The sequence below is a fragment of the Talpa occidentalis genome, unplaced genomic scaffold (genome assembly GCF_014898055.3).
Source record: "Talpa occidentalis isolate TD23 unplaced genomic scaffold, MPIMG_talOcc4v2.1 talOcc4.16, whole genome shotgun sequence".
NCBI lineage: Eukaryota > Metazoa > Chordata > Mammalia > Eulipotyphla > Talpidae > Talpa > Talpa occidentalis.
The window spans coordinates 6,882,211-7,452,151 of NW_023601653.1; the positions used below are offsets into that span (position 1 = coordinate 6,882,211).

The window sequence follows — 569,941 nt, forward strand, 5'->3', positions numbered from 1 at the left end:
AGGTCCTTCTGGGCTGAGCATCCACGCACAGCCTCCTCTGCTAGCAGTTCCCTAGCGTCCCCAGCAGGCCCAGGCAGAGGAGGGCCTGGGAGGGCTCCAGAGCTAGGCAGGGGTGTCTGGCACCAGCCTCCGCTGACCCCTCCCCCCTTCCCACTGGAGACTGTGCCATCCTTGTCCACCGCCTCTGGGTCTGCTTCAGGAATGTTGGTAACTGGAGATTCACAACACTGAGCCTGGCTCCAAAAATACACCCTCAAGCAGAAAAATTCCAGGCCAAAGCAATTTCCCAACCTGGCAGGAGGTGGCCTGCCTGCGCAGAGGTGGGAGGAGAGTTTGGACCCAGAGAAGGGTCCACAGGCTCCCCTACACAGTGGGGCCCTGACCCCAAACCACCCCCCACCCCGCGCACAGCACCCCCCCTTCCACCTTTTCTCTGGCTCCCAGCCACTGGGGCAGGGGCACGTCTGGCTTAGCCCCTCCCGTCCTGCCTCCCTTCCTGTGCATGTCTGGAGATGTCCAGGTGGCCCTGGCCTTGGTCCCCATGACCCCACCTTCCTCCTCCCCTCCTGCCCACCTGAATGGCCAGGTAAGTGGGAAAGATGTAGAACATCTAAACAATATGCAATAAAATGGAGTGGAAGTCATCCAGACTCACGGAAAATAAAAGGTCTCCAAAGGCTGTTTCCTGTTCCTCCCCACGCCCCTGCTCTCCTGCCTGGTCTCTGTTCCAAACTCGCATTGTCTGGAGGGAGGGAGGCAGCTCCAGGGCAGAAGTGATTGGACTTGAGGTGGGTGGAGGAGGAAATCCTTCCCCTTGGAGCGCTCACCAAAAATACTACTGATCTTTTCCCAGAAGATAAACAGTAGGTGTATTAATAGAGGCGATACATTTTGTGACAGCAGGGAATCAGCTAACGACCATTGCGTGAGGACCAACTGGCATTTTGGGCCCCTGCTCTGTTCTTTGTGCTCCAGTTATCTGTGCCTGGAGTCAGGTAGTTTTCATGTTCAAGGGCCTGCTCTGCCATTTCTTGGCTGTGTGTCCTTGAGGAGACCACTTAACCTCTCTGAGGGTCAGACTCCTCATGGGCACGGCATCAGGAGCAATGGTTTCCTTCCATCCTCTCTCTGGGTATTGCTATCTGGGGCAAGTGAAATTGAAAGGAGCTTGCAGGCAGTGCCTTGTGCATTGCACACCATGGACGTGCCACCTATTCCTACCCGTGGGCCTTACCTTCCAAACAGTTTTCACCCGTCGCCTCTGGTGAACTCAGAACTGATTCTCCAGCTCTGCTCTGCGGCCCTCCCACCCCCTGTTATATTCTTCTTTTTTTTTTTTTTATCTCTGGGCCATTCCTGGTTGACAAGGGTGAGAAGCAGCCACACCCAGAATATCTTTTTTTAAAAATTTTTTAAAGATTTATTTATTTATGCATATAAAAGCTGGGGTATAGGCCTGAAGTGTGGATGGTGAGAGGATTCACCAGAGACAGAGTGGGGAGCAGAACAGGCAGACTGACTGAAATACACTGCTGAGGGGAGCAGTGGGCGAGTCAGGAGAGGTCTGCCTCGCCATGTGGGTAGCTCCCTGGCCGGCTGGGGATGGAACTCGTGCTGCAGAGGCTGCGGATTGCTTCATAGTGCTGTGCTTAACCCCTTGCGCCACCAGGGAGCCCCCAACCAGAAAATCTTGATAGTGATGAGCAAGCCGCCCCAGCAAGACTTCAGCTCCCCCATCAACAGCAGTGATTCCTCCTCCAGTGACTCCCTCCCTGGGGCTTGGCTTCCCCGGCTGAAAAATGGTCAAATGATGGTTCTTACAGAGCAGTAGCAAGAAGGAATTCATGGTGCCACACAAGGGCTTAGAACCTCATTTGCACACGATGGGCTCTGGCAAACCCGCCTCCTGGCCTCTTAGCTTTGATTATATGCAGCAGGAGACTATAGGGAAGAAGATTCTCGAAGGCCCGAAGACATGGAGATCCAGCAACAGTCAGGAAGAGGGCTGGGGGCAAAGGCAGGAAACTGGGCTGAGTCTTATTACTGCGCCTCCTTTATTTCAGCTGCGCGCTTCAGCGCTTCCCGTGGGCAGGCTCGCTGGCAAGGAGTCCACTCAGTTTTTATTTGAAAATGTGATAATTTTGCCTTAAAACACATTTATTTATTTATTCTGTCTGTATTTCCCCACCATTATCCCTTATGCCCCTTTGACCCTTATCCCCCCCCACTTCATCTCATAACCCTCCATTTATTAGCGCCCTCTGGTTTCTGTAAATATTTTGTTGGTCCAGTCATTCACCATGTAAATGCCCAATAGTTGTCTCTGTTGTTCTCACTTGCTTCAGATAAAAGGGCCCAGGCCTTATGTTTCTCCCCATTTTACAGATTAGGAAGTTTCACCGTGCAGCCCCTAGCGTGAGTCTGATCTCCCTTCACAGGTTGCAGGTGACCTGAGCACGCGTGTTGCTGGACTGGCAGGGGCCGAGCCCAGGCCCCTGCCCATGTGCTGGCTGCAGGCACAGCCCGTGGCCACCCAGGAGTGTCCACAGCCCACTGACAGCCCAACCCGGCGGGTGGTGTGTGTGGGTCTGAAGAGACTTTGATTTGATCCTGAGACTGTGGCTGTCTGGGCGCCGGCCTTTGAGGCCAGAGGGGAGCTTCATGTACCAGATGCCATCCCTGAGGACCTTCCAGATGGGCTGGAATTTGAATCTGTCTACAAGTCACAAAAGAGAGAACCTTCTCCCTCCTGTACCCACCCTCCCTCGCTCCCCACCATGACAGCTGTAAGACCAAAGCTTTTCCCCTAAATTGCAACAAATGAGCTGGAATCTAAAGCAGAATCACCAAAAAGGTAAAAAAAAAAAATCAGCTGAAAAGGGGGTTTCTGGTTAAAAAAATAATAAATCATTCAACTCCAAAATACTTCTGGTTCTCAGTAGCAGCCTCGGGTGCCCCGCGGCCCCGGGAAATGCAATCACCCTGCAAGCTGACCATCCACTGTGTCAACAAAACCTTTTGCGAGGTTTATCAAGAAACAAACCAAACCAAATAAAACAGCAACAGCTAACTCGGCCCAGTAACTGAGTTTCAGATAAACAACAAATATCTTCTTGGTATGACTATGTCCTACACCATAGCTAGGATGTATTAATTTTTTCTTTACTATTTACCTTATTATTTAGCATGTGTTAAATGTTGCACTGGATATGTTAATACTAAAATATCAACTGTCAGGTCTCTGAAATCTGGGCTGCTTCTATTTTGTCCAGCAACTCCATCAAGAAGTGAAAAAGAGGCCCAAAGTCCCTCCGATTGTTCAACAGTCTTTGACCCCACCCTCACCCCTGGTGGAGTCTCTTTTTCTCAGAGTTTTGGTTTTGTTTATTCAAAGAAGGGAAACTAGCAGGTCCCTCATGCCTGGCACAGGGAGGGAAACAAGAAATATTTACTGAATGATAGGCGTCCTGCTGGGTGGCGGGCCCTGTGGTTCCTGACATCAGAAGCTACAGGGGGTGGGACCAAGGGCTGGGATAGGGTACCCAGGATGGTGAGGCCTATATGTTCACTGTCTGAATCTGTGGGTGCAAAACCCCAGAATACAGAGGGCAGAATTAAGTGATGCATGTATTTTCAATGGTGCAGTTTGGTTACTCCTAACTCCCAGGTTGTTCAAGGGTCAACTGTGTAGGGATTGTGGGATTATTGCTTCATATGCTCTCCCTTCCCAAGATAACCCTCAGAGATTACTATTCACACAACGTTATCTTGTACCAACAAGGACAGGTAAATACCCAGTGTGATAACAGCTGCCACCTTGTGGTGATGTGTAGAAGGACAACCTCCGGACAACCTAAGCTGATCTTTGATCGCTGGTTTTATAATTGGCAAAGTGATGATGGGGTTGGGGATGGGGGTGGGGGTGGTGATGATGATGGAGATGGCTAGAGGTCATTGTTGAACTTCTACAATGTGTAGGATATATTATATACATTAATTACTTCATTTAATTCTCGCAATAATCTTTCAAGGCAGGTGTTTTCGTTTCCATTTAACAGGTAAGAAAACCAAGCCTCAGAGAGGTCAAGTAACTTGCTCAAAGTCACACAGCTGGGAAGACAAAGATGCAGGATTTGAACTCAGATATTTCTGGACATAAAATCCATATATTTGCCTTATGCAATGGTGCCAAATCTAATAATATGCTGCCTTCTATTTAAAATAGCAAAAAGTAATAATTTCTATAAGCAGGACAATATTGGCATTTGTGACAGGCAGCCTTCTAAAATGACTCTCAATCTTATTTTCCTTGAGGATCTGTAAAGTCTTCTCCCCTTGAGTGTGGGCTAGACTTAATGACTTATTTCTTAAAAACAGAATACAACAAAACTGATTCATTTCTAAGACCACGTGATAAAAGTGACACCCCTAGTGAAACACCACTTCACATGCATTGGGGGGCTGTTGTAAAAAGGGAAAGAAAAGCAGAAAATAAGTGTTGATGGATGTAGAGAAATTGGAACCGTGTGCATTGGCAGTGAGAAAGTTAGACGGTACAGCCACTGGGGAACACAGTACGCAGCTCCCCAAAGAGTTAAATAAAGAATTACCACTTGGCACAGTAGCTCCACGGCTAGGAGTATCCCAGAGAAATTGAAAGCAGGGACTCAGACAGGTGGGTGGACATGCATGTTGATAGCATTATTTACTAGCGTCGACAGGTGGAAGTGACCCAAGTGTGCATGAAGGGAGGGGTGGGTGGATAAAGTGTGGTCCAGGCATGCAATGGGGCAGTGCTCGGCCTTAAACCAAGGAAATTCTGACACAGGCTATAACACGTGTGAGCCATAAAGACATGTGGTGAGTGAAATAAGCCAGACACGAAAAGTCAAAAATGTCTGATTCCACTCACTTACACGAGGTGCCTGGAGCCATCCATTTCATAGCAACAGACAGTGGCAAGGGGGCTGCCAGAAAGGGGGGGTTGGGGAATGGGGAGCCATTTAGTGAGTATTGGGTTTTAGTTTTGCAAGATGAAAAGAGTTCTAGGGACTGATAGCTCAGCTAAGATGAATGTATTTGTCCCAACCGAGCATTACACACAATGGTTAAGATGGCAAATTTTATGTTGTGTGTATTTTACCATAATTGTTCTTTTTTTTAAGATTTATTTATTTATTTATACAAGCACTGGGTACAGTCAGAAGCGCAGGAGGGTGAGAGAATTCACCAGAGCCAGAGTGGGGAACAGAACAGGCAGACTTGACGAAATACACTGCTCAAGGGAGCAACGGGCGGCAGGAGAGGTCTGCGTGCCATGTGGGACCCTTGCCCGGTGGCCAGGGATCAAACCGGTGCTGCAGAGGCTGCGGGCAGTTTTGCAACCCAGCGCTCAACCTCTGCGCCACCGGGGAGGCCCTACCATAATTGTTTTTAAATAAAAGCAGGAGTGAAATGCTGACACCTGCTGCAATATGGATGAACCTTGCAGACATCATGCTCAGTGATAAACCCAGCCACAAAACGACAAGTAGGTCACAAGTCCACATGTGAGGCTCCAAGATCAAGTTCACCAAGACAGAGCAAAACAGTGGTCGCCAGGGTTGGGGATGGGGAGGGAGGAGGCGTGGGAGCTGGTGTTCAGTGTGGTCAAAGTTTCTGTTTGGGATGACGAAAAATCTCTAGGAAATGGACAGTGGTGATGATTGTGCAATAGGGTGAATGTACTTAATGCCACAGAACTTTGTACACTTAAAAGTGGTTAAACAGTAAATTTTGTGTTACACGTATATTAGCACAATAAAAAATTAATATTTTTTTAAAGATTTATTTATTTATGCATCAAGAACTGGGGTACAGGCCAGAGGTTTGGATGGTGAGAAGAGTCACCAGAAACAGAGTGGGGAGCAGAACAGGCAGACTGACTGAAATACACTGCTGAGGGAGCAGCGGGAGAGATAGGAGAGGTCTGCTGTGCCATGTGGGTCACATCCCTGGCTGGGGATCAAACTCGTGCTACAGTGGCTGTGGATAGCTTCACAGTGCTGACACTTAACCCCTTGAGCCCCCAGGGAGGCCCCCAAATTAATTTTTAAGAGGCCATGGCTTGCTGGCTCTCGCGCCCTCCTGCTTTGTCCCGTGATAGAGTCAGCAGCCTTCTGTGAGTGCCCCTGTGGAGAGACACGCATGGCAGGGAGCCGAGAACTCGGCCCAACAGAACTGGCCCTGGGCGGCCCTGAGAGTGGATCCTGCCCCTACTGAATCTCGAGGGGATCGGTCTTGAGGGTGGAACTGGGGTCACAACAGCAGGGTGTGGACATTTGGCCAGGAAGATGGCTCCCCTGACAGAGAGGAGGTGAGGGTGGTGGTGGGGTACATAGGGCTGTGAACTGGGGGAGGAAGAGGGGGGTCCTGACTGAATCCCTCCCTGTGTGCCCCCAGGAATGTGTGTTTGGGGACTGCCTGCTCCAGTGGTCACCAGGGAAACAAGCTGATGCAATGCAGTCTAGCAGGTGGGTGTATGGGCGTTCACTGTAACACTGATTCAGCCTTACTGTTGGCTTGAAATTATCATTAGATGTTGGAAAAATTATAAGGGGAGGGAGTGGTAAGCATGGAGGCAAAGTGATAGGGAACATGAATGAACAAGGTCTGAGAGAGATCCTCCACACACACAGGCATTTCACAGAACTGAGGCCAACAAAGCCACATGACTGTCACTCTTGCTTTCCACTAGCGGAAGCCACTGCGGGCTCAATGTCACCAGCCAGAGGCCATGGCAATGCCCCTGCCACAGCTCCAAGCTCCTCAGTGTCCTGGGTACAAAACAACCGTGGCCTCTCCCAAGGTATCCTCCTCATGCAGAAAGTTCCGAATGCTTCTGACCCATCCAGATGGGAAAAGGCAGGGGCGGACAGGGCTGAGGGAGATGTGGGCTGAGCCCAGGGGGGAGGGAGGTGTTCAAAAATATTAAGAGGGGACACTGGCCACAAGGGACAGGAAACCACGCCATGTTCCTCCCAGAAGGGATTTTTAACACAGCCTCTCCAGTAACGCTAAGCCAGGTTGGTCAGTACTGTCATGATTTAGCCAGAATGCCCCTTCCCCACCAAGGTATAACTCAGGTGAAAGTGCACAGATGTGAAGGGAGTTAGAACCCCGCCACTGGCAACCTGGATACACCCAGCTGCATCCTCGCTCCAGGTCCCATAGCAGGAGACATCAGACACGACATTTGGATTCTCAGCTTTTCAGTCTCCCCAACTATGAAACGAATTTCCTCACCTATAAATGTTCCTCTCTGGGCCTTTGGGAAATAAACTAAAATAGACACAACGGACTTAATAGTGTCTTGCATGTAGAAAGCACACAGTGAATAAAGTTGCTCGTTTGTAGTGGTGCGTTGTTTATTAGTTTTTAAACTGAAGACTCATCTACATCACAGCTTTCATAAGGGGCAAGAAACATTCTCTCCAAAGGTCAGGCTCTTCCTCTGGAAAATAAGACGGGAGCGGTTCCTGCCTCAGATGTCGTTGCTCAGAGGGCTCAGGGTTAATGATGGAAAGGGCTTGGCTCATAGCCCAGAGCAGAGGCGGGCAGTGCTGCACCCAGGGCAGACATTACTAATTGAGCCTAGATGCTGCCTCAGCATTCCTGTCACTGCACCAGTGAAGTCAGGGGCAGAGATAGGTATGATTTGCCATCCTTGGCATGTGCCCTTTCCTTTCTAAATAACTAGCCTCCAGGTGCTGACTTGGCTTAGTGAGAATTACAGCTTGGAAGAGGCTGAGCTCAAATGGGAGAGTCTGGTGAATTAGATAAGGTTCCGAAACATGTCATACTCTAACCAGAAATTCTTACATTTTCCAGAAAAAGCATTCTAGCCAGGGAAAGTCTCACTAGAGGATCAGGGCTTCCTGATAAGTGTAGATGTGGAGATTGTGATTGTGATTCCTATCAGTGTAGATGTGGAGATTGAGGTTCCAGGAATTCTGAGTACCTCACATCCACAATCAAAGCTTCATGTCTTGGCCATTACACACTTTGGGGTGCAGTGAGGGGGCCACACTCCAGGAAGAATAACTCCACAAAGTATTTCAGTTGTATGTTATGTTAGCAAAAGCTGCGAGTTGGCCTGAGTATACGGAGGATTGGGGAAACCTATGAAGAATAGAATTAGTTTCAAAAATAAAATTTGACTACAGAATTCTAGGGCAAGTTGTGAACTTGAAATGGTGGAGCGACCTGTATCCCCCAGGTTCTTGGGGTGGCCAGTGTAGCTTCCCGGGCCTCGTACAAGCCATCTCCCAGGATGTGGAGTCAATTATGCCCCCGACATCTGACACCTCCCAGGTTAAAGGGGAAGAGGCCTGTGAAGGGCTTGGACTGATCACCACCCCTGACATCCTGAGAAAGGAGGCTGCTGGGAAGGGGGTGGAGCTGATGGCCATTTTGGGAGCCTTCAGTAGGAAGCATGCTGGTGGCCTCCTCCTTATGGCAGGAGGGCATCATTCCCACCAACCAGACAGGCAGTGGGCCTTTGGCTCCTCCCCGATGAGGGGCAGATAGGCCAAACTTAGCAGCAGCAGCCCTCTGCTGCCCCATCGCCCCTGTGTTGGCAGGACTTGGTAAAACTTTGCCGTGGCGTGCAGCAGGGCCTAGCTCCAGATGCAGCAGACTTTACAGCACCCTGCCAGCTCCTATAACAAAAGCTCCACTTCACAATATCACGGTAAATGGACTTTCTCTCTACCCCTCTACCCTGCTAGTTCTCCCTCTGTCTCTACCCTGTTGGTTACAATAAATCGTTGGGTTCATTTTTTTGGTTTTTTTATACAAAAGACCTGTTTGTTTGCATTTGTGCCAATGAACAGCTAGACTGAGAATGGGTGAGAGAGGTTCTGGGCCAATGACAATTTTTAGACCCTTTGCCTGAAATCAGAAGATAGGCAGAGCAGAGTTCAAATTTAAGCCAGACCACAGTTAGCTGTGTGCCCTTGACCGATTGTGTTAACCTCTCTGAGCCAAAATTTTGTTCTCTGTGTAAAATTGGGATAATAACATTCATTATTTTTTATGACTAAAGTTCCCTCCTCCTTACTTTACTATCCATTACCAAATGAGATAATGAATAGAAAATTACTTCATAGTATATTCCCACCAGGGAGTGGGTGGTTTATTACCAAGACTCAGCTGTGAGAGAAATCCAACTCAAACTAGCTAAAGCTGTATGAAGGAACTTACTGATTCATGTCATTTAAAGCCAGAGATGAAAGGACTTCAGGTTCAGCTGGATCCAGGAGATGAAACCATATTTTCCCGTCTGCTTTGTCATCTCTCATCTCTACTTCACAACAGGCTGACCTAATTTTTTCTTACTGTATATAGAGTCTTCCGTGTGGTCAGGAGAGATAGTTACCAGCTGCAAAAGCTTTTACCAAGTTTAACTACTCCAGGGCAAAAGAGAGCTTCTGCCCTCTTTTGCCTCATACACACACATTATCATACCATCCCAGGGAAAATTCTAATTTTTTATCATGGGCCATCCTGGACCAATCATTGCTTTTAGGAAATGGGATGCAGTGATTGAGCCAGTCTGGGTTCCTTACCTGCCCCATAGGTAGGGCCGTGTGGGGTGGATGGACTTTTTGACTGATAGTCTCATGAGTCTTATATATCTGGTGCAGGTGGAAATGTTCCGCACAGTCCAAAACCAGAGCTGGCCAGGCAGGGTCTCTGCAGCATCCTAAGTTGTTTCTTGAAAGAGACAGTGTTGAGGGAGCTTGAACATCCACATGGTTCTTCAAACAACTGAGGAAATATAAATGCTGTGTCTGCTATTAGTCACATTTTCTGTGTGCCCACCACATTTTCAACAGATAAATTTCCACCAGAGGGCCTCCCCTGGTGGCACAGGCAGTTGAGCGCCGCGCTGTGAAGCTGTCCGCAGCCTCTGCAGCGCCGGTTCCATCCAGGTCGGCCAGCGAGGGTCCCACCTCTCCTGTCTAACCCGTCGCTCCCCTCAGCAGTGTATTTCGTCAGTCTGCCTGTTCTGTTCCTGCTCTGTCTCTGGTGAATCCTCTCACCCTCCCGCGCCTCTGGCCTGTACCCCGGTTCTTGTATAAATTCATAAATAAATCTCAAAAAAAAAAGTTCATACTTTTGGGGAAAAAAATTTTTTTTCTTTCACCAGAGCTCCATCTTCCCCTGATGGACTCAGAAATGTTGGTTTCCTGGCTCCCTTGCAGCAAAGGCACTGGCATGTGACCTGCATCCACCAATCGGATCTGTGCAGTGAAGCTCTGACTAAGGAGAGACTATGGCAGGGGCAGCTTTGAGCACTCAACTGTAGAGTGAAATCTTGGTGCAGATGTGGCGGCACTGTTGAGGGTTTTGCTGATCCAGCTGTTCCTCTGGCCATTTAGCACATTGATCTTAGAAGCTGAGCCTCAAGTCAGACCCCCCAGTTCCTCAACCAGTTCTGTGAATTAATATTCTTTTTGATAAGCTCATTTTCTGCTTAATCAGCCAGAGTATGTTTCTGTTACTTGCAACTAATGGTGCTGCTTAATGGATACTTTAATTTTCCCTTCCCCCAGCAGGTACCAGAAGGTAGTGCTGCCTTAGACAGGTAGTTTTCCCCAATTGCCAGGAAAGCCCCAGTGGGATAAGAGGGAAGGGAATCTTCAAATCACTTGGTGAGCCAGCTCCAGCTCCAGGATCTTGTACCAAGTTCCTAGGGAGACAATGGTCGGCATGAAGACAAAACTAAGTCCCAGAAGCAATGTGGCTGGATGCCCCTGGATGACCTATCATTAGTTATCACCTACGTGTGTATGTTTATTTTTGAGGCAAAGTTCACATTACAAAATTAGCTTTTTTAAAACGTATAACTCAATGGCACTTATTACTTTACAGTGTTGTTGAGCCACCATCTCTCTCTAGTTCCAAACCATTTCCATCACCCCCAAAGAAGATCCTGGACCTATTAAGCAATCATTCCCCATTTTTCCTTCTTCCTGGTTCCTAGCAACCACCAATCTGTGTTCTTTTCTCTATGAATTTACCTGTTCTGGGTATTTCATGTGAATGGAATCTTTAATATAAGACATTTTCTGTCTGGCTTCTTTCACTTACCATACTGTTTTGTAGTCCATCTATGTTGTAGTGTATATCAATACTTCATTCCTTTTTTTAAAAAAAAAATTTATTTATTTATGCATACAAGAACTGGGGTACAGGCCAGAGGTATGGAGGGTGAGAGCATTCACCAGAGACAGAGTGGGGAACAGAACAGGCAGACTGACAAAATACACTGCTGAGGGGAGCAGTGGGCGAGTCAGGAGAGGTCTGCTTCGCTATGTGGGTAGCTCCCTGGCCAGGGATCGAACTCATGCTGCAGTGACTATGGATAGCTTCATAGGTTGTGCCTTAACCCCTTGTGCCACCAGGGAGATCTTTTTACAGGTGAATAATACCCCATTGTATGGATATCCCACATTTGTTCATCCATTCATCTGCTGATGGACATTTGTGGATGTCGTAGCTTCTTGGCAGTTGTGAAAAGAGCAGCTATCCAGGAGGAATAAGGAAGGAGTGACTATTGCAGGGAACTTTTGGAGTCCAGGAGGTCAGCAGCAGTGACCCAGTGACCAGGCAATGACACAAGCAGCCTCATCAGCTAGGAGTAGTGGCACCAACAGAATCTAGGAGTCTCCTAGTGAATCCTGGAGATGATCAAAGGTCATGGGACAAATGCCAGGAGAGGTCAATTGTGGTAGCTGAGGAGCACATGTGAGCCCCGGGGAGATTTGCAGGAGAAACGATGAGTCTGAAGGGGGCACACCAGGCACCTCAGGGGCCAAACACAGGTAAAGTAGAGCAGTTGTTAAAGTGCAGCTTTGGGGCCTCCCCAGTGTCGCAGCGGTTGAGCACTGGGTTGCGATGCTGCCCAAAGCCTCTGCAGCGCCGGTTCAATCCCCGGCTACTCCCCAGCCACTGGAGGAGGGTCCTATATGGCGAGCAGACCTCTCCTGCCGCCTGCCGCTCCCCTCAGCAGTGTACTTCGGTCCTTCTGCCTGCTCTGCTCCCTGCTCTGGCTCTGGTGAATTCTGTCACCCTCCCGCGCTTCTGACTGTACCCAGTGCTTGTATAAATAAATAAATAAATATTTAAAAATAAATAAATAAATAAAGTGCAGCTTTGGAGGCAAAAAGGCCAGATCTTGAACCCTGCCTCTCACTCATCACCCATGGAACACTGGGGCAACCATTTCACCTTTCCAAGGCAAGTTCCTCTCTTGTAAAGCCACCCTCCTCGGCCAGGCTGTCGTGAGGATGAAGTCACATAATGTAAAGCACAATGCCAGACACTCGATAACCTTTTACCTCAAGGTGGTTATTAGTCTTATTATTACAGTTTGTTTAGTGTTGTTGTGTCTGTCCTCTGTCTACCCAGAAGGATGTTAAAATGATGTAGTTGGTGTGAATCTACTTAACCCATAAACTTGGGAGAGCAAAAATGTCACTTTCTTCATTTTTCAGTATTCAAACTAAATTTCTTTATTGATTCTCCATTCCCTCCGATGATGGAAATTTATCTCAGTCAATTTGTGATTTTCCTGCTCCCCCCAGGATGGCAGTGAGCCATTGAAGGAGGCTCACGTTGAACCAAGCCTTAAATGATGAGTGTTATCACACATCCCCCTGGCCCCAGTCTGCCTGCTCTTTAGTCATTGTGTCAGGCAGGGTTCAACTGGAGAAAGAGAAACAGTAGGATATAGATTTTTTAATATTGGGGGGAAAAGCTTATGCAAATGTGGGAGCTGGCTAGGCTAGTCAGCAATCTGTGGGGCTGGACTTCCCAGTGGCAGCTGAAACTGCTTCCAGGGGGGAGCTTCAATTCTGCTCTTTTTAAAAAAAAAAAAATATTTATTTATTTATACAAGAGCTGGGGTACAGGCCAGAGGCGTGGGAGGGTGAGAGAATTTCCCGGAGACAGAGTGGGGAGCAGAACAGGCAGAAGGACCAAAATACACTGTTGAGGGGAGCAGCGGGTGCGCCATGTGGGTAGCTCCCCAGCCTGCCGGCAATCAAACCCGTGCTGCAGAGACTGTGGATAGCTTCCCTCAACCCGCTGTGCCACCAGGAAGGTCCCAATTCTGCTCTTAAAGTCTTTCTCCTACCCACCCAGATTATCTAGGATAATCTCCTGGTTCTTAAAATAAACAGTTACAGAACAGTCACAGCTGCAAAACACCTTCACAGCAACACCCAGTGTTTGATTCAGTGGCAGGGGTCTTAGATTCGACCCAAATGGACACACAAAACTGACCATCATGTTTACTGACCCCAAAGCCTACGGTCCTCCCCACCCAGCCTCCTGGGGAGTCTCAGGTCACACCCCAGCAAGGCATGGTGGACGGAGCACGGCCTGGAATGCTGCCCTGCGGTGGGCGGCTGAGGGCCTCTGGCAAGCTACGTACCCTCCCTATGCTTGCCTGTGAGATGGAGGGCATCACAGTGCCCATCTCATTTACTGGTTATGAGAAGCAGGTGCGTAAGAGCGCTTTAAAAGGGCTTCCATCGGCTGATTACTCTCCAGGACGCACGGGGTCTCCGGGCCTCTTGAGGCTGCCGAGCTCAGCTCCTCTCCCCTGGAGGGGTCTGTATTCTTTCCTGAGCGCACCACAGGCAAGCGGAGTGGTCTGCAGGAGACATTTTAGCCCGGCATGCAGCACACCCCAAATCCGGTCCTGGCAGAGTGTGCGCCCCAGGAGGAAATACGAGGGTCATAGGAAAGAAGCCTTTGGGACTCCGGCAGTTTTGATGTGGGGCAGAGTGGCACTAAGGGGAGGTTTTCCTTCCCTCTCACTTGGCAAGATGCCTTTGAGGGTGCCCCCCCCCCCGGCACCCCGCCAGCGCGCGGAGCCCCGGAGGAGCCCATCCGCCTGCCCCGCCGCGCACAGGCGCCCCCCCACTGCGCACCCGCCTCCAGGGGGCGCGACTGAGCTTCGCGGGCGGCGAGCCGGGGATGGGGCGCGCGTCCGCACCCCCGGCCTCTCGGGAAACCCTAGCAAGCCCTGGACTTCCTGTAGCGCGCTGGGTGGGGACCTGGCGCGTTGGTGATTCAGGGTATGGCTGCGGCTATGACTTCATTTGCGCTGCCAGCGGCCCGGGGATGGGGGAGGGCGGGGGAAGGGAGGGGATGTTGGGCAAACACACCCTTCACGTGACCCTGCCTCGTTTCCCAGCCAGGCTGTGGTTCCTGGGGGCCTGCCTTGTACTTCTGCTCCCATATTTTAGACCCTGAATAAGAGCTCCTTTCTAGTGCATTGCTGCTGTCTGCCCTTCCCTAGCTGGGGGTGGCATGGGTCGGGGTGGGGACTTTATTTAGCATCTGCTGACCACTCTGAGGTGCCCGGCTGGATGGCAGGTATAGTGCTCTGCTCCGCTGTTCCATCCCCTGGGGTCTACCAGCCTGGCCTCTCTGTTAAGGAGGCTCAAGGGGTGCTGGTGACTGACGCTGGCCTGGGCGGAGCAGCCTGGAGGGAAACCAGAGGATCAGGATAAAGTGACACCTGGGGGTGGGAAGGGGGCCATTAAAAGTTCTTCCCCCTTTAGTTCAAAATTGGTTAAAAATAATCCCCCAACCAGGGTTTCCAGACCAAGCTGGTGCCCTGAAGCCATCACTGGGAATTCAGGAGTTACCCCGACTCCAAACCTGCAGGCCTCTCCATTCACCCCAATCAAATCAAGCCACAAAGTTCCCTCCAGGCTTGAAGAGAGGGCAGGCTGGGTCAGGGAGCACTGTGAGTTTTGGAAACAAGTAAATCTGAGAGCAAGACTCAAGTCTTATTTTTGCTGACAGTGTTTTGCTGACAGTGGTTAGTCTTTTAGTGTGGGAGCCTCAGCGTCCTGGTATGTAGTCCTTAGGATGAAAGAAATGTAGCTGGATTACCTGGTGTGGAACCTGGCATATAGCAGTTACTGAATGTTGGCCAAATGAATACTTTATATGTTACATGTATTTGATTTATGATGTGTATTTTTATATAGTTAGTTCATTAATATTATAGAGAGGGGGCCTCCCCAGTGATGCAGCAGGTTTAGCGCAGTGCTGTGAAGCTCTCTGCAGCCTCTGCAGCGCTGGTTCGATATGCCATGGTGAGGGAGCAATCCACATGGCGCGGCAGACCTCTCCTGTCTTGCCCACTGCTCCCCTCAGCAGTGCTTTTGGTCTATCTGCCTGTTCTGCTCCCCACTCTGTCTCTGGTGAGTCCTCTCATCCTCCCGCACCTCTGGTCTGTACCCCAGCTCTTGTATAAATAAATAAATCTTTAAAAGAATATATTGTAGAGAGGTAGAATCTCCACCTATGGTCCATGATTATCACACAAAATAGGGTCATAGGTCAGAGAACTAGACACAACTTGGACTTCGAGGCCCAATCCCTTCATGCTGGGCTTTTAAGGTCTTCCCAGGTCCATTTATCATGACATGGTTAAGAAGGTGGACTACAGGGCCAAGTTTGTCAGTTTCAACTTTTATGCTGACATCACCTGGATGAGTGATCCTGGACAAGCTGTTGAATCTCTTTGCCTTACTTTCTTCATCTGTAAAATGGGGGTAATGGTGTCTACTTTATAGGTGGTTGGAAAGAATAATGAGTGAGTCCTGGAAAACTTTGAGGGTAGTTTGTAGTAAGGGTTTAATGAATATTAGCCATTATATCAGGTACCATGGAGGGTTGTGTTAGACACAGATCAACTTTTCCGGAGACTAATGGTTTCCAAAGTTTTCCCCCCAAACAAAACCTTATGGGGCCTCCCCGGTGGCGCAGTGGGTTGAGCGCTGGGTTGCGAAGTTGCCTGCGGCCTCTGCAGCGCCAGTTCAATCCCTGGCTGCTCCCCGGCCACCGGAGGAGGGTCCCGCATGGCGCACAGACCTCTCATGCCGCCCGCTGCTCCCCTCAGCAGTGTACTTCGATCCTTCTGCCTGCTCTGCACCCCGCTCTGGCTCTGGTGAATTCTCTCGCCCTCCTGCGCTTCTGACTGTACCCAGGGCTTGTATAAATAAATTAAATAAATAAATAAAAATAAAGCTTAAAAAAAAAAAACAACCTTATGGAGGTAGCAAATCATTCCTCCATTTTTTTAATCAAATATAAATACTGAGTGTCTGCTCTGTGGCAGACCTGAATCTGGGTGTTGGGGGTGTACGCATCTCTGCTATCAGAGCTTGCATGCTACTGGAGAGGCATGAAATACATGAACAAATGAAAAGGCATCCATAGCACACCAGCTGGTGATAAGGGTAGTGAAGAGTAACAGGAGAAGGGGGTTCCAGAAAGATTTGGGGAGGAAATTTGCATATGACTTTAAGGAAACCTCTGATAAGGAGACATTGGAGCAGAGATCTGAAGCAGGAGATCTGGAGAAGGAGCTGTGCTTCTGCTTCTTGATTTTTCTGCTGTGTGGTATTCTGGGAGAAGAGCAATCTGGAGGGAGCTGCCAGTGCAATGGCCCTGAGGTAGCAGAGTGCTTAGCAGGGTCAAGGACTAGCGAGGAGGCCAGCATGACTGGAGGAGAGGAAGCAGACTGGTGAGTGAGAGAGACTGGGGGAAGAAGATGAGGTCAGAGAGGTAGCCTAGAATGGCAAGGTGTGGTTGGATTATGGAAATCTTGCAAATGTGTAGCTGACAGCAGCTGCTGCTGGATTTAAGGGCTCTGGGGATTTTGACCTAAGCAATTGGAAGAATTGCTTAGGAGTTGTTATTTATTAAGATGGGAATTATGGCAAGGAGCAGGTTTGGATTAGGAGAAATCAAGAGTCTGTTTTGGACACATCAAACTTGATGTCCATTAAACAGTCAAGAGTAAAAGGAACATTGATGGAGTTGTGGCTCGCTGTGGCAGTCACAAGAGGGGTGAAAGTGGGTGGCTAACCCACAATCCTTGTTATTTCTGCTTCTGGGATGTTTGTTGCAAAAGTCCTTTCTTCTCCCATCCCCACTACCACTTCCCTTCTCTCATCACTTCTTATTCCCTGACTGGGGCACTGGCCTGCAACCTGGTTCTACTCTCATTGACTTCTGTGCTGCTTTTTGCAGAATATTTCTAGACTAAAGTCATTCCTCTTGTTGAGATTTGCTGGTGACTTCTCTTTGTCTGCAGCAGTGGCTCTCAAACTTTCACATCTCAGGAACTCTTTGCAGTTTTAGAAGTTATTGAGGACCTGTAAGAGCATTCTGTTACGTGGGTTATAGCTATCAACACTTACCATTTAGAAATTAAAAGTGAGACTATTTAAAATGTGTGTTTATTCATTAAAAATAAAAATAATAAGCCTATCACGTGTGAGTATTTTTGTGAAAAATAGCTAAATTTTCAAAAAGAAAATCAATGAGCAATGTGGCATGTTTTATGGTTTTGCAAATTTTCCTGTTGTCTGGCACAAATATGAAACAGCTTGATTCTCATCTTTGCTTCCACAGTCAATCTGTTGCAATATTTGTCTAGGTTGAAGTTTGTTAAGAAAATCAGGCTTCATACAAATAGGTATTTGGAAAAATGAGGAATATTTTTTATAGCATTTCAAATCATTGCATACATTCCTTACTACTACACCAAAACTTGGCAAGTTTTTTTTTTCCAAACAAAAACTGATGTAGGCATCAACTCATTCACTCATTGATTTGTTCCGCTAATAAATACTGAGTGTATGAGGTCCCGCTTTACAGGTTAACTGCAATGTGAAACCTAAAACCTTATCATTGAACTTTTCTTACTCCATTACATTAAAATCCACTGGTTTCATCTGCATGTTTAATAAAGCTTTCATCTGTGTGTGATTTTGTAAAATTGCACATCAATACTAGTGAAAATATTGGGTCACTGACTTCTGCATCTTTGAAACATTGATATATTTCATTACTATAATGAAAAGTCCCATCGTTAATATTACCACTGGTATTATGATTGATCTCATCACAAATACTTTTAGTGTTGGGAAACTATCAATACCATAGTGTAAATTTTCCAACCATTTAATTCTGGCTCAAGAGCTTGAATTTTATCCTGGGCAACACTATTTTCCTTGAAGTACAAGCTCAGGCATTCATTTTCAAGAAAACATGTACCAAATACTCACATCTGAATAACCACATGTTGGAGGGGAGGGCAGCTGTTCTTTCAAGTGAAAACAGTGTTCCATGAAAAATAATGGCTTGTGTGGCACAACTCAGATAATTGCCCAGATGAGCAATGGACAGTGCCCCCTCTTGAGGTAGTCCTGGTCCTTCAGTAGCAAGCAGCATGGCTGCCTGTCTCACAGTTCAACACAGACAGTGTTAGAAAGGCCACAGGCTAAAGTTTAATAAAAGTACTAATTTTACTGTTTCCTCAAGGATAGTCTTAAGTAAGACAAGCTGCCTTTATTTGTTTTGTTGTTGTTTTACTGAGTGGCCCCTGGCAATGTGGAGTAACTCCCCATAGAGTCTGGCACTTTGACTTCTACTAAGGCACAGGCAGTTTTATTCAACATTTCTTTCGCCTCCTTGCTCAGCCAAGTTTTAAAAAGCAAATCAGGGCTCCCTGGTGGAGCAAGGAGTTAAGACGCAACTATGAAGCTATCCGCAGCCTCTGCAGCACGAGTTCGATCCCCTGCAGGCCAGGGAGCAACCCACATGGTGTGGCAGACCTCTCCTGTCTCACCCGCTGCTCCCCTCAGCAGTGTATTTCGTCAGTCTGCCTGTTCTGTTCCCCACTCTGTCTCTGGTGGATCCTCTCAACCTCCCACGCCTCTGGCCTGTACACATCAGGCTGGGGCTCTTGTATGCATAAATAAATAAATCTTAAAAAATAAAAATAAAAAGCAAATCAAGTGTCAGCATTACTATGGTAATGGTTTGACTCTTGGACAATTGGATAGGGCTCAGGGACCATACTTTGAGAACTGCTGTCTGATAGGTGAGATCCAAACTTCTTGGTGGGCACAGACACCTCATCCCTTACCCCAACAAGCCTCCCCAAGCATGTGGCTCACACCATCCTGTCCCTACTGATGTTCACGCTACAGCCAGAGAAGTGGGCTCAGCCCATGGGGAAGGAGTGGGCTAGTTGTTCCTTTTATCCAGCAGCAGGCAACGAGATATTCTTCCAGTCTCTGGACTTTTGCTTGAGTCCTTCGCTCTGCCTAGAACTCTCTTCCCTGTCTGGTGAGCTCCTGTTCATTTCTCTAGCTCAAATATCACCTCCTCTGTGAAGCCTTCCCCTCTCCTTTTTGTCTCCTCATGCTGTTTTATATAAACTGCATTTTTAAAGGATTTATTTATGTATGTATTAAAGAACTGGGGTATAGGCCAGAGGTGCGGGGAGGTAAGAGTATTCACCAGAGACAGAGTGGGGAGCAGAACAGGCAGATACTGAAATACACTGCCGAGGAGAGCAGCAGGCGAGTGGGAGAGGTCTGCTGCACCATGTGGGTAAGCTCCCTGGTGGGGGATTGATCTCATGCTGTAGTGGCTGCTGGCAGCCTCATAGTGCTGAGACTTAACCCCTTACACCATCAGGGAGGCCCAGATCTCAGAATTTTAAGGTAGCGTTCAGGTTACAATAATAGCTTGAATGTCTGCCTCTAATATTGCCCCATCCTGAAACCTCACTAGAACTTCTAGAAGAGACATTAAAAAAAAAACCCAACCCACAATGTTGAGAAAACAGGATGGAAAACCACAACCACAAGAAGGCTAGTGGTAACTAATTTCACAGCCTGGGAAAGTGGAATGCAAGCCATCGTGGGAAGGACGGAGCACAAACAGGATTTACACAGCCGAGTTTCCCAAGACAAAGGAACTGGCAACACCAGGTCACTCTGCTGGTGAGGGGTGAAGGCGGGAGGGGGCGGCATGCTAAAATAAGGACTGGGAGAGCTATCTAGGAAGCAATTAGAGGTTAGATCCCGCTCCCCTGGCCCACCCACTGCGACTGATGGATCCCCAAACTGGAAGAAATGTGGAAGATCATCCTCAGGGAAGAGAAAAATAGTTTCTCTGGATTGGGGGCTGCCAGGCACCGTTGAGACATGGTTATTAAGGAGCCATGAGCAATGTGATGCTGAATGTGGCTGCACCTCAGCCCCTACTTCTCCAGCCCTCCCCCCTCAGCTGCCAACCCCTAGCCTCGAGGGAGGGGTTAGCAGATGTGTGGCTTAAAGTAAAGCCCTAAAAACACAGACATATTGGGTTTCTGAACAAAGAATCACCCAGATCACTGCTGTGAAGCTCTTGGTTAACTTTGTTTATTTCATGGACAGTGGCTAAGGGTTGCCTCACCTCTGAGCAAAACCTTGAACATGGAAGAAAGAAGAAAAAAAAGAGGCTAAAAGCAAACGGGAAGAAACAGAGACTAAGGAGGGAGTTTTTAAAATAGCATCATGTCTTCAGAGAGATAAGAAAAGATTATTGTATCCTTCAACTGAAATCCAAAACAGGATACCATTAGAAAGCATTCCAAGATTTAGAAAGCTGAAATAAAAATAATCAATGAAAGAGCTGGGAGACCAAGTGGAGGAGACATTTTAGAAATGAAAACAAGAAGACAGACTGAGACTAGGAAAGAAGAAAAAAAGATGGCATTCCAGACCAGGATATCCAGCCTCAGAAGACCAGGGGTCCAGAGGAAGAAAACAGGAAAAAGGAAAATCATTCACCAAAATCTCAAGAAATTTTGTGCTCTTAAATATTATCAAAGCCTTCAAAAACCCCATTATGTCTGTTGGATCTGCTGATACTGATCATACCTGAAATTAAAATGGAGAAATTTTCAAAGCAGAAGAATCGTGAGCATACACTCTATAATTTGCCTCTGGCAAACTCCACTATGCATTCTTGAGAGAATGAGAAGGAGACAGATAAATAACATTGAGTATAAAAATATTTTTGAACTGGAAAACCCACAGAGAGAGCCTCAGGGACCCCAGGAGTGCCAGGGACTGTACTTTGAGAACCACTGTTCTCCATGCCAGCATCGAGTGAGTGCTACCAACATAGTACTTGGTGTCTGCGGGGAAGACAGCTCTCTGCTCTGCTGGTGGTGGCACAAAAGTAGGAAAGACCCAGTCCCTGGCTTTGAATCACACCTTCCAGAAGCCCTTCTGCACTTCGGATTTGTGTTCAACCTCCTTCTCTTTTTCTTTTTTCTTTTTTTTTTTTTAAAGATTTACTTTTATTTATTTATACAAGCACTGGGCACAGTCAGAAGCGCGGGAGGGTGAGAGAATTCACCAGAGCCAGAGCGGGGAGCAGAGCAGGCAGAAGGACCGAAGTACACTGCTGAGGGGAGCAGCAGGCGGCAGGAGAGGTCTGCTCTCCATGTGGGACCTTCCTCTTGTGGCCGGGGAGCAGCCGGGGATCGAACCGGTGCTGCAGAGGCTGCGGGCAGCTTCGCAACCCAGCGCTCAACCGCTGCGCCACCGAGGAGGCCCTCCTTCTCTTTTTCTTGAGAAATCCGTCCAGGGCAGGAGAGCTGGTGTTCATCCAAGAAGAATCTACAGCCAGCCCACCCCGTTTACTGATCTGGAGGGCTTTAGGACATCTTTGGGTGTTTCTCACAAAAGCTGGCCACTGCCTTAGAAATGGTGAAAAGGTCAGAATACACAAGCTGCCTTCTGAGCAGAGTTAAAGAAAGCACTGAGAGATGACCCAGGCCCGTGAGTCATGTGACCTTGGGTGGGTCCCTTTCCAAATCATTTCCTTCTTGTGCTCATGGGGTGAGCAACTACAGGCTAGTCCCAGTGATGGTGAGGAGCGCGCTCAGCGTTAACATTCTAGTCCACAATGTCACCGCAGCATCCTTGGAGTTTAAGACTCAGTCCCGAGTTTCTGTCTGATTAGTGTGTGAACACAGCTGCGCCACCTGTGGAAATTAGCCTGCTGTGGAGACATTTGATCTCCTGCCCAGAAAACCCCAGGGCCACTGGAGTCATTTGGGATCGCGGAACAATCAAAACAAGCTGGAATCCCAGCACGTGATGTAACAAAGGAAAACTAAGCCCACCCCATATCGCATCTGGAATCCCTTTTTGAATCAGCCATATCATGTCAATTTAAATCTTTGATGGACTCCATTGGAAAGAACTGATTTGATTAATTGTCATAAAGTTTGTGTCTTGACTCATTCATTCAGCAAGTGTGATTGAGCGGGGGTGTCTGTCATTCATTGTGTGAGATACCGGGAATACCCTCCTGCAAAAAGCGAGACCCCTGCCCTTGGGGGGCTCATGTAACTGTTCCAAATAATTAATTGCCAACATATAAATATCCAAAGGTTTCACATAAAAAGCCAAACTGCCAGCATTGCATGATAAGTAATTTGCCACTGCCCCTCTCTAGACACTCACACACACACACACACAATCCAAGTTGTCCACACTTGGTGCAGTCACTTCCCTGCCCTGCCCTGCCCCTGTGTGCCTCTGACTTTTCAGCCCTTGACACACAGTTGGAGGGGAAGATAGATATGTCAGTAAGTCACTATGTTAATACTTCCCTGGAACAGCTGCAAAGTGCTAAGGGAGCAGAAGGGAGCATGATGGGAGTAGGAAGAAGCAGACACCAGGAAAGATTTCACAGAGCAAGGTCATGATCAAACGGCCCTCCAAGCAATCCCTCACTCTGGTTTCTTGACACATCTGCACCTGTAGGTCCTGCATGTGCTTCAAGGCTCGGGGAAGGGCATCAGGCTGGGGTAGGGGCGGGCGTTGGGGATGAGAGGTCGTGTAGAATTCCGGGGGGGTTGTCTGCAATGAAGTCTTGAAAGAGTGATTCATTTCACCACGGTTGGGACTTGTGGGGGAGCAGATCCCAAACAGGGGTGAGAGAATAAGCTCAAATTGGGTGGAGCTGAGGATGGGCTGTGGGAAGTCCATCCTCCTAGTATCCATTCTTCAACGTCCAGAGCCAACGTGGGGTGCTGCCTGGCTCTAAAGAGCGTGCCCCTGCAGGCAACTGTTGTCCTGAACACCTTCGAAGCTTCATCACCTCAGCCAGCGGGTTGCGCTATCACCCCCTAACGTATCTGTGGCTTAGTTTTCCTTCCCTTCACCAGAAAATAGGCTCAATGAGTGCAAGGATCTGGTCTGTCTTCTTTCCTTTCATCTTCGCTTCACCTACAACAATCCTGCAGCTGCTCGATTTTTGTTTGATGTGAGTGAGCATGTCTGAGGCATGGCCACGGATATAAAGGGACAGCTAAGCATCCTGAAGGACAGACTGGAAAGAAAGAGGTACGGAGACCCTGAGGGTGGGGTCTGGCTGCAAAGCCAGCCAAGATGGCACAAAGTCAAGATGGTTTGACAGGAGCCAGAAGCCTCGCCCTACCCCCTCCCACCTCCCTGCTCCAAGTCTCAGTTTCTCCATCCACAAAATGGAGATGATAATACCAACTTCACATGGTTATGCTGAGAATTAAGCAATGAGGTTCAGTATGGGAAAGTGCTTAGTATGGAAATGTTAATTATTTTACTAAGTTTTACAGTCCGATGTCATTTTTTTGGTAAAGATTTATTTATTTTTGCATACAAGAGCTGGGGTGCAAGCCAGAGGTGTGGGGGGAATGAGAGGATCCACCAGAGACAGAGTGGGGAGCAGAATAGGCAGATCTACTGAAATACACTGCCAAGGGGAGCAGTGGCAGAGACAGGAGAGGTCTGCTGTGCCATGTGGGTCAGCTCCCTGGCTGGCCAGGGATCGAACTCATGCTGCAGAGACTGTGGATAGCTTCACAGTGCTGTGCTTAACCACCTAGTGTCACCAGGGAAGCCCCAGATTCTTTTCACTGGTTCTCACAAGGTGTGCTTCTTTGGGGGGTGAGAGGAAAGCAGGCTTCATGTCAGTGGAGCCCCAGTACCTTCCTCTCTGACTTCCTTTTTCTGATCATTTTCCTTCACATGTTTCAGAAGATCTCAGCTCTTGTGTTGTTTAACATGCTCAATATGTACACTAATTCTCTTGGCAAGAACCTTGCCCTTGTTTACACAATGCCAGGTGCATGCTGGGTAGCAGTGTAGAAGCCTCCCACTTTGCCATGGTAACATGTGGGGACTATTCTTTTTTGAGTAGGCCTACTCCTCCAAGAATCCCATGTTGGTGGCCAAAGGAACATATCTGCTTTTTCTCAGAGCTCCGGAGAACACACAGCAGGGGCCGCTCCTCTTTTCCCTTTGTGTTGGTCATTTCAGCCAACTCCTGGAAGGTGGTTCCAGCAGAAAGGAAGGTGCTAATTATTGTTTAGGATCAATTTTGCACACACACACTGTCTCTTTTGTGTTGTGAGATTCAGGCAGAAGAATTGCTGGCGAATGAGTCAAGGTCAGGAAATGAGTCTTTCGTGGGAGAAATCTCCCTCTCTGTTCCAGCTGGATTTCTTCAAAGCAGATTCTGACCCAGGGACTTGGGTACAGTGGTTTATTTGGATTGTAATCTCCAGAAAGCACATTAAGGCAGTGGGTTAGGAAGACAGGGAAGGAAGAAAAGAGGAGGGAAAAGGTGTTTTTGAACAAATCACCTTGGTGGCAACTAGGGCTCACTGCCATTTTATCTCTTTTGAAGACTGTGTAGAAATACCTCCAATTGTCTTATCAAGTGGTGAGGACAATGGGAAATTTATAAACCAACAATTCCCTCCATTGTGGTTAAGGGTTGTCCCTGGGGGTTGCCCTCGGGGTTGCTCCTAGGACGCTTGTCACCAGGTGCCAAGCATGCTCCTGCAGCCAGTCAGCCCTTCTGGCAGGTATTAGTGAACAGGTGACGCATATGGGATGCGTGGGCACTGGCTGCAGGTCCACAGATGTCTTCCTCAGTGGGCCAAGGGGCATGTGGCAATAACCACATCTGCTACTTCCCCTTTTGCCTTTGGGTGCAAACTGGGAAAAGTGAATCCCACCTCATCATTTTCCCCTGGCATAATCAATGTATTATTTCCAAATTCACCTTGAAAAGAATATGAAATAAAAATTTAATTGTATGAAGCCCCTGAAGTTTAGGGTTTAGGGATGTGTGTGTGTGTGTGTGTGTGTGTGTGTGTGTGTGTGTGTGTGAGACAACAGTTTCCATTACTTACCCTGACTAATAAAATATCTAAGTAGTGTTCTACCTCATAATCAATGTGTAAAGTCCCTCCCTTGAGTAGGATTGAACATGCCCATTCCATGGAGGGTAGGTTCGGCCCGGTAACTTGCTTTGTCCAGTTGAATGACAGAACACACGTGTGCCCGGCACCTTCTCTCTCCCCCAGCCCTAAAGTCCTAGTAGGCAGAAAATGCACCAGTCCATCAGCCTGGGTCCCTGAGCAGAGACGATGTCCAGCCAGCCCACAAGAGAGATGTGAACAGGAAATCTTTGTGGTCGTAAGCCGCTGAGAATTTGGAGGTGTTTGTTCCTGCCACATACCTTAACCAAAGTTGACTGATAGAACCAATGATTTATCTGATTGGTGATATGGGAAGAAGGAACTGGACAGAGCTTCCTTGGCTCAGATCCTTCCTTACTCTTTCCTCAGATCTGCTTGACTGTTGATCTGAGGGGATTTCTGGTTTACTGTGTGCCACGCGGTAAGAATTCTGTCCCATGGGCCTCCCCGGTGGCGCAGTGGTTGAGCGCTGGGTTGCGAAGCTGCCCGCGGCCTCTGCAGCGCCGGTTTGATCCCCGGCTGCTCCCCGGCCACGGGAGGAGGGTCCCACATGGCGCGCAGACCTCTCCTGCCGCCCGCTGCTCGCCTCAGCAGTGTACTTCGGTCCTTCTGCCTGCTCTGCTCCCCGCTCTGGCTCTGGTGAATTCTCTCACCCTCCCGCGCTTCTGACTGTACCCAGTGCATATATAAACAAAACAAACGAACAAACAAATAAATAAATAAATAAACATGCCTCTATAAAAAATTAAAAAAAAAAAAAAAAGAATTCTGTCCCTGTCGCCACAATTGGTGGTTGTCAAGCTAAGCCAGTGGCTGGTTGAGTCTAATCTCAGCATGGGGGCTCACAGCACATCCCTTAGGCTGTGCACCTAGGTCTGGCCGCACATTCCAACCTAGTGTTTGTCAGCAATAAATCAAATACCTGGCTTTCTTCTCTATGTCTTTTGTGTCTCCAAATGGGTTCCCGACTCAAGAAGGGAAGCGAAGTACTATTTGTTGAGCCCCTACAAAGTCTTTCTGCATGCGTCTGAGGTTGGGCGACAAAATGGCTTTTCCAAATTGACTTCTTGTTTTTTTTTTTTTAAAGATTTATTTATTTTTTATACATATAAGAACTAGGGTATATAGGCCAGAAGTGTGGGGGTGTGTGTGAGAGGATTCACCAGAGAGAGAGTGGGGAGCAGAACAGAGAGATGTACTAAAATACACAGCTGAGGGGAGCAGCGGGCCAGATAGGAGAAGTCTGCTGCGCCTTGTGGGTAGCTCCTTGGTCGGGGATCGAACTCTTTTTTTTTTTTTTAAAGATATATTTATTTATTTATTTATTTATTTATTTATACAAGCACTGGGTACAGTCAGAAGCGCGGGAGGGTGAGAGAATTCACCAGAGCCAGAGTGGGGAGCAGAGCAGGCAGAAGGACCGAAGTACACTGCTGAGGGGAGCAGCGGGCGGCAGGAGAGGTCTGCGCCCCATGTGGGACCATCCTCTGGTGGCCGGGGAGCAGCTGGGGATCGAACCGGTGCTGCAGAGGCTGCGGGCAGCTTCGCAACCCAGCGTTCAACCGCTGAGCCACCGGGGAGGCCCTGGGGATCGAACTCTTGCTGCAGAGGCTGCGGATTGCTTCACAGTGCTGTGCTTAACCCCTTGTGCCACCAGGGAGGCCCTTCCCCACTTGCTTTTATCCTTCTCCTTTCCTTTTCCTTATCTCTACCTCCTTCGCTCTTTCCCATAAAACCTAAAATAGCAAATGTCCTGGGTTTAGCCAGGCATGGATTTTTCATTCATTCAATCATTACTTATTAAACTTCTCAACATATCAGGTATTAGGCAGCTGGTTGAAAAAAGGGCTCAGAGATATCATGCTCATTTTCCTTCCCATCAACATCAAGCTTTGAACATTGTCCAAAGACATAGTTTTCTTAGAAATGGCATCATTTATATACTTTCATTTTTATAGATTTTAATCAGAATAATCTAGCTTCTGATTCCCCACTTCTGATGCTTTACACATTGGTTATGAGGTAGAAGACTACTGAGACATTTTATTAGTCAGGGTAAGTAATGGAAACTGCTGTAACACACACATACACACACACACACACACATCCCTAAACCCTAAGCTTCAGGGGCTTCATACAATTAAATTTCACTTCCTGCTTACATCACAGTTTGTTGTCTATGGGGTAGCTTTTCTGCAGCTCACGTCCAGTGGATGACTCAGGCATCCAGGCTCCTTTCTCTGCTGATGTTACTGTCTTTAGCTCATGGTCTCCATGCACTGGGAAATGGAGGGCTAGCAGGTTGGCAGGGATGTTCGCAGAGGTCAGGTCTGTAAGAGACCTCTATCACTTTTTTTTAAGACATATTTATTTATGCATACAAGAACTGGCCAGAGGTACAGGGCGGGGGTGAGAGGATTCACCAAAGACAGAGTGGGGAGCAGGACAGACGGATCTACTGAAATACACTGCTGAGGGGTGCAGCAGGTGAGTCAGGAGAGGTCTGCTGTGCCATGTGGGTCAGCTCCCTGGCCAAGGATTGAACTTGTGCTGCAGTGGCTGCTGATAGCGTCATAGTGCTGTGACTTAACCCCTTGTGCCACCAGGGAGGCCCAACCTCTGTCATTTTACCCATATTCCATTGGCCAGAGCATTAATCACACATACCCATCCTGACTGCAAAGAACTGTCTCTGGATTCTCAAGAAGAAGACATGGTGCAGAGCTGGGCTTTGCCATAGGAATATTAATTTCCATTCTCCCCTCCTCTCTCTCTCAGAGATCTTCTACTGTTCCCACCCTCACTTCCTTTCAGAAATAAAACTATTACAGTAGAAATAAAAAAGAAGAGAAAGAATTGAGACTTTGAATTTCAAAAGAGACTTTTGAAACCTATGGCTTGAGAGAAAAGTCTCTGTGCTTTGAAAGCCTGGTGTTTTTCATCCCCAAAGCCTAAACTCTGCACGACTCTGTTTATGAACTCTATGCCCTACAAAACTGAGAGTTTTTTTTTCCCCAGAATGAGAATCAGCCAGGACCAATTTCGTGGCCCCACCCAGGACAGGCAAGTGCATCAGGGACTGCGGGGGAAGCAGGGGTGAGATGAAGAGAACAACAGAACAGGGTCTTCCCTGGAGGACCCCTGCCACCTGCCTCCTCCTGGACGGACCCTCAGAAGAGAGGGAGAGAGAACTGTAGGGTGGTGTGGCCTCTGGAAGAAGAGGTCTTGCCTGAAGACCTAGAGGGGTCACATTTGCAAGTCTCCCCTTCAGCAAGGGTATGAGCAGGGATGACTCCTTAGCTCCTCTACACAGCAGGGACCTGAGACAACCTCTTTGGGGATTCCCAAGGCCCCAGGGCAACATGGGAACAGTTTTCCCAGGCCCTTGACAAAGACTTGAAACTGATAAGACAGTCTTTCCTGGAGAAGCCCTGGGTAGGCTGTCCTCTGGGCAGATCAACACTGAGGAGCATACAGGCCAGCTCAGGGGTGGCCAGCCAGGATGGATATGGACAACCAGGCAGGTACCCAGAAGAAGACAACTTGAGCAGGTGCCAGCAGGGACAAGGAAGGAAGACAAGGCCCCAGATACAATGGAGAATCAAGATAGTTAAATTTTGTTCTCTTCACCCCAGGAGATGTGTACCGCTCAATCTGAAACACCCTTAAGAGCCCACAGAGACAGGGGGAGACACGGAAGCGGAATTGAATAAGGAGATGGGAGTTCTTTTGTCAAAACCATTCTATGTGACCTTGAGCCGCTCATTTCACCTCTCTGGATTTTAGTTTTCTCCTTTGTAAAATGAGATGTAACACTGCCTGCTTCGTGACGTGCTGTGGCCATTCAAAGTAAAAAAAGCTCCCGGTTCAGGGCCTGACACATACTGCAGGTTCAGCAAATGCCTGAACCTTCTTGCCTTCCCCTTCTGAGATCATTTCCAATTTCAAACACCAACATTATTTGCAGAGAAGATGGATACATGAGGTTATGTATACCAGGGCCTGGAAAAACAAAGAAAATGCCTTCCCTCACTCTGCAAGGAAGCAATAAAAACCTAGGAAGAGCACACCGCAGACAATGAAAACCCGACTTTGGTGGGGGGGTGCGGGAGCGGGCAGGCGGAGGGCGGTGACTGCACTAAATGAAAAACAACAACTCAATACCCTGCTATCATCCTTCATCAAACTACAGAAATAGAAACCAGACAAACACATTATGTGAAGGGCAAAGGGGTTGGCAAGGTTCTGGCCTATAGGAAAAACCCAGGTTCAATAATGCCAGGAGCAGAGGGAGGTAGGGAAGTGAGGTCAAAGTCAATAGCGAGGTTTGCGTCCCAACGGCTGGGTTTACAGTCCTAATGAGGCTGGAACATCACACGTTCCTCTTTGCTGAACTCACTTTCTCATTAGGCTCTGTATCTGCTCCGGGATCAGCCAGCCACATGGCAGGAGACTCTTCGCCTTCCTCTGGCCTGATGAATTATCAAGGGTATTCTCGCCTTTCTTCTTTGGGAAGAGAAAGCTTTGGAGTAGAACATGCAGTCTTCTATTTATATCTACTCTCTTCTCCCTGATTAGAGAGATGATAAATTTGGGGAAGGACTCAGGCCCCAAGCATCCTGTCTTTATTTTGAAGATTGCATGGTTAAGGCAGCGTTCTAGGATCATCTGCTCTGCTCCAGGCCTTTGTTCTTCCAAGGGGATGTGAGATCTAGGGCTGTGTTCTGGAATATTTTCAGGGTTGTTGGAAAAGCCACATATTTTTAAAAAATATTTATTTATTTATGCATACAAGAACTGGGGTATAGGTCAGAGGTGTTGGGGGGTGTGAGAGTATTCACCAGAGACAGAGTGGGGAGCACAACAGGCAGACTGACTGAAATATACTGCTGAGGGGAGCAGTGGGCGAGACAGGAGAGGTCTGCCTTGCCATGTGGGTATCTCCCTGGCTGGGGATCAAACTCATGCTGTGGTGGCTGCGGATTGCTTCATAGATTGCGTCTTAACCCTTGCGCCACCAGGGAGGCCCCAAAGCCACATACTTTTGTGTTAAGATCTATGCTCAGTGCTGGGGACATAGAAATAAAGTAAAGGATTAAGAAAACGCTCATGTTCTCAAAGAGCTTATAAATACAGAAATTTATACCACCAGCCTGTCTGGTGGCTTTTTGTAACCAGAATACTGGGTTAACAATAACTGGTGTTTGAATAGATCTTTCATAAGATCTATTATCTCCTACAGGCCCACGTAGCCCTGTGACTGGGTGCCTGGCACCCTTAGGTCTGTCTCAGTCTAGGACCACAGCTGGTGCTGACTCCAGTCCTGGGCCTCTGAGCCTGAGCTGAGAGCTACTACCTTCTTATCTGAGTTTCTCCCTATAAACAGTGCTGAACACCTCCTAAAGTCTTGCGGACACACAAGAATTTGCTCACTTTTCATCAGAAGCCATATCCTAGGGAACTCTTCCATCCAGATCAAACAGAACATTCTCGGTAAAATTTCTCGTGTCCCCCCAGGCAGGGGAGTTACAGTTTCTTATAGGCTCCTGTAGCTCCGGACACATAAAATAATCATAGTCATAAGGATAATAAGAGTAATAGTAGTAAAAAGGTCTGCCATTTATTGTGTCTGTGGACCAGGTGGCATGCTCAGCGCTTTATATGCATTATTTAATGCTCAAAGAACCCCAGGGGGAGATACTATTATTATCCTCGGCTTACAGATCGTATCAGGTAGGAGTGGAGTTTGGCAGCATGTAGAAACGTGTCCACAGTGGCTTAACCAAATGGGAACTTTTTTTTTTTAATAACAATAAATTACAGGTAGATGGGTTGGAGCCGGCAGGTAGCTTGGCAATGCCATCTTAGTATGGAGCTTTGTTGGTATGAGATGAGCTGTCTGTTGTTTTTCCACTTTGTGTTCCAGACAGGAGAAGAGCAAAGGGCAAAGGATGAAGGGCAAAGAGACTTTTTTTCTTGTGGTTTCGAGTTGTTAGTTCCCTCCTACCTCTCTCTGGAGGATGTGTTATGAGAACACCCTTACCTGGCAGGGAGCCGGAGAATTCTATTATTTTTTTTCTTTTTTTAAAGCTGAGGAGATTTCTGCTCTGAACATAAGTGGGTTTCTGCTAGTAAGGAAGAAGAGGTGAATGGATATTGGGTTGGGAACTAACAGTACTTGTCACACACATGAAGAAATTGCCTCTTGGAGAGGCTAAGTTTCTTGTTCACGGTTGGACATATGTTCAAGTCACACTTTCAAATCCAGGATGTCTCCTCGGCCCCAGAGTCTGTGTTCTTTTGTCTTCTTTTTTTTTTTTTTCAAAGATTTGTTTTTACTTATTTATGCATACAAGAACTGGGGTGTAGGCCAGAGGTGGGGGTGGGTGTTGAGAGGATTCACCAGAGACAGAGTGGGGAGCAGAACAGGTGAATCTACTGAAATACACTGCTGAGGGAATAGCGGGAGAGACAGGAGAGACAGGAGAGGTCTGCTGTACCATGTGGGTCAGTTCCCTGGCTGGAGATCAAACTTTCATGCTGCAGTGGCTGGTGATAGCTTGATAGTGCTGTGACTTAACCCCTTGTACCACCAGGGAGGCCCCCCAGAGTCTGTGTTCTTGACCCCTATGAGAGATGACCTCATTATCTTGACTCATTACAATTGTATTTTTACTTGTTCACCTTGTCCTCTTCAGCCCGTGAGCTCTTTGGTACCAGGAACACATTTTAATCATCTTGGTATCCCAGAGTGTTGCCCACAGTATTGAATGGATGAGTGAATAAATGTTAGGACTTTAGGAATTTCCACAGCTAAAAAATTCTTTCTAGGTAAATATTCTTTAACTGTCCTCTTCCTTTGTCATGTTTTATCACCACTTGTTCCCAAACTGGTAGCTGCAGATGAACATGAAAGAGAAGATCTTGGTCTTTGTGTCGCCATGGGTGCCTTTGGCCTCTTCTACTATTTATAGCTTCCTATTCTCTCTCTCCCCAAATGCTTAATGCTTGTTTACAGGGCAGGGTCCAATTTCTCTTTGTACTGCCTGGTCATTCAAACATTCCTATACCACATCCGCTCTATTTCTTAGGGACAAGTGCTACTTGAATAACAATAATTTAAGTCACAAGTAGCTCTAGCCCCAAAGCTTATTTCTTGCTGGGTCATGGCGCAGCACAGGAAGGATCTAGCATCATTTAGATTCCAGAATTTTGGCCAGACCAGTGGAGAGGCGAGGAGAATTCTGAAGACATTAATTTAAAAAGTAAATGCTCAGAAAACTAACCACTGATGTTCCCTATTTAAAAAAAAATAGTTGTCATTGTTCCATAGGCCAAGAAACAATCGAATTTTTCTTCAAAGCCATTTATCTTGATTGGGCCCCGTGTGCTATGAGATACTGCCAACTGGGAGCCCTGACTTACAGGGGGCTGCCTAATTCAGCAGAAGAACAAGCTGGTGGGCATTTGGACTTCCAACTAAATGGCCCAAAGAACTGTCATTATTAAACAAGTGGGGGCCTCTTTCCAGCCTCACGGACCCTTGGTCAGTAGCTTTTTATCACCAAGCAAATTAGATGACAGATGTTTATCACTTACTGAGCAGTTACTTTGTATTTGGTGCTGTGCTAGATACTTCCTCTCATTTAATCCTTAGAACAACACTGTGACTGTTATTGTCATCTTACAAACAAGGAATGCGAGGCTTAGGGGAAATAAATTATTTACCCAACCAGGTGATTATGTTACCGGGCAGGGAGAGGGGCACCCCACACGGAGATCTGGTCTGCTCTTCTTCATTGCTAGTGGCCCATCCAAGTCACTTCATATAATTTAAAAGACCCTGTTGCAGTGATAATGATGTTCTTTGATCTTGAGAATGAAAATTTTTTTTTTAACTCTCATTTAAGCTGTGAATGAAATGAAAAAAGTAAGAGTAATAATAGCTAACATGTATTAGGTAATCGCTGTAGGCCAACCTATTTGAAGTTTTGAATGTATGTTAACTCATTTAATCTACACAACAATTCCTTCAGGCAGATACTATTATTATTTTAATTTTCAGAGGTATCATGAGGCTAAGTAGCTTTCAGAAGGCACCATGACTGGTAAGTGGCAGAGCTGCAACTAGGCTTTTTACAGCATGATCTATAATAGCCAGATGTGAATCAGTACCCCTCAACACATAACCGGATAAAGAAATTGAGAACTATGAACTCAATGGAATATTACTCAGTTATTAAAAAAAGATGAAATAGTGCCTTTTGGGGTCTCATGGTGATTATGTCAAGTGAAATAATTCAGAAAGTGAAAGACAGTTGCCAATTGGTGGTTTCACTCATTTGTAGAATATAAACAACCAAAGGAAACAAACTGGCAAACACACAGCAAAAATAACTCTTAGACTCTGAAAAATATAGTGGTTACCAGTGGGGAGCAAGGAATGAGGGGGTAACTTGAGAGTGTATTGGCACTGGAGCTTTGGAGGAGGGTGAGTGAAGCATGTGCACATGCTGAGGTGTTAAGTTCTACTCCCCAAATTGTAGTTGTATAAACAGCAAATGAATAAACTTTCATTAAAAAACAAAACCTGGGGCCTCCCCGGTGGCGCAGCAGTTGAGCGCTGGGTTGCGAAGCTGCCCGCAGCCTCTGCAGCGCCGGTTCGATCCCCGGCTGCTCCCCAGCCACCGGAGGAGGGTCCCACATGGCGCGCAGACCTCTCCTGCCGCCCGCTGCTCCCCTCAGCAGTGTACTTCGGTCCTTCTGCCTGCTCTGCTCCCCGCTCTGGCTCTGGTGAATTCTCTCACCCTCCCGCGCTTCTGACTGTACCCAGTGCATGTATAAACAAAAACAAACAAACAAACAAATAAATAAATAAAACATGCCTCTATTAAAAAAAAAAAAACCAAAACCTGGTTATTTCTATTGATTTATAACACAGCCTAGGTAAATACTCAGCCTCAGTATGAGTCCTCCAGTCTTCCAACCTGCAAGCTCTGAATCCCTTTTACATAAAAATTATTATTTTCTTCTTTTTTTCCTATTTATTTATTTATCTATTTATTTTTAAACAATATTTGCTTCCCCCCACCCCCTCAGGTATAGTCCCCACAGAGTTTCCTTCACCAATGCATCCTGCACCATCACCACAGTCCCCTGTGCTCCTCCCTCCCTCCCACATAAAAATTCTTAACTCATCATGGGTCCAACATCACATGGGCAGTAGGTGGTGAAGCCTGGATTCAGACCTGGGTTGGTCTGACTCCAAAGCTGGCATCTTTACCATTACACTGTTCCAGCACTAGCCAGGCCAAACCCAAGTTCAAAGGACAAATCATAGATCCAAAAATGACACTAGAAATCACCTAACCCAGGGTTTCTCAATCTTAGCGTTATTGACATTTGGGGCTGGATAATTATTGGGACTGTCCCGCTCATGATAGGATGCTGAGCAACATTCCTGGCCTCTACCTACTAGATACCAGCAGCAACTGCCAGTTATAACAGCCAAAAATGTCTCCAGACATTGCCAAATGTACTGGGGAAGAGGGGAAGAGGTGAAATCACTGCTACTTATGAACTGATCTACACCATTTCCTCGTTTTACAAATGGGGAGCAGGGGGTCTAAAGAGATGATACAACGTGCCTAAGCTCCCCAGCAGAATCCAGTTTATTCCTGCATCATTGTATTCCAGAGAAAGCAGGTGCCCTCTTGGTCCTTAGAAACTAGAGACGCTGATGCACAAACATCTCTAATTGCACCAGGCTGATAAAAGTAGAGTTACAGCAAGGCGTAGAGACCGCAGGATCCCATCTTCTGAGATCTGGATCTGCGACTTTTGAGTGGCAGGACTTGACCAAGTTTCGGGTTTATCATCAACGAATCAAAGATAATGTTACAGGGGACCACCCTGTTACAATAATGGCATCTACTCTGCCAATGCATGAGCTTCCAAATGGGTCTATGAACGCGCTGTGCAAACTGTAAAGCTCTCCCACCCAGGTATTGTAATGGCCAGGAATGTGATAATAATAACAACTCTGATGGCAGTAAAAGCCTCCAAAACCGGGGACAGCAGTCTCGAAGTGCGGTATCCTGCCTGCGCCTTCCAAATCGGGATCCCCATTCTTTATCGGGAGAGGAAGCAGGCCAAGAGCCCCGTCCCCCAGAGTGCCCTGCCCTCGTCCAGAACCCACGCCGCCAGCCTGGCGAACTCGGGTCCCCACTGCACAGAGCCCGCCCAGCCCAGCGGAGCAGCCGCAGCCCTCGGGCCTCCGCAGCGCCGCCCGCCCGGCCTGGCCCCGCCCCCCAGCAGCAGGCCCCGCCCCCTCCGCGCGGGCCGGCTCTCCCGCGGCGCGGGGCCGCCCGGCCCGTCCCCCGCCCGCGCCGGAGATTCCCGAACTCCCCCGAGCTCTTCCCGGGCTCCCTCGGGCGTCGGGAGCGGCGCGCCGGAGACGGCCGAGGGGCCTTGGCCCCGCCCCCTCGCGGGCCCGGCCGCCGCCGCCCCCCTCCGCGGCGCCTCCCGCGCGGGCCGGAGTCCCGGATCCCGGCCCTCCCCGCGCCGCGCTCTCCCCGCCTTCCCGGCGCTGCCACAGTGGCGGCCGCGGATCCCGGCCAGTCAGCGCGTGGCGGCCCCGAGCCCCACCCCCCATAAACACCCCTCCCGCGCCGCCGCGGGCCGCCCCCTTCCTCCTCGGCCGGCGTGCGGTGCGGCCAGGGCGCGGCGCGGGCCGGCGGCGGCTCCGGGGGCGAGCGCGGCGGCCGGGCCGGGCGCGTGTGCGGAGGCGCGAGCCGGGGCGTGCGACGGCCGCGGCCCCGCGCCGAGCTCGGCCGCGACCCGCCCGACCCGCCGCGGCGCGGCCGGCGCACGCGCGACGCACGGGGGCCGCGCCTGTCGCGACAGTCGCGCGAGCGGGAGGCGGCCTGTGGGGTCGCCCGGCGCCCGCAGCGAGCGGCGCGGGCGGATGGCGGAGGGCGCCCAGCCGCAGCCGCCGCCTCAGCTCGGGCCCGGCGCCGCCGCCCGGGGGATGAAGCGGGAGTCGGAGCTGGAGCTGCCGGCGCCCGGAGCGGGAGGAGACGGGGCCGAGCCCGGCCTGAGCAAGCGGCCGCGCACCGAGGAGGCGGCGGCCGACGGCGGCGGCGGGATGCAGGTGACCGCGGGGGGCGGCGGGCGCGGGCCGGGAGCGCGGCCCGGGGGGGGCGGGGGCCGGCGGGGCCGGGCTGGAAGGTGGGGCGAGCCCGGCGAGGGGGCGCGAGGCCCGGGTGTGCCCGGAGGGTCCCCATTCCTGAGGGCGCACGGCGCGTGGATGGGGGGCGGGGGGGATCGAACACGGTCGAGAGGGATCCCGTTCCTTCAGACCCTTCCTGAGTTCCCGGGGTGCAGGGGGAGGCCCCGGGAGCCCCGGCCTGAGCGAGGACGGGGTCCGGGGTGCCAGGGCGCCCCGGGAGCTGTTCCTCCTCGGCAGCCCCCGCGCCCGCCGAGGTGGGGACGGGGAGCGGCGCATAAAGGAGAGAAGTGAAAAGCGACCAAACTCCAGAGCCCAGAGGGGATGTGGCTTAGGCGGTGGGGTAAATCAGGCCCATCAGGACGGCGAGGAGCACCCCGAGTTTGGGAGCCTGGAGGGGACCCGAGGCCCTGCTGTCTCGTGAACTTTTGCACGCTAGTGAGTCTGAGGAGCGCACGGGACAGGCCCGGCTGGTGCTTTGTCAGTTGCATCCTGCACGGTCAGAGCACCGAATAGCTCCTTAATGTCCTGAGGTATAAGAGAAAATTTATAGGGCTATTAGAAGACTGGATTCTGAGCTGTGGACGCAGGGGTGAGCTGGTTGATTGGGAGGCGCGCTGGAATGGTGGTGAGGATGGCAGTTGATTCGTAGTGCGAGGAGCATGAAAGCTTTGTAGGTTTTAGGGTTTGCTCTCATACTTGCAATGGAATGGTGGGGCCCACCTTCCGTCAGTTGTTCAGACATCTGCCTTATTCTTTCAGAATCATGCACTGTTAAAGATAGAAGGAGCCAGAGGCATCATTTGCAGGGGTTCTTACCTAGGGAGCCTTGAAGGATTCGTAGGTGAGATAGTTTCTGTTCACTTTCTGGTGTAGGGGCAAGTCAGTAGTTGTCAGCAGTTAAAAAAAAATTTTTTTTTTTTTTGGAGGGGGATTCAGGTCTCCAAAGTTTTAACCCCCTTGTATTATGGATGGGAAAACCCAAAGTCCCAAGAAGACCAGTGTCTTGCCTAAAGCTATCCAGTTGGCAGGTAGTAAAAGTAGAGCTAGAAGCCCAGTCTTCTAATTCCTATTCCTGTGCTCTCTCCATTACACCACTCTTGGAAATCTCTGCAGTGCTAAAAGACTTCCTGTGCTCTGCTCCTGCTTTTCAAGGCTCTGCCTGACTTCCTGTGTTAGAGAGGGAGCTGAATTTAAGCCTGGCATGTTTGCTGCGAGCTTCTTAGTCTTCTTTGCAGAGGCCACTCTGTTACTTCTGTTCAAGTAACCCTTTTGATGTTTATTTTTGAATTCTTTTGTTTGCCTGTTTTTGTTCTTTAATCCAAATCTGTCAGGCCAGGAGGCCATGGAAAAAAGAGAGAGGAATATGGGAAGACTTCAGGTGAGGCGGCTTGACATTGGCTGGTTAGGAGTGGGTGCCCTTTAAGCAAATTCCACCTGATGTGTGCGTGTCTCTACATGTGTCCGTATCATTTATTGTTCCTGTCGATCATGGTTAATCGTGAGACTGAGACTCCCCCTTCCTTCCCCTTCCTCCTGGGGCCCGTTATTTGCTTGTTGCCTTTAAATTGGCTAAGGACAGTAGTATTTGGAAACGGAGCAGTGCATGGGGACTTCAGGGTGTGCAGAGGAAGGAATAGATTAGGTCCTTTGGGTACAAATGGGCAATTTAGAGCTATCCCACAGAGAATCTATTTTTTTCATTCTGTATATTTGTGGATCTTTATTTTTCACTTTATGCATTCTCCTTGTTGTAGTTCCAACACACCATGTCACATAGGTATTCACGTCATCTTTGATTTAGCCCCCTGCCTTCACTTAGCTGTGTGGTTCTGGGAAAATCCCTTCTTTTCCAGCCTCTGTGTCTTTAGTTGTAAAATAAAGTATGTGTACAGAATGATTTCTAAATTACCTTCCAAAAAATACATCAGATTCCCAGGCCTTAAGGTGCTTGATGCTTATAATCTAGGTGGGGAGAGAAATGGATGAAAAGTTTTTAAAAAGTGTGTGTGTGTGTGTGTGTGTGTATTTTGGGGTAAGTTCCAGTAAAACAGGAGTAGAGACTTCACAGGCTAGTGCCTGTCAACAAGGCATTGTGTAATTTAGAGCCAAAGTATGCAGAGTACCCCCTAGTCCAGAAGGAGGTGTTCATTCCTGCTGGAGTGGTCGAGAAGGCTTTATGAGGAAGTTGACATTTGAAGAGTAATTAGGAGTAAAGGAGAAATAATGTTCACGAAAAGATAAAATTAAGCCTAGATGTTAACTCTAGAAGTTCTCTATGTCATTCTGATTATCAAGATCCAATACTTACTAGTTATTCATTGCTATGTGCTTAGCACTGTTTACAGCTAGGAGGCAGATTAGTGAACAGAACATAGACCCTGCTCTCATGGAACAAATATTCTAATGGAAAGAGGCAGACAGGAAAGAAACCAACAACTGTAATTACACGGTGGTAAGAACTAAGAAGACAAATAAAGCAGGGAAGGGCATAGAGGGAGTGATGGCCAGGGATGGCCTCTGATAGGTGACCTTTCACGTGAGGGAATGGAGCACTCAGGTGTTTGAAGGATTCAGGTAGAGGAGCTGTGGGTGCAGAGGCATTGAGAAGTGTGTATGCTGTGTTTGAGAATAAGAGACCAGTGTGGCTGGAGCAGAAGGACCAGGGGCTTAGAAGTCTCAGGAGAAGGTTATCAGAGGTGTAAAAAGGCCTATAGGCCCTTCGTAAACCTATGCTGTAAAAATCAGTGTTGCCCGTCATTTTGGTATATGGGTTTGTTCTAAAGCATGTTTTATTGTTTTTTTGTTTTTTTTCCCTCACATAGCTTAACCCAAATGGGTTTTTTTCACAGCTCCTGCCATGTAGCTTTCCCTGACAGTTTAGTTCATGCCAGTCAGCTCCTCTCCTGCCTTCTGTTAAATTGATGCTTAATTATACATCATCTGTATTATCCCAATTATAATTGTTTTATTCTTGTTTCCCTAGTGAGGCTGTAAGCTGTAGACATGGGAACTATACTTTCTTTGTATTTATCCTTCATTATACTTACCAGTTTTGGTTACATTGTAAGTACTCAGTGCCACTAAGTTGAAATTTACCTTTTGTAAATAACAAAGGGATAGAAAAAAATCATTAAAGTTAGGGAGGAGAGTACCTTCATGAAATTCTCTAATCTTTTGCTTCTCAAAGGAGTAACTCTTTTTAAAAAGCAGATGGTAATTTACAGGGGTTAATTTCCCAAGGTTACTTCCTAAATGGGGCTGCACCTGTAAGAGGTAGATTTCAAAGCTGGACCCTGTTGAATTACAGCCACACAGCTTTTGGAGTTGATTATTTTTTTTTTTCTTCTGAAGATTTATTTATTTATGCATACAAGAGCTAGGGTACAGGCCAGAGGTGCTGGGGGAGGGCATGAGAGATTCACCAGAGGCAGAGTGGGGAGCAAAACAGGCAGACTTACTGAAATACACTGCGGAGGGGAGCAGCAGGAGAGACAGGAGAGGTCTGCTGCGCCATGTGGGTCAGCTCCCTGGCTGGTGGATAGAACTCGCAGTGGCTGTGGATAGCTTCATAGTGCTGAGACTTAACCCCTTAAGCCACCAGGGAGGCCCTGGAGTCGATTATTACTCCCCAAAGTGCCACACGGGAATGGGAGAGTCTGTGGTGCTTATGCCTAATCCTTAGATTCAGAAGGAAGCCTGAGGAGAGAGGAAGGGTCCGCTCTCTCAGGATCCAAGCTTTGTGTGGGTGGAAGAGGAACCAGCACAGCTCACGATGTGGGAAATAGAGAACCCTGAACTGTGGAACAGGTGGAAAAGACAGATTCCACTTGAAGATTAAAATATGGTTTGAGAAGTGCATTTCGTTGGAAATATGGTACTCTCACCTGGTGGAAAGTTAAATGAGTTAAAAGTATAAATATTAGCAGTTTATTCCACTTTAAGCAAGTCTGATATGTGTGAAACCTGGGCTTTATAAAACATACCAGATGATGAATTGTTTTGATCAGCTCCTTTAGTGAAAATAAACAATCTGATGAACAAAAATTCAATTTGGGTGCAACTTTCTAGGAACTTAGCTGCTGTGTATGGCAAGGTGTTCCTTAATTATTACTTAGAGGTTTCCATACTGTTCTTCACGGCAGTGAAATGTTGGTACATGATTATCGTGTGGCCGAGTAACTGCGTCTGATGGGAGAGTCCTAAGTCCTGTTTAGCTCAGCGCGTGAGCAGTTGTTCATATTGGCGGTTGATGCCAGCAGTAGCGGGACTTCTTACCTGTCCTCAGGGAAGGGCTTCCAGGTCGCCTGTCATTGCTGTGCAGATGCTGTGTTCTTGAGTTCATCTTTCCATTTGTTTGTTTCTGGCTTTCTTTCCTCCTGGGTGGGATGTCTAGGACTTTCATTTGGATATTTGATACTGACATTGAACATGGGGCTAACATTTGAGGGGACTTTCCTTCCAACTAGTTTCTCACTAAAATATCTAAATTTTTCATTCTTACTTGACTCAGTTTGGATACTATAACAAAAGACCACAGACTGGGGCCTCAGGCAACAGAATTTGATTTCTTACAATTCTGCAGAAGTCCAAGATCAGGGTGCCAGCAGAGTTAGTGTCCAGGGAAGAGAACTGGTTATGGATGGCTTCAAAGTAAGGAGGCTGTGTGTTCAGATAGCCTTTCTCCTTGTACAAGCCTAGAGAGAAAGAAAGCTTGCCTTCTTCTTCCTCCTCCACATAGGAGTACTAATCCCATCAGGAGAACCCTGATCAGCCTGATAGAGCCTGATCGAAACCTGATGACCTCCCAGAGGCCGCCACCTCCAAATACCATCACATTGTGGGTGAGGGCTTCAACATACTAACTTGGGGGGACCCATTTCTACCAGAGGGGTGTATATTGTAGGTGGAGAGAATGAGGCACAGTCATGTAAAATTAATTTTTTTCCAAGTCTCAAAAAAATCTGAATTTAAAACTGAAAGGGGAAAGTCAGATTTGAATTCAAGATAGAGTTATTCTTCAGCTTAAGAGATAAGCCTGAATTTTTCCCCAGCTCCCGCTTCCATTTTCTAGCCTTCTTGTCATTTTTCTGTATCACACTGACATGTGAACATGACAGAAACTAACTAGAGATTTAACTTTCATTTTGATAGAAAGCAGGCTGGTGCAGACAGGCCTGTGGAGAAAGAAACCTGAGGGCCACTTCGGTGTAAACAAGAGAGCTGCTAGTGCTTGTCTAGCTGGTCCTCTCTCGGCCCACCGGCTTGCTGTCAGCCTTCAATGGTTGGTAGAAACAATAAAGGTGATCATTTTAGTGAATGGATTTATTTGAATTTTTGTTGATAAGCATTTGTAAAGCACAGTAAACATTTATTCTGGACAAACATGCACTCCCTTCAGAGACAGAAGGGAAGAGGAGCAGAGACGGAGAGGAAGTGGCAGAAATCGAAGCGCCAACAAACAGATGGTGCGAGGGATGGCGAGTGCGTTCGGTGCTTTAGGTGGCCCCTAGGAGTATTGAGTTTCTCATTCTTTTCCCCCACAGCCCCAATACAAGCAGGCGGCTTACATGGCTAAGGTTTCATTATCTAATCCATCACAGATCAGCTTGAATAAACCCATTGGCTAGTGCTGATCTAGTTAGGAGAGTATTGCAAAGCTGCTTGAGCCAGGATTGGGACAAATCGGATCAGAACTGCCATGTGAATCCTAGCCATATTTCTGTAATTTGGGTGGAGATATCCAGAGCGAGCAAGAGCGAGGGTGAGTGAGCAAGAGAGGGACACACGTGCGCACGTGTGTGTGTGTGTATGCATGCACAGTCAGCTCTGAGTTTTTTCAAATGTCTAAGGGACTCTGAAGGGAAAATATACTCAATATATCTGATGTGTTTGATGTATTTCTCTAATATATAACTAAGTTGCTTTGCTTGATTGAGTCTGGAAATTCTTGGTCACAAAAGCTCAGGAGTGACCTTTAAAAGTAGCATTTGGAGATTTCCTTTGTGATCACTCAGTTGTGACTTCTCTGAGGGATCCTTTAGTCCAAGACGATGATGCAGATCCCATCTCAGTTTGTAAAGGGGAGTTGTTGCTATTATTACCCTCAGCCGTCGTCTCTGATCGCACTTGCTGTCCGTTTATACCTGCAGGCTGGTGCAGTGACAGCCACACTGTTTCAGGGCTTCACACTTGGGCTTGGATCCTGACTTCTTCACTTACCAACTGAATGAACTTTGGCAAGATACATCTCTAGCGTCTCTGAGCCTGTGCTTACACCGCTGTGGCCTGGGAGAGTTAGGGCATTCGCTAATGAGCTGCTCTAATGATGATTAAAGGTGCCTAGCCGGGCAATGAGTGTTTATTTCTTGCCTTCCTTCTAACGTGCTATTCAGCACTCGATGAGTTCCTGGTTACTGCTTGGTCAGCGTGGGGCCGTTCACGGGGGCACTCTTCTGACGGATGAGGAGTCAGAGCTGGGAACTACTAGAGATGAGCAGTGTGTTCATCAGAGACCTACTTTGCCCTTCATGGGGGTGGAGGAGGGACTGGACCTGGTCATTGTGGTCTCCTCTTTGGTAGAGGAAGAGGAGTCATCTTCATCTGATTCTTTGTCGAGGACTGAGGTTATGCCCCAGCATCTGCGCTGGGTGTGTGGACATTTCATGGAACCTGTGGGATCTCCCCTGGGAGTGCGGGTGACAGGGGCATTGGTTGTTTGGGCGGTACATGGGGCGCGGGAGCAGTGAAGATGTCCTCCCGGTTTCAGGTTTTATAAGATTTGTTGGTTAAATATGTTGCATCAAATGGGTGGTCCTTTTTGTTCTCATTTTGGTTTATGGAAATTGAGCGGGAAGCCTTTGTCTCTTGTGGTCTCTTTCCAGTCTCTTCGATTCTTCCCTCCAGAGTACTAAGCGTCATCCTTGCAAGAGTGTAAAGACATTGGATGGCTTGTCTTTGACTTGAGGATAAGCCATTTTCTCACTTGACCTGACCTTTGCCTGTCCTTCTAGCTTCATCTCTTCTGTATTCCCCCTCCAAGGTCATGTTCAAGGGCTTGGGGGTTCCCGAGTGGGATGTGCTACCCCAGCTAATTCGTGCCTCTGTGATTTTGATCTGTGCCTGAAAGCCCTGCCTCCTCTTGTGTTCTCTCCTTGGCTGCGCTCAGTCTTCCAGAATCAGTCGGAACATTGGTTGTTCCTGGACACTGTAGTGTCTGTTCCTGTTCCTCTCGCGTTCTCACTGGTTTCCAAAACATCATGGCCTCGGCTTTCTGTTTTAGGGCTTTTTAGGTGAACATTTGTTCAGATGTCTGCCCTTGTGTGGCTTGTGTGGCTTGTCTGCCTTGTGTGGCTTGTCCAGAACATGAGCTCAAGGGGTCCTTTGGAGCCAGAGGAGTTAGTGCAGTGCTGGAGTAGCAAAGGAGCCACCCTTCTTGTTGAATTGAACTTTGTCTTCCTGCTCCTCAGTGGGGCCTGCAGATGGCTTTAATTGTTTCTCCAGATTTTCCCTGGGGGGGTCTGGCCCTTGGTCTGCTTTCCACTTCTTGTGAAGAAGATTGGGTGTTTGGGGATTTGTGAATGTTACCTGATCTCTTCATTGATATCAGGGTTAAAGGTGAGAGAGGGGTCTTTGAAAACAGAAGCTGGGGTGGAATTTAACTGCCAAATGTGTTGGGTGGGCATGGCAACCTGATGTTTAGCTTCCTGTGCTCAGATATTAATTGCGTGCACGTGTGTATGTGTAAAAAGCGCCTTTGTGATGGTGTGGCTAAAGAAAATAGAGGCCCCACACAAGTAAGAAGGGCAATTAGAGCTAACCTGTTCCAGTTCACTGGGGCAGTCTCTTCTGTTGATCTGCCTTTCAGTGCTGCTGAGAGAATCTCGAGTGTCGCATTTTACCTCCAGTTGGGACCAGACCCATTTGATCAATGATGGACCTTAACCTTCTCAACCAGTGAATTTCATCAGCTATTAGAGCTTGTTTTTATGGATACAGGACAAATACCAGACTCACACATCTCACGAAGTACATGCTTATTTTTCACATTGCTTGCTGGATTTGCTTGAAAATGAGAAAACTAAATGCAGTTTTTTTAAATCTCAGCTTTAGAGACGGGTTCATGGAGTTATTTTACAGGAATCATCTCTCACTTGCCCTTCCTTGTTCTTCCTGTCTTCTGTTAGTTCCTGATGTGCTCCTGCGCAATGCTCGCCTGTTCACCCACCTCGAGACCACCCTTGCTAGTTTGGGGGCTCCTTAAAGGAGAATGGGTATACTTTGTAGTGCCGCTGGCGTTTTTGGATTTTAAATGCATAAAAGTAGATTCAAAAAAAGAATGAGAGAGCGGCCAGTGACATCCCTCTCTTTGGATCTGTGCTGCCCATACGTGGCATCTGGAAATTTAAGATGTAAATTCAAAGCACACAAGACATAAGATAAATATCACTTGTGAAGTTGATGGTATTTTTGAATTGGCAAATGATAATGGTTGAAAACCCATTTTCCCAAGGGTAGAAACTGAGCTTTTGAAGTTTAGACTTCCACATGGGTGTGTTCAACCATAATACTTGGCTTCCTTAGAGACCTAAGTTTCTAGATAACACCCATATGTGGGATTTTTCCTGTGTAGAGTGGTTCCTTGGCTTCTCCTTCGCTGAAGAAAAGAGATTTTACACTGAGTATTGGATATTTTATACCAGGCATGTGGTTTTTGAGGAGGCATACTGTTTATTTTTCTTTTGGGCTGCATCGGTTTTGTCGGGTCCTAATTATAAACCCCACAAGCAAAACTTGATTTATGGTGAGGGATGGGCAGGGAAGGCTGTGGAACTCTCTCAGTCCTAGGATTTGGGGTAGGGGCAGAAGCTACATTGGTAGAACTAGAGGAACTGTGACGATGGCCTGCAGGCACTGTGGTGCTCAAATGTGGGCTCCAGCTACGCTTCTGGAAGAGATGCTCATGGGAAATTCTTCCAGTTGCTTTATTTTGAGCTGCAAATTGGCACTCGTTTGAAGGAGGGGACATTCATTGCTGTCAGCCAGGATGATTGCCAAAGCAGACCTATATGGATTTAATTTAGAGATTTATTTCAAGGTTGTGTGGCTTGTCCTGACTCAAGAGGTCTTTGGTTCCTTTTTCCTGGAAGTCGGTGGGTTTCTCTATGAGCCTGCTCTGTTTTTCTTGGACTGTTGTTTGGAAAGTGAAAAGCAGCTGCATTCTTAGTCCTCTTGCATGGAGTTTAATTTCCTAGGTCATCCTCTCATGGCATTTTTATATAGTCACATTTACAGCCTTACATTTTCTTCTCCCCTCCCCCCTTTCTGCATTTCAGTGCTCCACAAATTTCTTTTTTTCTTATTTATTTATTTACGCATACAAGAACTGGGGTACAGGTCAGAGGTGCGGGGGGTGAGAGGATTCACCAGAGACCGAGCGGAGAACAGAATAGGCAGATCGACTGAAATACACTGCTGAGGGGAGCAGCGGGCGAGTCAGGAGAGGTCTGCCACCGCCATGTGGGTTGCTCCCTGGCCGGGGATCGAACTCGTGCTGCAGTGGCTGCTGTTAGCTTCACAGGTTGTGTCTTAACCCCTTGCGCCACCAGGGAGGCCCCTGCTCCACAAATTTCTGAGGAGGAGGTGGGCAATAGTTTCCTGTAGAAGACAGGAATTGTAGATCTTTGTTTAGCTCTTGTAGGAGGTTACTTAGGACCACCCCCTTCCCACTCCCCAGTTCTTTGCAAAAGAATCTGCAAATGAGATTGCTGATCCTTTCATCAGACTGGCTGCTCCCTGAATCGCTTTGAATATATGGCTTTGACAGCCTTCACCTTCTGTTTCCTGGTTTCTGGGGGACCAGGATAGGAGGATTGTGTGATTTCAAAGCAAGAACTGGCAAAATTGGAAGGTGTCTGTGGTGTCTCTCAGGGCCCACAGAGCTCAGCTCATTGGTTTGCACCTCATACCAGCGTCCAGGGACACGGTCATGTCGGTCGCTGGCGCAGTGGGTTTGAAGACTTCGTTGGAGCTTCAGGAAGTGTCCCCAGTGGCGGCCTCTCACAGTGGCTGCTTTGGCAAAGCCCACAGGGAGTTGGAAGTGCTTGTTCGGAAGGTCTGACCCTGGTCTTCGCTGTCCACCTCTGCGGGAGAGGCAGGGCAGCCTGTGGAAAGGACGGAGACGGGTGCTGCCGCTTCGGGCGCTCGGTCCGTCTCATGCATGTGCGTGTGCTCTGCTCGCACGCCGGCGACCTGTGCGGCTTGTTTTGCATGGTTTATGTGTACTTGAAGCCACAGCCTGACCTGACACTTTGAATACACTGGTTTGGCCAGTGTTGACATCATCCTGTAAACTGAAGGGATGCTGGTCCCGAGCGCCAGGTCTGTGTCGGGCTTAGAGGTGGCTCTGGTGGCTCCGTCGGGGCTGGTGTGCATCCTGGACGCGCCTTTGCCCCCTGCCTTTTCCTGCAGTTCTTCAGCTGCGTGTTGTGTTACTAAATAGATCTTTTCGCTGCAACGTTTTGACTTTGAGCTGACTGTGTGGTGCAGTGTTAGCCATCACTTGGTTAACTTCAGCATGTTGTGCCCGGCAGAGGCCTTTGGGGCGGGCGGTATCTGGAACATGAGTGATTTCTGCTGCTGATCTCAGTGTGAGGAACAGATCCCGGCGCCTTGGTGTCCTCGCAGCCCTCCGTCACACTTGCCGTTTGCTCTTTCTAGGAGGAGATGGGAGTGAGGGTCACCCTTTATTTCTTGGGAAGAGTGTCTCAAGCATCCTTCCTGTTTGATTTTCTTGATCTGGGTGTAGGAATCATTTAACCTTTCTGGATTTTTAGCTTCGCTATGAATTATTTTTTGTGGTGTTAGTTTTAGGCAAATTTAAATATTTAGTTGGTTTACCAGTAGTATCCCAGTGCATTTCGAAAAAACCTAAACATTTTACCTTGTCCTGCATCCTGCTTTAAGCAAGGAGAGCAGGATAGCCCACACTGTTTCACATTCGTGGCTCTTGAGAAAGGATGATAAGTATTCTGCTTAACAAAAAAAAGTCAAGTATCTTTGAAAATCAGAGTTAATTATTTTTCATTTTTTTAAAAGATTTATTTATTTACATTTTTTCAATGATCACATTTTACTTTTCATAAGTAGATGTTGTGGCTCTAAATTAATAAAAATGTGCTGAGTGGAATGTTTCCCTTTCACCCCTACTCCTCATTTGCCCTGTACCCACCTCCCCACGAGTCACCACCGTCGCTGCTTGGTTATCCCTCCACCTTTTTATACTCACAATAATGTACTCTACTTTCTTTTGCACCTTTTTTCATTTATTGTATCAGATGTTAATTTTTCTTTACCATAACAGGGCTCATGAGTGGTTTCAGTTGTGTTTCCTTTCCCACTTTCCCCAAGACCATGAAAAATAGAATGTGCTTGCGGACAGACCCCCTTTGGGGGCCTCACTTTTCACTTCACAGCCATGTGATCCTGGTTAAATTACTTAACTTTTGTTCTAGGATTGTGTCTGCATGAAAAGAGATAATGTATGTAATGTGCTTGCTGCAGGATTGACAGGTGTTCAATATATAATAGCTGTTTTTATTGTTACTGCCTAGCCCTGTTTTCTTGCACCCAGGGCTGCTTTAATTTCTTAAACACAGGAACAGTCTTGTACTCCTTGTATCCTTGTCTCCTCCAATGTTAAATCAGTTTTTGTATAATTTATTTTTTAAAATCTCATTAATAATAATTTTTGTTGTTTTTTCTGTCATTGCCACTCTGGATTCGAAACATGGTGACTCATATTGTACATAGTACTCAGTAATTAACTTTATTACATTTTACAATTTGTAAGATACTGTGACACGGGGCCTTATTTGTTCCCTACAACAACCTTGAAAATAGGTGTTTTTTCTTCCCATTTTTTAAATGGTGAAAATATCCTACTCTAAGCCTTGTGATCGAGAAGTAGCAACAGGATGCTTCTACCCAGATCTTGTAACTCTGTCCAGTGTCTTTTCCTCTGGGCCTCATGCCTCTCAGACTGAAGGCTGGTGGCTAAGGAATGAGTACTTCATTGTATTCACAAGCCATGTATTTAATTTTGAAAGATTTCACCCATTCCTGACAGTTGATTCATATAGAAATTGTGGTCAACACTGAAACTCAGTTTCTTTCTCCAATAATTTGGGGTTAGGCAGTATTTAGAGTTGGGATTTTACTAAAACGTGTTGTGGACTTGCATGTGCTGAACTTTATATTAGGGACTTTGTGTTTATCTCACGTTCCTGTTCATCCTCAGGGGAAGTTAAAAGGGGTAAGTGGTTGGTGTACGTGTGGTGGCTTGTTACTTCTTTTTGCCTCAAAGTTACCCCATCTCTAATTTTTTTTTAAAGATTTATTTATTTTTTTTAATACAAGAGCTGGGGTACAGGCCAGCGGCATGGGAGGATTCACCAGAGACAGAGTAGGGAATAGATCAGGCAGACTGATGAAATACACTGCTGAGGGGAGCAGCGGGCGCGACAGGAGAGGTCTGCCACGCCATGTGGGAATCTCCCTGGCCGGCTGGGAATTGAACCCGCGCTGCAGAGGCTGCAGACGACTTCACAGCACTGCACTCAATGCGCTGCACCACCGGGGAGGCCCCCCCATCTCTAATTTTATTATTAATCAAATAGTGGATCAACAGTGTTTAGAAAATGAGGCCTGTGGGATGTGTCTCACACTCTTGTAGAATGCTGACCTCTGCTGTATGATGGCTGGTCTCACCATACAGTCTTTTTTTTAAGATTTATTTATTTATTTATTTATGCAAGTACTGGGTACAGTCAGAAGCGCAGGAGGGTGAGAGAATTCACCAGAGCCAGAGCGGGGAGCAGAGCAGGCAGAAGGACCGAAGTACACTGCTGAGGGGAGCAGCGGGTGGCAGGAGAGGTTCGCATGCCATGTAGGACCCTCTTCCGGTGGCCGGGGAGCAGCCGGGGATCGAACCAGCGCTGCAGAGGCTGTGGGCACCTTCGCAACCCAGCGCTCAACCGCTGCGCCACCAGGGAGGCCCTCACCATACAGTCTTGATGGCCCCAGGCTTCCCAGTGAGTGATTTAGGCCTCCTTAGTTTCTGTTGCCCTCACAGTGAGTGGAAGCAGGCAGGGCACCAGATGCGATCTTGTTTCCCCCATCTTGTCTCCCTTCACATGCAGTGTAGGGTTTCCAGTAATTGTGCAACCTGAGAGCGGAAAGCGCCTGCCCGTGTAGCTGAGAGATGGGTCGGTGGGTGGCTCAAGTTACTGCATGTTGCTGATAAGAGCCACTGGCCCAGGCTGGCGGTGGTGGGGGGTATGGGCGGAACTCTGTGGTGTTTCAGACCTCCAGGAATGGACCCAGAGTGGCTTCGAGGTCTGGTCAGCATCTCTAGGGATGCAGCACAATTGGAAGCAGATCTTGCCTTAGGGGAGGTACATCTTAAGGAATGGTGACATCAGGAGCAGAAGCAGCATCAGCGGTGAAAATATGAAGTACAGACCTGAGGAATAGAAACGGTCTTTTCTAAGTCCACGTCCTGACCAAACCTGTTGGAAGAATTTATTGAATCCTGTAGTGCTAGGCCCAGTGATGACTAAGACTTGCATTTGCATGGACAAGTGAATGTGTTCAGATAATTTTTACTACGGTGTGATGACTGTCCTGGAAGAGGTGTACACAGAGTTTATGTCTGAGCATAGTGCTTTGGGCACGCACGCTGCGGGCTGCTCCTTCCCAGCTGTTATCATTTGGTATTAGACGGTGGGTTCCGAGTTCCCATTCTCATACCAGACTGCTGGATTCACATAATCTCTCTGCTTCTACTTAGCTGCATGGCCTTTGCACAAGTTACTTAAGTTCTTGTGCTTCTGTTTTTCACCTGTGAACTTGTGTATGGCTTCTGCCTCGGAAGTCTTACCCGAGGTACTACAGTAACTATTTTGTGCATGGTGCGTGCTGTGGCGATAATCTGGATAGAGCACCAGGCCACCGCACCAGGCAGCGTGCGAACCGCGCCAGCCAGTGTGGAGCAGAGGTCAGTGTTTATTGTATTCACTGGCAGGTTTTTATCATTAACTATGCCAGGTGCTGGACAGAAGCAAATGGATGAAATGTTAGCCGGCCTGGTGATTGTGTACAATACGTGATGAGAGTCAGTTTTTTGAAAGTTGAGTGAAAAGATTAATGTGAGGCTTCAGTGTCCCTTAGCACGGGATCTTGCGCCTATTGGAAGCTGTGTTGGAGACCCTTCAGATTGTTTGGCATCTTGAAGATAGGCCATATGCCTGACTTTAAGGTAGGACAATACTTAGCTGTTTCAAACAGGTAGGAGTCTTTCCTGGCTTTTTAAAACCTCTAGGAGAAACCATTTGTAGATCAGAATTAATCCATCCTTTCTTCCTTCTCTCTCCCGTCCTCTGACGAGATCGGGCGCGTTCAGGGTGGTATGGCCGTAGACTCTCCTGTCCTCTGTAAAGGAGAAAAACTGCTAATATTTTAATCATTTTTATTGTTCTCTAAGTTTAACCTCATGTGTTGGACAGAAGCCCTTACCTTTTTATTTGGTCGCTCATTCATTTAACAACATTTGTGTGCTTAGGACATGCTGGATTCTGGGGTCACAGAGTAAAGGAGTTTCTGTGGGATCTGTGAGGTTTACTAGGGGAGGCTTTTGGAACAACTCTACATTAGAATAAAAATTTGATAGCACAGTGTTTTGGTAAGGGTGTAGGTAGAGAAATATGTACTTGTTTTGCCCTAGAGAGTGGAAGTGGTGTACCTCCGCAAAGAGCCCTTTAGCGATACCTGTTGATCCAGCAGTTCTCTCTCTAGGAATTTATCCTATGATACTCCAGTATCTGTGTGTAAGAATATGCATTGCAGCATTATTTGAAATAAGAAAAGGTTGAAAACATCAAAATGCTCTTTCATGGGCAGGCTGTGAACTAAAAATGAGGTACATTCAAGAACTGAAGTATCATACAGCCTTTAAGAAGAATTAGCTGGTATGAACAGATACAGAAACCTCTAAAATACAGCAAGTGTGAAAAGCAAGGTGCAGAAAAGTATCTTGTTTGCTGCCATTTGTAGTAGTGGAAGAAGGCCCATGTCCATGTCAGCAGACTATGGCAGGAAATGCGAGACTGTTAGCGGTGGTTGTCTGGGGAGGGGTGCTGAGTGACAGGAACAGGGGCCTGGGTGAGGACTTAATTTCCATTTTATACTTTGTGCACCTTTTGAGTTTTGTATTATGCATGTATTATTTTAAAAATAAAATATTTATTAAAATTACATAGGAATAAGTACAGAAGCTGTTTCACTTATCCTTGAACTTAGTAATTTTAATAGAAAAATGAATAAAATATCATATCGAAGCAAAAAGTGTGCCAGCTTTGGGGGCAGAACAGTTAGAGTGTGATGCTAAAAATGTGCCCATTTTGCCTAAGAGAACAAAGGAAACATAGTGGCAATGGTAGCACTTGGTCATTTTAATTTGTCTGTTACATTGTTTTTTGGTATATAGGGTGTTTCCAGGACTTAGATTTATTACTAACTGTGTCTTACTATGTTTATTATTGATTATGTCTTATTGATAAGGAGAAATAAAACCTCCAACTTAATGAAAATGCTGATGTGAAGAGGTGGATAAATGCAGAGATGTTTCAAAATGGAAGTAATTTCAGAAAATGATAAATGTTGGCTGTGTATGCAGGATGGATCAGTTAATACAGATAATTACAAAGGGTCAAGGGCAAATCATAAAGTGAGTTGGGTCTCAAAGAAGCGAAGTCAGTCAGAACCACTGCCATAAGCCTCTGCTCGTGGTTTTCTGAAGAACTAGTCGCTCTGTGGATCACCTGTGGATTACTTGGAGTTTTTCACATTGAAATTTTATGAACTAATGGGCTTAGGAACAGCCTTTCACTTCAGGACTTAACCTTATAGTAGCTAGAGGAGCTCCTTCCAGGGTTTGGAGTGAGAACAGTGTTGCTGTGGGAGCCTGGTGAGGGATTCTTATCCAGCTGAGGAGGTATGGGCCCAGGGAGAGTGCTCTGAAGGCCATGGAGTGAGTGCCAGGGAGGGGCTGTGGAAGCAGCAGCGTGTTCAAGGGAAAGGTAAGGGGAGCTGTAGATGGGCAGTGGAGCTGGAATGGGTCGGGGAGCATTGTTTTCTCTCAAGTGTGAGTCCATCCACAGGCTGCCATTTCCTGACAACTTTATACCTGTCCTGGTCCAGGAAGCTGATGGGACTGTCCTGCCGTTTAAGAAACATGGTCTTGGGGGTAGTGAGGGTGATGGTGGTGGTGGGGGAACAAAGAGAAACTGTATTTGTTGTGTATGTTGTATATATGTTTTTGTGTTACTTTCTAGCATAATTGTCCCCCTCCCCCATTTCTCAGCTGTCTTCTTCCTTCTAGACTCTTTCCCTCTATTTGGAATCAGTTTGAGTGCTGCATGGAAACAATTTGAACCTTATGTTCCATTTCATTATATTTAAATTTATGTGAAGTACTTTCTAGCAGGCAGGCGTGCACATTTTGCTCTCATAGCACGGAATGCTGTAACAACAATGTTTTGTCCATCAGAGGCTTTTGAAAAATTTTATGAATGTTTAAGTGCTTAATCTCCACAGTATACCGCTGTAGGTGGCAGGTAGACAAGTGATAGTTTTTCACATATCCTGAATATTAGCACATTTTGATGGCTCATGCCTCTTAAGGAGAAAGTTTCTCCTTTGAAGCTGAAATGTTCTTTGCTTTGAATGTACTCAAAGACAAATTATTCTGGAAAGCTTGAACCAAACCTGGTCAGATGCTTTTGAGTTATGAGAGAGGGATTGAAATAAACTTTTTCAGCTAAAAATAATTTTGCTCATAAGTTACCAAAAATGGCTGACTAGAAATGCTTTTAAGATACTTTTGTAAGCTACCATAAGCTAAAGGTCAAGAAAAAAGTTGAGAACACGTTTTGAGAAATGATTGGCTCTATTTTGCAAAGCTTTTGCCAAGCTTCTTATTCCTTAATTACCTCACGAGACAAAGCTGGTGGAAAGTGTCACGCCTTAGATTCAGCGGGGCCTAGAAATTCTTTGGTGGTGCGTACATGCTGTGTTTCTTCTGACGGTGCACTTGTACCTGTGAAGGGTAGTAGGGTTAGGTGAAAATGGGACATTGAGTTCAAAGCTGTTTTGTAATTGCCTATGCTAATTAATGCTTTAAAGCCCTTGTCTCCTGTTGTAGAGTAATTTTTACTCACAGGCAGTATTTGTCAGTCTTCACAGAGCCAAGCGATGGGTCTTTAGCTTGTTAATTGCTGTTGCTGCTCCGTCATCCTGTTACTATACTTACAGGAACAGCGATATTTACAGGAACAGCGGGTGAGACAGGAGAGGTCTGCAGTGCCATGTGGGTTAGCTTCCTGGCTGGGGATTGAACTCGTGCTGCAGTGGCTACCCATAGCTTGATAGTGCTGAGATAACCCCTTGCGCCACCAGGGAGACCCAAAATAGGGAAATTTTAGAAGAAGGTGCTGTTCCAGGGTAATAAGAATGATCAAGAAGTAAGATAAAAGCTTGGGTTGAGGTGGTCCAGGTAGTTTTTTGATTTAACTGGCAGTACTCAGAAGCCCGAGAGTATAACCACTCTTCCCCCTGGCTGAGCATTGGTAAGCTCAGGGACACACAGATTCAGGTGGACTGAGGGGATGGGAGAAGACAAGGGACAGAAGCTTGTGAAGAAGTTGAGATGTAGGTGTTAGAAGACTCTGGGTGGTGATGATTCCTTAGTTGGAGGTAAAGCCCCCTGGAAATAGGTAGGTTGAAGAAATAGGTAGGTTAAAGAACTCAAAGGCTTTGAAAGGACTGTCATTCTGGAAATAATTGAATAGTAAGCATGGAAATCTTGGGGCAGGTTGACAGGAAGTCAGGGCAGCTGAAGAAGATGAGAGGAGGATGTGTCAGCCGTAACTCAGGGTTAGCAGCGTAGGTTTTGCCCTCCAGGGGACATTTGGTAATGACTGGACTCATTTTGGATTTTGCTAACTGTGGAGGTGCTGCTGGCATCTAGTGGGGAGAGGCCAGGAATGCTGCTTTAGCACCCAGAAATGCCAAGACAGTCCTCTGCAATGCCCAGAATGTCAGTCGTGCTGAAGTTGAGAAACCCTGCATTAACATTAAAAGTTGTTGAGTAGGAATTACGATGGTTTCTCTCCCCTTCCATTCTGCTCTAGAACCCTGCACGTCCAGTAAAACGCCTTCTTTCACATGGTGCCTGCGCCTCAATGAAGCTCCATAAGGGATCACTAAATGCCAGCACCTTGTTCGATGGGCATCTGGAAAGCAAAGATTTGTTAGACATCATCTCGTTTTTATTTTTAATTTTTAAAAAAGATTTATTTATACATATAAGAGCTGGAGTACAGGCCAGAGATATGGAGGGTGAGAGGATTCACCAGAGACAGAGTGGGGAACAGAACAGGCAGATTGACTGAAATACACTGCTGAGGAGAGCAGCGGGTGAGACAGGAGAGGTCTGCTGCACCATGTGGGTTGCTCCCTGGCGGGCCGGGGATCGAACTTGTGCTGCAGAGGCTGCAGATTGCTTCATAGTGCTGTGCTTAACCCCTTGTGCCACCAGGGAGGCCCATCACCTACTTTTAAAAGTTTATTTTAAAATATAAGTTAATATGCAAATATATTCTTATAAATAACCCTCTACAAGCATGTAAATAAAGCCAGTGGTCATTTTGACACCACCTCCAATCTATGTCCTTCCTTTGAGACACCCAGAGTTGTCAGTTTGGTATGTATGACCTCCCTGGGAGAGGTTTGCTTGGCACACGAGAACATTTGTCTAGGCTGTAAATTTCTTTTTTTTTTAGATTTATTTATTTATTTATACAAGCACTGGGTACAGTCAGAAGCGCAGGAGGGTGAGAGAATTCACCAGAGCCAGAGTGGGGAACAGAACAGGCAGGCTGATGAAGTACACTGCTGAGGGGAGCAGCAGGCGGCAGGAGAGGTCTGTGTGCCATGTGGGACCCTTGCCTGAGTGGGACTCTCGCCCGGCGGCCGGGATCGAACCGGCGCTGCAGAGGCTGCGGGCAGCTTCGCAGCCCAGCACTCAACCACTGCACCACCAGGGGAGGCCCTAGGCTGTAAATTTCTTAAAACAGGGACCAGGTATTTGGGTTCTCTTTTTGACTTATTATAGCATAGTTATATAAAGTTAATCACCCAGTAAATGTTTGCTGAATAGTGAATGAAATGTAATGAAAACAAAACAGCAAATGGAGCCAATGTCTGTCTGGTAATGGCCTTTAGGCTTCAGAAGACTGTGAGGAAGGTTTAAAGGGAAACTGAGTTAATGTTAAGGTCTAGAGAACATTTTCAAAGAGTGAAACAAAGTTCAAAACTGTGGAAGCACAGAAAGGGGGTTTGGAGGGGCCTTGCTGATGAGTTGGAAGGGGTTGGGAAGGAACAGGGACTTTCACTGTATGTGCTTCAAAAGTTTGAGGAGAAATAGTGGATGAGTCTATCCCTATTGTGGGTAGCACTTGGGCATAATAGGAGTTTTTTAGAACTAGAAGACCCTAAAGTTCCTTGTGGTGTGAGAGGTGTTACTAGTTTCTCTTATGTCCTGGATAAATTTGGGGCGTGCATGTGTGTACAGACTTGCTTACTCCTCTGCATACATCTAAAGGCTCTTCTTTGGTTTACACTAAACAAAACATCTTGGGAAACACTTTGTTTTAGGTTATGCAGATCAACTTCATTCTTTTTAAAAGACCACATCGCATTCCATAGTAAGATTTTTGTTTTCATAAATCATGATTTGTCTAAACATTTCCTTTTGCTAGACATTTAGGTTGTTTCCAATCTTGCTATATAAGCAAGCTACATAAGCAAGTGTGTTGAGCTCACTGGTGCGTGAGTGCCCAGCCAACCAACCAACAGTCTGAGAAGTGGGGTTGTTGGGCACTCAGCAGAAAAGGGTGACTTTCTCCTACCATCCTGCAAACTATGTTAGCATACTTTGATTTTTACTGGTCTGATAGGTGAAAAGTGGTATCTTGGTCTTCTAATTTGAGTTTCTGTAACATAAGGGGATCTTCTTATATGCATGTCAAAAAATCATTTGTATTTCTTTGTCATAAACATAGGTTTGAAATAATTTTTATTTTTCTTATTGGTAATTAAGAACTTTTATAAAATAAGGAAACTAGTCCTGTCACTCATTTTGCAAAATTTCCCATTCAGTTTGTTATTTGTCTTTTGCCTTTGTTTATTGTACGTATGTATGTGTGTGTGCGCACATTTTAGACTGGACAAAACACTCAATGTAATCACATATACGAGGTATTTATTTTTAAACTTTTGGCTTTTGTTTCTTTCTGAGAAAGACTTTCTTCAATTTGAGATTTAAAAATAACTTTCTGTGCTTTCTTTTAGTACTTCAGTGGAAAACCCTAGATTTTAGTTTCAGTTCTACTGTTTATTAGTTTCCTGACATTGGGCAAATTATGCAGTCATAGAGCCTCAGTCTCCTAAACTGAAAAGGCTCGGTTAGAACATTTGTAACATCGTAAAGAACTTTCAGTTCTAAATTTCTTTTTTGATTTTCAGTGGGATTTACATGTGTGTTGTAGAGAGACAAAGCGTTGGATGGAGCTAGAGGGAAAGGATGCGAGCAGGCGGGCGGGCGGCGGAGAAAGGAAGACAGGCCGTGGAACAGAGGCGGTGGGAGGAAACCAGGACTGTGTGTGGGGAACAAGCCCCGAGAAAGGACGAACACGGAAGGGACTCTTGACAACTGGGTGGGATGTGTGTTTCCTACCATGGGAATAAAAGCCGTTTTGTGTACCTTTGTTTTCTTTCACTTCTTCCCTCTTTTTCCTTTCTTCCACCCCTCCTTGCTTTCCTTGCTTCTTTCTTAGAATAACGTTAAAGTGTAATAAATGTGAATTAACACAAATCATAAAATGCCAAACTTCAAGCTTCAAAGTCTTCTTCCTGCTGCACATGTGTAATGTGGAGCCCGGTGCTTTGATCTTCGTGGACAGTGGGTGTTGGAATACTTATTAGATTGATTTATGGTCTGGCAATTCCATCCAGCTCTAAAACTCTGTGTTTCAATGCAGTGTATGTGTTTTAGCCGTGTTAGAAGAACTATAGCTTGAATTTCCTGCTTTTAGATACTTAATGTGTGTAAAATTAACAATACAGTCCTTATGTTTTGTATTTCAAATTGTGCACGACAAATTGGCACTCTCATTTTGTACCATCTAAGACAGAAGTTCTCCCCATAAATTGCCTTCAAGAAATCTAGCTCTGTGTTTGGATACCTGCTTTCTTTCTTTTTTTTTTTTAAATAGAGGCATGTTTTATTTATTTATTTATTTGTTTTGTTTATACAAGCACTGGGTACAGTCAGAAGCGCGGGAGGGTGAGAGAATTCACCAGAGCCAGAGCGGGGAGCAGAGCAGGCAGAAGGACCGAAGCACACTGCTGAGGGGAGCAGCGGGCGGCAGGAGAGGTCTGCGCGCCACGTGGGACCCTCCTCTGGTGGCCGGGGAGCAGCCGGGGATCGAACCAGCGCTACAGAGGCCACGGGCAGCTTCACAACCCAGCGCTCAACCTCTGCGCCACCGGGGAGGCCCTGGATACCTGCTTTCTTAGTGAAACTTTGAGCTGGGATATTTTAACATCTTCCCTTTGGGTTTCCCTGTCTGCTGTTGGACGCTCCTGCTCTTGCCACAATGTGTGGTTGACGCAGTTCTAGAAAGCATAGCATTTAATTCTTTTCACCCCTTATTTTTAAAAACTTGATTTGTACTTCCCGCATAGGCCCTAATTATGATTCATTTTTCTTGTTGTCTCATTTGGGGGAAAAAAACCTTTTAAAAATGTGGTTACCACCATACACACAGTGGAGTTTACTCCACTCTGACGCCCATTTAGCTGCTGCTGATTTCCTTACAAACCCCTTGTTTTCCTAGTTGTGGACCCCAGAACTAGCCTAGGGCATCCTTATCTGTTGGCCTCCTCAAGATGCCCTTGAAAACAGATGACTTGTCATATTGAAATAATTGCTGGGTCTGGTGTGAGTGCCTTGGCACCGAGGGCTAACCAGAAGGAAGTCGCTGCGGTTATTAGACACATGGACTGAAGGAGCGGGCGGGACAGCCTGAGCAGCAGAGGTGGCTCAGCTGCCTGGGGGGGAGTTCCAGGTCCCGCCCTTGCTGTCTTGGGGTAAGACGGGATCAGAAGTTCTTGTCCACATCTGGAGGTGCCTCCTTTTGGAAGGAAGGATCTTCATTGCTTCCTCATTTTGTGCATTTTAGGCCCAGTCTCTGTCACATTCCTGAACTCATTTTATGTCAGTTAAAACTTAAACAAGACGTGCTGTTTGAGGATCGAATCTGTGAGATGTTGCGGGCAGGAAGTGGCATCCAGGGCTACTGGAGGCCTTTTGATTTAACTGCACCAGTGATGTATAAATTCAGCCAGACGTAATACTTCCAGTCGGCGGTGTAAATATGGCGAGGGGGCGCGTGCCTTCCTCTTTTGTTGGTGAGAAAGACATTTAGTACGAAATTGTACCACGGTTGTTTTTCTAGGTGTGCTGTGTGCTTGGAAAGGTGAGACACTATGGAGAAAACAAAAGGGATCCAGAACGGAAGGCAACTGAAAGCATATTTATGACTTTTACATTCTTTTAAACAAAGTTGTCGTTATTTTAATCTTAAACGGGGGAGGCCAAGGGAAACTGTCCCCTGGGTCTGGAAGCTGACTCAGACCCTCCCCTGGCATTCCCTCCCCATCGCAGGGACAGGCTCTCCCGCAGCTGGCTTTGGAAATTGGTGGTAAGAGATCCCACACATGATGTAATATGGTAAATGCTTACAAAAAATATTTGTGGAAGAAATAACTGAAGTCCTCCAGTGAAAGGCAGCCCTCACAAGAAGGGAATGTATAGAGGTGTCTTGAATCTTTGTATCTTACTTTAGCAGCGGGTGGGCAAGTGGGGCAGTTGAAGGGGCTTGTCACTGCTTTACAGAACCTCGCTAGACCTCACCCGAAGGTAGCAGCTCTATTTTCACATGGTTTGATTAGTGAGTTTAAAGGGTATGGGCTGCTTCTGCCATGGGGATGTCTGAAATGACTGAGAATCCAGAACTGACCACCCAGAATGTGTTGGTCCAGACCACTTGAGCTGTCAGCAAAGGAGTTTTGAAGGATGGATGTTTGGGTAACTGGGACTGGGTGGAAGAGAAGCCTCTTAGTTGCCCTGTCTCATATTACCCGAGCCCCTTCGAGTATCAATTGCGTCAGATGCCAGCGAACTCCTCTCTTTGCTTACCTGTCCATCTCTGAGGCGTTCCTCTTCAGGAAAGTGCCTGCTGCTTCACTTCTCATTTTGTAGTGTGTGGGTGAGGGCCTGCGGCCTTCAGGACTTGAGGATTGATGTGTGGATCCACATCCTTTTGGCCAGTAGGGAAGTGGAGTCCAGAGGCTGGTTGTCTTTTAGTTGTGCAAAGAAATACTTTTGTGGAACTTTACCCTTTTCCTTAACTGATGTGCTTGTAACATCATCACAGAAGGAATGAGGGTGGAATCCGCCTGTCCCCGGGGTGGTTTCTCTGTCAGATCACAGCAATCTCTTGCTTCCTGGTGCCTTTTTTCAAAAAAGCTTTTTTCACATCTAAGGTGTCTGACCCTAACAGCTACTTTTTAATAGTTCTTTTCTTACCTGGTGGGTTCTTGTTTATCCGGTGTTGTGGGGGCGCTTGGTAGGCATGCTGTCCCATGCTGGAAGCTTGAGATGATCAGGGGGTCTCTAGTGGTGAAACAGTCTCCATCATTAGGAGAAGACTAAAGAAGGGAGAAGAAACTTTTTGTTTGGGAGAGAAAATAAAAACCAGCTTTTCTGAGGCCAGAATGGAAGCATGTGTAATAAACGATGAATTCATCCTCTTTACCCCCCTCCCCCCCAGTTGCAGTTGATCTCACAACAGCTGTTTCCAGCTGTCCTCTGGATTTTGCCCAGGTCCCTTGGGATGGCTGCAGTGACTCACACAGCTGGGCTTTTTTCCATCATGGTTTGAATCTAGCTTCTCAAGAAGTAGGAGCGGGAGAAGGAAAGGGTGACTTTGATTGCACTGGAGTAGATTTTCTTGTTGAGATTACTGTCTCCTAAAGGCCTGTGGGTTTGATTTGTCCTCTTTTAAAGCAGTAATCCTAGCCGATAACATTGCCAGGGCAGGGGGAGGGGGGATGGGGGGGCAGACAGATGTGTTAGCTGGAGAAAGTGCCTTTGGAGAAAGCCAGATGTTTTCTGTTGCGTCCCCCTTCACTTCCTTCCACACCTACTTCAGAATGAGCTGCAGCTTTACTTTTTATTTTTTATTATTTTTTAAAAAAGATTTATTTATTAATACAAGAACTGGGGTACAGGCCAGATTCGCAGGAGGGTGAGAGGATTCACCAGAGACAGAGCGGGGAATAGAACAGGCAGATTGACAAAAACACACTGCTGAGGGGAGCAGCCAGTGTGGCAGGAGAGGTCTGCTGCGCCATGTGGGACCCTCACCGGCCGGCTGGGATTGAACTGGTGCTGCAGAGGCTGCGGGCAGCTTCACAGTGCTGTGCTCAACCACCCACGCCACCAGGGGAGGCCCAGCTTTACTTTTTAAATGCAGGGCTTGTGTGAAATGAATAGATGAATGAATGTTGAGTGAAGTTTTAAATGGGATGGATGATGGTTCTCTGAGCCCACTCTGCTTCTTGGTGGTATGTTTTATAAGTTCAGTTTTTCCGTATGGTCCTTCCTCCGCCTGACAGGGAGCCCTGTACTTTCCTCCCTCTTCCCTTCTCTGAAGACCTCTCTGTCCCCATTATGCAGATGAGTTTCTCAGTACATGATAAAGAGGATCCTTTAGATATTTTAAAAATTGTCTTTACTTTTACCACTGTGGTGCTGTTACACACGTGTTTCTACAAGGGTAACAAGCTGCAAAAGGAATCCTCTGGACCCATCTCTCTGACACAGTATCCACAAGTGACTGTCAAGGACTTGAAGCATGGCTATTCCAAACTGAGATCCTCTATATGTGCAAAATGTAAACTAGTTTTTATTTATTTATTTTTAAAAGATTTATTTATTTATGCATACAAGAGCTGGAGTACAGGCCAGAGGTGGGGGGGAGGTGAGAGGATTCACCAGAGACAGAGCCGGGAACAGAACAGGCAGACTGACTGAAATACACTGCTGAGGGGAGCAGCAGGCGAGTCAGGAGAGGTCTGCTGCGTCATATGGGTTGCTGTGTGCTTGGAAAGGTGTGCTGTGTGCAAGCTATCCAGGGATCGAACTCGTGCTGCAGAGGCTGCGGACAGCTTCATAGGTTGCATCTTAACTCCTTGTGCCACCAGGGAGGCCCTGATCTAGTTTTTAAAGACTTAGTATAAAAAAATTAAGATTAAAAAATAATTGACTTATGCTTTAAGTTGACATACTGAAATGCTAATATTTTGGGTATGTTCCAACATACCCAGTCTCAGCTTTTTTCTGCCCTTTTAAATATGGCAACTAGAAAATTTTAATTTGTGTAAATGGCTTGTATTTCAGGCCCTTACTGGATTTCTGCTTGGTGGTGCTGCTCGCAGTGGAAGAGGAAGTTACTGAAGCGCTGGTGTGTGCCTGTCTGGCAGCATCTGCTTCCAGAACCTTAGTGGGACCCTTAACAATAATTGAATTTACTGCCCATTGTGCCTACTATATCTCCCCAACGTGCCCCTCTTTATTAGTTATCTATTGTTGTGTAACAAGTTACCCCATGCTTACTGACTTAAAATAACAAACACTTATTATCTCATAGTTTTTCTGGGTCCAAGATTTGGGAGCAGCTGAGTTGTGTGGCTCTTGCTCAGGATCGCTTACGAAGTTTCAAGCTGGGCTGGTGCTGCGCTCATCTGGCTCATCTGGCTCATCCGATGGCTGGGCCGTGGCTGGAGGATTTGCTTCTCCTGGCACCTCCTTTTGTGGCTGTTGGTATGTTGTCAGTTCCTCACTGGCTTTTGGCAGGAGACCTTCATTCTTTCTGCCGTGGATCTTTCCTCAGGCTTCTTGCCTTTCTTACCTGATCGTAACTTCCCTCAAATGAGAGCTCAAGTAAGAGAGAACTAGTGAAAAAAAATTGCAGTGGTCTTTATGATTTAGTCCCTTAGCTAAACAGTACCATTTCTGCTCTATTCTGTGTGTCAGAGGCAAGTGCCTCTCATGGGGAGGAACTCGGGCTCCTACCTTGAATGGAGTAGTGGACATATTTTGCACCCTCTGACAATTTTTCAGCTTTTTCCCCCTTAGTATAGTTGTTTGTCACTTACTACCTCTGATGATGATCAGAGGTCAATGGCTGAAGTCCATTTTATCCTCAGCTGCTGCTTCAGCAGTATTACTCAGAAGAGTTCTGTTTGTTTTGAGGATGCAAACTCCGACTTATTATCAAAATGGTCCTTGGGGGTAGGGGTTGGGGAGGGGGACAGGGAACATGAATTTAGCTTTGCTTGAGGCACACACTAGTATGTATCTCTGTTTTTGTGTGTGGTGTCTGTGCCTTAATTGATTTTTAGTAGTGGAATAAGGCACACATTACATGGTAAATGTGTTAAAGTCAGTAGTGTATTATGTACTTGTGTATCATATTTCTCTTAATTAAGATTTGAAGCACTTAAAAACCATTTTTCATCCAGGAGGTTTGACAATGAAGCAAGGTATCTTTCTGTTTTCTGCCCTCCAAGTTGGAAAGTGGAGGTGAGTTCATTTGCAAGTGGGCTGAGTGAAGGGTGGTAGAGGTATATAAGGTACAGGCATCAGCAGTGTTCTCAAAATATCGTGTGGGAGCTGCAGTACTATATGAGCAAGTGTGTGTCAGGCACACGTCTTAGTTTCCAACGGTGGGTTCCCTTTGCCTCCACTCCTTGTGGCAGTTTTGGTTATGACTCAACTTCAAACTTCTGATGTGTAGATTGAGGCCAGAGGTGAGACCTGTAGGATAAATGTTCCATTAGACACAGTCAGTGAGAGCCCATTTTTGTCTGCTCTGTGTCAGAATGGAGGTTTAGTGTTAGTACAAGGAGACGAGGGGGAAGTGGTTGGATTAGCACAGGGCTCAGGACTCAGGAGGCAGGTATTCATTTCAAACCACTTGACTTCATTTTCTATTTTTTGGTTTCTTGGTATAATATATTTAGGTATTTCTTAAAGAATTTAACATTCTCTCTACTGTTTGAGAAGTCTGGAAGCTTAGATCAATGAGTTGTTAGACAGTATGTCGCCTTGCAATATAGAGATTAGCGTGGTGCTGCTCAAGGGTAACGGGCAAATTTGTGAAGCATTCTATATTTTTAGCAAGGAAAGCAAAAACCAAAATAAATAAGTGGGACTACATCAAACTAATTGGCTTCTGTATAGCAGAAGTTAAACTGTCATTAAAATGAAAAAGACACCCTACTAAATGGGAGAAGGTTTTTCCATCATACATCTGACAAGGGCCTAAGACCCAAGATCTACAAAGAGCTCATACATTCAAAATGAGTGAAGGAATGAATGAATGGGCAGGAGTGAAGACACTTCTCCAGTGAAGAAATATGATGGCCAGGGCACATGAAAAAATACTCATCATTACTTATCAGCAGGGAAATGCAAATCAAACCACAATGTGATACCATCTCAGACCTGTGGGAAAGGCCCCTATCAGAACTCCAGAAACAAGTAATGGTGAGGTTGTGGAGAAAAATAAACTCTTACACACTATTGGTGGAAACATAGACGGTTCCAGCCCCTATGGAAAACTGTATAGCGGTTTCTCAGAACATTAAAAATAGATTACTGGGGCCTCCCCAGTGGCGCAGCGGGTTGAACACAGTGCTGTGGGGCTGTCCGCAGCCTCTGCAGCGCAGGTTCGGTTCCCGGCCAGCCAGGGAGCAACCCACAGGCGCGGCAGACCTCTCCTGTCTCGCCCGCTGCTCCCCTCAGCGGTTTATTTCAGTCAGTCTGCCTGTTCTGCTCCTCACTCCGTGTCTGGTGAATCCTCTCACTCTCCCGTGCCTCTGGCCTTTGCCCCAACTCTTGTATAAAATAAATAAATCTTAAAAAAAAAAAAAAAGATATACTGTATGATCCAGCAGTTCCACTCCTATCTATACAAAGAATGCAAAAATATGAATTTGAAGGGATCCTTGTATTCCTCTGTTTACTGTAGCACTATTTACAGCAAGCAAGCTATGGAGACAACCTAACTGACCAGGACAGATGAATGGATTAAGAAGATGTGGTGTGTATATACGCCGCCCCCCCCCCCCACGCACACAAGGGAATGTTAAGCTATATATATAAAAGAAAGATGAACTCTTGCCATTTGGAACAACGTGGATGGAACTGGAGGGGATTATGCTCAGTGAAATAAGTCAGAAGGAGAAAGACATACTGGATGGATTCACTTGTATGTGCAGTATAGAGAAACAAAAACAGAGGGTCATACCAGAGCAAACCCTAGAAATCTCACTGTAAAATTCAAATTACCAGGGGGAAAGGGAATGTGGGAGAAAAGTTGTGACGGGGTCCAGTGGATGTGATGGAGGATGTGTGCACCTCTGTGATGTGGTGGGTGCCGTGGTGACCTGCATCTGAAGAGGTTGAACCAAAGCCTCTAGACCATATACAGGTGTTGTAATCGCAATAAAATGTCATCTCAATGTAAAGGTTTTTTTTTTTTTTTTTTTTTTTTTGCCTTGGATAGAGGATTAAAAATGTGCTGAAGCTATCTTCTGAATCCTTGTGTTACCATAATTTTGGTACTTAGGTAAAATTTTGAATTGTTGGGTTTTTTTTTTTTTTTTTTTTTTTGTGTGTGTGTGTAGGGGGGGGGGTTTGTCTGTTTCTTGGGGAATTGTTGCTTTTTAAGTCTCTAGCCAGACTTAATTATTTTCTTGAGGGTCATACCTTTTATTTCTTGTGTTGTCCATCACACTAAGTGCATTTTGAGTTAGGCATGTTCACCAGGATATGTATGTAGGCCCATTAGCAGCACCCACTGGTGTGGTGAGGATCAGGCATACAGCTGCTCCGTGGTCAGGAGCTGGGGGTTAGGGTCCTGCTCATTCTGCTGCCTGAAATGATCTTAGGCGAATGTCTTGATTTTCTGAGACTCAGTTTCTTCATCTCATTGAGTTAGAAAAATTAATGAGATCTTGCAAATAGAGTGCAGACAGCATAGGAGCAGTTACATGTGTTAGATTCATAAAACATTGTTTAGCTTATGTATTTTTGATGAGAAACATTGAATTTGATCAGAAATTCTTGAATCTTGAGCTCCTCATTATTTATTTGACATTTTATATTGGTTGATCAATCATTGTTATTGGAGATGCTAGTGCCTGTTCTTGTCAGCCTGAATGAGTCCAGATCATAATTGACTTCACTCAGTGAGTTTTCTTGTCTTCAGGGGGAAAATGGATGTTATCGGCCTTGGTTTCTTCCTTGAAGAGTCTGAGGGTGCCCTCTCTCCAGCGACCTGAAACTTCCATTGTTTCTGATATACAACCAGTCATACGGAATTCAAATAACCCTACTTTTCCCTGCAGTTTAGATGACTCCTCCAGCTCATTAAGACTTGCTAGTGTTGAGTCTCATCAAAAGGCCCAAGTCCTGCATCCCTCTGGTTTTCTAGTAAGGACTTTTTCTTTGGAAAACTTGCAGCAGCCAAACAGATCATTCCTTTCACCCCTGCACTCCTTGGTCGGCATCCAGATGTGAGCAGCACTGGCTGTCTGTATATTCCTGTGACCTGAGGCCTGACTTCATGCTTTCCCTCTCCTGACCTGACCTTCCAGGGACGACTCCTCTCACAGACAATCCCATTTTCTTGGTTGCAGAGTAAACAAACTTCCTTCATCCTCAGCCTTGTAACTGAGTGTTATTTCTACACCTTTCTCTCAACTAAATTTGATTTCTTTCTGAGGACTCCCTCCTAACTTGCTACCCTAAGTTAGGGAGGTCACTGTCCCCCCCGCCCTGCTCTCTCTAGTACTCCTATCTAAAATCCCCTACCCTTGGGGCATTTAGATGCTCCTTCATAGTTTCCATAATCTGCTAATATCTGCCCCCTTCCCTTGGTGCTCTTATTGATTGATTGCCTTTCCTCTCTCCCATATTTAAAAACAAAACAAAACAAAACAAATTTCATGACTTATATCATAGGTTTTGTCAATGTGGAGTGCTTCATTTCTGAAAATGCAGAGACAGAGCTCTCATTTTTTCATGAAAACTTCCAGTTGTTTCATTTGTTGCCACTGCGTTGACCCTTTTCTCTCTCATTTTCTATTTACTCCCCTGTCTTTGCTACATTCTCTTTTCACAACTCTTTGGCCAGTATCCTCTCTTTGCCTGTGTTTTACCTACCTCTCAAACCACCATGCCCAGATCGATACGACTGTCTGCCTTCATGGTTCCCAACCTTTCTGGCCCCTTGACTCCTGCCTGGCGGTCTTTCTGCTTTTAAGAAACCTCTCCCCGGGGTTTGCTGCAATTCAAATGTTCTTCATTGTCCCATGTTCAATTCCTTTCACTTCCAGCAAGAAATCTTGCCTCTTAATTTATAGGTGGAATAGAAACAATCAAACTGGAACTCTTTTAACTTACTGTCACCAAGTCTACAAACTTCATCTGTTCAGGTGAAATACGTCTCTCTCTTCCTTTCTGTGGTGAATTCTCCTTGGATTTCTTTTCCTAGATTTTTAGATCTTCCTGTCTGTGTCTGTATCTTATCAATTTGATGCATGCTCATCTCATTAAAAATAAGTAAAATCTATCACACATAGCCCTTTATTCTCCAGCTCCTTGCCACCCTTCTCCTGTCTCCCCGCCAACTTCTTGAAATAATTGTCTGATCCTTTGAACCATTGCCATCTGGTTTCTTCCTCAACTGCAGTGTTGAATCTCTTACCCCATGTGGCTAAATGGGGACTATTTTCCCCATTTATGTCCCTCCACACCTCCTCATGGCTAAATCCAATGGATGTCCTTTCCTGTGTCCTTGAAAAGCCTCTCTTCTCCTGGTTTCTTTGGCTCCCCAGCCTTTAAAAAATTTCCTTCTTTTGCCATTGCCCTTTCTTAGTTCCTTCCTCAGCATACTACTTAAAAGTTGCCGTTATTTGGGATTCTGCTCTGTCTTTTTCTCTATTATATTTGCTCTCGTTGGGCAAGCTTCTTCCCTGCCTTGGATTTATTTATCATCTGCATGCTGACAACTTCCAAGCTGCTGTCTCTAGCTTAGGTCTCTTTCTTGTGCTTCAGATGTCCGTATCCAGCTGGTTAGTGTGCTTTTGCACTTGCATTCCCCATGGTTACTACAAACCCCACATGCTGAAACTGACCTCATCTATTCTGTCTGCAAATTGGGCTGGTGGTGGCATGCTTTCCTTTGTGGTCTTTCTGCCTTTAGTTTTGTCCCTCCTGTCCCACAGTCCTGCATCTCAGTGGTCTTCTCAGAGTGTCCAGCCCTTGAGACCCCTTGAGCCATGTCTGCAATCTGGCTCCTGCCTCATCTCTCAAACCCTCGAACCTCCCATACAAGGAGATCGTGCAGCTCTCCTTGAGGTCACCTTCGTCATATTTCTTTTTCTGCCTTTTACTGCACTAACCCTTATCTGTGAGATCTTTGGGAACTTTTACTGAATGTCTTAGATGGGCTTGGACCACTCCTGCTCGCTCTGTGGTGCCTTGTATGTTCCCCTTTTTGGCATTTATCTCACTGTGTTGTAAATGCCGGTTTACTTTGATCTTGACCAAACTGTCAGTTCCTTGAGGTTAGGGATTATTTTTTGATCTAAAAAAAAAAAAAAACCCAAAACAAAACCAAAACCAAACCGAAAGACCATCCTGTAGCCCAGTGCCTGATATAAAGTAGACCTCGTTTCTATTGATGGTTAACAATTGGATAGATTATAGGATTTTAGAAAAGAACCTTATCTGTATAAAATATGCTTTGGTATTTTTAGAGTGAATGATTATTGATTGGCACTTGGTTCTTTTGCTAGAAATAATCATTTCAAACAAAACCGCTTTTTAATATGATTCCTTGATTTCACGAGTTAGGTAGCCCTAGCTAGTTTTTTTCAAGGTTTAGTTAGACCAGTTTCTCAATCCTGGCTGCCCATTAGCATCATATGGGGAGGCTTAAAAAAAAAAGACGGTTGCTACTGAATCATCAAGTAAAAGAATAAATTTTAGTCTTATTTTGGGAAGATTGCCATACATTTATACCTTAAAATTGATTAGATTAAGATTTTATTTTTTTTTTGACAAAAGAAGTGGCAACTAAGAATTTGTCTAATTTCTAGAAGCATCAGTCATTAAATGTTTGGAAATTAGGGGCTTTTACTTTTTAAAATGTTGTTTCTTCTTTTCTCTGAGGGCTGAAACCTCTCCTGTCCAGTCATTTGAATTTTGGAGAAGTTGTTGCTTTTGGTAACTTTGTGGGATCAGATTAATTTTTAAAGTGGTTTTTTAAAACCGTGTGCTTCCTCCGAGAGCACTTATTTGTGGTAGTAATGGCTTGATACCATCTGTCTCTGCTGTTCAGCTAACAGAGTACTTTGGGCTGTTCATTGCGAAGTCTCTGTTCTGCTAGCACTTAGCCTTTGAAGGATTTGATGAGAACCTCACATTTGTTTTCCCTTGATTGTTGTGCATTAGTACATTAGTACATGATTTCAGTGGCATTCTGAAGTTAATACATTCTCGGTGTATTCTCTGTAAGCAACATTTCACAAATGCAAGACTTGCATCAGTGAGTATTGCTGAGTTCAGAGACTTAGATGCTGAGTGATTGTAGACATTTTACTCTTGTTATTACAGACAAACAAACACAGAGGAAAATTGCCAAACCTGTTGTAGAGACATGAAAATAGACGGGCTCTTCACCATTCTTTTTTCCCCCAGGTCATATATGTAGCAACTTTTCAAATTTTTAAGAAATGCTTAGACAAAACCCCGGTTTCCAACAAACTTAGAGTTTGTGATGACTCATTAATGTTCAGGATAGATCTGGGTCTGTTTTCAGAATAACCTAACTCTGAAAGTCTTTTAGCTCTTGGGTGAAGCAATTGATGTATAGTTTATAAGCCCGTCTTTGGTAGTTGAAAAATAGTTAATGTTGGCAATTTCCTTAAACCTTGAGAGTAGGAGGGTGGGAGTCGGAAAGATGTACTTTTACCTATCGTGGCTGATTCTTTTTAATTCTGCCTTCCCCATCATCTTGTTTACTTTGGCTTTCTAGTCTAATGGAGGCCTTCTGAAGGAGGGTGGGCATAAATAAAATATGCATGTTCCTTCTCCTTTGTTAATGACAGTATGAAAACATTGTCTGCTTTCAAGTTTGGTCCTTTATGATGAATTGACTCAGAAAAATGACTTCTTATAGGTGCACGTTTGTCATTTCTTTCCTCTCCCACCTTCAGAGCAGGCACAGTTGGCTTTCCATTCAGAAGGCGAGCTCAGATTGCCTTTCAGCTGAGGGAGCTCAGCCCACAAACCATGGGTCTCCTCAGCTTGTGTTTGACAGAACTTTGTTAAGTGAATCAGGGGGTCTGAATTATTCATTCTCCTGCCTCATCCTGCTGTTCATATCAAATTCCTGCTGTGTCTTTGGGGCATCTTGCCAGTCTTCAGCATAATTGATTTCCCTGCTTTGAGGAATGTGTGTGTGTGTGTATGTGCGTGTGTGTGCGCACGCATGCGCCTATGTTATCTGTCTGCCTGTGTTATATGTTATCTCTGTGCCTGTGTGTGTGTGTGTGTGTGTGTCTGTCTTTGTGCATGCTTGTGAATTGTGCTCTGCCAAGCATTCCTGCTTGTCTAGGAAAGGGATATTTATTAATAAGCACATTGTGGGCAGAAGTATAACAGTTCAGCTCTTTTTTTTTTTTTTTATATATATATAGAGGCATGTTTTCTTTCTTTCTTTCTTTCTTTATTTGTTTGTTTTTGTTTATACATGCACTGGGTACAGTCAGAAGCGCGGGAGGGTGAGAGAATTCACCAGAGCCAGAGCGGAGAGCAGAGCAGGCAGAAGGACCGAAGTACACTGCTGAGGGGAGCAGCGGGCGGCAGGAGAGGTCCGCGCGCCATGTGGGACCCTCCTCCGGTGGCCGGGGAGCAGCCGGGGATCGAACCGGCGCCGCAGAGGCCGCGGGCAGCTTCGCAACCCAGCGCTCAACCGCTGCACCACCGGGGAGGCCCCAACAGTTCAGCTCTTGATCACTAAAAAGTTTATTAGACTTGCTCCTTTTATAATCTGAGGAGAGATTGGAATTGTACTTTATTGTTCAGAATATAACAGTTTTTCTCTAGGTAACAGCAGTTTACAGTCTGATGAATTGTGAAGACTCTTTTATGATCTGATTGGAACACCTGGTAAGGAGACTTTCCTTTTCTCTTTTTACTCTTCAATCCTGTTGTCTCTTCAGTAGTTCCTTGAAGATATTTCATTCTAAGGTCTTGGACTGTTAAAACTAGGAAGGACTTAGAGATGGTCTAGTTCAGAGGCTGCAAACTATGTGCCTGAGGTCTGGCCCTGATACCTAGGGGGTTTTGTCTAACACAGTATTTTGTTTTCCCTAAATCCACTAATTTTATTACAATTAAAAAAATATAATTTATTTATTTATATATATTTTACATCATTGTTCATTTTTATGTCATGTTTCCTTTCTCGTCTCAGGTGTAGTCCCCATAGAATTTCCACCACCAGTTCACCCATGCACCAAATCCATAGTCCCCTGTGCTCTTCCCTCCCCTGTTCTAAATCCTCTCCCTCGCCCTCCCTCGCAGAGTATCTCTGATTTATAGTTGCCTGCCACAGTTTTTTGTTGTTGTTATTTTTTCCCCCTGATCCCTTATTTGGGAAAATATCATCTGATATTTTTCTCTTTCCTTCTGGCTTATTTCACTGAGCATAATCCCAGCTCCATCCATGTTGCTGCAAATGGCATGAGTTTATCTTTTTTGATTGATGAATAGTATTCCATGGTGTATATGTACCACATGTTCTTGATCCAGTCATCTATTTTTGGGCATTTGGGTTGTTTCCATAGCTTACCTATTGTAAATAGTGCTGCAGTCAACACAGGGGGTGCAGGTATCCTTTTGAATTAATGTTTTTGTGTCCTTTGGGTAGATTCCTAGGAGTGGAATTGCTGCATCATATGGAAGCTCCATTTTTAGTAGTTTGAGGAACCTCCACACAGCTCTCCATAGTGGTTGGACCAGTCTGCACTCCCACCGGCAATGCAGAGAGTTCCTTTTTCTCTACACCCTCGCCAACATTTGTTGTTGCTAATATTTTTAATATGTGCCATTCTCACTGGTGTAAGGTGGTATTTCACTGTGGTGATTTCCCTGATTATAAGGGGTGTTGAACATTTTTTCATATGCCTGTTGGCCATTTGCATCTCCTCTTTGGAGAAGTGTCTTTTTAGTTCTCCTGCCCATCTTTTGACAGATTGTTTATTTTGATTTTGTTGTTGAGTCATGAGAGTTCTTTATAGATCTTTGTAGATCAATTATCAAATATATGGAGTGCAAAAATTTTCTCCCAACCAGTAGGGTGTCTCTTTGTTTTGGCTAATGTCTCTTTTGCCGTGCAGAACCTTTTTAGTTTGATGTAATCCCAGCTGTTTATCTTTTCCTTCACTTTCTTTGCTTTTGGGGAAAAGTCTTTAAAGATGTAACTGAGATATATGTCATGTAGCTATCATGGTATTTTAAATACAGTTGGGTTTAACATTTTAACACTGGGTGAGCTCTCGTTGAATGCAGATTTCTGGTTTCTGCAGCACTATACAGTCCCCACCTGCACACTTCACTTCTCATGCCACCTCTGCTAAGCAGCACAATCCCAGTCTAGCCCAGTCTGCTTATTTTATAGAATAGTGAAAGGAATTCTCCCTTAGTCTTGTAGGGAGTGGGGAAAACTTAGGTAAGATTGTATCTTTTCACTATTATTATGATGATTGTTTCTGTTTTGTTTTTTTTAAAGATTTTTATTTATTTATGCATACAAGAGCTGGGGTACAGGCCAGAGATGCAGGGGGTGAGAGGACCTGAGACAGAGTGGGGAGCAGAATAGGCAGATGGACCGAAATACACTGCTGAGGGGAACATCAGGCAAGACAGGAGAGGTCTGCTGTGCCATGTGGGTTGCTCCCTAGCTGGCCGGGAATTGAACTCTCTTGCTGAGAGGCTGCGGATTGCTTCATAGTGTAGTGCTTAACCCCTTGCACCGCCAGGGAGGCTCTGTTTCTACTGTTTTTAAAAATTTCTACCATTTTTCTTAAAAAATATTCATTGTGTGTATATTAGGAGTAAATGCTGAGCGTAAAAGGAGGAATACGGTTAAGTCCCCTATTGATTTGGCCTTGTGGGACCAAATGAGTCTGCCTTTGAGAAACTTACCACCTGCCATTACTCTGTCATGTTGTTTTATTGTCTTCATATCACTTAACTACCACCTGGAATTATTTTAACTCCTTATTTACTGTCTGACTCCCCAGTAGAATGTAAGCACTGTGAGACCAGTGACTGTTGTTCAGCATTATATCACCATTGCTTAGAACAGTACCCGACACTTAGTTGATTCTCAGTATTTGCTGAATGACTGACTAAAGGGGGTATTGGAACTGGGCTTTGAAGGATGAATAAGAGTTTTCCATGCAGACAGAGATATCGATATAAGTAGAGGCATGAAAATGTGAAAATCCATGATACAGTTTTGTCCTTTGGGGTTGGTCACAAAAAGCTATTTTTGGTACAGAAGGACCATAGGGATTTGAAGGACTCTGGATCCTTGTTAAAAACAACAACAACAACAACAACAACAACAACAACAACAACAACAACAACAACAAACTGAATGTATTTCTGAGCCAGAAACTCCACAACGGCCTTCCCCTCTGTGGTCTTTCAGCAGGCACTGGCCATTCATTGTCACTAATGATTCATAAAACTTTATCAGTGTCTTCACCAAAGCATCCTGACAGATGTGAAGCAGGCCTGTGGGTCTGCTGTGCTGTCTGTCAGTCTAGAAGCACATGTGCCCTGGTGCAGAGCAGGCTCATGTTTTGCAAGGCCAGAACCACTGGCAGTAGTTATTTTTAGAGTACATACTGGGCCAAGTTGTGAATCTCTGAGGGTGAGGGGGGAGGCTCTCCCTGTTAGCTGGCTGTGTTAGAGTCACTTAGGAAGCCTTGAAAAATTCTTTGGCCATCATCATTCTTTGGCCATCTATCATCCAGACCAATTAAACCATGAACTCTAAGGGTGGACTCGGGCATCAGCATATTTCTTCAAATTTCCCCAGAACATTCCAGTATGTAGCCAGAGTTGTGAGAACCACTGGTTTAGGGAACACAAATAAAGGGAAGGATTGGTGGTTCTAAGTTGAGGTGTAAGAAGGCCCAAAGAGGGCGGTCAGTCAGAAGAAGTAATTAAAGAGAATTATTAAAGTAGCATCTGGGTGGAAGAGGTGGGATGGTTTAGGAAATCTGCCTATACATGTATGATATTTAGTGTGGATAGAACGTCCAGAGGTTGGAAATCTTAACAGGTGGTGTCAGGGGTAAAGAGTGGACCTAGTTGTTGAGGAGTTAGGGGGCGGAGTGCACGGGGAATCACCATTCATAGGGTGGACATCCGCTGTGCTTGAAGGCAACATGGGCCATCGTCCATAGTCCCAGGTCTCCCACTGGCTGGTTGTGTTCATTCACTTCAGCCCACCGGCCGTGTACCATGTGCTGAACGGAGTGGGACCCTAGAGATGAATTAGATACAACTCTGGCCATTTAGGATGTGACATCTTAGGGACTCCCTAGGTGACTATAGTTACGCAGTCCTTAACTTCTCTGGCCCTTTCTCCGTCTGAGCAATGTGGGCATAGGATAGATGGCTTCAGAGGTTGCTTTCAGCTCTGCCATCTCATCACAATGATTCCAAGGAAAATCTAGTAAAAATCAGCTAGTAAAGATACTGTACAGCGTAGTTATAGTTTTCTTCAGTAGTAAAAGAATCCAAGAAAAAAATAGTTTAAATTGAAACAGTCCCAGGATCTCACCAGACCCTGCCACTATCTAACCTTTCTGCTGGCTACCTTTAAGGTGATGCGTCCAGTGGGTACGGGAGACTCTGGGAACGTCCAACCTCTGGACATTCTAGCCACACTAAATATCATACATGTATAGGCAGATTTCCTAAACCATCCCACCTCTTCCACCCAGATGCTACTTTAATAATTCTCTTTAATTACTTTTTCTGACTGACTGCCCTCTTTGGGATTCCTTCTTACACCTCAACTTAGAACAACCAATCGTTCCCTTTATTTGTGTTCCCTAAACCAGTGTGTGCAGGGGAGGAGTGACTGGGTCAGCGTGAACGAGCTTGGCAAAAACCTTGCAATCCTTGAGGTGCAGGCAGATGGGGAAAGGTTGCTACGAAGGTCTGTTTCTCAGATTCCCCATTGTCTAGCACCTTGTTGAGGAGGTGCTGACTCCATTACCTAGATGGCGTCTACGTAGCAGGGAGCAAATTGCCCTTCTTCCCAGCAGCCCGCACGATCAACTTAGGAGAACTGGGCTTGTGACTTTCCAAGGATTCCGGGGTTTTGGTAGGTTATAGGGGTGGGGGTAGGGTGTAAGGGGAAGTGGTGGGCAGAAAAGCTTCCACCCCAGAAAAGGAGCTGTTTATGTTGGGAACTGGAGCTGGGTGGTAGGGCTGTGGGGGTGTGTTGTAGGGTACATTCTCTTGATGATGTCTTGCTTTGGGGCCGTGATGCTAATTGTGGTTAGTTTTTATTTTAGTGATACTCTTAACTTCATCTTTTGTTCTAAAGTTCTCTATCAGAGACTACTAATGGATGATTTTCTTACGTATACATTGCACTCAACATATTGATCCAGTGTAGAGACTGTACTGTGATTTTTATTCAGTAGTAGTAGTATCCTGGACCTCAGGCCTCCACTTACTGGTGAGCCAGTTGCTTTACCTCTACCCACTTTTCATTCTGGAGTTGTAGTCACACGCAGATGTCATTTTAGTACATGTATGCCCAGCACTGTGCTGGCTGTTCAGAACATGGAGGGAGGCAAAGTGAGAGTCCCTGTCCTCAGGAACGCTCCGTAAGAGAGAGGTGAATTAATGCTGGGGAGAGGAGAGGGCCCTGGCATGGGGGTGGAGTGGATACTAGGGGATGGGACTGGGACTACGGAACAGGAGTCACATCTCTGTGTTTTGGAGAACAGAGTAGCTCAGGGAGACTTAGTGACTAGAAGAGGGTGGGGAGTTAAGACCCTTTTTTGTTTTTTGTTTTCAGAAGTACAGCAGCTTTCTTTGCTTCCCACTCCTGGCGCAGATTATCTATTCCTCTGGAATTATGTGGGTTGGAAAAGAATGGAAAGGAATTGGCCCACCTGCATGGGGTGAGGGAGAATTAGGGATGTGGGTGTTTAAAAGCTCTCGGCATAACTGGCTATTTGTGTTACCATTATTGTCACTGTTAGGCCTGTCTTCTCTTTAGTGTGCCTCTCTGCAGGGATAATTGTGGGGTCCTAACTTATATCTTCCTGCTGCCAGATAAATAGATGCTGATGTGTGTTGTGGAGTATACAGTGAATTCTGTGTGGGCCGATCCTTAACTGCTGCCTTAAAGTTTTGGGGCCTGTGTGAAATGCTTTGGTTTAAAAAAAAAAAAAATGAGTATCCTAGATTGTACAGAGGATTGACCCCTATGGGAGCTAACATTAACTTTGGTGACTGGATTTTCAAAGTGTGAAATCCCAAGGACCAAATATTCTGGGAAAAGTTGATTTGTCTGGGGATCCAAGGAACTGGTGACATTCTGAGTAAAATTCTTGAGGGGAATGGAGCAGAAAGAGGCTGGGTTAGTCAGTCTTAACAGCCATTTGTCTGTGCTGGAACCTTATCCAGTCTACTTCACTTTCCCCAAGCCTCCGTTTTCTCATTAGTAAACCAAGCTGGTAACAGCTACCATAAAACTGTTAAGATGATGAAACGTTTATTATCCTACCACTGAATACCTTTCCCTGGCTGCTTCTCCAGTGTTTATGTCCCAGCAAGATGACATTGCTTGCTATTTCTTTCACTTCTTTGCCTTTGTGTACATTTTTTCTTATATTTTACTTGCCTGCTCAGAAAATTCTCCAACAAATAAAACACACTGAAAAACACAAACCTGGAAACTTGAGATTAATGCTGCCTTATTTTTTAGCACTCAGCTAAATGCCGTTCCTGTCTCAAGGAAGTCTTTGCTGACCCTGCCCCAACCCCATCTAGAAGTGGTCCTTCCTGGGTGCTCCACGGTGCTCTTCCTTGTGTCTGCCTCCCCTGCTAAACTTGAAGTTTCCTGCAGGCAGTGACTGCCACTTGTACTCTTGTGCCACCGCACAGCCCTCCTCTCCCCTCTGCAGAGATGATGTGTGGGCTGTAGCCAGCTGCTTGCAAGACTCAGGGCGATTCCAAGAGCCACAGCGCCCCCTCTGTCCCAGTTGATTTATAACCAGAAGAACGCACTTCATTTGCACATCCTGGATGGGAAAACCTGCTTCCTCTAGGGGTATGTTTGGCTCTCAAAGTCTTTGAAGCAGGGAACCTAGTAAATCTGAATCTTGGTGCTTTGGTGGAGATTCAGACTTTTGCCCTCTCTCATATACACGAGCTGGTTTTTTTCCCCTCTGATAGAAAACAAGGGTGTAACTTCTGGTAGTATTCCAGCTTAGTAATTGGAACAAACACTTCTAATCCACCACAACCACTACTTTTTAGAAAAGGACCCCTTTAAACAAAGCTCAGAATACCTGTGGGGATGATGAAAACCTAAGGGGAATAGTTTGAGATCCCTCAAAGGTACTCCTTTATCTCATCTCCTAACCCCTTTTTTTCCTTTGATCAAACAGGGGCCTTTCACTTCTGTGACTTCAGCACATTCCTTTGTGGCCTTTGTGCAATTTTTCCTGCGCAGCCCAGAAGTGATCTTCCACCCTCTTAGGAGTTATACTGAATTTGTGTAGGATGAGGGCCAACATTCCCTGTGAAAGCACAGGCAGACAGAGCATCACAGCAGCTTGTAGGATTGCCTTAACTCTGTTAGGCTGAACTCCTTGAGGGCAGAGCCTGTCTGCGGCCAGCTGTATCCTCAGTGATCAGTGCAGCTGCCCTCAGTGTTGCCTGTTGTTGAGTGAGGCTTTGTGATGCAACAGAAGGTTTAAGATTTTGAACTTGGTAGATCTCTGTTGGAGAGGGCCATCTTGATCCCCGGGTTAAAATGGTGTGTGCCAGGTTTCTCCACGTTAAATTCACCACTTCTCCTTTTGTAGTTGATTAACATGTGGGAAGAAATTCTGCGATTATTCTGTTATCCTGCTCCTTACCAGACCTCTACCTAATACTACCTCCGCCAGCCCATTGTGATGTTTGCCACATGGTGATACACTGTTTCTATCAGTCTGTGTATTTGTTAGTTGCTATGTATTTTTTTTTTTTTAATTAATAAATTTTATTTTTATATTCCCCATACAATTGCAATCCCCCCATTCTGACCCCAATCCCTCCCCTCCCGCCCCCCACCCCCCACCCCCCAAAAAGTGTCTCTGGTTCATAGTTTTTGTTGATTTTGATTTTCAATCTCTTATAGTTATTCATTTTCCTGGTCCCTTATTTAAGTTTTCTAGATCCCTGCTATGAGTGAGACCATCCGGTATTTTTCTTTTTCTTTTTGGCTTATTTCACTGAGATACCATCTTACACCAGTGAGAATGGCACATATTAAAAAAACTAGCAACAACAAATGTTGGCGAGGTTGTGGAGAAAAAGGAACTCTTCTGCACTGTTGGTGGGAGTGCAAACTGGTCCAACCACTATGGAGAGCTGTGTGGAGATTTCTGGACCTACTAAACATAGAGCTTCCAGTTGCTATGTATTCTAAGGAAGAGTTTTCCATTTTCATTTGCCTGTCAGTATGGACTCATGCATTTTTGTTTTATTCAGTGTATTATAATCCATTTCTAGGATTATTTTGAACTGCAAGCTGTCTCCAGTTTGACCAGTGGGACCTTTATGTTGGCTTCTTTGTGCTCTTGTCCTAATTATTTGTGGGATATTTCTTAACTTTCTGGCATAAGAAGATTTTCCAAGCTATTTTTTTGCTTTTCTTGCCCTCACTGAGGAATGAGCCACTTCCAAGGAGCCCAGTTCTTTTAAATGGAGGATAGTAATTAGAAACTAAAATCTGGGTGCTAGGTTTCCACATGGTGATGGGGACATCATTGCCGCTAGGCGCTCTTACAGAGCTGGGAAAAGAGCACACACTGCATGCTCAAGCGGACAGTCTGTATGTACATACATGTATGTACGCGTGCAAGTATATCACAATATATGTATGTCCTGTATTTTATAAAACTTTAGTCCATATCAGTGACTATCTTAAGTCCAGCAAACCTTTTTCTATTCTTGTAAATATATTCTTAGTAGAAACTTCCATCCTCTTCTCCTCAGAATCTTTAATTATCTCATTTTATCTGTTTGTTCACTGTCTCCCATTTCCCCACCACAGTGACTGCTTCCTTCACTTCTGTACCTTATCCCCCAGGGCCTAGAATCTTAAGCCAGTGGGTCCCCTGGCGCGTACTTTAGGTGGCCTCCCAACCTCCCCGCAGTTCCCTGTCTTCCTCCTGGTCCCCCAATTCTCCACCCCCAACCACTCTGTCCTTGACCTCTGGGCCTGCTGGCCTGTGCCTCCTCAGTATTCCCCAGCTGCCCGTCCCATCTCTGTCCTTAGCTGCTGTGCTGACTTCTCTGTGATGGAAGGGAAAGAGACTGTCCTTATTTTTTGAGGGGCATTTTACATTGAGGTCTATTTTTCATGCACTAAAATTCACCCTTTTAAGGTACACACTTCTGAATTTTGAAGAATGGATTGTGATCATCAAGATGTGGATACTTCCATCTCCACAGAAAGTTCTGTCCAGTCTTTTTGTAATCAGACCTCCTTCCCATCCCCAGCTGCTACCAGTTACCCTTCTGGTTTCTGTTCCGTTCTGAAATGCCCGGTGGATGGGATCCTATACTAGGTAGCATTTGAGTCTGGCTTCTTTGTATTTTAAGAGTCATCCATGCTGTTTTATGTATTAAAATTTTCCCCCTTTTTGTTGTTTATGCTTGTGCCACAGTTTGTTTTTCCCTTTACCAGTTGATGGACATTTGGGTTGTTTCCAGCTTTTGATAATTGTGAATAAAGCTGCAATAAATATTTGTGTGGACATATGTTTTAATATATCTTGGGTAAATACCTAGAGGTAGGTGGAGCTGTGACTGTGTGAGGGCGCTCTAGTTGCTTTCCATCCTTTGCCTGCTATTGACAGTTTTGAAAAAAATACCGAGTCATTGTAATAACTACACAGTGCTTTCTCATTGTGGCTTTAACTGGGGTTTCCCAAAGTACTAATGGTGTTGAACATCTTTTCATTGGCCTAGTTGCCACCTATAGCTCTTTCATGAATCTGTTAAAATTTTTTTAAGGTTTATTTTTATTTATTTATGTATACAAGAACTGGGGGTGCAGGCCAGAGGTGCAGGGGTGGGAGTGGTGAGATGATTCACCAGAGACAGAGCGGGGAGCAGAACAGGTGGAGTGACTGAAATTCACTGCTGAGGGGAGCAGCGGGCGAGACAGGAGAGGTCTGCTGCGCCATGTAGGTCTGCTCTCTGGCAGGGATCAAATTCAGGCCTTTGAGGTGGGCCTTTGAAGTCGTAGCATTGAGACTTAACCCCCAGGCCACCAGGGAGGCCCTGTTTGCAAATATTTTCTTCCATTCTGTTATTATTTTAAAATTATAAACAGAGTTTATAAAAATATAGGATTGGATTCTTTGGGGCTTTCCATAGAGTCTTTAGGCTGCGAGTATCCAAGAGAAGTACTTGTCAGGATGAATTTAGGCCTAAGGGGAAGTGGAGGACATGGTGGAATTGTCTCTACCCAGTGACAGAAGGGGGCTTGCTAGGAAAAGGAAGGAAGGACCGAGGGAAAACTCAGAGGGGTGATGGCGATGGCTAGAACCTTTGGTGGGAGAATTCAGAGGGCATTTCGGGCTGGAGGAAGGCTGCCAGAATTATCTAAAATGGAAAGCTAGGGAGCATGAAAGGGTCAGGGGACTTAACATAGAATGTGTTGAAAGTGTTGAACTGAGGTGGAATCAAACAGAGAGATGAAAAGAATGTTAGCCAGCCATGTTTCTGGCCTCCTCAGTGGTACGCAAGAAAAAGCGTTGCAGAGACGATGTGGCTTCTGAAGGTTATATGGGTCACGAGGTGGCAGAGCTGGGGCTCAAATTAAGATCATAGGAACAGGTGTGAAGAAGGGCCTCAGCAGCATGTGAGGGGGTGGGGAGAGGAGAAACTGGAATTCTAAACTGGAGTTTTTGTTATTCTTTTTGTCCTTTACATATTTGTAGCTTGTATAAATATTCTTGTATCTATTCAACATTTAGTAAAATAACAACAAAACTGGATTGACAACAGGATTGGTGATTGGACTGATAAGAGTTTGACTAGAAATCAAATTTGAAAATGTATTTTGGGTTACATAGAAAACACTGGAATTCAAATAGAAATGTGTTTTTGGCACAACAAGAAAGTTTGATTCTTCCTGACACCAGTAGGGAAAGGCCTCTGAAGACAATAAGAGATCATAGTTAAGCTAACTATGAAAATACTAATTCTTGAGGTTATGATTTACTGGCATTGGAATTGCCTTTGGATTAAAAGAGAATAATGAAAGGAAATGTCTGGCAAAACTTGATAGTAATAGTTGTTATTTTATTGGATTCCTAGACTAATTCAGGCAGTGTGCTAGGCTGCATGCCATTACATTTTCTTGATCTTATATAGTATTTGGTGATTGTATATCTATTTTAAAAATGTAGAAATTGAGATTCAAAAAAATTGAATGATATCCACACAGTCCTCTGATTAGTGAGAGCTGGGGTTCATCTGTGTGGTGTGAGCTTTTTCTCTTTACTGTTAATCATAGTGTCATTTGTAAGCTTGTATTTGTCTGCTGTCTACTACCAATTCAATACAAGAAATTGGTTTCAAGCACTTAGAAATTTCTGTACAATTTGATGCAGTACTTTTTAAGAGTGTAGAATCGATAATAAAAAGTTTGGACTTGTCTTTTGTCTTTGGTTTTTCAAGATTCATTTTTCCTAGCGATTCATCTTACTGCATTTTACAAAAGTACCATTCCATGATGAACTGAAAATTTTAGGAGAAAGGGTTATATTGTGGTGAGTTTGTAAAGCCTTCCCTGTATCTGCCTCTTTACTCTTGAGACTCGTGGGTAGATGTGCAGTCGCTCTGGCTCTCAGAAGTGAATTCTGTGTGGCAGGTGAGGAAGGGGCAGAAACCAGGGGACGTTATGTGGGACAAGCCTCCAAACTTTGCCCTCAATGGTTTAGTAAGGTGAATCCAATTCTCTTCTTGTACGTAGGGTGTGCCCTTGAGGCAGCTGGCATCTGTGGATTGTGGTTGCCTTTCTGTGAAGCCCGAACCTGCTTTTTCTTTTTTTTTTTTAATTGAAGTAGCATTGGTTTGTAATATCAGATAGGTTTCAGGTGTATAGACCTATGTATTCCTAACCTGCCTTTTGTTCCACTGTGGCAATGTCTGTGTTGCTATAGAGAACATTGGAAAGGAATTTATAGAAATAAAGCTAACTGAAGATCGGAATTCAGAAAATTTTAAAATTCCTTTCCCTCCTTACAATGGCACACATATGAACACCCACCTTGAAATGTTTTCCCTTTAAGGAAAAGGCTGCAATTCTTTGGCCGGCTGAGAGTTTTGATTGGCCCCATCTACTGCTGTTTGCCACGCAGAACCCTGCCCAGGCCGAATTTGTTCAGAGCTGGTTTTGGAGTTGCTGAGCTGCTGAGTTCTCTGTATCTAATTTGCAAATATCAGTGTTCAGGGGGTGGACAAGGTCCCTTGGATGCACTTTCTAGAGTTCAGCTTTCTAGGCGCTAGAAGGAAATGTGACTCTGCTGCTTCTGGAACCCCGTGTTCAGGTTCCTGTTTCTCTCTGAATGCATTTGAGGTCTTGACAGTTTAGGTGGGGGAGGTTTAATTCACTCAAGAGAACATGCTTTTAGGACACTTACCCCAGATGGGGTACACTATGCAGGTGGGCCCAGGAAAAGCAGCCCACTCATTCTCCAAAGTACTTCGGATATGAGATTAAGGCGAGATCTTAGTCTGATAGGATTATTTTTCTCTCCACTCTCAGGTCTGGTTTCCAGGCAAACCAGCCCTTTAAGAATTAGACCCTTGTTTGACCAATTTTAGTTAAGAGGGGAGCACTGATCACATCGACCCGTCGAAAAGGCAGGTATTATTCGGTACATACCACTTGCCAAAGGCCTTACATGTAGTCTGCCATTCCAGGTGTGGTGGAGGGCAAGACTGTGGACAAAAGACATTTCTGATGGCAAATCTTTTTTCTAGCTTGACTAGTTCTTTTTTTTTTTTTTTTTAAAGATTTATTTATTTATTTATACAAGCACTGAGTACAGTCAGAGGCGCTGGAGGGTGAGAGGATTCACCAAAGCCAGAGCGGGGAGCAGAGCAGGCAGAAGGACCGAAGTACACTGCTGAGGGGAGCAGCGGGTGGCAGGAGAGGTCTGCGCGCCATGTGGGACCCTCGCCCGGTGGCCGGGGAATCGAACTGGTGCTGCAGAGGCTGCGGGCAGCTTCGCAACCCAACGCTCAACCACTGCGCCACCGGGGAGGCCCATAGCTTGACTAGTTCTTAAGGCCTACAGCCCAGTTTAGGGTCAGGAATTTGTTCCTGATTGCCTTGGTCTGACTGTGGAGACAGTTTTCAGCGCTCCTGTGCTAGTGACAGCTGAGGGTTGGAGGGAGGTTATACTTAGGTTCTGCCTCTCCTTACCCGCCCCTCCCCCCCCAAGAATATTAAGCGGCTTAGCATTTATTGAACATTCTGATAAATTTATTTATTTTTTTAAGATTGATTTATTTATGCATACAAGAACTGGGGTACAGGCCAGTGGTGTGGGGGGTGAGAGAATTCACCAGAGACAGAGTGGGGAACAGAACAGGCAGATTGACTGAAATACACTGTTGAGGGGAGCAGCGGGTGAGTCAGGAGGGGTCTGCTGCGCCATGTGGGTTGCTCCCTGGCTGGCCAGGGATCGAACTCTTGCTGCAGAGGCTGTGGATTGCTTCATAGTACGGTGTTTAACCCCTGCACCACCAGGGAGGCCCATTGTGATAAATTTAGACTGCTTGTAATGCCAGTCTTATGATTTCATGGTGAAATATACTTATCAGATTTATTAGCACTCGTCCTAGTTTCGTGGAAGGATTCAGAAGAGAATGAGGCACACAGAGCAAGGAACATTCGGGGGGCTCTCACAGTACCTTGTAATCACCTTATTGTTGCCACGTTTTCAACTATCTAGCCTTTGACATCTCTGTCTGTAGGTTATAAACTTCCAGAGGACAGGGCAGTTTCTGGTTCTGTTTTGTATTCCCGGAGAATCTGCCTCCTTGGTACAATCATTGTATTTGTTGAGGTCAATTAAATACGTCAGAGGCTTCTAAACCAAGTACGGAGTTACATTTCAGCAGTTTGTTTATGGATGTAGTCCTCCAAGTCTTCATACAGCGCTTCTCTGCTCAGATTGCTGGGCCCACATGAGTAGCCTGGCGCTTGTCCTTCACCCTTTTACCCCCCTGCCACGGTGATGCTTTCACTTAGCTGTGTAAAGCCCCGGGCCTGGCTTATGGGGGAGTCATACTGACAGGTCGGCCCATACTGCCATGTACTCACCTTCTTTCTGTTCTGCCTTTGGGAGCAATAGGAGATTGCCTTAAAGGTAACTATTGCTCGGTGAAGCTGGAGGCTAGCTGTTAGGCTTCGCTAGAAGTGTGTGGAATTTGAGGGGGGTAGGGTGCTGGAAAGAATCTTGGAGAATCTGCCTCACCACCACATTTTGTCAGTGAAAAAGTAGATACCCAGAAAGATCAAGTGGTTTATGCCTACCCACATGGGCAATTAATGACCATCAAGGCTGTTCTCCACAGTTCTGAGTCTTAGTTCTAGGCATTTACCACAAGTCCTGTTTTTTATAGAAAGCATCAGTAAAAATCCATTTCCTGCTGCAGTGAATATTGGCTGACTTAGAAATGTGAGTGGAAAATGTTTCCTTTTCAAATGCTAGGAGAATACTCCCAAAGATTCTTTTTCTTTTTGCGTGGTTTAGAAGATAGAACATAATAAAGTTTCATAAGGTATGTTTCTCTTACAAAATAGACCACTTTGAATTCTAAAAATAACATTTAAAAATGTCTCCAAATTGTGTAAAAAACGATTTTAGTTGCCTGTGTGCTCTAAATTTCTGGGGGTTCTTGGGCCTGGGGAGGATGCTAGCTCTCTGAGTACTTCGTGTTCTTATATGACTCTGTTTGCAGTGACTCCAGAGAAGGAGATGGAGAAAAGTGCTATGAAGGGTGATTTGGGGGAAGGGCTGAGAAAGTGGTAGGCGGGAAAACTCAGCCTAGTGGTTTTAGAGAGGTTTTTTTTTTTTTTAAAGGAAAGGCCTGTCAGGAGCTTGGGCTTAACTGATTCCAGATGGGCCTGCTGCAATACAAAGGTTTTCAGTGTGTTTGGGATGGGACTGACCAAGAGGGCCCCTGAGCACTTCCTGTGCAGCTCTGCAGCGGTGCTCACCTAATCAGAAACAGCCCCCAGCGGGAGCTCAGAACCATAGCTCAGGTTCTCTTTGTGCCTCATCTGTGGACTGACCTTTTCTGCTGCTTAGTTTACTACCTCCCCGTTTTAGTCTCCTTTCCTCTCTAATCTCTCCTCCATTTGTTTTCAGGGAACATTAAAAAAATTATTCCTATTCCTTGAGGGAGCAGGGAGGAGGAGGAGGAGCAGGAGAAGGAAGAGGCGGAGCGGCCAAATTAAAGGCAGGTGCTGACAGGCAGGCCTTTCTCTGGGCTTGGGAGATGCTTGTTGGAAGTGGCATTGAAGACATGAGAACATGGAGCAGTTTTACTTGGAGCAGTTTTGGAAAACCAAGTCGCTGCTTATTAAAAATTTTTGATCTCTGCTCTTTTTCCCAAGAAGTCAGAATATTGCATGGGACAGTTAGTTTACATTGTAAACAGTGTCACTGGCTCTTTCTGGCTGTCAGAGGGTGAGCTTGACGGTGACTATAGACCCAGTTGCTCTCAGAGCCAAGGAGGCATACCTGCTGTGCTCTGTGCGGGCTGGAGCCCGCCAGCTCCCAGCCGTGCGTGTCACCCAGCCGTGTCACCGAGCGAGGGCTCTCCACAGGCGGAGAGGCGAAGGCGGGCTTTGTGGCGATGCTTCGCAGCAGGCACGCAGCTAACGGTAGCCCTCCCATCTCCACTAACTATATTTTATGTGTAGACTTGGTTTTCTCTTCTGGGTCAGAGGCCTGTTAGGCAGACGGTATGCTTGGTATTAGAATTTTAGTTTTCTGGATCTAGCTGATGATTAGGGAACTTTTGCTGTCTCGGCGTTTATCTGGGCCTTTGCAATTTAATACTGCTTCCTTTGGCTGTTGTATCCATGTAGCATACATGTGAATTTATTAGGATAAAATGTGTAAAAATATACTGGGTAAGCATAAAGTTCTTAGCATCATTGGTTTCTTTTCCTGATCTGTCCATACCTTTAGTGCTCCTTTTGTCCTCTTGTATGTATTATAATCACATTTCTTTTTGTGTCAAACATGGAGAAATGGATGAAATTTTTTTGTGTTTCTTCTATGTACTAAGGTCTGGACAACAAAGTTTGAAATAGGCATACTTGAATTTATGGGATATTTTGATGTTAATGGCAATAATGGGAATATTAATTGGGATTTCTTTTTTTTTTCTCCTCTAGATTTATTTATTTCTTATATCATTGTTTATTTTTTACAGTAGTTGGTTTCTAAAGAGTTTTTTTTTTTAAGATTTATTTATTTATGCATACAAGAGCTGGGGTATAGGCCAGAGATGAGGGGCTGGGGGGTGAGAGGATTTACCTGAGACATAGTGGGGAACAGAACAGGCAGATTGACCGAAGTACACTGCTGAGGGGAGCAGTGGGTGAGTCAGGAGAGGTCTGCTGCCCCGTGTGGGTTGCTCCCTGGCCAGCTGGGGAGCGAACTCCTGCTGCAGAGGCTGTGGATTGCTTCATAGTGAGGTGCTTAACCCCTTGCGCCACCAGGGAGGCCCCCTACAGTAGTTGGTTTCTATCCTCAGGTGTAGTCCCTTGAGTTCTTGTACCACTGTATCACCCGTCAACCATCACCACAGTCCCTCGTGTTCTTCCTCCCCGTTTTGACCCCTCTTTTGCCCCATCCATTGCTGTTTGCCTCAGATCTATCGTCAACTTACACATTTTGTCTTTTTCTTGACCTTTTGTTCAGTTGCTCTATATTCCACATATAAGTGAAACCATCTAGTATTTATCTTTTTCTTTCTGACTTATTTCATTAAGCATAATCCCTTCCAGCTCCATCCATGTTGTTGCAGATTTCATGAGTTTGTCTTTTTTGATCACTGAGTAGTATTCCGTTGTATACAACTTTTTGATCCATTCATCTGTTTTGGGTCATTTGGGTTGTTTCCATAGCTTACCAATTGTAAATAGCGCTGCAGTCAACGTAGGGATGCAGGTTTCCTTTCATTCCGATGGGTATATATATGTGACCTTTGGGTATATTCCCAGGAGTAGAATTTCCAGATCATATAGTAGATCCATTTTTAGTGTTTTGAGGAACCTCCACACAGCTTTCCAGTTTGCATTCCCACTAGCAGTGGAAGAGGGTTCCATTTTCTCCACTTATTTGCCAGAATTTGTTTACAGTTTTTTTTTTTTTTTTTTAATATGGGCTATTCTCACCAGTGTGAGGTGGTATCTCATTGTGGTTTTGATTTGTATTTCCTTGATTATAAGTGATATTGAACATTTTTTCATATGCCTGCCATTTGCATTTCTTCTTCGGAGAAGTGTCTTTTTAGTTCTTTTGCCCATTTTTTCACTGTGTTGTTTGCTTTGTTTTTGTTGAGTTGTGTGAACTCTTTGTAGATCTTTGATATCAGTCCCTTATCCATTGTATGGTATGCAAGTATTTCCTCATATTCAGTAGGTTGTCTCTTTGTTTTGATTACTGTCTCATTTACTGTAAGAAGCTTTTTAATTTGATGTTGTCCCAGCTGTTTATCTCCTCTTTGATTTTCCTTGCTTCTGGAGATGAATCCTCGAAGATGTTTCTTAGGTTTATGTCATGGGGTGTTTTGCCTGTGTTTTCTTCTATATATTCTATGGTGTCACTTCTTGTATTCAAGTCTGTTGTCCATTTTGAGTTCATTTTTGTGTATGGGGAGTCTAGTTTCATTATTTTGCATGTGGAAGTCCACTTTTCCCAACACCATTTATTGAAGAGGCTTTCCTTGTATATTCCAGTGTATATTCTTTGCTCCTTTGTCATAGATTCATTGACTATATATGTGTGGTTTTATTTCTGGGCTTTCAGTTTGATTCCATTGGTCTGTTTTTGTTCCAATACCATGCTGTTTTTATTATAATGGCTTTGTAATATTGTTCAACATCTGGGAGTGTGATACCTCCATTCTTCCCTCATTTAGTCAGGAGAGCTTTTTCTCTTTTTTTTTTTTTTTTTTTGTGGTTCCATATGAATTTCAACAATTGAAATTGGTATTTCTTAAGATAGACCACAAGGTTACCTTTGTATGAATGAGTCTTAGCTGTATAGTATTGAAGCTGATGGGGAATTAGCTGGTATTTTAAACCATCAGTTGTTTGTAACAACATTCTTAATTGATCACTAGCATCTCCTTTCTTAGCTTCATTTTTTAAAATACCCTCTGCATATGAAAACGAGAATTCAGCTAAGTTGTGTGTTTTTCATTTAGCTAAGTTGTGTGTTTTTCATTTGTTTGATTTTGAGTGGCTCTTGTCTGCCAACTATCAGACTGATACTCATCTCATTTGATACAAGATGACCTGAACTTCCTCTGCACAGGAGGAAACTGTCCTTGCCCCAGGTCACACAGCTAATAATGTCAGAGAGACAGATTCAGCCCATTATATTCTGGGTGCAAAGGAGATACAGGGTCTCCCTCACGGCTTTATTTATAATCCTGAAACTTCTCAGAAAGAAATTCTTTTTGAGGAGGATGTAGTGATTATTATTTTTTTTTAAAGATTTATTTATTTATCTATACAAGCACTGGGTACAGTTAGAAGCGCGGGAGGGTGAGAGAACCCACCAGAGCCAGAGTGGGAAGCAGAGCAGGCAGATAGACGGAGGACACTGCTGAGGGGAGAAGTGGGCAACAGGAGAGGTCTGCGCGCCATGCGGGACCCTCGCCTGGTGGCCGGGGATCGAACCGGCGCTGCAGAGCTTAGCAGCCCAGCGCTCAACTGCTGTGCCACCGGGGAGGCCCGTGATTATTTTTTTTTAAGGATCATTTTAAACTTATTGTTATCCTCTTTCCATTTTAGGCGTGCTAACGTCATACCTCTGATACATAAAAAGCTGATCCTGAAGAAGGGAAGGAGGTGAACCATTTAGTTACTGTTTATAGAGAGGCTTTGACGCTCCAAAAGCTGCTTTTTTTATTTGAGATTTTTTTTTGGGTCATTGTAGATTCCTGTGCAGTTGTGCAAGCTGCTTAGGCAGGAAGGCAGAGGCTCCAATGTAGGGATGCCTCTCCTTGTCTTCTCAGTCCTTGTGGAAGGAAGTTGCGCAGGGGCTCTTGAGCCCCTCTCCACAAGCAGCTCTCTACTCTCGGGGTTCGTGCATGCATCACTTACTGTAAGAGCTGTACCAGGAGGGCCACCCAGGGCACTGCCCAGCTCAGGACGGCCAGACTGTGACAATCTGGGTAATTTTCTTGAGAAGACACAATATTCGAAAGTAGGATAGATTGGGGGCGAAGAAAATGGTAGACCCTGGAAGAAATTATTTGGAATTGGTAGGGGTGAATCTATGAGATATCTTAGGTTGACTCACTGGGAAGATTCCCTTCATTGTTTTTTTGTTAGCTATCATCTTCCAAAGAAGGCCTCTTTCCCCTAAAGTTTGTTTATCCCAATTTTCTTTAATGTTTATTGTGATTTGTAATGAGCTGTTGGCCCATTTGCCTGGTATATTTCCCCCCAGTTTGCCTAAACTTCATGAAGGCTGTAACTATGTCCGTTTTGCACACTGTGTGTGGCTTAGCCCATGGGACTGTAATAGTTTTACACATCAGGAAAGTTTCTTGAATGAATGAATACCATGGGAAATTATAGTTCCCATTGTAGAGCTTAACTAAGCCTTAGCTGTTCCAGCCTTTATCTGTTATTTTTATTTTTTAAAAGATTTATTTATTTATGCATACAAAAACTGGGGTGTAGACCAGAGATGCAGGGGGTGAGAGGAGTCACCAGAGACAGAGCGGGGTAGAACAGCCAGATTGACTGAAATACACTGCTGAGGGGAGCAGCAGGCGAGACAGGAGAGGTCTGCTGCACTATTTGGGTCAACTCCCTGGCCGGGGATTGAACTCATGCCACAGTGGCTGCAGATAGCTTGATAGTGCTGAGACTTAACCCCTTGCACCACCAGGGATGCCCTATCTATTATTTTTAGGTCACAGTACTGACTTTGAAAATTTTCCCAATAAAATAGTTTTCATTCCATAGGCGGCTTCTTGGAAACAAGGTAGTAAAGTACCTTATCTTAAGCTCTGCTAATGGATTTTTGCTTTATTTCCAAAAATGTGTTTAAGGTCTAAGAGGCCACTCTATAAAGCACCTGGTCCACCTTGACCTCTAAAATTAGCAGGGTTGTTCTGTTCCCTTCTGTTCTACATGTTTAGAAGAGTGGCACATTCTATTTTGATACTTGTCATAAAATAGGAGAGTAAAGAAAACTCAACAACTCTGTTTGGTTTAAAACTCATCTAAATTGGTTTAATGGCTGTTCTTTGCTTTAATCCCTTTCAACTTCCTTCTTTCTTTTTTATATATCCAAAAGGTCATGTTTTTTTATATAAGAAAAAGGAAAGGACGCTTGCACAGGCACAGGCAGGCAGAAAGAGCTGCTCCTGGAAGGGACAGTTTGTGAAAAGTAACACTTGCATAGTCACAGTCAGGCAGTCTTGAGACAAGATGCTCCTTTCAGCTTTGTATCCCAGAATTGACCTTTCCTAAATTTATCTTTCATAGAGAGACTGTGTGTGTGTGTGTGTGTGTGTGTGTGTGTGTGTACATATATATATATGTGTGTGCATTTGAATCCTACCTCACTGGGAACCCTTTGTTAAATTGGCAATTTTTTTTAAGGTAATCTTTCTCTCCCTAAGACCAGGAACAAAATCACAAATAGTTATGGGCAAGAAAATTGAAAAGCATTTAGGAAAAAAAAAGGGGTTGTGTGGGTGTGGGAGAGTGTATGTGTATACATACATATTTTCCCCCACCCTGTCCACTCTTTGTTAGCTAGAAGGAGACTCTATTCTGGGAAAAAATTATATAATTTTTGGATTTAGCTACTTCTTTTAGGTAGATGGGCAATAAAACACTGAATTTGTAGTTGTTATTAAGAGCTTTGGTGTACCTATATGAAAATTGGTAGATGATGTGGCTTTTATTTTTTTATTTTTTTAAGATGTATTTATTTATACAAGAACTGGGGTACAGGCCAGATGCGCGGGAGGTGAGAGGATTCACCAGAGACAGAGCGGTGAACAGAACAGGCAGACTGATGAAATACACTGCTGAGGGTAGTGGCGGGCGAGACAGGAGAGGTCTGCTGCACTATGTGGGTAGCTCCCTGGCGGGGGATCGAGCTTGTGCTGCAGTGGCTGCAGACAGCTTCACAGCACTGTGCTCAACCGTCTGCACCACCAGGGGAGGCCCTGATGTGGCTTTTAGATGTGCATGTTGTAACACAGGAGTAGTGATAAAGTACTGCCTGTAACCTGCTGGTCTTTATTGAAATAGAAATTTACTTGCAAAACTGAGGATAATGGAGAATTATTTATTATTTTTGAGTTGTGATGTCAAAATCTTCAGTGAGTTATATTTAAACACAAGGTACAATTAATGTTTAGTATCATGTTGTCAGCTGAAGTTAATATTCACTTAGGTCAGGATCACCTCTTACATAGCTCTCATCTCTTACAGCTCTTTAACTAGTACTGGGCACATAAGAGCCACTTGGTGATTTAATTTAGTGTGATCTTATTTAGTTCACAGATTGTTCGAGTTGATTGATCTGTGTAGTGGAAGAAAATATCACCTGTGCATTTTGTATACACATACACAATGTGTCAGGAATTTAAAAAAAAAAAACACTTTTTTTTTTTTTGTAGGACCCTCTCCGGTGGCCCGGGATCGAATCGGCATTAGGCCCAAAAAACTTTTTTTTTTAAAGATTTATTTATTTATGCACACAAGAACTGGGGTACAGGCCAGAGGTGTGGAGGGTGAGAGGATTCTCCAGAGACAGAGTGGGGAACAGAACAGGCAGACTGACTGAAAACACTGCTAAGGGGAGCAGTGGGCGAGTCAGGCGCCATGTGGGTAGCTCCCTGGACGGCCAGGGATCAAACTCGTGCTGCAGTGGCTGTGTATAGCCTAATAGGTTGTGTCTTAACCCCTTGCACCACCAGGGAGGCCCAAAAAACATTTTAAATGCAATTTTTTAGAAGAAAATATAGGAGAGTATCTTTGTGATACTGAACCAGAACATAAAGGCTAACTATAAAGGAAGTGTTAATAGATTACCTACATTAAAATTAGGATTCTCTGTTGATTAAACAGATGCCAGTAAGAAAATGAAAGGCAAGTCACAGTAGAAGATATTTCTTTTTTTTAAAGATTTATTTATTTGTGCATATAAGAGTTGGGGTACAGGCCAGAGATGTGGGGGGGTGAGAGGATTCACCAGAGACAAGAGTGGGGAACAGAACAGGCAGACTGACTGAAACACACTGCTGAGGGGAGCAGCAGGCGAGACAGGAGAGATCTTCTTCGCCATGTGGGTTCCTTCTTGGCCGGCCGGGGTTCAAACTCGTGCTGCAGAGGCTGTGGATTGCTTCATAGTGCGGTGCTTAACCCCTTGCGCCACCAGGGAGTCCCAAAAGATATTTCTCATGTCGGTGTCTGACTGGTATCCAGACTTTCTACATGGTTGCTATAAATCAGTATATAAAAGACATCCTGTAAATCAATCTTCTGAACAAGTCAGTAAGAAATAAAATGGGCAAAAATTTAAATAGGTGCTTCACAAAAATTGATCTCCAGATGCCCCAGAAATCCTCACATTATTACTCTTTGGGGTAAAGCAAATAACCATAGTAAGATGTCACTGCACTAATTCCACAGTGACTAAGATGAAAAAGGCAGGCGCCACCCAGTGTTAGCTAAGTTGTTCAGTTTCAGGAATCCCCATGCATTGCTAATGGGAAAGTAAATTGGTACAAGTTTGGAAAATTGGCAGTTGGCAGTATCTACCAAAGCTGGTCTTAAGTGTACTCTATAACCAGAAATTTCAGCCCTGGGCATCCCTAAGGGAACCATGTAGGTAGTGCATATACAGGAATGTATATGGCAGCATTTTTAATAATAGCCCTAAGCTGGAAATAATAGATTTTCAACATTACTGAAATGTTTTTTAATAAATTCTGTTGTATTTATAAAATGGAATACTTTGCAATAATGACAGTACATGACCTGTTTTTTTTTTTTTTTTTTTTTAAGATTTATTTATTTATGCATACAGGAGCTGGGATACAGGCCAGAGATGGGGGTGGGGTGGGGCGGTGGGCGGTAAGAGGATCCACCAGAGACAGAGTGGGGAACAGAACAGGCAGACTGACCCAAGTACACTTCTGAGGGGAGCAGCAGGCGAGCCAGGAGAGGTCTGCTGTACCATGTGGGTTGCTCCCTGGCTGGCCGGGGATCGAACTCATGCTGCAGAGGCTGTGGATTACTTCATAGTGAGATGCTTAACCCCTTGCGCCACCAGGGAGGCCCCACATAACCTATCGTTATACTAAACAAATGGATCAGTTTTTCTGATACAACGTGGAATGAAAGAAGCCAGCACAAAAGAGTACATAAGATGTGTGTGACTCCATTTATAGAAAGTTCAGAAACAGGCAAAATGAACTTAAGGTGTTAAAGTATTGTTACGGCCTGCCAGCGGTGACCTTGCAAAGGACGAGATGGCTTCCCGGGCGCTGGTCTATTCTGATTATTCACCTCGGGAAGGCTGTGTGGGTGGATTCACTGTGGAAATTCACTGAGTTGTATACTCATGGTTTTTGTCCATTTCTGTATATATAGTCACCAATGAAAAGTCTGCTTAATACCCAGATTCTACTTTTGTTCAATGGTTGTATAACTGATAATAACTCCCCATCATATGTGCTAATCCTTCGCCTGTCAAAGCTGGTAGGTTGTAGGTATGCAGATGTATTTATGTATTTATGTGTTTATGTGTCAGGAATGTTAGTGTGGCATGAAGATGCTGCTTTTATTAATTTAACTCTGCTTGTCAAGTATTCAGCAATTAGAGTTTCAAACATTCACAGAAACGGGAAACTGATGAATAAACTCTACCCGGATCACTTTTTAAACCAGTTGTCCTCAGAGAACAAGGAAACTTTCATTCAGCCTCACAGGGCTGCAAATATGTATAGACACATCTTCATTAAGTATTTATTTAGAAACCTCTTCATAACCTCTTCTGAGACCCTAAAGGCTTCATTTTCAGAATGTTGCACCTTATTTTAACTTTTTGTATCAGGGAAACTATAAGATAAAAATCTCTACATGGTAGTAATAATCCTCCCTCACCCCCTTACTCTATGGAAATCTAACTGAAAGTAAATTAGGTTTTGGGAAAATCTAACCTGGATGAGATAGAAAATCTAAAAGAGGTTGCCCTATCTTCATTTAACTGGTTGTATCTTAATGTTCAACCCAGCCTTTGTAAAATATTTGAAAATTCTCTTGTTTTTGTGTTGTCTTATGTCCATACCTTGGTAAATCTTTGTAAATCTTCATTCTTTCTCCCTGGAATGCCCATACTTACCTGCCTCCTTTGTAAGGGAACTCCTGGAGCTCGTTCTCCCTGACACCTTCTAGAGTTATTTCCTCGTGCACACTCACTATTCCTGCACACACAGCTTCTGTAGCACACTTAACTGTGTGTGTCCTCTAGTGCTGGCCTTAGGAGGCTCCAGATGGCATGTGGTTGATATCTAATAAAGATGGAAAGAGAGGGTGAAAGACAATTGCTGTTTTCTGAAGAATAAAAAACAATTATATTTGACATTAGTAGATACACATTTTAAATTATTTTTCAGAAGTAGCGATACTTTTTGCATTAATGTCTCAGTAAACCACTGGTGAATATTTATAACAGGTAATATTTATAACAGTAATTGCTTTGATGGGGAGTTTTGGAAACTGTGCTTCACGGTACATATTGTAGCAGTAGGAGAGAGTAATGCTAACTGGTTCACATGGGTATCAGACATGTGACCTTGGCCTCGTTAGCATGTTCCTCAAACCAGCTGATTTAATTTTAGTGGCATCCCTGGAGAAATACTTTTGAATGCTCTGGTTCTATATACAGAATTTAGAAATCATAAATCTAATGTATAGATCTGACTGCAGTCGGGTGATGGAAATTAAAGCCAGCAGATGAGACAGTGTAGGCAGGGCATTGTAGCTGGGCCAGTGTAAGTATTACGAAAGTGATAATTTTTTCATCTTAAATATTATGAAATTGAATTCCAGAATATGTTATCTGAAGTTTGGTCATTTCACTTCAGCATGTAATTTCTCAAGTGAACTTCAAATTAAAAATATCTGAGTAGAACCATTGCTACTTGTTCAGAGTTTAGATTAATAGGATTAGAATAGTAAATTAATATGTATTGAATGCCTTCTTAAGGTTCAGAGTGCCTGTTAGTAATACGTAAAACATAGGACTTTCACTTTGCCTTCAAGCAACCTATAGTTTATTGATGATGTAAGAACAGACATACAGAATGATTTCTGTTTATTTCCAACCTCACCTGTCTGTAATGGATGGCCGAGTGGAAAAAACGTTAGGTATTGGAGTTCAAACAGATCTGGGTTGGAGTCTTGGCTTTTTGAAAATTTAATGATGAGTTATATAACCTTGGTCACATTGACACCTCTGGAACGCTTCATTACTCTCTTTGCAAAGTGAGGTAAGACTATATGCAATGTACAGATTTGGGATGTATTTTTGAGATTTAACAACGACCCATATAGAACCCATGGCACGTAATAAGTGCACTTAGTACACTGTTGAGTGAGAGGAATAGATAAATGGAGCTTTATTTGTAGCTGTCCACTTAGTTCACCATTGTTGGTAGATTTCATAGTGATAAGCAAATCAGTGACAGTTACGTCAAGCTCAGTAATTGCTTTGATGGGGAGTTTTGGAAACTGTGCTTCAGTCTTCCCATTGTGGAAGAAGTGAGCTTCTGTCTGTGTTTAAGAGTGTTTAAGGGCATGCTCATGATAGCTCGGGAACCATCTGGCCCCTCACTTAGGAGTGACTTTTCAAGATGGAGGGCTGGGTGGTGCGTGGGGCATGGGGAACATGCCTCTGAGGGGGTACCATCCTATGCCTCTGAATCACAGTATTGTAAACCAGTGTTACTTCAATAAAAAGAAAGCAAGCACATATCTCACAGATTGGCTAATCACACTCAATTCCTCCACCCCCTCTCCTCCCCACGTGACTTTCAGTTGTTTATTAGCAAATACTGGACTCTTTGCTGTTTTCCACAGCAAGTTGTGAGGCTTACTCTAAATGTCTGTGTGTTAACTAGTGGGACATCCTGACTCTGCTAAAGCTTCCAAATTGTTTAAATTCTGTTTGGATAATTGCCTGTTTCTTCATTATACTAAACCATTTTCCTTTCATGTCTATTTTTCGTTGGAGATTTGGTGCCCTGGAGCTGAGTCTGCTCTGCAAACTGGAAATACAATTTCCCCGGGGGTGTCTTATTTTAATCCACTCCCTTTCGTACTACAAGGCTCTGACCTGCTTGGAGCCTTTCCTACTTGGTTACAATTGCTACTTTGTCCTTCAGAGTCTTATAGGAACTAGCCCCTGGGTGGACTCACTGTTCAGCTATCAGATACTGCTCTCAGAGAAAATTACTTCCCTGGAGTGGGAAGTGGGTCTCTGAGCTGGGAAATGAAGCCTTGGCTTGTACTCAGCTATCATTTAGGGAGAGTCATGTCCAAGTTAGAATTTGGTCTAAATAAAGGAAAGTCAGGCCAGCTCCCAAATAGACGGCTAGTTCAGGATTGACTGGCGTGTGAGGTGAGTGTAGCTGCATTTTGCTGGAAGCAGATAACTTTTTGGGGACTGTTTGTGGTTCAAGAAATTCTGCATATTTTGTGGTATATATTTATCATTATGAAAGGAAAATTTTCTAGATGTTCGTGTCCCCTCTCTGGTGATTATTAATTTTTGTTAATATCCACAGGAATTTCACTACTGATGATGTCAGCTTACTCTCTTTTTATTCAGTCCCTTTGGCCCAGGGACCTAAACTACTTTACATTAATTTTGTCAGTAATTCTTATAACATCCTGTGTGGGAGCTACCTTTTTAGATGAGATGCGTGAGAATTTGCTCCAGTTTACACAGTAGGTTGGTTCCGGGTGTGGAAAACGCGACCCAGGGCCTGTGAGTCTAGGCTTAGTGAGTTTGGTCATTGAGGTATGCAGGCTTTCCACCTCATTTCCCTCCCCTTCCTCCTTGTCTTCCCTTCTTCTGGCGGTAGAAAGAATATGAAGCAAATAGCAACAGAATCCTGTCTCACAGGAGGGCAGACAGGTCTGCCTGGAGCGTAGGCTTGCCAGCCGGGGTGGCAGGGAGCCGCAGAGGACCTGGGCTCAGCACTTGCAGAGTCCCAGCTGCTTTTTGACTGGTGCATACTTTCATTTTTATTCTCTTTTCCTCCTTTCTTTTTGGGAGGAGACTTGGATGTGAGAATTTCCTGTGTGCCAGTCTTATATGTAGGACAGTCCAGCGATTTTTAGTGCACAACAGATGCCACTGGCTCTTGGGGAGGGGGTCAGAGATAAGGAGGTGAGGCAGCACGGCGGGCGGGGCTGCAGGCAGGGTGGAATGTAGGAAGGAGGACGTTTCTCTGTATTTTGTTAGTCATAGGACTCTGAATCCCAAGCAGCTAAATTTAGTTCAGGTTCCTGTTGAAAGCATCATTTTTTTGGGCGGGTGGTGGGGGGAGAACGGAAAACCTTTTTGTGTATCCTGCTCCATGAAGCCAATAGGGAAGCAGGAGGAGGTGAGGTTGCCATGGAGATGGTAGCTGTGTGCAAGGGGAGAGCAGCAGGGTTTAGAATTCCAGGAAGGAAGAGAGAGTGATGTCATCAGATTCCATGGACCAGCCCAGGAACCCCTGTGAGGTTGGTGGGGAGTTGGGTGTGCGTGGGGGGGTGGTGGTGGAGTGGGAGTTTGTGCAGGGGAATGGTGGCTTCAGTAAGGTGTGGGGAGTCCAGTTCAAGCAGAGAGGTTGGTTATGTGGAATTGTGCTCATCTGCGTTAATGCCTGCTTTTTAAAAATCTGTAAATCGTTCTGAATTAGCAGAATATTTTCTTTGTTGAAAAAGGACATATTCATTTGACAAAGGAGCTAATCTGGATGTAGAAATATATCTTCTTGTAGTTGCATTCCTAGTATATCTGTGTGTGCCTTTATCCCTTGTATGTGAGGGTATTTGCACATATTTCGGATATTATAGTTGCCTTTGTATCAAGCTTTTGGTGGTACTGCATGCAGTTAATGGTTTCATTAATGCCTGATTATTGTATTTCTCTTTCTGTGGATGGGTGTATACAAATAAAATATACTTTTTATTTAAAAAAAACTGGCAAAAAATTAAAGCAGTTGCTTTGCAGCAGAAGGGAAAATGCATGCTTTAAGACAGTCATTCCGAACCTGTGTGTGTGTGTTCATATTGAGTGTGAAGGGCAAATGGGTTGCTTTTAGTAAGACTGAGAGTCTAAATAATTTTTTGAACAAACATAACAGCATCTGTACATTCAAAGGAGTACTGTCCTTCAAAATAATCACTTTGCTTTGGGTAGTACAGCCATTGCGCAAAACATAAAGAACTTGCATTCGGAATCAGCTTCAGAGATGAGTGATGAGGAAAACATTTTCAATTCCTAACACGGAATTTTATATTGAAAAAATAGCTTGATCGATGCTGGGTTTCTTTGAATTGTTTTTTTCTGATTTTGGGTTGTCAGAAAATCAAATCTGTGTATTCAAATGAGCTCTTATTCTAGTTAAAGGTATTTACAGTCATAGGTTTTGGTGCTAAAGGCATTTACATTTTCAGATCAAGAGCGCTTAGGTTATTTAGTTTAGTGGTGACAGTGTTTTGTTGTGTGTGTGTGTGTGTGTGTGTGTGTGTGTTTTAATGAGGCAGTATCTGAGGAATAAGAGCAGTCTTCCCAGGGTGACATCTTCTGAGATGACCCATTTGGATTTATTTGTTCAAGTGTCTGTTAAAATCTGTGACATTACTGTTGAGTAATGTGGGAAGCAGCATTGTGTGGTGTGAGAGCACCCACTCTTTGGAATTAGATTAACTCAGCTCTGAACTCCTGTTCTGCTAACTGACCTTGAACAAGTCCAGTCTCTGGGTGCATTGCTTTCTGCATGTAAAAATGGGAATAATGTTGCTGTAAGTCCCGACCTTACCCAGTGGTAATGAGGCTCAGTAAATTAAAGTGGGAAGCACTCAGACATTTGGTATGTTCTCAGTCAACGCTTGCTTTGGTTATTTTCATTAATAATCATGTATTTCTTTGGATTACAGAATGATGAATAGAAGGTCTCTGATAGCACTGCATGTCTAGGAGGGAGGGGCTTGGAGACCTATAGTTTTCAAAAGATTCCCAGATGATTCTGATAGTCCACCAGGTTTGGGACCCACGGAGTGTAACCATTTTGAGGATGGTCTGAGCACCAGAAGCTTCATCTTCTCCTGGGAGCTTGTTAGAAATAAAGACTCCCAGGTGCCACCCCAGACCCATTGAATCAGAGTCAACATTTTTGCAAGATACCTTATCGTGACTGCATGCATGTTAAAATTTGAGAGACTGCTTTCCCTTTCCTACCGGGAGTAAGTAGGCGATACCTGCAGATTCAAGGTGAACGAGCTCTCAGTAATCCCCACTGGTGGGAGAGATCAGCCTGGCTAAGCCAACGTGTGGATGAGTATGCACTTGTCTTTGCTTGGTCTAGGGATAAATGCTTTTCCGGACTAAGTCACCATACCAGATAACGGAGAGAGCAGAGTTATCGGTGTGCCCCTGCCTCTACCACTTACTGTTTGGCTTTCGTCCACTTAACCTGAGTTTCAGTTTCCTACCCTGATAATAATACTTAGATTACAAAATAATGTGTGTGAGGTAGCTAACATGCTGCAGTGCCTGGAGGTGTAGGTGCCTCCCCCCGCCACCTTTTTGTGATAAGCTGAGTAGTAGTTCTGTCCCCTCAGAAAGGGCAGCATTGAGACCCACTTGAGACCCAGTGCCATCCTGTCTGCATAGGTCCCTTGCCTCTCCTGTCCTCTCCCACCTGTCTCGAAATCCAATTGTACTACAGAAAACTGTAGGCATGGTGTTCTTTGCCTTCTTTTCCTACAGAGTATCTTTTGCTTACTGGAGACGATTATCCAAGAGGACTGGGGGAAAATGTAGGAGTTGAATAATTGATTCAGGAATCAAGGCATGATGAGGTTATGATAGAGATAGTCGTTGTGTGACTTAATAGTTGATCACACATACACACAAAATTAAACCTAGGTGCTGGATATTTGCATTTTGCCTAATCTTAACATCCCTGCAACGTATGAGTATAATCACATATAGTTTACAGATCAGAAAGGTTGAGTAAATTGTTGTAAGTTACTCTGCTAATTAGCAACAGATCTGATTTGACATCTTGTTGAATAGAAATATAAGTGAAGAGAAAATTATAAAAACTAAATTGAAATAGCTACTATACACCAGTTAAAAGTTATTTTGTCTGTGTTGACCTTTTAGGTGAAAGTCTTAATTTAAAATAAGACTGGGATCTTCAACATGTTAGCCTGTCTCAAACGAATTGTTTTAATGTTGCAGAATTGTCTTTTGGGATAAATTTCCTTTATACCCTGAGGCTAATTAAGAGGTATCTTTTTTTTTTTTTTTTTGATGCCATAGCTTGTGAAGTATTCAACTCAGTCTAGCACCATTTTGAATTGAATATTAACAACTCAAACTAATTTGTTGGTGGTTATCAGTTTGCATATTTAGTATTTAGTTGGCATAATAAGTACTCACATAATCATGTTTATTATTCCATTCAGATACAAATGCAGATAATTATCAATGATTGCACAAAGTGAATTTCATATTCTTAGATAGCTTTTTAAGTTATAACTAGAGGACCCCAAACTTAACAATTAGAAGACTGCCCCCTTTTTATTATTTATTGCCTGTGAGACCTTCCTTGGGCATGTGATAGAATCTCAGTGATTCAGCATCTGCGTTCAGAATGTTGCTTGTTGAGCAGGGTTATTAGAGAAAAGGATTTATTGCCCTGCACTGACTCCATAACCATGAGAACAACATTTAAAACCTTGTGCTAAGAAAAAAACAACAAAAAACAAAAACCTTGTGCTACTTTGATTTTCTTATCTGAAAGTTTCTTCTGTGTGGGGCAAGGTGAGTAGAATGCAGAAAAAGATGTTTGGTTAGAATTAGATAATCTATGTGATCTGCTCAAAATCTGTGATCCCATACTTGTCAGACCAGCCTATTTTTTGTTTATGGTGATGTATTATGTATAAATGAGGCATTTTTTCTTACTAATGTTTTTAGCAGTGCTATCTCATTAAGTAGCAGACATTGTGCACGTCATTTTGCATGCATTGTCTCATTTAATTCTTGAAAACAGTCCTATGAGACAGAAGATGTTCTCATTTAGAAGGTGAAGACTTTGAGACTTGGAGTTCAAGCAACATTCCATAATTATGGAACTAGTATGTGTTAGGGACATATCTCATTATCAGCGTGATACCAAGGACTGTGTTTACCCTCTTGACTTCACTATTCGTGGAATTATTTATGTCATATCAAAATTAGGAAGTATTTGTGTGTCCATTATGCCATAGACAGATTGCTTCTTATTAGGCCCATTATATATTAATGAGGAAATTCAATTAAATTTTTTATGAGAACATGTGATATGTCTAGTACAATTGAGGATTACATAAATTTTTATAAGTTTATTATCTATTTGGCAATGTGAGGCATAGGCATACACAAAATATGTTTCGAAATCAGTGTGGTGGAATAAACTTAAGTGTTTAAGAAACGCTAGAGTGGTTTTAAGAAAGTAGCAGTTGGTGTGGGTTAGAGGAGTAGTTTGCAGAGTTTTTTCATCAAAACCCATAAGAAATCCATTTTATGTGAAAACTTAGTATATAGTTAAATATTTGTCTGTACATAAGTGATTAAAGCAACTTTTATGAAATAATTCTTACCCTTACTAAGTGTGAGGTACTTAGTTCTTTTAAAAAATACTATTGTCTAATATATTCTTAAAGTGTGGTCCATGGACCCTCAAGGAGCCTAAGACCTTTTCAAGGAACTTTAAAATCAAAACTATTTTCATAAGAACACTAAGGTATTTTTGCCTTTTTCACTGTTGACATTTGCACTGACATTGCATAAACCATGATGAGTAAAACTGTTGGACACCTAATTACTGAGGTAGTGGCCCCAAATTTACTAGTGGTCATTATCTTCATCACCACCATGCACTTGGCAGTTAAAGAAGGAAAAAATGCCAGTTTCACTAAATGTCCTTGACGAAGCAGTAAAAATTATTGCTATTAAATCTCTACATGGAGAGCCTCTCTGGTGGCGCAAGGGGTTAAGCACCACACTGTGAAGCAATCCGCAGCCTCTGCAGCATGAGTTCGATCCCCAGCCGGCCAGGAGCAGCCCACATGGCATGGCAGATCTCTCCTGTCACGCCTGCTGTTCCTTTCAGTCCATCTGCCTGTTCTGTTCTCCGCTCTGTCTCTGGTGAATCCTCTCACCCCCTGCATCTCTGGCCTGTACCCCAGCTCTTGTATGCATAAATAAATAAATATTTTTAAAAAATCTCCACATGGATAATGCTTCTTTGTAATATTCTGTGCAACAAAATGGGTAATATGCATAAAGCATTTTCGTATTAAATATAATGGTGATTTCAGGGAAAAACACTTTTGTGATTTTTTGAATTGCCAGCTAAACTAACCACATTTTTCATGGAACACTATTTTTACTTGAAAAAAATTTGACAGACTGTGGTTATTCAGACTTCTGTAAATAAATAAATGAGCCTCTTATTTTAAAGAAAACAATGATGATATTTAACACCAGTAATAAATGATGAGTAAAACTGCTGACACCTAATTACCAAGGTGGTGGCCCCCAATTTACTAGTGATCATTATCTTCATCACCATCTGAGCTTTGCAACAAAAATTTAGAATGTTGGAAAATGTGCATCCTGCATAATGGGCTTGGCAGCCACAGTACTTACAGACTTTTTGGATGAAGTTGATGTTGATACTAGTGAATGTGATTTTTAAAAATATTATATAATGAAATGTGTTTTATAACTTAGAGAACCAATATTTTATAAAGAGCTAGGGTATAGGCCAGAGGTGGGGGAGGGTGAGAAGATTCACCAGAAAAACACTGGGGAGCAGAACAGGCGGATCTACTGAAATACACTGCTGAGGGGAGCAGTGTTGAACTCATGCCGCAATGGCTGGCAATAGCTTGGTAGCGCTGAGACTCAAACCCTTGTGCCACCAGGGAGGCCCCCAAATGCCAATATTTATAACACAAATATACAAAAGTTCTTTGGAACCTTTAGTAATTTCTAAGAGTATAAAGGGTTTCTCAGACCAAAATGTTGAAAACTGCTGCTCTTTTTTTTCTTTTTAAATTACAGTTGAGAATTCTTATATAAGTCATGAATGGGTCTTATTGCACAGTGAAAAAATGCTGAAATAGTGCTATAGGATTGCATTGAGCTCGAATCTAAGAATGCTGGATTTTACTTATGTTGATGTGTGTGATGGGAACACCCCCAAGGTGTGAAATAAATTGAGTGTAGTTTATATCTGAAGTTAGCTATTGGCAGTCATCCTCCAAACCCCATTCAAATCTTACCTCTTGTGAGTCCCTGTCTTTGTGATTTCTTTATGCCTTTCTCACTTTATTATTATTTATATTTATTCTCTGAGACTTACGTTTACATGTTATTGCATGATTCATGTTGTATTTGTTTAAATGCCACTTTCTTACTAGACTCCAAATTCCTTAAAAGAAGAATTAGTGACCTATTTGCCTTTCTCTTCCTACTATAGTACTGGTTGCATGTAAATCCCTCAGTAAGTTTTTGTTGAAGGTTGGAAAATGGGGAGAATAAAGGAATGACCAGGTGAGGCCAGATTTAAGATGCCTGAAACTCAGTCTTGTGAGTAACGGAAAGTCCTTAGTGTGGTAGTGGTATGAGTAGTGTTTTATGTGACTCATCTTGGCTCTGGTAAGAAAGTTGGGATTAAGTTAATGGAAACTGCTTGGCCAGCTAAAAACTATTATTACATTAATTTAGACTTGATTCTGGATTACGGTGAATGCCCCTGCCATAGATAATGCAAAACAGGTATCCTACGAAATAAATACTTACAAAAACATAAGTGCGGTAAAATACCCATACTTTCTAACATTTATTGCATACTTATAATATGCTGAATATTGTGTTAAGTTTTAATATGTATTACCTCACTTATTTTTCCCAGTATCCATGAGGTGGCACTGTTATTATCTCAATTATTTTTTTAGATTTATTTATTTATACATACAAGAGCTGGGGTGTAGGCCAGAGATGTGGGGTTAGAAGGGGGTGAGAGGCTTCACCAAAGACAGAGTGGGGAGCAGAACAGACATAATGACTGAAATATACTGCTGAGGGGAGCAGTGAGCAAGACAGGAGCGGTCTGAGCCATGTGGGTTAGCCAGAGAGGCCAGGGATTGAACTTGTGCTGCAGTGGTTGTGGATAGCTACATAGTGCTGAGACTTAACCCCTTGTGCCACTACGAGGCCCTATTATCTCAGTGTTTTAATGACTTAAAAGCAGTACTTGTTCATTGTTAAAAAATTAGAAAATACATATAGGCAAAAGAAAAAAAGTATACACTTATAAACCCAACTCAACACCAAGGCATGTAATTACTGTAAATGTTGTGGGATACATACTGCTAGACATTGGGGAAAAAAAATGTATATATGTGCTGTATATGCTGGAATAAAAGGAAACCCAGGATATAAGGTTCTGTGTTGTTTTTCCACTAAAATGGTAGGCCAGCGTATATAAACTTATAAGGATGTTGATGAAATAGGCAGATATCTTTATTTATTTTTATTTATTTCTACATATTCAAAATTTTATATAAAATTATGTAATTGTGAAGCATTTTATCTGATACAAATTTTGCAATTAAATGTATACATACTTAATTACATCAGTATCTGTATCATTGCTTTAGAACTGTTTTGAATCTTCAAACATTTTTCCAGGGTATAAATTGAGATACATTACCATTTTGAATTTATGTGCATCACTGGTAATTGTACTTTAAGCTGTAAGTACCCATTCATATTAATACCATGGAGGCTGATTTTCTTCATTTACATGATAATCTATACTGCATTGTTTTGCAAAATTTTTTTTATTGAGATAAATTTATGTAACAATCAAGCTTATTAAAATTAAACTAAGAGGATAATTTGATGGCATTTAGTTATTCACAGTGTTGTGCTTTTTCACTCTCCCTCCAGAATTTACCTATTCTGGGTATTAAATACTACGTGGAATTAGATACTATGTGATGTTTTGTGTTTGGCTTCTTTTATTTAGAATGCTTTCTTCGTTCATCCTGCTTTCTTCGTTCATCCGTACTGTAACACATATCCATTTTTGTTCCTTTTTGTACCTATATAATATTCCCTTGTATGTATATACCGTAATTTATCTGTTCATTCACTGATGTACATTAGCTCGTGTGTATAGTGCTGCTATGAACTGCATGTACAAGTATTTGTTTGAGTACCTGTTTTCAGTTCTTTTTTTTTTTTTTAAGATTTATTTATTTATTTATACAAGCACTGGGTACAGTCAGAAGCGCGGGAGGGTGAGAGAATTCACCAGGGCCAGAGCGGGGAGCAGAGCAGGCAGAAGGACCGAAGTACACTGCTGAGGGGAGCAGCGGGCGGCAGGAGAGGTCTGCGCACCATGTGGGACCCTCCTCCAGTGGCCGGGGAGCAGCCAGGGATCGAACCGGCACTGCAGAGGCTGCGGGCAGCTTCGCAACCCAGCGCTCAACCACTGTGCCACCGGGGAGGCCCTGTTTTCAGTTCTTTAGGAGGGGTAGATACCTAGGAGTTGAATTGCTGGGCCATGTAATTTCTCTGTTGTTAACTTCTTGAGGAACCATCTGTTTTCCATAGCCATTTTATATTCCTCCCAACAATGTACAAGGGTTTATTAGTTTATTTTTAATGGGGAACACAGTAGACAGGGAAAGGACAGAGAAAATATGTGTGCCTTTTGAGTTTATTAGAGCTTTGTATCTCAGATTTCACCTGATGGACTTATTAAATATTTAGTATCACTTCAGCACGAAGAATGAAATTCAGCTCAGGGAAATGTATCTAATCTATTTTAAGTGATGAACAGACTAAAAAGGGAACACCAGACAAGTGAAAAAAGGGAAATTGAAATAGACTGTAGTGTTCTTTAGGGCAGAGACCCTACTCATCTTCCTGTCCTCTGCATTTACTAAAAGTCTTGGTATGCCATATGTTGTATTGGGGTTTCTAAGATTACTTACCCTAGGTCCAAGATTCACTAGGATTTACAGAGCTCAGCTTATAGTCACACACCTGGCTGTGATTTCTAACAATGGAAGGATTTAAAGCAGAATCAGCCCAGGGAAAATGTGCATCAGGAAAAGTCCAGAAGAAATCAGGCGCAGGCTTCCAGTGGTGCCTCTGCATGGGGAGTCACAGGATGTGCTTCCCTTCCCTAGCAGAGTTGTGACAAGTTGTCACCCAGGGATGCTCATTAGACAGTGTGGAGACTCTTCTGTTTATTTTGGGGGAAGGAGACAGTTGTTCACAAAGGCACCCTCTGCCTGCCACACACCCAAAATCCAGATACCCGGAAGGAAAAGGAGGTGTTCAGCAGAAACATTACTGATTGCACGGTCCAATCAGCAAGTTGCTCTTATCAGTTCTGAGAACGGAAACCTGGAATCTGAGTTCCCAGACACTAGTAAAGGCCAGCCAATGTTTTAGGGATAGGAGTTAGGCTTGCCCTCTGTTCTTTACCTGCACATGAGTGGTTAGTACTAGTTTCTGTGAAGAAAATGAAGTTTCTGTGAAGAAAGATCAACACCATGGCAGAGAACCAGTAGGGACTTAAGTGTCAGATACATTGATTGGTGTTACTGTGGGCAAATTGTATAGCTTCTGAACCTCAGCTTTGTTTCTGAATCGCATATTTACTATATCTGTTATGTATCAGAGTTCTAGTGAGAATACAAAGTGGTAATGTACAGAAACACTAAGCCTGATGCCTGTCCTCTATATAGTAGGGGACTGTGAACATGTTGTTTCAGCTCACCTCTAATAGTCTGGGCCCAATCAAGTGAGAGACTACAAGTATCAATAATTTGAAAAGGAAACTTAATAGAATTATTATAAAAGAAGATTGAAGTAGTAAGGGGTTGGCTTATAAGAAGTAAGAAGAACTCTGAAGAGTAATAGATGTAATATAATAAGTATAATACTATGTAATAATATGACTGATATATTATAAAGTATCATTAATATAATTATAACAGCATCTAAACCAAGGGCTGAGATAAAACACCCAAAAGAAGTTTTCCTCTCTTCCATCTCCTGCACAAGGGGCTGAGATCTAGGCATGGCTGTAACTCCTTGAATGGCAGAGGAGCAAGACCCTGGGATCCCTCACCCGCAGAACCTGCTGGAAATCTGCCTTTTAAAAGTTGTCAGAAGCCAGCCCTCTAGCACACTGAGGGAAGCGGTTCACAGGGAGTTGTCTTACTAGTCACAGTCTGTTACATAACCGCCTGAAGAGGATTACTGGGAGAAGTTGCTGGTTACTGTTGGCTGCTGTGTATTGCAGGAGCCGAGAAGGAGGAAAACACCTTGTCTTACGGGAGGCTGCTAAGAAAGCATGTTAGGACCAGAAAACAAGGTGCTTTCCTCCTAAAATGTCTCTCCTGTGCCCGCTGTGGACAAAGGTTGATACCATGTCTGCTGTCAAAGGAAAAATATTTAAGGGGTGAATTTGGAGCTGAGAGTCAGTTGATTTATAACTGCTATATTGGTGAATAAATAATGCTCAGAAGCCAGAAAGAAGATGCTAAGTGGAGATCTAAGGAACCTAATGCCAAAAGACATGCTAAAGACACATGTTAAAAACAAAATAAGCTGGACTTTTCTCTTATACCATATACACAGATTAACTCAGAATAAATCAGAGAGCTAGACACAAGAGCTACAACTATAAAACTCTTAAAAGAAATCCTAGGGGTAAATTTTTGTGACCTCGGATTTGGCAGTAGATTCTTGGATATGACACCAAAAACACAGATAACAAAAAAAAAAAAAAAAAAAAAAATCAGGTGTACTTCTTGAAAACTAAAAACTTGTGTGTCACAGGAAACTATCAGTGGTCGGAAAAGGCAGCTCATGAACGGGAGGAAATATTTACAAATCATATATCTGATAAGAGATTAATAACCAAAATGTATAAAGAACTCCTATAACTCAACCACAAAAATAAAACAGCTTGATTAAAAATGGGAAAAGAGCTTAGATAGACAGTTCTCCCAAGATGAATTGCAAGAGGCCAGTGACACATGAAGGGCTGCTCAGAGTCTCTCAGGGAGATGCAAGTCAAGGCCGCAGTGAGGTCACACTTCCCATTGGTTAGAATGGCTGTTGACACACACACACAAACACGCGTGCACACACACACACACCCTCCCTCCCTCTCCCCCACCCACCCCCCCCAGAAAGTAGGTGTTGACAAGAACATAGAGAAATTGGAAACCTCTGCCTGCTGATTGGAATGTAAACTGATACAGCTGCTGTGGAGAAAGGTATGTGATTTCTCAGAAAGTTAAACATAGAATTACTGATCCATCAATTTTACTTTGAGTCTATACACAAAAGAATTGAAAATAGGGACTCTAACAGTTATTTCTATACCTGATTTCATAGCAGCATTATTCACAATAGCCAAAAGGTGGAAGCAACCCACGTGTCCATGAACAGATGGTTTATATAAACAAAATGTCTTGTACATATACACTGGACTATTGTTCAGCCTTATAAAGAAGGAAATTCTGGATTCATGCTGCAACTGGATAAACCATGCAGATGTTATGTTAAGTGGAATCACTCAGCCACGAAAGGACAACTATTGTAGAATTCCACTTCCACAAGGCACCTAAGGAGTCACGTTCATGGAGACAGAAAGTAGACTGGTGGTTACCAGGGAGAGGGGGATTAGTTAGTGTTTAATAGTTTTATTGGGGAAGATGAGAAAGTTCCAGAGGTGGGTGGTTGTGATTATTACACAATAAGGTGAATGTACTCATTGTCACACAACTATGTACTTAAAAATGGTTGAAGACAATGTTTCATGTTATTTATATGAATCACAATTTTTTTAAAAAGAAAAAATGAAAGATAATTGCAGGAGGATATTTTTAGTATGATTTCAACCCTTAATGCTGGAATGGAAGAGGTAGATTTATTATTTGTATACTTCACAATAGAATTTTGTGATGATTAAATTTTAATTAAGAACAGATTGGTCTGTAAAGGACATTTAAAGAACTGGGAGGGTTAGCCAATCAAGAATTGATGCCTGAACAGCGTCTCCTTAGCTGTATGATGTGTATAGGTCACAAAAGGCAAAGTAATTTCACTTATTCTCTGAATGCTGGAATCATTTACAACATCACTATTTTTTTCTTAGTTTTTGAATACCTTCAGTGAGGCTGGATAGCTACTCGGCATGTATTTCTAAAGAACTGACTAATATTAGATTAGATTAATAATACTCTAATATTAATATTAGAGTAAACTAAAAAAAAGTGCTACTTTTGTCCTATTCACTGGTATAATTTTTCTCTCATTTGCAACCGATAGTCATGAGGATTGTGAAGGAATTCTTGTGGAACTTCTGTATGTTAAATACTGTGCCAGATAAGCATCATCTGAATTATTCACTCACCAGAACTTTAAGAGGTAGAGATTATATGTTACACAATTGAGAAAATTAAGGGGCAGAGAGACTATGTAAGTTGACCAGAGTCACACAGTTAAAAGTGACACAGCCAGTGTTTGAATGTCCAACCCTTGACACCCAAAGTTCAAGCCTTTCCTACTGCATCGTGAAAGGAACTAGTTATATCTGCAGTTAGCAGACTCTGAGGAATGAATGACTTACATGATTTGAGGATCAAGAGTTCTAATGTCTAGGCCCGCTTTTGTATCTGCCTTGTTGAATTACAGTGGACAGGGTTCTTCTCACTGTCTCAGTTTGCTTACCTATAAAGAAAAAGGCATCTGATTGGTTATTTCCTGGAAACCGAAACCTGTGACTATTTTTGAAAGGGAAAAATTTCAATGTATTCCAGAAGTGGGCTGTAAGCACCTAACAAACTCTGTGTAAGATTTTAAATTGAAACTTACTATTTATATTAGGACATTTGTAATTTAAAAAAAAAAGGGTGGGGGTATTTGGAATGGTAGTGGTTGTGGGTTTCTGTGAGCTGAGCACTCATGGGCTCCCAACAAGTGGTGAGTGTAACAAAGAACTAACATCAGTTGTTTGGATGGGGCAGTGGAATGAATTACATTTTACTCTATTGTAGCTTGAAGGCTTAGTTTACCAGTTAGCAGTTGTGTCCTGTGGTGGAACCATGTTGTCAAATACTATTAGATTGTCATACCACCAGATTTTCCTATTTGTAATCTCTCCTGTTTTCTTCAGGTCCTTTGACATTGGTTTGGAAGCAGAATGTCACCTGTGGTTGCTTAGCTGTTTCTCTTCCTGAGCCAGACGTGTGTGTTGTTGGGACTGGTTTCTGTGTGTCTTAGCCTGTAGAACTTAGGGACATCATCCCTTCCATGCCCTAATTCAAAAATAGGCTTCGAAATTTGCTGTAGAACAAGGTAGTAGGTTATCCTGGGCACCTAGAGTTGCTCTTTTTCTCAGCTAATATGGTCTTAAATCATTCTTTCCGTCCTTTGTTAAATGTGTATAAGATAATGTGAAATTCATATTCAAACTGGGCATTAAATCAAAGAAAAATCTGGGTTTGTACTATTTCTAAGTTTTTTTTTTTTTTAATAGAGGCATGTTTTATTTATTTGTTTGTTTGTTTGTTTGTTTTTGTTTATACATGCACTGGGTACAGTCAGAAGCGCGGGAGGGTGAGAGAATTCACCAGAGCCAGAGCAGGGAGCAGAGCAGGCAGAAGGACCGAAGTACACTGCTGAGGGGAGCAGCGGGCGGCAGGAGAGGTCTGCACGCCATGTGGGACCCCCCTCCGGTGGCCGGGGAGCAGCCGGGGATCGAACCGGCGCCGCAGAGGCCGCGGGCAGCCTTGCAACCCAGCGCTCAACCTCTGCGCCACCGGGGAGGCCCTCTAAGTTTTGTTTGTAGAGGAACAGCTTCATTTCTGACTTTTGTCTTCCAAGATTGCATGGTAGCAAGATTTAATTTTTCTCTCAGTGTTTTTATTCCTCTCCCATTTTGTGGAATAGTTTGATTTGTTTGTTTGTTTGTTTTTTGTTAGAGACAAAAGAAAGACAGTAGGGTGAGGACTTTGCTGTTATAAAGAAGTTTCTTGGTGTAACATTACACATATTTTATGCCCTGCTTCTAGACAGCAGTGAGCTCTCATCAGTCATAGAAGCTAGTAAGAAATACTTGTAGTAGAACTCGGGGTGCTCAACACAAGCGCTGGTGAGCAGGTGACACCAGGGGAGATGGGCAGAGCGGCGTCTTCCTGAGGCTACTTGGATAGTGTTATTGATCATTGTTTAGGGTTTGTGGCGGATATGTTACAGCATTTATGTTTCTGAACTGAAGCAGGGTTCTTTTGGCCTTCATTGTGCACCTCTCTTTTAATTGTATTTTTTAAGATGCTTGAGGAAACAGCACTTTGGTTTTTCCCTTTGGGTACAGTATTTGGGTAATTTAACTTTGGGATGAGCATGTGTACTGGCTAATCACTCAGAATGATAGTGATGATTTTCACGATGGGTTTAGAAAAGTGGCTTTAGAGGGGCCTCCCTGGTGGTGCAGCAGTTGAGGGCCACGCTGCAAAGCTGATGCAGCCTCTGCAGCGCCGGTTTGATTCCCCGCCGGCCAGGAGAACCCCACATGGCGCAGCAGACCTCTCCTGTCTCTCCCGCTACTCCCCTCAGCAGTGTCTTCGGTCCTTCTGCCTGTTCTGCTCCCCGCTCTGGTTCTGGTGAATTCTCTCACCCTCCCGCGCTTCTGACCTGCACCCCGGTTCTTGTATAAAATAAATAAATCTTTAAAAAAAAAAAAAAAGAAAAGTGGCTTTAGAAACTGTTGTCTCTCTCTCACATCAGACTTAAAGTACTGGGGGGTCTTGTCCTCCAGTGGGAGGTTACAATTTAGAGGCTATTGTCCAACCCTGACTCCCACAAAGGCTATTTAAAAAGGTCTTCTTGCGTCCTCTAGCTCTCTCTATAGACTGGGTTACAGAGTCAGTCACTCTGCCTTGTTATCACTCTGAGCTCCTCAAGGACAAGGACACCAGCACTGTGCTTGTCATAAAGCAATTATTTAACTTACTCTTATTGAATAAATGAAGTATTCTTCTATTTAAGTGAATTTTTCAAAGCTGGGTACATATGGGAGCGTCTAAGCAGTCTGTGAAGAATACAGAAGCCGGGAGGTATTTTTCTTGCTGCGCATCGCTTCTCTCGTCCAGTCGGCACTCACCGTCTCCTTGGCAGTCCTATCTGACAGTTACTTGAGGACTCTTCTGTTTCACTTTTACACGTCTGTTAACCAGCACTTCTAAACAGGTTGCATTGCTGACCTCTGTAGTCAATAAAGATTGACTGGTTGGTATTTTATTTCTTATATATTCTTTAAATTTGTAAGCAGCCTCGGTACAGTCAGTTTCTTAGTCTTTGTATTTACAAGGCCAGTAACTCTTGCTTATTAGGTACTAAGGCCTTTCCTCTTCAGAGCTTAGCACATCTGGTTTCTAGCTCATCTGTTCCACTAGCTTGCCTTGTGATTCCATCTCTGCTAAATAGCAGTTATTATTTTTACACTGATTAAGAGCTCAGATGCCCATGTCTTTACACAATCACAGCCATCCTCTCCTGGGCTAGGAGTGTGTGTTCTACACTAGGTGTTATGAAGTAGTGGAAATACTGGGTGTAGAGTTAAGACCTGAGTCTGAGAGCAACTCAGCTACTATCAATTATTTTTTCTTATTTTTACTTAATCTTCCTGAAATTTAGTTTTTTCATCTGTAAAATAGGGTTAGAAAACCTTTTTTCTGCATTGTAAGTACTAAATGAGATTGTGCGATGGTGTTTTTATAAGTTACAAACATTGGTAATAGTGGATTTTTAGCATGTAATCCTTCTTTCTAGAATAAGCACCGTTAGAAAATTGTTATATATCCTTATAGAGCTCTTCTAGGCATTCATTTACTCTTACATGCACATGGAAATGTCTCTTTTTATATTTTGATAAAAAAAGCAGCACTTAGTAATGGGATATTACTTCAATAAAAAAAATTTAAAAAGCAACAACCGTGCACTCTGATTGTCCTGCTGTCATCTGAGATCGTTCATAGAGATTTTACTTTTTTTAAAAACTTGCACAGAGGATGTTGAAATAACACAATCACTGATAATACTAGTTCCTTCCTTTTGAGACTGAGGCTTTTTCTAGTTTTTCACTATTACAAACAGCACTACATTAAAAATCTTTGCAGATGCTTCTTTGAGCACATGTTCAATGATTCTCTAGACCAATACAGAGATTAGAGATGTGAAATTGCAAAGTGTGTGCATTTAATGTTTTAATAACTATTGTCATCGCTTTCCAAAACAGTGGGATATACTAAGTATATTTACATTCTTACTATTAGATGTGAAGCTATCCATTTACTCTTCTTGCCAATTTGTGATATTTAGTCTCATGAGTGAAAAGTGAAATATAAAAAATTGTTCATAGGAAGCATGGTTTTTGAGTATAAACAAAGAAGAAGCATAACTGGCAATAACTTAAGTATCTGGTAACTGGAATATAGGTCAGATAAATAAGTTGTGACATTCATAATATGAATACTAAGTAGTTGTCAAAATTGGTTAAAACTAGGGATATGCAGAAGTGGAGATAGATTCTCAGTATGAAGCAGAAAAGGAAATTGCTAAATAATATATACAGTAGGATCTATTTCTGTAAAATTGAAGAACATGTGAAATCAGTGCATGTCGAAGAGATAGAAATAATACAAACACGAAAATTTAAAAGATAAACCTATCTTTGTTATTCACTATAGGCCACTTTCATAGAGGCAGGGAGTTTCCAAGGCTGCAAAGTTCCAAGTCTGGGAAAGAATTGTGCTTTGCTTTATAAAGCAGGTGGAGGAGCAAATCCATCTCCTCTGACATATCTCTGGGCTTCTGTTAGATCTGTCTTTGCTATTAAGGTTTTTGATAATTGTTGGAATGCTATTTTTTGCTTTTAAAAAGTTTTCTGCATTTTTAAATCCAAAATTGTGCTAGTTTAAATGTAGGCTAATCTCTGTTAATATGCTTTTGAAAGTTTTCAATTACTTTTTAAATCATTTAATTCCTTTCTCAGACAAACTTGGCATAGTGTCTGAAATAAGCAGGTAATATGAAATGGTTATTAGAGAACACAATAAAATGAACAGACAAGAGCTTTGGAATCCAGTAGATCTGGGTTGAAACTTTGGCTTTCCACACAATATCTGAGCTACATTGGACCAATTACTTAAGATTGTTGAGTTTGTTTCCCTAATTATAGGAAATAGATATTCACGTACCCCTGTATTATCTCCTTTTGCTCTTTCTCATCTTCCTCTCCTCCACTGTGACACTCTTCTTAATTGTTTTGTATCTAGTAGTTATCATTTTTGTCATTGTCATCATTATTGCTAAAATCTGTAGGGGATGGTTTTGAAGTAAATGGGTAGAATAGAGAACAAACAAGGCATTTGTGGATTTCAGGAGTCCTGTTCTTTTGTTATAATCTAAGTTGTAACCCATATGTCTTCCTGTAAAAATTGGTGTGATAAAGCCAACATTGCAAGTATTTTTAAGTGGTTTACAGACCACAGATCTCACCTTTTCAAGATGTTCGGAGTGTTTCAGTGGTTTTTTTTTTTTTTTTTTTTTTTTTTAGTATAATCCTAGAATTGTGCATCAGTTATCACTGCCTAATGCCAGAACATTTTCAGTGCCAAAAATAAACCCAGTGTCCATTAGCAGTTTCTCTCCATTTTTCTTCAGTCCCCAGAGCTGCTAATCTACTTTCTTTCCGATGGCTTTGCTTATTCTGAACATGTCATATAAATAGAATCACATAGTCTAGTCTGTCTCTGGCTTTTTTCACTTAGCAGAATATTTTCAGGATCCATCCGTGTTGTGTACGTACTTAATTCCTTTTTATTGCTAAATTATGTTCACTTACAGATAGACCATACTTTTGTTTATCCATTTGTCAATTGATGGACATTTGGATTGTTTCTGCTTTTTGGTTATTATGAAATAATGCTGCTATGAACTGTGTACTAGGTTTGTGTAGACATGTTTTGGTTTTCTTGGTTATATACCTAGGCATGGAATCCTTGAGCTGTACAGTAACTCTGTTTTAACATTTTGAGGGATTGCCTCACTGTTTTGAAAGTGGCTGTATGATCATTTTTTATTCGTACTGATTTTTCCATATCCTTGCCAACACTTGTTATTGTCTCTCTTTCTGATAATAGTCACTCTAATGAGTATGAAGTGTTATCTCACCGTAATTTTGATTTTTCATTTCTCTAATGACAAATGGCGTTGAACATCTTTTCATGTGCTAATTGACCACTTGTGTATCCTTGAAGAATTTTCTGTTCCAATCTTTGCCCACCTTAAAATTGGATTATTTGTCTTGTTGAATAAGAATTCTTTTTATATTCTGGCTACAAGTCCTTATCAGACATGCTTTGCGAATACTTTATACCATTCTGTGGGTTGTCTTCACTTGATAGTGTCCTCCCCTCTCCCCCCAGCCTTATTGAGATATAATTGATACACAGTGTTGTATAAGATAAATATGTACAACATGTTGATTAGATACACTTATATATTGCAAAATGATGCTACCATAGCATTAGCAGCTAACACCTGCATCGCAAAACATAATTACCATCTCTTTTTTGTGGTGAGGACATTTAAGATCTACTCTCTTAGCAACTTCCAAGTATATAAGAGAGCATTAACTGTAATCACAAGGCTGTGTCTTAGATCCCTAGAATTGATGAGTGCTTTCTTTTCCCCACCACCCTCATGGTGTGCTTTCAAGCATATTTTTTTTTTTTTTTAATTTTGATGAAGTCCAATTTACCTATTTCTTTTCTTCTGTAACTTAAGCTTTTGGTGTCATATTAAAGAAGCTATTGCTTAAACAAAGGCCACGAAGATTAACTTCTGTATTTTCTTATGAGCTTTTTGTGGTTTTCTGTCTTCTGAGTTAATTTTGTGTATGTGTGAGTTAGACTTCCAACTTCATCCTTTCACATGTACATAGTCAGTTGCCCCCAGCATCGCTTGTTGAAATTACTATTCTTTCCCCCATTGATTTCCTTGGCACCCTTTTAAAAAATCAGTTGATCACATGTAAGGGTTTATTTCTGGACTCACAGTTGTATTCCATTGGTCTGTGTGTCTGTATGGCTTACCCTATCTTGAATTTTGTAGCTTTGCATAGACTTTGAAACCAGGAAGTATGAGGCCTTCAACTTTGTTCTCTCTTCTCAAGATTGTTTTGGTGCCTATATTTTAAGGCAATTATCTTTGGTGTTCTTTTGATGGAGACAATTTATAACTGTCCAAAATAGGGATTCAGGCATAGAAAAGGAAAACCCCAACTATCTGTGATTGAATCAGTAATGAACGCCTAAAGAATTTCTGGCTGCTGAACTCTGTTTATTTATTACACATTCTTTTGGGTGACCATTGTGTCTTAGACACAATGATCTCAGGCAGGCCATGCTGAACAAGACACAAGTCTCCGTGGTGCGCTTATATTGACTCTTTATTTTCATGTTTTTGAAGGGTGTAGGGACTCCATACAATCAAAGAGATGGACGTATTCAAAGCAGAGTACGGTTAGGTAGAAAGTTTACTCTTATCATACATTGAAAAGTTTTCTTAACTAGTTATTCTGCTGGTAGGAATGAAAGTACAAATGGGTGGAGGAAGGGGAGTAGCTTTCAGGTAGCTGTGTTGAGTGCGTGCATCTCTTCTCATTTGAAAGTATCCTTAAAGGTGAGCGCCTTCTTTACTCATCTTTCTTGCTCTGTCTCTCATCTGCAGCACTTAGACTATATTTGGTATCCAGTGTGTTGGCTGAAAGAATGCAGGGGTCAGGTAGACTGCAGATGAGCATGCTCGCAGGGTGTGACTTCACACGAACCTAAGGGTTTGCACGGCTCTCCTGAGTTATTGTTCTTGCCCTCAGCGATTTTAATGGTTAATGTGAGACCAAGCATGATATAAAAATGTTAAAATATAAAATGATTTATTGAATTATATTCAATAAATATAAATAATAAATATAATATATATGATTTATTGACTTATAAATAATTGGAAAGGTAAATTATATGTGTAACCCAAATAAATTTTAACATGTAGATGGTAGTCGTCACTGAGTTCACAGGGGGATGTAGAGTCACGTAGAGGAAGTCTTGAGCAGGGGCAGAGTTTCATCTAGGTTTGAAAGAACTAAGCCCCAGCAGACTGATAGAGAGGAGGGGCTAAAACTTACTAGATCGAGAGGTAGTTTTCAGTAAGGGTGGTCCCGTACCTTTCTGTCCAGGGACATTTACAATGTGTTGTATAACCAGCTATTGGGAGTGCTGTGGCTTTTAGTAGGTAGGAGTTAACAATACTAAGTCCCACAACTGCCTGGAAGCACAGTTGCTCCCAGGGTGAGATATACTGGGAAGTAAACAGATTTAGCTGTAACAGGGAGGGAAATTGTGTTCATAAATAGTGTTCCAAAGCAAATACTTTATGTTTGCTTTGTATTGTAGAGACTGGACAGGGAGATATATGCCGTTAGGTAGGGTGGGATAGAGTAATGGAACACCTCAGAAACCTGAGCAGTAATTTATCTTTCATCAGTTTGGGTGATTTTGACTATTGTTAACATTTTATTTCTTCTCATAGTTGGATTTCTTTTCTTTCTCTTAGAACGAGCCTCTGACCCCGGGTTATCATGGATTCCCAGCGCGGGACAGCCAGGTTGGTATCTGCTGTTATAACTTAGATGGGTGTGTGTGTGTGTGTGTGTGTGTGTGTGTGTGTTGTAAAGATGCTCTGATAGAGAGCATTTCTTGAAATAATTTTTTTTGGAGAGTGATATGAATAATTTCATCAATGAATTTACATTTAGAGATATAAATGTATCTCTTAATCACAAAGAATTATAATTACATTATTGACATTTTAGATATTATAGGGGGAAAAAACTTTCAAGCACAGCCGTAATTACTTTTGTTTTTTTCTTCTCTAGGCTATTGAATAATTTTTTAACCTGGTTTTCTTGATGATTCATAAGCTATGATAACAGGTCTTGATGCTGGGATTGTCTATTTGTTCCCACTTAGCTCTTGCCTGCACAGATTTTCTAGTCTTTGTAATAATAATCTGCAGCAAGAAAATTCCATTCTCCTTCCTGGGGGAATTTAGCCTTATGGTTTTAATTAGGGAGGTCTTGCTAAAAGAGGGAAGTTTCTGCTGGCTTACTTTCTTACATAGGGAGGATGATTGGGAGAAGCCCACCCTTTGTGGGTTAGAATAGAGCTGCTTCCTGTAAGACATCATTTGGATGATTCAGGTGATGGAGTAAAATGTCTTCCTGTCTTTTGCTGTTTGAAGCCTAGAGCAAGTGAGGCTGAAACAGTTAGGACAGAGAAACGGGAGGCTGCCTCAGACATGCTGAGGCTTAGGTCACTTAGTTTCTGACACTTAACTCCTTGCTATTTGGTGATACATTCCTCAGGAGATTTGAAAGAGTAGTTCTTGGAAATATCTTTGAATGTCTATCCAGTGATTCCTTATAGATTTGTTAAAAAAAATCCATTCTTAGTTTTGTCCAAGGAATATGAGTCATCAGAGCACTCACCCAAAAGGTTGACACAGTTTCCCTTTCTAGGAGTTAATTGAATCTCCTCAACCCCCCTGAAAATGCTCTTGAAAACTAGAATGATGCCACAATCAGTCGCCACTTGAGGACCTTCCAGATTGCACGTATTTGCCCCATTCTTGTGCTTAGTATGCTGGGCTGGCATCCGGTTGGCCCCAGGTAGGTATGGAGAGACATGGGGAGAGTGTTGTTTCTCTCTGTTCATCTTCTAGTGGCATCATCACCATCTAATGGAAGATGGTCACGTGGAAGCTTTTGTTTTAAGTTATGGTCATTTACCCTAAATAGCAAAGAAAAACTAAAGGGTTTGTGGTTTGGATCTTCCCTAGATCTTTTATATGCTGAGAGAATTATGCCCTGGAAAAGTAGTTTTACATCCTGACCGTACATCAGACAAAGTAGTGTTGCTTGGATATCCAGACCCCAGAATTCTGATTAAGTAGGTCTAAGGTTGGGCTTCACCTTCCAACATTTAGAAATTCCTCCTGGTGATTCTGTTTTGCAGCCAAGATGGTGGCATACAGTTTTGTGGGTGCTTTAGGAATGTCATTTTTGCTTCATCCTGCACTTTTCACCTCAGATGTGAGGGATCATGATCATTCTCTTACTCTAGTCTTGGATATAATAGAAATGTTTAATTATTTATAAAATGTTGCTTATTTTGATATAGGAAGGTGAATGTAATTGAAGTAAAGTGTGGGAGTAGACTTCGTCAGTTTAAAAGGATCCAAAAGAGTATTGTATTGTGCTGTCTTCTTCTGGAGGGTATTACAGATCAATAAGGAACTAAGCAAAAGCAATTAAGAGACATTTGTTAAAGGACAAAAAGTAGCTGCTTTGCTTAGAACTACTTTTCTTTTGCAGCAGGGACCCACTTCTGAAACCTATGTCTCCATCACTCACACTCTCTCTGCTGTAGGCCCACGCAGACCCTTTGCCATGAGTTAAAGCTGCTAATTTACTTTGAGGCACATTCTGTTGGTGACAGGTTTATTTTGGTTTATTTTCTTTGGGCTTTGTTTTGTTCTCTGGCTGGATCTTTGAATTAGAAATCTTAGAGCAGTGCAAATAGGCAAATATTGAATAGCTGCTTGTTGTATTTGATGAATACAGAATCCAAATGAGTACTGCTAATTAATGCACTAACCTTATGAACTCTCACTTTGTGCTTTGAGATTTGGGAGGCATTTATCAGTGTGAAACACCGGTCACTGAGCAGCCTGAGCTAGACAGAAACTGAACTTGTGATCTTTACATCTCCCCAGAGCAGGTTGTCTCAGCAAATCCAGGAGCCAGGAAAGGGGGGGAGGGGAGTGCAGGTGAATTTTAATTGTGTGCCTATTTTCTTTCCTTATACTTTTGCTCTTTCTTTCTAAATAGATAGGAACCATCCCTGGGCTAGGAGTTTTCTCAACATCTAATGCTGGTTTTAAAAAAGATTAAAAGTTACAATCTTTTGGTTGTTGTGGAGAACTTTCACCAACATTGTCTCATTTCATCCTCACATCCACCTTTTGAAGTAGATAAATGCTCTCCTTGGAGAAGTAAGGACACTGAGCTATACCAAAGTGAAGTGACTTATCCAAGATAACAACACATGTAGTAGCTGAGAATTGAAATTTGTCTTTTGTTTGTTGAGGGCCCTCATTGGAGGCTGGGTATTAATGACTCACTCAAAGACAGCATGGCCTGTGCGTGTGTGCCAGCTCACTCTTCATAGTCTACATGGAGCTCAGCCTGTAGGTCTAGGAGTCCTTGACCTTTGGTTCAGGGTTATTATGACTAAATTCCTTAGCACTAAGTGGGCCAGCATGTCACTGCTTCTGTGTCCTTTTTCATCCTATGATGTAAGCTCCCAGTAGCACATTCCATTTAAAAACCTGTGACAGAAAGGTGGGGCAAAAACCACCTGACACCCTATCACCTTGTAGAGATTTTGCTTTCTAAGGCAAGGTCACCTCAGCCTTATTCCCCAATCAGTTAACAAGGTCTGTGGGGTAGAAATCCTTTACTTTTATAAAGCACCCTGAGGGCCTTCACCACTTGCTGATGGGGTCTCTCTAGGGAGGTAGAGGAGACAAACATTGTTCCTGACTTGCAGAAGTGAGAACCAGCCCAGAAAGGCTGGATGTTTTATCTTAGCCCTTGCAGGATTTTAGCTTGATGATACCATGGTAGGGTTTATATTCCTAACTGACCATTTCTTCATGATTTATATGTATGTGCTTATGTGAGTTTTTAAGTGTTAAATTGGAATATTTTGTGGGTTTGTAATATTTCTTAAATGAGAGAATATTTGTGTTGTGTTAGCACCAGAATTTCTATAAATACATATGTTACTCCAGCATTTTTATATAGGAGGGGCTTAGGAGCAGCAGTCTGACTAGAAGGGGCTTAGTACTGCAATGTTTTTGCTAATCTTGTTGGGATGACTCTCGGGGGACCCCCAGAAAGTAGGATGGGAGTCCTAAGGCCAGCTCCTTGCCACCTGTTGGTGTTATACTTTATGTCTGTTACAATTAGGGACATCTTATAATTTATCATTAAGTTGGGGCACTTTGGAGAATGGAAAGGAATGCAAATGTTGAAACGTCCTGAGCAAACTGGGATGAGAAGGATGTGTGGTAGCTGTAGTTAAAGAAGAGAGTGACTCTCCTCTTAACTGATTTGGTCGGCTCAGGATTATGGCACAGTGCGTTGCCCAACACTTGACCTGTTTGGGAACAAAGCCTGGCCTTTTGCATTTGAGATGAGATAGCAGAATCTTCTTGGTACAGGTGTTGAGTTAGCTCTGTGGCTGAGAATATTAGTAAGTTTTTTTTTGTTTAAAGATGTATTTATACAAGAACTGGGGTACAGGCCAGATGCATGGGAGGGTGAGAGGATTCACCAGAGACAGAGCGGGGAACAGAACAGGCAGACTGACGAAATACACTGCTGAGAGGAGCAGCGGGCACGACAGGAGAGGTCTGCCGCCATGTGGGACCCTCCCCTGCCGGCCGGGATCAAACCTGTGCTGCAGAGGCTGCAGACAGCTTCACAGTGCAGCGCTCAACCGCCTGCGCCACCAGGGGACGCCCTATTAGTAAGTTTTTAAACAACATATGCTTCCGTGTATACTCTTGATCTTCATAGTAGTTCTGCCAGTAGATTGGGCTTTATCTCTATTTTATACTCAAGAAAACTAAAGCAGAGATTTTAAATGAATTTCCCAATATCTCATAGATGGTAAGTTCAGAATTGGACTTACGCTCTGAATTTTCAGCATCCCTGTTTTGCATTCCTTTTCTTCTGTCGGTGTTCTCTCTTTGAGAGAACAGATACTATGGGGTCTTGGGAGAAAGTGGGGGCATAAAGTCTTCATAGGGCCTGGAGGTGTCTTCTCAAGTTTCCTTCCTATCTTGTTTGTTAGAATCATGTATGAGCCATAATTTATTTTATTTTGCATTTTAAATATAAAGAAAATGTTAATGTCTTTTTTTTTTTTTTTAAAGATTTATTTATTTATTTTTACAAGCACTGGGCACAGTCAGAAGTGCAGGAGGGTGAGAGAATTCACCAGAGCCAGAGCGGGGAGCAGAGCAGGCAGAAGGACCGAAGTACACTGCTGAGGGGAGCAGCGGGCGGCAGGAGAGGTCTGTGCGCCATGCGGGACCCTCCTCTGGTGGCCGGGGAGCAGCCGGGGATTGAACAGGCGCTTCAGAGGCTTCAGGCAGCTTCGCAACCCAGCGCTCAACCGCTGCGCCACCGGGGAGGCCCAAAATGTTAATGTCTTGATGTCAGTTTCTTTATTTGAAAATGTTAGCGAGTGGCTCCTTAAAAGTTTCAGAAAAAAATATGGTTTTTAAAATTCTGTGAAATGCCCCTGCATGACAGGTCAGTGGGAATGTCAGAGGAGACGTTCACATCGAGTGGCAGCTCCGGAGTGGCAGCCTTTTCGTTTTGGAAGACAGAGTAGAAATGACCTGGGCATTTGTTTCAAAGTGATTTTCTTCTCAATATCTTTATTTCACTTTTCTCTACCAGTTCTCCGCTGGACTGGACTTATTATAATCCAAACAAATTTTCAGGATGCTTAGTTATCTTGGTTGTGAACCATGAACAATAAACAGCAAATATATTTTCTGTCCTACTGATTTGGTTTGGTGGCAAAGAAATGATGGGTGCTTTTCTCCCCTGTGGGTATTTGGCTTAGAGGACTTAGTGAGGTCATTCAAGTTCTAGATCAGTGCTTTCAAGCTTGAAAAAAGATGGCCGCCTCCAGCAAACAGTATCTTGTACATATGAACGTATGTGTGCTTGCACATATTTGTGTGGCTATACCTAAGAACCAGTCTTGTCAAATAAAGCTGGTCCTTGCTATGTTCTAAGAACTGTGATATTTTCCATTATATTCTGTTTAAAAAATTATTGGTTGTGACCAATGATTGATTGCTCAAAATGGGTTTCCTGGACCGACTAATGAATTGAAATCCATAATTTTGAAAAACAAACTTCTAATAATTGTTACTATTATAGATGCACTCTGTAAAGTATATTTGTACTCTTATGTCGACATCACTCTTAGCTAAACTCTTAAAAACATCCCATATCCTTTAGTGTCACTTTCCTAGTCCCCATCTCTCCACCCCGCCTTAAGAGACCACTAAGCTACTCTCTGTCTCTGTGGATTTGCCTTTTCTGGACTTTCATATAGAGGGAATCACGTGATACCTGCTCATACATGGCTGGCTTCTGTCACATGGCTTTGTGTTTCCATGTTGGAGCTTGTGTCAGTGCTTCATTCTTTTTCTGGTGGAATAATATCCCATTGTAGGGCTCTAACAGTGTGCTCATGTGAGCTTCCTCCTGCCCTCTATTCTGTCTCCTATAGCTCTCATTACATTCTTGAGTCCAGGTTTCTGGACTCAACATGTCCAGATCTGCGGTGCTTTTCACCTGGGTCCTCAGCTCCTCATTCAGGTCACAGGTACAGAGTTCTTTCTATAGAGAAGCCTTCCCTGACCACACAGTCTACAGTTAACTACATACATAAACTGACCGTTTACCTTTTGCTAATCTCTAATCAATTATATGAAGTTTTCTTGGGCATGTTATTTATTATCCATCCCTTCCACTGAAGTCTGAATTCTGTGCTGGCTGAAACTTGGCTTAGAGTAGAGCCTGGCATATAGGAGCAGATCAATTAAGTATTTGTTGAGTAAATAAATGAAAGTTATCCTCAATTTAAAGAGACACTTGGAAAGGTTTTAAGCAGGACAGTGACATGATCTAGCTTACATTTTTAAAAACAATATTCTGGTTGCTGTGAAGATTGAATTTTATGAGAGCCAAACCAAAAAAAAAAAAAAGAAAAGAAAAGCAACCTCAGAACTAGTGTCTAGGCAACAGCTTTATCTCGCGCATGTGTTTAGTGTCAGTCCCAGCTAGATCTTATTTGTTGAATGACAAATTCATCGTGCCCCTCTCCCAGTAGGAGACTGGATTAAGATGACTGATTCGAAGTAAAATGTCTCATAACCCTCCCATATCTCACAATCTATAATTTTCATACTGGTCATTTTTTAACTGAAATATTTCTGCTTTGCTTTTTAATTACAGAAATATGAAATCATTTTCTTCTTACTGCGTTGCCTAGAACCCCACTTTCAGCCTTCATACAAATTTTTTTCCCATATGGTTGCTTCTCACCAATATCTGGCACCTGGTCACCTACCAGTGATCTGGGTCCTCTGTGGTGTTGCTTTACACCCCCTAGTGGATGAAGGGCTGGAAATGCTGCCATGCCTAGTGTTGAGCACATGTGTCAAGCAGCCATGTAATCTGCTGTGACTTCCATGATCTGGCCCCAATCTTTCCCTTGTGTTCCATGTGTGTTTCTGTGTTCTGGCCACAGGCTTCACTATTGCATTTTAGATCCTTTCATTCTGCAAATAATGAAATAAGCGTGTCCCTCCTGGAAAAGACCATATTTTTTTCTCCTCACAGCCATGTGTATAAGTACCATACTTACTCTGCAATTTCTTGATTTATCAATTTTAGAACATTATCCTTTTTATAGAAAAAATTTATTTTGTATAGAAATTTTTTTTATTAAGTTTTCTTTTTTTGAAGATTTTTATTTATTTATTTACACAAGAACCGGGTACAGGACAGATTCACGGGAGGGTGAGAGGATTCACCAGAGACAGTGCGGGAAACGGAACAGGCAGACAGATGAAATACACTGCTGAGGGGAGCAGCGGGCGAGACAGGAGAGGTCTGCCGCGCCATGTGGGACCCTCGCTGGCCAGCCGGGATTGAACCGGCGCTGCAGAGGCTGTGGACAGCTTCACAGTGCTGTGCTCAACTGCCTGTGCCACCAGGGGAGGCCTTTTTATAGAAATTTTCTCCTAATAAGGCCATTGTTTGTTAAATCAATGCTCATTTATTTTTTAAAGATTTATTTATTTATGCATACAAGAGTTGGGGCACAGGCCAGAGACACGGAGGGTGAGAGGATTCACCAGAGACAGAGCGGGGAGCAGAACAGGCAGACTGACCGAAACACACTGCTGAGGGGAGCAGCGAGCGAGACAGGAGAGGTCTGCTGCACCATGTGGGTTGCTCCCTGGCTGGTTGGGGATTGAACTCGTGCTGCAGAGGCTGTGGTTTGCTTCATAGTGTGGTGCTTAACTCCTTGTGCCACCAGGGAGGCCCTCAATGCTCATTTTTAATTTCATTGCATTATTTTGTTATTGGGACTGTATATATGTTAGTTATGATTGAATCATAAAATAACTCTGATTACATTCCCTTTCTTACATATTTTTTGTTTTCCTGTGGAATTATTAAATATATATGAACATGTATTCAATAACTGCTTTTTAAAAAAGCACTATTGAGATATAATTTTCCATGCCATAGAATTCCCCAACATAAATGTACTAGTTCAGCAGCTTGGTTAAATATACGGGCTGTGCTGCATGACCGCAGTCTGGTTTTAGAACATTTCCACTCCTGCCCCACATTCCTGAATTTTTTTCCCATCAAGACCCCATTCTCTCCCCAGCCCCAGGTAACCACTGATATGCTTTCTGACCCTATAAAATTGTCTTTCATGGGTGTTTCCTGTCAGTGGAATCATGTAGTATCTGTGTAGTTTTGCGTGTGTGAATTCTTTAATGAGGTCATGTTGGTTTACATCCTTGTTTGTGTTTTAGAGGCAGAAGCTCTCCCCTCAGCTGTTACACCCACACCTGCCACATGTGTGACTTCTTTCATTTAACATGTTTCAAGGTTCATCAGTGTTGTAGTATGTACACTCTATCATTTCATTTTATTGCTGAATAATATTCCATTGTATAGATGCTGTTAACGCATTTACCATTTGGTAGAGATTTTGATTATTTTCAGTTTGGTTATTATGAATAATGCAATTATGAATATTCACATACTACAAGTCTTTGTATCACATGTTTTAATTTCTCTTGAGTAGATTTCTAGGAGTAGAATTGCTGGGATATGGTAAGCTCATGCTTAAACTTTAACTGCTCAACTATTTTCCAAAGTGGCTTGGTTTATCCATCTTTTTGATGATGAGTATGATATGGTGGCATCTTACTGTGATTTCAATTTGCATTTCCCTAATTGTTACTGATGTGTGGGGTTTTTTTTCATTTGCTTATTACCTATTTATAGTCTTCTTTGTTGAGATGTCTGGTCATTTCTTTTGGTTGCTTCTTTTAAATTGAAGTACCGTCGCACTAGTAACATTATAGTTATAACTATAACTTTCATAACTATAACTTTTGCCCTCTTTTTATTTGGTTTGTCTTCTTAGTATTGAATTGTAGGAGTCCTTTATGTATTCAGGAACAAATTTTTTGTCTGGTTCACAACTTAAAAATTTTTTTTATAGTTATGAAATGTCAGGAGACAAATCTTGCTCATCCCCCAGCAGAACAAAGCTGTGTTTTTAATCCTTATTTACAAAGTTTGGATAAATGTTGCTTAAGTATCTGATGAAAGAGATTGGGGAAGCCATCCCTGACTGTCTGGTAGGGCTGGGTGATTGCTCCAAGGAAGATCGGTAGGTTTATAGTGGCTTTGTGTCTGACTGCCACCCTTCCCCTTAGTGGCAGGCCTGCTTGGGCAGGAAAGCTCTTTCTGTAGTGAAGAGAAATTATGCTGCTTCCTGTACCTCCTAAGGGGCGTGGTAGAGCCCAGGAGCAGCCAGGTTCATTGACTTTCTTTGTTTTTCTTTAAGGCTCTAGCTTCTCTGTGAGGCTGGTTCATGGAAGTTCCCCTGCGGGCACATGTGCACACGCACAGGCCATGCTCTGCTGTGACTGTAAATATCAGCTCTGTCACTGCAGGCTGCATGACTTTGTGCAAGTTTTTCCTTCTCAGAGCTTCAGCCTTTTCTGTCTATAAGATAGGACCAGTATCTGCTCTGACAGCTGTAGGGTTAGAGGTAATGAGGAAATTTCCTGGCATGTATTACGGTCTCATTTATTTTATGAGAAAGAGGCCTTAGGTAAGCTTTGCAAAGGCATGATAAATTCTTACAGTTTCTCATTTCATTCTCTGATTTCATTCTGATTTGATTCTTCCTTATTTGCTAGGTGAAATGAATTTTATCTGTAGATTGGAAATTCTAGCCCAGGTACATGGCTTTGCCACATTTCTAAGAAAAATCTGTCTGTGTGAGGGAAATGAAATCTGTGTAAGTCTGTTTACCTAACACATGACTGGTCTTGGCAGTGTCAGCAGAAAGAGCGAGTCATTTCTGAGACTTTTATGACTTGCACAGCCTCTAGTCTGAACTGAGCCACAGCTTCAGGGCTCTCCACAGCCACCGCGCTCCTTCTGGCCCTGTCCACATTTCTTCTGCTTTCTAGGTCTTGCCACAGTCCTTCACATATCTGTCTTGCATATTTATTTCTTCCTGGGGCCTGTTGCTTGGAATGTTTCTCCTTTTTTCAGCAGGTCCTAAATACCCTTCAAGGTCCCTGGTGACAGCTTAATCTCTATTATGAAAATTTTCTTGAGGCACAGCGGGGCTCTCCTCTCTCACCCACTGCTTCTCTTAGTCGTGTATTTCAGTAAATCCACCTTTTTTCTGTTCTCAAAAAAAAAAATTTTTTTTTCCTTGATTGCCTCTCATGATTTGAACTCCCTCACCATGCTGTCTCTAGGAGTGTTTCCATAAGGTTGAGTCAGGTGAGTTTGGGAATTATTGTGAAGGCTAAGCAAATTGTTTCATTCCTCTACGGCTTAGTTTTCTCATGTGTGAATGTGGTTGTTAAGGCTACACTTAAAAAAATTTCCTAGATCAAGAGTGATTTACTGGTCAACGCCATGATGTGGCGCTGACCTCAGTGTTCATTTCCACGTACTCTTCCCACTGCTGGAACCGAGTTTTTTCCTTTTCCAGTAAGGGCTCATTTGGCTCTACTGGGCTTGATTCTGTGGCTCTTGAGAGTGTTGTGCTTCCTTGCAGAAACAAGGGGAGCTTTTGTCTTTTAACTAACCTGAATCGGGCAAGGCCGAGGATCTGTGGAGATGAGTGACTTGAGCTGGAAGCAGAAAAAGGGATGCCGCTGGCTTGTGTCTCATCCCTCCTCCCTGCCTGGTTTCTTTGTCACAACCCCACTCTTCTGCCGGTTCCATATTCCCCCAGCTTTGCTGCTTTTTGCTCGGTTTAGGATTGCTGTAATTTTAGGTTACCAGAACAGTTTGCATTTGACTCTTGACCCTTTGCTTATTAAGTGTTTTGTAAATGGATAGATCATAACTTTACTGCTTGGCTTTTCAGAGATTCACTATGCAGGCAGGCAATGGGTTTGTATTGTCATGAGAAGTCTCATGTGGCCATTATAAAGAATTATCTGATTAAAGATTATTAACCGCAGGGACTATTTACAAAGGAAAATTATAGAATTTCCTTTAGTTGCAGTTTACAAAATTAGGAAACTCATCTGTCTAGAATTGCTTAAGGCAACCAAGTAGTTAGTAGGCACATTCCTGCTGTCGTGGTTCGTGCCACCAAGCAGCACATCATCTTCTCATAACGGCCTACTCTTTTGTGAGTTACTTTTAGGAAGCTTGATACATCTCCTCAACCCTTGGTTCTTCAGCAGATAACCTTGGCTCACGAGCAGATGCTTTAGAATGAACCAGCTGGTTAAGTAGATGATAAGGCAAGTCCTTGTTGGTAGTCAATATAGTTATGCATTTCAACTACAGCTTAAATATTTTTACTTATTAGCATTTACTGTATACTTTTATTCTGAGCTCACTTAGGGTTAATTTAGAGAGATGAGAATATAACAGATGAGAATTTGGTGCCAACAGAAAATAATTTTAGCAAATTCTGTGTAATCATGCATTTAAACAAAGGCCTACCTTGGATCTCACTGGGATCTCATTGCTCTGCTTAGCCTTTACCTAGGGGAAGCTCTGTAGAGGATATTCTAGACCTTCCATGTTCTGGCCCCAGTCTTTTTCCTTCTGCTTCATGTAAGATCTTCTGTGTTCTAGCCACATTAAGGGTTGGGTAGTGTAGCTTTGAAATCAGATGGGTTTCAGTTCTCATCCTTTGTTTTTGGTATTTTCCATGTTTAAATACAGTCCATCTGTTAAATCCCACTTCAAATGCTACTTCATTCATGAAGTCCTAATGTCCACAAGACTCCCAAGGCATATTCTTTCCACATTATAATGGCACTTTATTGCTGATTGTGAAGTTACAATGAGCAGGCTTCATGACACATGCAGTTCTGTGAGAACAGGACCCTGTCATACTCCCTGATTTTCTTCAAGACTCTGCACAGAGCGCCCAGTAGGAACTTGGTAAAGGGGTGGATTTAAAAGTAGACTCATCTCTAGCCTTCTTAAAACGCAGAGGCCACTCTGTTGGGATTATTTTCTTAGGGACAAAGAGGGAAAAATAGCATAGTTCAGATTTTCTCTAGGTTTTTATTGCCTTTGCTTTGCCAGAGCAATATGAAAAATTAATACTTAAGAAGCTGGATATCTGATCTTCTGCAAGAGAGTGCCTCTTACTAGTGTAATGGGCTTGGTCAAGTGGATATTAAATGTAAATCTGTCATTTTGTTGAGCTGTGGAAGGCTCTTAAAACATTCAATAAATATCCTTATTGAATTAGTATTACTTTTTGACAGGGGACTGCCTGTGTGTCTCCTATCATTAGGATCATTCTTTGTTCTTGAGAGCACTTCCAGCCTATGCACCCACAAGGGGCGTGGATGATCCTACAGCCTTCTAAGCTAATTCTGGTGCAGGGAATAGATACAGTAATTATCGCAGGTGAGGAAACCGAGGCTCAAAGAGATTTAAGGCCATGAGGCTGTTAGTTAGTGAAGCCGGGCTTTAAAGCTAAATGTGTTTGATTTCAAACACTACTGGGCACATGCCTTTCACGCGTTTACTTTTACTTGAATTTTTTTTTTACTTGCATGTTTGACTTTTCTTAGCATCGTTACTTCCCTCTTTGCTCCCCTCTGTACCCTTTTGTAAGGGGATGATAATTCTGTATTATCTTTTTGTGGAACTGTATAGATTATCACTTTCATATCTATTTTCATTTGATCTTGGAGAGGTCTGCATGCAAGGGATAGGGCTTTAATTTCCATTGGCAGGTAAGGAAATTAAGATAATCTGGTTTTGTGAGAGATTTGCTAAAGTTGGTAGTAGTTAGTGGTATAAAACCAAGCTTTTATTTAAGTGACGTGTACTGACCTGCAGACTAAAGCTTTTAGCAGCATAATCTCTTTTTCAAACAAATTACGTGAACACAATATATAAAAAAGGTAAGTGGGTTGAACCTTGTAGAAAAGATACATAGAAGCCTGGAGCCCCACCTTCTGGACTTACCTTTGGCCCTGAGCTGACTCATTGGACTAGAACACTGTTTGAAAATCACATTGTCAAAGAACTTCAGTGTCAGATCTGGATTCAAGTTACAGTTTGGGCCTGATATTTAACCTCTTACATTGCTTCCTTATTTGTAAAATAGATATGCTTTTCAGGGATTCCTGAAGGATGTTAACTAAAAAACATGCCAGAGGGCTAGCACAGTGTCCTGGGCTCTCTGGCGGAGAGGTCAGTCTGCCACACGGGGCACTGGCCACTCACTTCTGCCTACAGGGTGCTAGGGGCTCGGCACAGAGGCTTGGGTACCCACGGAACATAGAACCAGGAAGGGCAAACATCCGATGTGAAGGATCAGAGAGGAAGTATCTTGGACATCTTTATACTCTGCCGGTGTAGCTTATAAACCGCCGGAGACAATGTATAAATGAATGAGCATGGCTGAATTCTAGTAAAACTATTTGTGGGGCCTCCCTGCCGGCGCAGGCGGTTGAACGCCCCACTGTGAAGCTGTCCGCAGCCTCTGCAGTGTGGGTTCCATCCTGGCTGGCCATAGAGAAACCCACATGGAGCGGCAGACCTCTGCTGTCTTGCCTACTGCTCCCCTTAGCAGTGTATTTCATCATTCTGCCTGTTCTGTTCCCCACTCTGTCTCTGGTGAATCCTCTCACCCTCCCGTGCATGTGGCCTGTACCCTGGTTTTTGTATAAATAAATAAATCTTAAAAAAAAAAAAAAACTTGATTTGTGGGCACTGAAATTTGAAGTTTATAGAATTTTTACATGCCATAAAATAATATTCTTTTTTTGACTTTTTCTAATTGTCAATAAATATAAAAATGTCAAAAAAATGATTTAGACATTCGTTGTTGATAGTGCAGAATGATTTAAAAAATGATTACTGTTGAGGAAGCATTGATACTAGTTAAGGCTTAATTCTCCACAATTAAAAAGAGAATTTTTCCCCTTCTCCTTAGGGATTGTTATATATTCACTAGTTTCTTTACCAGCTATGGAAAAGGCGTCTAAATAAAGTATAATATAGTGGAAACACCATGAGTCTTAAGGGAGTTAAAACTTGGCTTTGTCACTAATTTCGTGACTTTATGTATGTCACTTTACCTGCTTAGGCCCTTTAATTTCCTCATAAAGATTAAGGAAGTTGGGGGTGGAAGTGGTAACATTAGAGATATTTGCCAGTTCCAAAATTATGAATTCTCTCATTCTTCTTTTTGGTGATCTGGAAAGGTGCTTTCAAGCTGTTTTCATCTATAGAAACTCTGAAGTACTTTACCAGTCAGTATTTTTTTTTTTTTTTGATACCAGCAGGGGTTCATATTGTGCTGGAGTACAGTTTGCAAAAGCAGCGTCTTCCCATGGTGCTAATGCTACCATTTCTGAAGGGAGAGGCAGTGTGACTTACATTCCACACCCCAGCACAATAAATGCTGGTCACTTCTTGCTCTGCCACCCTTAAGCAGTTGACCTGTTTGGACATAAACTGCAGAGACAAAGAGAAAGGAACTTGAAAAATTGGAAGAAGAAAAGATCTATCCTGACTCTGTGTGGGCTTAGGAAAATTTCATAATTGGAAACCTCAAGTCTGAGTCACACTAGCAGGACTCTGGGCTCTCCTGGGTGGGAGCAGGGAAGGGAGGGAGGGAGCAGCGGCTCTGTCGGGTTTTGTCAACAGAGGGCGCCCAGAGCAAAGCTAGTGCTGGTGGCACATGTAGACTCTGCTCTTCTCCCCGGGCATGCTGCACGGTGTGCGGGTCTCAGTATCTGTCTCTTATGTCCTTGATTCATGTCCACATTCTCAGAACTTTTCTCCTGTGCTAAAGTCAGGTACTCTAAATGCAGTCCTAATAATTGTTATTTGCCTCCACCTTACACGTACCATTTCCCTCAAAGTCTTGGAGTTAATTTTTCCATGTTGTAAAGTCTGGCTTTGGAGTGAATGTCAGTTTTAGGCTATAACTTAATTCATTACCCAGTGAATATATCTTCCTGAAAGAACACTTTATACCTGTGTGGCCTGCTGCGTGAAGACTTTGTTCTTACTACCTAGAGCAGTGGCCCGCCACTGAAGTGTGGTTTCCAGAGCAGCAGCACCAGTAGCCCCTGGAAACTTAATGCAAATCTGTGGCCTCCCCTGAGACCCTGTGAATCAGAGACTGGCGGTGGGGCTGAGCCTTCTGTTCTAGCATGCTTTCCAGGTGATTCTGATGTGCACTCAAGTTGAAAACCAAGTTGAGAGAGTAAGGACTCTGGACCTTGCTGGAGGCCTTGCGCCAAGCACTGTGTTGGATGTTCCAGAGCCACAAAGGGCCTTGTAGAGGGCTCGGAGCTATACTGTGGGGTCTGCTACGAGAATGCAAAGGAATTTTGTATTATTTAAATTCATTTTTTTTAGTCTTTAAAATTGTTCTCATAAAAGTACTAGATACCTGGGTGTAGGGTAAAGAAAATATCAGGCTTTTCTGCCCTCCCGCCATCAGGATAGATGATGGATCCTTGTCCTGAATGCATGCCTGATGGCGGGCACCTGGAATAGGGTGTGGGCATAGGTAGATGAGATTCAGCTGAGCTAAGACTGTGCTTTTTAAGGGCGGCGTCACGGGGACACCAGGAGCAGCAGTAGAAGCCGAAGCAGAAGCTGAAAGAGAAGCCGAGAAGCAGCAGAACAAACGCTAGAGAGCCCAGATAGAGTGAAGACTTGCTGGGGGCTGGGAGGCCTGCCAGCCTCCCAGCCCCCCGGCCAGCACCCCTGCCTGCCATATGCCTGGTGAACCCCAAATAAAAAACCTGCAAAACCACTGAGGACTCTGACTCCTCCTTTACCCGGTCTGCATGGGATCAGAGAACCTGCACTGTGACCAGTCCTGCCCTTACACTGGGCCTCTCCTGGTGGCGCAGCGATTGAGCGCTGGGTTGCGAGGCTGCCTGCAACCTCTGCAGCGCCAGTTTGATCCCCGGCCACTGGCGAGGGTCCCACCAAAAAAAAAAAAAAAAAAAAAGTACTAGATACCCTTCATGGGAAATTTAGAAAACACAGCAGTCCAAAAGAAGAAAATAAAAATTGCCTTAATTAATTTTATCTTGATTTTTATTTTTTTGCTCTAACTTATTAATATGTAGCTGTATTTGCATATACGTACATTTCAAAGTTTATTGCAAAATGTCAACATATCATGCATACTTTTGTAATATGCTTTCACCTCCTTCCTAATCTATTGTAAACATGTTTTCACATCACTATTTCTATGGCATCATTTTTCATGGCTGCCTAGCATTCCATTGTAAGTTTCCATCACAATTTTTTCTGCAGTCCTTCTTAAGTTGTTTTGATTCCATGATATGCATTTAGGGGAATAGGAAACTGAGCTTGTGCTACTCTTGAGTAGACAATTTACCTTGAGTGGCTTAACGTATTATAATTAAGGTTATATTTACTGATGATGATTGAAAGAAAATACTAAGTCTAATGTTTGAGGTTAAAGTGAGTCCAGAAATAGGAAAACATTGAAGTAAAAAAATCTAAGAGCATGGGCCTCCCCGGTGGCGCAGCGGTTGAGCGCTGGGTTGCGAAGCTGCCCACAGCCTCTGCAGCGCTGGTTCGATCCCCGGCTGCTCCCCGGCCACTGGAGGAGGGTCCCGCATGGCGTGCAGACCTCTCCTGCTGCCCGCTGCTCCCCTCAGCAGTGTACTTTGGTCCTTCTGCCTGCTCTGCTCCCCGCTCTGGCTCTGGTGAATTCTCTCACCTTCCCACACTTCTGGCTATACCCAGTGCTTGTATAAATAAATAAATAAATAAATCTTAAAAAAAAAATTTCTCTAAAAAACAAAACAAAACAAAAAAAATCTAAGAGCATTAGGAATGGATGGGATCTGTGAGTGGGGTGGGCTAGAACAGATAGACAGAAAAAATGATTATAAATGATTTGACTTGCTGGCCTGCTTTTATTGCTGCCTTTTTGACATAGGGGCTGACCTGCTGGATGACAGCATGAGAAAAATTGGGCGTAAAGGTACTATTGACAGTAGTTGTCATTTACTTTCGTATGTGTCCCAGACATGTTAATCATTTATGTAGATTTTCCCATTTTATTTTTATAATAACCACAAGCATTAGATGTACGTGGTGGTGTTTCCCCATTTTACAGGAGTGGAAACTGAGAGTAAGACTTAAAAAAAGCGTATCATGTGCTTTGATTGGAACCCAGATTTGCAGAAACTCCCAAATCTGTGCTTGTTGTTTTTCAGTATCATTTATCTTGATTCCTTTTTCATGGTATGACAGGTCTTTTGCCACTGCCAGGGCCTGGGGGTGAGCTTACTCTCCAGGTACAGAGGAAAAGTAGATGTGGAAGGACACTACAGTGAAGAAAGAGCAGAGGTAGATTTTAAGGCCCAAACAAAGCTGACTGTCCAGCCCAGCCGTCATGCGAGGACGGGGACAACCTGAGCTGGCCGCCGCAGCGGGGCCGGGGCTGAGAGAGAAACGAGAGGCTGATAGGAAGACAGACAGGAAGAGAGCAGGTGTTTAGACATGGTGGATGGCAACAAGCCCAGTCTCCCTTCTTGAATGTCCCTTCCTGAAGGAGACTGTAGTCCTTTGAGCCATTTTTTGTACAGTTTTATTGAGATTTAATTTGACGCTATACAATCTACTCATTTAAAGTATTACAATGCAGGGCCTCCCCGGTGGCGCAGCAGTTGAGCGCTGGGTTGCGAAGCTGCCCGCAGCCTCTGCGCGCCGGTTCGATCCCTGGCTGCTCCCCGGCCACCGGAGGCGGGTCCCACATGGCGCGCAGACCTCTCCTGCCGCCCACTGCTCCCCTCAGCAGTGTACTTCGGTCCTTCTGCCTGCTCTGCTCCCCGATCTGGCTCTGGTGAATTCTCTCGCCCTCCCGTGCTTCTGACTGTACCCAGTGCATGTATAAACAAACAAACAAAACAAGCAAATAAATAAAACATGCCTCTATAAAAAAAAAAAAATAAAGTATTACAATGCAGTGGCTTTTAGTATGTTCACAGAGTTGTGCAATAACCATCACCACAGTCAATTTTAGAGCGTTCTCATCACTCCAGAAAGAAACCACGTATCCCTTAGTCATCATTTCCTGATTCCTCTACTCTCCTTACCCCCAAGGCTTGGGCATCCACTATTTGTTTCTACAGATTTGCCTGTTCTGGATCCTTCTTATAAATGGACTCAACATAATATGTGGCGCTTTATGTCTGACTCTTTTACTTAATTAAGGTTCCTGTCTGTTGTAGCCTACATTAGTACTTCACTTTTTGTTGTTGTTGTTGTTAAATAATATTCCATTATAGAACATATCACATCTTATTTATGTTTTTATGTCGGGAAGGAAAAGATAAAGGGGAAGGGATAATAAATAGGAATTCTTTTCCTGATTTAAAATGGGGAACAGGCAATTACCGTGAAAGCAAGCCTACCAGGCTCTCTAGCGAAGTGGAACAAAAGCACAGGCACGTAGGACACTTGGCGGCGGCTGCTTTGCCCGTCGTGTGCAGCAGGGAGGCAGCTCTTCTGACCTGAGCACGTGCCGCATTCAGAGAGCTCATTGTCTACATTTGTGTCTTGGCCGGTGCCATGGGCCCACAGTACCCCCCGTGAAACCAGAGAGGCCCTGCTGATGTAATCTGGGTACGTTTCCCTTGGTCACTGCAATCTGGGTCCCCAGAGAGTCCTCTCTAAAGGGCTACCAGTTTGTTGAGTGCTGCCAGTGGCAGTTCTTTCTGACTATAGGCTTGTTTGGTGGAGGTGAACTTCATCTTTCAGGTCCTGATCCCCTGGCCAGGAATGGCAACGCTCATGCCCGTGTTTGTGAGGGAATGCTTACCCCCAGCCCCTCAGCCCTTCTTTGTGTGGTTTTGGAGGACTCCTTTTGCAGGCCAGAGATGCAGCTTCCAGGTGCCAGGTGACCTGGCTGTCGTCCCTGGCTTCCTGTTACTCTTTTCTTGCTTAGTATTCAAGAGTCTTGGCCCAGGACTGTCAGTCCCCAAATCTTTCTGTTGTGTTGCAGAAACCTCACGGTGGCTTTCTACTGAATTTCAATCTGGTTTGGAGAGTGTGCTGTGATCACCGTCCTTACCCTGTCTCTTCTGCTGTGTGGCTCCCCTCCCCTCACCCGGCAGCCCAGCTCAGGGTAGAGAAGGCCTCTGTGCTGGGTGAGGTTGTGTCCTTCACCATCCCCATCGCCTAACACATACCTCAATAGATAGTCATCGACTAATCTTTGTTCTCTCCCCTGGTGTGGGCTGCCTGAGATGCTGGAATGTTAATATGGGTGTCAGCTGGTAGTGTGAGTTCTTTACAGAAACTGTTTTACGGCCCTCGGTGAAGAACTTACAGTGACAACTGTTGTTTACTGAATGCATCAAGTGCTATGCTCAGAACACAAATTCACACACATACCTTCAACTCCTTGTTCTTAACAAGTCTCCCTCTAAGGCAGATGGTAGAAGCCATACCTGACAGTGGGAGAAGCTGAGCTTGGGGAGATTTATAGAGCCACAAAGTGGTGGAACAGGTATTTAAACCTAGGCCTGTCTGACACCAAAGCCTATGCTTTTAATAACTATGCAGAAACCTTCTTGAGTAGGTAATTTGCTGAGTCACTTATGTTCCCTGGGATTTATAAAAGGATGCCTGTGTTAGCAAAGGGCATTAGGAGCATAGTTTAGTTTGGCTTTGGGTTTACAGAGCAGAAACAAAGGGGAGACGGAGGAGCCACTTGCTCTGGCTCAGTGTGGAGGAATCTTTGCTCTCTGAGTCCACAGTATTTCCAGATCGTTCCTGATCTCTGGGTTCCTGGACTGGCAATCTACCCAGCAGTCCCAGATTGCTTAAGGGGGCCTGGGCCTAGTTCTCTGGGCCACCCTGTGGTGGGTTCAGTTGGTCCCTGGACTGACCTTCTTTCTTAAAAGTGCTCAGATTTTGGGCTTTCAGTGGGTGGCTTTTTCTTCAGTTTTACTTTGGTTCTTCCTCCTGATGCTGGATTTCAATTCTGGGACTTTACTTGTGATCCTGCATAAGAACAAAGGAAAGGCAGTTTGAAGGTTCTCTGGGGACTGGCCTTGTGGAGCGCCCCCCCACCCCCACCCCAGTGTACCAGAGAGTAGGTGCTGCATCTCTGGTTCTCTGCTCAGCACTGAAATATTTTGTGTCTGTCCTTGAAATGGGAGAGAGAAACTCCTGAGGAAAAAAAAAGTTGTTGGGGCTAATAAGATTTTGAGGATACAGACCAGACCCTTCCTGCGTTCTCCCCCGAGGGAAAGAATGTAGCCTGGATTGAAGGGCATGGCCTCTACCAATTCAGTTAAGTGGCCCCTCCTGGATTAATAACTTGGGCAGACTTCCCAATGGACTTGGCAGAGTATTGGGTTTCTCACTCCCTAAACCATCCTTTCTCTCTGCTCTGCACATGTGTGCTAATATAATTACAGAGAGGTTGCATCTTGCAGTAAGATACCCTTTTCTAAAAAGGAGGGAGTTCCTCTTCAAGGAGGGAAGTGACTGTAATGTCCTCATGTTTTTGAAATGGCAGAGTTTAGGGAAAATGGTGGGGTAGAAGCCAGCAGGCTGGCTCCTCTCTGTAAGGGCAGGGGAGGAGGGGCAGCGCGGTGTCGATTTCAGGCACCTAGAGCACATTCGGTACTGGGTTTGTGCCAGAGAGATATTTGACTGTCCTTTGCATTCATTTGTGCAGATTGCACCAGTGAGAATCTGGTCCCTAAAGAACAGGGGCTCTTTCCCGAAGGTCAGAGGTTACAGCCTTCTGAGTTGGTGGGCAGGTCTTCAGCAATATTTTACAAATTTAGCTGCAAACCTGAGCGGATGCTCCTGCCGATGTTTACCCTGTGGATGGGGTGACATTCTTCTCCCTTTTCTCTTCCCCACCCCTTTGGGAAGCAACCAATCACGCTGCAGAATGAATTTCAGTGCCTCTCTGGCCTGCGAGGAGTCAGCCCAACCACAGCTCTCTGGAGCCATAGCTGAGGCTGAGCATTTAACTCTTAGGCTCCTGAGTCACAGGGAGCTGCTCACGTTGTTTTCTTCTTCCCATCTACTCTCTGGACCCATATGATGTTAAGCTAAACTTGCTGTTATCCCAAGGGACTCTTCCTAATGAGGCAGGGTGCAGTGCACTGAGCCTGAAGAAACTGATGTTCAACCCTGATTCTGCCAATAACCAGTAGTGTAACCTCGGGAAAGTTGCTTTCCCTACTTGGACTTGATTCCCTTTCTTCTAAGTTAGAGGGAAAAGAAAGGAGAGAAACAGTTTCTGGTGTTTTATAGAAGTAAGGCTAGCCCTAGGTATGGGAAGCTGCATTTAACCCACTTTCACTGCCCCTTTTGAAGCAGTTTGCTTTTTACATTTTGCCCTCTGCAGGGCAAGTGCTGTTCACCCGGTTTTATAGAGAAGAATGTGAAGGCACAGGAGGCATCCAACTTGCCCAAGGTCAGATATTGAGGAAGGCCCATCTGGCCCCAGTGCCAAGATATTCTTCCATTCTACTCACTGGCTACAAACACTAAAAGTGCCCCCAGCATCTTCATTCTAATACCCTGAAAGATTTAAATCCTTAATAGCACTTAGTTCTGCCTTGGAAAGGACCAGCCACTATGGTCGGAGCAGGTCAATGACCTGGACATACCTGTCTGTCCTGCAAGCAGCACACCCCGCACCATGTCAGTTTTCCTTTCCTCCCTAGGCAAGTGCTGAGCAGCTCCCCTCCCAGGCAGGTGCAGATGTCTTTTCCATTTGTGACTGTCAGGTAAGTAGCTCTGGCTTAAGGGAGGGGTGGAATTTTGAGGAGACAAAACAATTTCTTCTCATGGCTTTTCTCTGACATCGATTTTGTAATATTGGGTTTGCCCTTACCCAGAATCCCTCTGATATCTGCCCGCGTTAAGCATCTCCCCTCTCTAAGAGCTTTGTTTTCACTGTGATCCCTTAAAAAAATCATCTTAGCCATCTGGAACAATAGTGACATCTTGCCCGATGGGACACTTTGTGTTATCTTCCTACAGATTTTACTTTCAAATTCACAGAGAAAATAGCTTTTCTGTAGATGGGTTCTTATTGACATTCTGATGCTACCAATTTAAAATAGAGTACTAGTCCTAAAACGTCAGATTTGCCAAGGAGTCATTTCTGTCTTGTTGTGGAATAAGAAAAATGATGAATAGCAAATTTATAAACATTGTAATTTGTTAAACAAGACACTGGCCTAGGTGTTTTATGCACGTTATTTCTAATTTTCATAATAACCCCACATTTATAAGTGAAGAAACTATGGTTAAGGTAAAATGCCTGTTTGGGGTCACAGATCGGGAGCGGCAATGCCGCAGTTTGATCCCAGCTCTGTTTCACTTCCAAACCTGATTTTTTTTCTTCAGTGCCATGCTGCCTCTGGACAGTGATCTGGAGAGCTATTTGCTGCCCATACCCTTGCCTCAGCTCTGATTACTGCAGAAAAGCCCGTGTCTTCCTTTATGATAAACGTCACATTTGGAAAGAGGTCATTCAGAGGAGTATTTTTTGGTTTTGCCAACTTTTACCACGAGGTAGCTTTTACTGATGTGTAGTTTGAATTCTTTTTACTTGAATTATTTTACTAAAACTCAAATCCATCCTTGTTATAAATAAAAATAACTAGGTACATATCAGATCCTGGGGATTTAGGGATTTCCCTGTAGATTGGGGTAGGCAGGAAGAGGCCAGACTTAGAGTATGAGTAATCCATAGGTAGATGGAGAAAAGCAGGTAATATTTTCTTGGAAGAAAATTTACCCCATACTTGGTTTATCCTGTGTCCACCGTCTCCCGAGCACCTGAGAGTGTGATGAGGCCCCAGTGAGAGCTGGGCAGGTGTGGCCTGGTGGATGCTGTGTGCTTCCTTTCTCTTTTCAGGAATCGCTTGTGATCCAGTTCTATTGCAGCTGTGTTGTGTGCGATGAGAGTCACATCAGTGAAGTATACTTACTGTATAGTGTCTCCGCCCTCTAGGAGAGCTTAACGAATGCGTCAGTGGTGTTTACTGTGGCTGTTATGTGCCAGCCCCCTGGTGTGACACTGTGAGTGATACTGAGATGCCCTTTAGTAGCTCACAGCTGAGAAGAATCTGCAGTCTCATTCAGGATGCAGGACCCGCAAACAAGGACAGTAAATGTTTATGACTATTAAAATAAGTGAATCAAGGACAGCAAATTTCCTGGGGTTCAGAGAGGGAAGTAGTTAGCATTTACTAAAGCAGTAAAAGGCAGAGTTCATTAAACATCTCATCCAGGGTATGGGGCTGGGGCAAGATGGAGCAGGGATCGTGCGCTGCCGGTGACAGGAGACAGTGAAAATGGTGTCACCAACTTGAACTAAGGTCAGGTCCTGAGGCCTCTTAGAATCCATGTGGTCGTAGCTGAAGATGGGGAGGAAGAGTCCATTAATGAGCATGTTAAGTGGGGAATGCAAAGATAGCAGCAGCCAGTGCCAGCATCAGCACTTTAATCCTCTCAGATCACAATTTTGAGGGAAAATGTAACAGATCTCGTACATTTACTTTGGTTTTGAGAGTACAGTTGTCTATATTAGAACCCCCTTGGCATTTATTCTTATGGGTTTTTAGAGGATGGAGAGCCTAGTGCTGCCCTGAGGTTAGAAGTGAGGCATCCAAGGCCCAGCTGCCATAGACACGGCCACGCGGGCAGCATTGTCCTTGACGCCTGTCCAGTGCTCCTGAGGCTCCTCCCCAGAAGCTGCACACGAACAATTCCTCTCTTCCCCTTTTTAGGGTCTTGTAACTTACCTTAAACTCTTGGCAGAGGAGGCTTAGGGGAAGGAGAGTCTTTCCTTCCCCTTCTTCCCATTTCATAGTAGCTTAACTTCAGTGCCTCGCGGAGGTAAAGAAGAATGTGGGCAACTTTAGGGTGAAAGGGACATGAGACAGAGAAGTCAGGGGAGGTCATGTCAGGCTTAAAGTGGAAACTGTCACAACCTAAGCAAGGAGCAACTGATAGGTCTATAAATAGGAGTTTATCTCCTCGTAGAACATTTTTGGCGTGGTTGTAGTTTCCCTGCGGGGGACTATTTTATTTCCTAAAAATAAACTGTGCTTCAGAAGTGACTAAAGTAAGTCTCACTGAATTCATTTATGTTATTAAAGTGTACTCAGGGCTTGAAAATAAATATAGAGTTTGGTCCTGGACGACCTTTAGGGAGAAGTCTGATACTGAAACCTTTGGTTAGATCCGGAGTAGAATGATCTGGCCCACTCTGGCATGGACGACATAGATTTCCTTCTCAGAAGACAGTGTTGTATTTCAGTTTTTTCCTGATAGTTCAGAAGACCATCAACCCTTCAGTCATATATTCAGACTTATAAACAGACCTCGAAGTGAGTCGACCGAGGAAGCCAGAGTAGTTCTACCTCACCAGGAGTTTACTGCTTCAATCAAATCGCGTGGCTGTGTCCATTCAGATCAGAAGGGTGTATAAATCAGTACTGCCTTTGGTTTTGTTTCTGGGAAACAAAAAATCTTCAAGCTGTCTGAGTGTGTTTTTCACACCCCCATTATCCTGATTGTGGCTCTTTAAATTGTGCAGCAAATTCTTGGCATCTGTGTGCCTGTCAGCTAATCTCTGACACTCCGGTGTGGCTTGCTTCTTTCCTATGAGTATATTTGAAATTAGTAAAAAGCATCTGTTAATTTTAGTATCTTAGACTACAGGGTAACTTCTGTTAGAAGACTGTGAAAAGCTAAAATACTATTTGTTTAAAGCATGTTCCTCAGAGTTGTTTGACTGTGGGTTACTTTTCTAAGATAGTGAGGTGAGTGTCACAGTGATGCAGAGTGACTCACGTGCAATGTGCCTGGATTGACGTCGTCACCAGAAATGGTCTCAGAGATGAGCTAATGGCCTCACCAAGTGGATTCATTAGCCTTTGTTCAGACATCAAAATGCATTTTATCGACAGTTTGTGAAATACTAAAAAAAGTTATATATTTCAAATTCATTATAGTCACTGATTGCTTTAAAACTTTTACTGCTGCTGTTCTTTTTCTCTCCTTAGAACCTCCCAACTCCCCTCTTCACTCCAGTGCTTTCAGAAAGAAACTGAAGTTCCTGATGTAGAATTTTTTGAAAGATAAAAAGAAAAAATGTTGGTAAAAGTAGTCTGACTTGTTCACGGTATTCCTTGGGCCCAAACCCCAAATTTCTCTCTATTTAATTGCTTTTTATCAAATTTTTGTTTAGTGAGTCACTCTAGTTGGTATCATGGCAGTTGCTGCAGTGGTAGCATAAATGCTTTGCTTATGGGGTAGTCAGTGCACTCTGTTACTTTTGGGTCTGACAGCGTCCCTGGGATGCAGGCATTGTTACCCCAATTCATGTTTTTCTTTGGTAGAGTTGGGAATTAAGTTAAAATTTGATTTGGCCCTTTGGGTGTGGAATAGTTCGAGACAGTAGAGTAAGAGATTAGGGGATAGGCTAGTTGACTTTGCACCTAGACTTCCAGCCTAGACATTTCAGGCTCCTTTGAAGTGTCCTGTGTTGTCATCAGGCCTGTGCACTATTAATGTGCATAGAGCTCTCTGTTGTTTCAAGTGAAATCGAATTTTGATTCCTAAGTTACAGTAAAATAATTTACTATGGAAAGCATCACTTAGGGTTTTATACAGCATGTAACAGAAACACCACTCCCCTGACCCCCAATTGGCTTAAACAGGGGTTTTCTGTTTTTTGCCTTTCATGAAAAAGAAGCCTGGAAGTAGGTATCCAGGACTGACGTGGTGCTCCATGGTTATCCAGGGCCCCGGCCCTTGCTGCTCTTCGCTTGTCATCTGTAGGAAGTGGCCCAGATGGTTGCTGTAGCTCCAGCCATCATTACTGTAGTTCCAGGAAGCAGTCTGGAGGAGGACTTAAGAATTCCAGGAAGTCATCCCAAATAACATTTCTGCAAATATCTCATTGGCCAGAACTTAATCTTACAACCACACCTAACCACAGCGCAGGTTGGGAGACATAGTCCTTTTGAGGAGGGTATGAATGGTAATTATTCCTAGACTGAAAACTGGGGGTTTGTCACTAAGAAGGGACAAAAGGGATATTGGGGAACTGCTAGCCTTCTCAAGCTCAGGGACTAGAGAGCAAACTCCCTTGCCTCTCGTGGTACAGAGACCATTCTATAGCAGCCCTGGGAGTTGTTCACCCAGTCTCTGCTGTATTATTAAGGTGATTTTTTCCCCCTTGAAATGTGTGTCTTTATTGCAAACATTTTTAAAGTGTTCATATGAGATAATGATCATTGCAGTTTTCATTTTAAGTTCACCTATGAGGTGCACTCTTCAAAAAACTACAAAATGTCTCCCCCCTGGACTCAATGGGTATTTTACTTTTATGTGTGTAATTCTCTCCCTCCACCGCCCCCCTTCTTAAATCCATGGTACTATGCTAAACATTGTTCTGAACCTTTCTTAGTCATTTAAAGATGTATAGTAAGAGTGGTCTGTAGTGGTATTCCTCATTCCCCAAAGGCTGTGAAGCATCCGCTTGTATGGATGAGCCCAACTCGTTAAGCAGAAAGGTCTTGTCATGGCCTCACACCTGTGCCTGCTCTCGGAGCAGCCTTCCTTTGCGCTGGTTGAACTGAACTCTTGAATTGAATGTGACTTTGCAGGACCTTTTAGGAATGAGCTATTTTTGGCACCTGAGTGCCCCAGCTAGAGAGAGGGTTCTCCCTGCTGTAAGCAGCGCTGTGCTTAAGATTTTGTTCTTTTGGAAATAAATCCTTCCAAAAGGTGTTAGGTTGCTGTACAATTGATTTCTTATGAACCGCATATTGGTAGATGCTTAATGGTTTCAGCAGAGTCGTCAGCATCACCCACTGCTCGGGACCTGGGACGTGCTGTTTTGGGAGCTGGCCTTCCTCGCCTTCCTGGAGGCCCCGCGTTGCCGTCTGCTTGTTGGATGTTTTTCTCTTGGTCGCCCTGGCTCCTGACTTCGAGGCCTCTGACAAATGGTCCTCTCACCTTTGATGTTTATTCCCTGCTGTTCCTTAACTCCTTACTTAATTTGCTTTTTATAATTTTTGGTGGACAAGTAGCCAAATAATTAGGACACTTATATTTCTAAAATAAAAACAAGTAGATTCAGAGAGAAGACGTGCTGCTGGAGCTTTCCCACTGATGAAACCACATGAACGTTTTGATAGTCTGTGCCTTTTGGCTCCTCATTATTACCATGTTCTCAGAAAGCTCTAGCCAGTAGAGCTTTCTATGGTCATGGAAATGTTTCATATCTGCCCTGTCCATTAGAATGGCCACCAGCCTCTTGCGGCTCTGGCTCTTGAGCACAGGAAATGTGCCTAGTGTGATTGAGGAACTCATTTTAATTAAAATTAAATTCAAAGAGTGAGAGGCTATTGGTGTTGGTTCTAGATTCTAGACAATTAACTTCTTTATAGCAAGCTTGATTATAGTGAAACTTGGATTGGAATGCTATTATTTTATTGTGCTGAGCAGAATGCATTTAGAGTATTGGAAGGGAGGCAATTTGGAAGGTTGATGAGCAAATTAGCTTAGAGTAAATGATTAGATTACAACAGTTTTTTTCATGTTAATATTATGATTATTTCAAACTAACATTCTGAAACCATTGATATAGGCATGTACTTAGAGTTTGTGACTATCGTAAACTTTGAGTTCTTTTGGTTACTAGGAAGAAATTGGTAGCACTCTAGCTTTATTTATAGGACTTGGTTAGATAGTTGCCTGAGTGCCAGAAACTCCTACAAATAACTTTGACCTTCCCTAACAAAAAGTCAAGAGATAAAATACTCCATAGTAAAAGATCAGTTGTGTGTGATATGCTCAAAATACTACTTTCTAATGGAGAAATCTATAACAAATAAAACAAATGGATAAATTAATTACAGAGTTTGATGACTGCTGGGAAAGAGATAAACAGAGCCCAATAATATGATACGCGTTCGTGGGGAAGGACCTCCAGCTAGATAAAGTAGTCTGGAGAGTTTTATTTGAGGAGGTGCTGTTTTTACTGAGATATAAAAGATCAGAAGGAGCAGGAGCCAGTCTTGCAAAGCATGAAGGTGAGATGAGGGGAGATTTCCAAAGGAGAGGACGAAGGGGCCAAGGGCGGGTTGGGGGGTGTAGGGAGACAGATGGATCTGCTCCTGATCAGGAACTGACACCTAGTGATTGGGAGGGAGACAGTGATAGATAGTGAGGTTAGAGAGGTGGGCACTTGGCAGGTCACATAGGACCTTACAGAGCTTTATGCAGTCTTTAGATAGAAAAATGCTTTTAGTATAATGTGAAACTATAGATTCAGAGGAGGGAAAGGTCTTTTCTAGATGATCAGTGCTGTGACAGGGCACAGCAGTGCAGTGCAGCTGCTGTGGCCATGCCCAGGAGAAGAGGACTGTTGGCATTTAAGGTGGCAGTCTGGTGATCAAGAGGCGCCATACCCACAGGACTTGCCGAAGGGTTTGGTGTGTGGCGTGAGGAATAGGGAATAGGAATAGGGCTTTCATATTGCAGGTAGTACCACTTATGGAGGTAGGAAACACCAAAGGCAAACCAGATTCAAGGGTGATGGTAGAGAATTCAGAGCTGAGCTTGGGCACATGATGTTTGACATGCCTTGAGATAGCTCAGTAGCCATGCCAGTGCATGAAAAGAGGTCTAGGCTGGGGAGATGACTTGGTTATTATTAGCATGTTGATGGTGTTTGACACAATGAGACAGCTCAGAGAAGAGGATGACCCAGGACTGAGCCCCAAGAACACTTTCTTTTTAGAAGTCTCTGGAGGGAGAAACCAGAAAAAGGTAGAAGTCATCACTGATGTAGGAGCAAGGCTGGGTGTAGTGGCTCAGAAGCTAGGTGAAGAGAATGTTTGAAGGTTGCCAACTCCGTTGACTCCTGCTAAGAGGTCAGATAAGTTGAGGACAGCGAAATGTCCACCGGGTGAAATACCATGGAAGTCGTCATCAGTGTGTTGGTTTAATGGAGTGGAGGGCTTAGAAACTTTATTTTGCGTAGACTGAAGGAGAAATGGTGAAGAAGTGAAGACTGGAGACAGGGATAGAAAACTGAAAAGTTTTACTGTGAAGTAGTTTGCAGAGGATTGGTTGGTACCTGGAGGGAGGTGAGGGGGTGGACAGTTTTTCTAAAACCATGGTTCATTTAGTCACTTACCTCTGCACATTTATGTTTAAAGTCCCCCCCCACCCCCTTACAGATTGCTATAATGAACTCCTTCTATACTTGGGGCATTTTCTAAGAGGTTCCTTGGAGGTGGGTTTACTGAGCACAGGCCATACATGTTGCAAGACTTAATAGATATTGCCAGACTGACTTCCAAAGTGGCGATACCACTGTCTACTTTGCTCAGTGGTCATGAGAGCAGAGGGGAGGCCTTCTGAAGACGGACAGGTTTTATTTACTGGTGTGATGGTGATGGGGAGAAAAGGAGACATGGATGATGCAGGAGCGCGTGAATGATTCATGGAGCAGCACGGTCCTTACATAGATGCTTTGGAGAGGTGTGAGCACCGGGAGCGAGATTGACCTTTGATGAGAGGGACGCTTCCTGCATTTAACAGAATGCGAGGAGGAGGAAGTGCATGCATTTCTCGGTAAAACTGCAGGTTTGGTGACAGAAGAGACTGAGTGTGTCTGTTTTGAAAGAAAGTATTTGTGTAGAGCAGTAATGAAAGTGGGTGATGGGGAGAGAATGAGGGAGGCTTGAGGGGAAGGTAAGAGAGAGCCATTCGGAGGGCTGGGAAGCTACCTTGGCAGCTTTGCTAGCGCTGCATGGCACTAGTGGATGCCCACATCCACTTGCGACCATGAGCAGGTAGTGAAGTCTTGTCAGCTTGGCTCTGTGATTTCCCTCCAGCAGGAGTCAGCCAGCTGGTCGCATACCAGCACAGAGAAGGTAAATAGTTGTATTTAGCCAGGATTAGGGTAGGGCCGGCCTTACGGAGCTACTATGAAGCTGCATTGAGGTAATGAATACCTCCAAGATTCTGGCAATGTGATATGGGTCACAGTAGCTGAAATCAGCAGGCCAGGGCAGGGTACTCACAAGTCAGTCTTCCAGAGGGCGTCAAACCGCATTCACCTTTTTCTTCTACAGTGTGCGGCGGAGGCCAGGGCTCTGTCTGGACTTCAGTGTGCATGTGCGTCCCTGCGTGTGCGTGGGTTGAAGTGCTAGTTCTGATTCTGTGAGTCTAGGAGGGGGCCTGGGAGTCTTCCCATCTAAAAAGCTCCCGTTGATGCCACTGCTGCTCTTGGTGGTCCATGGGTCATACTTTGAGGAGCAGAATTCTATTTTGAGAGCTATCCAGTGGGAATCCTTGCTCCTTTCAGCTGAGAGGAAGCAAGTTAAAAGAGCCCCATTCTTCCAGCCCCCCCCCCTTTTTTTTTTAAATTTTTAGGTCAAATTCAGTCTGCTCTCATGTGGCCCATTGCTACGGCTCAGTGTTGTGCTGAGTCTGTGTTGTCTCTTCCGGTCCTGTGAGTGAAGGGAGTATAAACTATGTACAGAGGGTTGCCTTGGATTTCTTCTGAAAAATGTTCAGTGCCTGGTTTTTCAGGTGCATTTTTGAGAAATTACACTGGTTCCCTGGATGTCTACGTTTCCGCTGTTGCCTTTGTCTATATATCCTCTGAGAAACCTGCAAAAAGTGTGCAGTCTCCCGAGCTATTAGACTGTGAGGTGGAGAATCTAAAATGTGGCTCCAGAGCGTTCCTGCCCACCATACTCTTCATACTGTGAAATCCAGCTGCCAGCACCTGTCCTGCTATGCCAGATAATCTGACTTTCTTTCTCAGAAGCAAGCATGCCAGATTTCGTCTGTGGCCCTCCCTAGAAGAGTTCCTTCTCTGATGTTCAGATTCCCACCTCCCTCTTCTGAGCGCCTACTGTGGAGGTGGAAAAGCTTCGGGCACAGCTGCGCAGTCTGATGAAGTGTCCTCCCTATAGAGTGGAGGCGCGCACCTTGACCCCACACAGTGTCTTCATCGTGCTCAGCTGTTACTGCATGTCTATAAATTACAGGTTTCTTTATTTGATCATTTGAAATTTTTTTCTCCTACCTCTTTATTGTGTTTTCTTCCTTTTCATTTTTTAAGGTAGGGAAATGTGGACATGCAGGAGTGTGACTAAAAAAGAATCACTTAGTTTAGATGTGGGTTTGGGGTTTTCCTGTGCGTATGAAGAAATCACACAGAAGCATTTCCTGAACGGGCCAGCTGCTCAATTCTTAAAATTATCAGGAAAGAAGGAGTCATATAGAGCAGGAATTGACAAACTCTTCCTCTGGTTTCAAAGAAATTTATAGGGGTTCCACTCATACAAGTGTGTTGGTGGTGGGTCAGGGTTTTTGTGACTCACATGTTTAAATTTTAATTATTTCTTTTCTCTTTGTATTTTTCTCATGCTTTGTGTGCTCCAGGAGAGCAAAGATAGCTTTATCCACCCAAAGTCTGATTAAAAGATAATACCATAAAGTGACAACATTGACATTTTATTGTGTTTGTTTTTTATACTTGCTTAGGAGTGATTGAATGTTAACAACTTGGGGTCTTTGAAGAGTTTGAAAGGACTATAATTTACTAACAGTGTGATTTTAATGAAGTTTTTTACAGTAGATTCTAGGATGATCTGGTGATTCAAGATTCAGAGCCTGGCATGAGAGACTGCAGAGCAAAGTTGCATATAAAAATTGATTGTGGGCATGTAAAATGCTCTAATGGTTGATAGGAAAATTTGGTTTCCTGTTAAGAAAAAAAAATTTTAAAAAGGCTTTTTAGATTTGGAAGTTCTTATTTTTACGTACTGGAAATGAGCTAAGCAGGCCTGCGAGGAAGTAGAGAGGTTTTACATAAAGAAAAAGAAAGGTTTGGGTGAGGCTGAGAATACTTGCTCCACCTCTCTAAGTTTAAATGAGCTGGGAGCTCAAAGTGGGAGGAGAGAAAAGGTATTTTAAGCTCTCTTATGGAAAGCACTTGTTTAATATGGAAGAAAAGGAAAAATTCATGCCCACACTAAGAGGAAAACAATTCCACTGTAGCAGGTGACGAAGAACAAGACCTGAACTCTACAGTAGGAAGTGTTAGGTAGAGGGAGGGAATGTCCTTTGTACCTATGCAGGGCCTACCTTCAGCTTGAGACTTGCAGACCTTACTTGGAGATTTCTTAAGCAGGTGAGAACTGTTCCAACATGTCAGAGGAACAGAAACCCGGAGGGTAGCTGGAAGGGGGGAAGGCCTTTTATTTTTGTTTCCTTATAATGAATTAAGGAAGTGAAATAGTCCTTAAAACACACACCTTTTGAGAATTTATTGTGCACCTACTGTGTGTTAGGTACTGGGCGAAAGACTTCATGGCCAAAAACAGATGAACCTTGCCCTGAGAGATTGGTCGGTGCGTGGGTACCTGCACTGGCAACTGGCATAGGTGGCAAGTGCTGTGTGCTACACCAGGCCGTGAGCACACAGAAGAAGAGATGGCAGGTAGCCAGGGTGGGCTTGTCTATTGGAACATGGTGAAATGGATGGCCAGTAAGGCATGAACAGGGCGTATGGAGAGTTAGTTAATTTCTGAATAAACACCACTGAGACTGCTGATTTGATAATTCTTGTTACTTACATTAAACAAGTGGATAGAATGATTCCAGACATATAGAAGGCACTTCGTAAATGTTTGAACTGAACTATAAATTAGCAAGTGTGGCCCCTAGGAACATAGCAGCTAGTTTACATAGTTACATCACTCCATCTAATTATAACTCCAAAAGGAGTATTTTTGCCCAGCTCTCTTACTTGAGGAAGCAGAGGCCTAGACAGGTTAAATAACTTTCCCCAGGCCATAATGATAGTGATTGCAGACCCAGCTTTTAAACCTTGGCCTTGTACCCTGCTCCCCACCTGTAAGAGTATTTGCAACATGGTAAAGGCTCCAGTTCTGCTTGTCTCTGAAATCCATGCCCTTTCTCTCTTCAGAAGGGAAGCTCTGATGATCTGAATTAGGGCCAGGGTTATTAAAAAAAAAAAGAAAACGGATTGAAGTTTATATATACTCTCCCTGTGTTTTAAAATCTTGTAAGATTTAGAATTGCCAGTGGTAAAGCTTTATGAAGAAGGGTGGTGTAAGGCCGGCACACAGGGCAGGAATGTCCGCTCTGAGGAGGTTCGTGTTCCTGCGTGGCTTCTGCAAGGGGCTCCAGAAGAAGTGGGGCAGAGGGAAGCTTGGCTTGCTCTCCTAGATCTTGGAGGGCAGAGCTTTTTGATTGCCTCATTCATGTTTAAAGAACCCTTCCTAAACTAGTTTGTGTCTAAAGCTCTAGAAACTGGTGCCGGTGGTTTATTACTCACCCCACCCATCCCTGCCTTTTGCAATAATCTCTGTGAGTGATGATTGTGTTTCTCGAAGTAGAATGACAGAGAGAGATTCCCTGAAGGCAAATACAGAGAGCGTGTGCTGTACACGCCAGTTCAGACACACGGGGCTGGGAACTCCCAGAGAGAGAGAGGGAGAGAGAGGGAGAGAAGAGGGAGGGTGAGGGAGGAGAGAACAACAGAACAGTCAGCAGGAGAGGAGGGAGGAGGGGGAGGAGACCAGTCGTTTTTTAGATTTTCAAACTCAAGTGATTTTTGGGGGGGGGTTCTCCCCACCCTGAACCCTTGTCCCCCATTCTGGCACCTCGTTTCCTACAGTTCACTCAAGTGCCTTTTTGCAGTCCAGGATCAACTGACGGCTGAGTTTGAGCAGCCCGGTCTGACATGATGTACCTCTGGGTGAGTACAGAGTGCTGTGGGCGAGGGTTGCACTTGCACATATAAGGAGTGGAAAGCTGCGAGGTCCTGCTCTCGCACGGACGGCCTTCCCCGCAGAGAGCACGGACACCACAGCCCCTTCTCTTCACAGGCGTCGGGTTCTGAAGACCTAGCAGCGATTGTGACATTGATTTTTGATATTTTAATGTTGTTTATCTCGTTAGACTTCAGCGCAAGGGCTGAGCTCCCAGTGCAGGGCCATCCCCTGGGCTCGGGAGGTTTGGAGAAGGCAAGTAGGCAGGTGGAATGAGCCGCCCGTTGCCTCAGGAGCTGCCGTCTTCTTGGTGGGGCAGGATCCACCTGTGTTTCGTTTGGGGGGCACTGACCTTGATAAGCAAACCATCTCTTTAGCTATTTACAGCATATGGGTGGCACGATTCTTAATTAGGGATAAGCTTTTATCAGTTTTTAATCTAATTTATATTGTCCTTCACAATCGTCTTGTGAAGTAGGTCACTGTTGTTATTAAAATTTTATGAGGGAAGTAATTAAGTCACAGAGTGACTTGCCCATAGTTAGAAATCAAGTCTGTAGCAGTTAGAGTAGTAATTAATATCCAGACATTATAAATTGTTTTATATTTGCCAAGAACTCAATACCTTATATTATTTTGATTTATTGTTAACTATGGCGTAATTTGGGATGGAAGAAAACATACTGGGATTGGACAGACTTTTAAATTATGAAATGTGGTAACTTTGAGGAGAATGTCAGGGAAAAACAATACAGGAGAAAATACCCAGGGCATTTAGTTGTGAGAACAAGAACATCTATAGTTCCTGGCAAAGATGGCGGTGTCCTCTCCTGAGTAGACAGCTGTTGTGTGTTGCTAAGGGAGCCTCCTAGAAGTGATGCCTTTGGCTGCTAGTCAGCTTTTGAAAGTTTCACTTTGCCCTTTGCCCTTCAACCTAGATGTCTGGAATTGCAGAAACCTACTTGGCTCAGACAGGCTAAATTTATAAATGTCAGAAGGCAGAATTTTAACTAGGTTTATGGAGATGGAGCTTGGTCAGAGAGCGAGAAAGAGAATGAGAGAGCGAGTGAGTGAGCTGGGAGAGGCTTCTGTTCCTACTTCTCCTTTACACTTGACTATGACCTTGAAATGTAGTTTCCTCCCCTCTGATTTATTTTTGTGGTATTTGTTAAGGCGTCAAAGAACTTTTCTGACATACTTTGTGCTTTGAGTAGTTTTCATCCCCCTGTGAATTAAGCTTCCGTGTGCAGGATTTTGCAGTGTAGTTGGTGGAGCCGACCAGCTCTCTGTTGATCAGAGGATGGGTTATTCTGTCTTTTGATTTGTGTGGAAGAGGAGTTATAAAAGGTAGCCAGTTGGATGAGTCTCATTTCCACTTATGTTTGATGAAATCAGATGGTGACAGGCTCCTCAGTTACTGTCTTTGTGCTTATATTATAGTTATTTGTGAATTTTTGTCAGTTCCTTTCACATTCTAGCCCCAGGTAGGGGGAGCAAAATTTCCCATCTAGAGTGCCCTGTGTTGGATTAGGACACACATAGATAACTATTCCCCTCAACCCTGAGAGTGCCAGAGGTGGGGAGGTGTGGGTTGGGGACACCTCGGACCCCCAATCACATGGACCATGTACACCACATTGTGTCATAAAAAATAGTAACATTTTCTTCATGGCAGAAGTGTGTTGGCTGTTTGGCTTTACCAAACCCAATGCCACACACATTTGTTGCATTCAATGAAAATGTCCAGAAGGAGCCACAATTGCGTAAAACCCAGATTCCAAAAGGATCTCTTAACTGGTCAGGCATGAAGTGGGAGGTCCCAGGAGGTGCTGTGGAGAGAACGTACTGGGTGAGGGTCAGAAGGTCAGAGTTGTCCAGCCAGCACCCAGCCATGTGACATGGGGCACTTATGTGGCCGCCACAGTCTCAATTCTAGAATTCTGAGGAGTGAATTTTATGTAGCAGTGCGTATGCCAGGAAGACACCCAGTCACGCAGGAATGTTTAGGTCTTGGAAAACACGAGAAAGTCTGAGACAGGCCACCTCCACTGCCGGCTTGGTTCAGTACCAGCTGTGAGTTAAAGGCACTGTTTCTGAGTACTCTAACAGCAATTCTTGGGCAGTAATTTCTTACTGAACAGATATTTTTTTACTGAACAGACATTTAGTTGTCACCACCTTGGAGTGTGGGCATATTCTAGAACCCGCAGAGCTGGAATGCGAGTGGAGGTGTCTGAGCAGCGTGGTTTGTGTGGTTGGACGTGGCTCATTGATTTGCTTCCGTGTGTCTAGCTCTCTGTGGGTCTCTTTGCCAGAGTGCCCCGCTCTCCTGTTGAGTCCCCTCCTTTTCACTGAGGCTGGCAGCAATATTGGACAGCATGGGATAGTGCAAACAAGTGGAGACTGTACTAGGTCTAAATCTTGCCTCTCTCATTTCCCGTTGTGTGGCCATGAACAATTACTTACTCTGATCCTCAGTTTATTTTTCACTTAGGGAAAATAATTTCTATCATACAAAATTATTATAAAGCTTTGAGATAATCTGTGCGGCCTGTCTAAAAGTAGCATGGCGTGTAGTGGATGCTCTGGAAATGACAAGTCTGAGCTAGCTTTTTGCTGTGAGGACTTGCATAGATGGACTGCCCATGCCCCCGGAGTATTCTCCGGCAAGTTAAGGGTGTCCTTGAATTCATGTAGGGAGAACTTGGATACACTGGTGCTATATGAAATGTCCCCCCTTATTTGGTACTCAATTACTTGCAACTAGAGAACCCTCATTAGAGCCGCCTCCTGATAGAGAACATCCCCATTGTTTTTTCTAAACTTTTTTTTTGAGGGGATGCAATCCCACTGCACATTTATTTTGTCATTTATTCTTCTCTCCTTCTTTCTCTAAATAGAAAGTGGGGTAAGAGAGAGGGAGGAGTGAGACACATGATCCTCTACTAGTTGAGGAGACCTGTTTGAAGATTCTGTAATTCATATCTTACAAACAAAATTGTCAGTCACGTATTTACATTCCAAAGTCATGTCTTATTCCCCTGTCTGAGGCGATCTTTCTAGACTGTCCCCAGTCTCTGTCAGTCATATTCTATACAGATGAACTTCTGATTTCAGAGTGGGTGAGCTCAGAATGACTCTCATCTTGAAGTATTGTTTTGTTGTAGTTTAATCCTGCCTTCTTGATAAATTGGTTGAGCCAGTGCTTCATGAATGCCTGTAATGGAGAGAGGACTGAGCTACCATCTGAAAAATAAGAAGATGCTTAAAGACATCTCATGTTCTGGAAGAATTTATAACAGCAGTGGAGAGTGTATGTACACAGATAACAATGACTTTTTGATGCTATTCAATGAAGAAAGTTTTTATTTTTTTTAAAGATTTATTTATTTATTTACACAAGCACTGGGTACAGTCAGAAGCGTGGGAGAATGAGAGAATTCGTCAGAGCCAGAGCGGGGAACAGAACAGGCAGACGGATGAAATACACTGCTGAGGGGAGCAGCAGGTGACAGGAGAGGTCTGCGCGCCATGTGGGACCCTCGCCCGGCGGCTGGGGATCGAACCAACGCTGCAGAGGCTGTGGGCAGCTTTGCAGCCCAGCGCTCAACTGCTGCACCACCGGGGAGGCCCAAGAAAGTGTTTTTACATGTTATTTCATCCTCACAGCAGTGCTAAGGCTAAGTTTTATTATCTTGATTGTTCCAAAGAGAAAAGAGACCAGGAGAGAATACATGGCAATTGCTAAATGGGAGAGCTGGTGACTCATCCCAACTATGTTTAACTCTGTAGCTCTTACCTCTTTTCACACGATCTATCCTCTTTGGGGAGAAGCTGATGTTTTTGTTTTGTTTACTTTTAGCTGTTTATTGAGTGATAACATTCGTGTTAGGCTTATATCTCACTTAGTCCTTAACACATCTGGGAGCTAGCTATTATCTTCATTTTACACATGAAAAAGCAGAAATTTGAGTAGCTTGCTAAGTTGATAGTTAGGGTTTGAACCCTGGTCTTTTACCTCCAGAGCTTGCTCTCCATGCCTAAGGTGTTCTTTCATTTGTTTGCTGGTGTCTGGTTTGTCACCACTGCTATTCACCATGACACAGGCTGGAGTGGAGAAGGAAAACAAGGTAGCCTGAATTCTGTTTACATCTCCACTGAGTACTTAAGACAAGTTACTTAACTCTACATACCTTGATTTTCCTCCTTTGTAAAAAGGAGGTATTTAGTTCTTGGGGGTGATCTTAGAAAAATGTTTGTTAGCCATTTGAGAGATAAAATAAAGAGTAACTAATGACTATATCATAAAACTTGGAAATCATGGACTGTGAATCAAAAGTTAGGGCTTAGGGACTTGGTGGTGCCGTTTGTCAGTCAGCCTATGACCTTTCTAACATTAGTGTCTTTAAAATGGAACTACTAGTTCCTAATGGATTATTGGGATAATCTATGTGAACTGTTTTTGGAATCTCTTTTGTGATAAGCAAATATGAGATAATAATAACAACAACAGCTTACTTAGGTTACAGACAGAGTAAGCTTTTTTTTTTTTTTTTTTGCTCACATTTTAGCATGATTTTGCCATTCTAATTGGTCTATCAATCAGAGAACTTGACTTAATAGTAAATTGAGTTATCACAAAATGTAGAAACAGTTCAGTTCACATAACATTGGGGACCAGATACTGTGTGTAGATACTTGGCAGTGAAAAGCCATTTAAAGATTTTAAGTAGGATTGAGAGGAGGCTGAAGTGGAGTTTATAATTAGATTTGTTTTTTAAAAAGATATCTACACAGATTAGAGGGGAGTAAGAGTGTGAAGAGAAGTTAGTGATGTTGTGTAATAGCCTAAGTGACAGAGAATGGCAATGACAGCCTGCCCTGAGGAGAAGCAGAACGTGTAAGGGGTATTGAGATGGTAAATTAACAGGACACTGTCTTGACTTGGAAAAGCATCACATTTTTGTAGGAGGGAAGATAAAGAAGATCATGGGTTTGATTTGGTGTTTAATATTTTTGGGCAACTTTGTAATGTTCAAGAGAAAATAAATACTGCTTAGATAGTTGACTGCCTGGTTCTGAAAATACAGGGAAAAATAGACGATGTGAAATAAAAGATGGACACACAAACACACCCCCCCCACAAAGATACAAATATGAAAGAATTCAAAGTGCAATAGTAATTGAATTTGTGATGATGGGTGAAGATGAGAATGGCCAAGGGAGAAGATGGAGAGCAAGAAGATAGTGAATGCCAGACAGAGGAGATGACCCCTCCAAGGAGGCTAGTAACAGGGTTCCAGAGAACTTTTTTTTTTTTTTAAAGATTTGTTTATTCATGCATATAAGAACTGGGGTACAGGCCAGATGTGCGGGAGGGTGAAAGTATTCATCAGAGACAGAGTGGGGAACAGAACAGGCAGATCTACTGAAATACACTGCTGAGGGGTGCAGTGGGCGAGATAGGAGAGGTCTGCCGCACCATGTTGGTATCTCCCCAGCCGGCCAGGATTGAACTCACGCTGCAGAGGCTGCGGACAGCTTCACAGTGCTACACACTACCGCCTGCACCACCAGAGAGACCCAGAATTTGTTCTTTATGAGGAAAACTAAGACCCTGCAAAACCAGAGTGAAAAAATAGCAAGAAGAGAGAACTAGAACATGTGCACGGACCTAGAAGCACAGAAGTCATCAGTGACCTTTGCAAGGGTTATTCCAATAGACTAATGAGGGCAGAAGCCTGAGGAGTCAGGTGAGGCGTTCACGGGGAGGCGAGACTATGGAGTAGAGGCAGCTGTTGGAAAAGTTTGATTTTGATGGAATGTGGAGGGTAGGTAGTTTAAGAGTAGGTGGGCTGGAGAAAGATTTGTTTTATTTTAAATAAAAGAGACTTGATATGTTTAAAAGCTGATTCAGTAAACCCAATTGAAAAGGAGAAGTGGGCTATATGCGAGAAGAGGAGTAATTGCTTTTATGCTTTGGGGAGATGGGATTGACTTTAGTAGTAGGGAGAACTCTCCTGTTTAACAGGAGAAGACAGTAAGAGACAGAAGAAAACAGTATAATACTGAGGAGCTAACAGCGTTTAGGAGTTCAAAAACATACTTATGAGGAGAGAATAGACAAGCAGAGTGAGTGAGGAGTAGTAGAAAGGGTCATGGGCTTTTCCCTAACACATAGCTGGCGAAACAGCATTGGTGGGATGAGCGAAATAGTGGTGAATGAGAACTGAAAATGATGGAGATTACACTAAAGAGTTTTAAATGTTTGTTTATTCCAACAAGGAGCCGGAGCCGTTGATGGGTTTTAGGCATAGTCAAGTATGATCAGATTTATACGTTATAAAGATAACAAAAGGCTTGTATAGTTATTGCAGTATTTATATTTATAGTTTGGATGAAATTGGGTTTGATGCATATTTTTAAAACTCAGAAAACTTGTAAGGGGCTAACAAATGGTTACGTTAATGTAAGAGTCAAGCCATTAACACATACTTGTTGATGACTGCTGCGGGTCAGTGACTTTCTAAGTGTGAGAAAAGAGCAAGGAGAAGACGAAGTTATTGTCCATACTTATTTTTTAACTGAATAGAGAGAACTGTAGACATGTAAACAGACAAGCTAATTTCAGGAACTGCTAAGTGCTAGAGAAAGGACAAGGTAATGTGACCCTGAATATTTTAACTAGGGTGGAAAAGGCCAAATGATAAGAAATACTATCTTGTCGAAATATGGGAAGAAAGAATTACAAGCAAAAGGAGTAGCAAATGCAAAGCCCTCAGTAATTAGTTTGGTATATTCAAAGGACAGAAAATGGGGTGGTGTGGTTACAGTGGAGACAGCAAAAAGAATGTGGGAAGATAAGGATGGAGCAGTGGTGTGGGCAAGATCATTCCCCTTAGTGTAGAGATCTGAATTTTGTTCTGGCTAAAATGGGAAGGAATTGGGTGAAGTTTAGCTCTTGTAGTCTAGGTAAGTTAGAGTCTGAAGAAAAACTTGATAGGACTAAAGGTGACTTGGGTGTGTGGTGAGATGAAAGAGGACTCTAGGTCATGCAGCCTTTGGCTTGAGGAATCAGGATGGAGGAGTATTTCCTTACAACAGGATAGAGACTTACACAGAAAAAGCCAATATTTGTGGTTTAGACCAGTTAAGTTTGAGATGCCTACTAAGCATCCAAATGGAAAAGTTCAGTGGCAAATGGTATGAATTTGGAGCTCAGAAGAGATATGTACATTAAGTACATTAAGATTGATATTCATTAAGTGCATTAAGATTGATATTCATCAATACATATTTAAAGCCTTAGAAGAAAATATAGCTAGAGAATAGGACTGAGAATGAAGTCGGGAGGCATTTCCATTAAGGTCTGAAGGATACTGAGAAGAAGTGGATGGACTTGGGGGAAATAAGGCAAATATGTGATGTCACAAGTTCTAGAGAAGAAAATGCTTCAGGGTTGGCAGGATTTAAGGCCAAATACAGTGAGTGGCCATTGACATTGGTAGAATGTTAGCCATTGATGAACTTGGTTAAGAACTGCTTTTGTTAGAATGATGGGGAAAAACAGCAAATTGGAATGGATTGACTTGTTAATTGACAGGAGAGGATATTGAGTCATTATTTAGTTGTAGAGAAGAGCAAAGAATTGGGGCAATGACCGGTTGGGAATGTGGCTTCAAAGGAGGGTTTTTAAAGATAGGTGGTAGTAAGCCATATTTTATGTCCATAGGGAAGCTCCAGTCGAGGGGAGGAATTTGGGGATTCTGAAAGGAAAGAGGCTTATTGTAGTAGCAAAGTATGCTATGTCCAGGCTTCAGAGGAGGGGTTGGCTTCCAACAGTGCCAGAACACTGTCTTCTTTTTATGGGCAGCAGGACAGGGTGTGTGGGTTTAGAGCCAGGTAGGCTGGTGGCATTGGTTTAGCCAGAAGAGGGGGTCCTCTGATATGTCTGCTTTGTCTATAACATATAAGGTGAAAATAACTGCAAATGTAGGGTGTAGAGGAGTACTTTGAGAAGAGAGAACAAGTGTGAAATAGTAGACATCTCAAAACATGGCAAATGAATTTGCTAGAGAGATGCAGTAGTCTTAAGATCTGACTTAAGATCTGACGCAGTAGTCTTAAGATCAAATTTGCTAGAAATGCAGTAGTCAGATCTTAAGACTACTGCATCTCTCTAGCAAATTCATTTGAAGTGAGTGGTTGCAAATCAGTTGTATGATTTTTTTTTTTAAATCCAGAAATCTTCTTTATGTTTAGATGTAAGAAAGGAATAACTAGATAGTTGGGTTTAGCGAGGGGTTGACCAGATGAGTTACCCTTGAAATACTTGAAATTTTGGGAGATGGGGTGGTTATTAGTTATCACAGTGCGAGGATGTGACGCTGGGTGGGTGCTTAGGTGAAGTAGTGAAAAACATTGTTGGCGCTAAAGACATTAAAACAATTGGGGGCTAAAGTGTTGGATGATTCATCTGTGTGGATGTTGAAGTTCTCAAGAATGATTAAGAAAATAAAGGAGATGAAGGCAGGGAGTGCTGAGATGCAGGAGGCCCGCAGGTGAGGCTTGTCTAAGGACCTGCAGTTTGGGTGAAGTGAAGAGAAGTGGTTTGGAAGTAGCATTGTGAAGTGGGAGGCTCTCTGTGAGGCCAGCACAGCATGGTAAAGGGAGCAAGGGGGATGCTTGCCCCTGCTGAGGTCTGTGGATGGGTTCGAGAACAGCTTTCACTTCTGGCAAAGTGGTGGCTGTCAGCTTTCCTTTGGAACCAAACAGCAGAGGAAACAGCACAGAAAAGAGTGAGTCGTGAAGACTCTGTTACAGATAACACTGGACTTCCTGGGCTCAGGGAGGGAAGGAAGAGCAGGAGGGGTCAGAACAGGCGATCCGGAGCTGTGTGGACTGGGTCAGCTGAAAGGCTTGGACTTCTGATGACAATCGAGGTGAAGGAGGTTGTGAGCCAGGATGGAATCATTCTAGAAGTTCTCTTGGGTAAATAGGGTAGTTGAACCTTTAAGTCAGAGCAATAGTCCTCAAACCGTAGCTTATTAGAATACAGATCACTGAAACTCACCTCTGAGTTTTAGATACATGAGATCTGGATGCACCCCTAAATGTACATTTTTACTAGGATTCCAGGCAATGCTGATTGTGCTGGTCCAGAGAACACACTTTGAAAAACATTGGTCCAGAAAAGCTAATTGTGGTTAAGTAAGCAGCCATTAGAAACTGCAGCTCGAGATGATGAGTGACCTGGGTGATGGGCAGAAGGTTCCTTGGGACACCTGTGTCGGGCATATCTGACTTTGGCAGTTTAAGGAGCAAAGTGAGAATACAAATCATTTCTTTTTGAAGAATAGTAGTCTCCGAATGATTCAGTTTGACTTTCAGCAAACATTTATTGAGTGTCTGTGTAACGCAGCAGATGGGCAAAATGAGGATACCACAAGTTGTAAAGTATTTTCTTTCTCAAGGATAATGGGGTAAAGGGACATGGGAGTGAAGTAGATAAATAGCCACATTAAAGCAGAGACTGCACGCCATTCAGTAAGCGGTGGCATAGGCATTTGTCAACAGAAGTTCAGGAAAAAGAGCAGTCACTGAAGATGAGGTTGACTGGGGAAGGTTTCTTGAAGGAGCTGCAGTTTCAGCTCAATTTTGGCTACAACTCAAGAGGCGAGCCAGATGGAGCACTGGCATAAGCAGCGGTGTGTTATCAAGAATGAACATGAAGCTGGACGACCTACTCATGAATCCCATTGCTTTCATCCTGGCCCAAACCACCATTATCTCGTGCCTGTGTTATAATAATTTTTTAACCTCCCTGCTTCTGTCCTTCTCCCGCAGACCTCCCCTCTCTCCCCCCAAAGGTCTGTCCTCAGCACAGCAGCCAGAAAGAGCTTTTTAAATGTCACATTAGAGTGCTCTTCTGCCCAAAACTCCAGTGGCTTCTTATCTCACTCAGCATGAAATCAAATGCCCTACAAGTGGCCTTGTAAGTTCCTGTATGACTTGCTCTCCTAAGTCTTTGACCTCATGTTCTTCTGTATTCCTGGTCATTCTTTGAACATACCAAACCCTTGCCTCAAGGTCTTAGCACTTGCTTCCTACCTAGCCCAGTAGCACGTGCCCCCCACACCCCCTTTCTGGATATCACCTTGATTCCCTTGCTTACGTGAAATCTTTCCTCAGTTGTCATATAATCAGGGGACTCCGTAGAGTTATTCCCTGCCCCTTTGTCCAACATTTCCCACTGCCCCCCTACCCCCCATCTTTACTTTTTTCCATAGTACCTACTGTCATCTGACTTGCTGTGTATTTGGTTGTTGTCTTTCCTCCAACTTGAATGTAAACCTCCTGAAAGCACTGGTTTAACCTCTGTGCCTAAAAGATACCTGACACATAGTAGGCGCTGAGGTGAAAAAAAGGGAAGAAGGAAAGTTGAGGGAATAGTGAATAGACCAGTATTTAGAAAAGGCAAGAGTGGAAGAAATCTGATGGATAAACTGCTGGAGGATCTTGAAAACTGGAACACTATTCTATAGAAAATAAGCGAATCTTAAAAGGATCTGCAGTTTAGCAGTATTTAGCCCTTTCAAGAGAGTGCCTTTGTGGGTAGAATGGCTTGGGAGGGAAGCTGAAGCAGGGAGGTCAGTTATTATTGGGCAGTTATAGGGGTCAGGTTGTTCAGATAGGAGTTAAAAAAGTTTTGGGATCAGGGCTTGGAAGTAAGAATAAAATTTTTAAAAGTAGGGATGAAAACCTTATGCATGAATGCCAGCCTCCCAATTGTGTAAGAAAGCTGTCTTGTGTTGATATGTATTTTTTAATACTGTTTTAATATGGCATTTAACCTTAAGCATGCATCTTTGCCATGTTTCAAACCAGAATGTGGAATTTTGTTGTCACGAAATTCATAAAATAGGGGATACATTTGGAACCAATCAGACAAACATTCATTTTGTAGATTTTAAGCTGTTTGAAGAAGTAGAAAATCAGTGTGCCCGCAGCACCCTGCTGAGCAGGCGGGACTCCCGAGCACATTGCCCCTGGGCAATGTTAGTTACCTTCTGGAGTGAATAAAATACAGTTTAGGAGTTGTAGTCTTCCTTCACTAACTCCTTCTTCCCTCCTTGATTCTGCAAATATGTGCTGCTTTTAAATCATATGATATTCAAGCTCTGCGTTCTTGCTTAGAATTAATGTCCTCTGAATGTGACCTTGCTGCTCTTCTCTAGAAGTGCTTCTTTAGCATCCTTCACTATTATTAAGTGAGATAACATATAGAACTTATAGTATAGGCCAGCACAGAATAGATACTCCACAAATAATTGGTTGAAAGGTTAATACGATATTCTTAGTATGAGGAACTGTCTGCAGCAAAGTGTCCAACTAAAACATTTGGGTTTGAGTCCAGTTAAATCTGGAGGGCCTGCACTATCTTATTTGGGTATTAACTCATATGGTATTTTACGTGCTTATTTGAATCTAGACCATTAATTCAGAGGTTAAATAAATCAAAACCTATCTTTTATTCTTTAAAATACCCACCAAATTACTTTTCCTGAGTGTGTGATGGACCTTTAATCACCAATCATTTTAGCCAGATTGCCCTGTCCACGAAATTCAGAAATAACTAATTATAGCTTTATGGGGCCTTATGTCATATGCTGGTTACAGTTTTGTTTCTGACTCGTTTGTTAACCTGCTATGTGATTATAACAAGTCACCTGAAGCTTACTCAGTTGGTCTCATCTGTAAAATGGGGATGCTATTACTTCCCAGTTATATTGTTGAAAGCTAGTCCTCAGACAAACTGACGACTAAATAAAAACATTCTTAATGATTTATTTATTCCATTCATTGTACTTGTAGTTGCCAACTGGATAATAAAGTAGTATGATATTTTGGGCCAAGATCAGGTTGAAAAATCTCACTAAACATTGCAGTTTACAAGCAGATGCTGAGGTCCGGGGTGGGGGGGCAATGGGGGATGGGAGAAGTATGTGGCTGAGGGGAGCAGTTCTAGTGTGTGTGTTCTCCTCTGCTCTATTTCATTAATGCTGAATGTTTACTTTTATTGAATTAAGTTTATTCAAAATAAGTTTTCCAATTCCAGTGACAAGGGAAGCAAAGGCAAAAATAAATGAGTGACTCCACGAAACTAAAAAGCTTTTATACAGTGAAAGAAAAGAAAACCTGCTGGCTGGGAGAAAGTATTTGCACATAATACATCCAATAAGGACTTAATATCCAGAATATATAATGAACTCATGCAACTCAGCAACAAAAAGCAAACAACCCAATCAAAAGTTCAACTGAAACATTGGGATTAGATTCCACTTAACTCTGTAGGTTCTGTATAGAGGATTTGAATAGATACTTTCCCAAAGAATGTATAGATTGCTAACAAGCACATAAAAATGCTCTAATTCACTTATTATTAGGGGAATGTCCATCAAAACCACAATGAGATACCCTCACACTGTGAGAATGGTCCATCCACATCAAAGACTGAAGAAGTATGTGCTGCGAGCGCATGGGAGAAGGGAGCGCTGATCCTCTTGGTGGTGGGAAGGTAAATTGGTGCAGCCGCTGGGGAAAACAGCATGGAGATACCTTAAAAATCTAAAAAAGGAGATCCCATATGACCCAGCAGTAGCTCGCCTAGGAATGTATTTGAAGATGAAAATGCCAATTCAGAAAGATTTCTGCATCCCTATGTTCAGAGCAGCGTTACTCACAATAGCCAAGACATGGAGACAACCTGAGGGCCTGTTTCAGGTGACTGGCTAAAGAGGTCGCAGTAAATATACTCACTCAATGGAATACTTCTCAGCTATTAAAAAGCTGGAATCTTGCCTTTTGTAACAACATGGATTTCCGGAACTTGAGGTGACTACGCTAAGTGAAATGAGTCAGAAAGCAAAACACAATTGTGGGATGGCATCTCTCATATGTGGAATATACGTATCAAAGCATATGAATACATCACAACAAAACAACTCTTAAGACGAAAAATACAGTGGTTATCACATGGGGCAGAGGTGGTATGAGGCAGGGTCGAGGGTATGGACCTGATCGTGCGAAGGGCACTGGGACTTTGGTAGTGATCGAGGTGAGGCTTATGCACACATAAAGGCGAAGCTAAATTAATTTTAAAATGAATTTCCCAGACTCATTGAAAGTCAAAATTATATTTTTGTGTGATCCACAGTATCATATTGCTCTGGTGCTAGATGTTTGCAGATTACATCCAATATCAGAGAAATTTTCAAAATTGTTAAAAATAATTGGAATTGGAAGGGAGAAGAGAACAAATTCCTGAGTGCCTCCTTTGTATCAGGCACTGGGTTAGGGTCTCATACAGCTCTCACTTACATTCCTTATTCCACCTTAGAAATGGATACATTTGTGAGATGCCTATAGATAAACACTGAAGCAGGACTCAGACCCAGTTGTTTTACTTCAAAGTCAGTCCTCTTAACCAGCATGCTGTAATGCCTTCAACTAGTGGCTGATAGAAACAGCCTCTAAGTTGGTCCCCAGTGGTTCCCAACTCCTGGGGTTCAGGCCTTATATAATCTCTTGCCATTGCATGTATTGTAGGCTGGACCTCGTGGGTCTTTTCAGGCTAATAGACTATGGCAAAAGTGATGCGATACCACTGTTAAGATTTGATTACAGAGAGACTGTGGCTTTCCTCTTGGGCGACTGCCCTCTCTACCTCTCTCTCTCAGACCCTTACACTGGGAGAAACAGACTGCCATGTTGTGAGTGGGCCAACAGAGAGGTCCATGTAGCAAGGAGTTGATGAGGTCCAGGACCAAGAGCCGGCAAGGGCCCGAGCCTGCCAGGAGCCAGAGGAGTGAGCTTGTCAGTGGGTCCTTGCCAGTCCAGCCTTGAGATGACTGCAGCTCTGGCCAGCGCGTTGGCCGCAGCCTCTGAGAGACCTGAGCCGGAGGCTCACTTGGATTCGTGACTCACATAAGCTGTGAGATAATAAATGTTTTAAGCTTCAGTATTTGAGGGTAGTTTTTACATGGAAACAGAGCTACAGATTTTAGTACCAAGAATGGGGCGTGCCCCTGTAGTAAAACTAGAAAACATGGGAGTGATTCTGAAGTGGGCAGTGTGGGCTTTGAGGAGAAAGTCAGTGCAGGATTAAAGTACCTTGAATATGCTATCTGAAGTTTGGGGCTTTCAGGTTACCATGAGGACTTGACAGAAATTGGAGGAAAGGGGATCCTTGATATGTAGTAGCAGAAAGTTCCACAACGTGTTATTTGTAGGTAATGTGGAAGACAGAAGAAGTACCTGACGGACCAGAATCAGCTAAGGGAGTTTCCCAGCATAGCAGTGAAGGTGCCTCTTGATTTCTTCTTGCTAGTTGTAGTACTAGCAAGAGAGTGTGAGAGGCGAGAAATAAATTGAGGAATGGACTGTTAAACAAAAAAGGAGCTAGGACTTGATGGCCTGGAAAATTCTCAGCCTCTCTCTATGGCAAATAATGATAAAATGAAGACCCAGGTTCCTAGCAAAGATGAGTGCGAGGGCCTGCCGGGAGAATGGCAGCCTGCGCATGAAGCTGAAGGAGTGGCCTTTTGTTAAGATCTGAGAAAAACTAAAGGTATGCCATAAGAGTCACATAGAAGGCCTCCAGCCACACAGTCGGGCACCTAGCCATTTCAGCAGAAGCGTGAGGGGGAGAGGGCTTCACCTGAAGGTTTGTGGCAAAGCGTTTTGTCTAGTGCAGGCAATCTCAATGAGAGGCCAGGAGACCCACCACAGCTCAGACCGAAAAGGAAGAGAAACAGTTCAGAAAGAGAGCCTGCAGAGTGCCCACAGTTCTTCTGGTATGCTAAACACACACCATCTTTCATGAAAAAGAAAGGGTGACTCAGAAGCAAGTGCCATGGAGAGTTATTACCCAGCCTGGAGACCAGTCAGAGAACTCGCAGCATCCTGCTCGTTCCCTCCGCCGCGCACTTCCTGGGATACTTCACTTCCGTCGCGCCCTGGATGCCTACGATGTCATTGGTGATTACACTTCAGCTTTAAAGTTGTCATACTCTGAGCCGTGCTCTTGGACATCCTTTCTTAATTATCTCTTTGATGATTTTGGCTCGTCTTGTGGCTTCAGCTCTCAGGTAACCACGAAACAGTCAAAACCATTTCTAACCTGAGTGGACCCTTTAATTTTCTAATACTGGTTAACTTATGACTAAGAAATAAGAAGCAGTGAAAAACTTTTGGAAATAAGGAAACATACATTCATGCAACTAATTATATATCATCCCTAGAATGACTGCAAAACACATTTGTAAAATCCTTTTTGCAATACTTCATGCCTTTCTGTTCTTTTAAAATCATCTTTATTTCTTCTTTAAGAACCCACGATTATGATTGAGTGGGTGAATATTCTCTTCCTAGAACTATATTCCTGTAAGTCCACTTCTTAACTGTGGAAAGAATTGTCTTACCAATGTACATGCTTGCAATTGTATGTTTTCCATAATGAAAGGATCCACTGTACTAAAATCAATCATATTGAGTAAGATAGACATGTAGTCTATCTGCTAGTCATTCTTTTACAAGAATGGATCCTAACTCACTTGTCGGTGTGTCTGTCTCCTTTATTGGTATAATACAAAATTTATTGGTATAATACAAAATCACTTCAGGTATTTTTTTTTTTTTAAACAGGGGTGTTTGACTATTAAAGCTGAGACTACATTGAGCTGAGAAGATTATTACTAGTTTTTCTTAGGACATACAGAATCATTGAATATCTTAAAAATCCAAACAATGTGCTCTTGATTTCTCTTCCTTCTCTGGTTATAAAAATCCATTAAAGTTCAACCCTATTCTTCTTAATAGTGCAAAATAAGATTTTTTTATTTTTTGCTGACTAGTACTACTGTCACAAGTTATATTTATGCCATCAATTTTAAGTTCTTACTGTCAATACTTAGAGATTTTGACCTTTTGTTCTGCCCTTATTCCTTTTGTAGGTCCTTACTTGTGTTGGATCAGCACCTTCCAAGTATATGCTGTTTTTCTGACGCATATTGTACACAAAATTTATGACACAAAATTTTCCCCCACCAATTATCCTGGTTTTAAAAGTACACACACACACACACACACACACACACACACACACCCCCTCCTCCCCCACCCCCCCAACCAGGCAACTTGCTTTGAATGGAATTTAATTTCTTATGAATTGTGATGAATCAGCTTGGAACATATCCATCTTGTAAATTCTGATTCCAGGTCCAAGTATATCTCTAGTGGGTTCTAGCTTATCATTACTTCTGGTTCTTCTTCTTGCACCTAGGTCTAAACACAAAATTTGATGTGTTTTTTTTTTTAAACCTTGACACTACATAATTTTGTTGGAGGATGGACATCTTTATGCCGTAATTATAAGACATACTAATTTTTTATATATGTAAACAATATTTAAAACAATCCAAAGAATTTTTTATTTCTACACCATCTGTTTTCCTTCCAGTTGTGTATATCCACATCAGTCTATATACATCTGCCTTCAGCATTTGACCACTCTGAACTATGTCAAATACATTTTATTATTAAAAAAATGCATTTTGTCACATTCTAAGAGATGAAAGAATACTGCCACATGTCCTTTTAGTAAAACAGGATGATTTGAGTTCTTGTTGCAAAATACTGCATGAAGATACACTTTATGTTAAACTGAATGAGAATACCATGGTTCCTTATGTCCTTAGAAATACATTGTTCACTGATAGATTCTTGATTCAAATTCATCTAGATTTATATAATCATCTAAAGAATCCTATTTCAAGACTTTATTTAGGTATCAAATTTCACCATCATCACAGTTTAATGTTGCTTCCTTTTCTTAAAGATTTATTTTTATTTATTTATACATATAAGAACTGGGGTGTAGGCCACAGATGCAGGGGGTGAGAGGATTTCCCCAAGACAGAGTGGGGAGCAGAACAGGCAGATCTACCAAAATACACTGCTGAGTGGAGCAGCGGGTGCGACAGGAGAGGTCTGCTGTGCCATATGGGTAGCTCCCTGGCTGAGGATCGAACTGGTACTGCAGTGCTGGTGGTAGCTTGATACCCTGTGTTACCAGGGAGGCCCCCGTTGCTTTATTTTCTAATGACCTATAATTTTACTATATTAGCTCTTTCAAAGTTTAGCAAGTATGTTGTTTTATATTTCTGTTAAGCAAAATGTAAGCCTTTAAACTAAATTTACTCTAAATTGCTTTTTGGTTACTGTAGTATAATCCACTGCCCCTTGCCAGGCAAATTTCCTCACAAATTATTTCTTAGAATTTAGATTATGGAGGCTAGGCATGCTGTTATTCACAGACACTCTTACTAAAGCATCTAGTTCATTATGAAAGATCAGCCACTATGTTTGATGATAATAACAATTATGTAGTTTTCACTCTTGAGGGAAGCAAAGACCTTGTGCTGTCCCTTTTGATTTCTCCCTTTTGATCTGTGACATTTAAAAGCAGCTCTTCTGCAGACTCCGTGGCTTTTCTCCTTTTGTGAATATCAGCAACCAGCCACGAAGTCAGCTTCACAGGATGTAAAAAGATTTGGGTAACACTGGTGCGAGACTGTGTTGGTGCTAACATTTCCATGACTGATTGAGAAAGTTTGCCAGAAACAGTGTCATAAACACTATTGTAGGAACTAGATCACAGGTGGGGAGAGGTCTTGCCCCAGTTTTAATATAAATCCTTAGTCTGATGGACAGAATCTTAAGAAAGAAACCATCCAGAAATAAACTTTGTACATTTTAAAGCTATTTCTTCCAGAATTAAAAAAAAAACATGTTGTTATTCTTATGCCATCTTAATAGGTACCATGTAATGGTGGTAATCATGATAAAAATGCCAGTTAGCAGCTATTAATTTTCAAATGCCTATTATTTGCCAAGCTTTATTCTCAGCTGTTTAAAGTTATTAATACATCCGGTTCCTAACAGCATTTCTATGGTAAGGGATCATGGACAGGCCACTCTGTTTCTCCTGTAAGCTCCTTGAGGGTAGGGCAGGGTTGTCTGTGTTCTAGCACATATCAGGTACTCAGTAGATATTGAAGTGACTTGAACTGTAACACCATCTTGCTTAGAATTCTCAGTCTGCCCCTGCCCTTGCCATGCCCAGCTATGGATACAGAGGGGTTGCAAATTCAGTTCTCTACTCTCAACTCTAGAATTTAGTCTGGCCTCAGGTTAGGGAGCCACTCTTTCACTAGTCAGTACTGTCTCTAAATAATTTGAAGCCTCAGTACCCATATGCCGGGGGTTAATGAACCACTACCCTGACTAGGTGGGTAGCTGCCTGCTTGGGCTTTTGGTTCAGGTGTGTAACAGCACTCTTGTTCCTCTTGGGACCCGAACCGAACACTGAACCCCAATTCATTTAACAAGAGGCTCCCTCAACTGCTTCTTGCTAGTGGTTCTTCTGCAAATTTGCTGGATCCTGGCTATTTTCTTGCTTTGAGCTTGGTAGCATCTTTCCCGTGTGACTAGGTAGGAAAAGTGAGGTATCGCCTTGTCTCCTCACACAGAACCCCTTGAGTTTAATTAAGAACAGCTCATATTAGGTTAGTTTGATATGTCCTGAAGACGTGATCTTTCAGATAGTGGCCTCTTTCTGTAGGAAATCATTCCTTTCCCAGTTTCCGCTTAGACAGTCTTTATTTCAATTTAGTCATTCCTTGCTCAGGACTTCACCACATCCTTGTATTTCTGTTGTTGCATATTAATGTCACCCTGAAGCTGAAGTTGTTCCTAACTGTTGCAGAAGTCTTTCGCTTCTGCATTGGATCTTCACAGCTTCCTGCTGTTTTTTTTTTTTTTTTTTCTTCCCACTCCCTTCTCTTACCTCCACGTAGCTTTTGTTCCCCTCTCCTCACACCGTACAGCATACATTACTCAGGGAGACCTATTTATATTTCAGGTCTTGGGAACATGTTTATGCACTGCCAGAGTTCAGTTTCCCTTCATCTCTCTCTCCCCAGGTAGTTAACACAAATGAAAATAGTGACCTTTTAGAATAGCTTTCAAGGGAGGTAGCAACATCCCAACTCCCCCAGGATAACTTTTGAGTGGAAGCCAACTGGCATGAAGAAGTAAGAGCAAAAAGAGTAAACCTTTAAAATGAACAGTTCAAAGTTATTGGCTAAATGAAAGCAAAAAAAGCAAGGGGAGGAGGGTGGAGGCACAGATTATATTTAAAATAATAAAAAAGTACTCCAGTGTATACTGAGTGCCAGTGAGTTGTTTTCTTTAAATTTCATGTTCTCCGTAGCCATGTCTCTCATTGCATTGGGTAAGTGGACTAAATCATGCTTCTTTACACACATGAATAAAAGGTCAAAGAACATATAGTTTGTCAATCCCTTGTTGCCTCTGAACAAATTCTGGAAGTTCAAACAACTGGAAATCAGTGCCTAAAATATATCATATACTCTCTGTTTTGAAAGGAAATTGAGACCTGCTTTCATCCAAAAAAGCGTGTGTTCTGCATAAAGCCAGCCAAGTGTACATGTCCTCTGTAGAGTAGTGGATGTTCACGATGTAATGCAAATATTTTTGGGATAGTTCTGTTATTTTGATTCTCACTTACGACAATTTTCAGTTAACCGAAAACTCATGTTTTTTAGCTAAATTTTGTTGTTTTTCTTATGACACAGCAGTTGTTGAAACTCCTTTTCTGTTGTCCTTATCCTTTTGAACCTTTCGAGGGGAGCTTACTACACAAGTTCGTGTTTACATTCTGTATGTTTAGAGCCATGTTCTCGGGAATGAGAAAGTGATAAAAATCAGAATCTCAGGGCTGCAGTGAGAGACCAGATGGTTAGGAAACTAGTATTTAAGCCTCTAAGTTGGAGTGAATGTTTCAGAAAGTAACGCTGTTTGTGTTATTCTGGCCTGGTAAAAGTTTCAGAAAATAAAAAAGACTGAAAAAGGGTTTTAAAAAACAGCTTAAAACACTAGTTTAGAGTCTCTAATTTTCTCGGAGGTACTAAAAGAATTTCCACTTTGGTAAGTATGTCATTAGAGCTTGTTCAGCCTAAAAGATGTGGGATGACTTGAAGGAAATTCAGGCCTGACGAAAACAGGACAATAGATTCTTGACCCCAGATATTCCCTTGGGGATTTGAAGCTAGATTGGCTTAACCAACTGTTTAGTAAAAAACACAAACCACGCACGCACAAAACAAAGCTCTCTCTTAGTGAACTAGCCCCTTAGTAAGACAGCTGGAATGTTGGAGCTGGAATGTTTCTTGTCAGTTGGTCCCTGACTTGAAAAAACTACATTGGGGCTAGAATGTGGGTCTCTGGCCTAGTCCTTAGAAGAGAAGGGAGTGGGGATGGTCCTGTGGAAGGAGTAGAGGGTGAGAAATGAAAGTAAAGGCCCTTTAATCAAAGAAGAACATTCAAAAGAAGTTGGATTAGGAAGAGAACTTGGGGCACATACCTAAACATAAAAATATCAGTTGTTCACCCAGGGAAAATAGGAGTGTTTGAATGGACCTGCTCCTTCTCATAACCCTGCTGGTTTTCTAGCCTATATATCTGAACCTCACTGAGAATCTAATGGAAGCTCTGGACTAGGTCCCCAGAACAATGTACAGATTTACCATAGTTTGCACAGTTTTCAGAGGATCGTGGGCCCTGTGAAGCCCAGCCGTATTAAGCACACAATAGCTCTTCTGTCATCCACCGTGGCCTAGCCTCAGCCAAAATACAGGGTACTTAATGCCACAGGAAGTATTTGGAGGCTGATAGGTGATTAATGTTGCTTGACATGTAGATGAAGGAGAGATTAAATTCAAGATAGAATTGTGTGTGTGCATTAGAGCTCTATTCTTTCTTGTGCCAGACAATAGAATCTGGATTTTAAAGAACGTAATTTCTTTTCATGCTTTTTATTTAGTACTTTAAAAAAGAATGAAGGTAATTGATAGAGCTGAGGTATGAGATGTTATTTAACATCTGGACAGAAGATCTTGGACACTCAACTGCTATCCAGTTTTTGTTATTCACTGTGACTCTGAACAAGTCAGTTTTTCTGCTGTGTAAAAGGCATCATGAACAGATCCTCCTAGCAAACGACCTTGCAGGGTCCTAAAAGGCAGCAAGCAGAGTCACTAGGAGTCACATGACTGCCCCACCACGGCAGTAGGTAGTGTGCAGTTCCAAGACAGGGACTTGGGGTCACAGAGGCTGCTGTAAAATTGGATGTTGTTGTTAAGGTGGAGACAGTAGGTGATCTCTGGAGTAAGGGCCATGTGTAAGAAGACTGGAGCCAGAGGGACTTTTTACTGCTACTGAGTAAGCGCCGAAAGGCTGGGTGAGATTGGAGATCCATGGATTGTTGTCTGGAGTCCAAGGACCCTAGTCGGGTTAGGGGAACTGTGAGGCTCGGCAAGTGGCCCTTGCTGTATGATCACTAGGGGTCAAAGGCCTTGCTGTTGAGTAGGTTTTAGACACTATTTGTTCCTTTATTTTCTTGTATTCAATAAACACATTGTGCAAACCTATTGTGGGTCAAGCCCTGTTGCTGGTGCTAGGGATACATAGCAGGCTTGATTTGGAGGCTGAACCAATCCCCGGCCTCCTACGGAACTTTCATATGTTTTGGTGAAGGTAGGACTGAATTCCTAAACTCATTTGACCGAAGCTTGGCAGAGTGTGAGTGAGACAACCTGACTGGAATGAAAGGAAGGAGGTAATAAGTAAAACACTCCTTCTTGCCCTCACAAATATTTTAGAACCTGAGAGATTTCATTTTCTAGATTCTTTTGATTCTGGGGAATGATACACTTTTTTCTAGTTTCATAAACATGATTTTTATGTACTTTTAACTGATGTAACATTTTATTATAACATTATATAAACCTGAGGTCTGAGAAACATGGTTTTGATAAGCTCTATCAGGATAAGGTATCTGTGTTGGATCCTTTCTCATGGTGGTGGGTTTAAGTGGGAAATAACAGGTACATGTAGATGTAGTATTAACCCAGGTATTCTAGAAAGATTCTACATATTAGTATTGTTCCTAGTTGATGTAAACCAGAACTTTTATCTAAATCTGCCTTACTTCCTTCCAGTTTTAATTGTTCATATAGGTAATATAAAAACTAGCTTTTTAAAAGTGGCATGATATGCAGTGTTGGATATGGTAAAATCTTGTCTAAAAGAAATTGGGCTTTTTGTGTGATACTCATCTTGGTTTTGACTAAGGTGAATCAAGCGAACTTACTGTGGAGGAAATAAAGGAAATTAAATTTTAAAATAAATTTCAAAGAATGCTAATGAAAAGAAAGATCGCCAAAGAGATTAATAGAGGAGATATTTCTCAAGTTCTGATAGCCTTTACCAGAGCCACAACCTTTCGTCGATCTCTCTCAGAAACATGAGCGGCAACGAAAGACTGTGTATGAGTGCCTGTGCGGGGACTCTGAGGCTGTGGGCTGGACTTGCTGGGAAGTCCCTGCTGTGCTCGGGCTGTTCCAGAGGAAGAAACTCGAGGCATGGTCATTCTGTGGCGTTCTGGGTGACATAAAATACAAGGCTGCATTCTGGATGTTAGGGCTAAGTTGTTTTTTGTTTTTAAGTAAACTTTATTTTGAGGTAACTTCACTGCACATACTTAAGTGTTATTTAATGGGGTTTTCACATAAGTAAACACCTGTGACGCAATCAAGATAATGAGTATATCCACTACCAGCAAAGATTTTTTCCCCCTTATTATTTTGCTATAGTTGCTTTACTATTTTGTTTCTCTCTTGAGTAAATTTAAAAAGTGTGTGGGTGTATGTTTATGAACATCATGCATAATGTCCCTTTAGTCCAAAATATTTCCATATTTATTTTTTAAAAGTAAGGGGCATCTTATATAACCACATACAGATCTCAAAGCCAGGACGTTTAATGGAGATTCTGTTATCTCTCCTGCAGTCTGCAGTCCAACTTGCCAGTTGTCCCAATAACATCCTTTATAGGAACAGACTTTCCTTTCATCAAACCTTTTATTTTCTGATAATTGTAGAGTCACATGCAGTTGTAGCAAGTAGTACAGAGAGCCCCTATGTACCACTTTGCTTAGGCGCCTTTTCCCTCTCCCCACCCCCCCACCCCCCCACTCCCCCCACTCCCCCTACCCCCCCACCCCCCTACCCCCTGCCGCCGTGGTGACACCCTGGAAAACAGTAGTACAGTATCCCAGCCAGGAAACTGGCCATAATGCTGTCAAGATGAGGAGTGGCCCCGCCCTCACGGTGCTCATTCATGCCACAGCACTTCCTACCTGCCCTTACCTCATGGCCACCACCAATCTTCTCCATTTCTGTGCTTTTGTCATTTCACACAGTGCCTAACCCTGGGGCTTGCATTTTAAAAAGACTTATTTATTGGGCCTCCCTGGTGGCACAAGGGGTCAAGATGCAACCTATGAAGCTGTTCGCAGCCCTGCAGCACGAGTTCGATCCCCGGCCAGGGAGCAACCCACATGGTGCAGCAGACCTCTCCTGACTCGCCCGCTGCTCCCCTCAGCAGTGTATTTCAGTCAGTCTGCCTGTTCTGCTCCCCACGCTGTCTCTGGTGAATCCTCTCACCCCTCATAACTCTGGCCTACACCCCAGCTCTCATATGCATAAATAAATATTTTCTTTAAATAAATCTTTTCTTTAAAGATTTATTTATGCATATGAGAACTGGGGTACAGGCCAGAGGTGAGGGGGGTGAGAGGATTCACCAGAGACAGCGTGGGGAGCAGAACAGGTGGATCTACTGAAATGCACTATGGAGGGGAGCAGCGGACGAGACAGGAGAGGCCTGCTGTACCATGTGGATCAACTCCCTGGCCGGGGATCAAACTCATGCTGCAGTGGCTGCGGGATAGCTTCATAGTGCTGAGACTTAACTCCTTGCGCCACCAGGGAAGCTCTGGGATTGCATTTTTAAACTCAGCATAGTATCTGGAGAGTCACCCTAATTGTTGCATATGTCAGTCATTCATTCTTTTTTATTGCTTAGTAGTAGTCTGTGGTCTGGATGTACCATAATGTGTTTAAATATTCACATGTTGAAAGACACCTGGGTTTCCAGTTTTTATCAATTATGAATAAAGCTGCTGTAAACAATTGTGTATAGATATTTGTGGGGACACTTCTTAGGATAAATGCTCAGGCATGCAATTGCAGGATTAATTGCATGTTTATTGCTTTTTTAGGAAACTTTTCTAGAGCGGCTGTACTATTTTATATTCCTACAGCAATGTTATTCTTTTCTCTCCTGCATTCTTATTAGTATTTGGCGGTGTTACTTCTTTTTTTTAATACATATAAACAGATATGTAGGGGGAATCTCATTATAGTTTTGATTTGCTGCTCCCTAATATCTAATAATGTTGAACGTCTTTCCATATACTTAATGACTGTTGTCACTGTCTTCTGCCTGTATTCTAATAGGATTGTTTGTTTCTTTTGTGTTAAGTATTGAGAATCCCTCCTGTATTCTCAATACTAGTCCTTTGACAGTTAGGTGGTTTGCAAATATCTCTTCCTGCTCTTTATTATTATTATTTTTTTTAAAGTTTCCACAAGTTTTTTTTTTTTTTAGATTTATTTATTTATTTATACAAGCACTGGGTACAGTCAGAAGCGCGGGAGGGTGAGAGAATTCACCAGAGCCAGAGCGGGGAACAGAACAGGCAGACTGACGAAACAAATACACTGCTGAGGGGAGCAGCGGGCATGGCAGGAGAGGTCTTTCGAGCCATGTGGGACCCTCGCCGGCGGCCAGGGATCGAACCCGCGCTGCAGAAGCTGTGGGCAGCTTCGCAGCCCAGCGCTCAACTACTGCGCCACCAGGAGAGGCCCTCTTCCTGCTCTTTAACTTGTCTTAGCTTTTCTTATTAGGGTGTTTCACAGAGCAAAAGTTTTAAATTTTGATGAAGTCTGACTGATCAAATTTTTCTTCTATGAAGTTTTTTTAGTGTCAAGTCTAAGAGTTCTTTGTCTGATGGTAGGCCCTGAATGTTTCCTTCTGCGTGTTTTCTACGAGGTGGATGGTTTATTCATGGAGATGAACATATAGGCGCCATTCTCCTTCTCTGCTTTCACGGCAGAGGTGTTGGGGGTTCCTGGTAATACACCTGGCAAGTGGAGAAGTCTCGCCTTCCTTCAGCCTTTGCTGGTGTGGGTCACAGTGAGGTGGAGTTTGAGTAGCTTGAGAGCAGTCTTGAAATGTCGGTCTTGCCACTCTGCCCTTCCCTTGTTGGCGGGAGCAGGCTTTTGCAGGGCCTATTTTGGCTGGGTGCACTGGCATTTCTAAATCTTTAACCCTAAGTCTAGGCTACATGAGGCAAACAGAAAACCCAGGGAAGCCAGAAGAAAACTCACCACTATGTTTTGAGGTCTTGCTTTCTTCTCACTGCTTTTAAGTAGCTTTTAATGTTTGTTTAATACATAAAATGTCTAGGGTTTTAAATTGGACCAGCAGTAGGAATAGGGAAAAGTGTGTGTACTCTTTTCTGGAAGCAGAAGTTCACTAGTTTTGTTTTATGTTGACCGATAGTGTTTCTGTCAAAGAGAAGCATGTGCGTTAATGTATTAGTGTTCCAAGGGCAAAGAGAAGCATGTGTGTAAATTAATGTATAAGTGTTCCAAGAGCAATAAATGGTGTTTGAAAATTAATTTCATAAATACAAATGAGAGCTTGAGAATTAATTTACTGATATGAGTGGTCCAAGAGACATACACGGTACCTGTGCTGTCTTCCAAATTGCCTTTCTGTGTTAGCATTTTTTTAGGAATTAAAATTCTAAAAATCATAGGACTATAGAAGTTTTTGTGACGTGGACACTTACCTAGTTATATGATTTGACTTCATGGTATCTTTCCTGGTCTATCCCCCCAAAGTTTTTGGGTTGCTTTTGATTGATGGTAACTTTTAAAAATTTACCCCTAACCTAGACTTTTGAGAATTTTCCCTTAAAATACTCTGTCGTTCTAGCCATTATTGCAATGTCATTATCCATCTCTAACATACAGGCTTCCAGCCGGGTCTCTGTCTCTTCTAATACCCCCAAGCGTCTCAGTCTAGACACACAGCTTCAGTTTGCTGGCCATGGTTCGGAACCGTTTTGCTCATTGCGCCAGCAGTTTTCATTGTTTCCTGACTCGCGTTACTTGTGTCATGGGCACCTTTTTTTAAGCTTAAGAATTACACGTTTGGAAAGGTAATACAGCCTGATGTCAGTACTGGAATCTTTCAGATTTTAGGGAATTGCTCTGCACTAGGGCAGCACCTTGTAACCATGCCCACTCATAAATTTGCACTTAACTGATTTTGAATATTGACACAAACTGTGGGTTTAGGTCATTTTTTATCACCAAATGAGTCCTTCTACCACCACAGGAAAGGAGTTGGGAGTAGTGGGATCAAGGTATAGAAAGAAACTCTGACTTTCAAGCTCCTTTGGAATTACCCAGAGGTATTTTGGACCTGTGGAGATAGGGAAGTCAGCAAGTTAGAGAAAAGCCAAATAGTTTTTAGGCCTGAACTCCCTCACCGTTGTTTTAACGGCTGAGATAGTAGTGCTCTAGGCCTGGATTTGCCAGCTGTGGTTGTTTGTAATATGAAAAAAAAGCAGCTATTGGTTTAATCCTGTTACATGGTGTTGATCTTAAAAAAAAAAATCATTGAATTCATAATCCTGTAAGGATCGGACTAACTTTCATCTTATTTACTCTAAACCCCTCATTAATCTCGTTAATTATGCCAGGCCATTTTTCTCAGGGCCAGGGCATGTGTACATGCATGTATGTGTGTGTATGTGTGTGAGTGTATGCATGCATGCCATCATAAAGTTGTTTTTCCAAAGGGTTTCCTCTTTCTGAAAAAGATCAGTTTTTTTCCACATATACTTCTCCAGAGCAGCCCTGGCATCACAAGGATGCCATCAGTTCTGTGTTCTTACATCTGCGATTTAAGTAGCTTGGCAAGGTCTTCTTGCAGTGTGTGTGTGTGTATTGGGGTGGGGGCGCTTAGTCTTTTTCATGAATTTCCTAAGAAGACTTATGACACTCTCCTGAAAGGATGTTATTTGAGTTTAGAGGCTCTTAGTTCAAAAACTTTATTTGAATTAATTGTAGTTGAAGTACCTATAGGGAGACAGAAAACCAGTTCTTAACTTTTGACCTTAACACTGCCATTGTGCTGTGTGTCTTGGAGGAAAAAAGTACACATTTGGTCTTCAGTCACTTTGCTTCTACTATGCAAAATTTAATTGATTTCGACCATGTGCTGTTTCTTTCTTTTTAAGCATAAATGTCAGCGATTGTCCTCTCCAAGCAATCAAAATAATAGTACCTAGCTAATTATAAATTATTTTCTTAAGCTTTTTGGATGGGAAATTCTGAGTTGAAACAAATATTTTACTGATTGATTTGGGACCACTTCGTGGTCCTGCTCTCTCCCGAGGGCGCCCATAATTACAGTTCTCTGTAGTTGTTGCGTGGCTGTTGCTGTCACTGTCTTAAATGAACTTGCCAACATTACACAGTTTTGACGTGAAGTACCTAATGTAGATTCCTTAAACTGCTGGAGCACAGTGGTTTTTTGTTGAGGGGAACCATGGAAGACTAAAATAATCCCATGTTTCTTTCACTTGATTAAAGTTCCTGCATACAGAAAGTATATATAACAAGTCATTGTATTATGAATGAAAAAACTGGTCTTTAGAAATGATATTTTATGTTCAGCTGTCCTTTAACTTTTTCAAATGAAAGAGATACTGTCTTTTATGTATATATGTTTACAAGTGTTTAGTTTGCGTATTTATCTAAAAGAAGATTAAGGGAACTTCTTGGCAAAAAACTAAAGATGAACTTTCATTATTGGAAATAATGTAATGCTGTATTATACTGTGTGATTGTGAGAAGTGGGGAGAAGTAGTTTCATGGATCTAATGATACAAATGGTGGAAATTTAGGGTTAAGGAATTCCCTTTTGTGTGTGCATGCCCTGTCAGAAGTAAGGAGGGGCAACTTTGATTTTTAATCCGCTTTGGAGGAAGCTCCATATCAGGGCTGCACAGACACATTCAGTGAAGCAGCTCCTTTATCATAAAGAGAATTTTAATTAAAAAATGTTCTTGCATCGTGAGCAGAGTAAGTGACAGCTAGCTACACTGGGCATTTATCTCCTTCAAACCACATTACCCATAATTGCTGCGTTAAATCAAAGTCAGAAGAGATCACAGGTCTGAATAGAGCCAGGGGGCTGGCGCCAACCCAAGGATTCCCACATTGCTGCACCCACTGTCAGAGCCACCTCTGTCCCTGGTGGGATGGCAGGCAGGGCCTGGCCATTCACCTGTGAGGCACCGGTTGGTGAGCACAGTCCAGGCTGAGAGGCAGTCACACATTCCAGACCGCTTGGCCTCACCTTTTGATTAGCTTTTTATTTAGCTTTATATAAGGGAATGGTCTCTCATTGTATTTTGGTACTTTTAATTAAAAAGAAGATCTGTTACCTGCTTTGCAATTGAGATTTGCTTGGGGATAAAAATTGCAAGTTCTTTCCCTGCTTTGCAATATAATATTCCCTATTTGGGGCAAGCATGGTCTTCTCACTTGATTGAGTAATTCATTCAGCAGAAATGTAGGAGTCTCTTCTCTGTCCCCTACCTCACCTCCCCATAGCACAGTACATAGCTCTTCACATACTTTCTGCTTCCTATTGAGTCCACTTATTCCTCAGATACAGATCTGACTTCATGAATCGATTAATTCTGAAGCCCCTTAAATGTCCTTCTAAGTCACTGAACAAGATGGTGATAGTGATGGTATCAGTAGTGGCAATTTAATATTCAGTATATGCCAGGTCTGTTCATACACTGATTTAATCATCACATCTACCCTATGAGATGTTACTCCCCCCTCCTCCCATGAAAGACCTGAGGCAGAAACACATTAAATAACTTTTCCAGAGTTACACAGGCTAGGAAGTGATGGAGCTAAGATTTGAACTCAGGTAGCTCTTAACCACATGCTGTGTTGTTTATAGAAACCAACCAGACTCTTTGCTAAAGAGAAAGTACAAGGGTTGAGGGGGATGTGTGTGTGGCAAGGAGGTTAATCAGAAATGATTTTTGAGGGCCTCCCTAGTGGCGCAGCGGTTGAGCGCTGGGTTGCGAAGCTGCCCGCAGCCTCTGCAGCGCCGGTTCGATCCCCAGCTGCTCCCTGGCCACCAGAGGAGGATCCCACATGGCGCGCAGACCTCTCCTGCCGCCCGCTGCTCCCCTCAGCAGTGTCCTTCGGTCCCTCTGCCTGCTCTGCTCCCCGCTCTGGCTCTGGTGAATTCTCTCACCTTCTGACTGTACCCAGTGCTTGTATGTATGTATGTATAAATCAATCAATCAATAAATCTTTAAAAAAAAAAAAAAAGAAATGATTTTTGAAAAATCCTGCCCTTTTAATTTTGGTCCAGTCACCTACCTAATTTGCCATACTCATAATCTTTCTTTTTTGAAAACTTTTCACTGTAATATCTTAAGGCGGGTTGGTGACTTTGTCCTTTTTCCCTTTATCACTCCACCCCACCCCCAAAGAGAATAACCACCCCTACACAAACTCATTGCAGTATGTGGGGACAGGAATTCACTTATTTCAATTTTTAAACAACTCTATTGATGTATAATTGAGTTACAGTAAACTGTAAGACTTACAATTTGACTGTTTTTGCATATATATATATATATATATGTATATATATATATATATATATGCCCCTGAACTCATCACCACAACCAAATTTTTGAATATATGAATCCTCTCCAAAAGCTTCCTGGTGCCCCTTGGTAACCTTCCTGTCCCCCAATCCCTCAGCTTCTTCAAGCAATCACTGATCTGCTTTCTGTCACTATAGATGAATTTGCATTTTGTAGTATTTTATAAAAATGCAATCATGAAATATTTTTTTTTACCTGACTTCTTTTACTCAGCATCATTATTAATTTGTTTTGAGCAGCACAGTTTTTAGTCACCCATTTTATTTCCTATGCTGATGCTTCACTCATTTTTGTAGCTAAATACAATCTGGTGGATACACCACCATGTGCTCGTTGACCTGCAGATAGACATTTGGGGTTGTTTTCATTTGGGGGCGATGCCAAATAAAGCTGTTGTGAGTATTCTTATGTGAGTCTTCATGTGGATGTGTTTTCCTTTCATTTCTAAATACTTCTAAGTAGACGAATCATACAGTAAGTGCATGTTTAACTTTTTTAAAGAAATTGCTAAGCCATTTTTCCCACTGGCTGTAATATTTGCATTCCTACCAGCACTGTTTGAGACTTTTTCTTCCTTCATAGTCTTGCCAAATTTGATATTGTCAGTCTTTGGGTTTTGGCCATCCTGAATTTTCTAGACATTGTTGATTAGCCATCACATGGGACTAGAGTGCTGTGCCTTCTCCAAGCTGAACGGCCTGGTAGAATTGTCACCCTTGCTTAGACCTTGGCCCTTGCAGACTGCGGATGTCAGCCCTCACATCTCCCTGTGCTTGTGGACTGCTGCAGTGGTCCACTGGGTGTCGGGGATTCTTCTGATAGCTTTATGGAATGGATCAGTGGAGATCACTTCAAAAGAACTGTATGTGGAATTTTCACCAACCCAATGAGATTCAGGAGGACTCTCAGAGCCCCATGGTGGTGTCCAATTTGTTCCTCAGTAGCAGACTCGGGGCTTTGAGCCAACTTGAACTGATTAACACCTCAGTGGACAGACTTGGCTTTAGGATGCACTTTTAGGAGCTAGAATTTGTGGTCATCACAATGCACACAAATCCGGTATTCAACGTAACCTGGCCTGACCTTAATCCCAGTCTGCAAGCTTTATCAGGCCACCTGGGCAAGGCACCCTGTGCCCAACTGGGCAGTACCGCCAAGCAGTGCTCCCTGAGAAGAAAGCACATCTGTCAAACTCCTGTTTCCTCCATAGCTCCTGGAGCGCCCATCTTGGTTACTGGTGGCTGTGCCAGATGGAAAGGAAAGAGCCTTTTAACCTGGTCAGTCTTTTTCATTATAGTCATGCCAATATGTAGAAATTATGGTTTTAATTTGCTATTGAGTAGTAATATTGAGCATCTTTTCAAGTGCTTATTCGCCACCTCTACATCTCCTTTGCCCAAGTGTCCAATCTTGCTCAATTTTTAAAAATTCAGTTGCTTGGTTTTCCCATGGTTTAGCTTATTGGGAAGTTTTTGTATGCCGTTCATCAAATATATGCTTTGCAGATATTTTTTTTGTTAGTTGTGCTTTTTCTTTTTATTTCCAGTATCTTTCAAAGAGCAAAAGTTTTTAATGAAGTCCATCTTACTAATTTTTTCTTTTATGAATTGTGCTTTTGATGTCTTAGAGATTTTTGCCTACCCCAAAGTCACAAAGGTTTTCTCTTAGAAGTTTTAGTTTCATGTTTTAGAATTTTAGGTCTCTGGTCCATTTTGAGTTAAATTTTACATATGGTATAAGATATGGATCTAGATACACTTTTAGATATGGATATCCAGTTTTCCTGGTACCATTTGTTAAAAAGACTTACTCTCTATTGAACTGCCGTGCACCTGTGGGCCTGTTTCTGGACCTGATATTCTATTGTGTTTAAGTTTTGCTCATTACAAATCTCCCTAAAACTTAATGGTTTAAAACAAAATTAATCACTTATTTTCTCACAATTCTGTGGGTTGGGAATTTGAGTGGTTCTTCTATGCTGGTTGGGCCTGGAGGGCCTGGAATGACCTCACTTTCCTGTTGGTAAGCTGACGCACCTGGGGCTCAACTGGAATAGCTCATCTCTTGGTTTTTCATCTTCCTTCATGGCTCTACACATGGTAACTTCAGAATTCCAGAGAGTAGCAAGAAGAAGCCTGTGAACAAGCAACTGTCAAACCTGCTAATCTTCTAATTCCCCAATGGCCAATGCAAGTCACAAGGCCAAAATCAAGTTCAAGAGGTGAAGGAAAAATTCTCCCTCTTGTTGGAGGGTCTGTGAAATATTGTGACCATTTTTTTTTACCTACCATAGAGATTTATTAAGTGGTATATTGATGTTTATTCTTGTTTACTTTCTCTCCTCTATTGTTTGCGCTTAGAGAACTTTTTTTTTTATTTCTAGGACTTCATGTCATACTGTTTTGGTTCACTGAATGAGTGTTGATGGAACAAATTCGTGATAGTCTGTGTCCGTGTTCGTGAATTCTTGTGCCTCCACAGGGTAGTTTTCACATGCTGATGGGCTCAGGCTCATGCTGTGTAAAAGGTTATCAGCTTAAGTCCTACAAAGATGAACACGTAGGTCCTACCTTTAAAGAAGTCATCTAGTAGATAAACAAGTCTGCTTAAAAACCTAGAAACTGCTCAGTCCTGTAAGTGAGCCAGAGATAAATTACCATGGCGGTCCAGAGAGAAGTTACTTATAACTGGAAGCTATCAGGAACAGCTTCATGAGACAGGTAGCATTTAAGGCAGGTCTTGAAGGATCTATTTTAAGATTTTGAAATGGGTGAGAAAACAACAGGATCAAAGACACAGAGACAGAACAAAACAAAAAAAATCTACCTTGTGAGAGGCAACAGTGGGTAGTTGGATTATAGATAATAATTTATTTCACTGCCACCCAAAAGGTGAAGTATCCCAGGATCAAAAGTTTTGTTAAAATATATGTGTGGCATTGTGTCTGGTTTTCATTTTGATCATGAATTTATCAGTTTTGTTGCCATCTTTTTACTGATAGTACTAAAAGCTCTCTTAAAACTTGTTTTGATCTATTTGCTAAATTCATTCATCTTTCCTAAATTTTTATTCCTTTAGCTTTTCTGTATTTCTACTTGATATGTTATATACTGATCTCTGTTATCAATTTACGGACTATTTTCCCAAGTATAAGGATAGAAGAAAAGTAACAGATGTCCTGCTTTTTGTGAACAGTATACCATCCTGCTTAATCTTTTTATCCTTTGTTGCTATTTTTGCCTTCCAGAAGTGAGTATTCCTTAAGGTTCTATTTTCAGCCCTTTACCTTGTATCTAACTTGTCTCTTTGCTTTGCTTCCTTCCCTCCTTTCTGCCTCCCCCCATTTAGCTCTTCTTTTTGGAAGTGCATGGTCAATGTTTAATAAATCTTGTGAACTAAATCCATCAATGTGGTAGAGAAATTTCCATCATGTTATGGCCTTGGTTGGCCCTCCTGCCTGTACTCCTCTCAGATCTTCTCTTCCAAGCCTGATCTCTCACCTATGGCTGCTGCCTGCACCTGAGTTCTTGGTAGACATTTTCTCTTGGGTGCCCTCCCATAACTTCAGACCAGTGCATGCTTCTGGTTCCCCCCTTTCGACAGCGCCTTCCTTATTTAACCTGACAACTAGCCTGAGAATCTTGCTGTTATATTTAGTTACCCTTTCTCTCATACCCCATATCTGAACAGTTTCCAGTTCCTGTGGCTGCTGTCCTAATGTCTCTTACATCTGTAATCCCACTACTAACATCGTATGTCCATTAATGATCTGTGGATTATTATGAGAGTAGCCTCTGGTTGGCCTCCCTGCTTCAGGTTGTTTTTCTGAAATGCCTTTCTTCCTGCAATCACCAAAGCCATTTTCACAAAAAGCTATTTTTATAATACTCTTTCCTCTCCACAATCTTTAAAGATAAGCACTGAAATACGTAGCTTAGTGTCCTAGGCCCTCTACAATGATTCCAACCTACTCGTCATTTGCCACTGTTCACCTACAGTCAAGTAGACTGGTCACACAGATGCCTAAGTCTCACGTATTTCTAAGTACGTATTTTGTCTACACATTTATCTTCTTTCCTGTCATCTATCTCAAGTAGTATATGTTTCTTAACTTCTCTATTGTCCTAATACACAGCAATCTTTGGAACCTTCTAAGGTTATCGCTTTTAAAAAGTTTTAGCAATTTTGTGAGCAGAGCAAAGGTCTCGGCAGTCTTTACTAAAGCTTCTACCCTGAGACTGAACTAGTATCTTTGGACACTCTTGGCAGTAGGATTGTGACTTAGGCAGAAGGAAAGGAAAAGCAGGGAAGAAAACAAGAATGAGAGAGTAGAAAAGAGAAGACTCTCAAATAGCCTCTGGTTACCCCGTTCTTGGGCCGTCTGAGACCCAGTTGTAGGCAGCGCAGGTTGTACTGTGCTGTCACCAGCCGTGCCCTCTGGCAAGGGGCTGATTGTGTGTGTGGTAGATAGTCCACTTTATTCTTAGCAAAAATTAAATTTTTAAATCTCAAGATAATTTCTGGATAGCTCCCTCAAGTGTTACTAGGTCTGTTTCTCTTTGATTGCTACATTTCTGTTTAATAGAGGCATTCTAGATGTGCCAAGCATTGGAGTGTATTGTCTGCATATCTGCTAATGAAAGGTACTGAAATAGAGATGAAAAGCCTTTTTTTATCTGCAAGTTTCTGATTGACCAATACCATAAAAGCTTTCATCATACTGCACAGTATATACTTTTTTCAAATGGTGTCATTAGCATTGTCAACAAATAATTCTGAGCTTGTTTTGGAAAATCAGTTTTTTTAATTTCTCGATTTTATTTGAGTATGAAAATTTAAAGGAATTATCCAGTCTGTTCTGAGGGGAGGAATCACTTAGTAGTAGTATCTGAGTTAAAGCATTTTAATTTTTTTAAATCACTTCGAAAATAAGAAAAATATTGAAATGATAATGTTGAGTTTTTAAGCCATTCATAGAATCCCTTCCTGTTTTTAGCTGAGAGGCTGGGTCAGGAGAGAGGAGAGAAGATTTTAACCCTAACTGTGGTAATTTCATCTTTTGTAGAATACTTTGTCTTCTTGATGAAAGATGCACCTTTCTATAAGTCTGTTCTGACTTAGAGAGTTCTTGTTTGACTAAGTTATTGATCTTTAAATTATGACAATTTAAAAAATTTTACAGATAGGTAGATAAGAGAAAATACAGGGTGTTATATAGAACTCAACTATTGAGTTACTTTGTCATTTTTCTTAGAGCTAATTATTTGAATTAGAGTTGAGCACAGTTTGGGCGAATCTGGGTGAAACATTATTAAGATTATTTATAATCTAGATCCTCCAGTCTTGCATAGAAGTTCATAATTATGCTACCTTGTTAGGTAAAGCAAATATAATAATATAAATTATAGACAGAGAGTATTACTAATTTTTAAAGTACTTGTACTCAAAGTAAAATCTGCGTTTATTTCCTTAAACTTCTAAAAATAAGTTACATGAGTAATAAATGCTAATTTAAATATATTTTTTAAATGGATTTTTTTAACTAATTTAAATATATTTTAACAAATTAGAAGTTTATCTGTAAATTAGTGAAAACCAACCACCTTCCACCATCCCACCCCCCAGAAGTACTGGTTTTGCCTTATGCCAATAATGTATACATGTATGTATATGTGCACAAGTATATAAGCTAAACAATACATATATACTATATATGGCAAATATTGGTAATAGTGTCAACCAGTAAGTTGTATAGTGTATGAATAAATGTCATAATTTACATATAAGACATAAAGTTTACAAATCACACAAAAGTTTTTGATTGACATACATACAGGTACTTATATACAGTCACAAATATGGAATTATATTCTACACATTATTCAACACTTTTTTTTCAGTCACGCATTTTTCACCTTTGCCCTATACTCAAGAAGAATTTAATTCTCCAGAAATTGATTCGATCCTCAAAAGCAATTTGGGGGGCCTCTTTCAGATTTAAAATTTAGTTCTAAAATTTGAGTTATAAGTCTGTCATCTTAAATACAGTGGCATCTGGGGATGTCATCTTCCATAATTAACTCATCAGAAATCATGGATTAACTCTGAACTTCAGTGTTTGTCAGCTACATTTCATTACCATAGACTTCTGTGATTTATAAGAAATATCATCATTCCCTAGTCTTCATATGTATTGGAATCTTGATATCAAAAAGATGTAATATTGATTTCAGTTATTCATTTAAGAGTGTGTGTGTGGCCGAGGCTGCTGTGCCACTCTGGCTGCAGCGAAGCAGAGTGTGGGCCAAGCTGCAGAGTACATGGAGTAAGGAGGATTGAGAAGTTACCTGATTTGATTAGAAGATGAAATTTAGTATGAGATTTTATTACAGAAACAATCCTTTTGTTACTTATTAATTACCATTTTAATAACCACTATAGATAGAAAGTGTGTTACATATCCTGAAGGTATGACAAGTCAGATCTAAAACATTGAGTTTTGGATAATCTCTGTCAAGAGTCAACAGAGCAGGCTTTCATAGTTAGTGGGTGGTTGGCACTGTGGGAGTGTTAAGGGGGGAGGAGCCCAATAGCTATGGCAAAGGATTATTGGGGTTTGAGTGGGGGGCGTGGTGTGATAACATAGATAGAGGTGTGAACCTGTACTCCTAAAACATACATAGTGTTGTAAACTACTGTTACCTCAATAAATGTAATTTTTAAAAAATAAACATCAACTTTTAAGAAATGTTACTCCATGTAGAAGAAGATGCTTAAGGTGTTTAATTTTGAGCTGTAGTGTTGTGTTCATGTTCTGGCTTTACCTGTGTTCTTATCTATCTGTTACTTCTGTTCTTATCTATCTATTATTTCGATTGTAAAGTCTTTGACCACGTGCCTGTGCTCAGTTTTCCAGTGTTTATCAGCACACTCCCTTGTATGTAAGATGTTCAGTACTGTTTTTCATAATTACACTGAGTTCATCATTACTGTCCCTCGTGTGTAGCACACATAGAATCTGTACCAGCATCTGAAGATAACCTAGTACATTGTAGAGGTCCTCCAAATCTTGTGGAACTGATTTAATGATAACCAAAAGAACTATCTTAGATGTACTAAGGCCAATTTGACTCTTAAAACAATAGTTCCTTCTGAACAATCCTAAAATAAATTGCAGTGGCCATAAAAGGAGAAAAATTGCACTGGTGGTGGGGGCTTGGTAACACATAGACTCAGATGCCTCAAGGTTGCATTTAATCCTCATGGTTTAATCTTCCTAAAATATAACATTACTGGCTCTCCAAGATTTAGGGAGCCCCCCTGAGACCAATTTAGAATTATTTATCATTTTGAAGTTTGAATGTTTGTCCCAAGTAGAGGATTTCTTAAGAGCAGTAGTTATAACTGGTGTGTCTCTTGCTGAGCATTTATTTTCACTTTCTGCTCACTCTATGTCCTATTTTCTAAGAATTACTTAGCAGTTCTCTGGTTTTAGATGGGCCGTTTCTCCTCTGAAAGCCAACTTTTCAACCTGCCATGCTTTGTCAGACTGACTTAACACCTGTCCATATGTGCTGCTGCTTTTAATATCTGCTGTAGAAATATGTGTGCACATGTGTATTTCTGTATAACAGTGGGGTGGGCACCACAGCTTCCTAAAAGGGGAAAAGCAACTGGCTTTCTGAAAAGACCTTTCCACCCCCCACCTTTTGGCAGACAGCTGGAGCTAATCCTTCCATGTGTGATGGGAACAGCTGAGAGGGTATCTTACATATCTAAAGGTCTCCGGTGGACTCATGTTGCCTCAGAGTTGGGGCCACCTTCCTATTTTCTAGTGCTGATCCTGCCAGTTGTCCTAGCCTCTGTTAAAGCAAGGCGAGGGAGTGTTAAATGATACAGAAACACAGAGTCACGAAGAAAGGGATCCCTTTACTCCATGTAGCAGTGTGACTTCTTTTTCTCCCATTCCTTTCCACGGCAGAAGGTTTTGATACTGTTAATCCTAACACCTGTCTCTGCCAGAGACAGTGAGAAGAGTATGTACGCGCCCGCGTGCATGTGTGTGTGTGTGTATGTGTGTGAGCGAGAGAGCGAGAGAGCTCAAGCATGAGCATTTGCGCGTGCGCATGGTCCCACCCAAGAAGGACCTGAGAAATAATACCAGTCCCATCTGCCTTTCCATGTCCTGGATTGGGAGTGCACCCTCTGACGCATCTACAGCCCTGGACATAGATATCACAGGGGGACAGTACTCTGTGCTTCCTCCCTCTTTGTGTGCCACTTTAAAGAGCCGGTTCTCCCCTCCTTGGCTGTCATTTACTGCCTCTGGAGTTTCTGGGGGAGTTGTCAGTTTAAAACTAGTAACAGTAACAGCAAATCTCAAGTACAGTTCACAGTCTATAACTAGTAACTTAGTTGGAGCCTTTTGCTTTTCCCTGGACAATTCTGTGTAGTGGTGAATCTAATTGGGAGGAGGCCCGGTCTGAACCCAGCCCTGACCTCCTCGGCGGAGCCAGCACGCCTATCTGCGTGGACGGAAGCCAGCCAAGGATTATTTGGTGCTACCTAGTTCCTTTGACAGCACAGCCAGATCAAACAAGGCGAAACCTTAGACACTTCTTGTGCTCTCTGTCTGAAGACTTCCCCCTTTGCTATGTATGGTGTGTATTGTATGGATTATCAATATCCTGTTGTCCAGGTAAGCTAAGGGTTATAACTATTTTATTGATCTGAAGGTTTCATGATGGGATGGAATGCTTACAAAAGACGATTAGTCTTTTGATCTGATGTCATTCAAGGCACAGATTTCCCAAAGTTTCTTGCTCATTTGCTATAACAGGAGGTTTCAAGTTTTACGTTTTTGAGACTGGCAGGAGTGTTACTTTCAACTTCGAAAGTTCTGAAACTTCAGAGAGAAGCGTGTGTGTGTATGTGAGTAAAACAGAGTGGGAATTGACATGGCATTTATAAATGTAATGTAGGTAAGCCACCATATTACATAAACTTTAGGCTTCATTTTGAGTAGATGAGAAGCCATTTCTGCATGTTGTTGCTAACATTTTTCAGAAAGGTAACATGCAGTAGAGGGCGCTGTATCCACACTTAATTTTAGACTATTTTGTGATAGGAGTAAGTGGCATCTTTGTTATTAACTTGACATCTATAAGCAGAAAAACTTAGGCCCTTATCAAGCATATTCCTGAATCTCTGTTTGCCTTTAAATTAGTTTTAGAGCCAGTGAAGTTGAAGTTCAGACTCCTGGATTCTCATTCAGACTACCGTGTTAATCACCTCGGTGTCCGTGCTCACATAGCTCCATGCTTCTGATTTCACTCTCCTTGTATATAAATAAAATGAAGGGGCTGAGCCAGATGACCTTTCATATGTCATGATTCTTTCAAATATCAATAGATTGTGCTGAAAACATAGGCTAGGGAAGTAAAAATGGTTAATATAATTCTTAATGACAAGTACTGCTTTGGTTCCTCAGTTTGTTTTAGTTTATTTGTGTTTTCAAATTACTTAATTATTTTTTTCTCTCAAATGGCTATTTCTCTAATAATTTTCTCCAAAGTTGTATTGAATAGACATGCATAGGACTAGGGGAAGCTACAAACTAACCAATACATCTTATTAAGAATTGAATAAAGGCTAAACCCAGCTACTTATAGTTGGACCTTTTGGGTAAGCTCTCCAGAGTAACCGTACAGCTCTCATGCAAGTCTTAGCTATCAGCATTGAAGTCATAGGGACAGGGTTATGTTTCTTTAATTATTTCTAACACATTGTGTTTCATGTTAAGTGTATTAACAGTTTCCATTATTTTGAAGCTTTCAAAATGAGTATACTATAGGTGCTACAATGAAGTCCTGATGGATTTGTGGGTTTCATTTTTCAATGAACTATTTCTCCACTGACATAAAGGAGTAGATTGGTCTGTGTAACAGCTTTAGGCTGGAAGTATCGTGAGACTAGATTAGAAGGAAAGCCTCTTATCAGTAAATATTGATGTGATTTTGAAGAGAAACATCTGTGAAGAGAAAATTTCTGAGATCCAGCTGGCAAAGTAATAGACTTGTTAGTAACTACCCATAAGAAAAATTAAGGAAAAAATGGAAAGAGTGTTATCAAAGGAGACGTATTGGAGATATATGAAAAATTTACAATAAATGAATTTTGGGGCGAAGAAAATTGTCCCTCCTTGTTAAAATTGTGGCGTATTAGAAACTGACATGTTTGATAAAGTATTTTCTAGTAAAAATTTATTCGTTCATAATAAAATGAAAATTTTCAGTCATTTGACTTAGTACTAGTAAATGTAGTACTCAGTGTTTGACACAGTACTGAAGCAAACACGTTTCTGGTTTGCTTCCATTAGTAGATTTATTCTATCTGAAATTAAGATAGCTTAGAAATATAGGTAATAGAATGTTAGAATTAAAGAGTTTGCTTTCTGTTCCACCACATCAGGGAAATTAACAGAATTGAAAAAAAAAAACAATTGTAAGTAGAGGGATCTAAAACTGTTCTACAATCTTATTTATTAATTCTGTTAAGGTTCGAAATTTTCTTTCAAAACATTTATAAAAGAGTAGTAGATGGTTTTTCACCACTCACACTCTAATCTTAGCTATGGTTATATAATTTTCTTTTTAGCATCTGCCTTATTCTTATACTTCATTAAATCAAAACACCTCATTTTGTAATACTTGTAGTTCTATACCAGCACATTCTACAATTGGAAATGATTGAGGACATGATTGAGTAGTGTTTCTTTTTAATGAAAGTTTTGCGCCTATTTTTTAAATTAAGTATTTCTAAAATTGCTAGTGTTGAGATTAATGAAGCAAAGTGAATTCTCAATATTAGGCAATAAAGTTTTTTAGGTACTTGACCTTTAATTGCTCTTATTATTAATAAAATCATGCATGTCTTTAAAGTAATTGAAATTGGTTATCTTATTAGTTGTAACCCAGAACCAAATCTAGGCAAAAATCAGTCTAAAATACAGGCAGAGTGAGTAGGTAAGGGCTTGCTAGATATGATTTCAAGGACAATGATACTAGTTTTCCTATCCAGCAAAATCTATTTGAGAACCTATGCTGAAATTATCCTCTTAGACTAAACATTTACTTACTGGCTAGATGGTTTAAATGTAACTTGTTAAACAAGCAAACAAAGACAACAGAAAATAACAAGTGTTGGTAAGAGTGTATAAATATTAGAACCCTTAGCACTTTTGGAGGGAATGTAAAATGGTTTGGCTGCTATAGAAAACAGAATGGTAGTTTTCTAATTTCCTAAAGAAATTAAAAACAGAATTACCATAGGACCCACAATTCTACTTCTAGGTATACACTCCAAAGAATGGAAAGCTGGATCTTGAAGATATATTTGCACATCCATGTTCATAACAGCTATATCCACAATAGCTAAAATGTGGAAGCAGCAACCAAAGTTCCACCCATGAATGAGTGGATGATGCATACACAGTGGATTATTATTCAGCCTAAAATCGAGGATGTTCTGTCATAAGATGCGACATGGATGAACCTGTAGGATATGCTAAGTAAAGTAAGCCAGTCACAGAGAGACAAATATCGTATGATTCCACTCACGTGAGGTTCCCAGAGGAGTCAGAACAGAGACAGTAGATGGGTGATGGCCAGGGGCGGGGGCAGTAGTGTGGGGGGAAGGAGAATGGGGGTCTCTTGTGTAATTAGCCATCGAGTTTCAGCTTTCAAATAATGAGTTCTGGAAATGGTGGTGGTGGTGGTGGAAGCACATTATGAATATATTTTATACCACTGAACTGTAGATTTGAAAATGGCTAAGGTGGTAAGTTTTATGGGACATTTTATTGGGAGAAAATGTAACTACTGTTGTAAGTTAGGGGTTTGTCTGTTATCACAGTTGTTCCTGAGATAGTTTTACTTAACCTGTCACCCACTGAACTCTTGTCATTTTGCGACAACGGGGTAGATGGAGGAAGCAAGCTCATTGTCCTGATCTGAAGGTGTAGGGCAGCCCGCTGCAGGTGGGGGATCTTGGGTCCCTGGGAGATGGAGAGACACAGAGCTGCTGTGTAAATGCATTTGCCTGGTGTGCTCTGGCCCGCAGGAGGCAGAGGGAATCAGCCCTTAGGTTGTCATGCCCCTGCTTTATGAGAAGATGACTTCATGTATGAATTAGTTTATTGCTCACCAAAAGTTTGAGTACCTACTATGTGCCAGGTACAGGAATTTAGTGGTGAAGAAGACAGCACAGGTTCCAGTAGTTTAGTAATAGAGAAATGGCATATTTTAATATTGAAGAAGCAGTATACTTTCAGTTTTGACAGGTTAATCATATGTTTTTTCTTGTTCATATGATTACTTACAAATTTATTCAAACCCCATCCCTTTTAATATTTGTCTGAGAACTTTTTAATTAATCACTCACAGAATGCAGAGAAAAAGATAAAATTTAAATGAATATATGATATGTATGTATAATCTATATATATTTCAATTGTGTACTTGACTCTTGTCTAAAGTTTGGAATATTTTAAAGACATGTAAGTTACCCAGGTCTAGATATTAATTTACAAAGTAAGGTTTTCTCATTTCTTTGTCTTCCCTTCTGTCTTAGTATATGTTATTTGGGATCTGGTTCTAAAGTTGTGATTTAGGGGACAAATAAATATGAGGATTGTTTGCTTTTTATAAGCATGTAAAGTCCTAAGTAATTGGTTACAAATTTTTTCTCTCACCTCTTTTTCTAGAGTGGGTTCCATGTAACTGAACCCTGCCTAAACTGGAGAAAAGAGGCCAAGGAATAATGGGTCAGCAGTAACGCGGCTTCATTTATATTTAAGGAAACGTTGGGGCAGAGACTATTAAAATGGCACTGTGTTACAGATGCTTCTGGGAAGGCATTTAATATCTATTAGGTGTAAATTGTTATTTACACTTGGCTGGGGTCATCGTGTGGGGGCGTGCTGTGAAGAGCTTTTGTGCTCACAGGTTTTTATTATCACAGGAAATGCTGTCCCTTTAATGTTGCTTTTCACTTGGGTGTCAGGCAGCCTGGGAAAGAAGGAACACACCCGCCTTCCATCAGGGACTCTTGGATCTGCTTTATAGCGTGACTGATAATGTGGGTGGCAGGTAGGGAAGTTGAGTCACATCCATATAAAATTGTGAAGAGCAAGATCTCCTAAAGTTGGGAGATGTTGTTTTTTTTTTTTTTAAATCATATTATTTTGTCTAGAATCTTAACAATTGTAGTCAAGTTGAAAATAAAGATTTTCTCATTCCCTTTTTTTGTACTTCTTTTTTTCAGTTTCAGACTTACAAGACAATGAAGTAAATTTGTAAATGTGGCGATATTTCTAACTATTCTTTTGGGAGAAAAGAATGCTTTTATAATAATTTGTTAACCACATAAATAATCTTTGTTCTTAGGTACCCAGGTATGGATAAGTATAATAAATGACTTGAAATAGAAATTAAGGCATTATTCAATTTCAACATTTATTCTTCTAGCATGTATTCTGACACTGGGTTAGGAACTGGTGATATGCTATGAAACACAGAATTCTTACCCTCAAAATGTTCACAATCTGGTCATAATTATAGAAACCATAACTCCAGCAATTACAAATGATGATTTAGGTGCAAAGCCACAGGGATACGGGGTACCAAACCCAAGTGTGGGAGTAGACAGGACCAGGACAGACTTTCTGGAACAGGGGTCCATGAAGTGGGCAATGAAGGGTGAATTAGCTGGACAGAAGGCCATATAAAAGGGAGCAAGAACAGAAAAGGACAGAAACAGTGTTGCTGAGAAATTAACTTCAAGTCCTTCAACATTAGGGGCAGAAAATAGAGAGGTGGGGGCCTCCCTGGTGGTGCAGCAGGTTGAGCGCAGCGCTCTGAAGCTATCCTCAGCCTCTGCAGCACAGGTTCTATTCCTGGCTGGCCAGGGAGAAACCCACATGGCACAGCAGACCTCTCCTGTCTCTCCCGCTACTCCCCTCAGCAGTGTCTTTGGTCCGTCTGCCTGTTCTGCTCCCCACTCTGTCTCTGGTGAATCCTCTCACCCTCCTGTGTCTCTGACTGTGCCCTGGTTCTTGTTTCTTGTATAAATAAATAAATAAATCTTAAAAAAAAAAGAAAGAAAATAGAGAGGTGGTTCTGGGGAGGAGAAGCAGTGACTCTAGACAGGTATGTTGAAACAGATGATATGTGAGGTGCCCATTTCAGAGTTAGGATCCAGTGGCGAGGGGTGGTGCCATGATGAGATTGCATTTAGAAAGATCACTCCGACAGTAGTGAGCAGCTTGGGTGGGAATAGTGGTAGGCTGGAGGCAGAGGGACAGATAGGAAACTAGATAGAAAACAAGAAGGTCAGAACTGAGTGTGTGGTGATGGATGGAGAGGCAAGTCAGAGGGCATTGCCGTTAGGCCTGGACTCTGGTGTGGTTGGGTGTGGTGTTGAATGAGGAGGCTTACAGGAACCCCAGATTTTCCATCCTGTTCAGGTTTGAGCCTGGGCTCTTCAGCTTGCTCGCTTGCTTACTTAGCCTCACCTGATCTCAGTTCCCTCATTTCTAAAAAGAACATTAAAATATCTCATTGACATGAGATGGAATGAGCTGTGGAATAGCTTACCACAGGGTAAGCTCTCAAGAAATGGTAGCTATTTTACTGGTTACAAAATTTAACCACTTTCGTCAAGAAAACAAGCCTGATAGAATGAGCACTAGAATTCAAGCTTCACAGATAGAGGACTTTTTTTTTTTTTAATTAAGATTTATTTATTTATACAAGAACCAGGGTATAGGCCAGAGTTGGGGGCAGGGGTGAGAGGATTCACCAGAGAGAGTGGGGAACAGAACAGGCAGGCTGACGAAATACGCTGCTGAGGAGAGCAGCGGGCGAGACAGGAGAGGTCTGCCACGCCATGTGGGACCCTTGCCGGCCTGCCAGTATCTAATCGATGTTGCAGAGGCTGCGGACAACCTCAGCGCTGCGCTCAACCACCTGCGCCACCAGGGGAGGCCCGTATAGGGGAATTTTTATCTCCTTTGTCTGTTTCTGTTTTCCCCCAGTACCCTCGTAGAGAATGGTTGTTAAATGAATTAGTGAGCTTTCGAGAACTTAGTTTTGGGCTTTCAGAGAAATTTGTAGTGTATCTGAATGGAGTTGAAACCATTATTTGGTAGTTACATGCTTTGATCTGGAGTTCAGTAGAGATATTGGGACCAGACATGGAAATGTGGAGGCCATCAAGGTCAGTTTAGGGAGATAGTTCAAGTGAAGGGGTGGGTCGCATCACCTCGAGCAAGTGTGGTCAGCATTGTTTGTTCACTTTTTTTAAAAAAAAAAAGATTTATTTATACAAGATCTGGGGTACAGACCAGACGCACGGGAGGGTGAGAGGATTCACCAGAGACAGAGCGGGGAACAGAATAGGCAGACTGACGAAATACACTGCTGAGGGGAGCAGCAGGCGAGACAGGAGAGGTCTGCCACGCCATGTGGGATTCTCACCAGCCGGCCGAGATCGAACCCGCGCTGCCGAGGCTGCGGACAGCTTCACAGTGTGGTGCTTAACCGCCTGCGCCGCTAGGGAGGCCCTGTTTGTTCACTTTTTTGAAGCTTATACCCTTTAATGAATCTGAGGACTATGAATCCTTGCTACAGAAATGCAGGTAAGAAACATTTTCGGTGGGGTGCCTGCGTGAGGAAGTAGACACCTTGCATGAAAAGCCTTGGCGGCACGTCTGGCAGTGCTCACACTTAGAGGGTAGGCAGAGGATGAAGAGCAGGATGGGGAAGCCAATGGATGAGGCAAGAGGAAAATCAGGAAAGACTGTTATGGTCTCAGGCTTCTGCGAGGGAGAGTTTCCTGAAGAAGGAGTGTGGTGCCATTGAGAAGTCAAAGAAGACAGAACGTCCATTGACCTTGGCCACCAGAGGTGTGCCTGAATTCAGTGATGTCAATTTCAACTGAGTAGACTAGGGGAAAGAAGCTGGTTTTCTGGGGGTTACATGAAGCTGAAGAAACAAGGAGGAAACTGAGTCAATGAGGAACACTTTCCATCATTCGTTTATTTAACAAATATTTTTACAGTATTTACCATATACCAGGCTCAGTACCTTAAGTCGAGGATGGAGCCAGAAGGTGATTCTGGCCTCCTCTCTTGCTGACACTTTTGTTGTGTTTTTGCCCTTCCACCCCCCACCTCCCCACCCTGCCCAGCCCTCTGTAAATGTCCAAGTGAGCTTCTCCTGGGTACACTGCCAGGCACTTCCGGCCACTAGTAGAGAACCCCAGGGTTTTTTTGCTGGAACAGAACCAGGCTGTTAATTGCTTTCTTTCAGGCACCAAAGAAGCTAATCTTGTTTTACACCTCCAGCTTTTAAAGTCAGGGACACACCTTACAACTTCTTGTTGTGTGTCCAGTGCTTGCTATGATCCTGTTACTCAGTGAATTTATTAAAGTCATTTTAATATTTAGTTTTGTTTTTAGCTGATACTTATTCTTTCTTGTGGTAATGGATTTTCTGATCCTGTTATTAATTTGCAGATTAGAATATTGGTCCTAAATGCGGAAAGAGGCATAGATGCCAGGGCTAAGAACTATTCTAGTCCTGCACTTTCTACAAGTGGGGCTCCCTCATTTACCTTTTTTATTCAAAAAAGAAAAATCTCTACTTGGGACCTAGTAGTCTTTCTGTGTGGAGGGGATCCCACACAGGCTTCAAGATATTTGTGGCTTTCCTAGGATAGCCTGTGTGGCAGGAGTCAGCCTTGGTACCCATTTTTTTTTTTTTTTTTTTTGTCCATAGCACTACAATGGACAAGTGGGTTCTGAAGATGGTCTACAGTGATTCTCAGGTTTATTTCTTCTGTTAGAACTGAAAACATACTTATCCCATAAATACGATTGAGATTTTTTTCCAAAAGCACATGGGGTTATCCTTGCTTCCATTGACACTCATCCACTGCTTTGCTGCTTATACTCTCTTTAAAAACTTTTGACTGCACTTCATCTTCTGATTGGCTTTTCAGTTGCAAATTCAGAGAATGTTACATGTTCTATCTCCCAGATCCTTTCATCTCATGCTGTTTTTTACTAATGCTTAAAGTGCCCGTTCTTTTATACATAGTTCTTTACATGTGTGGATTATATATTATGTGTGGATTATAACCCTTAAAGAGTATACAGATATTTGTAAAATGCCCCAAATAGTGCCTGGCCTGTTGTAGTGTAGCTACACTCCTCGTCTGTCCCCTTCTTCAAAACCTTCTGTTCAGTGGCCATCATCAGGCTACTTTCCTGTCTTTCGTTAAATCCGCTGCATCTGTGAACTGTGCCTTAGTGGAAATGTTTTTAGTAATTTTTGTTTTATTTCTTATTTATTATCATACACTCATGGATAGAATATTTTAAAATGGTATTAGCTATGATAAGCTTTCATGAGTGCTTCCAGTGCTATGTAATTAATGCCACCATCCCAGACATTCACTCCTTAAAATATGCCTGCACATGGCGCCTGCCCTGCCTCTCCCCCTTCCCCTCCTCCCTCTCCTCTTTCTCTGTTACACACACACACACACACACGCACGCATACACACGCACGCGCGCGCGCACACACACACACACACACACACGCGTGCGCAAAGCACACACCACACACACTGCCTTTCTCCACAGCCCTGTTTCTGGAGTTGGGAGCTGTCAGCCTGCTGGGAGGGGGTGGAGGGAGGAGGAAGGGGTGGGGCTGTACTCTGATTAATTACCTTAGGCATTCAGGGGTGGGGCTTCCTTCAGCCATCTGCCTGAGATATGGGAGGGAGCTGGAGAAAGAAGGAGGGGGAGAGACTGCCAGAGAGGAAGAGAAAAGAAAGGAAGAAACACTAGAAAGAAAAAGGAAGGAAACCGGAATAAAGGGAGATCAGTTACCAAACCCTTACAGAGCTAGACTGGGGGGGGAGGGGGGAGGAAAAAGGAGCTGTGGAGGTGTGCCCCAGCACGCCTGCTTTGAAGTCTTCATCACCTTGGTTTATGGAGAAAAAGAAAATGGTAACTCAGGTAAGATTTACGTTTCCTCCGTGTGTTTCTTTTCTAGTTCGGGAATAGAAATAAAGATACGGGGGATCGGGTACAGCAAGCAGAGTTTTTATTATTATTGTCTCCTTAAAAAAAGGCCAGGTTTATTGTTATCAACTGAAAAGTGTTGTGAGTCGGTGTGTGCATGCTGTGTGTGTGTGTGTGTGTGTGTGTGTGTGCCTGCCTGCCTGCCTGCCTGCCTGTAGGCGCGCGGGCTGTGTATCCCTATCCCTTTCTCTCCCCCTCGCGTCAGCTCCATGGCAGATTTCTGTTTCCTGTACTGTGCAGCTGTAGCTCAGGAAAGACCCTGTGGGGATTTGTCTACCTCTTTGTCTTGGTTCTGAGAAGAGGGAGGGAGAGAGAGACTGCAGAGGTAGGAAGAGATTCTTACAGACTGCCGAAAGAGGGGAGAGGGCTTGACTTCCTTATAAGAATTGCAGAAGAATTTGTGTTATTAGGAAATCCTATTCCTGATTCACTTCGGTTTCTCAGGATCGGCTATGAAATTGCAGTTTCGCTGCCTTCGCTCTAAATGACTTATTAAAAATGAAGGCTAGGAAAATATGTTTCGTTTCATGGCTTTGTTGCTTGCAAAGAATTATTCCTCCTTTTCAGGAGGAAACCTAGGTGCCTCCAGGTGCAGCTGAGGCAGGTAGCGCCCTCCCCGACAGAACAAATCTGAATGTCTAATGAGTGTATAAATGACAGTCGCACAGACATTAAAAGGCATTTGAAGGAGAGGGTTTAGGAAATGGAAGAGTATATTCTCTCTCTCCTCTCTTCCCCTTTCCCTCCCCCCCACCTCCCCCTCTTTCCTTCTGCCAAGCAATATCTAGTCTGCATTTTAGCAAGTCATTCCTAACAAATGGGAAGGTAAATACTCCTCTGTGCTCCCCAAAGCTCTGTTTTTCTGTTGGCACCCTCCTCTGTGCTCTTGACCCTTTTTCTTTATATATAGGTTGAGAGGGGGTGATGAGGCTGTGATTTATCAAAGAGAAATAATTTGATTGCAGAATATTCATGTCTGTTGGTCTCAGACTCAGATCGGCCTCACTCCAGGCTTTTAATGCTCTGTAGGGAAATTTCATCACTGGATAGTGCTTTCCTTTTAAGGAGGTTGCCCCTTTTTTGTATTCTCTCCCTCTTCCTCTCCAAGTCACCACCGGAGGGCGAGAGAGGCGAGGCAGCTAGCTTTCTGGACGGAGGCATCATTTTAGAAGCTGGAACCCTGTTCCGTTAAATGTTATATAATGCCCGCAGTGCTGTTTGGAAGAAGGGAGAATGTTGGGGAGATTTTCCCAGCGTGACCTAGAGGAAAGGGGAGTTGCAAAGAAACATCTTTCCCAAGTAATTTCTCATCGGGTCTGAGTTTGGAGATTATCAAGAAACCATTCCCTCCTTAGGCAATTGGAGAAACCCTTGAAATATTTTATATTCCACCTCTGCTCCCTTCATCAACAGTCTAACCTACTCTTTTGAAACCTGCTCTTTTTTGCTTTACTTTAAAAAAATTTCCATAAAAGAGAAAACCTATTTCTGGATTCTCTTTGTTGCTTGGGAGATGATACTTCTTAACCTTGGAGCCTCATTCAATTTTCATTAACTGGCAATACTAGAGGGTAACAGCTCTCTTCTTTCTCAGCCATCACTGATGGCTTTTCAACTACTTACTTTTCCATTAAACATATTTTTAAATCAGCGAGAGAGTTTCTGAACTGGGATCTTTTATAATGAGGTTTTCTGAGGCCTCTGGGACTGTGTCCTGGTAGCTCCTCAGAAGCTGCTTGAGCATGAGCTCTAGTGGGTGAGGGGGTGAGTGGGTGAGGGGATGAGGGTCCACAAGCTCAAGGCCCTGGATGCGGCTCTTCATAACCCACACCTCTGGGAACTGTGCTCTGAAGAATGAAGCAGATAAGATAATTAGAAACCAGAAAGGGAGATTTGGGAACGTTAAGAAACTGAATATATAATACTTTTAATTTGTGATCTCCTCAGGATGTGTTGAATGCTGAAGGGAAGAAGGTAACTAGTTTTTGCCCATCCTGAATTTAAACAACTTGAAACTATAGAATATCAAATGTATGATTTTTCAGTACTTCAGCATATTTATTTTGGTATACACACAGTTTCTCTGTGAAGTTGTTAGTAATCTAGAGGAAATAAATCAAAGGACATAACCAGATGGGGCAAGTCTTTAATTTGTCCTGTGGCCTTATTTTTGTTTTGTTTGCTTGGTTGGTTTTGGTTTTTTGAACAAGACATCTAACCCCAGTATTTGATAATAATGTCACATAAGCCGAATGTAAAATGTCTACACGGTTTAGGGCTTGGTTATCCAAGTTAAATGGTATTTAGTGTCTTAATATACTAGTCAGGTTTGTAAATATGTGTTTGTGTTTTGTCACCTAGGTTCCTTGCATCTGGATCTTAACATTTCTTTATCCCTTAATGTCTGTCACCCACTTGGTAGAAGGACGGAGGCTTCTCAGTGAGGACATTTTCATTATCCAGTAACAGAACCACATCAGTAGATGGGCGATGTGTGTACTTTATTATCACATGCGCTTTAATTTTGTTTTAGCTAGTAAACTGTTCTGTCATTTACAATAAGCAGCTAATGCTTTGCTTTAAAAAAAAAAAAAGCAAATGGCAATCACAGAATTCTCATGTAGCAGACAGACATGCTCATGTGACCTTCTGGCTCCCTCTGCTCTGTTAGCTCTCTCTGTTCATCTGTATGTTGTAGCAATATTCCTCAGAGGACTCTTGATTCTAAGCATGCGAACAAAATTATGGCATCTCTTCACATGTGAAATTTTATTCTACAATGTGAAATAAAAGGAAGGAAAGGGGGGAAATAATTCTTGTGATAGGTGTGTAATTAGAAAAAATAAAATTGCAGTTTCAACTCCAATTAGTAAAAAGAATATTTGGCCAGACTTAGAATCAGTGATACTATTTGTTGTTGAAAGAGCAAGTGTACCAGGCCGAGAGGGAAAGATTTCATAGTCTGGATGTGAAAGGGAATTTTTGTACTCTACTGTAGTGTAAGACTGCCAGTTTCTGTGGAACACAAAGCCCTCCCTTTCTTGGACAGCTCAGTGCTTTGCTGGCATTTTCTTCAAAATCTGTTTTCCATCAGGACCTAGAGGAGGGAAGGTGTTAAGAATAAGGGAGGTTGGAAAGGGGTTGCTGTTCCTTTAAATAGTGCAGTGAGCCCATGTGGCAGCAGGCCGCTGTGGAGTGTATTCTTTTGTAATGAATCACCGGTTCCATTGTCTGCTATCTCCCCTCTTTGTAGCTGGGAGGCTGAAGTCTTTCACCTGAGCTGCTGCCAGTTGCTATTCTGTTCCAGAGTAGCTGGGAGAAAAGGACATGGAGAGTATTTTATGCTTTAATTAAAGACAGATAAGAGAGCCAGGTATATTTTGCTTTGTTTCATTTTCGCCTGTCTGGTATGTGGTTTTTTTTTTCTTTTTTCTTTTTGGAAATGAGTCTATGATTTTGCTAAGCACACATCCCATTTTCTGTGCATGTTCAAAGTCCTCAGTGATTATTTAGTCTCCATTTTGTGGCATTGCATTAAAGTGATTCCATTAGGTTGCCTGCCAGTTCCACCCGCGCCTCATCCCACCCTCGGTCCGCAGGGCCCCAGCCCACACTGTTTGTGTTGGCACGCTTTCCCCAGGCTGCGCAGGACTCTGGGATATTGGGGGGTAGGCGGAGATTGTGGGTTGGAGTCTAATTTATGTTCCTTTACAATGAACCAAAAAAAGCCTCACTTTTTCCAGAGATTCAGTTTCTTTCTGAATTCTTTAACACTGTTCCATATCTTTCGTTATAACCATTTCCTTGCCAAGGCCAAAATGCTGCTCTCCTCTCAGAAGATCCTCTGAACTCCATAAATGTGCTTAAATCTGGGCAGTTTAGAATCACTAAGTGATTTTTCTTCGTAGCCATCCTTCCACCCCCAAAACACCCATTCTTTTTTGTCTCTGCCCCTTATTGTTGTATTGCTTCTAGGTAAGGGCTATGTTTGACAATCTGCTGTTCAAGCTTCTCTTGCCCCAGGGGACATTCCACTTTGGGGGTGAGGGTGGAACATTCCTTAGCCCACCAGTGATGGGGCATCTAAGGTCCAGGTTCTGTCCCTCTGGTTTTCTGTTCTTCCCTGAAAAATTCCAGACTCGCATCTGCATAGAAGGCCATATGGCAACAATTTCATTTCTCTTTTGACTTTTGGTGCATGGAGTATTCATGCTTTAACTTCTCTTCCTGTAGCTCCTACCTCGACTTGATTCTTGGACATCTCCATTTGATATTTAGACATAATGTCCCGAGGAACCAGGAAGAACCAGTCTCTGTGCTGACACCGCCCCCTCTGCCGCCAGCCTCCTCCTGGTGTACACTCTTCTGGAGTCTGACATTCTTGGTGTCCCAGCCACCTCCTTCTGGAGTCATAATTCCTCACTTTCCTCATGATTCCTCTGTTTATTCTCTTCAACATTTCAAAACCACTGTCAAATCTTTCTTAAGCATTTCTTTTTAGCACTTTGTGTTTGAAATCCAGCAAACACGAGTGGCGTGCGCCCCTGCAGGAAATGCTTTCTCCCGGTGTCTCTGTTACTGGGCTCTGATGCTCCCTCTGCCACGCAGCCTAGATGCTTAGTCTGCTGGCCTGGGTGGTGTCCTGTTTCCCAGGGGCTTTAATGTTCCTCTGTTACAGTCTGGGTGACTCAGTGAAGGAAGCTTTGGAGTCAGATAATTCATTAGGCCTCAATGCAGAGTAAATCATTTAAAATCAAATCTGATTTTGTTATTCTTGTGTTAAAACCTTTCAACTGCTTTCTTTCACACTTACATTAAATCCAGGGTCCTTACTGAGCTCTGAGGCCCATGTTACTAGCAATGTGTACCCCCTGCTGCCCTTCCCTTTCCACACATTGTTCCAATGACATTGGGCTCTGCTGTTCCCTTAGCGCACTGAGCATCCTCTTGCTTAGGGCCTTTCCTTCTTTGTCACATACCCCGAGATGCTCTTCCCCCAGTTACCCACATAGTCACTAAAGGAAATGCCTCCCTTGACCTTCCTCTTTCAGCTTGAGCTCCCTAGTCACACCCTAGGCCTTCATCCTGCCGCTTCCTCATCCATTACTGATTTTAGTGCATATCATTACTTGTTATGTTTGTTTAAAATCTGTGGCCCCCTTCCCTTCCAAAGAATACAAGCTCTATAAGGCCAGAGACCTTGTCAGCAGTCTCTTGGATTCCCAGTGTCTAGAACTGGGCCTGACACATCACAGTTATAGCTAATGAGCTAATCCTTAATCAAATGTTTTACTATCAAGTACTGTGCTGAGACTTTACCTGCGTACCTGTATTAGCTCATTAGATCCTCTCAACCACTCTGTAATTATCCTCATAGTACAAAAGAGGAAACTGAGGCATTTCATGGCTCAGCAACTTACCCAAGTATTTGCGACTACTAAGAGATACAGGGAGTCATAGCCACAAACTATGACTTGGGGATCCATACTCTAACCACTACGCTCTGATGCAGTGTAGCTATTACATTTTCAGGAAACATTTGTTGACTGAGTTGACTTGGTTAAGATTTTGATTCCTTTTGTAATATCTATCTCTGACTTGTTCAAGGCTTTGATGCAATACTTGTAATAATGAGGAATTCACAATTTAACAAAGTGAATTCATTATTTTATTATAATAATAGGTAACATTATAGAGTACATATTACATTAGGCACTATCATTGGTGTCATATATATTAAGCCATTCCTCTTAGCAGTCTTAAAAGTGCTATATTACTGTCCATGTTAAGGAACTAGTAGGTATCACGTAGTATTGTCAGGAATTTGTAACTTCAGAAATGAAGGTGTATTTCCCCTAACTCTTAAGTAGAATATTGTTTTTCTAGTCCATTATAAAACGTACTATCAGCTGATTGACAAGAATCTACCTGTCTTCATACCAAGGTCTTGCCCATATCCCTCAAAGGTCACTAACACTGAAATTTTCATTTTTTAAATTTATTTTTTAGAAATTCGGTTTTGAAGTTGCCCTTTGTACCATCAAATAAAATGTTGAAAATAAGCCAAAAAAAATTGATCACTTCCCTTGAGATATTGAAATTGTATCAAAATTGTATGAAAATAAGAAATTGAGGCTTATAGTCTTTAAATCAATAGCAATTGAATAGACATAAAACACAGCAAAAAAAAAAAAAAATTGAACCCTTGAAAAAAATTCTGATTTAACAGAATTACAAAATCAAATATTTTGAAAATATTCTTAAATTAGCTTACTTTGATGTATCGTTCTTTCCATCATGCCTCTTGAATTTTTCAGAGTTATTAATTTTAGAATATTAGAATAACATTTATTATTTAATTAATAACTCAGGAAATAGGTTGTTAGACTGTTATGAACAAAAGGAAATACAGTTTTTTTTAAACTAACTTGAAATCACATGAGATATTCAGAATTATAGGATAAAGTTCTGCAATCAAAATTTGATATTTCATATATAAAGGAATATTTAAGGAGAAAATATGGTAATGGAAATCAATAATTATTTTATGAAATAAAAAATCTTTTTATATCCACAAGTGGTATAATTATATTCTTTAGTACTGATTATAAGATTCTTTGTAAGAAGTTTTGAAGTAATTAGGTGAAGCTTAAATGAAAGAGGTGAAATTTTGAGTCTCTTAAGTTAGGGTGTAGATCCATAGATACTTTCTGTTAATGACTAGATAATATTTTTGGTTTTGTCAATCTCACTCTCTTTCACTGCTGCTCCACTCTGGTGCTAGAGCTTGAAATCAGTCATAGATGGTACCTAGTTATGTATGACTGTCTTCTAGTCGATCTTTATGGGTATCGAAATTTCAAATTTGTACACTTTCCATATGTTAAAATATTCCTTTTGGATTCTTTTCAACTATGTGTAAACAGGTAAAATCTGATCTTAGCTTGCAAGTCATACAAAAATGGGGAGTGAGTACATTTGAGTCATAAGCCGGAGTTTGCCAGTCTCTGCAGGGACACACAGTTCCTAGCACTTTCAACGGATCATCTTGAATCCCAGTAAAAGTGAAACCCCTGCTTGCTTTCTTATTCTCCCCTTCAGAAAATATTAAGATTCTTCCCCTTTACTCATTTCCTTTCTCCCTACACTCCACCCCCAAATGCAAACTATTTGCAGTTCCCCAAATATGCCATATTTAATACCTGCCTGCTTCTTATATACATTTTTGTCTATTATTTTTCATGTATTATTACTTGGGCCAGAATACCCTTTTCTCCCAGATGGTTAATTTTTGACCTTAACTTCACCTCCTTAAGAAAGCTCGCCCTGTCTCCCGGAGTTGTGCTTCTTTGGCATTACATATAATGTTCTTTTAGTCCATATTATGGAATACTATAATTGTGAGTATGTTTGTCTGTGTTTTCCATTATACTGTAGTTTCTTTTAGGATTGAGACTGTATGTGGAATATAGAGAAACAAAACAAAGCAGATAAAAGCAAACCAATAACAAACCCTAAGTAATGACTGCAGAATTGAGGCTACCAGATGGTAGAGGATAGAGAACAAAAGCGGGGGCAGTGGACTATGGTAGAGGAGTACGGGCTTCTTGATGGTGGGTATGGTGTGGTAACACATTTGAAGAGGTGTGAGGCTTTATCACCAAATCATATACAGTGTTGTAAACCAGGGTTACCTCAATAAAAAAGAGAGAAAATGGATCGAGGCTATTTTGCCCGTGTTTATTATCATAGCTGGTTCAATTTAGTATCTAGTAAATACTTCTTGACTGAATTTTACGTTTTAACTGGTTAATTTATTGACTATTGAAATGTAAAATAGGAGGGTTCAATTGGGTAATCACACATATCTTGGTGCTTATTAGCTAACCCATTCAGTACTAAAATTATAATATTGTTTTGGAAATGGATGCTTTATTTGGCTGGATGAAAGGGGGGATTTTGGAGTAACAGCCATTTGGGGAACATCATAATCTTCAGTGGGTGTTCTGGTGGAGGGCCACATGCATCCAGAAGCTAGCATGAGGGTAGTGGCTTGGGAGGTCAGGAAAGAGGGAAGTAGAGCATCACTCACTCAAACAGGTGTGGAAAGGGCAAAGCGGGGTGGGAAGCTGTCGGAGATTTTGAGGACTGGTAACCCATAGTAAGTAAAGCAGATGCAGTGGAATGTGCTCACAAGTTGGCTTAACAGCACGTTCTGAAGAATGTGTCATTTGAGGATGTCATCTTTGTGTGGCTGTCATAGTGTTTGTCATTGCACACACTTAGATCATGTAGCCCGCCACCCACCTAGACTTTACATAAGGACCACCTTTATATAGAGATAACCTTCATGTGTGTGGTGGGAGCATGAAACAACCATCCCCTCTGTCCCTTTTCCTTCCATTCAAGATGACCAACAGCTAAGTTCTTTGCATACTACTTTTGAAAAGCTGTCAACACAGAGCTATATGTTAGACTAACCATTCTGTGTCATTTTTGAGTCTGACTATTCATGATAGTCTTTTTCCCTCTTTGTGTTTCCTTTTGGATAGTTGCTGTTGTCGTGTTAACGGATCTACCAATCTTTTCTTCTTCAGTGTCTACTCTGCCATCAATCCAGTTTGATGTGTTTCTTTTTTAATTTTAGACAATCTCTAGAATTTTAATGTAGATCTTTTTTATATCTTGTCTTTCAACATGTTCAAGTTTTCTTTTACATACTGTTTTTCGTGTATATATGAAATATAGATGTTTTAATGTCCTTGTCTGCTAATCTGAACATCTGTTAGTTCTGGGTTAGTTGCAATTGATTGATTTTTCTCATCATTTTGTGTTACATTTTCCTGCTTCTTTACATGTCTGGTAATTTTTTTCATTGGATACCAGATATTGTGAGTTTTACCTTGCTGAATGCTAGATTTTTTTAAAATCCTATAAATATTCTTTTTTTGTCATTTGTTTAAATAACTGGTAATATGTTAATTTGTTCTGAGCATGTAAGTATATCCTCGAACTTTGTCTACAACATAACTAAAATTCTTAGAAATAGTTGGATCCTTTCACGCCCTGTTTTTAAGCTTAGACAGGCTTGGCTCTGTGTTTAGTATCTGGTTAATAGTTCACCACTGTTGAGGCAGGACTCTTCTTAGAACCTGACTGCGTTATCTTCTCTATTCCTGGAGAACACCAACCAGACTGTGCCTGGGTTAACCTTCTGTGCCACAGCCTGGAAACTGAGGCAGCCATGAAACTCACTTTTGTTGTTTCTTGTCTCCAGGGAACACTGTCCTTTACCTACTGTGTAATGTCTTAAGTACTATTGTTTCATTTATTTAATTTTGTTTTTTATTTATTGAGGCAGCAAGATAAATCTAGCCTTTGTTGTTCCATCTTGACTGGAAGTAGAAGTGAGAGCCTGTATTTTCAAATGAGAATTATTTCATTTAATATATTTCTAATTCATGAATGAAAAGGCGTAATTTCAAGGAGTAGCCAGAGAATAATGTATGAGAGAAATCAGTGTTGGTTCTTTAAATTTGCTCTTAGCCACTTTGGTCCAGAAAACAGCCCAGTGACATTTTGTTGGCTCTGTGTTACAGGAGAAAACATTTGGTTTCACATGGAAATATACCTACTGTTTTGTTTTGTTTCACTATATCCTGTAGTAAATTAGGGTAAGGGCCACTTATTACAGAATCATAGATTCCTAGAGCTAGACTCAAATTGAATTTAAAAATCAGGGTACAGGTTCAGAGAAGAAGCAGTTTGTCCAAGGTTATATGGCAAAGTAATAGGAGACCTGGAGCCAGACCTCGTTTTTTCCACAGTCTCTCTCTGGTGTTCTTTCCTCTATCAGAACATCCTTCTAGGAGGCCCGGACCTTTAACAAAAGATGTTTAGTCTATAGGGGTAAAATATCTCCTTGTGTTCCGCACTCCTGAAAGGGAAAAATCTTAAAATGAGTAAAACATTAAACTCATATATCTTGGGCATTCTTTGTAGAAAATAATTCTTGAATGAATAATCATTGATATGATAATGATTTAAGTTCTGGGTGAGGAAAATTATAAAGGGAAAAAGGAAATGGATATACCTTTGATTTTTTTTTTTTTAAGTACACTTGAAAAAATTTTTTTTTGTTTTTGTTTGCATTTTGAGCATTTGACGTGACTTGGAATGATAAGAAATGTGGAGTGAAATATGGGAATGTTTTTGTTACTAAGCAACCATTCTCACTAGTTGTCTAGACCCCAGTGTTGGTTTCCTGCAGGCTACCTTTCTTAACTCCTGTGACCTCCCTTGCTTCTAAGACAGGTAATGACAGTAATGACAGCTTATTTATGATCGTTTCCTTGATGACTTCTTCCAACGTAGGGCTCTGATTTCTTCTTTAGGATTATTGTCCCTTTATTATAAAGGATTAAAAATTGCACTCATTAGTTTCTATTTCATTGTCATTCCTGACCGTTGGCTGGGAGGCCATGGCAAGCCTTAGTGACCCCTGTGTTAAATGTGGGAGATGGTGGGGGGGATGGGAAATGCTTTCTTCCCTCTAGACTGATTCTGATACTGGGTACTGTTGCATTCATGAAGGTGCGAGGTGCAGGGTTAGGCATTCTAATTGGTAAATACTTGATTTTTGTTCTGTGTTATATTCTGAGAGTTATTGAACCCTTGAAAGTCTTTGGTGTTTGCCAGGGTTTAAAGTCATGTTTAACAGGCAATGCTGGGTATGCTTGTAGGTGGCACTGAACTGACACACAGCACCCCTAATGCCAAGTTGCTTTGCTTCCTGTAATCCAAGTGTGTCTAATTTATTAAAGCCTTGTACAAGGGCTATTTCAAGAATTATACTAAATACTTTTCATTTTCCTTTAAGGTTCTCTAATTTGCTTTTAATAAATCTTAGTGTTAAAGGATTATTTTAAAGAAAATTCCATGTTCATTAGCACATGTCCTTTTTCAAAATTAAAAAGGAACCTGGAACTCTCGAGCATATTTATTGTGGAAAATCTGTGGCAGAAAATGAATCACGACTCCTGGGTCAGGATGATAGATGCTTCACTTGCCTCCCATCTTTCGTGAGACACAACTGAATAAAACAGTATGGAAGTGCAGAGAGAAATGAACCAGTAACAGCGATGGGAGGAATAGAGGGTGCCATTGCTGACAAATAAGAGAGTTAAACAAATTTCTAGAAAAGTTAAAGCTATTGGGAACCAGTGACTGATGGAGGAGAAGCTAGCTCAAGCCTCCATGAGTGCAGGGCCTGCTAGTGTGGGGCCTTCTGCCCAGCAGGAACCCCGGAGAGGCTCTAGACTAGAGTAAGGACAGAAATCGGGTTCGGCGTACTGCACAGCAACACTGAACCTGGCAGTGGCCTCCAAGCCCTTCCCTGAGCAGCAGCCAGCATTGCCTGCACCGCCCCCTTCCCCAGCATGTAAAAGGAAAAATAAAAGCAAAGCCCCAGGATTGTTTGGACTCCCAAGAAGTTGATCAGAATGTTTGGGGAAATTTAATTCTTTATCTGTTAGATATTGGCCCCCTTCCTTTGGTCCGGTGTGTGGAAGATGGGAGGAGGCCACGCCTCATTCCCTGTGGCTCTCCAGAGACAGCCTGCGGCCCAGGCACGAGTCCTCATCTCAGCCACAGGACCCAGTTAGAACTCTTTCTCTCTGTCTCTCTTCCTCTCTTCCTCCCTTCCTCCCTTCCTCCCTCCCTCCCTCCCTCCCTCCCTCCCTCTCTCTCTCTCTCTCTCTCTCTCTCTCTCTCTCTCTCCCCCTCTCCCTCTCCCTCTCTCCCTCTCCCTCTCCCTCTCCCTCTCCCTCTCCTTTTCTTTTCTTTTCTTCCATCTTGTAGTGAGGTGACACTGGTTTACAACACTGTTACCTGCTTTGGGGGCATCAGTTCACACCCAGTTAGAATTTTAACTGGGTGGTTTTATCAGAAAACAGATGTACTTATTACAATAGCAGAGGAAACCACACCTTCGAAGCAAGACCGCGCATCTGGGTCACCCTGCACGGGGATCATTACACGTTAGGAGAAGAGTTCTCAGCACACACACCAAAAAAAAAAAAAAAACTGGACCTTTGGGGAAACAGATAATCCAGAGACAGAGGGAAATTTAAAGAAGATTCTAACTAATATAGTCAGAGTCGACAAGGTAGCACATTCATAAATGAACTGGGTGACATGAATGGGAACAATTTGAGAATACAAAAGACTGCTGGAGGATGAGAATGTGATTATCACAACAAAATCTGCAATAGGGAGAAAAAAGATTTCTCCCCAAATGTAGCACTTTAAGACATGAAGGTGACGGCCTCCCCAGTGGCGCAGCGGTTGAGCGCTGGGTTGCAAAGCTGCCCGCAGCCTCTGCAGTGCCGGTTCAATCCCCGGCCACCAGCGAGGGTCCCACATGGCGCGCAGACCTCTCCTGCCGCCCACTGCTCCCCTCAGCAGTGTCCTTTGGTCCTTCTGCCTGCTCTGCTCCCCGCTCTGGCTCTGGTGAATTCTCTCACCCTCCTGCGCTTCTGACTGTACCCAGTGCTTGTATAAATAAATAAATAAATACATAAATACATAAATAAATAAATCTTAAAAAAAAAAAAGACATGAAGGTGAAACAAGAGATGAGACAGGGGTGATTTTCCTAGAAAACAACCTGAGACAGAACCTCACCTGCTCACACTGTTAGGGAGTACAGTCTCAGGAAGCAGGGGGAGGGAAGGGCTGGCCAGGCTTTGTAAGAGGCGTTCCTGGCTGGTGCCTGGGTTTCAGCAGGACTTGCATGGAGCTATTGCTTCTTCTCTGGCCTGTCCGCCCACTGGGAAGGGGAGACATGTTTCATCTGCGGGCCTGCTCTCGTGTCCTGTTCCTTCCCCAAACTTACGTTCAGGTTCACCACACAGTTAACCCTCCTCACCCTGTCAGTAGAGGCAGCGCCAGAGACTGCTGCTTTTTATCATGAGCATATCTTTATTACCCTGTATGTATATTAATTTGATAAAATACAAATTAACTTTAAAAAGGGAAAATAAATTACCAAAGACATCCTAGGCAAAAGTATCAAAGATCTTTTAGAATGCATTTGGGGGGAAAAAGAACTTCAGATAGTTTATATTAGTATAATCTTTCAAAAAAACAAAATAAAGGCCTCCCCTGGTGGCGCAGCGATTGAGTGCTGGGCTGTGAAGCTGCCCGCAGCCTCTGCAGTGCCGGTTCAATCCCCGGCCGCCAGCTAGGATCCCACATGGCGCGCAGACCTCTCCTGCTGCACCCACTGCTCCCCTCAGCAGTGTGTTTCGTCAGTCTGCCTGTTCTGTTCCCCGCTTTGTCTCTGGTGAATTCTCTCACCCTCCCGCGCTTCTGACTGTACCCAGTGCTTGTATAAATAAATAAATAAATCTTTTTAAAAAAATAGAAAACAAAATAAGACTTCTAGAATTGATCCTTTCTCCTTTCCCACCATTTCTGCCTCTTCTCCCCATCATCATACCATCCCTAGGACTGAAATCTCAGAGTCTACCGCTCCCTCCTCCTGGCCCCTCCATTGCAGGGCCTCCTGGTTCCTCTGGGCTGTCTCTGCCAGGTGGCCCCTAACTTACTTCCCTCTGCCCCTGTTGTAGGTTATACTTGGTTGTAAGTCCCTCCAAAGGGTAGCATGTGTCTAACAGATCTTTGTCTTCCTTTCCTGATGTTCACCTTCATTTCCCCAAGCTGTGTTTTGGTTTCTTCCTGTACTAATTGCAGTCACAACTTTTTTAAAATAACAAAAGTCTGTATTATCTATAACTCTACTAGGTTGTAATATATTTCTTTTCTTCCTTTAACAAATTCTTACTGAATGTTTTTAAAGCAGTCATAGGAGAGTACAAAGGTGAATTAGATGTGGTCAGGAGATATTTAGCCAAATATTAGTAAGTGGTGTGCTAGGGTCAGAGGAGGGTATGATTTTTTTCCCTGTTTGAATGAACAAAAAAACCTCAGAGCAGTAGACGATGGAAGAAAATATTAAAGAATGTGTCGGAGTTAGCCGGATGGGTAGGGAGAAAAAGGCTTTCTGAGCAGGAAGACTAGCAGATGCAAAGAAACTGGGGCAGGAGGAGCTCCTCGTTGTTGCACGAGGAGCATCAGAATCCATCTGTTCTGCCACTACTGCCTCTCAGGCAGCCTCCTGACTGCCAACAGCCAGCCCTAGAGCCCTGTACCCCTGTCTCGCCATAGCACACCATCTCGTTTTGTTTGCCCTTTTGTTACTTGTCTTTCCTACTAGAATGTAAACTCTGTAAGGGCAGGAACTTTGTCTTTCTAATCGTCATTGTTTCCCCAGCATGTAGGACAAAGTATCTGACACAATAGGAGCTCGATAAACCATATGATGGCAAGATTGGAGGCTGAGTAGATCAAGTGTACAAGGGGACAGGGCTGGTATCCCCAGAAATGTGAACCTGAGACCGCAGACATCAGGAATCAGGATTTTAAGAAGAGAATTAATTAACAGTATCTGAGTTAGGTTTTATCTTAGAAAGATCATCCCGGCTGCTTGGAAAATTGATTAGGTTGAAGTTAATTTAGAAAAAAAGAAAACTTTTGAAGATTCTTGGGATATCCTGAGTGAGAGTTGATGAGAGCAGAAACTTGTTTTTCTTTTTATTACCCATAGTACGCAGTAGTCTTTCATTTCACATATATGTTCAATAGAACTGTAATAAACCCATCTTCTGTAAATATTTATGAATGATTATATTGTGATAAACTTTCTGCAGGTTGCTAAAGTTATTGAAAGGAAGGTTCCTTTCTTTTTGATAGACTTACTACTTCAGCAGCAGGTTTTCAGAAGCAACCAATCAACTAGCCGATTAATTAAATTTATTGTGCATTTTCAAAAAATCAACTACTATGTACTTATAATATGGTGAGGAGGCCACGAAGAGGTAAATATTTCAGTCCCTGGTCTAATTAGCGGCTTTACTTGTGAAATGAATGAAGGAAATAGTAACTGTGGTTACTTGTAACTATGGTTACAGATAAAATGAAGTTTTGTTCTGGGAAAGATACAGGGAAAAATTTTGCCTGTTACTGTATGTGTTTGTGTTTGTGTATAGATACGCACACATACACCATATGAATTACTCATTAGAGAAGTGAGCGATAATAGAACAGCCAATGCAAAAATCTATAAAGAAAACAAGGGGATTGGGAATTGTATAGGGACTATAACCAAGATGAAAATGCATACAGTGTGCAAAAATGAAAAATTATTTGAGAAATATATAAAATAAATTCTAAAAAAAAATAAAATAAAAACAGCCCTGGTGTGGTGGGGAAAAAAAGAATCATTAGATATTTTTTGATTCAGGAGACACTACAAAATCTTGCTAATGTTTTGTTCTGACCTGAGTCACTGTTATTTTCAAGGGTATTCCAGTTGAACATGGAGAAAATTCAAACCTAATTGCTCATGAAAACCAAATAAACAGTAGATTAACTTAGACTATAGTGAAAAGTTTGGTTGAGAAAAAGAAGGCTTACCCATGTGTGCTATAGATCACCTGTTACTTTGAGCAGAGCAGCCCGCCAGCCCTGACTAGTGAGGGAGGGTCTTCTTTTTCCAAGGAAGCAGGTAGCGACCTAGAGCATCTCTTACGGTCCGTTGCTGCCGGTAGAAGACATGACTCATGGGTGTTTCAGGGTTTAAATACTGCCTTCAGGAGAGGTGGAGGCAGGAACGTTTAAGAGGTTAGAGACATTAAGACTATTACAGGGTTTGTCATTTTTAACCTAATAGACTATTGGTTTGAATGACTTTGTTCTGAAATATTTATTTTTCTATTTAAGTATTCATTGCTTTGAGATGGCAGAACTCAGCCTCAAGGGAGAGTTCAGACTGACTTTCTAGTCTGAGTAATTTCAAAGGGGCAGGGAGGAGTACGTGTGTTTCTGTTTCAAAGATAAGTGGCAAGTTTACAGTGTTCTTGTGGCCAAAACTATACCTGTTCTTAGACTGGGAATTACCAAATCCAGTAATTCATTTTTCTCTAAGCATGGAGGTAAAATATATTGTGTTTCCATACATTGGGCCCTGGTCCTTCAATTATACCCACTCTGAAAGAACGCCCCAGTCTAGTCTTGTGTTGCAGTTGGTCTGCATTCAAAACAAGACAAAGATGTTTTATTCTCTTATCTGTAGGTTCCACATAAGAAGATAATTCTTCGAGTAATTTACATGGATGGTGCTGTTGCCTGATATATACAGTCTACTCCCTTCCCTGCTCCCACCCTCTCAATCTCTTCCCGTCCTCTAAAGGTTGCTGCTTCAGGGCATTTTCTGGGACACCTGCTACTCTCAGACTTGCCTCCCTTGCTGCCCAGTGAAAAGCCTCTAAAGCAGTGCTTCTTGGGGTGGGGCCCAGACCACCTGTCTGAAGCACTGAATCACAGTCTGTGGGGACAGGATCTAGATATTTCGTTGTTCAGACATGTTAACAGAGGGTTGTTATGTACAATAAAATATGGGTCCCTGCTCTCAAGGGACTAGGTAAAAGATGGGTTTGTGGGTATGGGGGCTAGGTGTGGTGGAGTTGGTCCATGCTGAATGGGGTTAGTGATTTTATTTTTGAGACTGCAGCAGAAATAGGTATGTCCCTCGATTCTTCTCTTGTGACCAGATACAAGATGAGTGATACATTTTTCCTGTTTGGTGGGAATTAGTCAATGTGTTGGTATATTTGAATTTAGAATTGAAACTTAGTATATCTCAGAACCATATGCAGTGTCACTCCTGATACTACCTATGATTTAAAGGAGAATGGCATCATCCTTTCCTCCTTTTCTGTAAGATTGAAGGAAACGTACATAAAGCACAAGCACATACATGTTGATTCTCTTCTTCTTAATGATACTCGGCCAATTTTCTTTTCCCTCCCCCGCACTCTCTCCAATGTGATAGCAACCCAAGATAGCATTTGTTTCGTTACATGTCACCCCCCATTATACAGTCTGCTCAAGCCAAATAAAACAAGTGACTTTCCACCTTAATCTTCTTTTATATAGTAAATGTCTGCCTAACACCTAGTATTTGCTGGGCACCGTTGGGATTCTACACTGAATTAGCAGTGCCCCCTCCTATATTGAAGCTCTGATCTCATAGGAGAAAGAGAGGACAAACACTTAGATAATGTCAAGTATACGTCTTTGAATTTGAATTTCTCATACATCTGAGTAGTGCAAACTAGATGCTATGAGAATCTAGAGGAAGGAATTACTTTTAACTGGAAATGGGGAACTTTGACAATTGCTGAAGGTCTATTAGACACCGTACTAGATAGGTGTTGTGTATTCTTTATCTCATTTCAGTGTCATAACAGAGAACTGCTGTATCCTTTTTCTAGTCGACAATACAAGTAAGGCTTACTTTCTTGTCCAAAGTTACACAACGGGTCGCCAAGCCAAGATACAGTCCCAGGTATATTTGGCTCTACACCTTAATGTCTTTTCTTTCTACATTGGTCAGCGAGCAGTGGCTGCAGGCTGCATCTGCCCCCTGCCTGTGTTTGTTAGGTCCACGAATTAAAAATGAGTTTTACATTTTAAATGATTGGCAAACAAATCAAAAGAAGAATATTTTGAAATGTGAAAATCATATGAAATAAATAGTTCAGGTCCATGAATCAAGTTTTAACTGGATCCCAGCCCTTGCTCATTCATTCACATGTTATCTGGGTCAAGCAGTTGCTTCAGAGACCCTGTCACCTGAAGGGCCTGAAGTACTACTTTCTGACCCTTCACAGAAGTGTGCTCACCCCTGCTTTATCCTGTACTTCCTTTCTTGGGACAGCTTCATGGAGATGGTTTATTTAAGCTGGCCCCTCTGGCCAGCTCAGATTTTCCGTGTACATTAAAAGCAGCCCACAGCTTGGGAGAGATGATGACCCCCTGCTGTCGCAGACTGCCTGTGGTTTGGGAAAGCACCATCTTTAGGAAGTGTTGCATAGTTTGGGTTCATCACAATACAGAATTTAACCAGGGGAAAATGGTTGAGGACCTCCCTGGAAATGCCAGGAACACCGACTTTAGAATTGGCCTGGATTTGGATTTGAATCTACTTATACTAGTTGTTAGGGAGTGGTTCTTGATAAGATACTTAGTATTTTTTTAAATATTAGCTTTCTTAATCTGTATATGGAGAATATTGGGAACCTGACCTTATAGGGTTGTGAGAATTTAATGAGTTAAAATATGCAAAGTGCTTAGTGTGTTGTTATGTATGTATTAACATCCTTTAAATGTAAGCTGCTAATCCAGGTGAGGAAGGGTCTGGAGTTGTTGAGAGTATATTTAGTAGGCAGTGATGGAATTTGGTGTCACCAGTTTGGTGCATTTCCTGATTGCTCTGAATTGGTTTGTTTGTTTTTTTTAAAGTATTTATTTATTGCATAGAAGAACTGGGGTGTAGGCCAGAGGTGTGGGGGTGTGGGAGGGTTCACCAGAGACAGAGGGGGAAGCGGAACAGGCAGATTTCCTGAAATAAACTGCTGAGGGGATCAACAGGCAAGACTGGAGAGGTCTGCTGTGACATATGTGGGTCAGCTCCCTAGCCAGGGATCGAACTCAGGCCACAGAGGTGATAGACTTAACCCCGAGGCCACCAAGGAGGCCCCCTATTGCTCCAAATTGTATTGAATTTTGCATGTTTGCAGAACCTTCCCTAATGTGATTGTAAACTCCTGAGGAGACAAATTTCTAACTTTTTTTTTATATAAGAAGTGGGGTACAGGTCAGAGGCACGGGAGTGTGAGAGGATTCACCAGAGACAGAGCTGGGAGCAGAACAGGCAGACGGACCAAAGTACACTGCTGAGGGGAGCAGCGGGCGAGACAGGAGAGGTCCGCCGTGCTATGTGGATATCTCCCTGGCTGGCCAGGAATCGAACCCATGCTGCAGAGGCTGTGGACAACTTCACAGCACTGTGCTCAACCTGCTGCACTACAAGGAGGCCCCTAACCACTTTTTGATGTATTCCAGTGTCTCCAACAATTGTAGACTCATAGTAGGTATTTAGTACATGCCCTAGAATTTAAACAGATTTGTAGATTCCCCAATGCCTTCTCAACTACTCATTCTAAACTTTTTCAGTAGATTTTTCTTTTTTGATAATTGGTTTCCATGCCGTTATGATTAGTTTTGTGTATCTGAAGTTATTTTTCTTGAATATTGTTCCCATAAATGTGATCGTTACTTTTTTTCTTATTTCAGTAGCACCCATTACAGTGCTTCTAGTAGGTTTCAATATTTGCTCATTTGTGGAAGTTTGGTCCCATGACCTCTTCCTGGTGTTTTAATTGGCTAAGAACAACTTTTACTGGGAGTCACTTCACATCTGTTACATGTTACCAATTCTTCACAGCTGTGTGATGCCATTAACATTGCTGTTTCACAGATGAAGAAATTGAAGCCCAGAGAAAGTAGGAAGTGACATGCTAAGTTTTTATATAGCGAGTGGCAGAGCTGAGGTCCACATTGTGGTTGACCATGTATTTCAGCATTGTCGTTGGTAAGGTAGACACTTGTTGGGTCTTAGATGAGTGTAATACTATTTTGGGTAGTTTCCAAACAGGGATAAACAAACTTGTTTATTTCATTTCTAAAAATTATTACCAGTGTTTACAACCCCCACACTCATTTCCTGTGTGGGTATCGTCTTGAGCTTTAATCAAAGGCATCATCCCTAAAATCGCATCATCATGGATTGCATTCTGTGTAAAATAAAATACTAGTTTTGTCCTTTTAATAATTAATTTCTTTTCTTGAACTTTTGTATAGGTAACATAATGATGATGACATGGCAAGATACTGCACTGGGTTATAGTTTTCTTCAGGGTTGTTTTTGTTTTGTTTTGTTTGTTTTTTTCAGTTACCCAACTTTTTCAGCTTTCTCGCTCATTTGTGTCTTCTGTTTTAAAAAAGTTAGGAATGAAGGTAGCTTTTTCCTTGAAATGTGGAGGATTTCACTTTTAAGCATAGTGGTAAATATTAGTAACATTGCTGATGGGAAGGTACTTATGTCTAACTTCCTGCCCCTCCCTGTAGTGAACTCAGATGACACAGGAGGAGTGGGCGCAACCTGCTCTTTCCGTCCTTGGCAGATCGCTTTCTGCACATGGGGACGCCTTGTCTGAGGTGCTCTGCTTTATTCTGCTCATGTGAAGCCCTTAGGAGTCACACGGCATCCTGCATAGTTCTAGGTGGCGGGGATGCAACAGTGAACAAGAGAGGCCACACCTCGTGAGGCTTACTCTGTAGTGGAGAAGACAAAATAAATGGAGTGAGTGTGTTTTGAGAGGGTAGAGTTTAACTAGAGTGGGCAGGGGTGTTGCTGCTGGGGCAGAGAGCCAAGGAACGGTGCACAGACACCTACCTGCTGGGGAGCAGTGGCCTTGCTTCCGGAGAACCTTCATTTTAATGGACACATTGATAAGAGCTAAAGGTTGCCATGGTTTATTTTTCCGCTCATATGAAATCATAATTTATATTCTAAGGAAGAAAGCAGTTACAATTAAATCTTTATTAGAATCTTCTTAGGTGAACTAGAAATTTCATTTGCATAGTATTCCTTATTGGCTATTTTTTTATCCTGTGGACTAGAACGTTTATAGACTGCTAAGTGAGGGGAAAGAGAAACTGTGTCTAGTCTTGTGGGCTACAAGAAAAAGTTAATTAATTTCTCATTTGAGATATACTCAAATTGCCTCACCTGTGACATTAAAAGCAAAACATTTTATGTAAACATAGAACAAAATTCTTGCCTGGAAATCACATGAACTGCCATCTTGTAGTTCCTCTTGGCCCATACTACTTCTCTTCCAAACTTACAACTTTGGAATCTGACTTAGAAATTTATTAGCAGAGATACCATCTCACACCAGTGAAAGAGATACCATCTCACACCAGTGAGAATGGCACATATTAAAAAAACTAGCAACAACAAATGTTGGCAGGTTGCTGGTGGGAGTGCAAACTGGTCCAACCACTATGGAGAACTGTGTGGAGATTTCTTGAACTACTAAACATAGAGCTTCCATATGATCAGCAATTCCACTCCTAGGTATTTACCCAAATGACACAGAAACAGTAATTCCTAAGGACACCTGCACCCCTCTGTTCATAGCAGCACTATTTACAATAGCTAAGCTATGGAAGCAACCCAGATGCCCAAAAACAGATGACTGGATCAAGAAGATGTGGTCCATATACACAATGGAATAATACTCAGCAATCAAAAAAGATAAACACATGCAGTTTGCAGCAACATGGATGGAGCTAGATGGGGTCATGTTCAGTGAAATAAGTCAGAAAGAAAAAGAAAAATACCGGATGGTCTCACTCATAGCAGGAATTTAGAAAACCTAAATAAGGGACCAGGAAAAAGACTAATCAATACAAAGTAAAAATCAAAATCAACAAGCAACTATAAACCAGAGACACACTATGGGGGGAGGGGTGGGGAAAGGAAGGACTAGAGTCAAAACAAGAGGGGGTGCAATTGTATGGGGAATATAACCAAAATGAAATTTCATACATTGTGCAAAGATGAAAAAAATGTAAGAATTACATAAAATAAAATATTTTTTAAAAAAGAAATTTATTAGCAATCTAAAGCCATTTAGCATTTTTGATGATGATGATGATGACGATGATGATGATGATGATGATGATGATGATGATACTTGGGGAGAACTTCCGAAATTGCAGAATATGTGTGAGATAAATGGAACTCACTCGTATCCCAGTCTCATTCCCTTAGTATATATAAACACAGTGTTTTTTTAAACAAAAAAGTTTGTTAAATTCCTATAAGTAACAAAATCTAGCAAGAGTATTTTCTTGACCTCCTCCAAACAGAAGGTTTACATTTCCCTTCCTTTTAGGAGACAGTTCACCCTCTGTCTTGCATTTCTTTGAGACATAGCGCTGAGCCTACAAATGAATCCTATAAAATGTTTTTACCTTTCCTCCCTCATCTCCCACTGCTAATTGGGTTATTCACTTGTTTATTCTGTTGACTGTGCCAGCTTTGTCAAGCCAGCCCCCGTGGGAGAGCCAGTGCTGTGTGCTTGTGTGCCAGAGCGGATTCCCAGCAGGACGGAGGTGGTGGAGAGTGGGGCTTGGGGTGAGGAGAGGAGCTGGGGGGCAGCGGCAGAGGGCGAGAAGCCCTTTGCTGTGCTCTCCTCGCTGGGAGCGAGACCGCCGGTGTTCTTGCTGCCTTTCCCCCACCAGCCCTGGACTTGGGTTCTGTTCTCGTTCTTACCTTTCTTCAGACCAGCAACTCCTGTGAGAGTTTCTGAGCCAGTCTGCTTTATTCAGTTAGGAAGGTTGATGGGTAGGTAAGTAGGTAGGTAGGTAAGTGAAGTGCTGAATAGTTTGAAGGAGAGTTATTTTATTATCTGTCCTTCTTTGGGCCCTCAGAATAGCTGAGGAGAAATCGAACACAGCACCCCGGATCAGATGTCTTGGGAAGAACTTACACAGTGATGAACAACAAAGACTCTCTGGAGAATTAAAATTTTTAATTTTTCTCTGAAAAATTAAAGGTTTCATAGTATTGATTTCTAAGAACTGAACAAAGGGAGGATTTTTTTTTTTATATAAAGCAATCCTTAGTACCATAATGAAATGATTCTTGGACATTGGAGATGGCCAAATTATGATGCTCTGTGACTTCAAAATGGAAGACAGGAGTTTTGGTCTCCAGGTGTGTCACTGCCATTTTCTTAATAGCCCAGTAATTCAAAGCTTCAGCAAACTGACTTCCTCCATTCTCTTACATATTAAAAAGTAGACTTTACTGACTTATTACAAAAACAATACATGCTTATTGGGAGCCTGAGGGAACTTGGGGGGGAGTTGCCCATAGATTATCCCTTCACTGACTTCATTGTGGTGCTCTTTTCTCGAGCGTGTATGTGCTTGTGTCAAAATTTGCTACATCTTACATTGTAAGGACACAGGTGCAATTTATTGTGTATGTCAATTATGTCTCAATAAAATTGGTTTTAAATTTCTGTGTTGATTGGACGACTAGAAGAGTTGGACTTCTCTCCTTTTTAGCATGTATTTTTGTTTGTTGGTGAGACTGAGCATGCATCCCCTCAGCCACTGTGAGCTTTCCCTCCTGTCCTGTCATGTGTCTTGCGTGTCCCTCTGTATGATTTACTCTTGCATTAGCGATAATAGCCCAGTGTCTGTCTCACCTGTCGAAAAATATTTTTCTTCCAGTTGGTTCTTCTTTTGGATCTGATGTCTCTTTCCACCCCACCCCCCTTTCACCCCCCCTTTCAGTCCTGACTTTCGCAGCCAAATCGAATCTTCTTCTCCTTTATGCTTTTTAGGTTTGCGGTCTTAAGAATCCCTCACACCCCAGTTATACTCTCAAGTTTAGTGGGTTTTTTTGGGTTTAGTTGTTATATTTCAGTCCTTCTAAATTTTTTTGGAATGGAGCATGAACTGAGAAGCTAATTTTATTTTCATTCTAGTGGGCAGCCAATTTATAAATACAGTATAATCAATAAAACCACCACCTCCTCCCCCACTGAATTGACATGCCACCTTTATCTTCTGTCAAGTTGCTCTGTAAACTCAACCTGTTTGAGGATTATCAGTGTTGTGTTCATCGCTTTATGTGTGTTTGCTATTTAGTCTGTGTTTCATGGCAAATTTTACTACATGATCGAACATGCTCCACTTCATAGTCTTTTCCCCCCAAACTTTTGTAGTCTTTTTCATACACAAATTAGAAAACTACTTGGTCCTGTTTCCTTCCCAAACACTATGTGCTTTTCTTTGCAAAGGATATTAGGTGTATATTTTATTTTGAGAAGGATTAACATTTTTATATCAAACATTCCTCCAGAAACAAAAAATACCTTTTTAAATTCATGTCTTATTTGATATTGTAAATAACTTTGTTATTCTTTAGGGTAACTGGTTATTGCTAATTTAAAAATAATCATAATCTGACAGCACTTATTTATTAGGCCTACTAGTTGGTGGTTAATTATTTTGGCTTTTTAAGTGTAGCTATTTGTCTCTTAGGGTTTTTAATCTTTATTTCAGTTTTATTGTATGTAAAAGGAATGCTAGTGATGGTGCATTTGTCTTCTGATTTTTAATGATAGTAACAGTATTTCACAGTTGAATATGTTTATTGATGGTTTTTTATTCCCAGTTTATCTTTCGTTATATAATTAACGTATAATAACATACATAGCAATTATTCAGTTTAATGAGTTTTAACAATTTGCCACCACTTTCCTAGAACAAAACATACAGCATCCATCCTAAAGCATTCAATAGCATTAAATTTCCATCAATACGTCCCCTCCCAATCCCCAAGAAAGGGAAGACTTCTTCATCACTTCTGTTACCATAGACTCATCTTTCCTATTCATATTTCATATGAATGGAATTATACAGTGTGTGCATTTCAAAGATTCTTCCAGTGTTGTGAGCTCCAAGAGTTCATTCCTCTTTTTCTTCCTTCCTGTGGAGCATTTCACTTTTGGGCTCATACAGATAGGCTTCTCCAAACATTCTGTGCAGGTGTTTTTGTATGCATTGGCCGTTATTCCTTTTGGATAAATACAAGGAGTAGTTTAACTTTCTCAAAAATTGAAACTGCAAAACTGTTCTAGCATGGAATTGTTTCCATTTTACACTCATGTCCAAGTTCAGCAACATATCCAAGTTCTGCTTGTCCCCCCACCCTTGTTAACATTGTATTTTCAGTGTTTCCAGCTTGTGGTGGCTGTGAAATGGTGTCTCTTTCAGTTGGGTTGTCATTTCACGTCCCTGCTGACTAATGCCTTTTAGCCGCCATTCATGAATTTTCTGTCCATTGACGCACCTTTTTGTGGAAAACATGTGTTAAAGTCATTAGCCCATTTAAAAATGCTTTGTTCTTTTTATTGTGATTTGTAATGGCTCATTTTAGATTCTGGATTTGTGTCCTGTCATATACACATATTGTGAGTACAGTCTCCCAGTCTCTGTTCTTTTTATTATTGTAATGGTACCTTCAAAAAAACAGACTTTTTTTTTAAATTTTGTTAAGTTTCAGCTAATAAGCATTTATTCCTCAATAGTTCTTGGTTTTTGTGTCCCATGAATTGCTTGTTGCAAGTTGTAAAGATTTTCCTGTTGTTTTTTTTTTTCTTGAAGCTTTATAGTTTTAGCTCTTAGGTTTATTAAAATCCCTTATCTCACTCAAGTTAAGTTTTTTGTAGGTGGGATAGAGTTAATATTTATTTTTGTCCATCCAGGTATTCATTTTTATCATTTGTTAAAATGCTTTCCTTTTCCTGCTCAGTTGACTTGATTTCATAATACTGACAGTGTCTGCATGTGTCTGCCTCCAGGTTCTCTTCTGTTTCATCCTCTATTTGTTGTCTTTAACCTAGTTCCACGCTGTTGTGATTACTATAGCTTTATAGTAATTCTCGAAATCAGGTAGTGTAAGTCCTCCTATTCTGATTCTTTTCAGAATTATTCCAGCTATTCTAGGTCCTTTGCATTTCCATATAAATTTTAGTAATAACGTGTCAATTTTTACAGAAATACCTGCTGAGATTTTGATTATGGTTTATGGGGCTTGGTGTGTATGGTCATCTCAAGAATATTGAGGTTTTCAGTCCATTTATTACAGCCCTTGTAAATTTCTTGTTTTATTTTATGCAAAACAACCGATTGTAGTAACGATGATTGAATCTTCCTTAAAAATAGTATGAGATCTTTCTGCAGCTTTGGACTCATTTTATTGGAGGTAGTATCACCTTAATGGCCATCAAGTTAAAGTTGAGACACATTTGTTTAGAAAGTGCTGATGAAAGTTCAATGTCTCAGTGGTAAATCCCCTCTTGAACTGAGAGGAAAGAAGGCTAGGCTAATTGGGATTGAGAGAGAAAGGAGGGATCGCCCATGACTAAGAGGAAACCAGGTGACATAAACTCAGATTTTCTTTAGTCCCTACCGTACGTCTCGATGGTTTATGTGAGGGGGAAAAGCTTATCAGAGTACTAACATTTAGATACTTTTGGCTGTATCTGCCATCTACTTTCTGAAGGATCTCCAGAAAAACAATGACTTTGCATTTCATGAAATAAAATGGAAGGTCAGGAGGTCACTTATTGAGATGAAGGGAAGGTGAGGGCTTTGCAAATTATATTACACAAGATTTAAACTCCTCTTTTACAACTTGAAGACAGAAGAGAAGGTAAGAGGAGGACACGGAGCTAGAACAAGCCCTGACAGTTTCCTTGGTAACTGCATATTCTCTGTTGATGTGGTTCAGACATCACACTGGATCCCTAATAAGCACCTAGGAAGGGGTGTCCTGTGGAGAGGTGCCCTGCTGGGTTGTTAGCCTTATTATGCTAGCAGTAATTATGAAAAACACTTTCACATTTTCTTTGGTCTGGGAATTTTTTGTCTATTTCTAATTAAAGGAAAGGTTTTCTAAATTATTAACCCAATTGCCAAGACATAAATAAAGCTCTACCTTGAAATCCAAAGATTACTTTTTTTAAGATTTATTTATTTATGCATGCAAGAACTGGGGTACAAGCCAGAGGTGTGGGAGGTGAAAGGATTCACCAGAGACAGAGTGGGGAACAGAACAGGCAGATCGACCGAAGTACACTGCTGAGAGGAGCAGCAGGCGAGTCAGGAGAGGTCTGCTGAGCCATGTAGGGAGCTTCCTGGCTGGCCAGGGATCAAACTCTTGCTGCAGTGGCTACGTATAGCTTCATAGGTTGCGTCTTAACCCCTTGCACCACCAGGGAGGCCCCAAAGATTACTTTTTAGTATTCTTTTGAATACTGTGCTCTTAAAAATCTAGAGGCTTAATATTGTGTGGTTTTAGAAATTTATTACATCATTCTTCTTGTTGATATGAATTATAGTTTAATGAAATTGATTTGGTTCCCCCTAATAATCACTGAAGAAAATACTAGTGGCCCAAACTAATTTCAATTCCTGTTGACTTTCCTGGCATCTTTTAAAACTTGATTTAACTAGTAACTAGTCAACTTTAACTGTAGTGATGGCCCTGTCTAGTAATTATAAATTGAGCAAAGTCAAGTTTGCATCTCCATATGAACATCTGTGTGTATTTATGTGACAGTATCCCCCAATGCTGAGGCAGTAAGTATCCCATTTTACCAGAGTAGAGAGAGACTATTCAGAGTTTTGTGTACATAAAATAATTGTGAAAAAAAAATTATGAGAATTTAATTTTTCTCCTCTCACTGTTTGTTTTAGGGTAACCAGGAGCCAACAACAACTCCTGACGCAATGGTTCAGCCTTTTACCACCATCCCGTTTCCACCACCTCCACAGAATGGAATCCCCACAGAATACGGAGTGCCACACACTCAGGACTATGCCGGCCAGACCAGTGAGCATAACCTGACACTCTATGGAAGCACGCAAGCCCACGGCGAACAGAGCAGCAACTCACCCAGCACGCAGAACGGATCTCTTACGGTAGGTGACTTGGAACGCCCCCACTGCTGTTGTTGAGATCTTCACCTCAGTCACCGTGCCAGAAAACCCTTTGATTTGTGTAGCATTTCCATTGCATGGCATGTATTTATGTAATTTCATAACTACTAAATAGGGATTTAGAATTAAAACTCACTGTAACTGCCCAGGAACTACAGTCTGGAGATGAGACAGATTACAGAGCAAGGTAAGTGCAAGGATGAGAATGAACTTAGGGAGACACTGCGTTCTTCAGCTTCACCAGTAATCTTCACTTTGCAAAACCTCATGGTCCTTTCCCTGTTCTCATCGTGACAGTCACAGCAGCGTTCTGCCCCAGCTTCCCCCTCCTTTCTGAATACATGGTCAGTTGGCTTCCATCACACTCCATTTGCTTCCTCAGCACTGGATGTTCTTTCTTTCCTTCTCTTGGTGGTTCCTTTTCCTCTCTTCAGTTTTTAAATGCTGTAGTGCCGGTCCTAGTACCTCCCGCCTCTCTTTAGATCCTCTTAGGACTGTACTACTGACTCCATCTGGCTGCTTACGCAAACCTCTCCGTTGTGCTTTACTTCTTTATATCCTTCATGCCTGTGTTCTATCCAGTAGCCTGTCTTGGCGAGCATAACTCAAACATTTTCTTACTTCACCCTCTACTTTTCATCTAAGGCTATGGGGGGAATGCGTTCATGATCAGGAACTCAGCTCTTCTTCCAGGTTTCTTCGGTTTAAGCCCCGGCGTGGCCCCTGTGGTCGAGTCAGACCATGGACCAGTTATTTAGTCCCTCCCTGCCTTGGCTTGCTCATCTGTGAAATGAAGACAGATGAAACTACCTTGACTAGCTGTGAGGAAATAGAAGAGTTAAATTGATGTAAAGTATTTGTTGTCATTGCCACCTCTGTGGTCCAAACCTCATCACCCATTTCCTGTATTACAGCTGCCTAACTTACCCATTCTCCACATAGCAGCCAAGATAGTTCCCCACCCCACAGGTGCAAATAGTGTAAATTTTACTGCTTAATAGTTCCCTATCATAATAAAATCCAAATTCCATACTTGGTTTACTAATCCCTGACCCCAGCCTACCACGTTGGCTTCGCCACTTATTACTAACTTGCTAAAATAAATGGAATGTCATGAGTTAACAATAGCTATATATCACCACAGAGGAATAAGCATAGAGGGATCATGTCTGAGATTTTTGTGGTATCCCAAGGCAAAAGTCTTCTGTATATGCATAGAAAGAGCTGTGTCTAGTTACTAGATTTCTTTTTGACTGCCCCATAAAAAACCTCACAGTACAAGCTTTTTTTCACACAGTCACAGGTTGAACCTATAAATACTAGAAAACTATTGGTTACAATAGTTTTTTTAATCTGTGGTATTGTTTTATATTTTATGATTGCCATTTTTATCTTTATTATTTCTTTGCTTCTTCTAGTATAGGGTTTGAATTGTTTTTATTTTCTTAGCTTGAGTTGCAGACTTACATGATTGCTTTTAGACTTCCTTCCTAGTGTTCAAGACTATAAATTTTCCTATAAGTTTTTGTTTTTAGCTATAACCCATAAATGTGATCTAGTATGCCTTCATTATATTCAGTTCAGTATATTTTAAATTTTTTCCTTATGATTTCTTCTTTGAACCTGAGTTACATAGAACTATATCATTTAATTTCTTAATGTTTTTGATGTAGGGATTAATGTTTTTCATCAAATTTCGGAAGTCTTTAAACATGTCTGCAAATGTTTGTTCTTTCCCTTTCTCCTCTCCTTCTGGGTCTTTCACAGACTTGGGGTTCCCACAGACTTGGGCTTTGGTTTTGGGTTCATTTATATGTTTGTTTTTAATCTGAAGTTCTATTCATTTTTCTTCCATCATTTTTTTCCTCCCTGTTCTGTAGGCCAAATAATTTCCATTTACTTATCCTTTCTTCTGTCATATCAAATCAACTGTGGAGCCCATCTAGTGAATTTTTAATTTCAGTTAGTTCAACTCTAGAATTTTCATTTATAATTTCTGTTTGTCCATTGAGATTTCTTGCATGGCATCATATTTCCTTCATTTGTTTGAACATATTTGTAATTGCTCCTTTGAAGTTGTCTGTTAAATCTTACTGCAATCCAGGCCCACTCAGAATCTGTTTCTAGTTACTGCTTGGTTTTATTTACTTTCTTATTTATTTGTTTGTTTATTTATTTAAGTCTGGTCACCCTTTACTGGTTTTTTTCATGTCTAGTAATTTTATAATAAATTGAACATTTTATTATAAAATGTGTTTTAAGTAATTTGCTGTGACATGTGACTCTGCCATGGTGTGCAACCACTGATATTTTGCTCTCTTTTTTGCTTTTTGGCTTGCTGAGAGTCACTGCTATGTCTCCACAGCTTAGTGGTCAGCCAGTGATTTGGACAGAGCTTATGTTTGTTTAAGCACCTTGAATTTTGAAGCTTCTGCTCCCTGTTATCCATCTTTATGGATTGGGAAGCACATCCAGAGTTCACTCAGTTCTCAGATCTGCCTTGGATTTTAGCCTTTTTATTGGGCTTTTTCCTGTTTTCTCATCCATGAAGTTGCTGTCTGCCAGGGATGTGTGCGGGGGGCATTTCTAGCTCTTCTAGAATTCTCTCATTTTCAGGATCTCCTCTCAGATTTTTGGCTGGTCAGCCCCTTGCCTCAGTCAGACCACAACCTCAAACCAGGAGAGCTGTATTTCTCCCGTTCAGCCCCTACCAGGTTTGCCACTTTTAGCTGACAAAGCTCCAGGTTTTCTGCTGCGCCTCCAACCCCCTCCAAATGCTACCCTCTCTGGTAGTAAAACTACAGGTTTTCTTGGACACAGCCCCATCCTAATAAAAATAAGTTCTCCTCAGCAGCTCAGGGCTAGGTCAGGGGGTTGGAGTAGCCCCTGCAGTAAATTTGTAGACTCCTACTGGTCTTGCCCTAAGCTCAGACAATTTCTCAAGAAATGTCTCTTTATTTTCTGCCTTTGATTTCTAGGACTCAGAAATGACTGATAGTTTTGTCTACTTTTTTTATTGTTGTCTGTTTTGAGGAGAAGATTCACTGATGTGTGCACACCATCACATCCCCGTCATTCCCTTACCCTTTCTCCTCTCCACTTCCACCCCTTTGATTCCCCTCCTTTTGCCACCATCTCCCTGGGAAGAATTAGGAAAGTCATTTCTCAAAACAAAGTTGGAGTGATGGGAAAGATCAAAATGTCTGGATAAAAGCATGCGTGTCCATGCGGCTGAAGCTTTGAGTGTTTGGTGGGTGAAGATGGGTGGGAATGAGTACAGTTGGGAGAACACTTGAAGGTCCCATCTGAGAAATCACTTTATGGAAGGTTTTTGAGTAAGGATGTGGAAGTGCTTCCAAGAGACCAATCTGGTGCAAATACGAGATGACTGGATGAGCAGGAGAACCAGTTAGCCAAGAGTTGTGTGCCTGGTGTTGATAAAGTTCCGAACGAGGGGCTTGCAGTGGCTACATAGGAGAGGGGCTGAATTGGAGTGAAATTATAAAGATAGAATATATAGGATTTGCCAGCTGATTGGATGAGTAATTAAGGAGACTGGAGTGAAAGCTTATGTTACTCTTATTGCTATAACTGAATCTTGAATAAGCCATTTCCCCTTCCCAGCCAGTCTTCTCATCTATCAGATGAAGTTAATAATACCTACCTGACAGGACTATAATAAGGATTAATTAGAAATGCCGTGGAAATTACTTATTCAACTAGTTTTTAAAGATAATTACTTTTAACTACATTTAAATTGGTTGTCCCAGTTAATGCCATTTATTTGTACTTTTATTGTGACTTACAGCTGTATTTTATACCAAGCTTGTTTTTGTTGGCTAGTCCAATCTTGTTGATGGAAAGAACAAAGAGAAAGAACTTGTCATATAAAAATGAGAAGTAAGCTGTTAAATCTGGATTTCTTTCTTTTTTTTTTTTTTTAAGATTTATTTATTTATTTATACAAGCACTGGGTACAGTCAGCAGCGCGGGAGGGTGAGAGAATTCACCAGAGCCAGAGCGGGGAACAGAACAGGCAGACTGTCGAAATACTCTGTTGAGGGGAGCAGCGGGCACGGCAGGAGAGGTCTGTCGTGCCATGTGGGACCCTCGCCGGTAGTGAGGGATCGAACCCACGCTGCAGAGGCTGCGGGCAGCTTCCCAGCCCAGCGCTCAACCGCTGCGCCACCAGGGGAGGCCCTGTTGTTTTTTGTTGGTTTTTTTTTTTTTTATATTTATTTATTTATGCATACAAGAACCGGGGTACAGGCCAGATATGGGGGAGGGTGAGAGGATTCACCAGAGACAGAGTGGGGAGCAGAACAGGCAGACAGACTGAAATACACTGCTGAGGGGAGCAGCAGACGAGACAGGAGAGGTCTGCTGCGCCATGTGGGTATCTCACCAGCTGGGATCAAACCCGCACTGCAGAGGCTGCGGACAGCTTCACAGCACTGTGCTCAACTGCCTGCACCACCAGGGGAGGCCCTAAATCTGGATTTCTGATGTGAAAGATGAATTTTGAAAGTTGATTTTACAATTGAGCTAGAAGATTCTTGTGCTCTTAAGAGGAGAGCTTGTTTTGACAGTCAGTTGGTCCCATTCTGTGCATTAGCAAAGAGCTAGCAGGTAGGGGTCTCCCACCTGGGTCTGCAGAGATCTGAGTATCCTTGAGCCTGCCTGCAGAGGAGAAAGGACTTACCTTAGTTCCTATATGTTTATATATTTTCCCAAATGCCAGCAGGCATAAATAGCCCAACCATTTGAAGTAGACAAGCTTTGGCGAGTAATCTTCAGATGTGAGCTTTGCATTTGTATACATGCCCCGCCTACTTAAGGGACCACACTTTCCTTCCAGACAGGAACTCTTGCCTGCCCTCTTCTTATGTCCAGTGGTATATAATGGATGTTAATAGTGAGTGATTTTTGAATAATAAAAAAAGAAGCTTATAAAGGTTCAGAGTTAAGTATCTGTGATTGACCATGGAGTTAATAACATCATTTGGAATAAGTGAGCAGTTGTTGGTGCAGCTAAAGCAGAGACTGGAGGGAGCAGCTGAGAGGCGTGTCTCATCATACTAGTCAGCAGTAGGTTTTACAGCCCTCCTCATTCACGGGCCTTGGCTCATACCTCTAAGTGAAGGCCACTTGGACCCGTGTTGTCCATCATCCTCTTTGCTTTGTTGCACACCCTTTTTTCTGGAAATAGAGCCAGATTTTCTTACATTCTATCAGATCAATCTAGTCATCCTCTCTCGGAATTGTCCACTCTCTCCTTTACTTGAAGGTACCTGTGTATTTGTGACCCACTAAAACATAGCCTAGAAGTTATAGTCCTTAAGAGTGGGTGCATTTGCCCAAATGAAGACTTGCAGCACGTAGTGAGAGAATTGGGGCCAAGTCCTCCTGTCAGAGCGTGTATTGTCGGGGCAGTTACCTTCGGCCTGCAGTGGAAGGGTTAGTATTAGCGTGTCCTATTTCCAGAGTAGAATTAGAGCCCGTAGATGTCAAGAGAAATCATCCATGCAGCCATCACTTTTCCAAGAGAGGCTCTCATTTCCCTCCTAAGGTAATAAACGGTATAGGGCACTGAGCCTGCACCAACCATCCACATTTACCAGTTTACCCTGAAAAAATAATTACTTACACCCTACAGGTCTGGAGTTGGTGCTTATGAAGTACTTGGGTGTTTCAGAGCTGGATCCATGCGGAAATTATAGGCTGGTCTGAAAATGCAAGAGGTGCTACAACAGCCACACCCAGAGACCTAGGCGTGGGTATTTTCACATAGAGAACATTGTCCTCTGGTTCGTGTAGGACTCAAGACCCCCTCACAGTGTGTTGGTAGCTTCCTAATTATTGCTGCTTCTCCTTCGCATGCATCACTTACTTATTTCCTTACCTTCATGCCCCCTGAGGAAACTAGAATTGAAATGATACCAGGAGGCATGCTGCTGTGCTCTTCTGACCTGCACTGCCCTCCTGTGTTAGGGTGAGGGTGGAGAAGCACTAGTTATTAGTTTCAGGGCATGGTTTTTGTAACCTGTCTTCAGGGTCTGTACATTTCCGTCAGTATTTTGTACTGTCTTTGAAGTCAGTCAACTCTGAGTAGAATCACTGAATTTTAAAGCTAAAATGGATTTTAGGAATCATGTATGCCAGACTTTTACAGCAAGGTCAATGGTTTTAAGTAACTTGAACAAGGTTACACCTACTTGCTAACAGAGTTGGATCTCAGGAAATCTGCTTCACTCAAAAGTGCTAGAATTCTGCCTGTCCATGCACATTATAAAAACCAAAAGGCATCCATCTATAGAGGTGGTCTTACCTTCTTAGCTTCCACTTAGTCCTCCTCAACATAAAAGTTAGAATTCCAACTAGGACATACTGACAGGTTTTTCCCATTCTAAAATATACTTTTAAAATACTCAATTTAAGTATAAGGTCTTTAAAATTGAGGTGATCTTTGTGAGTTGCATGATTTTATTTATATATATAAATTTTATGTATTTCTTATTTCTTGTTCACAAGAGTACGTGAATTGCTCTGTGGTTTTGTTTAATAGTGTGGTATTGGTTGTTTCACTGTATGGTGTTGATAATCAGTATATGATGAAATTATAGATACAAATAATGCATTTTGTAATTTTTAAGCACTTTGACCCACTGAGAAAATAGAACTATTTTCTGAAGAAAATTGAATTATTGGTTTGTTGAAAAAAATCGACTTACATACAATCACCAGATAGGACCAGATCCTCAGAATTTGGCTGGCTGTAATAATATTCAAATACACAGAAGAAATACTGAGGCTTTTCTTTTTTTTTTTTTCTTTTTAAAGATTTATTTATTTATTTATACAAGCACTGGGTATAGTCAGAAGTGCCGGAGAGTGAGAGAATTCACCAGAGCCAGAGCGGGGAACAGAACAGGCAGACAGATGAAATACACTGCTGAGGGGAGCAGAGGGCGGCAGGAGAGGTCTGCATGCCATGTGGGACCCTCGCCCGGGGGCTGGGGATCGAACCGGCACTGCAGAGGCTGCGGACAGCTTCACAGCCCAGCGTTCAACCGCTGCGCCACCAGGGGAGGCCCTGAGGCTTTTCTCTTTAAAAATAACTAAATCTGAAAGTAATTTTCCTCAAATAGGGAATTGCTCTACAATTTTCTGTGTCAAAAAAAATTGTTTGGTTATTGGGGAAAATAATTTTATATTCATATCACTAGTCTTATTCGTATATTGTTTTAGCACTGAGAAGTACCCTGCTTTTCAGTAAATAAGTGCATGGGCCAAAATTTCACTATTAGGAAAATTACACTATCATGTCAGTACACTTTTATTCTTTTGAGGAGAAAGTATCCATACAATCTGATGTCACCAGGTCTTAGCCCACAGATACTGTTATGGACATTTATTAAAATGCTTTAAATGTTAACACGTCTAGTTGGTAGTAGTTCAACATAGCTTGTAGTTCTTTCTTATTTTTCTTTTCTTATTTTCAAGACCATATAAAATGATATAATGAAAAGTATCCCCTCCCTCTCTCTAAAATATTCAGAAAGACCAAGTTTTTTTAAAGCTATTTTTTAAAACCCTCTTTATTATCTAATGTGTGGAAATCAGATTGAGTGGGGCTTAACTCCCAACTTCTTCTATGTGCTAAATGTGTGCTGGCAGCTCCCACCTCACAGGCTGTGTTTAGACAAGAGTGGGGCATTCAGGGTGATGTGGCTGTAGACATAGGGTGTGTTTAGGATTAAATTAGAAAACAAATAGTACGTACTTAGCATAATGCATGGCACATATAAGTGTTCAGTAAATATCAGTATAATACTTCTAGTTATTTAATTATGTCATCTCAAATAAAGTATTACAGGCAATCCTTGATCTATAAAGTGATACAAATTAATAGATCATCTGATTATACTTTTTTCTCTTCTGCCATTTTCTTTCCTCAAAACCTTGGAAGCTGGTGCCTTCAAAGCCCTTCTGATAAAAACAATGCTTTTCAAAGTGAATTTATAGCTTGTTCTACAAAAGTATATGAATGAATGAATGATATGTGTATGTCAGGGAAAAGGTGAGTTCTCCTTTTTCAGAATTCATAAGAAACCTGTTAACTTTATACATTATCCCCCAAGTGTACTTCATTTGACACCCATTTTTTGTAAAACACCAGTTAGCATCCTGCAGAAGTGGCATTCTACCCGTTAATTTTTGGGGCATTTTTGGAGCGCACACACACACGCATTCTCTAAATGTACTGAAAGCTGGGGCAGTCGTCTTTCCATTAGATTTTCTTGGGTATAAAATACATCACAATCTTATTTTATAAAAATTTGAATCATTGAGATTTGAAAAATAGTGTGATATAGAAAAATTAATGAAATTTTATTTGCACACGGACTTTCAACTGTTAAAGAACAAAATTGAACTGAATAAATTACAAAGATCTTGTTGGCCTTATTCAGCGATTCTTGAGTCAGGTAGCATCCAATCAAGCAGATAAAAAGAAACTTCAGAGGACTGTACAAAAAAGAGATTTTATAGATACAAGGTAGTGGTAACAAGGAAGTTATACTGGGCACTTGCTGATTGATTAAAGCAGAGCCACTTTCCCTAAGTGGAGCACAGGAAGTCTGGAAGCTGCTTCAGGTAACTTGAGCTGACAGAAAAGTGCTGACTGGGTGATGGAAGGCTGCCTTCTCTGGTACAACAGGCAGAGAAGCTTTGTTAAGTAAGTTTCCTTTTGCTGACATGTGCTGTAATTCAGGCTCTCCTTCTTGAGATATAAAGGTTATTTGACAGCAAAGTACTTGTCAGCTCATAACAGACATAGGCCTTGTTGCCCTACTTTGCTGCCTTCATTAAAATACACATACAGCATTGTAAGATTTTTATTAAACATTATTACTAGTTCTAGTTCTAGAATACTTTTAATATACCCATCTGATTTACTTCCGGCAAAAATGCAGTAGATGGTTTTTGTGTCTGTATGTTTTTAGAAATATAAACCAGTAAGAACACAAGAATTAATACTTTTGTAAGCTAGAAAGCAGAGAATGGGGTGAAGTCACAAGGAGACAAGAACCATAATGCCTTTGAATTTCTCAATGACAAAGCTAGGTGATGGTTGAAAGTTGCCTTCAGAATGCTGAAGGAATTATTTTTTCAGTCTAAAATTCTATACCCAGTCAGACAGTCATTAAATTGGGGTGCCTAAATGGGTATTTTCAGACATAAATCAGTCTCAAAAAACTTACTGTGCTAAATTAAAATTCTTCCTTCCTTTTCTTTCTCTTTAGTCTCACAGCGGTAAAATAAGAAATCAAAATATCCCAGAAAAGAAGAGGGAAATTAAGTATGGAAGAAAATGGGATAAGGTCTACATCAAATTATTATTCCTGAGTTAATCAAAAGAGTCCATACTATTTCAGGTTGTATATTATACCTTACCATGATAGAGACTGAGAAGTAATACTTCCTTTTATATAGCCAGGAACAAGAGAACATTTGTTCACAAAGTATAAGCAGTTAAAATATTTCTATTGTGTCATAGCAGAGTCAGAAAAATTAATTCATTTCCCAATTGTAAGAGTTTTACAACAACTTTGTTTAAAAAAAAAAAAAAAAAAAAAACAACAGTTGTCCTCACTTCCAGAATGAGGTGACACACACTCCAGCCCCTGCCCAGTGATTTGGTCTAAAAATGAACAAGGGAGGAAAGCAGACGCGGGGATGTTTATACAGACTGTAAAGTGACTTAACCAGTAACAGTAGAAAATATTGCGAATCAGTGCTGTATTGGCAAATTACTCTCAGAACGCGGTAGCTTCCCCCTCTTCACAAGGACACAGCGTAAAAACATTTGCTTTTTCTTTCTGATTTGTCTGTTTCAACAATTAGTAGTCTAGATTAAAGTAAACTTGAAGTTAAGAATGTCAAATGGGAAATAATGATCTCATTTAATTACCACCAGTGTATTTCCTGTTTCCTCTATAGACAGAAATCTGCCTTTTGGCCCCGATGGGCATCACATCAGCAGTTCTCTGGCGTATTTCTCACGTTAATGTCAGAGTGCCTTTGCTGGTTCGGCTTCCTTGTCTTCCCCTTCCTGGCCTGACCTGCTCCTCTTCCCTCAAAGCACAAAATACATGTCACCTCTTGGGTAATTTTCCCTGACCTGCACCCCCATGGCTACTTCGCCTGACATCTTGCTCCTTCAGGTGAGGTTCCTGAGAGAGTGAGAGGATGGGTCTGCACATCTTCACCGTTCTCCTGAGAAGGAGAGCTCAGGTGCAGCACTAGGAAGGACTTGATGTAGCACAGGAAATGGGAGCTGCCAGTTGGGAGCCAGTTTCCTGCTTGGGCACTTAGTACATGACCTTGGGCAACTAGCTCAACCTCTTCTTGTGCTCTGTCAGCTGGGGGCCTCCATAGTGCCTCCCTCCCTTGCAGATCACCGGGAAGGTTGAAGAGAATACACACGTAAAGTACAACATAATACAGCGGTTAAGAACACATATTCTGGAGCCAGGCTGTCTGGGTTCAAACCATGCTCCATTACATAGGCAATCTAAGTGGAAAGGAGAAAGGATCTGAGGGTTAAAGAAAGGAAAACAAATTAAAGCCACACTGTGAAGCCACTACCTCCCACCAGAATTAAAATGGAAATGACAGTGTTGAAAGCACCTTTCATACACAGTTGATTGTAGTGTTTGGAAAACTAATATCTGCTCTGCTAACTTAACCCATGCCCCCCCTTATTCCAATTACCCCCGCCCCGAGGTATAGACACGTGGTAGAAATGCGTGTGCACCAGATGACGTGTAGTAAGATGTAACACGAATATTCAGAGGAACATGATCCCTTAACAGCCAAAAGTGATTAGCTCAAACAAATTCTGTATGTTTATAAAATGGAAGAACAGATAAATTGCAATGTGTGTGTGTTACACAAATATGATGTATAAAACCAGACAGAAAAACTATTCTATGATTGCTTTTTTCCCCACTAGGTTCAAAAACAAAACACCAAAACTCTATGGAATTTGAAGTCAGCATAGTGGCAGCCTTTGTCAGGGGAGCAGAGAGGGAGCAAGGCCCGAGGGTGCCCCTGGAGTTCTGTTGCTTGATCTAATTTGATGATCATGTGGCTGGCTGTATTTCCCTTGTGAAGTCACTTTATTGTATGCTTGTGATGTGTGCATCCATATCTAAGTATGTTAAATTTCCATTTAAAACTTTACATTAAATCAGAAGGCTTGAGAATTTTGGAGTTCACTTTTCCACTTGCTGAGTCTCCCTGAAATTAAAGATTTCATAGTTTAAAAAGTATAAGTGTTCACTGTAAGACTAGAAAATGAACAAATTTGGCTTCCAATTGCAGTTGTGTCTTCAAGGCAGCAAAAAGGTCTCAAAGGAAACAGGAACCTCAGGCAGCATGCTTTGCAGTGATTGTTCTCGTTTATCCTGCTTCCTGACAGCCACTATCACAGATGCTTAGACTACATTAAGTTACATATCAAACTGTGGTTTGGACCTAGAATTGTTTTGGTTTTTGTTTTTAACTTTTCTCAAAGTGATGCCGCACTATCATCCTGCAGATCAGTTTTGATGGTTTTAAAGTTTGATTGAAGAATGAGTTTTATGTGATCCAGCTGTGAGATATAAAAGACATGCCTAAAGGTGCTTGAGTGAGTGTTCGTTGTAATTGATGCCTTTGCTTATTGCTTTGGTGTCCATGATGCTGTTTTAGTAACTTAGTGAGTTTCATCTTTGAGTGGAATTTGTTTTGTTTAGTCTGCATTATGCTCAGATTGGTGATTGAAACCCTTATACTTTCATAGAACATTGCTCCATAGCTCTTCCCTTTGCTGCTATTTTTATATCACATGAATCATTGCACATTGAAGCCATCTGCAAGGCCTGAATGGAAGAAGATAAAAGTTGCCATCACGTAGATTGACACTTGAAAAGCTGTTATTCATTCAGAGTTTATTCTTGATTATCCTTTATATTTTAAAGTCTCACACTTCAAGCTGGTTGCCAAAATCTCTGAGCCAAAAGTATCTCTGATTCACAGTTTCTTTTAGCTGAACATTGGGCCAAAGGAGGAATTCGTTCTGTGTCACCGGAGGAGCCAGTTAGGACCTCATTCTAGTTCAACTGAGATGATAAGAACAGCCAGTCCCACATCTATTTTGAAAGTACGTTGGCTTAATCAGCTCAGTTAGCCAGCCGGTTTGGCATGTACTTCGTAGAGAATAGTAAAAGCGGAGGGTTCTTAAATTGCCAGATGAATACTTCAAAATTAGTGTCTTTTTCAGTTCCTACAGTGTATCACACCTGTTAGGTATTTGTCAAAAATATTTTTCTACACAGCAACTTTCTTGAAGATGTTGGGATGTTGAAGACGTCTTGAAGATGTCCTGGGATGTTGCATAAGAGTCATTCTTGAAAACACACACCCACACACTCTCTCCCATTGTGGAGGTGAGCATTTATGTTGTGTGGGGGTTAGTCAGGTCCCTTAAAACCTTGCCTGGCAGTTTTTCTAAATGGAGCTTTGCTCTGGGCCACTGAAGGAAGAGTTCCCCTCAGCAGAATTAGCTGAAACTTCATGAGGGGGATGCAGACTGAGATTGATGAGAGATTGACTAGAGATTGGTTTCAGAGATGCTTCTTTAAATTTTAAGCCAAGTGCCCTTTGTTCCTGTCTCTTCTTCATAAATAGTACTGGAATTTGTTGGCAACTCAGCAGTCATAAACTGAAACTAATAGAGGGAATGAAATGTGAAGACTCCCTCACTTCCTGAAATGTTAACCAAAAAATACAGTGATCTCCCCGACTCAAGACAACAAACTTCACTTTTGCAATGGAATTAAATGGAATTAGAAAGCTCTACTAAGACGCTAGGAATAATGGTAGTATTTTTATGTCTTCGGTTAACCTAATGTTATTCCAGTGTGATCTTGGGTAAGTCACTTAGTGTTTCTGAAGCTCCCATTTTGCTAATGTATTATAAATATTCAAAGACCAAAATGCTGTTTGTAAAGTCTAACATTTTAAACATACATTAACATCTTTGGTTTTTTCTCTTTGAAGGGACAACTAAATTTTGCTTCAAGACACACTGCCAATGATTGGGGTGGGAGGGACTTTAATTACTTTATATAATTCTGTGAAATAATTGCATTTATTTTGTTTCTTTGCCTAGCAGACAGAAGGGGGCGCACAGACAGATGGCCAGCCATCACAGACACAAAGTAGTGAGAACTCAGAGAGTAAATCTACCCCCAAACGGCTGCATGTCTCTAATATTCCTTTCCGCTTCCGGGACCCCGACCTCCGACAGATGTTTGGGGTAAGTTTATGAAATCCTTTAATGGGTTTTATAGTTAAGACATAATTTTATCCACTAGGTGTGTTCTTAGTCATTAGAACTTTAGGGTAAAACGAAAAATAGATTGAGAAGGATCTTGAATACTTCATCAATCTTTAGAAACTTTTCCTGTGGCCTACTCTATTCTAGACACTAACCTTAAAGGTCTCATCTATGTAAGATTGACCCTGTCCTGGCTTGGCTGGGACTGAGGTTTCTTAGGATAAGAGACTTTCATCACTAAAACCGTGAAAAAGATATCAATCCCTAATTCCCAGTGTGTTGCGAATCAAATGAAATAATATCTGTGAAAGCAAACATGGTACCTTTGCTTCCTTGCTCATAATTCACTGTCCGGAGCAGTATCTAAAATCATGTATAGAAGGTTAGTTGGCTGCCCCTAATGTGTTCCTTCAGCTATTCCTTTTCTCCTGAAATCACATCATGAAAACAAAGTATAAAAACAAAGATTTAAGCTGTTGGGAAGTGAACATCTACCTAGAGTCTTGGTTTTGTTTTTTTTGCACCCATGTGTTATTGCCTATTTTAATTTGGTCAAACTCTTAACTTGAAATAGAACCAAAAGATTATCAGTCTTTTTTTTTTTTTTAAAGTCTTGGTGTGGCCAATTCATAGTGACAAGGCCCTGGGGTAAAGTTCTGTCACTCACTGCTGACGCTTGGGGTGTTTTCCATAAAGAAAGACAGCCAGGCTTGAGATTTAGTAATGTTTTTGAAGGACTTGAACCAGTTCTCCAGATGAAGGGCAGTATTAAGAGTTTAGGTTACTTTTAAGAAGAAGCGTCCTAGAATGTGAGTGATTCGGTTCTCTCCTGAATTATCAGAGATAATATGGTATATTCATCTCTGGAGGGCTGAGAAAAGGGATACATTCTCATCTGCCAGCAGTGTGTTTCCCCTTGAAGATCTGCCAAACCATTTCAGTGATTTCTTGAAACGTATTATATGCCCTTTGAATAGGTATTAGGTGAAAAAAAATCCTTAAAGGGATACCTGCTGCTATGTTTTCTTGCACATGATAAATTCCTATTACTTATGAGACAGCAGCGTGGCTAAGAGGGATTCCATGCTCCGTTTTATTTCCATTTTATTAGCTCTGTAAACTTGATGAATAGTTTCTTTCAGCCTCATTTTCCTTAACCATAAAAGGAAAGCAGCCTTTCCTTTGGAAGGTTGTTGTTAAGGATGCATGGGAAAATGGAAAAGAAACAAACTTGTAAAACACCCTACAAATTTGATTTTTAATAGGGTAAGTTTAGAAATAAAATTAAAATACCCTCCTAGGCTAAGACATTTTCTTCTTTCTTTGATTTATCTCATTTTCTATTAAATGATGAGACTGGAATCAAGCCCAAAAGCCACACTCTAGAACAGTGGGCTCTTCTACATGTTTTTCGATGAAGATAGTAATGACTCAACCCACCAAGAAAGCATGATTCTCTTTTGTTCTTTTCATTTTTTAGATTTTTCACATTTCCAAAGTTTGGTTTGAAATCCAGTTGAGTATCTTCTGAAAACAGTTTCTACCTTTAGGAAAGGAGAAATTATCAGCTTGTGATAAGAAAAATCAGAAACTGATATTGGGACCTACAAACAGATTGAAACACGGAAGTTCAATAAGTAGTTTAAAGAAAGAAAAACCCCTGTTTCTTTTTTAGAAGAAAGTAAAGTATGTGGATAAAATTCTAACCATAGATAAATGGTTTTATTTTTGTCTCTGCAGCAGTTTGGCAAAATCCTAGATGTAGAAATAATCTTTAATGAACGTGGCTCTAAGGTAAGCTCTATTTCAGTATTAAGTGTGCTTGGTTTCTTATTAGTTTTGTTTTATTTAAAATAGTAAGTGATCAGAACACTTAAGCTGTTTTTCAAGCCTACGATAAGTATCCCAGCTATCTAGTTGGGGGAGATTATCTCTAAAAATAAACTATCACATGACCAAACTTTAATACTTAAGTTGGGAGAGTTAGGGAATCTAGCAAGAGAAGTTTGTCAGGAGAGGGCATGGTAAGGAGGAGAGACGCAGGAGACGGCAGTCTCTTATGACCTACACTTGACCTGGGGTGCTTATTTTAAAGGAAGAGAGAAGACTGAAAAAAGTGAAATTCTGTGGCAATTCCATCCTGAATTCTGTCAGAGCAATTCTACTTTTGAAAATTGAATGCTGAAATGACATACTTAAGTTACTCGGTTGACTTGCTCTCTCCTGAATGTATGTCCTAATGGGGGTTGCGTGCAGTGGCCATGACCCAAGAGTTCTCTGTGCACTGACTTCTTCCTTTAGCTGTACCCAAGTAGGCAAACTGCAGGACGTGGAGTCACGTCAGACAATGCTGTGAGTTAGATTTTTTGCTTAAGAAATTAGTAATAGTGTACAATTTGACAGATGTATTCTTTTCTCAATGTGTTCTACATAAGAACTAAAGTTTTAATTAAGATGTGTTTTCGCCTAACCATTTACCATCTTACATTCCCAATTTATATAGGTTGATTTAGAATTTTTAATGCATTAAAATAAGCAGTAGTGCTTTTAGGAATGAGGGAATAGCAAAGTATTACAAAAGTGTTATGAAAAAAACATTTGTTATGCTGATTTTTGAAAAGCTTTATCTGAAAGTTTCTTCCTCGACAAATGAATACACCCCATAGACACAATCAGCTGTGGCCAAACTTTCAAATTTTTTTCCCTCCTCTGTAAAAAATACTTTGCAGTGTTCATTTCTACTTGCATTTTTTAGTTAGACTAATTTTTGGATTAATTTTCATTTATCATCTCTACTGAACTTTAAAAATAGCTGTTGCCTGTGATTAATTTCTACGACTATGTAACTTGAGAAAAGCTAAGTAAAGTAATAAATGATTAATATTTACCTCTCTTCAATTTCCTGCTTTGTATTCATCATACTTTGGGAATTAATAACATATATCTATAAAGTTTTATATACTTCCCGCCCTATCCATACTAATACACATGTATGCACTGTCCTGGTGCTCCTGAATTATTACTTCCCTCCTTCATAGAATGCATTAACACTAAAAGTGGTTAATTCTGACTGTATTAATCGTTTGTTAATTATTATGGAGATAGATATACTCTAAGCTTCCAGCTTTCAGTTAAAACAAAAAAGATTAATATGCCTATACAGAACTTTCTCCAGCACTTAACTTGGTAAGTATTTCTAAAGTGATATTTTTTTCAGATTAACCAGTAAAACTGCTTATGCTTTTGTAATTTCCTCACATTGAGTTTCTATTACCTTGTTGTATCATTTCTTTTTTAATACAAGATGGAAAAATTACGGTGGTTTAGAGATGAGAGCACATGAATATAAAATAAATATGTGAAGATTATTCACCTCGCTGTTTATCTAAAGTAATTGTTTAAATGTTTTTGGTTTTAAGTGTATGCACATAAAATATTCTTAATTAGACTCTAGACTTTTAACAAGAAGCCCAGTATAATTTCATCAGGCATTGAGGACTTTATCCTTACCAAAAAATCAGGTGATTGAATTTTGTGAAGCAAAGGAAATTGATCTTTCTCAAGGCTTCTTTCATTGACTTTAAGAATCTACCTACTGCCAGAAAAATTTAAATTTACCCAACCCAGTGACTTCTCCCCTGTAATCTTCATTTAAAATGACACAAGCCTTCCTTTTCTCTCGGAGGATGTAAGAGCATATACTGCGCCTCTCAGCTTGATGCTGTGTCCTCACTGCCCCTTTATCTTTGGGCTGATAAAGAGTAGACAGATTATGTACTAATTGGTTAACGTTTTTAAAACAAAACACAGCATTCAGGATTGCCTTGGATCTGCCTTCAGGAACTGACTGCAAAACCTAGCTTCATCTTTTGCTTTCTTAGCTGTTACCTAAATTTCTTTGATGGAATGGGTTCCCCTGGATCCACCTGAGATAAATTAATGAGTGCTTTTCTTCTTGTAAATGTAGTTTACATTTCTATGTTTCTTTTATGTTTGGGGTTGACTATAAAATTACATGTCTTAAGGAACCACTGAAAAGGAGACTTATGTGGTCCTGTTGTTTAATTAAGAGTTGCTCAGTCTTTTAACAGAGTGCTTTTCAGTACAGAAATTAGCCTTATTGAATTTCATTTTGGAGCAGTAGTGAAAAAACTAGCCACAAAGTATTTCTGAGATAGTAATATATGTAAAATAGTATTTAACCAAATGGCTCAGCAACAAAAAGGAACTCTTTACCATGTCTTATTTTTTATGAGAGACTGTTGGCCAGGGTTTTTGAATACACCCACTTAAAAGCGCAAGCCAACACTGACACCACTATGTCCGCCCTGTCCTTGCCTCCCCATACCTCATCCAGCTTGTCTGGAGAGGAGACTTTCTGTTCTCTGTGATGTAGTAGTTTTTTCTTTGACATTCATAGTCTGGATTTGGAATGAATATGTATTCTTATATGCATATATATAAATTTTATGATTTTTTAAAAAAATTATTTTCCTCTTCTTGGTAAAAACAAAGTCAGGTGTATCTAGTTTTCTATGACTGAAACAAAGGTATACTATCCTTTTAAAAATGTACAATTCAAAATGTACATTAAAACCTGTACCTTTTAAAAATGTATATACATATATGTAGCTGTGTTGAGTCCCCAGATTTCACCAGTCGTGACAAAGCACTAACACAAACAGTAAGAATATATTGGCAGAGTGGTCATGTGTCCTGGGTTGTCCGGGATAATCCCAGTTACACCTATTGTTTTAGCATAATTGTTTAATAATGTCCCCTTTCTCCCTCAGTGTTGTCCCAATTTAAACAATAAATCACATTGTCACTCTCCTTATAGATCCTTTGAGTAAAAGCTTTTTAAAAGCACCCTTATCAAAACCATTATAAAAGGAAAACGGAATTCTTGATGAGAAGTAGAAAGAAAAAAAGCACACATTGTTCATTAACCAGAATTGTCACTAGTATTCACATCTACATCCTTCTAGTCTTTTCCCCCACAGGCTCTTGAACAGAGCTTTAAATAATGGTCACCTAGTTCAAATCATAAGTATTCTAGACCTCGCTCTCTGTGCTAGGTACTTTTATGGCTGAGAACTTATTTTTTAGAAGTTTGTTCTAATTTTGAACTTCAGACTTCCTACTGTCCTACTCACCACCCAGCCCCATAAAAATTTACTTGTGATAATTATCAAGCATATTAAACAATGACAGGTTCTAACATTTATATTTTCCATTAGATTTTGTCAAAATACTTTAGGTATAATTCACTTGAAGGCACATGTGTTCTAAGTATGGAATAAGTATAAAAGCTTTTCACCTCTTCCGACAGTGCCAATTATTAAGTCCCCGAAAGGACTAAAAATAGAGTACAGCAACAATTAAATTGAGATTTCTAGCAAATTTTTAGTTAATGTGTTCTCATTACTTCTCTCAGGTGGATTTCTGGAATGACGGAGATCTGAGTTTGTGTCAGACTTAAATTTCAGCTGGAGTTAGGGAAGATAAAACCTCCATTCCCTTTCCTCAGATATGAGTAATGTGCAATAGTTTCTTGTGAACTTCCTTGACTTTTGATTTCATGCAAAGGGAAATTATTTTATTTCTTTCATAATGTGGTCAAAATCTTATCTTTGAAATTGCATTAAGTAGCCCTTTGTGATTTTCAGTAAAATTTGGTAGGTAATGTATGGTGAAATGTTTTTCATTATACTTAAAACTAAAATAACAGTGCATGTATTTCCAAAGGGCTTAGCTTATTTTCTTTTGTTGCCATTTTATGGGTTTTAGTTTTCTTTTTCTTTTATTTATTTTTTAATTTCTGTGTTCTGGCCATACCCAGGAGAACCGTCTGCTTTTGATTTCTCCCTTAAAAGTTACATGGTAAATTTTCTTTCTCATTCTTCTGAGATGGAAAAATTCAAAGATTATACAAATTTTAAAAATATTTTTACAATGCTCATTCTATTGCTTGTTATTTATTGCAGTCTGAGGCCAGACTGAAAAGGTGACAGTTACTCGGCTATTAGATGTCTTTGATGCCAATGATCAAGGCAGGTGATAAAGTCTCTGTCATAGTTGCTGGAAGCTTTAACAACAGCCATACTCCTGCCAGACATAGCAGCCCTCAGTTTCCAAAAGACAGCTGCGATAGCTGGTGGTGAATCACTGATCTGACTCTGGTATATTTGAATTAGCCACTGATATGTCACTGATATTTTGAATTATTGAAGTGGAAGGATTTGGGCTCTGAGAACCTCTGGTGAAAGCCTAAAGCATAGAGACCTGCAGCCTTGGCTGCCATGGCCACACTGAGGACCTGAAATGCAGTGAGTCTAAAGGGAAACATGCCCCAAGTTAAAACCATACAACAGCTTCAAAGACTTACCACCAAAAAAGAATGTTAGCCATCTCACTAGCGTTGATGTTGACACCATGTTGCAATGATAGTATGTTGTTTATATTGGGTGAGATAAAATGCGGCATTATAATTAAGTACACTTTTTCTACCTTTTACTGTGACCGGTGGAAATATATGGCTCAAGTTATTTTTCTATCAGCACTGTTGTAGACAAACATCTATTTTTAGTTATTTAATTTTATTTAAATTAAGGTTACTTAAATTTAATTACATCATTTTTTAATAAAAATATTTTTTGCATGTCTGTTTTTAGGCTTAAATGCTTCCTCATATAAAGAGTTTGAGATTAAATCTAAGTTTGACTTTGTAGCTTTTCAGACAGGTTATTATATTCCTGTTTGATATATGATCATTTTGAAGCTCTCCTAAGGAAAATGTGTTAGTGTAGAGAATTTTTAGTTTCTTTTTCAAAGCAAGGGATCATAATGACCTAACTTAATGTGAATGAAAATATTGTAAAATAGCCTATTTTCCTGTTGGGACTTTCTTAAACCTGAATAGTCTGTGAGTAGCTTGAGTTTGGTTCCAGGTACAGTTTCAGAAGTGCTAAATTTTTATTGAAGAGATGGTATATTTAAAAAAATTGTTAGCGTTTTATTTGCATTAATACTCTTGAAACCAAATTTTAAATGTGGCAAACAAACTTGAATGGAGTTGATGGGAAATGACCTGTTCAAAGTTTCATCATGAGAGAAAGGTATTAAAGAACAATACTATAAAAATGCCGATTCTATTTCTCATCTTCCAACTCACAGCCTTTAATTCTCAGAGGCATATAGTAATTGCCTATTGCTTCCAAGCAAATTTGGTGACTGAGTACCACCGGCTTTATTCCCTTACAATTATGGAGGCCACAGGTCCAAAGTGGGAGTGGGCTGCACTCCTTCAGCTGGCTCTAGGAGTTAATCCACTTCCTTTACTTCTCTAGCTTCTCAAGGCTGCACACCTTCCTTGACATGTCACTCCTGTCATCCTCAGGGCCAGCACTGGCCAGACCAGTCCTTCTCAGGATGCTGCAGTGTGATTCTGTCTTTCCTGCTTCCCTCTCACACATAAGCTCCCTGTGATTACACTGGGCCCACCTGGATAATCCAGGATAATCTCCCATCTCAAGATCATTAATTCAGTCATATTTGCAAAATCCCTTTTGCCATGTGAGGTAACATACTCACAGTTTCCAGGGATTAGGACATTGCCAACTTTGGTGAGGCCATTATTCTGCCTACCAAAAGGCCTATTTATCTTCAAAGGAAGAAAAGAAATCCTCTTACCTCAAGGTTTCGTCTCAGGAAGGCCCACAGTATCAGTAAGGCCATCTTCCTATTACCCTAGGTAAATATGTCTGTAAAGATTGCTTAATTGTTGTGTCTTTGGTATCTGAATTAGTAGTTCCTCTGAAGTGCAGACCCTTTTTCTTCACTTAAAAAAAAATACTTCATAAAGATTTGAAAATGAAATTTTGTTCCAGAATATTAAAGTATTATTGGGAAAATCTTGACTGAGCAGACATTAATGTTAAGCTTTAGCATTTGCTGACTATAAAATGGCAATGCTTATAATGCCACTCTGCATTCTTTTGGATGCGGTTATTGTATCACAAATGTTCTGTTAACACGTTCCAGAAAGGAGCGTCACAGAACACATTTAGCAATTTGGCTTGAAAAATAAAATTAGGAGAATTTTAGGATGAATATAGTTTTGTAAATAGAAAACCGAACTGACATTTTAAAGCATAATTTCTCATTTGTGGAGCTTGGGAAGAAGCTACAGGGAAGGAAGCCCTTCTGGATGCTGGGGTACTTAGCCTCAGCTTCACTCCTTTTCTTTACCATCAGAATGAAGCCAGCAGATCTGTCCTTTGTACCCAATGGTTGTATTTTAGAAACAAACAAGCATGTTCATATGACAGTGTGTAATTATCAGTCATAATGCTAAAATTAAAAAGCTAGCTATTAGTCTCCAGATAAATTGTTATCCAGCCATTAATTTATAATTCATTACTTTAATCCAGGCATAAAATGTAAGAAACTGTAAGAATCAATTGAATAGTGTACAATACTTCTAAAATGTGATGTAAAAACTGGTCACAATCTGTGACCTTTCTTAAAAGGTTAGACTGTCCCATTGGAGGGTTCTCTGGGATCGGAAATCTGGCTTCCTGTATTCTACATACTAGAGCTGATGACAAATGGTGTAATTTGCCCTTGTGTACTTCGAGCTGTCAAAGAGACTGTAGCATGTAGATGCCAAAATTTCTTTCTGCATATGTATTCCCACCGATATTTTTAACGTATTTTGAACATTGCCTATAATATTCCATCCCAGGCAGCATACTTTTAAGCTTTCTGTCAGCTTAGCATTGCACTTTCTGGGGTCTTCGCGATGACACGTGGAAGGCAGACTTGATCCACTGGAATCCCCCAGGGAACATCTGACCTTATGCTCATTTAGAGTGATCAGAGCCTTCAAACTGATGGAGCTGCTTCAGAATACCTTATTGGGCAATACACACCACTAACGTCTTAGAGGAGAACATGTTTGTACATATAGGAGTACACCGGTGCTAAGTAACAAAGCAATACTTCACTAAAAATAAAGACCTCCAGGTTGTCTTATAATGGAATACTCAAAGAATTCTAAAGGAATAATAATGATGCTTTTGAGAATTGAGAACTTTCCCAGGAAATTCTAAAAATCTGCCACTTTTCCAAATGTAAATGACTTGAGAAAATGTTATGGTTGCAGAGTGGAAAGACAAAGCACCTAGAATAAAGCTGATAGAGTGCTTTATGGAATAGTCATGCAAGTATATAATAACTACTGTTGAAACTGATGATATGATCATGACCCCCATGTCAGATACAGTGTGAACAAAGGAATAAAATGGGTTTAACTCCCGACTCCTTGCTGTCTTAAATTTTGACATTAAAGCTCCTTTTTTTTTTTGAAGCGTCTACAACACACAAATTAATCCTAACTCAGGACAGCAACTGCATTGCTGTGAACGGTGCTCCTTTCCTCTTGAATACTGTTCAAGTGATGTTGCTAATATAGATCATGTTCCCATTGCCAGTTGGCTATTCCTTTTTTCTTTGTTTATGGAAAATTAATACATCAAATAGCAAATGTAGGCATCAACCTATGTATAATTTGGGTACGCAGTTTTCTGAAATACAGCTGAACATATTTTTACTGTGTTGGTATGATTGTTTAAAATTGACATTGGGGGCCTCCCCACTGGCCTAGGGGTTCAGTCTCAGTGCTTTCTCCGCTATGGCCTGAGTTCCATCCCCGGCCAGGGAGGTGACCCTCATGGCGCAGTAGACCTCTTCTGTCTCACATGCTGCTCCTCTCAGCAGTATATTTCAGTAGATCTGCCTGTTCTCTTCCCTATTCTGTCTCTGGTGAATCCTTTCAACTCCCTACACTCCCCCACCTCTGGTCTACACCCTAGTACTTATATGCAAAAAAAAATTTTTTTAACATTGAAGAAAAGTTATAATTGACCCCTGCTTAGTGACATCTTCATGTGCCCAGATGACATGAGTGTGCTCCTCTCCCACACCCAGTACCTACAGAACTAGACATCATGACGATGTCTTAATTACCCATTCCCAATGGAATTAATAGTGATGTCAGCAGCAGGCAGAGAGGGACTAAAATGACTAAACTTCCTTGAAAATAATCTCATTGTACAGTCATGGCACCAGAATGTTAGAACTCACATAGAAGTTACTGGAAAATAATAGATTTGAGATGTTAGGCCATATAAATATTTTTTAGTATTACAGAAAGGGACATGTATATTAACAACAAACATTGAGAACAAAAAGTAGAACAATAAAAATGTTCAGAATCTTGGTTGAATAACCCGAGTAACTCTTACCTTCATTTTGGTCTGGCCTCACATGCTTTATGTTTCATTTTATTATTGTTGTTAATCCTATTATTATTATCATCATCATCATCATCACCATCATCATGATATCATCACTACTACTACAGTTCTTTATTCCTTTATTGGATTTAATTTCCCTTTACAAACTATGCATGGACCAAAAATGTGACTTTGGGAGAGTATTGCTGAATTGTTGCTGATGTCAGTTTCATACTGTGATATTTTTTCTCTGTTTACCAAGAGATCAGTATTTCAATATAACGATGTGCATGTTTTCCCCCCTTCTCCCGCTGCATGCAGGGATTCGGGTTCGTAACTTTCGAGAATAGTGCTGATGCAGACAGGGCCAGGGAGAAATTACACGGCACCGTGGTAGAGGGCCGTAAAATCGAGGTGCATGTCTTCAATAATTCAATTTCTGGTTTATATTTTTATTTCTCTTTTTGTGTATTGCTTCACTTATTTCACATTTGGAACCCTGTCTTGTTCGTGTGTGCACACATGTGTATGTGTGTTCATGTCCTTCACCTTCTTGCACTAAAATGTATAAAAGTTAACACTTCTATACTCCCCTCTCTTTCATTTTTTGGTTGCTTGGGGGGGTTTTAATTTTGATTTACTTGTGTGTGTGTGTGTGTGTGTGTTTGTGTGTGTGTGTCTGTGTGTGTATTTATTTGTTTTTTTCATTTACTTTTTTCCTCCTTCAAAATGTTCATCCTTCTGCTCTCTTGATTTTTTTCCTTTGCTTCAGTTTGCGAGACTGCGAATTCCTGTGATCAGGCCAAAATAAAACTAACTTTTAAAAAAATGTTTGGAAATTGTCCATTTTAGCATTATGTCCTATAATGAATCAAGGGACCAGCCACTGCCCTCTTTCTCCTGGGAGGCAGTTGGCCTCCATGTGGGTGTGATAGGCAAGGCCTTGAAGATTGTAGAAGTTGTGGGGAGGAAAGAGGGATTCCAAAACTCATCTAGTTTTAAAATATATTTAATCTCAAGAATTTCAATAGTTAATGGCTGAATTCCTCCAGCAAGGGTTTGATGGCTGGCTGAGAATGTCCCACGATGTGACGGAGGCAGCTCTGGTCTTCGGCAGGCCTTTTTAAGACCACAGCGAAGGTTAACTGCTTCCTTTCCCCTGGTGCCCAATATTTTTAAGTATTAAACATAAAAGCCACCATTTTGAGTAAGATGTCTGCATATTCTGCTTTTTTTCCCCCCTCCCTTTCCAATGGTTTAGCATTTAGGGCCCTTCACTGACCCACTCTTTCCATGGTAACTATACACAAAGCTGGCGCTGGTGCCCTCAGCGGTAAGTGAAACAAAAGCACTGGAGAAGCAGCTTTTACAATGTAATCACAAAACAATTAAATAAGAAAGAAAAAGTCCATCTGCCATCTCACATTAACACTAAAATGTGATTTGACTTGTCGTTCCTCTTCCTTTTCCTTCCCCTTTTATTTTCAGTGCTGTTGAGTAATGCGCCTGGACTTTGGATGTACATATTGTTTTGTAGCAGCCTGAGCTGTTTGATTACTGACATTACTGTCATGGTGACTTTTTCCCCCTTGCACATCTTACTCAGAGTTACTGAACTCCAGTTTGGCTGGTTTTATTAATGCACTTCCCCCGCTCCTTCCTCTCCCACTGTCCTCCTCTCTCCTCGGCCTGTCTGGAACTGTGACTGTCCCCGTGCTCCACCAGTGCTCTTCCCTGTGCGCCTTCCTGGCCTTCCTCTCCCTTCCCCGCCCCTCCTGTTCCCTTGACTTTGGTCTCTCCCCACCCTGTCCTCTGCTCCTCTCGGCCCTTCTCTCGGGTCTGTGCAAGCTGTTGGTCTCTCTTGCTGACTGGTGGTTTCTGGTTGGCTCTGGCCACTCTCCCTGCAGCGCTTGCTTTGGCTCCAGCCGCTGGTGTCAGAAGCCCCCGCCCCTCTAGCCTGTCTGTGAGCCTCGCCCTTCACTCTCTCCCTTCTTTCTAAACTTGGGGTTTTTTCTTTCTTTTATTTGTGTGTGTGTGTTTTGACTGCATGCTCTCAGTCTCATCATTGTTGTACCCATTCTTTCTTTTTAAATGTGAAATGTTTCTATTATTTGGTGGGCAAACTAGAGTAAATGGAGTTTCAAGCTCTTCCTCCCATGGAAGGATTTTCAATTTTAAGATTTTCGATCTTAAAAGACTTACATTGACTTTTTTAGTTCCAATTCCAGCTAAAATTGATCTTTTCATAATATAAGTTTATCACTACAAATTTAACATAATGCAAATTCCAAGAGGTTAAATGATTATATTTTGTGTATTTCGTAATTCATTGAAAACCTGGCCCGTTTTGTGAGCTGACAGCACAGCCCATGGTCGGGTTCTGGGTGAGGCGCCACCCTCCTCGCTGGAGCTCTGAGGCAGGATCTGCCACTTTGGCATCCTGACCTCTAAGCCCATCCTCAGCAGGGCTCAAATGCCTTCTCACCCCGCACTGAGAGGCTGTGAATGATGCTGTTATGTGATGAGGGTGGAAGGCATCAGAAAAGAAAAGAAACGTAAGCCTTATTTTTTTTCAGTTATTTTAAGTGCCTAATTTAAAGGCCTGCTGAAAATTTTATTCATAAATTAGTGGACCACATCGTCTAGAAAAATGGTCCTGAAGACTGCCAACATGGGAATCCATTTTTGTATTTGTTTATTAACCTCAAACAGTAAAATCTTATACAAACATATAAATTGAACATTAGAACAGATGAAATCCACAAATTTATTTTCTTACCTTTCTGTAAATCTTTCATCTGACCCATGTGACACGCGTCTGTTTCATTCATGAACTTCAAAGTTCATGTGTAGAATTGTTTCTAGTTTACTTTTTCCCTCATTTTCTTTAATGCTGAGACTTCTCTGTTTAAGAGAGCTCCATAGAATTTGCAATTTTACTTTTCTTCGGAGTACTGGATGCTGAAGTAGCCCAGGTTTTTCATCTGGAGAACAAGAAACTGCATTTCACTCTTGTTAGCCTCATTTAATAAATATTTTAATTAAAATCTGTATATTAATTATATTGCTATGTTAATTATGTAAATCAACACTGTCTGAAAATTATGTTTTGAACTAAGTACTGTTTTATCAGATGAGCAACTTCACACTCCCTAATGTGGTCTCCTTCCTCCCTGCCCCCCTCTACTCTGTACTTCTAGGTGAATAATGCTACAGCGCGTGTAATGACCAATAAGAAGATGGTCACACCATATGCAAATGGTAAGTGGCCATACCTCCTCCTTTATTCTTGTGTCAGCGTAGAAGTATTTCCCTTACCTAAGGAAATGCATTATTTTTTACAAGTGAACGTTTTAATCTTAGAATGAAGCTTTTTTAGTTACTAAAGGTATTATGGTCTCAGCAGTGTTTATCTTAGACACAGTCAGTGTGTCATTTGTGATTCTTTTAACCCAAGTTACAGCCCTACTCAGGAACCCTTTCTTTTAGCTGCTGTAGTTCTTGAGAATGTGCTGGGTTTGTCTGTAGCACCCCTGGAGAGCCACCATTTCTCACCACTGGCACCTGCTCATCGAACATAAATAGATCCATTTTTGACTCCTTGCTCTCCTTTTAAAGGTTAGGTATACATGTGATTCTGTTTTCTATTTCATGAGCACTTGTCATATAGTAAATGTTATGTTTCTCATTGAGAAAAAAAATTTCACATCAATTGTCAAATTTAATCAAGATTCATATTCTCTAAATAAATTGAGACTCATACGCTAAATAAAACTTCAGTCTGTGCCAGCTTTGCAAGCTCTGTTCCATGAGGTCATCTGGGAAGAACCCAACACGCTGGGCTCTGAGGCCACCCTCCCTCCTTCAGTCTGCGTGGCTCTTATTCTCTGCTGTCTAGTTAGAGTTCTGCCTGATATTTTATCTAGTAATAAAGGGGAGCTTTGCCTGCTTTTTAAGTTTAGACATACTGACAGAGTATAACAGTGTGTGCTAGCAATGTCTTAAGTCATTAGAAGTACATCAGCATTTAACATTTTCCACAAAATCTTCAGTGAATATATTTAGCCCAGCTTTTTAACCAGATGATACAAATCAGCATGTCTGCATTATTCCTACCTAGTTCATTTGGTAGAAAATGCAATGCCACCACCTCCCACTTTACCTCGTCTTCTTTTCTCTGCAGAACAAAACCCTGTAAAACAAGGTAACCTCAATAAAAAAAAAATAAAAGGAAAAAATGCAATGAGATTTCCAAAAATGAAAAGCCACAGTAGTTTCTGTCATTTTGATAAAAACCCAGTGTAAACGAAATAAGGAAAGAAAGGCAAAGTACATCAACTTTCCTTCAGATCCAGGGTAAATGGTGTGGCAGGAAGAGCTGCTGACTGGAATTTAGACATTTTTCTTCTAGATTGAACTCTTCATTTTGCTCTGTGACAGTGGCCAATTTCTTAACCTCTCTGATTCTGTTTTCATCTCTGTTGGCAGTCACAGTTTATCAGCACTAGAAAGCTCTTTAAAAGTCATCAGAACCCAACCGTCTTAGCTTATTGTTTAGGAAAGGAAGAGCAGAGAAGCATCATGCTTATTCATTGTCCCAGATGTGCTAACTGTCTTTTCTGTCCCTTTTGTTTTGTGAAGGTCGGTAACCTAAGCACCTGTGAAAATACATTGTACGTTGTCCAGAACTGAACACATTCCAAGTGTTACTGACGGCAGACCATTATCTGCCATTATTATAACGTGATCCTTTTAAAGGGAACACTTGCATAATGGTGCAGTTGGTAGGGGAAAGGTCATTTTCGAATACAATACTAAATTAATATTCAAGCCTAGTGGAGCCATTCTTGAGAAACCTGCCAGTGCTGGGTTCTGGGTTCTCAGATGAGCATGCGGCCTTCTCTGAATTCTCAGTCAGCATCTTAATGTGTGTTGGTTGGTTGGAATCACTTGATTCATCTGATATTGTGGAACATTGTGCTCTTACAATGTACTCCAGTAGGATTTGAACCCAGATTTGGCCAAATTTTTATGTATAATGATGAAGAGACCACAACCATCTATGAATGCACAAAATGATGAATGGAGGTTGAAATGCTTAAGGATGCATGGGCTTTTTTCTTGAATAATGTCTTTGCCTATAGCCGTTTTAGCCTACAGTTCTTACTTCCATTCAAATATTTATAGACTAGCAGTGGCACAGTGTGAGAGCCTGAGCTAATATCAAGAAGTAAGCCAGAGAGTCAGTTTTTCAAGTTTGCTTACTTATGTATAAAATTCAATAAATATTTATTGATTAAAGTTATCATGTGAAATTCTACTCTTTATCAGTGGGCAGCAGCATATTTTCTTTATTTAACACTTGCTGTATTCCTGTAAATATAAAAAGGGGATTGAATAAAATTGACATCAAGCTTCATGTTTGGAAGTACATAAAATCTGTAAATATTTAAGCTGATATGCAATAGCAATTTAATGCCCTTTAGCTAGAAAGGCTGATTAACTTAACTGTGTTCATCACAAGTGGAAATCTCAAAGGACATGCACTGGAGCTGGGGAAGGAGCTTGGACTTTTAAGTGCATGTCTCCTTCGTTGGCTTGGTTAACTCCTGTGAAATTCCAACCAAGGGAGTTCAGTTTACCTGGTGCAATTGATCATGGAGTCAAAGATCCAGGTAAAATTGGAGCACAAAGCACAGCTTTATAAAACAACCAGAGCAGTAAACATTTTTTTAGCTTGTATGTAAGAAAAAGTACATCATAGTGTGGTATAGAGTGATGGATAATTGACCTTTTTTCCTTTTTCTAAACCTTTTTTCCTTTTTTCCTTTTTCATTAAGCAATCTTGTGAGAGACTCTACTGAAGCCCAGGGTTTATTTATATTTCTTTTTCCTTCTCCATCTCCTACCTTCCTTTCCTTCCCTCTCCATCTCCTACCTTCTTAATTTTCTCCTTCCTCGCTTCCGACTTTACCCCAGCCCCTCATTATCCCTTCACTGTCTAGTCATGTTGAAAAATAATCAGGTAATGAGGTCAGGAAATACCATCACCCTCTCATTTTAAACCCCAGCTGGTGTTCTAAGGAGAAGCTGGAAAGAGGCAAAAATACACCCAGAGATTTCCAATGCCAACTCGTGCATGCCCTATTAGTCTTTTCCCTGTTTTAAATGTTCATTGTTCTCTCTTCCATTTCAGGTTGGAAATTAAGCCCAGTTGTTGGAGCTGTATATGGCCCTGAGTTATATGCAGGTAGTGTTAATTTTTCCATTTGTGTTGTTTAACTATAACAGCACCTATGACTTTTTTGACTTACTATTTTCCTTTGTAATCTTTTTTTTATTATTATTTTTAATGCAATCAGCCTCCAGCTTTCAAGCAGATGTGTCCCTAGGCAACGATGCTGCAGTGCCCCTGTCAGGAAGAGGGGGCATCAACACTTACATTCCTTTAATCAGTAAGTAGCCTATGTTGGCCTGGCATGGATTCCAACTCTTGGCGAGTAAGCAGCAACATGCTAGTTTGTTTTTCCCTGGTATGATGTGTAACGGAAAGGTTGCCACAAAGCACAAATGGGGTGGGCTGAGGGCATGCGAAGAACATTTTAGGCTGCACTTGATAATCAGGAAAATAAAAGAAGTATGTTATATGTGTTCTCTGCAAGCGTTTGGGCCTCCAGTAGAGTGCCACTTTGAAGGGCCTGTGGTGTTATTGATCACTCTCAGCTCTGTTGCTATCTCTAAAGCCCTTTGACCTGAGCTGTTTTGCCCCAGCAAGAGGTATAATTACACAGCGTTCAATGGAGATGGAATCAGTGTCTCTGCATGCTTTCCAAAGGATAACACACTTAGAATAGACCCTTAGAAAGTGTCTGCCTCCTTAAAGGATATGTGACCATGGGGGAGAAGTCTCCTCTCTTCTTATTTTCTGGGTTAAAACATTTTGGATAAAAAAATTAAGTGGATTAATGAACTAAAATGTCTAAAGACTACATATGCCTTGGAGGTTGGCACCATATAAAAACAAAAGAACATCCTTATGAAGCATAAATGATTACATCCATATCATATTTGGAAATAAGATTAATAACTGACCATTTAAAGAGTTTATCTCATTTGGCTCAAACTGCTCACCAGTTTGCGTTGCAATGCCAAAACAGGGAAGAAGCAGAGAAAACTCACTCAAGATTTGTGATGTGTGAGGCACAGTGTTATTAGCGTTTACGTGCTGGGTCTCTCCACTCCTTTTTTCAGAAAAGAGGTGGTCCACATCTTTTCATCGTCCTGTAGTTTGCTAAAAGCAAGCTGTGATTGTAAAGCTGTTATTGAATACAAGTTGACATTTCTGTCATATTTTGGGTCTCCCTTTAGTTCCTGGCTTCCCTTACCCAACTGCAGCCACCACGGCGGCCGCTTTCAGAGGAGCCCACCTGAGGGGCAGAGGGCGGACGGTCTACGGTGCAGTTCGAGCGGTACCTCCAACAGCCATCCCCGCCTACCCAGGGTAAGCATTAGATTCCGAGGTCAGCAGCCGGACAAATAAAGAATACCATTGCCCTCTCATAACTTCTGGGACGTTGCCATGCCACATAGCAGAGATCCTATGAACATTTGCAAATTAACGGATTAGATGGCAAGAACCAAAATTTACCATTATCAGAATGTAAAAAAATTTCAATTCATTTTATAAATCTTCATTTTGGCCACCTTAAGCCCTCCTGGTAGTGGCTTAAGACAGTAGCCAGAGCTGTCTTGTTCAGTAGCAGTGTGTTGGCATGAGTTCACTCAGCACCGCACGAACATGGACTAACACTACTGCAGAGAACCAAACAGGAGCTCCAGACTGTAGTGCCAGGCTGCATCTGCTGCGTCCACCTCGCCACCCCCCGTGCGGGCTGAGGCTGCCACACGCGCCTCCCTGTGGTCTCACGGCTGGGTGGTGAGCAGCAGAGCTGGTTACCCACAATGGATTTGCTTTCTTTGTAGGAAACGGATTAAAAGAGGTTAATTCAAAGATGAACCAAGTCCAATTGAATCAAGGGAGAAAGGGAGAAGTAGGAAGAATTAAACTACAGTTGGCTTCTGAATGATGGTAAAACCACTAATGTAGCTGAGCATCCTTCACCCTTTGATTTTTGTATGGAGGGTGTCTCATGCAGTGGAATGATTCCATAGCAACAAATAAATCCTTTGTCATTGGATGGGGGAGAAGGAGTGAAGTTGCAGGGTTTGTTATTAGTTGTATCTCAGTGTCAGCCTAAAATGTATAATTTTATATAAAGAGTAGACTTTTATAAGTTACTTTTCTTCAAAGATGTGACATTTGTGTTCTTCATCTTTTCTCTGCCTATGACAGGTTTTTCCATGTTCTTACTGAGGAACAAACATAGCAGCACAGGAGCCTGTTAGTTGCTGCTTAGTTAAAATATAAAAGGAAAGAGCCTCCTTTGTGGGTCCTCTTCTGACAGCAAAGTTGGCTTTGAGGTGTACTAATTTAATTGAGCATTCACTCATAGACCGACTGGACATGCCAATAGGGGTCCTCCATTGCACAGAACTAAAGCATTTCTGTTAGACAAGGCAAGTGTGCATGCTAAGATGGGCAAGCTCCAAAGCCACTGGAAGGGACCTGCTTGAGAAATAAGCTTTGTTTGCAGTTTTTAGATGTTTAAATCCCATGCATTCCATCATCTCCATCTTCTGCCATTACTTTTAATTTTATCCTCCCCCCACTTGACCTTTGACCTTCAACCTCTGACATCTCTTTAAAGAAATGACTAAAGATGCAGTATTATTTTATTGTGAGATATCAAAGAAAACATAAAACTGAACCTGGTGGAAGACTACACACTAGGAAAATTGTTCATGCAGTGTCCTGCATTTCAATCCGAGAGTTACCATCACACTTGCAGGCCACACTGCTCAGCAGAAACATGGGACGCCTTTATTTGTAATGTTCCTGAGTGATTTACAAGGTAGTTGGATGCGCTCCTGTTCAATGTAGGTCATTTCAGTATATTCACCAACTTGAGAGCCTGTTCTCTCCCAGGTCTGTGTCAGGTCTATATTTGCTCAGAGATTTTGTCCTGTGCCTAATCACATCAATTTCTGTGCATTACATTGAACACTAATTTCCCATGTTTTCTTTTTTATTAAATAAGCTACCTGTTTACATGGAAGTTGGCAAGGAATAAGTCCAGTATTTTATGGGGAATGGCCTAAAACTGCTTTTCAGCTTAGTAAACTAATTTCATCGTTAATCATCGTGGTCTAGCCCCCTTGTGGCATTTGATACAGGGAATATTGGAATTCTTCTAGAATTTTGGTGAATATTCCCAGTGAGTGACGCAACTTAGGGTAAAGTTTATTCATGCTTTAATGCCACCACTCTTCTGTGTAGAAGAAATGTTTTTAACCTTTGCCTGTATCCCCTTACTGAAATAGTTGAAGATTAATTAATCACCACTTGGCCTCAGTGCTTTCCATTTGTCAACCTTCTCATAAGGACCAAGTCTCATATTTATTAAAATGCTGTTGAGCGGCAAAGTACTTTCTAATAGCAGACTTGAACAGGAGTTGGAGGTAATGAAACTTGATAGAACTTTTAGCTAGCTGGTCGCCACCGGTGTGTCTAATCTGCCTGTTGTGTAACACAAAGGCACAGCAGATTCGGAGCTTTGCAAAGTGCAGCCACCGGTTAAAGATGACAAAATGTCATTGGAAGTAGAATCAGAAATTTTTCAGCTACTTGAGAAATAAGTTATTTCATGTTCAAGTTAAAGAAACAATTTAGTGATCTCAGTTGCTTATTATCATGAAGAAGTTAGTAGTGAAAATTTCCAACTTGTTCAGTTGAATAAATGATAAATAAATCTTCTAATTTAAAATAGCCAAATCTTGACTTAACAAATATGAAGAAGAAAGTCTTATCTTTATTGCTGTTCCATGTATTTTGGTCCCCAAGTAATGTTTTAGAGAAAGTCTTATATGTACAAAAATACCTCAAATGGTTTGAAATTCATATTTTAATTATAATTGTATAGTAACAAGTTATAATAGTATAGTAACAACTTAGGGATTTTTTTAAAAAAGAGTCAGCATTATTTGTTTTATACAAATTCATTTACTAAACAGGAAAGTAAGTCCTTCTAGTCCTGATCAGCTACCGTCTTTTAAATAAAATAATCTTTGATCATGCCCAGAACTTCAGTTATCAATGTATTTTTCAGAATTCCATGAATATTCTTATGGTCAAAAGAGAGCCCTTAAAATTTTTCAATTGCTCCTTCCCACTCTGGATTATATTGTTACTATCTGGGATCCCCACTGCACCTTTCAATTCTTGGACCTTGGACCAATCACCTTAACCTTTAGCTCATTATCTCTGCTTGTGAAAGCAATGCATTGTGGGTATTTTTGGTTGTGTTTTTTTTTTAATTACATTTCTCTGTTTACTTTGGTCAGAATTGATTGACTTGTTTTTCTGAGGTGTTGCATTGGTTCTTAAAATGCTGAATAATAATACTTTGCATGCTTGTGTGATCAGCCAAATCTTATCGCATGTCTAATGTGCAGGGTGAAAAGCAGGTGATGTATGGATATCAGAAAAAAAATTATGTGTCACCACAAAACTGAAGACAAAATACTGAACATAATTTTGAATCGTATTTTGCATATAGATTCTGCCCTAATGGCATTCTCTGGCATCATTTTTTTCATGTTAAATTCTTCTCCATGTCCCTATCTATGCACACGTGCGCGCATGCACAGACACACACATACATACACATAAACACACACCCCTTTGGAAGCACTTTAAAGATAAACTTCCTCCTAGGGTGAGCTCAAAAATACTGTAGGTATAAAATGTTGATGCCTCCATCTGTGAGATTTTCAGTAGCTACCTTAGACCCTCTGGGAATGCTCTTTATTAACGTTTTATTCTTAATTACCAGCATCTGGTGGTTCGTTCTAGTTTTGCATTCCTTCCCCTCCTAGCATGAACCAGAGCTGGTGAACGTGCGTGTGCACTTCCACGCTTCTTGCACAGACTTGCTGTCAAGCCCAGGTTGTCACATATTCATACATCACCTGCCCGAACAGAGCGCATGTGCATGCTGCCGTCCTCAATAACCGGAATGTGTTTCTGTTCTTTTGTTTTTTGTTTTTGTTTTTGTGTGGATTTTCTGCAGTGTGGTTTACCAGGACGGATTTTACGGTGCTGACCTCTATGTAAGTACACACACTGGGGCCTTCTGGACCCCACCCCCTGACAAGCCAGCCTTTTTTTTCTGTTTCTTTGGTTTGGTTTGGTTTGGTTTTTATTTTATTTTATTTTATTTTTGGTTTAGTTTTTTTTTTTAATATAATTTATTTAATTTTTTTCTTTTTCCTTGTGGATATATATATATATATTTATATATTTAAGAATGCAAGCATGCTTCTCTGCCACTGCGCTTGCCCCTGGGTGCAAAAACTAAGCCTTTGGGTTTCCTGATCATTGCTAGTCAGTCTACTGGACATATTCTTTTCCCTTCCCTACACCCACAAATGTTCTGTGTATCACTGATATACTCGCGAGATGATCAGCAGGTTTAAAGTCTCTTACTCCTGTCGTGTCATATGCATACATAAATAACAGGACTAGGTTAGCCTTCAACCAGCTCTTTCCCTTTTCTGCTTTTCTCATTTCACATCCTCTCTAGATCATTAGAACTTTGTTTGCTGTAAATGACAATAATCTTTCTAAAGTGTGTGTTTTTCTGTTTCTACATTCTGAAAGAGTATCATCTTGTGAAAGTGAAGTAAGGAACTGAAACCAGTGTGGAGGGGGTAGTACTGAGAGGAGACCAAGTCTTCAGAGCTGGAGGCCTTTCTTTACCTGAGGTTCAAGGCCAGTGGGTCTCTTGTTAAGAGCCACCTAGAGGGAAACGAGGGGCATAACTGACCTCCTCAGCCCTTCCTACAGACATCTCTGACTGTCCTGCAAGACTGTCGATTCTGTCAACCATGTTAACATGTAATCCATTGTTGAAATGACTGTCAAAGTTTCTGAGTTTTAAAGCCTTTTACTGGAACCTTTCCACATGACTTTTTTTTGAATGCAAGCTTGGTGTGACCACCCAAATCATTAAAAACAATTTTGTAAAAACAAACCCAAAAAATTGTCAGCATGAGATGATTCAGGTTAGAGTTGTTTGGAAATGCTTTCTTCACCTTCCCCAAGTCAACAAGGGTGTCTTTTTATTGGACTCTATCCCCAGTTTGCCAGAGAGTCTCTGGCAATCTAAAAACATGAATGCATTTAGAGACTCTGCGTACTGCAGGGCATGGAGACAGGGTCAGGCAGTTCTCTGAGACACTGTAGGTGACGCTACACACCAGTCCTGTTTCAGGTAGACCTTTAAAGTGTGCTGTGATTTAACAAATGTCTAGAGAAACCTCAGTTATGATTTGGTCTAGCTCTCACTTGTAGATACATTTCTTAGAGAGATTGTGACTTAACTAAAATTACATAATTTGTTTGCACAGCCAAGTAAAGAACCCAACTAATTCATATTTCATTGTCTCTGAGCACTTTAATTAAAACCCACATTCTTCCTAAGAAGGTTCTCTAGAAATAATGAAAGACATTTTTTTCTGTGCTCACAGTGAAACCTGAGAGTGAAGGACATATCCTACTTTTCTACCAAATGGCACATTTCTGAGCATACATGTTTAAATATGATCTGAGCATGTGCATTCTCCCATATATGTTAGTGTTCTCATGAAACTCATCTTTATGTTATTTAAGTTTTTTTTTAAATTTGCTCTGTAAGAGCATGCTTTTTCATTTGAATTATTTCCTAAGTCAAGTTTTTATTTTTCTCAAATATCTTTCTTATTTGGGGATTTTGTTAATGTGGCCTACTTCTGCTTTTATTAAGATTTGTCTTCTTTCACCTTGTCAACCAACCAAATAATTGCTTACAGTTCTCTCATTTTCTTAGTTCATGATATGTGATTTTATTAAGAGAGATGATTTTTCTGTACTTGTTGGAAAATGCTCTGTAATTTTTTTTTTTAATCCACACTTTATCAACAAGCCAAACAGAAGTAGTTCAGTGACCTTGTTGAAAATCATTTCCATCGGTGGCCCTTATTGATGAAAAGAATTAATAGTAATGTTATTGTCCTTTATTAGTTCCTATTAAAGCAGTGAGGGGAAAAGTTGGTCACTAGTGCAGAAATAATATCTGAACCCACTGACGAGAAATGAATATATCATGAAGTGACTTTTGAACTAGGCCTAATGTAACTGTAACTTTCAAAACTCCATATTCCCCATTCCATATGTGAGAGAGCAAAGGACGCTCTTTAAAAACATGCAAAGTAAAAAAGCCTCTTTTACTTTGAATTTGTTCTGCTTCCTCTGGACAGTCTCCCATCTTTGGAAGTCTACCAATTTATATATTTACTTGTTTCCTCAAAAATGTAGGTCAGACAAAGAAGAAAGTTTGTGCCCTATAGAAAGGGCACTCAAGCAGAACTGGAAGAGATGACTTGAGGGAAAAGAGTATTTTAGTTGCTGGTTGTGTTTAAGTTACATTCATTTAGACTATTTTATTGTGGAGGTTTTAAAAATCACTTTCCTCTTCCATTCTTAGACTGCACGTGACCCTGCTAGCCATTTTCTTCCTGTTTCTCTTTGGGCACATTCCTCTCTGGAGAACTGATCTCACTGGGCGTCATTTACAGACCCACTGGTCCAGACTGAGATTGTGGCAGATAGGGGTCTAGCCACTGGCCCCCCACTCCCGCTCACATGACCAGTAGGAAAGGCACACTTCACCCTACTCACTTTTCAAATGGGGCCACAGACCGTTCCGAATCCTCACCCTGTGAAAAGCATGCTTGCATCCAAAGGAAAGAAAAGGCTGGTGGGCCCCCAGTGGGCTTGTTGTATGATTGTTTTCCTTCCACAGCTGTGTTTTTGAACTGCTCTTCCTGTGTTCTGTTATAGAATAGTCTTACAGGAACCAATCATTAGCGCTAAAATACCTCAGGTAGGAGTGCCAGTGTGACCTGCCAATCAATCAGATTGTGGATTGCAGTGAAAAAATTGAATTATACTAACCATTCCAGCTCCACATTAGAGATGGGAACAGAGGCTTTTTTGGACAATCAAGACTTGTGAGCGTGTGATCTAAGCCCTGCCACCTCAGCAGCGCACACAGTCCAGCCCCACCCAAGGGTGCTTCCTTCTGAATGAAGCGCCGCCCACCACCCGGGCACCTCTCGGCACTGCCCGCCACTGCCACCCCTTCCAGCTTCTCAATCACAGTAATCCATGGTGTTGAAACTGCTCTTTTCTCTTTGGAGATTCAAGCAGATGCTTCCTTCTCTGAACGAAGTGAGAATGGGGGGGTAGGACTCTGTCCTACGGGACCCTCAAGTCCCGGATTGGATCCGGCAGTGAAGTCCTGGCAGGGATTGGACTGTGCTGCTACCTAAGTGTGAAGCTGCCTTAAAAATGCAGACATAGTGGGACTCTAAGCACATGCACTTCCCTCTTTCTCTGTCACCTTCAAAGAAGATCAGTGAGTTCGTTTGGGGGCCACTGCACCTCGGGAGAGGAAGGCAGCCTGTGGCCTCCTTCATTATGTGGCTACATGGTGAGATTTGGGAAATGAACTAATCTGGGGAGATGTGAAATAGTAGAGAGCTTGAAGGTTGAAATTCATTAAAGATTACCTCTCCTTTGCAGAAGATAGCACATTGATCATAACAGTTTCTTCCCTTAACCGCAGTTATAAATAATAAGACCAATTTTAAATACTTAAAAAAATACTTTTCATGACTATGTTTCAAAGTATATAGGTCCCTCATTCAAAAGCCTCATAACAATATTATTGCTATGAAGCTTTGTATTCATCTTTGTTTTCACATTTAATCAAAATGTGCCAGTGGCCACATAAGAACTCTTACGCCTCTGCAGCACCCTCATACAAGTGTAACCCAGGGCAGTGGCTCTAGCTGGAATGGGAAGGTGGTGAGGGAAAGAGGGAATTGGAATCCTGTAGGGACAAATCAAGTGAGTCCCAGAGGCACAGCAGCAAACCCAAGCTACTTGGAGTAGGCCTCTGCTCTGCTGTGGCGACTGTGGGCACCGCACATACACTCCCGCCCCATCAGTCTAGGCTCCACACACACCACCACACACAGGGAACAAGCTTCCATTCTGTTTGCTGGTCTTGAAATACACACTCTTCTCAATGTCACATGATGTCATTGTCTTCCAAGTAGAATGAAGGTGTCTTGACATCACATGCTCACCAAAGTCCTGTTTTAATGTAAACCTAAAACAAAGCTATCATAAAATTAAAGCCTAGGTTAAAATTAAGTCAAGGGGTAAATCTACAATTTCAAGGTGAGACGAACAGACATGCAAACAAAGGTCAGGCACAGGAGGGAGCCCTTGCAGAACTCTCCCTCTCAGTTCTAGCTTAAAACGCAGCTATAGAGCAGTGCAAAACAGTCAAGTGTGGCATCAAGATAATTAGCTGATAAGTTAGATTCAGAGTGGATTAGAAAATCCCTAGGAGGTGACATTAGCCCTGGAAAACTGAGACTTTAACTGCACAAGGATCTGAAAGGTAGCAGCATTTTCCTTTGAAAAAGCTGGAAATCAAAGGCAGGGCTGCATTATAGACTGTGAAAAGGTACAGCACTTAGATCTAGGAAATATTTCAGAGGAGCACATGGGTCAGAACAAGTGGGTGTGGACAGGGGGTGCGCCCCCAGTGAGTGGTGCAGGTCAGGAAGGTGGGCAGGGGCGAGGACTAGCAGCCATTTAGAATGGCTTACCCAGGAGTCAGAAAGGCGTTCTGTTTAAAGGGGGGTGTGTATGTTGGAATCAGGCTTAGCCATTGCAAAATTAATCCAGCTGTCAGGGTTCCAAAAAGCTGTCCGTGTGCGCTCCTACATTAGGGTGTGCTGTGGCCATGCTAATCCCCATTTTTTGTTTTATTTCAAATCACACACAGATAGAATCTGCAAACTGCTTCAGATCAAACAGGTCTGATTGTGTGTAAATACATATGTCCTTTTTAATTTTTATTATTAATGGTTGCTTCAGTTTTGCATCAGTGCATGGTTAAAAGCAATACACATCAGCTATTTCATGACTTCATATCTCCAAATGAATTATTTCTCCTCTTTTTTTTGTTTGTTTGTTTGTGCAGTCAGCTGAAGAAATGTTAACATCTCACTCTAAATCTCTCAGTGGAGTCTCTGTTCCCTTCTCTGATATAACAGATGGGTTACTGCTTGTTATAATTATTAACATTGTGGTGTGGGCCAGGGCTAGGGTGGGCAAGATTGACTATTTCTTTGGGCTGGGGAGGGGCCAGTTGTTAGGGTATGGAATGTTAACTCAAGTGGTGACTGACTGTTTCCGTAATACCAGGTCGTTGTGGCTGCACGCTCTAGTAATTGAGGCTGTGTACTTCACCGAGCTTGTGGTAGAGCCTAGGGCAAACCGCTGTCCCAAGAGAATGCTGGGATAGATAGCGTTAGCCGATACGAGTCTGAACGTGGTGATTTTGCTGGTTGTTTTAGCTCCAGATGTTGGCATGCTTAGTTTTTAATGTGATTAATAAATGTGGCGCCATCCCCCTCCCCACGCCTGAACCCCCTGTCTCTCCTGCCCCTTCCCTACCTTTGTTCTTTCTGAAAACCTTAAGAAACAGTAATGAAAACCTTGGTGTTTCAAACTGCACTTTGTTCTCATGTTCTAGAAAAGCCTTCAGATTTGCTAGTAGAAATGAGAGTGGAGAAAACTGCTTCTCAGCCTGCAATTTTTCTGCCCTCTGAAATCCAGAGAGAATAAATATTTGAATTTTCCTTGTCTTATATTTGGTGATAGATTTTGTTCAATCACCAGTTAAAAGCAGCAGAAGAAAGCAATGTCTTTGGAGTATAATTCAAGGTCTAAAATTTCATCTTTCAGATTTGGGGGAGTCCATCAGTTACCAAGGTAGAGGGCTCGCAGGTTACCTGTCTGCCCTAGCCTAGCACAGCCTGCTCCTGCAGCTCCGCTCTCACAATGTCGCTAGGAGAGTGGTCCTGTTGAAATATTATCTGCATTTAAAAAAAAAAAAAAAAAGACCATCAGTGTAGTTTTCCTTAATGCTGCTCTTCTTCTCAGGCCTTTGGTTGTCAGTAAAATATTTGCATCCTGTCCTTTTCTCCTGAGTTGCAGTGGCAGACAATCTCATCACTTCCCGACTCCAGACTCCCTTCATGAAGGAGACTGTTGCAGATAGATGGTCTCCATTTCCTTCTGCGTTGGAAGGAAGCCTCTTTCCATAGTCAGAACCATTTTGACCTGTTTTGTTAACAGTAAAACGCAGCCCCAACATCATCGAGGTTCCCTTGGCCTCTTGCAGACTGAGCAAATGAGAGAAAGTGGTTCTGTCGGTAACCTTCTTTTTAGAATTAGTGCCATACAGCGCAGCACCATGATCTGGTATACGACCCAACTAGTGTCGTCTGAGCCTGAGAATTTCTTCTTGAAAATGTACACCTCTGACCTGCGTCTGAGAACTTGAGGCTCTAAATGTTTTACTCTAGTAAACACGAAACAGGCTGTAACCTGTAACTGCTTTTATTATCTTGACTTACATTTTTAAAGATTATTTTGGTGTTTCGAGGAAGGCTAAAGAGACCAGCCACAGAATGCCTGTCTGCCCCGTTGTCCTTGTGTGCGGAGAAGTCGGCTGAAGACACCCTGCAGCAAGTGGCCTTCCCAGACGGCGTGCCCAGCTGAGCCCAGGCCCTTCTCCAATTATAACGAAAAATTGAACCTTTCAGTTTTATTTGCAACTTAAAAGTTATACAGCACTGTTTATAGTAGCTCAGCTATGGAAACAACCCAAATGCCCAAAATAGATGATTGGATCAGGAAGACGTGGTACATATACACAATGGAATATTACTCAGCAATCAAAAAAGATAAACTCGCGCCATTTGCAGCAACATGGATGGAGCTGGAAGGGATCATGCTCAGCGAAACAAGCCAGAAAGAAAAAGAAAAAATACCAGATGGTCTCACTCATAGCAGGAATTTAAAAAACCCAAATAAGGGACCAGGAGAAAGACCAATTATAACAAAGTAAAAATCAAAATCAATGAGCAACTATAAGCCAGAGACACACGGCAGGGGCGGGGGGGGGTGGGCGGGGTAGGAGGGATTACGGTCAAAATAAGGGGGGGTGGGAATTGTATGGGGACTATAACCAAGGTGAAAAAGCATACATTGTGCAAAAATGAAAAATGATGTAAAAAATATAGAAAACAAAATATAGGAACAAAGTTTAGCTATAAAGGTTAGCTTGTGCTTTAACAAAGCATTTACAGCTTCATTGCCTCTTTAGAAGTTTGAAAAGAAAAGAAGGAAAGGAGATAGACACTGCATTTGGTTGGTTTGAGGCACTGTAGTTGGTTTGTAATGCATGTGTGGAGCAGCACAGTGTCAGGCCTGGGTGTGCAGCCCAGCCCATGCCAGCCTGGCCCGCCCAGCCCTACACCTGACCAAGTGCAGGGGTCTCGCCACCATCCCAGTGCATGGTGAGGGTAATGAGAATTTTATTTCTATGAGTAGCTGTAGAAGGATTTGTAGTTGAGAAAGAAGTGTTTACTTTTCTAAGTCATTCACTTGAAGAACAAAGAAAGAATAACACTTATCTACTGAAAGCCCATCAGGGATTTTTTTTAAATGTACAGATGAAGCTACTTCTGATGACCTCGAGGAGCATCATTTTAGAGTAAATTTTCCCCCATGATGCAGTTTGCTCTTTGAGAAAAAGCATGACTCATAGAAGAAAGAAGCAAAAAGCTTTTGAAGCTCCTAAGAAACCACAGGTATTTTCAAAATAAGATTTGAACAGAAATAAAAGTAGCAAGCTAGAAGCTGCCTGAATCAGATGACTAAGAACAGACATTAAAAAATACTTGTTTTCTAGCCTCAGAAATAGTCCAGAAGTAAATTTTTAATTTGTTTGTAGATTTAGCAAAATTTCAGCATTTAAAGAAGAGTAGGAAGCTTTGGTTGCCCTGAGGAGTGGACTCGTGTAGCCGGAGACGCTAGGTACGCAGCTCACCCATGCAGGTGCTGACCAGATAGACCGGTGGGCACAGTTATATTTGACAGGGAAAAGATAGTGATGCAAATTCATACCTGAATTAGATTTAGGTAAAGCAGATGAATTCTAGAAGAATCAAGAAAAAGAAGGAAAGGTAGAACTTGCCACTTTTCAGAATAGCCACGACATCTGTTGCTGTGATTACTTTTGAAATACTTGACGAAAAAGTACCTGCTCCCAACAGGGAACACCTTGTGGGTGTTTGGCCGTCTAAACTGAGGAGACAGCTCACATGGGGGAGTCTGAGCATATTCCCACCACTGGAAGGAAAAGCTGCAAACAGCCAGCCTGCCATGAGAGCAGGATGCTCGGATCTCACTTCTTACGGGAAGGGGCATGAGGGCAGTTGAACACTAGGGGCAGGAGGCTCCTGGGCTCTTCAAATCCAGTCCAAGGATGCTGAGTCCGAGTCTCCATCAGCAGCATCTTCCATGGGAAGGACCCAATGGCCGATGTTTCCGCCTTTGTGAGCTGCTCTGTGACAGCTTTCAAGAGCAAGCAGCAGGCTGCACAGCCCCTGGTCTTCACTCTCGCTTCCTTCTGGGTATCGCCTGGCTAGCTCCTCCTCTTGGCAAAGGTGTAAGGACAAGAAGGAGCGAGGCGCCCCGCGGGGCCCTTCCCTCCCCACTGCCCTCTCCCATGTCCAGAGCACCGCACGCTGACGCTGGGCAGATCCGTGGAAGGGGCCGCACTCACCTCACGCTTCCTGTCGGTCCAGCCCAGTTCCCAACTTCCTGTAACCGTTTTCCCTCTTGAAAGTCCCAGACTGTCAAGTAAGACAAACCCAAAAGTCCTACCTTCATTTCCTAAGTTTGCGAGCAGGCACGGCCTGTGCAGTTCATTGTTGCTGCCTCAAATGGGCAAGCAGATCCCTGCGTAGCGGAGTTTCGTTTTGTACCAGAGGAGGAACATGTAGACGGATGCAGTTTGAAACAGCCTCTTCCCACGTGTGTGTCTGTGTCGTGTCCGTCCCTGTGTCTGTGTGTCCGTCTGCGTGTGGGCGGGCGCTGTCGCTGTCCGCGGGGAGGGTCTGTGAGTCAGTCCTCCTCTCTCCCGCAGGGTGGATACGCCGCCTACAGATACGCGCAGCCTGCCACTGCAACCGCAGCCACCGCCGCTGCCGCCGCCGCCGCCGCCTACAGCGACGGGTACGTACCTCGGGCGGGAGGCAGCTGCGTGCCCCGGGCACGGCGTCCCCACGCCGTGGCCGCCCCCGGCTGCTCTCTGGCTCCGGCCTCTGTGGTTTCCACACCAGCCTCCCTCCGCCTCAGCTCCGGCTCCATTCTTTCCCCATTTTCTCGGGGTACTTGCAGAATTTTTCAGAATTACTGCATGTAGGAGCAGACATGGAAAGTTGTTTTCCATTCTGCCAGTCTCCCAGTGCCATTCCAAGGCCCAGCTTCTCCCAGGTCCTTTGGTGTCGTCCTCGCGTGGTTTGGGGAGCACGGTCTTTCTTTGTCTCCCTGATTGTCTCTCTTCTTTCCAGCTATGGCAGGGTGTACACAGCCGACCCCTACCATGCCCTCGCCCCTGCCGCTAGCTATGGAGTTGGCGCTGTGGTAAGTATGTATTCCCCTTTTTTAAAAAATAAAAATTTACGCCTCCTAAATTTCACTTACAGACTGAAATAGATGTAGGGAGGTAAGAAACTCAGCCCTTCTCCCATTGCTGGAGTGTGAAAGCCACAAGAGGGCTATCTGTGTCGCCCTCTTTATCCGTATGCTACAGAGTGAGCCGCATGGCCTGGTGTGAGCAGTGAGAGTCACCCTGGGTGACGCCGTCAGCTGGAGAGAAAGCTTGATGCTGGGTGTTGGCTCAGACATTAGACGCACATCCGTGGACTTTTATTGACTGGTACTTTTGTAAGAGTTGGGGCATGACTTTCGCGTTTTCACAGTAAACCTTTCAAAATACTTCATGTGTGCGGGACTCAAATGCAGGTGCAAAGGAGGTCCCTGCTATTCCTGAGCCTTCTGGCCAGTAGTGCTAGAGTCACCGAGTGCTTTAGGAAGCTATTTTATCAGTAATGTTTATGGTATTTTCAGAGACGGTATCGAAAAAGTCTATAGAATTTGTCTAGAATAAACTCCCCCATCCCAACTCATACCTTCACTGAGTTCTTTTAAGTTGGTCTCAGGCCCTCAGGTCCAGTGTTAGGGACTCGGTGGTAGCCGGAAGGCCGTCCCGGCCTGCAGCTCCTGCTGCCAATGCCCCCTGCAGCCCAGTCCAGGCAGCCGCACCCTGGACGGATGCCTGAGAGGGAGGCTGAATGACACATAAGACCCAGAGCAATACGAGGGAGCCCAGCACGTCTTACACTGAGTTTCTTCTGATGAAGGCTTGTGGGAGGAAGTAACAGGATCCTGAGGGAACATGTATTTTAGAATAGAGGTAGAAACATATGATGTAAAGGCAGTGGTACAAGTGCCTGAGGTTTTACTGGTGCCAGGACAATCCATCCTGTACTTAAAGAATGACCTGAGGGGAGAGATGTTCCTGGGGAACTTAGTGAAAGAAGCAGTAGTCGGTGGGTCAAGGAAAGACTCAGGCACGAAGCCCATGACGACCCAGTTCACAGACCCGCACACAGATAAGATGGGGCATGTCAGAATCCACTAGCTGGTGCATTGGATAAAGAGGGTTGGACTTTGCCAGTTGAGAGATGGATGCAGATTTAAGTTCCACCCAAAAGATGAGAAACGAGAGCAGCAGTGGTCAGCAGGGCCAGCTTCCCGTGCACAGGTGGTGTCTGGGAAGGTCGAGTCTCCGTCTGCTTCAGGTCGCGACTGTCACGATGTGGTGGAGACAGATGGTGACTCAGGCCGTGGGAGACCCTTGCGCTGCTGGTGGCACAGCTGAAACGAGCGTCTCCTCGAGAGCCATCACGCGCTCTCCTGAGCGGCCGTCGGCAGCGGGCGCGTTGGCGCTGCTGGGCCCCTGAGACTCGGGCTTCAAAGCTTCAAAGGAAGCTGTTTTTCCAGATCCCTTCCCAGGACATTTTCTTCATTTTTAATGCTTCTCTCATAATCGTTTCATTATTTTTGTGTCTTTAATTACTGCAGGCAAGTTTATACCGAGGTGGCTACAGCCGATTTGCCCCCTACTGAAGTGACGTGAGACCCTGCAAATGGGACAGCCCCCCAGTTCATGAGGCCTGGCTATTGCAATATTTACTAGTAGAAGAACTCCATAGCAAGGAGGAAAAACAGACAAACAAAAAACACAAAAAAAAGAAAGAATACTTTTTTATACCTCACTATGTTCTTTGAATATGTATTTTTCCTTTAAATTTCTGCCTTTAATTCTTTTGTTCCAAAGATTGTGCATTTTTTTCTTTTTTTTTCTTTTTCTTTTTTTAACTGTGGTAAAAAAAAAAAAAATAATGCATTTCCATGTCTGTATGTCCGTGCTTAGCTTATTCTATCAATCACGGAAGAGGCAGTTACTGAGGAAGGAGAGACATTTAGGAGCCAGTAAATGATCAGAAATCAGCAGACAGAATTACCAAAGTGTGTCTGGTGCTGAGTGTTCAAGCAGGAGTGGAAGACATCTTTGTGCAACAGGATATCCTTCTAGTCTTCTGAGTCTCTGCTCTTTGGCAGGCAGGTCTGAGATTGGCTGTGGCTGGTATCCACATGCTGATAGGTGATAGGAATTTGTGCTTGCAATGCAGGAGAATTAAAAAGACACGTTCCTCTCCTCTTCCCTCCTGTCTTCTCCATTCTTTTCACAATCATCTTACACACACAGTCTGAGACAGTTGGCGTGGTTTTGGGAATTGCAGTATTAATGTTTCCAAACGTGCTCTCAGACTGTGGGTAATAAACACCTCATTAGGAACCCGATCTCAGAATGAACTCTGGAGTATGAAAAAGATCATTCTTTTCTTTCTTGTAATCCCAGCATTCCTGCTGGGCATCTTCCCCTTTAATTGAACCACACCTTAGCTCATCTGTCCTTTCATTAACGTCCTGCTCCCATGTCCTCAGGATTCAGGAATTTAGGGCCCAGGGACAGAAGAATAAATAGCCAGTGTCCAGATTTCTCCAAGGTGTTTGGGCCCAGCTTAAGGGTTAGAAGTACAAATAAATTGTTGAGAGCTATTGAAGAGGTTGAGGAAGTGAAGAGGAATATTAGACATTATCTGGCAAGTCACTCCAATATTCCTGACCTTCCTCTTGCATCAGAAAACCAATACAAAGTATAAAACATATAAGAAGACACTGCTAAAAGCTAAAAACAGTCAGTCTGAGGTCAACTGTCCCTGGAAGTTTTGGTAGGTGGGGCAGGTAAGGGCAGGCGAAGGCTCTGCGTACTAGCTCCAAAGCCATAGGAACTTCCTCCTTCCAGAGCCTTCGTGAGTCGCTTCTCTGCCCACAAGCCACTGCCTGCGTGGCCATTCTACTCAGCTCATCATTGCCCTCTGAAGACACCCAGCTGAGCACCCTGACCACTCGGCACGTGAAACACTATGGCACCCGAGATCTGAGCAGGGTTCCTGGGGAGGTCCCCGCCCGTATTGGAAGGGAGGTCTGAAATGGCAAGGGGCTAGCGTGTCACCAGGAAGAGGCATGCGGTGGCCACAGCGGTGGGTCCTGCTGTTGCTACCTGGCTTCCATTTCATACTCGTTATCAAGGTTGGGAGAAAGTGTTTCTCTTCTCGCTGTTCAGCTCTTACTGATAAAAACAAGGGTCCTGCAGCATTTCCAAAGCGAAGGTGTTAGAAACAGGGAAGCATGGTCTGGTTGGCTCCCTGGTCTAGACACATCGGTACTAGGGTGACCTTTCACCCCAGGGATAGCTGCTAAAGGGAGTGATTCCGAGACATGGAGCTTCTGGTTTGTTAGGGTTTGTTTTGTTTTAACTCCTGCCTCCACATACGTTCTTGACTGACGACTGATTCGAGTCCTTGGATTAAAATGACTGACATTTGACAGCATCAAGCACTCTTTGTAGCCAGCATGATGTGCCTGGGAGGGACTGGCCCATCACCAGTAATACAGATCTTCCCTGCCTTCGGAATCCTCTCTCCTGAGAGCTAGGAGAGAGGCTGACCCTGAAATCGGGGAGCCATCCCGGAAGCTAGAGGCCTCGATGCAATTCTTACTGACTCTGGGGAGGAAGGCATAGAGCAGGGGACTCCAGACTGCCTCTCCATGGCCATTTTTAAGGGTTCCCCTCCCCAAGCCAAAGTTTGGTTTGTTGCTGTTGAGACAATTTTTGTTGTATGTAGAGAAATCCTTTAGTTAGAGGAGTGGAGCATGGGGCGTGGGACTTTCACAGTTCTAGGGAATGGGGGCAGGGAGGATTTTTTTTTTTTTTTTCCATTCTTTTGCTTGTGTTCTGAAGGAGAGCTTTTACCGGCTAAAGAAAAGGAAAGAAATTTCATGTCATGTCAAGCAGGGGCCAGCCGTACAACACGGCAAGCCTCTGTTCAGCCGAGACAAGGCTAAATTCTAAATGTTCGTATTGGTAGCGGGAGAGAACTGAGGGATGAGTTTAAGCATTTTCTTTCCTCCGAGAGAGCGGAGGACGATGGGAAGGGGAGAGAAAGCAGCCCCTCCAGCCCTTCGAAGAGGCAGAAGCTTGAGCTCGAGGTGCCCTGTGTGCACCTCAGTTCAGCTGGTCTGGCTGAGGACCCCTAGGCAAGCTCTGCTTCCCCGCTGGCTCCGCTGCATTTCCAGGGGTGCTTTTAACTCCGCCGCCTCCAGCTCCCTGTTGTCAGAAGGCCCCGTGGAGCTCTTTTAACTCAGGGCCTCCGCTTTTCACAGTCAGCCCTGAGGATGGGGCTCTCAGCAGCACCCAGGTCGGAGGCTTCCGACCTCCCCCATCAGCTTTTGAACTTTGAGACTCTGTGCAGCCCACGTGCCCCCAGGCAGGCGCCTGGCTTGCTGCTGCCAGTATCCCTGACTCTCCCTGGGCCTGCTGTGAGCCAGAGAGGGTGCTGGTGGAGGGTTCTAGGGCGCTGGGGCTGGGCGACAGCACGGGGGTGACTTCAACAGCTTTACATAGTTCGTGGCGTGGACTTTCTGTCCTAAGCATCTTCCTCGTAGAAGCCCATGCCTTTCGGGACACCCCTACTGAAAACCTTTAACATCCCTCTTTCTGCCCAGAGAGCTGCCCGTAGGTCTTTTTTCCAGAACTCCTGGTGTTACAGAATTCAACTCCCATCAGCCCAGCTCCGCTATTCATCCCCGTCGGGGCTCTGAGATTTTACTAGGCCTCCTGTCCTGCCATCTGGCCGCAGCCACCGCTGAAATTGAGCTAGTTTTACTTTTCCTTGAAGGGGACTGGGGCTCAGCTGTTAGTTTAAGGGGAGCTAGTGGAGATATTTCCAATAGAAATCAGTGATTGCAGCTTTTCCTCAAAAGTGTGACTCCTCAGGAGCTGAACCGCTCGTGTGTAGTTTCGGCCACGCTTTCCTGGCAGCACAGCAGATGAGCCGGTGAATCGCCGCCACCGTAACGAGGCGCGTAGCTTCCGAGATGCAGGAGGTGCAGGGGCGGGATGGATGCCACCCCAAGGATCTGCAAGAAGGGCTTGACAGCCCCCTCCCCCCTAGCAGGGCGAGGCCAAGCGGGGGACTGTCCGCTGGGCGCTGAGCCCTCGCCAGGAGGGAACCCTCTCCTCTCGCCAAGTCTGGCCGCTTCTCTGCTGCTTGCAACCCTCTAGCACAGTAACATTTGCAGGATTGCAAATTTTTCCCCCAGATAATAGGAGGAAAGGGACTTTGGGGGGTGGGGAGGGGGTAGTGGTGTTTTAAAAGCATAAGTTACCTGTTTGCACTGTTTTTAAGATAGGTTAAAAAAAAATAGTGGGCAAGGTGATCATCAGACGTAAATTGTGTGTTTTTCTTTTGTCATGCTCTTGAAGATGTTTGACCATTTGTAGTATACACCAGTGAAACTTGATTCTCTGTTGCATAAAACACTTTTTCTTTTTTGGAAATGTTACTGTCCGAAAGCTTCTTCCCTGCCTTTTCCTTTTCCTGTGTTCTTCCCTCATCCTTGCTGTGCCCATCAGCCAGGCCGCGGCCCTCCGGGAGCTGGGGCGCGGGGTAGGCCTTTTCCCAGCGGGGCCGGGGGCGGAAGCCAGCGCGTGCCGTCCGCTTCAGGGCGTGCAGTGGCCTCTTTGCAAGTAAGACAGACCAGGCTGCAGCAGGTTCTCCAACTCCCGGATCCAGTGCTCTAGGAGCGAGTTGCCGAGGGTGGCGGGACGCCTGGAGCGTTGCAGTTGGCTGTGGTAGCTGAGTTCTTAGCCATGTTACCGGAACTGTAGCCAGTGACAGTTTACTCAGGAAAACGGTAGATCACTTCAGCCATGGTAGTGCTGGTTGGCAGGGATTGGTAACTGAGAGAACCGCTCATCAGCCAAAACTCAAACCTTGCCTTTACGGACACCGCCCGCGGGCCCCGGTCCCTGCGGCCGGCGGCTGCCGCGCGCTGGGCGGGCTCAGCTCATGCTGGCGAGCAGGGGGAGAACGTCGCTTCTCTTCCTCTCCCCACCCTCCGCCCCTGTGGCCAACAGCAGACGCCCAGGGGCCCCACGAGTTTTTGAATTTTTAGAAAATGTCTTTTGGTTTGGTTTTCCCGGGGACTGAGGAGCGCTCGAAGCGCCGTCTCTGCCGCCAGGACTCCCAGCTTAGTCGTTTCCTTGTATTTTTCTGTTCACAGTATTTTCGTGTGTGTGTGCTTGTTTGGCAGCTCGTTTTGGCTGTAATATATATCGAGTGATGAATTGATCCTCTTTTTTCCCTAAGGGATATGAATTGTTTTCTTCTTGTGTTTTAATTCTGCTTGTGAATAGCTGGAGCAAACCCGGGGCTGACACACGTAAGCTAGGGCTGCAGAGCGACGAGAGCCGGGGGTCCTCGTCCCCCACGGGCCGCCCTCCCCGAGTCTCTGAGCTTGCCAGTCCAAATCTTTGCAAGGCTAAAGATGCCACAGAACCTCTCCTCTCCTCCCCACGCCCCTGGCAGGGACGGACCATCCCTGCGTGCGACGTGCAGTTTCTCTGGCCCCTCCCATGGCCGTGACAGAACAGGTACCTTTGGGGCATGGGGGCGTCACATGGGATGCTTGTGTAATTGGCCACCTCGCCTTCTCCCCCCGCCCCCCAGAATCACTTCCTAGGACGCCCGAGCTGCTTGCCCAGGGTCCTGTCACCCTGCGACCTCCAGAGAAGCACCCCAGGGCTTTGTGACAGTCTCTGACCCCCCCCTTCTCCTTAAGAATCATATTGTATAGTAGCTTTCAGACCATACAGTATTCATTGGGTTACTCCTATTATTATCAAGTAGCTGGAATTGTGAAGGTCGGAGTAGTTAGATCTTTAGCTTTTATTCCTTATTTTTTTGTATTACTATCCATGTGTATAAATTATTGATCATGTTGCTGGCTTTTATAAACTCTAAGCGAAGGAGGGGCACTGCCTCTGCCTTTGCAAATGGTAATGAAGCACTGTTTTTAAATAAAAGAGAGAAACACCAGTCTCTGCCTCTGTGTGTTCATCCCCCTCCCGGTGGCCTCCTCCTGAGACTCACAGGATGCAGGTTGAATTTGACCCCTTGGGATGGAAAACAGAAGGAGGGGGCACCAGCTTCCTGGATGCAGCAGCACCCGAGGGCGCGAGCGCATGGGGTGAAGCTGCCACAGGAGCGGCTGCGGGTGCGCGCCCGGCACCGGAGCACAACGTGGAGCACTTTCAGCCTCGCTCTCCATCCTCATCGCTCGCTGGGCTCCCCATGCCGCCCTCACCGCAACCCAGAAACTGCCCGGCGCCCGCTTCACCCTCCTGAAGTGCTGGCCACCTTCCCTCACGCTCCGCCGCCACCCTGCTCCTCTGCTCCACAGTGCCTGGCCTGGCCCGCCTCTAATCTCTGCTGCCCGCCACCCTGCCTCGTTGGCTTCTGCGCGGTAACCCCCAAGCCCCCAAACCTCCAGTCCCCCCTCTCGGCTCCCTTGCTTTGTTTGCTTTCATGATAAACTTCTTCCTTTCCACTGGTCCCTGTGGTTTTTGACACTTGCTTGAATCTTTTAACATATTCTTAAAACAGTTTTGTAAGATCCCAAGCCCTCCCCCTCATGACAAACTTCTGCAGTAAGTTTCTGCCTCAGCCTGTTCCCTGCATGGCCTGTGCCTCTGCGCACACACCCCACCGGTCCCGGCCCCGGCCCCAGCCCCGGTCCTTCCCAGGCCTGGGCCAGGACACCCAGCGGAGTCTCCTGGAGCCGGGCTCGCGCGCCTACGCTCAGCTTTGGTTCTGTTCCCCGCCCACCTCCGGGGCCTGGCACACAGTAGGCGCACAGCAAGAGTCACTGAGCTGCTTCCACCCCACCCTCCTCCACGGTGGGATTCACCGAGTCATCTACACACTATTTCCTCTACCCCAGGGCTGCACCCTGGGCCCCTCAACCCCTGCCCTTCACATGTGCAAACTTCTCACTCCTTGCCCAGGCCGTTTCTGGGGTTGTGTTTGCAGCAAATAATCTTGAACCCTGAGATAATGTCCCCTCCAGACAAGGAGCAGACAGGCCTCTACCTGCCAGAAACAGGGTCCGAGAGCCCAGGGCCCCTCAGCTGTGGCGCAGACCTACAGCGTGCAGGCAGCATCCACCCGGGCCCTGAGCTTCGCCTCAGGACTAGGCAGCAAGGGGCCCACCGGGTGCTCGTGTCGTGCTCAGGAAGTCTCCTGTCACCTGACCGAGTGGCGTGTCGTCTGCAGGAATCTGCCAAACCAGCACGCTAACCTTCTAAGGCGGGAGATAGCAAATCCAGACTGCTAGTGTGTTATTCCTGATTAAAGATGAAAAGCTAAGCGGAATTCAATGCCCTGTCCAAGCCAGGGAAGCAGGAAGTGCCGGAAGCAGGATGCCAACCTGGCGGCCTGGACTTCGGGGCTCTGGTGTTTCCGGTGCTTCTCTTGGAGAAAGTCCCACAGAAGTCTGAGCGCTGGAGCCAGCCCGTCTGGCTGCCCTCTGGGCCCCTCCTCCATCTCCCCCTCAGGTCTTGGGGATCCCCTGCGCGTGGTTTAGGCCTCCTCCAGTCCCCTTCTCCCCACTCTCCAGCACCTCCTCCCACACTGACTTTTCTCTCTAGCAGCCGCTGCACAGTCTACTTAGGGTTCTTGTCCGTCCCCCCCGCCGGGAGAACAGACTCCATGGGAGCAGGGATGTATTTGCTCACTGCTCTTACCCCAGTGCCTGCAGCAGTGCCTTTCCCCGGGCAGGCATTCAGTAAGGGGTGGGGGTGGGGGGGTGGCTGGGGTGGGGGGGGCTGGTTAGGTGGACAGAAGAGGTGGGTGAATGCGCCCTGGCTGGAAACGCACACAGGCCGTGTGCCCAGAGGACGCCGGCAAGGGCACTAGCCGGGAGCGCGCCTGGCAAGCAGCAGGGGAGGCAGCAGCCGCCGCTCCACCCCCGCAGGGCTCTAGCTCCCTGTCCTGGTGCGTCCTGTGCTTTCCCTGTCCTTGGTGATGGCTTGTCTGGGGTCTGTCCTGCCGTCTCCCCAGTCCGCGGCAGGAGGAGCGGCCAGGCCACCCCTCACCATTCACCTCACCCCAGAAGGGCCCGCAGGGACCAGTGACGTGGGCTGGCGGACTCATTCTGTCCAGTTAATATTTGGAAATAAAAAAGCACGGTTGAAATACACAAAAGTCCTAACATCTCAAGAATTTCACATCATTTTTGCCTCACGATTTTACCCAAACAATTCAACACCGAAAATACTCAGTGCCAACGAGGGTGACCCCACAGGCCTGTGGCGGTCAAGTGGACTCGTAAGCGTGTTTGAAATTTTAATGTTACTATTGAGTCACAGAAGTCTCCTGTTGATCATCCATCATCCAACAAGAGGCCTGAAGCTGCCCGGGGTCGCGCCGTTCGTGACACTGTAAACTCAGGAACAAGCCAGGGGTCGCTCTCCAGGCTCCGGTCCAGGCAGAGCCATCGAGTGTCCGCTCAAGCTCTGCCAGGAGCCACTTGTGGCTGGGTTCGTGGTAGATCTCAAATGGGCACAACGCGCCACCCCAAGTTCTACGGCTTTGGCATATTGGTTATTTAGAGCTGTAGGGGGTGATGGGGTGCCTGGGCACCCCCTATCTGTGCAAAGACAGACCCTCCAAAAGGGGGTGACGGGGTACCTGCAGGGAGAGCCCTTCCTGAGCACCCCCTATCTGTGCAAAGACAGACCCTCCAAAAGGAATCGCAGACCCCTTTCCAGGAGCTCCGTCAAGCAGGGACCCTGGACTTCATTCAGGCTCCCAAGAGGGCTCCCACCTCCCCCTTCACTTCCCTGTTAAGATGCTATTGAATCCTGAAGTCAAGGCCTCCTTGGGGAGTAACTCGTTTTTCCCTGGGTGCCCCCAAGTCTACCCGTGGCCTCTGAGCTAATAAACGTTTGTTTTTCTCTTGTTAATCTTTCACGACAGGATCTCAGCTAAGAACTCAGAAGGGTGGAGAGAAAATCGATTTCCCTCCCCCGCACAGACACTCTTGTTTAAAGCCTCTTTCTTAGGTGGCTTCTGTCCTTGTCCCCAAAAAATCTCTTTAAATATATTTTCGATATCGTGTAACACAGTCACCCCAGGACTCCCGCAGCATCACTATCAGTTTTATTCATTTACCACCAGTTATTTTCAAATGCGTATCCCTTCCGTACGGCTTGGAGAGCATACTTCTAATCATTTTATCTTAAAATGTACTATTATAGGGCCCCTCATTCGAGCCAACGAGCAGCCATAGTCTCCCGGCTCGGGCCAGGGCCCCACGGCCTCAAGTTTTCCTTTCACTTTGAAGTAAGATTTGTTACTTCGACATATTTCTTGCTATTTCCTTGGTTAAATTTTGTTTTATGCTTTTATTATGAATGACATCTTTTTAAAAATTTTTTTATTAATTTTTAAATTTTTTTACATCATTGTTCATTTTTAAACAATATTTGCTTCCCCCCCACCCCCTCAGCTCTAGTCCCCATAGAGTTCCTTCCCCGAGGCACCTGTGCACCATCACCTCAGTCCCCGGTGCTCCTCAGTCCCCCTCCCTGTGATTCCTCCCCCTCCTCCTCCCCTGCAGCATGTCTCTGATTTATAATTGTCTGTTTTTGCTTTGTTGTGTTTTGATTTTTTTTTTAAAGATTTATTTTTATTTCTTTATACAAGCACTGGGTACAGTCAGAAGCGCGGGAGGGTGAGAGAATTCACCAGAGCCAGAGTGGGGAGCAGAGCAGGCAGAAGGACCGAAGTACACTGCTGAGGGGAGCAGCGGGCGGCAGGAGAGGTCTGCGCGCCATGTGGGACCCTCCTCCGGTGGCCGGGGAGCAGCTGGGGATCGAACCGGCGCTGCAGAAGCCGCGGGCAGCTTCGCAACCCAGCGCTCAACCGCTGCGCCACCCGGGAGGCCCTGCTTTGTTGTGTTTTGAACTGTTATTATTTTTCACACTGATGATGAATGACATCTTTTAAGGGTAAGTTTTCTAACTTATTTTACTACTCTATAGAAATACTATTCATTTTCAGTGAATAATAAACTGTAAAGTTATTGTTACTTTACTGTTGTAAAGTAATTGTAAATAGTTACTGAATGAATAATTCATGAATACCTAATACCAATTTGCTTTCCCAATTTTTTCAATTCTTGTTTTTCTTATTTTGGTCCCATGCCTTATTAGATTAGTTCAGATTCCTAAATTATTTAACTATAATTCTAGTATTTCATGGTTTCATATTTCTAGTATCACCATGATAAGGCAATATATTTTAATCCTATTCAAAACTATTGGAATGTTTTTATTAGGAACTAAATGCTGAATTTTCACTCTCATGAGGTGATTATAATTTACCTGCCAAGGACCGAGTGAGGAAGCAGGACTAGACCATGGCTGAGTCCAGGCTCTTCTGGGTTCCTGGCTGCACAGATATTGAGCCCCAAACCACAAAATCCAACCAAGTGAGAGCTGCAGGGGCGAGAACAGGATACATCAGGTTGTATCCTGATGTGAACATGTATTCTGATTTGGGGTCCATAAAAGATGGTGCCTGTAGCTGAGAGACCCAGGGTGAGGTGGCTCTATGTGTGCTTGAACAGCATCAGATATAGACTCTCACCTTCACTTAGGAACGGGATCACCCACATTCAAGGCCCCAGCTCACCTTCTAATCGCCAGTCTCCCAACGTGAGTCAAGGCAGTAGACTGTAGACAAAACATTCCATGGAGCATCGCAGAGCAAAGGGCGGGCTCCCTGGTGGATGCTGTTGGTGCTATGGCCATGGTCGGTGCCTCAGAGGCTCCATGGAGCTGCTCTCTCTAGAGGTGACAACAGGCCCCGGGCCAGAGAGAGGCAGCTTCCCCTTGTGAAGAAGAAAGCAGACACAGTCATTCAGAAAATGACTCAACCCGCTGGGCTGAGGTCTAGTGACTCCCCTGGGAATTCAGAAGCCTGTGAAACCCACAGGAGAGGGCGAACTTTTTAAGGGAGAAGATTGCAGAGCATGGAAACCGGGGGAGATGCCCACATTCTATAGGGACCTGAGGAGTCACAGGAATCCTTTAAAGATCTCAAAGGAAGTTGCCCAGGAGACAATGCGTGCCGGTGAGAAGATGAATGGATAGCGTTGTCAATTTCTCTTGACAATTATTCAGAAACAATGAGGAAATTGATGCAAACACCATCTATTAGAAACTAGGTCAGATAGACTAACAGGAGGCCAAGTGCAAGGAGGCTGAGTGGGACTTTGGGAGAAGGGATGGTGCTCTGCTGGCAGATTGCAGAAAGGTAAGCAGTGACTGCAGATTTCAGGGAAAAATTTCCCTCTTCAAGGGGGGGGGGGCATTTTAGCACAAAACTAAAGTGCTTTTTTAAAAGCTGTAGGAAGATGGTGTACCAGTTGGCACTAAATCTGGATTGGTTCCAAGAAGTAGTAACGACAGGACCCAAGAAGGAAACATAATAAGACAAGACATATTTGTAAGAAGAAAGCAATTTGTCCTTGAGACAGAAAAGGAAAAAAGATCTGTGTTGTCAACAGCCTGAAAACTAGCCAAGTCCGTTGCCTGGGAGAACTAGAGCTCCCTGGCTGGGGATCGAACTCATGCCACAGTGATTGGCGATAGCTTAATAGCACTGACACATTAACCCCTGCGCCACCAGGGAGGCCCAAGGTAAATATATATTTTTTTATATTTCTTGCATTTATTTTCAGCTAAGGAAAGGGTAGCCCACTCAGGTGAATGGATCCAGTACTTACGCAGTTCTCTCTCTCTCCCTTGCACACAGTCTGGGATGCAGGTTGACTATCATTCCACCTTTTGTTTCTATGTTAAACTTTAAAATTTCAGGCAGGTGAGAGGAGGCAGCTTTAAATTGGGGTTCCAAGGGTGCAGCTGAAAAAGAGATTGGTTAATAAAAAGTCAGTTATGACTGCAAAAACGAGGTGGAGGTGCATAAATATTTTGCCCTTCCCATCAGGAAAAAGAAAAAAAAAATCTTTTGTAATGAATAGCAGGGGAAAGAGCAAATGAACCTTGGAAAAGAGCCAGCACCATGGACAGCTCCCCCTTCCACCTTTCTGCTCAGAGATCTTTTTGAAGAACAAATATGATCCCAAGAATTTAACCACTACACAAATCCCCGGGGATCTTGTCAGAGGGCAGATTTGGTTTCTGTAAGTCTCAGCTGGGGCCTGAAACTCACATTTCTAGCCATATTTCCAGAAAACACTGACTCTGCCAGTCCTAGACCAGACTTTGACAGCAAGAGACCCTTTGGGGTGCTCATGGCCCTCAGGCCCACAGAGAGGCTTTTCCTGCAGCCCCTGTGTCTGGGGCCAGCCTCTTCCCCCACCCCTGTGAGAGGACACAGAAGACCACAAGACTAATTCCCAGTCCACATTTCCTTTCCTCCCCGCCCCAGGATTTCGTTGCCCCTGTCCTGATTGTGTGGACTGGATACCCGCAGGAGCATGGGCTTGGAAGTAGACTGCCTGAGGTCGAGTTCCAGCTTTACCATATACCTGCCTGATGGCCTTGGGTAAGTCAATCGACCTCTTTGTACTTCTTTGTACTCAGTCTCAGTGACTGACTGATCGAGGGGAAGTGAGAGGTCACATGTAACGTGGGGCCAGTGATGCCTATTGCAGCATCTTCTTGGTTATGGTGGCCTTGCTGTGGCCAATTCCACCCCCCTGCTCCCCCCCCAGCCTGCCTTCTGCCCTGGGCATGCACAGAAGGACATGTTGCCCGGAGTGTGTGCTGCCTGGGGCTCTCCAGCACATGTTCACAGTCCGTGTAACTCACCTCATCAGCCTGCTCTTCTCCATCAGTCTTTCTCACTACTCCTGGGCTTTTGTCACCCTCAAGCAGATGGCCTGTCTGCACCTGGCATGTGGCAAAAGAAGTAGCAGGCTTTACTCCTTCTGCTGCTAAGATCTTCAGCCCTGGACTCATCTCTAAGGTCTTGTTCAGTGAATGGATCAGGATGGCCTCTGACCATGACCCTGAAATTGTTTATTTCTTTACCTACCACAGCCTAAGGCCTGTTAACTCAAAAGTCCACCAGTGCCAAACTAGAATATTACACATCCAGTGAAATTTTTTTAAAGATTTATTTATTTATGCATACAAGAGCTGGGGTGCAGGCCAGAGATGTGGGGGGTGGTGAGAGGATTCACCAGAGACAGAGTGGGGAACCGAACAGGCAGATCTTCTGAGATACACTGCTGAGGGGAGCAGCGGGCGAGACAGGAGAGCTACCATGTGGGTAGCTCCTTGGCTGGGGGCTGAGCTCATTCATGCTGCAGGATAGTTTCATAGAGCTGCGACTTAACCCTTGTGCCAACAGGCTTTCAGCCATGTAGGGCCCGCTGAAGATTAAACATTAGCTTCGTTGTTCTGGGGATGCTGTAAATCTTCTTTCACCATCAATGTTTAACTGCCATCGTGAGAGTCGCTCCTAATGTTAAAATGGCTCCATCATGTCTAACTGGGCTGGAGAGGACATAGACGTGTTAGTCTTTGTTTTCTCAAGCTAATCCAGAGACCGTTCTGCTTATAGACGATCCGCATTTAGAAATTTTAGGTTGTGCCAAATTCACACTGTGCCAGCAGCGTGTGGAAGGGCCACGGCTCTGCCGCTGCCCACACGGAGGCATTCTGTGGATCCATTTTTGCCTGTCTGAGAAATGAAACACTGGATGTTATTTAAATCTATACTTGGTAACAGCGAGGTGGGCACACAGTCTACCAAGCTCCCTTGGCTTCTCACAACATCGCCTGAAATGTGGTCTCGGGGATCCCTATGAATCCATTACTTTGGGGGGGTCCCCTACTTAGAGTCTCAGCTGGGAATTTTCCACTGAGCACACTGGGAGTTTGCACTTTCTCTGGTCACGAGTCTCCCTGTGGCCTGTGTAAGGGAGAGGCTGTGGGTCCTCAGGGACTCGCTCTCCCTGGAGGTCTCCCGGGAACTTGCTGTTGCTCGATCACGTCAGTAAATCTCAGCTTCAAAGTCAACGGCTGTGGGGAGAGTTCCCACTTAATCTTCAGCGAGGAACTCAAGAACCCACCACTGCCGGCCACGAACATGCGGAAAACTGCTTACTTTATGTTCATGGAAAAGTTCCAGCAAGGAAATGAGAGCCATAGGAGGAGGAAGCACGGTGGTCAGGGTTTGGGGGTCACAGATACTGAAAGCCTGGAGCTCACACAGTCATAAATCAGAGGGCTCCAGGCCCCAGTCCCAGGTGCTGACAGGGGCACTCTCTCTGCACTCCTGTTTTGAAATCTTACCCAAATTTCCTGGGATATAGGTTACTGTTATAGTGAGTGTGTGTGAGTGTGTGTGTGAGTGTGTGTGTGTGTGTGTGTGTGTGTGACTCCATCTCTCCCTTCACAAGCTCCATCTCCACCATCTTAGGAATCCCAGCTCAGGAACTCTCTTTTAAGAAAAGAATGTTAACAATAAAGCAACAAAAGTTCGGCTCACAGACGTGTATTTATCCCTTTCTCTAAAAACTTGCAATCGTTTAGGGACAGGGCGGGGCACCTGGTGTGGCCCTCATCTCTTCTTTCAAGCAGGTGTAGTCCCCATAACCCAGGCCCCACCCCTGCAGGCCAAGCCACATGACCCAGTCCTGGCCAATCAGGATGGGGCTCTGGACTTTTGCCCTGCTCCTGCCTATTTGGGGGCACCCAGCCATGAGGGGTGCACCTGGGGGTGCTGGCACCACCTTGCCTGTGCCTGGGAGAAGCCTGTCTGAGAAACAGACAGGTACACGATTAAAGCATTTTTATCCCGAGTCCAGGCACCTCTGAAGCCCACTGAAGCTTATCGAACCACAGGAGCCAATAAATGCATTTTTTGAGTAAAGCCCATTTGAGCTGGTTTGGGCCACTTAAAGCAGAAAGAAGAATGACTAGTAGATGGTTTGTTACCAGACTGCACACACAGCCCAGATAACGCTTGGCAACATAGAAAAAACAATGTCTAGAAAAACGAAATGAAACATGGAATGGTAGGAAATGCGGCTATTGAAGGACAGCAAAATGGAAACCACAGAGGCCGGCAAGTGAGGGAATGGAGAACGGGAAAGAAACGCAGCGGGTTTCAGGAAAAATATATTTTACGGTGCAGCCTGGACCGAGGGTCCCGGGAGGCCTCTCATGCTGTTCATGCCCAAAGCAAGAAGAGCCGATGAAAGGTTCTAAAACAAAAAAGCAACAGGAGTCACCTGGACCGGTGCATTATCTCCCTCCCGCCCCCTATTTTTTCACTTTCCTGCATTTTAGAAGGCTGTGTTAAATGTGCATGCTCCACTTTCTAAACAGCAGCTCAAACTGGGAAGCCAGGAAAGTTCCTACAGGTTCCACCATCCGGAAGGCCCTCCAAGAACTCGGTCCAGGCAGCTGGAGGGGCTCAGGGGCCTCTCTCTCCCCATGATGGAATCTGGCTGGGCAGGTTCAGTGACATCCTTTCGTGTGCAGAGCGAGGATCTCATCTGCTCCGGTGGGGAGGAGAGAGAGGCAAGTGCAAGGTGAGTTGTTAGAGAAAACACAAACACCCCTCACCCCAGGGACGCCCCACCCTCCCCGCCGCCGTCACATGGCCTGAGTGGCTGGGCTGACCATGTGTGACCGTCACTGTGACGGTGAGTGAGTGATGGGGGACCGAGGACGAAGACAGAATGACTCAGGACCCAGTGAAGGAGTGGAGAGACGAGGGTGCCGGTGGACAAGAGGGGACAGGTTGGGGCCTCCCTGGTGGCGCCAGGGGTTGAGCACCGCACTATGAAGCCATCTGCAGCCTCTGCAGCATGAGTTCGATCCCCAGCCAGGGAGCAACCCACATGGCGCAGCAGACCTCTCCTGCCTCGCCTGCTGCTCCCCTCAGCAGTGTCTTCGGTCTGTCTGCCTGTTCTGCTCCCTGCTCTGTCTCTGGTGAATGGTCTCACGCCCTGCACCTGTGGCCTGGCCCCCAGCTCTTGTGTGCATAAAGAAAAAACACCTTAAAAAATAGGTTGACTTTACAAGACTCGCTGGCTGACAGTCCCCTCAGCACCCACGTGGGACGTCTCTAGTCTCAGCCAACCCCGCCAGCCTGCAACCCACGGCCCTTCCCCTCCTAGTGCCTCCATTTGCACGTGGTAGTTCCCACGCGCAGTACGAGCCACGGGACTTGATCCAGGCCAGTCAGTGCGGGTCTCGACCGTCCTTCCTTTCTTTCAGCTTGGGGCCCCGCCGCCAGGGGGCGCGCTCCCCCCTCTCCCCAGAGCCCCGGGCTGAGCCCACCTTGGTGCTCTCCAGCCGCCTGCACGCCTGCTTCCCGCTGCTTGGCCGGGGCCGAGGCAGAGCCCCCATGGCTTCCTCCGCAGAGCTCATCGGACTTTTGGGGGGCAAGAGTTTCTGTAAAGAAACAAAAGCACCCAAGGCAGGGAAGTGGCAGAGGGGCCTCGGGGCAGCATGCCGGGAGATCCAGGCCCAGACTGCAGCCGGCTCCCTGCCCCTGCCATCCCGCAGCCACCCGCCTGCAGCCCGGGCAGTGACAGAGCCCCGTGTCCTAGTGCAGGCCTCACAACAGACACCACGGGCTGCTGTCTCAACCCCCAGGGCGCGTTTTCTCAAAGTTCCGGAGGCTGACCCGAGGGAAGTGCGGCAGACCCGCTTTCTGGGGAGGACTCTGGCTGGCAGAAGGCGTCCTCACGGCGCCCCGGTGCAGAGAGAAGCCGTTTGGGGACTAGGGCCCCACCCCTGGGACCACTTCCAACTCCAAATACCTCCCAAAGGCCCCATCTCCAAATGGTCACACGGGGCTCGCAGCTTCGGCCTGTGAAGGTTGGGGGTGTGTTTCCCTCCTCCTCCTCCCTGTGGCTCAGGGTCCTCCTCCGCATGACGGGAAGAGCCTCTGCCCAGCCCACAGGCCCCAGAGCACTCAGGGAGAAACAGGCACGAGCGGGCCTGCCCGCGGCCACCGGCCACCCCAGATCCTCAGAGACACGCATGCAAACTTCACACACGGAGGGGCCCCCTGAACCCCTTTTCTCCCATAAACCTTGGTTTCCCTGGGCCCAGGGACAGCTCACCCTCCCTCCAGCCCCGCCGCGGGAGCCGGCGCACCTGCCGCAGGCTGTCACGGAGCCGGGCGAGCTCCCTGAGCTGCCCCTCCAGCTCCCCGGCCTGCGCCCTCAGCTCCTCCGCCAGCTCCGTCCTTGCTCCCGCCTTCAGATGCTGCCAGTCCTTCAGGAGGGCGGTCAGGTCCAGGCTGAGGGAGAAGCCGGTCATCACGCTGCCCAGCAAGCGGGCGTTTCTCGTCATCACCAGCGGCGTGCCCTGGAAGGCCCTGTGCACCTGCCTGCTCTTGCGGGCCGAGAGGCGCCCGGCGGCCTGGAGACTCTGCGCGGCTGCGACCAGGTGCGGCTGGGCTCTGGCTGCCTGCAAGGCGCGGACGTCCTTCTTGATGTCCCGGAAGGCGCCGCCGTAATTACACACAAGCTTGTTGGCAGCCATGAGGTAGGAGACCTCCCTCTCCCCGGCCTCCCTGGCCCCCGGGCCACGGCTGGGCAGCAGGCTGCTGGCCTGGGCGCGGGCTCCTTGACGCTGGACGTGCTCCCAAACGCCGGTCAGGATGCTGGTGACCCCGGCTGCTGTTTCCAACCCCTTGCTGGCAGCGGAGAGCATCAGGCTGGCCCCCGCGGTGGCAGGGGCGAGGACCAGCCCCAGGATGCTCATGGCGCCCGAGACCACGGCGATGGAGCCGGCCACCACGCTGGTCCTGGTGAGGGTCCGGTGCGTGGTGTCCAGCTGGTCCGCAAGGGCGAGGAGCTTCCTGATGCCATCTTCCAGCTGCTCCCTCAAGAAGGGGTACTCTTCCAGAAAGGCTCTCTCTTCAGCCGACAGATCTCCTTCTTCTTCCTCCACCTCTTCACCCAGAGCGCCCTCCCTGCCCCTGCGGAGGAGGGAGATAGAGATTTCTCTTCCATCTCTAGATGGGAGGCCACCTTCTTAGGCCTGTGTGATTCCCGGGGTTCCTGCCCCTCCCGACTCTGAATCCTGCCCCCCCACCCCGTGTGGAGAGGGTGGGGGCCCTGGGGCACCTGGCTCCAGGAAGGGAGGAAGCAGCACAGTGCTGGCAGGCCGGAGAAACGCAGCCCAGGAGACCAGAGGTCGTCGGCCACCCCGAGGGCGGAGGAGACGCCAGGGCCCTTGCAGAGGCCAGGAAGGCCCCGGGCGATGGAGGGCGGGTCTGGGAGAGTCTCAGGAAGAGGGGCCAGGCTTGGCGGGAGGCTGGGCGCCCTGTAAATGTGGTGGCCAGGCTTCAGCTCCGCCCTGCCCTTCGGCTTCTGTCTGGATTGACGGGGCCCAGATAAACGGTCACTAACACCAACATTCTCCTAGGCTCGCGGCCAGCTGGACTTGACCCCTCACGCATATGGCCCGGTCCTGCGTGGGAGAAGTCAGGGGCTTACCCCGACACCTCGCAGGAGGGCAGTAACAGGGGCAGCAGTATGCCCAAGGGAGGGCCACCTTCCTCTGCCACCAGCACGATTCCTCCAGGGTGAGCTGAAGAGGCCAGTGGGGGTTCCCTGGCCCAGGGGAGACCAGGGCCAGGAGGCGCCCTGAGAGGGCCCGAGCTACTTCCCATGGGTGTCCGTGGAGAGAGGGGAGCCCAGAGGAGGAGGCAGTGGCCCAGGGGATTGTGGAAACCCAGGGGGGCCTCGAATGGGGACCAGAGCCCCAAGACCTTCCAGTACCTTCTACCACAGCACCCTCATCGGCCAGCTGACACCGGAAATCCCTCCCCGGATAAGTGTACATTTAACTTTAGATCCTTCTCTCTCTCTACACGCACACGCACACCCACGCACACACACATGCACGCACGATGGTAAAGGTTAAAACCCGATACCCGACCATGGACCTTCTGGTGTTAATGAACTAATAAATTTAGGTTCCATTATCAGCTGATCTGCAGCTGTAGGTCAGTTTCCAGAGCAGAAGTTTGGCAGGGGCTCTGGGGAGCTCAGAGGTGACGACTAGGAGGGTGACCCCAGGGAACCCCACAATCTAGCCCACCCCAATCTCTATGTTTTCTCAGGTTTTATGAGGACAAAGAACCAGCAGGGTTCTTTGAAAGAGCTGCAGGGACTGAGGGGGCTAATGTCTGTCTTTAACACGGTGGCGGCCAGGGGAAGCCTGACGTCCTGCGCGTCTGAGGTGGGCCGGGCACCTGACTGCAGCGCGCCCTGTGCCAGGCAGCGGTGGAGGGACACGGCCCAGACTCAACCGGCTCCAGGGGGCGCTGCTCAGGTCACTCAGCTGCCAAATACTCGCCCGCTGCCCGCATGGTGCTGGAGGCTGGTGATGCCCCAGCAGCGCTGAACGACAGCTGGGCTGAAGCCCCCTCATGCGCCAGCACCAGCAGCTCCCACGGGGGTGGGTGAGCCAACAAGACCGAGTTGCCCCTCACGGCCTCCCAGGGCAGAGGCTCGAGAGCTGGGCAATTTCTGCCCTTCGGCGCCGCCATCCGCCTGCCTGCACCTGGCCTGCTCGCCAAGATATTTAGTTTAACTCATTTTGTTTAACAAATAGTTTAACAAATTGTCTCCTAGACAATTTTTCTTTGTCTAGGAGAACAGGGGAGCCACGCCCGCTGCTGACAAATGGCATCGGAGCACCGCTGTTCCCGTCGTGAGGTGGTCAGAGCAGGCTGGCAGGAGGGGGTGGCCCGGGGGTTACCTTTGCCCGCCAACGCCAGCCTCGCGTCCTGCCCCGCCTGGTGGTCCAGCAGCCTCTGTGGCTCCAAGTCCCAGCTCGCTCTGTCCCGGCAGGAGTTGGACGCGTCCCTTCCGGCCAGGCGAGTCTCTGGTTGGGAATGAGATGCCCCAGGTGCAGAAGGCTGCTGCCCTGAGCCTTCTGCACTGAGTGTGGGGGGAGTTGAGATGCTGACATTATTATTTTTTTTTTTTTGTGGGACCCTCGCCGGCAGCTGGGGAACCAGCCGGCGCTGCAGAGGCTGCGGGCAGCCTCGCAGCCCAGCGCTCCACCGCTGCGCCACCGGGGAGGCCCCTGCTGATGTAATTTTAATTTAAAGTAAGGAGACCCTTAGAACCACTGGTCTTTGCCGGCTGTGGTCCTCACAGGCTGTCTCGCAGCAGCGCTTACCGACCACGGGGGTAAATCAAGTCCGCGGCTCAGTCATTGTTGAAACCCAGGGGGCGTCTCGCTGTCCCCAGATCGAGATGGAGAGAGAGGCTTTCCTTAAGCCCCCCACCCCCCAGCGGACACGGCTCTCTCGCCCCTTCTCGTCGGCGGGTTTTCTGCTCTTGCGCTCCCGTGGCGGGGTCACTTGTGTGGCGTCTCCAGTCACTGTGGCTCCAGGACGCAGCCATGAAATTCATCAGCGGGTGCGGGGACCGGCAGTTTTTAGTTTTGTAAATACGCTGTAACTAGCTTATCTCTCCTTCCACCAGTTGCTATATTGCCTCGTTTCTAGGCCTCGGCTATTCCAAACTGACACCGTGATCCTCCTCACAGGACGAGGCAACAATTTCTAAGGCCCTTGGTACAAATGCCATTCCTAGCTGACCGAGTGACGGATGGGTTGCCCAAAGGTGCCGTCCATTTGTGGAACCGTGTGTCCTGGGATCTCTCAGCGCCCCTCGGGGGTGACTGGGGAGCTTAAGGGAACCCTCTGCTCTATATCTCCAGTGGCTTGGACTTGGATGTCAAAGATGACGGAGCTGCGGACCTGCTTTTACCTCCCGGTGACAGCATCTGTAAAAACCAGGTTGGCCCTGAGGCCCCTGTGCACCAGCTCCTCTGACCGGCGTGGGAAGCTGGTCCCCTGGGCTGGAAACGCTAGCTTTGGGGGCGAAGCAGCAGGGGGCCCAGTTAGGAAGGGGCTGCCTAGTCAGAGCAGGAGGTCAGGGCAGACGGGGCTGCAGGACCCGCGGGTTTTATCCGCGGACGGGGGATGTCGGGGTAGAGTCAGCGGAGACTGCAGCATGAGGGAGGCTTGGGCGGGAGAGACCGTCCCAGTGAAGACGCCATTTCCTGAGCTGGGAAGGGCCGAAGGTTCCCGGGCGGGGGTAGGGTTTGTTTGGGCGGGTTAAGCTCCAAAAGCCCCTTAGACAGCAGGTGAGGCTGAGCAGGCAGTGGGGGGCGAGACGTGCTCTGCCTGGGAGGTGAAGTTCGGGAGCCATCGGTGCAGGGAGCAGCTAACGCCTGGGGAGAGGGTGACCGCAGAGACCAAGATGCAGCCCCCGAGCCTCCGAGCGGAAAGCCAGGGCGACCAGGAAAAGCAGCGGCGGGTGGAGAAGGAGCCTCGGGCAGCGCAAGGACTTAATGGGACGACACCGGGAACCCAGAGGTGTCCGAGGTGGTTGCCAAGCCTCAGCGTACCCGGCGCTTGCAGATGTTCTGGGTCATTCACTTTCCTTCTTTCTCTTACAAAGCATCCCTGGGCGATGCCTCACCTGCCCGTGAGCACAGCCGGGGTGAAGGAGCGCTCACCTTGGCCGCTTTCAGGTGTCTCTGGGATGGCGATGTCGCTGCTCGTTTCCATATTCACAGCGGCAGGGTGTCTGGCGGGGAGAGAGACTGTTTTACTCTCTAGAGGGAAAGCTGGCCTGGGAATCAGTTGAGCGACACTGTGGTCAAGTGGATTCCAAGCCCTCCCCTGTCGCTGACCGCTTCCGTGATTTCAAGAAAATCCGCTCACTGCGCTGCCTCCCCGTTCTGATCTGTGAAGGAACTAGCAACATGGCCCCCCGTCACCTAGTGTTAGGGTACAGTCATTTCTGCACTTTCTCATAATCACAAACGGATAAACACCCTCTATCACAAGGAGACTCTTAGGTTGGGTCCAAAGGCAAAACTCAACTCTACACACTTCTTGCAAGAGATTTATCTGACAGGGCCTCCCCGGTGGCGCAGCGGTTGAGGGCTGGGTTGCGATGCTGCCCGCAGCCTCTGCGGCGCCGGTTCGCTCCCCGGCTGCTCCCCGGCCACCGGGCGAGGGTCCCACATGGCGCGCAGACCTCTCCTGCCGCCCGCTGCTCCCCTCAGCAGTGTGCTTGGGTCCTTCTGCCTGTTCTGCTCCCCGCTCTGGCTCTGGTGAATTCTCTCACCCTCCCGCGCTTCTGACTGTACCCAGTGCATGTATAAACAAACAAACAAACAAACAAACAAATAAAAACATGCCTCTGAAAAAAAAAAAAAAAGAGATTTATCTGACACACGGGTCTTGGGAACTGAGGTGAAACCGAAAGGCTGGACGGGGAGGTGCAAGGCGGGGAGGTGGCTGTGCTTGTGTGAGGGCGGCACGGGGCCTGGTGGAGCAGCTGGTCTGTCTCTGAACGGCAGGGAGGATCCCACTCATCAGCTTGTGGAGAAACGCACATAGAACTACATGCACGTGCACAAGTATGAGTAAAACTGGTGAGCTGTGACTAACGTTGGTGGTTTGTATCAACCTCCATTCCTGGTTGTGATCTTGTCCTATATGGTTCTGCAAAGTGTAACTGGTGGGGAGCCTGGGTAGAGGCAGTACAGGGGAATCTCTGAATTATTTCCTACAACTGCAAAATAAAAACTTTAAAAAAAAACCCATAGCCCACACCTGTTAGAAAGGCTAAATCCAGAAAACTGACAACACCAAGTGCTAACGAGGACATGGAGCAACAGCCCCTCTCATTCATCGCTCTGGGAACACAGCGTGGTACGGCCACTTTGGGAGGCAGTTTGGTGGTTTCTTACAAAACCAGACATACTCAAACCCTCTGATCTGGCAACCTGCTCGTTGGAATCGACACCAAGGAGTTGAAAACTATGTCCATACAAAACCTGCTCGGGGCTGCTTGAAACAGCCGGATTTGTAGGGGTCCAAACTTGGGAGGAACCGAGGTGTCCTTCAGTGGGTGATGGGGGGCAGTGGTGCATCCAGACAATGGGATGTTCCTCAGCACTAAAAGGGAATGAATTATTGACCCATGCAAAGACCTGGAGGAAACACGAATGTGTGATACTGAGTGACATGTCAGGCTGAAAAGTCTATATTCTGCGTTTTTTCCAATCATGTAGCATTCTGGAAAAGGCAAAACTTTGGAGAGAGTGAAAGCTCAATGGTAGCCAGCAGCTAGGGGGAAGGAGGGATGAAGAGGCAGAGCACAGAGGAATGTTAGGACAATGAAAAATACTCTGTAGGATGCTGTAGCGACGAGTAGGGTGTTATACCTGCGCAAACCCATGAAATGCACAACACCCAAAGTGAGCCAGGATGTCAGCTGTGGTCTTTGGTGGAGGGGATGACAGGTCAGTATAGGTTCACCGATGGTAACACATGGGCCACTTGGGGGTGCAGGGAGTGGGGGAGGCTCTCTATGCGGGGGGCAGGGTGTATTAGGGAAATCTCTAAACCTTACCCTCAATTTTCCTATGCATCTAAAACTGTGCTAAAAAATGGAATCTGTCAAGGGCCTCCCGGGTGGCGCAAGGGGTTAAGCACCACACTATGAAGCAACCCGCAGCCTCTGCAGCATGAGTTTGATCCCCGGCCGGCCAGGGAGAAACCCACATGGTGCAGCAGACCCTCTCCTGTCTCGCCCGCTGCTCCCCTCAGCAGTGTATTTCAGTCCATCTGCCTGTTCTGCTCCCCACTCTGTCTCTGGTGAATCCTCTCAATCCCCCTTATCTCTGACCTGTACCCCAGCTCTTGTATGCATAAATAAATCCTTAAAAATGGACTCTATCAAAACATACCAAAAGGAAAATATCAAATACCAGAAAGAAGCACAGTGGCATTATTATATTAAAAAGTAGTCTAAAAACCACCCAGATTTCACATTTCATTTTACAAACAAAGAAAAAAAAATTAGACTCATATCCTTCAGAGTTTTGTGTGAATTTTATCGCTGAACATGTAATAGTCGCTGCACATATTACTAAATAGTTTCAAACAGGATATTTAAAGACTAAGTTTTCATTGCATGGATGCCTCACTGCATTTAATAACTCCCCTGCTGTTGAATCTTTTGGTTCATTTCAGGGTTTTTGTTGTTGTTCTTCTTCTTTTTTAAAATTTTTTTTTTTTTTTTATAGAGGCATGCTTTATTTATTTATTTGTTTGTTTGTTTTTTGTTTATACATGCACTGGGTACAGTCAGAAGCGCGGGAGGGTGAGAGAATTCACCAGAGCCAGAGCGGGGAGCAGAGCAGGCAGAAGGACCGAAGTACACTGCTGAGGGGAGCGGCGGGCGGCAGGAGAGGTCTGCGCGCCATGTGGGACCCTCCTCTGGTGGCCGTGGAGCAGCCGGGGATCGAACCGGCGCTGCAGAGGCCGCGGGCAGCTTCGCAACCCAGCGCTCAACCGCTGCGCCACCGGGGAGGCCCTGTTCTTCTTCTTATAAATAATTCCTGTTGTATAAATATATTTTTCTGGGTTAACCCCCGTCCCCAACAGGAGGGAGGAGAGCAAAGCCATCCGCATAGACAAAGTCGGAGCAAGTCCGAAGCCGCTGTCTGAAGGAAAGTCAGTCTCTGCGCCCCCGATAGTGACCACGGAGCTGATTAAGACGGTGGGTACCCAGCTTTGCCCCTCCAGTACGTTCTTTAGAAACCAGAGAAGGGATTAAGCGCCAGCATTTGCTTCCTCTGCCCACCGACAGCATCAGAGCTTTACATTTTTAATAACTCGCTGGCCTGACCTATGTAAAGTGAATTCAAACTTGTATTTGTTGGGAAAACAGTTCTCAGAGCAAAATCCATCTCACTATTGATTCTTCAATAAACTCATTTCATTTTGCTGGCCCCAATTTATTAAGTTGACACCTATTTAAATATTGGTCCCTACCTGTGTTATTTCTTTGGGGGAGAGTTTGAAGTGGAATTAATTCACCAAAGATAGACGTGTTTTCTGCTCTCTGGTTTTGGGGGTTTGACACCAGGGTACTCATGGTTTGTGACAGGAGGCGCCTTTTTATACTTATTTGTGCCTCCTTGCATCTGCCTTGTACACCTTAATCCTCTCCATGAACCTGGGAAGAAGATGCTGAATGACTCCCTTTTACGGATGGGGTAACTGAGGCACAGGGTGGTCATGTCCCGCAGGTGGTGAATAGGGGAGCCCGGTGTGATTGCATCTGGTCCTGCCCTTGAGTCTAGAGCAGTAGCTCTTATGGGGGGCTTGCTTCCAGGGGGCACTGGACATTTGGGGTTGTCACAATGGGTGGGGGTGAGTGGGGTTGAGCGAGTGCTACTACTGGCCTTGGTGGTGGTGCTGCTCCCCTACAAAGCCCCCACAAATGCACAGCCCCACACGGAAACATCAGTGGTGCTAGGGTTGAGAAGCCCTGGCCACAGCCCCGCTCTTCACAGCACCTCTGCTGCCCCCCCACCCCCGTTTCAGGTTAGTCCTGGAGGATGAGGTCAAAGGTGATATCGAGGAGCTCTTTGGTCCCATGGGGTGCCGACCCCTCCCGACCTACCCCATCTCTGCAGAGATGGGCTGGTGAGGAACAGGACTGATGGGAGAGGATTAGGGAGCGTTCATTTATGACAGTTTCTTTGCTGCTTAGGGGAGCCCTTATAGTCTCCAAATGTCCCTCCCTGTGAAAACCGACTCCCTCAAACAAACATCAAAGTCAGAAGAATCAGCTTACTCTGGAAATGCAGTTCTGAGCTCTCTCTTCCCTTGCTCACCCCAGCGACCCCAAGTCCACCACGTTCCAGAAACCCTGCGGCTGGGGGTGCAATTTCCAGGCCGCTCGCCCAGCACTTTCTTTTCTAATAAGATGACACCCCTAAATCACTCCTGGATGGACCTTCTCGGGAAATGCTCAGGGCCAGGCCCTCCCCCTGGGGACAAGCTCGGGTCTGGGGAGGGGGGCGGCTGCAGCGTGGGTGGTCCTTGCAAAGCTTAATGGCAATTTCATTTTAGCCTCACACAGCCGGACCAGAGGGAGAGTCCTGTCCCGACTGACTGTGAGAGAAGCTGAGATTCAGACCTTCCCGAACTCAGCAACAGCTGACGGGGCTTGAGCTCTGGTTGTCCTGACAACCAGTCGCCAGCCCTGCCCGGTGTCGCCAACCCTGCCAGGTGCTTGCGCTTTCACAGGCCCAAAGCAGCCCCCACCCCCCAACACCGCCACCCCCCGCCGAGGTCCCACCTGGGTCCGAGGGGCAGGGGACTGGCCACCTGCTGGCCTTTCCTCTCCAAGGGTCCAGAGGGGCAGGGGTGCCCGAGCGGCAGGACGGACGCGCCGCGCAGAGGATCAGCTGCTCTGCTGACCGGGGCCGGGCCGGGCGCTGCTGGCCGCCCTGAGCGGGGATTGCAAAACTGGGCCTGGGAACAGCTGCGGGCCCAGGAACGCCGCGGGGCGCTGGGCTGGGCTGCAGGAGAGGGGCCTGCACGCCGACTCCCTCTCGCCTCTGCCCAGGCGGCGCGTGGTGCAGCGGGGCTGGCTTTGCCTCCCTCAGCCCGGGCTGTGCCGCTGGCACCCGCAGGGGTGCCCTCGTGGGGGCGCGCATCCCCGAGGGGCCACGTCACCCGGAGCCGTGGCCGCACGCCCCCTCTGTGAATGGGCAGCAAAGCGGCCCCAGGGGCCTAGAGTGACCGTGAGTGGGGGCCCGTGGGGCAAGGCCCCGAAGTGCATCAGCAGCTGTGGGGGCAGCGGCCGTCCTGCTCTCCCGCCTGCAGGTGGGTGATGTCCCAGGGCAGCTCGCAGGCAATTCTGAGACGCAGATGCGAGAGGGACATCTTCTTCTCTGGTCACTCCGCCGGTGGCAAAACCTGACGCAACAAGTGTGTGCTTCTTGCCTGTCCCTCTTCACCTGAAGACGTGTGGTTTCCCTGCAGACGTGTTAATAGTGATCGGTGACGGGGGCGGCTGGAACGCTGCAGATATGCAGGTCCGCACCTTTTTTTCCCCCTAGATTTATTTTATTTATTGACTATATTGCATACAAGAGCTGGGGTGCAGACCAGAGGTGGGGGTGAGAGGAGTCATCAGAGACAGAAGTGGGGAGCAGAACAGGCAGACTGACTGAAATACACTGCTGAGGGGAGCTGCGGGAGAGACAGGCGAGGTCTGCCGCGCCATGTGGGTAGCTCCCTGACTAGGGATCGAACTCGTGCTGCAGAGGCTGCAGATAACTTCATAGTGCTGAGACTTTAACCCCTTGTGCCACCAGGAAGGGCCACAGATCCGCACCTTTTGATACATGGCAAGCTGGGAACTCTGAAATGCTTCTGGCCCAGGTGATGTGAGGTCCAGGACTGGAGCCCTGAGTCTCCCCTTTTGCAAAGGTGGGTGTGAGACGTGAGAGGTTCGGCCCTGGCCTGTGGCCGCCCAGCCAAGGAATGGCAGAACCGTCCTAGCCGCTGCGTCTGGGAGTGCCGGGAGAGCGTGGTTCAGGCTGAGATTTGTGTCTCCAACATGTACTGTTGACTTGGACTTACCTGCCCAGGAGCCCCGAGTCCCCTCCCCAGGCCACACGGGGGCTGCTGATCAGGAGGGGCCCACCTGGCCGGCCTCAGCCCGGCAGGGACTTAGGGATGACCAGTGTCCCCTGGAGCCCCTGAGTAGGCATGAGGGGCTGGTGGGCTGCTGAGCTGGGGCACAGGGTCCTTTCCAGGCCGGAATCTCAGCCGCGGCCCTGGGGGACGTGCCGAGCAGAGGCTGTGTCCGAGGGGGTCAGCCAACTAGGCGACCACATCACCAGGGCTTCCCCGCTGTTTTCCTAGCAACTGCTCCAGTGTTGCGGCCTGTCCTGCCGCCCGGGGCCCGAGGGACCAGGCGGCCACTGGACGAGGAGGGTGATTACCACAGAGGCGCTTGAGAAACCGCAAGCCCAAGAAAGGCTGGCAGAGTGGAACAACCTGTCCGACGCGGGCAGTGTGCGCCCTGTAACCCAGACCAGCAAAGGGCCACGTGGTTTTCCCCGCGCCGCCTGGCTCCCTGGCCTGTGCTGCCAGAAGCAATCCTGCCCTCTGCTGCCCCGGTCACCCTGATTCCAAAATCTAGTCTTCTGGGTAAAGTCAGTCCTTTGGGGGGGGTGTATGTTCAGGTAAATTCATGCCCAAGTTTTCTGCCGGGGCCTTTCTCTTCCCTGAAAATGTGCTGCTCCCCAGCATGGCCTCTGGCCGCAGGTGGTGCCCCTGGGCTCTCCTGGTCAGCACACGGATGTCCTTGTGCCCCCGTCCACGCGGCGGTCACCGCCTCCTCTGTGGAAGTCCACAGGCGCCCCGCTGCTCGGGTGGTGCTCACTGGTTCCGCCACGCCTGCCTCCCGCCTGGCACTGGGGCGGGGGTGGAGGGTGGGTGCTTCACGGGGGTGGGGCTGCCTGTGAGGGCGAGGCGCACGTGCGGGAGCTGGTCGAGGTGGGGTTCGCACAAGAGGATCCTTGTCACTTCAAGATACTAACTTTGCCAAAGCAATTAGACAGGGAGAAAAGTGAAAGGCATCCAAGCAGGAGAGAAAACACTAGAATCTCACTATCTGCAGATGTGACCTGCCACGGCGGGTGGAGAGCCAAGAGGGGGTCCCCGCGTGCGTTTGAAGACTGTTCAGCCTCAGGAAGGAAGACCACGCGGCCACGGGCAACCGCCTGCGTCCATCTTGGAAACACGCTGGGACGTGAAAGAGCCGGACGTGAAAGGATTAAGTGTGATGCCACTTACACCAGGCGCCCGAGGGGTCACCGCCCGGAGAGCGGAAGCCGCGTGGCCGTCACCCGGGGGAAGGGGAGGCTGGGGGTCAGTGTTGAAAGGGGAGCGGGTGGTAGGCGTGCAGGGTGGGGGGTTCTGTGGCCGGAGGGCGCCGCAGGTGGGGAGGATGGAGCTGCGGGGCCCTCCCACCGGGGTCAAGGGCCGGTGCAGGGACGCCCGCTCCCCACCAGCCCAGTGCCCGAGCTCCTCACCCTGGGGACTCAAGGGTCAGTAGCGCCTAAGTTGGGCTGGTGACTCAGCCGGTGCTTGAGGCACAAGGTGATAATAATCCCGCTGTCGCGCCACCCTGGCAGCTCCCTGCGAGCAGCGCGGGCAGGGCCAGCCACGGGGGCCGGAGCGGGGCCTCTGGGAACAGGCTGATGCTGAAAGTCCTGCGTTCTGGGAATCTCTCCCTTCTCCCTGGCGGTGGCATTTCGGGAGAGTCTGAGCAAATGACAGCGCCTCCTGCCAAATGGGGTGAAAGGTCCGTCCCCGCCCGCTGCTTCGCCTGGAAGCTGCCCTTTGCTTGCAGCCCAGACCTGAGCACCACCGCGGTGGGGGAGGGCGCTGGACTGGACCCCGGAACAGAGAGTCCCAGGCCAGGCCTTGCCACTTGTCCTAATAATCCTCCCGCAGCCACCACCAGGGTTCTTGTAAGGATCCAGTGAGCTTATCTGGACAATGCTGGCCGTGGGTCCTGCGGCCAAAGCTATTTTTATACACCCAGGACTGGCCTTTCAGGGGAGATTTGAGTGTCTTGAGGGGAATGTGAACTCCTCCCCTCCTGGCCCCAATTAAATATGAAGAGTCTTGTGGTCGTGGGTTCGGAGGGAGAGGAACCCGTTTTGCCCATGAAGCAGGGTGCACAGCCCACTTAGCGTTGGCCAGACAGGCCTTCGGAGGCGGCAGGCGCTTTACCCAAGGTCAAGGTTGCGGCACCTGCTAAGTACTGGTGCTAGGGCTGGACCTGGGCCTGTGTATTCCCCATTCTCTCTCACCGAAGCACCTCCCAGGGGCCCGCTGCGTGCTGTGGGTGAATGCAACCCCGGGTGGAGAGGAGAGGGTGGCAGGCGAAGGGCAAGCCAGGTGAGCTCAGGAAGCATTTTCTTGGATTGCAATAACAAACGCACCTTGAAGGAGCATTAGCAAAAGCAGGGGTTTCTGGGAAGGCTATTGATCTTACTCAGTTGTTTTTACCCTGCAGGTCACAACCCTTTAGTGTGCCATGAAATCAATTTAGTGGGTCTCAACTAAAAAGAAGATGCCATGGAATGGAATGGAATGGAAATTCCCCACCAGATCCAGTAAGAAGGTTCCCAGGAGGCGCACCCTGGGCTCCCGGGCCCCGTGGTCAGGGGAACGTGGTTCCTGACCCCTACCTGGTCCGGTTCCTCCCACCCCCCTACCTGGAGGTCCTTACCAGAATCTGAGGTCAGAGGGAGGAGAAACAAGGCCCAACTAGAGGGGTGCTCTTCACCACCACCAGGACGACTTGTCCAGAAGAGCCCAGGGGTCAAGTGTCAAAGCACCCAGGAGCCACTCCACCGGCTGCCCTGTGCTGAGATGCTGTGGACAGGGAACACGCTGGAAGCCGGATCTGAAAGCTGGATTCTGGCCAGTGACCGGCGGTGGGGCCTGCTCTTGGGTTGTTTTATGAAAGCAAGGAAAGATTCTTCGGGCTCACAGTCCCGTCCACCCCTGACCACATGTCACACCGCGCCCCCTCCCGGGAAAGCGTCTATCCGCCTTCTCCCAGAAACCTTGAACACCGGGATTGGCCCCACTTGGCTGTGGCCATTCCTGTGGCGTGGACTGAATTGTGATTTGCACAGAAAGGCACAGCCCTGGCACCGGTGCCCGAGGGCCACAGTCACGCTGATGAGGTCACAGCAGACCCCTGGCTGCCCTGAGAGCCGAGCCCCGCCGCGGTACCCGCAGATCACGCACGGCAGCGGCGGCCCGGCTGGGCTTCCGTGGGCTCTGCGTTGGCAGCTGGGTGTGCTCACACCAGGCCTGTAACAGCTCCGCGGGCCAGTCAGTGTGGCCCTGCTTTTCCAGTGAGGGAGGGAGACTCCAAAAGCCATCAGGTGCCAAAGTCACTTGTTCAGCAAATGCAGAGCAGGGCCTCTGCCCAGGCCCACTTGGGTCCTGAGGCCAGAATCCCAATCTCTAAGCATGGAGCTGCTGAGAGTCTAGGATTTAGGGCCCGGTTTAAACCCTGGGCCAGTTCTCTGGCTCTCGCCGCCAAAGAGGGCAGGAGTTGCCTCCCGGAGGTGGGAGTCTGGGCCTCTCCTCCCCCCTCTGCGCCGGGGCTGCCTCTGGCCTGCGCTGAGACCGGGACAAGGGCTGGGAATCCGCCAGCCAGGGTGACATGGACTGTCCAGAGCGGGGCCTGCGCCAGGACAAGGCCCAGGCACAAAGCCAACCGGAAAGGAAACTCCCTCCCAGGATGGCGCTCTCCGCCTTCCGTGTGGGAAAGCGCGGGCTCCCCCAGAGCCCAGACAGTTTCCAGATGGTTTTGCACTAAAGACTTTCCCAGAGCATCTCGGGAACTAGGGCGATTCGGGCAGGGACAGACCTCTGGGGTGCCACTGCTCACCAACCCCACGCGCTCATGCCCCCTGCTGCTTCAGGTGCCAGGGAATTCTCCACTCCTTGGAGACCTGGGTCATGGCCTTTGCATTCACAATCCCGGGCACACTCTTCCACGTCTGCCTGTCTCTCGAGACCGCACACCTACATGCACCTCATTCCTCCCATTTTTCTCCTTCTCAACCGGGAAGCTGTCTCAGCATGTACATCAGCAGCGCAGGGAAGAAACCCCATCCCCACACACTCCTCCGGGTGTGGTCTCAGCACCTGGAACGCAGTTGCCGCCAGCTCCTATACAGTGCGCAGGCCGGGGTCTTTGGGAAAGACAAAAAAATGCTATCGTACCTGATAAGGGAAAGGTACTCAACAAATATTGCTGAATGAATAAATGAGTGAATTAGTTAATAACCCATCAGGGAGTAAAATCTTTCTTCCATGGAGCCATCGCAAGGGTCCTATCTAGTATTCTGCTAGAAAGAATGGGGTGGGGGTCTGCAGGGAGGTCTTCCTGGAGGAGGTGCCACACGAGAAGGGCAGGCTTAGCACAGCATGGGGTGGGTGAAGGCAGATGATACAAGACATGATACAGGAATCACGAGAAGGGGAGTAAAGTCTTTATTTGGGGGTAGACCTCAAGCTTTTGCTGGCCTTTGTTGAAATAAAATTCTTCAGGTGGAGGTGGAGGGTGGAATTCCACTTCAGACATGTCATGAGGGAAAAGGTTTCCCGGGACAACATTTTGATAGAGGGCAAGAGGAGAGAAAGTTCTAGAGCACGGGTATGTTTCCCCCAAGATACTTAGGCTAAGTCAAAAGCAAAATGGAGCCCTAGGCCCTTGGGGAAGAAGGCCCAAGCCTTCCCCTCCTCACAAGTGGTGCATTACCCATTACAAAGCTCGTGTAGACAGGGTCCTGGCAGGTGGGTGTTCGCTTATTCAAGAAATACCCGGCACTTCCCGCTTGAGGGGTCGGGGCTAATTGGCTTTTGCAGAGGAAGTGGCCCCTGGGTCCTGCCGGCAGCTGGTACATGGGGCTCAGGGCCCTGTGAGGGGGCAGCACCGACATTGGTGAACTTGAACTTGCACCCGGCAAAAGACCAGATGAATAAAGGGACATTCTCAGGCCTCACCGTCCACCAGGGCGAGGGTCTAGTCACTGACTCTGTCACAGGGTCGGATCCTAACATTTCAACTCAGATTTTTTTTCAAAAGGTGATATCTTGTAAAATGTGGTTTCTTTAGTAGCTCTGGCTGAGTCGGAGATCCCACACGTGCATTGCGTGCTCGCCCTGGGCCGGGCATGCGCTGAGGGACACTTTCCTCTCGTTGAAACTTCTCCAAAATCCTGGGAGCCAGGTACTGTTATTTCTGGGTTTTGGCAGATGGAGAAACTGAAGCACAGAGAGGTTATGCAACTCGCCCGAGTCACACCGCCTGCTGCGACACTGGAGTTCACACCCAGGAGTCTGGCTCCAGAGCCACGCCGTTGACTACTGCTCCTCGTTGCTCTTGCTTGTGTTGTGGGCGTGGGCTAGGGTGGGAACAGCAGCTTGAACAGGCCAATTAGTGGAGGATTCATTGGTGAGGTGACAGGAGAGACCATTCCAGGCCAAGGTGGTCCTGCAAGCTGACCGAGGAGTCAGGCCAAACTGTCTCCCTCACCTCCACCGTCCTGCCACCAAGGTCAAAAACCCCCACAGCCCAAAGCAGGGTTCCTGGTCAGGTCAGAGTACTCGGTGCTCCCCCCAACCCAAAGCAGGAAACCGAAGATTCCCCAGAGATGCCAACCCTGGCAGCCACATGAGCTGGCACAGCCGCTTGCCTTTTGGTTTCTCTCCGCTGGCCACGGTGACTAATTTTAACTGGCCCTGCTGATTCATCTGAGGTGGTTGGGAACCCCCTATCCACCCCCTCCCCACCCCACCCTTAGCCACAACCACAGCCACTCCTCGGGGCCTGTTGCGGACCCACATTCTTAAAGTTCAAAGTCATTCCTGATCTGCTCCAAGTCCACATGCCAGCCTCACCCTTGACCATGAGCTTCACAAACCCCCTGACCTGGCTAAACTGGTTGGGGAGGGTGAAGGGTAAAGAGAGGGAGAGAGGGGCAGGGAGGCTCCTGAATATTCCATGTACATACCCACCTCCCTAACGCTTTGCAGTTCTGTTCCAGCACCCACTTTGGAGGATGCCTTTCTAAACATCACGGGCACTATGAGGGTCTTCTCCTCGGCCCCTCCACCCACCCAGGGACCTCATCAGCAGTGATGGGAACTTCACTGGAGGATGAGGCTTGAAACGGCTTCTACAAGTTCCCAGCCTCTACCATGGGCTCTGCGGGATTTAGGACACCGTGTGTATGAAAGTGTTATTTCCAGCTCCTCTTTCCCATCTTTCCACTAGATTAGAAAATTTCTTATCATATCTGGCCATCACTGCTGCAGACACTGCTGTGTGGCTCTTGCAGGCACACGGAGACCCTGTCCCCAAACTACTGGAAATTGGCACTGCCACGTGGCTGGGATCTGGCTGGAGGAAGGTGGTAGGGATGGCGAGCATCACTCTTGGGAGCAACCTCTAAAACCTCTCAGTTGGATTTCTCCCTCCTGTTGTCTGCCTGCCAGATGCGGAGGGACCAGAGGTGTCTGAAGTTCTTGGGCTCAAGCCTGGGTCCCTGAATCACCGTGTGGAGCAGAGCCAGCTCACAAGGCCTGTGAGGTACCAAGCCAATAAAGGTGCTATTAAGAGCTAATCAGCCACTGAGAATTGGAGTTGCTTGTTTTGGAGAATAAAAATGTGCCACCCCAAAATATGTCTTTTGGGCAAAAAAGAAAAAAAAAAAAGCCTTCATGGGAGGGCTCTGCAGGCTGGATGGAGCCTGCTTTTGAAAAGGATATTTACTTGGAACTTTCTCCTCTAAGGATGGGACCAGAAAGACCCGTCCCCTCATCTCTTTTCAAAGGAGAAGGCAGGACTTCTCTGCATACAGTTGTGTACTGTGCCTTCCCCGGGAACCCCTCCTCACCTTTCCTGCCCACCCCCTTCTGCCTCAGCTGTTTACGAGGCATGGGAAGCTCTGGGGCAGTTAGTCGTGCTGGGCTCTCCCGTGTGGAAGGGAGCATGTCTGCTCTTACTAAACTTCTTTTCGACTTTCTTTCATCAATCTGTCTGATGCTTATTTGATCGTTAGCCTGGAGGGTCTGGGGTGGTTTCCGGTGTGTCCTGACACTAGTTACAGCATCGAGTGCTCTGACTAATGCTCTAATGTGTCCCATCTGCGCGTCAGCCCCCACCCTGGCCGGGTGTAAGACGTCCTTGAACCTCCTCCTCACGCCCCACACGGCTTCCCTCTCATCCCACCCTCTGTCTGCAGACCTGACCCTCGGACTCCCCTCGTGTAAAGTCCCAGGGCTCCCTGCTGTCCTTGGAGGCTTTCTTCTGCATCTCTTCCTCTTCTCAGTCTTAAATGTTGGGGTGCTCCCCAGGGTCTTCCTCCTCCTCCCTGGGCATCCTCCCCTGGAGTCATCCCTGCTGCCTCCTGGACACCAGCCCCGCCCTCGCCCTCCGTCTGACCGGGTCAGTTTCTCCACATTGCCAAGTCCATCCAGGCTGTTCCCTGCTGTCCCGGGGAGGAGGGGGTGCGCGAGGCAAGTCTTTTCTTAGCAGAATCCCAGAGAATGAAGTCCAGACCCGCTACTGGGAACCACAGAGACAGCCCCAGGGGCCCAGGTGGGCTTTTAAGAAAGAAACGACTCTGCCGCGGTGCACTGTGTTCGCCTTGGGCCGGACTAGGGGAAACCCTCCTGGGGCCTGGGGAGGGGTTGGGTGCTCACTTTGTCTCCCTACCCACCACCCCCCAGCAGGGGTGCCTGGAGTCAGCGTCCTGGGGCTGTAGTGAAGACCCCAGTCTGATGGTTTGTAAAGGGAAGGGGGGAGGCCTGAGAAAAGGGGAGGGAAGCGCACAGGGCTCCAGGGTGCTGGAGGGAACAGGAGGAGGAAGGGAGTGGTGCGGACAGCCGGGCTCTGCCCCTCTCCCAGGAAGTGCAGCTCCTTTCTGTCTTCTGCCAACCAGAAGTGACTGTTTTGCGCCCTCTCCGTGCCCCACGGTGGCCTTGGGGAAAGTGGGGGTCTTCCCTTCTGCACAGGGACACCCCTGACTTTCCCGGTGGTGGGAACCTGGCTGTGGGCACTGTCGTGGAGGGGACGGCGAGGGGGTGGGGATGCTGGGGGGATGGAGATCCTGCAAAACATGGGGCAGCGCAGCCTCCAGAGGCGAGGGCCTCCTTCCGCCTGCTGCACGGATGCCCCACAGAACCCCAGAAGCAGCTGCCCCCAAAGGAGACTCCTCTTCCCTTCTGCCCCCTCAGGGAACCTCCCGCCTGAGTAAAGTGCACCCCCACCCTCTCAGTCACTCAGCCAAGCCTCCCCTGGTCCTCTCTCCCTGCTTTACCCCTCGACGGCCTCTCCCTGGCTCAGAAATCCTCCTCCATGCCAGGACGTGGGCGCCACGGCAGCCTCTTAAATAGCTTTCTTCCTCAAACCAGCCCCTAAACATGGGGCCGTGGTGGCCCAGGGGGTGCGTGTGAGCAGCGGCGGGCCAGGCAGGGGCATGTGGGAACATTTGGGGTGTCCTGTGCCCTGACAGGGGTCTGGGTGGTGCGGTGTATGCATTTGTCAGAAGTAGGGGAGCCTCAGATGTGCCTTTCATTGGATGGCATTTTCCATAAAGGGGGACGGCCTGTCCAGCATCAGCCCTCCTGGACCGCAGGCTGAAGCATGTAGGGACAAGTGGGCCGGGGTCTGGGGTTCACTCTGCCGTGGAAATCTGGAGGTGGAAGGCGCGGGGGATTGCACAGGAATCAATCGAAGGAGTTTAGTAAAATGTCAGGGGTGGAATCAGGTGTCGCATATTCAGGTTCATTCTAAGATTCTTTCAGCTCCGCTGCATGTTTGAAAGATGCCGGCAGAAAATGTCGGGTGAAATGTCTCCTGAACACAGACCTGTCCCCGCCCTGCCAGTCCCGTCTGGAACTACTGTGGAGTTTCTAGGACAACCAACCAGAGCCCGTCCTTGCAGCTCTCCTGAGAGAAACTTAGCTGCTGCGGCCCCCCCACGGCCTCCAGTGGGCCGCATTCTCCACGGCGCCCTCCCTCCCTCCACCACGGAAACCCCAAAATATTTTGTACTTCCCTGCATGTGTCATGCGTTTTAAGACTCCCGTGGCAGAAATTACTAGTTTTATCCCATTTACATTTACCCCTTCTTCCAAAGTAATACAATGGCCAACTTTTAGCTCAGGATTTGGCCAGCAGTAAACGTTGCATTTCTCAGTCTCACTTGCACAGACCTTTGGCCACATGACATGTAGTGAGAGAAGGTATATTGTTGACAACTTCTAAAACGTGTCCCTAAAGAGAGCGGACACAAGGTTTGCTTTACCCCTCCTGGCTTTCTGCTGCTTAGAATGATGATGTGATGGTCGGAACGCAGGCAGCCATCTTGGGCAAGAAGGCACAGGCTCTGTGTGTAATACGGCAGAATACAAAGGAGGCGGAGACTGAGTCCCTGACATTTGTGTGCCTACCAGCCCCGGACCATGACCTCTGGCTTCTATATTGAAGAGAAATGAATATCCTTTTGTGGAAGCCATGATTATGTGTATGTATTTCCCCACCACTGTGGGTCTGCTACTCCTAGGCAGCCTATTCAGCCGCCATTTTGTCACCTAAACAAGGTCAAAGTGGTCTGGCCAGTTAGGAACAGGAGCCCAACCCTTAAGCCCTTCACATCAAACAAAAGCACAAAGCTGGATCACACTGGGAAGGTTGTGCGTCACAAGGTATGTCCAGAATGCCCAGGGGGCTGAGGACCGATGCATAACACATACTCCCGATTTATACATATTTATACATCACGAGGTATGACCAGGAATGCCTGGGGGGCCGAGGACCGATGTATGACAAGGGACCCCAGAAGCTGATCAGTGGAGTGCCTTGTTGATAAGATTAGAACCATGGCTGGGGATTAGGGTGTATCATCAAGTAGATTAGAAGTGCCCGGAGGGCAGACTCACAATCCCTAATCTTCTATACCCTTCCCTTTCTTTATTTTTTTTTTACAGGCATGCTTTATTTATTTGTTTGCTGGTTTGTTTGTTTGTTTTTTTGTTTATACATGCACTGGGCACAGTCAGAAGCGCGGGAGGGTGAGAGAATTCACCAGAGCCAGAGCGGGGAGCAGAGCAGGCAGAAGGACCGAAGCACACCGCTGAGGGGAGCAGCGGGCGGCAGGAGAGGTCTGCGCGCCATGCGGGACCCTCCTCCGGTGGCCGGGGAGCAGCCGGGATCGAACGGCGCCGCAGAGGCCGCGGGCAGCTTCGCAACCCAGCGCTCAACCGCTGCGCCACCGGGGAGGCCCGCTTCCCCTTTCTTTAATCTCCTTACAATCAATTACGTGTGTCAATAAAAGGGCCAGGATCTTGCTCTTCAGCAGCATCCTGCATTGTGCAGCCTGCTCCACGACTCCCGTTTGTCAGTGTGGTGTTGTCCAGCGAACACACCATCATCCCTTATAACCCTCACAACCTCAGAAACCTCACTTTCTTTTTTTATTAGTGTCTTCTAATATTTTTTCTAGTACTTTGTTTTGTTGGATGTCTCACATGTAAATATTTGTTTTTGACATTCTGACCTGCTTCACTATACATAATTCCCATGAACTCCTTCCCTTTTCTATAAATGGCAGTATTTCCCATTACCTTAAGGCTAAATAATATCCCATTGGGTGGATATACCACATCTGTTTGAGCCAGTCCTCGATCAGTGGGCACTTAGGATGCATCCATGTACTGGCTACTGTAAATAGTGTTGTAATAAACATTGAGAGCAAGGACCATGGCTTGTTCATTTAATTCATAACATCTCTTTTTCTGTATTTCTGTGGAATCTGTGGTAATTTCTCTCTCCTTTCTATGATTGTATACTCACTTCTTTTCTTGTTAGCCTAGTAAGAAGTTTATCAATTTTGTTTATCTTGGGGAAAAAAAAACAACTGTTAGTTTCACTAATCTTTTGGGTGGTCCTTTTGCTGTCTACTACATTTTGATGTCGACCTCCTCGTCTCCAGGCCGAGCCAGGGCCCGCCTGCTGGTCGACCTCCTCAGCCACCAGTCCAAGCTGAATCCTGACTGCTGGTCGACCTCCTCAGCCTCCAGTCTGGCCGGGGGCCGCCTGCTGGTCGAACTCCTCAGGCTCCAGGCCAATCCAGGACCGCTTGCTCCTTGACCTCCTCAGCCGTCAGGCCGAGGTGGGGCCTCTTGCTGGCCGACCTCCTCAGTCTCCACTCCAAGCTGAATCCCGCTGCTGGTCGACCTCCTCAGCCTCCAGTCCTAGCTGAGACACCACTGCTGGTCATCCTTCCCGCCTTCAGGCCGAGACAGGTCCTGGTGCTGAGCGACCTCCTCAGCCTCCAGCTGTGCCGGGGCCGACTGCAGGTCGACCTCCTCAGCCCCAGGCAGGCTGGGGCCGACCTGCAAGTCCACCTCCTCAGCCCCCAGGCTGGGCTGAGGCCATCCTGCAGATCGACCTCCTCAGCGCCCAGGCTGGGCTGAGACCAGCCTGCAGGTGGATCTACTCAGACTCCAGGCTTGCTGGGGCCGGCCTGCAGGACGAACAAGTCAGCCCACAGGCTGGGCTGGGGCCGGCCTGCATGTCAACCTCCTCAGACTCCAGGCTGGATGGGGCCGGCCTGCAGGTCGACCCCCTCAGCCTCTGGCTGGGCTGAGACCGGCCTACAGGTGGAACTCCTCAGCCCCAGGCTGGGCTAGTGCCGGCCTGCAGGTAAATCTCCCCTAGAATGGGCTGAGGCTGGCCTCCAGGTTGACCTCTTCAACCTCTGGCTGGGCTGAGACCTGCCTGCAAGTCGACCTCCTCAGCCCCCAGGCTGGGTTGGGGCCAGCCTGCAGATAAACCTTCTAAGCCCCCAGGCTGTTCTGGTGTCGGCCAGCAGGTGGACCTCCTCTGGCCCTAGGCTGGGCTAGACTCGGCCAGCAGGTCTACCTCCTCAGCCCCCAGTCTGGGCTCCGTCCGACCTGCAGGTCGACCTCCTCAGATTCCAGGCTTGCTGGGGCCGGCCTGCAGGTCTACCTCCTCAGACTTTAGGTTGTGTGGAGCCGGCCGGCAGGCGACCTCCTCACACTCCATGCTGCATGGGGCCGGCCTTTAGGACTACCAAGCAGCCCCCAGGCTGGGCTGGTGCCGGCCTGCAGTTGGACCTCCTCAGTCCCCAGGCTGTGCTGGGGTCGGCCAGCAGGTCGACTTCCTCAGCCCCCAGGCTGGGCTACAGATGGCCTGCATGTTGACCTCCTCAGACACCAGGCTGGGCTGGGTCCGGTCTCCAGGTCGACCTCCTCACCCTCCAGGCTAGACTGAGACTGGCCTGCAGGTTGACCTCCTTAGCCTCCAGACTGGCTGGGGCTGGCCTGCAGGTGGACCTCCTCAGCCTCCAGGCTGCGCCGGGGACTCCTGGTGGTCGACCTCCTCAGCCTCTAGTCCATGCTGGGTCCCGCCTGCTTGACGACCTCCTCAGCCTGCAGTCTAAACTGATTCCCCACTTTTGGTCGACCTCCTCAGCCTCCAGGCCAATCCTGGGCCCACCTTCTGGCAGACCTCCTCAGCTTCCAGAAGGAGGCTGTTTATTCCTTTTTTTCAAGTTGCCGTAAGTATAACATTAGGGTTTTTTTTAAGATTTATTTTATTTATGCAATAGCTGGGGTACAGTCCAGGGGTGTGGGCAGGTGAGAGATTCACCAGACAGATTGGGGAGCAGAACAGGCAGATGGACCGAAAGCACTGCTGAGGGGAGCAGCGGGCGAGACAGGAGAGGCATGCAATGCCATGTGGTTATATTCCTGGCTGGCTGGGAATTGAACCCGCCTGCAGGGGCTGCAGAAAGCTTCACAGTGTTGGGCTCAACCTGCTGCGTCACCAGGGATGCCCCAATATTAGGTTTTTAATTTAGTTTTTTCTTGCTTCTTAATGTAGTCTTGTATTGTAGTTATGATTCCTCTTTTTTTTTTTTTTAAGATTTATTTATACAAGCACTGGGTAGAGTCAGAAGCACGGGAGGGTGAGAGAATTCACCAGAGCCAGAGCGGGGAGCAGAGCAGGCAGAAGGACCGAAGTACACTGCTGAGGGGAGCAGCGGGCTGCAGGAGAGGTCTGCGCGCCATGCGGGACCCTCCTCCGGTGGCCGGGGAGCAGCCGGGATCAAACTGGTGCCTCAGAGGCTGCGGGCAGCTTCGCAACCCAGCGCTCAACCGCTGCGCCACCGGGGAGGCCCTGTTATGGTTCCTCTTAAGAAGACTTTTCTGCATCTAATAGTTGGTATCACAGTTTTCATTTGTTGAGATTTCTTTCAATTTTAATTTGCCCTTTAATCCAATAGCTATTAAGCAGCACATGGTCTAGTATTCATGTTTTTATGGCTTTTCTTTAACTGTTTTTCTGCTTTATGGTCTGAAGGAGTACCTGGTATGATTTCAATCTTCGTAATTTTATCAACAATTGACTTGTGTCTCTTCATGTTCTAGTCTTACAAATGTCCCATGTGCACTTGGAAAAAAAGTATATACAGTGGTGTTTGGGTGAAGAGTTCTATGGATACCTGTTAAGTCTGTTTGGTCTAGCTTCTCATTTAAGGTCAATGTTTTCTCATTTTCTGTCTTGTTGATCTGTCCATAGTTGTAAGTGGAGTATACAAACCCCTCATATTATTGTCTGTTAAAATCTCTCTTTAATTCTACCACTAATTGTGCTGTGTGCCTTATGGTGCTTCTGTACTTTGTGAGTTATGTATCTCCCTGTGCTCATCATTTGTGCACATATATTTGTAACTATTATTTCTTCTTGTCCTTAATCATGGTGTAATGCTCATCTCTATCTCATATTACCTTATTTAATTGGAAGTTTATTTTGTCTTATGTAAGTGTAGCTGCTCCTGATTTTTTTTTTAAATTGCCATTTTCTATAGGATTGTCTTCCAGGCTTTGACTCTTCCCGTGCCTGTCTTTGTTGGTAAGAGGGGTTAAGAAGGTTGAACTTTGTTCTCCATAGTCTGAACTGCTGAATTCAAGCCATTTAAATTTAAGGTGGATTAAAACATGACTGCTTATTGCCATTTTATTTTTAAAACATTTTCTCAGTTTGTCTCTTTATCTTTTGCCATCTTCCTTTTATATCACACAACCTGCTGTCCCCCGCAGCCTGCTCAGGGCCCAGCACAGAGCCTGGCACCAGGTGACCATGACGACTTGTGAAACTGAGCTGTCAAATTCTAATCCCTTCGTTCTGACTCTGGCACAGGGGAGCCCTCTCCGGGAGCCCCACCTACCCCAGCACCCTTTCCCCGCACCGTCCCCTACAGCCCTTGGGTTTTTGCACTCACAGTTTGAACCTCTGCTTAGGAGTGGCTCGAGAGTGTTCTCTCATGCTTCAACGTCCATCCAGATTACCTCTGCCCATGGGTTTCCTCAGGCCGGGCCTCGGGGACTTTCTTGCTCTCCCATCCTTTGCTCAAATCTCTATTGTGTTTGACTTTGAGTCCCTCGAGAGCAAAGACCAGCAAAGGCCAGACTCATATTTTAATAATTTATAAACCATCCCTTGCGATGAGTGTAGAGGTGGAAACTGACTCTGCTGGCAGGATGAGGGGGTGAACACAGGGACCCCGCCACCGATGGTGGCGTTTCTCCTGACGGCCACTAGATGGCAGAAGGGCCCCCGATGTCAGCCTTCCCAGAAGGCTCCCAACTCTATTTTCACGTCCACAAAGCTAAGACTCTGGAGGACTCTGTTCAAGAAAACACACATTCAAAAAACTATTGACCTGGTTCTTTGCAAAGCACTGTCAGGAAGATGTGAGCAGGAAACGGAAGGGTTCCAGAGTCGGGCCAGCCTGCCTGGGGCTCAAAATTAATGCTTGACATTTCCTAGCTGTGTGACCTTGAGCAAGTTCCTTAACCTCTCTGTGCCTGGGTATTCTTGTGTGTAAAGTAGAGCTTATGCTTGAAAGTGTCTAAGGCTAAGGCTTTCTGGGGGGAGCAGTGCCCCTGGAATGCAGTGTATTCCTGCTTTTGAGTGATCAGTTTTATATTTCTGCTTTGAGGAGCTCACGATGGGGAGCTGCACCCCAAAGCAGAGAGAGCTGAGATAGCTGTGCTAGTGTTGGCTTCCAGAGGGGAAAGAGGTGCAGTAGGGGGTAGGCCCCGGCGGGGCAGCTGTCTCTGCGAGAGGGCCAGGAAGGGAGGAAGGGGCGGAGGGGGCTGCAGAGATGGGGCTGAACGAGGGTCAGGGAGCCGGCCTGTCCAGGCCACACCTGTTGCCTGGGGTATCAGGATCCCTGTGTCCTGCCAGGCCTCCTCCAATAAGCCCCCATGGCCTCCAGGGGGAGGAGGAGCCTTGCCCTGTAAACTGTATTTTTAGTTCCTTGTGCCTCTCCCCAGCTGCTATAAGACACCTCTCCCCACCCCCAGCCCCCACCGCTTGCTTGGCTGGAGGCTCCAGGAGGACAGCTGGGGAGAAGGGGAGCTGTGGTCGGTACGATGCTGCTAGGGGATTGAGGGGGAGGGGGGCCCAACTGAGGGTCTGGCACAGGCTTGGGGGTCCCACCGCCAGGACGGCCTTGGCTGGTCCCTGCAAGCTCCAGCCCCAGCTCTGCCCGGAGTCTGGCCTGGCGCTGGTCCCGGGGGGTGGATTCTGCCAGGAAACAGTGAGCCAAGCCGGGGGCAGAGGGAGGCATCGCCAGGCTGGCCTCCAAAGGGGTGGTTCCCAGAGGAGGAGGAAAGGAGGTGGTCAAGGTTGAGGGGACCTTGACTTTGAAGAGCCAAACTGTCTCTGTCTTTCTGGCTTTGGGGCCTGGTGGAGTCTTCCAGTGTAACCCCTGACTGCTGGGGGGAGCTGCTGGCTGCCCGAAGGCCACAAATCCCCTGGTCATCCAGGCTGGATTTGCAGCTCTTGAAAGGGAAGGGCCTGGGTGACGGCCAGCGGGGACACCAACATGTGCGGGTGGGTAGGAGCTAGAAGCCCCTCGCCCGGCCGTTGCTTTGTGTGTGGTGTCGAGCCTGGCGAGTTGTCAGCCCCTGAGGATTGGCAGAACTGGGCTTCTCTGTCCAGAGAGACTCCGCTGGCCTTGCTAGGAGCCAACGTTCAGTTAAAGTCCTGGGATGCTGGGTCTGGACAAAGAAAGTTAAGTGGGCCTGCAACTCCCCTTGTGAGAGACGCTCACCGGCCCCCAAGCCCCTGGTGGGCCACGGGGCCAGCACGTGGAACGAGCAGGACAGGGCGGGTGGCAGGGGGGTGGGGGTGGGGCAGTGTTCTGGTCCGGGAATGGAGACTCTTTAAAGCTTTAGGGACTTGGAGTATTCAAGCAGATGCCGGATGACGAGCCCCAGGGAGGACTCCCGCCCTCGGTGGGCCCTTGGGCCAGCATCCCCGGAGGTCCCTTCTAGCTTCCAGATACTACGGCCCGAGACTGCTAGACTTTTCTTTGTCTCCAGCTTTCTGTGATTCTGGAATCTGGAACCCAAGTTTCCAGAGTGGCAAACACTGAAGACATTGGAGCTCTAGAATTTTAATCCTGGGATCTCAAGATTCCAGAAATTGAAGATTTGAGGGTGATTCTACAAGTCTCAGACTTCCACATTCAAAGGCTTCTGTGACATGAAAGGGGAAAAGAGGAGTGGGCAGCTTGGACTTAATGGCAGCCAGTTTTGCTGCCATTGGGTATTAAAGTCCCTGAACACACATGCATGTATGTGGTGCATGTATGGTAAGTGTGTGCACACACATGCATGTGTGTGCACATTGTGTGTGTGTGTGAGAGAGCGCGCGAGCAGGAGAGAAGGAGATGAGAGTGAAAGGCTGCAGAAAGTTTTGCACACAAAGGCAGCCATCTTTCCTATTTGCACACCTCCAGCTTGCCTGCCCTGGCCATTTGAAGGCTGTCATGGGGATAATTATAGCCCCCAAACAAAGCTGGCGACTCCAGGTAGCCATAGCAACGGTTAGGTAAGCCTGTTCTGTTGTAGAGATGTAAGTACAAACAGATGTCGGTTCTTGCCTATTAGCTTAAATGGTAAAACTTAAAAGGTTCATCAACTTCAAAGCCGCAGGTCCCCGCGAGTGTGCCAGCTGACGGGGTGCTTGCCAAGGGGTTGACAGCTCCGTGTTAAACGCTTTAGCATCAGTCAGGAATTGATGAGATTTTAAAGGCTCCGGCTGTCCCAGACAACCGGGGGGCTGGAAAGAGCTGTGGGTCTTTGGATCTGGGTTCGGAGCTGGACCTCACCAAGGCTTTGTTTCCTTAAGCCTTCCCCTGCTGCCCCCCAGGGCTGTTCAGCTGTCCCAAGAGGGCGCAGGACAGCGAGAGATGGAAAATGGCATTGCCCAGGGCTAAGTGCTTCAGTCAGAGCCCATGATGCTCTCTCAGTAGCATCAGCCAGGTGGCTCAGTGGCCAGCCTGGGGCCAGGGCCAGCTGCTCCTGCTCCTCCACGTCGGCTCGTCCTCAGCAGGTCACCAGAGGAGGTGGCTGCGGCTGCCGAGGTCCTGAGCCCTTGGCACACCCTCTCAGAGTGCCCTCTTTTGATACTGAGGTTTGCACAAATGCCCTCAGCCTCAGGCAGTTGAACAAAAGAATGAATGAGCAGCCTCTGGAAAATTCCTAGGACATTTTTAATTGAGGCATCACCACTTTACAACACTATGTTTTAAGGGTGCAGGTTTACCCCTCTTCGCCGTGTGTTCCCCCACACCCACTGCCCACACACCCAAACCCTCCTCTACTGCCCACGGGGCCCCACGCCCACCCTCCCCTCTGGTTTGTTCTGGCCTCGTTTTATCTGTTTCTCTGCTTGATTCTTTCTTCTCCGCACATATGAGTGAAATCATCTCGAATTTATCTTTCTCTGCTTGTTCCACTTAGCATAATCCCTTCTGGTGCCATCCATGATGCAGCAAATGGCAGGATTTCATCCTGCAGCTGTGTACATACACACACCACACCTCTGGGCCCCCAGCTTGTTTCCACCTCTTGGCTATTTTCCGTAGTGCCGCAGGGAACACCGGAGCGCAGGTGTCTTCTTGGTGGGTGTCGTTACTGTCTGCGGGTAGATACCAAGGAGCGGAATAGCTGGATATGATGGGAGATCTGTTTTTGATATTTTGAGAAAGTGCCACGCAGTTTTCCATAGCGGCTGGACCAGTCTACATCCCACCCACGGTGTAAGAGTGTTCTTTTTCCTCCACATCCTCGCCAGCACTTGTTCGGTCTTTTTGATCTGGACCATTCTCACGGGTGTCAGGTGGTATCTCATTCATTGTGGGTTGTTTTTTTTTTTAAAGATTTATTTTTACTTATTTATGCACACAAGAGCTGGGGTGTAGGCCAGAGGGGTGGGGGGAGTGAGAGGATTCACCAGAGACAGAGTGGGGAGCAGAACAGGCAGATCTACTGATACACACTGCTGAGGGGAGCAGCCAGGAGACAAGGAGAGGTCTGCTGTGCCCTGTGGGTCAGCTCCCTGGCTGGGTCGATCAGATCGTGCTGCAGTGGCTGCTGATAGCTTGGTGGCACCTCCAGGGAGGCCCTTTCATTGTGGTTCTGATTTGCATTTACCTGATAAGAGATAGTGAATCTTTTTTTCATGTGCCAATAGGCCATCTATATGTCTTCTTTGGGGAAGTGTCTATTCAGATCCTTTGCCCACTTTTTGATTATTTTTATTGTTGTTGCATTGGATGAATTCTTTATAAACCTCAGCTATTAGCCTCTATTGGACGTACAATGTGCCAGTCTTTGATTCCATTCAGTACAGTGTCTTTGCATCTTAATGATAGTCTCTTTTGCTGTGCAAAATCTTTTTAGCTCGACACAGTCCTACCTATAGCTCTTTCGCTGTTCATGTTGCTGAAGCACCTCCCGTCTTACAGCCGCCTGGGCTCTGGAAGCTCCCTGGCCCGGTATCCAGGGTGAAGGCAGAGCCTTGTGGGTGACTTGTGCCATCAGAGGCTCTACCCTGAGCTCTACCCCCTCACGGTGACATCTGAAACACGATGTTAGGAAGGGCACCTGACAGGCGGCCCTTGTGCCTCTGACCTTTTTGGCCAGGAATCAGCTGACTCAATAAATGGGACTCCCTGAAAAGATAAAAAGGAGATCATATGTGAAGCGGTGGCTCGTGATAACCCTTGAAGGGTAGAGAGTATTCTAGACTCAGGGTTGCATTGGGAGGCTTTAAGTTTGAGGTTCTTATCAAGGAATAGCCATGAAACCGACTCCCTGGGACTCCACAGTTCCCATCACCGCACTATTTTTTGCCAAACTGATCACATTTTTAAGGGGGGATGTGATTGTTGTGGCTAATGGACAGCACTGCCATTGGCTGCCCGGGACGAGGTGTCAGCATGGTCCAATCAGCAGTGATTGGTAGCAGGTTGGAGAGAGAACATGATGGATACTTGGGTGTTTGGGGGATGGATGGACGGATGGATGGATGGATGGGTGTGGACAGATGATGGATTATTGTAAAATATGGCCAATAATCCTCCACTTGCCTTCCTTGCAAAGCGATCCACCTTTTTACTCAACGAACATTTAGTTCAGACTTGAGGCAGTTCACTATGTGAAGTCTCAAAGATACACAGATGAATAAAACAAAGCCCCTGCCCATGTGAAAATCAAAGCAAGATGCTCAGGAACATGGACTCAGGGGTCTGATTTCCTGGGCTCAATTCCCAAGTCTTCCATCAACTAACTATGGGGCTGCGGCACAGATTTCCTCACTTCCCCTCAATTAGATGGGGTAATGTTCATGTTGCTCATATAAGGCTGTTAGGTGATTAAACTAGCCGCTGAATATAAAGTGCTTGGGAATGGGCTTGGCGCCCGGCAAATTCTCTGGGAGTATTGGCTACTATTATACTAATGGAGCAGTTGGCTTGGAAACAAAGAAATATAATCTGATGAGGTAAACAATACAACAGGACTACATACAAATAAATGGAAGGGGGAAGTAGTCCTTTGTTCAGAGGGCACTTCACAAGCCAGTTTTCTTGGTGGTGTGGGGAAATCAGGATCTAATGGTTATGGATTTTCCTGGGTTGACCCGGCTCTGAGCAGGAACACATGTGGCTCCTTCCCAACACTTCTGGCTGAGTGGGGCATATTCTGGCAAAGGGTCAAAAAGTGGCTGAGCAGTGGCTAGCGCCCACTAAAAGGAGCCTTAGCATGTAGACAGCGAGAGCCCCAAAAGCCCCACTTTGCAGGGCCAGTAGGACCCTGCTACCTAAGCTCAGAAAGATGCCAGCCCTCGTGGGATGACTGACAGCAAAGAGAGTTGGGTTTCAGGCCGCTGGGGTTGGCCTTGCTGGTGCCCTTTCTGTTAGCTTGACAGTCCAGACAGTGGCCCAACCTCCTCTCGTCTCTTGCCACACGCAACCACCCCCACCCCCTGTGGCCTGAGTTGTCCTACCTCCCCACAATGGCACCTGCCCCAAAATAGCTTCCATGTGAGGGTTAGAGAAAGGAAAAGATTAGACCCCTGCATGATAGGGGGTGGGGTGAGGGCAAGGGAGAGAGAGAACAAGCAGTCAAGTGATCGAGTGTCAAGCATCCGGGAGGGTATAAAGCTTCTGAGAGACCAGGCAACCTCAAACCCCAGCTTTCAGGGCCAGGACACCCAGTCAGTCCACGCTTGCTCTCTTTGTCTTCTTCAGACTCGCCATGGGGCTCAGCGACGGGGAATGGCAGCTGGTGCTGAACGTCTGGGGGAAGGTGGAGGCTGACATCCCGGGCCACGGGCAAGAGGTCCTCATCAGGTAAAAGGAAGAGATTCCATTATCTCTAGCACCTGCTTCCCAAAGATCCAGGGGATTCACCTGCAAGGTGGCATGTTGGCCGCCAGGGTTGACCAGTTGGCTGTGTTAGTTGAGCTTGTTAAAAGTCTCACTTGTTAAAGCTTTTGCTTTTGTACGTCAGAGATTGGAGTCAGGGAAGGAAGCATTCCACCTCATGCCGATGTCAAGAATTGGAGGGGAGCTGGGTGAGCAACCCCAGATACTTAGAGCCCACCAAGAGGAATGTAGACAGAGTTAGCGAGCCCTGACATATCTCCCCACCTCCAGGCCCGATCTTACTTAATGGATGAGAACAAGAAGGACCTAGGAGGGAGAGGTTGCTCCCTGAGTCCCAAGACTATGAAAGCCTATGAAGTGTCAAGGCTAAGACATGGCCTTCAAGGTGGAACCTGTTGCTTTAGACCTGGATCTGCCACTGAGCGGCTGTGTTACCTTAGGGAAGGTACACAACCTCTCTGAGCCTTGATTTCCTCTCTGGTGCAAGGGAGGAACTCCTGATATCTGCACCGTAGAGCAGAAATGAGTTCTGGAAGTTGACAGGGATCTTTAAATTACTGTCATTAGAAAAGGGAAGAGGCCCATTGGTATGACTTTTCATGTCGAGAATGTTTTGATTTTGATTGCTCACAATGGTCTTGCATTCAGACAGACGGCCTTGCCTTCTATAAGGAGTTCTGGAATAAACCAAAGAAAACAAAAGTCTGAGTTTTGTCAATAGAGACTGGCACATGGCTTGCAAATACAGCTCATTTTCCCATTGCCGTCTACCCCGGGGGGCGACAGACTCCCCTCTTTCCGGGCCCCTTCTCTCATGCTCTGGGCCAGCCAGGTCAAAAGCCTCACGGGGTGTAAATCAGTCCATCAGCGCCGGGAGGAAGTGGGCTGGGGTAGCCAGGAGTGCGTGCTTGACCTTGGTCCTTTAATTGACAGATGAATTTCTCCTTCCTTCTGAGCCAGAATGGGCTTCCTTTCCCAGGCCAGGTGCCCCTTCTGTCTCCCTTAGGCTTCACCCACTTCCAGCTCCATGTCTGGGACAGCCGGCCCGTCATTGCGCCCAGAGCCCATGCTCGAATAGCGCATGGACCATCAAGTTGCCAGCTGACTGCTGGCATCTTGGGGAGTTCCCTTCTGAATTTCTCTTCCTGCTAGGGCTGCAACAGGTCCTGTCTGGCTGGCCAAAGAGCTCCTGCAAGTTGACATCAACTTCTGAGCCCCCAGTTTGCTGTGTGACTTTGGCTGAGTTACTGCTCCTCCCTGGACCCCATTTTCTAACTGATAGTCTGGCCTGGTCTCGGGGGGCTCATGCCCTGGCATTTTTTGAGTTCATGGTCCCCCCCTGCTTCTAGGGAACTAGGGTAGGAGCTTGGCTTGCAAAGTCAGAGTCTGTCCAAGGTCATCTGGGGGCTGCCAGCTCTAAGATAGTCACTTGGATGTCGCCAAGGAGACTTGAGATGCCGTATCATCCGGGGAGACGTTTCCTCTCATTTCAGGGTGGACCAGGAGACCTGCCAGGGGCCAGATGCCAGGGACGAGATGTGATGGCCCCTGGAAGGCCCCAGAGAGCCCGGTGCCCTGTATGTCTCTGCATGCCGGGCACGCAGGGACCACGCCAGCTGCTCCTGCCCGCTTGGTGTCCGGGACGGGTGGGGTCAGGGGAGAGAGGACACGAGCTCTCTGAGCTGCGAATGTCCCGGGGGAGCGGGCTTCTTGGTCTGTCTCAGATGTTGAATCTGGGCTTTCTCTAACTGGCCTTCTTCTCCCATTCTCCCACTATAAAGAGGCAAATTCTGTCCAGCTGAGTTGGTTGATAAAATGCTGCAAGTCCGAGGTATGGGGCACAAAGGCCGGAAGGTCAAGTGGAAGACTGTGGGTCCAGGAGCGGGGAGGTCAGGAGGCAGGGGCTGCCGAGGGGGCTCCAGCCGCCTGCCTTTCCTTTTCTTGCCAACACTTTTCTGCTTTATTTATTTTTGCATTTGAACAAAGGATTTCGAGGCCATGAAAGGTTTGCAAATCGTGGCTGGAGGCCAATAATATCATGTTAAGGGAGAAATCAAGGCCGAGAGTCAACCCGGCACTGGCGACTAGACAGAGCCTTAACCCCAGTCCTCACTGATGCTGGCGGTGACAGTGAGGTGATGGGGGTGCTGGTGTCCATGGCGAGGGTGATGGTGACAGTAGAGACGAGAGGTCAGGGGCGCGTTGGAGAACAGCAAATTGTGTGCCCCTCACAGGCACTGACTCATTAAAGCCTTGCCTCAGCCTGGGGAGGGAGATGTTAGGAACCCCACATTTAAAAGTGAGGTGACATGACTTGCCCAGAGCCACAGCTGGAATTCAAGTCTAGGCCTCCTGGATCCAGCTCACCTGCTCCAGACCCCAGCGCTGTGCTGCCCGCCCCTCGCGCACCCCGATTCTGCTCCCAATGGAAGAGCCAGGCTCACGCTGCATCTTTTCTAGATCATGATTTAGCTTGCTTTTCCTGCCCTGCTTAAAGCAAATATGGGTCCTGCTCCGGCTGACATGCTGTACATGGAAGGTTAGGGCGGAGGGTGAGGACTGGGGTCAAGTCTTAGAATTTGGAGGCTGCAAAATGAACTAGACCAACCCTTTTGCTTTACAGAAGCATGAACCAAGCCCCAGAAGTTCAGTGACTTATCCACCGTCACACAGCACACTGGAGACAGGGCCGGGGCCAGCACTCAGCTTCCCTACTCCTCAGGCCCACATTCCTTCTCCCAGACATCTGGAAATCCCCAAATGCCTGAGGTCCCTGACTGCTCTGGGCCTCGGGTCGGGCCTCCTTCTGTGGGCGACAGGTCTCACGTCTGTCAGGCAGCAGTTCAAGGATCATTGTCAACAGATAATAATAGTCAGGAGCTCAGGGTCCCTAGAGTGAAAGGTGCCAGAGACGAGCTGTCAATGACGCACGAGGCCTGGCCAGGCCCCAGGGTGAGGGGGTGACACGGGGCACAGCTGTGGGCAGCCCTGGCAGTCCAGGAGGGGTGGGGGGTGCACCCACGTGTGCATGCGTGTGAGTCCAGGTGTGTCCGTGGTCAGGTTGAGGATTTCACACAGCCAGGAACAGAAACTGGTCAAGGACCTGAAGCCATCATCCAGGAGGAGAAAAAAACCCAGGCAGACGGGGCGACTCCAGCCAACATTTCAGGGTGCAACCCAAGGGGAACAGTGCAAACTCTGGAAACTTCTGACCGTGGGCTTGGGTCTGAGCTCTGCCGCCCACAGCCATGAGACCTGAGCTGCCACCCACCTCTGGTCTTGCCCAGGAAGGACAAGAAGTTGGCGTGACCCTCTTTAACCAACACCACCTTTCACAGGAAGAGGGCTGAGGTCCGAGGCTGGAGGTGGCCGCTCAGGGTCATGGGCAGGGCCCTCTATAGCCAGCTCACTGGATACCTGCCTGGCACACCTGGTCTCTGGCAGGTGCCTCCCACCAGGGCCCCTCACCACCTGCACCTCCTGGGGCCGGGGAGGTCCAGGGAGCGAGCCTGCGAGCTGCTCCAGGCTGGAGAGGCTCTGGCAGGTGGTAGTGAGTCTCCCATCGCAGGAAGCATTCAAGCAACCAAAGGATGATCCCTAGACAGGAAGCAGCAGAGAAGGTCGCTGATGTGCACGACTGCTTGAGTCACTCGGGCCTGATCTCAGTCCCGCTGCTCTGCACAGCAGCCCCGCGAGACCGAGCTAGGACTGCACGTCCCGAGCCTTGTGGAACAGGGATAACATGACCCAGCGGGAAGTACAGGAGTGGGTGCAGAGCTCCCCGCTCTCTTGCCCCCACCTCCCCCTGCTCCTCCCACGATGCTAGTTTGTCCTCCATTCTCCAAACAACTTAGGGAAAACCTGAGTGAGCCAGGGTGCGATGAGGGCAGAGATGGCTTCCCTGCCTGCCTCTCCCCGTAGCAACGAAGAAGATGGAGACAATGATGCCAACATAAAAATAATAGCAGGAATTTACACAACATAGGCTGTGTGCCAGTGCCCTGGGGCCCTCAGGACACACCTTCACTGAGTCCTCCTGGCACACCCTCCGTGAGACACTGGTTATTCCCAGGCCTCGGGTGAGGAGACAAACCACAGAGAGGTCAAGTGAGCTGCCCGAGGTCACACAGCCAGGAAGCAGGGCAGCCTGGACTTGACCTCTAGTCCGGCCACCTCCAGGCCCCACCGCGCATGCCCACGTCTGACCTCACCCCTGTTTGTCCCCACAGACTCTTCAAGAATCACCCTGAGACCCTGGAGAAGTTTGACAAGTTCAAGGGCCTAAAGTCGGAGGATGAGATGAGGGCCTCCGAGGACCTGAAGAAGCATGGAGGCACCGTGCTCACCGCCCTGGGCGGCATCCTCAAGAAGAAGGGGCAGCACGCGGCCGAGCTGCAGCCTCTGGCCCAGTCCCACGCCAACAAGCACAAGATCCCCGTCAAGTACCTGGAGGTGCGTAGCAGGCGGGCGTGGGCACGGGCGGGAGAGGCCTGGCCAGGACGAGCCTGGGTCCTAGTCCCCGCACAGCTGCTAACTGCAGGGGTGACCCGGTCACTCCTCTCTGCGCCCCAGTTTCCTCATCTATAAAGAGGGGGCTGTCACCCACTCTGCCTTCCTCCTGGGGTCTTGAGAGTAAACATGTTTCTCCCCCAAATTAGTTTCCTGTGGCCCAGGGAGAAGAGTGATGCTGGTGCTCAGCCGGCATCCTTTCTATTTTGTGCCACTTCACAGATGGGGAAACTGAGGCACAGGGTGATTAAATAGCTTGTCCGTGGTCCCAGAGGTGGCAGATGGCAGAACCAGGATTCACACTAGGTCTCTGTTCTGCCAGCACCCTGGGGCCACTGGGGGCCTGAGACATGCAGGACTCATGCGGCGAGAGCGGGGCAGCCGGGCTCAGCAGGGCGTGGCAGTGGCAGGCTGGCTCTGTTGGCTCCAGCATCCCTACAGATGAAGAGACAGAGAGTCGGGGTCCTAGTGGAGGAGGGGCGGATAGGTGCACCTTCTTGGGGTGGGAGCAGCAGGCAGCTGGTACAGCAACGAGGGTAAGAGCGATGGTATTTGGGTCACTGAGAAGGGGTCTCACCGTTGCCCCCACAAGGTGAGACATTGCATCTGGCATCTTCCTTTCCTTTTCCACAAAAGGAGTTCGGAGCAGTAAGTCCAGAGCTGCTGTGGAGCCCCAGGCAGCCAGGCTTTTTCTGCTCTGCCCTGTCCTTAGCATGTGGCAGCCACCCTCAAAGTTGACTCATGGTTCAAGATGGCTGCTAGGGCGCCAGCCATCTGGTTCATACTCCCAACAGGAAGCGTGACGAGGAGAGGACGCCACTCTTTTAAGGAGTCTAAGGAAATTTCATGCAACGATTTAGTTCACTTCTCCTTGGCTAGAATTTAGTTATAAGAGCTCACTTGTCTGCCTGGGAAGCTGGGACGTGTAACCCATTGTCACTCCGCATGCAGCCAGCTTGCAGCTACCAGTGGAGAAAGTGTGCAGTCTCTGCCAGGCAGGTGCCCGGTCATTCTCATTTTCTAGACTTGGAAACAGCTCAGAGAGGTTAAACCACTTATCCAAGGTCACAGTGCTGAAGAGCCTGCAGGCACAGTCTGCTCTCTGGAGCCCGGGCTCTGAATCTCTGTGGCCCAATGCCTCTCACTGACAACCACAACCCCTCCTCAGCCTCACCTCCTTGCACCCCGCCCCCATCACACACAAACCGTCCTCTGCCCATCCCACTCAGAATCCCAGACGTGAGGAGCCAGTCCTGCCTCTGGACTCTGTGCCTCCTGCCTCTTCTCTTGGTGAATCCCTCTCAGCTCCCAGCCCCAGCTCAGAAACCACCTCCTCTGTCCTGGCCCCAGGCCCATGAAGCAGCTGCCCCCTCTGCGTGTCCTCCCCACCCCGAAGGGGCTTTATGCTCAGGCTGTCAGGCGCCTGCGGGCTGTATTGTAATGATCCTGGCCCCGGGGGCCAGGCCAGGAGCGCCTCCAGGGTAGAGCCTGGCTGTCTTCCGGGCCTGAGCCCCTGCGGTGTGTGCTGGGCTCACAGTCCAGCCCGAGGAGCGTTCACGTTCACGCTCTGGGGATAAAGGAACAGGCTTAGAGAGAAAACGCAGCCAAGCCCACCCCAAACAGGCTTAATTTACTGCAGCCCCAGCCCCGAGCAGCAGCCTTTCCCCTCTCCGTGGACCTCTTCGGTGCTCTCCCTGAGGTGGCTCCTTCTCGCCCGAGTGGGGGCCGGCGGTGGCGAGGGGCAGAGGGCACCCTTGTCTCAGTCGCTCTGCTGGCCCACCCCGTAGTTCCCAATATTAGTGACTCTGCCATCAATTCAGGGAAGGCTGAGTCCGAGGTTCCCTATGGGGTCTCCTACGCCCCTGTGTTCCAGGTGAGGTCACACAGGGGGCCTGGGCAGAGCTGGGCCTGGAACTTCGGTCTCCTAAGGTTGCTCCTTGGCACCTGTACCCCCACTTTGTTTTGCTGCGTCGTGAAGTGAAAGGTGAAGGTATCTGTCCACATCGAGGCCCAGGGCAGACCTTTGTGGGCTGTCCTGGTTTCTTAGCTGAAAGGCGTTGATTCTTGTTCTTTTGGGGGGCTCCCTCTGCTCCTGTCCCCCTCCCCAATGGCTTTCTGTCACTGGCACCCCAGGCTCCTGAGAAAATGGCGAAACGTGATGACAGCGCCGTCGCTGCATCTGTCCTTGGCTCTGACGGCCCTCTGTCCACAGTCCCCTGGGTATGAACCCCCCGCTCTGCCGGCCACTTGCTGCGTGACCCCAGCCTGGCCACTTCCTGCCTGGGACTCCGTAAAACGACCCCACGGGGCCTGCTGGCCAGGGGCCGTGCTTGGTATCAATCTTGATTAACTGTTGAAAAAGCTCTGTAGCATTTATACCCGTGAGATGGCGCAGGCCCCGCGGTGGCCCCGCGCCCGGCACAGCGATGCCTGCCTTGGTGTGCTCGGTGACGAAACTGTGGGTGTTAAGTGGTGGGGCTGAGAGCAGACGTTTAGGTGGGGGTGTGTAAACGGAGGCCTTCTCCTTCCTCTTCTTCCTCCCTCCCCTGCTCCCATGGAAAAGGGGAGGCTCTCTGTCCCCCACGCTCCCACCCCGCCCTATTTAAAGCAATAACCCTTCCAAGTCATTAAATGCAAATGCTAAATACATGCAAATAGGAGTTGGTTCTTTCCAGATTTCCTGATTGCAAACTTCTGGGTAAAATCAGGGTGAGGCGCAGCCCCTTCCTTTCCGCGGCCCTGAGTGCCCCACCCTGAGCTCTGGCCCGGCTGCCGCTGGGTCCTCGCCTGAGCAGGAGCCAAGCAGGGCAGTGGGTAGGCAGCCCCCCTGCCACGTGGCCGGGGGTGCACCGCCTGGCCTTTCCTGTCTGTCCCAAGACAGGCCTCAGTTTCCCCATCTGTTCCTGTCTTGGGGGTCCTGGGGGGAAAAGACAACCCTGGGTGCCCCAATAACCGGCCCTGGAATGGAGCGAAGGTGGGCCTGGGTCAGCCCCACTAGCTTCTGGCCTGTCCAACCCAGTGACCCCTCGCCCCCCCTGCAGTTCATCTCCGAGATCATCATCCAGGTCCTGCAGAGCAAGCACTCCGGGGACTTTGGCGCCGACGCCCAGGGAGCCATGAAGAAAGCCCTGGAGCTGTTCCGAAACGACATGGCCGCCAAGTACAAGGAGCTGGGGTTCCAGGGCTAAGCTCTGGCTGCCCCCACCCCCACCCCCACCCCCACCCGGCCCGGCCGGCGAGGGCGGGGACCGAATGTCCCGTAGCTGCGTAGCGTGTGCTTCTGAGTATTGGTTTGTTTGTGGGAGTGGGCAGGAGAGGCGAGGGCGTGAGGGGCGGGCGGGGGCTCCCGGGGACTCTTACCCGAGAGACCGGCCCCCGCCCCGGAGAGTCGTCTCCTGGGAACCGAGAGGCTGGCCCGAGGCTCACAGGCCTGCAGAGTCTGGGTCATACCTCATTAATTCTCTCACCGAAATCCCAACCCAGTTCCTCCCGACCTCTGACCTACACCTTCACCCTCACCTTTAACCCCAAATCCAAGCCTTAAACTAAGCCCCAGCCATCCGATCTGACCCAGCCTGGCCCCGTGAAGACGGCAGAATGCACCTTTGCTGCCGGAGGCGGGCGGGGCGGGACAGCCACACCTGTGCCTTCTCAGGTAACTGAGTGACTCACCTGGTTTTAATAAAAAACCCTGCAACATCTCAGTCTCTGCCTGGTGATTTTCGCCCCCCATGCAAGTATAGCCCCACCCCCCCAGGCCCCTCTGGGCAGGCGCTGGGACTGTGTGGGCAGAGAGCCTTGGGGAGAGGAGGGGCAGGAGGGGAGCAGGACAAGCCCCTTCCCCCTTAGGCTGCTGCTCAGTAGCAGGGACAGTGCCAGGCCCTGGGAGGAGGGGCAGTGGGCAGATCACAGGCCTTGGTGATATGGGGCTGTTGGCGCCAGGAACCTGGGGCTGAGGGCACAGATCCAGGGGAGAAGGTCATGGTGGTGACCATTTAAGTAACAAGCTCAGGGACACCTGCTAGTCGGTGGCAGGGCTGGGCAGTGACTCCAGCGGCGGGGACTGCGAGGCGGCCAGCCAGCGGCAACGCTGACCTTCCGGCCACAGATGAAGGACAGACTCGGGAATGACACACCCAGGCCAGGAGACACAAGTAAGTGTGCAAATGCCGAGTGCACTGGCAGAGTCAGTACAGCTGCGGGGACCAGCCAGGAGGGGCCGTGTGGAGTTGCTGGTGGCCTGGGTGTGTCTGGCCCCTCCCTCCCTGGCCTTGAATAACCCAGGACTCAGGGGCCGCTCCAAGTCTTTGGTCCCATAAATCTCCAGGGACTCCCAGCACCAGTGACCTAGTACCCCCTGCCTGAGTGTCTGGCCCACGGCCCGGGCCCAACCTCACCGCCCCAAAGTCCAGATCACACCACTGAAGCAGACACAGTGCGTGGCCTTCGAGGTGACACAGGTCCTAAGAGGCTCGGCCATCGGGCTGTGCTGCCGCAGGGGATGGGGACACGGCCCTTCTGCCCCCTTCCACTGCTCCAGGCTGTGCAAATTCTTATGCTCTGGGAAGGAAGAGGCGGGGAGGGTGAGGAGAAGACAGGGCAGCAGAGCCTGGAGAGAAACCCCAAGCATTTATAGAGCAAGTCCCGTCTGTGTCCAGGCCGGAGCCCTCTGCACGGGGGAGCAGGACTCGCTGCGTGAGCCGTCCCTGCCCCGCGTAGCTGACAACCTAGGCGGAGAGCAGGTGCTTTGACAACTGAGTCAGGGCCGAATAAAGTCAGGATTGAAGAAGTGCCAGGCATTTGTCATCCGTTCAGGGCTCATGCAACAAATAGGGATTGAGCACAGCCGCTCAGAACACAACAGAACCAAACCCTCATTTTATATTTTTCATGTGCACAATAGACAACTCCCCGCCCCCGCCCCCTGCAATGCAGCCACACACTTGGGCATCCTCTGTGTGGCTGAGACAATTCAGAAAATAATTTCTCAGCCTCAGGATTTTTGAATCTTTTGCCCTTCCTGTGAGTTCTGTCTGGTTCGCTCTGGTCCTAAGTTAGAATCAGCAAATCTGTGCAAGAGACGTGATTTTCTTGCTTTCTGCTGCCACCTCCTTTCCTCAGGCCACGCTGTCTGCGAGGGAGCAGGGAGGCAGAAAAGAAACCCCAAGGGAAATACAGGCCAGCACTTTTAAAAATGGGATCCTTCAGAACAAATGGCATTTATTCCGCATTGATCTAGCAAATATTTGTTGAGCAAATACTGCGTGCTAAGCCCCAGATTGGGCCTAGGCCCCATGCTGTGAAAGGCAGGCTTGGTCCCCCACTCACAAAGAGGGAGTGAGAAGAAAGCATCGGGGCTCTGCCGGAGGACAGGGGGGCTTTACTTTGGTAAGTAGAGAAAGGGGGAGCACTACCAGGAGAGGCCTCCAAATGAACTCCGTGGTATTGCACTGATGCCCTCCATGAACAAACATTTGCTGAGGCCTGTGGCTTGCCAGGTGCTGGGCTTGGCTCCGGGCTGGGCTCTGGACTGTCGGTGAGGCCGACTGGCTGGGTCAGTGCTCAGGGGCTTATGGGCTTGGGGTCCGGGCCTGTGTGGGCGGGTTAGGCCGCCTCCTGGGGTGCCTGGGTCAGGGCCCAGTCACAGTGGACATACGTCACGGTCAGGTGGTAAGTGCACTTGGGCAACAGAACCGAGGGAACTTATGCACAAACATACACACAGGCCCCTGGGGGACGTGGCAGGTTCAGTTCCAGGCCTCGGCAGTAAAGCGGATTTGGCTGATTCCGCGGGGCACGTGACAGTCATGTTTTCCCCAGACCACCACTGGCTAAGCGCGCGGTAGCATGAAGCCCGCAAGCCCAACATATGTGCCTTGCTGAGCGTGATGTGGGCTCGGGAAGCGGGCACAGGCTGCAGGCAAACGGTGCCCATGGCCTTGCTGGACGTGGACAGGCAGCTGCCAACCGTCCATTTGTGAAGGCCGCAGGGTCCGGAAAGCAGTGCAGCAGGTGTGCCCGGGACGTGCCCTCTGGGGCCTGCACCCACTGCATCTCCTCCTGCTGAGCTTCTGTGAGATGCCCTTGGACTGACTCTGATCCTTTGGGCCGTCCCCTCCTTGCTTACGTGGGCTAGTGAGTCCCTGAGCCCCCTGATGTTTCTCTCAGGGTGGAAAAGCACATTGCAAACTGTGGAGCATTTTAAACATGAAGTGACTCAGGAGGCACCGTGGATGGTGTCATGTTCACGGGTTCCTGAAGTTGAAGAGAGTGTGTGTGTGTTTTTGTGTGTTTGCATGCGTGTGTGAATGCGTGTGTGATACAGTGCCCACTCTCTCCCCAAGCCTGGGTCTACTCCAGACTTTGAGTCCCCTTTGCCTGTCACTCAGGGCCCCCAGAGCCATGCCCTCGGGATGGCCAGGCGACCCCTCGTAGGCCCCGAGTGCCAGCCCAGGGGACGCCCCAGACTGCAGAGGACGTGAAGGGAACCAGGACTTGGGCAATATCTGGAGAGCACAGCGATAAATTGTCAAGAGCTGTGTGCGTGATGGCTTCGTTTGACTTCTGACTTGGCAAGCCTTTAGGGAAGCAGGGCCAGGGTGTCAGGTGACAGCAGAAAGCGGGGACACAGGCCCCATGGAGTGTGCCGGGCGGCACGCACGTTCGCCATCTTATCCCTCCTGCAACCACGTCTCTTGATATTTCGTCATGAGTTCTCTCTGTGCCCATCTGTCTGTCTGTCTGCACCCCCCCAACACACACACACACACACACACACACACACACACACACACACAATTTTATGATCACAAACCAGTGAGAGTTGTCTCTTTAAAAAATACATATCTTTGGGCCTCCCTGGTGGTGCAGGCAGTTGAGCGCAGTGCTGTGAAACTGTCCGCAGCCTCTGCAGTGCCGATTCGATCCCCGCCAGCAGTGGAGATACCCACATGACATGGCAGACCTCTCCTGTCATGCCTGCTGCTCCTCTCAGCAGTGTATTTCATCAGTCTGCTTGTTCTGTTCTCCACTCTGTCTCTGGTGAATCCCCTCACCCTCCAGCATATCTGGCCTGTACCCCAGTTCTTGTATAAATAAATAAATCTTAAAATATACATATATTTTAAGATTTATTTGTTTGTTTGTTTGTTTGTTATTTATTTGAAACTCCCTGACACCAAGGCACATGAGCCCTAGGTGGGTGGCAGGGGCAGGTGGTGTGGATGCTGTTGGGACAGGGTTCTCTAAGCCCCTGCCTGTCCCGCAGATCTTAGACTTGCCAGTTCCCTATACTCGTGAGCCAATTGCTTAAAAGAACTCTCTTCTAGAAACATCCTAGACTCTGTTTCTCAGGAGGACCCTGACTCATGCAATTGTCACCCTGAGCTTACAGGTGAGAAGACTCAGAGTCTAGGAAATCACTCGAGATTGCCCAGCTGAGAAGCAACAGGGCTGGGATCTGCATCTGGGGTGCAGTGTCCATCTGGGGGGACCCACAGCTTGGCATACCCAGCATGGCCTGCCGCATCCACCTGGGACAGGTCTCCCGGCACCCTGGGGAGGGGGGTGACACCCTCACCCCACTACCCAGAGCTGATGACAGCGAGTGATAATTCTCCAGGCAGACTCACTAACCTGCCAGTTGAAGCCACGCGACCAAGGCCCCACCGGGTATTGCAGGCTGGGCTGGCGAGGATCCTGAGCCCGGGGTGATTTGCCAAAGGCTACTGAGTTGGCCAGGCTCAGGTCACTGATGGCTCACCTCTCACCATTCATGGGGTGTCAGAGAGGCCCCTGTGGAGCACAGGTGAGCCACTCCCAGGGACCTGCGGTCACTGCCACTTGATGCAAACTCTTGGTTCTTCTACAAGATAATTTCCCTTAAGAAGATAAAGAAAAAAAAAATCCACATAACCAGGTACCCATATTTCATCCACCAAATATTTAGGGAACATGTACTGTTCTGGTTTCTCTTGCTGCATAATACACCCCTCCAAGATAGACGGGCTTAAAACACGGCAGTTTAGTGTCTTGTTATTGCCTCTCCTGGCCCTCAGGGTTGAGGAGGTGCTGGCTCAGGGTCTCTCTCCCGCCTCTAGGTCTGCTGATCTGTGATTTATCATCTCCTCAGTGTCACAGAACGGCTGCCAAGCTGCAGGCATCACATTCTCATTCAATATCCAAAGGCAGGAAACGGCAAGTCTTTGCTCATGTCCCCTTTTGAAAGCAGAGAACTTTCTAGAAGCCCCTTGGCCTCCTTTTTGAGATGCCCTTGGCCCCCACCCCACACCCTAGCCCCACTTTCCAGGACAGAGTCACTGCCCATGCCTCAGCCAATCGCAGACGAGGCTGCCATGACAGGCAGAGAGCAACCGTGACTCAGCCCGGGGCCTCCTTCGGGGGTGAGCCCCAAGCCAACAGGAGACTCAGGCAGGAGGCATGGAGCTGAGGGAAGGGCAGGGGCCCAACAGTGCAGGCCACGAGGACAAGACAGGCCATGCCCGCTAAAGCCTTGGCTCAGGGCGGGCCCTGGGTAAGCCGTGTGAGGGGGGCTGACCTCTTGGCCATACTCCACCCTTAGTTGTCAACTCTCCCCAGGGTTAAGTTACTCCACCTCCTGTGCCTCGGTTTCCTCATTGGTGAAATGAAAACATTACTTTTCTGGCTCCTCACCCCAGTAGGCCTTGTGAGGGTCCAGTGAATTATCATCCGTGGGCCCCGAGCCCCTGGCGTCTCTTCTCACGGGCGTTTAGAGAGCAGCCTCGGCGCCGTGCAGGCTGCGGGAACCGGCCCCTCTCCCTGAGTTCATTTCTTAGGAAGGAGTCGCAGGCGGCAGCTGCCCGCTGAGGAGGGGGAGAAGCAAGGAGGTGAGGAACATCCCCGCCTAGTCCTTTGCTGGGAGAGGTCAAGGGGCCGTGACATGGCTAGGTGAGCACTGGGTCTCCTCTGGCCAGACAGGGGGTGAAGCAGGGAGCCCTCAGCACAGCCACGGGCACACTGGGGTCTGGGTCCACGGACTCAAGGAGCAGAAGTGGGTGGAAAGGCCTGCTGCCCCCTCGGCTGTCCAGCCTGTCCGGTCACTGTGGCTGTGTGACCTTGATGAGACGCGCCCGGGTCTCTGATCAGCTTCCCACTTGCTAGATGAAGTCAGACATATGGAGCCACCGTAGGGGGTGACTATTAAGCATCACCCAACTCCAGAGGCCCATGAGGCCAGTGGGATCCATCACCAAGCCCTTCTAGAGAGGCCTCACGGGTCTGAGCCTCAGGAGAGGGTGCAGGGAGCCCCTAGGGGTCACCGGGCTCAGATTTGGGTTTATGGGTGAGAAACCCAGAGAAGATAAGCCTTGGTCGACCCCAGCCCCCGGCCCTGCTTACCACCCCCCGCCTGCCTCACCACCCCCGGCCCGCCTCGCCGCCGAGGGCTCTGTGCTGGGGATGCTGCCTCTGCCTCTGTCTCTGTCTCAATCCTTTCCTACTCTTCTTGCTCTGTCTCCTGCACTTGACTGTACGTCTCTCTTTCCATGTCTGCCTTATCTTTTCTGGCCCCTGCGTCTGTCTCTCACCATCTCTGTCTCTGTCTCTGTCTCTCACTCAGCCGCAGTGTTTATACCCCCATTTCCCCCCGTCTCCAAACCTATAACGTTTCTGTGAGTCTGTGATAAGCTGTGTAAACAGTTTAAATTAAAACGTTCTCATGCCAGGAGTGGGGGCAGGGGTGTGATCATGGGGGTGCAGCGTGCCCACCTTGTGTTTCCCGACTGGGACGAGCCTGGGCCGAGGCAGCAGGCGAGTGAACCCAGCCTCGGACGTGGGGGGTTGGGCCGCATGACCCCGGGATCCTCATGCACCTGCCTGGGCTCTGACTCCAGGACGAGGAGTGTGACTGTCCACGGTCCTGGTAAAAATAACCCGGGCGCCGTGGCTGGCTCGGGGACATCTGGCTGCCCCGGTCTCTGGAGGGAGGGTCTGGATCCTCCACCGTGCAGGAAAGAACCTGCAACCCAGAATAGGCACGTGACCTGGCCAAGGTCACAGAACAGGTGTGCTGCAGAGCTGAGCCAGACCCCGGCCTGACTCCCTGCTGGCACCCCCACAGCACTGTGGGCCCCCATATGGGTCCCCAGCCTGGGCCAGCTTGCCTTTCTGGTCCAGCAAACCTAGCAGCAGACTTCATCCCAGCCCTGGCCTCTCTAGACCTAAGAGCCCTATTTTCCTGACAGTGAGCGCCTTGGACAGGGGTGGGATGGGGTGGCATGAGCCCACATGATGCACTCACCAGGAATCATAACAACAATAAGCCCCACTCACCCAGCGCCAGCATGTGCCAGCACGTTCCAAGCCCCGCGAGGGAGGGGCTATTTTTATCATACCCATTTTATAGATGAGGAGCTCAAGGCCCAGAGAGGTGAACTAATTTGCCCAAAGTCACAGAGCACTTCTTCAGGGGAGCTGGTGTTCCAGCCCGGGCTGTCAGGTTCTAAACAAATTAGTGGATGAACAGGTGAATAAAGGTTTGGCGCTGGGGCAGAGCAGGCAACTGTGGCTGGCACTGGGCTCTGGCGCCACCCGGGGTCTCAGAGACCCCCTTCCCAATCTCATTCCAGGCAGGAGCTCAGGTGCACACCCACTCCAGGGCTGCCCTTCCCAGTGCATGACCTTTGGGAGTCCCCTTCCACCTCTGAGCCTCAGTTTCCCCATGCATCCAAGGGGAAGCATGAACCCCATGTGTCAGGAGTTCATGGCCTTGGTGGTCCTAAGGGGACTGTTGGGGGAGATCCAGCTGGGGGCCCAAAATTGAGAACAGCCTGAAAGAACATATTCCAAAATTTGATTTCTTTTGCTCAAAATGTGGAAATGGCTTTTAGAAACGAGGTTTATTACGTAGATCCACAGGGGGCTTGCCAGGAAGCGGGTAGCAGGCTACCCTAGCTAAAAGGGCATAGGGTATGAGGGGACAGAGCTGCCAGGATGCAGCTGGACAGGCTGGCATGGCCGCCCTGGAGCAGGTGACAATTACGTCCTGGGAGCTGTGGCCAGAGAGGGCAGGAGGGGAGGAGATGGCAGAGGACAGAGGCTGCAGGCCCAGGCTGTCACCCTACAGGGCTGGCCAGAGTCTGGGGGTGTGAGTGAGGGGAGCAGGCTGCTTCCAGAGGGAGAGGAGGCAGAGAGGCAGAGAGGGGACCATCCAGGAGCGGTGCCTGCATCAGCCCTGCAGCCCTCCCTGCAGGTGCCCACACGCCCACCCCACCGCCCGTCCTGAACACACACTTTCCTCTCTGTGCTCCTCAGGACTGGTGCCCAGACCCAATGCTTGCTCCAGGCCCTCTGTACCCCAAACTCCTCCACCCTCCCAGTTTTCTTCCCACCCAAGCACCTGCCCAGCAGGCCTCTGAAATTGCTAGGCCTCAGAGGGGGACCTGGAATCTCAGGAGCTGGGAGCATAATCCAAATCCACCCACCATCTCTGAGCTGGGTGACCTGGGGCCAGTTACTTGACCACTCTGAGCTGCAGTTCCCTCCCCTTTAAATTGAGAGAACACTGTCTTGCTGCAGAAGGTGAGGTAAGACTTCAAAAAGAGCTGTCAGGTAGCACGTGACTCCACTCACAGAAGTGTCCAGAAGAGGTGAGTCTGTTGAGACAGAGTAGATACGCGCTAGCCTCAGGCAGGGAAGGGGTCCGGATGACGGCTCAGGGGGCGGGATGGGAGGGATTGTAATAAATGGGTGTGGTGGCGCTTGCTCATCTCTGTGAATACACTAAAGCAGCGAGTGCCAGTGGGTGACTGCGGGGAATACGAGTCACAGCTCAAAAAGATGGTGAAAAAGAAGGCGGCGCCTATCGGGCCCCTGGCGCATGGGGCAGCCCTGGCTCACACGCCCCCCTGCACCCCCCTCCGCCTCCTGCCGCAGATCCCGGACTGTCAGGTACGGATATTAGAACGATCCTGGTCGATGAAGATGCTATTTGTACTGACCGTGTGGTGGCCCTGACTGAGCTGGAAGCGGGGGCGTCATGGGGAGCGAGAGACTAGAGTTATCAAGAAGGATCCACTTGTTGACAAGACACTGACACGGACTCGTGAGAGGCAAGGGGCTGAAAACCCAACTATGCTGAGCGTCCCCGCTCAATCGAAGTCAGCAAGGGGTCCCGATAAGACGCCCCGAAGAGTGGTATAAATACAGGCACTGCGCTTGAGGCAAGTTGTGACACTGGACTCCGTGTCCGAGGCCCGGAGCCTCCCCAGGAGCTGCTGGGGACTCTGGCCCGGAGACGGCAGCTCCCCCAGCAGATGGAAGGGGCCTGGGATTCTCCGCACCTGCGCTGCTTCACCAGCCTCCCCACCCGCCAAGGGGCTCATTGCTGTCCCTTTTTTGCTGGCAGTGGAATTAATGCGCCTGTTATTGCAACGTGGACCCTGCCCCCGCCCCCCATTCACATTGTGGTTCTGTGCATTTGACCTGAGCCGTAAGTGAAGCGAGTGCTCCGGACCCGGGCCTGGCGCCGGCGATCTGACCGGAGCCCAGGTCAGTTTCCACTTCAGCCAGAACCGTCCGTCTCTGCCCAGCCTGCCTCCTCACCCTCGGGAATCCACCCTTCGTCAGTGCCCGCCAACCGCACCCTCCGCCCTGCCCTGGCTCTCGGCCCTCCTTGTCCCTATCCAGGGGAGCAGTGACCCCCGACCCCCAGGGCCTACCCACAGCTGGGCCCAGGGCCCCAGTGTCTGCACAGAGCAGGGGCGGGGAGCAGGCCTCGTGGGGCGAGCCTGGCATGTGATGGGAGCTGGGCAGGCCCCTCTCCCCCCTGGGCCTCCTGTGTGCGCCCTCCACAGAGGCTCCCCTCGCAGCCACTCCCTCCAGCCTGCCTCAGGCTGGCTGGGTGCACCATTCCCACCTGAGCCTGCACTTCCTAACTGCAGGATGATCACTTTCAGCTCAGCCTTATCCGTTTGCTGCAAGGATTCAGCTGTGGAGGACGAAGGCTTTCTGTGTGAACGTCTCTCCCACCGCCTCCCTGGGTCCTCTGGCTCCTGAGGGAAGCCGCACGCCGTCTCCAGGCCACTAGGTGGTGCCAGCAGGTCGCCCATCTCCTGAGGGCTGTCCCCGGGAGGAACTGCACCAGGGATCAGGCCCCTGGACCAGAGGCACCTTCCTTCTCCCGCTGCAGGCCAGCAAGCTGCAGAGGCATGGAAGATGGAGGTGAGCGACAGGTCTTAGGGTACAGGCAAGCTTGAGGCCAGGCCCTTGTCTTAGTGAGTGTCCTGGATTTCTGTTTGCCCCTGACTTGCTTGCGGACAGTGGGCATGCCACGGGGCCTAAAACCTCAGGTTCCTCACCTGTGAAACAGGGGGGCATGTCCCTTCTCCTTGGGCATCATGGAAACCAAATGAGATCAGGCTTATAAAATGTCCACCCGCCCCCCAGGACCGCAGCCTCTGCGAGCACTGGCCGTCACTGGCCGTTCCTTCTTGGTCTTTGGCCCCCCTGGGAAGAAGCTTGGCAGGAGGCCCAGAGATCCGGTCTGCGTTGGACAATTCCCCTCTCGCCTCTGGTCCTCTGTTGGCCTCAAGCAGCCTCGAGAGATTGGGAGAATGGAAAAATATGTGCTTGGGAATCAGGCTGATGAGAGTGTGAATCCCGCCCACTGCTCCGCGTCCCAGCTGTGTGACCCTGGGTCTCCCTAGTCATTACCTAATTATTTGTGATTATTTGTTCTAAGACTGTCTTCTTGGCTCCATGGCAAGTTCCACGAGGGCCAGCATCGTGTCTATCTAGTTCAGCTCCATAAACTCAATACTCAGCTCAGCGTCGGGCACAAAGCAGGTATAAGAGCATAAACAAGAGCTGACATTATGGCTGCACAGATTCACGCAACAGCAGTAGCTGGCGTTGTGTGCGGAGCTTTCTCTGCCTCCTCTCTAACCTAATCTCATTTCTACAAGTGGGCAACCAGGCTTAGGGAAGCTGGATCTTTGCCCAAGACGACCCAGCTGCCAAACAGCACTAGGCACTGGTTGGAAGCCCCAGGACAGATCTGTGATGTAGTGTGGCCTCCAAAGAGAGCCTCATCCTAACCCCCAAACCACGAATGTTACTGGACGGGCCAAAGGGATATCGCAGACCCTGGAGATGGGACATTACCTTGGATACCCTGGGTGGGCCAGGGGGACAGCCAGGACCCTGCTTAGAGGCAGGAAGGAATGTGGAGGCCTAGGAAGAGGGGGCGGCACCAGGGCAGCGGAGTGGGGAAAGGCCTGGGAGGCGAGGACTAAGAGCCCATCATGTGAGAGGAGCAAGCGGAAGGTCTCTCCCCAGCAGCTCCCAAGGGGCCGGCCCTGCTGACACCTGAGGCTGGTTTTGGACTTCTGGCCTCCAGAACTGTCGGGGAATAAATGTGTTGTTTAAAGCTACCAAGTTTGTGATAATTTATTGCAGCAGCAATGAGATAATGTCCCCAAACACCTGACGCCCAGCGCAAACTCACTAGACGCTGTGCCCTCCAGCCCTCACCCGCCTTCTTCTGGTTATAACAGGAAGGGGAGGGGAGAAGCCTTCCGGGATCTTCCAGCTCCCCAGCCACTGGACAGAGCCGGAGCCCGAGGCTGGGGCGTCTTGGGGCAGGTCCTGGGGCTGAGTCTGTTCTTGACTCCCTGGGCTCCCTGGGCAAAATCCTCCAACCCACACCCATTTTCCAGGTGAGGAAACCGAGGCCAGGAATTGACCAAGAAAGGAGCAAGCCGAGCCCCAAGCTGTCTGCGTGTGTGCGGTCCCGAACCCCCAGAGGTCTCTTGGCAAGGCCGCCCTCCCTCCATGTTTAACTGCAGCAGCGGCCAGCGGGGTCTGGGAAAGCCACGCCGGGAGCCGCCCAGCTGTGGCGCAGGAATTCCACAGCCGCTCCTTGGTGGCTTTCTGCCTGGGAACGCTCTCAGGCCTTCCTGTCCCCGCCTGCCTCACCCCAGTCCCGACAGGACATCTGGGAGAAGTCCCTGGAGGGAGCACCAGTGAGCTGGGAGGGAAGAATGATCTAGAAAGGAGGGACGTGATCTCTGAACCCCAGCCAGCGAGCAGCATTATCCCAGATTACCCTAAACTGAGCCTGGGCCTGATGTGTCTGGAGCCCTGACGTGTCTGGGGGCCTGACGTGTCTGGGGGCCCCTGGCTCTCCTGCCCAGCACCTGGGGACATGCTCTCATGGCCTTCACACCCACCTGCGTCCTCTAGCCTCACGCAGGCCAGCGGAGGCTCAGCTGCACCACTCCAACCGCCTCTCAGGCCAAGACACAGGGGCTCAGAGAGGGAGGCACTGGCCCAAGCTCAGGTGGCAGCACCGGGACCCCCGTGAGTGCCCGGGGATGACCGGGACCTGACTGTGGAGGATGCTGCTCCTGGCCTTGCCGGGCCTCCTGAGCAAACCCGTCTGGCTCTTCCGTAGCGCAGGAGGCCGCAAGTGTCCGCCTCACCGGGGCTCTGTGCAGACTCCATGAGCCCTGGGCTGGGCCCACGCACACGGACCACACGGTAGGTGGAGGCTGAGGTGCACGCAGGGCTCAGGCACACGCGAGCACCAGCACACAAGAAGCATGGTGCATGGGGCCGGGGGTGGGGGTGGTTCGGGCACTCGGCTCACATGTGTGCACACACAACCTCATAGCTCCCTGCTGCACCTCCGCTCACATGTGTGCACACACAACCTCATAGCTCACTTGCAGTTCCCTGCCCTGGAGCTGACACCCCCATTTGGGGAAGGCCAGAATAAGCATGATAAGTAAGGAGGTGGTGGCTACTGGACGCAGAGGCCAGTGTGGCCCCAGAGGGGTGAGTGCAGGGGCTTGGGGCATGACAGTCGCAGACCAAGGAGGCCCTTGGGCCCTGGCGCAGCCTCTGAGGTCATGACTACCGCCCAGCCTCCTCCACCCGGGACCCCCCAGGGCCCTGCTGCCTGCCCCCTACAGAGCCCCAGAAACCTGAGAATAAGGCGTCAGGGTGAAATGGGACCTTGGAGGCAACTTGGCCCCAACTGCAGGGGAGGGGAGGGCGCTGGCCGGGCAGGAGCTCTTCAGGTCCATGCAGGCACTAGCGGCTGGGCCGGTGATAAGCCCAAGGCGCCTCCCTCCCGGGGGAGCCCCTCTTGCTGTGGAGCCCTGGTGAACAGGATGTTTTGTTCTTCTGGCCCAGATCCAAGGTGTCCCCAGAAGCACGCTCTGGGTTTGCCTTTGCCACGGGCCTCTCTGGCGAAGCGTCCCTTCGGGCTGCAGTGCACAGAAGTCGTGCCCTCCTGGGGCAGCCCGCCCACCTGCGCTAGGCACGGAGGAGTGTGTGTTAACAAGGGTGGCCCCTGCGTCCGCCACCAGCCACTGTGCTCCATGGGGCTCCCAGCACAAGCACAGACTGGAATATGAGAAGCAACGGCCGCTGCCCCATGTCCAGGGTTGCCCTCTGGAGCAAGAAGCTTCTGTCCTCTTTCTTCCCCATCCATGGATGTCCATGGCCGTTGTGTAGCTGCTCCTACCAGCTCCCCAGCTTCAGCTCAAGGGGATGAAACAGCTGCCATCCATCCATCTCTCTGACTTCCTGCCCACTGTTTCATTCATTCACCTTTCCACCTATCTAACCAATTACCCCACCCACATACCATCCAGCTATGCAGCCAGCCAGCCACCCATCTGTCAAGCTACCTCCTCACTGACCCAGCCATTCACCCTTCCATCCACCAATTCACTCATCCATGCATCCATGCACCCACCCACCCACCCTCCCACCATCCATTTTATTGTCTCTTATCCACTTATTATTTGCCCAAAAACCTCTCTTCCTGTCCATTGATCTGTCTATCCTCTTACTGTTTACCCACCCATCCATGCCCCTTCCTCACATCCATCTGCACACCCCACAGTCCATTGCTCTGCCAACCGACTGCTCAGCCTGTTTTTCGGTCCCTCCACCTACCACTCCTTGAGGCAGGTCCTGTGTGCCCAGTTGTAGCAATAACATCCATGGAAATAGCTACCACTTACTGGGTTTGTGGGTGCAGGAACCCCCTGAAGTTGTATGGATGTGTTGTGTGTGCTTGTACAACTGTTACCAAGGTCTGTGTCTTTCAGCAGCTTCTCGGCAGGTCTGTGACTTTGTTGCTGCTGATAATAAGCATCCCTCACTCTGAGCCACTGGGTGCCAGTCCTTATCCCTCTTACCTCATTTACTCCTCAGCAGACAGAAATACCTGAGAGTGACTGAGCTCAGGGTCCACGGAGTCAAATCCTGCCTTTGTTATTGCTCAACTGTGTGACCTTGGGCAAGTTGCCTAACCACGCTGTGCCTCAGTAACCCCAGATCTAAATCAGGTGACAAAAATATCAGCTTCATGTTCTTGCTTGGAGTAAATACAGGTACAGAGCTTAGAAGAATGCCTGTCACTCAGTAAATATCTTCAAGTCAAAGAGGGAAAGAGGCTCAGCGAGGCCAGGAACTTGTCTGGGGTCAGCCAACTGAGAGAGTCCGCACTGGAACCCGGGGGTCTGGCCTTGGAGCCCTGGCATTCAACGGACACGCTCTCGAAAGACCCCTGACCTCACCCCAGTTCCGACATAAAGGGCTCTGGATGTGATTGACAAGGGAGGCGGCTGGGTCGCCTAGTTCCCTGCCACTTCTGACACCGGAAGCTTCTCCTACCTGCAAGCCCCAGGCAGGGGTGCTGGCTGCCCCAGCGGGCTGGCACGCCCCTGGAGGCGCTGCAGAGAAAGGTTGAGAGAGCAGCATGTGCTTGCACCTGAAGCTGCACGGCCCCTGCTGCCACCCCCAGGTGCAGCTCCTGGGGCTCCCTGTACTGCCTCCCCAGGACGCGCCCCCGCAGGCTCCTTGTTGCTGGTGCGCATGTGATGCTGGTGGGTGATGTGGGAGGGAGGAGATGAGCACTCGCTGACTGGCAGCCTTCCTTCTGGGCCAGCAGCTCCCAGCCTGCAGGCCTGGCCCCAGATGGCTCAGAACTGCCTAGACTCAGAGTTGGCCTGTGCTGGGCCCCTCCCACCCCGGCTTTGCCCAGCCGTTGAAAGGGGACAATGGCTCCTGTCCCTATGGGGTGTGGTGCAGGTGACAGGGCCAGGGCATGCAGGCAAAATACCCAGCCTCCTGCAGACTCAGCATTGTCAGTTCCCTCCCTTCCCCGTCCCCTTGGGCGGGACAATGGTGCGGGCCTGGCGAGGGCCAAGGGCCGAGGGCCCGGGTAGCTGTGAACGTGAAGAAGCCGAGATTCTTGAGGTTGGGAAAAGTGCTCAGGACACTTGTTCTGTGACCTCACCCCCTTCCCCACCCCAGCCTCAGTCTCCAAGAACTCCACTAGTTTTAATGTGCTATGGTGGGGGTGGGGGTGCATGTCTCACAGTCTACCAGTGCTGGGGCGGGGGTGTTCCCACTGGGCAAGATGGGGGACTGGGCAGAGTAGAGCCAGGGGAGCTCCCCTACCTTGCTTATTTGTCCATTCAGTCACTCCTCTAACAAACACCTATTGAGCACCTAATATGTGCCAGGTTCTGGAGAAGGTGGGGTGTAGCAACAATCAAGGCCACACCAACTCAGGAAGCTGCCATCTGGGGGGCACAGTCAGACTCTGTATGTCCAGCCCCCCATCTTGCCCAGCAGTGATGAGAACAAAGACAGAGGAAGGAAATGTGGAGTCATGAGGTGCTGGCAAGCTAAAGCGTCCAAGAAGGTGGGGCGTCCTCTGATCAGGACCCTAAAAGAAGTTGGTGGTTGTCTAGGCCGGGTGCCTTCGAGTCAGAGGGCATGGCCTGTGCCAAACCCCCACTTGGCAAATTTGAGAACTAGCAAGCAGGCACTGGGTAGAGTGCAGTGAGCCAAGGAGGTGGAAAGAAATGGATGGGGTCAGAGAAGGAAAGGTAGGGGTGGGGGAGGTGATACAGAAGCTGTTAGGGATTCGGGCTGGAAGGGCTGGGGAAGAGACCAGCCTTGCCTCGCTGGTCTGGGAAGAGGGAGCATTCTGTGAACTCACTCCTCTGACTCCCTTGGCTGACAAGGACAACCAGTCACTTGGACTTAGCGGATGGACAAGAACACGGTCTGAGTTCAGCCTAAGAGACGCAGGCAGTACGTGGTCACGAGTACAGCCTCCTGAATTCACGCCGGCCCATGTTGCAGAGAAAGATACCGAGACCCAGGGAGGAGGAGCAACTTTCCCCGGGTCACAGCCAGAGTGTGCCTGGATCCCGAGTCCGCTCGCCCCACTTTGCACATGACTCCTCTTTCCAAAGGATGTTTGTGAAAATGAGTCTCAGTAAGACTGCTAAAAAGCATGGGTTGGGGATGTTTTTAGCTGCCTGGAAGCCAGATAAAAGGTTCTGTTGTTGAAAAATGCTCTTCTTGTGTATGCTATAAGCATCCATCAATTTCAGAAATTATCCAGCCTCACTAACTAAAAATGACGGGTGCTTTTTGAATTTGAGATGAAGAGGGATTGGTGTGTGTTGTTGATGGTGGTTTACTCATGTCAGACGCTCTTCCTACCCTGAGTGTAATATCCTGAATTTCAAGGAGGCAGGGACTCATTCTTTTTTGTCTGCCTCTCTGGAAAAGTCATACTACACTAATATTTACTGAAAAGGAGCTTTTTCCCTCGTGGCCATTCAGAAACCTACAATTATGTGATCTTGTATGTGGGCTGATCAGTGTATGTGTAATATGTTGGATGGATGGATGGATGGATGGATGGATGGATGGATGGATGGATGGATGGCAGGAGGGGTGCATGAATTTGCATCAGGAAGACATGTGTTCAAGTTACATGTAACCAGAACCACTTATCTGAGACTAATGCATGCAAGTTACGTGTAACCAGAACCACTCATCTGAGACTAAGGCATGCATGAGGGTAAGGAGTATTAGTATTAGGGTAAGGGTAATCGTATTCTTAGGGAAAGATCATAAGGTAAGGAAACACTCAAAATGTTGATGAAATTTCAAATTTGGGTTTCCCCCTCCAGAGATAAGATCCAGCTATATCAGCACAACAGGGGACTTGTATTAATCACTTTCACCAGGTCATGCTGTGTAACGAGCACCCCCAAAGTGCAGTTTCTAACAGCGACACCATTTCTTTCTTTTTTTTTTTAAAGATTTATTTATTTATTTATTTATTTATTTATTTAGACAGGCACTGGGTACAGTCAGAAGCGCGGGAGGGGGAGAGAATTCACCAGAGCCAGAGCGGGGAGCAGAGCAGGCAGAAGGACCGAAGTACACTGCTGAGGGGAGCAGCGGGCGGCAGGAGAGGTCTGCGCGCCATGTGGGACCCTCCTCTGGTGGCCGGGGAGCAGCCGGAAATCGAACCGGCGCTGCAGAGGCTGCGGGCAGCTTCGCAACCCAGCGCTCAACCGCTGCACCACCGGGGAGGCCCACCATTTATTTCTTGTGCTTGTTGCACATCAGTGTCAGGGGCCCTGGTCCCAGCAAAGGTCAGTGTCAGGTCTGCTCCATGTGTCTCTTGTCCTGAGACCCATTTAAAGAGGCAGCTCTCTCCTGAGAGGCTACATTCTCACAGCAAAGAGCAGGGTCACTGAGTGGGAAAGCCTGCAATGCTTCTTTTTTTTTTTTTTTTTTTTTTTTTTTTAATTTTCTAGAGGCATGTCTTATTTATTTATTTATTATTTGTTTGTTTGTTTGGTTTATACATGCACTGGGTACAGTCAGAAGCGCGGGAGGGTGAGAGAATTCACCAGAGCCAGAGCGGGGAGCAGAGCAGGCAGAAGGACCGAAGGACACTGCTGAGGGGAGCAGCGGGCGGCAGGAGAGGTCTGCTCGCCATGTGGGACCCTCCTCCGGTGGCCGGGGAGCAGCCGGGGATCGAACCGGCTGCAGAGGCTGCAGGCAGCTTCGCAACCCAGCGCTCAACCGCTGCGCCACCGGGGAGGCCCCCTGCAATGCTTCTTAAAGTCTCCCCCAGAAACAAGCACACTGTCACTGTGGCCCCCATTCTGGGGGCAAATCAAGTCACATGGCCAAGCTCAACACCAATGGGCAGCACTGGTGAACAATAAAATTTATTGCTGCAATTTGGAGCACCCTGAATCCCATACATTTTATTTTTGGGGGGCATACCCATATTTTTTTGCATTTAAAAAAATATATATATATCTTTTTAATGAATCCTGTGGATTTTAACAATGTTCTCGGAAGTACTTCCTGATCTCTTTGGAACACAGTGAATACAAGTGGGCATGGCTTAAGAACACCACCTTCAGCAACAACACCTCCACTTTACCTGTTGGGTTGTCACATAGGTTCTTATTTGAAAGCTGTGTTTTAAAATGGATACATTAAAAAAAAAAATAAGAGGTAAAATGCAAATCCCCCCTACGACAGGGGAAGGAGATGGAGGCTTCAAAAAGAGAGATGTGGGCCTCCCCGGTGGCGCAGCGGTTGAGCGCTGGGTTGCGAACCTGCCCGCGGCTTCTACGGCGCGGTTCGATCCCCGGCTGCTCCCCGGCCACCGGAGGAGGGTCCCGCATGGCGCGCAGACCTCTCCTGCCGCCCGCTGCTCCCCTCAGCAGTGTACTTCGGTCCTTCTGCCTGTTCTGCTCCCTGCTCTGGCTCTGGTGAATTCCCTCACCCTCCCACGCTTCTGACTGTACCCAGTGCATGTGTAAAAACAAAACAAACAAATAAATAAATAAATTAACATGCCTCTAAAAAAAAAAAAAAAAAAAAAAAAAAAAAAAAAAAAACAAAAAGAGAGATGTATGAAGCTTATCAGTTAGCCTGGGAGCCAGGACACATAACAAAAGATAACTAACTCCTGACAGGGCACCCCTGTCAATATGTAGTCATACATTCATTCAACAAACACCTGTCACTCAACAACTTTGGGCCAAGTTTTGACCACCATGGTACTCTCTTCTTTCACTCTGTAGCTTGACAACTTACTTTGTGTCTCATTCATTCATTCAGCAGATATAATCCGAGTGCCTACTCTATGCCAGGGCTGCCGGGAGCTCAGAGGGATGGGGGCCTGGTTTCAGCACGTGGCCAAAGTAGTCAGTCCCTGCCTTGAGCCCACATCACAGGGGGCATGGCCTTGGGAGAGAGCCAGGACAGCAGACATCTATCCCCATGGCAGCCAACCATGAGGCAGCAACTTGGAGGGACAGGAGCCAGTGAGCAGGACAGCATGGCCCAGGAGTGCCGGGAACAGTATGTGGAACCGTGCAGGAACCAAGGCCCTGGTTGCTCTGTCAGCTGGAATTCTGTCCTTAGCTGTTTGGGCTGTAAACGTGTCTCCTGGATCCAGGTCTCTCTGGAAAATACTATAGGATGATGGGCCCTGATGTGTGGTGGTGATGCTCCCACACTCAGGTCTCAGCTGCCTTTGCCACCTGCTTCCATCCCTGACCTGTCCCCTTTCCATCGAGCAACCTGTCCCCTTCCATCCATGAAAGACTGGTGAGGTCTCTGGAAGGGAGGATAGTCTTTACCTCCTCGGGTTTTGACCCGTTTGTCCCCTCCTAACCATGGCCTAGGGACCCTCCCCAGGAAGCCTTCCACAGCACCCCACACAGGGTGCACCCCCATCACACACACCGGCAGCTCCTCTGTGATCTGATTGGTTTATCCCACCCAATGATGAGCTCCATGAGAGCTGGCTTTCATTTTGGGGGTGAGCTGGGAGGGTCACTGTTGTTTTCCCAACTCCAGCAAATCCCAGACACATAATAACTGAGTAAATGTGAATTTCCTGCCACCCCCAAGGTTCAGGACCTGGGAGCTGCCTTAAGAAGGGAGAGATCATTTTTCCAATGTTTTCTCGTGATAAAATACACATAACAGAGCTTATCATCACAACTACATTTAAGTGCTCAGTTTGGGACATCAAGTACATTGCAGTGGCTGCGCAGCCCTCGCCATCCCTCTCCAGAGCTCTTTCATCTTCCCAAACTGAGGCGCACACAGGAACCACAGTTCCCACGCCGCTCCTCTCAGTCCCTGGCAACCGCCCTTCTGCTTTCTGTCTCCATGAATTTGCTCGCACTTCCTGAGCCACCCACAAGTCCTTCTCAAGAGAGAGAGGTGAGTCTCTGCTGATGCCAAGGAGCCAATCCCTTCTCTGCAGTTTTAGAACCAAACTGCATCCCCAGGAGGATCGCGTGGAGGCAGCCCCCAAGAAGGCCCCTGGGGCTCAGCCCCTGGGAGTCTGCTGTGAGCTCCTCCCGCACCGAGCAGCTGCGGGATGGCGCAGAGACAACCTCTGTGACATCTGGGGCTGAGTCATAAAAAAGACTGCAGCTTCCACCTCGCTCTGTCTCCATCACTCTTCTGGGACAAGCCTGCTGCTCTGTCGTGAGGACTCTCCGGCGGCCATGAAGAGGCCCACATGACGAGGGGAGCCCTAGTCGGCCCAGTGTCCACTCTCAGCCATGTGAGGGAGCCGCTTCCTGCCCCTCCAGCCTTCGGAGGCAGGCGGCCTTGGCTCACCCCCTGACCACACCCTCCTCAGACACTCCCAGCCAGAACTGCCCGGCCGAGCTGCTCCTGGATTCCTGAGCCCCAGAAAGTGCAGTAGATAACCAGTGTGATTGTTGTTTTAAAGGACTAAGTTTTGGGGGTGCTTATTTGCACGGTAGTAGAGAACCTATAGGATCACCCACCTTCCAAATCTGATGGCTGCCAGCTTTTGGTGTTTCTCAAAATCAGACCAGTTCCCCAAGAATGAAGATTCGCCCTCACCACGGCTTTGGTGGACGAACAGGCTGATTTCATGGGGCTTTTGGAAGTTTATCCTCAGATGCAGAGGATGAAAGTGCTGTGTAGGACAAACGGGGGTCCATGAGAGGACGGGGGAACACAGCCAAGGGAGTGGAGACCTGGCCGGGTCCCCTAACCTGGAGAGTGGTCCCGCCTCTGTTGCTCGCTGCACAACCTGAAGGTGCTGAGCCTCCGGCCGCAGGGTCACAGCTGGCCCGACAGGCTTCGCTGACAGTCTGTTGGCTGAACGTTGGCACCATTTGTAGAATTTTCCAAGAAGCTGATACCTGGGTCCTACTCAGAGGTTCTGGGCTAGCTCTGGGGTACACTGGACAGCAGGGTAATGAAATGCTCTCCAGGCCCAGCCACTTTCCTGGCTGGTGGGGAGACAGAGGCTCCACAGAGCCCTTCCAACCTGGAGGCTGGAGGCGGCTCCTGTCTGGGGCAGTGGCTAGTAAAAGACGACAGAGACTGCGATGAGCTGGGCCCTGCTCAGAAGAGTCTGATGACAAGGATGATGCTGGTATCCCCTTTCACATGTGGGGAGACGGAGCAAGCTACAGTTCCCCAGCCACTAGGCGACAGAGCCAGATTCTGAACCCCAGGTTCTGTCTCCAATGTCTAGGCCCCTATAGTGGCCAGTGACTGTTGAGAGTCACCAGCTGACAGTCCTTATCCCGACACTGCTTTCCCATCCTTCCAGGGTCAGCAGGGACAGGTCTGCTGTCCATCTTGCCCCTCCATCCTTTGCCACACGGTGTGCCCCAACCGCCAGCAGGCATCTCGGGGCTGAGATTAGAGGGGCCTGGCGACCCACCCTGGGCTGGGCTTATCTGACACTGGAAGTGTCCTCCTGGAAACAAAACCCATTGTCAGCCTTGGGAGGAGACAGGTCGCCGTGGAAACCACGGGACACTATCGAGGTACCCCTGGCTGGTTCAAGGAAACCTTTGCATGGTTCCATTTGGGGCTTGGTGGTGAGGCAGCTGAAGGGGCTCTACCTAATTGGGGCCTGTAGGGTAAGGTAAAAGGTATCAGGCTTTTCTGCCCTCCCACCATCAGGATAGATGAGGGAACCCTGTGATCCTGAATGCATGCCTGATGGCGGGCACCTGAAGTGGGTACACCTGTGCTAAGACTGTGCTTTTAAGGGCAGCGTCACAGGGACGCCAGGAGAAGCCGAAAGAGAAGAAGCCCGAAGCAGAAGCAGAGAACGCCAGCGAGCCCAGATAGAGTGAAGATTTGCAGGGGGCTGGGAAGACTGCCAGCCTCCCAGCCCCCCAGCACCCCTGCCTGCTGTGTACCCCTGCCTGCCGTGTACCTGGTAATCCCAAAAAAAGCCTGCAAAACCACTGAGGACGCTGCCTCCTTCACCCGGTCTGCATGGGATCAGAAAACCTGCACTGTGCCCTGTTCCTGCCCTTACAGGGCCCCATTAGGTCAGGATGTCAGGTTGACTTGGGCGTGCAGAAGCCTGGACCAGCCCTCCTCCCCGCCGTGCACACACAGATGCTGTTTCCAGCCCTCTCGTGGGAAGGTGCGTTGGTGGGGGAGGTCTGCGGGTGATTGACGTGTGGGGTTGAGTCTTTAATTAAAACTTGCATCGTGTGTCAGTCAGAAGAAAAGAAAGTTCAGCTGGAAGCCAGGGTCTTTATCCTGAGCATCATCAAGTGCTCCCCCGTGGGGGGGTGTCACCTGCCTAATTGCTGAGCTGCAGCCCTGATGTCTCCTGATCGGCGCGGAGCCCACGTGTGACCATGGGGGCGAGAGCGTTCAGGCCGCTGGACGCACCGGCCTGAGGCGCCAGGCTCAGCTTGGACGAGTCCCGGCTCTGTGGTTCTCAGCCCTGGCGCCCATCCTCTGGAGTCACCTGGGCAGCTTTGAAGCAATTACACAATCCTTGAGAGTGACTCCCAGGCCAGCATGCGTGGTAAGAGCTGTGCCAGGACCACAGTGCCACCTGGGATGACAACAGGCCAAGCCGCTCTTTGTTCAGATGGGGAAACTGAGGCCCTGGGAGGAGCAGGGATGTGCTTCTGGGAGCTCTGAACTAGTGGGATGCAGCTGTCTCCCTGCCTCTGACACCCCATAGCGCCAAAGGTGGGGTGCGGAGGGGTGAGACACTGGCTTGGCAAAGGGAGGTGAGTGGCATGGGGGCAACCAGAGCCAGAGGGGGATAGCTATGAGAGAAGATAACTTCATCCCTGGCTCAGCTGAGCTTGGGTTACAGTGAGGGGGAGCCCTGCCTCAGCCTTACCCTAGCTTTTAGAAAGGCTTGGAGGAGTGAAGGCCTTTCTGGCAAAGATGTGGTCATGAGCCAGCAGCATCAGCATCATCTGGGAGCATGTTAGGAAGATTCTTGGGGACCACGCAACACCCCCTATCCCAGAGTCTGCATCTTACAAGTTCCCAGGCAGCTTGTAAGCACGTTCAAATTTGAGAAAACCTGATGTAACAGGTGCTGGGCTGGAAGCTGAACACTTGAGCTCTAGTTAGGTGACCCGAAGAAAGTTCTTTTAACTTCTCTTTAACAGTCTCTCCCTCTGTTCCACGGGGATACCTGAACCTGAAGACGTCGAAGCAGGAAGGGCCGGCGATGGGGAGGAGCAGACAGAGCGCACAGTCAAAGCAAGCAGAGCTGCCGGGTGGAGAGCAAGGCTGGGGCCATGGATTCCCTGCAGGTCACCTTGCAGGTCTGCGGGCTGGAGGTAGCTGGGGGGCGCTGCCAATGTAACAAACTCCCCAAGAGGCCTCCAGGTTCTTCTGATATGTCATTTTGTTCAAGCAGATTCATGGCTAGAAATCACATCCTCCATCTGCAAAACTCAGGACTTGGTTCCGGGCCCATGTCTTTGTGATCTAAAAAAATAACAAAAGCTATCAAAACAGAAGTTGATGCCAAGGAAGGGAAGTCACTTGAACTACAGGGAGAAAAGTGATGTGTCTACCTTCCCCCCTTCTCCTCCGCGCTTGTCCTGGCAGGGAGTAGCGCATGCTTGTGTGTGCATGTGTGTGCTGGTGTGCTGGTGTGTGCTGGTGTATGGGCATGTGTGTGCCTGTGCATCACATGCCTTTTCTGTGCACACATGTGTGTGCATGTGTGTTGCATGTGGGGTGTGGCCGTGCATGCATGTCATTGGTGTGTCTGCATGCACAGGCCTACACACCTGCAAGTGATCATGTGTGCTGTGTGTATGGTGTTGTGTACTTGTGTGTGTGACAATATGTGTGCCAGAGAGGTGCGTGCATCTGTGCCACACGCAGGAAGGAGCGTTCCTGTGGAAGTGCATGCATGTGTGTGAGCCTGTGTGTGCAGGATTTGTGTGTGCCTTTGTACAGGTGTGTGCTCCTGTGCACAAGTGTGAATGCATGCATCTATGCAAGTGTGCATATGCGGGCCTGTGTGTGCATTTTGTGTGTGTGTTTGTTAGGTCGTGTGGAACTGTCAGTGATTTAAATGCTGCATTGGGGAGGAAGCGAGAGGAGAGGAAAAGCCAAGGTGTCCTTGACACGCAGGCGTTGGCTTGCACTTTTGGCTCATTCCATGTGACCCAGAGGCCCCTGCTGGTAATTGTTTCTCTCTTTTTTTGGTAGCTCCACTGTGTCAGCATGGAACGGAGCTGGTGAGTGAGCCTTGCAGACCACCCAGGGATAAACACCGTTTCTTTCAGGAAAATGGCCTGAAAAGAATTCCAATTGCCAGAGCTAATCACAGAAAGAAAAACGAAGGCATCCAAATTGGCTTTCAGTCTGCAAAATAGAAGCTGAGAGTGGATTAAAGAGCAGAGAGTCAAGTGGGACCCTGACTTAGACCTGGGCCTCTCAATGAGCTGCTCTTGGTAGAAACCAGGAAAAGCAATTCCCGACTCAGCTCGGAAAGGCCGCACAGGGGGCAGCCCCGGTGCGAGGACAGAGGCTGGTGTGAGGCGGGCACACCCATGGCTGCCGAGGTGCTCGTGTCCTGCCTTGGCAGTCACTGCACGTTTCAGCTACTCTTCGCTCCTTTCTCGAGGGTTAGTTTAAGCTGGAGCTAGTACTTCCCAGAGTGGAATTCTTGAAGCTCTCTTATCTGCCTTCTTGTGAGAGTCCAGTCATTGCGAGCATGAGAGAAAACTGGGGTGAGTTAGAGAGAGTCAGAGGCATGAAAATTATTAATAATAATATTTTAATGGCTCATCTATATCGAGAGCTGACATCTACCAGGCGTGGAGCTAAGAGCTTTTATATTAAGGATAATTACACATCTATTAAGTAGAATAACATGATTCCCCACCTCCAGGAAGTTCTTCCTTGGTAAAATTCTACAAATTCTTAAGAGGCAGCTAAAATTGTTACCTCCTCTGAGAAAGCTTTCCCACCCGTGGCAGCAGCTACTTCCCCGAATCAGAATTGCCAGTGGCAGGACCTGATTCTCGCCACCCCCACCCCAAGGTTCCTGAGAGTCTAGTCATCAGTCCTCAGCTCCTAGGCGGGTCTCTGCGGTTGTGGGGTGCATATCCAGTGTCCCAGGGGCTTCATCCTTTCAGTTGTCAGCGAATTCCACTCCCCCCAGCACCCCACTTCCTGGACAGCAGCCACCCTCCCTGCTTGTTTCTCATTTTGGGTGAAATTGATTTGAGCATTTCTACTTTAGGTTTAATTTCTTGTAAAAACATAAGAGAGCGGAGGATACTGTCCCTTGGGGACCGGCCTCCGTCCCCAGCAGGCAGCTCACCAGGACACCGGTGCCAAAGGCTTCGAGGCGGGACAAAGGCTTCCTGGCAGATGGAGCTCAGTCCCTGCAGCCTCCCTCCACCCCCTCCCCCTCCAGGCTCCTGAAGCCTCCCCCCACGCAGGACCCTTGCCCTCCCAAGTCATCAGAGACCCCCAGCAATCACCCTGCCTCCCCCCAACCCCGGCAACCTCTTCTTCCTTTTCTGGATCTTCCTCAAGAGCATTTCAACAAGTTCAAGCCTCTCCATCCCACAGAATCATACTAACAGCAATTACTAACAGCAATCCTTCTGGAAGCCCCTCTAGTTTGCCTCAGAGTTCTCTCCCCTGCTATAGCCAAGGTTATTGAACAATTGAAAAGGAGAAAAGGCCACAGGCCTCCCAGTTGGCTCGTTAGGCCCCCACTGTGCGTCCGTCCTCCAGGTCGGCCTCTCCCAGTGTCCATGGACATTCTCCACCCCTTTCTCGGGGGGCAAGATCTCCGTTCCTTCTCCAGCTATGCTGTTCCCTCAACTTCTGAGACCCCTGTTCTGGTTTCTGCCCGTGTCTCCTTTCTTCCTTCTCCATCCTCCCCAATCTGTCTTTCCCTAAATCCTGGGTGCCTCCAGGCCCTCTTCTTACTGCACAGTCTGTGTAACTGACATCGTGCCCGCCGCTGGCAGGACCCCAGACCCGTCCCTTAAGACCAGACATCTCGCCAGCTTCAGACCCTCCCACCCAGACTCCCGCTGCCAGTTGCACTTGCTGGTCCCCTGGCGTCCCAGACTCCACACCACCCAGGCTCACCTCAGCCTCCTGCTGCAGGGAACTTCTAATGCGCACTGTGGCCCCCTGGGCCCCACGGTGGAGCCTGGTATCGAACTGCCCAAATGCCAGTCCTGACTCTCCACGCAGTCAACGCCCACACCTGATGACTGGGTCTTCAGCTCCGCCCGTGGGCCCCGAGCTCCTCATCATCCCCACACCTTGTCCCAGAAGAGGCCCTTCATGTGTCACTCCCACCTGGGCAGCGAATCACCTGTAGCCTCCTCTCTGCTCCCGCCACCCCCGCCCCTCCAGCACATTCCCTGCAGCCAGAGTGGCTTTCAAAGGACGGAACTGATCACGCCTCTCTCGGCCTTCATCCATTTGCTCCCGATACATTTATCAGAGACCTACTGTGTGCCAGTCACTCAGCTACACTGGGGCATGTAGTGTGTTAAGAAGATGGCAAGAGGCCTCCCTGGTGGCACAGGGGTTAAAGACAGCGCTGTCAAGCTATCGCCTGCCACTGCAGCACGGCCAACCAGGGAGCAACGCACATGGCGGAGCAGACCTCTCCTGACTCACCCGCTGCTCCCCTCAGCAGTGTATTTCGGTCAGTCTGCCTGTTCTGCTCCCCACTCTCTCTCTCTGATAAATTCTCTCACCACCACCCCTGAGGTCTGGAGAGCCTAAGAAGAATGTGTTGAGAGCTGCTAGATTTGGGGGGTGTTTGTTACACAGCAGGCTTGCAGTGGTAACTGACCACGGCAAAGCATAATTACTGTGCTCACCTCAGTAGCACATCTGCTAAAACATGTAGAACCACACAGAGATTGGCACAGCCCCTTCACACACATGGTGGGCACATGTGTGAAGACTTGTGAAGACGTCCATCTATCTTTTAAAAGCAGTAATTTGCCGGGTGCCAAACCCAGAACTAAATTTGCAACACCAAGAACCAGCTACTTGGTTCTCATCCTTCGCGCCTATGTCAAAGATTTGAGTCAGTAGCAGGAGGGTCTCTTGGGAGAGCGAATTTCTGGAGTGTACTATGGTGTGCAGTGAGAACACCTGCATCTCGTCTCCGGCGAGAGTGCTTGGCACATGCCTGTAGCTGACGGCTCTGCGGATCACTCTGCCTCGGCCTGTGAGTCCAGTGGGTGAAGGGCTGTCCGCGTTAGATGCTCAAGGCCCTTCCTAGCTCACATCAACTTTTGCTCTGGGAGCTGATTGGGACAAAGTACATGCATTTCATTTGGAGCAGAAGTGAGACCAGAGAAAGCTGGCATGGGGGTGTTGTGGACCCTTTTCAAGGGAGCACCCCAGAGGGAGCACCCTGGAGGGAGCACCCTGGAGGGAGCATCCCGGAGGGACCCAGGCTGAGCTCAGCACAGAGAACCTACAGGTATTGGAACCTTCCTACGGGCTACAGGAGAACTAAGCAAATAACCCAAATAGAGATGCTTAGAACTGCAGCAAGATTCCTGCAGGTGAGAGAGTCCCCCAAATCTACAAAGGTACCCTGGGATTTTGATACCATCCTTAGCATTGAACGTGAACCCAGCGCGGCATGGTTTTGACCCACTGTCCCCTGGCCTCTTCCCTCAGCCCCATCACCTCCCAAAAGAAAGGAGAGAGAAGCTGCAATCAGCTGGAGGGGCAGCGCCTGCCCCTTCTCCCGTCGCTAGCCGCCGGCGCAGTGGACCGCAGCAGGGGAAGGAGGGAAAATCTCTCCTTTGAATGAAGACCGAAATGCCAGTGATCACAGGGGCCGGGATTTTCAGTCGGGCTGTATTTGCCAGCTGCAGTGCCTGGGGCGCGGAGGGGAGAGGTCATGTCAGTCCAGGCTTTCATGGTGGGGGAGAACAGCAAAGCCCGCGGCCATCTCACGAAGCAGAGGGAGAGCAGAGCTGTTTGTTCTCTGCTGCCGTCGATGGGGTTGAAGTCAGGTGCAGTTGGGGGTCCTGAGGTCTGGGCCAGATGATGAGGGTGACCGCTGGAACTCGCTAGCCGGCAAACAGCTCCCCCTCCTTCCACAGCCGCTGGGCCGGAGGCCACCTGGCCGGGAACGCCAATCCCCGCCCTTCTCAGAGGTAGCCTGGGTCACATGCTGGCTCTTGCCTGTGGAAAGGATGTATCCCCCTAAACAGCAGAGCCACCCTCTGCACTCTCCTCCCCTATACCCCCAGCTCTGTTGAACCTGACTGTGGCAGCGGCCCTGACCCCAACAAGGTCCTGAGATGGAGGTCCCTGAACCCCGGGTGCCCGAATGACCCGGGAGCAGAGCCGCCTCGGGCTGACCACGCTCCTCCCAGACTCCCCGCGACAAAGAAGCCAAGTTCTCCTGTTACAGGGCTGGGCCCTTTGCTCAGAGTTGGAGCACCTCGCTCCCTGTGAGTTACACCTGCCATGTCCTCTGAACCCCGTTCACACATGGCACCCCAACCCTCCCGCCTCCCCCACCAGACAGTAATCCCTCGGCTGGCTTGGTTTGGAAAGCTCTGGAGAGAAAACATGCTTTGCAGTGAAATGTGGCTTCTAAACCAGCTGGTCCTCTTACTGGCTGTGCAACCTCAGGCAAGTAGCCCGGCCATGGGTCCCACGAGCAGGTGTAGGTAACAGGTCCGGTCCGGTGCAGAGAGGTCAGCTGCTTCTCCCATCCCGCCTCCCAGCAGCCTTGCTGGCTGTGCAACCTCAGGCAAGTAGCCCGGCCGTAGGACCCACAAGCAGGTGTAGGTAATAGTCCTGGTCAGGTGTAGAGAGGTCAGCTGCCTCTCCCATCCCCCTCCCAGTAGCCTTGACACCCAGCCTCCCATCAGCCCCCACCAAGCTATGACACAGACCAACATTTTTCTTTAGAGTGACAGGTTCAGAGAGGCGGAACAGAACAAGCACTCAGAGTTCGCAGGGCAGAATTGTCTGAAATCAGATTCCTGATGCTCCTGTCCAAGGTGGGAGATTAAGCTGGTCATCCGGCTCTGCTCCGAATGGCCTCACCCGGAGGGGAATTCTCCTACAATCTTATCCCCCTTCTGCCCCAGGGCTAAGAGAGTTGCGAAGCCTTCTTCTGCTCCTTAGCCAGGTTCCGGGGTGAGACTGGGGTGCAGGGACGGGGCTGGAGCGTGGCTGTTCTATTTAGCAACGCCTGGAATGCTGTGGATTGTGCCTTAGGAATATTAGCTCCTTCTTGCAGAGAAGGTCAGGGTGCAAGGGGCTGTCTATGTGTTGTCTGGCCCAGCTGTGCACCCCACCTCCTTTTTTTTTTTTTTTTAAAGATTTATTTATTTATTTATACAAGCACTGGGTACAGTCAGAAGCGCGGGAGCGTGAGAGGATTCACCAGAGTCAGAGCGGGGAGCAGAACAGGCAGAAGGACCGAAGTACACTGCTGAGGGGAGCAGCGGGCGGCAGGAGAGGTCTGTGCACCATGTGGGACCCTCACCCGGTGGCCGGGGATTGAACCGGCGCTGCAGAGGCTGCGGGCAGCTTTGAAACCCAGCGCTCAACCGCTGCGCCCCTGGGGAGGCCCCCGCCTCCTTTTTACAGAGAAAGAAACCAAGGCCTCCTTAGGGTGCAGCACTGGCCTGCAACACAAGGGGTGTTCACCCCCATGTTTGCAAACCCAAGACTAGGAGAACAGCCAAGGGGCCTGTCTCTCCCACTGACCTTATGGGGTTGAAGTGGACAAAGGCGGGAGAGAAGCTGGCTCCCCCCAGGCTCGCCTGGTTTTGTCACCCTAACAGCTCTCCTTGCTTTGTGACGACCTGACAAGGATTTCTCCCTCTGGATCGTGAGCTCCTGGTGGGCAGTGTCTGTCCTACTCCTCTCTGAACCCGCCTCAGGCCGGTGCCGCCACGCCCGGCATTTGCTGATGGATCAAAAGCGCAGGCCGTCTCCATCTCCCAGCTGGCAGGCCCTTCCCTGACGCACAGGGAGCCAAGGCAGCCTCTGGTTTCGAGTCCCCGAGCTGTCCCTCCTCCAGGTGGGCCATCTGGGGCAACATACTGCAATGGGGTGAACAGGAGGAACGTGGTTCTCATGCAGGGAGAGGGAGGAAGCCCTCGACACCGTGGGGAAAGCGCGAGCAGGGGCGGGCCCGACGGCCTCTCTTCCTCTGCCCAGCGGACCTGGTTCTGGGAGGACACACTGGAGACTCACAGGGACCAGCCCCATCCCCGCTGCCGTCCCGGCCCGTCCTGCCTCACTCCACACGAGGGCACGCTCGCTGGTCCAGCGCTCAGCAAGCCCTGTCTGGAGGTGCCCTCAGCGCTGACCGCTGACACGCATAGGGGCCCCGTCTCGGCGAGGGGCTGCCCGCGGGGGACAGTGGGGGTGGGAATCCATCATGGGGGCTGCCCTGGGCAACGGAGGGAGCTCACTGGTGTCCCGGGCCTACACCCACAAAATGCAAGTAGCATGTCAAGCCCCACCCCCGTCATCAATCTCGACAACCGAAAATGTCTCCATTGTCCAAATGTTCCAGGGGGGTGAAATCACGCTCCTGGAACCACGTGGGGTGACAGTCCACAGGGGGCCTGTCTGACCAGGGCACCCCTCCAGAGGCGCAGACAACTCGTCACCCTCCTAAGGCCCAGAAGGGCCAGGGGAAGGGCACAACCTCCTATCTTGGGGTTTTATTCCCTCCCCATCCCCCATACACATAACCTTCAATGCCCATTCAGCGCTGACTGGCAGGCAAGGGCCCCAGGCCGCTGTGATTTGGGGGGGCAAAGTCCAGCTTGGGTTGGGGTTGGGGGGCCGGTGAGGAAACACAGAAAGCACATAAGGTCAAGGACACAGCTTAGAAACAAACCCACTTTAATCGGTAGTATACAGAGCTCCGGGGGAGGGGTCTTGACCAGGTGAGACCAGGCCTCACACCTGTCCTGGCCCAGTACCTGGTCTGCGTGGAGGATTCAGGCTGCAGCAGGGCAGGGGTTGGGGGGGGCACAGAAGCAGGATCAGAGCAGCGTCTCTGAGCGGCAGGCACCAGGGGTGTGGGGTCTGCAGAGCATGTGTGTATCCGTGTTCACGTGTGCGCACATGTGTGACATGGGCACAATGCACACAGAACCTCCAGGAGCCCTCAAAGACCAGCGGCAGGAGAGGGTCAGGAAGAGGACGCCTCCGTCCCGAAGGCCCTGGGGCTGGGGGAGCATCGGGAGCAGGGGCTCGTCAAGGCCCCGAAGGCCCAGCCCTGACCCTGCTTCGCCACTCACAGACTTGCTGTGTGACCTGAGGCGAGTTACTTACCCTCTCTGGGTAAAAGTCACTAAACAATCACTGAGGTTGCTTATGGCCCTAAACTTCAATATTTTTAAAGAGATTAAATTATAAAAACACTTTTGTGAAGAGTGAATGACAAGGCCTTTGGTCTATAGGTTCAAATCCCACTGAGCCTGGCACCCAGATAAGCCGATCCCGGGCATGAGAGAAACCCACGGGGAGCTTTCTTCACCCACCTCTCCCGAGCTCAGCCCTGGCTCCCAGCTGCTCCCCCCAGCTCCCCTCAGCTGTGCGAGCAGAAGGCAGTGGGACGGCAGGGGCAGGTAGAGGGGGGTCAAGGACAGCGGCCAGGGCTGGAGAGACCCAGCCTTGGGGCGTAAAGTGCATGCTCACCCTCTTTGTTTCCTAGCGCACAGTGGACCCAGCACCCAGCAGGTGCCCAATAAATGCTTGAGGAACTAGCACAGTGGAGGACAGCGGGTTCCAGGGGGGAGCTCTGCCCTGAACTAGCTAGAGACAGGGCGGGGCCAGGGCTGGGCCAGGACAGGTCACCTTCCCCTTCAGTCTCCTCTGTGAGATGCAGCCGGAGGGGCAGCCAGGGCCCCCTGTCCTGCCCGTGCAGCTCCCGCGGCGGGCAGCGTCCAGCTGCAGACAGGCAGGGGGACCACGTCTGGGAGTGGGGGGGTCGGTGTCCCCAGCAGAGGCTGCAGATCCAAAAGGGGCGGGGGCCTGGCCGACGAAGGGTCACTAGGCTTTTACAGTACGACGATTTCCATTTCTACAGCTACACACGACATGGGAACAGCTGCAACGACAAAGCATAACCTGCAGACGAGAAGAGCCAGGAGAGGAGGCTGAGGCGCGTGGGCCGAGGGGACGTGGTCCGGGGGATGGTGGTCGTGCCCGCTTCCAGCACAGACTCCCTTGGCTCCGTCGGGACAGGGGGAGGCCCCTTGGGGGTGGTGGCAGAAGAGCTGAACCAAAGAGCAAGAATTCAGGATGGGGGAAGGGCCAAGATCTCCCAGCTGCCTCCTAAGCCAAGCAGGGTGCACACCAGGACACAGAGCACGACCCCACCTTGCTCCGAGCATCCTGATTTCATCCTGTGACTGTCCCAGGAGCTCCCATGGGATGCAGGGCTCCAGGCCCCTCCAGCATCAGCTTTTCTTGCACATATAGATAGGAAGGGCCCCGGTCCCTCTTAAGTCCAGATGTCTCCCATCTTCGTCTCCTGCCCTGCAGAGATCTACCCCCCTCGGAGGAGGAGCTGAAACCTGGGGGAGCTGCAACGGTGGGGGAGGGATCAGAGGAGACTGGCAGGAGGGCAGGAGGAGGTCCGGGGGCAGAGGCTGGGGTCCTGCAGTCTGGCACCGAAGGTCATGGAACAAGACTGCCCTTGGGGTGTCGTTGGGGGACGCAAGCAGCGGGCACCGGGCCGCCTCCCGTAAGGCACTGCCCAAAGGCCCACCCCAGCGCCCCCTCCCGCTCACTGGATGGTGCATTTGTCCCGCTCGCGGGCCTGGCCCTCCCGGAGGACCTTGGCCTTGATGTACTTGAGGTCGCTGTTGACGCTGGGGCGGCGGGCGAAGGGCGAGACCATGCCGTAGGCGTCCATGTCCTTGACGCGGCGCATGCAGAAGGGCCGGGGGTGGAAGGCGTCGCCGTACTGCACGGAGATCTTGCGGTGCAGTGCGGGGCTCATCTCGTGCGGCAGCTTGGCCATGCTGAACAGCACGTAGAACATCTCGTCCACGTTGGTGTTCTTCTTGGCCGACACCTCGAAGTAGGCGCAGTTCTCGTCGCCGGACACCAGCAGCTCGGCCTCGGTGGTGGCCACCTGGCGGCACAGCTCGCCGTGGTCATTCTTGTTGCCGCAGATGACCATGGGCAGCTCCGCCGCCTCCTTGGTCTTGTTCTTCAGGCAGGACTTGACCTCCAGGATCTGCTTCTGAAGCCGCTTGACCTCGTCAAAGGATTCCCGGTTGTCCAGGCTGAACACCAGGATGAAGACGTCGCCTGCAGGGAGAGAGGGCCCGGGCGGTGAGTCTGCAGGCTGCTCCTGACCAGACCCTGGAGCTGACATCTAGGGGTGCAGCGAGCCCTTCTCGTGGCCTAACCGCCCCCAGTACCCCACAGCAGCTTGTGGAGGGGTGGCTGGTGTCCCCCCTTATCTGAACCAAGAGACTGAGGCCAGAGGGTTCAATCCCCTGATGGAGGTTACGCCTGTATGGGGCAGAGCCTGGTTTCAAGACAATTAATTCACCCTACGTTTCCCTGCAGGGCTGGAGACAGCTTGCCTGCGTGAGTGGGTGAGTGGACTGCATTAGAATAACAATACACACATCCGTGCCCTGTCTTGCTCGGTGCACGTCCCCAGGGCCTGGACACACAGCAGGAGCCCAGGAGCTGGATGGGCAGACCTAGGCTCCAGCGGCCTCCTCCATTACTCGCCACCAGCCTGGGGCAGCTTAGTTCTCCCTCCACCCCCGCGGATCAAGCCCTGCCTGGAGGGGTGACTTGGAGCAGGGCAGGGGACCACGGCCATAGCAAGAGCTCAGGGGTCTCAGGGATCACCGTGACCACGTGGACACGCCACCGTGAGAGCCCATGGGGCCAGGTGCTTCAGGACCATTTTTTCTCCTTTGACTCATCTGTGAGGAGCTTTCCTAACCTGCACGTTACAGGCGAGCAGCTGCTCAGCACGGGGAAGCCACCGCCCGAGATCACACACCTCCAGCGGGCCCAGCGCTGTCCTCACCTGGCAGAGCCCGGCACACAGGAGGTGTCCTCTGCTTCCCAAACACGCCAGGGCTGGGGAAGTAAAAACAAGCCTCCCAGGCCCGCCCTGGCCCTCCACAACCTGCTGCACCTGTCGAGACAGGCACTGAGTCTGAACCGGGGACCATGTGGAGGGGGCGCAGCGGCAGGAAGGGTGGGAGAGGCCGGTGCCATCACCCCAAGCACAGGTCCTGATTCCTCCATCACACGCTCGCGTTGAAAGCACTTTCCTTACTCTGGCTTAAGCCCTTAAGAACCTGCAGTGAGCTACAGAGCCCCCACTTTTATAGACCAGAAAACGGAGGTTCAGAGGCGTCAGTGACTTGAGAGGAGACTCAATCCCCATTTGTTCTGTCTCGTCCCCCCAAGCCCTCAGAGCACACCACTGCCCCCACCCCAGAGCACATCCCACATTCAGAATGGAGCTCCGGACACAGGTGCACTCTGAACAGTGAGCTCGGAGCCTAGGGTGACTCCGCCCTGCCCTTGTCTCCCAGCGCCCAGCCACGGTGGTGTTCACCAGGCCGGCTGGCTGGGGTGGCAGGGGATGGATGATGGTGGAGCTGTTTAGAAAGGCTCTTGCCACGCAGTGCCAACCTGGTCATTGTTTCGACTCCGGCTGCCAAGACCCCGTCCCGCTAGGTTAATCCTTGGCCTCTAGGGACTCGGTGGCCTTGGCATACTCAAATGCAAGACTGCAGATGCCAAGCCCCAGAGAGGGCTGGCTGGCAGCTGGGAGGAGTCTGGCGGTGGAATTAATGGCTTTCAGAATTTCCTGCACGCCAGCACCAGGCTGGAAAATGAGGCACGGGTTGGTGAGTGAGAAAAGCCAGCAGACAGATGTGCTCAGAATGATGGGTGACTTAGAAGGAGACAGACAAAAGGGCCCTCTGTGATGAGGACAGGAGTGAGCATGTCATCGTGTCTGGGGAAGGTCAGGAGAGTCCCAGCAGACTTTGGGGTGGCCCCCCCTGGGACAGGGCAAGAGCCTGGCACTGGGGGCAGGGGTGAGGGGGGCATTTGGGCCTTATCTATATGCTTGAAGGAGGGTGTGTCTATCTTTTATTCATGCGATTAAAGACTGATTTTGGAACACGCATGTGGCCCCTCCTCCACCTCTTTCTCCCTCTGCTGCTGGCCTTATCTGTGGGTCCCCAAGGCAGGGAGAGCTGGCATCCCACAGTGCCCACTGTGGACTACAGCAACCCCCGCCCCCAGCACTCTCCTGCAGTCCTGGAAGCCACACGGGTGCGGCTGGGGGACACGGGTGCGGCTGGGGCACCAAGCTTCAGAGCCAGGGCTCAAGCAGGCCTGCCAGGGCCCCTTCTCACTGCGCACTCCCTCTCCGAAATGTGGGGTTGGGTGGGGGGTGGGGTTCTGATCGCCATCAGGGTCAGATGGTCAACAAGGACCAGGGTCTTAGCTGGGGCACGGGGGAACAGAGGCCAGGGTGCGGGTTCCTGATGGAGCAATTTCTCCTGAGATCACCCCACAGGTGATCTCAGCTGCAGCTGCCTGCGGCCCCGTGCTCACCCCCTCCTGCCTCACCGTGCCCCGGATGGGAAGGCAGGACTGGGAGTGGCCTGCCCGGCTGCAGCAGCCACATGGTAAGTGCTGGTTCCACCTCAGACCCCAATATTTATCGAGCACATATTAGCAGCTCAACAGACACCTTCCAAATATTAACTCACTTAATTTCCACAAGGACCTGTGGGGTGAGCGCTGATGTGACGCCAATTTACAGATGGGAAAACTGAGACGCAAGAGATGAAGGCACAAAGCCAGAGGTGCAGAAGCAGGAGCAGCAGAAGCAGGCGCATGCCAGGCCAACCCGGCTCTGGGCCTGGGCAGCTGGCACGAACCTGCCCGGGTAATGCGAACGGTGGCAGCCCCCATCCCCACCTGCCCGAGTCCCCGCCACCTCCTCTCCCTCCCCACCACTCCCAGCAGGGCAGAGAGGCTACAGGAGAACTCCCCTCTGGCACCAGGGCCAGCCCGCCGACTGCCAGCTGCACTAGCACCTGGAGGAACTTAACCTTGTTGGGCCCCAGCTTCCCCACTCCTAAAATGGAAGCAAACAACTACCTCCTGGGTTAGTTGCAAGGATTAAATAAACACATGCCGAGCTGGAGGAACGGGCCGGGCACATGGCTGCTGCCATCATCATCACTGCTATTATTTCCAGACCCCTAGCATGGGCCCCCCACCTTCCCTCTGGCTGACTGGCACCCAGGTATCCTGCCCTGACCTCTCTGAGAGGTGGCAAAGGCCTGGGGTGTCAGCAGAACCGGATGACCCCGGGCCCTGGGTGCTGCTGGGTCACCTCCCAGAGGAGGCCACAACCCCGACACCGCCTGTCTCGGGAAGGCGCACCAGCAGCTAGGAGAAGTCCGCCAGACCGGGCAGCATGGAATCTGGGCCCCAGACACTGTCCGCTGGGCCCACGCAGAGGCACCTCTCTGAGCCTCCCGGTCAAGGGCTCCTTGCCGAGCTCCCCACCCACGTCTCCAGTCCCTGGCCCACACGGCACCCACCTGTGAGGATGGACAGCCTGCGCATGGCGGGGAAGGGGTGGTTGCCGGACGTGTCCAGGATGTCCAGCTGGTACATGTCGCCACGGATGTTGTAGACCTTGCGGTGGAAGTCCTCGATGGTCGGCGTGTACTGGTCCTCGAAGCGCCCGTTGAGGAAGCGGGACACGATGGAGCTCTTGCCCACGCGCGAGGCGCCCAGCACCACCATGCGGTAGGAGTTCTTGGCCGGCACGCTGAGCGTGCAGTTGCCGCTGGACAAGGTCTTCATCATGGCTCGGGGCTGGCGGGACAGAGGGCGGGAGCAGGGTCAGGGGGCCCGGTCCCCGCCCCTGGCTGGAGGCCTCTGTCAGCGCCCCGGTTTCTGCCCCTAAACTGGGAACGTGGCACCGGGACTCTCAAGGGCCTGGTCTTGTGCCCACCCGCCCACTCACACCCCCTCTCACATCTCCTCCGTTCCCCCAATCACCCCCACTTCCCTCTTCTCCTCACTCACCCCAGCTCAGGCCTGCTGGGGAGCCAGTCCCCCCTCACCGCTCACTCCTGACTGCTCCTGGGCACGGAGTGTGACTCCTGGACTCATTTTCCTCATCTATAAAATGGGCTCGAGGCTCGGCTTTGTACGGGCTCAGTGGCGGGGCGAGACCTCAGAAATCCGGCTCTGAGAACTGAGCTCTCCCCTGGTCCAGGCAGCCCCACCCCCAGCACCTCTGTCTCCCCAGGAGCCTGCCGCTGGCTTCTCTCTTTCTTTTTTTAATGATAAATTGTACTTCAGTAAAGTTAAAATTATGGCTTTTTAAAAGACACCCAAAAGAAAATGGAAATGTATATAATGTCATCATGCAAAAGGACTTGAGTAAAAAAGGGAAAATGCAGAGACAAGTCAGAGAATGAAAAAAAAAAAATCTTTTCAGCCATAACAACTCACAGATAAAAGACTTCCATCTTGGGGACATAAAGAACTCTTAAAACCTAAAAATAAAATCTCCATGAAAATTGGACAAAGGCTTGGTTTACGGCATGAGTTCCCCTCAGGCAGCATTTCAGGGCAGGGGTGATGCAGCCCCTCGGGCCGCCCAGAAGAAGGGATAGTCCGTGTCCAGGCCATACCCAGGGTCTGGGGCCGCCCGGCTATTTCTACACCCCCGGCCCACCAGGACTTCTAAAGAAATGACCCGCGGCAGCTCAAGCGCCCCTCTTCTCTCCAAGGGTTTATCAGAACTTTCGAGCGAGTGTCTGGTCTTGCGGAAGAGCTGGAAATGTATCCAAGCTCTGAACCCAAGTGGACACCAGCAAACCTCCAGGGCCTCTACTAGGCCACCCCAAGGCCATTCACAGCTCAGGCCACCCTCCTTCCTCATCGAGCACCCAGTAGCCCCTGGCCGTCACTGCTGAGACCTGCCTCCTTCACTCCTGCCAGCCCTGCTCCCAGAACACACTCCCCTTCATGTTTCAGGGTCTGGCTCAGATGCCACCTCCTTCTGCCCCCAGCCTCTCCCCCAGCAGGAAGCCCCGCTCTCTCCAGAGAACCGCAGTGGGTACAGGCCTGCTGACATGCCAGCCCCTCTGCCCTCGGCGGCCTCCGGGGGTCGTGCGGGAGGGACACCGCACGAGGCGTCCAACGGGGCGGGAAGACAAGCTTGTCTTTGTGAGGCCTGTGTGCTCAGGGAAGGCAGAGTTTGTCCATTTGTGAAAAGGGCCGTATGTGCTCAGTAGGCGACCGGCCCCCGGCCCGGGGCGCCCCAGGTCAGTTGTCCGGAGTGCCGCACCTGTTTAGCTCGCGCTGTCCGCATCTGCCGTGATGCCAAGAGACCTGAGGCGGACAAGCCGCCTGTGCAGTCTCCAGCTCCCACCCCACGAGGGCACTCAGCACCGCACCTGCTCACCCTGCCCCAGAGCTGCTGGGCAGTGGACACCAAGACACCTTCTGAAAAAGCCCTGATTGGTAGCGTCTGTCCACCTGCAGGGCCAGTTCCCAGCACCTGATGACCTCAGTGGGTGAACTGCCGGGGGCACACACACACGGAGAGCCCTTGCCGCTGACCCTGGGCCTGGAGCCATATGGACAGTTGGCCTGGAGCCATGAGGACAATTGCCACCCACCCAGCCCAGACCAGGTGCCAAGCGCTGTGCTGAGTATAGAACAAAAACAAGAGCTGGCATTGATCCTGCATCACACACGCCAGAGAGTCCTCAGGGCAGGATCCATCTTAGCCCTTCATCTCTCGGTAGCCTCGGCAGGTAAGTGGAGCTCCCCCAATTCACGGATGAGGAGGGTGAAGCAGAGGAGTTTTGTAACTGGCCTGTTGCATGCTCAGTAACCAGTAAGGGAGGGATCTGCCCCAGCAATCTGCCCCTTACTGTGGACTCTGCCCCCCACCGCCCTGCAAGGTGCTTATGAGCTTCCCCTTTCACAAAGACCTGGCCCACGCAGTTATTAAGGAGCCAGGACTGTGACTCCAAAACAAAGACACCCTCCCTACCCGGCCCCCCAACCCAGTGCACTCCTGGTGCCATCTTTGACCTTATCCACAGGACTGCAATGCCAAGTATACAGCAGGTGCTCAGTAAGTGCTCCATGGATGAATGAAGCAAATGGCTCTCCTTCCTCCACCCCCACCATCCTGGCTGGCCCAGGGCTGTGCTGAGAAGGTTTTGGGGGCCTATGCAGGCCTGGGGGTGGGGAGTGAGACCAACAGCAGTGGCCCCTTCTTAGTCTCCTCCAGCCTGGGTCTTCAGTGGAGAAGACTGATTTGAGGGTTCACACTATGCCAGCCCCGTGCCCCCAAGTCCCTCTCGAGGTGCTGGACTCTGGTGGTGACCTGTCTAGACAGCAAGGGAAGGAAGCCCGGGACGTTTGCTCCATCAATGCCTGTCCTGGTCTCTAGCCCAGAGCCCCTGGCACAGAAGTGCTAACATCAGTGACTGAGGAACCCAAGGAAGTCAGAGAGGAGGGAACGAGACAGGGCGTCAGGCAGGGGTGAAGGGGGGGAAACACATGGCTTTCTTGTCCAGGGAAGACTGTCTTCACATGGCCCCAGCCACGTGGGGCTGTGTGCGGTGCAGACACCTGGACGCCAGGTGACAGCAGCTCCCCGGGCTCCGCCTCCCGCCCCCACACCTTCCCTCCCTCCTGCTCCCCCAGAGGAGGCCCCGTGGGCAGGCTGGGAGCAGCCACGTTGCTCCTCTGCTTACTGCCCGCTCCCTCTCCACCCTCCTCGGGCTGATCCCACTGGCTGATCCCACTGGCGGCAAAGTGTAACCCTGGAGACCCGGGAGGGGTCCACGGGCAGTGACTCCTGGCTGATCCCACCCCAGGGTACTTGGGAGGTGGAACACCCCAAAGCAGAGGCGAGGGCCCCCTCCTGGAGGAGCAGGAGCCACGGGGGCAGCTCCCAGCCAAAGGCTTCATCGAGGCAGCGGGACCACCATGACCACTGGGCCGACAGGAACACTGAGGCTGGAGAGGTTGAGTCCCAGCCCCGGCTCCTGCAGACGACTGGCCGGCTCAAGCGCAGGATATAAGGCTCCAGAGCCTGAGCTGCACCTCTATAAAAACCCGCCCCGGGCCCGAATCCAGAGTCTTTTATCAAAACAGTGTCTGACTCAGTGAGGCCTCAGCAGGCAGCAGGAGGGGGTGGGGTGGGAGAAATGACCCCTGAGGTCTATTATCCTCTTCCTCCCTCTCTTTCTCCCTCCAGGCAGCTGGGGGTGGGCGCCCTGCCCAGGACTCGCCCCCAGAGCCAAGCCAGCTCCCAGCAAATGCATCTGTAGACTCACACCCCCATCCCCTGGCCCCCCAGCCCCTCCCCCGGGGCCTGCCTGGAAGATGGAGGGTCAGATAGGGAAGGACAGCAGGACAAGAGTGGACCCCGCACCTCTGTGGGGGAGCCCTGGACCCTGCTCCCAACCCCCGGGTCCCCCGCCCGTGCCCACACAGTACATCGGTGCACACCCCAGCCTCTCTGGACACTCGTATTCAGGCCCCAACCCCCACACAGAGGGGGGATCCTGGAGTCTTTGGGAAGCCAACTTCACCCCTTTCGGCACCTCAGGATGGTGAAAGCCAGCAGGCATCAGCCTTGGGCAGAGCAGCGCTGCCCCTGCCCAGCAGGGCAACCTTGGGCAAAGGACTGGGGCTGGGGTGGGGGACTGGTCCTCTGTCTCATGAGTAGAAACAAACCCAGTGTGACCCCAAGAGCCTGGTGTGAAGTCCAGAGGCTCCTGCCACACATCCAGGGGGTTCCTTTCTCTGTGGTAGCCAAGGGGGCAGGCAGGGCAGACCGGAGTGCAGGCAGAGGTCTTGGGGACCCCACCTTGTCCTCTCTGAGGCCAGGGGGCAGCCTGAATCCTGGGGTCCCTTCCCAGCCTGGCCTACCTCCCCTGAGGTTCTGGACAACATCCTTTGTTATTCTCCCAGGGACGGGGCAAAGGCAGGCGAGGTCAAAGTGGGCCCTTGAGAGGCAGCTGGACAAGTGAAGGCAGCACACCTTCCGGAGAAGGGAGACACCCTGGAAACTCACACAAACCCAGAAAAACAGCCCCAGGAATTCTGAATGAGGAAGGGCCTCCTCGGTGGGGTCCCCCATGAGCAGAAGTCCTCACTAGGGCTGGCGGTGGGGGGCACCAACAGGTCCCATCCCACCCCCATCCCCATCCAGGTGTGCAGGCTGCAGCCGGCTCGGGAGGGGGCTGGAGTGTTGGGGGACGGTCAGCACCTCTTCCTTCCCGGCCTCAGCTTCCTTGCACTGAAACGGGCTTTGACCAGATCTTCCCCGCGAGTGCGCCCTTGCCAAGCCTCTCCTTCCTGGGGTGAGCAGGGGCCCAGCGCCCAGCCGGACCGTGGAGGCGCAGCCTGAGTTCACCTCGACCTGCGCTTCCCCAAGCCCCCACCCAAGCTTCCCGCCTTCCCCCTGCACCGAGCGCCCCAGTTCTGCCGGGGCGTCTCTCTCCTACCTGTGAATGGCGCACGAGCCCTCTGGAGCGACTCGGAGGGCTGCCCGGGAGCGCCGGGAGGTGCGGGGAGCCGCCTGCCTCCCCGGGGCCGAGGCGGCCGAGCCTTCCAGAGCCTGCGGCGGCTCCCGGGTCACGGCGCCGGCCTCCTCCTCCTTGGCGCGGCGCGGGGCGCCGGGCGGGGCGCGGCCCGGCGAGGGAGGGCGCGAAGCCGGTGCCCCATGGGTGGCTTCTGCGGGCTCGCTGGGGCCTGGGCGCCGGGCGGGCTTCGGCTCCCCGCTGCCGGCCCTGCCCTGCCCCGACCCGGGGGACTCCTGCTGAGCCAGGTGCCCGGAGCGCGGGGCCGTCGGGTGCCGGGCCCGGCCTGGGGCTCCGGGGCTGGGGGAGGGCGCAGGGGCGACTCGGCGACTCACGGGCGGCCCTTGAGGTCTCCGGAGAGCCCTGCAGGAGCGAGCGCGCGCGTGTGCGCCCTGGGCGCACGCACCCCCGGCGGCCGACGCCGCCCTATGCGCCCGCCCCAAGGGGCTCGCTGGGGGTCGTGGGGGCCGCCCGGCTGGTCCGAGGCTGCTCCGCTCCCCGCGCTCCGCAGCTCTCCCGGCGCGCAGGGAGGCCCCTCTCCGCGAAGCGCCGCGGCGGCTGGAGGAGGAGCGGGGCGCTCGCCGCGCGTGTGGGAGGGGGCCCTGCACGCGCCCCGGCTCGCAGCTCCGCTGAGGCTGCAGGAGGCTCCTCCGCCCGCGTCACCCCTGCCGACCCCGAGGAGGCGAACTTTGCGGGGCGCTGCTGGCTCCTCCCGGCCCCCCACCGCGGGCGGCCGCCCCCCTCCCCGGGCAGGCGAGCGCGGGGTCCCCGGAGCAGCGCGCGGAGCCCGGGCTCCCGAGGGCGGCCCCGCGACTGAGGCTCAGCTCGTGCCGGGCGCCCCGGGCGAGCCTCCCTCCGGGATGGAGCGCGGCGCGCCCGCCCCTCCGCCGCCCGCGAGCCCCGTCCCGCCGCCGGCGCCCGCCTCGGCCCGAGCGGGTCCCCCGCGTCTCCCGCGCCGCCCCCCCGGCGCCCGGCCAATGCGCGCGGGCCCCGCGGCCCGGTCCCGCCCCCAGACCCGCCCACGCCCCGCCCACGCCCGGCCCGGCCCCGCCCCCCCGCCGGCGCCGCAGTCTGGCGCTCCGCGTGCCGGGGCGCGGGGGGCCGGGGCGCGGGGGGCGCGGCCGGGGCGCCGGGGGCGCGCGCCGGGGCCGGAAGGCGGCGCGGGCCCGGGAGGCTGGCGAGGGCGCGCTCACACGCACGCGCGCCGCCCCGGCCGCAGGCGCCCCGCCCGGGTCCAGCCGGCTCCCGCACCCCGCTCCTAAGCGGAGACCCCAGGTGCCCCCCAGGTGCCCGGCCTGCCCGCCCCCGGCCGCCGCCGCCCGAAGCCTCGGTGCCCGCGGGACCCCGCGAGCTGGCATATGGGGCGCGCACGTGCCGCCAGCGGGGGGGCCGCGGAGCCACCTTGGCCTCGCGGCGCCTTGATGGAAATCAGGCTGGGCGCAGGTGGGGGGGCAGCTGGGGGGGGGGGCCGCCCCGCCCCGCCGGAGCCAGGTGCCCTCGGGCCGCGCCTCGTGGCCTCGCTTCTCCCCGCCGTCTAATGAGGACCTCGGACCAGGGCAGCCCTGGGTCAGCTAATCGGGCAGCTCTAGATTCTGCTGAATATTTTCTTTTCGTTCAAGACGCACGTTCCCTCCCCTTAAACGATTTTTTTGTTGTTTTTAGAGAATCCTTGCATTACTGCCTTGAGTGGGAAACCAGGATCATTTGCCATCAATAGAAGATGAGTGAAAATAAGCAGGATGAAAAACAAAGCAAGGTTTCCACGTTCTGGCTGGACGCTGCACTGCCGAGGCTGGCGAGGTCTCCGGGGAGGGAGGCTCCTGGAGGTGTGACAGCCCTGTGAGCTCCATCCTGACTCTCCCTCCAGTCACCAGGAGGCTTGAAAGAAAAGGAAAAGACTATTCCCGCTGTGAGATTTGGTGAAGGGACTTGATACTGAGTCTGACCATATTTTGTAGCCACCAGGGCACTGTCCCTCACTTCCAGAACTCTGAACCCCCCCAGGCCTAGCCCCCCACTTCATGATAGGCATAAGGCCCTTGGGGACACCCAGCTGAGGGTTCATCTCCTTCAAGTGAGAGAGATTCTCATCAAGTCCTGCCTGTCGCCACCCAAATAATAGACCCTGGGCCAGTCAGAGGAATTCCCTGGGCCTTGCTTGAGTCACCTGTAACATGGGCGTGACGGGCCCAGAGTGATAAGTGCTAAATGGTTCGGCCTTTGAGTGTGCAAAGTGTCTTGCTATCCTTGCCCCTGCGTGGTCTGGAGAGTCTCCGGGCAGTTAACCAGAGACCACAGGCAGGAGGAGAAGGAGATGGAAAGTATAGTCCTCGCACCGCTTCATCCCTCTAACGGAGACTGAGACATCGAGGCCTGGAGGGGCTGAGGGCTGTGGCCAAGGTCACTCAGGGAGCAGGTGGCAGGATCCTAGTCCAGAGCTCTTTATCCAGACTTTGCTTCTAGGAACTAACTGGCTTCTGCCCAGGGGGCTTGTGCTCAGCCTGATGCATAGAAGCTGCGAGCCTCAAGCTGGCCTTGAACTTGGCACCAGAGGTAATCAGGGTGGCATGTTTTACCTGGCAGGCTGGCCACTCAGCCAGTCCCCCTATTCCCACCCCACAGGCAGCCAGTTTTTGACTTGATCCAGGAAACGCATCACGTGCTTTCTCAGCCGAGTCCTCTATCCTGAGTGGGTCACGCTCCACTGACCGTATCCCCATCCAAGGGGAGCTGCGTGTGGAGCTTCAGAAGCCCAGAAGACCCAGCTGCCCTATTCCTGCCCCTACGCCAGTACAGAGCGGCTGAGTCAGTAAGCCGGTGTGTGCCTGGGACTGATGCCGCGGAAGCTCCAAGTGGCAACAGTGCATCCCCCACGCATGCCCACTTTCTCACCCCCTCGTCGGCCTCACCGTCTCACCTGCACCATCTGCTGCAGCCTCCTCCCCTACTGGGCTCCCTGTCTGTCACCCCTTTCTCCCAAAACCCATAACCAACCACTTTCACCTTTTTCTAAAAATGCTACCTCTGCTCAAGAGCTTTCAGTGGCTCCCACTGCTTATAAAGCTAAACCCCTGAGCCCAGCACACAGGCCTCCAGCCCGGATCTGAGTCCCACTGTCCGCCACCGTCAGCCCTGCCTTTCAGCCCTGCAGACCTGGCCCGGGGCCCTACGGAGGCTGGACTTCCCTCCGCCAGGCCTTCGTGCAAGCTCGCCCCTCCATGTGGGATTTCTTCTTCTCTCCCTCCAAGGAATTTAACTCTGGACGTGGCAGGCACCTCTACACCGCCATCAACACGGCCTTCAAACACACCTCTCCCCACAAGCCTCCTCGCCCTGGGAGCTGTGAATCTCAGCTCCTCTGGGCTCCCATGACGACAACATGGGCCCCGCACTGTGGGTGACTGTCCTTTAAACCTTAGTTTCTTCACCTGTAAAATGGTGTTACCATAGTAGCTACCCCATGGGGTGCAGGTGAAATAAACTGTAAATCAGCTCAGGGCCGGCCGGTCCCCCGGTTCTCTGCGCTGTTGTGCGCTTGTGTTGCGGCCTCATCACACCCATCAGCATGTGAGCTCCCTGGGGTGGGGACGGAGCCTGATTCACCACTGTATTCCCACATTATTAAGGGCAGCATCTCACACATTGTGAGTTTTTAATTAATGCTTATTGAATTGTGCTCAGCCGAACTGCCTCCAAGCAGAAGGAAAGCACCAGCTCTCCTTGGAGACGAGTGGGAGGGGAGGCAGCCGCGCGAGCTGAGCTGAGTTTTGCTTAGTCCTCCGAAGGGCCCCATGGACAGGGAAGGAAACTGAGGCAGGCGAGGCTGTTCAAAGCCAGGCAACCAAGGAGAGGCTGAGCTGGGGTTTGAGAGGGATTGCTCCAAAGGGAAATAAGGCATTTCACGGCCAATGTTCCGTCACAGGCCTGGTGTCTTTTCTCGAAGAGTGATTCCTACCCCTGACCGCCTGGGAGTCGCCCCTCGGAGCTCCCCAGTGATAACCAAGGCCAGACCCCACTTGGAGGTGCTGATTTAATTGCTCCAAGGCTGGGACTGACATGCACACAGTTCAAAGCTCCCCCAAGTGAATCTGATATGCAAGAGCAGGGGTTTTCAAAGCGTGGTCCCTGGGCTGCAGCTCGGCGGCATCTAGGACTTGGATGAAATGCAGGTTCTCAAGTGCGTGAATGAGACCCACTGAACCTGAAACTTGGGGGTGGGGCTGGCACCTGTGACCCCAGCCCTCTGGTCATTCCAAATCCAATATGGGAGAACACTGGCCCGAAGATTGGAGCTGGCCGAATCCTATAGGTCATTTGGTCAAGAGAGTTTGTAGCATGCCTGGATGCGCCCAGATGCACCCGTTGCCAGCAGCAGGCTAGTCCCGGCTCCTCGCAGAGTGCTCTTTTCTGCTGAATGCACCATCTGGGGCTGAACAAACCCTGAGTTCCTGGCCTTGACCGGCCTTGGCATCTGAATACACCCTGGGTCTCAGGTCACAGGGTCACCAGCTGCATAGTTCCGGCTGGATGAGGGGCACCGGGCCAGGCACTAGTCGGTAGAGAATAGCTGGCTGAGTGGACTGGCATCAGGCCTGGAGATGGGTTCACTAGGCAGAGGGGTGCCCCAGCTCACCTGCTTGTTCCTGCAGCCTGCACAGATGCTCCTGCTCCCTCCACCCTCACAATCCCAGCAAACCCTTCCACAGTCAGGAGTCTGCATTCTAGTCCCAGCTGGACCAGGAGTTTCCTGTTCACCCTCTGGTCCTCACTTCCCAGCACTCTTCCCCCCCCCCCCGCGCCCCTGAGGCGCCAACCCAGCAGACAGACCAGAAGCCCCCTGAGCTTGCCAGGTTCCTATACCCCTGGCGTTGCACAGACTCCTGGATTTCTTCCTGGAATCTGGCCACCCTGCCCTGATGCGCCCTTCTCTGCTGTGAGGAACACTCCACAGAGACCCCTCTCGTGCAGTCTTGCCAGCCAAACTCAGACCTCATTTTGAAAGCCACAGCACCTTGTGCCCTCTGACCTTGCTGTCTGGATGCTTGATGTTCTGATCAACACCCAAATAGATTTGCAAAACAGGTCGTTTATGGCCTGCGTGTCCTCGCCTTCTTGAGTATGAAGGTGGAAGCCAATAAATGAATGAGTGAACAGCAGCCTCTTTTTCTTTGCAGTAGGATGTTGTGTCAGATCCTCTCTGGGGTTCTGTTTGACTCCATGCTTCTAAGCTGGATGAACCCCCCCATAGGTAACTCAGGTGCCTTCCATCCCATTGGCAGCTTTTGTGCAAATTAGAAAAAAGGAAACTTCCATAGGCAGAGAAAACCCCTCTCCAAGGCTCACAGCTTTGGGCGGGCAGCATAAACTGAATTTCCTTCACTAAGTGTCTTCGGACAGCAAGCACCCTCCCTAGCATACCCTTTGTGACCTCATCTGTCCTCGGAGAATGCACTAGCACAGCGCAGTGATAACCAGGAGAGTGTGGTCAGTGCACCAGGTGAGGTCGAGCTAAAAGCGCAGTCAGAAAAGGAATAGCCAGAGTAACCAGATCATCTGGATGAGAACTGTCCATGCAGCCCTCACACCCACAGGCACTGGGCCCACCCCTATAACCACATGGGCAGAAGATCTGAATAGACACATCTCCAAGGAAGACATACAGATGGCCAAGAGGCCCGCGAAAGATGTTCATCATTGTTTATTACCAGGGAAATGCAAATCAAAACAACACTGACTTGTCACCGCACACCTGTGAGAACGATTATTATCCGAAGATATGGAACACGCTGTGGGGAGGATGTGCAGAGACAGGAGCCCTGTGCCTCTGGGTGGGAACGCACTTGGGTGCAGCCATTATGGAAAACAGTATGGAGATGCCTCCAAAAATTAAAAATAGAAATTTCACATGATCCAGTTAACCCACTTGTGGGTCCTTATCTGAAAAAGACAAAAACACGAGCTTGAGGAGGTATCTGCACCCTGTGTTGACTGCTGCATTATTCACAACAGCCAGAGTCAGCAGCAACCTGAATGCCCGTTGGGGGATGAGAGAATAAAGACTGGGTGGGGCGCACTGGGAGAGCACCCAGCTGCAGCAGAAAGATAAAGTCCTGCCAATTGCAGCACTCTGGGTGGGCCTGGGGGCATTATGCTTAGTGACATCAGAGAAAGACAAGCACAGATGATTAAACTCGTGGAAGAAAGAAATCAAACAAATAAAATCTTAAACTCTAAGAGCAATGAGTGGTTACCAGGAGGGAAGGCTCGGGAGGGGTAGTACCTGGACCAGGGTCTCTCAGCTCTAATGGGTGGAGCTGGGGCTCTCAGTCTATCTGGACTCTGAATCTACTTCCAGTGCACCCGACTGGCCACCTGGGACTTAAACCTCTTGGTTCTAACCTGGAATCTGCCCTGAACCCCTTTAACCAAAGGGTGCCAAAAACCCTGCAAGTTAGCACTGCTTTTCGGGTTCTGACAGCTAATGAGCCGCTGTCAGACCCTCCTGTCTACACGGAGACCGAGGAAGCCAGACTCACGGAGGCTCTAGCAAAACCTTCCACTCAGGGGCTGACCCCAGCTTCCACCTCATTTCTGGCATTATCTTGCACAAGCAACGGGGCAGGAGGTGTGCTGGCCTTCACTTCTTCCTCCAGCACCCTCTCCCTTGTACCCCCACATTGTCCACCCTTCGTTGACCCAGGTGTGGTAGAAAGGGCACAAGTTGGCCCCCAAACATTCTTGGATTCAGTCCTGGCTCTGCCAGTTCTCTGTGAGCCCCAGTTGATTCATCTGTCAATTGGGCAGCTGTGAGGACTCATTCATTCTACCATCCAGTCACTCAACAAACAGAGAACACTGGGCTAGGAGCCGAGCGTGGCCCTGCCTTGGAGGGCGGGCTGTGAACTAAGGCTGGAGAAATGCATTGGAGTTAGCCAGAGGAGGCACCTAGCAGCGGGATCAGGACACGACAAGGGAGCCTGGAAGAGAGAATGGCCCTTTCAAAGAACTGAAATGCACCCAGAAGGGCTGCAGAGCAGGGGGGAGAGCAAGCAGCACAGAGGAGGCTGCAGAGGGAACAAGGGCCAGCAGGTCCCCCGCGCACAGTGGGCACACAAAGTGAGTGGCCTCCCTGGGATCCCGGAGCTGAACCCCAAGTCCCAGGTGCAGGCAGGAGGGGAGCGAGTCTATTTCCTCTTTAGCTAGGCACCCGCACTTCTGCTGATGCCACATAATACAGTGGGCGGCTCGTTACCTTGGCGTGCTGAGCTGGAGAAGCGCCGGCAGAGGTTTGCCAACTGCTTTGGAGCTGCCAGAAATAGAATCCAATGTTCTGGGATGCTAATGACTGTGGCCTTGGTGTATTTCTCTTTCCCTTTAGTGGTTTCTAGTCGAAGGGGTTGTTTGAAAAAGAGGAACACAAGAGGGTGGGAGAGAGGCAGAGCGGGTCACACAGAACCCGGCCCCAGCCCCGTAGGTGTACCCTAAAGTTGCGCCTAAGCCAAATGTGTGTAGATCACGGCTCACCTTCCTTGTGAGTTCCATGACCCCTACCAACATCCTGGGGCTCGTGTCTGTTAATATGTCCACCCACGGTCCCTCCCATCAATAGGTAGAGGTAGTTTCCTTCCCACTGGAGTGTGGGATGTGGTTTAACCAGCAAAATGTGGCGGAAGTAAAGCCTTGCCTGTTTCAGGCTGGGGCCTCAAGAGGCCTAGAAGCTTCTTTTACTTGGAATCCAACACCAGGTAGTAAGGGAATCCAAGCTATCCTACAGAAAGGAGAAACCAGGAGGTGAGAAAGGTCACCTGGAAGATGAGAGGCCACATGACATGCCCTTCTAGAACCTTCCGGCATCAGCTGCCAATGTGTTCATCCATGAGCAAGTGGAGAAGGGTCCTGCTCTGCCCTGCCCGCCACAGAAACATGAGAAATCTTAATATCATTATTCCTTGCAGCCACCATATTGGGGAACAGTTTGCTATTTAACAAAATAGATACATTTGCTTTGTTTCTGCCTTGTCAGTTTTGACCACAGTGTCTACAAGGATGTACAGACCCATCAAATACCAGAGAGAAAACTGGCTTGTTCCCAGCTCACCACGACCATCCAGCGCCAACTCCTTCTCAGCGTGTTTCCCTTTTTCCTGTCAAGTCGGCCCCGGAGGAGCGCTGGGTATCCTGTGGCCTCTCGGCCCCTCCTCCCCATTCACCACCCCAAGTCCTTTGATTCTTTTTTTGGCCCCATCTTCACGGGAGATCCTGGCTTAGTTTTGTAGAAAGCATACAAGGTCTAGGAGTTTCTGATTCTCTTCTAGAATACTCTTAATACTGTGTCCTAAGCAGAGACTCTAAGTTTTACAGAGTTTTCAGAGGCTACGAGACTCATGAGTCAGTCTCTCACTAGACCAGCCACCTTTCATGGCCTAAGGAACACGCAGGTGTGCTGTGTCCTCGCCCTCACACAGGGAAGGGGATGGGCTACATTCACCTGGTCCAGGGCCCCTGGAGGCCTCAGTGCCCTTGCACAAGGAACCCCATGCTCTTGCAATCCAAAATGTGGTCCCTTTTACCTCATAGAGGCTCACATTTGGGGCCAGAGCAACGAGCAAGCTCTGCTCTGCCTCAGCGATGGGGGCTCAAGACCCCCAGGCCCTGCTCCCAGGCTCCAGGAGAAGCTGGCTCCAACTCACATCCCAGCCCTCTGGCTCCCTGCCCTGGGATGTTTTATGGATAAATAGATGAGTGGATGAACTTCATGGGTGAATGGTGGGGTGATTGAATGACTGAACGAAAAGGTCAATGGAAGAGGGAATGAATAAATGGAGTCAATGCATGCTAATCTAGCCAATTACCCACAAAAACAACTGGTCCTGTCCCATGCCACAGCCCAGATCCAGACACGACACAGTTCCACCCCTGCCTCTGGTGAACAATAGGGACAGTCAGTCTCTGTCTAGAGAAACAAGTCCCCTAGACATGTTCTAGGAGCCACCTCATTCTCATGGCTCAAGATGGCTGCTGAAGGCTAGCCAGAAGCAGGCGAAAGGGTGAACAAGGACGCACCTCCTTTCTCTAAGGACACTTCTGGAACTTGACCCCACTGGGCTGCAAGCGAGGTTGGAAAGGTGGCTTTTATTCTGAATAATCTCATGTTCAGCTAAATTTGGGGTTCTGTTATTAAGAAAAAGGGTAAGAAGTGATTCTGGAGGGTTATTCCATAGGCTCTGTCCCAACGGCTGAGAGGGAGCCTGCCTCACCTCACCTACCATTCCATCCGAGGTCCACGCTTGAGCTCCCTGCGAGCAGGAGACAGCCGCAGTCACCTGTGTGCCTCACTGGCACAGGACAGGTGTGCAGGGCACTCGGTAAATACAGTACTGACTCGGTGTGGGGCAAGAGCCTAGTGCTTGGAGTAGATGGGGAACCAGACAAAGTTGCCTTCAAGGAGCTGGTGTTACAGAGAGAGAATCAGCTGTGACCACGTAGGCTGGAACAGCCTAGCTCCACTCTGAGAAATAGATTTTAAAGGTCAGGTTGTGATTAGTGCCTGAGGAAAAATGACACAAACAAGGTGTGTGAGAGCAATGGGGCGACCACAGCAGGTGTGGGGGGTGGTCAGCAGAGTGAGGCCAGGGGCCCCAGGACATCTGTGGGAAGAGCACTCCAGGGAGAGGGGAAGTAAGTGCAGACGCTCTGAGGCGGGGTGCACTTGGGGTTCAAGGAAAGGCAGGGCGATCACGAGAGCGTGAAGGAGTAAATGACAGGAGGAGTGAATGAATGAATGAGTGAATGAATGAATGGAGTCTGTCACGGGAGAAGCAGAGCTGGCCGCACGCTGCAAGTTCTAGCCTTTCTAGTTCAAGCTCCGTCTCTGGTTATCAGCAGGACCTGGCTGCACCTCAGTTGCCTCATCGGCAAAACGCAGGTAATGCCAGCCCCTGCCCACTCTGCCCCGGGCATGGCGGCGAGGAGCCCTCGGGCTTATACAAAGCAGATCACGTCTGTGCTCTGTCCGTGTGTTGCCATTTTACCAAACCGCTTCCTGCTTGCGGTGGGCCAGGAAACAGTCTCCTGGGGCTCTTCCTGACGGCAGGCTGTCTGGGGGTGGGGTCCCTCACAGGGGCGACCCCCCTGCTGCTCTCCATCCTCCTTCCTCCTGCCCTCCTCACCTGCCTCTCCCCTGCATCATGTCCTGGTGCCCTCTGGACCAGGCCTTCTGCGAGGAGCTCCCACCACCCCCTGGATCCTGATCCTGAACAACAGAGTCCCCGAGGGTCATGACAAAGGGCCCACTCAGCTGTGCTAGGAGGGTCCTGCCCTCGGCCTGGGGGTGTGGAGGAGGGAGCAGATGTAGGTGGAGCGGGAAGAGCACTGAACAGGACCAGAGCTTGAGTCCTGGCCCTGCTCTATCCCCGGCTCACTGCGTGAGCCTGGGCGAACCCCGGCTTCTGCTTGCTCCTCTGGGAAGAGATGGCAGTTGTGTCCCCTGGCAGTCTCCTTGCTGAGCTTCTGCCACCTCTGAGGGCCCGCCTGGGCTTACCCTTCAGGGCACAGACCAGAAAAGCAACACCCGGGAGAGAGTACGGTGGAGAGGTGTCCACCGACCCCTGCCAGTGTTCAGAGGCGGCTCAGATGCCCCAGAGAATCAAAAACCCCGGGTTCCAGGACCCTCTGAATAACAAGAGGCCAGACAGTAAGACGCCGGGTTCTGAGGTCGCGGTGAGGAGCTTGGGGAGGCGCGGGAGCTGGATCTCCCTCCTGGCAGGCTTTCTGCTGGAGGCATCCTCGCTGGGAAGAATTCTTGCAGTCCCAGGTCAAGTCCGGCTCTCAGACAGCCTGACCTTGGCCAAGTCCCTGCGCCTCCTAAGCCTCCGCTTCCCCGTCTGCAAAGCAGGGTGTTGAGCTCGTCAGAGACAGAACGCGGAGGCCGGAGCTGCCACGCTCAGCAGGCCTCCATCACCGCAGCTTTCTGGCGCTGTCTGGCACCAGAAGGAGCTCCCCTCCTCCCTGCTGGGATCGTGGAATCCTGGATCTTGTGCCCAAGCCCAGGGAAGCCACCTGCTCCCAGTAATCTTGAAACCAGTCCCAGACCTGGTTTCTCTCTCCGTCTTGTGAGCCAAGTCCCCAGAATCACTCCTGGGTTTTCTTTCTTTCTTTTTTTTTTTTTTTGCCTTCCTCATTTTCCCCTGGGGGCCTTTTAATTTCTTTCTCTGTGTCATAAACACAAAACAAGTGTTTAAACGTTTGCCTCGAAGGCAATCTGGGAAGCCGAGTAACTCTTACATAAAGACCAGCTGAAGCCCACGCCCGCCAGAAGGGCCATCTGGAAGCTGGCTCTGCCCCTCCCTGCTCCCTCCACGGGGAACCACGGATAATTCAGAATTAAGGATCGTCATGGGGTGCCAGAGGGCCTGGGGTGGCCACTGTGGCAAGCCAGGGCTCACCCTCCCTGCCAGTCCCCTGCCCACCCCGGGGTCCTGAGGGTGTTGCTGGAGACCTGCTGTGGCAGGGACCCTGGAGGGGGGAGGCAATAAAGCCTCGAGGGGACAGACAGCTTGGGCCATCTGATGGGCTCACTCCCCCCACCTCCCTCTGTGTCACTGAAATTAGCCAAGGCCTCTGACTCGGTTTCCTCATCTGCAAAATGGGAATACACCGATCCCCACTTTATAGGTTTTTGTCACCACCATCCACACCTGCAAAGTGTTTAGCTTAGGGTTAGCTTCACTTTAAAAAGCTGGTCATTAGGGAGATGAGCAGAGGCGGGGAGGGACGGGCTGTCGCCAGCCTCCGGCTCTGTGCCACGCACGCAAACAGCAGGGAAACCGTGCGAGGTTCAGATGCACGTGGTGAAAATTCCAGCTCTGGCTACTGTCTACCGTAGGTGGCTCACCTTACCACTAACCAGCTATGAGTTCCCAGGGCATTATTTAAAAAAATTAAAAAATAAACAATTTTGTAAACAGAATTGTCATTAAATTAGCTGTGCTAAAAATTGCCAGCAAGGCCTTGTTCAGGCGTCGGCTGGCTGGGACCACTCTGGGGCTGACGGTGAGACCTACACGGAGAACATGGATGAGCAGGTGCTGGAAACATGCGGCGCGGCGTGTGGATGCCGTGTTCTCGCGCGGGATGACACGGTCGTTCAGGCTGGTTAACATAATGCTCGGTTGCATTCATGCTCTTGGGTGCAGGTATGTGCTGGGCACATGTTTGCACACACATGTGGGTGTGGGTGTGGGCACACGCATCCAGCATGAAAGGCATCCCGGGGGGGTCCTGGGATGTCTAGAAGGACACGTCCGGGAGGGACAGCGCTGATCCTGAGACCCTTGAGGCAGGACCGCTGCGGCAGGCCCCCTTGGAGCAGGCAGAGCTCGCCGCCAGGTGAGCTGGACACCCCAACCCCACCGCCACCCTAGGAAAGGTGGAGAAGGCTGCTCCCCTGGCCGGTTTCTGCCTCCCACTGCCCCGTCCTAGTCACCCAAAATGACAGGCGTGTGTGCTCAGAACAGGGCTGGAGAACAGCCTGGGCCAGCGCCGGCCCCAGGCCGCAGGGGTCTGATGCTGCTGAATTAATCATGATGGAGCCCATCAAACAGAGGCGTGCTCTGCCTCCCAGATGCTCCCCGCCGCAGGCCAGGTGGCACCGATATGACCCTTCTCAACAGATGGCCAGCTGGCACGAGCCTTCCACCTGGCTGCGCTCATGGTTCCAAGCCGGAACCGGCCTTTGCAGCGATCCACGCCCAGCCCTGCGCACGGGCTGCCCCGCTGTTCCCTGCCAGCCACGGAGGATGCCCCCCCGCACCCTTACCTCTCCTGCTCCTCTGGATGCACCTCCTTAGGCACCCTAGCATCCTTCGGCTTCTCGGCTTGCTCTGCGCAGCCCACACCCATGGCTTGTCTGATGCCACCCGCACTCACCTCCTAAGCCCACCCTGGCTCGGGGTTATTCTGCAGGTTGCACCCTCAGGGCAGGGTCTGATCAATTCAACACCGTGTGCCATTTGTCACTTCGACTCTCAGCCTCCCTAGGGCAGTGTCCACACCCCAGCGCTTCGCCTGGTGCTGGCACATGGGTGTCCCTGTAGCCCCCATCACAGCACCCAGAATCGGCCAGCCTCACTGCCTATGCCTGCCCCCCTCACCCCCCCTCAAGCGCAGCACTGCCCCTCTGCCTCTCCACCTCTTGTATTCCTGGGGCCTAAAACAGGAATTCCTTGATCTGGGAAGGAAAGAAGGGAGAGGAGGAGGGAGGGAGGAGGGAGGATCATCTGCCACAAAATCCCGGTGTCTCCAGACTCCTCCAGTTCATCGCTCTCCGCTGAAGAGACCATCAAGCCAGCGCGCCTTCCTGTTATTAGCTCTCGTCCACCCTTTCTCCCAGGAGCCTGCTCTGAATGCCTTGGGAGGCGTTTTAACTCAATTCCAAAAAAGATAAATAGCTTATTCCTGACACGGGCGAGTAAATAACTCTTCCATCATCTATTCGTGCCCCGTTCCTGACGCTGACACAGCAATCACGCTGACGCGCAGCGCATCGATCCGGCAGCTCCTTTTATAAAATGACCTTTAGGAGGCTCCGCATTCCGTGCAGGGAAATTCAGCTACACGCCGTAACTCACTCCGGCTATCACATGTCTGAATAGTCTTCGGCCAAAAGTAACAAAATCTGAGAGGATCAGATAAGGAGGAAGGAGCTGGGGCATGAATTACCCATCCTGGTTGAGGCTGCTGGCAAGTAGGGCCCGATTCATCTTCTCAGGGGAGGGGGGGAGGGGCAGGCAGGGAGCTGGAGAGGCTGGGGTAGAAGCACAGAGAGGAGGGAGACTGGGCAGAGTGGAGGGACAGGGGCTAATGACAGAACAGCATGGGGGCTGCCTGCCCCATGGCAGGGGCCCCCGCATTTCTGGCCCCAGCAAGGCAGCCTCTCCCGCCCCACCATGGAAGGTGTGGTGTGACAAAGCAAGCCTTGGCTTTGGCACCTCTAGATGCCCCGAGGTTCTGAGTCAGGTCTTGCTCTCTGGGCTGGAGATGCGGGCCTGGGGTGTCCTCAGAGGGGCCCAGGGCTGGGCTCAAGTTCTGGGACTGCCAAGTTCAAGATGGGCACGTGGCTGAATCTGCATGAGCCTCAGTTTCCCCATCTGGATAATGGGGATAATTACAGCACCTCTATTAGGATCGCAGCAAAGATTTCACAGAACGAGGAAGTTCAGGACCAAGGGTTGGTGGTGGCAGGGACCACCCCACAGCACTTTTTACTCTGGCAGGCTCCAGGGCAGAGCATCCTCTCCGCCCCTCCTGAGTAAACGACATCACTAGCCCCCAGCTGCAGATGGGCATCTGAGACACCAAAAACGAGCAGTAACTCTCCCCGGACCACACAGCCGACTAGTCGCAGAGCCGAGGTTCCAGTCCAGGTCTCCTGGCTCCAGAAACGGCGTTCTCACCCCAACTTTTGTAGCAGGGACTCTGTAAAACTTAACTGTTTCTCTTCAGCATCCAGACCTATGTGGCAAGTGCTCAATGCTAGTCCATCTCCCCCGCCTGTGCCTCTCTGGCCCTTGTAGAGACTGACATCTGTCCTCTCAACGTGTCTATTAATTTGTTCCCAGCACCCGTGCAGAGCCCTCTCTGCCCCAGGCCTGGTCACGACCATCCGGCTGCTTGCAGATCAATAAGCTGAGTGATGTGAGCCCCTCCCTGGGCTAGCCTCTGTCACCACACTCATAGGGAGCTTGCAATGATTTATCCTTCAGTGTGCATGAAGGGGGCCTCCCTGGTGGCACAAGGGGTTAAGGCGCAACCTATGAAGCTCTCAGCAGCCACTTCAGCACAAGTTTGATTCCCGGCCAGCCAGGGAGCAACCCACATGGTGCAGCAGACCTCTCCTGACTCGCCCACTGCTCCCCTCAGCAGTGTACTTCGGTCAATCTGTCTGTTCTGTTCCCCAGTCTGTCTCTGGTGAATCCTCTCACCCCTGCACCTCTGGCCTGTACCCAAGCTTTTGTATGCATAAATAAAAAAATAAAATCTTAAAAAAAAAGAAATTGGCTACCTATTATTATTTTTTTTTTAAAGTGCATTAAGGACCTTCCATTAAAGCCAAATCTCTTAGACTTCCCCCCACTAGGCACGCTAGGGGTCTCTGCCCCTGATCTCCCCTTGCAGGATCCTCTCCACTTTTGCTATATTCTGCCCTAATTCTGCAGCCAAGAAATCAGCCCAGTCTTGCTTTGAGCCTCCATGACTACCCTGGGAAGAGGGCAAGACCAGCATGGTCTCCCTGTGACAGATGAGGTAGCCCAGAGAGGGGGAGCGACTTGCCCAAGGACACACAGCAGTGCCAGGAAGCAGTTGCTCTGGGGCTCCGGTCTCTCATCTCCAGCTTTCACAAATTTATGCATCTGGCTTCAGCCTCCTGACTCTTGGGGTGATATATCTGGTGGGGGAGCAGGAGCTTTCCTGGGGCGGGGGAGGAGGTGAGCACTAGCAGGACCCCACTCTACTTGACGCCCCTGCTTACTGGAATTTCTAGAACCTGGCTGCTGGGGGTAAAATTACCTCCTGCTTCAATTCTTGCCCGGACTCAGTGGACTTGGGGGACACCTGATGTCCTGCCCCTGGTTTGAAAAGCAGGAAAGCTAAAAAAAAAAAATCTGAGAAGTTATAATTAGTTTTCCACCTTCTTATGCCCCAGAAAGAGCTAACAAATCACCTGGAAGGAACTATTTCCTTTCTGGGAGCTGAGAGGGGTACTGGCGGGGGTGTCGACATTGGGGTTTGAAGGATTGTTATTTTCCCCCATGCCCCCACTTCCCGCCCCCCCCAGAGAAGACAAAGCACTTCATTCTATTTTAATATTAAAAGCCCAACGGAGAGCCGTTTGTGTTTGCACTGCAGGCCTGTCCCCCTGAGGACAGCTCCAGAGAGTTGGGGCTGAGCACGTGGTGCAGAGCTGGGGTCACGTGCCGGGTACCTAAGGCCGCTCCAGCAGCCAGTGGAGGGACTGCAGGGGAGGTGGCAGGCGCGGGGCTTCTGGTCTCTCCCTGGCCCTGCACTGACTCCCTGTGGACCGCAAGCTCCTTCCTCCAGGCCGGCCTCAGTTTCCACATCTCTAAAGGGGAGCTCGTGCACCTACCCGAGCAGGATGGCGTCACACAGGGAGGGCAGAGAAGGGACCCACCTTAGTTGCACGCTGCCTCCTATATGTTGGCAGGCAGGGGACAGGTGCCCAGACTCATAGGCCCACGGGCCCGCTCTCCGCGAGGTGGCTGTCGCGCCACACGTCCTCTGGATGTGGAGAAACTGAGGTTTGGGAAAGCAGCTATGCGATGCTGACGCCTGAGGCTGCTAACTGCCTGGCTCCCGCTCTTTCCAAAGAGCCCATCTGACCACGTCTTGCAAACCGTATGTTGCCTTTCAAGGTGAGGGGCCATTACCAGGATTGTTCCAGAGAAGCAACCTGAGCTCCACAGCTGCTCCTTCCCCTGCCCTCCAGCCCCAAGCCCTGAAGCTGCTCCCCAAAGCCCAAGCTGAGCTCCCAGGGTCCCCTCCCCCAGCAACCCACCTGCAGCCTCACCCCAGAGATGTCCTCCTGCAAGCCAATGCCCGGTGAGAGAGGAGTGCCCCTTCCACCCCACCCCGCACACACGGGAGCTTCCCACAGAGAAAGACACAGGGAGAGGGAATGGCAGTTTCCATAGCAACAGTGGCTTTCTCATTCCAGGCACATAAAATGCCAAACCAGGGTTGGAGGGGGTGCAACCCCCCTCACATTGGAGAAGCTTCTCTCCTCTCCCACCCCCACCATCTCCATCGTGCTGGTCCCATCCAGGCCAGGAAGCCCAGGAGGGCTCCAGGACCCAGGAAGACCACTGAGCTGCACTCCGGGGGGACAGCCCCGTGGCTGGAGGACGCTGGAGAGAGCTCAGCTGGTCTCCACCTGGTGGGGTGGGAGTGGGAGAGAGAACAGGAGAACAGGGAGCACAGAGCTGTCACAGGCCCCCCGTCCTGGGAGGGCTCCCCTGTCTACCCCCAGAGGCTGCAGGGTACACGGGGTGAAGCCGCTCTCCTGGCATCCGGGGCCTGGCCTTGGGCCGGACGAGCTTGAGTCATACCTCAGGCCCTGAAATGAATTCCTCGTGCAGCCTCTGCTCTCTGAGCTTGAGTTAATTCATCTGGAAAAGGGGAGCTGGGGAATCCAGCCCCGGGCAGCGCTCGGCCTCCCAGAGTGCTCCCGACAGTGCTCCTCCCCAACACTTCATTGTTGTTGTCAGTAGTGACGGTGCAGTCCACCCCCCACCCGGCACGGAATCTTCTGGAGCCCTCTGTTCCGCTCTCCTCTCTCACTGACCTCCCCTCGTGTCCAAGAACCCTGGACCCCGCCTGGCCAGCTGCTCGGCGCCCTGTCTGTGAATCTGCCGGAAGCGGGGTGGTTCTGGGGATCCAGCCTCGCCTTGAAGCTCGGTCCCACCTCCCGGCCTCTGCTCCATCTGAAGATCCTTCCACGTGCTCCCCTGCTCTGTCCTCCCTGCGACGTGCCCCCTTGGGGAGTCTTCCCGGCCACAGCGATCCTGCCCTCCCGGAGCACCTTGTTCCCTCATCCTGCTCTCACCACCGTTCCCTGGAGCCCCGGGCTTCACAGGGAAGTGCCGGCCCACAGCTCTGTGGGGTGGCCATGACCATGTGTGTTGAGCACGACCCGGACGACCCGGGTGCCGTTCACGGGGCACGGAGAGCAGCCGGTACCCCCGACACCCAACGGCCCAGGGCTGTGTAGACTCGTCCCCAGGACCTGCTTCATCCCGACCCCCGCAGAGCTAGCGTGGTTGTCATTCCCACCTCACAGATGAGCAAACGGAGACTCACGGAGGTGAAGGGTCTGCCTAAGGGAGCTGGAGGCAGAAGATGGCAGAGTAGGGACCCACGGCCACGGCCCTTACAGAAGCAACAAAGGGAAACAGCATTAACAGGTGGCACCGAAATCCTCCTTGGGGAGCAAATGGCTTTTGTTTGGAAAAGACTTTGATGCGTCTCTGCCGGAAGGTGACACAGGAGCCCAAGAGCTGAGGAGGCCGTGTACGAACCAGCGCGCACCCAGGGACTCCCCTAGGGCCTTCATGTGAATTAACTCACTTCATCCTCCCAGCCACCCTCTGAGGAAGGCCCATTAGCTCCATTTTGCAGATGGAGAAACTAAGGGGCAAGAGCTTCTTGAAGTCCTTCTAATGTCGCACAGCTTGTAAGAGAGGCAGGGTTCAAACCCAGGCGTGCCGGCTCCAGTGCCCTGCTTTCGCCCCTTTGCCAACAGGCTGAACTGTTATATAGCAGGGCAGGGCCTCCCCGGCGGCGCAGCAGTTGAGCACTGGGCTGCGAAGCTGCCCGCAGCCTCTGCAGCACCAGTTCGATCCCCGGCCCCCGGCGAGGGTCCCACATGGCACGCAGACCTCTCCTGCCGCCCACTGCTCCCCTCAGCAGTGTACTTCGTCAGTCTGCCTGTTCTGTTCCCTGCTCTGTCTCTGGTGAATCCTCTCACCCTCCGCTGCCTCTGACTGTACCCAGTGCTTGTATAAATAAATAAATAAATAAATAAATCTTTGAAAAAAAAGAAAAAAAAAAGAAGGGCAGGGAAGGAGAGCTGCTGGAGCTCAGAGGGTACTGGGAAGACCCCCTCAAAATGGGTCTGATGAGCTGGTGTGGGGTGAACCCCCAGTGGCAGGGGGCTGAAAAGCCCATCAAGGCACAAATGCCTACGATGCCTTTCTGTTCTGGAAAACCTTGCCTTCTCCCTGCTCCCCTATTCCCACCAAATCTTTAGTGGAGCGTTCCGTGCTAATGACTGCTTGGGGAATTTGCAAGAGAAGGGGAGAAGCTAAGTAGACCCCCCAAAAAAGTATTATTTGTACTTTTTTTTTTATAATTTGTAGGCAGATTAGGGGGAAGGAGATGGTCATGAAAAACATTAATAAACTCTCTCACTCATACACACACACACACACACACACTCACGGCTCTGGCGCAAGTTGTCTTTTGCAGCTCATTTCACAGCCTTTTGTGATACTTAATTTGAAGAATGGTCAGAAATAAAGCAGGGAACGATAAGAGGACAAAGAGGAGAAAGACTTGGGCGCAAGACTGAGCGGTTTGTCAGATGGAAATTATAGGAGCAAATAGGAATGTGAATGAGAACTAGCAAGACAAAGAGGAAAGCTTCGTGAAATCAAACTGTGAAATACGATTGAGTCCCTCCTGTTTGATCGGAAAAACGAAATTAAAGATTAGAATTACTTCTTAATTACTTTAGTTTGCTGGGCTGTGCATCCTAAATATAACTTCATCTAAAGACTGGCCCACATGGGGTTATGGTAGGAAATAAGGAAAGAGGTGAATTCCATGTTGCACCCATTTGGCGTGAATTAAAGACAATATGAGGGAAGCAATCGCCTGATGACAGCGGTGACCTTGAAAACAGGACCCCTTACCTTCCTCTCCAAATTTGCAGAGATCCTTATTTAAACTATAGAGGACAGGGAATTGGAAAGTTCATACTAATATTTTCAAAGTTCTCAAAGGGTAGAAAGTCTCCACCTGACATTTAAATTGCGTAGGAATAATTGACTCCCAGAAAAAATGCCAAGAAAATCTGAGCTCCTCATCTTCTCTCTTGCCGGGTAGCAACTGATGGATAATCAGGACTGACACATCCCTTCTGGCCACCCAGAGCTAGAGCGTTTCCTCATTGCTATCCGTGAATACCATACTTGTGACATAATAACTATAATTAGTTTTATAGATACTGAATTATTTCAGTAAACCTCTAGAGAGTTCATCTGGAGCTGTTTTGAGTCTCCATAATTAATTTCTTTGGTTCCCTCCAACTCTAGCAAGTTGATAGAGCAGGCGTCTCTCTTCCTATAAATCAAGTTGTATTGATTTGCCAGTCACTTAATAACTCTATAATTTGGGGATACAATTTCACACCTCGACATGTGCATGCTTCACTCACCCCCCACCGAAGTGCCAGGGCCCTATCCCATTAATCCCCTGCCCCCCACTTCTCCCCTTCCCTCCAAGGCAGCTCTCCCCGACATCTGTTATACAAGCAGAGCCCGGAAAGTGATACCTTCATCAGATAAACGACAAAAGGGGGCCCAAAGTGTATTGTCCCTGCTCTGTGGAATCATCTTACAGCTCCTCAAGGAATGATATCGTTTCTTTCCCTGGAGGCCCTTCCAGGAACCAGACCCGGCACCCGCACCGAAGAACTTCTGATTAAGCACGGTTGACTCAGCTGCCCAAGCTGAAACCCACATCTGGCCCCCACTCTTAACTTCCATGTGGCCCCCACTCCAATGTCCCAGCTATCAGCAGACCCTCCTGGCGGTGTCCACCTAAACCCTATCTAATCTGTCCCCCTGTCACCACCTCTGTTGCCAGGCCACCTCCTGTCCTAGCCTCACACCATCATTTCTTATCTGGGTGGCAGCAGCACCCCCTAAGTGGCCTCTTGACTCCACGGTGACCCGAGACATCCTACTCTCCAAACAGCAACCAGAGGGCTCCTTTTAAAACAGAAATTGGGGGCCTCCCTGGTGGCGCAGGGAGTTGAGCGCCACACCGTGGGGCGGTCCGCAGTCCTCTGCAGCGCGAGTTTGATCCCTGGCCGGCCAGGGAGTGGCCCACAAGGCGCAGCAGACCTCTCCTGGCGCCCACCGCTCCCCGCAGCAGTTTGTTTCGTCGGTCTGCCTGTGTGTTCTCCGCTCTGTCTCTGGTGAATCCTCTCATCCCCCTTCACCCCCACATCTCTGGCTTGTACCCCAGCTCTTGTATGCATGGATGGGTGAACCTTTGAAATAAATAAATAAATAAATAAATAAATAAATAAATAAATAAATAAATAAATAAAAACAGAAATTGGATCCTCACAAGGGCCCTGCTTCTTCAACTAAAACCCCAAGTCTGTGCCCTAAAAAATCATCCATGGGCTGGGCCCAGCCCACCCCTCTGACCCTTTTCCTACCTCTCTCTCCCTTGCTCCCTCCTTCCCAGCCCTACACATGTTCTTCTATCCCTGAACACACCAGACAGGTGCCTCCTCCAGCCCTTTGTCCTTGTGTTTTCTGCCTGGAACGTTCTTTCCCCCAGTCTGCACGGCTCACTCTTATTTTATCCAGTCCTTGTAAATGTCACCTCTTTAAAAGTCCTGCACTGACCATCTTTTCTAAAATAGCCTCTCACCCCCTCCCCCGTTTTATTTTCCCCGCAGAGCATTCATCACTGCCTGTCACTTTATTATATTTTTAATCATTTTTGTCCTCCCTGTCCTCCTTTTGCACCTGATGTCAACTCCCTAGCTGGTGTCAGGGACTTTGTTTTCAATTTCTGGGCCCCCCGTGCCTAAACCTTGGCCCCCAGGAGCTGCTCCATAATTATTTGCCCATGCATCGAAATAAGTACACATATTAATTACCAGGTTTTAAAATTATCGACAGGATGGGGTTTATAAATAGAGCAGCGCAGTTGCTGTGAGGGTGATGTGGTCCCCAACCACAGCATCAGCATTCAGTGGAAGTTTGCTGGAAATGCAAACCGGCAGGCCCACCTCAGGCCTACTGAGTCACCAGCTGCAGGGGTGGCCCAGCCCCTGCAATTCCACGAACCTCCAGCTGACGTGAGGCACCCCCAAGTTTGAGAAGGGCTCTGTGATATGGACGCCCACACCACGCGTTCCATTTACACCACACGCTTCAGGCTGTTTCTTTTGAGCTGACTGCTGGTGTACTTGGTTTGGGCCACCGACTGCTCTCCCAAATGCCAGTGTAGAGATCGTTTTCAGCCTGATGAATGATGCAGAGACAACGGCCGAAGCAGAATGTGTGTGGAATTGTGCACAGTTCGCTGGCACCCTCTTCATTCTGAACAGGAGACCTGAGGTTCAAACCCAGCGCAGACTTACCCCCAGCCCACGCTCCCGCTTCACCCAGCTGTGTCCACGGTGCCAGGCAACAAGGGTGGTCCTGGGGAAGGAAGCACACGAGGAGCTGAGGTTCTGCTCCTGGAAGCTGCAGTGTCCTCGCATCTTCCAGCTCTGCCATCCTCTGCCATCCTTTTTTTAAGATTTATTTATGCATATAAGAAGTGGGGTGCAGGCCAGAGGTGCAGGGGGTGAGAGGATTTACCAGAGACAGAGTGGGGAGCAGAACAGGCAGATCTACTGAAATACACTGCTGAGGGGAGCAGCGGGTGAGACAGGAGAGGTCTGCTGCGTCATGTGGGTCAGCTCCCTGGGCAGGGATCGAACTCAGGCCACAGTGGCTGGCAATAGCTTGATAGCTCTGAGACTTTAACTCCTGCACCACCAGGGAGGCCCCTGTGTGCAGCTTCTGTCCTTGAGGTCACTTCATGGCTCCCAGTGGCTGCTGGAGCTCCAGTCATTGCTTCTATGTGCCAGGCAGGATGGAGGAGGAAAAAGGAAGAGATAAAAAGGACCCCAGCTGTGCTGCTCTTAAAAAGCCTTCTGAACAGTCCCTCTCCCGAGCCTCCCGCTGTGTCGATGCTGCCTTAGTCACCCAGCTGCTCTGGGGAATGTGTCCTTTTAATTGGGCACACAGCTGAGAGGGGAGAGCAGAGCCGTCACCAAGGACCAAGGAGAACAGATGTCGTGAATGAGAACATGGCGGATGAAGGGACGTGTCACGGACACGTCCGCCCTGCTGGAGTCTCCCTCCTGCTTAAGATCGGGATCCGTCCAATCTCCATTCCATTTCCAAGGAAGTCCCAAGCCCTCCCCCATATTTATGCAAATTCCCAAAGGATTTGCTTTCTCATGGCCATTTCTGACTTAATTCCATTTATGGATTGTCTGGCTGTCCGGCATGGTCCGTGTTTGGAGTCCATCCAATTGTGGAGCCCAACCCTGTGTCTATCTCTCTCACACACACACACACTTTCGAGGCATTCCTCTGTATAACAGATCGGACATAAGATTGGGGGGGATGGTGAAGAGCTTACATCACAGCCAGAGGTTGAAAACCCTGCCCCTTTAGTCCACAACGGTTCAGGCAGCATCGTTTCATCCCGCCGAAGGGGCCCTGGCCCGCCCAGGGTCCCTCCGGCCTCCTTAGGTCCCCCGCGCTAGATCTGGTTCCATAGAAGCAGCGTTCGGAGCAGGGACTCTCAGGCAAATGATCTGTGGCGGGGTGGGGGGTGCTCTTGGGGGGAATTTACAAGGGTGTGGGGGAAGCACATGGGGCAGAGGAAGCAGCAAAGCAGAGATGTGGATGTGGGGCCTCTGGGAGCTTAACCTCAGCCCAGTGCCCTGCGGAGCTCTGAATGTGAAGGGCGTCCCAGATACACCCCACATGGAGCTCAGGCGGGTGGTCTTTTAGACTCATGTATGGTCGCTCATTGATGGAGGGTGGGCAGGGTGCCCCCTCCCGGCTTCCGTGGGTGGGCCGGCTCCCGGTTGGAGGGTGTGGTGGACACCCACAGAAAGAGCACCTTGGGCCAACCAGCCCTACAAAGGGGTCTGTGCGGGTCAACAAGGGTGCCTGTGACTCATGACCTTCCTTCTCCATGGCTTCTGGACACTCTGAACCCTCCACCCTTACTAGGCAAAGAATTTAAACTCCCCCAGCTGCCCACTCCCAGACAAGACTTTCCAGAGCTACAAAATGCCCAGCAAAACACAAGCAAGATCCGGCCCCGAATTTAGAAGGCAGCTGTTTCCCTCGCTGTTGGCAAATACCTCGAAGACACTGATTCTGGACAATCTGGACTTCCAGTCAAAGGCACTCACTTCACCCCAGGCTTGCAGCCACTGGAGAGTTTTTGTTGGCAAAATCAATGACTTCTGTCTCAGCCCGCCTGCCAGGCCTGCGAGGGGGCTAGAGGACCCCACCACCTCCAGGCGCCCGGCTCTGCGGCTCGGCTCCATCAGCAGGTGAGGCCAAAGGTCCCGAAGGAATTGTGTCATCCTGAGCTGCTTCAGTTGATTTCCACTAAAAATAGACCCAGAAACTGGGGCACACTGAAGGATTGCTGACAAACGGGAAGAGGAATGAATACAGACCCGAGGCCGTCTGATTGCTCACTGAGTCACCTCCAAACGCCGCAGAGCCGGACCTCAGCACCATCACGTCATCCACAAAAGCTTGAACCCTCCCGTGTGGCTCTGGGGGCTGCGAGTCCTCACTGGGAGATGCATCCATGTAATGCAAATCTTTGCCTTACCAAGAAGACAAAGAAGCAGGAAGAGAAGTGACTCCCCTGGGCACACATCAGTGAGTGGTGCAGGGAAGTGTCACTCCCAGGTCAGGGCATGTTCCTGCCCTTCCGGCTCCCCAGTTCTGAGGGGGCACAGCCATGTCTGAGGGGGTCAGCCGGGCTGAGTGAAGAAGATGCTCTGCTTCCAGTTGCAGAAAAACAGATCAATGGCTGCTTCACGTGCGGGTCCACTCAGTGAGACTGTGGAGGGAGGCAGCTGCAGTCAGGTTCCAGCTCAGCAGTGTCAGAAAGGACCCAGGTTCGTCGCTACATGCAAAAGAATGAAGCTTGACCTAACACCATGCACAAAAACCTAACACCATGCACAAAAACCAACTCAAAATGGATTAAAGAACTAGATATAAGACCTGAAACCATAAAATACATAGAAGGAAATATAGGCGAAACACTACATGACATGCACATCAAAGACATCTTTACAGACACATCACCCAAAGCCGTGATAATGAAGGCAAAGATAAACAGCTGGGACTACATCAAATTAAAGAACTTCTGCACAGCAAAAGAGACAATAACAAAAACAAAGAGAAACCCCACCGACTGGGAGAACATTTTTGCACCCAACACTAATGATAAAGGACTGATAACAAAAATCTGCAAAGAGCTGATGAGACTCAACAAAAACAAAGATAATAATCCAGTCAAAAAATGGGCAGAAGAGGGGCCTCCCCGGTGGCGCAGCGGTTGAGCGCTGGGTTGCGAAGCTGCCCGCGGCCTCTGCGGCGCCGGTTCGATCCCCGGCTGCTCCCCGGCCACCGGAGGAGGGTCCCGCATGGCGCGCAGACCTCTCCTGCCGCCCGCTGCTCCCCTCAGCAGTGTACTTCGGTCCTTCTGCCTGCTCTGCTCCCTGCTCTGGCTCTGGTGAATTCTCTCACCCTCCCGCGCTTCTGACTGTACCCAGTGCATGTATAAACAAAACAAACAAACCAGCAAACAAATAAATAAAGCATGCCTCTATAAAAAAAATAAAAAAAAAAAATGGGCAGAAGAGCTAAAAAGAAACTTCTCTGAAGAGGAAATGCAAATGGCCAACAGACATATGAAAAAATGTTCAGCATCACTTGCAATCAGGGAAATGCAAATCAAAACTACCATGAGATACCATCTTACACCAGTGAGGATGGCACATATTAAAAAAACTAGCAACAACAAATGTTGGTGAGGTTGTGGAGAAAAAGGAACTCTCCTGCACTGCTGGTGGGAGTGCAAACTGGTCCAACCACTATGGAGAGCTGTGTGGAGATTTCTGGACCTACTAAACATAGAGCTTCCATATGATCCAGCAATTCCACTCCTAGGTATTTACCCAAAGGACACAGAAACATCCATTCCAAAGAGCACCTGCACCCCTATGTTTATAGCAGCACTGTTTACAATAGCTAAGCTCTGGAAACAACCCAGATGCCCAAAAATAGATGACTGGATCAAGAAGATGTGGTCCATACACACCATGGAATATTACTCAGCATTCAAAAAAGATAAACACATGCAATTTGCAGCAACATGGATGGAGCTGGAAGGGATCATGCTCAGCAAAATAAGCCAGAAAGAAAAAGAAAAATGCCGGATGGTCTCACTCATAGCAGGAATCTAGAAAACTTAAATAAGGGACCAGGAAAAAGAATAACTATAAGAAAGAAAATATCAACATCAAGAAACAACTATGAACCAGAGACACTGTATGGGGGTTGGGGGGTTGGGAAAGGAGGGCTTGGGGTCAAAATAAGGGGGTTGTAATTGTATGGCAAATATAAAAAATAAAATTTAAATAAAATGTGAAAAAAAAAAAAAAAAAAAAGGACCCAGGTTCTCTGGACTCGGCCATTCTGAGCATTTTCACGTCTCATCCTGAAGAGTATCACCTCCTGTCACAAAATGGCTGCCACAGCTCCGGATATCGAATCCTCACAAATAGTATCTAAAGGAAGGAGTTCATAAAAGGGGAGGCTGCCTTCTCCCTGAGCAGTCCTCTTTTCTGTGAAGGAAGAAAAACTTTCCTTACATCTCTGCCCTTACAAAGGGCAGTGTAACAAAGAGAGCACCAGGCTTGGTTTAGACCAGTCAGGGTCTTGCCCTGAGGCTGGACACACTGCAGGGCGAACACACCAGGGTCCTCACTAAATGGGGATAATTCATCCCCCACATATGGTTACACTGAAGATTATTGAACAGCAACACGCTGTTCCTACAAGAGGCAGGAAGATTATTCTGGCAATCCTGAGAAAGAAAAAATCTATAAAAATAGACTTTTGATCATTAGAGAAAAACCTTCTATGGAAAGATGAACTGCAAGATGTTGCTAAGAGACATTTGTGCTTACCACGGACCAACCTCCCTTGGTCAGATAAATCTGAGGTGGGAGCTCCCAGACTCACAGAGGGACGGTGAGTCATGAGGAGCCCTGAGGAGGTCGGGGGTGGGGGCTCGGATGAACAAGATGGAGATGTGACTTGCTCGTGGGCCCCTGCTCGGTCCTTGGAGGTGTCAGCAGGGAGCGGGGAGCCACGGCTTTAGAAGCCCGCTGGGTCTCGGGCAGGAGGCTGCGGGGCAGACGTTTGAAAGCTGGGAGCAAAGCTTTGCGAGAAGAGCCACACGGAGGAAACGGCAACAGGCAGGGAGGAGGGGCTGAGCGGGACAGCCTCTGGGCTCCTGAGGAGGGAGGCATAGACTTGGGAGCCCAGGGGTGGGGTTGGGGGGCTCAGCCAGGCGCCCAGATCCACCTCTGCACAGCTGGGAGCTGGTCAGCTTGCTCCCCTCTGGAGCGGCCTGGGCTGGCCCGTCCATGTCACGGGAGTTCACGTTGCTCTGGGCGCTCTCATTCACCAGTCACTCGTCCAGCAAAGACTTGCTAGGCTCCTGCCTTCTCCTCAACCGCTGCTGGAAACAGTGGGGTCCCCTTAGCTAAAAAGAAGTTTAAAAAGCACCCGATCTGGTCTCCTTTAAAGTCCCTCTCAGCACAACACGAAGAGGGTGTATACATGCTGTTTGCTATTTAATCATTTAACGGCACCGTCACAGTGGTGCTGCCAGGCGGGGATTATTTAACTCAGCGTTTGCATGTAAGATACGTGGGCTGGGGACTCCCAGCCAGTGCAGACCACCCAGCCACGCATGCCTACCCCCTCTCCAGGCGCCTTTGGGTCAGCCCATGGCGTCCCCAGGGCAAAGGAGTTAAGAGAGGTTGTGGGGGCGGGGTGAGGGTAAAGGAGCAGGAAACCCTGGGCGGGAAGAAAAGCCCAGAAAAGCCCCTTAAAGGCGGGATGGGAGACCTACCAGCAGCAGGGAGGGTGTGAGTAAAAAGCCCGCAGGAGGGCCTCCCTGATGGCGCAGGGGTTAAGATGCAACCTGTAAGCAATCCACAGCCACTGCAGCACAAGTTCAATTCCCGGCCGGCCAGGGAGAAACCCACAAGGCGCGGCAGGCCTCTCCTGTCTCGCCCGCTGCTCCCCTCAGCAGTGTACTTCGGTCTGTCTGCCTGTTCTGTTTCCCCACTCTGTCTCTGGTGAATCCTCTCACCCCCGCATCTCTGGCCTGTACCCCAATTCTTGAAATAAAGAGAAAAAAAAAAGCCCGCAGGAAAAGCCCAGCTTTGCAGCAGCAGTGACTAGGGGGGACAGGGACCGGGGTGGGGTGGGGGGTGGGGGTTTGAGCAGAGCACTAAAGCCCACGCAGTCTGCGGGGCCGAGTGTGGGGCCGAGGGACGAACACAAGGTTACTGTCTTCCCACGTCTGCCAGAAGCAACCACCCCTAGTTGCATAAATGAACGAATCCACGAGCAAATTAAACCAGTATTTATTCACCGCTGCTCAGTCCCAAGGTCTGACCCAGCCGCTTTCCTTACTATTTACTTACTTAATTTCCACAATAAGCCAGTAATTAGCAGTTATTATTCCTAAACTCTCACTTGGCAAGCACACACACAGTTTATTTCGTCCCAGCTGCTAAGCCCTGGAGATACAGAGAGGAATAAAATGATGGAACTAAATGATTTAAAGCCCACCCATGTGGACCTGACCAGCTCTCTGTGGCTGGCTAAGCTGCCTCGCTAAGCCTCAGTGTCCTCAGCTATAAAATGACCCTAAGGATTGCATCCACCCAGCACCACAGAAATGAGACGGCCCCGGTGTCAGGTGAGGCCCGGCAGATTCGCCCTGACCACGGAGAGATACGGAGGATGAAGCAGCGGCTGGAAAGACACTGGATGCTTCCATTTCCTAGAGGCTAAAACTGCATCCTTGGCCTGATGAAGCCGTGCCCACTTATCCGTGCCATTCTGCTGGCAATGCAGATTCACATCCAATGTCCCCACCGCGCCCGTGAGTTAAGGGGCAGAGGAGAGAATCCAGCCCTCACTTAGTGATGAGGAAACAGATCCAGAAAGCGAAGCGTGAGGTGACTACAGAGCTGGCCATCGGGTGGCTGGCCAGAGTCCAGAGCACCCCGGGGAGCGAGCTCGCTCCGTTAACCAGCCTCTAGTTTCAGCTGGTTGCAGCTACTCAAGAGAAGGTCTTGTGCACTTGGAATGTGCCGACCTTCATGGCGTACGGGGTGCAGATCTGGGCCCTGCAGACTCCGTTCTCTGCCCGTGGAGAGCGGCCAGCGCTGGATGAGTAATTCAAAAAATGGGCAGTGCCTCAGCCCTGACAGCTTTCTTCTGGGACACCTGCTGTTCTTTCCCAGCCCATTTAGTAGCTTAGAATTCCAAAGAATCTTTTTTTTTTTGGCGGGCTTCTGAACGAAACTGCTAAACTGTCCTCAGCTCTCTGCAAATTGGAGCTCCTTCCCGCTAACCTGGCACCCAGAGAGACCAAACTCCAGCCAGGATCGCTGCTTCCATATCTGCTCAGCATCCACTGAGCACCCGGTGCGTGCCAAGGGCTGTGTGAGAGACTGGGATGTAATAACAGAGGTACTGCCCCTGTGTTCATGGAGTACATAGCATAGCGCGAGATACCTCAGCTAAATCACAGTGCATCATCGAAGAGTCCAGGTGGAACCGCTGGTTCTAAAGGGGGACCTGACTGAATGTGGGGAGGGTGTGTGAGGAGAACATGCTGCAAGAAGCCATGGCTCTGTGAGCTCTGCTGCCCAGAGTCTGCCCACCCCCACGCTCGGCCTTCCTGGGGACCAGGCGTTCCTGACATCCCCATCTGCTGAAGCCCCACTCTCCTGCTTAGAAGCCGGCCGGCAGCGGCCCTGAGATGCCAGCTAAGATAAAAGCTTCACATGACCTTCACGGGGAGAACTTTGGGCAGGACGGGTCACCTGAGCAGCAGCACAGAGTGGGCTGGGCCTGAGGAAGCTCCAGCAAAGTCCAGGGTCATCTCTAGAGAAGTGACATTCCTGCCCCCACCCAACCTGTCACCCATCCGCGTCCACTGAGGCCACGTCCAGACACACCTCTCACCTACTCATTTCTCCTCCGAGGTCACCTTCTCAGACTAGTGCCCATCACACCGGAGGCCGGGCCCGCTCCCCTGTCTCTGCACCTCTGCCCCCGCGCCTTCCCCTGCTGTGACCAGAGTACTCTGGCCCCACTGCTGCCCTCTAGCCTCTGATTAACCCCGGTGGACTAGTTCCCATCCCCACATCCCCACACTGGCCCTGAGCCTCCTGGCCGCAGCCTCCCCTCCAGCCTCATCTTCAGTCCCAGGGCAAGTCAGGGATAACCAGGCAGCTTCAGGGGCAGTGCAGGCAGGGACTTCCGGAGAGTTAAGGAAAGCTCCAGAGATAAGGGCAACAGATTCCAAAGGGGACTAATCAAACACCCCCAGGACTAGGGGCAACAGGACATTCCAGAACAAGGATGATAAAGAAAAGTATGCTAAGATAAGGGCGGGGACACAGAGCCTTAGTTCCGGGCACAGAGGCATTAGGTCAGTGAGTGAGACCACTGGGGCCTCCCTGGCGGCACGAGGGGTTAAGATGCAACTGATGAAGCTGTCCGTAGCCACTGCAGCACAAGTTCGATCCCCGGCCAGGGAGCTACCCCCATGGCGCAGCAGACCTCTCCTGTCTCCCGCTGCTCCCCTCAGCAGTGTTTTCAGTCAGTCTGCCTGTTCTGTTCCCCGCTCTATCTCTGGTGAGTCCTCTCAACACCCCACCACCCCCCACACACCTCTGGCCTGTACCCTAGTTCTTGTATGCATAAATAAATAAATCTTTTTAGAGAGAGAGAGAGAGAGAGAGAGAACTAACCAATCACAGAGACTGGTGGAGCTTTAGCATAATCAGGGAGAGAAGGGCCATACGCCCTGAGGCCCGACTCCAGGCCGGCTCCCTTGGCCCTCCCTGGCCTGGTTCCACCCGCCTGGGTTCCCACTTCATTTCTGTCCCTTTTCTCTCAATAAATTTTTTCTTTCTCTAAACAAATCTGCCTCTTCTCGCTGGCTTGCCTGAGCATCAGCGAAGTTCCTACTGCTCCTTCGTGAGACACCAGCCCCTGGGGGGCTAGTGGCTGGGGCTCAGCGCTGCCCCCGCAGCCTGGGGTCCGGTCCTGGCTGGGAGACTAGGCCTGGAAACCTGAAATTGTTAGGGGGAAATGATGTCTTGTATCGGGGCTGCCCTAGAACAAAATGACAGTATCAACATTTGGCCCCTGGAGTCCTAGCTTCAGCCATCGCACTGTCTCACAGCTCCCTCATCACCCCAATCTCCTGGCAGCCCAAGCCTTTGTGTGGGCTGTTCTCTCTGCACCCCGCCCCACAGTTTCAGACAGGGCCTTACCTTCTCTGAACCCCCAACCTGGGCCTGGCACGCCCCTCTCCCCCACCCCCCAGGCTGGGGCCTGTTCAAACACCGCCTCACGAACTGTCATCACACATCACCTTGTGTCCTTCCCTCTGTGGCCAGCACGAGAGCGGGCCCGGCCCCCGGGGTGTCATCGCAGTGGCTGTGCAGACGTGCGGGGACAAGGTGGGTGCAGCAGGAGCAGCACAGGCGGAAGGCAGGCTGGCTGACAATTGGGCGGGGAGCTGCATGGAAAGAGAGGTGCACGGGAGAGAATGTGGTGGACAGTGAGGGAGAGGTGGGAAGCCGGGGTGGGGCAGACTGGGCAGCGCTGACCTCAGTGCTTAGATGTGAGTTCAGACTCTTCACACTGATCGTGGGACCTTGAGCTAGGTACCCTCTCCTCAGCTGTCCCCCTGCAAAGGGGAGCTGATAAAATGCTGCCCTCCTGTGCCTGCTCTGGGTCCCGGGAGCTGACACTAGCGCTGCAGCGGGTGACGCCGGGGAGTGACGGCTTGGACGTCCCAGCCGAGAGCTCGCACAAAGCTGGGGAGAGGTCGGTGGGGGTGACCAGTGCAGGGTAGGCCTGGAGAAGTCAGACAGGACCTGCCACGGGGACAGGCTCCCTCGAGGGGGGCGGGACAGCCACACACCCCGGAGAGGCAAGAGTGGAGACTGCTGTCTGGGAGTGACGGGTCCAGCTGTGTCCCTGGGACGCGTCTCAGCCTTTTCCCCAGGGTGCCTGCAGTGGGGGCGGGGAGGCCCCCCTGGGCAGAAGGGGAGCAGTATCCGAGGAGTGGGCAGCAGAGGTCCCGAGCGGGGCGGCTTCAGAGCGGTGCCGGTGCCAGTGTAACCGAGGAGCTGTGGAAACCGGATCTAGAACTTGGCAGAAAATGCCTGCAGCTGCATTGATTAGAACCTCCGCGAAGATTCTGTAGCTCCTTTGCGTAGATAAGAGGTGTGGGGTGGAATCAGGTATTGGCTGACTGGCCTGGGCCAGCTGGGAGCGGATACCGGCCAACTTCTCCTCAGAGGGCGTGGGGAGTAGCCGAGACGGGACAGGGAACCCAGTGTCCACCCCCTGACCCTGCCCCACCCCGTCAGCCGCTAACATGCAGGCGAGAGTGACAATGTGACACTGTCCTCTCGCCTTCATAAGTGCCAAATGGCTTCACCTCCACGACAGCCCTCGACAGCCCCATGTATAGATGGAGAAACTGAGGCTCAGGGACATGACCGGCCCCAAGTCACTTGCCAGAAAGCTGAAGAATTGGACCCAAAGCCAGATCTGTCTGTCCCAACTAGGTGCCTGACCCCAGCCCAGCTCGCCCCTTCCCGCTCTGGGCCTCAGTTTCCCCACCTGCACGACGACAGCTTTGATGAGACATCTCTGCGAGGGCTTGTCCTGCCTGGAGTGTTCTCCCAGACTAGCCACATCGACTCTTCAGTTCTTGGGCCAGGAACAGGGCACCTCTCCGCGCCGGACCCCTGGCGGACACCGAGGAGAGGAAGCAGAAATCCAGGCCCGGTCCCTGTTCTGCAGCTCTGCGGGGAGACAGTCACCACGCTGGTTCCAGCACCTCCAGGCGGGCTCCCTCACATGCTGAGTCCTCCCAGCCCAGGCCCGGAGCCAGGGGGCAGACAGTGAAGAACATGGGTTCCACCAAGAGGGGCTTGTCTTCTTGAAGGCACCCGCTGGGGCCCCCGGCTCCTGACCCCCAAGAATGGGCACAGCCTTGCAGGTGCAGCCCCCCTTCCTCATGGACCCCCACGTTAGCTGAGGAAGGTTCTTCAGTGGCCCGTCTTCTAGATGAGGACAGAGGCAAGGTCGGAGGAGGTAAGTAGCTGGTCCAAAGCCACAGGCCATCGGGGGACAGGAAAAGAGAAGCCTGGCCTGCTGCTTTGCTTCCTCGCACTCCCCAGCCCTTGAAACTCAGCAGAAAACACAGGACACATGGATGGTGCCCTGGGAGTGAGCGCTGGCGACTCCACCGCAGGGCAGGAGTCCTTCCACAGAGGTCTCTGGAAGGAGATGGGGTTTGTGCTGGAGTCACCCACCTTCCTAAAGGTGGGTGACAGTCAGCTGGCGTGGAGCAGGCATCCTGGGCGGAGGACTCACAGGTGCAAAGGCCCAGAACAGAATGAGCACCTGAGCAGTGGTTGGAAAGAGACCTTAGTGGGATAAGGAGAATACACGCCTGGGGCAGGAGCACACCTGGGGCAGGAATCATGCACACCCGGAGAGGTGAGCACACCTTGGGGGAGAGCACATCAGAAGAGGAAGCACACCTGGGGAGCACACCTGGGGAAGGGAGCACACCCAGGGCAGGGAGCACCCCTAGGAGAGGGAGCACTCCTGGTGCAGGGAGCATACCTAGTGGGGGAAGCACACCCAAGGGGGGCTGGGGGCTACAAATAGGGTGGAGGCACCTGACTCCGAGAGGAGCCTAAAAAGCAGGTTGCTCTTCTAGAAGCTGGGGCAGCAGATGGTGCCGAGGAGAGAGTGGGCGGCACAGCAGGACGTCACAGCCGCCGAGTCCTGCACACGGGACTTGGCTGACCTCACTGTTTGACGGGAGTAGTCACTTTTCCTTCCGAGCTTGTTCCCTCCGCAGAGGATAGAATCTCCAAGAGTCCATGAAGTTCTGACATTTATGAGTCGGGGTTGGAATGACCTCCCCTAAATCAAGCCATTACGGAGCTGTGTGGGTGTCCATTCCCAGGCAGGCCGAGCATGAGGCTGGGGAAAAGCCAGTGCCTGGAGGCAGCGAGGGGCCCATCTGGGTGGCCTGGGGATCTCGGAGCAGAGGAGGACATGGTGTGTGGCGGAGGAGGGACGAGGCTGAGGGACCATCTGCAGCCGGGGTGCAGAGAGGGGGAAGAGGAGAGGAATCTGAAATGGCAACCCCTGCCCTGGAGAAGCCCACGCTCCCCCACCTCCCACCCACCCCCCCGATCCACAATCCAATTCTTCCCCTTCTGGAAATTCCTCCTGTCCGCCCTCCAGCCCACCCCAAGCCTCCCAAGCTAAATCTCACCCTCCCGGCCCTCCTGTTCCTGAGCGAGGGGCGGTAACGCCAGTCCAAGCATTTGTTCCCTCTGCAAATGCACCTCTTGCTGTGCCGTGTTTGGGCACTTGGAACGCGGCCACGTGGGCATCCCTGCCTCCAGGGTCTGCGCATTGTGCCAGGGAAGACAGCACCAAGTAGCACCGGGCCAGAGGCAGGGGTGCTGCCATTTTAAATAAGGTGCCAGGCTTCATTTTTTGATGGACAGTCAGTTGTTTTTTTTTTCTTTTTTTAATTTTTTTAATTAATTATTTGTTTATTTATATTTATACAAGCACTGGGTACAGTCAGAAGCGCGGGAGGGTGAGAGAATCCACCAGAGCCAGAGCAGGGAGCAGAGCAGGCAGAAGGACCGAAGTACACTGCTGAGGGGAGCAGCGGGCGGCAGGAGAGGTCTGCGCGCCATGCAGGACCCTCCTCCGGTGGCCGGGGAGCAGCCGGGGATCGAACCGGCGCCGCAGAGGCCGCGGGCAGCTTTGCAACCCAGCGCTCAACCGCTGCGCCACTGGGGAGGCCCGAGAGTCAGTTGTTGAAGCAGCAACTGAGGCTGGTGCCTCCCCGAGAGCGCCTCTTCTGCACAGAGACTGGGGGTGGGGATTGCTTTACAACCCCAAGGACAGAACCAGCAGCCGTGGACTTCCAGGATGAACGATGAAGTGTGAGGAAGAATGTTCAGACTGGCTGGGGCTCCAGGAACCCCCTTAATTATCATCCTGCCAGCCGTTGCCTGTGTCCCACAGGGGCGAGAAACAGCTGTATGTCACCTGGCCCCGCTTCCTGCTGCAGGATGTGAACCCTGGTGCCTGTCGTCCCTGGGCTGAACGCTCCTACCTCAGGACCTTTGCACAGGCTCTTTCCTTTGTCTGGGACAACTTTTGCTCAACGCTGCCTGATTTAGATGTTTCTCTCACTTTACCTATTCTCTCACTCCCCAGGAAATAACACCTCTTCACAGATGGCCTCCTGGGCCCTCGCACTAAGCTAAACCTCCTCTCTTTGCTCCCCCAACACCCCAAACTGTTCTTCCACAGCACCCACGGAGCTTGTGATGACTGTCTCATTTACATCCTTGTTCGCACGCCGAGAGCACCGTAGCTGAGAGCCTGGGCTCCGGAGCGGGCTGCCTGGGCGTCCAGAGACTGTGCCTGGCGCTGGCGGTGTGGCCCATCTCGCTGCCTCTCTGCGCTCCGGTTTCCGTATCTGTGACAAGGAGCAGCCGCGCAGGACACCGTCGCTCAGTGGGTGCGTGCCGGGAGCATCAGCACAGCGAGGGGCCTTAGAAGGCGCGTGACATGCCCCTTCCCGACTGCCACTCTGCCCCGCGTCGGGCTGTAAGCGCAGCGAGGGCGGGGCTGTGCTGATTTGTGGACCCACTTATCCCTGCCCGTGCTGACACCTGAGGAGTAAATAATGGTGCATGAGCCAATAAGTACTTAGCAAATGGGTGAATGAATCTGTGAGTGTACAGTGATGTGTCCCCCAAAATGTCCAGCCTTAGAACACTTTTTAATTGCAAAGGATTCTATGCATTCCCCGACCATGACGGCTTCAGGACGGACTCATTAATAGAGAAAAATAATAATATTATAACAGCACCAGGTTGCTAGAAGGCCAGTCATGCTTCCAATTTAGCTTCTGGAAGCTAGCCTTTCATTGGGCATCAGAACGTAGCACCACTGTGGGAGGATGAGGCTGTGCTCCCGAAACCTGTGCAACACTGCTCACCGGCGTGGCTCCAGAAAAAGTTTTTAAGGAGCAAGAGGAGGAAAGAGGCCTGTCAGGTCTGCACACTGGCGGGATTCAGACCTGATGCCCAAGGCGAGGGGTCGCAGGGCAGTGTGCCCAGAGGAGCGGAGACGCCTGCCGTGTCGACAGCCCAGGGGAGACGTCCGGGGAGAGAGAGGCCCCAGGGAGAAGCACAGGAGGCGGCTGCGCACACACGCTTGGCTCCAGAGGGGCTGGACTGGGGCCAGGAATGCGGGAGCATCGCTTAGATCTGGCGTTGGCGGGCAGGGATGCATGAACTCGCCAGGGAGAGAGTGCAGAGGAGCAGGGGTGAGGAGAAGGGGGCTAGGCTGGTGCCTTGAAATCCCAGCACACAGAGATGGACCCACTCTGGGAGAGACACTGAGAAGGAGCAGAAAGAGGGAGCCAGGAGAGCGGGTGCCCCCAAGTCCACGTAAGAAAGCGACGGCAGAGGGGAATCTCGGGCGGTGCTGACTCAACAGGTGCCACTAGAATTTGGCGACAGAAGGCCGCCAGACGGCATTAGCCAGACTGGCAGAGGCTGAGGCGAGGCCGTGCGGACGGGGCTGTGAGCTGCGAGCAGCCTTGCTGAGGAACGGGAGGCCCATTGGCGCTTCTCCGGAGGAGCATCAGAGCTGTGCGTGCCTGCCAGCTCCGGCCCTATCTCCCCAGATCTCCTGACCCCTGGCGCTCCCCCTAACTCCCCAGCTCATTTTTGCAACTTTGGCTTTGGAAGACGCCTATGTTAACCCCTCCTGCCACAGGACCTTTGCTCGCGCGCCTTCCTTTGCCAAGATGCCCCTTCTTCAACTCATGAGGACGATCCCCTAGAGGAGGGCATCGCTGGAGGCACACCGGAGGGACACAGCCCAGGCTCCGGGCCTGGCTGCCACGCAGAGTCAGAGCTGCTGGCCCAGAAAAGGGGAGGCGTGCGGGCTGCAGTAATACTGCCGCTTGTAAGGGACCTCGCCGCGCGCACGAGCCTGCTCTCCCCATGTGCTGCTGGGAGCCGCGTGAAGCAGGCTCCTGCCGGGAGGCCAAGCTGGTCACTTCGGGCCTAGCAGCGGGTCGAGGGGACTGGGCACGGGGATGAGACTGCTGCCTGTTTTCCATCCTCCTTCTGATTCAGCCTTTTCCTGCCACCCACAGAGCAGCAACCCCCCACCCCCATCAGTTACCGCCTGGCTGGGCCCCCATGGGAGAGCCCTGGGCCTCCACCTGGGGGGCGCTGGCTGGAATGTGTTAGATCCCTTTGCTGCCATGCTGGTGTCCCCCCAAGGGGCTGTTATGAACCAGGCGGGCTGCTGGCAGCGGTGCCAGGACGGATGGCCAGGCCAGACAGCAGGGGCAGGATCACAGTCTGGAAGGTTCTGTGTTTCTTTTCTTTTTTTAATACAACATAGCAAAGTAACCAAATAAGCCCATAATTTTTAATTAAGCAAACTCAAAGGCGCATCACGAGGGCTATGCTGGTGCTGTGCAAACAGGGCCGAGCCTCAACCTCAGAACAGCCAGAATTGGAGCTGGCCCAGGTCAGAGCCTAGTTACGGGACCTCAAGGAGACGTACGCGAGGGCCTCGCATCGCACCCACAGCCCCCTGGGGCCCGGGGTTTCCAGGGGACGGGGCACCAACACCTGGGGTCACATGATCCTGTCTCCACCCTACATTAGCTGTGTGGCTTCGAGCAAGTTGCTTAATTTCTCTGTTTCTCTGAAAAGCAGGGCCACCACGAGGATGCTGCGAATGTTCTTATTAGTGATTTCAAGCCAACACATTCTAGAAGCATGGGGTCTCGGAGTGCTCTTTGGTCCTCACCCTCTCCTTGTTGCTGGGACTGTGCCCAAGAGAAGTGTGTGACTCTGCCAGCAGAGCTTCCACCTCACAACGCCTCCAACTCCACTCTAAGAGCTCAGGTGGAGAGTTGAGATCTTTGGAGCATCCGCCCAGCTCGCTGACCCTCCATTTGGGCCTGCACATCCACACCAGGAAAATTCATCATCAGTGCTGTCAATCTGCACCCGCTCAGGCCCAGAGCACCTCAGTAGGCATGGCTGCCTGGACGGTCTGGCCCGGGGAGGGGGGGATCCCTGCAGCACATGCAGTCCCCAACCTGGAAGAGGGGTCTCAGCGGAGCCTGACCAGCTGGCATGCTGATCTTGGACTTCCAGGCTCCAGAACTACAATCAATATATGCCTATTGTTTCGAGTGACCCAGCCCATGGTGCTTGGTGATAGCCGCCCCAGTGAGATGGAAAGAACTAGGGGCCTGATGATATTTTTTTAAGCGGCAGAATCAACCTGAGGGCAACAGACATCCAGACAACATCAGGGGTTAAGCTACTGATGGCTGGATTTTCCGCCAAGCTTCCTTTCTTTACCTTCCTGGTTCCGACTCAAACTTCCAAAGCCAGGAGAGCCACCCTCTCCTCCCCATGATCATTCAGAAACGTCTGCCGACTCTCCCTGAGCACACACATGGCCTCTGCTGTTTTTTTAAATCTTTTTTTTTTATTTTTTTTTTTTTTTATAGAGGCATGTTTTATTTATTTATTTTGTTTGTTTGTTTGTTTTGTTTATACATGCACTGGGTACAGTCAGAAGCGCGGGAGGGTGAGAGAATTCACCAGAGCCAGAGCGGGGAGCAGAGCAGGCAGAAGGACCGAAGTACACTGCTGAGGGGAGCAGCGGGTGGCAGGAGAGGTCTGCGCGCCATGTGGGACCCTCCTCCGGGGGCCGGGGAGCAGCCGGGGATCGAACCGGCGCTGCAGAGGCTGCGGGCAGCTTCGCAACCCAGCGCTCAACCGCTGCGCCACCGGGGAGGCCCTGGCCTCTGCTGTTTTAAGTGACAATATAGAGAGGGAGTGAGATGACAATAATTGAATAAACAAATGAGTTGATTATAAATGACAGTACTGAGTACATTAAACAGTGGGGGTGCAGGAATAGAGAATGTTAGCCTGGCCCCGTTGGGTCAAGTAGTCAAGGAAGGCCTCTAGGAAGAGGTGATATTTAAGCAGAACGCTGCAGGAATGCACAGGGCAGGGTTGGGGAGGCTTCAAGAGAGTGGAAACACCTGTGCAAAGGTCCTGAGGTAGGAAATAGCTTCACATGTGGGAAGACATGGAGTGTGAGGAAAGACAGGTGGCGGGTTGTGATGAGGAGTCTGAGTTCCACTTAAGGGCACCACTGAGGAAGTTCAAGCCAGAAAGTGGCATGGCCTGATTTCTGCTTTAAGAAACTACTTCCCTCACCCCCAACCCCCAATGCTACTTGGGGAATGGACTTCCCAGATCCTCTGGGAATCCCCATTAAGCTCTGAATTCCCCGGGGCTGCCTCTGTCCCGGCCTCCCAGTGTTAACCCTCTGCCTGTCTGCTGTCACCATCTCCTCCCAGGTTGGGAGTGTCTAACACTTTCGTACCCTCAGCACCCAAAGCCTCTCTTCCCCCAGGAGACTGTCCGGGCTGCTCTGCTGGCTACCAGGGTCAGCAGCCAGACAACTTGCTTCAGGAGAGTAGCTGACACCCCTCAGGTCTGCTCCCCTGGCCTCCGCAGCAGCCAGCGAGGGACCCCCAGAGACCAGCGAGAGGTCTGGGTTTGCTCAGTTTTATGATCTTGCTTGTGTTTAGAAATGGAAAAGCCAGTAGACTCTGTCTGCCCAGTAATGTCCCCACAGTGGACATCTCCTTCCCGCCTGACTGCCCCCCCATCCCAGCTGACTCCCCTGCTCCCTCCTTGGCTGAGTCAGGCTGACCAGAGAGAGGATGTGCTCCCTAACTGGAAAAGCAGCACTGCAGCTCCCTCCCAGCGCCTGCGGCCTCCAGCTTTGCAGGCCCTGTCCTGCTCTTGGGACAAGTGTGATGGCTCTGGGCTGTGTGCATGCACGTGTGTGTGTGTGTGTGTGTGTGTGTGTGTGTGTGTGTAGGGGGAGGGAAGGCGCGCTTCCCTTGGAATGCCCTGGTCTCTCCCTCTGCAGCCTGGTCACATCCTGCTCTTGTGACATTTATTGCTCTGGACTGCATGTTTCAGACACATCCTTAGTTCCTGGGAACACTGCGAGCCTGTAGAGATCCACAGGCCTCCCAGCACCCAGGGCCTCACACTCCAGCTAGTCACCAGGCTGCAGGTGCAATTCTCAGAGAGGGGGCACAGGGCTGCAACAGAACCTCCCAGAACCTGATCTCAGCCTGGGGTCACCTGGAGGACCCCAGGAGGTGAAGCATGGAGGTGGCCACAGGGACCAACTTGGAGCAAGGGCCATCTCCTCCTACCTCACCCCCACCCCCAGGGCGTCCAGTGGCCGCTGGGGTCTCTGGCTGCCGCCCTCTGCTTGGGGAGGCTGGGGACCTCCATGACCTCCCTCAGGGCAGCTCAGCAAGGCCCAGCCCCAGAGCCCCTCATCCCTCCGGAGCTGGGGACAGTGAGGCTCAGAGAGGGCTGACACCTGCCAGCATCACACAGCAGACCCAGACTCCACCTGGGGGCTTTTCTCCACTCACTCCCAAGCCCATGGGGTTGGCGAAATCCCGCCTGATCCAGGGCGATGCTGACCCCTAAGAGCCTGTCCCCCATTGCTCATCAGACCCCTCTCTAAAGCCGCAGGCCCTCAGACTCCGGTTGAGGTTCACAAGGCGAGGCCACCCCACTCCTTGGTCGGAAGCCTTCCCAGCCCGCGTCCAGCCATGGCCGTGATTTACTCCCTCGCTCCCTTCCTGTTTACTCATCCCCTTGGCAGGAAGCCCCGGGGAGGGGGGAATTTACGAGAGCAGGAGGGAAACAGTGGAGAAGGAGAATGGAGGGGGAGGCCCTGGAGGTAGTAGGGTTAGGAGGAAGAAGAGGAGACAGGAAGGAAAAGAGAGTTGCAGGAAAGCAGCGCAGGCTCACAGCTGCGCGAGGAAGCGACAAAGAAGAGAGAGAAGGACAGCGCTGGTTTATGCCGCGGGCTTGACAGGAAGCTGCCGGTCCAGGACCACCTCCTGAGGATCCCTCAGCTGGGCTGTGGGGCCCGGAGATGCCCGGGTCGGGAGGGGGTCTCTGGGTTCCCAGGTCACTCCCAGAAGGACAGGCGACCGGAGGCAGAGGGTGCAGACGCCCACCCCCTCCAGACACCCACCCCCTCGGCAGCAGCGGGGAAGCCCCGGGAGGCGCGCCCCGGACAGCACTGCGTGCGCAGCAGGCGTCCCTGAAATGCTGGTGGACGCCCTGGCTCCTCTCCTGGCCCCTGCCTCTTGGATGAATGACCTCAAAGAACGTGGTTCCCCTCCTGGGCCTCAGCTTCTCCTCTGCCCAGCGAGGGGACACCCGGGCTCTGTGATCCTAGAGGCCACTCAGCTCAATGTCAACTGTACACAGTAGCCTTGGCCTCCCCCTGGCCACTCCCCCATGCCAGGCTCTGCATCCAGCCCCACGCGAGACCCAGAGAGGGCCTCGGGACCCCTTGCACAGCTGCCTCGCGCGCCAGAGGAGAGGACGCCTTGTGCGTCCGCAGAGCTGTGGGGTCACACACAGCCCCCCCAGCTCTCAACTGTATTCTTTCCTGCAACTGTACGTGAACCTGTGAATTATCTCACAACAAAAAGTTGAATTTTAAAAGGAAAAAGAGACTTGCCGTGCGCCCCTGAGGCGAGGTCAGGTGCCCCGTTTGGCGCACAGGATTTCCAAGACCAGATTCCAGAACCCGACTCCTGACCACCGCGCTTTCTGGCCCGTGTGCTGGTGCCTGCGGGGCGCCGGGAGGGGGCCGTGGCCTCTTTTATCTCAAGGGCTGGGTGACCCCGGCGGGTGACCTGAACTGTCTGTATTTGCCCCGATGTTTATCAGGCAGATCATCGCTTTGCTTCATAACAGGGACAGTGACAATAAGGGGCCTCCAGCCCCACGGACAAGTGACCGGCCTCTCACCCACAGTTCAGCAGCTGCGCCCGCAGCCCGGGACAGGGCACAGGAGCTGCCAACCTGCCTGTCAGCTCCGAAGGAACCGCGTGGGCAAAGGAGGGGGTGGGGAGTAAAGGGAGAAAGGACACCCCCTTTTGGGTGCATCATTCCCCATGGACCTTGTTACTCTCTCCAGGATTGCTGAGGAATCCTGTGTCACTAGGGGAATATAGAAGCAACTCATGTCTTAGTCATTTCCAAGGACAGGTCATTAAGTAGACATTTCCGGGCAAGGAGGAGATTAAAAAAAAATCATGGGTCATGATGCTGGAGATCTGGGATGAACTGCTGTGTGACCTTGGCTAACTCACTCGACCTCTCTGGACGTCAGCTTCATCTTCTGGATGTGTGTGGTGTGAGGGCAGGGGAGGGGCTGATCAATTGGCATTTGCACCACTGGCCGGGGAAAGCCACCTGTGGGCTGGGATAGTTGTCCTGGGTCTCCAGAGGCCACTTCCCAGAGATCTTATGGACCCTGGGACAGGGCAGGTGGGAAGGCCAGGCCCACCCTCCCTGAGTGTCCAGCCCAGCCACAGTCCTACAGCCCCAGGCAAAGGCAGAGCCTGGCAGAGCCCCACTCGGTGACGGTGAGAATGGATGTTTGCAGCACACCTACTACATGCCAGGTCCTTGGCTGGCAGGAATGCCCCTATTCCTCAGAATAACCCTGTGAGGAACTGTTGATGTTTCCATTTTATAGATAGGGAAACTGAGACTCAGAGAGGTTAAGTCACTTGCCCAGGGACACCCAGCTTGTAAGTAGCTGAGCCAGAACCTGCTTTGCCCTGGATAGGACAGCCAGGTAATAGCAGAGATGGGGGCCTCCCCTGGTGGTGCAGCGGTTGAGCGCTGGGTTGGGAAGCTGCCCGCAGCCTCTGCAGCGCCGGTTCAATCCCCGGCCGCCGGCGAGGGTCCCACATGGCGCGACAGACCTCTCCTGCCGTGCCCGCTGCTCCCCTCAGCAGTGTACTTCGGTCCTTCTGCCTGCTCTGCTCCCTGCTCTAGCTCTGGTGGATTCTCTCACCCTCTCACGCTTCTGACTGTACCCAGTGCTGGTATAAATAAATAAATAAATCTTAAAAAAAAAAAAAAAAACACCCTTCATTTAAAAAAAAATGAAAAAAAAATAGCAGAGATGGAACCAGAACTGGGATTCTCCCTACTTAAGGTAACAACAATAATAGTGGCTAACCTAATAACAATAACAACTGCTAATGATAATAAAAAGCTCACAATAATAACCACTAATAATAGTAACAGCTACAGAAGGTACCAGGCAGGGTTCTGATCCTCCATACCTGTTCCTGTCTAGTCCTCACGACCATCTGGTCTTGTCAGGGGCTTCGTTCTCTAGGCCCCATGGCTCAGCCTCTGAACCCCCAGGCAGGGCCGGGAAGGCAGACTAAGGCAGAAGGAAGTGCCTGGGTGAGGTGTGGGAGGCGGGGGAGGGGGGCTCAGCACAGCCCATGGGAAAGTTCTGGGAGGCAGAGGAGCAGCTCAGCAGGTGGAGGAGAGTTGAAGAGAGCAGAGGGAGGCAAAACAAGAGCTGGAGGCAGAAGGAAGAGCCTGCCCAGAGGGAAGGAAATTGGGCATCAGGCTCCGTCCCTGCTGCGTGTCCTCTCCATTAGCCCCTCAGCCCGACGCCCCGCAGGCCCATCTATTCTCCTCGAATCAGAGGCGCCCCAAGCAGGGAGACAGCGGCAGCCCCCGCCGGGGCCTGCCAAGCTCCTGGCCAGCTACACGGCCCCTTGAGTGCACCTTCCCCGGCTGAAAAATGGGGTGACAGTGACTACCTGCCGAGGGGCCACAAAATGGGTGCTAGGGTGCGTGGTGAGGGTCTGGCACCCAAGCTGGCCCACTGTCTCCTCACTGCCTCTTTCTCCCCAGACTAAGAACAAGGTGCCCCTGGAGCCCGGGTGCAGCAATGGGGAGGGGTCTTCCAGGACCAGCTGCAGCTGCCCCCAGAAGCCCTGGTTCCGTCAAAGTCTGAGTCGGGTCTTATGCTCAGGTGACAAAGGGGGATGCGGGCGTGCGGGAGACAGGGTGCTTCCAGGAAGACCCATGGCCTTGTGAACGCTGCTCCGTGCGTCCATCCATCTGCCCGGAGTGCATCTTCTAGACCCTTCGTTCTCTACGCAGGCTTGGCTCTCAGGGGATCCTGGCTCGCAGCCCACCCCGAGTCCCAGGCAGCATGCCAGCAGAGCGGGGAATCCGCGGTGCCCAGAACTGGGTGCGCTTCTGCACCTTCCTAGCTGTGGGACCCCAGGCAAGTCACGGACCTCTCTGGGCCTCCCTCCCCTCTTCTGGAGACACAGGAGCCGGGATCTCAGAACCGGCTGATGCACAGCCCAGTGCTCCTCAGAGTCAAAGCCACTGAATCCATTTCCTGCACCCTGGGCTGACAGTGAGAAGGAGCCGGCCTGAGGCCCCTGCTGAGACACGACTCAAGCAGCCGGCCCAGGGGGCACAGCCCTCCGGGTGCAGCTTTGAAAAGCCCTTGAATGGGTCTTGGGCGCCAGGAGCCGAGCATTGCCTGAGCCTCTGGACGCGTGTCTGTGGCTGTGGACTCTGGTCACTGCCCCTGCAGACCAGGCCCCAGCAGGGCAGGTGGTCACAGGCAGAGGCTCTGCGGTCAGACGACCTGAGCCGAAACCCTGGCCCTGCCGACCCGCCAGCGGGGAGGACATGGTGAGTTCACCCCCAGGGGCTGGGACTCCTCAGCGGAGCAACGGGGACATCCCAGCCCCACCAGGCTGGGGTGGCTGTGACAGACTCCGGCGGACTTCAGTGCTGCTGCTGCTCAGGGCAATAGGCCGGGCGCGCGCGGCTGCAGGGCCTGCCGGGGCACCAGCCGTGCCGGGCCTCCTCGGGCTGCCGCAACGGACACACAGATATTTGCTGAGCGAGAATGAATTCTGCAAGCGGCAGGACTATTTTTAAAAAGTTCTCCTTGCACAAGAGCTGGCCAGGCTGGCACAGCCTAAGGGGGTGAAGGTTATTCTGTAGGAGCAACGCGTGCAGGGCTCCCCCAGATGGAAAGTCCCTCCCGAGCCAGGCGTCTTGCTGCTTCCTTCGCACTTGCTACGGAAACCCGAAAGTTAGGAGAGGCCAGTGGCCCCCCACCCTGCCCGCTGCTCCCCAGGCAGCTTGCCCACCTGGGGGCAGTGCACCTTCGGGACCAGGCGCGAGCTCTGGAACGTGACAGGTGAGAGGACAGGGCACCCTAGCATGGCGCCTGTGACCCACTGCGGGGACAAGCAGTGTTCAGAGGGACACAGGCGAGAGAGGCCGAGCAGTGCGGTGTGATCCGGGCCAGTGCCTGAGGGCCCGGGCTGGGGCCTGAGGGCTGTGCCGAGGGCACTTGTGAATCGGGGAGAAGGGCAGAGTCGAGGGAGGCCTGTGGCTCAGAGGACCCCAGTGGGCTGGGGTGGAAAATGTGCAGCCCAAGGCCTCTGGTGGGTAAGGACAGGCCCCAGCTCAAGCCAGGTCTGAGTCCAGGCTCTGCCCGTTTCCGCACCAGGGATCGAGGCCCGCACTGGAGCAGGAAGGCAGGCAGAAGGGTAGAAGCCAGGACTGAGCCTGCCCGGTGGCAGGGCCCAGCCTCCCTCGCAGCCAACCCAACTCCATTGTCCTGCAGGGCCAGGCGCCAACTGGGGGTCCCCTGGGCTCAGTTCCCCCCACCCAGAGGAAGCCTAGGGCCTGAGTCCCTGGAAGCGGTGACTGTCCAGTCAGCGTGGCCTCTGTCCTCAGGGCACGCCTCGCTTTCTCTCTCCTGCTACGGAGAGGAGAGGCTCATTCTCCGAACCCTCTGGGCAGCGCCGCTGACAAAGCCTGGCTCAGAGCCTCTTTCATCTGTGCTTCTGTAGGGGACAAAAGACAGACTAGCTGACAAGGGGGGAGGGCAGAGCAAGGCAGTGATGAAAGGGCGCCCCAACACGGAGATAAATGAGACACAAAAGCTGCCCTCACGCAGGTGGCTCCTGCACGCAGCTCGGGCCTGCAGGAAGCGCTGGCGGCTCATCCCACCCCGGGCTCCAAGCCCAGCCCGTCAATCAGCCCTCTGCGGCGGGCTGGGGCGCCTGGTCCCCACAAATGTGCAACGTGGTGTCGGCAGAACTGCCTGGCCAGGGGGCAGCCGACCTGACTTGCTGAAGGTGAACTCCCCGCCCTGCGACCCGAGAAGTTTGACTGACAGATTCTGGTTGCCGTGGCAACCGTCTCCCCGGTTCTCCCCATGTCATTCTCCATCCCGAGCCGCCAACCGTGGAAGGAACTTTTTGCTTCAATTGGAAACTTGTTGTTGCCAAGGCAACTCCCTAAAAGCATCCTGAGGATGCTGCTGGGCCGCAGGTGAGGGTGGAGAGCTGCAGGCTGGAGCCCCAGAGGCCTGGGCACGGGTGCAGGCGGGGGGTCCAGGACGACGGCGGGGCAAGGTGAATACCTTCGGGGTAGAGCCTGTGTCTCGGCAGAGAAGGCCGGGGCGCCGCACCCGCTCATCATCCACCCCCTCGCCTGCCTCTCAGTCATCTGTCCCCTCAGCCCCTGGGCCAGCTGTTCTGTCTTTGGGGTCTTTCGTTTCCCGAGGGCTGGGGGGATGCAGGAATAGGCAAAGGCCTGCACACACACACACACACACACACACACACACAGAGCCACGCGGAAAAGCGGGAGCAGGAAGAGCTCTGCCTTTGGCGTGACGCAGACCTGGGTTTGCATCTAGACGCCTGACGCTCTGCCGCTGGAACCGGAGTGCGAGAAGAGCAGAACCAGCGCTGTGGGCGCTGAGAGCCACAAACAGCCCGCGTCCCCTCTCACCACGGACGTGGGGCTCCCCGCCGCAGGGGCTCAGCACCAGGCTCTGGGCTGGCGCCTAGGTGGGGTGTGGGGTCCTGGGGGAGGGGAGTATGACTGGTCCCGGGAAGGGGACACAAGCTGGTGGGCTGGTCCAAGACAAGCAAGGCTGGGAGGTGGGGGGCGGGGGGAAGAGAGTGGCCCCCTCTTCCCAAGGTTGGAATAAGAAGAAGGGCTTGGGGTGACAAGGCAGGGGGCCTCCCAGAGGGCCTTGCTGAGCACCGTCTCATTATATCCCAGCAAGCCCACAGGGCCGTCTGCAGCCTCCCTCTGCAGATGGGGAGACTGACGTGCAGAGAGGTGGAATAAGGTCGCCACCCGGAACTCAGCCGTGGGCTCCCTTCCTCCCCAAATCCCTCACTCAGTTCCCACAGCAGCCCCAGGGGGCGGATTCCATTATCCTCATTTCACTGAGGTGAAAAACAAACTCAGCTCACCTGAGATTGCACAGATCCGGGCAGAGCCCCAGTGCCTCCCCACCCCTCCACCCCCACCCCATCAGCCCAACACCCAGACGCACCCGAGTCTGTCCTCTGCTGTCCCCAGGCCAGTCCTCCCAGTGGGAAGAGGCCAATGCGGACCCGCTGTCTCTGCTCTGCCCCCCACGTCAATAGCCTGGGCCTCGTGCATTCACTGACTGGCGCCGGACAGCTCCAGCACTGTAGGGCCTGAACAGCAAGGTCGTAGCGCTGGTGGTATGGGAGACCCTTTGGCCCTCCATCTGGACCTCTGGATTCTCCAGAGGGAATCCAGGAGCTAGAATGTTCCAGCCAGAACTTGTTGCAAAGGGCCTCCCTGGTGGCGCAAGGGGTTAAGACACAACCTATGAAGCTGTCCGCAGCCTCTGCAGCACGAGTTCGATCCCCAGCAGGAGCAACCCACTTGGCGCCACAGCCCTCTCCTGAGTCGCCCGCTGCTCCCCTGATGAATCCTCTCACCCCCACACCTCTGGCCTGTATCCCAGCTCTTGTGTGCATAAATAAATAAATCTTAAAAAAATTAAAAAAGAACTTGTTGCAAAGCCCACCCAGCCTCCATTCTGCCCCTGGGGCTTTGCGCCTTTTGCTTCAAAGGCCGCTCCCTGTTAGAAGCAAACCTGCCCCCCAAAGGAGAACACACTGGCTAATCCACTAGTGTCCCCTGACTTGTTGCAGCACCTCGTGCAGAGCCCGACACAAAGAAGGCAGGCGGAGGGGTTTGCCGGGTGGCTGCAGACGGCTTGTCCACTCCGTGAGTGTGCAGGGGCCAGGCACCGGGCCAGGCTCTGGGGGCATGAAGGGGAAGCAAACTCAATGGCTCAGGCCTCAAAGACCACGGGGCCCAGGGTTGGCGACAGGTGCTGATGAAACAGTTATAAAACAACGTGATTAGGAACCACCATATGTGGTCACCCCAACGTTCCCAGCATCGCCTGAGCTGAGTTGGCCCAAAGGCCAAGAACATTTCAAGGCTTAGTGCGATGTGTCCAATACCCTGTTACGCTTCCCTGAGCCACCCTGAGGCCTGCAGGACGCGCAGGGTCCCCCCGGCTCCCTCTCCGGCCCATTTCCCAGGTGAGACTCAGGAAGGTCACACGCGAGGAAATGGACGAGCTGGGAGCAGACTCGGACCAGGGGGACCCCAAGGGCTGTTCTCACGGTGCCAGCCCAGCTCCCATTTTCCGGGCTTTCTCCTGCCTCCTCTTCATGGGGCGGTTGGAGATGCACCTGCAGCCGGAGGGAGGCCGGCTCAGAGACCAAAGCTGAGAGGTGGGACCTGCAGGGAAACCGGAGGATTCTCGGGGCTCCTGGCTGACTTCCACCGGCTCCTTATCAGCCGGGAGCAGCTCACAGGGAGGCAGGAGTGGACAGTCCACTGGGCCGCCCCACACCCCTTGGCCAGCTTTCCAAAGGAAGGAGGAGGGTGGCCGAGTAGGAGGTGGCTCTGTGTGAGCCCCGAGGAAGACCCGACCGTGATCGCTGCAGGTCCTCAGGGCTCCTCCCAGCCCCACCTCAGGAGGGCACGTCCCTGCCCTGCCCCGACATATGCACACGCCACAGGCCTCCCAGGAGGGGTTCCCTGACCCCCACCCAGGCCCCCCGCAGGCCAGGTCACAGGGGCTCCTGGACGCGTCAGGACCACAAGAGCCGGGGCCCAGCCCGCCCGCCCAGCCCGGCAGGGCAGCTATTTTGAGAGCAGCTGGCTGGCGGGTGGCACCTCGTGATGAGCCACACTCACTAGAGCCAGACTAGAGCCAGGTGGACCCTGGTGATGCCTGGTGGCCTCTCTGCCCCACAGCTGACAGCCTGCACTCCCCACCGCCTCCTCCCAGCTCCGCCCCGCTCCCCTCTTAGCCTCCTGCCCCCCCCCTTCTCTCCCCACTCTGCTCCCTCCTCCTCCTACTTCTCCAGAGGCTGTTAGGACAAGGTGAGCCACCTGCTGGGGTCAGAACACAAGGCAAATGCCTGCGGGGTGCACAGTGGCAGGAGGGGCTGGGTGGGGGGACAGGAGGCCTTGAAATCACAGCAAGCTGAAGAGCCTGGACATGGTGCTCAGGCAGTGGGAGCCAAGGGAGGGTCTTGACATAACACACAGAGCACCGGGCGGCGTGGAGCCTGTGGGGTCCAGGGTGAGTGGCAAACCTGTCCCCCAAAGGGCAGCAGCAGAACAGGAGAGCTCAGGCCTGGGGGGCTGTCCTTCCTGCCTGGAGCTCAGCCTCGGGCTCCCCCCTCCCACGTCCCCCACCCCAACGTCTAATCCATCTTCCACACAGTGTCCTGGAAATATCCGAAGGCAGTGATCACTTCCCCTGCTCTTTGCTGCCTCCAGGCCCAGTCCCTCTCCCGCTCCTCCCCCAGGGAGGACTCCAGGCCCCTCCCCAAGGCCCTATCTCGGCAAGGTCCTGGGCCAGGCTCACCTTGGACACCAGGACCCTTTACCACACACCCGCTGGGCCCCTCCCTGCTCAGTGCTGGGGCCCGGGGGGCCTGAGGCCAAGGGGGTGCCACCCCTGGTCCAAGCAGCTCCACCTCCCCAGAAGCTCTGGAAGCTTCCACGTGGGGACAGGACTCAGCCCAAGTGCAGCAGTTTGCTGGGGGGACTGGAACTCTGTGCCCGTCTCCCTTTAGTTCTTGAGCCACAGCGCGTGACGTGGGCTCTGAGGCTCCCGCTGCACCGCAGGTGGCTGAGCACAGGGCCCAGCCCCTCCCGCCTCACCCCAGTGGCAGCTGGCCCGCCAGAAATAGTCCAGCAGCGGCGGGTCACAGAACCCCGAGCCTCAGCACCCCCGGGGGCCTCAGGGGTCAGTCCATGTCCTATTTCAAAGATGGGGTTGCTGAAGCCCGGGGAGGTCACGCGCTCAGACCAGTTCCAGCACGACTCCCCGGGGGCCTGTGCCGCTCGCTCAGGCTTCTGTCTCCAGCCAACTTCCTGTTCTCAGGCCGGCCTTGCTAACATCCCCTCTCAGAGCCTCAGCCCGGACTCGGGCTCGCGGAACATCTGAATCTTGTGGCCTGGTGGCACCGGAAGCGCGACCACAGCGAGGCCCAGGCTGGGACCACGTCTCGTGAAAGCCACGTGCACGTGACTGGGCTGAGGGGAGCGTGGACAACGGGCGTGGGCGCTGAGGCCGCCGCTGGGGTGCCAGTGCCTCGTCTCCCCTCCTCCTGTGTGTTCATGCAGATCTCCGCGTTGCCCTGAGATCAGCGCAGGGTGGGGGTTGGCCCAAGCCCCGCCAACCCCGTGCCCTCTCTGCTGGGGGCCCACGACAGTCCTGCGTCCTATCATGCCCACTTTTCAGGATGAGGAAAATGGGGTTCCAAGGTGTGGAGGAAAACTAAGTGCCCAGTTGCTGTAACGAGTAAGTGGTCAGGAGGGGCGAGGGCAAGAGACTTCAAGGGCGGTCAGTCTCTGAGAGGGACAGCGGGGATGGAGGGATGGGGAAGGCAGGAAGGAGGGAGGGAGGGGAGAAAACAGCCTAAACACCCCCCCTGAGGAGGTCCGCCCCAGGTGCACACAGGCTTGGGGACCGTTAAGAGATGGATGGACGGACAGACTGACCGACAGGTGGGCGGATGAATAAATGAGCAAGTGGGTGAATCGTGGCGGGTGAATGGACAAATGGATGGATGGATGGACAGAGGGAAGGAGGGAGCAAGAGAGGCAGGAGATGGATGGATGGACAGAAGGACGGACAGACAGATGTCAGCCAAGCAGCATTCCAGAACAAGAACAGAATCATTTCTACACGTCCCCCCAGGTTCTGTCTGAGACGCAGTGAGGAGGTTGCCCAGGACGTGATGGTCTAGACCCGAGTCCTTCTGCCGAAAGGAGCTTAAACTTTTCCCTGCTTCGCCCTTGCTCCCGAGATGGTGACGAGAGAGATGGGAGAGTAGAGAAAGGACAGGCGGGCAAGTAGCACTCATTTGCTGTGTCCTTAGGTAAGCCACTGCCCCCAGGCCTCAGTTTCCCTAGCTGTAATCAGGGGACAGACTACATGCAGAGTTCACAATTTTGTTGGTATCAGAACCCCTAGGAAACATGGAAATGCATGTTCCCAGGTCCTGGGACTACCAATCCAGCCTCTACTTTTAACAAGGCATCCCGGTGCTTCTCAGAATTGGTCAGATTTGGGGATGAGGGACCAAAAGTTCCCCAAGATGCCAGTCGTGACACCCCCTGACACATCGCGAGGTATGGCCCTTCCGGGAAGCTCCCTCTTTATCGCCCCATCCTTTCTCTTTCTGTAAGTCAAAATTCTCCCAGTTACAAGGCCAGACACAGCGCAGGCCAGCTGCAGGGGACTGACTGCTGCATAAGCTGTGGGTCGCCTTCAGGTCCAGTGGGATCCAGGGGCTCTAACATTCTCAAGTCTCCATCACGCCATTGCTCGGAGGTTTCCCCAGGGGGTGGTGGTGTCATTGTCCGGCAGGCGCTCTCTACACACGGCGTGACAGTGGTCCTGGCCACCCACAAACCCGTAGAAAACAAAAAACCTTTCTTTTCTGGTGTCCATGAGTCAAATCTCAGGGAAGACTCTGATTGGCCCTGTCTGAGCCATGTGCCCCCACGCCTCCACAAACCAGTCTTACGCCAGGTTGTGAGGCATTCTGACTGACTCTCTGGGTCACGTGACCCAAAAAGGACTGTCTGGGCAGAAAACCAGTGTGCCACTAGCGTCCCCACTCCCTAGGCCCAAGGCCCCAGTTAACTCCTTAGCCACAGACACTAGTGGGCAGGGGAGGACCTTGCAGTGTCTTGAACCTACAGTTCCCTCAGTCGTTACCTGCCTGGGGGTCAGCAGGCAGTGGCTGTGCTGGGGAAACTTCTGGAAGACCCAGGGACCCAGCTTCACTCATCCTCTGAAGGAGGCAGCCCTAGTGAAGCATGACTCAGGCAGGGCTGGGTCTGGGGAAACCTCCCAGGCTGGCTGCAGAACCCCCCTTGGCGTTGGCAAAATGACGCCCCAGCTGAGAGGCACTCCCAGGTCAGGCTGCCTTGCAAGGATGCCCTGGAGGGTTTGGACGTGGAATTGGGAGGGGGCTGAGGGTGGGCTCAGCGGGACAGCATGACCCACCTGGGGGCTGGTGTAAGGCCAGGACCTTCGGAGCAACAGGCCGGCTGGGCGGGAGGTGGAGAGAAATAGTGAGACAGGCCTCCACGGTAGAAAAAGTGTTGCTGTGCGCTTTACAGGAGCACGGAGATGGAAACCACCTAAGCGCCCATCGAGGGATGACTGGCTCAAGCACACCAGCCTGCCACGGACGGATGCTGCCCAGCTAAGGGAGGGGGCAGCCTCCCAGCACGCAGAGGGAGCAGACGGGTGCTGCGCCAGAGCAAGTCAGAAGGACATTGACATACTGGACAATTTGACTGAAAAAAAATTATAAAAAACTGTGGACATTAATAAACACTGTGAGGTGGAGCCTCCCTGGTGGCACAGGGGTTAAAGTCTCAGCACTATGAAGCTATCGGCAGTCACTGTGGCCCGAGTTCAATCCCCAGCCAGGGAGCTACCCACACGGCACGGCAGACCTCTCCTGTCTCCCCGCTGCTCCCCCCAGCAGTGTGTTTCAGTCAGTCTGCCTGTTCTGCTCCCCACTCTGTCTCTGGTGAATCTTCTCACTGCCCCCCCACTTCTGGCCCACAACCCAGTTCTTGTATGCATAAATAAATAAAATAAATCTTTAAAATAAATAAATAAGCACTGGGAGGGCGCTTGGGCTGAAGAGGGAGGTAGGAAGGGACAAGGGCAGAGAAGGGAGGGTGGTGGGAAGAAGAATTAATCACACTGCCTAATCACGGAAAATAATTATGAATTCCTGGGGGGAAACAAAGAAAGAAAATGTGAGCCTGTGGGCTTGGGTTCAGCGCCAGCCCTCCTTCCCTCCGCTCCCTCCCGCAGCTCCCGAGAGCCCGCGGCCCGGAGGCGGCGGAACTGATCATCGGGGCTGGCGGCGCACACACCCCAGAGGAACAGGGTCCAGTCAGAGCAAGTGGGGGCTGAGGGTGAGGACCACGGGGACCCCAGCGTGGGGAGACCATGGAACTGGACTTACAAGGGTGAGGGCCGGGTGACAGCTGGGAGACCGAGGTGACAGGCATTGTCATGTTAGCAAACCTGGCAAAAATCTTCACCTGCTTTTTATTCTCAAGGAAATGGAGGCTGAGAGGTCACCAGGCAGGTCCAAGGCAAAGGCCAGCCCAGAACCCAGACTCCGGCCTCCAGTGCAGGCAGAGAGGCTGCGAGGGGGCCCGGGGCGGGTGGCAGGGAGGGCTGAGGTGGAGGCCCCTGGAGCTCCCGTGCCCTTGGCCTGCCCCTCCCGGCCCCGCAACAGGGGACCGGCCCACAGGACAAAGGCTGCAGCAGGAGGGCCCAGACAAAGCTGTCGCTGCGTGGACCAAGTTCTAAAATAAGCCCCTCTCCATGAGTCTGGTCACCATGGCAACGGGAAAGTTGCGTGAAGCACCATTGTCACCCTTGTGGCCGGGTCCGGGAGGCACTTTCCCACAGCTGCTGTCCCACAAGGCCATCGTCACTCAGCGATGCCAGGACTCCGGCAGGGGCACACGAGCCCAGGTCTGGCGGGCTGGGACCTGGGAGGCCTGGCTCCAAACTCCCATCTTCCTCCCGTCTCCTGGATTTCCTAGCACCCATTCCTTCCGAGCTTTGGTTTCAAAACTCCTTCAAAGCCTTGCGTGGAGTAGAGACAGGGAGCCCTGCGGCCCTCTGGGGTGGGGTGGGGCACAAGGGTGCTCACCTGTGAGCAGGGATTCGCCTCCCCACATAATCTCCCGTCCCGTGGGCTTAATTATCACCACGTCCCCTGGGATCCTGAATGAAACTTCCCCTAGGAGGCTGGTGTCCGCAGACTGGGGAGCTAATGTGTTTTGTGTGTGCCCCCAGCTTTCTCACCCCCCTCTTCTGAGGGCAGCCAGGGGAGGGGGTTTATGTAATGGAGGCCTGCTGCCCCCTGCCCCAGCCAGCCCCCTGGCTCCGCCTCAGAGCCCCAGGCCAGCCCAGGGCCCCCACACCAGGCCTTCACGGGGTTCCCCACCCTGTTGTCTTACCACACTCTTTGCCAGGCCCTCCTCCCCCAGCAGAGAGCTCTGCATTGGCGTCCCCACGCCTAGCAGACAGAGGATGCTCAGCAAATTTAGTTGAATGAACTAAAAAAGTCCAGAGCAGTAACAAACACTTAGATGGCGAGCCCCGAGGGCCGGCCACCTCCTAAGATGGCCGCTGACGCAAGCTTTTCGTCGGGGCTGGAGGTGGTCCTTTCAGGGGTCGGTCAAGCCAGGACAACCTCTGACAACCGGGCACAAAACAGAGAGGAGGTAGAGAGAAAGGGTTCCCACCACAAATATCTCCTGGGGTTACCACAACTGCCGAGCAGGATCAAAGAGGGGAGTGGTCCTGACCCGTGTCATTCAGATGAGATGAGAGTAACGTGTCCACACAACCCCTACATCTCTGTGGCTGAACAGGGCAGAGGCTTCCTTCCCGCTGGGGTATCCACCCATGGGGGGTGGGCGCTGTGGGCCCCGTGCTGCCACCCCAGAGCTGCTCAGGTCAAAGGGAGTGAGAAGCCCACACACTAACCCTGAGAGGCGTCCACCAGGAGTGACAGTGTCACCTCTGCTCCTGCGTGGGGAGCTGGAGCACGTGGCCTCACTATCTGAAGGGGCGGGGACACCCAGAAGAGGGTTCTGAGGGTCTGGGAGAAAAGTCTTGGCTTGGCAGAAGCTTCTGGAAAAGGAGATCCATGCTGAGGCTGCCTTCAAGCCCAGGTTGTCCGGGTGCCTGGGTGGAAGGGGGAGAGCAGACCCCCGGAGGAGGGGCGGGAAGGCCCACCCAGCCTTCTGACTGGAGGGGACCCTCAGTGCCACAGCCCCTAAGGGATGGGTGGCCTTGAAGTCTTGAAGACAGGAACGTTCCTCGGACTCCCCCAGGCTGTGGCAGTGCTACAGCAGGGGTCTGTGGATGGGGTGCAGCTGGGCCGCGGGAGACCCCGCACCCAGAAATTCCACTAACTCTAACAATGGACGAGCTTGCTCGCAGGAAGAGAGCCAAGAAACTGCAGCCAGGGTCACCGCCTGGGAGGGACAGCCTGGGAGAAGCAGGATGGATGCTTAATTTTTGCTTCCTCTAGCAATGCACATAAAATAATATCTTTGACTTGGATAAAAACTTCTGAGCGCGCCTCTCTGGTGCTAAGATCCTGCTGAGGCTGCGATTCCCCGATTCTCAGAGGACGCCCTGGGGGGTCAGACCCCCTCTGGGCTTGGGGCTGGCTTCACTCTGTGCTATGTGAGTTAACCTCACGGCACCTCCGTTCCCCAATGTGTAATCAAAAATCAACATACCTGTTCCCTCTGGAACATTCTAATACTGAGTAAGATAAAGTTTATCAGGCATCTCCCCAATGCCTGGCACCCCTGGCAAAGCCTTTCTCTAAACAAAGCCAGTGGTGACTAACCAGAACCTGCAGAGTTTTCCAGCCTGAGTCTGGGCTGCTGAGTCCAAGCCAGGGAGTTTCCAGATTCCCGGGAGGTCCCTGGGAGCCAGTGGTGAGCGCTGTGGGGGGCCAGGGCAGCCGGGTCCAGAGAGAGGGCAGCCCGACAAGGAGGAGCGGCTGCCCTGGCTGGGGCTCTGGCGCCCCCTGGTGGTCACATCCCTCCTCACACCCCTGGGAGACCAAGATGGACCATTTCATCAAAAACCTGATTATTTGGGGTTAAAAATAAAAGCATGAAGTATCGGGACAAGGTAGGGTCCTTGTGTCTGCTTTGGGGCCCTTGGCCCCATGTCCATCACTCGGTAGGTGTCTTGGAGCTCCTGACGACGCCACGTTCCTAACCACACGACCAGCGGCTGGGCAGGCCCCCGTGGCCTGAATGAGGCCTCCACGGCATTGCTTCACGTCGCCCTCCCACGCCTCCTCTGCTGCACTGTTATTATCCCCCTGTAGAATCCGGCGAAATGGAGGCCCAGGGAGATAAAGAAAGAGCAGGACGTGGCAGCATTTGGAGTCGGACTGGGCCCCTCTGGCCTCACTCAACAAGCACCTTCACCAGACTGCCCGTCCCTCCAGCCAGGGCTGGCCCCCAGGGGGCACCGAGCTGAGCGCTTTGCGTGCATGGTCTTCGCTCTGCCCACAACCTTTGGACATTATTTCCCCCATTTTTTAGGGTTGCCCAGGATCAAGGGGTCCCTAAAATTGACCCTAACAGTGGAAAAGCTTGCCCCCTTTACAGACAAGGACGACGACATTCAGGGAGGGCGATGTCACAGCTGTTAAACGTGGAGCCTACGGGTCTGACTTCAGATGAGGCCAGTGAACTAGGCTAGAAAGCCAAGGCTGAGCTGGCTCCACCAGCCAGGAGCAGGGAGAGAAATCTAGAACCTCAGGGCTGGAAGGCATGAACAGTAAGACTGCAGGGGCCGGGGGCGGGTGGGGGGGGCACCACAGCCCTCCCCCCTATGGGCTGAGTCTTTACCTTGAAATAGCTAGCTGCCCCTCAATGCCTCGTCTTTAAGTGGGGAATTATAGTCTCACAGTGGTGCTCACTCCCTCACCCACTAATTAAGTACCTGGCATTTGAGAGAGATTAACATGATAACATGAGTCACTGGGCCCTGAGTCCCTGGCACAAGATAAAGCCTGAATAATAGGCCGGAGAATCCGAACTTCCCTGGACTAGAAGACCAAACCTTCCCATGGGGGCTTGATAGTCTGCAGAGACAGGGAGCTTACTGCCGCCCCACACGGCCCACCTGTTAGCACGAGCCATTGCCGGTTCCTGTCTGTACCTCATCTGCGAACGCTGAATCTGTTGCTTGTTGGGCACTGCTCCGGGGACTTCAAGGAGAAACCAGCAAAGACCCAGGGGTCTCCAGACAGGAGACTGCTCTCATCTGCTCTTTGTCTGAGCATGTGTACCCCCACTTCAGGCAGCTCGTTTGTTCACGAGACAGCATCCTCCACTTGACCCATGGCTCCCACTCAGTAGCTAGCGTGTCCTTGGGGGAGTCACTGAGCCCCTCTGTGCTCAGTGTTCTCATCAATAGCATGAGAGTAATAAACCACTAACTCCAGAGTCGCAGGGAGATGAGATCATAGAATGTACAAGAGTTTAGCACAGAGCCTGGCACATTGCAGTGCTCAGGGTAAGCTATGACCATCCATCATCCATCCATCATCCATCCATCCATCAATCATCCATCTATCATCCATCCATCCATCCATCCATCATCCATCCATCATCCATCCATCAACAAGCACTGTGCTGTGTGAGACTCAACCTACAGGGAACAGCCCAGGGCAAAAGAAAAGTACCTAAAGTACCTCCCTGGTGGCGCAGGAGTTAAAGTCTCAGCGCTGTCAAGCTATCCAAACTATCACCAGCCACTGGGGCCTGAGTTCGAAGCCCAGCCAGGGATAAACCCACATGGCGCAGCAGACCTCTCCTGTCTCGCCCCCTACTCCCCTCAGCAGTGCATTTCAGATCTGCCTGTTCTGCTCCCCACTCTGTCTCTGGTGAATCCTCTCGGCCCCCCCACCTCTAGCCTACACCCCAGTTCTTGGATGCATAAATAAATCTTAAAAAAAAAAAAAACACCCGAAGACCCAAACTACCCCTACACATGCCTGTGCTGCAGTGACAGGACTGGCTCCCCGGACCAGATGCCACACCTGCCTGTCCCTCCATCTCCAGTGAACGGTGAGGGCAGGGGACCACCTCAGTGGCCCTTGGCTGGCGGTGACCCACTTGAGCATCTGCAGGCAAAGAGACCTTTCCTTATCGCCCACACTTCCCCCTTCCCTCTGATCCCCCCTGCCCTACCTCTCCGCCCCTGGGCCCACAGGCCCCAATCCATGTTAACGTCTGAACCCCCAAACCTGAGACTGACTGCATTTGGAGAGGTGACAATAACAGTGTGTCCCTTTCAAAACCAGCAGGCAGAGGGAGAAATCATGAGCAAGCCCGCCTCATCCCGCCTGGATTTGGAACTGGAGATGGGGTACAGGAGGGGAACAGAAGTTCAGAAACCTACAGAAGCCAGGGGTGAAGTGGCAGCACAGGGTGGGTGGTGGGGACAGAGCCAGGAGAGGTCCTGAACCGTCTGGCGGCAAGAAAGGGTTAGGGTTAGGCTGAGAATGCAGGCGCTGCAGGGTGAACAACAGAAAGCAGGCCCTGCTGGGGCAGCTCCCTAGGCCAGGCAGGGGCTCACTCAGCACCTCTCTGAATCGCCCCCGCTGCCCCGCGCACTGAGGAGGCTGAGCAGTCAGCGCAGGTCAGCAGAGGGGCCGTCGGGAGCAGCCAAGTCTGCAGGTTTGGATTTTAGCCACACCTGTGGGGATGGAGCAACATGGCAACTGAACCTCACTGGGGTAGGATTCTTGGGGGGCCTCGAGGAGACTTCCAGCATGAGTACTCCTGTGGGGGAGGAGCGGCCCCCACAGCCTCCCACTGGAGGGCACACCCAGAAGAAATAGGGCCAGCATGCAGTGCTCTGCTGGCTGCCCTGCTCCCCCAAAGCCCCAGGTCTTTCTGCAGCTGTTTCCTCTGCCAGGAAGGCCCTGGAAGCACCCCGCCCTGGGAGGTGCTCTGTGGGCCCCACCAGCCACAGCCGAGTAGTGGCTCCCAGCACCCTGCCGACACCTTGTTCCCCTCCTGTACCCCCAGGGCGGCTGCTCAGGGTGGCCGTCCTCCTGCACTGGCACCTGCAGGCCGGCACAAGGACTGTCCAGTGGCATGTAATGGAGGCTGCAAGGCGTGCGGGCTCAGGGACAGCTGGATTTGAACCTGCCTCTGCCCTCCCTTGCTGTGACACGAGCCTGAGGCTCAGTTCCTCATGTGTGGAAGGGAGATGCCCAATCCCAATACCCGCCACGGGACGGTCAAGTGCATCCAAGCTGACAAACCCGGGTGATGGGGTGGGAATCACTCTGCAGTCTCCACTGCCGAGACCGGGTGAGCCACTCAGGCTCTCGTCCCTGAGCAGCCACAGGGCCGCGGGCTAACGCTCGCTCCCCATCCAAATGCGGAGCAGGCGCAGACCTGACGGGTGCAGTGGCCGTCATCAGCCTCCGCCTGTGCAAGATGAAAGGTCTGAAGAGGAACCGGAAATGCTCGCGAGGCTCTAAGGTGGCTTCCAAACAAGACAAAGAGCTGCTCAGAAAGTCCTCCTCCAAATTATCAAAGGAAAAAACGGGCTTTGAACACCAGTGAGTCAGAGGAAGGCCCCTGCCGCCCCTCTCACTGCTCCGGAACAGGCAGGCTCTCCCAGCGGCTGGAATGGCTGCTCGGAAACACTCGCGCCTCAGCCGGCCGCCCGCGCGCCCATTGAGATCACGCACGACCGACGAGCGCTCCGCTTTCACACGGCGGTCACTTTTAAACACTCTCCGCTAAATGGTTAGTGTGAAATGTTCAACATACTCTTAAATATCCTAAAAACAAAATTTGCTCTGTGAATTCTGGTTTTTTAAGAACAAAAGTATACTTATTGGTATTTCAGCGAAGCAAAATGACCCAAAAACCGGCCTCGCTGGTTTCCTCCCGTCCTGCAGTTTCTAGCGCTTTCTAGCACGGAGGCCGCGCCACTCGCTGGGTCATCCCTCCTGATTCCCCGTCGGCTCAGCTCGGGCATGCAGCAGCACTCACCCATTCTGTGGGAGCCCGGCACCCCTGCTTCCGTCCTGTGGGCTGAGGACGCCTGGAGAACAATGTCCCTGAACACTAAACGCCACCTGGTCCTTCCTGGGCACGTCACCGGAGTGTTTATTCTAAACACGGCCCGACAGTCACTCCCGCTCACAGAAGAAACAGCCACAGAAAGGTTCAGTGACCCCAGCCAGTCTGACAGGACAGCAAAACCACATGCCAGGCTGTGGGACACGGAGGGGTCAGGCTGAGACAAACTGGCCCGATGCTCCGCTGCGGACCCCGAGCGCAGGAGCGAAGAGCCCTGCCCACGAGCCCAGTGGCAGATGCAGGAGCAGTCAGCCAGTCTGGCCCCACAGCCTGTGCCTCCCACGCCCCGGGCCTGCTGCCAGGGCAGGACGGGGTGGGGGGGGCGGGCCTCCCGGGTCAGAAGCCACAGCCGTCACACACCACGTACATCTTTATTATTGCAGTCAATGCCAAAGCACACTTCCCGGGTCTGCAGCACAGGGAGGCGCATGGAGCGGCAAGGTGAGCAGAGCGCCGCCTCCCCGCAGGGTCCCTCCGGGCAGGGCAGATCAGAGCGGACAGAAGTTCCAAGATTGCCGGCGACGGCGTGGCGGGGCCGGGCACCCGCTCACTTGAGGCGGTAGAGCATCTTGCGCTGCAGGCGGTGCTGGACCTCGCCCCGCCGCAGCATGAGCTGCAGCACCTTGTGGATGGCGTGCTCCGGGTATTTCTGCGGGACAAGGCCAGATCGTCTCCCTGGCTCACAGGGAGCCTCGCCGCCCCGAGATTCCCCCGCCTGTGTCCTTGGAGCCTAAGAAGGGCTCACGCTTCCTGAGGGCCAACTACCTACCCAGCACCCTTCTCAGTCCTCAGACACGTTACTCATTCCGCCCATCCCCACAACAACCCTGTGCGGCCGGAACGGGATTATACCCGTTTTACAGGAGTGGAAACTGGGACACAGAGGCCAAGTCACTTGCTGAGGTCACACAGCAATTAGGGTAAGAGTTGGGACTTTCTGACTCTAGAACCCAAGCTCCTGACACCCTAAGCCTCTCCAGGCCTCGGTCTGCTCTATGGGCACTCCACAGAGCCACTCCGTGGAACCGCTCTAAGGAGTAAAACGAGGTGATGTATGTGAAAGGGAGCTGAGACCTGCCAATGGGCTGTTCCTATGATCTCAAAGTGGTGGAAGGCCCCTCCCCTCACTGCAGGTTGAGAGCCAGCTGCCCTCCCCGATAAAGGGACAGCGAAGGCACAGCCACCCAGACCGAGCCCCAAGGGCAAGAATGGCAGGAGCAGGTCTGCAACGGGGAACAGGCCCCACAGGAAGGCCCACCTGCTTGGTGAAGTCCTGGATGATGCTGTGCTCCGACACCTGGGAGCCAATGGCAAAGCGGCGTTTGAGCTGCTTCTCGATGCGGCTGAGCATCTCCTGGTCCTCCTGGCTGGTGAAGCCCTCCACCCCTGTGGGCACGAGGACAAGGCTGAGCTCAGCATGGGGGCCAGGGGTTCACGCGCCCACGGTGGGAGGGTGGGAAGTTGGGAGCGACGGGTCTCTAAGCCAAGGAGCAGCGGCTGGAACCAGGCCAGAAGGAAAAACCAGAGCAAGAAGAAGGGTGTGCCGGTCCCAGCAACGGCCACCTGAGGGGACGACTGAGCAGAGCTGAAACCAGAACCAAGGCCAACATGTGGGGGGAGGCCACCACAGCAGGGGGAAGCGCAGGGGCGAAGGCACGAGGCAGTAATGCTGGAGTCAGTCAAATCCCAGTGCAGGGGACCAGAGGGCCAGAGCGGAGACCAGGGCCCAGGGCTCGGGGGCCCCTGTGGGCCACAGCAAGGGCTTTGCTTTGATTGTGGTGAGAGGAGCAGCCACTGGCGGCTCTGAGGACACAAGCTGACTTGTGAGGAAGTGGTAAGGCAGCAGGGACAATTTCCTGGACACCTCAAATGGAGAGCTGAGGGGGCCATCAGTGAGTGACTAGGAGGAAGAGCAGCTGCTGTGGACACATCTGTGAGGGAGCTGGGACAGCAGGAGACTCGTGACTTGTAGCTACTGCTAAGGGGTGCACCTCCCCTGCCAATCAAGCGCTGCGTAATGAGATTTCAGGCAAGGCGCAGGTGAGATCAAGGACAGGGAAGCCAGGGAGACCTCAAGACTCCAGTTTGAAGCAGAAGTCTGGAGGTGAACTCCGACAGCCTTGCAAGGCCCTCGCAAATGTCACCACCCCAAATCACACCTGTCTTCCGGGCCTTCTGCATCCCCAAGACCTGTCCACGAGCAAATGTCTCGTATGAAGGGAGCCCCCGGGTCCAGGACTGAGTCTTCAGAAGCTGGGGCAGGGGTACAGGGCCAGGCCCCAGCCAGTCCTTTCCCAGAAGAGATACTTTTCCTCACTTCAGTCCCTGCTGAAAGGCACCTCCTCGGGAGGCCTCCCTGACTGCCCACTGGGGGGCAGTATACACCTGGCCCCTCTGGACTCCCCACTCAGTTTGCTTGCTTCTGCATGGGCCTCCTATCTCTCCCCAGCCTGAGTGAGAGCCCCCCTGGGGCAGAGACTAAGATCTGTTCACTTTTACAACCCCAGCACCTCAAGCAGGGCCTGGCACATGCAAGCACAAGCTGTGAGAAGGAATGGGTCGCTCCAGAGGCCTGCGTGTGACCAGGCCCAGCACGTCGGCTGGAGCAGCCAGTGCGACCTAGTTGGCCTGGGGGTAGAGAGCCTTACTTCCAGCTACGCTACCAGTGAGCCACGCACTTTGTCACCTTCTGACCCCTAAGACAAGAAGGGCTCAGGGCCCAGACCGGCCCACAGGGCAGCCAAAAGACAAACGAGGGAAAGGCCTGGCGGCACTGAGGTGACTGTGAACACGCTCATAGCATTAGTATGGCCACAGATAACGCAGAGTCAAGATGACCAGGGGAAGGTGAGCAGAGAAGGGGCTTCCTCCCCTCTTGAGGAAAATGATGAGCAGCGGAAACAGGGAGTGGGGCTTATCAGGAGGAGCTAAGAGACGATCGGCAAAGGCAGAGAAGGAACAAACACTCCAGCTCTCAGCCCACCGCATGCAGCGTGCTGCTCACCTGAAAGGGTGCCCGACAAGGCGGCGTCCAGCGTGGACACTTGGAAGAGCCTCAGTGCCTCCTCCACGTCTGCCTCGGTAGCAAAAGGTTGCAACTTCATCTTGCTGAGGGACTCAGCGATGCGCACAATGGCCTCCAGCTGCCTGCGTGGGAGCAACAGGGACACCCCGAGAGGGGCTTAGCCCATCCTCCCCCCCTAGCCGACCCCCTCAGGGCAGTGGGACCCTAGGGAAGACTATGTCTGTGGCATGACCCAGCTCCCCTCCTCCTCAGGCACGGAATCCTGGCTCTTATGCCAGCACGTGGCACCAGTCGCTCTTGCGCCTAGGGGAGTGTGGCTAAGGTATGGCCAGTAAGCCAAGCGTCCACGTGAGGAACACTTCACCAAGTGTTCTTAAAAGGTGGGCCCTTCATCCCTTCCTCTCTTGCCGCCTAGAAAGCAGAGGTGATGGCTGGTTCCGGCAGCCCTCCTGGATGCTGAGGACGGGGTGAGGCTGGGGGGAATCCAGGTTGCTCAAGACACACCAACCCTGGATCACCTTACCTAAGAGACAAACTCCCCATTTACTTCAGCTACAGGACTGGGTTTCTATCACATGTGGGGAGGTCACTTCTAACAACCAGGGCTGGAGGCGGGATCCCAGCCACGGGACTCGGCCTCACTCTAGTGCATGTACCCACAAGAACGAGGAGAGAAGAGCTAGAATCCAAGGCCCAGAGAAGGAAAGTGATTCCCTGCAGCCACACAGTGTGCAGGACCCAGGACTCCCGCCTCCCGGCCCTTCCCCTCACCAACAGGGGAGTATCAGGAAGGACCTGAAAAAAAGGTTCTGGCTTTTCTCAGTCTTAACCCCCAAAACACAGCTCATCAGGGAAGCCACTGTTTACACTTCATAGGGCTCCTCCCTGCCCAGCACACTGGCCACCAACGTGGTCAGCATCAGCGCCTGGCCCCGCGAGCAGGTGTGCCTGCTTTGTGTGCAAGGCCCAGCCCGGCCACCTGCTCACCTCACGGTGATGGGGATGCTGGAGCGCCGGTCGATGTCCCGCTCGTGCTGACGGGCCCCGCTGCGCATGATGATGTACCGGTTCTTCAGCTTCTCCGCAGCCTCTGCCGACAAGCGGGGGCCACACTTCCTGCAAGACAGTGGGGAGCAGCTGCCCTGAGGCCAGAGAGGAATCTTGGGGCACTACCCCCGCCCCCGGCCTTCTGTCAGCTTGCAGCACACCACAGCCGCCTGCTCACCCAGGCTGGGGGCCACCAGACGTGAGAGAGGTCTGGGCTGTGAGCAGGGGCCAGGGAGTGCAAGATCGGGGGAGACCAACGGGGGACTTCAGTGGAAAACACCAGGCCTGTCGGTGGGGTGAAAACGGCCCCTCCCAATGGCCAGAGATGCATGGTGCCTGCGACAAGGCAGGCACTGGCCCCAGGGAACTAAGCACGGCAGCACCACGGCCCAGCGGACAGAGGGCTCCCAGCACTCCCACCTCCACACTCAAGGACAGGATGCCCGAGACGGAGCATGCGGACAACCCCAGGAGGCTCGGCTGTGACTGCTGTCCAGGGGCAGGGAGCACACTGGATGCTCTCGGGAGGGAGGTGGCAGTGGGGTGTCCAATCAGGACCTATTCCCAGCCTGTCCCCTCCACCTGCGTCCCCCAATGGGAATCATCTCTAGTTTAGGGGAAAGCCTTAGCTCACCTAACCCAACCCACATCCGGATACCGAGAAAAAGGGCCAGAATCTAGAGCCTTCAACTCATACGCAGGGACCCACGCCTCTGAGGACGGGCACAGAAGCTTGGCACCATAACAAAGACCCAGCCCAGCAGGACATGGCTCGGCCATCCCCGGGGGAGAGGCTGACTCAGGGCCTGCCTGCTGCAGAGCTCCAGCTCCATCACAGGGGCACTCAGTCCTCCACGCCCGGGTTGTAGCTCCAACAAGAGACACAGAGGTGTATGCCCAGAGTCTTGGCACAGTGGCTAAAAGCACAGCCTCTGGAGCCAAGGTCTCTGGGTTCAAATCCTGGCCCCACCCCATCTGTGACTTTGGACATCCGTAAACTGGAGTGATATCTCAGTCTTGTAGGTTTTGGGGACAGCTAGAGTTTATCTGGAGGTAATACTCAGAGTAACAGCTGGCACAGAAGAATTACTACCTGTCTGGTTACGACCACCGGCATCTATGAGAATAACAATTCAAATGGCAGCTGCCACTTACTGTGTGCTGCCTGGGTACAGGGCTATGCCAGGCACTTACTCATCACCCTGTGTAATCCCAACAAAAGCCCAGGAGACACTGGCTCAGAGATCAGTGACTGGCCCAACGCCACACTGAGGGAGACACCGCCCAGAGCCCCTATGCACAATGACCACGCTGCTGCCTCCCACACTTCAGGCAACAGGGTTTCCAAACCCCTCTCCCACTTGAGAGCAGGGGAAAGTAAAGCCATTGCAGCACCGTGCAAGATCAGAGAGGCTCGGCGCCCATTCAGTAGCCACAGCCCTGGTGGCCAGGATTCTTTCCCACCCAAGGGCACAGGGCAACCCCACCCCTGGGCCTGCATCCGGGACTCACGCTCGGCAGTAGGCGATGAACTTCTTCAGCTTGGCTAGGTCGATCTCGCCCTCCACAGCGGGGGTCTGTGTCAGAGCACTCACATGCAGGGTGATGACGTGCTTAGCCAGCATCTGGAGTAGAGGAGACCCTGGGTCAGCCAGCGGGTCTTCCAGAGCCTGACTCTCTCACAGATTACCCCCGAGCTGCCAGGGCCTTCTCTACCTCCAAAGGGGAGCAGCTGCTGAAGAACAAGCCTCCCCCAAAGGAGGTAAGCAGAGCAGCAGGGGTGGGGGAGCCCAGTGCCACTGAGCCCAGAGCCCACCCCGGACCCAGACCTGCCAGGGCTTGATTACACGAGCCATTAAGGTCCTCTCCAAATCTACTAAGCAGAACTGAGACTCCCCTACTTGCACTGACTCCCTGTTTCCTGAACAGAGACAAAGGCCCAGAGAGTGACCCCAAATCACACAGCCTGATACCCATAGCAGAGTCAGGACCCCTAGTCCAGCCCTCGCTGCAGTCCACAGGCCGTCTCCTGGGCCGCTCGGTACCCACGCAGCCCGATGGCAGCTCTTCCGGGCAAGACACTTGCTCGCCACCGCCAGAGCCGCAGGTGTGCACCACCCAGCCCCACCTACCACATCCCGCTCCTCATTGTGCTCGTCCTTCACGATGAAGATCATGTCAAAGCGGGACAAGATGGTGGGCATGAAGTCGATGTTGTCCTCCCCCTTCGTCTCATCCCAGCGGCCAAACACCGAGTTGGCAGCGGCCAGGACGGAGCAGCGGGAGTTGAGGGTGGTGGTGATCCCGGCCTGTGGAGGGGCAGGGAGGTGACATGGACGCCCGCTCTCCCGCACACGGGCACACACACACGCCACCACACAGGCACAAACACAGAAGAGACTGCAGGGGCACCACTGCTGCCACTAGCAAAGACCTGGGCACCCGCACTCAGCCCCACCACTCAGAGCTCCTGAGGAGGCCCCCAGCCCCCCGACACAGCTGGACTATGGCCAAGGGCTGAGCAGAGAGGGCCGCCCACCTTGGCAATGGAGATAGTCTGCTGCTCCATGGCCTCATGGATTGCCACACGGTCATCTTCTCGCATCTGCACCGGGGGAAGAAACGTCCATTGGGCTAGGTGAGGGGCGCAAGAGCCATGGCAGCAGGAAAACAGCAGCCGGGGCCTTTCCCAGGCCAGTGGCAGGAGGTGGGTGACCTCTAGCCACTGTGTGGGCTCCGCTCTCCTCTCCCACTCAGCAGAAGTGGAAACCGAGGATGGGGAGTTAGGCTACCTCCCCAAGTTACCCTTTGGTGACAGATTGGGGGGAATTGGCACCAGTCCCTGATCAGAGAGGGTTCTGCTGTCCAAGCACAGGAGGTCACACCCCAGCCCACGGCCCCAGGTGCTACGTCCTCACCTTATCAAACTCATCAATACAGACAACCCCTCCATCGGCCAGGACCATGGCGCCACCCTCCATGATGAAGTTGCGGGACGAGGGGTCCCTCATCACCGAGGCTGTCAAGCCGGCCGCGCTGCTGCCTTTGCCAGACGTGTACACCTGGGGAGAGGGAGGTGGTGCCGGCCCCTTACTGACCCAGTAAGGGGGTCCCACTTCAGGTCACACCTCAGAACCTGTCTGCAGAGCACCGATCTCCTCCCTCTGGAGCGCCAATCTCCTCCACTCAGCCCCCAATTGGCCCAGAGGCGCACCTGAACCCCCCAGTGCCCTGGGAAGCAAGCCTCAGGGGCCCGGCTCACAGACTAGCAAACCAGTGACCTTTTGAGTTGCGCTCTGAGCTGGGACAGGGAGGACTCCTAACTCTGTTAGCCCCCATGGTGTCAGTATAGCCCTGCCTGCCACGTGCTTCCGCAGAGCTCTGGAAATGGGGCAAGTCCAGAGTGAGGTGCGCTAAGTGTGAAGTACACCGGAAAGTACCTCACTGATATTATGTAAGCCAAACGTCTAAGGAACATTTTAGAGCTATTGGGTTAAAGAAAATACTATGTTGGCTCTTGTTTCTTTCACCTAACACGGTTACGGGAATATTTAAAATCCCCTGTGACACAGCTGCAGTTTACAGGGCATCCTGGACAGCAAGTCCTTCATCCAGATGCCTGGATGGCCCTGTCCCACTGACCAGGCCCTCCTGCTCCCCGCGCTCTGACCCCGCCACCCTCTGTCAGGGCAGAGGACACAGCCCGCCTGCTGCACAGCAAGACACTGGGTCACATCCCTATGCGAGTTCTTACTAGCCGTGGGACCTTGGGCAGGACACTAAGCTGTTCTGTCCCAGTTTCCTCCTCCATGAAAGGGGGCCACCACCTAGCACACCACGCAAGCACTGACAAGCAAGCATATGAAGGCCATTCAGGCAGCGCCTGGTCCTTGCTTTAGCAATGCCTGTCACCAACACCGTGACTGAGCGGTGGCTAACTTGACTCAGGGAGATCAGGGCACATGCTGAAGGTGCACAGGCACCTGCTGGCCAGGCTGAGACCTGAACCCTACCCTGCCCCTCAGGCCAGCACTCTGCCGCCGCCCGAGCCACACACACAGGTCAGTCCCCTTGCTCCTCTCTGCCCTCCTGAACACAGGCACGAAGAATGAATAAGAAGGTTCTGGGTAAGTCGGCCCACCAAGGGAGGGTGCCCAGTGGCCCTGCCTGCCAGCCTTCCTCCGTGAGGGGCAGCCAAGGGGAGCGCATCTGGTGCCGGGCACTCACCCCGATGGGAGAGCACTTCTCCACAAACTTCAGCAGCTGGGACTTGGCCGTCCCCGGGTCCCCCAGCATCAACAGGTTGATGTCTCCTCTGCGGGTGAGTCCATCGGGGAGCCTGGGTGGGACAGGCAGGTTGGCAAGGCAAGAATCCAGAAGAGCTAGGACTCATGCTGGTCACCAGAATGGTGGGCTCCCCAACCTATGGTGGTCCTCAGAGCTAGCAGAATCAGGTCTGGGCAGAGTGCACATTCACACACAGCTGTGACCCCAAACTGCACCGTGGCTGGCCTGCCTCCCAGGGAGAGGTGAGTGCCAGGGACACTTAGGGGGCTTGGGCACATACACCAAATAGCCAATACACACCCCTCACAGCTGGAGAAGTTGGGGAGCTGCCAGTGGGCTGTGCCCAGTATGACAGGGGTGGGATGGAGCACGAGGGGGAGCTCCTAGCACCACCCCTCTGCCTGTCAGCAAGGCCCTGTAGCTCTCTATGCCTCAACTGCCATCTATAAAATGCACAGCACATCACAGCAGTCTCGCAGGGCTACTGGGAGAGTTGGCTGGTTTCAAATACACAAACACACTCTACGAATTTCTGGAGGTGCTCATATTGGAATCTTCTATACCTCGAACCTTCGTTTCAAATGAGCACGTGATGTCTTTTGAGACTAGGATCTCTCACTTATGTTTGCACGGCAAAAAAGTAAGAGAAAGAGAGACTGAATCTGGTCTCCAAGCCCAAAGCTCAAACACTGCCTTCGCCAGGCCCCCACAACTGAGATCAGGGATCGCTCTAGGGGCGAGTGCTCGGACTAGCCACCAGGCAGCCGGCAGCAGCCCAGGACTTGGGAAAGGTGCCCACGAGCCAAGTCTGGGCGTCTGACAATTGACCTCCTGTGGGGTGAATCCCCTACTCTTGCCCTGCCCCAGGGGGCATGAACACCCACCTCTTTCGGGAACCCCCAAAGAGCAAGCAGGCGATGGCCTTCTTCATGTCCATGCCCCCAAAGATGGAGGGGGCGATGCTCCTGGAGATGAGCTCATAGAGGTTGGGGAGGGAAGCCAGGCGCCGGAACTCCTCCTCCTCCTGCGGGGTCACGGCCCCAGTGAAGCTGCGGCCTGGGTGGGCAAAGGACGAGGAGCTGAGAGCTGAGGAGAGACCCTGCTCCAGTCTGTGGCCAGCACAGCAGGGGAAGGTCCCCCGGAGGGAGGGCCCTCAGGGACAGACAGGCATAAATGCGCCCCCCCTCAGGAGTGGGTGTGGGTGTTGGAGTGGGGCAGAGGGTCTGAGGAGTTAAGAGTGCTGATCTCGGGGATCACTGGGGAGTTTCTATCTCAGTTGACTGACATGGTGTCTGGTCACCACAACCCTGGCTGCTGTGCAGGGCAGAGTGAAGGGACAGGGGTAGACGGGCAGAGCAGGGTATAGGCGCACCAGCAGCCCACGGGGAAGCAGGACCAGGCAGGGGCTCGAAGCCAACTCACCAGAGCCTTCTGTGTCCACCTGGATGCCCAGGACACGGATGTAGGAGCTCCGGATGCCGACGCCCACCCGGTCCCGGCCCCGGCTGGAGGTCAGGCCGAACTTCTTGATGGAGTAGATGCCCATGATGGTCACCCTGTTCCCGGGGACCACCTTGTCACACAGGTACCTGACGGCAGGGAAGAAAGAGAAAAGGAGGTGAGAGCCTGTTGGGGACAGCAGGCTACGAACCCCAGTCAGGATCTCCAGCCCAGGCCCTCTCTCCCTTTCCAACTTTCAGCAAATCCCATGGGAGAAACTAACAGGCAGTCTGGGGCAGGGGTATCAGGCTGGGTCGAGGCTCTGCCAGCTGCTGGCTATGCAGCCATGCACCTTGGGTTCCCCAGTGTTAAGATAGTGAGGAGACTGTCCCAGGAGGAACACAGGCTGGAAGCCAGGCTGCTCCCCTCACTACATCCCTTCCCATAATCTGCAGGGGCCTCCATTCTGCAGGGGAAGAAGCATGTAGGAAGACGAGGCACAGAGCAATCATTCCATAACTAGCTGTCCCCGCTTCCCTCACCCCCCACTCTGCAAGCTCCACACCCACACCCGATCTAGGGATGCAGCCAAGAACGCCCACCCTCAGGGATGCCCGTCCCCCCAACCCTGCCGCCACTCACCGGTCGCAGTAGAGCTGCATGTGTCTGGGCATCTCACCGTGGGGCACCGCGTCAGGGAGCTCCTGCAGCTTCAGGGTCTGAAAGTCCACGCACTTGCACTTGTCGGGCATGATGAAGTATGGGTCCAGAGGGCAGCTGGGACGCCCAGCCTGATCCCTGCACAGGGGAAGGAGAGAGGGTCACCAGAGTGACCCTGAGAACCCAAAGGCTGGGGAGTCCATCGCAGGAGGCAGGGCCAGGAGCAGGAAGTGAAGGGTCTCCAGGATCGGCTGGAAGAAGGCCACGCCCTCCGCCCAGCAGGCAGCATATGCAGTGTCCTCACCCCGGCACCCCCAGTCCATGTCCGGCCTCCGCCCCTGGAGGGGCCTCCAGGCCCACTCACGTGTTGCATTTCCTGGGCAGGGCGTAGCCCTCCAGGCCAGGGCGCATGGCGATGTTGGTGAGGGTGTTGCGGCAGCTGCGGCACTGGATGGAGATGCGGGTAGCCTTGGCACGGACCCCGGAGGCCGAGATGATGATGCCGGGGATCTTCACCAGGTGTGACATCATGTCGGACTGTGACAGAGCATCGGGAGGGTGAATGGGGGGCCGGGAGCCCGAGATCATGCACTCAGTGTTTAAGAACAAACACTCTAATTTCCTTTAAAATCATTACAGGTACGATGTTGACAGACACTAAACCTACATGAAAGAATGGGCAGTTCATTAAGCTCTATTCTTTCTACGGGGGTGTCATTTTTTTATGAGCAGCAGCAAAACAAGAAAATCTCTTTCCATCGTCTTTCCTCCCATTCCCAGTGTGTTTTCTAGAACTGATAGGCAGGCCACACGTTCACATCCCCGTCCTCCTGGAAGTCTAGGGGACAAGAGGAAGAAAGAGGCTGGCCCCTCTGATAAAAGAGGCCAGCGCCTCGTGTCCTGCCACGCCGGGCACTGGACTGCAGCAACAACCCACAGACCCATAGGACATGTGTTTGGAAAACTATCCACAAAGCTGCGGGTCTCCAAGTCCCACCAGATCCAGAGTTGGAAGGATTGGGGTCACCTCAGCTCCACTAAGCCATCCCTAATAAGTGATCCTTCTGGGGGGATCCTCTCCACTGGAAACTCATTGTTCCATGCAGGCCATTCACTATGTTGCCAATGAGTCTGGGAGTGGAAGCTGGTCACTGGGGGGAGCCAAGGTTGGCCTCTCCGCAGGACGGGTCCAGTGCAAGCTGCTCGTCCCCACACCACACATTTACACACATATCACCCCCTCCAACTAGCTGCCCACACACTATCATCACCCCCTGGGCTTCTCTTCTTCACTGCATCCATGACCCTGAGCAAACTACTGTGGCGATGCTTCCGGGTTTATTGAGTCTTCCAGGTCAATACAAACTCCTTGGGGCAGGAGGTTGTCATTCAGTTGACCGTTGTTTCCCCAGGACCTGACTCAATGCCTTGCCATAGGAGAAGCTCAGGGAATTTGTACAAGGGAGCTCATTTCAGAGGAGGAAACAGGCTCAGAGAGGTTGCGTGCACTACTCAGTCACACAGCAGGAACCTAGGTCTGCCCATCTCCCTGGCCCCCAGCACCGTGTAGCAGCCAACACCACCCTCGACGGGGCTTCAGCAGACCCACCTTCAGGCTGCGAATGTTGGACGAGCTGGCATCGGACCTGAGCATGACCTGGATGTCCTGCAGCACCTCCTCGCCAGTGGGCCGGGGCCGGGTCACCTCATCGGCCACCTCCTTAGCAGCTTCCTCCAGCTGGAAAGGAGGAAGAGCACAGGCTTAGTGACCTGAACAGAGAAGGGAGTGTCCTGGGGGCAGGGCAGGTTCAGAAGCAGGGGCCACTCACCAGCTGCAAGTGCTCTGCTGGCTGCTTGTATAAGTAGTCGGCCAGGTCCTCGTCGAAGCTGGCCAGGTCCTCCATCTCCACCTCCACCCAGTACTCCCCCAGGTTGTAATGCCGCTTGAGTTCATCTCTGGAGGGGGCAAAAAGGAAACCAGCACTGGCTGAGGTGCACCTAAACCTGGAATCTGCCCACATGGTCACCACCACTCCTCTGCCGGAACACACTGGCATTCCAGGGTGTGCTGCTAGTTAAGCTTGCAGAGACTCCTTCCTCTAAAGACAGGCCCGGTGGAAGGAGACGATGAAAGAGTCAACAGCATTTCAACATTCAACAGGTCAGTCTCGGAGAGAGTCTGGCTGCAAACCAGTTCTTTCATTCCTTGGATCCTTAACCCTCTCACATCTTAGACAGGCAAACACCTTGAACATTTCAAGACAGCAGAGACCACATTGGTCTTGTCAACCATCAGGCAGGCTCTTGTTCCCAGAAGACTTCAAGGGAGGAGACACTGGCCTCCCCACAGCCTGCTCCTCAGCCTCAACCCATATGTCCGGAGCCATGTCAAGTGGCAGTCTGAGCTAGCGAGCCCCCTGTTGTACCCAGCCACCCCCTTCCTCTGCCCACAAACTGCTTCTGCCGGAAAGACCTCCACTGAGGCTCTTCCCTCAGCTCAAGGACCGCCCCAACCCCAGTCCCTCTGGAGCAATGACCAGGTCATTTACGTCTTGGTCTCCACGCCTCCCTCCCACTGAAGTATAAGCTTCCTGAGGCCCAGCAGGATGAACCTTGTCATCTTTGCATCTCAGTGCTTGGCACAGAGCTGGGCACACAGATGGTTGATGGAGGCAGGAATGCCATGCCATTTTACTGATGAAGAAACTGAGGCCCAGAGAGACAGTTGCCTGGAAGTCGCTCAGCTAGTAACTGGTCAGGCCAAGCCTGACCCTCAAACTTGCGTAATCTCCAGTGTAAGGTCCCAGGGGGAGGCCGGCCTGAGACCATGTGCCATGACGCCGCAGGTGGCACAGGAGCAGGGCTCTGGCCCCTGTCCTTCAGTGCGGCGCCTGGCACTTGGCAGCAGCAGGTGCCCTGTCCACCTAAGTCACAAGTTCCAATGAATGGGGGAAGGGAATCAAACTGCCGTCTTCACTTTTTGCACCCACAGGTGGCACGTTTACTGGGTTATCAGGGACATTACATGAAAGCAGCAGCAGCTGACGGACGGGAGCAAGACTCGATACCGAAGGGTCCAGGTGTCTCTAGCTGGTTGTTGGGGGCTCCCTCCACAGGTGACTGGGGCCAACGTTAACTTCAGGTATAAAATGCAGGCAACAAGGGGGTGAGTGGGGTGGCTTTGAGGGGACAAAACACCACTGGGTCACGCTCCGGGGGCCCCGGGAGGGCTCCTTCACCGCCGGCCGGGTTTTCCCACCTGTGCTTGGACTGTCCAGTCACCAAGGGCCCGGGGTGAAGCCGCGCGGCCAGCCCCGCCCCAGCCCGCACCTGTATTTGAAGGTGAAGCCGGTGCGGTCGGTGCCCACCCGGTACTGCCGCAGGAACTCCTTGAAGCGCCTCTGCAGCTGCGACTTGCGGGCCTGGCCCTCTTCGGCCGCGGGGTCGCCCCCGAAGCTGTCGCTGTAGAAGATGCCGGGGTCGTCGAAGCCCGACATGACTGCACCTGGCGGGGGGACAAAGAGCTGGCGCAGGCCGGGCGCCCCGCGCCCCCCCGCGCGGCCTGGGTCCGCCTGTCAGGAGCTGACGGGCCGGCGCGCTGCCCCCCGGCCCCGGCCCGCGCCCCGGGAAAGCCCTGCCGCTCCCGCCCCCCGGCGCGGACGCCCGCCCACCCCCGTGGGGCCGACTCCCCGGCCTCGCCGCGCTCACCTCCGCTCCCCCGCGCGCCACCGAGCCAGAGGGGTGAGAGCCCCACGTTCCGCCGCCGAGTTTCGCGGGGAAAAAGGAGGCGCCGCGTTCGGAAGTGGCGGCCGCCGCGTTCCCATTGGGTCGCCCAGAACGCTCGGCCTGCGATTGGGCCGCTCTGCTCCCGCCAGCCCCGCCCCCTAGCTAGATACCTGAAGAGGATTGGCTGTGGGCATCATGATGTCATCGTCCTGCCCTCCTTCCGGGCTCCATTTTGTGTGGCGGACAATTTGGCGCGAAATTTCTGACCCGGGAGGAAACTCTTAAGGGGCGGGGTGGATGCAAAGATGGCGGAGGGGCGGGGCTTCGGTCCGGGGCGGGGCTTCGGGGCGGGGCGGGGCCCCTGAGAAGTGCTCGCTTGGCCGCTGGGCCCGCTGCTTCCTCGCGGCTCCTGGAGGGGGCGCAGCGCTCCGGCCGCCGTGTTCTCTCAGAGATTGGAGATCAGAGCCTCCCTGGTGGAGCAGGCAGTTAAGCACCGCACTACGAAGCAGTCCGCAGCCTCTGCAGCACGAGTTCGATCCCCAGGCAGGGAGTTACCCACATGGTGCGACAGACCTGTCCTGTCTCCCCGCTGCTCCCCCCAGCAGTGGATCTCAGTCAGTCTGCCTGTTCTGCTCCCCAGTCTGTCTCTGGTGAGTCATCTCACCCCCCCATGTCTGGCCTGTACCCCAGTTCTTGTCTGCATAGATGGATATATCTTTAAAAAATTAAAAAACTTAAACTCAAAACTTGGAGATTAATCTGAAATAATTTCCCATCAGATATTGTTTGGAGTCACTGCCTTAATGTCGTCACAAACTTCGGACTCAAGGATATTTTCCTAGACCCAAATGGTGATTTTTTTTCCCTAATTGTAGATTTTTCACCATACTTCACATTTATGAAATTTGGTCATCCTTAAAATTGATGAAAATTCACGACCAGATTCCCAACCCAGCATGGAAAATGGACAGTTTGGGGGAAAATCACCACACTCACCTGCAGCAATAAGGACTGAATCATTTCCCTTTCCTTTTCCATACCCACCCCCAAGACCACTGGAGGGAACTTTGTATTCTTTGCTACATTCACACAAAAATATTTACAATGAGCATATTTTCAAAGATTTATTTTCATTTGTGCATACAAGAACTGGGGTACAGACCAGAGATGCAGGGGTTGAGAGGATTCACCAGAGACAGAGTGGGGAGCAGAACAGACAGATCTACTGAAATACACTGCTGAGGGGAGCAGCGGGCCACACAGGAGAGGTCTGCCACGCCATGTGGGTAGCTCCCTGCCCGGGGATGGAACGCGTGCTGCAGCAGCTGCAGACAGCTTCATAGTACTGAGACTTTAACCTCTGCACCACCAGGGAGGCCCTATAATGAGCATTCTAAACGTGTGTTTTTGCAGTGTGTAAAAATGACATCAAATGAGTCTGAAACTGGCTTTTCTCATTAATACTTCCTGGAAGCCCCTTGGAGTGGAGACTAGATGGACGTCATTCTACTGAACAGCCACCTATTTTCCATAGTGTGACTAGAACACAAATGATTCATTTTCTTATTAATAGAATTCAAGATGGTCTGGCTCTCTCCCCTCCCTCCCTTCCTTCCTTTCATTGTCACTACAAACAAACGAGGCCCCTTTCCAAGGAAACTGGGACTGGGGTGTAAGAACTGTAACTGCTACAGCTGCCCGAGGTTTGCACACACAAGCTCACAGATGGTGGCTCCTGGTCCTCATTGCACTTTGGAGCCTCCCAGGGGCTCTGATGCCACCACGCAGACTGTTTGGCCACCGCAGGACCCTGCCAGCTGCTGAGGAAGCGAGGTGTATGCTGCTTTTCATCTTGCCAACAAGTAAAAAGGAGACTTGAAGTGATTTTTCTTAGGATCCAGACTCAGTGACCAAGCCAGGATTAGGGACAATGGGCCCACGACTCCCAGTCCCATGTACTAATTGTGCCAGGAAGGTTGTCCTCTGCTCCCCCAAATACACCGTCAGTGAGGGGCTTTCATATCCCCAGTGGGGAGGCTGTGCAGTTCATATTTTGGGGGTTTTCACAAGTTAAGGGCAGCAGAAAAGGCTTGGGGCTTAGAGCTCAATAGACCTGCTTTAAAGCCTTCCTGACTCTGAGAGAAGCAACACCTTTCATTGGTGTGCTGTGAGGAGAACAAGATACAGGTGAGGGCCTCCCTGGTAGCCTAGGGGTTAAGGCTCAGTGCTATCATCCGTATCACCTGAGTTCGATCCCCAGCCAGGGAGCTGACCCACATGGCACAACAGACCTCTCCTGTCTCCCCGCTGCTCCCTTCAGCAGTATATTTCAGTCAATCCATCTGTTCTGCTCCCCACTCTGCCTCCGGTGAATCCTCTCACACCCTGCTCCACTGGCCTACATCAGTTCTGCGCAAATATTAAAAAAAATTATATTTATAAAAAAAAAAGGTGAGGCGCCATCTTTGCACAAGACACTTGTGAGAGTCACAAGTCACAAGTCACTCTCACTAGCGAGAGTCACAGACACTGATGTCCCTCCTCTCCTAACAGGAGCTAAGGTTGCATGGTGTAAGGATTTTGCTACTTGACACAGCAGGTGAGGTGACCCCCCTGAATTCAGGTGACAGGTGACAGAACTGAGCCCCAGAGAGGTTACTAACAATCTCAAAGGCCAAGCTGCAAAGGCGGGTAGCAGGGATTTGAACCCAGGGATCTCACTCCACCCCTAGGGTTCCCTGTACATATGACATCAATTATACCCCAGAACCTGCTCATTTCAGCCCAACAGAACAATCTCTTTGTCAGTCGAGCTGAGCTTGCAAAAAGCAGGGTTTGCCACAAAGATTCATCCACCAACTGCTTAAAATTATCCCCCACATTCTCAGAACAGGCCACAACATCGGAAATCTGCTCCCACCACCCCCACCCTCACCCCTATCTCCCCACAGGGAGAAAGAGTGACAAACAGGTCAGTTTCTCAAGAGTAACAGAACCCAAGACAAACACTTCAAGGTACTGTCAGACAATGTCATTTATTATTTCACATGAAAGTTAGAGGCCAAGGCCACAGAGCTGTTAAGCCCTCCCTCCTCCCCCATAAACCCACCCCAACCCTGCTATAAAAACATAATAGGACACAACAAACTAGCACAGTTTAGGCTGAGCCGGGAACAAAAAGTGGCTCCACAAAAAAAAAAACAAGACAAAAACACAAGATATAACATCTTTGCACAATTATATAAAAGTTGCCGTGGCCAACAGGAACCTGGGCACGGCGTGTCACTGAGACCACAGAGCCGGGGCATGGGGAGGCCCAGGACAGAGGTCACTTCTGGCCAGGTCTTCTGGGCTCTACCTGCAGGAACAGGGTGCCGAGGGGCCCAGCAGGACTCTGGAAGCTCAGGTCCCAGCTAGATGTGCTCTGAGTTGGGGACCATGCCACAGGCCCCTTCTTCCTCTCCTGAGCAAGAGGGGGATAGGGAGATGGTGGGGCCCCGACAGCCTCCCAGGTCAGAGGTAAGGAAGTCAGCCAAGACAGCCTCCCTCTCCAGAGAGAGCGCCTTCTGCTGGACAGAGTTCATGGCAGGGACCAGGCCCGGCATTCAGATAGCATAGAGCCCCACGGCGACCGTGGCCACCAGAAAGCTGAGCGTGAGGACCCATCGCAGCAGAGGCGTCTGGGGGAGGAGGCTGAGCTGGGCTTTCCCTCTGGAGGTCTCCGTGGGAGTGGAGTCTGAAAGAGAAAGGGGCACAATGTCGACCACAGGTGGATCCAGGTGGGGGTGCCTAAGGTCACACGACTCTGCTCGCCAGGGAGAGAACCCCCTCCTCACACTGTGCCTCCTCCATTTTCAGCCAGCCCACAGGTTAAGAGACTGTCCCCTGGGGGTACTCCAGGGTGCCCCCTTTGAGAACTACTGCACCAGGACAAAGCCCCGTCGCTCCCCCACCAGGAGACCCATCCCTTCAGAACTGGACACACTGCAAGGCTCCCAAGAGAGGGGGCCACGGGGCATGGCCTGAGAACTCTGGGAGGCACATGAAGAGGAGACAAACACAGGACCCTGAGATGTCATGGCTGCTGAAGATCCCATTGGGGGGCACAGCCAGAAACCCTGTGTCCCACGTCAGGGGGCCTCTGCTCAGGAACCACTAAAGGGGACCTGAATCACTGGGCGAGGGCTCACTTTTGAGACAAAGAACTTAAAGTAGCTCTGCCACCCTGCATTCTGGAGCTGGGGAAGCTGAGGTTTAGAGAGCCCTGCGGCCTGCCCTGGGGGCCAAGCTGACGGTCACCTGAAGGTTGAGGCCAGGCCCCTCTGCCCCTCCTCGTTTAAAACATTCAGAAGACAGAAGCACCAAGAGACTGGAGGCAGACAGCCGGGCCCCGTCACCTCCAAAGGAGCCCAGAAGAAGCAGCCTCCAGCCGCCCCTTACCTGGCGCACTGCTGCCGGGCCGCCGGCGAAGCCCTGATGCTAGCAAAGCGCCCTGGTCCTGGCTGTCCCGAGTCAGCAGCTCCTGCAACTCTTCAAAGAGCTGAAAAACAGAAGACACGTTGTCTCAGTGACAGATGGCCCCAGGCCAAACCTTGTTTTAGGAGTGGTGTCCTCGCATATACAGGGCTTCTGCAGTCTGCTGCCTTCACTTGGCCTTCTGGGGTGAGATTCGCCCATGGCAAGGGGCGGGTCTGGGGATTCATTGGCCAGGGTTTGTGGGTACAGAGCAGTCATGTGCCCTGCCGAGGCTAGCCCAGAGGGCAGGCACAAAGGCTAGCCCTGGGGGGGGGGGGGGGGGTTCTGGCTCTGACACCACCCCCCTCCCTTCCATGACAACTGTCTGGAAGACAGATCTGCCTGCTTGGCGTGCAGGGGGTGCTGCTTCTACAGTTGCTCCCACCGGCGTCTCCTGAGCCCGCGCTGCGAATGGGGATTCAGGGGCATGAGCTAGGGCCCCCATCCCCACAGCAGCTGCTCTGGAGGCTTGGCTGGAATGAACTCGCTTACCCCTCACAGCCACTCTAAGAGCTGGGGGCTTTTAACCCTCATTTTACAGAAGAGGAAATTGAGGGGCAGAGAGAGGCAGGATCTGGCTGAGATTACCCAGCCAGTAAGTGGCAGAGCTGGAAGCCTGGCTTCCAGCACTTACCCACGACCCACAGCCCTCTCCCCTACCACACGAGAACCTCCCCGGGGGAGCGGCTGGGGAACCACAGCCACCCGAGCTGCCTGATGCTCACTTGAATGTTGAGCAGGAACGCGGTCTTGGCCTCTTCGATCACCCTGTGCCTGACCTCGGGGGTCATCTCCAGAGCGTTCATGCGGGAGCGGTAGAGCTGCTTGAACTTGGTAGCGCTCTCGATGTTGGGGAAGGTGAAGAAGGCCAGGCCCTCGCCGGAGCTGGGCAGGTCCAGGGCCTTCTGAGCGATCTTCTTGAGGACCTGGCCCCCGGACAGGTCGCCCAGGTAGCGGGTGTAGGCGTGGGCCACCAGCACCTCGGGCTCCTTGCTCCCCACCTCATGGAGTCGCCGCACGTAGCGCCTGGTGGCCTGCGTGTAGGGCACGGCCTTCTCCCAGTCCGGCCCGTACCAGAAGGCCATGTCCTGCTCCAGGGCAGCCCGGCGGTGCAGCTCTTCCGGGAAGTAGAGGGGGGTGTAGACGGGGTTGTCCTTGTTGCGCTCGATCTCCTCCTCCAGGGCCACGTAGATGTGATACAGGGAGGCCATCACCAGCTGAAAGCAGAGCAGGATGGGGTGAAGCCTCCCCTTAGGGACACCCACCTCTCCAACGACCAGAAGCACTTCCTGAGCCTGAATTCTTTCTGTCCCACTGAGTAGTGCACGTCTAACTAAATCCTTAAAAAACAATCCCGCTTTCACAGAAAAGGAAACTAAGGTTCAGATGGAGCATGAAACACTGAGGTCACACAGCCAGTAAGAAATGAATGTGGAGTCAAGCCCCCCCTGGCCAGAGGGCCCTGGATTAACTGCTCACAGGAGGTGCTGGTCACTGACCTCTGGCATCTGGCCTCTAGACGCTCCTTCCCGGAGGCCCCCCACCACCGCTGGATATGGGGTTGGGGGGACAGATCCAGTGTACTTTGCCTCAGAGAACTCCAGTTACACATTAATATTTTACTGAATTTAAAAAAGAGCAAAGTTTGCAAGTTCCAAGTGACTCTTCGGAGTTACTTCTGAGCCATTAACCTTCAGAGCAGCCCTGTATCTATCTCAGGCAAAAAACCATGGCCTGGTAGAAAGAAAACATCCTGGCTCTAGCCTCAGCTTGGCCAGGCCCCAGCTGTGTGACCCTGGGTAAGTCACTTGCCCTCTCTGGGTCTCAGTTTCCTGCCCCAGGGCAGGAGGTGACCCAAGGTCTGCGTGATGCTGTGCAGACAAGCCTCCTCCCTCCTTGCCAAAGATGACAATGACCGCAACCACACATACTAGTGGGGGTAGGGCTGGGTGTGGGGCAGGCAGGACGGCCAAGGAGAAGCAGTGGGTATTGCCAGTGCGCGGCTCTGAAATCAACACTGACAAACGCCACCTCCATCAGCATCAGTGAAAGGAGCTGTCACGGATCTTTGCCGCCACTTTGAGTTCAGACATTTAGAGGCAAGAGGCAAAGTTTACAGTGGCTGAAATGGGGTGCTCCCCTGGTTGCCTCCCAGTTCCAGCCACATCACAGCCACTGTCCCATGCCATCTTGTGGAGGGGGGCAGAGGGCAAGGAACAAGGAGTGAGGAGTGGCCCCAGCACGCACACGAGCCAAGGCCCCAGAAGCACACTGCTGGGGGCTCACTCCCCTGCCCCACACTCTGTTCAACTTGAACAAGCCCCACCTCACGGGTCACCTGTCCGGTTCTTGGTCAAGGGCTTTCCTCTATTTGCTTGAACTTCCCAACGCTGTTGGGAAACAGCCAGGCAGTGCTGGGAAGTGTGTGCCTAGGAAAACCCTTCTGTGAGCGTCATTCCACAGACAAGGAGAGGTGTTGTAGGGAGGCTGGGGACGGGCCCTCACTGAATGGTGGTGCTGGGACTTTCAGCCCAGCCTACCCTCTTGCTGAAGAGGCTCTGAAATGAACCTGCCTTGGTTTGATGTTGGCCTTTTCCATTTACTTACTGGCTGTGTGACCCTCTGTTAGATACTTAACTTCTCTGACCTCTCCCTTCATCTTCCTTATCAAGGGTGAGGCGCAGATTAGAAACCATCTGCATAAAATGCCCGGCACAGCAGGAAAGCTCAGTGGATAGCATGACCGCCCCAACACTACAGAGACCATGAGCGGATGTGCTGTATGACCTTAGAGTCATCTCCTGTCTCTGGGCCTCAATGTCATCCTCTGTAAAATGACCCCCTTAGGTCTGATGCCTGGGTACACCCACCCCTGCTAACACTCCCACCAGGGCTGGTCCCATCAGGCCACATACCTTAAAGCCCTGTCGGGTCACCTGGCCCTTCTGGAAGTTCTTCATGAACTCAGCATTCTCGGCCTGGGTGTGTACCTCCTTGGTGGCTTCCTTCAGGGCCTCTGACAAATCCTGGGGCCTGCTGCAGAGGCAGGGAGGGAGGGGGACAAGAGGTTGGCTGTGAGCTTCTGAGGGTGCTGCCAGTGTCACCTTTATCAGGCTTCTCTGCAGAAATGAAGTCCAACTCCCATCTAATACACAGACCATGGTCCCAGCTGCCTGAAGACACCGCCCCATCAGCTCTTCAGTCATTAAAATACTACGTAACATGGCCCGGCTATCTCAGTGCGGCTGGGGGGCAGCACAGCCCAGGAGAGGCAGCAGTGGGCAGGGTCTGGGCATTCATGTTCAACACCAAAATAGCTGTGGTTGGCTTTTAGACCCAGGATTTAATTCATTTATTTTGTTGCTGTTTCAGATACAATCTCATGCCCCCTTAATGTTTGCTCATCATAAAAGCGTCTCGATTCAGAAAGCTGCAAACTTCTGCTTTACTCCAAGTGCCTTTCTGGAAGTATCTCTGCCAGATGTCCGCCTGTATCCACCCACCCCCTCCACCCCCCCAATCGCTGTTATAGGACAGGGAGAAGGGCAGCCCAAACCCCGCAAACCTGCCTATTCTAAATGGGTTCTGCCATCCGCCGCATCAACACAAAACATATGAGACTTTAATGAAAAGGAACTTTAATAAAACTAGGAAACAATACAGGAAAGGCAAAGAGTCTAGTTTCTAAATGAAGCACCCCAAGTTACCCGTCCCCTCGTGGGTAAAAGTCCATCCAAATGGGATTGGCCCAGAGCAAAGCCCCAAAGCCTGCCACAAGTCTAAAGCATCTTCCAGTGGGGACCCACAGAAAAGGGTCACAAGCAACCAGACAAGCCCGGAAGGAAAAGAGCAAAATCAACATCAAGATAAAAGCTGCCATTGTCACCTCCCCATGGGTCTCACCCACATCTGTGTCACCCAGTCCACGACCAAAAGACAAGCGCAGTTTCTTCACGTGTCTCTAGGCTCCATGTGCCTCCTCCAGGTCTCCTGGCTCCATCTTGCTTCCTTCCTCAGTCTCTTCTTCTCTTCCTGCTCAGCTCCACCCTCCCTTGGGTGGGGCAGGGAACCTCCCCCTTTCCTGGGGACCACCCTGTTACATCGCCATTTCTCCTTTTTCTCCTAAGCTCCTTCCAGAAACACCACCTCCTGTTCTAGGTGCTGATCAAACTTTCGGGAGAAGGAAACTGGCCAGACTCAGAGGCACACAACCCAGGGTCCGATCCCCGCTCCCAGCTCTGATGCCGTAGGCCAGCTACTTGGGCTGCTGCCCCCCTCAACCTTAAACTGGGGGCACCAGAGCCCCCAGACTGCCATGTTCAGGTGCTGGACAGCTGGTGAGAGCGGACTGCCACAAGCGGGCTCGGGTGAGCAAAGCGCCCACTCTCACCCAGCCTGGGGCAGCCCCTGGCTACAGCAGGGTCCTTTCCAAGCACCCCTGAAAGTCCGAGGAGAAAAGTTGCCCCCAGAGTGACAGCCTTACCTACTGACCCGACCCCTTTCGGGGAGCCAGGCATGCACACCACCTCTCACCCCTCTGCCCACCCAGGCACCCGCCGGCTCGGCAGCGGCTCCTCCAGCCTCCAAAGCCCCAGGGCGCGGCTCCCCGGCCCGGCCCGGCCCGGCCCGGCCCGGCCCGCCCGCCCCGCCGGCCGTGCTCGCCTGTCCGGCTGCTGGCGCTCCATCGCGGGCTGGTGCGGCTCGCTGGGCTCGGCTCCGCTGGGCTCCGCTGGGCTGCGATGTCCCGAGGGCGGTGGTGAGGACCACGAGCTGCTGAGCCCAGCCGGGCCGGGCGGGCCTTTATCCCCGGGCCGCGTCACGTGGCCGCGCAACAGCTGATCAGCGCTTTGGGGCGCGAAGTTGCAACACCCGGCCCCGCCCGCCCGGCCCGCGCGGGCGGAGGGGAGGGTCACATGAGCCTGGAAAACAAAGCCTTTTAGCACAGGACGTTAAAAAAGAACTCTCTGGAAATCCGAGCAGCTGTGTGATGGAGCCCCCCACCCGGCCGTGGGGCTTCCAGCGCCCCAGGATTCTGGAAGTTTCCAGGTGGCTGGAAGGGAGCCTGCACAGAGCAGGAGGCTGGTGGGCAGCACCGGGGACTTACCCGCCCCAAGCTTCCTTGCAGCCTGTGCTGGGGCTCGGTCTTTAAAACGTGCCCTCAGGTGACAGCCTGTCGCTCCTCACTGGCTTTGAATGTACCCGGGTGTTTTTGGGGGTTTGGATTTTTGAGCACCTCCTGAGTGTTAGGGACTGCTGTCTTCAGGATTCATCCCCACAGCTATCCGGAGGGATAGATCACTCCCATTTTATAGACAGGGAAACTGAGGCTAGCAGGGTTGAAGGGGGGCGCAGCAATCTCCTGCACACACCCCAGGGCAAGTCTCCGTCTCTGCCTGCCTGCTCCAGGCTCTCCTGCCCTTGGTACACACCGTGGCAGCGCCAGTGTCCTGCAGGCCCCCTCCCTGCCTGCAGCAAGGGTCCTCTTCCGGGACCCCTAGGCCGGGTTTGTCTCTTGTCCCCCGCGCCGGCTCCAGGCCTGGAACCAATGGCCTTGGTCACCGACTGCTGAATTAATTCTGTGTGAGGCTGGTCCTCAGCTCTGGGGGCAAGCAGGTAGCCAGGGGGACCCGCAGGACAAAAAGACTGAATGATTCCTAAAGCCCCTTCCCGACACCACAGTTCTGGAATGGAAATTTTTGTTAAAAAGTGACTTTGGCTCATGACAAGGACGTCATCTGGAAGTGGAGGTTGTCCGTGTGCCCTCTGCGGGGCTGCTGGTACAGTCTTGAAGATGCCAGCCAAGCACGGATGCCCCACTGGGCTGGGGAGCGGAGACCTGTCTTCCCTTCCACCCTGTTTGTCCAGGGGTCCCTGTGCTTGGAAACAGGCAGGTGGTGGTCGGTCCACCCAATCGTGGCTCAGCCTTCTGGCCCCGAGCAGTTCTCCTCCAAGGTCACTTTCCTGAGCATCAGTCCCCATATCAGTCCGGCCACGGGCACATTCCTGATAGAGTAGCCTGCGCCAAGGTGGCCTGCCCTGGGAACCACCTCTGCTTCTGTGACCGATAACAACGCACTATTAGTCACTGCCCACTCATAGTCACTGCACCAGATACGATTCTGAATAGAAACAAGTACTAATTCATTTAATCCTCATAATGGTGCCACAGGTCGGTGCTAAAATTATCCCCACTTGGCAAATGAAGAAAGTGAGGCAGAGAGCTTAAGAGAGGGACTTGAACCCAGGTAGTCTGGCATAAAGACCTCAAAACTGCAAACTGTGGCGTCCTCCCAGAATGTACAGAGAGTAAATCATGCCAAAGGAAGGGAGTGATATCCCCACAGCAGACGGCACCTCCAAGATTGTCTTGGAAACACTTGTCCTCTGGACGGCGGCATTTGCTGTTTTCCAAGACTCACAGAGGTCAGAACTGGAGCTCCTCCGTGATTTCAGAAAAAATGGCCAAGAACTTTCTAGGAAGGAGGACCAGCAGAAACCAATGGCCTCATTAGAATATCTGTGTTACCTTGTAAATTCCCAGAGCCTGGAGTCAGCGAGCAGGTAGCAATCAAGACTGGCTAAACAGATGAGGGTGTGTCATGCGATCTCACTCTGGTAAACATGATAATACTGCCAGGCTGCCAGAAAGAACTGAAATCAGCTGAAAGTTGCCATCTGAACCAGCTTTATTGTGCACCTGCTGTGTGCGGAGCTGTTAAGTGGGGCCTCATGTAATCCCAATAACAGCTCTGTGAGGGATGGTCATGCTCATTTCTACTTTGTCCATGTAAACCACTGAGGCACAGAGAGGTTAGGTAGTTTTCCCAGATCCCAAACCTGTCAATTCAGGAACCCCAGAAGGTAAAGCTTATATGATCTGACCCCTGACATGGGGGTCACTGTGCCCCCAGAGGGGGTGACTTGCCCACCCTGTACCCCCAATAGAGGATTCAGTGACAGAGGGATCCTGGCTCCCAGCCCAGGTTTGCTCTTGGTGGCACTGCTTCCCCAGGAACCCCTGACTTGGCTAAAATAGCCTCCACTCCCAGACAAGCCAGCGTGGGGGTGCGGGGTGGGGGATGCTGAGCTGATGTGGTTCCCTCTGCCTCTGTGCTGGGGTTGCTCTTGCGGCCCTTCCGCATGCTGATTCAGCCTCCTGACTTCCCTTTCCTGTCCGCAAGCTGCTGGAATGGCCCCTGTGGTGTTCTTTCTCCCTCTGTGGCAGGCTGATCAATCAATGGGCTCCCAAGTGCAGCTCCCAATGTTAGGGATCTTGCAGATGTGAATTAAGTAGAGGGTCTTGCAATGGGAGCTTATCCAGGACTATCCTTGTGGGTCTAATGGAATCACATCCTTGTAACAGGGCAGTGTGGGGGCAGCTAGGCTGGGCCAGCCGGGCTTGAGCTCCGGAGGCCCAAAGCTGGAGAAGCTGGAAGCCCACCTTGACAGAGCCTGCGTGCCCAGGCCCTCATGGAGAGTCTGGGCTGTAGGGAAATGATCCCAGAAAGGAACAGGGCCACGGAAGACAAATGTGGTGGAAACGCGAAAGAAACACTGACGTTGCTGAGCCAAGCCTCTGTCTCACCCCTCCCCAGAGGCAGAAGCTTATCTCGTGAACAGATCCTGCCAGAGATGCCATCCCTATGCGTGGAAACTGGGACTGTGCTTTGTTACACTTTCTGGTGTAATTCAGCTCCTACACCTTGTATAGAGGAAGCTCCTCCTAGATTCTCTGGGTGGGCCCATTTGAATTACAGGGGCCCTTAAAGCTGGGGAGCTTTGGCGGGCTCACGGCGTGAGAGACACAGAAGTCAGAGACTTCAGAACGCAATAGTTTGCAGTGTGGAATCAGGGTCCGGTCAGGTGGACCTTGCAGGTGGGAGATGCGGGGAGGAGCCTTGTTAGGGGCGGCAGGGAAAGCCAGGTGGAGGCGCAGACCTGGCCTGGGGCAGACCTGGCCTGGACAAGCAGCATCCAGGGGCCAGTGTAGCTGCAGCATAGAGAGAGGGTGGGGGCGGGGCGGACAGCGGAGCAGGCAGAGGGAGGACAGATCCCAGGACCTGAAGGCCCAGGTGTGCAGATTGACAGGCCTTTCTCAGGAAAGGAGGGGACAGATATGGACATGCACACGGCGGAAGCCAAACTTGTTTTCTTGGGCACACGTTAATTTCCAGACTGGACACTTGGCATATATGAACTTGTCATCTCTGGTAGGGAATTTATGTGAAAGGCAAGAATTTAGGAGCATAAAGATTTTATCACAAGGAAAAGTGCCTTAGTGTCTGTGGGAGAGGCTGCAGGCTGCGATGGGGCTGAAGGCCGAGGGGAGGCCCATGCACTCTTCCCGCAGGCCCTGACTTGGCTCTGGGTTTCTCCTCCATGCATTTTGTTCGTGTTTCATTTTCTTTCATGCAGGGACCCTTTGTGAGATGGAGAGACAGGAGGGTTTGGAGCAATGAGGGGATGTGGCTTGGGTTTTCCCGGGATGGTCTCTGTGGTCACTGGGGTTAGGCTGCACACAAGAAGGCCAAGAGCAGAGGCCACCTACCTACTGCAGTGATCCAGGCCGGAGATGTTGGGGGCCTGGACAGGAAGGCCTAGAAGTGGCAGAGGACGTATCTTAAAGGCAGGGCTATCAAGCGTTTCAGAAGAGGAAGTGGATGTGGCAGGGGAGTCAAGAAGAACCGAAAGTTACTAGGTCAAGCACCTGGGGAGATGGGATTGCCAGGTTACTATGCTGGGAAGGGGGCAGCGGACACAGCTCAGTCTTGGACAAGTCAGTTTGGAGATGGAAGGGGACAGGCTTTGCAAACAATGGGCAAGAAAGGAGATAAGGGCCTCCCTGGTGGTGCAAGCTTCAGCACTGTGATGCTACCAGCAGCCTCTGGAGCTGAAGCTCCATCCCCAGCCAGGGAGGTGACCCACATGATGCAGCACCTCTCCTGTCTCCCCGCTGCTCCCCTCAGCAGTGTATTTCAGTAGATCTGTCTGTTCTGCTCCCCACTCTGTCTCTGGTGGGTCCTCTCCCCTTCTACCCCCCTCACCTCCGGCCTATACCCCAGTTCTTAATGCATAAATAAATCTTTAAAAAAAAATGAGATAAATAGGAAGGGCCTGCCCTTTTCTAGAAGTTTCATTTCTTCTTGCCTGAGGTTAAAGTTGCTCTTTCACCGAGCAGCCAGAGGCGGGCTGCGGAAGCAGCGGGTGACTCAGCATAATCTGCCTTCCCTTTGTCCCTCTGAGTCTCCCCTCCCAACCGTGACACAGCAGAAATTCAGCCTCTGGAGGAGAAAGCAGAAATCACAACTCAGCATTCGGCAGGCGCCTGGAAAATCAGTGGTTTGGGCTGCTGGCAGGCGGCCAGGGCTGAGGCTTCCGAGGTTCTAGAGTGGAAAACATAGGTGCAGGCCCCAGCTGAGGGTGAGGGAGCAGGGGAGTGTTTTGCCAGATACAGGTTGCTCCGGGAGACCACACCTGGGTCTCCTCAAGCACAGGGTATCTCAGGTAAACAAAGTTCCACCCACTCCACCCCTAGACCTAAAAGGACACACCTGTGACCCAGCAGGGCTGGCAGAGGGGACCCCAGTGGTGGCGTGAGCCTCAGTGGAGCACAGCCTTCCTCAGCAAGGCAAACAGTCCCAAACATTAAAAACCTCCTCACACTGGACCTCAAAACACCAGAGCTTTCTGGGTGTCAAGATACCCCATAAACCAGGTTGAAATCCCACACAGGCTACGTGTGACAGACGCAGATGTACACTCCAAATGGGGGGCTCTCACACGAAGGGCAGAAGGGGGCACTGATGGGATGTCTTTCCATTCCTATCCCCTTTACTCCTCCTGCTGCCCCCCCCATTTTATTTATTTATGCATACAAGAGCTGGGGTACAGGCCAGAGGTGGGGGAGCGGTGAGAGGATTCACCAGAGACAGAGTGGGGAATAGAACAGGTGGATCTATTGAAATTTACTGCTGAGGGGAGCATTGGGCGAGACAGGAGAGGTCTGCTGTGCTGTGTGGGTCAGCTCCCTGGCCAGAGATCAAACTCATGCTGCAATGGTTGCCGATAGCTTCATAGTGCGGAGACTCAACCCCTTGCACCACCAGGGAGGCCCTGCTCCCCACCCCTCATTTTGCAGATAAGGCGACAAGGGCAGTACAATCCCATCTCCCCAGGTGCTTGACCCAGTAACTTTGCAGTTACTTGACTCCCCTGCCACATCCACTTCCTCTTCTGAAATGCTTGATAGCCCTGCCTTTAAGATACGTCCTCTGCCACTTCTAGGCCTTCCTGTCCAGGCCCCCAACATCTCTGGCCTGGGTCACTGCAGTGGGTAGGTGGCCTCTGCTCTTGGCCTTCTTGTGTGGGCCTAACCCCAGTGACCACAGAGACCATCCCAGGAAAGCCCAGGTTGCAGGTAAGGTAACTTATCTGCAGTCTGCTCAACATGTGACCCTTGGGGTACACGCCAGCCCTCTGGACCTGGGCCACCTCTCCAGCGCAAGGATCTCACCCACTTGCTCCCCACACCACATGTGTCTGTCTCAGAAATCCCTTGCACCCCCTGAACTAGGGAGGTGTGCATCCTTCTGGGCCTTTGCATCCCTACTGCCCGGCATGTCCTCTGCCCCCTTTCCTGGATATTTGTGTTTCAAGACTCAGCCTTGATACAGAACAGCTGCTTCCACAGAGATCATAAAACATACACAAGCGATTCCAAAAGAAATTCTTAGTGGCCTCAGGGTAGGCAGAGATTTCTCAACTACAACACATGAAAACACAAACTATAAAAGAAAAAAATCAGTAAAATGGACTTTATTAAAATTAAAAGACATTTTTCTGGTTCATTTGAGAGCAAGATGCAGACATTGTGCCTCTTACCCCCAAATTCTCCGCATTTACTCTACCTGGAGTCCAATCTCTTGTACAGCCAGCACAATTATAAACACCAGGACAGCTGACTCGGACACAAACTCACTTCACATGGCTGCCCCCACCCTCCCTCTCAGCCCCCGCAGCCCAGGCCCTGCCTGGCGGCCACCCCTGCTGCTTAACCCTGCAGCCCTTCTGGCCTTGTTTTGGGAAACTTCCCACCAGCTGTCACGCAAAGCCTCCGGGTTGAGCAGACGCCCACCTTCAAGTGGGACCCCCTCCCCCGGTTCTGTGTGTAAAGCGAGGGCCCCCCAGCTCGGGCCCCCCAGCTCTGGCCTGGCCTGTCCAGCCTTTGGGAATATTTGCTCCCTGAGCTGGGAATGCAGAGCAGGTGCGGGGCTGAGGCCAGCGCGGGGAGGCTGGGGGACACGGGAGGACCTGGGGGGGCTGGGGGGGTCACGGCCAGGAAGGCGAGGGGCGGCTTTGGGGGATGCAGCCTCCGCCCCACGGACGTGCCGGATCGCAGGAGTCGCCGTCTCGCCGCCCGGGCGGGCTGGACTCGGTCCCGAGGGAACGCGGAGCAGCTGCAGCCGTGACTCAGCAAAACAGACGGGGGTGGGGGAACGTGACTCAGCGAAAACAGACCTCGGCACCGTGACTCAGCAAAAACCGACCTCGGACCGTGACTCAGCGAAACCGACCTCGCGACCGTGACTCGGCAGAAAGCGCAGCGGGGGCGGGGCGGGCCTGCGCTCTGACCGCCCACCCCGGGGCGCTGGCCTCGGAGGCGCGCGGAGCCCGCAGGGCCGGGTACCTGGGCGCAGGGCCTGGCGCGGCTGTCCCGGAGGCCGCAGCAGCCTGGGGTCTGCCCAGCGGCCCGGGCAGGACGTTGGCGTGGCTCGGGGATGGCTTCCCCCCGCCCAGTGCGGGGGACACGTGGTGGCTCTCTGGGGGCTGCGTTTCCCCATCTTAAAAAACAAGGGATAGAGGGGCCCCCCTCGTGGCGCAAGGGGTTGAGCACCGCACTGTGAAGCGATCTGCAGCCTCTGCAGCACGAGTTCAATCCCCAGCCTGCCAGGGAGCAACCCACAAGGCGAGGCAGACCTCACCTGTCTCGCCTCTGCTCCCCTCAGCGGTGTGTTTCAGTCAGGCTGCCTGTTCTGCCCCCCACTGTCTCTGGTGAATCCTCTCACACACACCCCTGCCCCGCATCTCTGGCATGTACCCCAGCTCTTGTATGCATAAATAAATAAATCTTTAAAAAAAAAAAAAAAAAAAAGGGATAAAAATAATCTCGGTTTTGAGGGGCCTCCTTAGTGGTGCAAGGGGTTAAGACGCAAGCTATGAAGACCAAATGCAGCCCGAGTTCCATCCCCGGCCAGAGAGAAACGCACATGGCGCAGCAGACCTCTCCTGTCTCGCCTGCTGCTCCCCTCAGCCGTGTATTTCGTCAGTCTGCCTGTTCTGCTCCCCATTCTGTCTCTGGTGAATCCTCTCATCCCCCCCTACCTCTGGCCTGTACCCCAGTTCTTGTATGCATAAGTAAATAAATCTTTAAAAAAAATTAATTGTTGCTTTTTAAAACTTGAAACTTCCCTCACATCTTCGCTAGTAATTCTGACCTTTATCTTGGAAGTGGTTAGTTTGCTTACTTTTGTTTGAGGCAGGAGGAAGGACACGGCCCCCGCCCCCAGCATCCTGCAAGGCTGGAATGAGTTGGGGATCCACCTCCTAAGAAAGGAAGAAAGGACACTGGAGACTCAGGACACCCCACGGAAGGGTTGTAGGTCACAGATCGCTTGGTACCATTTGCCCCTGAGCATCTGGCGGGACACCTGGCGGGTGTGTGGCGGGGCTGTGGATGGAACAGGGTTGCGGGACGATGACAAGGAATGGATAAGGGGGGTCGTTGATGCTGGTGTGAAACGTACAGCCCCCCTCCCGGAGCTCAGCCTCAGGACTGAGGAGAGACAGACTGGCTAGAAAGGCCTCTCTGTGGCCCTGTAGGGCTCGGGGTGAAGCTAAAGTAGCCTGAGGGTGTTATGGGCAGCTGTTGAAACCCTAATCCCCAGGGCCTCAGAGTAAGACAGTGTCACAGGCCCCAATTCAAAAGAGCGGGTCCTTTGCCCTCTAGGGAAAGAACTCACCAGAGAGCACTAGGTGTAGCTGAACCGGGCAAGGCTTTATTAGACTCACACATGAGGGAACCAGTTCTGGAAAGGAGCATGGCCTGGCTCCTGGAAGGGAGTTAGGGGGGGATATTTATAGGCTGAGTCCAGGAGGGGGTGCGGGGGAGAGCAGCATCACAGCTTGCTTGGGTTTGGGCTACGCCCAGGCAAGCAGGGACAGGTCATGTCCAGCTGCTTCTCCCTCCAGGACACTGAGGTAATCACGAGGCGGGACCTATGCTTTCTGTCTCTCGTGGTCCCTCCTGGGCAGTGTGATGTGTTGAATTGTCGGGACGGGCCGCCATCCTGCTGGTTCACCGCGTCTTTTACCCCGGCTGTCTCCTTTGGAGATGGAGCCTTTACAGAGGGGGAGAAGGTAAAACGAGGCCCTGAAGTGGGCCCTGATTCAGTCTGAGGAAGAGGAACGTTGTGCAGACACGCGGGGGCACCCCACAGAGGAGACTCCAAGGAGACGGGCCTCGGGGAAACCAAACCCTCTCACACTTGGACTCCGGCCTCCAGAGCGGTGGCCGCCCCTCCTGTGGTGCCGGGGCCCAGCGCCTGAGCTACTAACACAGCGTCCTGGCCCAGGCCGTGAGGTCCGGCTCCTCTGAGGACCTTTCCTCCCCTCTCCTCCCTTCCATTTTGAAAGAACTTCAGACCTACCTGGAGAGAAGAGCCCGGTGACGGCCAGCTCACTCTTCCCTGACGCCTCCCGTAGTGAACAGGCCGCGGCTTTGCTGCTCTCTGATTCTCCAGGGCCTGGTCCATGGGCTCCGTGCGCCATGACCACCCCTCACCCTGAGAGCGAGGCTTCCAGCCGCTGTCATCACAGCGTCAGCCTGAGGGAAGCGGATGCCATCCCGCAGGTGGCGTTCGAGTCCCCAGTGACCCCCAGAGCAGTTGTTTCGAGGCCGACCCCTCCACCCAGCCAAGGCTCATGTCTGTCCAATGTCTTCTTGTCCTTGACGCCAGAAGAATTGTGTCAAGACAGTTGTCTGGACAATGCCCACGCTCTAGACTTGCCTTTTCTCACTGTGAGATTCCAGCGAAGTATCTTTGACATGAATGCTCTATGGTCAAGGTAAATCTCTTCAGTAAGGGTGGATGGCACCCTAGAACTCAGAGGGGGGGCCCTGTTCTCTCAAAAGAGTAAACTGGATTATTTTCAAGTCAATCCTCCTAAGGAAACGGAGGCGCAGCTGCGGAAGGCCCTCGACACATTTCAGTGCCAGATCCTCCACACGCCCTTGTCAGGCCTGCGACCCATGCCACTGGGCAGGGGCAGCGTTCAGCGGCAGATACTTACTTACCAGTAAAGGGGAAGGGGACCTGCTGACATGAACCTTAAAAATCCTAGACACCCCGGGGCCTGCCTGGCTTTCAGTCCCGTCAATAACAAGCCCTGTGACCTGGGCAGGGCCTGTGGGCCTCAGCTTTCTTGTCTGTAAAGTGAGGCGAATCATAGCACCTACCTCCTAGGCTTGTGTGAAATGAAACGAGGTCCACTCTTCAGCACCTGCCTGGCTCCTTGTAATTGCTCAATAAAAAGTAATTGTGGGGAGTATGTTTTTATAGGGCTGATTATTGACAAATGAAACACCCTGGCCCTGCTGTTTGCCCTGACACTCCCTGACCTGAGCGAGGCCTGCGTGAAGCAGAGGCGGGAGAAGTGGAGATAGGGGGGCAGCTTGCACTGAGGAGCCCCGCGCACAGGAAGAAAGACCTGCTGGATTCTCAGGGACCCGCAGACACTGGGCTGGACTCCACCAGGTGCTGTCCATGCCGTGCCAGAGCGGGTGGGTCTGAGGAGTTAGTTGGCTGCTTTACTCTTGAAGCAAGGTCTCCCCGCCCCCCGCCCCTCCAGGCCATCTCAGAATTCCCTGGCGAATGATGTACTCCCAGGAGGCCACGTGCTTGCTGGCCAGCCAGCAACTCCATGGTGGACAGGACTGGGTCTCGCTTCAGGCCTGGATGCTCCAGAGCCAGCATGAGGCCCTTCCGGGTGCTCCCCTCAGGCTTGGGAAGGGCAGTATTCCGGGCGAGGGCGTCTCCACCGCCTGGTCACTGTGCCTCCCCCATGGCCTGCCATGGACACTGGCATGAGCAAGAAGAGCTCACTAGTGGGGGTGCAGGCTCAGCGAGGAGCCGGAGTTAACCACCCGAACTGCTTATTAGAGAGTTGCTAAGAGAGGAGCTCTCGCTGCTCTCATCATGGGTGGGAGCACAGGGGCAGGGGCTGCCATGAGCTAGCGGGGAGAGTTATGGGTGCTCAGTGTTGGGGGTAGTAACAGGCAGCTGTAGAGGTTTAAAGCTATACCCCTAAATCACAGTGCTTTACATTCACGTTACCTCGACAAAAAGAATTCAAAATCAAAATATAGCTCTCATCCAAGAAAACAACATGTGCCCCTGTGGGAGGTGACAGATGCACTAAACGCAGGGCAGTGGTCATTTCACCAGCCGGCCGTGGCACCTTCCACGTGTGCACAGGTGTGTGACCACGGTGCAATATGGGAGAAAACAACAAAACGATGCTTCTCTGTTGGGCGGCTGCAGGGCCATCACCTGCTCTCCGTCCTCTCTGCTTCCCTTTCTCCCCTCCCCCAGGCAGGAGCTCCCCACATGCCTTTCAACTTGCAAATCTGACCAGTGAAACAGCCCAGCCCCCAGCCACTGGTCCCCAAACACCCCAGGAGGGGGACCTCAATTCCGCCTTCCGTAGGGATGCCGGGTTTTACAGATGGAGAAGCAGGTTCGCAGAGCCGGGGAGGAGAGACTGGGGCAGGATGAAACCGGGCGTGACAGGGATGGTGGGAGGGTGAGGACAGGCTCATCTGTCTGTGCCCCTGGAGAGGGGCACCTCGGTGGTTGAACAGAGACACATGGTATTCGGGGGAGGAGGGGACTCCCTTCCCCGCACAGGGGAGCCCACCTAACACCCACTTGCAGAGCCACACCAGAGGTTCTTTGCAGGATTCGAGGGGGTGCTGGACGTCCCCCCTGAGGTTCTAGTCCTCCTGCCCCCAGATGAGTGACTTACTGGGAGAGCTGCTTGTCCTACTACCAACCACTCTGGGCTGCTCTGTGACGCAGGCGTGCTGGGGTCCACGAAAAACAGGGCTGGGTCCTGCAGGCTGGTGTGTGAGAGCAGCAGGTGGGGTGGGGATGGTGGCCAGTAGGCCACGTGCCTCATCTGGCCAGGCAGCTGGGACTCAGATTCAGCCAACTCTTGCCAAGGGAGACATCCTCTTTTTGTTTGTTTTTACGAGAAAGAGAAACAAGATATTTCTTGCTCTTTTCAAACGGGTAGTAGGCCGGGAGCAGGGAGGAGCACAGAGACTGAGCCCCGCGGCGATCAGAGGCAGGACTGGTGGCTGCAAAGACTGAGCCGAGATATCTGAGCTGGGGAGACAAGATGGAATGAAAGTAAATCTGGATCCAAGAGGGTGCAGTAGGACTGAGAGTTTGCCTCACCTGTCAATTTGATTTTTTTAAGTACCTGTAACAGTTATTTAAAAAGTGCTCAAAGCCTAAATCTTTAAAAAAATAAAAAATAAAAAAAGGGCCTCCCTGGTGGCACAAGGGATTAAGCACCACGCTATGAAACAATCTGCAGCCTCTGCAGCACGAGTTCAATCCCCGGCCAGCCAGGGAGCAACCCACATGGCGCAGCAGACCTCTCCTGTCTCGCTCGCTGCTCCCCTCAGCAGTGTCTTCGATCCATCTGCCTGTTCTGCTCCCCACTCTGCCGCTCTGGCCTGTACCCCAGCTCTTGTATGCATAAATAAATAAATCTTTAAAAAAAATTTTAAAAGTGCTCAAAACCACATAAGCTTGTGGGTCGTGTAGCCCAGAAACGGTACTTTCTTTTTATTTTTTAGTTATTTTTTTAAGAATTTTTTCATTCTTTTTTTTTAAGATTTATTTATTTATACAAGAACTGGGAACAGGTCAGAGGCGCGGGAGGGTGAGAGGATTCACCAGAGACAGAGTGGGGAGCAGAACAGGCAGATGGATCGAAGACACTGCTGAGGGGAGCAGTGGGCGAGACAGGAGAGGTCTGCTGTGCCATGTGGGTATCTCCCTGGCGGGCCGGTGGGGGGGGGATCAAATCCGCGTTGCAGAGGCTGTGGACAGCTTCACAGCACAGCGCTCAACCTGCTGCACCACCGGGGAGGCCCATGGTACTTTCTTTTTAAATGTGATAAATTATCTATATAACATAAATGGCCGCTTTAACCATTTTTAAGTATCCTGCTTAGTGTCATTAGCTACATTCAGACTGTTGTACAACCATCACTACCATCCACCTCCAGAACTTTCCATTTCCCAATGGAAACTATTAAACAACATGCCAGTTACATTTTACAGCTTCTTGATGGGTCAGCGTTGGGGTGCTGGCCACTGTCTATGGCTGTACTATACTCTTTTGGGGAGGTGGCAGTTTTGAATGCTGCCTTTATCGGTAAGATTCTATGAAAGAGGGCCTCCCGGTGGTGCAGCAGTCGCCGGTTCGATCCCCAGCTGCTCCCCGGCCACAGGAGGAGGGTCCCGCATGGTGCGCAGACCTCTCCTGCCGCCCGCTGCTCCCCTCAGCAGTGTACTTCGGTCCTTCTGCCTGCTCTGCTCCCCACTCTGGCTCTGGTGAATTCTCTCACCCTCCTGCGCTTCTGACTGTACCCAGTGCTGGTATAAACCAAACAAACAAACAAATAAATAAATAAATAAAACATGCCTCTATAAAAAAAAAAAAGATTCTATGAAAGAATTCCGTTTAAGGTCTAGAGTAAAAATACAAAGTCCCAGGGCACCCAAGCCTCACGCAGTCCTCTGCAGGTTTTGGTGCAGGAATGAGCTGATCAGGACCCCACAGGAGTCGCTGCAGGGGAGCAGGTAGGGGTGATATTACTGCATCACCAGCAACGGGTCTATTGTCCCCCTGCGCACTGACGAGGCAGAGAAGTATAGAACACATTTGAAGATCATTTCGACAGAAGCACTTTTTGCTTTGTTTTTTAATTCCTTAGGCAAGGAAGCATCTACTAAGCAACGTAGCTACTCACAAGTCTACGTACGATCTGACATTCCTAAAATAATTCCAAACAGAGTTGTCTCTGGATTGGGGACTTTCTCTCCTAGCCTTCACCAGGTTTCTGTGGGATGGTGGGACAGAACGCCTCCCCGTGCTAACTGAGACGGGAGGCTTTGCTGTGGCTTCTTGTGTGTCCCAGGGGACATGATTTGACCTGCAGCGTACCTGTATGAAAACAAGTTGTCTGTGACTGAAGCTCCATGATGCATCACTCAGCCTCGAGTCTCGTCAGGCCAGTCTGGGTCCGGCTCCCAGACGACGGCTAGCCCATTCCTATTCCTGCCCATGCCGTCACCTTCCAGAAATGTCTGATAGCCCCCTACCTGTCCATAGATGGGCTGATTTGGAGTGTATGGTAAACAGCCCCCCCCCACCTTCCCTTGATGAAAGACCCCCAATTTGTCCAGAACACAAATGGTAACATATTCAGGGAAGGTGGGCCCAGCGCCAGGGCATGAATCATGGTTGGTCTAAGGCGTGGACTCCAAGTCATTTTGTGGATATTCATTCTTCTCCGACTATGCAATCTCAGAGGTGAATTCTTCCGTGGGTGAGTTACCTGGTCAGGAGGTTGGGAGTGGCCTGTCTGAGCTGAGGCCTGAGGGTGAGGGAGTAGGGAGTAGGGCAGTTCTACCCACAACAGCATGTACAAAGGTCCTGTGATCAGCATGAGAAACCTTTGTGGTGTGCAAGCCGGCTGATGTGTGTAGAGTACAGAGCATCTGGAGAATGTAGCAGGGTCCAGGACCCCAGGAGCCTTGGAGGCCAGATCAAGGGGTGGATTTTTTTTTACAAGATTTATTTATACAAGAACTGGGGTACAGATCAGAGGCTCAGGAGGGTGAGAGAATTTACCAGAGACAGAGTGGGGAACAGAACAGGCAGATGGAGTGAAGACACTGCTGAGGGAAGCGGCGGGCGAGACAGGAGAGGTCTGCCGCGCGCCAAGTGGGAATCTCCCCGGCTGGCCGGGAATTGAACCCGCGCTGCAGAGGCCGCGGACAGCTTCACAGCGTGGCGCTCAACCTGCTGCGTCACCAGGGAGGCCCCCAAGGGGTGGCTCTTTAACTGTAGAGCAAGTGAGAGGTTTCAGGGTATGTGTTGAGGTTATGGGGGTATGAATGTTGTAAAACATGGTCAGCTTAACCTTTAGGAATTTATTCTGGCTGTGAGTGAAGAGGAAATTATAGGGAGGGCAGAGCTGATGCCCTAAGCCCCTAACTTCATGTCCAGTAAAGGTCCGGGTCCTCCTGAAGCTACCTGAGGTTCTTGGGCCTTGGCCTCTGCGCCTTGCCTTCCTGAGCGGTTTCTATGCGCCACCGCGCTGGCTCAAGCGTGATCTTCACCCCTTCTCGATCTCCACAAAATCCTACTCTTGACAGTACTTGTGAACAGAGCATTTACTGAAGATCTCGGGGTCACACACGGATAGGGACTGTAGGTCTTGCACAAAGGAGGAAGGGAGGCCTCTGCAACAACGCCAGCTGGGAACCCCGGACGGCCGCGTGCCCAGAAGGGGAAACTAGATTATCACCTGATTCCATTCACAAAAGTAATTCAAAATGGATGAAAGACATGTAAAGTCTGAAACCCTAGGGCACGTGAAAGCAAAGACTGGTGACACAGCCCTGGACATCAGCTGCAGGGGGCATTTGGGGACGCAGTTCCCTTGGCAAGGGGAAAAAAGGTAAAAGTGAAGCAGCAGGACAATGTCCAACAAAGAAGCTTTTGTTCTAAAGAAACCGCTACAAAAACAAAGAGGCCACCTGCAGACGGAGGAGCTGTTGACACGTCACACTTCCAACATTACCCATCGCACGTGAGTTTCTAGACCACAGAAGGAACTCACACAACGCAACGCCACCGCCACACAACTGAAAAAAATGGGCAAAAGACCGAAAGGGACACTTCTCCAAAGAAGACATTCAGATGGCTGATGAGAAAAATGCTCAACACCACTTAACAGAAGGGAGATGCAAACGAAAAATCACAACGCGAGACCCCCTCACCCCGGTGAGAATGGTGCATGTCGAAGAGACCAGGCACGATAGATGTTGGGGGGGATGTGGAGAAAGGACCTGTCGTTCACTGCTGGGAATGTCATCAGGTGCAGCCTCTGTGGAAGGTGTGGAAGAGTCCTTAAAAAAATAATTTTAGAATAATACCATGTGAGGGGCCTCCTGGTGGCCTAGGGGTTAAGTCTCAGCGCTACCACTGTGACAGGCTGAGTTCGATCCCTGGCCAGGGAGCAGCCCACATGGCGCAGCAGACCTCTCCTGCCTCCCCGCTGCTCCCCTCAGCAGTGTATTTCAGTAGATCCAGCTGTTCTGCTCCCCACTCTGTCTCTGGTGAATCCTCTCACACCCCCACACCCCCGCACCTCTGGCCTGTACCCCAGTTCTTGTGTGTATAAATAAATAAATGTTTAAAAAGAAAAAAGAAAGGACGGCTGGAGTGGCAGAGTATTGAGGCAGGAAGGGCAGCTGGTGGGCAGCCCCATGGGGAGTGCAAGGGCAGCGAGATGGTGGAGGCCCAGCACGCACTGGCAGTTCTCAACCTGGAGGTGTCTGACCACCCCAACTTCATCCCCAAACTCTACTGCAACGTGGGAGGAAGATATTTATCCTCAGCCAGTGGACAGTGGCCGGGATTCCTGGTGGGTGGAACTGGGGAGGGTGAGGAGAGGGGATGGGCCTCTCGCCAGAAGCTGGGGGTCTAAAAGCCAAGATCCCGTATGCAGGTGCAGTGGGAGTGAGATGGGAGCCGGCTTGAGAGTGGGGGTACCCACTGTAATGCTGAGTTCACAGAGCCGAGGTAGGGGGCAGGGATGCAGTATGCGGGTTCAGCACCCAAGCCCCGGGTGTGTGATAGAGGGCAGCCCCGGAGGAGCCCCGCCGGAGCGCGCTGCAGCCTGGCAGGCAGTGACACAGCTGTCCTCAGCTCCCGCCCTTTAGGGTTGGGGTTCTGCCTCCAGCACTGGGAGGCCCAGCGGGCTGGACAGGCGGGCACTAGTTCCTAGAGGAGGCTGCCTGCAGCCAATAGGGCTGGGATGAGGCACTGGACCCCCATGGGGTGCTGGAGTGAGTCTGATGACGATGCACACAGGGAAAGTGCCAACTCCTTATGGCACAGCAGCAGGTGGCATGGACAGGAAAGGAAAACAAACAAAAAAACTACCCAATCCAGGGCCCTGGGGAAAACCAAGAGCAGGTGGAGGTGCCCAAGGGGTTTCCGCAGAAGGGACTCCCTGCACCTGCGGCCCGTTGGGCAGGTTCCGTGGAAGCCTGGGTGCTCAGCTGGGTTCTGCCAGATTTGCTGTGTGGTTTTGGCCAAGTCTGCACCACCCTGGGCCCCAGGAGGAACCATGACCTGACGCAGCCTGCCTCCCCTGTGGGAGCCGGGAAGCTTCTGCCCACAAGATGAGGCTGTCAAGCCCCCAGCTAAGGGCCACAAACACACCCTGGCCTGTGCCAGAGCATGCACCGTGCGCACACGCACAGACACACACACACACACACACACACACACGCACACACACGCAGTGACTTTTCTGGCCCTGAGGCTTAGAGCCTCAACCCCAGGATAAAACCCACCTCACCAACCCCCACAAGGGATACTTTTGCCTAGAAAAGAGGGCTCCGCGGGTCTGTGTCCTCCTGCTGTGTGGCGGTGGATGGGCTGGTGACCTCTCTGGGCCTCACCGCGCTCCTCCATAAAATGGAGATTCCTTTTCTTTCCCTCCGAGAGAGCAGGGCAGGCTCCCCGCTGCCGCCCTGCTCCTCAGGGGCCTCCGCTTCCTCCTTCCCAGGGAGCCGGGCAGGGCCGGTGGGTCCCGGCGCCAGGACGTCATGTTCCCGTTGGGGTTTCGCTTCCTCCGGGCCCAGCCCTCGGGGTCCCCCGCACCCGGCCCGCGGGTCTGGAGCGGCGGCGCCCGCAGGCCGATCCCCGCCGTTACCGGCTTTTCCTGCCCGGTGCGGGGAGAGGCTGGGGACGCAGGCCCGTCACCCCCGAACCCCCAGACCACGCGTCTCTGCCGCCGCCCGGCCCCCGCCGCGCGACCCGGGGTGCGCGGGGCGGAGCCGCCGGGGCGGGCGCTCTGGACGCCCCACGGGACGGGCTTCGGGGGGCGCTCGGCCGTCGCCCCCACACCGGACCGGCTCCTCGTCCTCCCCTGGGTCCCGGCAGCGGCCGGCGCGGGCGGGGCGGGCCCGGGGCCGCGAGGGAGGCGAGGGGAGGCCCCGGCCGCGGCCGTCGGGAGGCGGGAACCCGGGCCGGGGCCGGGGCCGGGGCCGGGGGCCGGGGGCGCCCACGGGCGGCGGGAGGCGGCCCCGGGAGGCGCGGGCGTCCCGGCGCTGGGCGTGACCGGCGCCCGCCGTCCGCACGGGGCCGAGCGAGGCGCGCGCGGGGCGGCGCCGGGAGGTGGGGCGGGCCCCGGGCGGGGCTCCGGGTTTGGGGGCGCGCCGGGTTTGGGGGCGCGCCGCGGCTGGGGGCAGGGCGCGGAAGGGCCGCGGCGAGACGGGGGAGGCGGTGGCCGGCAGGAGCGCCCGCGGCCGGGGCCTGGGGTGCGGGCCCGGGGTCAGTGCGGAGGGCAGGGGGCGCTGCGGCGGGGCGGGCGAGGGACGCGCGCTGAGGGTCCCGCACCCCCCCCCCCCCCCGGCCCGGGGAGCCCCGCTGCGGAGCGGCGATGCTGCCATCTCGTGGCCACCGGGGGCCGCGCCCCGAGCCCCGCCACCTCGAGGGGCGCCCGAGCAGGCGCCAGACCCGGGACGGCCGGGGCCCCGCCCAGCCGAGGGCGCGGGGCGAGGCGCAGCCGCCCTGGAGGCCGCACGCGGCGGTGCCGGGGCTGAGCTGGGGGCCGGGCTCCCCGGGGGCGTCTGCCGCAGAGGCTGCCCCGGCGGGAGGGCCCGCGGTGCCGGCGGACGCGGCGTTCCTGGACAGGCCCGCGCCGCCCCGCGAGCGCCCAGCCCGCGAGGTGCGACGGGAAGCGGGGGCACCGCGAGCTGGAGCGCGCGTCTGAAGCCACCAGCCCGGCGCGCCGAGCCGACTGCACCTGGGCGGGGCGGGAGGGGTCGGCGTCCGGCCCGGAGAGGGCTCTTGCGGCCCAGGAAGCCAGGAGGGCATGGAGGGGGCGGAGGCTCTGCCCAGGCTTCCCGTCAGCACCGTTCCCTTGCCCAGTGCTGCTTCCACTCACGCCTCCTCTACCCCGGCCGGGCACCACCTGCCCAGCAGGAGCCTCCAAGGCCGCACCGGCAGCGGGTCCTTGATTATGTGGCCGTGACTTCGGCTGCTGAGCCATCTGGCCCGGGGCCTGCGGCCAAGAAACTCAGTCTGGCCGGTGCCATGGCTCCCGCCTCACCCACCGCCAGGCCCAGCGGCCTTCCCTCTGGAGAGGGCCCTGGAAGGCGGCAGTGCTGCTCTGCCCGGGAAGCCCAGCCTGCCCAGCCCTCTGCCTCCGTCCCCCTCCCAGCCTTGGGTCCTCCCTGACCGCCTCACTCCCACGGCCAGACGGGCTTCCCTTGGCTGCATTTCAGAGCAGGTGAGGCCTTTTCATTTTGCGCCGTCGTTGCTGTCCCCTTCCCTCCTGTGTGACCTGCCAGGACAGCTCTCGGCCACATTCACCTGTGTTCTCAGCACCCGGCACACCTGTGGTGTCGCTGGCACTGGGAGGTACAATACACGAGAAGGAACAAATGACTTGGCAACTGGCCACTGACAGAGGCAGCCCTGGGGCCACCCCCCAAAGGGCCCTGGGCTTCCGGCTGTCACCCTGGCAAATCTCCATTCCCCGCAGGGGACACCATTTAAAAGGTGCTGTCACTCACCTGGGGAGAATGGGGGAAGCAGGGCTGGGCGGGTCAGGCCGGTGGCGAGGCAGCTGTGAGGAGAGGACCGGATTCCCCTCTTCATTACTGTGTGTGAGCAGGCCAGTCCCGGAGCCTTAGTTTCCCCATCTGTAAGCAGTGTCGAACCCCTAACCCCACAAAGCTGTGGAGGTGTGGAAAGGCGGGGTTGGTGCATGGCACACAGCGGGAGCTCAGGAAGAGCCCAGGAAGTGACCTATGGCCCCAAGCGCTGATCGGAGGGCAGCAAGGCAAACAGCATGGGGCCACTGAGAGCAGGGGCCGGAGACCCAGTCCCTGGCCGGCTCCATGTGATCGAAGGTGGGATGGGGCGGCGGGTGGCAGTGACCCAGGCAGGGCAGGGGGGAGGGTGGCCAAGGGACTTGGGCCTCTTCCCAATTTGGAGTAAAAGCAGCCTCTGGGGAGGGCCGCACCTGGGCACAAGGGCCACGTGCTGAGGGGCGGTGTCCAGGACACCTTGTCAGCAGCAGTGCCTGTGCCTGGGCCAGCACGTAGGCAGGGCCTGGGAGGCAGCCTGGAGTTTGAAGCAGCCGAGTGTGATGTGTGTGCAGGGCCGGGGCCGGCTGCCCCATCTCCTGAGGCTGTGGGTCAGGCCGCTGGCTGTGCCCACACACGCCATTTGGGCTGGGGAAGTGGGCCAGGCTTCAGACTCAGCACCACCCGCCTAGGGGATGGACAGACCTAGGGTCCTCACCACACCTGGAGGGCTGAACAGGGCCAGGGTCCCCTGTGTCCAGCTCTAGGCCACACCTCAGAAAGTGGGGTGCCTGCCTGAGCCTGATGGCAGCTGGCGGCTACTCCCAGACAGACCCGGGCTCCACTCCAGCCTCCGGGCCCAGGCCCTCAGGCTCTGCCCCCCGCGGGCTGGTCTTTCGGCAGGCCACTCACCCAGCCCCACAGGAGCCCCCTTCCTTCCACCCCTGAGGGCTGGGCCAGGACCCCAACATGCCTCAAGCAGGGATTGCCAGGAAACTGGTGTGGACCATCCAGACTGGAAAAGGTGGTACCCCAAGAGCTGGGGCCCTTGAGCTGCTGGGCAGGTAAGAACTAATGCCTGAGCCTGACCTGGCCCAGCGCCTCGAGTTGTGCGCCAAATCCTCCAGACCGAGCCCCAGGGCTGGCTGGAGTGGGGATAAGGTGCTGACGTACAGCGAGCACCCAGCACACCATACACAGGTGCACCTGTGGCCAGCGGCAGCTCACGTGACCCACGAGTCACTGGCAGCGTCCCATGAGGGTGACCTTGCTTCACCCAGGGTGCGGTGACCATGCCAGTCCCGTGTGCAGCCCGGGGCCCCCTGCACCTGGGTGAGCCCCCGACACACCGCCCTGAGGCATTTACCCAGCGCACACTCCCACCCACGCTATGGGCAGGGCAGGGGCTGGCCCGGGACAGCAGTCCTCACAGCTGCATCTTGTCAGAAGCAGCCTCGCGCCTGCGCCGGACACCTCACTCAGGTGGAGAATGAGCAGGCAAAGCAAGGCTGGCACCTGTGGGCCTCGCCAGCTGCTCCACCCATCCATCCACAGGTGCCCACCGCTAGGATGGCCCCCAGTCCAGCCCCAAGTAGTCGCTCCCCTGGATAAGAGAGGTCACTGCCCTCCTGGAGACCAACAACAGCGCGGTTTCTACCTTTAATCTGAGATATAAAAGGCACCTCTCCCAGCACAAGAGATCAACAACAGGAGGCCCAGGGCTGAGGAGCCCTGCCAGGAGGCCCAGGAAGGGAAAGGCAGTGGAGGAGGTGGTGGGGGCACAGACGTTCCAGGCTCCCTGGATGCGCCCCCGCAGCTAGGTGGTGAGATTGCCCCACCTCGCACAGCTTCGTACCTGCAGAGCAGCTTGGCCGAGGGCCGCAGACCTGCCCAGGGGTGACTGGAGCCTGCAGGCTCCAGGCAAGGGCCGGGGGATGGACCAGGGGCTGTGACAGAAGCTTCTGCCATCGCCAGCCTCCAGCCAGGCCTCGACTGGCAGTGTGGGATTGTGGGGCGCCCAATGGGGGGGGGTCACCCAGGCCAAGGAAAGAGTCAGCCTGTCTGTCCCAGGGCTTCCCAGTTCCCAGTGACATCGTAGTGGTCGGTTGGGGTGAGGAGGAAGCAGGAGTGGCCAGAGAAGACCTGTTCCTGAGTCACCCAGCTGCCCCCACACCCCAGGCAGCAGGGCCCAGCCTTGGCTGGGTCAGCCCCATCCTCCAGGAGAAGAGAAGGGGGTAACAAGGCACCCCCAAAGCAGCCTTAACACCGAAGGAAGGAGGGAGACCCCAGCGGAGAAGGGGGACGGGGCTGCAGGGTGCCAGACCCCACACTCATAAGGCAAACAGCATGTCGTCATCTTTCTTCTGGGTCTTCTTTCGAGGGGCAGCACCGGAAGGAGGCCCTGGGGGCCCCTCAGCTGAGGGGCTGGAGAGGTTGGGCAACCGATCGGCGGCTTTGGCCCGTTCTTCCAGGAACTTGTCAAATTCTAGAGGAAGGAGAAAGAAGCTGGGCGGCCGGGCGCCGAGAGCGGGCGGGGGGGAGGGCAGGCAGGGGCTACTACCTTCACTGGTCACGCCCTTGTTCTCCTCCAGGTCGTTCCCCTGAGAAAGCAGGAAGAGGCCGAGATTAGCACTGGCTCCTGGCACCGGGCGTGGGTGGGGTGACCCGGTTGCAGACCCAGAGTGGTCCCAGCCTGGGAGCTGAAGCCTCCCCCTCTCCTGCCTCCCCACAAGAGGCTTTGGGTGTCACCTGACTTCTCGGCCTCGGACCTCTGCCTGGCAAGACTCACAGGGTTTTTGGGAAACTAGGATAGAAGGATCCACGCAGGGCGCCTGGCACAGAGCCCAAAGAAGCCTCCTGAACTCTAGTTTTCCTTCCAGTGCCGGGAGGGCCAGAGCTCATGCACGCTGGTGGTGGCGCTGGGGAGGGCCACGCTTCTGCCGCCAGATAAAACAGATGGGCCGTGCCTGGCCCTGGGCAGAAGCTCAGCCTGGCCGCTTACAAAAAATCCAGCCTTGGCCTCTAGGTGCCTAGGCGCATGGTCTTTGGTCCAGAGAGGGGTGAGGAAGCCTGAAAGGGGAGGCAGAGGCTGGCTGCCCCTTCCCCGCTCAGGGACCAGCGGGAGAGACTGCCTGGGTGGCTGCTTGCTCACCTCCTCCTGATCTGTGAAATGGGGTATGGGTGGTGCTTCCCCGAGAGGCCTGCTGAGCACCCTGCCTCAGGGCAAAGCTTAGGGCTCTCAGCACCCCTGCCTTCTCCCCAGTGTGTCGCTCCCCCGGGACCTCATGCAGGGCAGGGGAAGCTCCTGCAGCTGCAAGGAGTGTGGATTCTGGGCCCTTCTGTAAGTTCCCAGGACGAGGCAAGTGGGTGGCAGGAGAGGGGACACTTGCAGCTGCTGAGGTGACCCTACCCGCCCTGCCCCCAGGATGGATCGCTTCCTCCGGAGCAGGCCGGACCCCCTGCCTCTGGGCCGGGTGGGGCTGACTCACCACATCCGTGGACAGCCACTGCTCGATGTCCTCCATGAGGCAGGCCTGGCTGACGGGGATCTGGAAAGAAGGGCAGAGGGTGAGGCGGGGAGGGGGCAGTGCAATGGGGAACAGGGGCAGCCCCCTCACTTACACGAGGCAGCAGTCCTGCTCCACCCTCTTGAGGGTAGAGGCCCTGGCATCTCCTCCCCAAGATGAGTCCGCCCAGCTCCTGGGCCCCAGTTCTGCCCACTGTGCCAGGCAAGGGGGGTGGGGTGCAGGGCCAACAGGGGAGCTTTGTGCACAGGCCCAGAGCAGGGACTAAGTGTGGGGGCGAGGGAGCATTTGAAAAAAAAATGCATGAAGCCCAGGGAGGGGCCAGGCCTCAGGATGAGGGGAGGGGTTGGGGGCGGGGGGGGGGGGCACTAGGGCCTGTCGGGGCAGAAGGGGCGTAGACGCCAGAGTGGAGGAAGGCACCAGGTGACCAGATGAGGCCACGGCCACAGAGGCTCCTGCACAGGGCTGGGCCTTCCTTTTCTAAGGGCCCTTCAGTGGGAGGATCGCGGGGAGGCGATGACACAGACCTCTGTGTCACACGGGCCACGTGCGACAGGTGACATCATGTCTTCGACACTAGCCTGGCTCACCTTTAGCGAGGGTAACAGTGGTGCCTACTGTCCCTGCTGGGGGGGGGGGGCGGGGGGCGAAAGGGGATGCCGGGATCAGAGCTGAGCACAGAGCCGGCAGAGCAACGCCTGAGGAAGCCAGACACTTCGGGCGGGAGGGGAGCCAGAGACTTTCTCTACCAGCCCGTTCAGCCCCCAAGCTCTGCCCCTGGCACCTGAAGACCCCAGCAGAGCCCGGCGAAGAGCAGCAGGAGCCGCCTTCCCAGCAGCACCAGTGGCGGCCCATGCCCACTCCATAAATGGTCCACAAGTGACCACTTATGGTCACTCAGTCCAGAGCCAGGCAAAGCCCAGCCCCGTTCAGCTGTCAGAGGGCCCTCACTTCCCACTCAGAGCCAGAACAGGCCGACGGGGTGACGGAAGCAAGACTGAGGGAGCGGGACAGTCCTAAGTGCTGGGTTGGGCCTACAGGCCCAAGGACTGGCTGGATGAAGCCAGGACAGTCCATGCCAGGGGCCCAGCAGGTCCTTGGCTCCTCAGACACTCAGAGCACCCTCTGTTCTTTGGGTCCCTCAGGGCCCCTGCGTGCGGCAGGCGGAGCTCTCTGGTGGCTGGCCTGGCGCCTCCTCACCATGCCTTGTTTCACCATCCAGTCACTGAGGTTCTTCTCACTGCTGTCTCCTATCTGGATGAGAAAGGGACACGCTAAAGGGGGCGGAAAGGGCAGGCCAGGGCCATGGGAAGGCTGGCCTTCACCAGCAGGGACGCTCCTTTCAGATAGTCCAGCCTAAGTGACCTCAGCACATGTGTGCATGATGTGTGTGCTGCACAGCTGCGTCTTCCTGTGGTGTGAACCATAATAGCCCCACAACTCTAGAGTCCTGAAGGGCGAGGCAAAGTTTCTCCTCTTTCCCAAAGGTCCCGGAGCCCCCTGGGCAATCCTGGGGGAGGTCTGGGCAACCTGGACAGCAGAGTAGGCAGTATTAGCCCGTTTGATGGGCCCAGGAGACTCTGCCAGGTTTAGAAAATGCCCAGTGCCCTGATGCCATATCAATGGGCAAGCAGGGCATTCCCTAGAACCCTGGAGCAGACTGGTGGGAAAGGGAGACCAGAGTTCTGCGACTGCTCCCCCAATCTCCCCGCCCAGAACCACCATGAGGCCTGTCACATGCTGGCCAATACCCCATATCACGGGGCTTATGAACCCCGGGGCCAAACGTTGCAGCCCATATGACTGGCACTTGAGTCTACTCTGCCCTTTGCTCCTGGCATCAGTTCTGGCAGTCCAGGGGAAAAGCCATGCCACTTGCCAGGCCGGTGGAGCAGAGGCTTCCAGACACGCTTTTAAGGAAGTCGTACCCTGATCCCGACCAATGAAGTTGCTTCAACCTCTAAGCGAGCAGAGATGAAGGAGCAATAATAATTATCGCTGCTCTCCTGCAAGCAGACGTGTTTCCTCGCTGAGGCGACCTGCAGATGGTGTGGAGCTGGGGGGCCCGGGCGGCTGTCTTGTCATGCCTGAGTTGCTGTGTGGCCCCAGGCAAGCCAAAGTCTACCCCCCTCTCCCCCATCACTGAGCCAGCCTGACTGCCTCCCAGCTCCCACACGGAGCCTTCCAACATAGAAATCGATCAATGTTGTCCTCTGTTCCAGGGGCCCACATATGCACCCCTGCAGCATCAAATCCATGTCCTCCTAGCTGCCTCAGGCCCTTAGGCATTGCTTCCCACCACCTAGTCCTGCCCTGGCATCAGAGCCCTGTGCTGTCACCTGCTTCCTCTTCTGCCACCTACTTCACGTCCCTGCCTCTCCCAATTCCCCGGCTCTGCTGTCTCTGTCTCCCAAGGAGCCACTCTGTCTGTCCGCTTACTGGGACAGAAGTGGTCACTGCCTGAAAAGCATTCGGAAGCAACTTCAGGTTGGCACGTAGATGCCACTCAACCCAGTCCAGCAATTCAGCGGCACTGAGAGAGACCTGCGGTGTCTCCCTGTGGCATCAGGGTCTGTTCTTTTGTCCCCTGCTGTGCCCCTGCAGACGCACGAGCTGTCTCCAGAGAGGCAGTGGCTGGTTCTAACTGTGCCAAGCACCTTCAACATGCCCTCTCCCGCATTCCCTCACGGACCACTGTGGGTGCTGCTAGCCCCAGAGGCTAGAAGAGGAAACCGAGGCCCAGAGGGTAGTGGCCTGCCGAGGACACGCAGTGGGCGCTGGGAGCTGGGGTGGGGACAAGGCTACTGCACACAGCCCGTCTCAGAGTCAGGTCCATGCCAGCTCTAACCCTTCCTCGCTGTGAGGGTCTGAGCAGATGACTTGACTTCTCTCACTAATAGTTTCCTCCACTGAGAAACAGGACTAAAGTCGTCAGCTACGAAGGGCCAGCTGGAGAGTCAGGCAAGAGAAGGGCTGTGGCCGTGCCACACCAGTGCCCGGCATGCGTGGCTTGGGGCTGAGCGTTCCCAGCTTTCCTTCCACGCAGGCAGCGCCACAGGGCCCTGTGCTTACCGCTCCAGTGCTCTGCTGCCGGGCATCCAAGGCACCAGCCAGGCTGTCTGTGGCTTGAGGGGCTTCATATTTTACCCTGAAACAGAGGTCCCCACATCCATTAGATGCTGCCCATCCCTGGCTTGCCGGCTGACGTGAGGCTGGAGGAGCTGGCTCAGGCTGCAGCGAGGCCTCCCACTCTGCAGCCTGCGGACATGGTGGAAGGAGTCTCATTTTCTGCTTCTGGGAACTGGGATGAGACAAGTGACCTGTATGAAGGGCATGGGCAAGGCTGGAGAGGTGAGGAGGTGCCACTGGCCAAAGACGAGACGGAGCTCACCAACATCCACCCCCAGCTTTGGCTGGAAGAGGGCGAGGTAGCACCGATGATCCTGGGCTTGTGGAGAAGCCACATCTACGGACCTTTTTCTGAGGGGCTCCCACCACCTAGTCTCATAAATGGTGGTTCTGTATCAGGTTGCCCTGAGTGGGATGTACCATCTTGCACCTGCACAGGCAACCCCACCCCATGTGTCAGTAGCACAGCAGGGGGCACCTGAATGTGCTCTGGTGGATGCCAGCAGCATGCAGGTGGATGGGGGAGCTGGGAGGAAATGCAAGGCTGTGTGTGTGTGTGTGTGTGTGTGTGTGTGCATGGGGGAAGGGAGCAGGACTTTGCTGGGGTTGGGGGTGAAGTCTCAGGAGGAGGAGAGACTAAACCAGCAGTGGGAGGAAACCCATGCTAACAGAGTGTAGTCTGGGGGGACTAGGGTGTCTTTGCTGGCTGCTACAGAGGGAACCTCTAGGGCGTCTTTGCCGGCTGCTACAGAGGGGACCTCCAGGGAGGCTGACAAGCAGGAAGTGGTGCAAAGATCGGGCGATGCGGCCTGACCCAGAGGAGGTGCTTGTTCAGGGTGAAGGAGCAGCGCCACTGTGGCCGAGCTAACATGCCGGGGGAAAGGTGGATGAGGCAGGCCCAGTGCCAGGAGACAGACACCGAGGGATGCACCTTTGCACTCAAAGGGGCAGTCTGTTCTTTTCTGACGACCTCCAGCCCCTCTACTTCTTCGTCTCTCACACCCACCCAGCCCTGCAGGCCAAAGCTGGGCGCCCCCGGGGCCATGCTTGTGGGCTGAGCACACTCATGCAGGAAGCCCACCAGCCCACAGGGGCTGCAGACCCGGGCCCCCCGCCCCATGCAGGAGGGAGGAGGCCACTCCTGAGACAGCCCCGGAGGGGCCAGTGTCAGTGCTCTCGGAAGAGAGAAAGGCACTGGGGGGAAGTGACGTGTCCTGGGGACAGTGCTGTGGAAGAAGACGAGGAAGAGGGCCTGGGTTCCCACGCAGCTGAGAGCCCCTGACTTGGCTTGCCCAGATGGCCTTGTCACTCTCCTTGGTGTGACAGGACCTGGTCAGCTGAGTGGTCAGCTGTGCCAGGTGTGGACTAAAGCAGAAACAGAGGGGCTGATGGGCACTGGCTCCCTGTTGATTAGAGGTAGCACCGGGGACCTGTTGATTAGAGGTAGAGGGACGCATGGGCCAGATGCTGGGTTTGCAGAGAAGGATTTAGGAGCCCGGTGCACAAGGCCAATGGGAAGGCTAAAGACTAGTCAGGTGAGCAGGGCTAAAGAGCCAGCTGATGCCTGACAGGCTGGCCAGGCAGGAGAACAAAGGACAGAGGAACTGGATACGAGACACTCCTTCCCTGCTGGGCACTGCTGGGGTGGAAATCAGGTTGCAGGGCGGGCCCGCAGAACCATGACTGAGGTGGAGGTGAAGGATGTTCTTTAGGCACATCTGCCCCACCCCCAACATTTCACTCTCCCCTGCCTCTGAGTCTTTGCACATACTGTTCCTCTGGCCTGAAGCAGCCTTCCTGGTCCCCTAATTCGCTGTACAGCTCTGAGTGCCTTCTGCTGAGTCCATGCCACCTCCCCACTCAGTGCCCACATGCTGCTCCAGAACAGGACCTAGCAGCAGGCTGTGTGGACAGCACTGTTCCCAAGACTGCAGGCTCTGGAGAGCGGGCTCTGGGTGAGATTTCCTCTCTCACTCCCCAAGTGAGTGATTGCACCAGCAAGCCTCAGCCAGGCTGGGGAGCCAGGCCAGGTGCCCGCGGGTCCCAGCACGGCTAGTGTGCTGCCTGCTGAGCCAATGTGCTACCTGCTGGGCCAATGTGGGTAGCAACCCTGTGAGTTGCAAGTCCTAGCATCCTCATTAGCTTCCACCTGCAGCAGCTCATATGTCCAAACTCCATGGCAACCGTGAGCCTCGGCCCCTGGGCTTGTGACTGCAGACTTTGCTCCAGACTAAAGATGTAGCTCACAGTCCAAGGCTGGTTATGGACCCATGGACCCAGGCCGGTTGAATCTGCCAGATCTGACCTGGACTGGCTGGTGTGAAGTGGGGATCCTGGCCTCTGGCTGCCCACTGACAGTTGCCAGAGACACCAGAATGACCCCTCGGAAGTCGTGGGTGCCTCCTTGGCTGTAAATGCTGCTTGCTCACAGCTCAGCCCGGGTCATAAGGAAAGAGCTGACAAGACCCCAAGTTGACAGCTTCCTTTGGTAAGCCTGTGTGTAGTCAGTCCTGGGAAACTGAGGCAAGGGGGCTGGCCCAAAGGACACAATGCTGCTGAAAGCACCATCCTGGAAATGGACAGTCCCCAGGGAAGCACAAAGTGCAGAGAGGCTAACCCAAGCCAGGAGACAAGGAACTGTCTGCAAATTCCAGGTGGTGGGGACAAGTGACGTGGCGTACAGTGCACTGGGGCTGGGTTGGGCGGGAGACCCTGTGTTTTAAGACCAGAGAGTCATGGGCTCCCAAGTCAGTGGTGCCCAACATTAGCTGTCTGGCGACTGAGGCAAATGACCCAGCTGTTGAGACCTGTTTCCTCATCTGATCAGGTGATAGAAGATTGGGGCACACCAATGGTCACCACTCCCACCCACCCTGCCGGTGGGGCAGGTGTCTGTCTGGAGGCCACAGGGTTCTCTGGCCCCACTGGATGACGTGGGGTAGGAGTCCTGAAGGGTGCAGGCAGAGGGCGGTGTGCCAGCCAAGATGCCAGGTTCAGGGGCCCGGAGGAGGCTATTCCCTGACAGGGAGTCACCCAATCTGCAGGGACAGGGTAAGGCCAGGCCACTCACTCTTTGCGTTGGTCAGCCAGCGAGCTGCCCCGGGTCAGCGCAAACATGTCAAATTCGTCTTCCAGTCGGCCAGAAGCCTCCAGGGACTGCAGGCCAGTCCTCACGCTGCTGGAGCCCAGGTCTGTGGGGGCAGAAAGGCCACATAAAGGGTCCACCTGCTGTCCTCATACACTGAGCCATGGCGCAGCTGCTCCCTGTCATGCCCGGGTTTGTTCCAGAGAAGCAACGGGGTGGAGTGGGGACAGGCCACCCACTGGCTGAGGGACGGTGGGTCCACCTTCTCCATGTGGGGATCCAGCCCTCCTGGCAGGATGAGAACAGGAAAGCTGCCTGCTCTACCTGGCAGAGAGAGGGGCTGAGCAGCAGGGAAGTGGTCGCACATGGTGTAATTGAGTTTTCAAAAAGTGCAGTTGGGATGAGTGATTCAAGTAGGATTAATTATTTCCCAGGGCTGGGCATAAAGCGGGCAACTGATGACATTAAAGCTAATCACAGCGATGGTCAGGGTGGCTGCTGGTGTACAGCAGAGCTGGCCCACGCAGCTCATTCAGCCCTGGGGCTGCCCTGTGAAGAAGGCCCGTTCCTGCCCTGCTACAGAGAAGGACAGAGGGGCGCAGGGAACTCAAGGACTGCGCAAGCCCACCCAGCAAGCCCACTGAGCATCCCTGGACCTGTGCCGCCTGCTCTGTAGGGAGCTCATGCCCTGGGGAGCTCAGGAGTTGAGGGCTGTGGGGAAGAGTCCCACTTTGGGTGTTCAATCTTGTAGTGAGCTTCAGCTGGGGATGCTGGTGAGGAGAGGCCAATGCTCTGCTGTTGGTGGTCCAGCTCCAACCGTATGACAGGAGGGCACCCCAGAGCTGCTGGGGTGCCCACAGCACCTAACGTGCCCTGGGCCAGGGCCCCGCACTGCACTTACTCATTCCCGCCAGCTGGGACGAGAGGTTGCCCGTGGCCTTGGGGTCAGGGCCCATGTCGATCAGGTCAGTTGTGGCCTCAGCTTCACCGGGAGCCTGGGGGAAAGGGCGATGCCGCTGTCATCCTGCCTGCATGCAGCCTCATCCCCTCCTGCTCCAAAGTGCCGGGGCCTGTACCCTTTGTCTAGAACCTGTCTCTAGGCCCCAGCAGCACATGAGGCATCAGAGCTTTCACCCCTGGGAGGCTGGGCAGACCCTGGGGCATCAGCTCATGCAGAGCCTAATCTACCTTAAAGGGACAGTGACAAAGTTAGAAGGGGACACTCTCTGAGCCTGTTCAGGGTCTCTGGGGAGGGCAGGGCATAGGTCTTTTTTCCCATTCCCACATTTCCATGGCCGAGTCATAGAAAGAGGTCTTTACCTTGGCGCTCTGGCCTGTCCGGAAGCGTTCAAACCTGCAAGACAGAACAGAGCTGCATTAGGGAGACAGACTAAGAGGCCCTGGAGCACAGCCCGGGCAGACTCTCCACACTGCGGGTCTCACCAGGAACTCAGCGCCCCCAGTGGGTTGACAGAGCACCCAGGTTACCCTGGAGAGATCCAGTTTATTTATGCTGTTGTTCCTGGGGAATTGTTCAAAGCACCCCTCAATTTGGATTGTCAATAGTGCTGGCCGTGATCAGTGCTAAACAAACAGGAATAAACTAGAATAGAAAACAGGAATGCACAGCATGCAGTAAGGCAAGAACTGTTTTATGACTTTGCCTCAGTGATCATGGACTTGCTGGGGATCGGAGGGGCACTCTAAAGCCATTTACAAGACAATTTCCCATGCTGCTTTTGGAGCCATGTATTCCCCTCGGAGAGGCCAGGGGGCTAGAGGCGTGGAGTGGGGGGACCTTGGCCTGGGACCTGTGGGAGTCCTGGCCCTGCTGCTTATTAATGATGAACTTGGGTAAATTCACCCCTGAATTTCAATCTCCTTGTCTATTAAAAGGGGATGACAGTGGAACCTGCCTCCCCGACAAGAGGACGAAGCAATGACACTGAGTAGGAGTGGTCTATTGGGCCTGCCAACTGGGAAGGGCCAGGCAAACACAAGGCCTGATGACTGTGGTGTCAGAGGCCAGACAGCCTTGGACCACCTCTCAGCCCACACCTCAAAATGGAACAAGTATATCTGGCAGATGGGGTGTGCAGCAGCCCAAAGCCCCGAGGATTCAGTAACTGATGAGTGTCTGTTGATGGATAAAGACACGCGATGAACACGGGGCTGGAGGAGCCCGGAGTGGCTGCTGCCTGGCTGTGGACGCCCTAAGTGCTTTCCAGGCACCAGTGCCTGGACTCTCAGGCACCCTAAGGGGTAGGCACCACTACGAATCTTGTTTTACAGGCACAAAGAAAGTGTGGGGGATGCTGGATCTTCAGGCCCAGCACCCCTTCTCCCTTCTTTTGTAATAGCACCTAAGTACTCCTCTGGGGAGCTGCTCTTCCCCATCTCCTGTGATGCTGGTAGGACCACCTTCAAGGGGCCTGGTCCCTCTCCCCCTGAGGGCACAACGAAGCTGAGCTGGCGTGTCTCCTGGGGAATGACTCTTAAACAGAATGAAGCCATGTGGGCATTTACTGGTGGAGACTCCCTGGGGACATGGTCCCAGAGTTTATGCTCCCGAGACCCCTTAGCATCCCTGGATCTGTGCTGCCTATTCTGTTGGGAGGCCTCGCTGCTTCACTCTCCTTTGCATTCTGGAAGCTATCCAGTTAAAAAAGGCTATTTGAATACATTATATTTTCTACTTAAGTTTGCCAGAAATGTTCTGTGTAACTTGCAAAGGGCCCTAATTCAACTGAAGTAACCAGGCTCCGGGTACTGGTCGATGGGCCTGCAGCAGCCGTGGTGGAATGAGGAGGACACACCAGGCCTGGCTGTGCTGGAAGCGGGGCTCCGGGCTCAGGGCTAGCTCTGGCAAGGAGAGAGGCAGTGGGTAGAGGGCTGGTGTTCGTGCCCACACTGGGAGAGGACAGCTGAGGGCACCGCACTAGGTGGCTGGCCTTGTGACTGAGAAGCAGCGAGCAGGTCAGTGGTATAAACGGGACAGAGGGGAAGGGGTTAGGATGGGGCAATGGGTGGAGGCTGGGGGAGCTGGGTGTGGGGCTACCGTTCGTGGCGCAGGAATACGTTGTTGAGATTGTCGTTGACGATGAGCAACTCCTCTGTTAGCTGCTCGTTGGCGATCCGGGGGATGAGCTCCAGGACTCGCTGCTGCATGGCCCGGCACGTCCGGTTGAGCTCCTGTGGAAGGAGGAAGAGGCCAACCACAGTCACTGGAGCCACAGCGAGTCCATCACCAATGGGTGGGCTCTGGCCTCAGAGGACGGAAGAGGTTCCAAGACTGGCTTCCAAGTCTACAGGTGAGCTTTTGGGGTTCTACGAAAGAGCACCTGCATTTCCCTTCTATGTGTTCCACATCAACATTTAACATGCAGGAGGTGGTCAACATGCTCAGCATGCTGCTGGGCTCACTCGGCTTTGTGCAGACTCCAGAATGAAGTCTGGCCGCCATCTTGACTTAGCTGAAAATCAGACTGCAAAGTGGCCGAACAAACCCCACTTCTCTGTGTGTCATGGTCTGCAACCTAGCACAAGAAATGTCTACATGATTCCAACTACTACCCACAAATCCCTATTCTGAAATTTTGTGTCATTATTCTAATTTCTTCTTTAATACTTTTTACTTTGGAGTAAAACGATTTACAGAAAAGTTGCCAAGACAGTACAGAGAGTTCCTGCAAACTGTTCACCAGTGCCTCATGGTCTAGCGTATATTAAGATGGTCCAACAACACTATCCTATTGACTTTGTACAGGTAACACTGGCTCCGCACTACTCAGTCAACCTCAGAGTACATTCGGGTTTCACCTGTTTTCCCACTGAGCCTTTTTCTGTTCCAGGATCCCACCCAGGAGGCCACATGGTATCAGTAAGTGTTACAGACTTAAACTTGCTTGGAGGGGTGCCAGCCTTAGCATTTTTTCATTAGTAAGACTAGGCATTGGCTGGAGAAGTGCTAGGTCACAGCCTTGAGGTGCAGACAGTGGTCAGGCACTGTGCCTTATGACCACACACTTCTCCTGAGGTGTCGTTAATTCTGGTTCTTTTTAGGACTTTGTCACCCACCCCACCCTGGCCAGGCTTTCTTCTGGGATTTCCTCAGGGCCTTTAGCATGGCAGTGGGGCAGGTCTGGGTGACTTTCAACATCCTGCAGGCCATCCCCCAGGACCACCACACCTGTGGCTTTGTTCCTGCAGCCTGGCTGCCCCTCTCAAGAGCAGAAGAGCAACAGACCCTGGGTTCAAATCCCAGCTCTGCTGCTTATATTATATGACATCTTTGCCTCCGTTTGCTGACCTGGAAAATGGGGGAAAACAAGCAGGGGATAATACCCTACCTCATGGGATAGGGAGGGGAGGGCTAAGAACAAGTGCCACGGTAGGGCCGGCTCACGGAAGCGCTGGATGCATGTGAGCTGTCACCACGCCAAGCTGACCTGCCAGCTCAGCCTTCTCAGCCCCCCAGTCAGCACAATGGCATGGCTGTGGCTTGGGACCCATGAAAACAACTGCACTACAGCTCCCCAACTCCCTCCAGCTTCTCTCATGGGTCCCAGTTAGTCTTCAGAGTCAGGAGTTCATTCAAGCCCCCATACAGGGAGGCCCTGGGCAAGTGCATTGTGTCCTCAGCAAGGCGCAGGGCCCCAGCGAGGAGCCCGGCATGGCCCAGCGGCAGTAGCCTGAGGCCCAGCAGGATAGCAACATAGACAAGCGAATCACAACAAACAGGGTTTGAGCCTCAGGGTTTAGGTGATGCTGGGCCTTGGGGGCCCAGCTTTCTTGGTGCCTGGGTGAATGGAACTCCATGGAAAGGGAGCAATCCCCAAACACAGCCCCTTCTGCTCCAGTGCCCCCAACCCTCACAGAGGGCATGGGGCTGTGGGAATATTGCCTGACACACAGAAGGGAAAGCCCACAGCTTTGCGCCTCAGCTCCTCAGTTCCTTCATCGCAAAGTCGCAAGCTCTCTCAGGTCAGCCCATTACCCTTCCCACCCCGAGAGCTACTCTGCACCAGGCACGGGGATGAGGGTTTTACATGTTAGTTCCCCCATCAAACTTGAGTCTGCTCTGCCGATCAGAGCAGTCTTGCAGCTCAGCAAACAGGCATGAGAGGCTATTTTGTTTAAATCAGAAAATGGTAAAGTCCTGGACCCCAATCTGACAGACTCCCAAGTCCCTGGTTTTAACAGCTCTGCCATGATCAAGGAGTTCAGGGGAACTGTGACAACTGTGGCGTGGGTGGGGAAGACGTGTGAGGGAAATAAGCCACCTAGGGGTGGACAACTGCTCACCTGTAGCAGCTCAAGGTCTGCAGGCTCCGCCTGGGTGGGCACCAGCTCCGTCAGCATCTCTGACATCACCCGCACATTCCCACTCACCATCTCCAGCTCGCTGCGCAGCTTCCCAATCTGAAACAACCATCGGCCTGTGAGAGTGTGCCAGGGGTCTGGAGCCAATGCCGCTGACAGGGATTAGAGCCCGGGGCCACCAGCCCCAGGGTGGCACCGAGGAGCTGATCTGCCACCAAGCTCACTCTAGGTGGCACTGAGAGGCCTGGGGTGGTTCTCCCCTAGCCCCCCAACTGTTCCCTCACAGAGGTAATACCAACCGTTACCATCTTCAAACAAGGTAGCCTGATGTAGGGAGAGGCCAAAAGGGACGAAGCTGAGGGTGAATGAACCACGGGACTCGAAGGGACGACTCCCGCAACTCCTGGGCCCAAGGGGCAGTTAACGAGGCCCTGGAGGACAGCCCCCAGGGGTGGAGCCCGCTCTGCTTCCCTCCTAGGATGACAGATGATTATCCTCTTTCCTCCTAGAATATGCGATTTCACGCTCTTTGCCTAGGGTAAGGATTTCACACTCTCCCCTCCTCAGAGGATGGGATGTTGTCTTGCTCCTGATCTCTCTGGAGTTCCAGGCTTTTCCAGGGTTGAGTCTCAGTGCCACCCCACTTTGACTATAACTCAGATTTGGAGTTAAAGGGACGTGAGTAGGTTTTTAGCAACAGAGGGGTTCCAGGTTTTCGCTTAGGGAATCACTGTTTCTTCACACAGTGAGGTGGTGAGGCCACTCATTGGGCCATGCTGTGGGGCTCTTCATTCATTGGGGCTTCAATCCCCAATGAATGCTGTGTCTACTGTCAACATCCAGGAGGATCCCAATATTGATCTGAAGAGCCCTTTGATTATGGAATAATGTCTGATGGGTCTAGCCTACATCTTGGTATATTCTAAATCATGTGACCTAGTTGATTTCAGAATGAGCTTCACTATATAAATTCACATTCCTGTAACAGTAGCTACCATCTGGTGACCAACAACTATTGCCAAACACTTCATGTATATTGCTAATTACATTTCCCCATAGTCTTACAAGGCGGGTACTGTTACCCCATTATCCCAAGTATCAAGACGACACGGGAGCACAGACACAGCTGGCACATCCACCAGGGGTCAGGGACACCTTCTGAAGCCCACAGAACGTTCGGTACCTTTGTCTATTTCATTAACACTCCACACACATGAGTGGAAAAATTACTGATTCCAAACCCAGGTCCATCGGGACCTCATTAGAAGGAGTCTGGGATTACATCACCGCCGGCCTAGAAGTCAGTGTGTCACATGAAGGAAAGCCAAGGCGAGTCGTGTTTAGCAAGAACCTTCCACCCTCCAGATGTAATCAGCCTTACTGCACACAGATGCCAGACTTCAGGCGAACTCATTAAAATCATAACTAGATCAGATAAATTCTGGTGTATAGGGCAATTTTTACAATTGTTTATGCATTTATAATTATTTTAGTCAGATAGGAAAACTTTTCTAGGTGTATTTGTAACTCTGGGGTGATGATTTCATAACTTGCCACAAAGTCCAGAAGTTCCTCTTCCAATAGGTCGGGGTGTGAAAGTTGCTTCTGTAAGTTTGTTTTCTAAACGATGCAGTGCAAGAGGCCTGTGGTGTGCGCTCGCGCATCTTGTCTTTCTCTCCAGCACATTTAGGGGATGGGATGGGTCTGAAGTTTGCAAATTGCCTCAAAAATAATCAACCCCACACCCATGTCTGAGATAGACTGAGTTCCCCCAACACCGGTCGTGGCTGTGGAGGTCGCCCAGAGGGTGAGTTCACCAACGTCAGTGGTCTTCTCCCTGCCTGGGACGGGGAAGCTGAGGGCTGGTGCTGGGCCAGGGTGTACCTGGTCCAAAGAGGGCAGCCCTGCAAAGCTGCCACCAGCCCTGGGCAGCCCGCCCTGGGCCGCCCTCGTAATCTCCCACCACCCAGACCTCTTTGGGGCTTCTCAGGAAGCGTCACGGTGCAGTGCCGGAGTGCCAGGGTTTTGAAAAATGTTTTGTCTTGGGTAGATATTTTCTAACTGTTTTTAGCCAGAACCTCTGTTCAAACAGAATCTTACACGAGCTCATAAGCAACGACACGGGCACGGGAGCACCTCTGGGGTTGAGGGGCTGCCTGTCGGGCACTTCCTCTCCTTGGTGCTACCGAAGTGTTCCATGGAGAACACAGTGTGGGGAATGGCCAAGTGACAGGGCCAGAGCCTTCGTGGAGTCAGACCCCAACTCTCTCTGAGGAGCTGTGTGACTCTGGGCAGGTGAACTTGTCTCAGCCTCACCTCCAAAACGGAAGGCCAGGAACTGCCCTGCAGGGTTGTGTGAGGGCAGAGCGGAGCCTCGCCATGTATGGGTATCACTGCCAACGACCCACAGGACAGTACTTGCATGGTCTAGGCATGCAGTAGGCCACGCCACAGGGCTGGGTAAAGCACTCTATGACATCTGCAGAGCCAATACCACCTAATGACCCACTTTCAGGACTTATCCTGTGGCTGAGAGAGCGTGACTGCACTGATGGACCCCGTGAGTGGGGCCAGGCCCCTGCCCTGCTGTGGCTCACCTGGGCTCACTTGCTTACCTGCTCAGGGGTCGGTGTGATGGGTGTGTCGCTGGGGAGAAGGGCAGGGGAAGGCACAGGGACAGAGTGCTGATTGGAGTCCCCTTGATGACTGGCGTCGGTGCCCACAGCATTCTGTCCCGATGTTGTCTCCGAGCTGAATACAGTCTACAGGGCCAAAACCAGGGACAGTGAGGCCAGAAAGGTGCAGATGGTCAGGGCCAACAGAAAGTAGCTGCAGAAAGTCGCTCTGCTGGTTACTGCTGCCTCCCCTCCAACTGCCACCCAACCAGTTGGGCTCCTCACCCTTTGGGGCGTGTGGATGGGCGACAGCATGTCCAGGTCAGTCATCGGGAACTCCAGGCCCTTCCTCCGCAGGTCCTCGTAAACAGTGACCACGCCTGTCAGATCGGGAGAGCTGCGGAACGCGTCAGCCCAGGACTGAGAGGGGACAAGGGGACACGGCCAGTAACCACTGCTCACTGCTGCCCTGCAGCCCACCGCCCCACAGCAGAAGTTCCTTCCCTGAGCTGCTGGTCCTCTGACTGCCTCACATGGACAGCCCATTCCTCTGCAGGGTCCACAGCTGACAAACACCCTGTGCCCCTTGTCAGAGGCTGACTGAGTAGGTCCCAAACAAGACGCAGGGGAAAGCGAACAGGAATAGCAGCAACAGCAGCCCCGCTCACCTGGATGAGGTTGAGCACCTTGTCGTGCACGACGGTGGGGGGGTTGTTCTTGGGCAGGATGGTCCTCACCAGCACGCCCTCCACGAAGTCCTGGCTGGCCACCAGCACGTGGAAGCGGTGCCCACAGTTCTTGACACAGGTTTCTAAGACCTGGGGGCCGTGAGGGACCTGTGAGCACCATCAGAGGGAGGGGGTGGCCAGGACCTCCACCCTCACACCTGCTTATGTCCCAGAAGGGAGCTGAGCAGAGGACGGGGATTTCTGAAGTGACATCTCACAACACAAGTGACCTCAGTGCCCACTGAATCCTGTCCAGATGTTGTTTGTGAGTAGCGCCCAGGCAAGAGGGTGCTCCCGTGGAAACCAGAGGGAACTTTCTAGCAAACGGTGGCCCTACAGCCTGAGAAAAAGGCACTAAAAGTCCCTTCCCACTCCTCACTCCTCGTCCCCACTTCCCTGCAGCGGCCCTTGCCTTTCAGTTTATCAGGCTTCACCAGATGGAAATGCTGACGTGGGGCTGGACAGAGTGCTCTCACCCCCACTCCCCACACAAAGCCGCCCCAGCAGCTGGGATGCCCACTCGCACCCAGGTCTTCTGATGTGGATAAGGATTTCCTCAACCACCAGCATTTGCTTTATGCTCATTTCTCAGGGAGTCCGGGGGCTAGTCAACACCCAACTCTGTTTCTGCTGGTCTCCCCCAGGGGTGCTGGGCTCACCTTCTATGTCACCTGGCAGGGCCTGTGGCCCAGGTTTCCCATGCCAGGAGGCCAGAGAGCATGGTCCCCACTCCATGTCTGCCAGCAATGTAGACAGGACAGTACCTGCCCCCCCAACTGTTCCTTTCCAGTCTTGGAAGAGGAGACCCAGGGTGGCTGGGAGCCCTGCTGGGCCTGAGGGGAGGTCACTCTGACCGACTGTGGTCCCGACTGCAGATAGATGGATGGACAGACGGGGCACTCACCGTGAGAGCCAGCATCACCTCGTGGAAGTTCTTATTCCCCACGATTCTCTTCTTCACTGCTCGGAAGGCATCTTTGGGACTGGGCAGAAAGACAAAAGGAAGGATGGGCTGAGGAATGGAAGCAGCTCATCCACCCGGTGGCTGCCCGCAGGCCAGCTGGATCTCCCTGGCGGAGACTGGAGGGTGGAGCTGATTCTGCTCCAGCTGCAGATCCTGTGTTCAGCTTGGAGGCCTGGTCTGGCTGGTACTCGCCACAGGCTGGGGTCGGTGTCACACCCATCCCACCTTCCCTGGCTTCTCCTTAGGACGATGGCCCCACAGGCCTTCTCTGTTCTCCTCACAGTGTTGGATTTATGGCTGGAAGACTCCAGCAGAGCTTTGCCTTTGAGGACTAAGACCCAGAGAGGCAACGTGACTGACCCAAGGGCACATAGCTGGTCATGCTCAGGAGCCAATTCCTCCCCCACACCACGGACCTAGCAGGGCTCCCTGCGCCAAGCCTGCATGTGACCTGTGCACCGGCAGTGCTGGGCAGGCTCTGATTAGCCTCTCGCTTCTGCTTCACTTTCACTGCTCTGCTGTGACTCCCTGACCCTCTCTGCTGGTTCACATCTTAAGGAAATGAAAGTCTGCTCTGGCTCACTGAGAAAAGGGGGCGTCTCTAACACAGCTCAGCCCACAGAACACAGCATGGTGCTGAGAGGCCAGCTGCCTGGGCGACATCCGAGGCAGAGCCAGTGGGCTGGGCAGCTGGGAGGCCACGGGGCTGGCCCATCCGGGGGCCAGCAGCATGCCCTGTGGCTCTGCACTTGCCTTCTCCGGCCCCGTCCATCTGATGAGAGGCTGGATGAGATCCCGGGTCCAATATACTTAAAATGCTGCACTCCTGCCTGGGGGTGGCGCTCAACTGACCTGTGGGGCCCCTCCCAACACCAGGGCCCTTACCCTTCCTCGGTCTCATTGATGATGTCACAGATCTCCATGTTGAGGGCCCAGTCCTCGCTCTGCAGGGCGCCATCGGTAGCTTTCTCTGTGGAGAAGACACCACAGTCACAAAGGTGGGGAGGGTCCCAGGGGGATATACTCTAAAAGTGAGGTGCGGGTGTGTGGTGCAGGGGTACAGAGAGGGGAGAAGGGGGGAAGACAACACTGCTATCTGGGTCAGGCGCTATGTTAATGGTTTGACCAACACTGTCCTGTGGTGCCACTTAATCCTCCAGCAGGCACGTGGGGCGGGGCACCATGGTCCCCTGGCGGCTGAGGAGGCCGAGGCTCAGCATGCCAGATGGATGAGTGGGGCAGGACCCGTGGGTCTGGCCTCAGGCTGCTTGTTTTCACACGACAACACGGAGATAGTACTCAACTGTGCACAGTTCCCCGGGGGGCGGGCGACGCACAGTGGACCCCCAGCCCTCCCAGCGCTTCTTCCTCTGGAGATCGGAGGAAGAAGGTTACAGTGGGGGCCAACATTTTGTGGTTCAAAGAATGAGACCCTGGTGTCCTGACGCTGGCTCCAGACTGGCTCCAGGAGTGAAGCGCTGGCACACCTGCTGGCACAGCATGCGGCTCTGTCATCCGCCAAGAGTGCTGGGCGGACCAGGCACGAGAACTCACTATTCCGCGTGCTCGTACAGCCACCTGCTCTCTCGTCCACATCCAAAGGATGACTGAGTCTTGGGGGTCAGGGGGGATTCTTTCATCCCCAGTTCATGGGGATGGCGGGGGTGCCGGGAGGCAGGCTGATCCCTCCCTCACCGAACAGTTACTGATGTGCAGGCTGTGCCAGATGGAGTGCCAGATGGAATGTGGACCAGGCACTCACGGTCTCTGTCCTAGGAGCTCAGAGAAGTGGAGGCACAATCGCAGCCAGGCCTGTCTGGAGGGGCAGTCCCCACATGGGCGGGGCCCTCTCCTAGACAGCCAGGCAGGCCCGTCTGCAGGGCAACGCCTGGGCTGGGCCGGCAGAGTCAACAACCTAAATTGCGGCTTTCATGACTTTGGTTGTGAACTGGGCCGGACTTCAGTTCCACCTTGGGCTCCGCCTTGGATCCTCTGGTCAGAGAGATGCCAGGGTGGTCAGGACACATGCCAGGCAGCTGAGGCATCCACATACAGTCCCACAGCAGGGCAGGTGGCTCCACCTCTGAGATGACGGCTGGGGGAGGGGACAGGGGCTGACAGATGGGCTCTTCCTCCCATGATTATATACTAAGTGTGGCTTCTTTACACCACCCTCCCCACCCTTGGGGACCCACGCTCCCACTTAGCCACACAGAAGCAGAGCCAAGCAAGTGCTCCCCTGAGCAGAGGGAGCTGGGCCCTACTTTGCAGGGTTGAGGGGTGGGGGGCAGCAGTGGCTAACCAACCAAAAGAACCTGCTCCTCCAGAAGTGACAGCTCAGCGGCCCCCAGTCACAAGGGCCAGAACATCAGGGCCAGAACATCAGGGCCATCCCCCTCCTGGCTACAGAGACTCCACCAGACTCCTGCAGGTGCCACTCCGGACTCTCTGAGTTACCCAGTTCCTTCTCTCCCCGCCCTCTGCCATTGCCCCTGCCGGCCATCACCTCCCCCTCACAGAGCACCGCCTCAGTTCCCCTCTCCCCTGCAGCCGTTCTATGTGCTGCTTGGCATGAACTTTCCAAAACTTGAAAGTGACCATGCCCCTCCTGTGCCCAGAGGCGTTTTCTGGCCCTCGGCCTGGCCCACACGCCTTTCCACTATAGTAGGCCTCTGCTTTTAGAAGCAGAACTGGCTTTCGTCCTCCTACCCGACAAGGACAGTGGCCCCATAGACCTTCTCCGTTCTCCTCACGGTGTTGGATTTATGGTCTCAGGAGTGTCTCACTCCTGAGGACACTGAGGCAGGGAGAGGGCACACTGCAGCGAGGCTGGAGCACTGCTGACACTGCTGCCCAGTCTCTTAGTCGGGCACTCTGCTCTGTCCTCCTGGCCCCGACGCCACTAGCAAGCCTCTCAGCAGTTCCTCCTCTCATGACCCCCGGAGACTCCTGAAAAGATAGGCTCCCTCTTCTCCTGGGGGAGAGAGCATCACGGAGGTGGAGGGGTTTTGGTTGTGGAGGAATGGTAAGCAGGCTGTTAAGGGGCACCGGCATCTTGTTAAGGCAGAGGAATGGCATCCCAGGGGCCAAGGTGGGTATGGAGGGTTCTGGAGACAGTCTGATGCCTGAGCAGAGCCATTCAGAGGATGGAGGCTTTGGGGGAAGCATGGATAAGGGCTGGTTTCAGTCAGAGTCAACAAAGGAGGGAGGCAGAAGAGACTCACAAGAGCCTGAGCAACTGCAGTGGAAGGAGGCCAGGACGGGCGCCGTGGCTGTCTCTGCCGGCTCCCCTCCCGTCTGGCGGGCAGAGGGCAGGACCTCCTTCAACATTTCACGGGGAAAGCGAGGATCCATTAAGGGCAGAAATCCAGACCCACAAGAATCTGGAGATACTTGCTTTGGTTTTGTTTGAACCACAAGTAACTTGGCTTGCCATGTCAGGAAGGAGAGCACGAACACTGACGATGGTTACCAGTTCTAGCAGAATGAAAACTGACTTCCCGACTTCTGAGCTGTTGGCGGTGACCTTGAAAGCCCAGGGTAGCAGTTCTGCTCGTGTCCCAGCTGCTGAGGAAGCCAGGCCTGCACACCTCCACCTGCCACCAGGCTGCAGGGCTATGGTCTAAAGCAGGTGGTTCTGTGGACTTGGGTCACTGGGCCCCTGTCTGTCTGTCCAGTAGCCTTTCCTCTCTGCGTTGGGGCAGACACAGCATGTTGGCATTGGCACAGAATTTGGAGAGTGGGATGAGTCTGGCCCCGCCTGCTAACTGGGATTCCAAGGGCAGAGATCCAAGCCCCTGGATTCACATCTCATCTTCTAAGCAGATAAGACCCCTCCCATCCCCTCCCCGCCTCATGTGACACTGACTGTGCTCCAGGACTGGGACTTGGTTGACAGAACAAAAAGTGGTCACTATAGACTCCAGCTCCAGCCCCTGCTCCCACTCTGTTCCTCCTGGGGGGCAGTGGAGCTGGATGCTAATGTCCCTTTGGCCCCCACAGGCCTTTCTTCTCTCAGTCAGGTGACAGGGCACAGAGGGGGACACTGATGCTGAACACCTCACCACCCCCGCTGTCTCCACACTCACCAGGGACTCAGTCTGCATTGGGCACAGTCCTTGGCACCCCACTTAGCTCAGTCACCCCCCACCACTCCCATCTCACAACCCAAAGACAGAGGCTGAATAAACTCAGGGGCACAGAGAGGTCAGTGATTTGCCCAGGGTCGCACAGCCTGTAGGCTGTAGAGCAGGTTTAAGCCCAAATACTCCCGGTTCCTCCATGTTAGTGCCCCTCCAAATCAGCCCCCTTTGTCACGCAGGCCCTGGGGAGACCTCAGTGAGCAGGTCTGCCCCTGGGAAGTTTACAGTCCATTGGGAGGGCACAGGCACAGGGACTCCACAAAATGTAACCGTGCCCTGACTGACAGGTCTGCGGAGAAGACCGTGCTGTGCTGGTGGCTGTGCTGGTGCAGAAGAGGACAGGCGCTCCCGGGACACCCCCATCTGCCCTCTGGGGGGACGAAGAGCATTGTTCAGCGCGGTAGACAGCTGCCTCTCTGCTCGCGTTCAGTGCTGCGCCCCCGTCCCCATCCCGCGTGGAGACTAATCTTCATGTTTCACTGATCGTGGCGCCACGTCCCGCCGTGAGCCCTTTGAGACTGTTTTCTTACTGATGATGACCCGCCAGAGCTCAGCTGGCGGCTTTTCTTTGCATTCCGCCATCCTGGACTCAAAGGAATGTGGTCTGTGATGGGACTGCCAACCCCAGCAGACCGTGCCCCCAGAGCCCGAGGCCAGTCTGGGGCAGGGTCCCACGTGCAGGGCCCAGGAGAGGAGGTAGCTGACAGTGACAGAAAGGTCACGACGTGCTGTACCCATCAGGCGCCCGCAGGCCCCCTTGAGAGTCTCTCCCTAACCAGCGCCCCAGCAGTGGCTCCTGCACATACATATTCTTTTTGGACCACATTTACTGAATGCCTTGTTTTCACGCTAAAAGGCACCTACCCACACCCTCAAAGGAACCCCAGTTAGCCTTTGTGATTTCTTTCTAGTCTTAACTGTTTTCAGACTTAAATCCCATTGAGCACCTTTTAGAGACACACTGCAACATTTATGAATGAAACGACAGGATGCTTGGAATCTGCTGTAAGTAATACCCCCTCTTTTCCTCACCCACTCCCTCCCACCTACCATCTGCCTTCAGCCCCTGCCCCGTGTCCTCCTATCCCTTCTCTGTGCCTTTACCCCGCCATCTAATCTCCCCGTCACACACTCTGAGCACCTATTGTTTGTCCACTCCCATGCCAGGTGCTAGAGGCAAAGATGAACACCAGACCTCCGCTCTGGAGGAGGTGCTCCAGCACCAGGAGAGCTGCTATGACTGAGGCCAGCCCAGAGTGCTGTGTAAGCTGCAAGAAGAGGGTGATCACCCACAGGGGGAGCCTGGAAGGCGTCGGGGAGGAGGTGGCATCTGAGCTGAGTGTGCAGCATGAGTTGCCAGGTCAGAGAACGTAGGGGAGGGACATACTGGTAGAGGATCAGCTTTTGCCCAGTGGATGAATCAGTGATGAGTCACCAAGGAAGACGGGAAGAGGACTGGGGAGAACTGTGAGCTGACAGAGGGAAAAAGGGCCGTGCTGAGGCAGGGACAGGTCCAGGAGCTTGGAGGAGGCTGAAGGTCCCAGAGAGGAAAGAGGGGTTGATCTCAGGAATGAATGCCCTGGCCCAGGTCAGTCGTCCTCAGCACTGGAAAGGGAATCAGGCCCTGAGCCCCAGCAACACCTCATCCCGGTCTGCCCAGCTGCCCCTCCCCTCTTCTTTACCCGCCCCACTCCCTCTGCCATGGCCTGGTTCAGAAGTCAGCAGGAGATAGTTCTGACCCCCAGGGAGTAAAGGATATCTAGTCCCTTTACTGCTGGGCAGCAGATGGGCAGCGTCCCTTCCGGGATGCAGAGGCCTGGCCCAGGAGAGGAAAGCCTCTGCTCCCTTTCTCCTGCCTGCCCCGCAAATGGAAACATGGTGCCTGGAGCTTAAGCCCAGGACAGAAGGTCAACATACTAAGGACAGAGAAAGAAAGGGCTGGTGTTGAGCTGACATCACCAAGCTGCCAACCCCAGCCTGAAACTGCGCAACCTAAGACTGTGCTAGGGAAGCCATGTGCCTGCACCAATGCACCCAACTACCGCGCCTCTCTGGGTACCGAATTCCAGCCGCCCTGGCTCCTCACAGACCTGTGCTATAGACAGGCTCTGCCTAGACCCCAAACTACGCCAGGCTTCACCAAAGCGATGTGGATGCCCCCACTTCCTCTTCCCACCAGCTCAGGCCTTGTGACCGTGCCATGTCAACTAGTCCTTCCAGGAAGGTGCCCCTTCTGCCTCTGCACCTGAGCCCCTGCTCCGAAGCCCAGCTCAAGGGCAGGTCTTCAAGGAGTCTGCCCTGAACCCTCGGAGGGCTGCGCTTCACTCGCTTGGCCATTGCACTGGCAGGACCACAGCTATAAGCCCTGTCTAGTGAACTTGCTAAAGCAACCTACAGAACTGGTTTCTTTGTTTCTTTCTGTCTCTCTTTCTTTCTGTTTCTCTAGGCTGTGGGCTCAAGGGTGGAAATTACAGCTGATGAATGGCCATATCCTCCACAGCAGACAGGGCCCACTGTGATGAAGCTACAGCACTCACACATGCTGGCTGAATAACTGAACTGAGGGCTGAGGCCATAGTCTCGAGGACAATAAACTTTATTGTTTATAACACTTTAATTTAAATGAAATGCCCCGGAGCCCTCATTGATTTCTTACTAGCTGTGGTGTAGAAATCCTCATCTTTCCTCCAATTGGCAGTCCTTTGAATATTTTTTAAAAAGGATCATGTCCGTCCCTAATCCATCCTCCACAGGAGCATCCTTGTTCCCGAGACCACACCCTCTGGACATGATCTCTAGCGGCTTCGCCATCCCCATCTGTAAGCAGCGTGGGAACGTGCGCCTCTGCCCATGCTGGCTGGCGTACCTGGGCCAGCACAGCCTGTCGTACTGAAAGTCACCAGCCCATTAGCCTTCTTTGTGTCCCAGTTCTGGCTACTCAATCATATGTGGCAGTCTCTTGGGGAGCTCCTGGGGAGGTCCTGCTCTCCTGCTATGGGAGTCAGAAACAGTGGCAGGGGGCCGCCTTCACCTGCGCTTCCAGCGAGGTGGGGACAAGTGTGAGGACGAGGCAGACATGGGAGGAGAGGAACACAGAAAGAGCCACGAAGACATTCATTCTAGATGGGTTTTCTCCATGTTAATGCGAGTCTCGTTTTCACTCAAAAGGAAAACCAGCATGTTCCTTTCAATTCTAAGGGGAAGCAACGAGGTGGACATACATAAATCCTGACTTGAGCATTTACTAGCTGTGTGACCCCGAGTGAATTCCTTAACCTCAGTGCCTCCGTTTCTCCTCTGCAGAATGGGGCTACCTAAAGCACTCAGCTTCCAGAGCCACAGAGGGGGAAATGAGAGAATGCACCCCAGCACATGGCATTCTACCCAGCACAGAGCAAGCACCAAAACTGTTTGAAAATTTCAGGTACTCCAACAAGACAGATTTTTAAATTATATATATGATGAAGCCATTTATCTTTCAGCCAGCATATTGCCTTGAAGTCTATTTTCTTTTTTTTTTTTAATATTTATTTATTTATTCATACAAGCACTGGGTACAGTCAGAAGCGCAGGAGGGTGAGAGAATTCACTAGAGCCAGAGCGGGGAGCAGAACAGGCAGACAGACGGAGGACACTCCTGAGGGGAGCAGTGGGCACGGCAGAAGAGGTCTGCTGTGCCATGCGGGACCCTCACTGGAGGCGGGGGATCAAACCGGCGCTGCAGAGGCTGTGGGCAGCTGGGCAGCTTCGCAGCCCAGGCTCAACTGCTGCGCCACCAGGGAGGCCCTTGCAGCCTATTTTCTAAGTGAGCAACTCTTTCCAGACCTGGCATGGAAAGTTCCAGCAGTTTCCTAAGTTGCTAGGCAGTCCTTCCTCAAAAACCCTAGTGCCACTCCCTTGCTATTTTGGAACCACAGGCCTCAAGAGGAACTCTAAATGCCTTACAGAAGGTATTACTTCTGCAACCCACAATTTTAAAGCCAAACTAACTAACTATAGTACCTAACTGATAAAAACTTCAGTTGGGGGCGGTGCGGGAGGTGTGCTGTTGACAAGTCCAGGTAAGAGGAAGCTTGGTGGGGACATGGCGTGTGAGGGCAGATGAGACATTCTTTTTGCCTCCCCCTCTTGTGAATGTTGGAGGCGCTTCAGTCAGCCCTAAGGCTCCCCCAGCCCTTCTCTCTCTGCATCTCCCATCTCTATGTATCGAGAGAGGTTTGTTTTAAGGGACTGACTCAGGCCATGGTGGAGGCTGACCAAGTTCAGACTCTGTAAGGTAGGCCGGCAGCCTGGGACCCAGGGGACAGACACAGCTGGAGTCACATCTACAGGCAGAGTTCCCTCTTCTGGGGAGTGAGGCCTTCAAGGCATTGGATGAGGCCCACCCACACTAGCAGAATCATCTGCTCTACTCCAGGTCCACTCATTAGCCTCATCTCTCCCAGATACCTTGAGAAGAATGTTTTACCAAACATCTGGGTGCCAGGTTGACACTTAAAGCTCTGCCACCGCCACCCCACCCCCACCCCCAGCATAAAGCTAACCACTCTGGGTTTACACAGCAGCCATTGAGTCCCAGGGCAAGTTAGGGTTAATTAGGCAGCTTTAAGCACAGTGCAGGCAGGCACTTCGAGAGTTAAAAAAGGCTTCTGAGATAAGGGCAGAGAAATTCAAGAGGGCTAATGAGGGCAGTAAATTTTAAGGCTAAAATTTAAGGCTAATTGGGATGGGACAGGGGAGTTAAAAAGAAAAACTATATGGTAAGAGCTGGGAAAATGGGCACATCTGCCCAGAGGAGTACAGCCACTTGGAGGAAGAGCCAATCACAAAGCAGGAGGATGAGATCTCAGAATGGAGAAACATCCATATCCCCCAGACACGGCCTATGACAGCATCTTTTGCCCCTCCTTGGCAATGCTGCCTTGGAGTCTTTGCTTTTGTTCTTTTTCCTCTAAATAAACTTTTTCTTACCTTCTTAAATAAAGTTTGCTTCTCTCTGCTAGCTATCTAAAAAGTCTACGGACTCCTTTCTATGTCTTCGTGGGACAAGCACCTGTGGTGGTCCGACGGCTACATGAACAGCGCACACAGGCGTCACCATTGGACAAGTTCCGACAGACCAGGGGACACCTCTGTCTGTCCTCAAGTCTCTGGTCGCAGCCTCCGGTGGCCTGGCAGCTCCTCGCTCCGCTCCTCCCTTTCTTCCTCTACTTTCCTCCTGCTCAGGAGCGAAGCCTGAAGCTGGAGGCCTGCAAGGCAGCTGCTCCACAGTGTGCTGAGGGCCCCATCACTGCCAAGCTTCCCATGTCCTTTGAGGTCTCTCAAGGGTTTTGTCACTTGCCTGGGGACACGGCAGGGAGAGCACGGAGCGGGCACTTGAACCCAAATCTTTGATGCAGGGTCCAAATTTTGAACCTATTGAGGCTGCACACATCTGAGGGGCCAGAACGTGCTCCCAGGATCACGTCAGGTGGGCTCACGGGCAAACTTACACTTTATGAGCCACGTATTTGCTCTAATGTGGAATAGGGGGAAAAAAGCAAATTATGACCTGACTCATTAAAGTCACTGTTTAATGAATATAATCACTCAAGATGAGGAGAAATTTTAAAAGGCGAGCCAGTTAAAAGGCAACCATTGGGAAAATGAAACTCAAGGCAGCGCGCGACCAATCAATGACAAAGGAGGTACCGAGCAGAATTTGGAAAGCACCACCTTGCTAGAGACCTCCTTGAAGGGAGTTAGAGAGTTAACTTGTCTGAACCCCGTTTCTCACAGGGGACTCACCCAAGCTAATGAGAACACACTGAGGGTTTTTGTTTTTTTCTAAAGCCAGAAGAGCGAAAAATCTGGGACTTCTCTCTACTTCTGTGAGCTGAGTGAGGGAACAAAACCTATTCAGCAGTCCACCCCAGGGTCAGGCGCAGGATCACATTCCCAAGTGGGGCTGCCCCACCCACAGCCTGCATGGAACCTGACCTGTCCCTGCATGTGGCCACCGCCCAGCCAGCCACTGCTCATCACCAGAGACACTGAGGCCAACACAGAGGTTGCCCGGGAGTCAGGGCCCTGGGGTGGCTCTTGGCTTCGCCACTAATTTGCACCATGCTCCAGCAAAGGGGGTGCCACCCGTGAAAAGTCACTGGCTAACAATTATCAACTGGTTCCCACTGTCTGGCAGGCACCAGGCCAAGTGCTTCCTAATGCTGTACAAATCCCACCTGAGGGGACTGTGGTTATCCTTGTTTTCCAGAACAGAGAGGTTAAGGAACTAGCTCTAGGCAACAAAGATGAAGGCAGAGGCAGGACTCAGGCCTCTGGTCTGGCTCTGGGGCTCACCCTGGGCCTGACTCTGTAGCCGGCTGCCAGATGACATTATTTCTTGTTATCCCCAAACACAGATGAGTGGACTGGGGAGCTTCACGTGTGTGGGCTCACGTGAAATTCGGACTTGGATTGGGGGGTGGGGCACACCCGCAAGCATCTCATGTAGGTGCTTGGGACCCCACTCCAAAGAACACTGTCCTCTGTCATTCTGGAGGACCAGTTGGTTTAACCCAGAGGTCTGCAAACTCTGAGCCCAAGGCCAAGTTCAGTGGCTTTTGTATGGCTCATGAGCTAAGACTGGTTTTCACATTTTTAAATGGTTGAAAAAAAATCCAAAGAGGAAGAGCATTTCATGATGTGAAAACTACATGAAATTCCAATGTCAGCACTGGAATTGTGAGGTCTGATGGGAATACACTGCCCATTCACGGGCCTGTTGGTCTCTGGCTGCTTTCCTGCAAGGACAGTGAACACCTACCCGGCCCACAGAGCTACCACAGTTTACTATCGAGCCCTTTCCAGCAAAAGTTCACAGATCCTGGGTCTCCCTGGTGGCCTAGGGGTTAAGTCTCAGCACTACCACGGCTGCAGCCTAAGTTCGATCCCCAGCCAGGGAGCTGGCCCAAATGGCGCTGCAGACCTCTCCTGTATTGCCCGCTGCTCCCCTCAGCAGTGGATTTCAGTAGGTCTGCCTGTTCTGTTCCCCACTTCGTCTCTGGTGGGTCTTCTTAGCCCCTGCACCTCTGGCCTTTACCCCAGTTCTTCTATGAAAAATTAAGCGCTGGGCTGCGAAGCTGCCTGCAGCCTCTGCAGGGCCAGTTTGATTCCCGGCGGCGGCGAGGGTCTCACATGGCGGGCAGACCTCTCCTGCCATGCCCGCTGCTCCCCTCAGCAGTGTACTACGTCAGTCTGCCTGTTCTGTTCCCGCTCTGGCTCTGGTGAATTCTCTCACACTCCCGTGCTTCTGACTGTACCCAGTGCTTGTATAAATAAATAAATAAATCTTTAAAAAAGAAAAAAGGTGGGGGGGAAAATTTGCAGATCCTGCTCTAGGTCGCCCTGCCAGCCAGTGCAGGACCTTGTGCTGACCTCCCTCCCCTCTGGCCTTCCCCTTCCAGTGGGGCGGGGGAAGTGGCCAGGACCACGCCATCTCTGAAAGGGCGGGGATGGTCCTCTATGCTGGCGCCTTGCTTCTTCTCCTGTAACCTTGCACTCGGCCCTCTGGGCCCATGGGATCAGTTCTATCATGAGGCCAGGAGTTTCCCTCCTGCTTCTGGTAGCAATCCTTTCCTGTCCGCATCAGTCCTGAGGGAGATGGGGAGGGGCAAGAAGGGGGTGGGCACTGGGGAGGGAAGTGACAGAGCAAGGAGCTGAACCCAGCCAGGTCTCCTGCCTGCAAGCCCAGCATCCCCTCGATGACATCACAATGTGTCCTGCTGGGTTTATAGCTCATCCCTCCCACAATAGCACCCCACCAGACCTGAGGGGTTCCCTCCCCACTAGCACCTGTGGTCTCTCACTGGATCCTGACTTCACCCCTCTCCTGTCTACCCCCATCAGGGTCATCACTCTTCCTGTTACATCTGGCTAGCACCACACCCTGACTTCGGGGGTCTGGTCCCCAGTACAGTGTCTTGCTTGCAGCTTACTTTCATGAGTCAGCCTCTGACTCAGAATGGAAAATGGGCTGCCTTCTGACATCTGTCAGGGTCAGTCAGCTCTGTCCTCAGAGAATACCTGGAAAGGGTTTTGAAATCCCTGGAGAGGTGGACTGTGTCAACATCACCTCCTCCTAATTATCTGGGATCCTTTTAGCCACAGGCTGCTACCCTTGGGCAGCTCCAGATCAGAGCACCTGGAGACACACACCAGTCCGAGTGCATCCTAATCAGGACAGACAATCTTTGAAAAATCTAGAACGATGACTGGATCTTGGAGGGCTGCACTAAAGTTTATCCCAACAAGCACTGATCAGCCAGAGGCAGGGAGGGGAGGGATTAGAGAGGACCTGCAGCTGAGCAACCTGGGTCTGGACTCTGCCCCCTCAGAGTTGCAAGACCCCGGGAAGCGATACCTGCCTTCAGACTTATTTTCTGTAAAATGGGGGAAAACAGTAAAACCTGTAGGGTCATGGTGCACATTAACACCTAGGATACTAGCATGGCATCTGCACATGGTATTTGGTTAAAGAATGTGACCTTCCTGTTCTCCTTGCTTCCCTCTTCCTACGTGCCAAGTACCAAACTAGTTGCTGTGGGTCCATGTACTCAGGAAGTGCAGTCTAGCTGTGGACACACACACAGCTGCTAGCAGAACACGACAGTGCTTTTTAGTGGACTAGTGACCGTGGAAATAATAAAACGAGCTAATGTTTCCCGCCCTTTGACAATGTGCCAGGTACTCTCTGGGGGAGCATCTCGCTTCATGCTCACCTAGCAGGTGGAGGCTGTTATAATCCCCAGTCCAAAGGTAGGGGAGCTATGGTGACAGGAGAGAAGAGGAGCAATGATTGGCTCTGAGGAGGTCAGGGAAGGCCTCACAGAGGAGGTGATAATCACTGGGGCTTTGAAGGATGCACATAGGAGCAGGCACTTCAGGCCGAGGGGGCAGCAAGCACAAAGGTGTGTGCAGGAGGACAAGCACCAGAAGAAGCCACTGCGCACAGGGAGGCCAATTCTCAGGGCTCTACTCTCAATAAGAGGATGGTGGCAGTAGACTTTAAATCATTTTACTCCTGCAGTAAAAGAGTGGGCAGGCTTACAGAAATACAAGCAGCTAATCTCGGTCATCAATAGTCACAGCCCATTGGCAGTACTTCCACTTCTTTATCTGAAAGAATATGGAAAACTGAGGACATTAACAATTGGTAGCTAGTCTCCATTTAATTCTGCCTTTAGAATCTTTCAGCTTTGGTTCAAACTTCAATGGCTCTGGGGAGCTCATGTCACAGGTTGTGGGGAATTACAGACTACCACCCCTCTCTGTATTTGTCTACTCCTATGTAACTCGAAGGGAACAAACTAGAACAGAAGTTTTCAATGTGTGGTTCCCAATCCAGAGGCATTAGCATCACCTGGGACCTTGTTAGAATACACATCATTGGACCCACTCCAGACTCACAGAGCTAGAGATGTGCGGGTGGGGCCCTACCTTTTGGGCTTTAACAAGTCCTCCAGGGGATTCTGAAGAGGACCCTGAGTTAGAAAATCCCCAAGGAAAAGACTCTTCCAACAGTAAAATTTGGTTTGAGTTTTAAGGTATTTTGATTTAGTAGCATTTGCTCTGGACAAAGTATTTCTTGCTCAGGAGCTGCAACCCTTCAGGGTAGGAGGAGAAACTAAATTTTCCTTGATCAGCCAAAGTCCAGAGCCCAGGTGACATTTTCAAGAAAGCATCAGGAATAGTATTTGATTTTGAAGGTCAGATTTTTTTTTTTTTTTTAAGTAGGAAGTCTCAAACTTGGCATGTGATAAAAGCAGTGGTATCTGCAGTTGGAGAAATAGAGAAAAAAAAAAAGAAATAGGAGAGCTGGCTTCTCCTTTGGCTCTAAAACAATGACTCACTGGGGGTGGGGTGGAGTGTGTGTGTGTAGGGGTGTGTGTGTGTAGGGTGTGTGTGTGTGTGTGCGTGTGTGTGTGTGTGTGTTATGATGGGGATGGGAGAGGTTCAAGAGGCCAGGGTCCTGAGAGAGCAGCTTCCTGGTGTGTAAGTCCTGTGCTGCCACCTGCCTCTTGGAGATATCTGATTACAAAACCTCAGAAGAGCCACAAACAGCCATGTTGACGATTACAACAGAGTCGGGTGGAGGGACTTCAGTGAAGTTTGGCTACTGAGACAGTAAGAATGGAAAGAATATTTTGTCTTAAAGATCCACGTTCTCCATTCCGGATTTAAGGTTAAAAACCATCAAAAAGAGGGAAGAGTTCCATAGCACCGCCTGTGGTTTCTCCAGGCTAGAAGGGGTGCACCCAGATTGTCCCTTGACACCTGTGTGCTGCTTGGGCCATGATCTGTGGGTGGACCGGGTTGGTGCGCAGAGTGAGCCCCTACCAGACCCAGCCATTTCCAGGCATTCCCCCCGTCGGCTTTGTGGCACCTCAGCAACAACGATCACACACAGCACCGCTTTCTCTCTTGCACCGCACTGGTGACCCGCCGGCCACTGTTGTAAGTACTTTATACACAGCAATCCCAAAGAGGCAGGGACTACTAATCCCTAATTACAGGTGAGGCAACCTCGTCAGAGAATTAGTAAGGGCGTCTCCGCGCGGGGGTCACCCGAGCCGGGAGCCGGGCCGCGCGGCCGGCTGCTCCATCTGCCAGAGCAAGGGAGGCCGAGTCAGGTGGATTCTCAGCTCACGTCCAGCTCAAGGATCCGCCCTCTCTGCGGTCGAGCTGAGGGTGGCTGGTGAGAGCAACCCAAGCAAGCTCGTCCCGGGACCTGGGCCGCCTGGAGCCGCGGTTCCGCCGCACCCCGCGCGCATCCCGCGCGCACCCCGAGCCCGGGTCCCAGGGCCCCGGGAGAATGGACCTCTGGCCCCTTGGAGGATCCCCGTCCGGAGAGCCCGGCGACCAGAAGGGCGGTCACAAGCACGCAGCCGGCGCGACTCCGGCCGGGAAAGCGCGTGGGGGGGCGCAGGGACCCCAAAACACGCAGCCCCTTGAACCTCCGAAACTTCGTCCCTGGACTCACGACCCCGGCACCCGCACTGAGGCTGAGCCGCTGGCCCGCCCTTCCTCCGTGCCTATTGGCGGCCGTAAGCATCCATCACAAGCTGAGGCCTCCTCAGCGGTCGCGGCTCTTGTCAGTCAAGGTGGGCGGGACACGGGGCGGGGCCAGGCCGGGGGTGGGGGACACGCCAGCTCCGCTCCCTCCCCGCCTCCCTCGGGCGTGTGACTGGGGACCTGCGGCGCCCCCAGGGGCCGGAGCCGGGCGCGCAGCTCCGCGGCGCGGCTGTGCGGGGCTCCCGAGACTCACCGATGCGCTGTCCCACCGGAGAACTGAACGGGTTCCCCAGGAGAAAGTCCATCGCCACGGCCGCCGCCGCCACTGACCCGGGGAATCAGCTGACAGCAACCGCCAGCGCCGCCGACCCGTCACGTGACGCGCCCGACGGCCGCGAGGAGCGCGGGGGGGCGGGGCGCCGGGAGGCCAGAGCGTGGCCGCGGGCCACGCCCCTGACGTGAGGGCCGGGCGCCCCGAGGCGGAGGGCGATGACCTCACGGCGGCTTCCTGGCGTCGATGGACGTCACGCTCGACCCGAGGGCCGGAACGGGGCGTGGCCGTTCAAACCACGCCCCCACGGGCCACGCCCCCGGCGCGCGGCTTTGAGGGCGTGGTTTGGCGCCCTCTGTTGATGGGAAAATCGGTCTGATGGGGCGCGACCCGGCGGGGCTCCCCGGGATCAGCCCGCGGGGCCTGGCCCCCCGCCACCCGCGCCCTCCGTGACAGCTCTGGCTTGGGGTCTCCCCGGCAGGAATGTATTCTGTGTGGAGGTCTCCCCGCGAAAAGATGCGCCCGGCTTGTATCCCCTCAAATAGGAGGCACAGATTAGGGGTTCGCGCCCCCACGCCCCGAGCGCCCCCTCTGGGCCGCGGCTGGGGCGGGGCTGGAGGCCGCGGCGCCTCGGGGCCTGGGACCGGTCTCTGCCGTTAGCGGTTGCATGATTCTAACAGGGAGGCGTTTTCTCTGCATGCTGGAGTTAGGAGAGGAGACGCTTCAGTTTTTTGTTTTTTTTTAAGGTTAGCGGTTCCTTTGAGAATTTGAAGATTTTTCTGAAGAAAAAAAAAAAAGGCAGAGATACGTTTTAACCTCCGAGTTTGTGGGGTCCTCCAAGTCCAGCAGGGCGCTGCAGGTTAAGGATCTCAGAGGCCCTCCCCAGCTTTGCAACTGCAGCATCTCCTTCCAGCACCTCCCTGGGCGCCTTTTCGGATGTGACCCGCACGAGATGGGTTTTCTCTTCTCACACCCACGCCGGGAGACACAGTGACCAGTGCTGCTGTAGTTCTAGCCACTCCAGGGCGCTTTAGTGTTTGTTTAGGCGTCGTGTTCGTGATCCTTAAATCTGAAAGGTCAGTATTGACTAAACAAATTTTTGGATAGTGTAAAACCAAATTTAGTACTTAATCACGTTTAACCCATCTGAGCAACCACTGGGCCTGATATCTTTATTGTAGAATATAAAGACTTTACGGAAGTTATATATCCTTGCGGTTTGACGTGTTTTAATAATGCTCAAGACTTGTTAGTGCTTTCCGCCCCACTAGTATTGATGCCTCATGAAGGCCGGGATACCATGTCCATGCTTTGTCTAGAAATAAGGAGCATGACATTGAAAGTGTTCTTTCAGTGTTATTTGGACTGTAAGGGCCATGATCATTGAAGATGAACTTCAAGTCAGATAACCTTCTGTCTGTCTTCATCTAAACACATTGCTGGGTCGTGTGGGGTGTAACTTAGCATGCACTTCCTTTGAATTCCTCCATTAACAACTTTTAACATCCCCATGTTGGTGGGAATAAGTTCCTGCCTTCTTACTTTACTTGGTTAAAGTCATTATGGGCAGATCTTGGTTTTCCAAGAATAAAACTGCCTTAAGTTTTGTCATTCATGATACAAAAGCAGAAATAACGCATGTGTCCCCAAACTGGATGTGGAGTCACAGTAACTCCATGCAGAGTATTAAATCAGAAATGGAAGTGTGGATTTTGTCAACAGGATAAGAATGTAAACGACAGGGCCTCCCCTGGTGGTGCAGTGGATGAGCGCTGGGCTGCAAGGCTGCCCGCAGCCTCTGCAGCGGGGTTTGATCCCCAGCCGCTGGCGAGGGTCCCACATAGCGCGGCAGACCTCTCCTGCCTCTCCTGCTGCTCCCCTCAGCAGTGTCTTCGTCACTCTGCCTGTTCTGCTCCACTCTGGCTCTGGTGAATTCTCTCACCCTCCCACACTTCTGACTACCCACTGCTTGTATAAATAAATAATCTTAAAGAAGAATGTAAATGACAAATATCAAGCATACTACGAAACTGATTAAAACTAGGCTTTAAAAGTGTGTGCTGGGGGGGCCACCCCGGTGGCGCAGCGGTTGAGCGCTGGGTTGCGAAGCTGCCCGCAGCGCCGGTTCAATCCCCGACTGCTCCAGGGCCACCGGAGGGTCCCACATGGTGGGCAGACCTCTCCTGCCGCCTGCTGCTCCCCTCAGCAGTGTACTTCAGTTTGCCTGCTCTGCTCCCCGCTCTGGCTCTGGTGAATTCTCTCACCCTCCCGTGCTTTTGACTGTACCCAGTGCTTGTATAAATAAATAAAAATAAAATCTTAAAAAAAAAAACCAAAAAAAAACTTGTGCTAGGGCCTCCCTGGTGGCGCAAGGGGTTAAGATGCAACCTATGAGGCTAAGGGCAGCCACTGCAGCACAGCATGAGTTTGATCCCCAGCCAGGGAGCTACCCACATGGTGCAGCAGACCTCTCCTGCCTCCACCACTGCTCCCCTCAGCAGTGTATTTCAGTCAATCTGTCTGTTCTGTTCCCCACTCTGTCTCTGGTGAATCCTCTCACACACACCCCCACCTGTGGCATGTACCCCAGTTCTTGTAAGCATAAATAAATCTTTAAAAAAAAAAAAAGTGTGTGCTAATAAGGAGAAAACAATTAAGAAAAATCTGTTCTTAATTTTTCCTCTTAAGTATTTTAGCAATATTAATATTGCTAAAGCTTCTAAGTCCTATAATACTGACAAGTTGCATAAATGTAATCTATTATGTCCTTAAGCACTTTCAGGCAAGACCCAAAGTACATGCCTCTGAAGTTTAAAGACGATAGTATGTCAAGAAAAACGAGGCCTGTTAGGACAAAAGGACATGTGAACAGTGAAAAAAGCTCAGATAGTTTTCCAACAAGCACATTTGCTCAATATGGTAGATGATGAAGGAGTCTGATGAATTATACATGATTCAACTTGGAAGTGACTGCGGCACTGAACTGTACCTGTGTTCACTATGGTTTTGCCATCTTCTCGCTGTAAAAACGTAGAGCAGTACTTTCTGCATCTACATTTCCTCATTTGTAAAGGGATAACGCTTAAGACTTCAGAGAGGATTGAGACAAAACAAGCACATCACTCTTAGGGAAAAATGGTAAAATACAGATTTTATAACTTCGTAGCAACTTTTGTTATTTAACTAGTAAGTAGTCAGTCAATGATAAGAGTGGTCTCTTGCTGGCTGCCTCTTCATATTAACCTTTTACCACTCATAATATTTCACTACTTATGACTACTAACACCTTGTGTTGGCACTGACATTTTTAACTGGAAAGCCAAAACTCCATATAGTTAATGTTCACAATATACTAAACATTCATGTCAAATTTGCAGGCTATAGGCTTGGAAACATGGAGGTGATAACTGACTTATCCAACACAACTAAGAGTACTGAAAAAATATGAATACATTTTAGTACATGCTACCCTTTTACAAGACTGGTATATTCTTGAGTTAGGCTAAAACTTTAATGTACATACAATTTCATTTGCCAATGAATAGTCATTTTGTTATCAGAGTCACTGGGTTTGGGTTTGCAGCTTGCAAAGGAGAGAACACAAAAATCTCCATAATGTAAAAGTTAATAGAAAGAGTAAGACATATGTCAGGAAAATGGCTAAGATTAGAAACTTGACCTTGATTCCAGACTGATATATTTTCCTTAAGAGAAGATGGTAAAATAGAGATTTTATCACTTCATAGCAACTTTAGTTAACAGCAGGGAAAAGATACCTGAGACTGGACTACAAATATTAAAAATGTGATTTTTAATAATATAAGTACAAAATTTTATTTCTTTATACAACTGTAATGGGATTTGGACCAAACCGCTAGGATTTATTTAAAAAACAAAACAAAACAATGATATAAAAACTGCAAGGTCTGAATCCAAAGTTTTTCCTCGAGTAGTACCAAATACCACAAGGTACAGATTATCATACAAATGTGTACAAACTTTAAATACAAATACAATAGGGTTGGATTTCAAAGGAAAACAACAAAAAGCAGGTCCTCATCAGGATTTCATTAATGGATACAAGTGACAATGGTTGAGTCCATGTCTTCAAGGCCCCTCCTTGATACCCTGTGTCAAACAGGAAACTTCCACGGGGAACAGAGGAGGCAAGGTATTCTAACATGTAGAATCAAACCAAGATTTCTGCTCTTCTTGATTTTGGTTCCCGAACATTCCCATTTCCTTCTGTCTCCCCGATTAAATCTCAAAACTGCTCTGAGCTAAGAAAGGCATTTCAGCAGCCAAAATACTTTTAAGAAACCCAGCCCTGTGACCACACTGGTGGGGAGAAGGGAAGGAGTAAAACAGGACAATTGCACTGTCCTCAAAGTCTTTACTTTGATGCTATGGTTTCTCTGGGCTTACGGAAGAAACCTCGGTTGGCAGGGAATCTCACACCAAATTTCAAACCACCCTGAAATGCCCAACTGTCTTGTACACAACTGGGAAGCAAAAGTCTGGTCCTTTGGAAATAAGGGCACGGGGAATGGCAACATTCCTTTTTATTTAACTTTTTGACATTATTGAAGGCTATGAAGTTCTTTTTAAAGAATGAGAATCTCAACATAATGATTCCTTTTTGATGCACAATACCTTAAAATGTAGATGATTTGGGGTTTTCAGAGGAAACCAGATGGAGGAAGAAGGAACAAAAATGACAAATCTGTATCTTCCACATGCTGCTGCTGGTGGAGGCTTTTGTTATTAAATTATATATACAGAAATTTACAGGATAAATTAAAATCTAGGAGATTTTAAAGAGTTAAATACACATAATTAAATCATACATTCATACGCGCACATAAATAAAACTACATGAGAACTGCCTTCCTTGCAGTTCGCTTGTGTGCGGGCTGCAGAACATCAGGTAGATGTGCTCACTGCGGGTGCCAACACGATGAACCTCACAATCACTCTGGCAAGTTCATCGCCCACAACCACTGAGCAGCTAAGCAGCAGACCTCTGAGGACTCGGGGGGGGGGGGGGAGGGTGCTAAGCGAATGCTGCCAGTAGAACACACCCAGCTCTTGGTTCTGCAGATGGAATATTCTGGAATATTCAGCTTATAATCTATGCAGTTCAACCCAGGACAGTGACAGCCTCACCCTCTTCAAGGTGTTTTAAGCTGACAGGGCGCACACAACTCCTTGGCCTCTGCTGAGGTTGCCAATGGTACCAATGATTACAATACACTTTGAGACACGGACACCTGTTGAGCAGGAATTGGAAAAAAAACCCTGCTAAGTCCACCTATGCCACTGTAATAACGAGGCCATTTCAAGTTGAAAGGCTCTGTACTTTCAGTCAACTGGCATCTTCCCATCATTTTTCCTAACACATTTCAGACCGTACGACAGGTAAGGCAAATGGTCAGTGATGGTCTGGAGGTACAACTGAGATCAGAAAAAAAACAATCACATTTTAGCTGTCCATAAAGAGATGCACTTGGCATCCAGAACAAGCCCCCAGTCCCCAAGTTACATTGATTTTTAAGGCAGAGTTATCCACCACAGGAGAAAAAAGAATCCTAAGCCCCTATTCATGCCAAGATTTCCTCTCGGCCATACCTTTACTATTTCATAAAATGATTAAAAGCAAAGTTGTTACAGTCCTATGTATATATTATACATTATATATATATGTGTGTGTGTGTGTGTGTGTGTGTGTCTATATATAAAATTTAAAATCTACACGCCGACGCCAGAAAAGGGATCTGTCATATACACACAAACCAGCAACGGGAGAGGATAAGGTTTCTGTTCCACGAGTCTTTGCTGTCACAGTCCAGGCATGATGTAAGCAATGTTGTCTAGTGTATTTGACTGCAAAACAAGAAAAAAAGGTTCAACTGAAGAGGAATTTCTAAGTTCCATGAGACATGTTTCTCTGTTCAGGAGAGAAAGATGAGAAAAAAAAACTAGAGTTAGAACAAATGGAGAGGATGTCACTGCTAATGCTAGGAGCTTTTCTGCAGACTCCTCTCACTAATCCTGGCCAAAAGAGGCAGAGACCCCATGCTTTCTTAGCCAACAGAAGAGCTAACAGGAAAACACAGGTGGAACAGTACCTCAAGAGCTAAAATGCTTCCCCACAGAGGGCTGGTTTGATAAATGGCAAGTTCTCTAGGGTCTCTGCAAGCATGGCATGCAAAACAGTATTGTGTCCTGTGGGCTGAGAGACGGACTACTACTGACTAGGAAGACATGGGAGCTCATGCCTAACAGGTTCACTAGGGCAGGGCCGTGCTGGCTCCCTAGGGTGCAGGGAACACTCACCAACACCTGTTTGGGACAGCCGTTCAGTTCAGGTAGTTGTGTGGTCAGACACGCCAAAGGGCCAAGCGCGCAGATAATGGAATCCAGAAGCACCGACAAACTGCCAGACACAGCCACCATGCCCTGGAAGGGAGAGGGTTACAGGAGAGGAGGTGGCACCAAGCACCCTTCCCAGGCCCTCTCCGTGCCCATTTTCTCATGTTTCTTTAAGCCTCAGGCAGTTCCATGAAACACACAGTAGAAATGGAAAATACTTGCTTTGATAACTATAAGTTGTTTAAAAAGAAAACTTTTACAGTACATTCCCAGATTTTCTTCCTATATTCCTAAATTACCTTACCCTCTATGCCTAATAGATTATAAGCTCCTTGAGGGCGGGAACCATGTCCTATTCTTTTTTATATCCTTCCAATAACCACCAGTGTTCTACAAATAGCAAAGTTCTTGATATGCATTTGTTATTAAATTCAAATCTTTGCCGATCTATACTAGATTATTTTTATAATTCCCTAATTCTGGACTCTACATTCCTAATTTAAAATGGAAGAAGACAGGGCCTCCCTGGTGGCGCAGGCGGTTGAGTGCAGCGCTGGTTCGATCCCGGCCGGCCAGTGAGGGTCCCACATGGCGCAGCAGACCTCTCGTCTCGCCCGCTGCTTCCCTCAGCAGTGTACTTTGTCAGTCTGCCTGTTCTGTGCCCCGCTCTCTCTCTCTGGTGAATCCTCTCACCCTCCTGTGTATCTGGCCTGTACCCCGGTTCTTGTATAAATAAATAAATCTTAAAAAAATAAAAATAAAATAGAAGAAGACAGAGAAAAACAAAGGAGAACTCTGATCACTTCCCCTCCCTACTCAAAAAATTCCCTGCAGTTCCTGAACAGCAAGAAGTAAACACTCCATGAAGAGCCTGTATAATAGGGTGAGCTCTAGCCTTCACTGCATCCCTCCTCCACCTGATGCAGTGGATGTTCCAGTTTTTCATCATTTTAGCAGTAAGACCATTTTCAAACAAAACTTTTGTGGAAATATCTGAAAGATCTGGTTAGAGTGGGCATGAGGGCCTAAAGTTCCACTGGGCTCCTTTTACCTCTGCAGAAGACCTTGATGCTAGCAGACAGATGTACACTGCCTTCTTCATGTGGAAAGTCTCTGCAACATCTCCACAGGACAAGGTCCTCCTTATCCTTTCAGGTCCAGCCGACCACCACCTCCCTTTCACAAAGGCTCTCCTTCCTGACTCTTCTTGACACTGCTCTCTGACACCTCTGCTTCAGCAAGCAGAGAGCAGAATGAGCACAGGGCTACAAGAGTGAGGTAAGCCGAGCTCTAACACAAGTAGTAGTGTAAACTTGTAAGTCACTTATTTTCACTGGGCTTCAGGTATTCAATCTTTAAAGGTATAAATTGTGTAAATCAATGTTCCTTAAAGTGTAGTATGTAGTTTCAGGTGGCATACAGGTAAACAATAATTATTCTGATATCTATCTACCCATTTTGATGTATAATGGGAAAAAATTAGAATATCACACTTGTGGAATTTCTTCTAGGGGTTATGAAAATGTTCTGGAATGAGATAGTGATGGGTTCACAATGCTGTGAAACACTTAAACCCACTAAGTTCTACTTTCTAAAAAGGTTAACTTTAAGGTATGTGAATTGTATCTCAATAAGACTGTTATGAAAAAAAGTGAACTAGAGAATCAGCAAAATTCTTTCCCTTCCCTGGTCACTATATGTAATTCTCCATAGTGACTCCTCAAAGAAGCTTGGTTTCAATTTACTAACTATGTAAACATTTTATCTTGATAATTAGATGCAAGTTTCTGGATTATAGGAATCACCAGGAAGTAATTCATATTTTCTTTTTTTAAAAAGATTTATTTATCTATACAAGAACCGGGGTACAGGCCAGCCGCACGGGAAGGTGAGAGGTTTCACTAGAGACAGAGTGGGGAGCAGAACAGGCAGAATGACGAAATACACTGCTGAGGGGAGCAGTGGGCGAGACAGGAGAGGTCTGCCGCGCCATGTGGGACCCTCACTGGCTGGCCAGGATTGAACCAGTGCTGCAGAGGCTGCGGACAGCTTCACAGAGCAGCGATCAACCGCCTGCACCACCAGGGGAGACCCTAATTCTTATTTTCTATCCTTCCAAATTCTTAGAATAATGCCGAGGTACTCAACAAATATTTGCTAAACTAAATGGAAATACAGGGAAAATCTAGAATATGAAAGGTGCATAAAACATTTTTACTTCTAACTTTTAAGGAAATGTAATGTCTAAATCTGAAACATAAATAAGGATCACAGGAAAATTTGGAGATATCTAAATCCATTCAAATATCTGAAACTATATGAAAGTTCTCCAGTTATGTAGATACTTGTTACTTTCTTATGGAAACTGGTCAAAGCACTTAGATACAGTTTCCTCTCTTGTGGCCTTTGATATTTTATTTGTGGAATAATAATTCAAATTGCACATAGAAGCAAGTGAACAGTTTTATATTTCTACAATGACTTCTTGGTTTAAAAATAGCTTTAGGCACTGAGAATGATTTCTTTGCAGAAACATCCTATTCTGGATGGGTCCTAGGTCATATTAGGACCCAGAGGAAAAACAAAATACCAAACCACTGAGTCTGCCAAGGGGGCAATATGATTAGAAATTGAATATGGTAATAGAAATGGAACATGACAACTTTGCAGGTTAAGTGATTTTGAAATTGAAGCTTAAGAGAACAAAGAGCTCCCCAAGGCACACAGCACTGTATCATTCAAGGGCAGAGTGATGAAGAGCAATTGCCTGTGTGCCACCTATTATCAGTGTAGAGAACTTTTAATCCCCTATAAATCTAGTCTGCCTGTTCAAAACTGTGCTAGAGATGCACAGACAAATTCAAACTCTTTTAAAAGGAAGTAAAAGTGATCAAAACTTCCACGGGATTTTCACTCTTCCATTGCATTTCTGAAAGGTAAAACTAAATGATAGGGTTATATGTCAATTACATCTCAGTAAAACTGGAAAAAAAGTTAAAGGGTATTCCATCTTCTTTTCGTGCCATTATTTCAGTAAGACAGTATTAATGTGAACTTTGAGAGCTAGTAGGTAGATACTGACTCGAGATGTTTCTATCACCATGTGTCTTCTTTATCACTGAGCACCTACTGAGTATGCTGAGTACCTACTATAAAGTAGTCACTCAATAAATATATGTGGAATGAGTGAACAGGTTCAAATCACATCAGAAACTAGAGTGTGCTGTGACAGTTGTGCTCACCTCAGTTTCCTGCAGGCGGTGTCCAATGAGGCTGAGGGACTCTCCCAGGAGCTGGAGGTGGGCTGCAACATCAATGGGCTCGGTCTCAGGGGCTTTGGCTGGTGAGGCTGGTAACAGCATGGTAGTGGGTGGGGACTTCTTTTGGGGCGAGAGTACTCCTGCAGAAGACGCTGAGGACACAGATGAAACAGAGATAAATGCCCGTGCCCATGGCTGTGAATACCACCAAAATGATTTTTTCCTTTTTTACAAGCTGTACCAGGCATAGACAAAACTATGGACAATGGGCCAAATGTGGCCTATTTTTACATGGTCATAGAAAAAAGAAAGAAAAATACATGATAGAGAATGCATATGGTTCACAAAGCCTAAAATATTTATTCTCTGGCCCTTTACAGGGAAAGTTCACCGACTTCTGATTTACATTTTCTTTTGTTTTTTAAAGATTTATTTATTTATGTATACAAGAACTGGGGTATAAGCCAGAGGTGCAGGGGGAGGGTGTGTGAAGATTCACCAGAGAGAGTGGGGGGCAGAACAGGCAGACTGACTGAAATACACTGCTGAGGGGAACAGCGGGCGAGACAGGAGAGGTCGGCTGCGCCATGTGGGTCAGCTCCCCAGCTGGGGATTGAACTCGTCCTGCAGTGACTGGAAATAGCTTGATAGTGCTGTCTTTAACCCCTGTGCCAGCAGGGAGGCCCTGATTTACATTTTCTAAATTTTTTTTTGGACATCTATAATATTCATTCATCTCTCCCAATTTCCCAGTAAAGAAGCAAAATCGTGCTCTCTCTTGGGGAAAAAATAAAAAGCATGAGAGGGATGTGGTCACTACCTTTCACTTTCATGGCACCTTCTGAGCTGGATGCTTTTCTTTTCACAGTTGTAGCTTCTGCTTTGTTCTGCTTGTGTTGGAGATACTGAGCTTTTTGCTTCCAAATCTGCAATCAAATCATGGCAAAATAAATTAAAAGGGACAAAAAAGTAAAAGGGTAATCATCAGAGGAAAGCATAATGAAGCAAAGGAAGGGAACAGAGGAGGGGCACAGCTGCCAGTCACTGAACAGGCTTCAGACAGTGCAAGCAGTAACAGCTCAGTGGAGGATTACAAACACTCCTCAGTGCTACGCTGGATTTCAACTTTGATGTTGAGATCATTCTAAGGTTGAAATGTAAAAATCACGGCGTGAACATCTGGCTCAGCCTTAGGTCTATGTGGTTAAATATTTTTTCTGACCTGCCGGTTGGCAATACCAAATACAGGGTAACAATGACTCAGAAAACAGAAATGAAAGACAAGCTACCTGGGCAAAAAACATTTTAGTTGTTTTACCCTGACGAACTGTACCTGAAAGCACGATGGTAATTCTAATTCCTAGACCACCTTCATACATCCAAGTGGAAAGTGAATGTGAAAGATTCCAATATGCCTTTCTCATTGGCAGTGGTCGATGAGGATGCTGACCTGGAACCTGGTTAACTGGAATCTGGTTATTATTTGCAGTGATCATTAAGTGGATGACTTTCCTCAGTTCTCAGCTCACACACAGACGACTAGTAGGTGTGCATAGCAAAGGGCTCTGATGTAGAGACAACTATGAACTATATAAACCATCTTACTGCAACTCCAGATTATAAGGACAAGGTGAACTGTAGCATCTTGGACTCAAACAGCTGGATATTTATGTGCTATGCTTCACCACATTTCATTTTACTCAGTCTCCCATCTTATCAGCTGAAGAGCTATGCCTGAGGTAGGTCCTCTTTTGGTTCAAATATAAGGATACAGAAAAAAAATTAGATGAGTTTCGGAGACAGCCTCCCTGCAGCTAAACCCTCACCTGGAACGCTCTGGCACCAGTCACTGCTCTGCCTGTGCGAGCCGTTTCCCATTGATCTGCAACTTTCCTGCTGCTTTCCGGGCTGCTTGGCCGGGTGGCCCACAGGAGAATCACACATTTTAGAAGGCATAAAGCAATGAAAAGGTGTTTGTAAGAAAGTGTGCTTACCAATTTGTCCTTTTCTGGCAATTGCTTCCACACCTCAGCCAGCTTTTTACTAAGTTCCCCAAAATCTGGCATGAAAGAATAAAAAACTGAATACAGTAAAGGTTTATTTAAAAACAAAACAAAGTTCATGAGATATGAGAGCAAAAACTGGATTTTTTTTTTTTTAAACCCAGTATCCTACACCTTCCCTGGGAAAAGCGTTTTGAAGAGCAGATATAACACAAAATTCTTTCAGTGCCACACAAACTCCATTACTTTTTTTGTTTCTTTTCTAGCTAGAAGGAGCTGTTTTGGTGGTTATGAAATAGCCTCAAATTCTCCCACATCCGTTCTCTGGAATTCATCCTTTAACCACCCTTCTGAAGTCTTTTAATCTGATCCTATGACACAGGGTTTATCAACTTAGGTTGAAGAAAATGTGTTAGAGAATTTAATGAAAGATGCTCAAGTTTTACTGAATTTCCAGGAGTTCAGAACCAAAGAACTCCTAGAGCAGCTCAGAAGTAATCTCTAGACATGTGATGCTGCCCTTCCACCTGCAGAGCAAGCCAGGCTTCATGCAGCAAACTCCGGCCCTTTCTGTTCACCTCACATCAGCCTTGAGGATCAGGAAGCTATTGGACACATCAAGCAAATGAGATTTAAGTGGCTTATCCAAGGTGGTATAGAAACCTTATCCAAGGTTTGTCACTTCAGTAACTTTTTTTTATTATTAAAGATTTGTATTTATTTATTTTATACAAGAACCTGGGTATAGGCCAGATGTGCAGGAGGGTGAGAGGATTCACCAGAGACAGAGTTGGGAACAGAACAGGCAGACTGACGAAACATATTAATGAGGGGAGTAGCGGGCATGACAGGAGAGGTCTGCCGCGCTATGTGGGACCCTCGCCGGTCGGCCGGCCGGAATCGAACTGGCGCTACAGAGGCTGCACACAGCTCCACAGAGCGGCGCTCAACCGCCTGTGTCACCAGGGGAGGCCCTTCAGTAACTTTTAATATAGAGATCACTATGAACAATATAATATATATCATCTTATAACTCCAGATTAAGGACAAGGTCAATTGTAGAATCTTGGAAACAAACAATTGGATATTTACGCATTATGCTTCACAGCATTTCATTTTACTCAGTTTCCCAACTTATCAGTTGAAAAGCTATGCATAGAAAGCTTATCTCTTTTATGGAGAGGTTGAACTAGGTTAAACTCTGAAGTGACCAGCAGAACTGAAGGAAGAAAGGAGACTGTGTTCTTTTTTATAATATGGAAAGGAGCCTACTGACTGTGTTAATAGGAGATACAATGGAAAGGAAAAAGAAATGAGCTTACCTATTCCTGGGTGGTCGGCCACAATGGTCACACGATACTCTTTACAGAACACCTGGTAGGCTGACATATTCTTCTTTTTTGGCTAGTGCCACAGGAAAACAGAACAGGGGAAGGCTGAATTAGAATACAAGAATCTAAGGTAACAAAATAGATGATAGCTGCACTTTTTCATAAAGGGAAGAGTGCTAAACTGCTTTATTGACTAGCTTTCCCAAATCGGGTAATTCATGTTTAATCCACGTTACTTAACAAAGATAAATATCGCTTTCAGTTTTAGAAGGTAGAAACTACATGTTAAATTACTTGTAGGTTTTTCAGGTTGTGGCAGCTATATAACAATTATTTATAAGTCCTTCTTTTTCCCTACCTACCCACCATGTTATCTATTTTGGAACTAAGTGCTAAGAAAAGCTTCACCTCTCCCGGAGTGTCTGTTTTTTTTCACCTTTGAAGTAAGAACCACATAATTTCTCTTTGAACGCTGGGGTCAGGAAGCCAAGTCAAGTCCTTGTTCTTTTTGTTGAGTTGGTTTTGATTGCTAATCTTGCAATGTTCTCATCCTGCTTCTACGATCATTTGTAGTTTTTCATTATTTTACTTATCACTTTCTTTCTTTTCTTTTTTTTTTTTGGTGGGACCCTCGCTGGTGGCTGGGGAACCAACCGGCGCTGCAGAGGCTGCAGGCAGCCTCGCAGCCCAGTGCTCAACCGCAGCCCAGTGCTCAACCGCTGCCCAGTGCTCAACCGCTGCGCCACCAGAGGAGGCCTCACTTATCACATTCTTGTGGTTCAAGGTGAGAGGTAAATAAGTAACTGAAGACAATTCTTTGGTAGTTAGTGTAAGATAAGCCTTTTTCAAGTCAACAAACTGCTCTCCACTGCTTGAAGTTATTCTTTATTGTATTAGGATAGCTCCAAAACACAATATGACTTTTGAGAAACAAAAATCAAATGTGTTTTAAAGTCAGCTCAAGGCGCATATAACACAAAAGATTATGTTATATATTATGCTGAAATTCCCTTTTGCAACTACCCATAGACTGAGGTGAAAAGTTAAGTTTTCCTGTCTCAAAAGCCACATTTGAGAGTATCTGTGCAAACCTCTCATCTTAAAGATGAGAAAAAAAATGAAACTCAGGAAAACAGTGACTTGCTTGGCTCCCACAACTAAGCCAGTTCTAACACCAGGATGACCTACTCCTGAGGCCTGACTTCCAGGGCTAAGCACCGTGAGCCAAAGAAAGAAAATACATTACTTCTTATAGAAAAAGTTACTATTTAAAAGAAAACATTCCCTTTATAATCTTTATTTAATAAATGGAGACATTTCCAGGACAGCTTTACTGAAAACCTCATATGTAAGTTAAAACATGATGTCAACCCTCCATCCTCTCCCAGGCAGTCCTGACTAGTCTTGAAATTAATACACTGAAGCGAAGGTCTGGTGCTTTAAAACCTACTGGGAACTTTTGTGTGCCATAAGAGCCAGATTTTATGACCCAAATAAGCCAACAGACAACACAGTCTTGCCTATGACTTCAGTATTGCATCTTCATTTAATCTAAACCTAATCACATACTTTGTCTACCTGATTTCGTTCCTAACATTTATTTTTATTAAATAACAACCCTTGAAGGCCAATGACTTGCTGAGACTGATGGCAGTAAAATAGTTTATGTAATGACTGGCTTCAATTGCAAAAGGAATTCTGAAACTGTTGTGAAGCATGGCAACATCCTTGGAACACCTCCAAAGCAATTGCTTTGAAAGGGACAATACTTTTTTGGATATAAAAATTGGTTCAATACAAATTTAGCTTCAAATATCTTAGACTAACCTTTTTGAAGCAGCTTATCCATAGGCCTGATATTTGCTAGAATACATGATGAAAGAGTAATTTGTGGAAGTCTATATATATACACAGCCAAATCTTTCTCAACTGTAGAATCAATCTCATTACAAAATATTGAGAACAGTAGAAAGAATATTTGCTTGAGAGATTTCATAGTCCACTTGGTCATATTATAAAACTTGCAAGGAGTTTTAACCATGTTTTCTCAAACATGACATAATATCACAAAAGCTTAATTCTCTATCATCCACAAGGCTATCTGCAGCTATAAAATTAAAACTTCTTTTATAAAATTGAACACAACTGTCACTCAATAATTAGATCTAAAAATCACATACCTAAGAGGGGTTTCCTTTCATAACTCTAATAATAAAGACTTTTCTTATATAGAAAATAAAATAGCATTTATTAGCATCTGTATTGGATATAGTGAGTAGTTAAGATGAGCTCTGGAGCCCATATCGTACTCAAAGGTTGTTAAGCAGCATTAAAATGGTGGCTAATGGGGCTTCCCTGATGGCGCAAGGGGTTAAGCTGCAACCTATGAAGCTCACTGCAGCCACTACAGCACAAGTTCGATCCCCGGCCAGGGAGGTGACCCACATGGTGCGGCAGACCTCTCCTGATTCATCCACTGCTCCCCTCAGCAGCGTATTTCAGTCGATCTGCCTGTTCTGTTCCCTACTCTGTCTCTGGTGAATCCTCTTACCCCCCAAAACTCTGGCTTGTACCCCAGTTCTTGTATGCATAAATAAATCTTTTAAAAAAATGGTGGCTAACAGGTAAGACTTAAAGCTGAAAGGCCCACCATCTTCTCCCAGCTTTACCTTATACCAATCATGATTCTGGATAAAACCAGGAGAGGTGGACTGTTCTTCTGACATGGTATTAAAAGTATTTCAATGGCAAAGAAGGAAAAGCAGGACTAAGAATTCAAGGGTAACAGGAAAAAAGGTAAACTATCCAAGTAGCCTGCCATCCCTTTACTAGGAAATATTTATTGTGGTAGACCTGATAATATAGTCAAGAATCAGACACATAAACCAACAGATAAATATGTTATTATAAGAAAACACAGCATTATGGGGAAGCACTAGGTGTGAAGGGAACCTTTGTAACAGGAGCACCTCACCTAATTACAGAGTCAAAGAAAGCCTGTGGTGGAAGTAACATTTAATCTAGATGCGGAAGTTGGGTAGACTTAGTAGGATGAAGCATGGCTGACTGCGGTAGACAGCGGGAACAACGTGTGGTAACAGCCGTGATAGCGAGGCTGGAGGAAGGTGGAAAGGAGGGAGTGTGACAGGATTTAACCAGACCATGTGGCCAAAGAGCGCCCAGGCTTCAAAGCCTAAGAGACCTAGGCTAGAATCCCAACCATACGCTTGTCGAGGTGAGCCAGACTGCATCATTTCCCAAGCTGTAGTTTCCCTGTAAGTAAAACTTGGACAACACTGTTGACTCAAAGGGTAGACACTGGCAGTGTCTGGCACTTCAGTGGGTACTCTATATTATTTTTTGTCGTGTACAGAATGCCAAGATGGCTCACAAGATTTCTGTCTCCTGGCGCACACTGCTGACACTGGACTGGTGACTGAGAGGGATATCACTTCCCTCGTTATGTCAAGTCACACAGCAAAGGTGATTTTGCAGATGGATGAGGGTCCCAGTGAACGAAAAGTGACTTCATCAAAAGGGAGATGACCCTGAGCGGCCTGATGGTATCACACGAGCCCTAAAGGCAAACAAGAGAGAGAGCAGCAGATGTGCCCGCCCGTTGTCTGTCCTGGAACGGAGAAAACCAGTTGCCACGCATTCTATGACGCGGGAACCGAAATGCTGCCAACAACCTGGAGAAGGACATCAAATCTCGCTCTGGCCACATCCAGCCCTGTAAGACTGAGCCCCGCTGCGCCCTGTCAGAACTTCTGATCTACAGAAATTTCTCTGGATGTGGTTTCAGAGTAAGGGTGTGGTGATCGGTTACACCACAATTAGCAAACTACCGTAAATTCTTTTCTACTCCCCCTATGTCCCTTCAAAATAGGTATGGCATCCAAAAGCCAACACAAGTTTTAGAAATTTTGGTGAAGGACAGGGTGAAAAATGATTTGACCTAAATTAGAAAAAGCAAATAGTAGCAAAGCGTTTACTTTGAACATTTCAACAGCTAAGGTCCTAATTTTAGCATTGTCCTGGTGGAGCCGGTCCTGTTCAGATGTGTTACAGAAGGGAGTTCTGGGTGCTAATATCCTTTATTAATTTGGTAGCAGCTTCATCTCCCTAAATGTTCTCGCCTTTCAAATCTCACCTTACTGGGTGGGCCCCATGCACAACCGGGTGGCATTACACAGATTGGAGCGCATGTCTGGTCTGTATCTGCCACATCAGAGAAAGGAGAGAAGGGGAGAAAGGATGAAAGGAGGTAGGGGAGGGAGAAGAGCGGAGGGAGGGGTGTGGATTAGTCTGGGATATGCACTTTAAGAGCATATTTGTTGGAGTGTGATGGAGAACGTAAATCTGTTTTCCCCAGATGGTTCCTGTATGTCGGCCTCAGTGTGCGCATCTCACTACCCAAGTGTGATTCTGATGTTTGTAGTTAATGTAATTAAAAATAAATAAAACACTGGCTCCTGAGCATATGCCACTGACCTCATCTGGCGCTGAGAGGTAAGTCTCGCCGCACTGGGCTACCATTCTTTTGGACCCAGAACCTTCCCATCTTCATGGTGGAAACTTCCTAATGGATTTTTTTCGAGAGAAGCTGACCGCTTACTGCTCATCTTATGTGCAGCCCAGTGTTCAAGACATGACTTCCAGGCCATGCGCCTAAAGTTCAGAATTCAAAGCCTCAGGTGTGACATTTTTCTAAATTAATAGTTAGAAATACTCAGCACATGTCACTTACTTCCAAGTGACTCTAAATGCAAAGCTAGCACGCAGGCTCTAGGCTCCTCATGCAAGGACTCTCGCAGCACTGCAAGGGCATCACAGAGGCTACATCTGGAATAACATGGACTCCCTTTAACAAAATGCTAATCTTTTGAAAACTTGGATACTTTTTGACTAGTTTCAAATGACTTGCAACAAGTGTGACTCCCACTGGTGTAATTTTACAGCAGGAACCATTTTAACAGCTTGATGATATTCACCGCAGCATCCACACCCCTCAAAGAACACCACCGGCAAGCCCGCTCATGACTCCAGTCTAGGACCTGCTTTCAAGGATGAAGTGTTCTGGTATTAAGGCACACACAATTTAGGAATCTTAGAAATAAAACTTTGGTTTCTTCTACTGATGACAGGAACCCAATCTCTTCACCAATGCAAACATTGTAAGAGCTCTTCTTGTGGAGACTCATGGCCAGCCCTGGAATGCAGGCAGTCTGGCCTCAGAGCAGTCCTTGTAACCATGATACCATCTGATGCCCTTCTGAACTGACTTGACTGAGATCCTCCATCTGCCTTGGCTTGAAGAAATGGAACCAGGGAAGTAAAACCTCCACACCAAGGCATTTACTTAAGCAATTCTAAATGGGAATCTTTGTAAAATGTACTCTACTTCCACCATCTCTCATGTAACAGTGACAGTCTAGACACGTATCGGTCAAAGAACACGGACCCTGCCATCAGAAAAACCTGGGTTCAGATTTCTGTTCTACAACTGAGCAAGGCTGTGTCCTGGGGAAGGTTAATTCACTTCTTTGAGCTCGTTTCTGTGACGTGGGGATAATAACACCTACACCTTGTGACGATCCACTGATATCCCAAACAAACTTAGCGCAGTGCTTAGAACACAATAAAAACGCTACAAATACAGCCACTAATGCAGCCACTACTAATCCACCTCGCTGTTTTACAAAGTGGAAAGAATACAGGCTTGGGGTTAAACCATGGCACTTTCTCTTCGCAGCTTTGCCTCTGTCATGTACGGGGGGCTACCGATACCTACTGGTCAAGACCACTCTATACCACGCCTAGGACAGCGTGCGTGACCCATAGCACTCCCCGGACGGCAGTCACTCAATTTTACTATTTACTGCTGTTTATTCAACTTGTTTTACCGGAGAGAATTTGTCATACCATCCCAGGTCTAGGTATCCTTCAGAATTTATTTTATCACTAGACGAACAATAATGCCCTAGTGTGCCAGGCATTAGGCCACCGAGGTTGAGGAAATGTGAACCTCCTGGAAATATCCAGATGGTTGAAGGCAGTAACATCACCAATAGTGTCCTGAGTGAGGAGGAATGGGTTTTTATTGATTTAGTAAAACTAACAGTAAGGTATGTTTGAAATGTCATCACATCCTGCTCCTCCTGGAAATAAAAAACTTCCACTCCAATGGGAAGATTTTTAGGGGGAAATTAGATATTACTGTTTCCTCCTCCTTAGAAAACAGGATTCCACAGCATACAAAACGAAACAAAACAAAAAACCACTTAAACAGAAACACCCCAGTCCTAAAATGCTACCCTCCAGTAGGGGGAGAACTCAATTTCCCTTCTTTCTGTCAGTTGCTAAGTCCCGGTAAGAGAGCCACCCCTGCCACTCCACTTACTAGGCCGATCTGGCCCCACTGTTCCCCACTGCACTTCAGCCCGATCTCTCTAGCAGGAGTCCAATCTAGTCTTGAAACCTTCTGTGCCCTTGCTTCTGTGACACTGACCTGTCTCTGGTTTGTCCTCCAATACAAGTGACCCAACATCAGTGTTCTCCAAGATTCTGTCCTGGACTCTAGTCCCTCACCTCTACTCACATATTTCATTTACTGCAGAAAAACACCCCATTTCGAATCCCAACTTCAACTCATCTACTGAATTCTAGGTCTTGCCGAGGTTCCCAAACGTTCTTGATTCACAGTGCCTGTGCAGGTTTTCATGTGCACTTGCTTTTGATCACAGCAATCGTAGAAGACCCCCAGCTTTGACAGGACGGAGCGTCAACAAAGGGAATATAACATAAGATGCTGAAACTGTGAATCACTTCGAGCCAGTAGCTTGAACCCTAGCTGTAAACTAAGATCCACAAGGTATCTGACAGATGTCAAATAATGCTGTTTCTTTTGAAAAGTTAATAAGCATTATATTGAATGTAAGCCTACAGTATTATCCTAGAGAATCTCGGCACAATAGAGCCCAAAACAGTGTTACATGTATTACCTCTTCTAATCCTTAACAACGCTACTGGATAGGTCTATCATCCTCAATTTACAGATGACAAGGCAATGCAGTTTGTCCTCCATCACAGCACATGCAAGTGGTACAGCCGGGATCTAAACCCAAGCCCACACTCTTAACCACATGATGAATCTCTTCAAGTTTACCCCCTTGAAATCTAAACCTAATCCCAAACCAGCCATTCTTCCTGCTTCTCTGTTTTTACTAGTTCTGGTCATAGACTCTCAGAAAGGGCAGACCGAGCCTGCAACATTTCTACCAGTTGGCGCTGAGCCTGCTCACTGTGGGAGTGAGGGAACACTATTTCTGAGGCATTCCTTTCTATCTCTAGGTGAGCTTCTAGATAGTTCCTCTTTATATTGAAACAAAACTTTAGAAAAGGATATATTTTTAAAGCTCCCTAGGAAGTTCTCATGCACGGGTCAGGTTTAAAAGACATGGTATTTGACTCAAAAATACCTGTTGGGTAAATGATTATGTTCAGAGTGTGACTAATTCAGGTTATTTGGTTGGTCACAAAATATTGATTCCTAGAAAGATTTTTGGCTAAAAATAAAAATTCACTTTTCAACTAGCAATTGCTAGCCACGTGGGGGAATTATAAATCTTTATCCTTTAGAAGGCTGTAACTCCATTTTCAAAGGCACCAAGAATCAAAACCTTGAACGTCATGTTTGCAGCACGTCCACGCCTGCTGCCAGAGCCTGCTGGACTTTCCTGCAGCATCTCTTAATCTCTTCATTTTGATTGCTATCGGGTTTTTATTACTGGCCTCATCTATAATATCTCCTGGGTGGTCTGTCACTAGTCTTTCTTCAGTCCAATCTACCTGACACAGCTGTATCATTTTGTTGTTAATTTTGTCACACAGAGCACATCAAAACTCTGCTCACAACCCCAAAGTGCCCACTGCCAAATCCCTTACTTTGGCATTCACGATTCTCTACAATCAGCTCCCAATCCACCTTTACAATACTAGGTTTCCTCTCACCCACATATTCACTCATTCATTCGGCATATATCATCATCACAAGATACTTATCAAGAACACTGAGGAGCCAAAGGTAATATTAAGGTGAACAAAGTCCCTAAAAAGCTAAAACACCCCCAAAGCTTAGTTTTTTATAGGGGAAATGGAGTATTTACAAAGACAACTTCAGGGCGTCCCCGGTCACGCAGCAGTTGAGCACTGGGTTGCAAAGCTGCCCGCAGCCTCTGCAGCGCCGGTTCAATCCCTGGTGGCCGGGTGAGGGTCCTACATGGCACGCAGACCTCTCCTGCCGCCTGCTGCTCCCCTCAGCAGTGTACTTCGTCACTCTGCTTATTCTGCTCTCCTCTCTGGCTCTGGTGAATTTTCTCACCCTCCCGCGCTTCTGACTGTACCCAATGCTTGTATAAATAAATAAATAAATCTTTAAACAAACAAACAAAAAAAGACAACTTTAATAAAAGAAAGAAAATAAATGCAGTAATCCCCCATGAAAAGGTGAAATCCAATGGGATTTCAGAAGTTAATTCTAACTGGAGGGTTAAGATGCCTTGGGAGAGGTATTTCATTAGGTCTCAAATATGGGAAGGAGAACCAACAAGGGGGAGAAAGTCAATGCAAAAAAATGAGGAATGGAGATAAGAATGTACGGGAAGCAAGTCTGATTTCCACCTAGTGTGCATAAAGCAGACTAATAGGAAGTAAAGCTAAAAAGGAGGTTAGGACTAAATCACAGACAACTACAAATGCTTGGGCAAGGATTTGTGCTTTTGATATTTATTCAGTCAACAAGTATTTGCTGACTAGCTAGAGTGGGCAAAGCACCAGGGACAGAGTGGACAGCAAGACAGACATGAGTCTGATCTTGGCGCTGACAGGCTAACATTCAGATGCGCTGAAGATGTTCAACAGGGCTGTCATTATTGCAGCAGTCCTTAAAATCACTCTGGCATCAATGTGTGAGATTAATTGCATGGGGAAACAAAAAGGAAGCCATTTATTACACTAAGTACCAGGAGCGGGGAGGCCAAGCTAGAGGCAGTGGTAATGAAGCACATAAAGGTATAGACATTATTGAGGAAGAATAGCAGGCTTAACACTTGGGTGGAAATAGAAGAGAGCAGGAAAGAAGGAACTATAAGTGTGGGGAAAAAAGAAGAGCTGGCTCTGGGGGTGGGCTGGGGACTGATGGGGAAGAGGTATGAGAGCTCTGAGATCAGGGTAATGTCTATGTCTTTACAGGTTTGGCCGCCAGATACGTGCATTTATCAAAATCCAAAAAAAGGTATACTTCTGCATTAAATGGTGCAATTCAATAAATACAAATTTTACCTTAAAAAGCTCTAAAAACAAATATTGAGCTTAAGTCTGTGATACGCAAACTGAAGTGTTTTGGGGTGAAGTATATGTTATCTACACCTTACTCTGAAATGCATTAAAATAGGTAAGCTAGACAGGTGTAGAGGTGTGATAAAGCAAACAAAACACTAACGGTAGAATCTCGGTGGGTGGCGCCTGTTCACTGTACAATTCTTTCAAAGTTTTTTAATGAAAAACTTCATAATGAAGTGCTGAAAAATGCTAAGTATGGGGTGACTACAGGGAGAGGGGAGTAGAGCAGATGGGAAGGGGGACGTTGGTTGGAGGGCCAGGATGATTAGTTCCATTAGAGACGGAGGGGTCTGAGGTCACTTAGGTATCCAGGCAGAAACACTGAGCAGGCGGTCAGAAACGCTGCACTGGTGTTCAGTTATTTTTCTACACCACTCCCCAAACACCTCTCTGCAAATGGGCACCCCCATCCACTGAAATCCTTTCGGCCTCAAGTGTTCACTGCCGGCGCTGGCCTGCTCCGTTGGGCCCTGTAAGGCTAGTTCATGTCACTAGAATGGAAATACTTAGAATAAACAGAATCTTACACAGAATTTATACTCGTTCTTGAGGCAATTTTTATCCAAGAAAATGAGTAAAACCTGACCCAGTATTTAACTACCCAGTTTTTTATGATCATGTTGATTCTTGGCTGGGAAAGTAGTCTTTTTGCTTTTTCTTTCTGAGCTACCTTTACTATATACTTTTTTAAAAGGCATCCTGCACAGTGGAAAAAACAGCGTGCAGGGCCTCCCTGGTGGCGCAGCGGTTGAGCGCTGGGTTGCGAAGCTGCCCGCGGCCTCTGCGGCGCCGGTTCGATCCCCAGCTGCTCCCTGGCCACAGGAGGAGGGTCCCACATGGCGTGCAGACCTCTCCTGCCGCCCGCTGCTCCCCTCAGCAGTGTACTTCGGTCCTTCTGCCTGCTCTGCTCCCCGCTCTGGCTCTGGTGAATTCTCTCACCCTCCCGTGCTTCTGACTGTACCCAGTGCATGTATAAACAAAACAAACAAACAAACAAACAAATAAAACATGCCTCTATTAAAAAATAAAAATACTAAAAAAAAAAAAAGAAAAAACAGCGTGCAGCTCAATTATAGCCAGAAATGAAATTTTCATCCCCAAATTCTTAATCTATTTGATTTTCTGTTTCTTTAGTAGCTTTCCTTTCAGATATTATCGGACATTTCAATAAGCAAAGCAAGAAAAGCTATGAACAAGGCAAGACAATATTTGTCCTTATGGGGCAAAACTTTTTCTTTCCACTATTTTGATTTTCTAAATTTACACAAAAATATGACTGATACTGGGGAGAAAAGTGTATTTTTTTAACGGAAACCTTGAATGAAGCAGTCATCAATCCCTAATGCACAACTGCTAGAAGATTTCTCGAGTTGTCAAGAATCAACCCAAGGTGGGTGATGTCTCCTTCCTAGCTCTCAACCAAAGGGGAGTTTCCGAAGGTCAAGAACCAGGTCCTGCTTAGCTCAGCGCCGATGACAGAAACAGCAAGCTCTCGCACGATGCAAGAACGCAAGGTGCAACGGGGCAGAGCACCAGGGGGCAGCCAAGGCCAGCAAGGGAAAGTGCCTTGCTGAAGCTGCTACCGTGGTCATCATTCTCCTTACTTTGAAAATCTATTTTTCACAATGAACTCGTAGAGCACTGTTCTCGACCCCTCAACTTCCCCAGGCACAGTGCTGCTGAGTGACAGAAACTAGGCTTTTCTCTTTCTATGAATCCTGCGTACCAGACAGAATAAGCCAAGGTATTCCTAAACCTATGCCTGGCCCAATGGGGAGCCACTTAAGAAAACCCATGAATAATTAAGGTTGCTCCTATTTCTGTCCCAGACAGACTTGGCCATTGGTAGGTATTCTGGACTCTGAATCATTCCAGGAGACCCCTTACCTTGCCACGTTCTCAGTGGCCACCCCAGCTGCTTCATAACCAAGTCCACTTACTACTGTAGTCAAGGAGAAGCCAGCTTCTTCTTGTACCCCCACACACTTAAAAAGATGCTTTACCTTTTCTCCTCTCTCTCTTTCTCTGTCTTTCTCCTCTTTTTTCTTTTTTTTCTCACTATGACCATCCGGGTGAAGGCCAGGAAGTGGTGGGGGAGGGGCAGCTGTGGCTCCAGTGTGTGGAGTGCTGGGGAGCGCCGGGCCAGGTGCCACTGGGCCCTCTCCCGCTGCTGCAGAAGGCAGTCCTGCACTTCTCTTGGACTTGGAGTGTCGCCGCTCTTTATGCCTCTCCTTGTCTTTCTTCTTTTTGCTTTTCTTTGATTTCTTTTTCTTCTTGATTTCCCGGTAAGAGTCATCTATTACCAACTCCCCAGCCTCCAGCTCCCCTCCAGAGGAGGATTCTGATTCTACGAGAATAGGTTCAAGCCCTGAAAGGTCAAGGTTAGCACTGTGGGACTCTGGGAACTGGGAGGCATCAGACCCACAGCCTTCAGGGACAGGCGATGAGTGTGGGTCTGAGGATGACTTGTGCTTCTTCCGGGCCGTTTTCAGAAAGCTCTGCAACTCGTGCCCGAGGAGTAAAGCACCCGGCTCATCTCGAGCTGATTTCTTAGAGGATTTTTTCACAGTTCCTTGTTGAGAGGGGTACTGAAAAGACTCCTCATCAACTGAGCTGCTTCCCTTCTCCTTTGGTGAGAGAATCAGTTTCATCTTTAAGCCATCAGGTTCACGAAGGGTCAGTGTCTCTGTGTTCACATACAGCGGCTTCATTTTTTTGGATTTGTGGGAACTATCCTCCAGGGACGGTTCTCCAGGGCTCCCACTCACTTTCTTCTTGTGGTGCTCCTTTTTACTCTCCGAATGGCTGGAGGAGCTCGAGGACTTTTCCCCCATCTTCTTGGAGGGTTTCGAGCCTGCTGCCAGAGGGGACGTGATGGCTTTCAACAGGTCCATAGCTGTATCAGCAGACTGAGGGCTGGGCTTCTTCTTTTTCTTCTGTGACGATTCCAAAGACGAAATATCTAGAAACAATCGAGAAGTAGTGTCCATATGACAAAACCAACTCCCAACAAGTCTTCTCGTACCAAAAACATCCAACTAACATGAGGAAGAGGCTAAGAGGAATGATTTGAGGGAGGCCCTTGAACTGATTCCTAACATCAAGATGATGCCCTCGTGCCTCTTGACTTGGTAGGTTCTGGCTCCGACCTGGGAGACAGCTCTTGCCACCAAAGTTCTTTCTCTTCACTGAGTCTCCGCAAGCAACGAAAGAGAGCAAACCCAGAAGAATGGACTAGAATTGTGGGATTAGGAGTAGTTACAATCTGAATTATACTGCAGACATAGTATTATTTGTCTCTGTGCTCAGGACAAACCCATTCTAGTAAAGGGTTAGTCTTGTCAGTTGTGTGCATAACATAGCTAGGAAAAACCGGTCTTGTGAGCAGATATGCACTCCCGTGAGAAGTAACCCACAGGTGCCGGCCAGAGGGCCCAAGACTACAAATGGCAAAAGGGATGCTAGATAACAATGGGCACAAGATAAGTGGATGATTGGGGGGAGAAGGAACCTGGTACCTGGTGTATCACAAATGAAGACTGTTCTTCTATGCTGAATCCTCCAAAATACCAGCCCTCCACCTCTCTCCTCCTTCAACTGGTTTATCGGCACTCAGAACAAGAACCACTGTCCTGTTAAATAGGCCACTGAGTCAGCAACATCTGGATCCCTTTCCCCTACCCCGACTCCAAGAACCAGTGATGTGTTTATCCCACCTGCTGCCCTTTCCCGCCTTTACCTCCATAGTAGTAATCATCGGCGGAGTGCTTCCTTTTCTTCTTGTGCGTGTCCGTCCCCAAGAAGTAAAGTTCACTATCCTGGAATTAGAGCCAAAGAGAATGGACTAATGAAGAAGAGGATGAGGCAAAAGAAGTTGGACCCCATCTTGTTCTCTGATGATTTCTGACTTTGGAAAACAAAGTAAAACACATGAAATAATAAAATAGACATGAATGGTGTTTATTTTTCTTTTTAAACATTTTTAAAAGAAATTTCTGTCTTCCACTATTAGAAGTGATATGGAACAGTTTCAAACTTGCCCAACTCAAATGTCTGGACTTTACCTTTAGCTTCTTCTTGGAAGAATTCCTGACCTGAGCAGCGATCTCTTCCTCTTCCCTTAAAAAATCTTTGTAAGAACGTTTCTTTTCTCGTTGGCTTCGGCCAGCTGCTAGTCCTATGTCCTCAAAGCTGTGGTCACCGTCAAAGCAATCTAAGAAGCACAGGTTCAATTGGGAAAGGACATGAGAAAGTCACAAGGAACAAGCACATCACATGTGCAATGCAACAGCCCCCCACTTCCAAGTTAAAATGTTTTAATAAGTCCACGGGAATACAGAGCTAGCTCCAAGGGTACAAGAAAATTTCTTGATGGTTTGGCTGCAAATGAAGGACTCAAACCTGAAGAAACAATGCTCCACGCTATGCAAAGGCCCAGTGTGCATCCTCAGACATGGTTCTTAGCTGTGATTTGGCAGGTGGACACAGACTTGCAGAGGTAAGGCTGAAAAGAATAAGGATTCACGTGCTGTGCTGCTCTGTGAGTCCAGTAAGTGATTCCTACCCCCAGACTCCTGCACACTGGAGCTGGCAAGGACCATGAGTGCTGCAGGGGATCAACCCAATAGACTACAGAGACTTATGTTTCAGACTCTCATGTTGGAACCCTGTCCTGGTTCTCGGTTCCATGGGCCCAGTCTGGGGATGACGTGGAGGCCGAGTGTCATAATAGTGCTCTGGACCATCACTTGGGAGTCCAGGCTGTGGCCAGTCCTGGTCTCTATGTTCATGAGCTGAAAGGACTGAAGAGGACACCCTCTTTGGAATGCTTCTCAGATTAAGGGGTCATACCTTCTTTCTTCATGGAGTCATCATAAGCCATGGCGGTCCTGCAGGGCCTTTGAGAATGTCACTGTGTCCAGGCTCCTTCCCGTCTACAGGACCAGGTCTGAGAAACAAAGAAGGAAAACCCTCCTGTAATGTGAACTCAACCTTCTCAACCTTCCAGATGGAAATGCGTAGTGATCCAAGGGCAGACTGGAAGGGCAGCAAGAAATAAAGGAGTGTCTTGTCACCTCCTCAATCTGTTTGTAAATATACCATGGCTCTGAAACTCCAGGAAGTGCACTAGGCTTAATTTGATTTGATTCACGAATCAAAGTTGTCATTTGGGGAAGTACATAAACTACCTCCCTAACTAAAAAAAACCTTTGAAATTAGGAGAATTTCTGAAATGCCAACAGGACTGACAACACTGAGATAGAGTAAAAACTGACATAAAGTCAGAGGGACAGGCTCATTCAAGGTTACAAAATGCACAGATAAAGCAGGGTGCAGAGGAAGACAGAATATACTTTACAGTAGAAACCACAAAATTCTACTATTTGGACGGGTGACAGGCTAAAATCCTTAATATTGCAATTTACATAGAAATAACATAATAGGGCCATTGAAGATGACTAGAGCATAACTTTTTATATGCATTTTGTTGGGTTATATGAATTTGCTTAAAATCACAGAAGTGTAAAGCAGGTTCACTTCTAATATTAGTTGGCCATACAACAGCTCCCAACACCATCATGCCTCTCTTAAAGGTCACGTAGATGAATAAGGAAGAATTATCATTTGTCCATTGGTGATGAAGTGTTCACGATTATTAACATTTTCACCAATTTGAAGAATTACTAAACTACTATAATTTAAATGCCATATTGTTTTGAATTTGCTAAAATTTTTTGGGATTCAAGTTTATGTGTCCATTTTGCCTTTGATGATGGATGACAAGACATAAGCTGCACTGTAAGGTCAAGTTCTTCAACTACTTTCAACCACTTGAAAGTAGTTGAAAGACTACTTTAAAGACTGCAATGTCACAGGTCCTACAGGGAAAAATCTTGACAGGAAGTTTAGAAATTATATACTAAATATATTGAAAATATTGTCATCCAGTTATTGAAATGCTTAGCGTTGGCAGTTTAAATTTTACTGTCCTGTCACTGCTATAATAGGATTTAGAAACGCTGAAGGCACACCAATGTGACATTGTCAATCCCTTCAGGTAGGTATATATAACTTTTGTAAAAGAAGAGTTTGATCAACAAGGCAAACTGTCACAAGTTACATTTAAAATAAATTAGAAAAAAGACATAATTGCACAAGTCAGATAAAAAACAATCCACAGATTGACCTAAGTTGAAAACAGAAAAAGCAGCATTGCCAAGAATGATTTATAAGACTGAGAAAAGAAACGCACAAAAACACATTTCACCATTTCCCTAAGAAGTGAAATAGAGACAGATTGGTCAAGGTAAGCGAAGTTAAAGTGATGTAAAGAAATGAAATGCAAAAAAAAAAAAAAAAAAAGGAAATGAAATGCACAGGATTATTCTAAAGATCAACTGGAGAACTGCCTATTCAAAGGGTTTTTCACAGGAAATAATGGGGACGTAAGGTCAGGTCTCATGCAGAAATACAAGGCAGCAAGTTACATAATGTAGCCAGTTTTTAATGTTCCAGCATCACGCTTTCAATTTTCTCAAGTGGAAATGCCCATACTCCCCTTTCCAGCTAAGAGGCGATGACTCAAAGGGTGAGGAGACAGGCATGTCAGAGGGCTCGAGGCTCGACCCATTCACTGAAAACATCCTCTCATTTGCACTAAACTGTTGAGTTTGGTAGAAAAATCAATGGCTCCCGGTAGCTTTCATAGGCTGATAATACCAAGAAACCACAACTTGAGGCTTCAATTTATGTTTTGTATGCCAAATGAATTTTGGCAAATAATGTTTCAGAAAAATGGGGACAAAATCTCACATATTCAACATCAGAAACATGGCCACCAATCTGTTGTCCGCAACAAAATGCATTCTAAATGAAGCAGGGACTTTTAATCAGCCTTTCCTTTGGTAACACCAAAACTAACATAAAATAGAGTCAAGGAATCTAACAGTCAGAAGAGAAATGTGCTGTCCCTCTGAAGACAGCATGAGAAAAAACCACATGAGCTCTGAACTATAAGAAAGTGCTCCTGGTCTGGTAACTGTATGCATCAAAAAACAAGAAAAACAACAGTGGAGTAAAAAAAAATTGTGAAAGGGAACAATTCGGAGTAGCTCCTCCTCTCCTCTGTGTTGGCACAGGCCAACACAAAAAATAGGTCCAGAGTTCACATTGTATATTAGAATTAGGCCTGCTACTGTTTACACTTTCATAAAAAACACTAAACACATTTTATAAATTACAGGATTAAACAACCTGTAGAAAAAGAAAATGCACGAGGCCTAAAGGCAAGCTCAATTCACTAAAGAACCTGGACACAACCAACAGCTTAAAAAACTAAAACACAATGGACTATGTCACTCACAGCTTGGGTTGACTGATGGGTCCTGAATTCCTAGGTTCTTTAAAATCAGGGTATTTTTGCAGCTTAGAAGCTAGTTTTGGTTCCTAAGATGAAACCAGGAAAAGAAGTCTCAAGCAACAGTGTGGAAGAAAGGCAGAATTAAGGCAACATTTAGGAAGATCAGCTGAGCCCCTGACATTTCCTCTAAGTCTTGAATATTATTCAACAATAAATGCAGAATTTAGTCTATTGTCAGACTGAGAAATTGAGACCAAGAATTCAGGATTAGGTGGTAGATTTTTAGGATTAATGAAAATGAAAAATATTAGGTTTGAATTTCACATTAGAAAACAGAGGTCATAATTACATTAAATGTTGGCAAATGTAACACAGGTATTAAAACCCATTCTTCAAAGTTCTTTAAATTTGGAGTCTACAGAATTCAATGTTGTCAACTTTTAAGAGTAAAGAATTATTTTATAATTACATTCCTTTTAGAATGGTAAGCAATGACAAGTGCATTATTTAATATGACTTATGGAAGAAGCGTGCCATCATAAAAAAATGTACTCATAAAAAGCACAAATTATAAAATGGCAGTTTTGGACTTCTCTTTAGGATATACAAAAGGGGAGCTAGAGTTGCTCTTCCACTTGTAGATAAGCATGCAAGTTTTTATGCTGAGGCATAGCTTTCTGGATTATTAAAGTATTTAAAAAAACACAAAAATCATCAGATTTGGTACTCTGTTGTTTTTAAAGTCCAGATTAGAAATACTGAAAAAGTGTTTCAGGTAATTTTTTGAGGTACTCCGAGCCTCAGCAATCACTAGCAATCTTCTTCCTGCCAGAATAGAATGAGGACTGAAAAAAGAGGGAATAAAGAAAGTCCCCTTAACAGGGCAGGTTGTTAAATCCTGAAATCCAGGTCTAGTCCAGGATGAGAGCCTTGTTTGAGATTCCGTGTTCTCTTCTTCCAGGAACTCAAATAAGCCAGTCCGTGCGGGGAAAGGAAGATGCACAGTTTCTTATTTTTTTGCTGTTGCCAATTTCTTGATTTTTTGCTGTTGCTTCTAAGATATGAGCCGGTGAAGTCTTCTCCTTTTCGTGATTTCCTCCAATCTCAGGACACAGCGACTCAGAATTCTTGCCACCTCTCTCCGAGGACCTACCTAGGCAGCACTCACAGACCCTGCCAGCTTTGGAAACTGGAGCTCCTGACAGTAGGGTGGGTGGGGGCCTGACATCTCTCACTGCGGGCCCAGGTCCACGGTGCAGGTGGCTGACAACACACCTTTCCCCAAACCCAGCACCACAAATTTTGACAAGCCTTGCTCCATCAACAGGCTTTCCTCTGGATCCCGCTCTTGTTGCTTTCCCATTTATTCTGCTACCAGCGGGCAGCATCGGCCGCCAGCTTTGCCCTCCGAGAAAGGGGAGCGATGCTTCCCCTCTTTTGCACGATACACAATAAAGTGCACCTACAAGCAGGAGCCAGGGGAGGAAATGGGCCTGTATGAAGAAGATCAGGCACGTTCGAACTGGGTCACACGCCAAGAGGACACTCGACACCAGGTTACTGACCTCAAGAGCACCCAGGAACCATTTTTGGGGTCCCACCGCAAACCCCTGCGATCCCGCCGGCGCCTCTGCAGCCCGGGCTGGTCTCACAAAGCTCGGCGGAGGCGAGAAGAGAGCCCCCCGCATCCTCCCAGCCAGCCCAGAACCCAGCCCTCCGGGCTCCCGGCCCTCGAGCCCTTTCCCCATGACAGCCCCGGGGTCCCGCACGCCGGCCCCGACCCGCACCGCGGCCCGGACCCGGGTTTCCCGCGGCGCCGGCGGCCTCGGGGCGCCCCCGAGGGCGGGACGGCCCGGGCAGGGGGAGGGGCGGCCCCGGCCCGCAGGCCCCTGGGGCGGCCGCACGCCCCCTCCCGGCCCCGCAGCTTTCCCGCCTTCCCCATTTGAACAGCTCCCGCCCGCCTTCCTCCGCCGGCCCGCTCCAGCCCCTGCCCGGGGGCGGGCTGCGGCCGCTACTCCAGTCCCCGGCTCGGCCCCTGGGCTAGGCCGCGGCGGGCCTGGGGCGCCCCGGGAGCGGTGTCGCGGGTCCAGGGCGGCGGGGGGCGGCGGGGCGGGGCCGCCGCCGCCTCGGGGTGGGGGCCCAGCCCGGCCTCGTGGGGGCTCCGCTCGCCGCTACCTTCACTCGGCTGGTCCGGATCCCGCCTCAGCGCCGCCGACCGCCGCCATGTTGGAAAAGGAGAGAAAAGCGCGAGCGGCAGGCAGCCTCAGTCGAGCCCAGAGCGCGCTCGGGCTCGCTCCGGGGCTGCCCGCTCGGGCGGGAGCGTCGAGCTCATCGAATGCCCGCCGGGCGGGCTGGGCTCCGGGCCGGCACCTGCAGCTTGCTCGGCCAGGTGGGCTGGAAGCCCGTTCCTTCAGTCCTCACTACATCCGAGGTGGGGCTAGGGGTAGGTTTGACGTTTTACGGATGAGTGAAAGAGAGGGTTAGTGACGTGCTCAAGGATACACAGGTATTTGGAGCAGGAGGCAGAGGACTCTTTCACTTCTGATTCTTCAATGAATTAAGTGTTCCTTCCAAAAGATCAAACTAGTTCCTTCAAGATATTTTATAACAATAACTCCTCAGCAACACCTAGAGTCACGAGGACTAGCAGTGGCACTCATTTGAAATTTACCATCTACATTGGTGTGTGTGTGTGTGTGTGTGTGTGTGTGTGTGTGTGAGTGAGAGAGAGAGAGAGACAGAGAAAGAGAGTGAAGTGGAAGAACACGTCTTCATAAGGGACTTTAAGAGGTTTATAAAGATGTGAAGGCTAAGCGTAGAAAATTTAGGATGGCGGCGTCACAAGACCAGAAATTGGAGGTAGGGGTAGGCATGATTAACATAGTTATTTAGCCAGCTATGGAAATGAAAAAAATCCTTGGGCACCAGCTGCTACAGCAAGCAAGTATGCAGAGGCACAGACCAGAGGTGGATATTGAGATTGAGGGCCATTATAGGCAATCACCACTCATTACAAATCAACCTAGTCACACCCTAGAAGTAATTAATCTAACAACAGATACCAATTCCATAAAGGAATGAACTCCTCCCCAAAAGAACACGATTTCAGCTACAATTTCTGTAGTGGCAAAATGCAGCTCCCCCTGCCTGCCTATGACTAGGCAAGAAAACTTTTTCCCTTTACAAAGCAGCAGTGGCAGCTCTTTATGCACTTGTGTCTGTGGAAACAACTTCTCCTTTCCTTTTCCTAATAAACCTGTCCTTTTAAAATGTGGCCTTCACCTGCCTGTGCCTGTGCAAACATCTTCGTCTTCTGGGTAAACTTGTCGTTGTGCCACAGAAAGGGGAACTCTACCAAAACTTCTCAAAGGTTTAACCCAAGAACCCCACTCACTGAACCCAGCATCTCCTCAAAACAACATCAGACTGAAATAAATTGTACAGCGAATCTCTGTATTTCTCCCCATATGGTATTAGCATCTGAAGTGAGAAAACTGTTCCCAGAGAAACGAGATTTCACAAGGAATAAGGAAGGGTTTTCTGATTTGCTGTGGAGAGTTTGGACCTGCAAGGTAGAAATCACGGTGTACAGATCTTGGGTCAATATGAACATGAACTTATTTTTCTAGAGTTGTTCATTCATATTTGAATACTTTGTATAAGAGTGAGCTCCTGGTAACTGGAGGAATCCAAGCCGAGGCTAAGGTCCTGGTTACTGTGGAACGCAAAGGTTAGAGATAAAAATTGCCTTCTAGAGTTGTGGGCCCCCTGAAGTCCTATGCAGAAAACACAGGTGCATTGTTTGAGGTTCAGATCCCATGAAAGATCAGGAACCCCTGCCCTACTGGGCTTTCCACTCCAGAATTGAAGAGGTACTTGAAGTACCAAGTAGTGATAGTGCTCATGCTACAGACTTAGAAATTAAAACCCAGAGGAGCAAGAAGATTTTGTTAGTTGGCAGAATGAGGGGCATCCCAGGACCTCCAAACCTGCATGCTTTATGTGCCATTGCCTCATAGAGATAAAACATCTTCTTAGAGTGAAAGCCTTCAATAGAAAAGGACTTTAATACAATTAGTGTATTAATTAGTGCAATAGACAATTAGTGTGCAATAGAGAGAAGACAAAAATATATAGTTAAAATAGATTCCCCAAGGAACACCCAAAGTTACCCATCTCCTGTAGGTAAATGCCCAGCCAAGCAGGCCTGACCCAAAGTGGGGCTACCGAGGTCTGAAAGCTTGCCACAAGTCTAAGGCACCTTCTGGTGGGGACTCACAGGAAAGGGCAGAAGGGACCAGGCAAGTCTGGATGGTAAAGAGCAAAATCAAAACACAAGTCAAGATAAAGGCTGCCATTGTCCGCCTCCGCATGAGTTTCTCACCCATGTCTCTTCCGAATGTCTCCTTCCATGTTCCCCAAGTCCCTGGTACAAGTCCAAGGCAGAGAAGCAAGCACGGGTTCTTCTTCACATGTCTCTCTGCTCATGTGCCTCCTCCAGTCTTTGGGTCTCCTGAGTCCTTCTCCCAGTCTTTTCCAGCTCCTCCTCGCTGCCCAGCTCCACCCTTCCTTGGGTGGGGCGGGGAACCTGGACCTCCCCTGTCTATGGATATCACACTTGGTCTCAGACCACACTGTCAATTAGCGATCAGATAAGCTTTAGGAATCAGATTATTGGACTGTTGCCTTAGCGCTCTTTTCATTGTATCTTGCTCTTTCCCAGGGCACTGAGTAAGTCAGATTCTGTTTCTTCACTGCCCTTAACAACTGTCAGATGCTAAGATCTTAAAACACCTCATGCATAGCTTTAAAATTTATTCCCAATATGTAAATGCAAATAATAAATAAATCAAGCATCATGGACTCCTTTTTCCTCACATGAAATATAGTTACCCTGTTCACCAAGAAGGTAGTCCATGGAGGCTCTCGGGGGGCCTAGGGGTTAAGTCTCAGCACTACCATTGCGATGGCCTGAGTCCGATTGTAACAGGGTGGTCCCCAGGAAAGGGGGAGATTCCCTGCCCCACCCAAGGGAGGGTGGAGCTGAGCAGGGAGAGGAGAAGCTGCAGAAGAGACTGAGGAAGGAAGCAGGATGGAGCCAGGAGACCTGGAGGAGGCGCATGGAGCCTAGAGACACGTGAAGAAACTGCGCTTGTCTTTTGGTTGTGGACTGGGTGACACAGATGTGGGTGAGACCCGTGGAGAGGTGACCATGGCAGCTTTTATCTTGATGTTGATTTTGCTCTTTTCCTTCCGGGCTTGTCTGGTTGTTTCTGACCCTTTGCTGTGGGTCCCCACTGGAAGGTGCTTTAGACTTGTGGCAGGCTTTGGGGCCTTGCTCTGGGCCGATCCCATATGGATGGACTTTTACCCGCGAGGGGACGGGTAACTTTGGGTGCTTCATTTAGAAACTAGATTCTTTGCCTTACCTGTATTGTTTCCTAGTTTTATTAAAGTTCCTTCCCATTAAAGTCTCCTATGTTTTGTGTTGATGCGGCGGATGGCAGAACCCATTTAGAATAGGCAGGTTTGCGGGATTTGGGCTGCCCCTCTCCCTGTCCTATAACACTATCCCCGGCCAAGGAGCTAGCTACCCACATGGCGCAGCAGACCTCTCCTCTGCCTGCTGCTCCCCTCAGCAGTGTATTTCAGTAGATCCTCCTGTTCTGCTCCCCACTCTGTCTCTGGTGAATCCTCTCACTGCCCTCTCCCCGCCAACCTCACACCCCAGCTCTTGTATGCATAAATAAATAAATCTTTTTTTTAAAAAAAAGAATGGTGAATGGGTTGCTAGGCAGGTGAAAAAACGATAGCTTTCCACCCAACAGTCCCACTGGCCAGGACCCATGATGACTGATGAGTCCCATTTGTCCCCATCTGATGGGAGGGGGGCAGATCAAGGTATTGCTCATTATAACCTGTAGACCTGAAATCACAGAGCTCTTCAGTTTGCTTTCTCAGTTTGCTCACCGTCTTGTACCCCTGCACGTGCTTCCATTGATTTAATAACAAATATTTATTAAAAACACAGACTGTGTCAGGCACTGTCCTAAATGCCAGGCATAGAACAAAGAACAAAATCCAGAGTTTTTGACCCCTTGGTGCTTACACTGCAGTTGGATGGGGGGAACAGAAAACAAATGAAGATGTCATGTAGGAGAGGTGGAGAGAAATGTCTGGAAGCAAGACTATGATGTGGTGAAAGTTGGAAGGACTGTAATTGTAACAGGGTGGTCCCCAGGAAAGGGGGAGGTTCCCTGCCCCACCCAAGGGAGGGTGGAGCTGAGCAGGAAGAGGAGAAGCTGCAGAAGATGCAACAGGGTGGTCCCCAGGAAAGGGGGAGGTTCCCTGCCCCACCCAAGGGAGGGTGGAGCTGAGCAGCAAGAGAAGAAGCTGCAAGAAGAGACTGAGGAAGGAAGCAGGATGGGGCAAGGAGACCTGGAGGAGGCACATGGAGCCTAGAGACATGTGAAGAAACTGCGCTTGTCTTTTGGGTTGTGGACTGGGTGACACAGATGTGGGTGAGACCCGTGGGGAGGTGACAATGGCAGTTTTTATCTGGATGTTGATTTTGCTCTTTTCCTTCCGGGCTTGTCCGGTTGTTTGTGACCCTTTTCTGTGGGTCCCCACTGGAAGATGTTTTAGACTTGTGGCAGGCTTTGGGGCCTTGCTCTGGGCCGACCCCATATGGATGGAGTTTTACCCACGAGGGGATGGGTAACTTTGGGTGCTTCATTTAGAAACTAGACTCTTTGCCTTACCTGTATTGTTTCCTAGTTTTATTAAAGTTCCTTTCCATTAAAGTCTTATATGTTTTGTGCTGATGCGGCGGATGGCAGAACCCATTTAGAATAGGCAGGTTTGCGGGGTTTGGGCTGCCCCTCTCCCTGTCCTATAACAGATTTGGCGACCACGAAGATTTAGGACAGAGCCATCCGTGGTTAGTCAGCCCCATGGGGAAATTGGGCTTCCCTATGGCACTGGCTACCATAAGCGCAAATGTGATTTTTGGTTTTTCCAGTGTGTTTGTTTCATATGTCGATTTGCTGTTGAAAAACTGGCTTGGGCTTTGTGAAGATCTGTGTGTCTGTATGTAATTTGTTTGTAGTGACTTGCTAAGACATTTGATTTTGTGGAAATTGTTCTGTGCCGGTTTTACTCAAAAGATTAGGCAGTACATTGGACCATGTGGCCAGATCAAAGATGGCGTCTGAGGCCACTTGTAACTTTTTTTTCTTTCTTTTTGTAATCTCTGCTGTCTCATTAGCATTTCTAAAGGCAATAATGGTTCTTCAGTGGTATGTTGATTTGTCTTTGACTACTTCCTGCCCTGTGTCTGACCGGTTTTGCAAGCCAACTGTGGAGAGGTGGTGTTTTAATTAGCAAATGTATGCCTGGGTGTTAAGGAAAGAGTAGCCTTAAGCAGTAACTGGTAATCACTGGTATCCTTGATGGATTCTTGGAGATAACTTGAATTTTTGCAAAGTCTGGATCAGAAAAATTAACAAGATTTTGTCTGAGTCTGAAAGGATTTGCTGCTGTGAATTTTGTCTACACAATTTGTTTTGGGCATGTTTGCCATTTTGAATACTGGATTTGTTCAATTGCTGGTGCAAGACAAGATTCTAAGTTTCTGCTTCCTACTGAGGAAGGTCTGTTATGGAAAGCACTCTTTAAGGTGCATCATGTAACTGTACCAGGTTTTCATACCTGTGTTGTTGTTGTCCCTCCCTAGTGTGGGGGAGGTGTAATCTGTGCTTAGATGTTTAATCTGCTCTTTCAGCTTCTGTCCCAGAGTGGCTAACAGAAGTAAGGAGATGACTCCTTTTAATTGAAAGTTAATTACTGATATTTTGATTTTGCTTTTTCGGGTTCTATTCCAGGAAACCCAAGGAGTGCCTGCTTGGTGGCTAACAAGAGATGACTCCTTTTGCTTGAAAGTTAACTTTTATTCTTTCAGTTGCTGTACAGAATACCCCAGGATTGACTTCTAACAAAAAGTCTTCAACACTAAAAACCCTAAGGTGATAAACAAGGTCATGTAACTCTTGTGATTAATAAAACTTTTCCTTCCTATTTCCAAAGTCTTAGGTTTGCAGGATGACAACTGGAAATTTTTCTGCCAGCAACACTCCACATTTTTTTTTGGACTTTGATATTTTTTTTCTGAGCCTATGGAGTAAAACTGCAGTTACATAACATATTCTACGTGGCATAAAAAAAAAAACCTGTCTTTGTCTATATGTTGTATGTCTGTATGTCCTTCTGTCTGTCTTGACCTCCAGTGATTGACAGATTGGTATACATGGTGCCCATAGACGTTGAAAAAAAAAAAAAAGTCTCCGGTTATGAGAAAAACAAAAAGTTATGGTTTGATTGTCAACATTGTGCTACTGAACTAAGCCGGTGCCTTCATAGAGATTGAATATTGTTGTTTCTGTTAATTTTCTGATATTTATGGCAAAGCTTCCCAGAAATCTAAATTCAAGTACAAATTTGGTAGCCTGTCATTTGACTGATGCAAGGAAATTTTGTGGAACCTCAGTAGAGCTCCTGAGACACTCCACAAAGTTTCTCCTTTTCCTCCTGGAAAGGCATTACATGAATTTGTTCTATTTGGCTTTTACCTAATGAAGTAAAACTGGAAGGGAAGCATTGTCACTTGGGAAAATGGTAAAAAACTTTGGTATGTCCAATATGTTAACAGTAGTATCGGGTATGTATGTAAATTGTCAGTGGTGATTGTCACCTTGTAATATTGTATAATTCAATTGTTTCACATCTACAGAAATTGTTTCTGGAAATATAGGGAGAAAAGGTCTCAACAGATTCCTATTGATGGAACTGTTGAGAGTAAAACTTTCTTACAAAGGACTCAATAGACCTGGAAATACACCTGACATTTACTAAGGTTTCTTTGACATAATACTGGAACTTTTTTTTATGCATTCTGTCCTGAATCCACGAAATTTTTGTTTTGTTTTGTTTTGTTTTGTTTTGACTAACCAGGATCTGCAGAAAGGTTGTAATTTTTTTCCAGCAAAGCTAACTTGTCACATTTTCTCTCCCCTTGATACCAACACAGCATACAAATAGTGGTAGTAATTTTTGCTACTTATTTCAGAGTCTGTTTTTGCATAACTTCCATAGGGATTTTGTCTGTTTTAATGAAAATTGGACGTGAGTTTGATTGTGTGGCTTTGTGTGGAGTTCTTCCAGAAAGTTGAAAAAGAGCTGAACCAAGAAGAGGAGAACCTGTTTTGCCTTGTTTGTAGGGTTCCACAGACCTCCAAAGAAGGTGAGGAAGCTTGCCTCCATTGGCAGGACTGGACAACCCGGCCAACGAAAAAGCCCTGGTACCCTCGAGAAGAGGAAAGCCCAGGTGGAGTCTGATGAGACCAACTTTATACCTGAAGCATACATCGACTGGATGCCACCGGTTCACTCTGATCCTGTATGGAGTATTTCAACAAAGCCAGCTAAAAATTGCTGTTAGTTATTTTCTACCCTGTGATTTTATGCAAAAATAGGAAAAATGGTTTAAAAGTAGATTTAGTTTGCAAACTTTTGCTTTGCTGTTAAAAGTTTGGGATCAAGGTTGAGAAAATTTGTGGTTTTTTACATCAGTTGAACCATTTTAACATTTTTTCCCTGTGATTTTGATATATTTGCTATCTTGTTTTAGCCAATGCTCCAAATTTTTTCTTTTGGCTTGGATAATGGACTATTTTTAAGTAATGAAACTGTCATACTGGACATTCATGGACAATACTGCTGACTAATTGTTGCTTCTCTTACACACATTGGAACCCTAAAAAAAGACTGTCTCCTAAGACTACACCCTAACATTTGTGCCACCATAGATATGGTGGAATAAAAATTAAAAGGGGGGATTGCAACAGGGTGGTCCCCAGGAAAGGGGGAGGTTCCCTGCCCCACCCAAGGGAGGGTGGAGCTGAGCAGCAAGAGAAGAAGCTGCAAGAAGAGACGGAGGAAGGAAGCAGGATGGGGCAAGGAGACCTGGAGGAGGCACATGGAGCCTAGAGACATGTGAAGAAACTGCGCTTGTCTTTTGGGTTGTGGACTGGGTGACACAGATGTGGGTGAGACCCGTGGGGAGGTGACAATGGCAGTTTTTATCTGGATGTTGATTTTGCTCTTTTCCTTCCGGGCTTGTCCGGTTGTTTGTGACCCTTTTCTGTGGGTCCCCACTGGAAGATGTTTTAGACTTGTGGCAGGCTTTGGGGCCTTGCTCTGGGCCGACCCCATATGGATGGAGTTTTACCCACGAGGGGATGGGTAACTTTGGGTGCTTCATTTAGAAACTAGACTCTTTGCCTTACCTGTATTGTTTCCTAGTTTTATTAAAGTTCCTTCCCATTAAAGTCTTATATGTTTTGTGCTGATGCGGCGGATGGCAGAACCCATTTAGAATAGGCAGGTTTGCGGGGTTTGGGCTGCCCCTCTCCCTGTCCTATAACAAAGAGACTGAGGAAGGAAGCAGGATGGAGCAAGGAGACCTGGAGGATGCGCATGGAGCCTAGAGACACGTGAAGAAACTGCGCTTGTCTTTTGGTCGTGGACTAAGTGACACAGATGTGGGTGAGACCCGTGGGGAGGTGACAATGGCAGCTTTTATCTTGATGTTGATTTTGCTCTTTTTCTTCCAGGCTTGTCCAGTTGTTTGTGACCCTTTTCTGTGGGTCCCCACTGGAAGATGCTTTAGACTTGTAGCAGGCTTTGGGGCCTTGTTCTGGGCCAATCCCATTTGGATGGACTTTTACCCATGAGGGGACGGGTAACTTTGGGTGCTTCATTTAGAAACTAGACTCTTGGCCTTACCTGTATTGTTTCCTAGTTTTATTAAAGTTCCTTCCCATTAAAGTCTCCTATGTTTTGTGTTGATGCGGCGGATGGCAGAACCCATGTAGAAAAGGCAGGTTTGCGGGGTTTGGGCTGCCCCTCTCCCTGTCCTATAACATAACTAGGAACCAGCATCAGATACACTGGAGGTAGCTTCAACCCCAAAAGTAGAGGTCCTAGTTTCTGGAACAGATGTATTCAGCAAAAGACACAGACCCAAAGTGAAGCCCATGAATGCCAAGTCCACTCAAAACTCAATATCTAGAGGCCTCCCTGGTGGCCCTGGGGTTAAGTCTCAGCATTATGAAGCTATCAACAGCCACTGCAGCATGAGTTCAATCCCTGGCCAGGGAGCTGCCCACATGGCGCAGCAGACCTCTCCTGTCTCACCCGCTGTTCCCCTCAGCAGTGTGTTTCAGTCAGTCTGCCTGTTCTGCTCCCCACTCTCTCTGGTGAATCCTCTCATGTCTCTGCACCTCTGGCTTGTACTCAACCTCTTGTATGCATAAATAAATAAATCTTAAAAAAAAACCCTCAATATCTAACCTAACTGTGGTTTCAGCCTCCCCCAAAAGTGGAATTTTAAGCCAAGTAATGAGAATTTCCTGGCCAGCACCAGTGAAGTCATCTGCATAAGAACCCCCCGAGTCCCATCCAGGAAAGGTAACTTTGCTGCCAGGATCTTTCTTTTCTGTTGCTAATAACCTTGTTCTACTGCTTCTGCCTATGAAAAGCTTCCATTGTGCAGTTCCTGCAGCATTGTGGCCCTGCTAGCCAGATGGGATGTGCCCCATTCATGAATCCCGCAATAAAGCCAAGGAGCTCTTTAAGCATACTTAATTACTTCTTTGCTTTCTTTTTATTTAATGAAATAACACTGGTTTAAGACACTATAAAGGTTTCAGGTGTACAGCGTTATAATGCACGCTTGTATGAGCCTCATTGTGATCACCACCCACAGTCTTGTTTCCATCCACTGCCATAAAATGGATCCCCTTTATCCAACTCCCCCCCCCCCAACTTTTTTTAAACAGATGCAAGACCTTCCTCTGAGCCTTGTTGGAAAACTATTGTCTATCACGGGCCTTCAATTTTTGAAACTTGGGAAGAGGGAATGTGTTAGGGGGAAAAGGATGTCCTAAGGAGGACCTGGCTGATTGAGATGGTGAGGGGTGTGGTGAGGGTGGGTCTTGTGACCCAGAATACCTACTCCTCTGATGACTTGAGGGTGCCTGCTGAGCTGCGTGAAGACTGGGCATTCCCGGGGCGAGACTCCTCTCTGGCTCACCTGACCCAAGGCCTACTGCCTGGTGCAGGGCAGAAGCAGGTGGTCCTTCTTTGGACCATTTTCCCATGTGTTTACTGGAAATAAAGTCTCAGTGGAAGAAAAGGAGTTTCATCAAAGTGAGGATTCCAAACCTGGGAAGTAGTCTGACAGATGTTACCCCAAGCTGTTCCAAGAAACACAAGTTTGCATTCAGTTTATGTAGGTAAAACAGAACCTTAAGAACATCACTGTTCTTGGACCTCCCTGGTGGTACGAGGGGTTAAGACGCAACCTATGAAGCTATCTGCACCCACTGTAGCATGGGATCGATCCCTGGCCAGGGATCTGACCCACATGGCACAGCAGACCTCTCCTGTCTCACCCGCTGCTCCCCTCAGCAGTGGATTTCAGTTGATCTGCCTGTTCTGCTCCCCACTCTGTCTCTGGTGAATCTTCTCACCTTCCAAACGTCTGGCCTGTACCCCACTTCTTGTATACATAAATAAATACATCTTACCAAAAAAAGAATGTCACCATTCTTGAGAGGAGGGGCTTCTAGTTCTAAGTTGTCCAGACCAAGCATAAACCAATGTTGATGATGCAAAGCAGAATTGAATTGCTTCCTGGCTAAAGAAGGCACTGCAGAGCCTTAAAACCTGGGTCAGCATTGTTAAATTTTCTTTATCTGGCTCCTGGGTCATCAATGGGTGTGAAAAGACTGGCTTTCCTTGCAGACAGCAGAATTCCTGCAGAAGCGAAAAGATGAGGCCTCTTACATTTCAGTTTGTGAGGACAGCTTTGCTTTCTTGCCTGCTAGGAGGAGGGGTTGGGGAGATCCCTGAAAATTTTGCAGCAGGTTCATGTGGAACCAAGCTTAGCCAAGGTTTCGCCATTTTATATATCCTCCACCTTGATATGTTAGTCCTTGTACAGCCGCATTCCGGAGATAGTTTCAATAGTCACAACCCTCACTCCACTTGGTGATGAAAAAGCAGACCACCCCAGCTGCCAATGAGGGCAGTCCTATCCATAAATGGGACAGCATCACTAACCGTCCAATCAGTTTGAAACTATAACCATGCGCGCCAAAATGCCTTTGTAGTAGCCAATGAGTAATTGCCAGCTTCTTTCAAAATTTGCACTGCTCGTGACCCTATAATAGACCCCTGCTTCCTCTGTTCGGGGCTCTCTCGCTAACTGCCACTGCATTGGTAGGTGCTGTGAGCTCGGACTTGAGCCCGTAATAAACTCCCTTTTGCATCTGCATCAGCTGTCTTTGGATTCTTGGAGGCTATGCTTGCCGAGTCTGCTGATCTTGGGCACAACAGTTCACACATGCTTCGCCCTTTCCAGCTGTGTGTGTTTTTTAAAATTTTTTAAAATTTATTTATTTATATTCTGGGGAGGGGTTCAAACTGGAATAACATACTACTGCACCATGTGGGTCAGCAACCTGGCCGGGGATCGAACTCATGATGCAGTGGCTGCCGATAGCTTCATAGTGCTGAGACTTAATCCCCTGCACCATCAGGGAGGCCCGCTTATTTAGAAATCTTAAATTATGTCAATATATAGTTACATGTGGTTAGAATATATTATATTCCATAATATATGAGTAATGTTATAATATCATTGTAGTAATATATATTATTTTATTAGAATAATACAGTTAGAAGAACAAAAGAGGACACTTGGTGGGCTCCATTTATTGCCCTTCTGCATGGGGCCACTCTTGTCATTCATTCATTCATTCATTCATGTCATCAAGCCTGTGATGGCCCATAGGACAGGGCAATGCTGGGGGACAGGAGCTCTGGGGGTGAAGAAATGCCACCTCTCTCTCTGCTGCCTGAAGCTGTATACCTGCACAGGGCACCTGGGGGACCTTCTTGAGCACACAGGGAAGGTGACTTCTTCAGAAGAGTTGATCCAGAAGCAGAAAAATATGTCAACATCTATACATTTTCCTTTCAAAATCACTTACATAAACAAAACAACCTTGTTATGGAGCACTTGCCTGTGAGTGATCTTATTTAATCCACAGAACCACCTTCTCTCGCAGGCACTTGTTTAATCTTAAAAGGTACAGCTCATTTTCAGGAAACAGCAGCTCAGGAGGGTAAGGTTACCTGCGTCATCAAACTATAAGTTTGTCTGGGTGCCGATCTCTGAGAGTCTAATGAGGATGGCACCACTCTGGGGTGGGAGGGTGGGGCTACAGCCCGGGAGGAATTTCTAGGATGTTGAGGCCCACACTTACCTTGCCAGTACCTGGGTTGGGCTACTGGAGGAGTCCGGGAAAGATGCTCTCTTTGAGGCCTTCCTCCACAAGCCCACGAGAGGGTGCTGCCGGCCCACTTTAGCAGCACTTTCCCCTGTGTGGTCTGAGAATTGCTACAAAAACCAAAAAAGCTTAAGCTCTGTGGCCTCCAATTTGTACTGCTCTCTTCCAATTTTGTATCAACTTTGCATTAATAATTGGTACTTTCATGTTTCCATAAAAGGATTCTTGAATAAGTTTCAGGTTCCCCCAAACCTGTCCCCACCCCCACTCCTGTAAACCCTTTATAACTTGGGGAGGGGAGCCCGGAACACTGATGGTTGGAGTAGCAGAGAAATTCCCACAGATGTGGCTGCCTCTCCTTCGGGTTGCGGGTCTGCCCTGTGCGACCTTGACTGTCCAGTGAGCGGCCTGTGAAGGTTTGGTGGGTGAATGAGTGAGAAGGGACAGTCCCAGTGCCAGGCTTTTATCTTTTCTTCTTTCTCCATGTTGGGTCTCCATTCCCCAACTTTAAAGGCAGGTGCTGGAGGAAGGCCTCAAAGAGAGAGCATCTCTCCCAGATATTTACTCTTTCTGTTCTCTCCCTTTTCCTGCTCTGCCACCTTTCTGATTTCTTCTTATGCCTCAGTTTTTGCCCTCCCTTCCAGCCCACGCCATCCCCTGCTACGTTCTGCTCATGCCCATGGTGGGAGGTCTTGGGTCCTCAGTGGGGTACCTTCTGGGTTTCTGCGTGCAAAAAGGGATGTTCGGAGCAGACTAGCCAGACGCCATCTTACGCCCCAACCCCCCATCTTACCAAACTTTTAAAAACTATGGACTGGCAAGAATTGGTTTCCCAGGGTCCTCCCTGACGGCGCAAGGGTTAAGACGCCACCTATGAAGCTCTCTGCAGCCACTTCAGCACAAGTTTGATTCCCAGCCAGGCGGGAGCAACCCACATGGCGCGGCAGACCTCTCCCGACTCTCCCGCCGATCCCCTCAGCAGTGTGTTTCAGTCAGTCCGCCTGTTCTGTTCCCCGCTCTGTCTCTGGTGAATCCTCTCGCACACACTCCCCCACCACCCCGTGCTTCTGGCCTGTACCCCAGTTCTTGTATGCATAAATAAATAAACCTTCAAAAAAAATAATTGATTTCCAGCTCAATGCCTCAGCTTTCTCCAAGAACTGCGTAGAGATTATTTTTTCTATTTCTTCTCTCCCTGGTAATCTATAAGCAATCCTAATTGTTGCAATTCTTTGCTCCTTCCTCCCATCTTTTCCCTTTAAAAGCTTCCCTCCCTCCTTTAAAGACAATCCAATTTAAAAGTTAGCAGAAGAAATACACATTTTTCTAAAGGGAATATGCAAATGACCAACAAGTATATAAAAAGGTGCTCAAAGTCACTCCCTGCAGCCACAGTCACCGCACATCACAAGCCCAACTTAGCCAAAAAAGGTGAGGAACGAGACGTTGGAAAGGGTGTGCAGGAAGGGCTCTAAATGCGAGGGTGTGCAGGGAGGACTCTAAACGCGAGGGTGTGCAGGGAGGACTCTAAACGCGAGGGTGTGCAGGGAGGACTCTAAACGCGAGGGTGTGCAGGAAGGACTCTAAATGCGAGGGTGTGCAGGAGGGGACTCTAAACGCGAGGGTGTGCAGGAAGGGACTCTAAACATGAGGGTGTACAGGAAGGACCCCAAACACGAGGGTGTGCAGGAGGGGCCTCTAACGCGAGGGTGTGCAGGAAGGGTCTCTAAACACGAGGGTGTGCAGGAGGGGACTCTAAACATGAGGGTGTGCAGGAAGGACTCTAAATGCAAGGGTGTGCAGGAAGGACTCTAAATGCGAGGGTGTGCAGGAGGGGCCTCTAACGCGAGGGTGTGCAGGAAGGACTCCAAACACGAGGGTGTGCAGGAGGGGCCTCTAACGCGAGGGTGTGCAGGAAGGGTCTCTAAACGTGAGGGTGTGCAGGAAGGACTCTAAACGCGAGGGTGTGCAGGAGGGGCCTCTAACGCGAGGGTGTGCAGGAAGGGTCTCCAAACGCGAGGGTGTGCAGGAGGGGACTCTAAACGCGAGGGTGTGCAGGAGGGGCCTCTAACGCGAGGGTGTGCAGGAAGGGTCTCTAAACACGAGGGTGTGCAGGAAGGACTCTAAACGCGAGTGTGTGCAGGAGGGGACTCTAAATGCGAGGGTGTGCAGGAAGGACTCTAAACGCGAGGGTGTGCAGGAAGGACTCTAAATGCGAGTGTGTGCAGGAGGGGACTCTAAACGCGAGGGTGTGCAGGAGGGGACTCTAAACGCGAGGGTGTGCAGGAAGGACTCTAAACGCGAGGGTGTGCAGGAAGGACTCTAAACGCGAGTGTGTGCAGGAGGGGACTCTAAATGCGAGGGTGTGCAGGAAGGACTCTAAACGCGAGGGTGTGCAGGAAGGACTCTAAATGCGAGTGTGTGCAGGAGGGGACTCTAAACGCGAGGGTGTGCAGGAGGGGACTCTAAACGCGAGGGTGTGCAGGAAGGACTCTAAACGCGAGGGTGTGCAGGAAGGACTCTAAACGCGAGGGTGTGCAGGAAGGACTCTAAATGCGAGGGTGTGCAGGAGGGGACTCTAAACGCGAGGGTGTGCAGGAAGGGTCTCTAAACACGAGGGTGTGCAGGAGGGGACTCTAAACGCGAGGGTGTGCAGGAGGGGCCTCTAAATTGGCGCGGCTACTATGGAAAACGGCGTGGAAGCTCCTCAGAACAGGTGGAACCATCCTACGAGGCAGCGATACCTTCTGTGGGTATTTAGCCAAGGGCGCGAAACCGTTGTCTCAGATACGCGGAGGCCCCTGCCCCCCCCGCCCCTCGTGACCCCGCTTTTTTGTTTGTTCTGGGCCACGTTGAGCGCGCCGCACCCCCTCGCCTTCCCCGCAGCCTTGGTGTGCACCCCGGGCCCCCGCGGGCTGCGGGGCCGTCTGCGCGGAGACAGGCTCCGTCTCCACTTCTCTGGGGTCTGGCGAGTCCATCCGTTCCTTCGGGCTTCCGGCGCGGGGTTCAGACTCCCCCAAGCCTCCACCTCCCCTGGGAAAGTGGGGTACGCCCGGGCTCGGCCCCAGGCCGCTCCGCGCGGCTGCAGGGGTTTCCCGAGCCGTGTCCCCGGGAGCCGGCGGCGCGCGCGGCCGTCCTGGGGGGCCCGAGGGGCAGGTGCACCGCCGGCCCCGCCGCCCGCCTGAGGGTGGGGGACCCGGCGGGAAGCCCTCGGCGGGTGTCGGGCGCCACCTGGCGGCCGCTGTCCGAGAGCGCGTCCCCGACCCGGCGGCGCTGCGGGGACTGGGGGAGACCAGCCGCACCCGCGGGACCAGCGGCTGCGCGGGGGGTGCGCGCGAGTGATCTGATGCCAGGAGGTGGGACGTGCAGGTCTGCGGGGTCCGCTGTCGCCGAGATCTCAGGGGCCCCAGCCCCTGCCCCACCCACCGGGCCACGGGGCCACGCCCGGCAGCGCACCCCGAAAGTCTCAGCTCTGCGTCCCTGTCATCAATCAGGCAACGTCCAGGACTTCGCTATCCAGGCAAAAGTCACTTCTTGGACCCCATTCCTGATTTCCTTCTAACAGTCTCCTTCTGAACTGGCTCCCAATTTGGGGGTTCCACAGGATTGCCCCCTTTTTTTGCCTCCTGGCTTTGCACACGCTCCCCAGATCACCTCAGTCACTTTCCGGGTACCCAGCACGGGTATCCCCGTGACTCTCCAGTGCCTCTGCGGTCAGGCCGGGTCTGCTAGGTCGCCCCTCAGCCTCCTCACTGAGCCTCCGGCCTCGGGTCTCGTCCTCCTCGGGGCAGTCCTGTTGGCCCCACGTCTGTTTGGGGCCTAAGAAGCCGCTCTGCTCAGGAACTCAGTTCTAACACAGGCGGTCGCAGCAGTGCCCACGGTGCGTGTGGATCGGGACTGGTGGTGTCATCCTAAAAACTGCTTTTTATTGACGTCCCCTGTCCCTGACACCCTGGCTCCAGGACAGCAGGCCCTTCCCTGGTTCTGGATGAAAACTCAGGGGTCCCCATAGATGCTGCTGGTCATTTGAGGCTGGAAAAGACCCCACGGCCTTGGGGGCGCAAGGCAGACTCTTGGGAAGCGAGGAACCTGGCGTGCAGTCCATTTTGTCAGTCCGCAGCACTGTTTTCCAAGCAGGTAAGTTGCCTCCCTCCCTCCCCACCCCTGGCCCTCCAAGCTGGGGCCAAAGCAGACTTAGGCCTGGTTTGGGGGAGGGAGGCAGACTGAGAGCAGCTCTTTCTGACCCCCACTGTTGGGGGGCATTGGGTATGGGATGTGGAGGAGGGAGGAAGAAGGGTCAGGAAATTGCCTTTGTGCCTAGTCATGTCACCCTGGGGCTTCCTTGAAGCAGAAGCACCTATGGATTTCCTGGAAACTCCCCAGCTGCCCCATCAGCTCCCGGATTTCCTGCATCCACTCCCTCAGACCCTCTCAACACCAGGCCCACCTGAGACTCACCTAAGGGAAAATGCACAGGGCACCCACACCGTCTCCAACCCCATCCTTCTTGGGCTGGTGTTATTTTTCCCCCCAAGCTGTTATTTTTTCTCCAGCAATTAACCCTGTTGTATTATCCTCATAGCTTTAATCTCCCCAGTGTTTCTCCTCTAAAGCTCCCCTGCAGAGGCTGTGTCTAGTGGCAGTGGGAGGAAGGGCATGCGGGTACCTCTCTGCCTAGGGCCACAGTCACCCCATTCTCCCAGCCTGCCCTCCTGCACCCCCTTCTCCTAACATCCATCACAGTGCATCATCATTCCCATAAACCTGGACACACACTTTGTGTATTTCCATAATGTTGTCAGCTGTCCGGATAGCATCGAGAATATATTCCCCCATTTTAGAGTGCTGGTAACTCAATTGATAGCAATTTATTCCACAAAAGCAGACAGTAACTCAACTGGTGAGAGGCAAAAAAAAAAAAAAAAAAGAAGAAGAAGAAGAAGAATCCTACCAGCCTACCCGTCTCTCTCCACGCTGGAAATCAAAATGGTAATGCATGGAATAGATTTCTGCAAGTAATAGGCTTGGTTGGCGGACGTGTGAGCTGAGTTAAATGCCTTTTAAGTAAATCTCAGCATGAGTTATCTGTTCACTCAGACGTGCATGCGTGCAGACAGAGGGAGGCTGTGTGGACAGACGGCACACGCTGGAACTTTCATTATCCCACACTAGGATTCTTTGTTAATAACCACAGTCAAAGGGACTGTCGGTTTTCTGATCACTGTGACAGGTGGCTCCCAGGGTGAGGTTGAGGCATTCATTTGTTCATTCATTCGTTCATTCTTTCTCCCTCTTCTCCAGCCTTTATGGGATCCATGTGTGCCATGCAGAGTGCAGCTACTGGAGGCACAGAGGTGCAGAGCCGGGTCAGACAAGGTCAGACACCGAGGAGCTCATCGCCTGCTCAGGAGACAGGGCGTCCAAGAGGTCAGGCACTGAAGTGTGGATGTCCTGAGAGAGTGGGCCAGGTGGGGGGCCCCGGGGGTCCATCGCCCACCTTTGAATCTGGGCCCTGCTGCTTACATGGGCAAGACACTTGACCTCAGTTTTCTTATCTGTATAATGGGGACAGAAATAGCGCCCTACCTAAGAATGGATGGGAGGATTAAATGACAGATGTCAGCCAAGTGCCTGATTAGAGTAAGTGCCGGGTAAATGTTTCTCGTTGCCATTGTTAGCACAGACATCTGGCCAGGGCCCAGGGGCGGGAGCGTCAGGGATGTTGTGATGGAGGGGGTGATGCTTGTTTAGAGATGTGCGTGGCAGGGAACCCGCGTGCAAAGGAAGAAGGACAAGCACAATGTTTGGAGTGAGGACACGGCGGCGGGAGCACACCAAGGGGCGCTGGGGCTTGCTGTGGTCTGTCCGGGCTGCTGGAACAAAGTCCCACAACTGGTGACGGAAGCAACAGCAACGGCGGATGAGAGGAGAGCTCCGTTTTCACTGCAACCTCCCTGACATTTGCTAAATCCATTCTTTTTTATACAGCGGGGAAGTGGTATCTCGTGTGGTTTTAATTTGCATATGAATTAATTCAGGTAATACTTGGTATTGGAGTGGCAGAAAATGTTGAAGGCTGTGTTCACTCAGTGAAATGATGCAACAGGTCCTGGCACACAGCCGGGGAGGACAGTAGGAGGTAGGGCACCAGTAGGGGGTTACCCAAGCCGGTGGTCCACAAACCCTCAAGAAGCCAGCAGCTAGGGCAGACATCTGGCCAGGGCCCAGGGGCGGGAGAGTCAGGGATGTTGTGATGGAGGGGGTGATGCTTGTTTAGAGATGTTCGTGGCAGGGAACCCGCCACGTGCGTGGCACTTCACTCCTGCTGCTGTGGACAGCGAGTGCTGCAAGAGCCATCAGCGTATCCCAAGAGGTTGTAGGTATCATCGTCCAGTCAAAACTACACAACGAATCTCATCGCTCTTTCTCCAGTCTGCGTGTCCTGCCCCCTTCCTTAGCAACAGCATGAATGAAACACCAAAAAGAAAATTGGACAAGTTAACTATACCACGAACTGATTGTACATCGTTGAACTTTAGACGTGACCTTAGCTGTTCCAGTTGACAGTATGGCAAGTTCATCCTACCGAGTGCTCATCCTGGCTAAGACTGGTGCTCAAGACATCATTGCCAACCGACTCACGTCACTGTCTCTCACAGCGTTAAAAAAAAATTAAATTTCAGGCGTATTATTTTTTTTAAAGATTTATTTATTTATTTATACAAGCACTGGGTACAGTCAGAATCGCGGGAGGGTGAGAGAATTCACCAGAGCCAGAGCGGGGAACAGAACAGGCAGACTGACGAAGTACACTGCTGAGGGGAGCAGCGGGCGGCAGGAGAGGTCTGCGCGCCATGTGGGACCCTCACTGGCAGCCAGGGATTGAACTGGCGCTGCAGAGGCTACGGGCAGCCTCGCAACCCAGCGCTCAACCGCTGTGCCACCGGGGAGGCCCTAAAAAAATTAAAACTTGTATGCAAGGTAGGCCACTTATGTCTATTCTCACCACGATCTCAGGCGAAGAATTATCTGCCCAGAATCCAAAAGCAATTGAAAAGGCAATTTGATTTTTTACTGCAATCCTCTTGAGAAAATGACAAAGGGCATTAAAAGCGACAACAAACCTTTTTTTTTAAGATTTATTTTTTATTTATACAAGAGCTGGGGTACGGGCCAGAGGCGCAGGCGGGTGAGAGGATTCACCAGAGACAGAGTGGGGAGCAGAACAGGCAGATGCACGGAAATCCACTGCTGAGGGGAGCAGAGGGCGAGACAGGAGAGGTCTGCTGCGCCATGTGGGTCAGCTCCCTGGCCGGGGATTGACTTGTGCTGCAGTGGCCGTGGATAGTTTCAAAGTGCTGACGCTTAACCCCTTGTGCCACATGGTGCAGCAGACCTCTCCTGTCTCACTCAGTGCTCCCCTCAGCAGTGTATTTCATCAGTCTGCCTGTTCTGCTCCCCACTCTGTCTCTGGTAAATCCTCTCACCTCTCCCTGCACTTCTGGCCTGTACCCCAGTTCTTGTATGCACAGATAAATAAATCTTTTTTAAAAAGTGTATTGTTTTCTATTAAGGTGACATTGGTTCACAAAACTGTATATATTAGGGCTATGGGTTCACACCTCCTCAGATGTATGTCACCACACTCACCACCAAAACCCCATTAATTCTCCGCCATAGTCCATCGGGCTTCCTCCCCGCTTTTGCTCCCCAGCCCTTTACCTTCCCCCTTCGGTAGTCTCACTTCTGCAGTCAGATTTCCAGGGTTTGTTTTGGTTAGGTTTTGTCTGTTTCTTTGTTTTGTTTCTTTATATTCCACATATGAGTGACACCATCTGGCATTTGTCTTTCTCCTTCTGACTTACTTCGCTTAGCATAATCCCCTCCAGTTCCATCCATGTTGTCACAAATGGCAGATTTTCATTTTTTTAAATAGCTGAATAGTATTTCATTGTGTTTATATATCACATCTTTATCCACTCATCTGTCATTGGGCATTTAGGTTGTTTCCAGAGCTGGACTCTTGTAGATAGTGCTGCAATGAGCATAGGAGAGCATGCATCCCTTTGGATTAGTGTTTCTGTAGTCCTTGGATAGGTACCTAGGAGTGGAATTGCTGGATTACATGGTAGATCCATTTTTAATCTTTTTTTTAAAGATTTATTTATTTATGCACACAAGAGCTGGGGTACAGGCCAGAGGTGTGGGGGATGAGAGGATTCACCAGAGACAGGGTGGGGAACAGAACAGGCAGACTGACTGAAATCCACTGCTAAGGGGGGCAGTGGGCGAGTCAAGAGAGGTCTGGCGCACCATGTAGGTAGCTCCCTGGCCAGGGATCAAACTCGTGCTGCAGTGGTTGTGGACAGTTACATCTTAGGTTGCATCTTAACCCCGTGTGCCACCAGGTAGGCCCCATTTTTAATCTTTTGAGAAACCTCCATATTCTTTCCAGAGGGGCTGAACCAGACTACAGTCTCACCCATAGTATATGAGGGTTCTTTTTTCGCTACACCCTTGTCGACTCTCATTGTTTCTGGTCTTTTTGATACAGGCCATTCTCACAGGTGAGAGGTGGCATCTCTGTGGTTTTGATTTGCACTTCCTTGATTAAAAATCACTAATATTTACCTTGAGTCTCTCATGTGCCACGCTCTCTGGATATAATGGAGGATGGAAGACACTTGGCTCTTGCCTCCTCAAGTTTGAATCCTCCCCTTTTCCCCACCAGTTTTGCTGGGATATAATTAAATTTACATTCTTTAATACTAGTTAATGAGTGTCTTCTCCATCCTCCCTAGTTGTGCCTCGAAGTCACTAGTCCTACATGAAATTGATAACTCAGAAAGGCTCATCAGGACAAGAAAGACAGATTTAAATTTGGAGGGAAATTTTGAGGTCATCTGATCTGGTGTTCAGACTCCCTCTTGCAAAATCCTTGTTATCCAGCATATCGTCTCCAAGCTTAGTTGCCTTCTCATGCTGTTTACTATTGTGACCCAACATTCAGTAAATAATTGTTGACTGGCTGGACGGGGAACTTGTTTCAATGAAGTAGCCTGTTTCGTGATTGCACAACTATAACTTTTATTTATTTATTTTTTTAAAGATTTATTTATTTTTATACATGAGCTGGGGCCGTGAGGCTGGAGGCATGGGAAGGTGAGAAGATCCACCAGAGACAGAGAGGGGAACAGAACAGGCAGACTGACTGAAATACACTGCTGAGGGGAGCAGCGAGCGCAACAGGAGAGATCTGCCGCGCCATGTAGGATCCTCGCCAGTCAGCCGTGATCGAACCCGCACTGCAGAGGCTGCGGACAGCTTCACAGTGCTGCGTTCAACCAGCTGTGCCACCAGGGAGGCCCACAACTATAACTTTTAAAGAAAATTCTCCTTGATATTGAACTCAAATCTTCTATGCTATCAATAGCTCATTGTTTGGAGTGCTGTTTGCACAGAACAGCATCTACTAACAAAGCAGTCCTTTCTGAGATGAAGTTTAAGACAATTCTAAGCTTTTTGAAGCTCCACTAGGAATTGCTTTTCGTGCTTATTTCTGACCCACATAAGGGAATTGTGCTTGGTGCTTTGTCTTAATTTCAGTGTCCTCGTCTTTTCTGTATTGGGATTTGATCCTGTAGTTAGAGAAGAGAGACTCAGACAACTGGGGAGAGTTTGCCAAGGTGGCAGAAACCATTCAGTAAGGGAAATTCTTCCAGGACTCATCATTATCTCATTAAGAGATTGAAATTGGGTGTATAGATATTGCTGCTAGGTGTTAGATTTTTTCCCCCATTCATTCATTTATTCATTCAGCAAACATTGATATAGCACTTCTCATGTGCCACACTCCATGCTCATCACTGTGGATCACAAGAAGTCTCTTTTCTAAAGACGCTCTTAGCCTAGAGGGGGAAGCAGACATGAAGACCCAGGTGGTAGGAGAGCTCGATCTTTTGACTCCTGGTCTTTCTACTACCTTGCACTGTTAGTTGGTTAACCCAGTACTTCCTCCATTCCCCCCAACCCTCCACTTTCTCCCTTCATGACTAATCTAGAGTCCAAATAGTTATATGAATGTGATCCCATTTTATTGAGTGAGATGCTAAATGGAAGTCTGCTAGGAGCAGGAGTGAGGCTTCTGAGAAAACCTTAATTTTACAGGTAAAAGGGATGAATATAGTTGTCTTTATTTTCTTCAGCCTTTCATCCTACCTGGAATGTTGGCATGATGCCTGGAGCTGAAGCAACCATTTTGTAACATGAGGTAAAGGATAAAAGACTTGCAGGTACACTGCCCCAACATCCTTGAGCTACTGAATGATTCTGGCTGCCCCATGTTTATTTGTGTTTCTGGCACCAGAAAACATCCCTAACTAATAGAGCTCCTCTGCCTTTCTCCTTTGTGAGCTCCATCTTATAGGTGAAGATACTGGGACCTACAGAAAAGAGAGAGGGCCTGAAAGGGAGGGTGTGGGCTGAGGAAATTCTGGCTGCTTTTACAAAGCAGTAGCCCTTTGATCTAGCCATATTTAGAAGCAGCTTTCAGTTCTTACTAACCTCAGGGCATCATTCCAGGCTATGGCTTAAGCCTGAAAGCTCAATTACCAGTTAATAATACAAGCTGCTGCAAGATGATGATTGCAGGTGCTCCCTGCTACACAGTGGTCTTCGACTACATAGTATTATTATTACCCCTCCCCTGGCCCCCCAGCCTCCAGGAGTCAATGAGAGTACACTGTTTCACTTGTCTGAGAGACAGGGGGAGAAATGTAATTTTGATTTAATTCTTGGTTCCTCCAAAATAGGCCAGTTTACTGCTCAGAGATGGAAGGAGGAGAGAGAGTAGCCAGAACACGCAAACACTTCCCAAGACTTGGCAGCAGAGAAATGGCTGTGTGAAGGAGCATCAGGCTCCGTTGGAAGGCCCAGCCTGCATGTGACACTTTATAAATTATTTTAAATATTATCTTGACTATAATCAAGTCCCCCTTCTGCTTCCCACCTGCCTCTTCCCCTGCCAGGCTTTGGAGGAAAAGGTATTAGGTAAGGCTGCCTCCCACCGATTCCTGCAGAGTTGCAGGACAACCTTGTGGTTCATCCTCCACCTTGGCTTCAGCTCCTTTAGCATCCCCTTCAGCCCTTCTCTCGGCCCAGCGGTGATGGTGGGTGTGGGCGCTGGACATGGGGTGAGCTGTGCATGGGCTTTGGTTGGTTCTGGGGGTTGCCCTTACCGCTTCTCCACACTGAGCCTTGAAGTGTTAATTCAGGTACAGCACATGGTGTAGTTTGTAACACAGACACCTGCTTGCTTAGCTAAAAGACAATCAGGGTCTCTAACGACTTGGCCAGGGAGCCTCAGGACTTTCGCTGGACAGCTATTGGTTCAGCAGCAGATGCTGTAATATCTTCAAGAGTTAGGCAGCCCTCCCAGCTACGAAGGCACATGGCTGTTTTATTGTCGCGTAGCACTGATCACTTTCTGAGAGAGCATCTTATAATTTAGTTTCTTGTGCCTGGTTACCTTTCACCAGAATATGCGCTCCACGAGGGAGAGACCTGGTTTGCCTTGCTCCCTCCTGTTTCCCAGCGTCTAGCTCAGTGCCTGACACCTAGTAGTTGCTCAGTAAATATTGTATGGAAGAATGATTGATGAGTTCCCTTCCTGGTGCAATTCTGAGCTTTATGACACTTCCTGTTTTTTGTTTTCTTGATCTGGTAATGTCTCTCCAGCTCGGCTAGTGTGGGCAGTCGTTGAACAGTGCGTGATGGACGTGGAAGCATCGTATATGGATTCAGGAGATGTGGGTCCAAGTCCTGTCTTGGTTTTGTAACCCTGAGACCAGAGAGAACTCACTGGCTCTTTGTGCTTCATCCAGAGGATGGGGCCAGTAACAGTGCCCGAGGCACAGAGCGAGTGAGCGTGAGGATCACACTGTGCATGTGTGAAGCATCTGCCAACAGAAAACACTGCCCCGGCGCCCACTGTGCAGCCCTTGAACTGACCCTTGTGCACAATTGATTGGTGGCTCTTATTGCTTCAAAGAGAAGGGGCAGCACCTGAGGGACTGTCCCACGTGAGGGTGCTGGTAGGTCTGCATGTGAGTCAGAAGGGAAGTGTTTCCAGAAAGTTCTCTCTTAACAACCTATACACAGACTAGCCATTTCTCTCACTATAAATAAAGGTGGCCCCACCGGCTCTGTGGTCGGAAGGAAATATCAATAACATGACTAATTATGGAAATAGCATAATGCATCATTAGTTAGTAATTATGACTTTGTCAAGTGCCTGTTAATTTTTATGTAAGAATCACTCAGTGTGTGACATGAAAATATTAGCTTGTCATCCGCTTTCCTTTCTGGTGGGGGAGAATGATCTTGAAAGTTTAGGTTAATGATGTGTCAGGGCGAAGTAAGAGGAGGAGAGGGAGGAGGAGCAGGAGCAGGAGGAGGGGCCGGCAGGGGAGCAGGGGTGTGGGGGGCAGAGGGAGTGTGCGGTGGGACAGGGATGCCACACAGGGAGAGATGCGGGTGGCGAGGGGCAGGACCTGGTCTCAGAAGGTGGATCATGTCAACTGGGCCTCCTACTTCTATCACAGAACCAAAGAGCTGGCTTGGGGTGTTGACACATTTCCCTAATAAGATGGCATTATCATTTTACTGCCTCCCTGGAGATTCTTGGCATGTCTCATTTTGCTTGAATAAATTATTAATTTGGTCTAATTAGGCTCATCCAGCAGCTGGGAGGCAGGTTGAGCTAATTTGGGATTCCCGTGTGGGTCTGCCTGGGTGCAGGGCTCCGTGGAGATGGGGCTTGTGGTTGAAAAGCCTTGGAGGTGAGCAAGGTCTTATGCCACCCCAACCATGTGGGACTATTTCTTCATGGGTGCCTGGCAACCCAGGGGCGAACACTTAGGACCTATGTGGTTCTTTAGACACCTGGGTCCTTAATTATAGCTGCAGAGTTAACAAGGGTGGGGAGGACCTACTGCCGAAGAGTAGGTGCCGTCCAGCTGTCCTTCATCCTGGCTTTTAAGTTGCTTCCCGACCAGGGTACATCTGCCAAGTTCACTTCCTTGGTGTTCCAGGCTCCCAGAGGTGGCTTCAGTGGCACAGGCTTTACAGTCAGACAGTGCTGGGTCCAGGCGTACCCTCATATCACACAATCCTACAAACTTCAGGGGGTTGGGACAACTCTCTGTGGTCCTGGTTATAGTGAGATAGAACCCTTGTGTTGGCACCATGAAAAGGAAGGGAATTGATAAACTGGAGGGAATGTTCCAGCACGGCCTCTGGCGCCGGGTAGCTGTTCAGCACACAGCAGTTGCCGGGATGGAGGCAGAAACCGTCACTGCTGTTTTATAGACGTGGACTCGAAAATGCGCAGAGATGTGGACAAAGTCCCACTCTGTTGTTCTTCCTGCCTGGCTTCCTCTCAGGCTTGACAAGGGTACTTTGGCATAGATTTCTTTTTGGTAAGTTTATGTTTTCATAGCAAATGAAAAGACCAATGTGCTCAAAAGTCCTGATTATATTCTAATGACACCCAAATCCCTTTGCTATTAACTCCCCATGTGCCATGAGATGTCAATATTTAACTTGTGTTTGGGAGAACAAAATCATCTTCACGGGTTTTTCTGTTCTCCAGTGAGCAATAGTCTGCTTCTTTTTTATAAATTTTAAGTTTTGCTCTTCCATATGTGCACACGTTCCACTCACCCTTCACCAAACCACCTGTGCCAACACCCCTTCCCTTTCCCTTCCCCTCCTTACTACCCATCCCTGTTCCCTCTAGTAACCATCCAAACACAAATGGAAAAGAAATGGTGGAACATATACTCAATGGACTACTATACAGCTGTGAAAAAGATGAAACAGTGGCTTTTGGGACAACACAGATCGCTCTCTAGGTGGTTAATTGAAATGAGCCAGAAAGTGAAAAATAGATGTCAGATGGTTCATTCATCTGTGGAATATAAATAACCAAAAAGTGATACATATTCAAAATACAGCAGGGATAAATCTTGGACTCAGTGAAATAATTTAACAGCCTGTTTCTAAATGGCAGACGGAAAACCACACACCCTCTTCTGCACGCCCATGCCTGCGTTGGCTCTGCACTGGTTCTGTACGTCATGCTTGTCTCCCAGGAGCTGCTTCCTCCCCCAGATAGGGAAAGCAGACTGGGTGCTCTCCCAAGCTGGGAGCTGTGTCCCTTAGCTTAGATCCCCTCCCCCAGGCCCATGATGCCACCTTGTAGTCTTTCTTTCTTTCTTTCTTTTTTTTTTTTTAAAGATTTATTTATTTATGCATACATGAGCTGGCCAGAGATGCGGGGGGTGAGAGGATTCACCAGAGACAGATTGGGGAACAGAACAGGCAGACTGACTGAAATAAACTGTGGAAGGGAGCAGTGGGCGAGACAGGAGAGGTCTGTCTCGCCATGTGGGTTTCTCCCTGGCCGGTCAGGGCTGCAGATAGCTTCATAGTGCAGTGGTTAACCCCTTGCGCCACCAGGGAGGCCCCACCTTGTAGTCTTTCTAAAGTTACTTGGTGAATGAAGAAAGAACACCCAACAATGAAGCCATAGTGGTTATAATTGAATCTTTCCCCGGTGTTCAGAAGGCTCTGTTGCCCCTCAAAGCCATCAATTTAAATCAATTTATTTAGCCATATGGATGCACAATAAACATCACTTACTGTTGAGCAGCTGCAGTGTCATGTGCCAGCTTGTGTAATCGGAGGTGCAGAGAGTGCCCAACTTCTGTATTACACATGGGAGACTGAGGGCAGAAGAAGGAAGCAAGGCGTGTGAGGTCACTAGGATTTAACTCTTCCCTCTCGACATCTCTTTCACCAAACTTGTCTGACATTGTTGATTCTTCTGTTAATATAGATACACCTGCTATTAGCCAACATATTTTCAGAACGGAAACTTTTAAAGGATGGAAACTTAAAGGAAGGAAATGATCCCAGAAGGAGTTTTTAACTGCAAGAAGAAACAGGAACAAATAAATGGATGCATTTTATATCGATTTTATAAAACAGTTACTATAATGCCCACTATATGAGCTTTGAAAAACACCCAATAATTAAAACAACGACACAAATATCTGAAGGCAGTAATACTAGCTGAAATATTATCAGCTCCTTGCTTTGTCCAGGAGGAAGGTAAAAATGTTAATTAACTTTAGAATATTGTCAGATATAGTTGTATTCCTGGTGATCTCAGGTCTTTTGCATGTATATATATTTTAGAACCATCAAGTTTCTCAGATAAGGTCTGCTGGGATTTTGATCAAGAATGCATTGAATAAAAAATAAATTTGAAGAGAATGGATATCTCTCCCTTTATTTAGCGGCTTATTTATTAATAGGGAGGTCTTTTAAAAAATTTGTTTTTGGGGCCTCCCCTGGTGGTGCAGCGGTTGAGCGCTGGGCTGCGAAGCTGCCACAGCCTCTGCAGTGTGGGTTCGATCCCCGGCCACCAGCGAGGGTCCCACATGGCGCACAGACCTCTCCTGCTATGCCCGCTGCTCCCCTCAGCAGTGTATTTCATCAGTCTGTCTGTTCTGTTCCCCGCTCTGGTGAATTCTCTCACCCTCCCGTGCTTCTGACTGTACCCAGTGCTTGTATAAATAAATAAATAAATAAATAAATCTTTAAAAAAAAAAGTTGTTTTTGTTAGTTTGTTTTATCTAATAAGGAAGTCTCGGACACCATTTTGTTAGATTCATTCTATGATAAATTAATTTTTGATGCAAGCTTAATTATGTTGTTTTAATAAATTTAATCTTCTAATTGTTCCTTTCTAGTACATAGAAATGCAACGAACTTTAATGCACTGATCTTGTAACCTGTGAACTTGCTAACTTTGCCTATTAAATTTGGTTTTTCTTTGTAGATTTCTTAGAGTTTTCTATATAAACAATCATTTCATTTGTGAATAAAGCTAGTTTTATGGATTCCTTTCTAATCCTTGTACTTCTATCTCATTTTCTTACTTTTGTGCTTTTTAATCTCATTTTCTTATTTATTGTACTGGATCAGAATTCTAGAACAATGATAAGCAGAAGAAGTGAGAGCTGACATCCTTGACTTGCTCCTATCTTAGGGAGGAAGACTTCAACATTTCATGTATTAAATATAATGTTAGTTGTAGATTTTTTTCATAGATACTTCATATGAGATTGTGAAAGCTCCTTTCTATTCATAGTTTCCTGAGAATTAAAAAAAAAAAAACAACCCATGAATGGGCATTGGGTTTTGTTAAATGCCTTTTCTGTATGTTTTGAGATGACCAAGGGATTTTTATGCTTTATTCTGTTAGTGTGGTGAATTGCATTATTTCCTTTATGTGAAACTGATCTCACATTCCTGAAATAAATCCCACTCTCATGATGTATTATCCTTTGATTATATTTCAGATTCACCTTGCTAGTATTTTATTGAGGAATTTTGCATCTATGTTCAAGGGGAGGGTGGACCTGTAATTTTTTTTCTTGTTATATCTTTTTTCAATTTTGGGTATTGAATCTTTGCTGGCCTCGCAAAGGGAATTGCAAAGTACTTCTCCTTTTCCTCTTTTCTGAAAGCATTTGTAACGGAGCCTGCAGTACCCGGTGCATTGCATACACCCCTTTCAGGAATGCAGGACTCATCATTCCAGCGTCTAGAATGGTGTCTGCGGCTGACTTCTTCCCAGGAACTGACAAATGGAAGCCTCGCCGCGCCCAATGGCTAAGCTGATGTTCTGTCAACATCTGGAGCCCCTGTCCCAGTTTGGGACAACCTTAGGGCCCGATTGGCACTTCTGTCGCACCTTCAGCACCATTCAGCCACCTTGGCCCAATCTTTCTTCCTTTGATCCACTCTAGGTCGTGCTCCTAAGTGCATCCCCCTGTCCACCACTTCACGAAACTCCACCTCAAAGTTTACTTCTTGGGGAACTTGACTTATGACAGAGTTTATGTAAAATCGTTTTTATTTATTTCTTAAATGTTAGAATTCATTTGCTAAATCAGCTTGATCTGGTATTTTCTCCCCTGGTTTTTGATTAAGAATCCATTTGTTGGGCCTCCCCTGGTGGCGCAGTAGTTTAGCGCTGGGCTGCGAAGCTGCCCGCAGCCTCTGCAGCACCGGTTCAATCCCCGGCCACAGGCGAGGGTCCCACATGGTGCGCAGACCTCTCCTGCCACCCGCTGTTCCCCTCAGCAGTGTACTTCGTCAGTCTGCCTGTTCTGTTTCCCGCTCTGTCTCTGGTGAATTCTCTCACCCTCCCGTGCTTCTGACTGTACCCAGTGCTTGTATGTATAAATAAATAAATAAATAAATAAATGAATGAATCTTTAAAAAAAAAGAATCTATTTGTTTTTTTTAAAGAAGAGGTGGGGACCTCCCTGGTGGTGCAAGGGGTTAAGTTGCAGCACTATGAAGCTATGGCCAGCAGCACAAGTTCGATCCCCGGCCAGGGAGCTACCCACATGGCGCAGCAGACCTCTCCTGTCTCCCCGCTGCTCCCCTCAGCAGTGTGTTTTAGTAGATCCACGTTTTCTGCTCCCCACCCTGAATCCTCTCACCACCACACACACACACACTGCCCCACCCCAGCACCGCTGGCCTGCACCCTAGGTCTTGTATGCATAAAATAAATCTTAAAAAAAAAAGAGGTGGGGAGGCAAGGAGAGAAAGCTTGGCAATGAAGACAGAGAAACAGTAAGAGGAAGAGAGACAGAGAGACAGGTGCGGTAGCCTGAGGAGGAAAGGAGAGAAAAACGTCGGGGGAAGGAGCAGAGAGGAGAGACATCCGTTAAAGTTTGGATGAGAAATCAGGGGTCGGACCCTTTCTGACTCCTGAAAGGTGGGGACTTGGCGCTACCCACCTGTTTTGAGTTACTAACCAGAGCACCCCGCTTTCCTGGTCACGTACAGAGGCCTCTGGCGGGATATGGTCCTTTGGACCCAGTGGTGTGGGGACAATCCTTGCCCTC

General features: G+C 48.8%; 8 protein-coding genes and 2 long non-coding RNA genes across 33 annotated transcripts; 2 read left to right on the forward strand and 8 right to left on the reverse strand.

Moving 5' to 3' along the window:
• The first annotated feature begins 36,152 nt into the window (after window positions 1–36,152).
• RBFOX2 (RNA binding fox-1 homolog 2) lies at window positions 36,153–278,987 on the forward strand. 13 transcript variants are annotated; one of them, XM_054696063.1, is made up of 14 exons: window positions 36,153–36,338; window positions 118,362–118,412; window positions 227,363–227,587; window positions 240,825–240,971; window positions 242,733–242,786; window positions 251,612–251,704; window positions 254,491–254,551; window positions 257,487–257,540; window positions 257,653–257,745; window positions 258,647–258,791; window positions 262,480–262,519; window positions 271,531–271,619; window positions 271,958–272,030; window positions 273,534–278,987. In XM_054696063.1, the coding sequence occupies exons 1-14, from the start codon at window positions 36,153–36,155 to the stop codon at window positions 273,576–273,578; spliced, it is 1,356 nt and encodes a 451-aa protein (XP_054552038.1). In that variant the 3' UTR covers window positions 273,579–278,987. The 13 variants fall into 13 exon arrangements, with proteins under 13 accessions (XP_054552038.1, XP_054552040.1, XP_054552039.1 ...); XM_054696065.1 differs by having other exon boundaries at window positions 258,659–258,791; XM_054696064.1 differs by having other exon boundaries at window positions 240,828–240,971.
• A 10,165-nt stretch (window positions 278,988–289,152) lies between these two features.
• LOC119248194 (apolipoprotein L6-like) lies at window positions 289,153–294,523 on the reverse strand. The gene is made up of 4 exons (XM_037515171.1): window positions 294,435–294,523; window positions 291,426–291,542; window positions 290,077–290,905; window positions 289,153–289,365 (listed from the first exon to the last, which is right to left on the reverse strand). Exons 1-4 carry the CDS (start codon window positions 294,521–294,523, stop codon window positions 289,153–289,155), a joined length of 1,248 nt encoding a protein of 415 aa, XP_037371068.1.
• A 13,159-nt stretch (window positions 294,524–307,682) lies between these two features.
• On the forward strand, window positions 307,683–328,885 carry MB (myoglobin). Of its 5 annotated transcripts, none has more exons than XM_037515224.2 (4): window positions 307,683–307,829; window positions 321,025–321,126; window positions 325,392–325,614; window positions 328,713–328,885. In XM_037515224.2, exons 1-4 carry the CDS (start codon window positions 307,720–307,722, stop codon window positions 328,857–328,859), a joined length of 582 nt encoding a protein of 193 aa, XP_037371121.2. In that variant the 5' UTR covers window positions 307,683–307,719; the 3' UTR covers window positions 328,860–328,885. The 5 variants fall into 5 exon arrangements, with proteins under 5 accessions (XP_037371121.2, XP_037371122.1, XP_054552774.1 ...); XM_037515225.1 differs by lacking the exon at window positions 307,683–307,829 and adding an exon at window positions 315,733–315,848; XM_054696799.1 differs by lacking the exon at window positions 307,683–307,829 and adding an exon at window positions 315,733–315,844.
• Window positions 328,886–359,693: 30,808 nt separating this feature from the next.
• Window positions 359,694–370,459, reverse strand: RASD2 (RASD family member 2). Its single transcript, XM_037513657.2, has 3 exons — window positions 370,368–370,459; window positions 365,415–365,694; window positions 359,694–362,118 (listed from the first exon to the last, which is right to left on the reverse strand). The coding sequence occupies exons 2-3, from the start codon at window positions 365,683–365,685 to the stop codon at window positions 361,589–361,591; spliced, it is 801 nt and encodes a 266-aa protein (XP_037369554.1). The 5' UTR covers window positions 365,686–365,694; window positions 370,368–370,459; the 3' UTR covers window positions 359,694–361,588.
• Window positions 370,460–376,133: 5,674 nt separating this feature from the next.
• Window positions 376,134–387,716, reverse strand: LOC119248249 (uncharacterized). 2 transcript variants are annotated; one of them, XR_008552131.1, is made up of 6 exons: window positions 387,566–387,716; window positions 386,632–386,738; window positions 386,010–386,089; window positions 378,248–378,348; window positions 377,695–377,826; window positions 376,134–376,379 (listed from the first exon to the last, which is right to left on the reverse strand). It is a non-coding gene; the product is annotated as an uncharacterized LOC119248249 (long non-coding RNA). The 2 variants fall into 2 exon arrangements; XR_008552132.1 differs by lacking the exons at window positions 386,010–386,089; window positions 386,632–386,738.
• A 4,207-nt stretch (window positions 387,717–391,923) lies between these two features.
• LOC129146027 (uncharacterized) lies at window positions 391,924–402,305 on the reverse strand. The gene is made up of 3 exons (XR_008552330.1): window positions 402,117–402,305; window positions 401,562–401,708; window positions 391,924–392,464 (listed from the first exon to the last, which is right to left on the reverse strand). It is a non-coding gene; the product is annotated as an uncharacterized LOC129146027 (long non-coding RNA).
• Window positions 402,306–429,930: 27,625 nt separating this feature from the next.
• On the reverse strand, window positions 429,931–444,569 carry MCM5 (minichromosome maintenance complex component 5). The gene is made up of 17 exons (XM_037513658.2): window positions 444,470–444,569; window positions 444,092–444,266; window positions 442,591–442,717; window positions 442,371–442,499; window positions 441,126–441,298; window positions 440,744–440,899; window positions 440,084–440,250; window positions 439,546–439,717; window positions 438,602–438,713; window positions 437,293–437,436; window positions 436,914–436,979; window positions 436,507–436,683; window positions 435,887–435,999; window positions 434,315–434,443; window positions 433,307–433,449; window positions 431,561–431,688; window positions 429,931–430,951 (listed from the first exon to the last, which is right to left on the reverse strand). Exons 2-17 carry the CDS (start codon window positions 444,256–444,258, stop codon window positions 430,850–430,852), a joined length of 2,205 nt encoding a protein of 734 aa, XP_037369555.1. The 5' UTR covers window positions 444,259–444,266; window positions 444,470–444,569; the 3' UTR covers window positions 429,931–430,849.
• A 3,415-nt stretch (window positions 444,570–447,984) lies between these two features.
• HMOX1 (heme oxygenase 1) lies at window positions 447,985–453,784 on the reverse strand. Of its 2 annotated transcripts, none has more exons than XM_037513661.1 (5): window positions 453,665–453,784; window positions 451,918–452,035; window positions 449,728–450,219; window positions 448,928–449,027; window positions 447,985–448,223 (listed from the first exon to the last, which is right to left on the reverse strand). In XM_037513661.1, exons 1-5 carry the CDS (start codon window positions 453,685–453,687, stop codon window positions 448,093–448,095), a joined length of 864 nt encoding a protein of 287 aa, XP_037369558.1. In that variant the 5' UTR covers window positions 453,688–453,784; the 3' UTR covers window positions 447,985–448,092. The 2 variants fall into 2 exon arrangements, with proteins under 2 accessions (XP_037369558.1, XP_037369556.1); XM_037513659.1 differs by having other exon boundaries at window positions 451,918–452,038.
• A 20,735-nt stretch (window positions 453,785–474,519) lies between these two features.
• TOM1 (target of myb1 membrane trafficking protein) lies at window positions 474,520–507,917 on the reverse strand. Of its 2 annotated transcripts, XM_037513662.2 has the most exons (16): window positions 507,789–507,911; window positions 493,227–493,311; window positions 492,282–492,360; window positions 491,318–491,467; window positions 490,935–491,069; window positions 490,650–490,796; window positions 488,017–488,133; window positions 485,771–485,904; window positions 484,033–484,066; window positions 483,614–483,707; window positions 482,698–482,818; window positions 479,571–479,646; window positions 477,699–477,752; window positions 476,463–476,522; window positions 475,535–475,574; window positions 474,520–475,459 (listed from the first exon to the last, which is right to left on the reverse strand). In XM_037513662.2, exons 1-16 carry the CDS (start codon window positions 507,838–507,840, stop codon window positions 475,305–475,307), a joined length of 1,533 nt encoding a protein of 510 aa, XP_037369559.1. In that variant the 5' UTR covers window positions 507,841–507,911; the 3' UTR covers window positions 474,520–475,304. The 2 variants fall into 2 exon arrangements, with proteins under 2 accessions (XP_037369559.1, XP_037369560.1); XM_037513663.2 differs by lacking the exon at window positions 477,699–477,752 and having other exon boundaries at window positions 474,523–475,459; window positions 507,789–507,917.
• A 3,674-nt stretch (window positions 507,918–511,591) lies between these two features.
• Window positions 511,592–539,766, reverse strand: HMGXB4 (HMG-box containing 4). Of its 5 annotated transcripts, none has more exons than XM_037513664.2 (11): window positions 539,710–539,766; window positions 535,026–535,122; window positions 534,239–534,387; window positions 533,914–533,992; window positions 532,178–533,136; window positions 520,764–520,845; window positions 519,433–519,497; window positions 518,259–518,364; window positions 517,421–517,590; window positions 514,143–514,265; window positions 511,592–513,689 (listed from the first exon to the last, which is right to left on the reverse strand). In XM_037513664.2, the coding sequence occupies exons 2-11, from the start codon at window positions 535,054–535,056 to the stop codon at window positions 513,645–513,647; spliced, it is 1,809 nt and encodes a 602-aa protein (XP_037369561.1). In that variant the 5' UTR covers window positions 535,057–535,122; window positions 539,710–539,766; the 3' UTR covers window positions 511,592–513,644. The 5 variants fall into 5 exon arrangements, with proteins under 5 accessions (XP_037369561.1, XP_037369562.1, XP_037369565.1 ...); XM_037513665.2 differs by lacking the exon at window positions 539,710–539,766 and adding an exon at window positions 539,100–539,236; XM_037513668.2 differs by lacking the exon at window positions 535,026–535,122.
• Window positions 539,767–569,941: the final 30,175 nt, after the last annotated feature.

What these genes read in the sequence shown, in the direction of transcription:
- RBFOX2 (XM_054696063.1), top strand. Translation starts at nt 36,153, where the DNA reads ATGGCGGAGGGCGCCCAGCCGCAGCCGCCGCCTCAGCTCGGGCCCGGC. An exon ending in CACTTACATTCCTTTAATCA is followed by an intron (nt 257,746 to 258,646) that starts GTAAGTAGCCTA and finishes GTCATATTTTGG; the next exon opens with GTCTCCCTTTAGTTCCTGGC. An exon ending in GCCATCCCCGCCTACCCAGG is followed by an intron (nt 258,792 to 262,479) that starts GTAAGCATTAGA and finishes GATTTTCTGCAG; the next exon opens with TGTGGTTTACCAGGACGGAT.
- LOC119248194 (XM_037515171.1), bottom strand. Translation starts at nt 294,523, where the DNA reads ATGGAAACGAGCAGCGACATCGCCATCCCAGAGACACCTGAAAGCGGC. An exon ending in CCCTCCTGCGAGGTGTCGGG is followed by an intron (nt 290,906 to 291,425) that starts GTAAGCCCCTGA and finishes CCTCCTCCGCAG; the next exon opens with GGGCAGGGAGGGCGCTCTGG. An exon ending in TCCGTGACAGCCTGCGGCAG is followed by an intron (nt 289,366 to 290,076) that starts GTGCGCCGGCTC and finishes GTTTCTTTACAG; the next exon opens with AAACTCTTGCCCCCCAAAAG.
- MB (XM_037515224.2), top strand. Translation starts at nt 307,720, where the DNA reads ATGTTGGGGTGCTCCCCAGGGTCTTCCTCCTCCTCCCTGGGCATCCTC. An exon ending in CTCGCCCTCCGTCTGACCGG is followed by an intron (nt 307,830 to 321,024) that starts GTCAGTTTCTCC and finishes TGTCTTCTTCAG; the next exon opens with ACTCGCCATGGGGCTCAGCG. An exon ending in GGGCAAGAGGTCCTCATCAG is followed by an intron (nt 321,127 to 325,391) that starts GTAAAAGGAAGA and finishes TTGTCCCCACAG; the next exon opens with ACTCTTCAAGAATCACCCTG.
- RASD2 (XM_037513657.2), bottom strand. Translation starts at nt 365,685, where the DNA reads ATGATGAAGACCTTGTCCAGCGGCAACTGCACGCTCAGCGTGCCGGCC. An exon ending in CAGGCTGTCCATCCTCACAG is followed by an intron (nt 362,119 to 365,414) that starts GTGGGTGCCGTG and finishes CTCTCCCTGCAG; the next exon opens with GCGACGTCTTCATCCTGGTG.
- MCM5 (XM_037513658.2), bottom strand. Translation starts at nt 444,258, where the DNA reads ATGTCGGGCTTCGACGACCCCGGCATCTTCTACAGCGACAGCTTCGGG. An exon ending in TTCATCGCCTACTGCCGAGC is followed by an intron (nt 434,444 to 435,886) that starts GTGAGTCCCGGA and finishes ACTGTCTTGCAG; the next exon opens with GAAGTGTGGCCCCCGCTTGT. An exon ending in TCCAGGACTTCACCAAGCAG is followed by an intron (nt 430,952 to 431,560) that starts GTGGGCCTTCCT and finishes CTTGTCCCGCAG; the next exon opens with AAATACCCGGAGCACGCCAT.
- HMOX1 (XM_037513659.1), bottom strand. Translation starts at nt 453,687, where the DNA reads ATGGAGCGCCAGCAGCCGGACAG. An exon ending in TGACCCGACAGGGCTTTAAG is followed by an intron (nt 450,220 to 451,917) that starts GTATGTGGCCTG and finishes CTCTGCTTTCAG; the next exon opens with CTGGTGATGGCCTCCCTGTA. An exon ending in CGTTCCTGCTCAACATTCAA is followed by an intron (nt 449,028 to 449,727) that starts GTGAGCATCAGG and finishes TCTGTTTTTCAG; the next exon opens with CTCTTTGAAGAGTTGCAGGA.
- TOM1 (XM_037513662.2), bottom strand. Translation starts at nt 507,840, where the DNA reads ATGGACTTTCTCCTGGGGAACCCGTTCAGTTCTCCGGTGGGACAGCGC. An exon ending in ATCAATGAGACCGAGGAAGG is followed by an intron (nt 492,361 to 493,226) that starts GTAAGGGCCCTG and finishes CTTTCTGCCCAG; the next exon opens with TCCCAAAGATGCCTTCCGAG. An exon ending in GGACAGGCCAGAGCGCCAAG is followed by an intron (nt 483,708 to 484,032) that starts GTAAAGACCTCT and finishes CCTTTCCCCCAG; the next exon opens with GCTCCCGGTGAAGCTGAGGC.
- HMGXB4 (XM_037513664.2), bottom strand. Translation starts at nt 535,056, where the DNA reads ATGGCTTATGATGACTCCATGAAGAAAGAAG. An exon ending in CGATGATTACTACTATGGAG is followed by an intron (nt 533,137 to 533,913) that starts GTAAAGGCGGGA and finishes GATTGTTTCTAG; the next exon opens with ATATTTCGTCTTTGGAATCG. An exon ending in ACCGCCTGCAGGAAACTGAG is followed by an intron (nt 514,266 to 517,420) that starts GTGAGCACAACT and finishes TCTCCCTTCCAG; the next exon opens with GGCATGGTGGCTGTGTCTGG.